Here is a 576,716-nt window from a genome sequence, read left to right as displayed (position 1 = left end):
AATCTTGCTAAAACATTGAAAAAAGGGTTGATTAAAGAGTGGTACTTACTCGTCTTCTTCTTGAAAGTTTTCCCTCCAAAATATGTTACATCCGGGGGTGTCATGTGACTAAAAGAATAATCAGGTGATGTGTTCTATGGAATTCTTATCAGAGTAACAGGGGTGACAGTTGATTCAGGGACACAACATTTTTTAAAGATTTTAAGTATTAAACATGCATTAATAATAAAAAAAGAACATTTGATGAGGAACATTAGAAATAAGCCAATCCAGAAATGATGAAAAATTTAGATTTTTTTTTTTTTTAAGTTATATTTGTAACTGAAGTCGAGCAAGCATGACTGGGGACATAGTACTTTAGTGACTTGTGCTAAAATAAAAGTAATTTACTTTTAATGTATTTATCCTGTGTATATATCAATGTGTTCTATGGTAGAGGGGGGTTAAACATACAAGAAAATGGTTTAGAAATAAGCATTAGACAAGTTTTACACTAAATATACCATATTATGTCATTAGGACTCAAATGGCACCGAATAGTAAGAATGACCCACATCTCTAATCTCTGAGATTTACATTGTACCTTTTGAGAAGTCCCAGGGAGCAAGAGAAAAAAACTCAAAATGAATCTTACATTTTACGCTAACACTGTGTCTTTACGCAGTGTGAATAAAATCACAGAGTCAAATGATCCTAAGTTTTACCTGCCTGGAAATAATAATGGATTGGATTTATATAGCGCTTTTCAAGGCACCCAAAGCGCTTTACAATGCCACTATTCATTCACTCTCACACACTGGCTGCCATATTGCACCATCGGCCCCTCTGGCCAACACCAGTAGGCGGTAGGGTAAAGTGTCTTGCCCAAGGACACAACGACCAGGACAGAGAGCCCGGGGATCGAACCGGCGACCTTCCGGTTACAGATGCGCTTCCCAACCCCCCTGAGCCATGCCCAATGAAATAACCCTCATGGCCCCTGTGTTTGGTACACACACTTACACAGACACGTGTAATATTTCTTGGGAAGACTTTCCAGCTTAACTTGTCTCAGACAAACTCAGTAAAAGCTGAGCTCCTGGTTGTGGATGAGAACTGTGCAGCAAACAGACTTACATTGTGAATTAACAGGATTAAATGTTTTAAGAGGCTTGACAGGTAAACCTGAACCTGCCTGCCTAAAGACTGAGACTGACTCTGAGCTACTTTCAGCCACTTTGAAGTCTCTAACTATCTCATCCATGACTGGCATATCAGAGGGCCTGTACAACACACACTACAGCAATACAACACTGTGATTTGGCATGCACTGCCAACCGGCAACTGCAAGCACGGAAAAAGGGGAGGTGTGCACCTGCACACTGTGAAACACACACAGATGAAACACGTGCAAAATGATGGTTTAGGCACACAAAGTGTTTGACATATTACCAGCTTTCAGTTTTGCAAAGCCTCACCCCAGAGAAATCCGTATGTATTTCAGCTACTCATTTCCTAATTTGCAGCTTTGGCACGAGGCTCACAAGACACGCAAAACACACATTCAAAGACTAAAAAAACTCAAATTTTCAGTCATTATAAATCCACTTCAGACACTGTATAAAAAGAAATAGATAGCTTTAATAACCTTCTTCCACAGAGATATAGAAATTAAATAAAGAGAAAATAAAACAGTCCGTCAAAAGAAAAGAGACATTTTACTCCTCTCCTGGCTCTGTGAAATACCTCTCTGTGAGAAAACATAAAAAATGATTTGTAAGTCAATAATGCTGTAGCGGGGAAAATCTGACTTAATATTTTTACTAACAAGGCTTGAGAAACTTCAGCCACATCCGTGCCAGACTGTTTTACCGAGAATAATTTAAGTTAAAAACATGCAAGTTTTTATTTGTTGGCTTACATCAGGTTACCTGATTGTCAACAACCAACACTGAAGTTTTTTTTTTTAAAAAGGCTGCTTTATATTTCAGAAGATTGAGTTGTGGGAGAAAGCAGGACAGGATTTGGGTTTTTAGGGCCAAGAGAAGCTGAATGAAATCTAAACTTTAGAAATCTCATGTCACACTTTTAAGAGACTTAAACGTATGCTGTAAAAGTATATACTGCTCAGGGTTTTACTGAAATACCTTGGAGTGCATGAAGCAAACGTGGTGTGGTGGTTAGCACATTTTGCCTCACAGTCCTAGATTTGAATCCACCATCTGGCTGGAGCCTTTCTGATAGACACTTAAATCATCGCCAGCTGAAACTTCAGACTCTGTGGAGTTTGCCCTTTCTCATGTCTTCCTGGATACTTTCTCCCACAGTCCAGAGGCATGCAGTTAGTGGCATTAGGTGATTTGCTGATTCTAAATTGCCCATAGATATGAGTGAGTGGTTGTCTGTGTCTCCTTATTAGCCCTGCGACAGACTGGTGACCTTCCAGGGTGTAACGCACCTCTCACCCTATAGCAGCTGGGACGGGCTTCAGCCTCCTTCCCTGAATGGGTTATGCAGAAGAAGATGAACAGTAGCATAATGCATATTCAACAGTACTGATGCTCAAAATGCAACATGAACATGTCATGTGTTCACAGATAAAATGAGTTTTAGTTCAAACACCCTAATATGTATTCTTTTTAGTTACTTTACGTCTCTAGCCATTTTTATGATTCCCGCACTTTCAAAATTTAAGTAAAAATACAAATGTTTACTTAGCAGTGTGCATTTTTCCATTTTAATTTTAGGTATTATATTTTGGGTTTTACAAAGGACCCATAACTACTATATAATCATTCAACGGAAAATACATTTTTGTGAAGGAATTTTTTTCATCATCAATCTCTTCTTTCATTGTGGACCGCCGGTCATACGAAAAAAGGAATTCAGAGATATCACTTTGATCATTTATATACTCTGATTAGGGCTTATGTCCACAATAGTGTTATGTGATGGCTGTGTGCAGGCAGGAGAAGGACCCAAAGTGCAGACTCCAGAGACAGAAAGTAACTCAAAACAGCTTTAATGCTGAACTCAAAAGGGTAACAAAACTAAGAATACAAAATACACCTACGCACGCAGAACACACAGCAAGATGAGGATAGATCACAACACAAAGACAGAGAAACACAGGGCTTAAATACACAGAGGGAGCAATCAGGGAATGGGTAACAGGAGGGAAACACAGCTGGGGCAAATCAGGCCTAACAAGACAAGGGGAAGCAAAACAAGATACATTAACATCAGACAAGGACCTTCAAAATAAAACAGAAAACATAACACAGACTGAAGTAAAGACACAAACTCACATGCAGGCACTGCAACAGAGGGAACAGAGACATGGGACCAGGGCAGACAGACACTGACTGGACACGGGGATATAGCAACTAAGGATTACACAGAGACATAAACCATAAGACATAACTCTAACAAAGAAACCAAAGAATAGAAATGATAAATAACACAATAAACTCAAAACCCTGGGTCAACGACCCAGGCATCCTAATAATCAGTGGTACTCCTAGCTTGAAATGATGCCTGAAATGATCAGTGTCAAAGAGTTTTGTATTTCTGATATTTTCTTTCTTTCAATATAGACTTACAAACTTAACTTTCCTATTATATCTTAACTTTATAATACAAGTACAATTGCATGCATGTTTCTGCAGGGACACTCCAGCAAAGACAGATAATCAGTACTTGCTTTGTTGTGGATAATACTGGACTTTGTGGATATTTTTTGTGGGTTGTGGAAAATAAAAGGAAACCCACATACATCTGGTGCTGGCATATTTAAGTATAAAAACAAAGACAAAGTCTGAGCCAAAGTCTGGACTAACCCAGCCTACTTACAGCAGACTTCAGGCTTTCTTTGTTCCTTATTCCATGTGGAACATATGTTTGCAAATACTGTTGGACGAACTGTATCAGTCCAAGAACTTCTTCAGTCATTACTACCAGTGCTAAAATATATTCAAGAGCAAAGGGACCTCTGTTTACGAAATAAACGAAGGCAATTTGTTAATTCACAATATGAATTAACAAGTTCCTTCACCTGGATGTTGACTTTAAAAGACAGAGCTGTACATTTTGTCAGACTCTCTGTAAGAAAGAGCTATTTTCTTGGACAGGCACTAAGTTACACTGTAGCTGATTTTAACTTGTGTCTTTCTGATTAAAGTTCCACAAAAACTCTGCGCTTGTGCTTCAGTGTGGATCATTTTCAGTGGCAGAGAGGCAGCGATCAAAATCTTTTTAATAACTTTGTTTTGATCAGTCGTTACAGAAAAGGAAGCCTCAGACAGACAGTGGATCGTTTTCTTCCCCCGTGTTTTCAGAGTGATTGCTATATGCATCCACTAATCAATTTTTTTGATTTTTGACTGTCACTACATTTCAGAAAGTGGCTACCCACTTACAGTGACTTTACTTGCTTGCTGCGAGCTTCTCCCAAAGTGGATAGCTTATAAAAACTATTGATTCCTTTGTTAAAAGGAATATAAAATATGTTTTCTTAGACTTTCATTGGTTTTATTAATTACGGTTTGATTTTTTTAAAGGCTTGTCATTAGTTTTGGTTTACATTATGACTCACATCTCACGATGTGTACTGGCAGACCGTGTGGAGGGAGGGAGGAAGAAGACCCAAATGCAAACACTGAGGAAGGCGATGGTCACGTAGACAGTATCAGGAAATGAGCCTGAATCGAACATCTTAAAGAAGAAGCAAAGTGCCATATTATTGAATCAGTCCATCTAAGTCATGCATGTTTTGTCCCATTTTTCATTTCTCTTAATCTCTGTGTTGTAAACTCACACAAAAACAAAGAAACCCAAACTTTTTTAAAACACAGTTTTACCACTATAATATGACGCCGTAGAAATGTGATGTAAGTAAGTCACAGAGTTATTAAGGTACTTTTACTCCAAAAGTACAATATGTATCCTTGCTGTAAGGACAAGTTCTCAAAGGAGAGAAACTGAAATCAAATGTTGATCCCACTTAAATGTCTGAACACAGACAGCATATAAGATATTCTACTTTATTCTGAAGTAATCAAAGTCAGAGCAGTGCAGTGAGTGCTTGCATTTACAATTTTCATACTTTCTTCACAGTAAATTACAACAGCCCCTCATTTTGTGACATTTCAAGCCTGTATATTGCAGCCAAGAATGTCTCAAATGCCACTATCACGCATAAAGCTTTGAAGCCAGCAATAACAGTGTACATGCAGCCGATTGCAGTCGTTGCTATGGAAGCACAAGTCTGCATAAAACTGGCCCCGGAAAACTTTTCCCCCTTTGAATTTTTTAAGTTAATCCCTTCTTTTGAATTCAAACGTGGAAACTCACCAGTTTAGAGAATCTTGTTATCCTCCGTTTCTCCATTGGATATTTAAAAGTCATCTACTGTCAAGAAACATAGTAAAATCCTTCAAACATGTAGATATAGATGCACATGCGTTATTTCTATCAGACAGCAGGAGAAAATAGTGACCAGATAGTGAATGATTGTTTGGGTGAGATGAACACAAGATAGGGAGCTAAAAAATGATGTTAAATTAAGTTAGGCTTTAAAATGCAGCATGTCTAAAATCTCAAAAGCACATGTTGAAAATAGAAGTGCATTGAAAAAGCATAGTAAAGCAGTTGGCCTTCTGGTCCCTGACCACACACAAAAACTCACAATCTTACTTGGACATCATTAACATCATCGCTGACCTTACATAAATATCACAACACCATGAATTTAATGTTAGAGCTGGATTTTAGTATGTCTGTCAAGATCCTACTGCTTTAAAATGAAATGTCATTTCTCAGTCACAAAGGTGCTGTTTTTATGGACTGACTTTTCAAGTATGTTTTCACTTCTGGCCACGCCCCCATCTTCCAGCATTCAACATGATTTAGAGTGCCACAGAAAGAAAGGCACATCTGCCCCCACTCTGACTCAGTGCTAATTTATCCTGTAAGGACATTCTAAAATTAAAATATGAATATGAAACCTCTTAGAAAGCTTTGCTTACAAGAAAACTGAGAGTTGCATAAGCAAGCAGAGCTATTCAAAACATTAAGGCTCATTAAGGCCCTATAGTTACATAATTTAAATAAATGACTGCCTGTGAAAACAGACATTTACAACAACAACAAGAAACAAATATGTAAACCTTAACAATTCCTAAAACTGGACCTGGTTTCATTTCAGTCACAATTATATACAACTTAATAACTTTCACATATTTCATTTACACTCTGAGTAATCATTTACTCCATGCTGAAAAATGTAGACTATGTGAAGGTCTCCAAAGCCGCTTGGAGTTGAGACCTATTTGTACATGTGAACCAGGGCTGAATCACACTCTTCACGTTAGAAGTGTTAATAACTACACAAGACCAGAAACACATTTTGTCGTCACCAGCTGCTTTCTTTTAAAATAGGGGGTCATCTGATTGTTGGGGTTTTCTCCATATTGTAGGGTTATTATAGGGTCTTTACTTTACAATATATATAAAGCATCTGAGGGGAGTGTTACTGTGATTTGGCAATATATAAATGAAACTGAATTAGATTAGATTAGATTAGCTGAAACTTTAAATCTCAATGAGAGTTTCAGCCTTGGGGGGGTTTGAACAGCCGGTTCCGCTTTCTTAATTCTCCGATAAGCCAGGGCCAAGCCAGCTCCGATCAGCAAGAACCCTGTTATCATGGTTTCGAATAGGTAGATATCTTCAGCGTCCTCGATCAACAGTCCCGCCAGGCACACGATCCTCCATTTCTGCCACCCGTCCATCGTGTATCCGGCAGGGAAAGTCCCTCCAGGGCACTCGAGCTCTCCCAAGTCCATACTTCTCGTTGAGAAAAGGGTGTCAATAGCATTCAGAGACCAGTTGATCAAATCCATAATGCTCTTTAGGTTTTAGAAACAGACTGTGAGAGAGTGTTCCAGGGACAGTAATACAAAAAACACGAGACTAAACAAGGACATGAGAACTAAGCAGGGAAGATAAGGGAGAGGAGAGGAGAAAAAGTGCGTCCGCCTCCTCCGAGAGCCAAAAGGAAAAGCATGATGTCCATAATGTCCAGCAGTTTCTTTGGTGTTCTTTTCTCTGCCACTGTCACCAGAGTGTCCAGCTTCATGCTGACCACAGAGCCGGCCTTCGTGATCAGTTTTTCCAGCCTGGATGAGTCCTTTGCTGTGCTGCTCCCCCAGCACACCATAGCATAGAACAGTAAAATTAGAATTAGTAGAATTATTTCACATTGAGACTGCTTAATATACATAAGATCAAGATGTGTAATTTCAATGGTATGTCTCAGTAATAAGGAACTGCTGATGTCATAGATGAATAAATAACTTTTGGAGCTTAAATGTTAAGAAATAAAATTGTAAAATTACAGGAAATGTTCTGTTATCCATTCCACAATTAACTGCTTATTCCCTTGTGACAGATTTTAGACAACTCTTCCCAGTGATAATATCATTTAATTCTAGTTCCCATCCATTCATTTTCTTAACAACTTAACCAGTTGAAGGTCACTGAGGGACTGGACCCTATCCCAGCTGGCAAAGGGTGAGAGAGAGGGTAAGTTGCCAGTCTATCACAAGGCTCATTGAGAGAACACTGAATTCCAAATTGCATATATAAATTTAACAGGAGAATGTCAGGGCATCAGTCCATGATCTCAAGCTTCAGAGAGGTTAGTTGAAGCAACAGACAACAACTTAAATCACAACAACACAATCGTTAAAAAATTCAGGCATTGAAACAGGAAAGAAAAACTTCGTACTTTAACCTGAGATGCCGTGTCATGACTTGAAGACAGATGTTCAAATCAAGACATGTGTTAAATATTGATGAACTGAAGCAGTTTCAAAGAGAAATTGCCGTGAATTCCTCCTTACCATTGGTCTTTTCAACTGCTACATCAAATGTCTATTGGAGGTTTTTCAAGGCAAAGGAGGTTATACGATTTGAGTACAAGTTCTCCTACCTTCAATGTAAGAGATTGGTGTAGCCGTTAGATGTGACCACGTTTTATAATAAAGTACCATCAGAGCTCTTATCATATAGTAAAAGACATATGGTAAAAGAAAACTACCAGGAACATTGCTAAAATGGCAACGTTGTAGAGTCATACCTCAAGTAATCTCTTACCTTGACTCTCATTTTCTCCAAAACACTTGAAAGCTTAAGAGTGACATTGAGTGGTGGTCTATTTCGATGAAAGTCTGTATTAATGCAATCAAAGTGGTAACCTTGCCAGGGCTTTAGACACGTCTTCTTCTAGTAGTACCATCTGGTGGTTCTTTGTAATTTTTTATTGCCTGAGGACAGAGGAGATTTGAAAACCAATTCACAGAATCTGATTTCCCTTGGACCTACTGTCTCAGAAGGGTAGATGATTTAAGAGCAGAAAAAAGCATGTTAAAGACAAAAAGGAAAACTCTGTTCTCAGGGGCTCTACCCAAGTCTTGACCCTGTGAAAACAGAGGATATCATAGGCGGTATAAATGAAGTGGTTGTAGTCTCTGGCTCTGCCAGTGCAGCTAAATAAAAAGTGCTTTAAACATCCAGGGCCAGCATGAGACGATTACAGTGGTTGCAGGGCAGAGGGGCTGACTTATTTGACAGATTCAGTATATACTCTACGGTGATGGCACAGTGATACTACCATAGGTGAGTGAACTAAAAATTTGAAGCCTCAAGTTTTATGAGCAGTGTATCCCTGATGTTTTGTAAACCAAACACATAACAGCCATGGCTGGCAACTTTGAGTTTCCCCATAATGGCCGTGGGTGGTCAGGGTGTTTCTACTACTGTTTTGCACACAGTATATTCTAACATGTTTGAATAACACGGACTGGCGACCTGTCCAGGGTGTACCCCACCACTCGCCCTGTGACAGCTGGGATAGGCTCCAGCGCCCCCCGCGACCCTGAGAAGGATAAGCGGAAGCGAATGGATGGATGGATGTTTGAATAACATCAACAATAAATCAGGAATAAAACTATTTTGTGATATTTGTGATATTTTCTGTTTTTACCCACGAGTCCCCTCAAACACTCTGGCTGGCGTTCATCAGTTCATACAGCCAGTCAGTCCGCTGTTTACCTCAGCTACCAATATGCCACACTTCCATGACTATTTACTCTGGAGGAGGCTGTAAAACTTTGTGAAAAGAGTCCAATACAGGTTGATGAGTGAGTGAACGTCACTTATGTCCATCTTGGCATTAGCCAAGGTGAACATAACCCCCATGACATAGCCACGCTGGTTGTAGCTCTCTCACGCTCTGTAAGTAGAAAGGTAAGGTTGATTTTAGCAGCTGCAGGGACTGTAATGTTGATGGAGAGTTTTTCACTGTATTCTACTTACAGTTTAGCATAACAACCAGAGAATCACAAGCAGCTGAGTTTATTTACCCCCCAAGGACTAATTATAGGTAAAGAAGAGTAAGATAAACTCTGCTGACTTCAAACAGTTCAAGTCAAGGTTTTACTCCTCGAGGCCCCCCGAATGAGCAATCTATGAGGAGGCTGCTTTTTGTTATGTGATTTAATGTTTATCTGAAGCACAAGCACGACTACAAGTTGCGAAATCCCACATACGTTCTGAAGTGTACTTCTCGCTGCTAGTCGGAAACGGCTCATCCCTGCTGTACATTAGTATTCAAAGCAGAAAAATATATCCAAGACATCCTGTCACTGTTGTGAGTGGAACATTACAATTTCAGCCCATTTGTTTTCATCTGTTAATGGAACTCCCATATCACATCTCCCTGGAGATTGTGTTGACTAAGATTCCTGTTTTAAGAATTGATGATGTAGATATTTCACTTCATTTTAATGAAATAAACATGTCTATACCTTCTGTTGCTTCCTGTTTCGGTGTAGCAAGCTTAGTTTGCTCAGTCCTTGCCTTTCGGTTTTAGCTGATGGCAGAATACCAAAACATGGAAAGATGTTTTACATTCCTCTCTGTGCCTCCACAGAGACTCAATCAGGGGCATCACTGCAGCTCAGTCAGCTATCAGAGTTGAGGATGGCACTTCAGACACCCAAACTGATTTTGCAGTATATACGCATAGATGACATTATTGATTTCCTCAGATTTTATAACCCGTTGTCAGAAGTGAAGCGTTTTTTTTATGAGCCAGAGTCCAGAGAAAATACAGCACAGTGAAGCAGAGGTTTACTGCAGCGTATGACTAACAATGTAGTATGTTATTTGTAGCTGTTATGACCGATAAATGATAGAATGATGAGTTCTAAAACGTGTAATTCTGGCCTACCTGTGTAGCTTTAGTATCACAGGGATCGAACCATCTAGTAAACTTTATTGCTTCCCCACATACAATCTGCCCCAAGCACATCAACTATATGATAGTCTAGTAATAGTAACAGCCCAATCAACACATCTGACATGAGTTGCAAAAAGTCTTTAGTCATTTATTAGACTAAGAGAATCTAAGAGAAGACTAGACTAAGAGAAGTGAAATAATTAACTTCTCTATTTGGTAAAAATTTGTAACTTAAAGTTTCCAGGGAAATGCTCAGATGGAGAATAAATACTGACACACACACACACACACACCTGCACACTACAGAGCACATCCTTGGGCGAGCGGAAGAAAGGAAGGAAGACAAACTAAAGGAAGAATACCCCATGCCACCTTAAGGACAACATTATTAGTCACAGGAAGACTGGGGGAGTCATGCACTGCTGAGTGTTATTTCTCTCCCCCCTATCAGTGGCCTCATCTCTCTGTATCTCACTTCTACCCTGTCTCTCTCACTCTTCTAGAGGAACTCATTATCTCCTGGCAAAGAGGTCTTTGGTATCGCAGAGGCCAAGGAAAGGATCATTGGTTCTGCTTGTATGAGTATGTGTGTCACATAGTGAAGGGTGCAATGCCATAATAAAAGCATCTGTGAAGCGGTGAAAGTGGACAAGCTGGGATAGTGTGAAATATAATGTCAAGACAGTCAGACATGAACTGGATGCTTATGGGTTCTATTCTAGTCTCCTTACACATAAACCTTTCTTCCTTAGAGAAAAACTTGTAAACTGTAATTCTCTAGCATCATCTTGAACCTAATGATTATTACATGAGTTGTTTATTCTGTAAATCAGCTGCCTCAGGGGCTAAGTGTAAATATAGGTTTACTTGAGAGTCACCTCACACTTTCATGTCATTGTCACATGTCAGTCGGACTTCTTCTTCTTAGGCCTCAGTTGCACAGGCCCAGAGACCCCCTAGCAACCTCTGATCACCAGAGAAAAATGCTGCTGGGATATTGTTGGGAGAAACTGGTATCAAAGAGCTTGCTGCACCAAAAGCCTCCTTGCAATTGCTTTGGTCACCGTCTCCTTTGTTTGTCTGCAGACACTCACAACTAAACACAGAGGAGTAGTAAAACTAAAAGTACACCACAAACTAGAAATACAGGCTGTTTGCCTTCAAAGAAAAAGCAGTGCCTTACTGCTGTAAAGGTTCATCCTTCAACCCCTTGGTGGTCTGGGGTGGCTTGGACCTCTTCCATATCAAGGGGGGCTCTGCTGGGTACTGGGCAGTTATTGGGCACCTGGAGCCCTTGGACCCTGATCTCCAGGGTGTCCATTGCCCCTGGTCGTCTGGGACTCCCAGACTTTGGCCGGTTCTCCATCTCTATCTGCCTCTGGCTCCGGGGGAGGGGTAATTGCGGCTTTCCACCCTCATTGTCAGGTACCTTTTTTGACAAAGACATATACACACTCGACAATTTCTCGCTTGCTCTCTCTCGCTTTCTCTCTCACACTCACACACCACAAGAAGATTGTTGATTTATGTATCTGTGCATTGCTGACTTTTTGTGTTCCAGGTTTCCAGGTGTTGTATGTTTATTTTTCTTACTGTCATGGTCCTGGGTCATTTTGACCCAGTGTTCTTAGTTTTTCTGTAGTTTTGTATTTTGTTTCTTATGTCCATTGGATTGTTTGGTTTGGTATTTGGATTCCCCCTGTGTCCATGTTTTTATTGTGGTGTTTGCTCTGGTACCGTGTTCCCATCCTATGTGTTCTGTGTTCTCCTCATCCCCTCGTATTCATCCTTCTTCTCTGCCTCTCTCTCTGCCTCTCTCTCTCCGTGCTCATCTCTGTGTACTGTGTTGTGTTTAAGGTCCACATCTTGGTGTCAGTATCGTCAGTTTCGTGTCCTCCCTGCTCGGCCATGAGTAATTGTCTTCAGCTGTGTTCCCCGTGTGTTCCCACTTCCCTCGTTACCTTCTGTGTATTTATGTCAGAGTGTCCCTTTGTTCTGTGTTGCGTCGTCCCTCTAGGTTGTGTGCATTTTCCGTGTCTTCCCAGCGCCTCAGCTTTTAGTTGCTCCCAGTATAGTTTTGTATGACTTCTTATGTTCCTGTTAATAAAGACCGGCCTTTGAGTTCATCCCCGTGTGTCTAGAGCCGTGCATTTGGGTCCTCTCTTGCCTTCACACAGCCGCCGCATGACAGAACGACGCAACCACGAAATGGACCCAGCAGGCTCCGCCCGTGAGGGAGATATTCTCCGTGTACAGAGTCTGGTGCAACGAATAACCCACGCCTCGGACTCACGGACAATTTCCGTCGGACTTAACGCCATAAAGGCAATAATCGAGGGAAACCCTTTCCTTCAGCAGCTCACCTGCTATGAAGGCTTTATCGACGAATTGAGCCGAGCTAAGGAGGCATTACAAGCCCGTGAGCTGGCAGACAGTGTCCGTTCCCGGGATTCCACGCCACAGCGACTGCAGACGGAGATCTCCGCCCATCAGCCGCCGCAGCAGCAGCAAACTAAGCTCGCCACGACGGTACCGCAGCAGCAGACGGGGCTCTCGGTGTCGCAACAGCAGCTGCTAAAACGAGAGGGTTTTTTGGCGCCGCTGCCACAGAGCCCTTCTCCATCCCCTCTCAGCTCTGACCGTCGCTCTCCCGCTGCTCTCCTAGCAGCGATGTGGTCGGATGATGAAGAGGAGACCGTCACCCCCGCATCATCACCGGTTTCCCCCGTCACCTCCGTTCCCTCATTAAGGAGGAGACGCCGTCGCCGGTCCTCTCCTCAGTCGGATTCCGGGACTACTGGGCAGCCGGCTGGGGTGAGTGACAAAGACACTTTCTCTGTTCACTCTGAGGCTAGTTCTCACTACTCTGAATGCAGGAATGCAAACTCTGTGACTCTTGCCGTAGACGCTAAAGGCTCACGGTCTGTAAACGTTGAATCTGAACCCGAACTTCTTATGAACCATTGTACTGCCCGGAGGGTCAACTCAGAGACAGTTTCTCCTACGTTTGGACTCATATTCGAGAAAGATCATCCTTCGCTAGAGTTTCCTAGGTCTAAAAACTCGAAGTCAGCATTTCCTGAGTTAGAGACACCTGTTTCTGTGCCCTTTACCTGTGTGTCTGCTGAGGATGATTGTTTTGCAGTTAAGCTCACCCCTGGGGCTTTACTACCTGCCCCCTTAGATGGTAAAACAGTAAAATCCAAGACTGTAAATGTTCCTGTGATAGCTCGACCCCAGCTCGTTGCTTCTGAGCCATCACCCCCGGGGATTGTCCATTCTGACGTATGTACTGATTCAAATGTTCTTGAGTCAGGGGGCTCTACACCCACCACTGTTTACCCTAGGTTTACTGCTTCTGGCGATCCGGTGGTAAAAGACTTTGTTTCATCTGCCTCTCCGGTGCACAGACCTATGTTTACATCGGCTATTAACCCCTCCTCTGTCAGTATAAGTACGGTTAGCTCCGAAGAAAGAAGCTCTAAGACTGTTGGTGCATCAGCTGATCACATTTCTCTAGAGTCTGTACACACTGAAGGTGATGCATTAGTGCCTGTAAGCTACAGCTTTAGTACACTTAACGCTACGAAGTCAGAGCGCTGTTCCTCATCCGCTCACTCAGGGCAGGGAATCGATCTCTTGCTGACTGTTCTTTCTAGGCCCGCCTCCCAGGCCCCTTGTGTTCTAGGGATAGCTGCGGCCCAGCACTCACCTGCACCTGTCTCAATTCCCCAGGTGAGGGGGGCTGGCGCCCAGCTGGTCCCTGTTCCGGTTTCCGGGTCAACTGAGGCTCTGCTGGTCCCTGCACCCGTATCGGCTCCTCGGGTGGGGACAGCAGCCGCCCAGTCCCTGCTGAAATCTGTGCCAACCGCTGAGGTGGGGCCCGCCAGGACCCAGCCAGTCTCTGCACCTGTACCTACTCCTCAGGTGGGAGCGACTGGTGTCCAGCAGGTGCCTGCACCTTTCAACTGCGTTGTAGGCCCAGGGGAACTGACACTGCCACCTGTCCTACATCCGCTCCCACACCCATCATTGCACTCAGCTGCACAGGATGCCCCTCAGTCAGTCATTCAACCCATAACCCTGCCATTAATACACTCTGTTGCTGAGCCATTAGCCGCCCGACCCGCAGCCACTTCAGCCACTCCTCCACCCGTCACACCTCCACTACAACCATCAGTGCAGTCTCCAGTGTCCCCAGTGCAGCCTCCTGCAGCCCTGCTTTCCCCAGTGCAGTCTCCAGTGTCCCCAGTGCAGCCTCCTTTAGCACAGTCACCCACTCAACCACCAGCACCACAACCGTCACTACCTCTAGTTCATTCCCCTGTGAAGTCATTAACTCCACCACCTACTCCACTCTCACCACCACCGTTACTACAGACATCAGTTCAGTCCCCTGTGCAGTCATTTACTTCTCCACCGTTAGCAGCTCAGGTCCCCGTGTGTCCAGCAGCTCAGGTCCCCGTGTGTCCAGCAGCTCAGGTCCCCGTGTGTCCAGCAGCTCAGCTCGCACCTGAACCTTTGGCCCAGTTCCCCGTAGCAGTGCAGTTTTCTAGCCAGCTTAACGTTGAGCCCGGGGTCCCAATTCTCTCTGGCTCTACATCGGCTCCTGCTGGAAGCTCGGATGAGCTCATCCAGCACTCCGCGGCTCCCGTGCCGCCATCTACCTCGTCCGCTGGGGGTTCCAGTGAGCCCAGCCAGCACCTCCTCGTCTCCGCTGGAGGGTCCGAGGGGCCCGTTCAGCCTCCTGTCTCCGCTGGAGGGTCCGAGGAGCCCGTTCAGCCACCTGTCTCCGCTGGAGGGCCCGAGGAGCCCGTTCAGCCACCTGTCTCCACTGGAGGGCCCGAGGCGCCCGTTCAGCCACCTGTCTCCGCTGGAGGGCCCGAGGAGCCCGTTCAGCCACGTGTCTCCGCTGGAGGGCCCGAGGAGCCCGTTCAGCCACCTGTCTCTGCTGGAGGGCCCGAGGAGCCCGTTCAGCCACCTGTCTCCGCTGGAGGGCCCGAGGAGCCCGTTCAGCCACCTGTCTCCGCTGGAGGGCCCGAGGAGCCCGTTCAGCCTTCTGCCACGTCAGCTGGAGGGCCCGAGGAGCCTGTTCAGCCTTCTGCCTCTGCTACGCCTGGTCCAGCCTCAGCCTCTGCAGTTCCGCCTGGTCCAGCCTCAGCCTCTGCAGCTCCGCCTGGTCCAGCCTCAGCCTCTGCAACCTCGTCTGGTCCGGCCTCCGAGTCTTCGTCCTCGTCTGGTCCGGCCTCCGAGTCTTCGTCCTCGTCTGGTCCAGCCTCCGAGTCTTCGTCCTCGTCTGGTCCAGCCTCAGCCTGTGCTTCGCCTGGCCCGGCCCCCGCATCGCCACCGTCTGGTCCTGCCTCGTCTGGTCCTGCCTCGACTGGTCCTGTGCCCACCAGGCCATGGCCAGCACGCCTGAGACTGGAGGGCCTCCGCTGCCTTCCGCACGGTCGGCCCCCTGAACTGCTCCGTCGTCTCCTTCGCCGCCGCCGCTGCCTTCCGCGCGGTCGGCCCCCTGAACTGCTCCGTCGTCTGAACTGCTCCGTCGTCTCCTTCGCCGCCGCCGCTGCCTTCCGCGCGGTCGGCCCCCTGAACTGCTCCGTCGTCTCCTTCGCCGCCGCCGCCGCTGCCTTCCGCGCGGTCGGCCCCCTGAACTGCTCCGTCGTCGTCCCCCCCTTCGCCATCGCCGCTGCCTTCCGCACGGCCGGCCTCCGGACCGGCTCTGTCACCTGTGCCACCCACCTGGTCGGCCCCCCGACCGTGTGACCCGTGAACTCTTGTGCCTGTGGTCTCTGGGTCGGCCCCCTGAACTTTATTTGACCTTTGGTCTTGTGCTCCTGTGTTTTCTGTTGTTCGTTTTTGTTTTTTGTTCCGAGCCCTCCGTCCTGGGCCCCCGCCGCCCGCCCTGGGTCGTTTTCTGTTTGGTTTTTGTTTTCCTGTGTTTGGGCTGTCTGGAGCCAGCCCTTGAGGGGGGGGGTACTGTCATGGTCCTGGGTCATTTTGACCCAGTGTTCTTAGTTTTTCTGTAGTTTTGTATTTTGTTTCTTATGTCCATTGGATTGTTTGGTTTGGTATTTGGATTCCCCCTGTGTCCATGTTTTTATTGTGGTGTTTGCTCTGGTACCGTGTTCCCATCCTATGTGTTCTGTGTTCTCCTCATCCCCTCGTATTCATCCTTCTTCTCTGCCTCTCTCTCTGCCTCTCTCTCTCCGTGCTCATCTCTGTGTACTGTGTTGTGTTTAAGGTCCACATCTTGGTGTCAGTATCGTCAGTTTCGTGTCCTCCCTGCTCGGCCATGAGTAATTGTCTTCAGCTGTGTTCCCCGTGTGTTCCCACTTCCCTCGTTACCTTCTGTGTATTTATGTCAGAGTGTCCCTTTGTTCTGTGTTGCGTTGTCCCTCTAGGTTGTGTGCATTTTCCGTGTCTTCCCAGCGCCTCAGCTTTTAGTTGCTCCCAGTATAGTTTTGTATGACTTCTTATGTTCCTGTTAATAAAGACCGGCCTTTGAGTTCATCCCCGTGTGTCTAGAGCCGTGCATTTGGGTCCTCTCTTGCCTTCACACAGCCGCCGCATGACACTTACAGGTGTAGCAGTTGGCGAAATATTGTGGATTTCTATTTGTACACTATCCTTTTATTAATTCTTCCCTATTTTCTCCCTCCCCATTTTATTTCTTGCCTGTCCTGCCTTGGACATTTTCATACTGTGTACCAGAAATATAATGTAATAACACAAATAGAAAGAAGAAATAAACAAATAAAAGAAACACCTGGACAAGAGGAGCCTATAGAGAATTTATAGAGCTGATCTTGGAAAAGCAAAATGTGTTTGGCACAACAGCACATTCAGATCATAATTCTCTTTGCAAAAGCTGCCAGACAGGACAAGAGTCTCCAGTAGTTGGTGTACTACTGGATACTGCAATGGTTTGCTAGCAGGGATGAGCTTCACTGACCACTCTGTAGGTGGAGCCTCAGATGGGCAGTGCAGTTCTTGGCCTGTGTGTTGTTGCTTGCTTACTAATTCCCATCATGCTGTGTTCTACAACTTTGTGATTAATGAAAGTGAAAAACATTGTGTGATAAACTATCCAATGGTGTTCACTAACTGCAGCTTGGTAAAGGTGTGCATATGACCAGTAGCGGTTTTTGATACGGGCGACACGGGCGGTTGCCCAGGGCGGCATCGTGGTTGGGGGCGGCATCACGGGCATTGGCAAAAAAAAATTGCTCGTACTCATGCTGCCCCCACCGATCGGTTTTCTATCGCCCATTTGCTGGGAGTAAGGGCGCTCTCCGTTTGCGAGGTGTGCCTGCTGCTTGTGGCACAGGGGGCAGCGGGGGATTCTCTGGCTGGCTGGAGAAGCATCTAATAACCAACTCGCAAAATAAAACAAAATAAAAACAAACCAACAAACACGAAAACACCAGACATGATGATACAGACTTATAATTTGCACCGATGTTTTTTCGAAACTCTGTATGCGAAAAGTGAGCGCGTGAGCACGAGAGCCCTCGGTGCGCCTGCTCGCTGCTAAAGTCAAAGTAAACTTTATTGTCATCTCTGCTACATACAGTATACAGTATATATGGAGACGAAACGACAAGGCTCTAGTTACAGCAGTGCAAGTAAACAAACAATAAATATAAGAAGAGTAAGAAAATATATATACACATATACACATTAGGACTGGGTAATAATGTTGTAAATCCAAGCCCATTGTGTATAGAATCCTGGGTTGTATGAAATCCCAGAAATAAACCCTAGACAAAGTGAATCTGCAAACTAAGGTGTAGGTCTGTTAGGTTACAGTATGTTGTGGTGATCCTCGGGTTAGGGGGATGGGTGTTCATACTGGAGTGCAAAATTAAAACCAATGGAAGATGGACAAGAAAAGGTCAAAGCCATCAGGTCCTCAGGTTAGAAAAAAGAGAAAAGAAGTGGAGGAGAAACGAGCAAAAGATACAGGTAAGCAGATGTGTCATTGGATAATGGCAGGTCATCCTGAAACAATCAGAATCAGAATACTTTATTAATCCCTAAGGAAATTATGTGGGTTACAGTTGCTCCAAGAAGAAATGGTAAAAGTAGTAACAGTAACAGACTAAACTCCAAACATTATGTTACAGATTTTAATATTAATTAGTCATTGTCAGTTGTTGATTTGTCCTGTTCTCATTGTATGACGAATTATGATGACTGTTTGGTAGCCATTTGCATTCTATGCATACTCTCTCTTTCTTCATATGTGTGTGTGTATGTTTCTCTGGTGAAATTCAGTACGCCAGAGGGAGTGTTCGCCCAGGGCGCCAAACAGGCTAGGACCGCCACTGCATATGACAGGACTGTGTTTACCAGTGTGTGAATGGGTGGATGACTGGATATGTAAAGCGCTTTGGGGTCCTTAGGGACTAGTAAAGCGCTATATAAATACAGGCCATTTACATTTTACCATTTATATGTCTGACACAGTACAGCAGTGTTTCCCATAGATACAGTAGAGTACTTTGGCAGGGCATCCTGGTATATTTGGCTTACTTTAGATTTTTTTTTTCATTGGTCTGAAACAGCAACACCATGTGACTGATTTACAACAATACCCTCAGCTTTTATTTTAAAAGCGTATTCATCGCTAACCAGCTAACTTGGGCTTTTTGTGTCTTGTGTAGCTGGCTCATTGGCCAGGTTTTTATTATGGCAACCTTCACTATTATTCAGAAGCTTCTTTAGAAGGAAACTGCAGCCAGACAAACTCTTTTTCCACCATCTTAGCCTGCAGCTAGTGACAGTATACCTTGTTCTTCTATTCATCCTTGGTTGAAGTCAGTCCAGGAGTTTAAAGTTAGGAGCAGCTCACCAGAGAGGCAGCGGAGAATACTGCTGCTATTTATTTGTTAAAAAGTACTTAATACGGTAATTAAAATAGCTGAAAAAGAGAAACTTAGAAATAGCATTATTTAATAATTATTGTAAAAAAGTATAAACTCACAGTTAGGTTAGTCTTATCTGATGACAAGTTATGATTAATAATATTGCTGTCTGTGATTATGTATTTGACGCGTAGGTTTGTAGAGGAGATGCTGGATCATTACCTAGTACAATCAGACTCAGCTGATCCACATCCAGCCTCAGCAAACACTAACACAAACCCAGCCATAGCCTATGGGATTATGCTTACACTGTATAGACAAAGCTGCTTGAACAAATTAGCAGGGAGTAAAGCCAAAGCTCAGTTACACTATATTTTCTGCTTTTTTTATACACTAAATATGTTTACAACATCTTAATAACTGCATGTTAATGTTACTATTTACTTATCTTAACATTATACAGAGTATTGTTTTCACCCCATCATGTTCTGTATAGATGCTCATTCCTAGATGGAACAAGTGCTTTTCTGTGGCTGGAGTAAATGGTCTACACGGCTCATAGGTCAGTTAGGAAGGTTCCTAAGTAGGATATTGCTTAAGGCCCCAACAAGCTCAGGACCATCTCTGCTTCCATCATATCACTTGTTCCCCCTCTTACCTGTTCTTTTCTCTCACTAACAAGCTGTCCTTTAGCTAATCAATTTCAGCTTCCCTTTTCACCCCTCGCTTCTCTCTGTGCTGAGTTGCAGCAGGACACTAAATACATTGTGTGCCAGAGAAAGAACAAACAGGAAAGAGATTATATTTCCATTAAAATCTTGGCTGCTCTCATTGTTATTGACACGGCAGAGATCCTCGGTGCTTTGAGGGCAAACAGCAGAACTCGTGCATGAATATGCACCGTGCATGGTTTTTCTTTCAGTCGTGGCTGCCTGCTTCGCTCAAACAACACATCCACCTACCAAGAAGGTTTGATGCTGCCTTTGTTGGGGCCCCTTGAAACCCCACTATCGCTCTGTTTTGCTATGAAAGTTTACCAAAGCTCTGACACACTCTGGATCACAGCAGCGCTGAGCTGCGTTACAAAGGCAGCTGCATCTACATATGCATACTGAGACACAGTGATGTAAGTAAAGACACCCAGCAGGCGTACACAAACTCACTGCAAGGACAAAAATGCGAAAATTGCCAATAAGGTTACTTACCAACGTGAACACACACTGCCTTCACAGCCAGCAGGCTTCACCATGAAATGGAATGGATGGGCTGCTGTTCCCCTCATTGGTCTCACAGTGGGTGCATGTAGCTTGTGTATGTGAATGAATGCGGGGCACACTCGTGCATTTGCATGTCAGGGTGCTCGCTTGTGTATCTGAAAGAGAGCAGCTCTCACTGCAAGGGAACGGCGCTTTGAGAACTGTGTTGTTTCACTGCCGATAAGTACGATAAACAGAACCATAAAACAAGAGTTCTGAAACTGCTTTGTGACCCACTGGTTTGTTATCAAAGCTGCCAAAAATGTGACCACTAGGCATCAGAGATGGATTTACACACACACACAAAAGTCAGTGTCTCCCTTACCCATTCGTTACCAGCTGGGCCTTTAAAAGAAATCCAATCTGCTGGTAAATTATCTGTAACTCAACAGTACATCCCAGTAACCCAGGAGAACAGCATGCCACAAGATTTATCCCAGTGTTTTTTTATTGTTCACTAAATAAAAAGGTCATCTGCTTCCTCTGTTCCATTGTAACTTTTATAATCACAATTAACACAGACTGAACATCTGTGGGTTATTATGAGCATCTCAATATTCTCAGAAAGTGACATTGGGATGCTTATTATGCAGATCGTTTTAGATGTACGAGAAAAAGCTGCGCTCAGTTCATACTTCTGTCCAGATTAAACCAACCATTTAGCATCGAACAATTCACTTAATTTTGGTCTAATTGCAAAAAAGCTTTAGCAAGAGAAGTGAAAATGTGGCAATCGTGAATGTGTGCTAATGTCTGGAAAATGACTTCCGGCAAAGCTCATTCATGAGCAACTACACCAGCAACTTAACCTTCCGTTTTGCTTCTCATAAAAAGGAGGATGATAGTGAAGGCTTTTGTGTTTACCTTCTCTCTTGAACGTACACTCAGTTGTGGGTGTTCTCACAAGCAGCTGAATGTTGCCTATCTGTGTCTGTTAATCAGCTTGATAGCATTAAATATTGATTGGTGAAACACGGCACCAATCAACCATCCAGCCAACCATCAAGGGCCAACAGACTTTTCTTTGAGACTGAAAAACACGGTGTACCTAGACACCCAAATCCTCGTCTCATCTGAACGGTCCTTTTTTATCTCTCTCTCATGGCAGCATACTAGCTTCAGACTCATTTGTAACAGGGACACCACATTTGTCTGGATACTCTCTGTGTCAGCTGAGAAGACCTACAAGTGTGAAGCTGATTTTTGCTTCCAAGTGGCAAATGAGAGTTAGAGGTTATACAACTTTTTCCCACCTACACACACAATGACACCATAAGTTGAACTAAATGTTAGTGTCCAGATGAGTCAGTGAGTTCCCAAACTACAATTCCATTCATCATGCTAGTCTGTTGCTGGCTAAAGTATTTGAAGGACTCATTAGTTATGAGGCTGTTCCCCCACAGACAAGTTTCAAAGTCAAACCTGCTCATGTGAACTTTTATTGCTCCTTTTTTAAGTATTTCTTGTTCTCTTCTCCCTTTTTTGAGCACTATTGTGTTCTAGACTGCCGTAAATGGGATTCACGGCAAAATAGCAGTTGCTATAATAATGCTGGGAATTTGACTCCATCCTATTGTGATGATTGAAGCTGTCATGATATCAGATTTCTAGCTTTATGTTTAGCTTAGAAAAAGCTCTGACTTAAATGATACTAAAGCAATATGATCTTTATAAATCTTTGTATAGAACGTTTTAGAACGGGAGTTGTTTGTTGTGCATTTGGTCAGATTTACACTCAAAATATGAGTCAGTGTGGGAAGACTCTGCACAAGTGTACAAGCTGTGCAAGAAAATCAACAACAAAATGATTTAAATGATTATGTGGGTTTTAAAATGATATAAATATGGATTCATCCATCCATTTTCTCAATTACTTAGCCCGTTAAGGGTGACTTGGAGGCTGGACCCTATCCCATCTGTCACTGAGCAAGAGGCAGGTTAGGTTGCTAGTCTATTGCAGAGCTAACACAGAGAGGCAGACACCATTCACAACAAGTATTTGTTGAGTTTTTTTATATACCTAACCTATATCCAACCTTACTGGATTGGGAGGAAGTTGGAGTACCCAGTAAGAGCCCACACACAGGGAGAATTTGCAGACTCCACATAGGAAGGCTTAATCAGTGATTATGTCACAAGCTCAATGAAATTACATGTTGTCCCATTCAGTGCAAGGAAAAGCAAAGAAAGCAATCTCACTATTCACAAAAAATACAAGAATAGAAAATAAAACTCTTTCTACTGAATACATGCAGTATAAATAGATATGTGCATATGTGTGTACTTGACACACAGAATGAAGTTATTTTTCAGTATTTAGCCCCAAACCTTTCTTCTCTCCACCTCCACCTTTCATTTTGTTGGACTTACTCTCCTAAAACTACATGTGTGAGCATACCATTAACACTGCAGAAAGAGTGAACAAGCCACACCTGATGTATGGATTCTGTGAGGTCTCTAAACTCTCTCCTCTGTGCTATAACAGTGCTGCTAGTCGACTGTTCGCGTGAGGTCCAAACAACCTTCACTCCACTGAAAAATGTCCAAGTATGAAGGAAGCAGATGGTGAGTATGGTGATAAATCAAAGTTCTGTGGATGTTCTAGGGAAGTGGAACAAAAATGCACACTGGTCTGCTTAATGACAATGATAATCATCATTATTCTTATTGAATGTAACCCGAAATACTTTTAAAAAATTGTCCCCTCTCTCTTATAAATTTTCCCTCTGTCACAGTTACTTTAGCTTTTCACTCTAACAGGATTTGACTGTGGGAAGACAAACTTATTTTTATTTGACCATAGTGTTAGTCATAGATATTTGACCATAGACAACTCAGAAACTTGTTACACTCACTTCCTTAGCTTTAAAAACTTGACAAAAAGTATTGATCTTAAAAACATCGTTCAAGCATAAAAGTGGGGATAAGAGAGCCCACTGAAACTTATAAGAGCACATATAAACCGTGCAACTGTGCACTTGACCTCTGCATCTCTCATACTTTCACAGACTTCAAGGAAAAGTGACCATCTGCCTGGGTGTAACACTGGCTTCTAGCCTTGTGGTCCCTGCAGAGAGATAACCAGGCATAGCTTTAAACACCCCCAGACAGACCCTTATCCCTCTAGCTTAATGTCCTTGTGGCTGAGGGTAATGCAGAGAGATGGATGGCCCCGACCTATCCCTCCTCGCCAGGGTCCCTGGTTGTGAGATTGCATGTCTGATACTATCCTCCATCTCTCTGTCTGTGACACCAAACTCCAACTCCCTCCTCCCTCTGCCCACGTCTTCCCACCAAACCCCTTCCCCACCAGATCAATGCGGCTCACTGATGTGCTGTCCGTCAAATCCATGGGCTAAGCAATACAACACATACCCATAAGGAGTGATGGGTGAGAGACAGCGCGTGAAATGGAGTTAAGACACACACACACACAAGCACGCACATACACACACACACATGCTCACCAGTTCCTGAAACAGATCACTCAATCTGGTGCCAAACGATGAGCTTTTTTTTTTCTGGCTGTTGTGCCATCTTTCTCCCCAGCTCTCCCTGCCTTCGCTCTCTCGCTCTTCCCACATCCTTGACACATCACGATCAAACGGGCACTTTAGGAGTTCAGCGGCTGACCCGGACTCCAGGAAGGCCGTGTGCTCCATCACGCCCCTCTTCTCACAACTTGCATTTTTTTCTTTATCGCTTCATCCCTCCATCAACTCACATCCTCTTTTCAATCAAGGAAACCTACCATTTCTCTTCCACCCCAGGACGGATAGTTTCCGTATCATTCACATTTATGTGAACAACCCTTCCTACCCAACTCACCCCTGTGCTCCATGAGGTATGATAACAGACTGGCTGAGATGGTAATGGTGAATCAGGAGCGTGGCTACAAGCATGAAATGAAAACATGGTTGATCCATGATGAAAAAAAAGCTACCTTGAACAAATGCCAAAAGGAAGATGAGCACCTTGATCTTATCATAAAATCCTCAGTCACTCCTCTTTCCAACATCAGCTACTGTAATTCAGTGGTTCATAGACATTTTTACATCAAATAGATTTTAAAAACCCATGTGACACAAAACATGAGATTATTTATTACATTAGAATATACTTATTCACACAAGAGAAGAAGAAAAAAAACAAAAGCAATGTTCATAATAATTAAAAAGCGTCTGCCCTCTTGGCCTTGCCCACACATACACAAGCTTTAACAACTTTTTCATCTGCTTTCTGCTCCAGTTCCATGTGTCACTTCACAAAAGGCCCAAGCGAGAGCAGGATTTCGTTTCTATGTGCAAATTGTGGTTAAAGTTCACTCCTTCCCTGAATACAAATAACATGATTTCAAATGCAAGCTATCCAGCAACGGAGGCAATGGTTCCATTCCCCTCCACCCACACGCCAGCTAATAAATGAGGAACAACATTATGATAATTTCACCTGGATTTTTGCCACAAAGTTTGTGTGCAGGGGATAAAAAAGAGATTGCTCCTATAATTACAGCTAAAATCGTCAGGATTTTACGAGTCACTGCAAGTTTCTGCTATTAATGGCATGACGTCCATGCAGGAGGGCTCTTTTAAAGCCAGATCCACACAAGGCAGACGACGCAAGCTGTAGTTAACAGGCCTCGAGTTGACTGTGGGTGGGCAAAGCTATATAGGAGGGGAACCGGTGCACCGGTGCAAATGCAGAGCCCGGTGTGAGCAGTAAAGGAGATATTTACTGTAAATCTTCAGCAGCTAGGGGAGCGATAAACATCACAAACACAATCAGCTGCTGCTTTAGTGCTGCCTACGCATCTGCTCTTCTCCTATGGAGAGGGAGAGGGAGCGAAGAGAGAGATGAGGTAAGAGGAAGAAAGGCCACTCTACAGTATGTCTTCCTCACCACTGTCAGCACCGCGCTACTCTGCAAGAACACTAAACAGCAGACAGAACAGGGTTGCCTTCAAATCAAATTTAACCAAAACACATATCATTCTGACACATGGCTTACACAAGACTAATAGTCTGATCAGCCTAAACATTAGAACCTGTGACACTTCAAGTAAGCAGTCTTGAAAATCTCAGCACAATGACACTTGCGAGGGGTAGGAAGTATTAAAAGACACAGGCTTTTAAAGTTGATATGCTGAAGTCAAGGTTTCAGCAGAATGACTATTTTTTACACTAACCTGTCACCAGCGTATATTATTTATGGCAGCATTAGGGTTCAAAATCAAAAAGAAAAACAACTTAAAAAGAGCTACTGGTGATAGAAGTTATTGTAGCTACGTTGTGAGCGATTAAATTCTTACATTCTGCCACCCTCGCTATTCGCTCTATATATATCAGTCAGTAAAGGTATTTATTATTATTTTAATAAATTGGAAAGTTTGTTGTGGAGAAAGTGAAATTGTAACAGGTGAAACAGATCATATAAAGCCAGCCAGGGTCAATAGTATTTTGATCTGTGGCCATGTGGACATTAACTCATCAGGAAAGAAGGCACCTGGTGTGTTCAAGAGACCTTTACAATTAGAGTAGTTAACAATCTAAATTTCTGTATAAGCTATTAGGAAATTAGTTGCTAGGAGATTTGAGACCTGATGACACATAGAGTAGCTGAATGAGCAGAGATGAGGTGCACGCAGTTTGACACAAATGTAGCCACAACTTTCTTGAGACAAATGTATGCAGCATAGTCCGTGCTGGTTGGCTCGTCTTCACCACTGCGACCCAACCTGAAATAATCTCACACAGGGGCAGGACTTCCCAAAATTCTTCCTTAAAAAACATACTGTTTTAAAGAACCCCATTAGAAATGGTGTATTGAGAAGACAACTTCTGAACATCCAAAGTCAATCTTCATGAGTCTTTGTTTGTCTAACTTTTTCTCAGGTTTCACCAGTTTATCTCCATTTAGTCCAAAAGGCATGAAGTTATTAATAAACTATAGGCAAACATTCAAGCTGAAAACTATGTACAGTGAATCTGAGGTGGACACAATCAGTAAGATTTGATTGCTTATACAGTATAACATAACATGGTGTTTAATAGAGGTGGTTGGATTGATAAAAATTTCAATAGTATCGGTGCCAGTGTTGGTATCTGTATCAGATTGATACTAGGATCAATGCTTTTCTATCCTCGAAAAGAATACCTAAACGTACATTATGAAAAATGTCTGAAACTATTTGTTTTGACTTTCACATCTATTTTATTTATATCCTAAAGCACATTTAAACAACAGAAACTGACCCAAAGTGTTTTAGAGACTATTTACAACCCAGTTTCTAAAATACCTAAAAAGCTGAAAGCTGTGTCAATAAGAAGTGTTTAGAATGTGAAATTAATGATAATCCATCTCATCAATCAAACGCACATTTTACACTATGCACACAGATACACTAAGTATTGGTATCAGCAATACTGCCCCTGCACTTTTATGGAATTGGATCGATACCAAAGTTTGCAGTATCACACAGCACTGGTGTTCAACACACCACCACTGTGGTTTAATGTTTTGCTGTGTTTTGATGAGGCGAAACTCTGCAGTAGGCTTGGCGTGCATGACACAGTTGCCTTTAGCAGAACATTACCATAAATTTCTATTCAGAGGCGCTCTTTTCCCCATTTTAGAGAAACTTAGTGAAAGCTGGCATCATTTATTAAGGTGGTTTTTTAGTTTCGTTTTGTTTTAGTTTTTCTTATCATTTTATTATTTCTTGTCTATTTTGTAGTTTCCTCATACCCAACAGAAAAAGAGTGTTATTTTCTGTAACATATATGATCAGTACAAATAGGTGGCGCAGTAATATTTGGTCATGTGGATTACTTGTTTTATAAAAGAATACAACTTAATAAATGATAATACACATTTAATGTCAAGGTATATCAAAAGCAAATGCTTATTAGAGTAGCAAATGCTAAACATTGCCAATTATAGACAGCAATATGAAAGCAAACTCAGGAGGTCATGTCATGTGGCAGTGATGCCAGAGCAAGTAAGACTGATAGAGTGAGAGCCTGATGAAGGTGCCAGCATGCCATCTGTGCAGCTCTTGCAATTTCTCACCTCACTGATGCACAACACATCTACTCCTTCGCTCTGCTCCTTCCCACCTTCTCTCCATCTTCTTTCAGGCTGGCCAACATCTATTTCCAACCTGCACACCAGTCTATCTCAACCTCGTTTTGCCATTCTGCAAATCTGTTAGAGTGTGTAATTTTCCTACATACTTACATTTAAATCCGCAGCTACTCAGTGGGAAAACATGTAGCCAAGGATAAGTAATTGTAGGGTGTCCTAATTGGGTGGAAGGTTTCTGACATAAATTGGCCTTTCAAGCCAATAACTGGGCTGTTGACACCTTTTTAGCTCGCTGTGGACAGAAGGGAAAATGGATACCTGGTGAAAGTGGGTAGTGACCTCTGCATCAAATCAGTGCCCCGCAATCACTCATAAACATCACTTACGGCAAAGAAGAGGTCAGCACCCAGGGACAGGGAAAAAAGATTATCTCAAGAGTAAACGTGTCCAGGAAAGTGCTGAGGATTTCCTGTGCACAGCTCCATTTAGCTGGAGCAGTGACAAAGAAGGTAGAAATGTCAAAATGGTCTCAGGAATACAAGGCGAGACTAGGAGAGAGAAAAGGAAGGTGTATAAGTACAATGAAATGACAGAGAGATTTCAAACCCAGCAAGGGAGAATAACCACAGCCCTTTAAACCACTGGCTCTCTACGAGAAGAATACAAGCTAAGACATATCTCCTCTGACCTGTAGCAGACTTTATTGTTAAACCTCATGAATGCTTCAACACTGCTTGAGGAGCGGGCAATAAAAATCTTACTAAAAGTCTTACTTTTGCACTTTTATCCTCTGCTCTCTAACTTAAGCAATATTTAAACAGTGAACTGTGATGCAGAATGCTATGAGCAGAAAACTGGAGGCTGATATTTCAAAACAAGGTGGAGTAAACACTAATAACTGAGAAATTACAGGAAAAATCTTACAATAATCTTAATAATATAATAAAATTATAAATAGTAAAAAAGAAATAAAAAATAACATCATTTAAATTTTATCACCAGGGCCTTTTTAATTTAGATACGAGGCCCTTTTTTTTCTATTAAGCCTAACAAAAATCCAAATTAAGAGTCAAGATGAAGGGTCCTTCCCATTCCTTCCACGAGAGAGTCCTTGACTCCAAGAAGTGGTGCTGGGCCATTTTCCCGCTCAGTGAACTCAGCCCCGCGATGTGGATTGTGTCCTAACTGTGATATTTCCATTAGTGTACTTCCAACATAAACTGTGTACCTAAATTCAACACTTTAGTGTTGTTTCAAATCAAACACGTATTCATGAAATGAAAATTACTACTGTGTTTAATAAATGTTTACAATTTGTCCGACCTTTGACCACGAAGATCCTGATTTCTTCTACAACAACGACAAAATTTTAACACCAACCAATGGCAAACTATGCAGTAGAAAAAGGGTCGGAGATGCCTAAAAAAGTACAGGACTGTTAGCTAGGTGGTTAGTGCTTGTTTCACTGATTAGCATTGATGGCAGATTATCCAATCTACAGCTTGAAAACAGTTTGGAGTTCTCAGGATGGCAGCCAATGAGACCCTGTCAACACGTACACGAGTTTTTCAAAAATGTAGCCTTTCTATCTGTTCTGGTCTTCTGGTGTTTCAAGGCACTTTAAAAATACTTGCTTAGGTGTGGACGAGGAAGTGTTGAAAGTGTACTTCTGTATTTACTTTTTTGGCATCAGATTATGTGCTATGACATTGTTTTCTGTGTGTGCACGTGTGTGTGTGTGTGTGTGCATTTTCTTGCGGACGGAGACATTATTCAAAAAAATTGCTCATGTGGATTGGATTTTTTTTAAAGAACAAAAGTGGAAAAGCCTTGATTTAAAAATTACCTCTGCATGTGTCGATGTAACCTGGGGGTGAGACTTATAAAACTGTCTACGCTCAACTTTTTGACAGTTATATTCAATATTGTGAGTTATGAGTCAAGTACTTTTTATGTAAAGTAGCTATACTTATTAGTCAGAAGGCAGTTATAAAAGCAATTGGCAGAAAAAAGTTAACTACAGTTTTAACCTCAATTAATCCTGCAGTATGCAGGAAAAAAACTATGTTCTTTCCTTTTTCATCTACAGTGATCATTTACTTATATTTATATTAAAAAATGTATAATAGCAGCTAGAAAACCTTATATCACTAAACATAGAGTTGCTGCCAGTTCCAAACATGCATAAATCAGCACAAAAGAAAATCTCATTTAGCTCCATCCATAATAACCATGTCAAAATAGCTTCAGCTGTTTTTGTGTTTAATACAGCAAAGTATACAAAATAAATTATAATAATAGTTAGAAATCAAGATAAAAAACAAACTATTATATTTTTTTCTTTTCAGATGAAAAACCCACAAAAATTACATTATTTTTATTTCAAACACAGGCTAGCTTGCAGACATACTCGGCTACTCCCCCTCCACCCCTTTTATTAACTCCCCTATTCATGACATAAAAAAAGACGTTATCAAACCTTCACTAACTTTAAATCACTGAGCAGTCAGATTTAGATAGTGTAAAATGTAAAAAAAAAAAAACAATACAAAACAAAACAAAAAAAACAAATTAAATATGTTAAATAAATAAAAAGGAATAATCCAGCATAAATATGCACAAATGAGAATGTCTTTGTATTGAATGCTACCGCAGAGTTAAATATTTATGCCTGGAGCATAATAATTGTAAGGGGGCAACTCCTGCAGAGCTTGTTACATTGGCGCTAGGCCTGTGTGAAGTTGCCATTATTGCCAGGGACTATCAGAAGACTTGTACACGCGCATACTGTGAAATTCAAATGAAATACATGTGATGTAATAGAACAAAGGCAAACTGTTCTTTTTTACCAGTCATATGATTTCAATTATAAGCATCACCAAGACATACAAATAGCATATATGCTATGATATGCTTTCTTTCTCAACTGCATTGCACTAACAAGGGATGAAGCTTGAGTACAAAAGAAAATGTGTTTGTGTTTGAAGTACGGAGCCACAGTACAACATCCAAGGGCACTTCTGATCTCTGAATGCCTTCATGTAATGTCAGATGTTCTTTTACTGAGTCCTATTGCCTCATGTAAAAATGAAATACCGTACCATCATTACCCTTTAGGATGAAATACTATCCTTTTGCTCATCAAAACCAACATCAATTTTTCACCCATCAGACTTCACTGGTTCATATTAAATACAACTTTTTTTTTTAATGTTTTCAAATCCCCATAAATCCATTTAAATAATGCCATGTTGTGGCTAATACTACAAAGCAGACAAGACTCAGCAACCTGCGAGCTGGCCTTCCTGCATGTATCCCCTATCTTCAAGGTTATTGCCTGAGCCATTTGTTGCACGTTAGATAATTGACTCTTAGATGAGGGATAACCATGATTTATGGTGAAAGAGAATACATATTTCTCCATATCTCAGTGATGATTTATGGCGCGATAGAGACCGAGTGATGGCCATTTTATCTGATTATACGTCATGCAAAGTAGTCGATCAAGTCCGTGCAATCGGTCACGCCTTGTCCCGGCTGAGATGACAGGGATGAGAGACAGCAGCTTCTCTCATTGCTTTTTCTTGGGTATACTTTAAGCTCTTTAAGGCACGTTATTATACGCAGAGCTTCGTAAAACGTGACCACTTAAATCACACCCACCTGAAACTTGCTGTTCAAGCGGGGGAATTTATGACCTGTATGAGAGATAAACGGAGGCCTCGGAGTGGTTTCCATCATAAGCACGATTCTTTTTACACTTAGACGCCACATTTAAAACATATTTGGCCTTTTCAAGTTTCTGCTCTTAACTGTAATTTATTAGCCCTTTTAAGTGTTTTAATTCACTTCATACTGCGAGTAGGTCTCCATTCGGTCGGTCTTCTGCCACGGTAAGCCCAATATCAAGCACTCTCTTTCCGAGAAGCTTAATATTTCATTTGACCACATGTAGCTAACAAGGGGAAACTTAACTCTCTCGTGACCTTTGCAGTACAGATCCCAACAACTTGCTGAGATTCCACATGTGAGTGTGTGAGTGGGCATGTTGGGCATGTGTGTCTGTGAGCGGCTGTGGCACCATCAATTATTAATTCTCCATATCTAATTCAGGATCCTGTCCTCTCATATTCTGGGAGTGCTCCCCTCATGTCGGGAAAGAAATGGAACTCCAGATACAATAGATGCTCGAGTCCTGAAATGATTTGGGCCATATAGCCACTGTTCGCACAGATGTAGTGCTGGATTTTTGGAAGCCAATTTAAGAAAAAAAAAATAGAAAAAGAAAAAACTCATAATACCTTTAATCCGACCTCCTTCACATCCCTCAATTTAATAACGCCGATAGTGGCTGTACCGCTCTCCAATTATTTGTCATATTAACCTTTTTCTTGCCCCAGGCTTTCGCCGCCTCCATCCAAAAGCTTTCTACAAATTATTTTCTTCTGTTTTCTCATTGGTGGTTTATTTGTGAGCTTCCAAAACACAGAACTTCATTTCCATTACATTGGATGTTCATAATGCACAGTCCTGCTCAAATTCCCTTTACAGTCACACAGCTCGTTTTCATAAACTGCTTCAATGATGAAAATCATTGGAATAAATCTTTTAGGTTACTTTAAAAAAAGGAATGGGGGCGGGGTTACATCTGTTATACCCAGAGGGAAATACATTATGTGGTGAGTGATCAGAGGGGTCACAGTGGGAAGTTTAAAATGCTAAGTTCTTGATGTATTCAGGGAAGAGAAATATGATGAAAGTGGATTTGTCCACAGAAGGGCGCATGGATTTCTATATGACCACACAAGGATAGATTTTGTCCACATCATTTTGTTGCACTATGGGTCATTTAAGTGTATCTGTTCTGGTTCAGTGCAGTCAGAAATGCAGTCCAAGGTAGGCAACATACAGTCAGTAATGGACAAAACAATAGAAAACTTGCTACAGTTACATTTCTTAAGATCTCCTTAGGGTAATCTCCATTGCCCGTGGTCTTGGCTTCAATAGTTAATATAGGAAAGACATGACTAAGATGTTGACTTTAAGTAATTTGATTACATTTACCAACTAATTTTGTTACATGGGTACAATGTAAAATGCTAAATTGAATGGTCAAATTTGTTTGATTATAATCCAGTCAGTTTATTGAAAACATATCCCCCCTTAATCAGTAACTATTTAACTAAATAAACATTTGCTTAATATATTTTTGTTGGATTTTACTCAACATTATTATTATTATCATAATTATATTATGCTGTTTTTATTATACTTTTATTTTTTTGTGGGAACACAAGCTTGATACTTATATATTCAATATCAGTTCTATTCTATTCAATTTATACAGCGCACAATTACAACAACAGCGCTGTACCTTTACAAGGTAGACCCTACCATAACACATACAGAGAAAAACTCAACAACCATATGACCCCCTATGCACCAGCACTTTGGCAACAGTGGGAAGGAAAAACTCCCTTTTAACAGGAAGAAACCAGCAGAACGAGGCTCAGCATGTATATAAATGCACCAATGGTGTATAATTATGGGAGTGTGTAGTCTAATGGTTTAAATTCAAATCAGCGATACGCCTTATTGGCTATTATAAGATGTTTTTTTCTGTCCTTAAAAGGTGGAGGTATGGACTGGAAAGATAAGGAATGGTAGTCAGAAGAAGCAAGACAAAATACTTGTGTGTGAATGAGAGGGAGACACATGTAGCAGTGAAGATGCAGGGAGTATTGGTAGCAAATGTAAATGAGTTTAATACCTGGGGTCAATCTTTCAAAGTAGAGGACAAGGTGCAAGAGAGGTGAAGAAGAGAGCACAGGCAGGGTGGAGTGGGTAGAGATCAGAAATTAGAGGAGGGATAGTGGACGTACAAGGAAAAGGATGTTGCATATGAAGGAAAAGGTTTATGAATATACTGAAGGAGGTCATGCAGAGGGTTGGTGTGACAGGACAGGATGTAAAAGACAGGATGAGATGGAGGCAGATGATTCACTGTGGTATTCTAACAAACCATGCCTGTGTGAACAAATGATGCACTTTGAGAACTGGCCCAAGGTCTGGTCATCTAATTTATATGTTGTCTTTGCAGTGTAGATCTTTTTTAGATTAAACTACTAAGATAATTCCTATTAATGTGCCTCATGAGGCTGCTAGGTAGATTTTGTTTTCCCTCGTTTGCTAGTCCTTATCTTTGTCTCTAACCAAGTAGAATTCTATTAAACAGGCAGAGAAGGTGTGACTCATCTTAACACTGCCACAAAGTGTAAAAGCCTACTTCACAAAATATCACAAAGAAGAGCTCGCAGCAATATTCAGGTCTCATTTTTAAGCCCAACTGGACCTATAAAACGAACAAACCTAATAACTAAATACAAACCACTGATACATTATTAACTGTATGTCAAAGATCATGGTTTACAGGCATATAATTTTTAAAAATTCACCCTTAAGTTGATCTATAGTTTTTAATAAAGTCCTCAAAGCTTCTCTCATTTAAGCATTTTTTTTTTTACATCATCTCTGTTTGCTGTATTTCTCCGCTATAACAGGATAAGTCACTCCAGCATTTTCCCCACAGTTGCAATATAAAGTGATCTATAAAGCCCATGAACTTTTAACAAGATTAAACTTTGCTGATATCTAAAAAGCACCGACAATATAGCATGTAGATGGAGGGTATCGATCTCGGTATTGCATATACTGGCTCGAGTCATTTGTTACATTTTCATTAAATGCAGCTCTTAATTTTAAGTATTAGGAAAGTCAGTTTGTTTTGTGTGCGTACTAAACCTACCCGAGGATGCTGTCGTTTGCTCTGCTCTTCAGGAAAGGCAATATTCCTTCTTTTTTTTCCTTTTTTTCGAACCACAAGGACTAATGGAAGCTTGAGTCACAGACACTGAAGCTACCACCATGCTATACCAGCCATTAAGTCCACATTTAACCATGAAATGAAAGCTCAACAGGGGGCACCAGTTTGTTGCAGGTCAGGGTGCCCGTGCTCTGCCCCTCCCATCCTTCTCTCTTGCTTCTCCTGTCTGGCTCTTCATTGAGAGGCTTCATATCAATGTTTAACTCAGGGAAGTAAATCCTGTGGTACAGCTTGTCAACAGTAGACACCCTATGAACATATCAACAATGCAAGCGTAGATTTTTGCAATACGTGTATTTTTTTCAAAATTATTATTACTAAGCTGCCCTTTGTTATATATATCTTGTCACACTGCCTTATATGTGCTCTATAAAACACTTTGTATTCCCAGGCTATCCAGGTGCTGCACAAATAAACCTAGCTCGCACTGTACAAACACACAATTGCCCTGCTCTTCTTCTCGCTCACAGTGATTGACAATATTTCAATCCAAACCCCGGTAGATGTCATTTGCTAGTTCATGCGCCCACACCGCTCCAGTGTGTACCTAAACAAGAAATGAGAGTCAACAGCAGAAAAAGAAGAGGAAAACACAGCATTAACTTTGAATACTTGGGGCAGATGTCTGCCTACTCAGGCTTTGGCAGCACACCTCCCACTGCTTTAAGATGGCACAGCTCTTGTGTGAAAGCTGATCAGACTGTCTCAACATGTTGTCTTGTGTGACGGGACACCTACTCCTTGATGGGGTTTGTGACTTATTGAAAATGAGGTTGAGGGTTGGGGAAGGATTTTGTCATGTCTGAGGCTATTGCAGCATCAGTCAACACTGTAACTGTGCAGAAGTCAAAAGGTGGATTTGAGAAGTCCACGCTGGATTATCGGCCCAAATCAGCAAAGCAGAAACAGTTTCTCAGTACAATTCCGTGGCTTACACTTAGCTGCATGATGGAGTGTTCACACAGCTAGTTCGCTGTTCGACCTGAAGAGAGGCAAATACGTGTTCACATGAGCTGAAAATATTTCATCCTTGCTAAAACAACCCGCTTCATGCAGACTTGCGAAAGCCTGTGAGCAAAGATTCTCTGATAGACTTAGTATCCATCTGACACCAACGGTAATCAAAAATGAAGCTGTGGCTTATTGTCACAGTTTGTGGACGGCTGGAAGGTTTGAATTAACTTTGAGCCTGGATAAAGGGAGTGAGCTCAGAGAAAAATAATGCAAAGATAAGATGTACATAGCTTCCAACTCAGAAAAGTGAGACCAATGCAGAGGTACCTTAACACTAGTATCCCCAGGCTTCTACCTTTCTACCTATAAAACCCGAGAGCAGTCAAATGGTGGAAGTGGAAGCTAAATTGGCTAGTCATTCATATGTATATTAGGTCGTTACCTAGGAATTCTGGAGGGAGGGGAGTGGGGGTGAGTGATTGAGGGGGTGGGGGAGCTGCTAAAAGCGGTGAGCTTCCTTTTGTGTTTCATCTTGATGCATTCTCAATCATCCAGGGAAACAAATCTCCAAAAGTCACCAACTTGGAGTGTTTCAGTTTGCCATCTTAGGGAGAAATCAACACACATGGGTGTATGTCCTTTGTTGCTGAGATTTATTGATAAAAACAGTACAAAAAACCAACCATTTGTACACATATTTACAAATGGCCTGCTGAGTGGTGCATGGAGCATGTTCATTGGTTCATGGACCTCCCTGAACTAATGGCATTTATTGCAATTGTCATCTTGCGGGGGGTTACCAGGATTCCATCTCTAAATGACTGCTGGTCAGCAAACCTGGGAAACCCACAGATAATTGGAATTATGGCACGAAACCGCTTCCAAAACATCATGCAACACCTACGCTTTGATGACAAGTCCACCCGCTGTGATCGAGCAAAGACTGACAAGTTTGCTGCAATTTCCAGTGTGTGGGGATCATTTGTCAGGGAGGGGAGTGGGGGTGAGTGATTGAGGGGGTGGGGGAGTGGAGTGTTTCAGTTTGCCATCTTAGGGAGAAATCAACACATGTCCTTTGTATGTCCTTTGTTGCTGACATTTATTGATGAAAACAGTACAAAAAACCAACCATTTGTACACATATTTACAAATAATGATAAAAAGTGAGTGAGTACATTTCAACATTTTCAGCAATCACTCACAATCCTGGCACTGCCACGGTATCTGTCGTCTGCATTTACCACATGTGTACCTGTAGCAGTGAACACATCGCACAGTGGCCTGATTTTTTTTGCTGCATGATGGAGTGTTCACACAGCTAGTTCGCTGTTCGACCTGAAGAGAGGCAAATACGTGTTCACATGAGCTGAAAATATTTCATCCTTGCTAAAACAACCCGCTTCATGCAGACTTGCGAAAGCCTGTGAGCAAAGATTCTCTGATAGACTTAGTATCCATCTGACACCAACGGTAATCAAAAATGAAGCTGTGGCTTATTGTCACAGTTTGTGGACGGCTGGAAGGTTTGAATTAACTTTGAGCCTGGATAAAGGGAGTGAGCTCAGAGAAAAATAATGCAAAGATAAGATGTACATAGCTTCCAACTCAGAAAAGTGAGACCAATGCAGAGGTACCTTAAACCTGCATTCTGTTTTCATTTATTTAATGGTAATGTGATCTCAGTAAACACTTCCTAATGACTTTATTGGCCTAATAGGAAATCTCCTGTCGCATTGTAGAAAATATGAACTTCATTTTTGAAAATGATGATCACTATTAGAGCCAGAAAAGGATGATTATCAAAGTACTTAAGATGGAGATAAGAAAGATGCTCAGCTTGAGGTTGTATAAAGGGACTTCTCTAAGCAGTGAGTAAAATCGCAGTGGCTATCCATCTTTTATACAGTCTAAACCTTGAACTACTGGTTGTACTTAGAAGGAAGATGACTTTCTGTGTATATTTAGGGGTTGCAGAAAAGTCCAAGAACACTTTGCACAAGTAATGCAAAGTCGAAATTTCCATTACTTGTGCACGCCACCATGGTTCACAGTGGCACTTTGAGTGAAACGCTAATATCAGAATGGTAATGTCAACCAGTAACAGCAGTAGGTTAAATAGGGAGCCCTCAGTCCTCAGAATGATAAACTTCTGCAATAACAACAAATCTGAAATTAGTCTTTTTTTTTCTGCTGCTGCTGCTTTTTGAAACCACAGCGGTCAGTTATGAAAGGTGAAGTTTAGTGTGGTGGACTCAAAGGGGCACACGCCCTAGGCACGTTCTTACCAACAAAAGGAAAGATTTCTCTTCCTATGAAAATAGACAGATTCATCTTAGTTCTAATCTTTTCCACACTTTTGACTCGGTTTTGAAAGTTCAAATGTTCCTTCGAAGCACACTCTGTAACCTGCACACCAGCCACTCACACTAATGAGAGTGTTTTGATTATGAAGGCAGCCTTCACTCTGCATTTTCACATTGGGATGATTTTAATGTTACATCAACTTCACACTGGGATTCTAATTATTCTCGGAAAATAAGGCCAGAGCCCACAAATGCAGAACAGGAAAACAGCAGATTAATAGTGCAGACACTGCAATTTTAAATCATTCCCACTGAATATCTCAGTATTAAACATTATAAACGACTATTTGTTTTAACATCTCATTAGCATGGAAGCATGGAAGCATTTGTTATATAGGTTTATTGACTTAGTTCAAATTTTAGTTGATTAATAGAGTGACATGTCATAGTAATCAATAAGATATATTTCTGATTTGAAGTTAAACTACTGCCAACTATAACCATTGGACTAGTTATCAACAGGTCTGTATGGCACTGTTGCTGGAGACTGGATTTTCTCATAAAACTAAGTGAAGTGAAATGAGAAATTCTTAACCTGACATTTAAGTCAGTCACATAAAAACTAAGAGGTCAGCAAAGGTTTTAAACTAAGCTAATATGGTAGGAAAGAGTAAAACGAATCCATACACTTATCCTTTTAGTGTGCCTAATCCAGCCAGCTTCGATGTCATCTCTACGGGTCCACCCCTTCTCAAGTTCCTGGCATGCAACTGAAATAGGGCATAATAATAAGGCATGGTTAACCAGCCTCTGGACTCCTCCCCTGAACACACTGCCCCACAGCTCTGCTGCAGGTGAGGCAAAAACTACACCCTGCCACATACCCTGATCGCCCAACTTAGGCTAGGGAGAGATCCACCCTAGTCTTCTGTCCCCCCTGTGAGTGGAAGAGGAAATCTGCCAAACCATCTGTGCCCCTGGTCAATGAAACACATGGAACTTGAAAGTCTGGAGAGCTAGATGCCCCTCTGTGATCTGGGTGTTGTCATCTTTCATGTGATGGAGCCACTGCAGCAGGGCATCACCTGACCAGATGGTAAATGGACATTTGGGGGATAACAATGAAGAGAGTCGACCACCCAGCGGATTACCCAACACTCTTTTGCAACTCTGCTCTATCTCCTCTCCTGTTCTGGCAGCTGGACAGCCTCAAGACCATAATTACCTGCTAGGACTAAACAGCCCCCAGCCCTCTGGTCAAGGCATCAGTAGACGGATAAAATTGTGGACTGCGGAGCAGAGGTTCCACACAGACAGCCTTCTTAACTTGCTCAAATGCTGGATGGCACTGCTCTGTCCACTAGGCCAGATCTGGAACACCCTTTTCAATAAGTCACATGAAACGATTGTCTGTTTGGGGGCCTAGACCATCCAGCTCAGCAGTGTATTTTTGCATCAAGTAGTGAAACAAGTTTGTAGTTCACACCTTTAGTAGGAACAGTTTCCTTGCATATATTGCAAAGTATTGTGCTTTGTGTGGTAGTTGAGAAAGTAACTCAATTTTTTAGGTGCTATATCATTATTGGAGCCTCAGCTCTCGATAGCAGACATGCCTGGGCCGATCTCTTTGTTAAGTGAAGCACATGGTGTTGATATCCACAACATGATACTTTTATATCATGTAACAATTCATACCAGTTTTATTGTGGGACATGTGGTATAGCAGTTTAGCCCTACTGGCCAGAGGTGTAAATGTTGTCTGTCTTTCACCCTATATAGTAACAGCTGGGATAGGATTATACGGAGAAAGGCCCTGCAACTTACCCCTGCAACGGGATAAGCAGAATAAAATGGATGGATGGATACAATCTGAAAATTGCTATAGCACTATATTAGATATTATAAGTTCTGATACCATTGTCATAAGGACTTTGTAGCACTGTGCACACACTTCTGTACAAATACATGATTGTCAGTTTCAGTTGAATCTGAGTGTAACAAACTACACAAGCCTGGCAGCCATGCCTTAGGGCTCCAAAACAAAAAAACAACAACTCTTGTCCATTTGAATTGTTATCCTGCTGACTGCACTGCCACTATAATCCTCGGTCACCTCTTTCACGTCATCTTTCATGAGAGCTATGAGAGGAGACTTGACAATATCCATCTCTTCATGCATTAGTGGGGTTGCTGTTGCTTGGAGTGACATTTGGCTTCACTCTGTTAAAAAAAAAAAGGGGGGGTTTACAGGACATACCCTTTACATTTAGTATATTTCATCACCCATCACTGTGCTTTTTCCTAACATATCTTTAAATTTATCTCAAAGAGACAAAGATGCTGTCCAAAAATGAGTACCAGAATGTGTGCACATATTGACTAGCGCATGCTGTCTGCTTGAGCCTGACTACTTAATAGGGCTGTTCAGCGTGGAATATGAAATCTAAATTCCTTGTTGTGGATGTCCTGATTTTGCTCAGCTTGCTTAAGTGCTTGTGTTTAAATTTTCATAATGCATCTACTTGTTTAAAATCTGCAGAGGGGTCCATCATTAATGTCTTTACTAATATTCATGACTGGTTTTGTAACTGATTAAAAGCATATATGAATCAGTTTGGGTTTCACTTCACAGATGCTTTATTTGTTCCCATGTTGAATAGGACCTCTATTTGAAATGTGAAATGAATAAAAATAAATATTTTAATTATAATGTATGGTAATATGTACTACTGTAACATAGCTCATGACAGTGAATATTGATAGAACGAGTATCTGAATACTACGTAGACCACAACAGATGCAGATTCACTTACGAGCAATAGCTACAACTGGTGTTTTTCTGCTTTCTACCTGCACCACATTTTGGGCTTCAGAGCACCAGCGCTGTGGCTAACCCAGTAGACCACAAGCACTAAGTTATGAAGCCATCTGCTAAACTCATCCAGCATTGTTATTAAAAATATATGAACATCTACTCTGGAAGCACTTTTGTAAGATTCCTACAAGTGTGTGTACAAGCACAAAACATTGTTTCATTTTTAAGGTGCTGGTCTTATCTGAGGTTTTAGGGAATGGTTTAGGGAATATAAAATAGTGTCCAACACCACTGTACTATAATAGAGGCACTCCTTGAAAACACATGCATCACTGAGATCAACACTATTAGTGTTATTTAGCTCTTTTGAAAAAACGTTTAAAGACAAACAAGAATCAGGGAAAACACAATAATAGGTAGATAATATATAGTCTTCATATAAAAAAATAATTCCTTATTCAGATTTCTGTTGCTTCCTCAGGTGCAGAATAGAACTGGAGAAAAGCTGAATTTGTGGGATTTCAGATTTTGCTCTGCTGTGTTTCTTCAGTCAACTGCTTCAACTGAAACCTTTAGCTCTTATTTAAGCAAGATGTTCAACGTAGGTGGAGTTGTGACTGACTTATTACATATTATAGTAAAATTTACTATAAAAAGCATGCTTCATAGCAAATTATAATAGCAATAATAATAAATGACAATTGCAGTAAAACTTATTTCTTCTGAAAACAATATTAGACATTATTGACATTTTTGCAATTTTTTCATTACTTAGTTACAGCTTTCACAGATCTGGAAAAATTCTAAAGTGGATTCACAGCTGCTGAAAATAGCAGGAAAAACATTCTAGCCGGCCGCAGCCAGTATGGGATTCACTGCAAATTTAATGTTTTTGATCTTTCTCAGCTAAGACATGTTTTTCTTATAGTGGCCACAGGAATAGATTCACAGTTTGAAGGTAGTATGTCATTCAATCTAATTCAAGCGGCAATCACTAATACAACATTGTTCAATATTCTTTTTTAAATATTTTGATATAATATTTTATATATTATATAGATTACATCATATATATATATATATACATACATACATACACACATATATATATATATATATATATATATATATATATATATATATATATATATAGCACAGAGGCACTAATCATGGCAGCACAAGAACAAGCTCTGAGCACAAGATCCATAGAGGCTGGGGTCTATCACACCAGGCAAGACCCCAGGTGCAGGCTGTGTAAAGATGCCCCAGAGACAATCCAGCACATAGCAGCAGGGTGCAAGATGCTAGCAGGCAAGGCATACATGGAACGCCATAACCAAGTGGCCGGCATAGTGTACAGGAACATCTGTGCCGAGTATAACCTGGAAGTCCCGAGGTCAAAATGGGAGATGCCCCCAAGGGTGGTGGAGAATGACCGAGCTAAGATCCTGTGGGACTTCCAGATACAGACGGACAAAATGGTGGTGGCTAACCAACCGGACATAGTGGTGGTAGACAAACAGAAGAAGACGGCCGTAGTGATCGATGTAGCGGTTCCGAATGACAGCAATATCAGGAAGAAGGAACACGAGAAGCTGGAGAAATACCAAGGGCTCAGAGAAGAGCTCGAGAGGATGTGGAGGGTGAAGGTAACGGTGGTCCCCGTGGTAATCGGAGCACTAGGTGCGGTGACTCCCAAGCTAGGCGAGTGGCTCCAGCAGATCCCGGGAATAACATCGGAGATCTCTGTCCAGAAGAGCGCAGTCCTGGGAACAGCTAAGATACTGCGCAGGACCCTCAAGCTCCCAGGCCTCTGGTAGAGGACCCGAGCTTGAAGGATAAACCGCCCGCAGGGGCGTGCTGGGTGTTTATATATATATATATATATATATATATATATATATATATATATATATACACACATTACATCACCCACCCCTGTCTTTAAGTAAACATAGTTTGTTATAATATCAAAAACAATCACAAAGCTCACTTGTCATATAAAATTAAAATGCCATTATTCAAATGGCATCGTTATATTTAACCAAGAACTCCAACATCCTTTGGATTACAGGTCTGTGTCAGGTAGAAAACAGTCCATGAACACTACGTTTTTTCAAGGGGTCTTCTACGTATGGTGTTTCCCCATTATTAAACATTGTTTGCATTGTATTTATATGCCAAAACCAGTAGGGGTTATTTAATAAATCCACAGTCATTCAAAATTCAACTGTTTTTAGTTTTGTTTATTTTTCTCATAGTTTAAAGTCATTCAAACTTACATTTTTTATTCTTTCACTTTTTAGTGTTTCAGTAAAGGAGCAGCTTAATGTAATTTCAGTGGCCTAAGTGTTTTGCACACTGCACCTTAGTAGCAACAAAGTTGCATGAAGCGAGAGAATAGTAAAATTTTCTTCAGGTTGGATAAACTACAACATGAACAACCCTCTCCTCCAGACATGGTAAAATATTTAATCTGAAATGTATAATTGATCTGCTTCTCTTCTAAATACTTTTTTTTGCCTTGCAAAACCCCACAACTCTGTAGAACTTCTTAAGTTTTGTAAAGCCAGCCCATGCCCTAGTTCAGACTTCACTCTGGTCTGAATATTTGACATCCTTGGGCTCAAAAGAAAGTTTGTGGCAGACACTCTCTAACTCATCTTTGCAGTCACTTGGCAGGAATTTGATGCCCCTCAGCAAAAGCTTTAATCTAGTTAAAGTAGAATCCCACACTGGCTGATAAGGCTTATTTGGAGAAGAGAATGAATTGTAATTATATAAAAGAAAGAGTGGGGAAGAAACCTAAAGTTCCACAGCAACAGTTTGCTCCGTGACTCTAATTACTTTACCTCTAGATTCATTTTGTCACATCCAGCTAAAGCACGTTCCTCAAGCAAAACCTTTCTCCCATCATTCTTCATTGTTTTTCCTGACTGCGTCTCATTCTACTTGTCAACAGCCTATCCTGAGGCTCTCGGCAGAGGCGAGGCTTACTGCGTATGATGAGACTTGTTTTTCATACTGTTACCCAGTAAACAAAATCAAACATTTATGAGAGTTTTATGCAAGACATCAGAAGAAGCCCCTGTCTGTGGTAGATTCAGGGGGGTATAATATTACTCTCCTTACAAGACCTTCCTGCTCTGCTCTGGACACTCTGGCAAAAGTGATCCTGCCTTATTAGCTCACTGCAAGAGATGTCAGCAGGTCACCATGGCTAACAACTTCCCTTTGAACTACACCCACTATGTGTCTTGCTTTTTTTCTCACAGTCACATCAACTTTCATTTTTCGTCATCATTTATTCTCAATTTATCTTCGCTCCATGGCTGTAATGACAGGTACTGTATGCATGTGCTATCAAAGACTTCAAATATATCTTCAAATATTTATGTTAGAAAGAAAACGACTGTGTTCAAGTAAAACAGTCTGTACAGCAGGTATAAAACCCTAAACTAATTTAGATACTTAATCCAGAACTCCAATCAGCAACCTCAAACTTGCCAATGAAATTTCCCATTTTTCTGGCACAGCTCCTCTGAGTCCCAGCCGAGCCAATCCACCTTCATCTGTTGGGCCAAAGTTGATACAGAGCCATCAATTCCATTAGGCACTGGCCTGATACACCGTACTAAAGCTCCCCCTTAGAACAGGTCCCTGAACCCGATAAGAACTGGCAAGGAAATAGACTGACTTGTAATTCATGATATGTCACTGTCTCAAAGTTTCCTTGCCTACCTTCTCCCCATAGATAACTCCAGACAGTTCTGCTTTGTGACTTAATTACAGTGTGTGGTAAGTCTGTGATAAAGCCATCTTCTGCACGGGGATTTAGTTTGTCCTAGAAAAGCACAAAATAGGAGGTATGAGCAAATATTGAATGTACCTATTGATTTCTGCAAATGGCTGTGATAAAAATACACGAGCATCATCTTTGTTGTTTCCATTAAGCGTTCATTGGATTTTCGAACCTGTTAAAAATTGTAACTCATTTTCTCACAGCACTACACTGAGACAAGTCTTCATTAGTGCCTTTTGTGTGCCGACGCCTGCCGTTGTGTTGGTTGGTAAACACGTATGTCTTTGCTCTGTGAGCTCAAATGATGATTTACATGGCAGCAGATGCAGAACAGAAATACCCACAAGTTGTTCTCTACATTTCTCTAACATTCCATGTGAAATGTATGGTTGACATTTGTAAACTTTAGAAGCTCTATGAAATTAACAGAGTGTCACTGACTGGTGTAGAAACCACCTGAGTGTCCACAGAAATGCTAGCGGCTCCATACCTGCTGGTTTCCTGAGCAAAATACCAGCAATGCAACATGATGATAATGTTAATATCCCAGGACACTGAAGTGACACCTTATTAGTTACACCTTGCTAGGATCCCTGTTGGTCTTCAAGACTGCCTTAATTCTTAGTGACTCACATTCAACAAGGTGCTAGAAACATTCCTCACAGATTTTGCTACATATAGACATGATAGCATCACATAGTTGGAGGTGATTTGAACATTTTCCACTAGTGCCTACTTTGTCTGATTGGATTCAGTCGTTTCCCATTATAATTGAATACAAGCTAATGTTCACGAGGTCACTAGAGCAACGTGGCCCAAAGTCCTGTGACGTCATTTCTGTGCAACACAACACAAACACAACACAATAATGGAGGACGTCAAAATGATGGTATGCTTGTTCCTCGGTATATGGCTTTTTGTGAGATTCAGGGACCACTGTGTTGGTTTTTGTGTAACCATTTCTCTCTTTACCAGGTTTCAATACCAGTTTTTTATAATGCAATATTTATTTGCCTTTAGAACAAAGGGAAACTGTCTTATACAGCACACCACCACAAACATGCAATATATTGGGTTTCCTGAGAACATTACCCCAAACCGTAAGTCCCTTTTCTCCCCCTCCTCACCCCCGCCCTCCCTACCAACACATATCACATTTGCAGCATAACTGTAACATTCCAATGAAACTACAGGTTAACATAATGAACAAGGAGAAAGGTACAATAGGTCAGTGATTTAAAACAAAAAGAGTGAAGGAGACACTCTCATGGCCGATGCTTTATTTGTGACATTAACTGTTGACATCACATTTTCATATTGACTCAGCTCACTTGGAATCTCTGCCAAGATAGTACTAAAAATTACCTAGTACCAGGTACTACCAACTAATAGAAAAAAACTAAAAACCAAGTTGAGGTGAGTCAAACCAAGCCAAGTATGTACTAGTGGAAAATAAGGGGCCCAAAGTGTGTGAAGAAAATATCAAACACACCATCACCACCACTAGCCTGAACTGTTGTTACCAGGATGGATCTATACTACTATCATGCTGGTTATCCCAAATTATGACCTTAACCTGAACCAGGAAATAAATGCCAGAGAATTCTGGTATCTCATGAGCCTCATTAAATTTTCAGACTGATGTAGAAGTCTCAAAAACTCATGTATCAAATATGATACACTTCTCTTTCATGGGTTAACCATTTTAATGTTGTAGCAGAAACTGAGAGTCATCAGACCTGGCAACATTTTTCCAGTCTTCTATGGTCACATTTTGGTGAGCCTCTTTGAATTATAGACTCAGTTTTCTGTTCTTAGCTGACAGGAGTAAAACCTGGTGCAGTCCTTTGTTGCTGTAGCCCATCTGCTTCAAGGTTCAACAGAAGCTTCAGAGCTTCAGAGAAGCTCTTTAGCATACTTTGATTGTAACAAGTGAGTTACTTTTGCCTTCCTTATCAGCTCAAAGCAGTCTGGCTCTTATCCTCTGACCCCTGGCAATAACAAGGCATTTTTGCCTAGTAAAATGCTTTTCACTGGATGAATTGACCATTCTCTGTAAACCTTAGACATAGTTGTGTGGGAAAATCCCAGTAGATCAGCAGTTTTTGCATATAACTGCTGTTTAATTAGGTTAAGGTAGCAAAAGTAATTGTTTAAATAAAAAACACCCCTTTCCAAGTATGACATTAAACCCACCTATGAAAAATTAAACAAAAAGGTTGATGCCAAAGTGATGGACTGTCTGATGAAACTTTCCTCCCACACTCTTACTGGTGAAAAAAGGTCAACTGCAGAAACACTAAACCTTATACGAGACGTGCAGGAAAGAAAGGAAGCATGGAAGAGATAAACAAAAAAAGTATTAAAAGTCAGAGCAAGTCTAGAAAATATCTTTGGATGCGAGCAAACATTTTTTTAAACTGAGTCTCGCTTATTATGAAAGTGGATAAAGATATTAGATCAGTCAGGGCAGACTTTAGATCAGAATTCTCTTAAATAAAGAGACTTGGAAGAACCCTGCATAATAGCCCCAAGTGGCTCAAATTAGCCTTAAGAAAAGTATTACCACTCTTTACTTTCTTTACCATTGAGCACTTAACTTTGCAACATCTGAGATGTAAGCCTTTAGAGAACTTTTAAGCAGGGATACTGCATCCAGATAATCATCACTAATACCATTACGTTTCAATTTTATATACAAATTAAAAGGATTTACACAGAGCTTTTGAATGTGTTTATCTTAAAGTTGGTGGGAAAAGGTCAACACATACCAGGGGTGATCATACTGAATGCATTATATGCAATAGCAAGAATCAAGGTATAAGAACAGCCTTTTTTTCTGATTTTGTAAGTAAAAAGCGCTCTTTTTTTCCTCAGATAAAAGCTGCCGTCTAAAGATAGCATTATTGACCAGAGAAACGCACACAGGGATTCGAGAACTTTAGTGTGGAAATGCTGTTTTTGTGTGATATTATGTTTCAAGGTTTTATATCAGTCTCTAGATACAGAAAACAAATATATAAAAAATATATTAAAATGTTCCAGCTCGATGTGGAACACAGTGTTCCCAGTGCACACTACACACACAGAGTTGATATTCTAGTTGTTTGAGCTTATGTACAGATTGCCCTGCCGGACACAAAAAAGAACTAGTTCAGAATCTAAATTTGAAATAATATTGGTCTTTTATAACATGACATACAAGACTGTGATATCATTTTATTTTATTTTACACTGAATTGATATGTTGATAAATTTTATCAACGGGTTTTAGACTGTTTCATTGTATCATCCAGGAACGTTTAGAGCACTGATGTGTTAGCATGTAATTGGATGAAGACGTGTTTGCTTCCAGTGGCTCATTATATCACTAATAATGTCAGTAAACAAATTCAAATTTGGATGAGTGTGGATAGAACATAAACAGTGTCCAAGTTCTGGGAATGCTGTCCCTCAACAGCATCATCTTGCATTTTGAGTTTTGGGTCAGACATATTTTCCATCTGCCCCCCTCTCTTTTTTTTTTTCTTCTTTTTTTTGCAGATGGTGATTAAATCTTTAATTGTCAAGGGGAGGCGGGACTGCAGAGCATGGAGAGGAAAAACTGGCAAACAGATTTTTAATTATGGCTCACTAAATTAAGACACCCAGATTCAGTCCCATATCTCCAGCTGATCTATTCCTCCCTCTCTCTCTCTCTCCCTCCCTGACTCCAGTGCCCCATGACTCTGATTGTATTACTCATTCAGAGAGATCATCAGTCATTTCCAGCTATCATACAACGTGGCCACGTATAACAGCCCAGGAATGAAGGACAAAGTGACAGTGAGATACTGAGTGAAGAAAATTGGAAAAAGGAAAAAAAAGTACCAAAATATTTAAGGATTCCTCTGCTGCCTCGTCCTCTAGTTCTCTAAGATTCTCTTAATTATTATTGTTTCTTTAGAAAAACTGCTAAAAGCTAGTGGCTGATGGCAAACATGTGAAGCGCACATCTATTATTCAAGTTTTCTTTAAGTATTAAGCAATTTGTGTGTGTAAATATATAATATACATTCAATGTGTGACACAACAAAATAAATCTAATACTCTAATACAGTATTACAAATTAAGGCAGAATTCCACAGTGGAATTCTGTGTAGAAAAAAATGAACAACAACAACAACAACGACGAAAAAAAAACATGTTGACATCATGTGTTCTTCACTGATTATGTACTTGACTCTCTTATCAATTGCAGTTTGTGCGTGTTTACATTTCTTTGCTACACGATTCAATGCATATATGCATCAATTAGACAACTATGTGTCTGCTTTTGCTGTTTGACAGAAATTTTTTGCAGAAATTTCTGTCAAGAGATCAGAGTATTGATTTTAATCCTGCACTCACACAAAGACAGCAAGCTGAATAGCAATGCTGGGGCATCATAACAGTGTAGAAGCTGTGAAAGCGTATCAGTGTGTGACAATATACTGAATGTGAAATAGGCAGAGCGTCCTCACAAGGAGCACCCCAAAATGGTGTGTTTACATTCAGATGGCAAAAGTCTTTCATAACTCAACTACCTGTCAGCTTATTGTTTCAGGCTACTTAGGCTATGTTCACACTGCAGGTCTTAATGCTCAATTCCGATTTTTTGATCAAATCTGATTTTTTTGTCTGCTTGTTCACACTACAAATAAAATGCGACAGCAAACGGGCTCTAGTGTGAACACTCAAAGCGGTCCGCTCTCATTCTCTCCCCCTCCCTCTCCTGTTTCTACTTCAATCATGAAACTGATCAATGATCAGCTGATCGGCTTTTCTCTCTTGTTTGTTTATCGCCCACTTTGCTTCAGAAAGAAGAAACCAGCGGAGGCCACGTTAAACAACAGCAGCAAGTTTAAGCTTGATCAGCTGTTGTTAGAATTTATTTAATATTAATTTCTAGAATCAGCTGATGTTTGCTGGAGCCACAGCTGGAAAAGCTGCTGGTCAGGATATCGTTTGGTTATCTGGTGAGAGGGAAACATGAAGATGAAACCAGGAGATGTTCTTACTGAATCATCAGAGCTGTGATGGAGAAACAGGTTTACCTTTTAGGTGACATGAATGAGTTGAAGGGAAGTTATGAACTGTTTCTGAGAGACAAATAACACCAGGATCCTTTTTTAGGTAGCTGACAGCTGGTAACTGTGCAGGTGCGGGTCTAGCAAAGTTTTGTCAGGGGGGCCAGGTAGGGCATTGACAGGGAAAGGGGGGCACAAAGAATTATTCTTATTCTCATTTAAAATATCTAGCTTTTAAAAAATAATTATTTGAATCTTACAACAAACGATTGATAGATTGATACATATATACCATCAGAACAGTGTACATCACTGTTACAACAGGCTTTATGGTTTTTCCTATAATGGTCAAAACGCCCGGGCCGATTTTTTGTCCCAGTCCAGCCCTGTATGCAGCTCATCTGCAGTCTGGTGTTACCTACATCTTCCTATTCGGAAGGCAGAATTTCTGAGTTCTGAGTACAATCGAAAGCACCACGACTGCAGTTTTCGTGTTGGATGTAAAAAGCGCACATGACGCTGTGACGTAGGCTAGAATCATGGCGGCGGTCAACAACGGTCCAGGCGTGGAAATATGCACATTATTTTTTCCTTTCTATTGGTATGTGGTACAGTGCACTTGTGGCAAGTAAGCAAGCTAGAAGACTGGCACTCTTGCTGGGTATCCAGTTATGGAAGCAACACATTAGCAAGAGAATTCTGAATAAAACCAAAGTTACTTTCCCTACTAACTAGTTACTTTGAAAGTAACGAGTAACTTGAAGTAACTGAGTTACTTTTGATAGAAGTAACTAGTAATGTAACTAAGTTACTAATTTAAAGTAACTTACCCAAGACTGCAAATAACATAACATTTCACATTTTGATGGATGCCTACAACTCTTTTCTAAATTTAAAAAAAGAAACTTTTTCTAGTGACCACACAAATTCTCATGGACACGTTACCCAACTTTTTGTCTTCATTTTACATTATAATGAAAACCGGTGTTGTTACTATACATATAAAAAATACAAACAAACTTAAGAACAAAAAACATTTTGTATTCAGCTTCCAGAATGAGTAAACTTTGGCAAGGGGAGTGAAATGTTGTTTTAAACAGGCAGAGTGAGGACAGCCTGCCACAGTGGTTGGGTCATCAGTGTGGTCATTAAGCAGACTGTAATGGGCCATGAGAGAGACTGTTCTGCTCTGGCGCCGGGCCGGCCGACCTGTGGATCACACCGCCATTATCATTCAATGGATCGCACCATTATGCCCTTGATGGAGGGGAACTCGGAACACGTCTGGAGGAGGTCTGAAATAGCCGCAGTGCGCTGCTTTCCCGCAGCCATATGGTAAGCAGGTGTGTTAGTGGGAATGCACTGAAATCTACATTCACACACTTATACATGAATAATGAATAATGAATAATACGGTTTACAAATGTGCATTTATAACCTATTTGGATCACAAATCCAGTTCAAATCCACCAAAATTGTAAAAACGTTTTACTTTTTAGAAAGCCAGCTGTGCACACAGGTACAGTTCTGTCACACACCTTCAATTGAATTTTCCTCCTTCTTTTATCTCTAGTCATTATATTTCATACATGTTGAATGTTGAAGATTCTGTGTGCGTGTGTGTGTGTTGGGGGGGTCATAGAGAAGAGAACATAAGGGGATGACAGCATTGCGATCACAACTAAAGCTAGTCACGGGAACTGTCAGCCCAGACGCTCACGCCCTTCTTGTTTTTCCTGGCGTAGACTCTCTCCAGGTGACTGACAAAAACAATATGACATGTTTCTTTTGTCTAGATACCTAATGAGGCAGCTTTCTTACAAAGTCTAGGAATAAACAAAACAAATAAAACTCAAAGGTACAAGACTGTCTAGGGAAAAAAAAATCATAAACCCTGATCTGTGGTGGTCTTATATTCCAGCAGCATTCTCCATCTGCTTATTAACTTTCTACCTTCGTTCACCCTGTGTTGAAATACCATGTCAGGGCAGCATTCAGAGCAGTTTTTTTTTTAAGTTTATGTAACTCAGCTGAATACAAGTGAGATTTTCATATAGAAGAACCAAAAAACAGCTGAAAATTTTCAGCAAACACTCTGCATTCTTTATCTCACGCTCACCGGTCCATGTTTTTTGATGGCCAAGCATGTAGCCAGCAAACACTACAACACTCATTAATCTTGGAGTGACTTTCCTGGTGGGAGTTGGGGGATTGTAGCCAGTTATGTCTCTCTCCACATCTACTGAGTGCTCAGTCCAGCTGCCAGCAGTGGTCCGAATAAGCGGAGCTGAGGCCATTCTCAATAGGGAGGGATGTGGGCCGCATATGCCCACAGCAGCTCTAGGACAACACTCACACAGCACGGCAGTTGGCCAGACAAACTGTGCTAAGAGTCAATTTCGTTGAGCTTACTTGTGGAGTTCAGTGATTTTCAAAGCCTGAGTGAGAGACCCCGCATTCGGCGGGGAGATGGTGTGAACAGAGGGGGGGGGAGGCTTTTCTTTTCAAAACTCAGGACATCAAAAGGTGGTTGATTTCACTGATGGAGATTATTTCTTCTCGTTTAATCTCAGCTTCCCTCATGAAATCTGTATCATCTGTTTTCATCTTTGTCTCTTATTAGGCTTTCATAAACGACACACACAAAACGTTTCATGTCCAAGCCAGCCAATCGGGGCGGGAGGTCTGGACTCTATTTGTGGCCATTTGGCTCTTTGGTTGCCAACACAAATTGAGTTAGAAGGGAGAATTTTCAACACTGCATGCAACAGCTCTAGGTCTGACCTTCAAACGGAAAGAGGATGTCAAAATCAAACAATGGTCTTTATTACAATCAGCATCTTAAAAATACTCAACAAAAAGTTATGTTGTCGCATTGGGTTGAAGACGAGTGTACAATCGTGTTGGTGTTTATTGGTGTTTTCATTATGTATCGCTAAAGAAGTGGAGAGATTTGCAGATCATACTGGGGGAGATGGTGCAACAGCTTGAAAACATGAGACTTTGTGGGGGGAAAAAATCAGCAATATCTTTGCTTCTGTTTTTGACTTGTTCTCCTCCTGCTGTGTGCTGGTGTGCTGGGACCTTTAGCCCTGTGCTTGAGGTATTTTCATTTCAATGGAAAGAGACAGAATATCAACCCAAAATCCAGAAAAACTAATTACATAAAAGGTATAAATTAATATCCATTTCTCATACCCATGAGTGAAATAAGTAACCCAACCAGGCTCCCACAGATTGTCTGTGTGCACATTTGCACACAGATTACAATCAATCATTTACAGATACTACTTATTCATTATACACGTATCTAAAGCTCACCTGTCCACAGGGTACCATCCCCACAGTCAAGCATGGAGGTGGAAACATAGGGGCAAATGTTCGAAAACCTCCTCCTCTCAGTCAGAACAGAGAAAATGGATTCTGGATGGGTCTTCTAGCATGACAATAACGTAAAACATACCATAAGGTAACAAAGGAGTAGCTAAAGAAGAAGCACATTAAGGTCATGGAGTCAGTCTCCAGACCTTAGTGCTATGCAAAATCTGTGGAGGATGCTAAAACGTCAAGTTGCCAAGAAACCTAAAGGATTTAGAGAGTTTCTGTAAAGAGGAGTTGGCCAAAATCCCGCCTGAAATGTGTGCAAACCTGGTGACCAACTACAAGGAATGTTTTACTCCTGTGCTTGCCAACAAGGATTTGTCCACCTAGTAATATGTAATATGATTGTTTTACAGATGTATGTGTTTTTTGGAATTTCTGGTTGCTTTTCTGTCACCTTCTGTTGAAATGAAACTAGCATTAAAAATTAGAGACTGTTCATTTCTTTTGTAAGTTGGCAAACTGACAAACTCAGCAGGGGAGGAAATTATTATTTCAATTCAACTTCACCTTCACCGTCAACAGTCACCTCAAGGTGATTTCCCCCTCTGTATCACGTGTTACATCATGATATCACAGTTCAGCTGCTGATTCTTGTGCTTGATTCATGACTTCAAAGATGTCAACAGTTTCAGTGAAATCGTTTATTAATAGACTGACTTTGACCCCTACCTTTGTTGTTCTCAACATGCCTGTAAAAACAAGGAAGACACTGCTGCATTGCAACTTTCTTCAAAGGCATGAACCATATTTTTATGTTCCCCATTGATGTAAAAATGCAATCTTTTATCCACACATGAATTCACAGTTCAATTTATTTTCCCAAGCCTAAAATCTTTAAAATCAAATGAACTTAAAATTTTAGCAACTGTCCACATTAACTTCAGCAGAGCTTTATAAGAGACCACAATTCATCACTCGTGCTTTTCTAGCATTCAGTCACAGTGATTGATTTGTCTGTCAGCAGCAGAGACATTCCGAGGTGAAACGCTCTTTTTCCAGTGTAGTCCCACCATGCCCTTGGATTGTGACCTTTTGTCCAATCCATCAATTACCTCGCTGTTTTTAAACTCATTTAGACTGACTGCAGCCGAAAAAATTGAAATAACAGCGCACATACAAACACGTTGCCTGCGGTTACTGCGTACACACTCACGGCATACGCATTCTTACATAAAATGATTGATGATCAGGATGGAGTAGGTTACCTCTTCCATGAGCTGCCGTTGGCCCATGTGTCCAGAGGACTTGTAGACACGTGCGAAAACCAGGAGGAAACCTCGAGAACCAAAATAGAAAAGAAATCGACCCAAAGCAGAAGTGCTAAAGATGAAGTGCAGTTCCTCAAATGACCACTTGAGACTGGTTTTTAGTTTTTAAAAGAAAGTAAATCCTTACAGAGTCTTATGTTAAAGTCCAATTCTGCTCAAGTTTGGAGCGAAAACAAATATCCTTTCAGTCTGGTACTAAAAATCCCCATACACCTCAATATAGCCAATTCTCCCTTTTCAAAACAGCTGAATGGGGGTGGGGGTGGGGGCGCTCTTATATTAAGAGATAAAGTCATGCATTAATAGATGCTTGGATCCTTTGACAGTCAGGTGTGCCAACACAGGCTTCTGTAGCTGGAGGCTGTCTGCTAGGCTTTAATTAGAGCCACTGAAATAGACCTCTTGACCCCATTTGTGGGGTTTGTGCCTTTTTAAAGCAATTATCATATGCCAATATGCCATGCTGTGTGGTTAATTGTACTACCAGACCCTCCAAGAAGTTTGTTTTCCAGTTTTGCGAATGAAAGCACATTTTTGTATGCACTGCTTAGCAAGTATCTGTGTCTATGCAGTGCATCCACACAACCTATGGATACACGTTGTAAACCAAGGTTGATAATGTTAAGCAATAATATAAAACTAGAAATATGATCACTTCTGTGTCATATAGAAAATACTATACTAAATGCATTAAAAAGAGACTTAGTGTGCAATGTTGTGGTGGCTATGTGCACTTTTTTATATAGAGTGCATGGTGAAAACATACATTAATGTTGAAAATGTATGGCAAGGGCAAAGATGATAAGAAGGATAGCTTCAGCTCCATTTGGGTAATACTGTGGTAAATAACCTTTTTTTTTATTGAAAAGTGATAGGGAACACGGGCCCATCACTGATGCATTTTTGGAAAGGGCTAAAACCAATGGGGAAGAAAAGAAGAGTAATAACAAATGTGAAGAATTAAAATAATAATATAAACCATGAATATTTAAAAATCTAAAATCAGTCCTCACAGTGGATGACTTTTTTGTTGGTCATAGTAATGAGACTATCTGCCACTTTGCACTATTGCACCCGTTGTGTTTCATATAACTTGTACATAATGAAGGGATTAGTGTGTATAGTGACTATTTGACTTAAATTATATGACAAAGCTATTAGTGTCAGATAATTGTAAACTGCATGGCTAAGTAATAGCTAAGTTAGCTAAGTAACGAACTATTACTGTAGAAAGTAATAGTCATTTATACAACTTTCATTTTTATGATTAAATGTTTTATAGAGGAATTTAGAATTTTTTGTGGGCCACAACCCACCTAACCTTTACATATCATTTACAACTAAAAAGCTTATGTACATGAAAATCAAAATATATCAACAAATTATTTTTTTTAATTTAACACTTTTTAAATGGAAATTGTTGACCTTCTGTAACAGTTCTGATGTTATTTAATACATTTGTGAGCCTTTAAAGTGCTGATAATTTTTTTTACTTCAATACAAGCTTTGTCTAACCTTTTCACCCTTATTGCTAGTGTTTAGCAGTATTGTGGTAAGAGTGAGGTATCTCCCTTAAAGACTCAAATGAGTCTTTCAATTAAGACTCTTTCAAGAGGTATCAAATTCCTCACGTGTCTGCAAATGAAATTCAAACAGTGAACAGGATATTTAGCCCTCTTTGCATTGGCTTCATGTCTTCAATTTCTACTTTAATTCTCTCTCTATCTCCGCTTGCCAATTACGGATGATTGTAATACAAGAACCACTTCTAACAAAAGGCTCTTTTTTCAGCCCTGCATGATAACACAGTAACATGGATGTCACTGCTTCATACTGCTTCTCCAACAGAGTACAGGTTATAGCTTCTGTAGTGTGGCAGGGTCATTGGGACACTAAGCATCGCTGGCTGGAAAGCATATACCACACCTGCCCTTATAGAAGTGCTTGCCTCTATAAAGAATGCAACATTGAGGTCCTTCATTAGGTCTATTACTAATATCTGTCTGGAAAGTTTAGCCTCTGAATCCATTTCCATGTTGATGCATTGCTCTGACCTTTGGTGATGAGAGGGATTTGTGTGCAGTAAGCAATTGCTTACATGCTGTAATACAAACATGACAATGAACAGCTAAATTAAGACCATTATTACACTTGCAAATACAGATAAACAGAAACCCATGGCAGGTTGCCATTACATACCCCGGGCACAAGCAAAGCTTTGGGATATCTTGGTGAAAAAGCCATTACCTCGGCCATGATGCTTGTCACCCCACATTTGATCAATGCTTGGATTTTAAAGCCTCTTTTAAAATCTCACATCTACTTAATATCACATTATTCACCAGATAGAGTTCAGGCCTTTAAGGTTTTCCATTCCTTTCCAAAGCTGCAGAAATTCTCTATGTCATGGAAATGTGCCGGCAAATGCCACCTGAATGATAATTTGTATATTAAGCTTTGCATCAAGGAATCCATGGCCTTTTCAAATGCGCTTTTCAAATGCAATATGAATGGAAGTAAAATGTGTTTTTGTCTTGGGGTTCTTAACCAGGAAAATTCCATTTAATCTCAGATGAAAAAAATCTGTTGCTAGATTATGCGTGTAATATTAAAGAGAAAAAAAATCCTCCAGGCACTGGCTGTGTGGGATATGCTACAACATGTAAATAATAACAGTGTACAGTGCAAACATAACGTTAAGGCCTTATCTGTTGCTTTTTTCACTCTTTCAGCACATGAAACTAAATGGCTTAACACTAGAGGGCTCACATGCATTATCATACAAAAGAGCTCTTCATTTGAGTACTGGGGGATGGGAAGTGGGTGGGGGGCACAGATGACTATGTATTATTGATTATGCTTTATTGTGCTGAAACATCCCTTTTATAGCCGTGGACAAAACTCAAGAGGGGATGGAATGTATCATCAGAATTCATACCCAGCACTCTGTCTTGTGTCATGACACCCGAGTGCAAATTGAGGACAGTGGGAACTCAGAATTTTTCAAAAGTTTCAAATTAATTCAGAAGGTGTCAAGAAACTAGGACTTATGTGTGCGTCAAAGAAAGAAGAGAGCAAAACTACCTGACTGTATCTCAATACGCGCATCCCTGTTTCCTGACGTCCACGTCATGTAAAGTTTGCGTTATCATGCACACGCTCTATCACACCACTGACTCCATCCTGCGTGGAGTCGGTGCATGCGTAAGCCGTTGCAAACTGAGCAGCTGGTCTCCCCTGTGGGAGTCATTAGCAGTGAAGCTCATCCTTTTGTCACACACTCCAGTGTCTGTCCCTCACCTCTCAGCCCAACCTCAGGGCCCATCATGTTCCCCCCTGCACACCTGGCTTTATTTCTTTCTTCTCCTCTCTGACTTCAAGGCTCTGCAGGCTGGCTGCTCCCATAGAAACTGAACTAGATAACTATAAAAGAGAAAGGGCGAATGAGCAAGATATAAACAGAATGGAAAGAAGGAAGAAGTAGACAAATAGGGAAGAGGCAGTGGGGGAATGAGGTCTATCAGCCCTCCGCAACCTATTATCCTGGAGTCCTGGAGGATGCATTTCCCTATACATACTCCCCTAGACATCACTTTCTTCCTCTGTACCATGTTATTTCTGTAAGCCCCTTGCCTCCCTCATCCGTCCATCCGGCTGTCCCAAGTTTGCCCGCTGCCTCTCTCTGTGGTCACGCCACAGAGAGAGTCAGTTATATTAAAGCCTCCTCTTCTCTTCTAATCTCACCACGGCAGAGAGGCTGGAGCTGGCTTTGCTTCAGATACACAGACCCCCACTTGCCCACCTCTGCCCAGAAAAATCTCTGCTCATAGTTACCACTGACAAATATGCCAACACATTTTCCACACCAGCCCAACAAGCCCCAGTGCTCGCCTCTGTTAAAGGCTCAGCTCCAACCCTATTCAGTTGTACATATGTACTTATTAAGATGTAAATTCAAATTGTTTGTCTATCCTCTCTTTAGTATTTATGAAATGGACATTTGAAAGTGGAATGAGGTACTTGAAGATAATATAGGGAGTAAGCAGGTGGGTGGATTTAGGGATGAGTGCTGTTCCTTGGAATTCAATATTTTCCACTGGAGATGTCCCATGCCTCATCTATATCAGACAGAAGATAAGGTACAATTGATCCCAGGGGGAGGTAGTTTAAGAGAAAATGCTTAAACACTTTTCCTCCTGTTACCATAAAGCCCAGATTGAGGGAAATTAATGTGATTTTCAGGCTGGTCCACTTGTCATATACTGTATTTGCTGCACTCTCCTGGGATGGTTTAGGATTCCTCTCAGCAGCTTGAGGCCATACCTCACTGGATCCAAATGGAGTTACTGAAAATTGGGAATGAACTCCATTTATGGATTTTCACTCCAAATAAAGTGGCTAATTCGGTCAAAAGAGCCATGACCCCAGCAGAATTAACCTAGCAATTTGTCACTTCCAAGGACATCTCCAGGGAGTTTGCTGAAACCGGCCAACTTGATATAATCCTTCATTCCCCGATCAGTAATGGAGCAGAGGAGAGGTGATAGACGTGATTTACAGTAACCTATACTTTCTCTCCATCTTTTCATCCCTTTTTCTTTTCCCCTCCTCTGATGTTTGGTTTTCTTCCCAAAATGAATCTCTTCAATTTTGCTTTATGACGCTGATGCCTACGCTCACTGTCGCAGTATTTACATAAGCGTTACGGTGCGCATACTTTTAGAACCCTATTCATCATCACTGCCACAACTGCTCGTGGAAGCAAAGTGAAGTGGGCCCTCCCAACTGGATGAATAAAAATCCCATTGATTTCCTTTGGAGGAAGCATACCAGGCCTGATGCCGAGGCACAGTGCACACCTGTAGATCAGGTGTTAATGAATATCAATGTTAAAAAAAAGAGAACTGAACGGGGGGGACATATTTTTCCTTTCAGATACATAGATAGATAAATCCTCAATAATCTTTGTGTTCATCCACTGTCTAAAAAAGATCTTTAGATCTTGTCCCCCTCCCAGGCTTTGCGTAAGAATTTTCTTTGAGCACCTCATCCTCTTCACTAGGGTTCTGATATAAACGGTAGTAACCAGACCAAAAAGCAGCGCACATTTCAGTGCTTCTTTTTCTCTGAAATGTCATAAACTTTGGATTCTAGCCAATCATTTTACCTTTGCAAGGATAGTAGGCGGGCCCAGGGACGTACGTTCTTTTAGAGAAGAGCTACAGATTAAAAATGCCCAAGGCGAAGCGGTCAAAAGTCTGGCTGTACTTCACAGCAAAAGATGCAAACTCAGTAGCCTGCAACAAGTGCTTTAAGGTGATACTGTGCAAAGGAGGTAACACCTTGAATCTGATGAAACACCTGGCAACGCATAGTGTTTTTTTGAAAGCCGAGAAATGCACCGTATTTGATAGCTTGCTGCAAGACCTCACACCGAGCACATCTACTGCAGGTGTGGTGCCTGTTATCAGACCCGGAGTTAGCAACATCCCCCAAGAACCCGAAGAGGAGAGTCCTGGCCCCTAGCCCTGCCAGTGTAGCAGAAATGATGACGGATGATGATGGCAGCAGCAGCCGTTCTTCTCTGCGTGAGTTGCTTCATGTTGTTCGTGTGTAATTTACGTTGAGTAGGCTAACCACTTTATTACATTAATGCATGTAAGGTGAACTACCAAACACCGTCGTAGTTTCATGCGGCTGTCTTCTTGTTTGATGGCAGATACTAACTTCATGTTGTATCAACAGAATAGGCTAACTTGGTTATCATTTTGCAGAAAAAAACATAAGAGGTTTTTGGACAAAGTTTGTGTTCTCCATTCTTTAAGCACCGGTTCGAGCACCGTTTAGCACTGGCTTTTACCATAGAATACCAGAATTGGCAGGTCCACCACCACTGGTGCCCTGTGCTTTTCACAGATAATAGCAGGTTCACCCTGAGCACAAGTAATAGATGTAAAATGGTCTGGAGAAGCCGTGGCGAACGTAATGCTGCCTGTAACATTGTCCAGTATGACCAGTTTGGTAGTTGGTCAGTGTATATTTGCAAAGAAGGATATATATATATTTATATATCACTTATATAATGAATATACGAGTGTATATTACACTTGTATATTCATTTGACCTCAGTTATCCATTAGTGTTTTCGGCACCTGCTTTTGATACGTGTGTTAAAGGTTTACTTGTGCAGAAAAAAAAAACCTTTTCAAAGAATTCATAACATTAGGTTCCCGTCACTCGCTCCCTCTTAAATGCAGAACTGAATTAAAAATCCTTCTTCTTACATACAAAAGTCTGAATGATCAGGCCATATCAAAAGCAGAGCACTATATTATACTAACAAAGTGCCTCACTCCAAGTGCCAGACCACTTGTGGTTCCCAAAAGTACAATGAGAGCCAGCTATCGGGGCCCTCTGCTGCAGAACCAGCTCCCACAGGGTTCACGAGAAAGATGCCCTGTCTACTTTTAAGATCAATCTTTAAACTTTCATTTTTGATATAGTTTACAGTTTCTGCTGGAACAGATGACTCTGAACCATCCCTTAGTTCACTGCCCTCTCTTCACACCTTATGTGAGGTAATATACTGTAACACTATTTTAATGCCATTGCCTTGTGTTACTGCATCCAGTAGTTTGTGTTTTATCTTTTGTAGTTTGTGCCTGTTTACTCTCTTCTCTCCCAGGAGATTCTTCTGGAATCTCCTGGCCTTCTTCCAGAGCATGATTCTGCTGGAGTTGTCTTCTTATTGAAAGAGAGTTACAAGTTGTTGCTCACAGGGGATCACTGATCATTGGGGTCCTCTCTCTAATATGGAAGAATCTCCCTTGACACATGTTGTTTTGAACTAAATTGTATTTAGTAAAATGTAATTCTTTTGTCACTATGTTGTACAGACAAGTTTGATTTTCTAGGTCTGCTGTGCCTCAAATAGATGACCATGAAAAGAAATCCATGACAAGCTTACCACAGCTCAGCGCTAAAGCAGTCAAAACACTGCATCCCTAGTGCGCCAAACAGTCTAAAGCCTGAGATTTAGACACACGGGGCTTACTTTTATATATGGTTACCTCATTAGCTGAAACTTTTGTTTTGTTTAAGAACAAATAACACTATAACGTGAAAGAAAAACCAAGAAAACCTTAATTCGTACCCTTAAAAGGAGCTTAGTTTTCACAATACTAATAATGTCTAGGTTTTTTCTTGCCAATGATTGTTTTGCTCAGACACAGAGGAGCTATTACGTTATCACAGCCATTCTTGTTTGGTCTTATCCTCCTCTAGTGGAGCGATTATCAGGGTGACATCGTGAAGCCCGTCGTCTCGAAACACTCCAGGTCAAAGCAGACTGTCCTCCCCTTGCTCTTCAACCATTGTTAATTCTTCCCTATTTTACACCATTGATCTCCTGCCTCCCGGCCCAAACAGCCAGGTCTTTGTGGAGCTGTTAAGCTGCTCCGCAACTGGACTTTCTGCCTTCGTGTTGCAAGCACAGTATCGATCCAAAGTTCCTGAACTGCCAGCTGGGTAGAAAAATAAATAAATAAAAAAGAAGAAAAGGTGAGGTACTTAGTTCGATGAATGGAACAACCTTAAAGAACACTAGAGCCATTTATTTTTATTGTGTAGTTCTTGGGGACACTGATTGTTTTTCCAATGTGTTCTCAGGTTTGTTCACATGTGAAATATATTTGCATGACAGGATGTGTTCAGTGTTCAGCGTGGGACCTGATAAAATAAATAATTTCTGCTCCTGGTATTGTCTTTAAAAAGTGCTTAAATGAAGGTCTTTTTCTTTGAAGTCTAGTCCTATAGTGATGCATAATTCAGGTTCAGGCAAAAACCATGAAAATGAAAATGAATAATTTCATTGACTGACTTTGTTTCTTAAAGCCAATATGCAAAGTAAAGAAATGCTAATCTGCTGTGGCTCAAAGAAAATGCTGATGTTCAACAGAAAACTAAGTAAGTGCTTGTACAGTCAGTGCTATTAGCATCATACTACTATATGTTTCTTCCTGACAGTCAACTGTTAAAAGCCATATGGCATCTACAATAAGACTGCCATCAGAGCAAAGCTGCTGACCTCCTGGGGCTAAAAATTAAGAGTCAAAAGCTGCAGTTTCTTTTTGTACTGACTCCTTTAAAAAGCAGTGTGATACCCAATACTATCTTGGCTTCTATCTGCTATCCGGTCTTTAAGTTATGACGTGATGAATCCTGCTTCCGGGCCCAAACTACCCTGCATTTTATAAGGCTTTTGTGTTTTAACATGTTTTAATGCTTTGTATCTTGTTCTATTTAATCTAAAAAAAAAAAACCCTAAAAACTGTCAGTGTTCACTGTTGGCCTCTCTCGGTTTTTATTACCACGACTCATTTTAAAGCTCAGTTTTTAAACCCTTACGATGTAACTACAGCCCAGCCCATGCAGCAGCAGTATATTAATGACTAACCTCGTATTGTGGATGGATTATCTTGGTGGTTCTCTGGACAGACGTTTGGTCCGTTTACAGCACCATGCCATGCGATTGCATTTGTCATCGAGAACCCTGACGTTAACTTTTATCGAGTGGACAATTAGTGTTCATCCTCCAGTTTCACTGTTTATATTTTGCTAACATAACTGTGTCGCTAGCGATCACGTAGCACATCATTATATACCAGCTAGCCCAACTTCAGTAACCCTACAAACGTCGCTGTTTACTTTCCTATCGTCATTTATGTTGGAAGTGATAGCAGAGCTGTATGTTTTAATTTGTTTAATAAATCTCTCAGTCAGAACATGGTATATTATATTTAGATGGAAGCTAGCGAGCTAACTCCCTGCTAATTTATAACTTAGTTAAATGTCATAAATTCTGTTTTCATGGATGCCTGGATGTTACACTTAATTGTTACACCTGGTAGAGAAGCCACACAGATCATTTTATTACAGATGAAAGGATTTAGACAGTTTTTAACTCTGAGTGATGCTGCAGTGATCATTTGAGTTATGGACCTGCAGCAGATTTTGGGCCCAGACACGGCTAATGACATCAGACTTAAAGACCAGATAGCAGACAGCTGATAACTTTGACTCTTCATCCCCTTATCTCACTTGGTCATTCTCTAAAAATCCAGTGCAACTAGGTTTTTTTGTTTTTGCCAACCTAAACCTTAGCAATGTTTGCATGCATATCACTAGTGCAGGGTGTAGTCAGTGGGCTTAAAAGGTGCTGATCAGCCAAAGTAGGCTGTGTAGCACTGCCTTTGCTAAGTTACTATTTAAAGAGCCTCCTTGGGATTTTTATGTATTAAAATATATCCAGTTTACACTGTGTGTGTGTGTGTGTGTGTGTGGGGGGGGGGGGGGGGGGGGGGGGGTGTTTAGGTGTAATAAATGTGCTAAATCTATTCAAATTTATTCTGCTTTTTTTTTCTTTGCAGTTCAAGCACTGGCCATAAATCAATGCCACAGCTGTACTTTCGCAAAAAAAAAAAAAGTTATCAGCTAGGAATTTTTAAAAAGAAGAACAGAAGCTGAGCGAAGTTATAAGAAACTTATAAAAACCGTATAAGAAAAACAGCTGACAAACCTAGTGAGAAATTATAAAATGGCTTGTTACAGTAAACTACCAGAGGATAACAAAAATAACAAGAAAAATACAAAAAATATTAACTGGCATTCTTAACAGCATAACCAAATAACTATTATATCCAAAAAGTTATGTGACTATGAGAATGAATTGGCTCGGTAAATAAGTCATTTGGGGTTTTTTTCGTTTGTTTTGTTCTTACTCTGGTCATCTGGATATGACTATTTTCTATTGTTATTGTTGTGTGCACACAATAATATTCCTTTCCCCACCTCACAATGTTTGTTCCCCATCTCTTTCACACAAGTTTAAGTAGTACATCAATGGAGTGGCAGTGGTGCAGACATCAACTCTGCACAGCAGCTTCTTTCAGCTTCAAAGCCAAGCAAGACAGCCAAGCACTTCCAGGTCAGTTACAAGAGGTCCCCTCTCCAGTGTGTCCTGTGGTGTCCTCGCACACAGAAGTATCTTCAGCACTGACAAAGGAGAGACAGCACGGGTCATTCTCATTACCTCATTTGACCTTTCTGTGTAGAGCTGCAGCAATGCCAAAGGCTGCATTATAGCTGGAGCCAGAAGCATAAAATCAGCACCAGTGAATATATTTACCAGAAGTATTGTTTCTAGCTAGCTTACTAGGTAACAGCTAACGCCCATGTTCTATTAACCTGCTCACAGTAGCATCATTACAAGCTCAGTTTAACAGGTTCAGTTAATTGCGTTCCATACCAGTTTCTTTTCTTCACATGGCCCTGCCTGGCAAGTATATCACACTTTTTCTGGCCCCATGGATATGTTTAGTAGCCTGAAAAATTAGGAAATTGGGCAGCACAGTGGAGCAGCGGTTAGCACGTTCCCTCATGCCAACAAGGTCCTGGGTTCTTTTTGTGTGGAATTTGCTCTCCCCATGTCTAAGTGGGTTCTCTCTGTATTCTAGCTTCCTCCCACAGTCCAAAGACATACATGTTAGATTAAGTGGTCAGCCTAAATTGCCTGTAGGGGTAAATAAGAGCATGACTTGTTGTCTTTCTCTATGTCAGTTAGCACTTTGACAAATTAGCAAGCTAATTAGTAACTAAAGATTTTTAATTAATGCACTCTTCCCTTTTAGACACACCCCTGCATGCTGCACATATTGGGGAATGGCTGCTGCCATCCTGCAGCAAAATGTGCAGAATATCTGCCAAATTTAAACAGTTTGTCTACATGCTTTTTGTCACGGTCTATGTGGCAGACCGTGGGGATGAGGGGAATGAGGAGCCAAGATGCAGGACTTTGTGATGAAGGCAGTGCGTTTATTTACAGTGTTGTAAATAGTTCAAAGACTAACCCCGTGTTTTCCCCTTGACTTCCGTGTCGTGTCTTCACCCACAAGTTTGTGCTCTGTGCTCTTCCGCTCCTGTGTCCCCGCACCCCGTGCAGCTGCTTTTGTCTTCCCTGTCTTCCTTGGTACTAACACCACTAACGTGGAGTCTCACACAACAATCCCACACCGAGGAGCGCTCAGCCACAGTCTTAAGAAGCTCCCCAACGACGCTTCATTAGCTGCAGGTGTGTGAGTCATCTTCTGCTTCAGGTGTGGCCATCCTCTAGACAGGACACGCCCACCAGGTCTACCTGAAACCAGTACTCAGCCACACTCACAGACACACCCACTTGCCTATACAAACAAGGATGAGGAATAACAAGAACAGCAGCAGTGCAGACAAAACACACATCACAAAATAACAGCAATAATTATAAGAGTAGTCCACACTGCTGACAGACCCTGAATCCCTGGAGCTGGGTCTGTGACAGCTTTAGCGGGCTCTTAGTTCAATGACCTTGTTGCTGTGTAAAATAAAGTGAAGAGGATCTGGTTAAAATTGTGCTTTTTTTTTCTTTTTTTAAGTTTAAGCTTATTAAAGATGTGGCTTGATAAAGGACTTTTTACCTGAAAAGGTTTTGATTGTGATTAGGATAGCAGATGCTGCTGTTGTCAACTCAACCCAGCTGGAATAAACCTTTTCTTTCATTCTAAGTTCTTTCATTCCTGCTGGGTTCACTGTAACAATCATAGTGCTCCCTCATTGGTGCACAGTGTGTGTGTGTGTGTGTGTGTGTTCACTATTATCAAACCCTATTTTGTCATTTAAATCTGTAACACGATATATTTAGTCACTCCACATGACTAAGAACTGCCTCTTTGTTTCATTCTTGACGCCAACCCAACAAAATGGTGTGTGTATCAAAGCTTGCACTGACATTAGAATCAATATGCAGTACACGTCTGCTGTTAAAAGGGGTATAGTGGTCACTCTCTGGAGGGCAGACTTTGTGCTCTCCGAGTCAGAGACCAGATTAGAATTCCTCACAGATTAATCTTTGACTCATAACAGACTGTAATTAAGTCGAGACAACTTCTAAAGTCCAGAGTAAGGAAAGAAAAAAAAGTCAGTTTATATCACCCCCGCTTGTGCAGGATACAAGAGGTCAGGCCATAACACGCTGATTAAGGGATGAGTTATTCAAAAGATTTTTTTTCTGAAATGCTCCACAGGACTGATGGTATATGAAGATGAGAAAAATAATCTGCTCTGCATGCTAGCTGCTTTGTGATATATCAGCCTAATATCGTGGGACATTTAACAGGATCGCATTTATGGAAAGATTTTTTGCGCTTAATGTATGTGTTATCATTCAACCATAGGAGGAGTATTGTAAAACTTTTACTGTACTGTGGCATACAGGCAATAGATCCAACCCAACCATCTATCTCCCCATCCTTCCCTCTCTCGCAACTGTTCTCCTACTGCTATCATTACCTCTGCCATTTCCCCCTTTTTACCTATCTGTTAGAGCCCATTAAACAGTTTGTGGAAAGGAGGGGGGGGGGCATGGATTTGACACCGAAACAAGCCCTACCTCACTGTACCCAGAACACACACACACCCTCCATTCACATGTACGCATTATCCTAAGCCAAACCATTCGAGGTGTGTAGCGTAAGCCTCTGCACTGCGCCTCATGTTTCATGAAGAGATAAGGGCCACTAAAAATACCCATTGTGTACGGAGAGATAGCCAAGCTTTAGGAGAGGTATCTACAGCGAGCAGCCAGCAAAGCGGTGTCTCCTTTAATTCAATCCACAGACACAGACAGTGTTTTGCAAAGAAACAGAGCTAGAAAAAGAAATATTTGAAACAGGCTTTTTATGGGTGTCTTATTATTATTATTAACACAATATGTTGTCGGATGTATCTCCGTTATTTAAGCAGGTTCATTTAGACAGCTTGATAAAACAGGTGTATTGTTTCTGATTGGGGTTGATTCATGCATTATGTTAAACTTAAAATGAGATTATTACGGATTGACTTGAAACAACGATCACACTTTGATTAAGTCGTTATTATTACATCTTCCTTCACCTAAAGTCAGCTCTCAGGGAAGTCTATCCAGGTAGTGGTGTAAAATATCTTACAAAGCATGGCTCTGTGTAAGACCAGATCTTGATATTAGAGCAGAGAACTGTGTCAACAAGTTTCCCGCTGTTCTGACGCATGTTAGATCCTGTAGCTAAACAGAAGCTGATCCTCTGAGGGAGATCTGTTACCCTCTGCACACACAAGTCTGCACTGTAAAAACGATAACTAGCAATTGTTGATTTCACTAAAGTTTTTAAATTAAACTGACTTAGAAATAAAACTTTCTATTTACAACCTAAAAAAGCTTGTCTACCCAACAAATTTCTTTCATTGTTGTCCTAACTAAGATTTTCTAGACAGCATAACAAAGATTATCAACTTTTGAGCAGAGTTTCTGAGTCAAGTTGGGAACCAGTGGGAAACCCCGTAGATGACTGGCACATGTGGTCTGAACAAGTTTGAACTAAACCAAACGGACTTTCAACTGAGCCTGAGCAGACCTGAGCTGTGTGATAGTGGTTTACCATGTGTTCTAGACTAAAAACCTCCTAAGAAAATTTGAACCATCGTGGCTGGATTTGGATGCAAATTGCAATTTTTCGACCATTGAGGATTTTCACTTCTGCAGTTGGAGTGTATAATTCTTTTGGACAGGTGCTGGAGCTGCCGACCATTTACCCTAGCAGGTAAGCTAACTACATGTGTTATTAAGATTTTCTACAAGCGCCTAGGCTGCATCCTCCTGAGGACCCGGGAGAATGGAACTAGTAAAACACTGAAAAAGGCCAACAATAGCATTTTTAAGTTATCTAAGTGACTTAATTGACACCCCCCCTTGGCTAGCTATCGAGCTGGTGGGTAACAGACGTCTCCGAAAGCGTCGGCGCACTCTTGCAAGTATATGTTGTCTTAATAAACTGAACAGATATTAGCAATTTACATAGCTACATTAACGCCTGAAAATATCTTAAAAGTTTATTTTGTGACCCAGAAAGAGTAATATTAAAACTAATTCCACAGGTAGAATTTGCACATGCGCAATAAGGATCGGGGAGTCCGATCCGTAACTTTTTTTCTCTCGTTTTTTTTCTACATTATATTGAAATGTTTCAATATTGCAAACATTTTAAGAGATGCTTATTATAAGGAGGACGTATTTCTCGGACAAATTTAGAGGAGTCCACTATGAATTTGGGCAACCTTCGTCGCGCCGCTGTGTCGTAATCGGGCTACAAGCAGCCTCTGAAGGCTTTAGCTCAGAGTAGTGGCCAGCGCAAAAAGTAATGTTTAATGTTAAACACTCTGATATTTAGACAGACATCACTAAATGACGGTATCTCACACTGGCTTTTTACAGCACTTCTGCCATGGTAAAACTTATTAGCTTATTACCCGTTTTGTAACCAGTTTCAATGTTATCTTTGCATGAAAACGTTATGTTAACATTGACAACAAACTGGGCCAAGCACGCGTTGTCATGGAGACGCTTTCATGGGTCGGTGTAGGATATGTGCGCCAATTATATGACAGTGATATAAGTAACTTGCATATTGTCTAATATTGTTTTTTCACTTTTTCAATAGTCACCGTTTATCCGGTGCAGCACTGTTACTTTAAAGTAATGTTTAAAGCTGACTTGACAGTTTGTCAGCTGGTGTAAGATTGCCTAATGTACTGTAAGTTAATGTCACACGCAAATTAAAGTTGTACTTCATGCTCTGTATTATAAGATTGCTACATTTTCAGAGCTTTTTACATAATGGGGAAGGAGACAATATTTAAGGAATGATTGTGTGTTGCTGATGTATATTGTGTTACAGATAGTATTATTTTTTTCTATAGTTATTGCATTTTTTTTATCATAGTAACAAAAAAATGTTTGAATTCAAGCTTGCATTTATGTTACATGTCATGTATGTTATCAATCATATACTTGATATAGTAGACAAGTGGTCATATGTAAGTTAATATGATTCCTTACATATTTTTTTCATGATGTCTCTGGTTTTGGCTTGTTGATGTATTCAGCTCCTGCATCTATGGATTCCTTCTGTGTGTTAGATATGGATGTTTTATCCCATTGCAAAAGTGCTTTTGGCAAAATTGACTATGTCTCTTGTGTTTCAGGGGTGGATTTCATGCAGTGCCGATTTTGCAAATTCACAAGCTCCAGTCAAGAGACTCTTTTGAAACATTTCCGCCTTCATCACGGACAAGGTGCACATTGGCCATGCATTCACACAGACTGTGTATGTGTATTTAAAACACCTGGAGCATTACGATCACACCTCTCAAGGTCACACTCAATAGTAAAAATCCACAAAAATTCCACATTTCAGTGTGAATTGTGTGACTTTAAGGAGATTTGCAGTGAGAAAACCTTTTGGAACCATCTTGGACATCATTTAAAGAACCGAGAAACCGTACAATGTCCCTTTTTAAGGTGTAATTTTAAAACAAACATTTGCCCAACCTTCAGTTCTCACAGAAGTCGAAACCATAAAAATTGTACACTTGAGGATTTTCGAACAATTGCAAGAACTGTTTCTGAAGATGAGATAATTGAAAGTGAGCAATCTGATTGTGAAGCAGGAACATCAGCTTATAATTTTGTGAGACCAGATGAGCTTGACAAGATTGTATAGGATGTGGATAGTGAGACACTTGAACACAAACTGGCATCTCTCTTTCTGTGTATGCAAACAGTGTTGCATGTTTCTCGAGCTGCAACACAAAAGATTGTAGAGGATTTCCATAACCTGCTCTCTTTCTCTAACATTCATACTCTCACCAGTGTAAAAGAGATCCTTTCAAAGCATGAAATAGAAGTAAATGATTGTGTTTTGCAAGACATTTCTAATGCCCTAGTTCAAACTAATCCACTGCTTTTAACAACATCGGAGAAAGGTTCCCTATCTACAGATCACAGAAGGAATATATATTTCAAAGAGCAGTTTTCTGTTGTAGAACCCACAGAGTATCTGTACAACACAGCTCATAAAAACTCTTTTGTTTATATATCTGTCACTAAGATACTTGAGACTTTACTGGGACGGGCAGATTTTTTGGACCAAATTGTATTTAATCAAGAAGCTTTATCTGGACACTTTAAGTCATTTCAAGACGGCAAGTACTACAAGGGCAATAAGTTACTGGGACAACAAAACTTATGTATCAGTTTGGGGTTGTATATTGATGATTTTGAAGTTTGTAACCCACTGGGCACCTCTAGAAAACGTCACAAGATTACTGCAGTATATTGGGTAGTTCTTAATTTACCACCCAGATTTCGATCTAATCTTTGTTCAATTCAGCTTGCTCTCTTAGGTAAAAGTGTGGATGTCAAACAATATGGTTATGAAAAGTTTTTTGAGCCACTGATTAAAGATATAAGGTGTCTAGAAGAAGAGGGAAATTTTGTGGAAGTTGTAAGCCAGTTTATTAAGGGCACTGTATATTGTGTGAGCGCAGATAACCTTGGTGCACATGGTCTGGCAGGCTTTTATGAAAGTTTTACTGTTGACAAGTTCTGTCGCTTTTGTTTGATAAGTCGGGACAAAATTGCAACGACTGAAGTTAATGACTTCCAATTGAGGGGTGTTGATCAACACAATTCATTTCTGGAAGAGCTTAGGCAAACTGACAACCTCCAAAGTGTTAATGGGGTAAAAAGGGAATGTGTACTGAGCAAACATTTACTATTCTTTCACCCAATAACCGGATTTCCTCCAGATATTTTGCATGACCTTTTTGAAGGCGTCATTCCTTTGGAGTTGTCCTTATGTTTAAAAAAGCTGATCTCAAAAGGGTTCATTACATTTGATACATTAAACAACTTCATAAAGTCATTTCCCTACAAATATTCGGACAAAGTAAACAAGCCTCAAAAAATTCCAAAAACAAGCTTTGAGAAAGGAACAGTTTTTGGTAATGGACATGAAAATTGGACACTGCTGCACTTACTTCCTTTTATAATTGGATGTAAGATACCAGAACAGGAGCCAGCTTGGGAGATTTTAATGGACCTCAAGGAACAATATAGTACAATATATACATATATATACATACATACATACATAAGTCACTCATAAATAAATAGTTGGAAAAGAAACATGTGTAGTTGTAGCAGCAAACAGTGTGTTAAGTGGATGCGTTGTACAGGGAGATGGCCACAGGCAGGAATGATTTCCTGTGTCGTTCAGTGGTGCTTTTCGGTAATCTCAGTCTCTCACTGAACGAGCTCCTGTGACTGACCAACATGTCATGGAGTGGGTGGGAGGTGTTATCCAACATTGTCTTTATCTTGGACAGCATCCGCCTCTCCGACACCACCTTGAGGGAGTCCAGCTCCATCCCCACAACATTGCTGGCCTTACGGATTAGTTTATTAAGTCTGTTGGCATCTGCGACCCTCAGCCTGCTCCCCCAGCATGCAACAGCATAGAGGATCGCACTGGCCACAACAGACTCATAGAAAATCCTCAGCATTTTCTGGCAGATGTTGAAGGACCTCAGTCGCCTCAAAAAATAGAGACGACTCTGGCCCTTCCTGTAAAGTGCTGTGGTGTTTTTAGCCCAGTCCAGTTTATTGTCAATGTGTACTCCAAGGTATTTATAGTCCTCCACAATGTCAACACTGACCCCCTGAATTGAAACAGGGGTCAAGTGTTTCCTGGTCTTCCTGAAGTCCACGATCAGTTCCTTGGTCTTTGCCACGTTGAGCTGCAGATGATTCTGCTCACACCACGTGACAAAGGAGTCGACCACAGCCCGGTACTCTGTCTCATCATCCCTGCTGATGCATCCAACCACCGCAGAGTCATCAGAAAACTTCTGAAGATGGCATGTCTCTGTGCAGTGGCTGAAGTCTGTGGTGTAGAGGGTGAAGAGGAAGGGGGAGAGGACAGTCCCCTGTGGTGCCCCTGTGTTGCTGATCACCTTGTCAGACACACACTGTGGGAGACGTACATATTGTGGTCTTCCTGTCAGGTAATCAACAATCCAGGACACCAGAGAAGCATCCACCTGCATCGCTGCTAACTTATCACCCAGGAGGGTCGGCCTGATGGTGTTGAAAGCACTGGAAAAGTCAAAAAACATGACCCTCACAGTGCTCGCCGGCTGGTCCAGATGGGTGTAGACACGATTGAGCAGGTAGATGATGGCGTCCTCAGTTCCGAGACGAGGCTGATAAGCGAACTGAAGGGGATCCAGGTGTGGTCTTACTATGGGTCGCAGCTGGTCCAGGATGAGCCTTTCCAGGGTCTTCATGATGTGGGAGGTCAATGCCACGGGCCTGTAATCCTGGGGGCCACTGGGACGTGGCGTCTTTGGTACAGGGACGAGGCATGATGTCTTCCACATCACCGGGACCCTCTGCAGACTCAGACTCAGCATAAACAGTTTATGAAAGACTCCACACAGCTGGGGGGCACAGGTCTTGAGGACAAGGGGACTCACTCCGTCTGGTCCAGCAGACTTGCCTGAGTGAAGTCTCCTCATTTGCATCTCAACCTGGTATTGAGTGAAGGTGATGGGTGGGGGAGGGGTGTCAGGAATCTCACAGGAGGCAACAGCGCCATGTGAAGAGAGAGGCTGGCACAGTGGTGTGGCTCTGGATTCCAGGCTGACTACAGGTGAGGTTGTGGGGGTAGGAGCAGACACTGTGGTGTCGAATCTATTGAAAAACAGATTCAACTCATTGGCTCTATTCTCACCTCCCTCAGTTCCCCTGCTGTTGGTTGGCCTGAATCCAGTGATGGTCTTCATGCCCCTCCACACCTCTCATGCTGTTCTGCTGGAGTTTCCACTCCAGCTTCCTCCTGTAATTGTCCTTAGCCTCTCTGATCTTGTCCTTTAGTAACACCTGGATCTTCCTCACCTCCTCTTTGTTGCCCCCTCTGAAAGCCCTCTTCTTGTTGTTGAGGAGGGCTTTGATGTCCTTAGTCACCCACGGCTTGTTATTTGGGTAACAATTTGACAGAATTTGACAGAAGTAGCCCGTTGCGATATCTGCAGTCAGTCCTGCAGTGATTCCACATCAGCAGCATGTGGAATTTAATATTAAGTAATTTAATTCCAATCCTGCTTTATATGTTAGACTAAAATAAAAATAAATACACATATTTCTTCGAATAAACATTTACATTTTCAGTTATTAAAAGACTCGATTCTTTCTCCTACACCTGAACACATTAGGGAGAGAAATGTCTCCTTTTTCTAAGCCCTGCAAGACATACTGATTTGCTCTAGGTGAATCAAGAAACTTCCTAACAAGTTTTTCGCCCTCTTATGTGTGCAAATTCAATCCTACATTAAAAACTCCTGAGATGGGCTTGACCCTTTGAAATATCAGCGGCAATCAATTATTCAGTGTCAAACTTTGAGTGCTGATTTAGGAGAGGGATTTTGACTTGGCAAAACATTTCCTCCTCTCAGCAAAAAACTGTCAAAGTTCTAGTTTTCGTGATGTCAAGAACTAGTAAAGACAAAAGTTGACTAAGTTGGAGGTTGTAGCACCACTTTGGAATATTCGATAAACTTTTTGTATTCTTCCTTATCCCCTCCTACCTCCAGCTCCTCTTTTACTTCAGTTTTTATCTTCAACGTCCACATTTTCTTCATCTTCCTCCTTTACTCCTACTGCTTTTTCCCCTTCGACCTATTTTCTTCCATGTACAACCCCTCGTCTGCCCTTTCTGCTTCTCCTTTTGTTCTAAATATTTTTCAAATTTCCCCCCACTCCTTCTTCTCCACCTTCTCTTCAAATTCAGAGCTTTTTTTCTAATGTCCTCATATTCCACTTTACACCTCCTCTTTTTCCAACACGCTCACAACTTCTTCCATTTCCATTTCACCTTCCACATCCTTATTTTCACTTCAATTTCATCCACCATCCACTCCTCCATTTCCATTCCCACTTTTTGTGCTTTTTAATTTTTAATTTCCACCAGTTTTTTCTTCTTCTTCTTCCTCTGCTTCCATTACTTTTTTCTTTTGCAGAATTTTATCTTTCAGTTTTATTTTTCACATCTTCTTCTTTCAGGACAACTTTTAGTTCTCATTCATCCTCCACTTCTGCTGCTTTCTTATTTCCTCTCCCTTATGCACTTCTAATTCCAAGACTTCCTCTACTTTTTCCCAGCTTGACTACCACTTTCAACTGTCATTTTCACAGTTAAACTTTCCTTCTTCTTTTTTTATTAACTTTTTCTGCCTCTTCCTCTCCATCATCTTCCAGTTTCACACATTTTTCTTCTGTATTTACTTTCCTGTTTGCCCATTTCCTCTTTCATTTTCTTTCTTTGACCCTCAATTATTATAATTCTCATGTGTATAAAGGTATTTATTGTATTATGGTCTGTTATACTGAAATCCTGAAATTAAGGCTCTCCTTAAGGAGAAGAAGAGAGTGTTTAGATCTGGAGACAAACAGGAGCTGAGAGCTGTTCAGAAGAAGCTGAAATGGAAGATAAGGCATGAAAGGAAAACTACAGGAGGAAGATTCAGTTTCAGTTTTCAGTTTTATTTGTCACATGCAAGTTAGCACAGGGTCAACATTGCAATGAAATGTGTTTGACGAGCAGCAGTCACTCAGCATCATGATACAGTAGGAGAAAATATAATAAAATAAAATAAAATAATAAAGAAAATAGAAAAATAGTAAGGAGCAAAATATTAGAGAGACATGGTAAAAGAGAAAAGATGACTAAATATATATGTATCTATAAATATAAATATATGTACACTAGTGATTAAATAAGAGCTGTATAGTCGATGAAGAGCATCCTTGCATATGCATTCCCTTTCTCCAGGTGAGTGAGGGTGGTGTGCGTTGCCACGGCGATGGCATCCTCTGTGGCTCTGTTTGTCCGATAGGCAAACTGAAGAGGGTCCAGTGTGTCAGGGAGGGAGGAGCAGATATGACCTTTGACCAGCCGCTCCAGGCACTTCATGCTGACGGATGTCAGTGCAACAGGACGGTAGTCATTCAGACAGGAGACCACTGATTTTTTTGGGAACGGGAATGATGGTGGATGCTTTGAGGGACGTGGGGACCACTGACTGCCTCAGGGAGAGGTTGAAGATGTTGGTGAACACCTCTGCCAGCTCGTCTGCACACACTCTGAGTAGCCGGCCTGGGATGCCGTCTGGTCCTGGGGCTTTGTGAGGATTTACCTTTTTAAAAGTCCATCTCACAGCTTCTGTTTTCAGAGTTAGAGTTGCAGCCTCACTGTCCTCCTGAGGGTAGAGGATCTGTTCTCTGTTGTCTGCGTCAAAACGAGCATAGAAGTTGTTAAGCTCGTCTGCAAGAGATGCAGTGGGCTGAACACTGACTGTGTTGACCTTCTTGTAGTCAGTGATGCAGCGCAGTCCATTCCACATCGCCTGGTGTCAAAGCCGTGGTAGCTGGACTCCATTTTGTCCCTGTAGTCCTTTCTGGCCTTTTTTATGGACTTTCGGAGGTCGTACCTGGCTGCTTTATATGCATCAGCATCCCTGGAGTTAAAGGCAGAGGTCCGCACTTTTAGCTTGGCGCGAACGTCTTTATTTACCCAGGGTTTCTGATTTGGATATATGCGGACAGTGGTTTTTGTGATGGTGTCATCCATGCACTTTCCAATATATCCAATGACAGAGTCTGTGAGTTCATTGATTTTGCCATCAGCTGCATCCACAAATATCTGCCAGCCAGTTGTGTCAAAGCAGTCCTGCAGGACCTCCTCAGCCTCACTGTCTCATTTGTAAATAACCCTGGAAGCTGGTTTTTCATGTTTCAGTCTTTGTCTGTATGCAGCAGCAGCAGTATGGAACAATGGTCTGCCTTACCAAAAGCTGGGTGGGGGGAGGGGTTTGTAGCACTCTTTGAATGGAGTGTAACAGTGGTCCAATGTTTGATCACCTCTTGTGGGGAAGGAGATGTGCTGATAGTCAGTGTTGGGGAGTAACGGAATACATGTACCGCCGTTACGTATTTAAAATACAAAATATGAGTAACTGTATTCCGTTACAGTTACCGTTTAAAAAGGTGGTATTCAGAATACAGTTACTTTGTTGAAATAAATGGATTACACTGCGGTACTTTCCTGTTTCATATTGTCGCGGGTCAGGACTGTTTGGGTTTTGTTTGACAGCTACGTTCTTTTGTTCCAGGCGGCAGCGTTACGGTTGCCATGGTTACAGGGCGACGCTCTCTCTCTCTCTGCGACTGTGTGTTTCCTGGGTGAGAGAGCGCATTTCGTTGTTGTTGTTGTTGTGCTAAGCTAACAGGCAGAATGCTACAAGCATAGCTCTAAAGAATGTAGCATCATAGGCAGTGTAGTCCGTGTTGCAGGGAGAATGGACTGCCATACACGTTATATGTCTGTGAGCGCGAGGAGGGAGAAAAAGGGGAGTGGAAAGGTACGAGTTGTCATCGAGCAAAAACGGGAGCTGGAAGCATGTAAATATAATAATAACCACTGCAGCCAAGAAGAGAGCGTGACGAGCCCAGTTGTAAGTAAGACTCGACTGTACGCTGTGTTCGTGTTTTCCTCTGAAAACAATAAGTTCCGTTGGAGCAGCCTTTCAACGCCTCTCTCTGTCTCTCGCAAGAAAAGTTGACCCACACAACAAAGTAAAGCTATTTGTCGGCTACGAGCCGACAGGGACCCCGCCGTATTAGTCAGAGGTCCCTTTACTACAGTTCGGAGTCGCGGACTTTCAGTAATAGTAATAAATCACACAGCAATAGCACATTCACGCTGTTGTAAAAAGCATGATAATATATTAAGTAATCCAAAGTATTCAGAATACATTACTGTCATTGAGTAACGGAATACGTTACAGAATACATTTTGGGGCGTGCATTCTGTATTCTGTAATGGAATACATTTTAAAAGTAACCTTCCCAACACTGCTGATAGTATTTGGGGAGAACCTTCTTCATGTTGGCTCTGATGGAGGAGCAGCTGCAACAGGACAACATCAGAGGGGTTTGGAACAGCCTGAAGACAATCTAAGGACAAAAACCAACCCCCCAGGCTGCAGGAGACTTGGGGTGGGTGAATGACCTAAATAAATATTTTAATAGGTTTGATCAAACACCCACCCCTCCCACAGCATCGTCCCCCCTGCTGCAATCTCCTTCATCTTCAGGGACTGCCTGTCCTTCATCTCAGGACTTCACACCTCCCAGCTCCCGGTCATTACACCCACCCCCGGCTTCTGTGGACTCCAACATACACACTACTCCCCCAAAATCCACTCTTTCTATCTCAGCACTTCAAGTGAGGAACAAGCTTGGCAAGATCAAGGTGAGGAAGGCTCCTGAGATGCTGCGCAGATGAACTGTGTGGCATACTAGGTTATTTGTTCAACCTGAGCCTGTCACTGGGGAAAGTACCACAGCTGTGGAAGACCTCCAAAGACCTCCCATCCCAAGGACCTCAGCAGCTACAGGCTGGTAGCCCTGACATCGTATCTGATGAAGACCCTCGAAAGGTTGGTTCTAAACCATCTGCGCCCCCTGGTGAGGTCTTCATTGGATCCACTGCAGTTTGCTTACCAGCCTGGCATTGGGGTGGAGGACGCCATCATCTACCTCCTGCACCGAGCTCTGACTCACCTGGAGAAGCCTGGAAGCACTGTGAGGATCATGTTCTTTTGATTTCTCCAGTGCCCGAAACTCTGGCTGATTGGGACCCACACCCAGTTTCACACCTTGGCTCAGGCAGTTAGAGGATCATCAGGGGGTCCTTTCGTCCCTCTGTGGGGGGATACTCCCACTAGGTTTAAATCTGGGACTCTCCACCATTTGATCTTAGAACTGAAGAAGCTTCTCGGATGAGAGGTGAAACGTCTTCAAGTAACTTAAAGAAGTCCAGACGCTTTTCTTTGCAAGCTCCTTTGACCCAGTGCTTTTAACACCATCCAGCTACGACTTCTGAGAGACAAGCTGGAGCTATCGGGAGTGGGGTCTGCAATACGGGGGCCCCACAGGGAACTGTGCTGGCACCGTTCCTCTTCACCCTCTACACTCCAGACTTCTCCATCAACTCCCAACGCTGCCACCTACAGAAGTTCTCTGACGACTCTGCCATAGTCGGCCTCATCACAGGTGAGGACGACTCAGAGTACAGACAGTGGACTCTGGACTTTGTTGACTGGTGTCAGCAGAACCACCTGCTGATCAACGCCGGGAAAACCAAGGAGTTGGTGGTGGACTTCCGGAGACGCAGACCCACCACACTGACACCGGTGAACATCCAGGGAGTGGACATTAAGATAGTGGACTCTTATAGGTACCTGGGTGTTCACCTGAATAATAAACTGGACTGGAGCCACAACACTGATGCTCTTTACAGGAAGGGTCAGAGCAGACTCTACCTGCTGAGGCGGCTGAGGTCGTTTGGAGTACAGGGAGCGCTTTTAAAGACCTTCTATGACTCTGTGGTGGCATCTCTCATTTTTTACAGTGTTGTATGTTGGAGCAGCGGTTTATTGGCAGCTGAGAGGAAGAGGTTGGATAAACTCATCAGGAAGTGCAGGTGTTTTTGTCTTTTGGAAGACCAAGTGCAGATGGTGGGAGACAGAAGGACTCTGGCCAAAATTATTCTATTCTATTCTATTGTACTTATATTGCAGCTTTTTCCCCCTGCAAGGTAAGACCTTGAAAACATCAATGCACATGCACAATTCTCTAACTGAAGAGCAAACACTTACAACTAGATTTGAGATAATGACATCCTGTGATGCCTTCCTTTCACTCATCGCCTTTCCTATTCTGCCTATAAAAGTGCCCGCTGCACTCCAGTTGCAGTTGGCACAAACAAGACCGACATGAGTTTGACTCAAAGAAGGTCAAGTCTGCCTCAGAAGCCACCCATTTCCTTCATCTCTTTTACAGACGTCCACAATTTGATGGAAAGTAGATGTCAAGTCATCACTTGCTCTTCATCTTAGCCGGGATATGGATTGGAAAAGATTACTGCGGATACACTCACCCAGCCTGCCCCACCGGTCCAGCATTTCATCTCTCAGCATGATTAAATGGGAGACATTCGCACCCGATTTGTTAATTCATCAAAGCGGGGTACCTTGTGGGATATAGAGGTTGTATTAATCACATTTTGGGCAAATTCATGTTGGCTTGCATAAAGCTCAAACAGGCATGCATTACAGATTAGTCTTCTGGTGAAGGTGCCTCACCGGAGATTCATCGCATTAATATATTACCCCAGTCACAAGGTCTGAAGTTAGGAAGAATGAAAGACAGTAAGACAGAGACTGGGTGTCTTTTGGTGTTGACAGCAAGCTTTACAGTGAATACAAATGATTAACTTAAAATATCAAGCAAGGATCTATGAGTGCTTTTTCAGAAGACAAAAAGCAAACAAAATAAAACAAACAAAAAATGATACATGAAGCGGAGTCAGAGATATAAAACATTCCGATTTGTGCGCTTTTCTTCGAGCATGTCCTCTTTGAAGTGATTGCCTGCTAAAAAGGAATCAGCCGCAGGAGAAAAAGACCAAAAAAACAGCACTCTGATTGTTATGAATAGCATTTAAGGATTATAACATTTCGACTGTGTACAGGGACATGGGGTCTCACTTTCCTCTCCCTTGTTGTCTAATTTGTCTCATAACTAGGTTTTATAACAGTCATTAGAAGGTAAATCCCCTTGGCTCAACTTTCCACAGTAAAGCACTGGCATTCGGAGCTTGATAAATGGACACTCAACACTGGTTATTATGATGAATGGGAATTTCACACTGGTAACAGTGCCAGGTATGGGAGGGGAAGAAAACCCTGAAAGAAATTCCTCCCAAAAGTGCTGCCAATGGCAAATTGGAAACTGATGCCTTTAGGGTAAGTTGACATTCACAGTATTGGCTTTTATTGGATTCCTGGACTTGCCTGAGGTTAGGTCAGGGTGATCCATTTCCCCCCAAAAAAGAAAAAAAAGTTACAAAGTGATTTTTTAAATACCACTAAGACTAAGTTGCAAAAGTGATGCAATAAACAAATCAGCTGTTACTGCAGATTAGTGAGGGTCCCTGACAATTTACCCAGTAGTACAGGTTGCTAGGCTTGTGCTTCAGATGTGGATGCAGCCAACCAATATTTTACAGTAACTATAATATCATTATATAAATACAGTGGGGTGACTCTGCAAACTAAAATTGGTGTCTAATAAATGGGTTATGGGCAGAGGAGAAAAATAGAGCAAGTGGAGCTAAAGGGAGAGGAGAGATGCAGAGGCGAAGAAGGTATAGTATGGGGCAATTTAATCTCCACGATCTCAACTGGCTAATAAGAGGAGAGCGAGGGAATATAAATAGTGAGCGAAAGACTAATGGAATTCATTTTAGGAGAGTATTTAACCTATTTCAGAGAGAATCCAGTGTAATCAATTAAAAATGCCTCGAGCCAGGGCCTCAACTTTAATTACTCTTCAAATGTGATTATTCTCTGACATGCTACCTTCCTTGAAATAGATATATTAGCTACATTAAAATGTTGGCTCTTGTACGTGTCTGTAACCATGGAGCGTAGATCCAGAAAATATATACATGTATTCGGGATTATTTCTTCGGCTTGCTTTATGTAAAGAAGCATATCCACAGAAGGAGAGTGGCAACAATAAACGGAACCTAGACAGATGCTAACTGGCTACAGCTAGCTGTGTCAGCATGGCCTAATTGTGGTATCCAGATGGATACATTTAAAAAAAAAAAAAAAACTCACTAAAAGCTCTTCATTTGTGGTGATAGTACTTGAATAATAGCAAAGTGACTCATCATCAGATCTACCCTGTGGTCTTGCTATCTGGTCAGGCTGTCAGTCCACTGTCTATTTACTGTGGAGGAGGTTGTAAAAATTGTGAAAGCTGTCAGTTACAAGTTGATGAGTCAGCAATCCTCATTTCTGTCCTGTGACAGTAATACTGAGGTGAGCCGAGGATATCCTGAAGTTTTCTCTCAGTAAGCACTGCTGTTTTTGTTATTGTTAGCTTTTGTTAGCCAGTGTTTGATCCACTTTGAAGGCATTTTGACTAACACTGTTGGACGCTTAGTGAATGACACTTATTGAATAAACTCTGACGTAATGTAATAACGTGTTTAAACTATTTAAAGTGTGATTTTTAGGATACTCATCTCTAATATTTCTGTGAAGGTTCTCAGTCATCCAGGTCATCGTAGTCAAAGGAGCTTGCAAAGAAAAGCGTCTGGACTTCTTTCATTTGCTTGAAGACGTTTCACCTCTCATCCGAGAAGCTTCTTCAGTTCTAAGGTCAAATGGTGGAGAGTCCCAGATATAAACCTAGTGGGAGTAACCCCCCACAGAGGGACAAAAGGACCCCCTGATGATCCTCTAACTGCCTGAGCCAAGGTGTGAAACTGGGTGTGGGTCCCAATCAGCCAGAGTTTCGGGTGTGTTCATTGTGAAACCTGGCCCCACCTTATCATGCGAATTCCTGAGGTCAGATGGCCCAGGATGTGAGTGGGCGTTAAGGCGTCTGGGAAGGGATCTCAAAACTGGATTATAGATGGCAGAGAGTTGGTGTCGTAAACCCCCGCCTCTGTTCAAAGATGGTCGCTCACAGTGGACATACAGTGGGGCAAAAAAGTATTTAGTCAGCCACCGATTGTGCAAGTTCCCCCACCTAAAATGATGACAGAGGTCAGTAATTTGCACCAGAGGGACACTTCAACTGTGAGAGACAGAATGTGAAAAAAAAATCCATGAATCCACATGGTAGGATTTGTAAAGAATTTATTCGTAAATCAGGGTGGAAAATAAGTATTTGGTCAATAACAAAAATACAACTCAATACTTTGTAACATAACCTTTGTTGGCAATAACAGAGGTCAAACGTTTACTATAGGTCTTTACCAGGTTTGCACACACAGTAGCTGGTATTTTGGCCCATTCCTCCATGCAGATCTTCTCGAGAGCAGTGATGTTTTGGGGCTTTCGCCGAGCAACACGGACTTTCAACTCCCGCCACAGATTTTCTATGGGGTTGAGGTCTGGAGACTGGCTAGGCCACTTCAGGACTTTCAAATGCTTCTTACGGAGCCACTCCTTTGTTGCCCAGGCGGTGTGTTTTGGATCATTGTCATGTTGGAAGACCCAGCCTCGTTTCATCTTCAAAGTTCTCACTGATGGAAGGAGGTTTTGGCTCAAAATCTCACGATACATGGCCCCATTCATTCTGTCCTTAACACGGATCAGTCGTTCTGTCCCCTTGGCAGAAAAACAGCCCCATAGCATGATGTTTCCACCCCCATGCGTCACAGTAGGTATGGTGTTCTTGGGACGCAACTCAGTATTCTTCTTCCTCCAAACACGACGAGTTGAGTTTATACCAAAAAGTTCTACTTTGGTTTCATCTGACCACATGACATTCTCCCAATCCTCTGCTGTATCATCCATGTGCTCTCTGGCAAACTTCAGACGGGCCTGGACATGCACTGGCTTCAGCAGCGGAACACGTCTGGCACTGCTGGATTTGATTCCCTGCCGTTGTAGTGTGTTACTGATGGTAACCTTTGTTACTTTGGTCCCAGCTCTCTGCAGGTCATTCACCAGGTCCCCCCGTGTGGTTCTGGGATCTTTGCTCACCGTTCTCATGATCATTTTGACCCCACGGGATGAGATCTTGCGTGGAGCCCCAGATCGAGGGAGATTATCAGTGGTCTTGTATGTCTTCCATTTTCTGATGATTGCTCCCACAGTTGATTTTTTCACACCAAGCTGCTTGCCTATTGTAGATTCACTCTTCCCAGTCTGGTGCAGGTCTACAATACTTTTCCTGGTGTCCTTCGAAAGCTCTTTGGTCTTGGCCATGGCGGAGTTTGGAGTCTGACTGTTTGAGGCTGTGGACAGGTGTCTTTTATACAGATGATGAGTTCAAACAGGTGCCATTCATACAGGTAACGAGTGGGGGACAGAAAAGCTTCTTACAGAAGACGTTACAGGTCTGTGAGAGCCAGAGATTTTCCATGTTTGAGGTGACCAAATACTTATTTTTCACCCTAATTTACAAATAAATTCTTTACAAATCCTACCATGTGAATTCATGGATTTTTTTTCACATTCTGTCTCTCACAGTTGAAGTGTACCTCTGGTGCAAATTACTGACCTCTGTCATCATTTTAAGTGGGGGAACTTGCACAATCGGTGGCTGACTAAATACTTTTTTGCCCCACTGTAGATGGCTTCTTTCACTCCTCTTTCAAACCATCTGTCCTCTCTGTCCAAAATGTGAACATTGGCATCCTCGAAAGAGTGTCCTTTATCCTTAAGATGCAGATGGACTGCTGAGTCTTGTCCTGTGGAGGTGGCTCTTCTGTGTTGTGCCATGCGCTTGTGAAGTGGCTGTTTGGTCTCTCCAATGTAGAAGTCTGAGCATTCCTCGCTGTACTGTACAGCATACACCACATTGTTAAGTTTGTGTTTTGGCGTTTTGTCTTTTGGGTGAACCAGTTTTTGTCTGAGCGTGTTGCTGGGTCTGAAATACACTGGGACGTCATGCTTGGAGAAAACTCCCCTGAGTTTCTCTGATACACCGGCTACATAGGGGATGACAATGTTGTTGCGTCTGTCCTTCTCATCCTCCCTCGCTGGTGTCTGGTCTTCTTTTCTGTGCCTCTTTGCTGACTTTAAGAACGCCCATTTAGGATAGCCGCACGTTTTGAGTGCTTCCTTTACATGTGTGCGTTCCTTCTTTTTTCCTTCAGGCTTAGAGGGAACATGTTCTGCCCGGTGGTGTAGGGTCCTAATTACTCCAAGTTTGTGTTCCAAAGGGTGATGGGAGTCAAAGAGGAGGTACTGGTCCGTGTGTGTGGGCTTCCGGTAAACTTCGATATTGAGTTTGCCGTTCCCATGTACCTGAAAGTTCTTATGTTTCAGGTACATGGGCCAGACGGAAAGGAAGGCTCTTGGCTCTTTCAAAGGAAGAGTACCCAGCCACTGGTACAGATATGTGGACGACACCTGGGTCAAAATCAAGACACAAGAAGTGGAATCCTTCACTGCGCACATTAACGCTGTGGATAAAAACATCAAGTTCACCAGGGAAGACACAAAGGACAACTGTTTGCCTTTCCTGGACTGCGCTGTGCACATTGAAGAGAACGGCAAACTCAACATCGAAGTTTACCGGAAGCCCACACACACGGACCAGTACCTCCTCCATCTCTAATATTAGCCTGCATTATTTTAGCTTATAACTAGCCGGTGTATCAGAGAAACTCAGGAGAGTTTTCTCCAAGCATGACATCCCGGTGCATTTCAGACCCAGCAACACGCTCAGACAGAGGTGTATGTGGTGTATGCTGTACAGTGCAGCGAGGAATGCTCAGACCTCTACATTGGAGAGACCAAACAGCCACTTCACAAGTGCATGGCACAACACAGAAGAGCCACCTCCACAGGACAAGACTCAGCAGTCCATCTGAATCTTAAGGATAAAGGACACTCTTTCGAGGATGCCAATGTTCACATTTTGGACAGATGGTTTGAAAGAGGAGTGAAAGAAGCCATCTATGTCCACTGTGAGCGACCATCTTTGAACAGAGGCGGGGGTTTACGACATCAACTCTCTGCCATCTATAATCCAGTTTTGAGATCCCTTCCCAGACGCCTTAACGCCCACTCACATCCTGGGCCATCTGACCTCAGGAATTCGCATGATAAGGTGGGGCCAGGTTTCACAATGAACACACCCGAAACTCTGGCTGATTGGGACCCTTACCCAGTTTCACACCTTGGCTCAGGTGATTAGAGGATCATCAGGGGGTCCTTTTGTCCCTCTGTGGGGGGTCACTCCCACTAGGTTTATATCTGGGACTCTCCACCATTTGACCTTAGAACTGAAGAAGCTTCTCGGATGAGAGGTGAAACGTCTTCAAGCAACTTAAAGAAGTCCAGACGCTTTTCTTTGCAAGCTCCTTTGACCATCTCTAATATTAGCCTGCATTATTTTAGCTTATAACTAGCTGTGGTTGATTAGCCGGCTCATAGTCAGCTGGCTAGAAACAGGAGGACAGCATGTCTAATCTGCTGAAAATGAGTAATTCTGATAATATTGGAATAAAATAAGCATAGGTATGCATGTTTTTGTGTGTTAGACCCCTGACTTCAGTTTAGGAGATGAGGCTTGAGGTGAGGAAGAAGAGGATAACATTTTATTAAGATACCAATGACGTTGTCTCTTTCCCTCATGTTTTTGCTTCTTTGTTGAAGGTGACCCCTTGTCACATGACAAAAAAATTGGTATGGTCCTTCATATCTTTTGTCTGAAGGTGCAGACATTGATTACAATTTGTCTCCACAAAACCCTATAACTTCTCTTCTCCTTTGCCTTCGGCATACATATGTGGCCAGTCTGCAGCCACATATATAAAACAAGAGTAAGTGGATGTCCATCTCTGCCACTGTATTCAGATGGTGGGGCAACATGGCGGCTTCCAGAAACTGTCACCCTCCTCTATGTGTTTTTAATGGATTAATTCTAGGTTTATGAGAATGCAATGACGTAATTACCCACTAATCAATGTACATTTATGAGCACAATATTCTTTTTTTCTATGAAATAATCTAAAAAGTGACTGACTATACCTTTACCATATTTTATTGTCCTATTTTAAGCCATCATTTCTGTTCAGAATGAAATATCTCAACAATTACTTTTTGAGTGTCAGTCCTGACATAAATGCTGACCCATCAGTGCTGTGACAATCTAAAATCACTTTTCCCTCAGACACTGCGTCATCAGGCAGTTAAAACCCTAGACTACAGATGTTCAGTCAATATGTACTCACAGTTCCCCGGATACTAAGAAGGTCTGTAAGAGCCGCAGTGCCAGTCAAGCAGTAGGCTAGTTTGTTTGAAAGTCAACCTAACACTAATCCACTCCTCTGAAACCCTCTCAGAAGGGAAGAGGGATCAAAGTGCCTGGAGGGCACACTCCAGAAAATATGCAACTCTGCACTCACATAAAACTCTCAGTGAGATTGGGATATCAAAATGCATAACGACAAGTAGAGAAAACCACATATGGAAACACGGTCCGTACAATTCTGGATCCTGGCTGGATGGATGAAAAAGGACAGCAGAACAGGAGGTTTGATTTTGAGACATTAGCTTTGAAATGCTCACCATCATCTGTCATATCTGATGTATGCAAGCAGACATTACACTGTGGGTCACATCTTCCTGTATTTTACATCTTTCATCCAAGCCCAGTATAGCCTTTGTTTCATTCTGTCACAGCGAGCATGAATGGATGACACGAGTGGCCACTTAATCACTGCTGTTCAGTGTAAGACGTGAAGCTTAGTGGCACAAACACTCTTAGAAATAAAGGTGCTGTCTACAATATGTTTAGATAACCCTGTTTGATTCCTGGTACAACCATCATGGTCATCCATTACTATAACAAGGTATATTGCAATTACGAATTTATATTTTTTTATATATACATTCTTTTTCTGAGGTTACCAAAGATTAAACCAGTGGAATTAGCAACATGACTGACAGGAAACAAGCCAGCTGTACAAGACAATATTCAACTGGTCAAATTTACGTACTTTCCAATATAGTATAGACAACAAAAAGAAGAAAAGAAACACCTTTAGGTTACCTCTTGCCCACTTCCCCACTTATTAAACAAATGAAATCACAAGCCTCCTACAACCAACAAAGTATACATGATCCAATAACTGCAGTGGGGGCAGAAAATAAAGGCGACAATGGAAATATGGTATATGGCTGTTCAAGAGCCTCCACTGGAGCAGAGACAGGTAAAGGTCAGGAAACATAACAAAGTAAGAAAAACAAACAAACACTGGAATTCAACTGAAATCCAGCTTCTACCCTTCTAGACAGGTGAGTGGGCAGAGTGAAGTGGAGTGAACAGACCCATTACCAAGGCTATTATTCGAAGTGCAAGAGTATGTGTGATGATGTAACTGTTACCCTTAAAAAGTGTAGCAGTCAAGGCATATGTCTCTGAGCCTGGTGGACGAACCATGTGGTTCAAGCTGTAGAGCAGCTAGATCTCAGTTCCCATATATCGACTCCTCCAAGGTAGCCGTTTGACAGCTCTCACCAGTCATTCCCCAGGGGGACAGGGGTTCAGTTTCCCTGCATCTCCTGCAAACACAGGTATGCAATTAAGTATTATATGGTGAAACTGACAAATTTAGTGAATGAATGCAGTTTATAAGACTGATATCTAACTTATACTTGAAACCATGGTTGTTGTAAAAAAAAATAGTTTTTAATGTAACCTTTAAATAATACAAAGAACTCTTCAAGAGCCCTTTGGCTGTTTGGGGCAGAATCAGCCCTTTTAGGAAGAACCCCTTTGTTAGCCTTATTTCTAAGAGTGCTCAGTACTCAGTAGAAAATCACTGGAAAGAGGACATGTCAGAATTCTATTTGAAAGAGGAACCTAGTGGACCCTCATGAAAATTGTACTTTGACTATAAGAACATTTCTAAAAGAAAAGGGGAAAAAAACAAACAGCTGAATGATTCATTCATGATGTCCAAGGTGCAGATCAGTGCTCCATAAACACCCCTGACAGATGGTTAGGATTCCACTTTTGTGCTCACTTTTTAATGGGTATATTGAGAGTAAGACCAGGTTGACCCATTTAACAATTAATTTAGTGCAATAGTCCAATGAGTTCAGTTTACAGCACCCTTGTGGTTCTTTTTAGCATTTCTATTTTTACAAGTGTACTATGCCCTTTTGCTAACCCCTGATGTTTTTTTTCCAAACTTCAATCCCTCCAGCTTTGGGCAGACTAACTTCTCACTAACACTCCTCCTTAAACTGATTCAAGTGAACAACCATAGCTGCAGACTCACAACTGTCCACGCCCATCCCACTGGATGAGGACTCTGTGACTCAGAGATGGCTCGACAGATGGATTATATTCCTGTTGTCGGTGCCTCGCTGTCGGCTACAGGGCAGAAGTGTTTGATAAAAGCATGTCAAAACAGTTTGTAGGGTTCTTGGACTTAGAAGTCCACATTTTGGGAGGGCCAAGCTCATGTCTGCTGCCTCTGCAGTGATTCACGGATGGTAAAGGTGTTTACTTGAGGTGGTGAGAGGGGGAAAAAGTGGGGAGAAAACACTTTTTAAGGCAAAAGATGCTCCATTTTGATTCCTAGAAAGCATAATTCTGTCTGTTTATTTGGAGCTTATATATATATATATATATATATATATATATATATATATATATATATATATATATAAGCTGAGTAACTGTTCTCTGGTGACCTTGTATCCAGCTTGGCTGTTTTCATGTGTGTGAGGATAATACTAAATAAAGGCGGGTCCTTCTATACAGTAGATGTGCTGCAGCTTAAGTTTAATTGCTTGTGGTGGCAGTCAAAGTCAATGTGCTGGTCAATGGCCCGTGCATGCCGCAGGTTCATTTCCCCATAATTACTCTACATGCGCCTGGTCAATGCATAAGTCTGTCATCATTAAAATAATAAGAATGGGTTGGGCAATGAGCAAGGCAGAAAGAATGGAGGGACAAATGCATAAGAAATGAATAAATCAATACTGCAGTGGAGAAGAGGTGGAGACTCGGCACGTTAGAGGCAAGTGCTGGGCTGGTATCTGGGTTTTTTAGACACGTGCAAGCAGTCAAACGCACATTTATAATTATACTTTAATTATACAAAATTAAAGGGAAACTTTGAAAACACATCAGATCTCAGTGGCGAAAAAATCATGCTGTATATCTATACTGTAGGGGTGCAACGATACTCGGATCGATATTGAACCGTTCGATACAGTGATTTCGGTTCGGTACGCATATGTATCGAACAATACAAAATTTTTAATTTATTTTATCAACGTTTCTTCTGACGATGCTGCCTGTGTTGAGCGCTCAGTGGATCTGCGTTCGACTACTCCGCCTTGGCTGCACTGTCGAGCGCAGATCCACTGAGCGCAGCACAAGCTAGCAAGACAGAAGCTAAGCTCGTTGCAACATGGCAAATTGAACCTCCCCCACCCTCAGTCAGATCTGGCCTTTGGAACTATTTTGGTCTTCATGTGAAGTATGACCCTGATGGTAAGCGCTTCATGGACAAAAGTTAAACAGTATGTCGGATGTGCCACGCAATGCTCAATTACATGGGTGGGAACTACTGTGTTAGCGCAGTTTGCTCGTTAACGTGTTGCCGTCCAGCCCCAAGCACGGGGCGATCCGCGGTAGCTCGTTAACGGAGATTTGCCGTGTTGTGGCGTTAACATCATTTCAGATTAACGCTGACAGCACTAGTTGGAACACAATGAATATAACTGCACATTTATTCCGACAGCATCCTAGTGCAAAGACAAGTGGAAGCAGACAAAAAACAACAAGCACGCATGCTACAAACTTTACACGAGTCATTTAGACAGCTGTTAGAACATGATTCTCCTTATGGGGACCTGATATGTTTAATATGCTGCTGAGAATATAGCCCAGAAGAAGCGTATAGTATAGCTTTTATTTTGGAAAGAGCCATTTCTCTCTAATAAACTCTCTTTTCCAAAGATGAGTGATTTCTCGATCATAGATTTAATTTTTTATTACTTTGTTGTTTCAGCAACATTAAATTTAAAAACTATACTTTTGAGTTAAAATATATATTTATAATTTTAATAAATGACAAATTAAAAAAGCATGAACATTTATTTGTATCGAAAAAATATCGAAACGTGAATCTTGTGTATCGTTGCACCCCTACTATACTGATATGGACATATGACGCCCTGGACAGAACTGGGCCAGAGCATCTCTAAGCTCTTGGGCAGTCTTAGGTTCAACCTAGTAGTGATGGGATTTCCGGCTCTTTTTAGAGATCCGGCTCTTTCGGTTCAGCTCACTAAAAAGAGCCGGCTCTTTTGGCTCCGAACCGGCTCTTCAGGTTGTTTTGTTGATTTATTATTGACAATAATATAAAATTATGCACAAAAGGAATTACTAACGTAAAAAAAGTGGTTTTATTCATATATGTTTATATATAAATATATGCGGTGGCCCCTAGAGACAAAACACGTACAAACTCCAAAACACATTTCTAGCATGAACTGAACTTCCAAAGCAGAGCTACTAGATCACTTAAATTACACAACTGAAAGCATGTGTGTATTGTTTGTGTATTTATACACAGGCACTCATATATATTCAAATAATTTTTTTAAAAAAAGTTCATTTACCTGTTACTACCACACACCAAATCCAGTCGTTGGTACTTGCTGGCTTGTGTAGCCACAAGATAACAAAAGCTCAACATCCTGGAGCACTTCTGTTGTCTTTTGTACATGTTTTGAGTTTTTATGTGCTTCTGAGTTTTTACGTGTTTTGGAGTTTGTACATGCTTCAGAGTTCGTACGTGATTTGAAGTTTGTATGTGCTTTGTCTGTAGGGGCCACCGTAAATATACTTTTATTTATTCACTCCACATAAAATGTAATAAATAAATCATATAATACAAAAATCAACTATTCACATTTCAACTTTTAACTATTTAAATTTTCAGCTTTTTTCTTTTACAAATTTAAAGTGAAAACAACACAAAACACTGCAAACCACAACACAATTAAATATAAATTATAATATGAAAACAAAAAGAAGATGCATATTCTCTGTCATATGGACCTGCATGAAAAAACTTTCTGAATCCTTTATCATCCGCAACTGGAAATAGTTGTGGATGATTACCATCCGGTTGTTCAGTCTGACGTCACTAGCCGTGTCTGGGTCTAAACTCCGCTGCAGGTCCATATATCAAACGATCACTATGGCATTACTGAGAGTTGAAAAACTGTCTAAAGTCTTTCATCTTTAATAAAATGATCAGCGATCTGCTCTACCAGGTGTAACAATTGAGTTTAACATTCAGGCATCCATGAAAATGGAATTTATGACATTTAACGGAGTTAGAAGTTAGCAGGGAGTTAGCTCGCTAGCTTCTATCTAAATACAATATAGCATGTCCTGACTGCGGGGTTTTGGAAACAAATTAAAACGTACAGCTCTGTTATCACTTCCAGCATAAATGAAAACAGAAAACTAAACAGCAGTGACGTTTGTAGGGTTACTGAAGTTGAGCTACCTGGTATATAATGATGTGCTACGTGACCGCTAGCGACACAGCTATGTTAGCATAATATAAACAAGCTAACCTTTTTTCCACTCGATAAAAGTTACCGTGAATGTTCTCGGTGGTCAGGAACAAATGTAATCGCATGGCAGGATGCTGTAAAAGGACCAAACTTCAGCCAGGAGAACAACTGAGATAATCCATCCACAATACGAGGTTAGTCATTCATATACTGCTGCATGGGCTGGGCTGTAGTTACATCCTAAGGTTTTAAAAACTGAGCTTAAATAAATGATTAGCGGTAATAAAAGCCGAGGGAGGTCAACAGTGATCACTGACTGTTTTAGGAGCTTTTTGAGATCAAATAGAAGAAAATACATAACATTAAACATGTTAACAACACAAAAGCCATATTAAACGCAGACTACTTTAGACCCGGAAGTAGGATTCGTCGCGTCATCACTGAACAACCGGATACCTTTCTAATGTGACGTTGTTGTCCCTTGTCACTACCCGATCCGTACCGGAAACCCGATCGGTACCCCGCATGCGCAAATCTTACGTCACTTCCTCTCTTTGCCAACATTGTGACATTCAATATATTTGAATGGTACCGTTAGCGCCCAGTTAGCTCCTAGCATTTCTCAACAGCTCTGCCTCCTTTTCGACTGCCCGGGACATTTAAACAATGGATAATCCGTATACAAAGAAATTCATGCTTTTCTCCTCAACAGAGAGCGTCCCCCGATTGAGCAACAGCACCGTAAAATAAGAAGAATGGCGCCTAATTACAGAGTTAATAATGCAGACTTTGTAATATCTCACGTGTAGATTCATCAGCCAGATTAAGTGTTTACTGACAATTGACAGTGATAGCGCACATCATCATCACTATTCCAACAATCCTCTCCTCACAGACAAGCATAAACACACTCGACTATCGCTAAATCAGATTTAACACACGTTTGTAATGACGATAATTCAGTTTATAATAGGGTTTATTCGCTCGGTCAGCAGGTGGCGGTATCCTCGTACACTGGGGAGTAAACTGCCATTAAACGAACAGAAGAAGAAGAAAACATCTGCACATGCGCGGTACGGATCGGGTAGACCCGATTTGTACGGTCAGACTTTACACATGCGCAGTAAGGATCAGAGAGTCCTGATCCGTAACTTTCTTTTTATTTTTCATTTTTGTCTACATTGTACTGAAATGCTTCGTTATTGCAAACATTTTAAGATATACTTGTTATTCTTAACATTTTAACAGATACTCTGACCCATAACTATCGTAAAACGCTACGACCGGAAGTAGAAACCTTTCGCGCATGCGGGGTACCGATCGGGTTTCCGGTACGGATCGGGTAGTGACATCCCTGGCCCTCTCTCTCTCCCTCTGGCTCTGTTCCTGTGCTACTTGAGTGTAACTACCGCCCCTCCCCCCTCTGCCCAGCGTAAAGCACAAGGCTCACGTGCACAGTGAAGTGGAAAAAAAGTGCGAGAGAGAGAGGGTGAGAGAAAGGAAAAAAAAACAAAAAACCACGTGACGGCTCACGATAAGGAGCCGGCTCGCGTCCTTCACGTCAAAGATCCGGCTCTAAGAGCCATTTCGTTCGCGAACGACCCATCACTACAACCTAGTCACCTTGACTGGACTGAAACATAATGTCCCAGAGGTGTTCTGTTGGCTTTAGGTCAGTTGTGAATAATGAGAAACCCAGGATCCGCTGCACCAGCGTAGGGTCTGACAATGGGTCCAAGGATTTGGACCCATTGGACCCAAGGATTTGGACAAGACATAATGTGGATTGCACAACACTTGTCACTACATTCTACATTTCCAGTTAATACTTGTACAGCTGCTGTTATTGTGTATATATTTATTTATATTTCTTCATACATTCTTATATAGTTCTATATTGTGTATTTTGTTGTACAGTTATTTTATTTTCAACTTTAATTTATATATTTTATCTTATTCTTTCCCAGTTAAATTTACCCTTCATTCTAATTTGTGTTGTACAGTTATTTCATTTTTAACCTTAATTTATATTTTATTCCTTCCTAGTTAAATTTACCCTTTTTAATTTTTCAGATTTATTTCCTATCTTATTCATAGCCTTTTCCTTTTTTGTTTTCTTTAGGTCACGAGCAGTTGTCCAAGCATTTCACTACATATCGTACTGTGTATGACTGTGTACGTGACAAATAAAATTTGAATTTGATTTCATTCCAACACCTAATGTGAGTCAGGGTGCTGTTGCCCAGCCTATAGAGGTCCCTGTGTCCTTCCATGGATATGCCTCCCTGAACAATCACTGACCCACAACCAAACCAGTCTCCATGGCTTCTCCAAACGCTCAGGCCACCTTCATTAAGTTTGCTTTTGATTGTTTGGACAGAGACATTCACACCAGTGGGCTGCTGGAGGTCATTTTGTAGGGATCTGTTCCCATCCTGCTCCTGTTGATGGGTTAAGGGCATTCTGCAGCCCTGTCCTGCTCTCCTAGACTAACCTACCTCTCTCCTGGAATGTCTTCCATGCTCTTGAGACTGTGCTGGGAGACGCAGCAAATCTTCTGCCATCCTGTAAAACTTGGATTACCTATTCAACCTCTGTAGGGTCCAGGTATCGCCTCATGCTGCCAATGGTGACACTGACCCTATCCAAATGCAAAAGTGAAAAAAGTCAGTCAGAAACAATGAGGAGGAAAGAAATATCAGTGGCCTCCACCTGTTAAATCATTTCTCTGTTGGGGGTTAGAGCACTAGTTAATTAATCCTTTAATATACACATCATTTGCAAGCCTTTTGAACATTTGATTTTTCTTTAAAAAGGAAAAGTTACGTACAAAAGGCACAATTAAAGAAATAGTTTAACCCTTTACAGCCGATCGGAGCGGGCACGCTCTGTTTTGCGTAACTATTTTTAAATCCTGGTAGCTCTGCAACCACGTAAGCTAGCGCAATAATTTTTTTTTGCATATGAAACTGGAGGAGTTGTACTTACATCTTATGCCATCAGCTTGTCCTAGGTCACAGTTTCCTTCCACATATAGCTTTGCAAAAACTGCATAAAAATCACTTGCAGCAACAAAAACATGATATTCCAGAAACACGCTTCGCCGATCCATCAGCTGTTTGTAACACTTCCTACGTCCATCAGCGCGAACTATCACATGACCGCATGACCTGCCCGAAACCGGAAGTGACGTCATTTTGCGGAAATGTAGTTTTTTACGATCGGGGCCTTTTGAGCTTGTGTTTTACTTGTTATGTGTTTTAAAAAGTTATGTTTGAGTTTATGACTTTCTGTGTCGTTTCTGGGATGCTTAGGACTCATATTGCACTGCTGGAAATAGTTTATTTTGATGCATATGCTGTTATTTTGCAAATTTGCACTATAATATTTATTTTCGTTTTTCCTGCAGTATATAAAAATTGGTGTATTTCAAAAATAAAACTATGAAGACACTCAAAATAAATTTCCTGTGGTGGGAAACTAGTTTGTGTAACTTTTTTGTATTTACAGGTTTGAGGGATGAGCCTCTTAAATTTCTCTAACTAGAAATATATGTTAAAAAAACAAAAACGATTTTCAATTTTTTTGTAGTTTATTGCACTTTTTTTGCAATTTATGTAATTACTATGCACCTAATGCAGACATATTATTAAAGTTTGGGCTATAATGGTTGTATTGATGTATAGCAACTTGAAATGCTCCCAAAAATGGCTCCACAGCATGTAAAAATATAATATAAGCTCTGGCGAACTTGGTTCTATGGTAGGTCTTAAAGGGTTAAATGAAAGAGACAATTTTTAATAACTGCCTCTATTTGCAACTGTTTAGTTTTGAAACTGCACAGTCAAACACAGTTATAGCAGGAACCCTGGTAAATCTGACAGCACATACCGAATGACAAGGTCACAACGAACACTGCTATATGAATAACAATTCACCAAATGTATTTTAATGTGTCTGCTGTAAGCGTTTCTACCACAAGCTGCAAACTGAAAACCTTTTTTCTCTTTTGTGATAATGAAGAAATCTGATCAGATTTGCCTCTGCCATTCAGCCCTCAGATAATTCATTTCATATTTCGGATCAAAATACTTGGACGGAAAGCCATTTATTGACAGAAACGTATTAAGCATTCCCGAAGCAGCAGCTCAGCTCATTACAGTTCCCCTGAACCTGCAGGACTGCAGGGTAAGGCGGAACCAATAAAAAAAAATCCTGCGTGTCTGTACGCGTGCACAGCCGTGTGCAAGAGGGGATGTGTGAGTCCTCCGTGGCGCAACCATGTGTTCTACAGTTGCTGGGTATAATCCTCGGCCTTTACCAGCTGCCCGCAGGTCTTTCAAAAGCATCTCACTTGAATTAAAAACAGGTGGACACAGTTTGATTAGCTTGTTAAAACACACCTGCTCCTAAAGGCTGAGGCGTTAAATGCACATCCAGACACACACGCACCAGTATGCAAAATACACATTTTCACAGGAACATAAAACGTGGGCCTGTACAGCAAAGATAATTATTGTAGGTAGAAATATTAGCAACATTAAAGGGTTTTTACAGTAAAAAAAAGTTTAGTACCTATCGGGAGAATTATGTGAAAAAAATAGGTAATGTAGGAGTGATTGTAGTTCATAGTCATTTTTTTGTGCATTATAGTCAAATTATTAAGACTCATTTTATCCAAGTTAGCTAGTAATGTGCCCCTCACTGTATTACCTTTATCTTCTATTGCAAGAGGAGTTTACTCCCTAAATATGGACTGTCCTAGTTTTAGTAGAGCTCTACCGAAATGCAAAATAAGTTACACTGATAGTAGAAAGGTTTTTTTTAACAATTCATGGCAGGATTTCTACTCAACAATACAAGTAGGTTAACATAAATAATAAAATAATAATAAAAGAAACACTGTTTCTATGTTAACATAATAAAAGTTAACATAGAAACAGTGTTGCTGTTCAGGGCAAAGCAGCATGCTCCAGTACAAATAGGTTGTGGTTCTACAAATGCTCTGTAAAGCTTATTTGTAACTAACATTAGCCCATAATTTTCCTTTTACAGCTTCAAAGGGTTTTGGACATTTATTACATTCACATAGTCTTTATTTGAAAGCTCCTTAACTGTGCATTGAGAGATATGCATATTTCTAAAACTGAGCAGGGCTAGGTGATCAAACTGAATATAACTGGCAATATAGAGACAAGACCTGACAATGGTGGTATTGCGATACATTAATTAAACTAATAGATGGTCTAATGATTCAGTGTGTGGCTCACAGTTTTATGGTGTGCTGTGATGTTCCCACTGGCTGCATTTAAAAGGCACCAGAGAGGGTCTTTGCAAAAGCATTTTATGATATGCCAGCAGGTTAACAGCTATTTGAAAGCCCATTGAGTCATTCTTACACTTAAACATTCTCACACATGAAGCACTTTATTCACAGTCAGACTTTACTTCAGTGACCAACAAGTAAGTGTGTGTGTGTGTGTGTGTGTGTGTGTGTGTGTGTGTGTGTGTGTGTGTGTGCAGGTAAGTTTATATGGTATTGCAGAGTAATTTGCCACTATCACCAATGAGACAGGGGCAATTGAATCCTGGCATTTTATGTTTAAATGCTCATTTATGCATCAAATGTAGCTCCGGAATATACTGAGACACCATAATAGAATTTAATCCAAATGCATTACATGGGAGGGAAGCTAGAGCAAGTAAACCCTCTTCCCTTCCTTTTGTCTCAGCTTTCAACAAATCCCTTTCTAGCAGCTACGCATTGGGTCCATAAAACTTCTCCATATGAATATTTAATGTAATGCAAATTCTACTTTGTTTTATTTTCCCTCTGCCCGGTCCATTATTTTGCCAAGTGCTGCGACAGATTTCTAGCTCGCTGGTTAGAGTCCAAATGCACTGCACACACATTACATGACTTAAGTGTCCAGATGCTGAAAATACAATGGAGGAAATACAGGTTTTATGCATGGTTTAGCATTGTTTGGTTGGATGCTAATGCAAACTACATGTATTAATTATTATGTACATGTCTTTTGGGATGTGGGAAATTAAATAATGATTCCTGCTTTAGTGGATGTTCAGGTCAAAGGTGACTGAGAGGTAGAAACTGGAGGCAGATGTTTTAATGGAGATGGCTTTTTTTTTTGTCACACTTCCACAAGGCACTCAGTGTTCAGACGGTTTTATTCACACTAGAATTTGGATGAAATCCTTAACGTGACGTGTAATTTGTTAATGCCAAATCAATTAAAACGATTTCAAAAAAATTGACACAAATTGGAGTTTGACGATGAGATCAATTTCAGTGTGCTTGTTAAATTTAAAAACCTAGCCAGGAGACAGTTAACTTGGCTTACAAGGTCACAGAATCCATTAGAAGAACTGGCACCTGTAAAGCTCACAAATTAACACATTATCTCATTTGTTTAGTCCACACACAAAAAACCATTTGGAAAAATGACAAGTTGTCGTTTTACCAAGGTCAGTGTGATGGACGATTTGCTGGTTGCCTAGCAATCACTGTGTCAGCATCACTCCAGCTTTTGTACAGCTGGAACAAACTGAGACATGAAAATGAAATGTCCATCAATAAGCTTTAGAGGAACCAACACTTTTCTAGGAAGTTAATTAGCATGTCTTGGTTGAAGTTTAAATGTGGGAATGAATCTTTTCATTACTAACTCTTGACAAAAAAGCAAATATGCATCTTTTACGAACAGTCAAAACACTGCTTGAGGGTGTAAATATGAGCAACTGAATAGAGGTGGTATCAAAATTGCATCCTTAAATGCATATTAGTGGACTGGTTAATTTTCTTAATATAACTGCTTACATGCTTACTCCTCTTGGAAGAGGAGTATGCAGTTTTATGTGAAATGCCCCATGCATCTCTCTTGCAAAGTGATTTGCTGACAGGTATAAAGACGTGGATAGCAACACCATGTGTCACAGAGAATACATATTTGTTTACAGAAGGGCTTTCTCCTTGGAGAAATGAATAAACCAATAACTGAAAACAGACACATTAGTTATATCCCCTCTGCTGTTATGGCATTTTTAGTGTTTTTCAATTTTTTTACATCCCTGCATGTGACATGATTCCCAATAGTAATATTCTTCAGATTTTATTATCTTATTCTAGTTAATATGAGAAAACTTACGATTTTCACGATTTTCCATGTTCCCTAATGTCTGATGAATATGGTCTCTTCTGCAACTTAGGGTCACAAGGAGGCTGAAGCCTATTCCAACTGTCATTAAAGGCTGAACACACATGTTATGTACACATGTGCATATATATATATATATCTCTTGCCCACCAATGCCTTCTTGTTCCAGTAGCCCACTTTTCGTCTGGGTGCCCTGGTTCCTCAACACCTGACCTTGTTGATCCGGGCGACGTCCGAGCCAGCATGCCTTCATATTTATCTGTCTCGCTCATGTCTGCGGTAGGCTTGCTTTGCATAGGGGGTCTAGCCTTAGGACCGTTACTGGATACAGACGCCCCAGGCAGGAATCGAACTTGCGATCCTCTGTTCCAAAGGCGTGTAGTCTAACCACTACGCTATCCAGAGCAGGATACATGAGCGGGACACAGAAAGGGATTGGCAAGAATACCAGAGGCACAAAACACCAGCTACTGGTAGACAGAACAGTCAGCCGAGACTGCAAGACCAGACTGACCAACCTGTGCACTGCCTGGATTGATTACAAGAAGGCCTATGACTCAATGCCCCACAGCTGGATACTGGAATGCCTAGAATTGTACAAGATCAATGGGACCCTAAGAGCCTTCATCAGGAACTCAATGGGGATGTGGCGTACAACACTAGAGGCCAACTCCAAGCCCATAGCACAAGTCACCATCAAGTGCAGGATCAACCAAGGAGATGCTCTGTCCCCACTGCTGTTCTGCATAGGCCTGAACCCCCTCAGTGAGATCATTAACAAGACTGGCTACGGATACCGACTACGGAACGAAGCAGTTGTCAGCCACCTCCTGTACATGGATGACATCAAGCTGTATGCCAAGAGTGAACGAGACATCGATTCACTGATCCACACTACCAGGCTATACAGCAATGACATTGGAATGTCATTCGGACTGGAGAAGTGTAGTCGGATGGTAACAAAGAGAGGGAAGGTAGTCAGAACTGAGGGGATTGAACTACCAGAAGGCAACATTGCAGACATAGAGGACAGTTACAAGTACCTGGGGATCCCGCAGGCGAATGGGAACCATGAAGAGACCGCTAGAAAGGCTGCAACCACCAAGTACCTGCAGAGGGTCAGGCAAGTCCTGAGGAGTCAGCTGAATGGTAAGAACAAGATCCGGGCCATCAACACGTACGCCCTGCCCGTGATCAGGTACCCTGCTGGGATAATAGGCTGGCCAAAGGAGGAGATAGAAGCCACTGACATAAAGACAAGAAAGCTCCTTACCATGCATGGAGGGTTTCACCCCAAGTCCAGCACCCTGAGGCTGTACGCTAAGCGGAAGGAAGGGGGCCGGGGACTGGTGAGTGTCAGCACCACAGTCCAGGATGAGACAACGAACATCCAAGAATACATTGGGAAGATGGCCCCAACTGACCGAGTGCTCAGTGAATACCTCAGGCAGCAGAAACCCAAGAAAGAGGAGGGAGACGAGGAACCATCATGGAAGGACAGGCCCCTGCACGGTATGTACCACCGGCAGATAGAGGAGGTGGCTGATATCCAGAAATCCTACCAGTGGCTGGACAAAGCTGGACTGAAAGACAGCACAGAGGCACTAATCATGGCAGCACAAGAACAAGCTCTGAGCACAAGATCCATAGAGGCTGGGGTCTATCACACCAGGCAAGACCCCAGGTGCAGGCTGTGTAAAGATGCCCCAGAGACAATCCAGCACATAACAGCAGGGTGCAAGATGTTAGCAGGCAAGGCATACATGGAACGCCATAACCAAGTGGTCGGCATAGTGTACAGCAACATCTGTGCCGAGTATAACCTGGAAGTCCCGAGGTCAAAATGGGAGATGCCCCCAAGGGTGGTGGAGAATGACCGAGCTAAGATCCTGTGGGACTTCCAGATACAGACGGACAAAATGGTGGTGTCTAACCAACCGGACATAGTGGTGGTAGACAAACAGAAGAAGACGGCCATAGTGATCGATGTAGCGGTTCTGAATGACAGCAATATCAGGAAGAAGGAACACGAGAAGCTGGAGAAATACCAAGGGCTCAGAGAAGAGCTCGAGAGGATGTGGAGGGTGAAGGTAACGGTGGTCCCCGTGGTAATCGGAGCACTAGGTGCGGTGACTCCCAAGCTAGGCGAGTGGCTCCAGCAGATCCCGGGAATAACATCGGAGATCTCTGTCCAGAAGAGCGCAGTCCTGGGAACAGCTAAGATACTGCGCAGGACCCTCAAGCTCCCAGGCCTCTGGTAGAGGACCCGAGCTTGAAGGATAAACCGCCCGCAGGGGCGTGCTGGGTGTTTTTATATATATATATATATATATATATATATATATATATATATATATATATATATATATATATATATAATATGCTGCATTAAAACAAAAACCCCTACCAACCACAACCTGGGACTACCTCAAGTAGACTAGTACACTATTTTCCACACAGCAAAATCTCCAGTGTTAAATTAACACTGGAGAGTGTCTATATGGGTCCACACCTCTGAGTGTTAAATACAACACTGTTGAGTGTTAAATTAACACTTTTGACAGTGTTATATGTTTAAAAGTAACCTAGTCAGTTTTGAAGATTAACAATGGCTAACACTGAGCAGTGCTGATTTCCTAACTCTGGAAAATAACTCAAAATGTTAGAAATATTCCAGTGTTAGGAAATCAGCACTGCTCAGTGTTAGCCATTGTTAATCTTCAAAACTGACTAGGTTACTTTTAAACATATAACACTGTCAAAAGTGTTAATTTAACACTCAACAGTGTTGTATTTAACACTCAGAGGTGTGGACCCATATAGACACTCTCCAGTGTTAATTTAACACTGGAGATTTTGCTGTGCAGGGAACACTGTTGGAACACTTTATTTTATTTATTTTTAGGTCTTATTACCTTATTGTTAGGGCTGTTTTTGTTGTGCATCTGCACTTTAATGTTGTCAATGTCTACGCATGGGACAGTGTGAAACGTAATTTCAATTCCTTTGTATGGCAAGTACATTTGAAGAAACTGACAAATAAAAGTTTTCTATTTCTATTTCCATATATATATATATATATATACACAAGCAGTTTGTGTCAAGCCATTTGTTGGCTTCATGTATGAAAACACAGACATATGTGAATTTATCATGGCATTGTTTTTTTATCTTCATTACATCACTGTATATAGTGAGATGTAAAAACTTCATGAACGCCAAATATGTGAATAATTAATACATATATTTATGGCTTTTTTTCTTAGCAAGCTACACATCATTTGTATGAAACAAAGTAATCAATTGCAGGCACTATTAGTGTCACTGATGAACACTTTTCACAGATATGCATGGCAACTTGTTTCAGTGACTCCAAAGTGCCACTGCCCTAAAAATTGCTTACAGTAGCAATATGCATTGATAAACAACAAAGTAAATGTAACGGACACGTAATGTCGCAGTTCATTTTAAAATCAGCTACTACATATGATCTATCTAATATATCTATCTTTTTAAGGATTTGAGTGATTAGAAAAAGCTGTATAGCAGGGCTCTAGAGTGCGACCAATTTGGTCGCAAATGCGACCAAATTTTTCAGTGGTGCGACTAAAAAAAATATTTGGTTGCACCTGTGTGACCAACTGTTCGGGTAGCAAAAAAAATAAAAAAAATCTGCAACCTTCCCTGTGGTCAACAACAGACACACATTTTGCCCCTATCGTGGACTAAAGCAATCAGAGATAGTAAGGGGCAGGACCTCTCTGATTGGCCGTGGTCCAGTTGAAAGTGGAAGTGGGAGGTGAGTAGCTTGAATAAAGCGATATCAATTCATTAAATCCTGAATCGACTTTTAAATATAACTGTGTTTTGCCAGAAACGCCAGATTCTCAGATTAAAGCTCACAAAGCCATTTCAACAACAACCAAACAGCAAATGAGAGCAGGTACACGGATTCCACACAAAGACGTAAACACAGAGCGGACCGACGCATCAGAATCAACTTTGTCTTTCTCGGCTTTCTCACCCGACGGCCCGTAGACGGACACGCTGTCGGAGCTTAGCGATCCTGATGCGTCCGGTCCGCGCTGTGTTTACGTCTTTTTGCGCTGATTCTGAGCTGCAGGTTTTGTCTCTCTCCAACCAAAATCCACTGAGCCAGCAGCAAAAGAAGCAGCAAACTGCGCTTCACATTTGATCGATGTCGTCATGAATTTTGCTGTTTTGCTTCCACGACTATTAAAATCCCACTCCATGCACAGCTAGCTCTCTCTCTCTATCTCTCTCTGTACTTCAAGAACAGTTTCCCGTCTCCAATCTCTGTTTTCTGTATTATTCATTCGCTTATTGCCCACCAGTCCGTTGTTTACAGCGCTGTCGGCTGCTGTCTTTTTCTTTTCTTTTTTTCACTTAAATGACCTCGGATAAGAAAGCCTATTTTTTCTGTTGTTCAATACTGAAGAAATTTAAACTTTATATGCAGAACATTGTAGAATATTTTTAAGGTTATGTGCTATAAAAAGCCAGACCAGGAAAATCTCCTTCATGTTTTTCTGTGTTTTATTCTCAGTTACTTTCACACAAAGGCATCTGCTGTGATGTTCACAATTCTGAAGAAGTCAGTACTGATAAATGATCAGAATTATAATATTTCTGACTGTCTGAGGCTAAGTTGAATCGAATCGGGACTTTGAAAACCGGAATCGAATGGATTATAGAAATCAGTGATGATACCCAGCCCTAGTGAGCAGCCTAGGCACGACAGAAGTGGATGTAGCTGTAATAGGAAAAGAACTATTGCTAACTTTTCTGTTGAGTTAAGGTCTGATCCTTCTGAAATTCATAGCCAGTGCTCTGACACGGTGTCATCAATCTTTGAATGCTGAAAAAGCACAGTGTATCCAGAAAAACACATTATATTATATAAATTATTATAAAATTTGTGTGCGCCTAACTTTTTAAAGTTAGGCGTACCGGTACACCCATGGCAAAAAGTTAGTCTAGAGCCCTGTATAGAGGTGGATAATCCTGGTACCCTGGGCAGTTTATATATTAAGTTTTAACCAGACTGATTAAGGCCTCTAGGAGGAGTCAGGGAACAGCTGTGATAGGAAAAATATCTGACTCTCTTAATAATCACATATTTTTGTCCTTTCAACTTTCTAAACATGCCGCCCCTTTATTAAATTGGACCCAAAGGTTAAAAATAAAGAAGTCACATAGATCACACGGATAAGGTGTCTTAGTTTCTTTTTTAAAAAGAAAAAAGGAACTGTTGCTGATTGATTAATAACACTGATCATTCAGCTGTGTTAATAAAAGATCAGTGTTTGTGCCAAAAAAAACTAAGTAATAAAACTGTCTGTTTTCTTATTTCCCAGTTTTATTCTCTGTATTCTGGCTTTTTAAACTGTGAGGAGGTGAATGCTAACCACAGAGGACGGACATTTATATGCTAGCCTGCCATTAAGGGCTTTGAAATGGCAGATGGGCAAAATGGCTGACCGAGGTCTGTCCAGGCCTCCGATCCTCCCATCCCTCTCTCTGCCAGCTTTGCCTTGCCAGACTTAGACGTGCCAGAGAGTTAACCCCTTTCTCCCCCTTGAGGGTGTCTCTGCGGGGTGGCAAGGGCATGGCAAGGCATTCTGTGGAGCATCAGAAGCAGAGGTCAGCATGTGCAGTTAATGTCCTGTGGCAAGCCAGTTTTATGCAACCAAACCTCTGCTCGTGCTGAAAAACCATTTTTTAAGAAGGAGGGGGGTAGATCGCAAGTGGAGCATTTACCTGCTTCTCTAATAATAATATTCAAGATGACTGATGAAGTGGACTGCCTGAAGAAAATAATTGTGATATTCATGTTAACAATGCATATTATGAATAAGTGTAGGCTTTTTGGCATGTTTTCTACAGTTATAGTTATAGACCCTCTCCCCACTTGTACTTTAACACTTGTAAATGTTTGTCAAGACAGAGACAAACTGCAAAACCATAAAATTATAGAGAATAATACAGGAAAAACATTTTTCCCATAACTACTGCATAGTAACAAGTCTGATTTCAAGAGCTTTAGTAAGCACATAGATCAGCCTCCAAAATCAGAGAATCAGAGTTGTCCATCTGTAGGTGTGCTTTGTTAGGACAGATATAAGGAAATTTCCTTTATACAAGCCATCAACATTTTTAGTGAGCAATAAGGCAAACTCAATAAGTTTGCCGGAGGAAACGTTTAACACTGTGTGTGTGTGTGTGTGTGTGTCTTTCGCACTCTCTTTCCCATTATCACTTACTGACCTGGCAGTTCCTCCATGACTCATTACTGTTAAATAATGTGAACGCCCCTTGAGGCCAAAGTGCTGGCCTTCGCTTTGCAGAAACATTTACCTGAATATTAGTATGCATGTTTCTGTACACCCCATTTCCTCGTGCTCTCTGCCAGCACAGGGCAGCAAATCAGTAGGTCAACTGGTCCGTTGTATAATATCTGCAATACGGTGTGTGTGTGTGTGTATGTGTGATCGACAAGGTTCGCGAGAGGGTCGATCTGGGAAGTGGCGGCGCTATCTTTGAAAGATGGCGAGAGCTAGTTAGCTATTCCCATCACAACACTTTGCAGAGCTGGAAGAAATGACATTTGAAAAACATGTTGCAAAGTCATATTGCTGAGTGTCTGCGGTAATGAGCGTCTTTTGTCGATTTAACAGGTCTGTTGATGTTGGTGGTGATTTAGCAACACTCAGGTGCCCTGAATGCAGAGTTGAAAAAAACATTTAAAAAACATTTGTACTCTATTCCAATTATTCATAAAGTGAATACCAGGAAAAAATAAAAAGAATTATACTTGAAGTATTTGAAGTCATTAGTGTAATGATTTAATTATTTATGAGAGCGTGGGCATAACCTAGTATGGGAAAAGCTTTCAAGATATTATTGAAATCAAATGCTAATGGCTATTCCTCTCTGTGCATGAAACATCTGGAAAATATATGTTTTCAGTCAGCTATTTTTGCTTCGAAGCAGGGGAGAAACTCTAAGCTTTGTGTATATCTTCCATTGTTCCATTTTCACGTCTTCAATTTGTAGTTCTCCTCCCTCTTCTATTATACCGAGCCTTGTAGAACTGAAGGCCCCCAATCACTCCCGTGTATTTTGCTAGAAAAATGGGAAAAAAACATGCAAACATAAATGCAATACCACCATTGACAGGTCAGTATATAAGGCAAAAACACAGTTTTTACCAATTTGACAAGCTTAAAAGTCGATTTTTGGGATAAACGCCTTTATTCTTCAACACAGCCTGAACTCTATTAAGCAAGCCTATTTTAATATCTGTAAGTAAACTAAAGGAATGGTTCTCCAGGCTTGACATTAATCTCTTCTCTGGATGTTGGCTGCCTTTTGTTTCATTCTCTGTCACGATGATTTTAGACTGCTTCAATAATGTTGAGGTCTGAGCTCTGAGGCCAATGTAAGATTGTGTTTGAGGTCATTGTGTTCAATCTGCTTTCAAGGTGGTTTTGTGTGGTCGATCAAAATCTGATTGTAATTTCCTGTGTTCATTATTCTGTCAGTTTTGGAAAGATCCTCCACACCACTGGCTGAAATGCAGCCCTAAATCATCAAGAGCCTCCGCCATGTTTTACTGATGGTTCGAGACACTCACTGTTAGACCGCTTTTCTGATCTCCTCTATACATATTGACAATGATTTCAACCACAAAGTTCAACCCTTGAGGACTTGTTTTCACTCCAGCATACCTTAGCCTTTTCTCCCCCGTTTTGCTTCGTTAAGAATGGATTCTCGACACCCACCCACGGTTCCATTGACACAATTTTTAATGAGGCTTCATTGAACAGTGGATGGATCAGCTGGTGGGCCAGATGTATCTTCTGTATCAGGTCTTTGTTAGATTTGTTTATATTTCTTAAGGACATGATTTTCAGATATTGTTCATGTGCTTTAGATCATTTTTTAGGCTTGCCACTTCTTCCTTCGTCCTTTTTTAAGGGTACACTGCACACCATGGTGAGATATGCCACATTTTATCTTAATAGCTCTATGTTAATAACATTTTAGTTGCCATACTATTTTATGTTTTTTATTTTCAATTAAAGACATGAAGCCTGATTTGCAGTGCAAGTGTCTAAATATACAATTTAAAATTATTATGCTGAGCTGCATGTTGACACTTGTTCTCATGGTCAACTGGAGATCATTACAAAGTTGCTCTGAGTCATCACATTCATTGCACGATGTAAATTTTTTTCCCTAGTGAGAGTGCTCTCTTCCCGTGAGACAATTATCCTAACCTTAGAGCATAAGGTATGACTGAATAAATTGGTACAGGAACCATTATTGTCAGTACTGATGAAATGGTGGTCATGCAGCGGTAATGAATTCAAACAAAACAATCTGAAACATCATTGTACATACAACATATATATAAGTTGCATACTGCATTTATTGAGAACAAAGTATAAACGTAGTTGCACATAGAAAGGGAAACACTACTTAAAGAACTTAAAAATTCAGCATTCTTTAAATAAGCAGTGCACCACATGTGGTTGTTTTACCCAATCAGTTGCTTATCTGGCATCTTTGTGCTTCATCCTGGATCAGATGCTACCAACTAATTTCATTTCCAAAAATATGTCAGTTAAAATTTGGCTTTGGTTTTGAGCTTCTCTTTAAATGTCTCTAATTGTTATCAACGGCATAAAAAGCTCAACCAAACTGAACAGATAGGAAGATTTTGGACACTCTAAACTCTAACACTCTAAAATCTATGAAATAAATAAAGTCATATGTTTTGAAAGAATTGTGTTCAATCCCTCTAACAGAATTCCCAAAACCTGACGATTGAATGCTAAGGTGTACTACTGCTGTTTAGTTGTGTGAACAGATGACTCAGTTCCTCATGAAGACATCATTTGTTAGTTTTTTTTTCTTTTCTTTGTATTTGTCACTGATCTGTAGATTTAAATGCAAAGAAAATGGACAAACTATGTTACACCGTCTTGATTTCCACTGTCTCTGGCCCAGAACAGACACTCTGCTCGGTACTTCTATTCCCCGGATTATAGTGAACTTGCCAGGCAGCCTGTACACATGCTGATTCCTTGGTTTTTTGCCTGTCCACGATCGAACAGGGGCATAATCCTCTGTGTGTTTTGCTCTCAGCGCAATCATCTGGAATGGCAGAATTAGAAGGGAACATTGTAGAGCAAAGCGCCTGGGGGAAAAACAGTGGAACTTTACCTGTATATGAGCCTTGCACTGGTGTGTGCTTTTCTATATGCTATTTCATCTCACATCTGGGGGAATTTCTATTTTAATTGCTAATATAACTCCCAGTATAAAAATGTATTTTCCTGATTGACAGAATTCTGTAGATTTATTATTCAGCTCTTTGTCCCAAAGAAAAATAAATATGATAATGAAACTGATTCGCTTACAATTTCATTTCAGTTTCATTTGCTAACAGATTCAGGACTGATTACTTGATTTTTAGCACTGCTGTAGGTCTAACAGTTAGCCACTCAGTGCTGCCGGTAGGACTAATGCCATCTACAGGCTGTGCACTATGAGAGGGACATTTAAATGGACAGTGCTTCATAACTTTAGCAGCCCTGAGGCATAGCTATTGTGTGATAAATGGAGGAGGCTGCTGAACCATTTTCCTTGGCTTCGCTCCACAATGACATTGATTTAGGTAGAGATTGTTTTTTTCTATAGTGATTGGTTAAGGAGAATCAAATCCCCACCCCACATGGAAATCACTTAAAGTGGATACAGTGCCAAACTGAAAATGAAAGCAGACTCTTACAATATACCAAAGATCAGTTATATCAAACTACTGATCCCATATGTTACATGTAAAAGCTTCATCTGAGGAGCAATAAGCAGATACCTGTTACAAGCAACTAAATATAAGTGCATTTGTCTCGCCAATGTAGAGGTGTAACAGCTCAAAATGGAAGTAATCAAGTAAAGTATAAACTAGTACTGAAGCAGTCTCTATCAAATAATCCACAAATTCTTCATATTGACTTTGTCTACGTTACCTTACTAAAGGAAACTGATGACGTAACCTGGGCTTCTCACAGCTAACCTTACAATGGAGTACAACTTCAGGTTACTGCCGCTTGAATTGTGGGACCACAGACATGGAGGACTCTCCACAAACTGTCACTTCCCTCATCAGGCATCCAAAAAAGCATTTGTCAGTGTGACGATTGGCAACGCAAGCACACAGAGGTTTTTAAATTCAGTATGGAGAATTGCTTCTATATAGAGAGATGACTGAAAGTTCATTCAAGAACTTTATAGCATTTCAAGAAATATCAGCGGTAACTATTCCAAATAATTTCCTGTCTAATTCTGGTTCAACTGATTTTTTTCTTTCCTTTTTGTATTGTAGATGTCCAGATTAAGATCATCTGAAACTGGCACATCCATTCTGCCTGTAGAAATAAGCTGCAGTAATTTGCTGCTGCTTTGAGATTAATTCTAGATTACAAGGCCCTCCTAAATTTGCAGCAATTTGTAAAATTGTGACAAAATTTGATCCACTTTTCTTTTTCTTTTTCATAACAGCACAATTTAGAAACTGGTATGTTTCAGGTTTCGTGCAGCATTTTTGAAAGACTGTCCTTTGATTAGAGTTGCTACAGATGCAACCTAAAAAAAAGGAACTACCAAACTGATTTTTCTAATTTAACCAAAGCCGTGATTTTCTTCAACTTTTTCTAACTTTTCTAAAACTCAAATCAAATTCAAATTTTATTTGTCACGTACACAGTCATACACAGTACGATATGCAGTGAAAGGGTAAATTTAACTAGGAAGGAATAAAATATAAAAAATTAAGGTTAAAAATGAAATAACTGTACAACACAAATTAGAATGAAGGGTAAATTTAACTGGGAAAGAATAAGATAAAATATATAAATTAAAGTGGAAAATAAAATAACTGTACAACAAAATACACAATACACAGTATAGAACTATATAAGAAAACTGCAAGCAACATAATTTGTGACCAAATCATGGATACAGTTAGTATTCCCTGAAACTGGACTGAAGATGCTATTAAATTGTGCATGCAAAGACTAAATACAATCTTCCAGATCCGAAAAGTGAAGCTAGTGTGAAAATACCTTAAACATCTATACTCCATAACAGAAGCAGCACGGCATGGTTTCCCAGTGGCCATGACTGGATGTCAAGTTTCTACTCCTGGCTGTATAAAATACAATTTTGCACATACTATATTTTAACATATCCAAATCATATTAAAACAAAAAATCAGGAATAACATTTTTTTACCTTCAGTTCACCTCAAATGCTTCAGCTGATGATCTTGTAAATGCAGCCTGTCAGTTCACTGTTTACCTCAGCTGTCGAAATGCTGGGGTCATTGTGACAATGATTGCCAAGGCTCCAGTCACAAAGGCCTGGTGACCACCTGTCACTAAGGAAAAACATGTTTTCCCCAACTGATTGGCAAAATCCTCCCTGTGACTGCTTTGGTCACTAGCATAAGCGCACCTGGAAAATACTCATGGCACCTCACTTGTTTCACATGTTACAGATGACATTCACATGTTACTTCTATAAGCAGAAGAAGTTTGGTGATCTCCCTGACTAAGCCCACTAAGATGATGAAGGCCAGTTCAGCGATAACTGCTGCAGAGTTTTTTTTTATCAATCTAAAATGCGTTTCCCTGCTTATTGAACACAATATGGTATTCGTTTTTTAATACATGCTCATCATTTTGAGTTAATAAAATTAAGATGAGCTAACTTGTAACCAGCGTTGGTCAAGTTACTTGAAAAAAGTAAACAGTAACTAATTACTGATTACTTCCCCAAAAAGTAATCCCGTTACTTTACTGATTACTTATTTTCAAAAGTAATTAATTACTTAGTTACTTTTTTAAAACACGATTTACAACCTGAATAGGTGATAAAGCGATAGATCTTTCAGCCCAATTCCACTTTTTCTACATAAGCCATCATACAAAATGTAATCAAATGGAAAAGTCTCTTTTTAAAACTTGTTTTATTAGTTTTAATCTTTTAACTTTATGCATCAAGCAAAAATTTAACTATATGCAACATTCTCTGACTGGAAGAAATTAGTTTAACATTTAAACCTATTTTCTGCACATTCCAGCACATAAAATACAATATTTTTTGTGTTTACACTCAATCTTTCAAATAGATGCAAGTAAAACACAGCAGGAAATAAATAAAGTCAAAGACTCAGCGGTCCTGTTGCTCTATTTTCACCTGTAAAGCAGGACTGAGGTAGGCGGAGGTTTACCCTGGTGCAGGTGTGCCGCAGCGGTCAGTGGAAGAATCCGCGAGTTTCTCTCTGAATTTCCCATTACGTCGTTGCGCACTCGGTGCTTGCTTGGAAGTTTAGGGGTTTTTTCGCTGTAAAAAGAAGTTTTCTTCCCACGCACAACGGACACTAATGTTTTTGTCACTTTTTATGGAATCAAACTCAAAGTAAGGTCAGTACTTCCACGCTTTAAACGCTGCATGCTCATACTCTCTCCCACAATCGATATATTATCCATTGTTGATCTGCACACAGCTGTTGTCATGAATGTTGCACTTGCTTACGTCACTGTCATGAGACATTCTCGCAAAAAAAAATCACGGTTTTAGTAACGCAGTAACGCAGCGTTCCAACGGGGAAGTAACGGTAATCTAATTACCGTTTTTGCAATAGTAATCCCTTACTTTACTTGTTACTTGAAAAAAGTAATCGGATTACAGTAACGCCTTTCTGCCCATCTCTGCTTGTAACTAACAACAGCTGCATGCTTGATTTCTCCGTCACATATACCCTCAGCCATTATGTTCATTGATTTCAAGGTTTAAAACACAAGCTTTAAGATGTGACCTGCCTAATGGGTGATGTTACATTGGCTACGTATATATGCACTACTAAATAGTCTTCTTCCTATAGATGGATGTCTTTCTCTTATAGTTTATTCTTATTTCAGATCAAGCTTTTGAGGAACTGTCATACCTTAACATGAACTCACACAAAGTGCTGCAAGACATCACAATAACATGTAGAGACATCAAATTAATAAGAAGTCACATGATAAATAAAGATCTCTATAACTAAATAAGATTCACAACACTCAGTAACACATTCTGAACTGTCCCTGCATCCAGGACATCCACAAATTAGGCATAGGAATCTAGCAGGAACACTTGATTATAAGGGGGAGGAAAAGGTCAGGCCATTCATCACCCACATACCTGGTCATTACAGCAACACCAGTGGAAACTGTGACAAATGAACCCTTCCCACTTTAATAGACTTGGCATTCTGGTATTCTGAATGCACACTCCAGTGCGACTTGGAGTCAACAAGCCACATTCATTCACTGTGGAGAGCTGGAGCATTCGTAACCTCTTCAACCAAGACCTGGCAATTAACAAAAGCCTATGAAAGAAAGTAGGTGCAACGGATGAGGACGTGGGAGAAAAGAGACGAATAAAAGAACAAGCACCGTGTCTTCATGCAACCTTGTATAAGAGGCTTGGTAGGAGAGTACAAGATTTCATGCATTTTGTCTTTGACAGGTGCTCCAGTCCACTGTTGCTTTTTTGCATTTGCATTTTCAAATTAGAGAGCAGAAATCCTATTTTGTCTAAATGTATACCCCCCAAAAAATGTAATAAATAAATAAACCAACATACTGTAATTTTAGCAACGACTCAAACTGTTAACACAATAGGGGTATTATCGATGAGGGGACAAAGCAAAGTGGTCCCTCCGGAGAAACTGCGTTTTTCCAAACTCTCCCACTGTTTTCCCATTGACAGCGCTCTTTGCTCTCTGGCTGAGCCCCAAACACAAGAGCGAGCCCTCAGTGGCAGTAATTACTGCACCACTCAACCAAAATGACAAATGAACAAATGTCACAATACCACGGCCTGCTCGCTCCTTCTTTGCACCAATAGCCTTACCCCCCCACACACACACACATGCACGCATACCCTTTAAAACCTCCCAAAACCCCTTTGTCTCTCTCTCTCTTAGGTGAACACACAAATTCACACAAAGTTTTACTGCAGGAAGTCAATCGCACAGATCGGGCGAAATGGCTGCGACAGGTGTACACATACATCTTTGGGGAGACAAACAAAGACACACCAAGAAAGAAATGAAGGGGGGTTGAGAGAGCTAGATAGCCTGTCAGAAAGCAGGCACCCATGTCCGTAGCAGCAGGGTCGTATGCCGAACGCTAATTACATTGATGAATGGCGTTGGCTACGTGTCCCGCTACCAAGGATTTACAGCCTCAGTGACCCCCACCACTATCACTATCACACATGAAGGACAAAGGATGCAGTATACAGCGAAAGAAAGAGGACAGAGGGAGATAGAAGCAATCTCCAAAAGAAGAAGAAGAAGCTAAGAAAGATTTGATGCTTGTTGACATAACCAGCCTGTATTATCACCATTTCATGGCGCCCACAAAGCTAATTGAATCTGTGCCTCCACGCTGCACTGAATCCTCTTTACTGCTGGCAGGGCCACCTTCATTACGTTTTTTTTTTTTTTTTTGTAACAGAACACTTCACATTTGACATGTGACTCATTGAAACACACAGACACTCATCACACAACACGGACACATTTCGGGAGCTTCATTCCCACTGTGGCTCACACTAACAAAAGCCACATAATACATGTGTTCTCGTCATGTGTTTGAGTGTGCTGGAAAAATGAGAAGGGATAGGAGCTCTCACATAGGGGGATAAATTGAAGCTTTTTGCTCATGTCATGAAAGACGGGGGGAAGCTGAGAATTTGGGGTCGTGCGATAACGTGTGAGAGTAAAGCAAAAGACGAAGAGGGAAAATAGGATGAAGAGAGTACATAAGATAAGAAAAGTAATACTCATGTTCACAAGTGTGTGTATCTGTGCGTATTTCACTTTCATGCTTGACATTTGTATAAAGCGGAGAGAAAACGTGAGTGAATTTTTTCAGCTTTTTGGCCTCTGTTTTACACATGTGTGCATTATCAAACAAAGTCATAGTTATCTTGAATGCAACTGAGCAGGCTCAGCTTTGACAGAACTGTAATCAAACAGGCCAGTGGGGAGGAAATGAGGACATCACCGCTGGGTGCTGCATGTTCACTTCCTTTTATTGCCCTTTTTTCCATCTTGGCAGTTTTCTGCCGATATGAAGGATTTGTGTACAAAAGAGACTGGATGACAGCTCGAACTTATCAGGCATCCGTCATCTACAGGTAGCACCTGTTCCATGCAGTAACTAGAGAAGAAACAAGGTTTAAAGTCTGAAATTCTGCAGTGTTTGTGACTCGTTATAGACATACAAAAAAAACGTACAGGAACCCTGTTTTAATCAGAGTATATTCGTTAAGCTTAAGTCAGTTAAACATTTTGGATATTGATCTGGTCAGTTAAGTAGCAGAGGGGTTTTTTAATCAGTTTCAGCTGTTTCGGTGCTGATGAATTTAACAATAGGTGCACTCGAGGGGCAACAATTAGACGACCCCCAAAACAGAAATGGTTTTACAGGTGGAGCCCACTGACATTTTTCCCTCCTCATCTCTTCTGACTGTTTTTTTCATTAGTCTTGCATTTGGCTAGTGTTGTTGTGACTACTGGCAGGACGAGGCAATACCTGAACCCTACATAGAGTTGCACAGAGTCCAACTCTACGTGCTATCTAGGAGAACTGAATAAGGCCGTAGAAGGTCTTTAACCCATCAGCAGGACTAGTATTTGCTCCTTTGTGCATGGAGGAACCGGATGAGCACTCCCAGAGCCACAAAATGACCTCCAGCAGGACACTGGTGTGAGTGTGTCTGACCAAACGGATGTAAACAGACTCGGAGGCCCAACATCCTTTAGTGAGCCCTGTGTTCACTGCCCAGCACCGTAGAGTCAAGCATTTGTCATAGAATACCAGAATTAGCAGGACCAGCACTGGTGCCCTGTGGTTTACACAGATGAGAGCAGGTTCACTCTGAGCACAGAAAATGATGCTGCCAATAACATCGGGGTGCATGACCAGTTTGGTGGTGCATCTGTGGAGGCATATCCATGGAAGGACACACAGACCTCTACAGGCTAGGCAACGGCACCCTGACTGCTATTAGGTATCAGGATGAATTCCTTGAACACATTATCAGCCACTGGCCAAATAGGTCCTTGATTCCTCCTGCTGCACGACAATGCCTGGCCTCATGTAGGGAGAGTATGCAGGCAGTAACTGGAGGATGAAACAATTGGTACCATTGACTGCCCCCCACTGTTTGCCTGAGATAAATCCAGCAGAAGAACTCTGGGACATTATGTTTCAATCCTTTCAAGGCTGCCAGGTTGAACCTCATACTGTCCCGAAGCTCAATGATGCCCTGGTCCAGATCTGGGAGGAGATCCCCCAGACACCATCCATTGTCTCATTAAGAGCAACATTGCCCCAATATTGTCAGGTATGCATACAAGCACATGGGGGCCATACAAACTACTGAGTACCATTTTGAGTTGCTGCAGTGATATTTTGGAAAAATGGACTAGCCTGCCACGCCAGTTTTTAAACTTTGATTTTCAGGGTGTCTTTGAATTTAGACCTTTGTAGATTGATAACTTTCATTTCCATCAAACAGCGTGATATCCTTTTATCCTTAACACATTATCTAGTCCAGATCAGTGTAGATGTCCAGCATGATTTTTTTCTGATGTGTTTTCAAAGTATTCTGTATTGATTTTTTTTTTTTTTTAGTAATATATAAGACAGCCAGGTTTTCTTTAATGAATCTTATTTGATTTCCATTAAGTATGTACTGTACACAGCAGTGGCAACAACATCTCATGGTTTCTGGTTGTAATAGTATTTAACAAACTTTGTGGCACAGTTTTCCAGAAATAGCAAGTTTATGAGCAAGTGGTGTCGCTACTGTTCACTGAGTTCAAAGAAACGCTGATCCATCTTAGCCAGATGGTACAGAGGCTACAGTAAATGCCTCATCTTCAGAACAAAAAAAGTTCAACAACCAAGTCTTATAGGACTTAGTGATGGCCAAAGCTCACTTTGATTTCATCTGTTGATTATTATTAAATACACACAAGGTCAAAATAAAATTTGGGAGCATAAGGTGGCAGGAAAGCAGGAAGTGCAGTAATAACTCCTTTTGAAAGCCATTTTCACATGGGTGAAACTGTGACTGTGATGTTGGGGGCTTTCGGAATGTCACAGATGCTGTGATCCACTGTTAGTCAAAAGTGCACCGGCCTTCACTGCAGGGGTCGACTCTCCATTTGGCCATCCTGACATCCATCTGTGCCCGTACAAACCGCATTCACAGAGCAGATCACAGGCGAAAGCAGAGAGCTGCGCAGACCTCGGCTCACCCCCGAATGGCTACAAGTTTGACATTTAATATAAGAGAAGAGTAAAATATCACAGGCAGGAAATTGTGCTAAATTAGCTGCAAAGATTAAAAGAGAGTGCATTTGGAATGTAATAATTTAGAGAGTATTAACGTATCAAAGTAAAATTTGTTGTTCATCCTCTATAAAACAATATATGACTAAGAAAACATTGATGTGCATTTGTTTTCCAGTAGTAGAAAATGTATTTAATGAAAAAAGGCAGACGAAAACACTGCTACTCAGTCAGATACCCAGACAATGTCAGATAGTTATTTTCTCGTTTTGGCAAATACACTACAATATACTGTCAAAGCACAACAGCTAAAATGTTTCCAAAGCATTTTTTCAAAACAGCTTTTTGAACTTTGAAGCAGGATTACACCATGGTTCATATTCTTCATGAATGTTTTATTGTACTTGTCATTAATAAAGCAATGAGAACATATTACTTAAACATGTCTTACTAGAAAAAAGGGGACAACAAAGATGATTCATCACTGCTGCTAATATATATATATATATATATATATATATATATAAATATATATATAAAATCCAATGATCGAGGCTTTAGCCCATAGTGAGATGGCGAGGTCAGGAGAGTATTTAAAGACACCTCCTAGTATTGCATTATAGCTTAAACATGGCCGTGCACTGAGTCCTATCAGAGCCTACAGCTTTTCAGACTGCCATCGACATACCATAACTATATACTGTCACCAGGGGGCAGTATCAGAAGAAGCCAATATGTGGGCCGCTCTTGTGGAGAAGAGGGAAGCTCCAGAACCGTGACAGTATGTACCGCAGGTGAGGTAAAATACCTTTGTGCATATGCTATAAATAAAATTACTTGCCTCAAGCAGAGGCTGTATTGTTCATGACACATCACAATATCACAAAAGTGAGAAAAACCATTAAGCCATCACACAGTGTTATTATCATGCTATTCAAGAAGGTCCTTATGAAATGGAATTTAGATATTTCTCTTGGACAGATTCTAATTTTGGCCCGATGCTTGATACTGCCGGGAAGTTCAAGACATTCATCCAAAACAACAAATCTCATGTAAATCTGGCCAATTATATTGATTGCATTGTTGGTCAAGGGAGCTGTTCCTAAAGCATTATTCATGAACACCAAAATGGAAACAAAGCAGTGTATTGTGCTTTATTTCCTTCCCAAAGCTGTGCCAGCAGGACAACATATATGACATGGGTCATATTCAAAAGTCCATTTTTAGTAAAGGTTCATAAGCATGCATTAAGCAGCAAATACTTGCCAGTTGAATGATGACTTTAAGCTACAGTGCGTAAAATCTCACCACTAGATGTTAGTAGACTGCAGATTGCATTCAACTGAATTCTGTTTTCTTCCCCCTCCTAATTCAAGTTCGTTTAACAAATCCAAATTTCACAAATCCACAGCACAATAGAAGGGATGGACAGCCACACTGGACAAAATCGGTTTCAAATTTCTCCAGAGCAACAGGCAACAAAAGAACTGATTATTCCCACTGCAGAATAAAATTGCAGTAGAAAAAGAGCCTGTGTCCTCATTCACTAACCAAGCAAGAAATGAAGTTAATGCTTCAAATTCATCCCCAAGAAGATATCTATACATCACTATGCATATCATGTGGGCTGTGCTGCTGCTATGCAGTTTCTGAGAAGCAATTTAAAGCAATCAGCTCTACTGCTAACAGAGGATTTAAAAAAAAAAAGTCTATATCAAAAGGGAAAAATGATGACTATGAATGCATTATTTTTGTAAGCAGAAAAGAAACTAACGGGACACTGTGGAAACCACTCAGAAAATATTTGAACGGCATATTTTTTTTAATTCCCCGTTCCTGCTTTGAAACAAATCATTGTTTCTGTCCGTAAATAATAAAAACCCATTCGGTTAGGCATGTCATAGAGTTTGGCTCAGTCTCCACATGCTCTCCCTGTTTGGCTCATCATCTTCTCATCTTTGCTTCTTCTCAGCCAACAGACAAGTTCAGCAAGGGGAAGCCTGTTGCTAGGCAACTGCACAGAGTGTATGATTAGAACTTTGATTTCCAATCTATCACCTGAGAGACTGACGTCGCTCCTTTCCTCCGATTCACTGTAGCCCAGCTGGGATAGACTCATACACAGCAACTCCACATGCCAAATTAATCTTTACTGTGAAATGAAACATTTGGTTTACACGGAGTTGCGCTAGCCTCCTCTTCAACCAACCTATTGTTAAGCTGCAACTCCAGAGGATCCTTTTAAACAGCAGGCCAAACTTTCGGCCGAGTAAATGGGTTTATTTTGGGATCTGGAGAGGATTCTGCTTCCATCTGTTGCAGATTTGGCTTCAAACTTTGCTGGAGATGTGTAATTTTGTCAATCTGGTTTTGTCCAATAGGCCTCGACTCCAGATAAAAGTAACACTAGTTAGGCTACAAGACATGATAAAAGGATTTACAAAAATCTCATTCATGTCTGCTTTGTTGGGCGACAACACCTACAATGATGGAGGCGTTGCAACCAGGTTTCATCATTATGATGGATTCAAATCTGTCTGAGATGCTCCTATGTTCTGGTTAATGATTTGAAAGAGGATTGGAGGAGGGAAGGTGTCTAAGCAAGAAAGTGCCTTTTCCTAGATGAGCAGTGTCAAAGCACCTTAACAGTTTAGCCCCAGGCAGTATAATGATACATGAATGACATATTTTTCCCCCACAAGGGATGTCAGTATGAAAAAAAAGAATTGACAGGTGTGTATAAATGAGTAACATACCTGTCTTTAATATCTGTGTGTGTGTGTGTGTGTGTGTGTGTGTGTGTGTGTGTGTGTGTGTGTGTGTGTGTGTGTGTGTGTGTGTGTGCGTGCGTGCGTGCACTAGTGATGCAAAATTCATCAAAATGTTTCCCTCTGGCATGCTATCCCAATAGGTAGGAAATCCAATCTAAGGGCCAAAGATGATAAGATAGTGGGACACAGAGGTAAGATGAGATGAAAATTTCGAAGAGACGGTGAGCTAAGAGGAGGAAAAAGGGGAAAAAAGTGGGGAGTGGAAGAGAAATGCGACAGACATTTTGTGACTTCAGGGGACAGGATAAATATATAAATAAATATAGACACCCGAGACTGGAGGGGCTTCACAATGGCTACTGCATTTAAGGAGAAGATATGAAAAGGAAAACAGAAGAGAGGAGATGTGGAAAAGCAAGCATCTGTCAGTATGACGGGTGAACCACGGTGGCCACAGGCATTTCATGGATTCCAAGTCTTCACCTTCAGCTTGAATATATTTCATGTCAATGTCTCGGCCAACAGGTGACAGCTCAAAAGCCTGCAAACAGACAATACAACAAGCAACTGTTGTTTGTGGTTCAATGGGTTCAAATTCAGGAAGGAAAAAATATTTATTGAAATTCTGAATTATAACAAACCAATATCTCTAGATGCAACAATACGAGGAAACTGCCTCACAACATCCACCAGCAGACGTCTTGTTCAGTTGTTACAGTTAGGCCTGGAAATGTTTGGACAGTGTCAAACTTTTCATAGTTTCAGCTCTATAATAGATTTGAAATGAAAAAAACAAAAAAACAGATGCAGTGCAGTCTTGCTGCTTTGATCTGAGGCACTGAACTAAAAGACCGCATTAACCACTGGGGAATTACAAACATACACAGCCCCCTGTTTTCAGGAGATCAAATGAAATTGGACAGTTCACTCAAAAGCTGTTCAGTTTTTCCTTCATAGTTTAGGTGGTTAAAAGTTCTGGAGTTGATACCAAGAGATTGCATCTTGAATCTATGCTTGTGAATTCATAACATGCAGTCAAAGGACCTGTCAGTGCAAGTAGAACAGGCCATCCTCGGGCTGTAAAAGAAAATCCATCAGAGAGATGGAAGTAACATTAGGAGAAGCCAGATTAACAGTTTGGGTACCAAAAGAACCAGCAGGTCATCTTAGAAACATAAACGGGCCTTGACCTAAATTTAAGACGGGGGTTGATGAGCACCCCTGTCTTAAATTTATGAGCACAGTATTTAATTGAAATAAAAAGCTATTCAAAGAGCCAAGTGTAGGCCTGTCATTATCCCAAGTATACCATAAAGTAACACTTAAATACAGTATACATGAGCGTTCCTCCATAAACACTTTTCCAGATTATGTTTGTGGTCAAGCCGTGGCTTTGTTGCAAACACTTTGACCTTGAGTAACTGTTAGAAATTATTTTCTCAATAAGAGATTGTTTTAAAAAACACATGGCAGACAGGACTGGTACTCGACTGCAATGGAAAACCAGTCGATCCGAGTCGAGTCGTGGCGAGCCATGGTGAGTCGATCGGAGTAGGTACTAATGGAAAAGGGGCTTAAGTAACCTTAAGTTGCCTTTTTATCAGCCTGTTTGCATTTGGGTTCTAATGTGGTTCTTGACACATGATGAAGAGAAGACACAGTGAAGGACACAGCTAACCATGGACAAGAAATCAGTATCATTATTGATTTCTTATTTAGTTTTTATTTATTATATCTCAAATTGTAAAAATTAATAGCCTCTTTCATATATAGCCCCCCATTCTCAGAGGCTCATAAATAATTGGGGACAGTTGAGTGAAAACCAGTTTTCATGGCCAGATGAGGTCTGTTCCTAATTATTCCATGACTAATTAAGCAGATAAAACATCTGGAGTAGATTGCAACCACTAAACTTGGTAGGTCCAAAGAAATAAATCTAGAGAGAAAGATAGCGGAAACATTAGAAGTACATTCTTAAAACGAATGCACTGACCAGCTCAGGAGCACCAACAGTACTGAAGGACCACAGAACACAACTGAAATGAAAGATGACAGAATTGAGAGAAAGATGAATTTGCACAGAATGATGGGAAGAGTATGGGGAAGGAGTCAAAGCATATCAAATCAAATCAAATCACTTTTATTGTCACATCACATGTGCAGGTACATTGGTACAGCACATGCGAGTGAAATTCTTGTGTGCGAGCTTCACAAGCAACAGAGTTGTGCAAAATACAATAACATAAACAGGCAAAATATACGAATGGCTAAATCTGAAACTGTCATGATCCTGGGTCCTTTTGACCCAGCATTTTGTGTTTTCTCTTCGATTTTGGTTCTGTTCTTCCTTTGTTTAGTGTTTACTCTGTTCTGCCCGTGTGTTCCTGTTTTATTGTGAAGGTCTGCGTCTTATGTGAGTGTTTTCAGTTTGCCTCCCTAGTCTCGTTATGTTAATCACTCCCAGCTGTGTTTCCCACCTGTGTGTAATCTCCCTGTGTTCTCTGAGTGTATTTAAGTTGTATTTTCTGTCTTAGTAATTGCTGGTTCGTCTGTGTTGTTTCCCCTTGGTCTCCCTGCGTCTTCCCATATGTATTTCTTCGGACCTCCCTGCATCCTCGTTCTGGTTTGTCTTATTAGTTTACCCAGTTTAGGTTTCCAGTTTCATGTTTTGTCGCCACCGCTGTTTGTACTTACCCACCCCTGTTAATAAACACTCACCTGCACCAGAGCTGCTGCCTTTTGGGTCCTTCCTACATTCCACACGGCTTGCCCCGGCAATCCGTGACAGTACGAACCAGCCACCATGGACCCAGCAGCAGTAAATCCGTCCGAGGAGCTCCAGGACGACGTTACATATAACGTGGAGATTCTCCTCGGGCTGTGGCTTGAAAACCCTCCAGAGGAGCTTCGCCGCACCGTCGAAAGCCGGCTACAACGGCTCTTTTCCGGCCTGCCATGGCTTCTAAAATCGCTTCCTCCGACCATGCAGGCTTTTCTCCAGCACACACCTCACCTTCTCTCAGCCACTCCTGCCTCGCTGCCCGACTCGCCGGATGTGATCTTGCCCGGCCCGTCGGAGCCGTCTGCGGGGAGGAAACGCCGATCGCGCCGCCGACGCGCCACCCCACAGCCGGACGTTCGGACTTCTAATTTACCGGCTGTGGTGAGTGAGGACTCTGTGTCTTTTTCAGACAACGTGACTGTTCATTCAGGGGCTGTGTTTTGTGTGGCGGATGTCAACGCGAGCTGCGTATCGCCTGTGCAGCTACTCCCAGCTCAGTTAGCTCCCCCACAGCTACCCTCAGTTCAGTTAGCTCCCTCGCAGCCACCCTCAGTTCAGTTAGCTCCCTCGCAGCCACCCTCAGTTCAGTTAGCTCCCTCGCAGCCACCCTCAGCTCAGTTAGCTCCCTCGCAGCCACCCTCAGCTCAGTTAGCTCCCTCGCAGCCACCCTCAGCTCAGTTAGCTCCGTCCCAGCCACCCTCAGCTCAGTTAGCTCCCTCGCAGCCACCCTCAGCTCAGTTAGCTCCCTCGCAGCCACCCTCAGCTCAGTTAGCTCCCTCGCAGCCACCCTCAGCTCAGTTTCCCGTGTCCCCCTCAGCTCAGTTTCCCGTGTCCCCCTCAGCTCAGTTTCCCGTGTCCCCCTCAGCTCAGTTTCCCGTGTCCCCCTCAGCTCAGTCTCCCGTGTCCCTTTCAGTTCAGTCTCCCGTGTCCCTTTCAGTTCAGTCTCCCGTGTCCCTTTCAGTTCAGTCTCCCGTGTCCCTTTCAGTTCAGGCCCCAGTAGCTCCAGTGCCGCCTGTAGCGCAGGCCCCAGTAGCTCCAGTGCCGCCTGTAGCGCAGGCCCCAGTAGCTCCAGTGCCGCCTGTAGCGCAGGCCCCAGTAGCTCCAGTGCCGCAGGCCCCAGTAGCTCCAGTGCTGCCTGTAGCGCAGGCCCCAGTAGCTCCAGTGCCGCCTGTAGCGCAGGCCCCAGTAGCTCCGGCTCCAGTATCCCCGGTTTCACTCATTCACTCCATGCAGGGAGAAAGTCTAATATCACCTCAAGGGGCTTTTCGCGGTTCAGCCGCCATTGGCACAGTTTGCCGCTCCAGGGCTTCCCCAGAGGCTAGGTCTCAGTCCCCAGCTGATTCTGGACCCCTGAAGTCTATGCAGCCACCTGAGAACTGCACCATGTCAGCGTTGCCTGGGCAGAGCCAGTGCTCAGTGCATTGCCAGTTGCCTTCGTGTTTGCCAGAAGACTCCATGACTGCTGGCTTAGTGTTGACTTCTGCTGGAGGGTCCGAGGGACCGCTCCGGCCTTTGTCTCTAGTCTCCGCTGGAGGGTCCGAGGGACCGCTCCGGCCTTTGTCTCTAGTCTCCGCTGGAGGGTCCGAGGGACCGCTCCGGCCTTCGTCTCCTGTCTCCGCTGGAAGGTCCGAAGGACCGCTCCGGTTTTCGTCTCATGTCTCCGCTGGAGGGCCCGAGGAGCCCGTCCAGCTGCCTGCTGCAGCTTCATCATCCTCCTCGCCGGCTGCAGCTTCATCATCAGCCTCGTCTGGTCCAGCCTCAGAGCCTTCAGCCTCGTCTGGTCCAGCCTCAGAGCCTTCAGCCTCGTCTGGTCCAGCCTCAGAGCCTTCAGCCTCGTCTGGTCCAGCCTCATCCGAGTCTTCATCCTCGCCTGGTCCAGCTTCATCAGAGTCTTCATCCTCGCCTGGTCCAGCTTCTGCCTGTGCTTCGCCTGGCCCAGCTTCTGCCTGTGCTTCGCCTGGCCCAGCTTCTGCCTGTGCTTCGCCTGGCCCAGCTTCTGCCTGTGCTTCGCCTGGCCCAGCTTCTGCCTGTGCTTCGCTTGGTCCAGCTTCGTTCTCGCCTGGTCTAGCTTCAGCTTCAGCTCCAGCCTCGCCTGGTCCAGTTTCATCCTCGCCTGGTCTAGCTTCAGCTTCAGCTCCAGCCTCGCCTGGTCCAGTTTCATCCTCGCCTGGTCTAGCTTCAGCTTCAGCTCCAGCTTCGCCTGGTCCAATTTCATCCTCGCCTGGTTCAGCTTCAGCTTCGTCCTCGCCTGGTTCGGCTTCAGCTTCGTCCTCGCCTGGCCCGGCTTCAGCTTCGTCCTCGCCTGGCCCGGCTTCATCATCTCCGCCTGCTGTGGCCTCAGCCTCGCCTGGCCCGGCCTCGTTTGGGTCTGGAGCTAAGCGGCCGTTTTCTAGACCGCTGGCTAGGCTACTGGCCGGCCACCATCGCCTGAGTGGCCGCCGTTGCCTTCCGCGCGGCCGGCCCCCGGACCGCCATCGCCTGAGTGGCCGCCGTTGCCTTCCGCGCGGCCGGCCCCCGGACCCTCTTCGCCTGAGTGGCCGCCGTTGCCTTCCGCGCGGCCAGCCCCCGGACCGCCATCGCCTGAGTGGCCGCCGTTGCCTTCCGCACGGCCGGCCCCCTGGACTGTTTGGGTTCCTGTGCTGTCGGCCCCCTGGCCGGCCCCCTGGTCTTTTCTGTTTTGGACTCGGTTTTCCTGTGCTTTGGTGTGCTTTTCTTTTGGTTTTGGACTTGTGTTTTGTTTTTCTTTTTGTCTTCTGGCCTTCTGGTGCTCCTGTTTTGTTTTGCCTCGAGCCCTCCGTCCTGGACCCCCTCCGCCCGCCCTGGTCGGGTTGTTTTCTGTTTTTTTTGTTTTGTTTTTGGGCTGTCGGGAGCCAGCCCTTGAGGGGGGGGTTCTGTCATGATCCTGGGTCCTTTTGACCCAGCATTTTGTGTTTTCTCTTCGATTTTGGTTCTGTTCTTCCTTTGTTTAGTGTTTACTCTGTTCTGCCCGTGTGTTCCTGTTTTATTGTGAAGGTCTGCGTCTTATGTGAGTGTTTTCAGTTTGCCTCCCTAGTCTCGTTATGTTAATCACTCCCAGCTGTGTTTCCCACCTGTGTGTAATCTCCCTGTGTTCTCTGAGTGTATTTAAGTTGTATTTTCTGTCTTAGTAATTGCTGGTTCGTCTGTGTTGTTTCCCCTTGGTCTCCCTGCGTCTTCCCATATGTATTTCTACGGACCTCCCTGCATCCTCGTTCTGGTTTGTCTTATTAGTTTACCCAGTTTAGGTTTCCAGTTTCATGTTTTGTCGCCACCGCTGTTTGTACTTACCCACCCCTGTTAATAAACACTCACCTGCACCAGAGCTGCTGCCTTTTGGGTCCTTCCTACATTCCACACGGCTTGCCCCGGCAATCCGTGACAGAAACTAATAAATATATGTACAATATATAATAGTATATGCAAAAAAAAAAGTATCTTTCAGTCTCTTGAGAAAGAAGAGGCGCTGCTGCACCTTCTTCACTGTTTTGTTTGTGTGTACTGACCACGTAAGATCCTCAGCCAGATGTACCCCAAGGAACCGGAAGCTGCTCACTCTCTCCACAGCAGCGCCGTTGATGGTGATGGGGGTGTGTACTTCTCTGCACCTCCGGAAGTCCACTATCAACTCCTTTGTCTTTGCGACGCTGAGGGTGAGATGGTTGTCTTGACACCAGTGGGTCAGGGCGCTGACCTCCTCCCTGTAAGCTGTCTCATCACTGTTGGTGATAAGACCCACCACTGTAGTGTCGTCCGCAAACTTCACAATGATGTTGGAGTTGTCAGTGGCTGTGCAGTCGTAGGTGTAGAGTGAGTACAGGAGAGGGCTCAGTACACACCCCTGTGGAGCACCAGTGTTCAGTGTGATGGGGGATGAGGTGATGCTGCCCAGTCTGACCACTTGGCGTCTGTCAGACAGGAAGCTAAGGATCCAGCTGCAGAGGGAGCTGCTCAGTCCTAGATCCTGCAGTTTCCTGTCCAGCTTCGAGGGAACGATGGTATTGAATGCTGAGCTGTGATCTACAAACAGCATTCTCACATACGTGTCTCTCTTCTCCAGGTGTGACAGGGCATGACTTGAGGACGCGGCCGGGAATCCCGTCCAGACCAGTAGCTTTGCATGCGTTCACCTTCCTGAAGCACTTCCGCACATCCTCCTCAGACACAGTGTGCGCACTGACGTCATCCGCGGTGCGCACACTGTCCGGTCTCATGGTGTTCGCTGTGTCGAATCTAGCGTAGAATACGTTTAGATCCTCACACAGAGAGGCCGTGGTCTGCGATGTGCATACCACATTATCTGTTGAATATGGTGGAAGAAATGTCATGGCATGTATCAGGATGGATTGTGAAGTGTCAGAGCTATACTCTCTGCTCAGATTCAGTCAAATACTGCAAAACTGATTGGACAGCGCTTCGCAGTGCAAATGGATAATGACCCAAAACATACTGCAAAAGCAGTCCAAGACTTTCTTAAAACTTCAATTGTCAAGTGAGTCACCTCAGAGCAGCTTTTCAGTTACTTAAGACAGAACTGAAAGTAGGAAGACCCACAAATGAGCACATTCAGTGATGTCTGTGGGTTCTAGATTTCAGGCAGTCATTGACTACAAAGGAATTCCATCCAAGTTTTAAATGCAATCCTTGTATTTACATTTCTGTTAGATTGTCCATTCCTTTTAGCCTCTGAAAACAGGGTGCTGTCTTTACAAAATGCCTGTAATTCCCAAACAGTCAATGCAGATTTTAAGTAAGACCCACTGAATCAAAGCTGAAGGTCTCCACTTCAATCATACCTTGTTAGCCATTGTCGTGCAGAGAGGTAAAATTACAAAAGTTGTTCCATTGTTCAAAAACAAAAGGATCTAATTGTATTGAGTCTCCTTAGCTGTGGATTCCAAATCCAAGAAAGGAAAGTTGGCAGAAGAAATTCTATGACTCTGTTGTGGCTTCTGCTATCTTTTATGGCGTGGTCTGCTGGGGCGGCAGCATCTCTGCTGGGGACAGGAAGAGACTGAACAGGGTGATCCGAAGGGCCAGCTCTGTTCTAGGATGCCCTCTGGACCCAGTGGAGGTGATGAGTGACAGGAGAACGGCGGCTAAGCTGTCATCCCTGATGGACAACATCTCCCACCCCATGCAGCAGACTGTGACAGCACTGAGCAGCTCCTTCAGTGGGAGACTGCGGCACCCACGGTGTGGGACGGAGAGATTTCGCAGGTCTTTCCTCCCCACTGCTGTCAGACTCCATAATAAAGACTTTAACTGATCAAGCACACACATCCATACATATGCAATAATACTAAGTGCAATAATCCTTTCTGTCATCGTTGTATTTTTACTCAGTTGTATATAGTATTTGTATTTGTATTCTATTTTTATCTTATTGTATTTTTATTTTATTTTATTCTACTGTATATAGTATTTTATTTTATTCTATTCTGTACAGTTGTGTACTGTATTTATTCTTATTGTATTCTAATTTTTGCCTCATAACTTTTGCACTGTCCACTTCCTGCTGTGACAAAACAAATTTCCCACGTGTGGGACTAATAAAGGTTATCTTATCTTATCTTATCTTATCTTATCTTATCTTAGACTCTCTATATATTTATAGTTTTTTCCAAGTAGACTTCTTTTAAACAGAAGCAAGAATCGGGACTAAAACTTCTCTGTTTCAGAATAGACCTGTACATGCTGATAGATTTTCCCTTCACTTCATACTTATTCCATTTTATAAAAATATACAAAAATAAGCACATTGTTATTTTCTGTAATTTCTTAATGCACCAAAAACGTGGTATTATTCGAATGAAAATGCAAAGTTTTAGTACCAAAATTCATAAATCACCCACTGCAGACTAATAATGTGGTAAAAGACTGTAATTATTTACACCTATTAGTAAAATTACACTTAATAAGCCTTGTCACCAGCTCCCCTGGTAAAAAAATGCCCAGGTTGACTTTACAACAGGACACAGCGGTTACATCCGGTCTATAGGTGCAACATGTAGTCAGACGCAGGAAGAGTGTTACTGCTCAATTTTGTGTTTTAATGTAAAGAAGCTGCAGTGGGTATAGTAATCAGTTATTGCTTTCATCTTGGTCTGGTCAAATGATCATTGCACATTTACCACAGTAAGCAAAACTCTTCAAAATACTGTAGAAAACACAATAAAATAGAAAATATAGACAAAAAAATTGTTATTTCTTCTGTCAATGTTTGAGCTGCTGAATATGTAAAGTTTTCCAAACGCAGCAGGAAGCCGAAAATGAGATTTTAAAAACCCAAACTCTTAGAAGTTAACTTAACAGATAATGCATTGTTGATGTCGACGCTGTAGTCATAAAACTGTTTCGGCGTCTCTGTATTTTATCATTTAATGTATATTTTGACAGTATACACATAAAAGTACGCCTCCAGATCTCATTTTCACTGCAGCAAAGTTGGTAATGGCGGGGGAGCCTTGCAGCATTTATGTCTTGGCTTGTAAGTACTAATAGACTGCTGAGAAAATGCTCCACTCTTATCTTTTATACATATATGGAAGAATGCAGACTATAGTGAGGGGGTTGATCGTCTCTGTAATAAGAGCTTTAATTGGTGAAAAACAAATTACTTGCTTTTATTCTTTTCTTTTTTATCAATATAAAACTTTTCTTCCCTCACATTTCTCTTTTTCTCCTCTTTCACTGGAAATACTGCTACAAGCAGTTCCTGCCAGCAGAGCACACATAACAATGTATTTCAGTGACTACTGGAGCTAATTCAAATAAGTGAGCGTATACTGTATGTGTGTGCAAGTGTGTGGCTGTGTTTCACCCAAGAATTGGCAAGGTTAGAGCCTTTCTTGATTGATGAAATCAACAGCTAACATGGGTCATTAGTCACTCTTGTTCTTCATCAGGTTTCCCACAGTGATTAATCAAACTTTGTCAAGTTGCCCTGACCTGCAAGTGTTCTTTCACACCGGCCAGTTAGCCCTCCATACTCAAGCCTACTTAAAAAAAGATTAAAATCACTGCCTCTGTGTTTGTGTTCCAAGTCAGTGTGAAGTATTAACTTAAGGCTGCTCTACTTTATCACCAGCTGACGATGCAGATCAAAAAAATATATCGATTTCACTTCCAGGCAGATAAATCATACGTGCTGCCGTCTTATGAGCTCTCTCATCAGATTACAAAGTGATTCTACTCAAATGCACTGTGTAATAGTTTGTTCTCACCTGAGGTCAAGCAGAGCGCTGTGATGGGGATTTACTGGTGGCTTTTTTGGTCGTGGTTCATAAGCTGCTTGTTGCTCTGACTTACTGATAATTCTTTTTTCTTTTCATTTTTTTGCATTTGCATCGCCGCTTCTTTGAATTTCAAGTTCTCGGTTTTCACTTACTGTATCATTGCTCCTCTGAGTCCTCTGATAGCATGCTAGCTCTGCCAAACTAAATTCTGGCTCACACATTTAACATCAGCATTCAAAAGCCTACTTAACGTCAACATTAGTTTTACTGCTGTTCTCTTCCTGCGCCACCCCAGCGTGTCCCTCGGGCCTTTTAATATCAGGGAGAATTTTTTCAGAGAAAAAGAATGGAGGCGGTTCCCAGAGGCCTCGAGATTCTCTTTGAGCGCGAAGATGCGAGACGACAATTAGCTTTGCCACTTTTATCACCGCTCCAAATCTGACACAACCGTACACTCCACCATCTTTCCTGAGACGTCAGCTTCCTCCAGTTACCTAGGTGTCCGGCAGCCACATTCACCTTTGTTGCTTCTCTAATAAAAGGTTCTTATTATGTACCTGTCAGTTTACCAGAGAGGATGTGAACTGTTTGCCTGATTTTTTTTTTCTTTTTCACTCTTTTTTAAATTTAAGACACTGTGGTTTTTCCAAAATTCCTGTTATTACAGCTGTAGGCTGTGTTTAAACAGACATATCAACACCGCTGTTACAGTGATAACTGTGCATATACTATGAATGCTAATAATTTCTCCTCCACTAATTTGAGAAGTGAGTTTAAATGTAACGCTAAGGGGTCGACGGGTCGTCTCACCATGACCCTAACCTGATACATTAGGTACTGACACCAAATAGCACCATATGTATCAGACACAGCTGACTTTGATTTAAAAAAGGCAATATTTTTGATGCTCCAACAACAGGAACAGACTAAGCATGCAATCTGTTTGTTTTCTCTCTCTCTTTCACTCTTCTTTACCTTTACTTTGTTTGTTTATTGCAAGGTCTGAAGGGGCATCCCTTTTGGATCAGTCCACTCAGTTTCCTGCTATCCCTTGTTTTACTGTGTCAAGCTGGGATATTCGAGGAGACATCAAAGCGAGAGGTTTACTCTCACAAATCCCTCAAGCAGGCTGGCCTGGGTCTTGGCTAATATCATGCAAAATCCATGCTCTGGTGTCCCAGAAGACATTGGACCAAGGATGAAGGGGTTGACTGATAAGAGGAAGTATATATTTGCTCTGTCAGATGAATTTGTCAGCAGGGGGTCTGACGGGTTAGGGGGTTGCTGGCATAGCGCACCCTGGGACAACTCGCTGTAATTACCAGTAAACATCAGAGAGCTCATCATCTTTGACAATGCCTTCTTTAGACCCGACTCTAATCTGACATTTATGAGCTTATAGCAATAAAATAAATACTATAACCTCTTTAAATTCACTTACTTTCAAGTTTTCTTGATCTCTTCTAAATGTATTCTGCATATCACTGTTTTCAATCATTACCATGCTAAAGTTGCAAACTTCTCTGGATTTAAAAAAAAAAGCCAATTACAATAACTCCCTCATCCCCTCTTTATTCCAAATAATTGGTGGTTTAATGAATAAAGGAAGTAGAGACCAAACAGACTGATAATGTGCTTGTGAATCTCAGAATGAGAGAAAACTTTTCATCTTAAATAATGAATGCATACAAAGAAAATCCCAGCTCTGTGATAACAGTCAACAATGAATCTCCAATTACCAGCATCTTTGGATCATAACAATAGGACGATAACTAAAAGGGAACTGTCAGTGCTTTGGCGTGATGGAATAATAATACCCAAGGCTCATCGGGAGGATATGCACAAATCTGGAAGCACACTTCCAGTATTGTCTTCCGTTCTCTCTTTCTCGCTTGCTTTTCTCTCTTTTGCCTTATCAGTCAACTGGAAACAAACAGGCTTGCCATGTGTGACTGTCAAATCAATTCATTAGCACATTTGTGTAATTACTGAGGTAATTAATGTTGAATCAATGGCTAAGAGAGCTATTGATAGGGAAGCTTAATGAGATGCTGTTTTGATTACTTCACACTGGACATGAGGAAATGCTTGTAGTTTCTAGTGCAGCATTCAAATGAAATTAAATTATCTATAAAAAAAAAACTAAAAATTAGCTGGTCTCCTTATGTGGAGCCCAAATGCAGAGCTAAAAACTGGACAGAAACAGCTCTGTGTGAATAACAGAAGAAACATGGAGTGATAACGTAAAAAAGTGTCTAAAGCCTGAATATGAACATTAACAGTACTTGGAATATAGTGCAAGCAACTTCAGTTTAGTTCTATATTGCATATCTAAAGCAAATGCTATTAATGGAAACAGATGTCATTATTTAGTCCAACATTGTTCTACATGTAAAGTTCAGCTCATTAGCAGATCTACACTCTCACTGTTATATTTCTGTTTCACTGCACTAACAGTAACCTGTTAGCTTTAGCAGAAATGCACACACACACTGACACAAGCACACATTTTACACCTATAGAATGCAGCAAATATTAGTGAGTTGGTTGGCGAATAACTAGTGGAGAGACAGATGATTCCCTCTGGAGCTTGCTGATGATCAGCAGAGCTAAATTGTCACATTGTTGCTGTTGTATCACTGTAATGATCTTTTTTTCTGGTGCAAATATTAATAAAGTTAATATAAGTTAATGAAGCAACGCGTTTTTACGATTCTGCATTATGCTATTAGGTCATGCATGAATCCTATTTTGTTTAGGACTACATCTTTGTTTCACATCCCATGATAACGATTGATTTGTCGTTGTAACTCTTCTCCTCAACGAACATTTTTTTAGCTGCTCCCTTATTTCCCAAGGGGTCACCAGAGTGGATGGATCCGCATATTTGACTTGGCACAATTGAATGCCCTTCATCAAACATTTATCCAGGCTTGGGACCAGCACTGGGAGTAGCTTTTGAGTTTCTCAGGCTGTGTTTGTGTCTTTGCGGTTTTAAAGAGACACATATAGGGGACAGATTCATCACGACGCCATGGAGTCACAAGTAATTTTTTTCCTTTTACTTCTCCAAAATGATTCCTTAATGTACGGTAACATTGGCCTATTTTTCTGCCCTGTCTCCCACCCCTCACAGTCTCTGAACCTGGTTCTGAAGGAGGTTTCTTCTTGCTAAAAGCCTCTTTCACCATGACAGCTGGGATAGGCTCAAGCCCATCTGCAACGCTGAATATCATAAGTGAAAAAAAATGGATGGATGGAAGTATCTACAGTGGTAAACTATATTGTAAATAATTACGTTGTTATGAATTTCACCCACAGTTAAACTATTTTCTAACTTTTCATCTCAGACTTCTTTTGCTCTCAAGGCAGCAGATAAAAAATGTGAAGTAAATAAGTCATAATCAGGTTGAACCTCACAAACTGTCATTTGTAACGTGGCAAAACGGTTCAAAAAATGACTGGTATGAGAAAAGCAGCCTGGTCCTTAATGCCAATAAAACAAAGAATTTGATCATAGACTTCATGAGACTTACTTTGTCCAATTACCTGACATGGCCCTTCAAAACCTCAAGCCGTTTTTCCCAAACATAAAACAGGGCTTATACTCCTCTTCAAAATCACAATACACTTGAAGTAATGTCATCTGCTGAAATCATGGACTGCCACTTCCTGTGTTGTGACAAGTGAAATGACACAATTTCACAATTTTCATATCACTTTCATAGCAAAAGCAGCCCCAGTGTGATGGATGTTGTTGTTGTTGGTGTTAAACTGTGACTAAATTCTAAAGTCTGTTTCTTTCCTCTCAGCGTTGACCTGCCAGCAGGCGTTAAATCTTGCGGTGGCTTCAGAGATGTCCTTTACGCAACCTGCACAGGCTGAACAGTTAGTCCCTGGAGGCTGGCTCTTCTCCAGATCCTGCAAGTATCCCGGTGCAGTCCCAAGGCAGGCGACCTTGAGCAATGTCACTAAATGTTTGAGAATGAACGACAAGAAGCCCGTGGCAATCAGTAAAGAAAAAGAGCGCTTCAAGATCATTGGAGGACAAAACAAGAGGCACTTTTATCCAGTGACAATTCCAATAAAAATGCTTTCAAAGAAGAAAACACTGAGATGTTTTCTCAGGGTTGACATAAAGTAGAGTGAGAAAGGCAGTATTGGTACAGTACTGTGTAAAAGGCTTGAGTCATTTCTTTATATTTTGCTAGGAAAATGGAAAATAGATGTTGCAATTCATTGAAATGTACAAGTGAATACAGTAAATAAGGTAAAAACAGTTCTATCAAGCTTAAAAAGTAATTTTTTGTAGGAACACCTTTATTCTTCAGCACAGCCTGAACTCTCTTAGAGAAGCTTTCTTCTTCTGGATGTCAGCTGCCTTTTGTTCTGTTCTCTGTCAAGACAGTCCCACGCTGGTTCAGTAATGTTGAGGTCACCAGTGATGCTTGTGCTGTATTGGCAATATGTTTCTGATCGTTGTAATGCTTAAAAAATAAGCTTGTCATGGTCCCCGTGCCTGCTCGGCTGGCCCTGTGTGGCTACATGTTATGTTTTGTCTATTCTCTCTCTCCTCTCTCTCTGCTCGCTGCCTGGGCGGAGCTCATTGTGAGCTCCCGGCCTCCACCACCTGTAGGCAATCACCTGTGGCTCCTCACCTTGTTTGCTCCCGCTACTTAAGGCAGTGACTGAGAGCACCTCGCCGCTGGACTATTGAGTAACGCTCGTCAGTGCTACTTTAGCCTCAGCCAGTTTTGAGCTCTGTCCGTGAAAGTTCCGTGCTAACTCTTGTTCTCTGTATGCAGATTTCTCGTGCTTGGTTTGGGGACTCTGGACGCTTTTCCCGACTCCTCTCTGCATCCCTGGGAACCCTGGCCCCCTTCTCCTTCACCTGTATATAGTGCACCTGGAGTGTGTAAATAAACCTGTTTTTCTGAGATTTCAGTCTGCGCCGAGTCCTCCCTGCTCCTGCGTGACAAAGCTGTTTTCAATCAGATGCTTTCCAGATGGTATTGCATGGTGGTTTATAATCTGATGGTAGTTCTCTGCATTCATAATTTCATCAGTTTTGACAAGATCCTCAGCAACATTGACTGAAATGGAGCCCAAACCATGACAGAGCCTCCACCGTGTTTTACAGATGGCTATTGAGACTCACTGTTGCTTTCCTGACCCCTCCATACACGATTTCAACAAAAAATTTAAAAATTATTACTGATTTACAGTCCACACAGTGTTGTGTATTTTGGCATACCTCAGCTTTTTCTCCCAATTTCCCCTCCTTAAGAATGACTGCTTGACAGCCACCCTGACAGAAACCCCTCTGATGAGGCTTCAGTGGACAGTAGATGGATCTCTAAGGTCCTGTGTCAGATCTTTGATGGATCCCCCCCATTCCCTAAGGACTCTCAGATATTGTTCATCTGCTGTAAATTGTTTTATAGGACTGCCACTTCTTTTGTCCTCCACTTGTCCAGCTTGCTCAGATTTTTTTAAGGACGCTGCACACCGACCTTGTTAGTACAAAATGTTGTATTTTATCTCTGTCAAACTTTGTTATCTGGCATTTTTCACAGATTCATGAACAAATGATTTGCTTTTGCATCAAACTCCTAATGCAATTGCTAAGTTGTCTCTTACATACAGATTCAAACATGCAGATTAACAAACATTCCTCTGGCTTCAACTAATTACAACCAGGACCTGACTTTATCTCATCTCTGTCAGTTTAAATGAATTTTATTTGTACACCATCAAATCACAACAGTAGCATCAGGATGCTTTATATTGTAAAGTTAAAGACAATAATAGTGTGAAAACCCCCACCACTCCGCCCCAAAGAGCACTTGGCGACTCAGGAAAGAAAAAACTCCCTTTTAACAGGAAGAAATTTCCAAACCAGGCTCAGGGAGGGCAGCCATCTGCTGCAAACAGTTGGAGTTGATCATAGAATGAGATGGGACAAGAGACCGACTGTGGAGAGAGCCAGAGATTAACAATAAATGATTAAATGCAAAGCAGCGTGTGAACTTGAATTCTTGATTGGTGTTGTGGACCAGTGTGTAATGGCATGGTCACGTTGAACATAAGAGTCTAAGATGATTATCAAGACCTTGTGGTTTTAAGAAAAACAACAATTCAACTAGTATTATGAACATAAAATTTAGCTGAATGTGAAAGAATGCCGCTGTTCCTGAAAGGGCATGCATTTAGTCGTGCTGTTGGTAATTAGTGTGGTGGTGGACAGGTTTGAAAAACTGCCTGTGAGTATGTGCCCACATGCTCAGTTGTAGATTTTCCTCAATCATTCAAATTAACCAATGCAGATGAATGGATGGCAAAGGAATGATGAAAATAATGAAAAGAATTTGTCAAGTCGTCAAGGCCAAACAGAAAAGAAACCACTAAGAAAAAAAGCTAAGCTGCAAAACATAAAATAACAACAATGACAAAGACTCCATGGCTGAAAGGTGATTTGAAGCGAGCCCCTGCCAAGCTCCCTTTAACCTCACAGGAAGGTTTAAAACTGTACAAAAGAAAAGTCAGCTTTACAAGTCTCAAGACACCTGTTTAAAACCATGACAAACAAGCCTAATCAAAGTGTCCACACAGCACAGCGCCTGATAGCCAAATTGGAAGGAGCGCATGGCTGTACAGCCCCACTAACTAGCAGATGCTGTTCAGCTGTGGCATTCATGGCCACAACATCACAACTTCACCAGTGTTTTGTTGCTGTTGTCTCTTCTCTTTCCTCTTTGTGCGCCATTGTACTTGTGTTTTTTTTTAACTAATACACAACTTTGCAAAAAACACAGGACTCACCTTTGTGTTGACTCAGTAACATAATTAGATGAGTCCATTGTTAATTCTTGATGCGGATTGCACATCTTGTGTACTCCGATCCGCTTTTGCAGTTGAGAGAATGTATATGGAAAAAATATGAATGAGGCATCCATAAAATATGTACTTATTCATGGAGACTAGGGGATATTTAAGACATTTCTAATTAAATTCAGCAGATCCGAGGTGTTTTGCGAGAAATCCCCGTAGCCTGGGCCCATTTCAGTGATTGTAATGGAAGAAAAGCAGAAGAGAGTGATTATAAAGTAGCAAAATAAATTGCTTTGCATGGTTGCCTCTAGTGGTGTATCAGACCCTTTATGACCCTTTGCAGTATCTTGTTGGCCTTAGTGGTTTCTCTACAATAACTTGTGGAGAGTATTAATTTAATTTTTGTCCTCGGATCGCGTGTCATCACTATGATTCTCCACTCCATTGCTAAAGAAAATCATTTTGTCATCATATACACTGCTATAGACTGATAAAAATAACACTTGACAGCACATCAGATCTCAAACTACTGCGTTTCTTTTGATGGAAATGCAAATTATCAACCTAAAGACAGATCAACTCAAAGACACCCTAAAAATCAAAGTGAAAAAATGATGGGGCAGCTAGTCCATTTTTCAGAAATTTCATTGTAGCAACTCAAAATGAACTTAGTCTGTATGGCTCCCACATGCCTGTACACATGCTTACTTGTCAATATCAGGGCATGTTCCTAATGAGATGGGGGATCCTTGGGGATCACTGAGCTCTTGGACAGTCTGAGGTGCAACCTGGCAGTGTCAGATGAAGCGAAGCATAATGTCCCAGAGGTGTTCTATTGGATTTAGGTCAGGCAAACGTGGGGGACAGACAGTGGTATCGATTATTTCATCCTCCGGGAACTGCCTGTGTACTCATATGTGGTCAGGCATTATTGTGCACCAGGAGGAACCCAGGACCCACTGCACCATCTTAGGCTCTGACAGTGCAGCATTTCATCCCAACACCTAGTGGGCAGTGCTAATCCTGTTCCTCCTTGATAAAGGCACAGATGCTGATCCTGCTGATGGGTTAAGGGCCTTCTACGGCGGTGTCCAGTTCTCCTAAAGGCACTGGTTGTCTCTGGTAATGTCCTCTATGCTCTTGAGACTGTGACTTTTGAGTTCTTGACTTTATTTTAATAACCACGTTGTAAAATATTGTTTTCCCTCCTCCAAGTACTCATGTTCGTCTATGCATTTTTTATGACACACTACATGTTTTTTTAAGCGTGTACACAGCACGCTCATACATAAATCTGTAAAGCAAAGTGAAGACACACGGTGGGGTTTCCTCTCTGTCCAATACTTCAATGGTGAAGCTGAGCAGAGGGGAAATCTTTTTCTTTTGGTTCCATGAGTAAGTTTATACATGTCCTTGTTTTCTTATTCTGCTTGAGTAAAAAGAAAAGAAAAAAAGGGAACTTTGTATTTCTATTCTGTTTTAGACGTGCCGGTATATTTAGCTTTCAGCTTGATTTCCCCAACAAATGTTCAAAATGAACCAAAATTGCTTTCCTATTCTCTTTCTCTGTTGGTGCTTTGATTCATGCTGCATCTGATTTTACAATTTTTATATAGTAACTTACTAAGAGACAGTTTAATGCAGGGATGTTAAACTCATTTTACATAATGGGACGCATACTTTGACCCTAAGTGGGCCGGACCAGTAAAAGTCCTCTTTAAAAAAGTTTAACCTACACATTTACTCCCTGAGAATGATAGTGAAGTTTGATTGGCCATGGCGGAGTTCTTTATCAATCAGAAGGATCTGCAAACCTTATTCAAATACAATTAAAAGACCAAAATTTAAGCCTTCCTTCTTATATTCCAAAGCAGTCTACTGGGCCAGATTGGAGTCTTTGCATGGCCAATTCTGGCCCCCGGGTCTTATGTTTGACACCTCTGATTTAATGTGTTTACAGTATTCTCGCGTGACTGAAGCCACATCAACAGAGCTAAGCACTTGATTTCCCCGCTGCCTTTAAACTGTGATTACACGTCTCTCTCTTTGCTCTTCTGGCGCTGGTGTCTAAATGTAGATGACAGATTGAGTCCAGTATGAAAAACTACAGAGAGACTCTGATCTTTTGTGGTTACATGACATTCGAGCAAAGAGATATTTAAAAGTTAAAAAAAAGTAAACCTGAAATTCTGTAGTTTTGTGTTATTTTCTGTCTCCCCCCCCATCTTAAACTGAGAGGCTTTATGGAGACGTGCCGCGGCGTTCTAGTGACGGTTGTGAGTAAGAAGAGTAGGTATTGTATGTCGAAAGACACGTCAGAGAGTGGTGGAGAAAATGCAATCAACTACACACTCTGTGCTGGAAAAGCTCCGAGCCATCTGCCTTTGTGGGAAGCCGGTTGAATAAACACAACAACACCAAACCCAAAGGCTGCTGGAAAGGCTGCTTTGTTCAGCTCCTCAGGTATTTCTAAAAATCAAACGATCAGTCATTCCACTTCAATCACCGTCTGCCACAGGTCAGCCCCGAAGTGAATGAGGCAGCAGCACACCTACTCAAATCCCACACAAGTATGAGTGAAGACCTTTCCACACTACTTGAGCACTAACAGAAATTTTCCCACAGCGCAAACTTAGCGTTTCCCTTATTTCTTTTGTTTATCTGCACACGGATCAGCGCTTCTTCCCTGCTCTCTGTAAATCTTTTCACCACAATCACTTGGCTGTGTTAGTACTGCAGGATATGTGGTTTTCCTTCAGAAGAGGGGATTGGCTGAGAGTGGAAGCCAGCCCCTTGGGATTTTTGAAGACAGGCAGGTAAGACCTAGATCATTCTTCCTGTCTGTATAGGGCTAACTGATGCACTCGGAGTCAAAGCAAATGTGTTACAGTTCAGGTTCTAGTGGCCACTTGTCCTTTTGGATCCTTTGTATTCATAAAGAGATGCATTTGGAGAATGAGAAATGAGGTAGCAGATCCATTAAATCGAGAGGAATGACCTTGCTACTAATAAAAGTCAGTTTAACTTCCGTACCATTAATGCAATAATGCATACAGTGTGTTACTGTCCTCGTGAAATTATTGCAAGCACTTTTGGACTTTGCTTCACAGTGCCTTGAGAAATCTGATGATATTTTGCTTTCCCAGATTTCTCTTGTGATCATCGTGATCATGATCGCGAGGCGTCGACACCTTTCTGTGATATAAATATATTGTAATTAAAGCTAGTGGCCATCCACTGCATCATAACATGCTAAGAGTGACACGCAGGCCTGAGGGATGGAGTTTTTGGCTGTGTCAGCATCTGTCTATAAAAACTAAAGCACATTTACAATCAGCCGGCTGGTTGAAAGTTATTATCCAAGGGGATGATAACCTGGTCGCTGACTTTACAAGAGCTTATATGATGTCTCAAATTATCTGTGAAAGTAGGAGAGCAAGTTGTGAAGTTTCACTTGCACATCACGTATTATTGCAACCTTAGATGCACTCCACCCTCAAGTCTTCCTTTGTTTTCTTTGTATTATTGTAAAGTCTTTACCTTACAGTATAAAGCACCTTGAGGCAGCTGTTGCTGTGATTTGGCGCTGTATAAATAAAACTGAACTGAATTGAATATGTGCATTTCTGATCATCCACACACCCCCAAATCTTCCTTTTTATGGAGACTGAAATACAACCCCAGATCCAAAAGAACTGTCCATAGAATGTAAATAACAAAGGAATACAAGAATATGCAAATCTCATAAATGCATATTTTATCCACAGCAGAACACAGTAAACAAATCAAAATGTCTAAGCTGAGAAAATGTAGAATTTTAAGAAAAAATATTATCTTATTTTGAATTTGCTATATAGGACAGAGCCATGTACAACTGCATCGAATCTTTTTTTCTTTTTCTTTTTTTTTAATATGTCTGGGAACTGAGGAGAGCGGCTGCTGGACTTCTGGGAGAGGAATGTTGTGCTATTCTTATGTTAGGATTCCAGCTCATCAGCAGAGTTGAGGGATGTCTCCTGAAGTCCACTGTCATCTCTACAGTTTTAAGAGTGTTCAGCTCCAGATTGTGCATGCAAGAACTTCCCTGAAAAAGTATCATCTCCATGGGAGGACACTGCTCAAAAGCTTGTATATACTTTTCACTGTTAATGGGGCTTTTCAGATGTGGAGGCAGTCACTGCCATAATCACGGGTCCACCCCATACTCTCAGAGATGCAGGCTTTTGAACTGAGTGCTCATGGTCTGTGTTTAGTGTGGAGAACATGTAGAACCACCTTATGTTTTCTTAAAACTATAAAAAAAATTTCAGTTGAAACATTCGATATATTTTCTGTTCTGTGAATAAGTTAAGAAGCAAATGCAGTGCAGCTCACTACATTTTTAAATTTAATTTTTACACAGGGCCATTTTTTTTAAATTGGGTTTGTATACCTTTCTGTTTGGAAATAAAAGATAAAATATTGCCTTCGGCATGCAATATAAGCCCTATGGAGTCTTCATGGGCCATAATACAGTATGTCTATACACATAATATAGTCATACTGTACTATGTGTATTATAGATACACATAATATGTGTAACTATAATGCTATTAAAAGAAGAGTCACACAAAGTGTCACTGCTGTAAGTGATGCAAATATGATGAGATGAGATAGCCTTTATTTGTCAGTTGCAGGTCTTTTGCCCACAACCGAGATGACAGACCTTGCCGACCGTACATACAATACACAAACATCACATTGGGGAGACAGGTCAGGCTAGGTAGCGAGGAAAAAAACATCGAAATGTGTAACACAAAAGGATAATACAGGAATGCACAGATATCAACGCACCATAGCACAATAAACACAGACAAGCAACATGGGAAAGAGTTCCAGTGTGTACATCTGATCTGGGACCGCTGCAATCTTCGACTGCGCCTCCAACTGACCCGATGTCCACATCAGAGGGGAGGTAAGCGTTGGAGGTGGCGTTGGATCCGAGGTAGGGAGGGTGATGCGTCAGTGAGTGCTTATCAGTATCAGTATATGTATGTGTGTCCATAGTTCAGCTGAGACAGTGTCCTTCGCCCTGCCAGGCTAAGTAAACAGTCACCAGCCAACCCAGGTGGCCTATGCTTGGAATGGGAAGGAACAGACTCAACACAGTCGTTATCAGGGAGTTTTTGTTCGACTCCAGCCTTGAGCCCACAGCTGGCGCTGAAGGGGTAGCCGGATTATGATGGTAATTTTTCTTTTGCAGCAACTCATGAGAATTTCAAGCTGTTCTTTAACACTCCGACACTGGCCTCTCAATCTCCCGTTGGATAGCCGCGAGTTTCTCCATGATGTTATTAACCTTCAGTTCCGTGGTCTTGTCATTCTTTTGCTCAAAGAGCAGATTCTGAGACCTCACGACCGCAGTCAGCTGTTCCAAGATGTAATCCAACTTCCGCTCAGAGGTGTTGTTCTGAGTGGACTTTTCCTTGATGTAATCCAATGTACGCTCAGAGGTCTTATTCCGAGTATGCTGCCGTAGGCGCCTCCAAGCTCTTAACCATGCTGCACTCAGTGAGCCTTTTCTGAGAAGTCGCGCCTCGCTCGTCCCAACTGTGTTGCTAAACACGAGTCCAACATCGTCATCAAGTTTGCGGATGACACAACCATCATAGGCCTCATCACAGGCAATGATGAGACGGCCTATAGAGAGGAGGTGATGGCACTGTACGAGTGGTGTCTGGAAAATAACCTGACTCTCAACATCAGCAAAACTAGAGAGATGATAGTGGACTACCGGAAACGACCAGTCAGAGAACACCAGCCCATCCATATCAACGGTGTCAAGGTCGAAAGGGTGAGCAGCTTCAAATTCCTTGGAGTCAACATCACAGAGGACTTCTCCTGGACCCTTCACACAGACACTGCTATCAGGAAAGCTCGGCAGCGGCTTTATTTCCTGAGGAGGCTGAGGAAGTTTGGCATGAACGCCAACATCACCTCAAATTTTTACAGGTGTGCAATTGAGAGCTTGCTGACGAGCTGCATCACAGTTTGGTACGGAAGCTGCTCGGCAAGCTGCCGTAAATCACTACAGAGGGTTGTGAAGGCAGCAGAGCACATCACTGGCACGAGGCTTCCTGCCATTCAGGACATTTATCTCCATCGATGAATCCGTAAAGCACACAGCATCATCAAGGACCACAGCCACCCAGCACATCAGCTCTTCTCCTTGTTACCATCTGGCAGACGTTACAGGAGTCTGTCTGCTCGGACTCAAAAACAGTTTTTACCACCAAGCCATATGACACCTCAACCACAACACTTAAACACACACAACACAGCACTCAGAAGCTACCTGCAGCTTCACAAGTACTCTGTTTAATCTGCACTGGTCACTCCAGTTTATTGTCATTGATATTTATATTTAAAAAGTGCAATACTGTAATTTTCTGCTGCTCATTCCTGTGCAATATCCCATCTGCCCTCCCATCACATTTCTTTTCAAGATTTTCTTATTTAATCACTAGTGTACATATATTTATATTTATAGATACATATATATTTAGCCATCTTTTCTCTTTTACCACGTCTCTCTAATATTTTGCTCCTTAGTATTTTTCTATTTTTTTTATTACTTTATTTTATTATATTTTATTATATTTTCTTCTACTGTACCATGCTGCTGAGTGACTGCTGCTCGTCAAACACATTTCATTGCAATGTTGACCCTGTGCTAACTTGCATATGACAAATAAAACTGAAAACTGAAACTGAAAACATCGTTTCAATCCCAGCGGGCAGCCTTGGGGGGGTTTGAACAGCCGGTTCCGCTTTCTTGGGCCTGGACATGCACTGGCTTCAGCAGCGGAACACGTCTGGCACTGCGGGATTTGATTCCCTGCCGTTGTAGTGTGTTACTGATGGTGACCTTTGTTACTTTGGTCCCAGCTCTCTGCAGGTCATTCACCAGGTCCCCCCGTGTGGTTCTGGGATCTTTGCTCACCGTTCTCATGATCATTTTGACCCCACGGGATGAGATCTTGCGTGGAGCCCCAGATCGAGGGAGATTATCAGTGGTCTTGTATGTCTTCCATTTTCTGATGATTGCTCCCACAGTTGATTTTTTCACACCAAGCTGCTTGCCTATTGTAGATTCACTCTTCCCAGTCTGGTGCAGGTCTACAATACTTTTCCTGGTGTCCTTCGAAAGCTCTTTGGTCTTGGCCATGGCGGAGTTTGGAGTCTGACTGTTTGAGGCTGTGGACAGGTGTCTTTTATACAGATGATGAGTTCAAACAGGTGCCATTCATACAGGTAACGAGTGGGGGACAGAAAAGCTTCTTACAGAAGACGTTACAGGTCTGTGAGAGCCAGAGATTTTCCTTGTTTGAGGTGACCAAATACTTATTTTCCACCCTGATTTACGAATAAATTCTTTACAAATCCTACCATGTGAATTCATGGATTTTTTTTTCACATTCTGTCTCTCACAGTTGAAGTGTACCTCTGGTGCAAATTACTGACCTCTGTCATCATTTTAAGTGGGGGAACTTGCACAATCGGTGGCTGACTAAATACTTTTTTGCCCCACTGTACATGTGCCTTGTTGAGCAGGGGGACCTTATGGGCGCTGTAAGATTACAGTGACATGCGTTGCCAATGGTGGTTTCAGATCACTAACAAGCTCCTCCCATGTAGATTTAGGCTGTTCCACCAGATCTACAATCTTGTCCCTGATATCCTTTGACAGCTCGTTGGTGGTTAGAGGTTGGAATAGGGAAAAAAAAAGATCTTTGGACATGCTTGTACACATAATGAGTTAAGACCAGGAGTATCTGTTTTGAACAACTGATTGTAATCTGTGTCACATACTTAATGTGATGTGATTTGTTTTTGGTTGATATTCTGTGTCTCTCCATTAAAAAAAGTAACATACATGAAAAAAAAAAACACCATAAAGAGCAAATCAGATATTCTGACCCACAATTGCAACACGCACCAGGAACACTGGATATATGGCCTTGCCTCTTCCCCCCTTAGAAAGGCTATACACGATACATACATTATACTATGCATTAACTAATGATTATGGGTTTGAGGCAATAAACACAAGAATTCACCCAAGTGGTAGGTTTTATGTTTTATTCCAAAACCTTCAAAATAAGTTTCAAGTTCAAGAAAGTAGAATAAGCTTAGACACAATGCAAAGCATCATATACAGACAGATAAAATACATTTTATATATTGCAGACAAGCCATGGTGGGTCTTACATATGTACAGTATGTATGTAAACTTTTATATACAATCTTTTTTACATATACAAAAAAAGCCTTGTTTCTATTTTTCTTTGTATATATTTATATTTATATATATATTTATATATATATATTTATATTTATATATAGATTTTTCATATACTCCCCACTAGCATTTGTACTACAATAATGAAAAAGAAAAACATTTACATATATGTCAATCCATTTTTTCTTTTTATATTACAAATGTATTTTCATAAAAATATATCTCTGTACAAAAAAAGGTTTTTTTTTTATTTGTTAACATATTCTCTTATCTCAGAGATATTTCCTCTGCAGTTGCTCTGTCGTTGCACAGTCTGCTTAAGCTCACGTTTGTCCACGTCGTCACCGGTAAATCCTTTTGGTGTACAGCGAGACACCGACACTGGCTCTTTGCCTTTCGCCGTTTTGTCTTTTTTTTTTTTCTCGTTGAGGCCTTTAATGGCCATGTCGAACCTGCTTGGGCATTGCGGGTTTTTCAGTCTCACATAGAGACTAGTTGAGAGATTTACAGAACTGGCTTGAAAAAAACATGTTGAAAGAAAACAAAATGAAAATATGGGACTTTATAAGTTTGTTGCCATGGAAAAACTAACAGAAAAATATCTGGTAATAAAAAAGCAGCTCTTTGTAAATACTTTGCTATATTATACTCTAGATAAATTGGACATTCTGTTTTTAGTCCAAAGATAACACATACTGACAGGTTTTTTTATTATTTTTTTTTATCCATTACTGCACACAAACAGAGAAAAAGTTGTGGGATTACAGATATTCAACACAGTATAGATAGATAAATTCTGGTGCACTCGGTGAAATGAAATACATTCAGTAGTTTTTGAGCAATAAATCCAGTGATCTGATCACGAATGATCCTACTACCACGCTGCTCGCATTTCACATTGAAAGAATAAAACTCATTTAAGCTTCAAAGCTTTTCAAAATACATCCCTTCCCTCTCTCCCCACGCTTTAGTCCACTAGAAGAGCTGAAATGGGCTGAATAGTGAAGGCAAATTGCATGGAATGGGCCTGTAAAACACAGCGGGGAAGTTGAGATTTGTTGTCTGGCCATCAATATGTGGTGGCAGTGAGAGACGGGAGATTATAAATGATAGCTGATGCAGAACGTGTCACACGGCATAACTGATGGATCGCTCGGTCTTTCAATACATGTGCAGTGCTGTCCTGTGCTGCGCGAAGAAAGGGAGAGCCGTTGGTCGGGTCCCTGACTGCGAGGAAAACTCTGTGAACTTTTGAAGGAAACTCAAAGACCATAGCTGTGGTGTGTTTCATTATAGAAGAGATGGGAGAGCAGGACAGAACCCAGAGCTGTGACCGGCTGATAACGAAAATGAACTGAAGATGAGCGCCGTTTGTGTCTTAAAATATGCAAAGAGAACCAGGAAGTAGCCTGCTGCTATTAAGAAAGACTTAATTCTGACTCTTAGAGCACGGCTTCATTGAGAGCTCTGCGATCTTTACTTTCATATGACTGGACTTTCTGGGCTAACACTAGATAGGTTAAATACTTCTATAGATGTACTGACCATTAAGGGAAATGTATCCATAAAATGGTTTGCTTGACATAAAAAAACAACAGCAGAAATAAATTAAGCAACATCAAGACGTGACAGAATAATAAATCTTAATTTTTATCACTATATGTCTAATTCTAAATCGTCTGAATTTGGATAACTTTCTTTGGTTTATTTTTAAACTCGCAAAGCAAACAGAGGGCAAACACCCAGCCGAGCACGAAGCCAACAACATAAAGTCCTGGCCATTAATCCTTGCACACCAAAATACAGTACGACTGAGCACACGGCTCGTTTGGGGGGGGAAAAAACAAACTGATGGTGACTCTGGCATGAACCTAACAAGCTCAGATTTTCAGTGAGATCAAAGATTAAAAACAGATCTACAAAGCCTGCGGACTCTTCAGTGTGTGTGGGTTACTCAGGCAGGGATAAGGGCTTTACCGAAAACCCTAAAAGACTTACATTTCTAATATCTGACATAACAAGAGGAAACCCCCCTTCCCAAAGAAAAAAAAATCCTAGGAAAGATACTGGAATTCCTTAACATAAGAACACTGCGTCTAAAGCATATTTATGATATAAGGGGGTAACAAGGCACTATAATTAACATAAAGTGCTTCCTGGAGGTACGAACATGAAAAAAAGAAAAAAAGAAAATTGTGTTTGGCCCTTTTTTTTAATCCTTGAATTTGTGGGGAATGAGCCCTTGTTAGTAAAAACAATCATATTTGTGTGAGCGCTTGCTTCTGTATTATGTTAATCCAGATTTATAGTCTAAATCTAGGCAAACGGAATTGCTTCCTCTGGGGTTCGTGAACACGCCGTCCTTATTTACACGTGTTCGTTTGATCGTTTTGTGTAAGTTGGGGAAAAGACCGCTTGAAAGTGCCCTCAACAGAAGCTGCGATTTAATAATGAAGCCGTCCACTTTGCTGACATATTTGGAGCAATTTCACAAAAAAAACAAATGAAATGCAACGTGCAACAGCCACAGAAAACTATAGGAACTGAGTAGCAGCTCCTTTGAGATAATGCGCGAGCAACTTCTCCTCTCCCTGTGAAATATCCAGGGTAATTCAATCGTTTCCTCTCCCATCAATTCACTACCAGAGCAAGCACGGGGCAATATTCTATCTGTACGGCCGAGATAAACGCGAGCTTTAAAAGTAATAAAATTGTAAAAGCAATTACCGACCCACAGCGAAACTGATTGAAGAAACAATACGGTGATTGGTTTCAAAAGGTCTGGAATTCTGAGGGAAATTCTGTACAACGGGCAAATTTAAAGACTTCATTAAAAAAAAGAAATGTATAATAATAAGAATAACGCAGCAACAAAAATCCATAAGATGAATTTCCTTTTTTGATTTTAACACACTCACACACACAAAAAAGGAACTAAAGAAGTGAAAAGGATCTGAGCGTGTCCTGATATTGGGAATGTAAAAATGAATTTTCTTATGGGTTTGATAATGAAGCTAAAATTAATGCAAATTAGACGTAATGGCCCAATTTGCTCCTGTGAAATTCGCACACTATTCACCTCACCTAGCAGCTGCAGGTTAGCATTTACAGGTACGGGAGCAGGAAGTGGAGCAGGGTGTTTTTGAAAACATCCCCCCCCCCCCCTCCCTCTCTCTCTCTCACACACACACAGACACACACACACACTTAATACGGGTCACAAAGCATTCGTATTTTCATCAGACGTGTCATTCACCAGCCAAGGTAGAGGCCAAGGTAGAGCCCCGCTGTTATATTAGATGACAGTTTCCTCCTGTGTTGCATTTTCAACATAATTTTTTTTTTGCATATCACTCCCCAGTTGCCATAGATATGGGGAAGCGTTAGCAGCAAAGACATAAACACTTTTTTCAACCCCCTCCCAAAATCATATTTATCATTTCCAATTTAATGCGTGGGGAGTAATCAGTAGGCCAGCGACTCCCCTGCTGTCACAGCTCTGAGGAAGCCTTCTGCAACATTTTTATGAAGGGCGAAGACAAAACAAAGCGACGCAATTTTTTTCTGTTTCTTTTTTTTTTCCAAAGGGGAGCGAGCTGTCAGAAGTGAGCTTGCATGAAAAAGACCTGAATGCAATCCAGAGGGAACGCATCTCTCGCTTCATCCATTCTTCAAACCCCAGCGCCTTCATTTGAACATTTCCAGAGAGCGAGAACATGACCGCACTTTGATCTTTGTTTTCCTAAGGCCAAAGTTTAGCGGAGCTACTGCTGCAACTTGTGTCACCTTTTAATCCAGTGAAACGAGCAAAGCTGGATCCGGGATTAAAAGAAACTTTAAAAAAGAAAAGAAAAAAAGCAGAGAGTGTAATCTAAATACAGATTTGCTGTGCTACATTGTGGTTTGTTGCGACATGGTCCCTTCTCCTCAAGGGCCTCAGAGCAGAGGTGGCGGCATGGTTAAAAAAAAGCCTGTTTTTGGAGCAAATGTCAAGAGTACTTCCCCTTGCTTAACCTTTGATTCAAGTGTGTTAGCTTGAGAAGTGAATTTGTCTCTCTTCGGTCCCTTTGATCTATCTGATCGATCGCTACCAACCAAAAAGAAAAGAAAGAAAAATGATGGAGACTGGATTTATAGATTGTCGACGTTTAATTTACTGGTTTTCGGAGCCTCTGAGTTGGCGTAATCCTAAACTCGTAAACTCAATACTTTCACTTCTTAAAGCAACAAAAAAATAAAATAAGACAGCATTGCGTGTTTGGTTGGATTTTTAGGGTGAGAACAGATGAGGGCAGCTACAAGATGTGCACATGAACATACGCACTCACACTCGCATGTACAACTCTCACTACAACCTCACTAAGTGCTTTTTTTTTTTTTAATTTCAGCAGCCCAAGCTACCTTTGAACCCCTACACTGGACACAGCTGCCTCGCCAAGCAGAATTTTATTCCTGCTACAAAAAAAAAGATGAAGTCGAGTGTGTCTGTGTGTGTGTGTCTCCAGCAAGGCCTTCAAAAACTCACTGAATTTTTAATTCATCCTCTGCCAGAAACTGAGGGGTCCCCGATGATACTTTTCGAGAACCTCAGGAGCGGACAGCTGGGAAGAAAACTGGCATCCAGCGACTCAAAGAATAAGGTGAGCAGCATATAAGAGCGAACACAATAAAAATAGCTAATGAGAAACAAAAAACAAAAAAACGAGAAAGATGAATCGAAACAGTCCAGACCGTCTCCCTCAGATTCACACACAAGCCAATACGCCGCTGCCCGTCTTACAGTTCGCTTGCACAGAGGCCTCCGTAAGCTACAGGTATATTTCTCGACTTAAAAGTTTACAGGTAAAATTCCCTTTGGGTTTAGGCGGTGAGAAAAGTCATCACAGCTTTGCTCCCAGTCGTACTCCCCGCTGGCTGCAGTTTAAGGTGGAAGCTTTTCCTCGAAATATGGAGAATGATCAAGAAACCACGTAAAGTTACGAAAAGCGCGTTGTTGTTGTCGTGTGTTCAGATGGTTGTCTTCACGTGGTTTCTTTCTGTTTGTTTTCTTATCGCCAGCAGGTAAGCGCCTTTTCCGCTGGAGATGTTTCTTGAAGGTATTTCAGCAAATAAAATAATCTTTGTCTTGCCCTCTGCTCAAGGAGCTATAGATGTCCTCAGCTGGCACGCAGGCGAGGACGTGGTGCACCTCTCGTCCCCGGACTGAATCGGTGATGTAACAGAGGATGAGTGTGTAGAAAATGGTGGGGAAGGGTGAGGGAAAAGAGATATATTCAAATCCAGGAAACAAGAGAAGTGGGTTGAAAAGAAAAGGATAAAGAAACAAACAATGGAGACGATAAAGATGACAGAGAGCAGAGAAAATATATGCATTAATGTCATTTTCCCATGATTCCAAATAACCATTCTATTTTTATAAACAAACTACACTTTATTTTTTTTATACAATTAATATGATGGTGTGCGGATCAAAGGGAAGACTGCAGGAGGAAAACCAATCCCTGTTTTTTTTCTATTCATAGAAAAGTCTTTATGGGACGAAGGTAAAAGGTTGAGTCTGAAACTACATTCGGAGAAACTGTGTCTTGCTTCAACAGTTGTGGCGCCTCAGATGTGCGATTATCTCAGACTCACGTTATCTACGCTCAGAGAAAAATATGAAATCATGGATGCCTGAAGTTCCAAGTTATTTTTATATCGTGCAGCCAGGGTGACCCAACGGTGGTGTGGTACTCACCTTCAGAGGAAGCGGTTGCTATACAGCTGTGCACACTGTGCTGACTGTGAACTCTGTCTCATTGGCCATGATGTCAGTGGGTTGGATGTTGCGGTCATACATGGGGTTCTCGAACGTGGCTCGCCCGTTAGTGTTCTCATGGCCCACGTAACCATTGAAGGGAACTTTGGGTCTTCTTCTAAAAAAACAAAACAAAAGGAGGTGTGGGTGGGGGTGGATGAACAATAATCTTTATCCACTCCTAGCACCAGATGTTCCTAATGTTGTGAGCATCCACAATCTGCTGTGTCATGGTTACGAAGCAAATTTTCTCTGCAGGGAAGGTTTCCTGTTATCACAGATTTTCTCATATTGAGGGTAACATATGCCTTTAGTGGATTAAAAAAAGTGAAGTTGAAGTTAATGTATTTTGGAGGAGGATGCATATACTCAAGCAAGAGCAAACTTCACCAACTTGGAAAGAACTTCAAGTAAACATATTCCCTGTCAGCTTCTCTTATATGCATGTGTTGTTTTCTCTCCCTTGTCACTTGTCTTGTGTCATATCGGTCTGCTTCATGCCTCTGCTGTTCCCTGTGTCTGCAGTGTATTGTGTATTTTGAACAATAAAGCATGTGCGCCTCAATATTCTTGCAGGCTCACAAAGTAAAAAAGAAAAGGAATCCGTGCAGAATATGGGTAACCTAATCACTGATGCAATGATATTGCTTTTATAAACATAGGGAGAATGACTTGAATAGGATGCGGCCACTTGGATGCTTCATTTCCTGAAATGTAATCGCACTAAGCATTTCTTCAGCACTGTCAACAAATAAAATAAGCTATCAGAAAATGTTGTTTGTCATTTTTCTGGTCTTATTCAAGGACACTCCTCCTTGAATAGGGAAATAATAAAGATCAGCTTGGAGTTGTAGCGAGCCTTACCTGTGTTTGTAGAGGTACAGAGCGAAGCCTGCAATGATCATGGCTATAAAAGGCACTAGGATGGCTGCTGCCACTGAACTGCTGTTGGAGGCAAAGTTGTAGCCTTGTTGGTCTCTGCTGGGATCTATACTCTCTGGAAGAGAGACAGACAAGAAGTTGAGACATTACATGAGCATTACTTCAGCGTATGACTACAATTAAGTCCCATAAAAAAAAGTTCCAATAAACAAAAGTGATATTATCCTCCTCAGTCCATAAGTGGAAATAAATAGGATAACAATGTCATAAAAGAATTTGTGATGACTGAAGAAGGCTACCAGGAAGACTCCATTTATAAATAATAGCCCGAGCAGCATAAACTGGCTTTTTTTCTTCTTCTTGGTTTATTGCTTTACTTTAGCTTCATTTCGCCCCCTGGGAATGTCAAATTTCATTATCCCAACAATGACTCTTAATTACTGACATCAAAGCCCGACAGCTATTAACTCATTTCAGATTCATTCTCTAATTTATGGAGGTGTGTGTCTGTAACAGCAACAGCGGAGGAGTGACAGCCCACCTGTTTGCCACGGAATGCCAAAAACGCTCCAATAAAGGACGAGAGACAAACAGGAAGGAATTAAATTAGCGGGTTGTGCGGTGTTTGCCAATCAACCCCCCACCGCACACAAACAGATGCACAAACACAGGCAGACCGCACTGGCGGTTACACCACCGAGTTAAAAACAAAACGCAAAATGTCGACAAATTAAGTTGGATTATTTCAAAGATGTCTAGCCCACCTCCCACACACGCATCTGCTTTTTAAATTTTTTTAAAATAAACGCTTAAACCTGCGTACACATGAATACCCTGGTATAAGCCCTAACCCTCGGTATTAATTAAGAGCTGTTTGCTCAATCAGTTTGTTGTAGCAGGATGTGCATGTGTGTATCTGTGGACCGCACCCGCTGTTCAAACACCTTTGTCACTACAGCAGATTTTCACATCCACTTTCACCGTGTACACACACACACACTTAATCTATGTTACCCTCGGCGTAACTTCGCGCTCAATTCCAAATTCCTGCTTGTATCTGATCCATCTTTGTACCTACACTTTGGCTTCTTTAGTTTGTCTAGCAGCCAATATGGAAGCGTCTCCAGCGTGGGCTTTGCTTTTCAAAAGCTGCTAAATTCCTCTGAAATATGTCTCTGCAAATACGAAAGCAGCCAAAGCAGCAGCAGCATTTGCGATTTAACTGTTTATGTGAATACGAGATATGACATCATGTGAGCAGATTAAAAAAAAAAAAATCTGGAGGACAGCGGATCTATTTTAAACATAACAATGTCACAATTCATTCTTCCTCTACTCGTTTCTCTGTATAGCGCAGCGACCTTTAATGAATACCGTGAGCTAAAGAGACTCGGAGCGAGGCAAAACCTATCACGGGTACGTGAGAAATTAACAATGCTTAATCAAGCGTCCCTGACTGCTGATGGAAGCTTAGGACAAAAGTAATCTTTCATTTAAGTTATTATCAGATTACTAAGCAATTTAAGGTACCCACTCAGAAATCACACTAAGCCCAATGTACGGTTTCTGTTATAGGAACTTTAAATTCACGTCCCCAACTTTTCCCATTTTTTTGTGGATTAGTTCTTAAACCAGAACTAATATGAAGAATGATGTAAAATTAAAGAATAAATGTACAGCAATACAGTTAAAAAAGGGCCTTAAATATACTCTCTTTTTTATGACACATGCATCATTAATTTCTGACATAAAAGAAAGCCATGTATTGGTGCATTGAAGCATTGTATGTCAGGTGGATCTGACACAAAAGCAATGTTACTTCAGGTTTAAAGGTACAGTATGTAATTTTAGGGATATTGTTCAACAGAAAAAATAATATTGTACTTATAAATATATACACTGATTAGTGAGCCATAATGGCTTCCAACACACTGATGCATTCTCCTAAAGTTAGATATAATACTTTCAAAATCCATAGGAGCAAGTGCTTTTGATGTTTTGATGTTGCCCAAACATCTTGAAAACAGTGGACAAGAAGGACATTGCCATCCCGTCTTCCTTCTCTCACCCCAACCAGTCACGGCAGATGGCCCCGCCCCTCCCTGAGCCTGGTTCTGCTGGAGGTTTCTTCCTGTTAAAAGGGAGTTTTTGCTTCCCACTGTCGCTAAAGTGCTTGCTCATAGGGGATCAAATGATTGTTGGGTTTTTCTCTGTATGTATTATTGTAGGGTCTACCCCTTACAATATAAATTGCCTTGAGGCGACTGTTGTTGTAATTTGGCGCTGTATAAATAAAATTGAACTGAATTAAATTGCTTAATCGGGTCTTGTCAATTCAATTCAATTTTATTTATATAGCGCCAAATCACAACAGCAGTCGCCTCAAGGTGCTTTATATTGTACAGTAGATCGCACATTAATAGATACAGCGAAAAACCCAACAATTATATGACCCCCTATGAGCAAGCCCATTGTCCAATTTGTTAATGTATATTTTCATCATCTCTGTCTCATTATATCTTTCTCCTCCTCCAACACTGCTCTCTCTCTCGTCCCTCATTTCTTCCTCACGTCATGCCTCATCTGGTAAACTAAAGTCAGGGTGCTAACAGATGAAAACATGTGCAAACATGCTTTTTTATACCCGATGTTGTTGCAATTAATCTTTGTTAGCAAATTATACATGGGACCCTCCTGTCTCCACACAGCTGATAACGAGACGGCTAAATAACAACAACAGCTTGTTATAAGCTAGCATTATTCCAGCTAATGTTTCAGTCTTGAGTGTCCTAAAAATCCGTCTTTCCCTCTGATAAACCATTTGATTACATTTTAACATCGTATGAGAGGTTATCTGCATTGACTTAAACAATGTTAGATCTACTTCAAAGAAGTTTTCACTACTGTCAGCTAACAGCAGTCCTTACTGACAATAAAGTTCAGTAAGGACTCGCCAGAAGTGAGCTTGACTGACTCATCGACTTGTATCGGACTCCTTTCACAGTTTTACAGCTTCCTCCAGGGTAAATAGATTTGGGCACATATTGACAGGTAAACAGCAGACTGACCGACTATATACTCTCTACAGATGAAGGGCGGCCAGAGTTGTTTTTCCCTAATCCTTGATCTTAATCCCCAATTTCCTTAGGGATTAATAAGTGGCCCCTGTAGCAAGGATTCTGCACTTGAGTAAGAAATCTGCTGACAGCTAGTGGTGAAATTTTACACACTGTACCTTTAACACATAAGGCATGTATGAGTTGCATAATACATCACAAATTTGAGACAGGATACAAGGCGTGGTGAAAAATGTGCCTTAAAAAATACTAATGCACAGTTCATCTACAGCTTGATTAAACAGCTCTTGGGTGCATGAGAAGATCTAAAGCTCTGTTCATATCTTTCACGGCTGTTTTTACCGCAACTGCTACGTTTCGATCTGTCAGTGGAAGTTTTGTTCCGTCCATTTGCACTTGTGCTTATGTGAGGCGCGGCAGTCTGTCAAAACAGGGACCCTTCAGTTTCATTTTCAAGGAGTGGACAATGTTGCAGGAGGCAAATATGGCTTGTGGGGCAGATGGTGATCAAAGATTGTGTACGTGTAGCCAAAAACCTCCTGCGTTTTCAAAGTGCTCTGCGCTGGCTGGAGATGGCAGGTTGGCACACACTTGATGCTGTTTCCACTCAGCGCTCTCCCCCTAGACGCCTCAGGGCGTTTCAGTAGAACTCTACAATAACAGTCTCACCCTGGGGGACAGATTTACAGAGCATAACCCCATGTCTAAAAGAAAAATAATCGAACAGCATGCTCCTAGTCACTCTTCAACTGACGGTTTGCCTTTGAGCTTAGAAACAAACTGTGGACCCTTTGGCAAAAAACTGCTGAGATGGACCCCCATCACCAGGGATGATCATCCACATGAAGGCCAGGTCAGGTTAAAAGTAAAATTTTAATTCTGTGGAAAAATCTTGTTCACAGTGCAAAAGGAGGTAGATGGGAAATGTCAGATCTCCTGCTCAGTATGATTTTCTTGGGGCTATCCAGACTGCACTCAGGACAGATACTAACTTTAAATCAGTTTTAATTGATTCAATGTTTTAATCTTATGGGCTTGTTTCCAAAACCTTCTGATCACACCTTGTATGTGGACAGCTGTAACTCTTTGAAAAGCACTTCTACATCTCTGGCAGCAAAGCTGAAGTTGCTGAAGGAACTACAGAATGACGCACAGCAATGAACAGATAATATTTGCTACATGAAAACTGCCAGATATGAGGCTACTTGGCAAAGACTACAGGTGTCAACAAATAACTGTCAAAGGAAACATTCTGTTTAGCTGTTTATGAATGTGAGTGTATGGTTTGTGTATACGGATGTCATTTGTGTTTGCCTCTTGCTAGCTTCACAGACACATGATCCTAAAGAGTATTTACACTGTACAGATAAGTGAAACCCACCACAGTGTATGCTGTAAGAGCTTAGAGACATTACATACATCTCAAGTGACATTTTTTTTCGAATAGAAATCCAAAGAAAAACAAAATCTTCCCAGGAGATCACTCGGTCACAGGTTTCTGTGACCAAGTGGACCACTCACTCACCCACTCTCTGGAGACCAAATTGGCCAAAGCCTTTTCCGGTGACAACTCCCTGGTACACGTAGGAGTTGGAAGAAGAGATGTAGGACACCTGGGGAGAGAAAGGATTGGAAGACAGACGCTTAATGTGTCACATCCCAGCTTCACAAAGGAGCGTATCACCAAAGTGTCAGCAGCTGGTGCACGCAGAAAATGAAATATCACGTCAAAAAGAGCTGAGAGGCACTCGCGTGGCTGACATTTAATGTGACGGGTTTTTTTCTTTTTTTTTTCTGATCCAGAGAACAAACATACGCACACTCAGCCCCGCTGCACACATGTGAGCTTGTTACCCAAGAGGATTACACAGAGGATTCGCACCGGGGCACACTCATGTGATGTGCATCGTATGACACATACGCATGTTTGAATAAACACAGCACCACATAACCACATTTACTGTGACCTGCTTTTTTTTAATTAATTGGGAGAGAGTGTATTAGTGGTGCCTGAGGTCGGAGGATAATATGGGAGAGAAGAGTGAAAGGGGGTGGTGTGGGTCTGTGGAGTCCTGATTACCAGGCAATGATTTAACTGACATTTTAATTAAAGAGAAAACTCTTGGTGGGCCCTCCATCTCCCTAGAGTGACAAGGTTAGTGTGCTCGACATAGTTCACAATGTAGATGCGTGTGTGTATGTTGTGTAAAATCTTTTCAAGTACAACAAGAGGTGTTGTTCTGGACCAGACCCTTGCACTTACACGTCCATCTAGGGACCAGTTGTCCATTTTGAACTTGTTGACAAAGATCTCCACAGGGCCTCTGATCTGATGAACCTGCAGCACCAGCTGAGCATCCTCTCTCTTATATGTACCTGTAGAAAAGGGGTTGCAGTTATTTCGGAAAAACAGACACTCGTTTGATAAAAAGACATGACATTTGCTCTGAGCCGGCCTCTTGTTGAGTTCATGTCGACTCTTTCTTCTGTTTCTGTCCACCTGTCGTTATCTTGTGAATCCCCCGTGGGAAAATGGAACTCTTATGGATAATGGCAAGTCACCAACACTGTCTAATAAATGAATCTAAATTTAGGCTTTTAGGAAACGGGTGCAAGGTGGCGCCCTCTTGAAAATGTTTCAGTATTCTACTTTCATGTTCCCCTCTCACTAAAATGCATTTTTGAGGAGGCACAATAGACACGTGCACGTCAGAAGTATCACCAGCATGTGGCAGGCCGCAAGCAGGCCGCGTGAAACATCAAAGGCGTGCAAAAGAAAATCCTGGAGCAGCAACAGTCCAATCTCCTTTTTAAAAAAAAAAAAAAATCAGACCTTGTACTTTTCTTCCTTGAGAGCCATTTAAAATTAACATATTTTGTCTTAAGACCTTAGTGAAACTTTTGCACTTTTGATAAACTGACTGGCTATGGCACTGTTTTGCCAAGAATTACTGCAGGTAAAAATACATTATTAAATTTTGAGACGGTTCCCAGCCTGGAGGCACGAAGCGCAGTCTACTGGCTTTAATGAATCTTTAATTTTCTCTGTATTTATATTGTGTGTTCTACACATGACATGCAGCGATAGACGTGCCATTAAACAAAACACAAAAAAAAGAAACTGTGAAGGTGCGAGAGCCCAATCGTTGCTGCTCGCTGCTGTGATTCATACAATAACTCGTATAGTAACACACAGTTGCTTAAGTTTTATTAAACAGCGTTCCCATTTCACTTTTATTCCCCTTCCAAGCGAGGCAATTTGTAATGAAAGATTATGGCCGACAATAACCAACTTTTTTTGTCACTGTCAATAAACCCCATAAAAACCTACAGTGTATGTGAAGTCAACTCAATATAACACCTCTATAATAAAGATATCTGTCAGCCGGTGCTACAGCAGGTCTTACTGATGGGTTTTTAATCGTTTAGGGACAAAACCGAGTTCTGGAAATGCGAAAGCTTTGCCTAGGCAGAGGAAAAATCTCATCAGACTTCCCATTTAAATGATGGATCTATTAAAAGATAAAATTCATAAAAACAATCTTAAACATTTTGAAAGCTAGTTAAAAAAGGGAAATTTATAGTTTGTTGCTCAGTTTGTCTATTGAAAATATGTGAATACTATATATAAATACTAGCAGCTACAGGAGTGAAGTGTCCAGGCTGCTACTGATGAAATTTGATGATTGCAGCTGTGCAGTGATTATACCACTGAGAATAATATAAAATGTCTGCTGCTCTGTTACAGCAGCAATAATCCAATTCAAGCAGAGACCACACTGATTTCTTGCTTCTTGAACTCACTTGAAATTTGGATAAAAGCAAACTCAGTCGGATCTCTGATATGAAAAGCAATTTAGAAGAATTGACCCACACAGACTGTTTTTATGAGTGATGTTTATCTTTTGAAGATCTTGAGTTACTGTTGTACTCACCTGCCAGTTTAAGTTCTACTCCACTGTGGTCGATGAGTGTCCCATTAACCCGGTTGCTAAAGGGTTCAAAGGCAGTGATGCTCAACATAGCTGGTTGCTTCTTCCCGAGGTACTCGTAGGATCCCCTCCAGAGGGAGTTCTTAGCAAACACACCAACAGGAACTGAAAGACAAAGGAAGAATGAATAGTAAAAATAAGGTGTTTTATTTTGCAGAGGGGGTTTCTGCAAAATTAACCTCGTGATTACAAGTCTTTGATATTTGATACATGAGTTTTTGAGACCTCTAGATCTTCGGTTTGATTTTTTTAACCCTAAACCCTCGTATGTTTTTTGTGCCCCCATAGCGAGGAAGTATTGTAATTGCTTCCGTTTCTGTGTTTGACTGTCTCTCTGTTTGTCAGCAGCCTTGAGTCCACAGTTTTCATGTTATTTTTGAATGTGTGACGGTAGATACCAATAAGAACTCAAGCTGATTTAATTTTGGTGAAAATCAAGTCAAGGTTAAGTTTACACCACATGTGAAAATCTGTTAAATAGCTATATTACCCACAATTTGTAATGGATGGACTACACAACAATTTGCTAGGCCTTGGTGAACATGAGTACCTAGGCTGGCGTTTTAACTTGACCTTTGCTGTTAGCACCCAAGGTCAAAGCTTGAAAAAAAAATTCAAGAAACCATATCAGGTAATATATCATATTGAGAGAGCTATACATCGAACTTCAGGGAGATTTGCGCTCTCTGAGTACTAAACAATAATTTGCACAAAAATCCTGGATGTAGCAAAAATATTGCAAATTGATATTTAAATTCTGTCTTTTAAAGAATTCATCAGAAGGTTCAATAAACAAATGTTTGGAATGTACAGACAGATTTCCCATGACAGTTCAGGACACGATTCGCAGTTCCTGCACAATTCAGCAGAAAACGTCAGACTACGAAATCAGCTTAAAGGTAGAACTAATCACTGAAGTCAGGTACGTATTGTAGATAACAAGGTTTCACACGACATTTTTTTTTGTTATAGACTTTATTTGAGCACATTTAGGAGTTTAAGTATGGTAATCTTACATCCCAGGAGTGCCTTTCTTACCTGGGTGCTTGGAGGACGGCTCCTGCACTGGCACCACCGGGCCCCTACCACTTGGGCGAATATCAGCTAAAGAGAGCACAACACACAATATTAACAGAAGAAAACAATAAACCTGAGTATCCTGTAAACAGGTACAGTGTGGGCCTCAAGAAGTGACAAAAGAAGATCTCATTTCTACTTTCACCACAACAGCTCGAAGGTAATTGCAGTAGAAGGATGTCACCATCAGCACTTCCTGTCTACTAGTGATGGGATTTCCGGCTCTTTTTAGAGATCCGGCTCTTTCGGTTCGGCTCACTAAAAAGAGCCGGCTCTTTCGGCTCCGAACCGGCTCTTCAGGTTGTTTTGTTGCTTTAATTAATTTATTATTAACAATAATATAAAATTATGCACAAAAGGAATTACTAACGTAAAAACAAGTGGTTTTATTTATATATGTTTATATATAAATATATGCGGTGGCCCCTAGAGACAAAACACGTACAAACTCCAAAACACATTTCTAGCATGAACTGAACTTCCAAAGCAGAGCTACTAGATCACTTAAATTACACAATTGAAAGCATGTGTGTATTGTTTGTATATTTATACACAGGCACTCATATATATATTCAAATAATTAAAAAAAAAGTTCATTTACCTGTTATTACCACACACCAAATCCAGTCGTTGGTACTTGCTGGCTTGTGTAGCCACAAGATAACAAAGGCTCAACACTGTGCCCAGCATCCTGGAGCACTTCTGTTGTCTTTTGTACGTGTTTTGAGTTTTTATGTGCTTCTGAGTTTTTATATGCTTCTGAGTTTTTACGTGCTTCGGAGTTTGTACGTGTTTTTACGTGTTTTTGGAGTTTTTACGTGTTTTGGAGTTTGTACGTGTTTTTACGTGTTTTGGAGTTTGTACATGCTTCAGAGTTCGTACGTGATTTGAAGTTTGTATGTGCTTTGTCTCTAGGGGCCACCGTAAATATACTTTTATTTATTCACTCCACATAAAATGTAATAAATAAATCATATAATACAAAAATCAACTATTCACATTTCAAGTTTTAACTATTTAAATTTTCAGCTTTTTCCTTTCACAAATTTAAAGTGAAAAGAACACAAAACACTGCAAACCACAACACAATTAAATATAAATTATAATATGAAAACTAAAAGAAGATGCATATTCTCTGTCATATGGACCTGCATGAATAAACTTTCTCAATCCTTTATCATCTGCAACCGAAAATAGTTGTAGATGATTACTATACCTTTCTAATGTTGTTGTCCCTGCCTCTCTTTCTCTCTCTCTGGCTCTGTTCCTGTGCTACTGAGTGTAACTACCGCCCCTCCCCCCTCTGCCCAGCATAAAGCACAAGGCTCGCGTGCAGAGTGAAGCGGAAAAAAAGTGCGAGAGAGAGGCTGAGAGAAAGAAAAAAAAAAAAAAAAAACCCACGTGACGGCTCGCGATAAGGAGCCGGCTCGCGTCGTTCACGTCAAAGAGCCGGATCTAAGAGCCATTTCGTTCGCGAACGACCCATCACTACTGTCTACGCCTAATAACCCCTGTGGTGGCTGAGGGCTGCCTGTGATAGGACTTGAGTCATGTGTCAAAAAGCAGCTCAAGTATCCCTGCGGCGTGAGAGACACGGTTTCACAGCTTCAGCGGAAGTGCTTTAATAATGCCTTACTGCTCACAGGGGGCCGCGGGAATACATCACAGTAGTAAACATACACCCACGCAGGTAAACAGAGCGGAGAGGGCTTTACTCGCAACCGCAAACAAAGACAGGTATACTGATGGTAGTTTATGAGGACAAAAAAAATCACCTCGGATAAACGCATACAGACACAAGGAAACATGCACATCACACACACACTCCCACTGCCTTGTACTTTATTAGCTGCCAGTCTTTTGAGCTGCCCTTCCATCACTTCACCCACAGGCGCTGTTAATATCCTGTATGTGCTAAGGCTCTCTCTTTTTTGCCTTCACACTTAATGGCATGGCCTTAAAAACACCCATCAGCCTATATATTTCAGCAGAAGCCCCGACATGGAATCTATCACGTGGATATCCCCAACTCTAGTGCAGCTTTCTCTTTCAGCTATTAGCATTTCTCTACACTACATAATCGTATGTCGATTACTCTTTTTTTGGCCCCTCCATATGTATTTAAGTCAATGAGGGTATCTTAATGGCAGTCTATTTGTCTGCTAGACCTTTTTAACACTACTTCACCATTTATAAGAGCTACTTCTGCTAACCTAATCAATGGGAAGCATTGGCCTAATCAAGTTTTGCACCCTTGCTAATGATACGAAGCTTACGCGTTTGTGCGTGCTTCTGTAGGTAATTCCATGCAGTCTAATTGCGTGATGGATGGGCCACCCTACCCTGGCATGTGTCTGAGAATAAGCGAGCGTTAACAAAGCAATTCATCAGGATTAGCTGAATCTGCGGTTTTCCCAAATTCTTTATCTGCCTCAATAATCCTTATAAATACACATTATGGAGTTGTGCATGACAAATACAGGGTGTTTTAAGTGTCTAATACACGTAGCTATGTAAATGTTGAAAGTGGATGGCCATGTGCACACATTTTTAGTCTTACAGCGATTACATTGTTTAGCCATGTGAGTGAAATTTAGCATCAGAAAAAACAGCAAAGCAGGTGCATGAGCTTTTTGAGTGTCGAGCACGTCTTCGCGTTCCCTCATGGCTCGAATGTAACAATGTTTATACCTGCACACAGAGGCGGTTTCCCTGACCAGCTACCGTCGGACCTGCACGTCCTGTGCTCTGATCCTCCAGCCAAGTAGAAGCCGGGCTGACATGTATAGATCAGTGTGTAGCCCAGGGATGGCAGTTCAATGGCTCTCACATCAGACTGGGCTGGCAGCTCTGGCTGGCTGCAATGGTGGGCTGCAGAGAGAGGGAGGAGGATTAAAGAGACCAAAAAAGAAAAGAAAATAGTAAAGAAAGGGGACAAGAAAAGGATGAAAAGATGAGCGAGATCAGGAATCAGATGAGAGATAGTCAAGAAATAAAGGAAAAGTTTATACAGCAGAAGAGAAAACGTGACAAGGGGTTAAGACAGAAGTATGTGGGAGATATTGGCCTCAGCTTGTTATTAGATTGTGTTCTTACCAATGCACTCAGGTTGAAAGCCACTCCAAGTGAGGTTTGGTAGGCAGGTGCGAGAAATCGAGCCCTGCAGTAAGTAGCCCTTTCTGCAGCTGAAGAACACCGTACTGCTGATCTGTAAATGAAAATGCATTAAAAAAAAAAAAGAATAAAAATCCAAATAACACCTCAGTTTTTACTGAAGTAGAGCTGCAACTTTGCTATTACACTTGCCGTTGTCGGGTTACTAATCACATTAACAGCGCATTACAGCGTGTCGCTCGGAGTACACCCAAAACCAGAACAACAAAAATAAAGCAGCTGTAGGGGATTCAGCTGCCATTTATTGTATTGCTTATTTATTTCATCATTTCCCTAAGCCATCTGGGCCCTTGTCACTCAACTCTGTACAGAAAATAACAAATGAGTACAGACAAAGAAAACATTCTCAATATGGTATCAGAAGAAAGACAGATGTGGGCTGAGCGGTGCTGTAACATCAATATTGCAGTAGCCATTAAGTCATGCTTCCTGTTTGCTCCTGCAAAATAAGTATTAAAGTAGGGAAGTGTACAATATGAACGGCATTAAGGTAAAAGAAAAAACACATTTTGGGGGTTTCATCACATTTTTAATATATGGAAATCAATTTCTGGAGTGACCACATATTCTCACCTGGTAGCCCTGGCTGTTGTTCTGATTTCCAAAGAGAGGCGTGCCAGAATCTCCACAGGTAGTGTGACTGGGATCTGAAATACGCCCCCCCACACACACACACACACACACACACAAAAATGCTTTGATAACTATACTAACTATTCCCGCAATACAGAAGGTCCTCTAAACATACAGTACTGTGCAAAAGTTTCAGATTCTTATGCATCACATAGTGCCGTTATTACTGATGGAGGTAGTAGTACAGCTTGCAGAGGAAACATTTTATTGTATTTAGGTGGCTTTGTGAGTTTATGTCAGCTGAAATGAATAATAACAGTAGCACTTTATAGTTACTTAATGGAGAATATTACTGAAGGAATGAAGCCCATTACTTAATGTTAATCAACTGTTTTTCAATGTGTCTGTCATTTTACTTTTCTGTTCACAAGAACATAAACATTCTCAAACAACTTTATTTTAGCTTATGGAAATAAGATAAGCTATAGTATAGTTATAGTTTAAAGAATAAAGAGATAAAGACAAGGAATGAACGGAACTTTTGTACGAGGTTTCAAAGAGATTTTAAACAGTTTTTTGTGAAGTCATCTTGTTTTCTGTACGGTGAACAAAGCCACAAAAAGGAAGACTCTGCTGTGAACCAAGGTTTTGCGAGAGGCAGAATAAAGCAGCAGCCATACAGTAACACACAGTAAGTAAAATGACATTCATATTTTTTATAGACCGAATCTCACTAAATCTTAGTTTAATCTTTCCAACATGACACATCTGGTTAAACAAAGTCCAGAAATTGACTGCGGCCTTAAGAAATTCCTGTTTACTAGCAGCAGGGTCAAAGGTTTGCATGTGTGCATATTTTAAAGTATCCAAACACCACAACAACCTCCAGGGCTGGAAACATTTATTTTATTTATTTAATCTTTAATCTGTTCCTGACTTTCTGAATGCCTTTAACAACAACCCCCTCATGGCTTTAGCACTGCACACCATCGCAAGGATAGAGTTTGCATCAATTAGTGAAATAAATCAAATTCAATAAGAAATGTTGTAAATTCTATCAATAAGGACCCTGACCCTGTCAGAACTACAGCAATTAACTGAGTCCATACTTGCTTGGAAAATGATTCAATAAATTCTTGTACTGGCTTTAAATAACTCCACAAGTTAATTCTGACTCGTGGAGTTAAGCAGCTATTTAGCTAGGTCTAATGGTTTTGCCTGTTTCCCGTTTTACTTCTTGGCGGAAAATAGCAACCGGAACTAAAAAGTGAGCCGAAAGCAGTAATCAGACCAGCCAAAGAGAAGCTTCTGTCAGGTTCAAGCTTATTTTTATATTGTTATATAGAGGCACTGATTTCTGTGCTGTTTTAGGATTATGGACATACCCAATAGGCTCAAATCATAAACAATCATGCTTACCTATGCAAGACGGCTGCGTGCCACTCCAGGTGCCATCATACTGGCAGTATCTCCGCGATGAGCCGACCAGGACGAGTGGCGGGTCGCAGAAGAAGGAGACGGAGGAGAGATAGGTGAAACCGCTGTCCTCCCTTCTCCCCTGTGTTGGCATTCCCGGGTCTCCACAAAAAACAGCTGTAAAGATGGAAGCAGAGAGATGATGTGACCGACTGCACGTTTTTCATTTTAAATCGATATTCTTCTGAGGACACACACTACACTATACGTGGGTAAAACAATGTCAGAGACAAATCATGACATGCCACTTACGGAAGCACTGTGGTTTCTCTCCACTCCAGTTGCCGTTGCCTTGGCATGTTAACACAGTGGGTAGGGACAGCTGGTAACCTTGGTTGCAGGAGTAGCTTATGCTGGAGCCCCAGGTGAAGTCTGTCCCAACAACCTGTCCATTAGGGATGGTGGGTGGTGGACCACATACAATTGCTGCAAGGAAACAAGGGTGCATTAGAGGACTTTTATGTTTTCTGTCGGTTTCAGTGTTTTAATGCAAAAACTGATAGAGGCAAAAAAAAAGGCTAATCATTCTGTAACCCAAAAATACAATCAGGTCAACGTATACAACTCTACCTTTACAGAGAGGTTTGGTGCCATTCCAGGTGCGGGTCTTGGTGCAGATGAGAGAGGAGGCCCGATCGGCATCCATGGTGAAACCAGGGGAGCACTGGAACGTGACCGTGTGGTTGTAGGTGAAATCACTCCCAAATCTCACCCCGTTAGCTGGCACTCCGGGATCGCCGCAGTTGATAACTGGAAAAACATAAAGGTACTAAAAAATAGATTCAGCTTGCTACCCTGTTGTGTTTGAGATATTTGACAATTTGATTATTTGCAGTGAAAAGAGCAAACACAAACAAGTTAATAAATGTATATTTAGAGTGACAATAGACCGAGGCTTATAATTAATGAGGTGCTATAGGCACTTGATCCAAGTAGTTTACCCCCAAACTTTGTGTAAAACACAAACTGAAAATTTCTGATGTTATTGAATGGACCATTAACCCTCTGTTAACTTATAAACAACCTCTTTTAGATAACACTGGGTTTAGGGCACACGAGAGCTATGCAACTATCACAGCTCTCTTCTTGTAGTTTGTTTCCTATTTTGAGTTTTTAGGATGCAGACACAAAATCTTGTGTTGAGTATCCGTCTGTGGTCGCTCCCTATAGTTCCAAAATGAACCACATTTCTCCTTTATTGTACTTTTTACATCCTGCAGGGAAAACAGCATGATTGAGTAACAACAGAGAGAATTCCACAGTGTGACTCAGCAGCCTTGCTGCTCAGCTCTGCTGTAAATATCAAAGAAGGAAAATCCAGGCCATATGACAACTTGAGCTTAGATGCCTTGGGACAAAAAGGCACTGCAAAATGTGTACATGCATGTTTCAGCAATATTCAATACAGGGTGAGGGAGCTGGTCCTCTTGGAAGTGGAGTGGCTCCTCTTTTCCCGGCAAAGCCTGGCTGGCAAGATTCTACCTGGAACCACAATACCTTTCCAGGACTGTCATCTCTTTAACAACACACACAGAACTGACGCGCACTGAGATCATTCCCCTCTTCCATAATATAATAACGATGCAAGTATAAATTTCATCTACAAAATCCAGTGTCATTGCCACATCTTCCCGTTCCTGTAGCCATCTTTGTCAAGCATGGCCTTGACATAGAGTTTTTCCTTCAAATCAATAGAAATCATTCAGCCAGAATTGCTTCGCCTCACATGTGCCTCCCTCTCTGCCTCCAGGTGCCCTTCCAAAGAGCTTCAACACGTACCACATTCACTTCTATGAATTACGTAGTTCTGAAATCCATAATGGTGCTGCTTAGGGCTTTATCCCCTCCATTCAGAAGAAACTGGTTCTCTTAGTGACCTCTATTTGCTGGGGTCTCTTGGTTCTGTACAGCAGCCACACGTCTTTTGTGAGACATGATGACAAAGGGCTGTCAGTCAGGCCCTTGAAATGGACCATGAATCGTACCAATTTCCTCCAGCTGAGCCAGTGAACCACATGAGCGATCCACCACTAAAACAAAGGCCACTAGAAGCAATTATTGTGACTCACGTGTTCTCTTACAATTCTTGTGGAGCATTAAATAACTAAATTTTATATTTCCCTTCTCTAAAAGCAAAGCCTTCGTGGAAACAAAATCAAGCACAGAAAACGAAACTATTATCATTTAACTATTGATAATCTGACAGTCCTGAGAAGTTCTTTTGTGGGAGCTGTTAATTACCTGAGCACTCAGGCATGTTGCCGGTCCAAGTCCCGTTAACAGTGCAGTGCCGGGTCAGGAGTCCAGTAGAGTAGTAGCCCTCCCTGCAAGCGTAAGTGATGGATCTGGAAAAAGTCAGGCCATCGTGAATGAGGATCTGGGCATTCCGTGGAGTTCCTGGATTTCCACAAGAAACCACTGCAAATAAAAGAGAGAAAAAAACAGAGAAAAGAGAGAGAAACCATTAAAATAAGTCATATTCATTTACCGATAACCAGCACTAGGAAAATAGAAGAGATGTGAAAGAGCATTAGGTCTTTGGTGTGGAATTTAATTTAACTTAATTGATTATTTTAAAAAGATCAGAGACAAAAGTCTGAATTATACATGAGAAATTATTTAAATCTTTTTTTAATTCCTTCATTTCACTCATTTATTTTCTATTTAACCTTCAAACCTTTCACTCTAAAATCCCAAAGCCTATAATTACATATATTTATTTTGTAATATGCATAAAGCACATTATTTCGGTGTTTCTTTTCTTGAAAGATGACTTCCGCATCAATGTAAGAGTTTTATTTGTATGCATTTTGGAAAAATCAAACTATGTATTTTACAAAATTACTTTTAATTAATCGACATATTTGATGTGCATCATCACTCGGCTTTTTTCCTCTTTTTCTCTGTTCTTCATCCATCCACTCTAACACTACTCATACTCCCCTGTGTCCTGCTTCATAAGTAACTCTGCTTTGATGGACACATCCTTTGCACAGAAAATCCCTCAGTGTCTGTCCGGCCGCCAGCAATGGTTCTGTTCATTACTGTCTCCAGCTTGCCCCGGGCCCTCAGAGCCCTGTGGACATGATCGGCCTCCCTTAATGACCAGATGTGGCCTGGCCCTTGAAGTCAGTGCCAAGTGAGAACAGGTGGGCAACCTCAGCCAGTGGGCATACCACACACATACCAGAGAGGCATCGACACAGAGTGAGGCGAAGGAAAGACGTGGTCGTGTTGGTGGTGGTGGTGTGTGTGAGAGAGGGGTCTGTGTGAATGTGTGGAGGGGTGCTGAGAGCACAAGTGGAAAAAGCCCATGAGACTGGATGATGCTTCTGGAAATCACACACTCTGGACTAGGATTATGGAAGAAAAGGGCCAGGTTTATATGGAGAGCAACAAAAGGGCAGGGACAAAGAAATACAACCAGATAGCTGCCAAGAGACCTCGCCAAAATGGCAAACCGAGCGTATCAGTGATTCTATAATTCTAGAGTGCAGAAAGAAAAATGTAGTTTAACACACAGAGGGCAACATAGAAAAAAAACAGGAAAAAATATATGGGTGTTTTTGGAGTAATACTCCTATTACTATAGCACTTCTAAAGCTGATATGAAAGGGAAAATAGAAAAAAAACTTCAGGTATATAAACCATACTATACATACTAGTCATACTCACTGATGTGTTAATAATCTAAACTCCAAGCACACTCACAAACACTTCTTTCCCTTTTCCTGCCTTCCAGATGTTTGATGGAAGAATAACTGCTGTTTTGTTTTCTCATTGTGCATAATGTCTTCTATTTCAGCAATATTAATAAAGTGTGCTTCAGCGAAAAGCTTAAATCCATCGACTGCGCACAAAATACACATTCAGCAAACTATTTTGGGGTTTTTTGCCCCCCAAATGACTGCAATGGAATAGACGCAGTGTTGCACAAGGACAAATATGCAAACCTTTATAGTGCTCAATAGAGAACGCATTCTCTGTAATGTGCTCTCTTCTGTTTAATCACTTACAAATACACAATAAATGCATATTTTACGAGTTTCTCAATGAAACTGAAAAGGCAACACCTAATTACACAGTCGCTGATTGTCGCGTTAGTAATAACCATTTCCAGCTGATGATTTTCTGTTTTTTTTTGGGGGGGGATGTTGCTCCACTTTGTGCCGTGGACTTGATGAGGCTACTATTATCATTATTCACTCATTCACACACTTCCGAGTTATGGTAAAGCTACCACGCAAGGTGCTCACCCGTCATTAAGAGCACCTTGGGTTTTCATTGTCTTGCCCAACAACTTTATGGTGACATGAGGAAACTGAGGAACCAAACCTGCAATTAGTGAACCCGCGCTGCCACCTCAAGCACAGTTTTGGTAGATATATTTCACTCATTACGTGTCTGTTGCACTAGAAATTAAAGTCTAGCTTCACAAAAAGTCAAAGCAAACTTTGTGCATAAATTACTAAAATAGAGCAAAAGGAAATGTAAATGTGCTATTTATGTGCTTATATATCTCCCTGTAGTTTTCCAGGTTCGGGTTGTGGTGGTTTCCTCAAACAGGTTCTCCAATTCCTCATAAGGAATCTTGAGGTGTTCCCAGGGATATGTAACCCTTCTATCATCTTCTGGGTTTGCTCCAGGGTCTCTAGTTGGACATGTCCAGAATATTTCCACAGTACACAGGGGAAGGCACCGTGATCGGGTTCTCGAACAACCTCTGAAGCAGCTGTTGTATTCCAAGCCCTCACTTGATACTGGAGCACCAAAAGCTCAAAGGCGAAGGCGGGTTGGAACTTCAATTGACAGCTAAATTGAGGGCTTTACCTTAGTGCTCAGCACCCTCTTTTTCACAATTTGAAAGATTCCACATCAATCCACCTATTGATCCTATCTTACTCTTACCTCACCGAATCCCAGTATCTTTAGAGCTCTTCACTCAGAAGAAGATTCAGTATAATAAAATATCTGAAAACACACAGATTTTCTGAAGTACAGCACTCACTGTGAAGTACCTAAATTATCACCAGGTATACGTTCACGACTCCAGCTATATGCTTCTAAAGACCTAAAGACAGCCAGCAAATAGCTATGATTTTGGCACTTCTTACTCTGACAGTACACAATAGTTTCCTGCACACATGCAGCTCTCAACCAAACCTCACATGAAGCTTTAATATCTCTGTAAGGGTGATGATAGAAGGAGACAAGTCCATACTGCATATATCCATTCAATGGTTAAGTTTGACGACTGACATGGTCTCGTTCCTGGAAAAGCTCAGAAGTCAGATCCAGTTGTTGAATTGATGTGTGAGTTTCAATTTACAAAAACATGACTCGACCGCCCATTTGTACCAGCCTATGAGAACAAATAAGAGTATATATTCCTTACCATGGCACTCTGGTTGTGTGCCCAGCCAGCTTCCATTGGCCAGACAGGTTCTCTCCGGAGAGCCCTTCAGCGCATAGCCTGGCTCACAGCTGAAGCGGACAACACTGCCCACCGTAAACTCCTCTCCTAGACGGATCCCATGCACGGGAACGCCCGGATCACCGCACAACCCAGCAGCCTCTCCTGAAAAAAAAAATGACAAAGAAATAAAAACTAAACGTAGCACGAAACAAATAATTTCTGACAACCCGAACACATATGAGAAATGTGCTCTATATTTTCTCACCTCACTACAGAGTCAGTTACTTCCAAACACATTTTACTGCTCTTTATTCAGCACGGTGAACACGTAAAAAATGATGTGACTTTTTCATTTCACTGCTTTGACATATCTTTTACACCTTCCTTCAATAATTCCAGGTCTTCCATTTAAACAAGCTCAAAACGCTTAGCACTGCTGCTCATTTTACAAGGCACCATCCAACATCGCTTTAATAGCGCACAGCTAAGAAAGTCGGCCAAATCTTTATAAAAATGTTGTGTTTATTGCCTGTCGAGAGAACACTGGCAATCTGCAGGATATACCATATATGGATGTCATGAATTATGACATTAAACTGTCAGAATGGTACTTTATTTTAAACTGCTTGTGTGTCTCTATGTCTGTACTTTGTGGATATGCATTTGGATGTATGGGCTTCCCCACAGCCTTTTTCCCTGCGCGACTATAGTTGAATCCCTGAAGCAAAGCGCTGTTAGAGGAGTGGGAGTAAGGGGGGGCTGACGTCTTTATACTGCTTCATAACCCGGCTGAAGTATGGGCATTGATGTTCCTCAGTCTAATGTGAGCAGATTAAAACAGTTTTATGGAGGACACTTTCTTTGCCCTTCAGGTCTGTGACACAGACAGGCAACTCCATCTTTGGTCCACCTACTTTGCTCATTACCTTCCAGCAGCTGCCACCTAAACTCTTTATTTGTTGGCATGCCGTTGTGAGGGCCTCAGTGTGACTGGGCGATGCTATTGCATCTGAATAATCAATTATTAGATGGGGAAATATGCAAAGAATGCAAAGAAACCCAAAACGTGTGGCTTAGCACAGGAAACACCCCAAAATATGAATGGAATTTCGATGGTTAGAGTCTTTTCTTATGGATCTCCTTCAGAAAATATTGTCAGGTTAAGCATTTCGAACTCTCATTCTGGGTGTATTTTTCCATACCAGAGCAATGTGGTGGCGAGCCGCTCCACTGCCCATCCAGCTGGCACATTCTTGTTGTATTGCCAATGATGCTACGCTGACCGATGCAACTGTAGCGAATGACGGAGCCCACTGTTCGACGGTCACCTGAAAGCTGGGTGTAAGGAGGCACGCTGGGGCGGTCACACAGCACCACTGTCCGAACAGAGCAAAGAAACGTTTTAGGCATCACATGTTGAATATGTTGATTTAAAATGAATACAATACTTTATATTTACTAACAGTGTGGGTATCTTTCCTCTGCTGTAAAGTTGTAAAAAATAATTATCTGTAAGAATAGCTAAAAGAGCTGGTGTAACATCACCCCTTAGTTTTTTGGGCTCCTGTTTTGAAGATTGAAATTGAGTGTTTTGCCTATTACCATGTTTTTGTTTATTTAAACCAGACACCAGGAACAACGAGTCAGTCTGACAGAGGAACCAAGAACGCTGCCTAATCTGATGGTAGCAAGCCCAGGTGCCTTAAAGTATACCCTCTGTAAATGTCTATTACAACAACAAAAAAAATAAGACAAACAAAATATTGTATTTTAATAAGTAAGATTTGAAACTACTCATTGAGGAGATCAGTTCATCAGGAAAGTGTTTACAAAGATCATAAATGAAGTCTTAAAAATAAGGTTTTTGTCTCATATACGTCTATACAGGGAGTGCAGAATTATTAGGCAAGTTGTATTTTTGAGGAATAATTTTATTATTGAACAACAACCATGTTCTCAATGAACCCAAAAAACTTAATATCAAAGCTGAATGTTTTTGGAAGTAGTTTTTAGTTTGTTTTTAGTTTTAGCTATTTTAGGGGGATATCTGTGTGTGCAGGTGACTATTACTGTGCATAATTATTAGGCAACTTAACAAAAAACAAATATATACCCATTTCAATTATTTATTTTTACCAGTGAAACCAATATAACATCTCCACATTCACAAATATACATTTCTGACATTCAAAAACAAAACAAAAACAAATCAGCGACCAATATAGCCACCTTTCTTTGCAAGGACACTCAAAAGCCTGCCATCCATGGATTCTGTCAGTGTTTTGATCTGTTCACCATCAACATTGCGTGCAGCAGCAACCACAGCCTCCCAGACACTGTTCAGAGAGGTGTACTGTTTTCCCTCCTTGTAAATCTCACATTTGATGATGGACCACAGGTTCTCAATGGGGTTCAGATCAGGTGAACAAGGTGGCCATGTCATTAGTTTTTCTTCTTTTATACCCTTTCTTGCCAGCCACACTGTGGAGTACTTGGACGCGTGTGATGGAGCATTGTCCTGCATGAAAATCATGTTTTTCTTGAAGGATGCAGACTTCTTCCTGTACCACTGCTTGAAGAAGGTGTCTTCCAGAAACTGGCAGTAGGACTGGGAGTTGAGCTTGACTCCATCCTCAACCCGGAAAGGCCCCACAAGCTCATCTTTGATGATACCAGCCCAAACCAGTACTCCACCTCCACCTTGCTGGCGTCTGACTCAGACTGGAGCTCTCTGCCCTTTACCAATCCAGCCACGGGCCCATCCATCTGGCCCATCAAGACTCACTCTCATTTCATCAGTCCATAAAACCTTAGAAAAACCAGTCTTGAGATATTTCTTGGCCCAGTCTTGACGTTTCAGCTTGTGTGTCTTGTTCAGTGGTGGTCGTCTTTCAGCCTTTCTTACCTTGGCCATGTCTCTGAGTATTGCACACCTTGTGCTTTTGGGCACTCCAGTGATGTTGCAGCTCTGAAATATGGCCAAACTGGTGGCAAGTGGCATCTTGGCAGCTGCACGCTTGACTTTTCTCAGTTAATGGGCAGTTATTTTGCGCCTTGGTTTTTCCACACGCTTCTTGCGACCCTGTTGACTATTTTGAATGAAACGCTTGATTGTTCGATGATCACGCTTCAGAAGCTTTGCAATTTTGAGACTGCTGCATCCCTCTGCAAGATATCTCACTGTTTTTGACTTTTCTGAGCCTGTCAAGTCCTTCTTTTGACCCATTTTGCCAAAGGAAAGGACATTGCCTAATAATTATGCACACCTGATATAGGGTGTTGATGTCATTAGACCACACCCCTTCTCATTACAGAGATGCACATCACCTAATATGCTTAATTGGTAGTAGGCTTTCGAGCCTATACAACTTGGAGTAAGACTACATGCATGAAGAGGATGATGTGGACAAAATACTCATTTGCCTAATGTTTGTGAAGGTTCTCAGTCATCCAGGTCATCGTAGTCAAAGGAGCTTGCAAAGAAAAGCGTCTGGACTTCTTTAAGTTGCTTGAAGACGTTTCACCTCTCATCCGAGAAGCTTCTTCAGTTCTAAGGTCAAATGGTGGAGAGTCCCAGATATAAACCTAGTGGGAGTGACCCCCCACAGAGGGACAAAAGGACCCCCTGATGATCCTCTAATCGCCTGAGCCTAGGTGTGAAACTGGGCGTGGGTCCCAATCAGCCAGAGTTTCGGGTGTGTTCATTGTGAAACCTGGCCCCACCTTATCATGCGAATTCCTGAGGTCAGATGGCCCAGGATGTGAGTGGGCGTTAAGGCATCTGGGAAGGGATCTCAAAACTGGATTATAGATGGCAGAGAGTTGGTGTCGTAAACCCCCGCCTCTGTTCAAAGATGGTCGCTCACAGTGGACATAGATGGCTTCTTTCACTCCTCTTTCAAACCATCTGTCCTCTCTGCCCAAAATGTGAACATTGGCATCCTCGAAAGAGTGTCCTTTATCCTTAAGATGCAGATGGACTGCTGAGTCTTGTCCTGTGGAGGTGGCTCTTCTGTGTTGTGCCATGCGCTTGTGAAGTGGCTGTTTGGTCTCTCCAATGTAGAGGTCTGAGCATTCCTCGCTGCACTGTACAGCATACACCACATTGTTAAGTTTGTGTTTTGGCGTTTTGTCTTTTGGGTGAACCAGTTTTTGTCTGAGCGTGTTGCTGGGTCTGAAATGCACCGGGATGTCGTGCTTGGAGAAAACTCTCCCGAGTTTCTCTGATACACCGGCTACATAGGGGATGACAATGTTGTTGCGTCTGTCCTTCTTATCCTCCCTCACTGGTGTCTGGTCTTCTTTTCTGTGCCTCTTTGCACAGTTTCACACCTTGGCTCAGGCGATTAGAGGATCATCAGGGGGTCCTTTTGTCCCTCTGTGGGGGGTTACTCCCACTAGGTTTATATCTGGGACTCTCCACCATTTGACCTTAGAACTGAAGAAGCTTCTCGGATGAGAGGTGAAACGTTTTCAAGCAACTTAAAGAAGTCCAGACGCTTTTCTTTGCAAGCTCCTTTGACTCATTTGCCCAATAATTCTGCACTCCCTGTATAACTGTTCAGGAAGAGTTCAACCAATATCGGATTTTCACTACCGGTATCTGAAATATCAGCCGATATAAATACACTGATTTCCTTAAAATGTGTTATTTGTACAAATTTATGAGTCTGCTCTGATCAGCTGGATGTGATCTAAGTGATCTTATTCAGTGTATAATGCAAACAAATAAACAAAACAATATGCCTCATCACCTACAACAACCCAGAGATTACTCACACAGGCATTTGGGTAGGGAGCGGTCCCAGGTGCCATCTCCCTGACAGGAGATCGAGCTGGTGCCCAGCAGGTAGTAGCCTGGACTACAGCGATATGACACAGTGGTTTGGAAGCTGTAGCGATGCGGCCCGCTGGACAGTACCTGCCTAATGCTGTTCTCCACATGTCCTGGCTCTGTGCAGTTAACAACTGAAAGAAAGGAACACAGAGGGGAGCGAGGGAGTTAGCGAGACTGCAAAAAACAACACATTAAGCAATAAGCATTTACATTTTCCTTTTTACAGTTAATAGCAAGAAAGATGAAAGAAGACTCTCATACTGGTAATAGACCACATGTCCTGATATTGATATGACTGTCTCCCACATAGAGACTCAGTTTTAGAAGCATAGTTTTTTTGGTTTATTTTTCTTCATGCCAACTCTGTCCATTACTTTCCCCATCGACTCCTTCCGCCCCTCCATCTATCCACCCCAATCCAAATGAAGTAGGAGGCAGACTCCGGAAATAAACATTTGCTTCATTAGAGGCAGTCTTCTGCCGGCCGTCGTGGTGCAGAGATGGTGATGGATGGAAAGCTCACAGGAGAAGAGGCACCATGTCAGTTTAACACCAGATGGAGAGAGTTAGGGAAGGGGAGAATGAGGGATGAGTGAGGGACAGCACGGGAGAGGGTGGAGGGCTGTGCTGTACAAAGTTAGTGAGAAATAGGCCCTGATAGTGGCGAATATACTAAAAGTCGTAACAGAATGTGAGCTGAAGAATGTTACCAAAGCAAGCAAACTGAAATCTGATATTACCTCGACAAAGTCAGCACACATTGGGGAGCAGCTGCTTTCTAGTCTATACCGTTAACCGCCACTAAATGTGTACTACGGAGCCAAAGTTCTAATGGCCTCTACAACGCTGTCTGGGAGTGCCCACGCAGCCATTATGCCCCAGTTGGCCTTGCCAGTCTCGCCCCCATGAGTATGCCTTAGCTACAGCCAAAATGAACCTATTGTATGCTAATATGCCTAAAAGCTTGCTCATTCTCCTGCTCCCAAGCTGGCCAGCACAGCTAAATCATCCCCCAAATACCTATTATAATGTATTCCTTCCATCGGAGCGCTGACCTGTGGTGCCATCATTTACAACTTACCGCATAATAACACTACAAAGCGCATTTGAAGCAGTGGAGCTGCTTCAGCGCGAGGCTTTCCAAGCTCGGAATTCAGTTTTTGAAAAAATGTACTCAGGCAACACACACAGACACACACAGACACACAGAGACACTCCAAAGCGATCCAACACTCATCTAAAATGACTGACCTCCTGGTAAATTCTTGTGTGTGGAGAGAAGGGAAGTAAAAGGATGAAAGGAAAAGACGACTAAAATGGGAGAGGGGAAGAAGGGATGAGGTAATTCATCTCTGTTCAACTCAGAAGCGGGGACCCTGGTTACCCTCTCCTCCTCTTGGCCTTCTGTCAAGTAACAGCCCTGTAAGTGGTATGTCAAAGGGTCTTTTTTTCTATCCTGCGTCTCTTCGCTTTTATCACCGAAAGACAAACACGCACGAGTCTTCCAAGAAAGGCAAGTATAGCTGCAACTAAAATTGGTGATTAAAGAGGGGCAGAAGACTGGCTGCACTGACGGTGCTCTCGTGTTCCCTGCATTATTGATGGCACCTACGAACTCTTATAGTTAAAATCTAGACCATGGAAATCATTAGCTTTGTCTGACTGACTCCCGCCCTTACCCCTTTTTTCTGCCTTCTGCGTCTATTTCTCTCTATGTTTTCATCTAAGAGAAAAGCTAAAGGTTTAGTTAGAACTGAGGTGTTATTACTGCACAGTTTTCCACTCAGGGAGGAAGTACATGCCAGACAGGAGAGCACACTTCACTAAATACGCCTCGATTGCTATAATTACGGTGATAAATCTGATTGACAACGAGACCTCTAAGCTACTTATGTCTCCACATCAACAGTGGGGATAATGGCCGTCGAACGCACGCATCCTCCACCAACACAGCATTCACATAAAAAAAAGCCCCCTCAGAGTCAGCATCTGCATCGAAACAAGGCCAATGCTAATATGATGTCACTGCTAGAGCGAAGAGATTTAAAGCGTATGTCTGGGAGAAAATCTCGCCTGCTTATGCATGCAGCAGCCAAATGTGCTTCTCCCCTTTTTTATTAACCAAAGAAGCATTCCTGTGAGACTTGTAACCTCCCCATCCCATCAGAAGTGTCGGGAAAAAAAAGAGGCCACATTCTTTTTCTCCTCATTTAAAACAAACTCATGAGTCCATCAGTCTCCGGTTCTGTCACTGTCTTGTCACATTTAGGGCCCGACCTTGCGAGCGGCCCGTTTCTGCGGACTTAGAGACAGACACGAGTGCCTGAGATGCGCCGCTTGTCACGAAAACACTGTCAAATTAAAAGTCCTTGCCTCGCTCATTCAAAGCAAAGCAGGGTACTTCTTATTCAGAGCTAAAGCCAGGACTCCAAAGGCGGCTGCCTTTCATACAAGCTCAAGGATTCTGCGATTGTTTCTTGGCTCTCTCTGCATGGTTATTAACTGACTTTGTCTCTCTGACAGACAGGTGAGCCTAAGGGTGTAACAGAGGCAGGTAGGCTAAGAGGAAATAATACGACATGTAAATATTACCCAGAACCTCCACGGACCATATGGTTGAAACTGCGGTAATTAAATGATCGGGTCTTCTCTTTGAGTTTCATTTCATTTTCCTCTAATACGTGTCAGTTAAACTCTTCCTCTCCCCAGATGCTGCTGTGCTTCGCCTGCGCTCTCATTGTGATTGGGGGAGAGTAAAAAATACCTGCACCTCCATAAGCAAGGGTGTAGATACAAACTCACTTTTTGCATCAGGTACCAACGCTAGCGTGGTTTTGAATACCTCAACAAGACTTGTGCCTAATGCTGGACTATTGTAACTCATTATTATCTCAGCCTTTGATCCATCTGATCCAGACTGGTGCAACAAGAGTACTGACAGGGATGACAAAGAGGGCGCATATTCCTCCCACATTAGCTTCTCTTCATTGGCTTCTTATTAATCTAGTATTGAATTTAAAATCCTGCTCCTCACATACAAGGTCTTGAATAATCAGGTCCCATCTTATCTTAAAGACCTCATAGTGCTGTATCACCCCAACAGAGCACTTTGCTCTCAGAGTGCAGGCTTACTTGTGGTTCCCAGGGTATTTAAAAATAGAAAGGGAAGCAGAGCCTTCAGCTTAGAGCCCCTCTTCTGTGGAACCAGCTCCCAGTTTGAATTCATGACAAACACTGCTTTTAAGGTTAGGCTTAAACTTTCCTTTCTGATAAAGCTTCAAGTCAACAACTGCTCCTAATGCACTGTCATTATTATTATTGTATTCATATTATTAAAAATCTGGAATTTGCATTAGATTTTTATTTTGGAATCAAAAGCTATGGGGTTTTTTTTTGCATTTATGTATTTTTAACTGTCGTCTCTTTCCACAACTTTCCACAACGCATCTGGTCATTGCGTTTTCAGTGGGAGAAACTTTTCAGCTGGAACTTCTTCAGTCTCAGCTGACTGCAGGTTTCTACAACCTTATAAACAGTACATTAGCACAGTGACTGAAACTAGGATCACTAGCGAACAATGGGCTGTGAGGTCATCATTTCTTTTTATATTAAAAATGGATACATATATTTTGAAATGATGGAGTTGTCGTGGATAAACTGTCACACTAGTTTGTCTACACACGGCTGTTAACCAACTTTGTTTCCTTTGCTTTTAAAGAAATAATGAACATCACACTGGTCACAGGATCTGGTAAAAGATGACATCCCGCACATATATTTTTTTTATCTTCACATGTATTCTTGGAATTTCAGCAATAAGGTACTGAGCATTGATTTGGCACTCACTTTTACACCTGGGTAGGATGTTGCTCCACTGCCCGTTGGCCTGGCAAGTCGATTTTACAGCCCCTTGTAGAACGTATCCAGTATTGCAGATGAAACGCACGACATCGTTTAGGTTAAACTGGGTTCCTTGGGTCATACCAAAGGTAGGGTTGCCAGGGTGGCCACAGGTGATGGCTGAGAGAGTCAAGGGAGAAAGAAAGTCATGTCTACACACTTGCTGAGCAGTTGAGTGAATGAATGGGCTTAACACCACCACCTTAGTAAGGCCTGTATTACAAAACAAAACAAAAGATACTAAAGCCACAGGCTCTACACCAGTGACATGTCTGCTTTTTCCTCTGCTTTTTCTAGCTGCTTGTCTTCTAACAATTTAGCTATTCAAGAGGACCTGGTACTTTTTTATAATCATAGCCTTAGTAGTATTTTAAATTCCCTGGCTCCACAAAAAACCAGAACTGTACTTTTTTCTCGCTCTGCACCCTGGTACACCCCTGAACTCCGGCTACTGAAAGCTAAAGGCCGACAGCTTGAACGCCATAAAGAATAGCATTAGAGCATCACAGAAGTTAGATGAATAGAGATGAGCAGGGAGAGAATCAGGTGGCCTGTTAAAAGAATTGAATAGTGAGAAAAGGGTCTTGGTAGAGTTCTTACTTGAGCAGACAATAGCAGAGTAGTAAGCAGATTTGGTTTGACTAATACATTCCTGGTAAAACAGAACGTGGTTATTAAACATATCCTTATGAATAGTAAGGCCAGTTTTCTTATAGAGGATAAAATTCATAAAATACACTTAGACCTGGACCCTAATGCTCAATGTAGCTTCTCTGTCCTAACTCCCCCCCTTCTCACTTCCTCTCTGTTTTTCAACTTCCATCCTTAGCTGATATTGCTGATCTCATCCATAAATCAAAGCCTTCTACCTGCCAGCTCGATCCTATCCCCACTGTCCTCGTTAAAGCCTGCTTACTCCCTCTCCTTCCCCTCATATCTGCTATTATTCACTCTTCACTCACCACTGGAACTGTTCCTGCTTCCTTCAAAGTTGCTGCTATTACCCCAATCCTGAAAAAAACTGGTCTAGATCCCAACAACTTTAATAACTTTCGTCCTATCTCCAATCTACCATTTCTCTCAAAAATCCTTGAAAAAATAGTTGCTTCACAAGTCCATCTTCACCTAACTGATAATAACCTCTACGAACAGTTCCAGTCCGGCTTTCGTCCTTTACATAGCACTGAAACTGCTCTTATAAAAATAACAAACGACCTTCTTATAGCAGCTGATTCTGGTCTCCTCTCCATCCTTATTCTTCTTGATCTGAGTGCAGCTTTTGACACCATCTCTCATCCCATTCTCCTTAGCAGATTAGCTTCTATTGGTCTCTCTCACACTCCACTAGCCTGGTTTAAATCATATCTATCTGATCGCACTCAGTTCATTCAATTAAAATCCTTCACTTCTCAACTTTCTCCTTTATCCACTGGCGTGCCCCAGGGATCTGTCCTCGGGCCCCTTCTCTTCATCATCTACCTTCTTCCACTCGGATATATTTTTCGTAAATATAATATTCAGTTCCACTGCTACGCCGATGACACCCAGCTCTATCTCTCTACCAAACCTGACTCTACTCTTCCTCCACCCTCCCTTATCCTCTGTCTAGCTGAACTCAATTCTTGGTTCTCCTCCAACTTTCTTAAACTCAACAGCAATAAATCGGAACTTCTTCTGGTTGGCACCAAACGACTGCTATCCAGAATTAACAATTTCTCTCTCACCATCAATAACTCGCTGGTCCCTATCTCTCCTTCTGTGAAAAGCTTGGGTGTCATTCTCGATAGCACATTATCCTTTAACTCGCATATCAATAATATTACACGTGCAGCATATTTCCAACTCCGTAACATTAATCGCCTCCGCCCCTTCCTCACACCTTACGCCACTGCCATTCTCATCCATAATCTTGTTATCTCTAGAATTGACTACTGCAACTCATTATTATTTGGCCTCACACAAAAATCTATCAACAAGCTCCAACGTGTCCAGAACTCTGCTGCCCGTATTATTACTAGGACTTCTTCTACCCACCACATCTCCCCAATCCTGAAGCAACTTCACTGGCTCCCGGTCAAATTTCGCATCCATTTTAAAATAATTCTGTATACATTCAAGGCTATTCACTCTCTCTCTCCACCGTACCTCTCTGACTTATTACAGATGAAGCTCCCATCCCGCTGCCTCAGATCTTCATCTTCTCTTTCTCTCTCTGTTCCCTCTGCTCGTCTGATCACAATGGGAGGGAGGGCCTTTAGTTGCTCTGCCCCTCGACTTTGGAATTCCCTACCCCCGGACCTCAGAAATATTAGCTCATTCTCTCTTTTTAAGTCCACCCTTAAAACTCATTTGTTTAAAATTGCCTATTCTTAAATTTCTGTATGTTTTAACTTTTATCTTCTATTCTTATCATTGTGTATATTTCCAGTTTTTATCTGTTGTACAGTGTCCTTGGGTGCTTTGAAAGGCGCTATTTAAATAAAATGTATTATTATTATTATTATTATTATTTAACCGCTGGCATCTTGTAAAGTAATCTTCTTACAAAATTATTTGTATTAAAAGACAAATACCATGCATTCTTTTGGAATAATAATTTTGTCTTTGTAAGTAAAAGTGCAAAACATATATAGAAGCTTCTAAGTAAAAATGCTTGCAGCAATAAAATAACTGGTGATTAGTGCCAGCAGGCCCAAGTATAATCACTATGAACTGGCAGTCAGTTAGTGAGTTATGATCAGAACAAGACGACATGTGTGTCCATTTACTAAAAATCACTACGGCACTTTAAGCAGAGAGAGAAAGTCAGACACGCACTAGCTTACAACACACACAGCTTTACAAATAATAGGTGTTTGCTGTGGCACTTACAAACACAAACAGGAGTATGTCCTGACCAGTGGTGATCCTGTTCACAGACTCGCACTGACACTCCAATGAGCCGAAATCCTGGGTTACACTGGTACACAACGCTGCCTCGATAGTTATAATTCTCCCCAATGATCTGGCCATTCACTATTGGCTCTGGAGTACCACAATGGCCCGCTGAGGATGATCAAGAGAAAAAAAAGAAAAAGTCCCACGTAAGTGTTGCTAATAATGCTTGAAGCAAAGTGCAGGACACATGGAAAGTAGTAAAACATTTTAGGGTGTTTAAGCTCTCACCCAGGCACTGGACCTGTGTTCCACTCCAAAGCCCGTTGGACATACACTCTCGCACCCGAGAGCCCACCAAGGTATAGCCCGTGTTGCATGAGAAAATAGCTGTAGCTCCATACACAGTAAGGGTTCCAATCTTGTGTCCGTTCGGTGGAGTCCCGAGGTCCCCGCAGGAGATGACTGAAATGGGGGGAAAAACACAAATGGGTATAGATTCCCATTGATTAGAAAACAGTTCTGTTTGGCTCCATTCTTTTTGTTTGGGTCAGATGAGCAAGATGTTAAAAGTCTTTAAAGTAAGAAAACTGTTTACACTCACTCTCGCAAACTGGGCGAGGATTTGGATAGTTCCATGTGCTGTTGGCTTGGCAGCGAATTACCCTTTGACCTCTGTAATAATATCCTGGGTCGCAAGTGAGCATCATGATAGCATCATATTGGTTTTGAGTCCCATAGATTAGCCTCCATCTCCCATGTTCCACTGCAGAGTGACCAATGTCGGGGCAGGTGACAGCTGGAAGATCAAAGATCAAACCATAATTCATTCAGATTAATTCTTTTTTTCTTGTTGGTGGTGGCTTTTTTGTAATGATTTGGTTTTTTTTCTACTTGTGACTGCAAACCACTACTATACTCACGAATACATCTAGGTGGGGCCTCTATGGGGCTCCACCTCCCAGACTCCTGACAGATCACTGAGGTGGTGATGGGCCCCGAGAGCCGAAATCCAGGGTTACATTGATAGGTGACTCTGGCTCCTAGAGAGAAGTCCTGGCCAGCAATGCTGCCATTAACAGGAGGAACTGGCATCCCACAGGACATGACTGGGAAAGAAATAAAGGGGGGGAAATGCAGCAGGTAGGTAAGATATCAAAAACTAAAATGCACAAACCATCTTTGTATGCAGGGTGCTTAGCTAACAACTGGCTTCCTGTACAAACACACTGTGAAAGCCTTCACCGATGTGCAGTAAACATTAGCTTGGGCCACCATCTGCACAATATAAACAGTCTAGTGTAGAGAGAACACATGCAATTCATGTGGAGATTACACCTGGTGCAGACTTGACCAGACACTGAATGGCTGGCACTGGCGGCTCTGAGTTTATGCTTCAGCTGATTTTGTTAGCAGGGCTGGTGGAAAGTAGAATGTGGAAATAGAGCTTTTAGATTTCATGCTTTTGTTATAGAATAAAGGCGAAAATCTGAACACGCACACAAACACATTTCACTGATATTGGAACTCGATGAATGTGACACAATAGCCTTGTGAAATCTAAAATGCTACTTAGTAATTTTTAAAATAGACATATATTACAACTCTGTGGTTTTATTTGTTTTGTTTTATTTATTTATTTTCTTTCAACAAGCAATTCAATCAAACATCTGTGTAGTTTTTGTTAAATATGGGGAGTTTCAAAGATCGATTAAACTGCTGGACGTTTTCAAAAAGTGACAAGCAAACAACAGGCTAAAACCCAGCAGATTAACACATAAAGCAATTGAACTGAAGATCTTCTAAAGCAACAATGAAGTGTGCATCCTCTAAAACCGTCTTAGGGCTGCAGGTGACATCATCAAACTCTAATCTCAGAGATTCAGAGAAACGTTTTTATCAAATCATGCTATCACAATGTCTTCTTGAATCCCAATTAGCTAAAGTGTGCTAAAACTTGAGCAATTCATTACTTTTGAGAAACAGTGCGAGAGTAGATGCTGAATCAGAAGGATAATGGTGAAAATAGTTTTATGAGCAAAATATCGAGGCCAATCAAAACTATCTGACCCCTTTACTGATTTTATTAAACATATTTGTTATTTACTCATCAGTTGCTGCTGCCGACCGCTCACCTTGGCAAAGCGGGACCGGTGCGTTCCACTGGTAGATCACCTGTGCAGTCCGCGTACAGGTGGCACTGCTTTGGCCAATAAGACGAAAGCCCTGGTCACAGCTGAAACGCAGGGTGCTGCCGAGTTTTGTGCCTGTCAGACTGTGCACTGTGCCATTTACTGGGCTGTTTGGAGGGCTGCAGTAGGCAGCTTTGACACAAAAAAAAGAAAGAAAGAAAGAAAAGATACAGGAAAAGATAAAATTGAGTTCAATGAGGACAACAAACAATCACGAGCCAATAAGATGCAGTTGTTAAAAAAAAAGGTGACAGATTAATGTTCTTTCAATAGTCCCAGATCCCTTTTTCATCTTCTACCCCAGGTGACATAAAGGAGGATATGAATTTATACAAGTGTTAACCTGCAATTTCTTTCTGGCAAAACCCCCCAAAACTACTTGAGACAAGAAAAATTGATTAAAGAAAAATATTGTTCTGCAAAGCAAAGCTGGAGTTTGTCAGCTACCCCAGAGGAGATTCGTAAAAGTGACGGGTACAAAAAAGCAGGAACAAAGTGTATGTTGTTGTTTTCGGTTAAAATTGGTAGCGGCGATGATCATTCATCATGGCAAATGGTGCCGACGATGGAGTCCAGGTTTCCAAAGAACTGAAGGCTCCCAGGCCTAAACTGTATTTTTGCAGATTTCACAATAGCGTGGCACATCACTGCACATCAGCTGAAGATTGAGGGAGTTTAAGTAAAGAAACACAGATTGTCAAAACGGTTTTCAATTTATGCAACGGGATAACGGGACATAGGAAATGACGCTCGCTGTGGGAACTGCTGACTGCATTACATTTTTAGAAAAATGCTAATTTAAATTCAACTTGCTAACATGTGGGAATGGAAATGGCCTCTCTTTCAAGTTAGTGTGAATTTTTTAAAAACAGACAATCAGATGACTCTTCCCTGCTGTATAAAATCTTAAAGCCATGTCAAAGGTTAGGATGTTTTTGCCCATTTTTAAACTGTTGCTACCTTGAAACATTTTTTTTCCCAAGGTGAGAGGTAATTTGAGCCTTTTCAAGTGAGCTGACAGACCTTTTTGTGGCACAGAAGAGATGTTAGATAAAACACACTTTATGCAGAATTTGACACTGAGGTTCACTAAGAAAGACGTTAGATTTCTTAGGCGATGATACACGGCAGTTCAGTGCAGGCCTTGGGCTGTCAAAAGTAGTGTCTGAGCTTAATGTTGAAGAGCCAGACATCTCCACTCTCATCAGGAGGATGGCTTCTCATTAATGTTCTTCTTGATGACTACACAGATAAGAAAAAGAAGACATGCAAACCCAAATTAAATACCCTGCAAAGGTACTGTATATGTTCCTCTGCAAGGCCTTTTCCTGTCAGTCACTGTGACTGGCGGCTTCTGAGCCACCCTTGAGTTCAGTTCTTTACTTCTATCTGGGTCTAGCTCATTTGCCCGTGTTCATTTCTACTTGCCCTGTTATACAGTTTGTCTTTTTGCAATCAACCCTGCAGCTGCCGACAGAGTCGGGCTCACTGTAAGTTAATTGAATCCACGGAGAAGATGAATGGAGTGAAACAGTGAGGGAAGTCTTGGATGGAGAGTAAAAACAGGAAGTAATGGAATGGAATACCTTCCCCTTCAGAGAAAAGATGGATTGATGAGGAGCATAGCTGAACACAGTCCTATCTGTTTCTTCCTTCCCACTAAGATACCACAAAAGGTGATTCCATACAGACCGAGGCAACTCTTGGGTTCTCAAACAGACCTCAGTCTGTGGCTTAACCCGCTACAGCAAAATCCGTCAGTGCTTAGGAAGAAGATATTAAACGAGGCAAAAGAAAAATAGGGCAGAACATCCGGTTGGGGAGACAGAAAGCTCCGCTGAGAGGAGGGGAGAGAGACAATTAGTCAATCTGGCTGAGTGGTGTTGATACAGAACGGAGGGAGCCTTTTAAATATTTACACAGTCATAATTCACAGCGAGTTATGCAGGTGTCGTATACCAACAGATCCTTCACAGGAGCAGGACAAAACAGAGGAATAATAGGCAATACAAGACACAGTGTTTACTAATTCCCAAGTGTTGCAGATGCCTACCACCCCCACTAGGTTGTCATAGAGATGGCTGATATTTCTGGTCATCTCAGCTGCAGTTGGCAGTCCAAATATTGGTCTCCTTTAGAGAGTAAACCGAACGCACCACTGAAGAGACTGAATTTACAAACGAGGTCCAGAATTATCAAGTTAATATTCCCCAGTGTACATATGAAGCTGTCAATGTCTGCCATTCCACACATTTTAAGCATTTCGGTGTTGGCCTTGAATTTCATAAAGACTTGAAAACTTTAGAGAAATTCGATTTCGAAAGAAGCCATGCACCCCATGCTAGCAAATCGCTGCTTTAGACTCACCTGAGTAGCGTATGCGGAAGCCTTTGTGGCTGGTAGTGTGATCGAAGGACCAGTGCAGGTAGACTTTGTTACTGGAACTGGTGATGCTGAGCGGACTGGAATAGTTACCACTTAGTGTGATTAGGAGAGGACTCTGTCTGGATGGGCCTGGATGAAGACATGGGTGAGGGGAATGATGATTTGAGAGGCATCCAGCTGTAAAAATCACAAGACTACTAAAAAGGCACGGTTTTTATCTAAGCTTTTATGTTCTATAAATGTGAGATAAATTCTGTAAAGTATATTCTAGTCAAAAGTAAAAAACAAAAATGTAATGAGGACACATAATTTATATACATATATATATATATCCACATATATATATTTGCACAGAATTTATCTTTATCCAAACAGAAGCACAGAAGTTTGAAAAATATCACAATTTCCTAATCTTCTAATGATGGGGAAAAAAATAAGACTTCAGTCCATAATTGGCTTGGCAGCCCCAAGGTTAGCAAATGTCTGTTCCTCTACACTCGGCAGAAGATAAAAAGCACTAATCAGCATCACCAGTGTATACGATCACCACTTTCTCAGAGCAGCCTGGCAGAGATGCTGACTGTACCTCTAATCACATGCAAGGCAGATGTAGATGTTCTGTCACCATAAAAGGGAGCCTACGTTTGATTTTCTGTTACCAGTGGCAGAGAGCTTTGTTGGGAATAGTGGATTTAGCCTTCTGGCTTATTTTAGCCTTTAATTGCAGATATCTGTGAAAATGACTCTTTTTGCCAGGGGATATGTGAAAAGAGATGTCACAGGGAGTCCAGCTGGTAATCCAGACCAAGAAAACCACTAGGAAATGTAATGGTATAAACCAAACAGGTACAAACAGATAAACACTGTCGTTTATGTTAGCACTGATGAACACAAGTTCTCTGTCTTAACAGATGCAGTCACTCACCATCAAAGATTTCAAGCTCATCGAACTGACGGCTGGTCTGGAAATGTTCGATAGTGAAAGTGATGTTGTAGCCGGGTTCTACCTTAACCACCCAGGAGCAGGACTCAAAGTGGGGAAAACCGTTGCCGGGCGACTGACTCATGATGACGCCCGTGGAGGCTGTGAGTATCTCGTTCATGGGACACGTCACTGTTGACAGAAAGAAACAGCAGAGAGACAAAACGTAAATCTATTATTGTGACCTACAGGAATGATGATCTGTTCCTGTATTGTCGTTTCATAATTGCGCATCACATTCAGCGATTGTTCATTTGTTTTAGTGGAATCAATTTACCTTGAAACACAAATTGGATTGGTTAGAGCCATACTGTTGCTGGAGGGCAACTCAATGTGACTAAAAGCATAGCTAAGCTAATTGTCATTCTGGTCCTGATGCTGTCACGGGGAAACAAAGCTGTCCATGCTAAGTCACTCCAGGAAACGGCTTATACGTTACATAATATTACTGACTTGCCATTAGCGTATTCCGTCTTCTTTTCCCATTGTGAGTGTGCGACAGATGTGATGCTAACTCGGTGGTTAACACTCACATCTGCCTCAAAGCGCCTTTTTGAAGAGGCACGTCTGGGCGGACCTCATACATCCGCTCATCTCATTTTCTCCCTCTGTCATTTGCATTCTTGCAGGACGTCTCCATGACATCCTTTGACATTTTCTAGTGGTTTCATTCCATATTATCAGACAGCACGCAGCGCTCCTGTCTGTTGTGTTTTTGCTGCAGTGCTGTAAAGCCAACCTTTTAATCTGACAGAGATGTCTGCATGCACACTGCAGCCCCATAAACAAGCTGCAAAATGAAAGGATGCAACATGCTGTTATGGCGACACAATGCAACAGCTACACTGTTTGTTTAAATACTACTTGTCTTCACTGTGTCTATATGCATAGAGAAGATGAAGCTGATGTGTAATAACACTTTCAACAAAGCTAAAAAAATCTCTGTAGTTGCACACAAACATTAAAAAAGGATTTTTCTACTGCTGTGATTACAGCTTTCAATAGTTTCCATAGAAAATTATCTAAGAACAAATTTTGCCATACCTAACAGTATTTAACTGTTTTAACACAGAAGCCCTGCTGCAACTCAATTTAAATTGCACTGAATTCAAGTCATCCAAGTCATGGTAATCCCATGAATAAACCTTAGCAGAGGTTGTCCCTTAGAAAGGTCATTGAGCCACTATTAATCATGTGTGTCATCACATGAGCCAAGATGGGAAAAAATGCGAAGGTCATTACCTCCAGAGGTTTCGGGTGAAACTACTGTGAGGGCTTGCCCAATCCTATAATGTGACCCTATCAAGTCAGCTGATGCAAGATGACTCTCCACCTTTTGATTTTAGAACTGAGGAAGCCTTATGGATGAGAGGTGCAACATCTTCAAGAAAACCTCAAAGAAGTCCAATCATTTTCTTTCCAACCTCCTTAGACTCAATTCATTGCTATTTATACGGCACCATATAACAACGTGATCTCAAGGTGCTTTATATTGTAAGGTAAAGGCCCTAAAACAATAGAAAGAAAATCCCAACAGTTAGACGAGCCTCTAAAAACAAGCATTTGGTGACTGCGAGAAGGAAAAACCTCCTTTTAACAGGAGAGAACAGGCTCAGGGAGAGGCAGCCATCTGCCGAGCCCGGAGATGAAGGGAGGGAGACAGGACAAAAGACGTGCAACCCAACAGTTTAAGTCCTGTTGAAATTATGAATACATCCATTCCAACTAATAGCAATAAAAAAAGAGTATATTTAAGCTGTTACACGCCAAAGGCTTTAAATTCTTTCATTGGAGAAATCATTAAAAACACACACACATACATAAAAATGTACTGACAAACCGCTTAAAACAGCACTTACTCGACCAGGTGCTCTCTCTGCATGCGCATAGATTTTTTTGCAAGCATTTGTGTTTGTCAAACAAATGTGGCAGAAAACTTTGCTTGGGGTATAAAGTATCTGCCGTGTGCTGCAATTTTAATACCCATGCACTGTTTTACCTTAGGGCAAAGGAAGCACTTGGCACTTTGAGGTCCTTCACAACAGCTGAGAAATCCTGAATTCTCTGACTGGAGCTCAAGCTGTGTGCCTCTTTTCTTGAGCAATGTGAAGCGACTATTAACTTGTAAATAGGTGAGCCTGTGTGTGTGAATGAACAGTTGTGCATGCCTTGGTTTGTTCATCATCTTCTCTGTGTTCATAGGGGAAAAAGATTATGAAATTTGCATAAAAATATGGCAGAAAGCCTTGGTTTAAACAGCATCTGCAAATAATTCTTCCCGTTTGTTTTACTGGGGTTGGCGTGTCAGCTAGATGGGATTTATTCCCTCAGGAAATTTCGGATAATGTCAGGTAAGCTGGCATGTAAGAATTATTTTCTGTCAAATGTAACCATTTGTTGCATTTGCTACATTTCCCTAAGTATAATGCTTCCAAACAAACAATTAATATTTGTCAGTGTTCTTCATCAACCAAAAACAGCAGTTTTGTCTAAAAAAAAAGAAAAAGAAAAAAAGAAAAAAGAAAATAGCCTGGCAAAGTACCACTTCTGGCATCGACTTCTGGAAGTAAAGCAACATTAATCACCTATGATCCTAAATTCCGAGAAGACATTCCCCAAGTCTGCAAAAATCATTTACAACGTCAAGCCCCTCAGTGGATATGAGTCAAAAAGGTTTAAATCCGTCAGCGATAGTGGAAGTGATTGCACCTGGAAGTGGCATATAAAATCTAAGAGTGAAGTTCATTAAATGATCAATTCTCCGAGGATGAGATATGTGTTGTCAGTGACCTTTCAGAAAGCCTGGATGTGTCTTCAAAACTCCCTTCAGCTTGTCTCGGAGCTGATGGAAAGAGATGGGCAGGGGCGCTTATCTATAGGCTGCTACTTATTAAACTAATCCACTTTGAAATGAAGCATCACTCTGGCTATAAACAAAAGGGTATTAGGGGACAAATCTGACAGCTGGAAAAAAAGAAAAAGAAAAAAAAAAGTGTGTGTGTGTGAGGGGGGGTGCTTCGACACACAAGGTGAGATCAACCCTGATAGAGCTCAAAATGAAATCTCACTTTAATGAGACGAGGAGCGGAATAAACAGGCAGCAGGGACAGCGTTCTGTGAAGCGTCCCTTCTGTTTGTGGGGAAACTGTTCAAAGTTTGCAAATATCTTCCCAATCAAACTGCCCCTATACATAAATCTACTATATGTATCAAGCTTGAACTGCTGCATTGCCGTTGAGATGGCTTTTAATTAGCATAAGCCGAGGTCTGATAACGAGACGAATGAATAGGAAGGGCCACAACATAAGTATTAATGTGGATCAGGGCCTAACAACTCTTAGAAGTCAGGGATGACAATGAAGATGGGAAACGAAGGGGGTAGCTGTAATCCATTCTAACAAAAGAAGACAGGGGCAGAGAGAGAGGGGAAAAAAATCGGAGCGGAAGAGAGATAAATGAAGAGGCGAGAAAAACAAAAGGGGACAGGGATGAAGAAAGCTACTGTAACTAGCTGGGAAAGTAATGTGATGGATTATTATGCAGGTTTTAACCAGAAATCTGTCTGGGGGATAAACACAGGGATTTGGACTCATCAGAGCTCATTGTGTTTTCATTAATGAATTCAAGCAACACTTTGTACTGATGCTGCAGCTTTGTGTGTGTGATGCCTGAACTCCCTGTGGTCTCTGCAGACAGCAAATGTAGTTAAGGGCCGTGGGTCCAATACAACCCAGTGTAATCAAATAGAAGGGAAATCAAATGCTGAACCAAGCCACCGGTTGCTCCGATGGCAGCAAATACCCATCTGGATGACTGGCAACTGTTCTCTGAATTAAACAGCTAAAAAACTAAAGTTACTGTGTGTCAGTGTTTACATATTTATGATGGTAGGTTTTATTTCTCTGCCTGTATGACAGGTTTTTGGGAAGGTAGAGACAGATAGATCTGGGTATTGACAGACACCTGTGTGTTATAAAGTGTGTGGGAATGCACGGCGCTCTGTTTTCAAGCAGCCTCAGACAATGACAAAGAAAGTCTGGGGAACAAAGGCTACATGTGTTATGTAAGAACATAAGTCTGATGTTAGTGAGTCATGGGAGAGAAGTGAGTGTCGAGTGAGGGAGGAGGGGAATGCAGAGGATGAGAGAGGATGCTGGCGCCGAGGGGGCAAGGAACACTGCAGACCCGGCAGTGGTTCCAGGGCTGCACTCTTGGAAGACTGTCACAGAATGACAACATCCAACGCTGCGTAACCCAGACACCAGCTAGACCGGCGTGGAGGTGCATACAGTATACGTATACAGCGACTCGGTGTGTGTTTGTGTGCGGGGAGTGAGGGCTGCTAAATGTGCAGGGAGGGTTTTGCTTGTCAGAGCTAGAAGTGGTGATTTGATAGGTGCAGCTGCAGCCGGCATGTCCCCTGCATTTCAATGAGCTGTTGCTCTTCGTCTCTTCACTGCCCTCCAACTAAGTCTCTCCCTGTCTCCCTTTCTCGCCTTGCTTTTAAACTCTAGCCCCACTCTCACTTACTCACTACCCTTCTGCTCATTTAGCAATTTCTCCTCCATCTTTTCCAGGCCAGTTTTTGGCTTTTTCCAGCGTATCCAGAGTTATACTCAAACTGCTCTCTTCCTATCGGTTTATCTTTTGACCCTCTTCTCTCTCCCTCTCATTCGAGCATCGTCTTTTAACTTTTTCTCTGCTTTCAGCTCCCTAAAAAAAGCTAATAAAAGCTGGAGAAAAGGGGAGCAGGAGGTGGGTTGTCTGTTCTCAGTACATTAGTCAGCACAAAGGGAAACAAATTGTTGAAGGGAATTTTGCAACTGAACCTATATTAAAAGCCTAAAAAAATTACTGGATTTTATGCATTAGTTTGATTCAATTTTATTTATTTAGCGCCAAATCACAACAACAGTTGCCTCAAAGTACTTTATATTATAAGTTAAAGAGCCTACAACAACACAGAGAAAACTCCAACAATTAGATGACCCCTTTGAGCAATCACTTAGCGATGGTGGGAAGAAAAAAAAATCCTGTTAACAAGAAGAACCCTTCAGCAGAACTAGATTTAGGGAGGGGCAACCATCTGCCAGTGTTCCATGATTGTAAACACTGTAGGCTTATTCTTGCACATATAGAGGTGCAAATATCTGTCTGTGGGGTAAAAATGGGTGGCAAATAAATCCAGGGAACATACATACAAGGGACTGCCTTGTTCCTCTCGCTTTTTGACACTTTCGGTATTCTCCGTTCTGCCTCTCACTGGGTGTCCTAAGCACTTTCCACATCTCCATTATTAGCCTACACATAGTTCCTCTTCCCCTTTCATTACCCTCTTGCTTTCGTCTAATTCTTTTTTGTATCTCTCTCCTTTTTCACCTCATGCTGAGAGCTTTGCATATTTTTCCTATTTAGTACACTAAATTAGTTGCATTTATCAAACTTCGCCTAAACCTCCCTCTCGCCCACCACCTAACCCACAAACAGAACGGGACACACGAAGCATTCTTAAACGAGACACACATTTCCAATAAAGAAAGAAAGAAAATGAAAGATACGCTTTTATGATACTGTGAAGCACAAACCCCTTTATGCACCCAGACTCTCGCCCCGAGGAAAAGTAACGTGCACAACGTGCAGCATTACGATGTTATAGCGCGTGCGGTGGGTGCTGCATTCCTCTGGGAGGACGATATCTCAGCATGTAGAGAGCGCCACAGCAGCCGCGCTCGGCCTCACGGGACCCAAGCATCATCCGCCAAGATGGGAAATGGTACCAAGCTGATATCTGGCTGTCGCTCCCTGACTACAGGCAAAAAAGGGTACCCGCAGGAGCAAGAAAAGAGGCGAAGCTCCATGTTTGAGTCATCAGTCCATGATTAGAGCTAAGGGATACATAACACTGCTGAAAATAAACTCATACAGTCCCTCTTGGAGGATGAAGGCAGTGTTGACTTGTGCTACATATAAAACATTATGATTCATCAGACTCGAAAATGGTTCGATGCATCTTAAGATATATATTATGTAAACAAACCACATCACTGCATTTGGTGCTTAAACATTTTGTGTGTTCATATTCAGACTGGCCCTGTTGTTTCTGTGCTGGTGCACGTAGAATGTGTGTTTTTTACACCATGTGCTTGATGCTATTTGATCAGCTTAAATGTAGGAGAGGATAAAAATGGTACAGGCAGATAGGATTACTTTGGAATACTGTAAGTTATTTCTTTTGACAGTAAAGTGTCTTAACTATCACAAGAACTCATAACCAGTAGGACTTACCTATACCATATATAGTTCTGACATACTGTTTATTTCACAGCAGCAGAACCCATTTGTCTTCTTGGTGCTTTTTAGGCAAAATATACACTTAGTGGCAGTTACATGTTGCTAGAAGAGGTTAGACCCTATTTTTCTTGGTGCTTGAAACATTTCTCAGAGATTTTGGTACATGATACATGATAGCGTCACACAGTTAATGCAGATTTGTCAGCTGGACATTCATGATATGAATCTCCCCTCCCACCACATCCCAAAGGTGCTCTATTGGATCTGACTGAGATCTAGTGACTGTGGAGGCCACTTGAGTACACTGAACTCGATGTCATGTTAAAAAATCAGTGTAAGATTATTTGCCTTTTGTGGCATGGCATGTTATGATGCTAGAAGCAGCCAGAAGAGGTCATAAAAGGATGGACATAGTCAGCAACAGTACTGCGGTAGGCAGGGGCATTAAACAACTGCCATACAGAAGCCCAAATTGTCAAGAAAATGTTGCCAAAACGAATACACCTTCACCATCAAACTGAACTCTTAATACAACAGAGGATGGATCTGTGCTTTCGTGTTCTTTATGCTGTTTTCTGACCCCACTATCCAAACGTTGCAGCAGAGATCATGACTCATCAGACCAGTCAGTGATTTTTCCATGTTGTTATTATCAGCTCGAAACAGTCTGACCTCTGGTAAGGCATTTTCTCTAGTATATCAACAATTTCTGAAACAAATCCATGCCACATTCAAAATCTCTAAAATGACCGTTCATCCCCATTCTGAAGCTCGGATTGAATTTTTGCAGGTTGTCCTCACTATGTCTACATGCCTAAATGCAATGAAATGCTACCATGTGATCAAATATTTGTCCTAATGAGCAGTTAAACAGTAATACCTAATGAAGTGGCCAGTGAGTTTATATTTAGGCCATGAGGTAAAATCCCAGTAGACCAGCTGATCTCATTGGTGGCCCCTGATGACTCAACCTTATGAACATTGGCAAATTTGATGTAGGGCACACTAGTTAAGGTGCTTTAGCCTTCTGCAAGATCCTTCACAACCCATCACCATACTGTGTCCAACTCAGTGTTGTATACGTCACAAAAATCACCTCCCAACCCTTGTTTGATGTGTACAAGTGTGCTCAAAGCTAGGATATCCAGGGATATATCAATGGTACTCCAGGATGTTTTCAAGTTGTAAACAAACACTTACCATCACATGAGGGTGGAGGGCCCTCAAATTCCAAATGTGTACCTAGCCGACAGGTCAGGATGCTGTTTCCACTTAATTGGTATCCTGGGAGACATCGGTAGCGCACTATATCACCTGAAAACAGTGACGGACAAAGGAGAGCAACAGTCAAGGTCAAGGTCAGAAGCAGTAGCATTAACTGTTATGATACATGTAAAAAGTGCTCCTTATAAAGGATTCTATAACAATACAGAAGTTATCATCAGTCATGTGTTTCAGTGAAAACTGGGATGAATCTGTGGACACAAAAATCCCCATGGGATCCTACAGACACTATGTCAGTGTTGCTACGTTTATGCCTCTGAATAATAAAGGTCAAATAGCTACACAAATACAGAAACAGGAATTCATCTCTGTTGTCTTCAAAGGGAATGAGATCACCTGCCCTAGGTGATGCATTTGAGGTGTGTCTGAATGGACTGTGTATTCAGCGAACCTAGGCAATAAAAACAGCCAAAGTTAGAAGCTTCATGAATGCTTCAAAATGCTACGGTTCTGCAAATCTGCATGGGAACAACATTAAATACAAAAAGGCAGAAGTGTCAGTGCCATTGTGTTTAAGTGCATGGGTCTTATTGTGACAGCATTTCCACCTACCAATTTTAAATTCCTTGCTTGCCATCAGAATCTCAGCATTAGGAATGATGGAGGGAGGGAGGCAGTACTGTAGTCTGTAAGCTGTGAGTGCATCAAAGACATGAAAGGAGTTAAACAAAGAATGTATGTAAATCAAGAGCTAGAAACAAAGCTAGATCCACACCATGTACAAACCTTGATAGCTGATACGAAAGAGTCCACCCTTCTCTGTATTACTACGGAACCGTATCAGCACCTGATTAGATGTGCTGCTGGGTGGGTCGTTGGGCTCTCCATCAGTAAACACACCTAGTTTCCTGGCTGTTTCTTGTGGACCATCCCTAAAAATGGAGGAATGTTGCAAGTCAACCATAAATGCAAAAACAACAATACACTGGAAACACCAGTCTATGCTCCAGAGCTCACTTGTATAGGAGCCATAAAGAACCTTAAGGGTCTGTGATGCAAACAAACTACTAAGCCACATGCCAGATTATTGTCAAGCAGCTTCAGAAGAGTATAATCAAGCTGCTCACACTTCAACAAACCCAAAGAGATTACCCCTCACCTGTTTTGGATGATTATGTTAAAATAAGGTAGAATTTGAGATACAGTAAGCGTGGAGTGACAGGTCTCGACTGTGGTGCTCCTGCTAACAGCTATCCAAAGGGAGTGTCTCTGGAAGCTGTGGCCCAGCCTTGGCAGTCCCCTGGTGTGGGCATGGCCGATTAAGCCAGCTCCCAGATTCCTGCCACAACCATTCAGCTTAAAAACCATCTGTCTTTGGCTGTCAGACTGGGCATGGGAGATTACAAGCAGCTCTGGAAACGGCTGGCTAGGGACTTCTGCCTGACAGCACTCTAGCCAAGCCGCCATTAAGGGGCCCATTTCCTTGGCTCAGTAGTTCAGTGGATAGATACACAGCGGTGGTAGCTGGAAAATGGGGAACAAGATAGTCCCCCATCTTGGCTCTGTAGGAACTAGCTGGGAAAGATCAGCACAGCGGGGACCATTTAGAGATGAGAAACAATACGATAGAAAGTGGACATTTTGGCTCGCTTTAGCCATGTTGACTTAAATTATCGGTGGTCTAAAAAAGCCTCAAACAAATTTCTATGAGTAGCGCAAACAGTTAAACGTAGATGTCACCAGAAAACCATGTGGATCTTTCATGTGGTCATGTTGCCAGGTTGGCTGGCAGTCAGACCTCCTGTCTCACTGAGAGCTGGGACCTTTGGAAGCTTTGGAGGATCAACTAGAACTGGCAAACATCGTGTATGCAAAAACCTGGCTTTGGTGCCACATATGGCAATTTTAACCATGTATTATGGAGGTGATGAAAGGAAGCTTTACCCACTGATGCTCAGTCAAGCACAAAGGCAAAAGTGTATTTAACACATCGTATTAAAAGACAAAAACAACAAATAATCAAAGATTAAAGAAAGCCTGATAACAAGTTCTTGAGAATTTTTTGAGACGATGGTGAAGTTTAATATTGCTTTCCTCAAAATAACAAACTGTCCGCATTGTCTCATTGAAACTATTTCTGCATATCTGGAGCCTGTTACGCTGTCATTTCTTACCAGACAGTAATGAAGTCGTGTGGCCCATGAACTTGAAGGAGGGAGAAGGTCAGTTTGATGCCAAATCCAGGAGCCACAGTAATCAGCCAGGAGCAGTCAGCTGAGCTTGGATACTCCTCAGGGTAACCCGGGGAAAAGATGGTCCCATTGTCTGATGTGATGTTCCCACCACAAGGCACTGAGAGAGGGCGGTGAAGACAGGGAAAGTGTATATTTTATATAGGCAGGACAGATACATTAGGGTTGATACATAATTCAGGCACAATCAGCAAAAAAAAGAGTTTTTCATCCCTCTCTCCTCCTGCTTCTCTGCTCAGTGTCTCTTTCCCACTCTCCTTCACTTTTCGACTGGTGCCCAGGCACTTGTCTGAGCTAAAGATTAGCCAGTAAAGCCTGTTAGTAAGTGGGGAGTTGGATGGAGTGTTTTGCTAAGATAAGGCCTCAACCCTTTCCCATTGGGGCAGTAGAGAGGGAGTATGGAGATGAGGCGAGGGTTTTATGTGGACGAGGCTTTTGAGGTGTGTGTGTGTGTGTGTTTGTGTGTATATATGTACAGCAAGTGTAGAAGGGGTAGATATGTGTGAGTGTGCAAACTCTGAGTGACAGGAAAAGGTTACAAGTGCGTGTAGACTGATCTGATCTGGCAACACTAGAACCCCACACGTCGATACATGCCTGATACCCTTGAGTAAAAAACAACAACAACAAAAGAAAAAAAACAACTGCACAATCACAAACAGTAAATCACACTCAACCACTATTCATTGCATCACATAAATGTCTTCATTTGCTTTGGAAATGAACAAATCCTTCACAGTCCCCAGGAATTTCTAACCACAGCTCAGCATTGCATAAAAATATATCTAGTCTAGCTTCCTGAAAAAAGCCATATTATTTCTGCCAGTAATTTTGTTGTTTTGATGTGTATTAAATCTACCAAGCCCAAAGAAGAAAACACAATCACTGCGCAATCTGAACACTCTCTATCTCGCTTACTCTTTTTTTAAAAGACTAAAACACCTAAAACACTTTTAAAACACCATTCACTTTCTGATCTAGTAATAATGAATTCCCGTTTAAACCTAGATTTCTATTGAAACATTTCCAGTTCTTCTTTAAATATCTTCTTAGGCTTTCATGTGCACAAACTTTAATCATTAACCACCTTATTCTGTATACGTCACTTCCTGCAACCTCTAGTTTGTATATGTATTAATCCTTTTCAGAACAGTTAAATTATATGCTTCCATGATTCCAGAAACTTAACAAAGTTCAAATGCATGAATTTAGCAGTTTCCATTAAGGCTGCAAGACATTACAACCATTTTTCCAACATGCTAGTTAGGAGCATTACCACTTGTGACTGCACTTATTACGTTACTAGCAGAGGATCTCATTATGGTCACAGACCAGCCAGTAATTTTAAATGACTGTTATCTGCAAACACATCCCTGTAACCGGCCTCAAATTATGCCATCCATAGACATATTTTAAATATCCCTTCAAGGAGATCCGAACAATCGTGCTGGTGGGCAAATGGAAACCTCATATTCACTGTGGTGGGGCACAGAAATTTAGAGAGCGTAGTAATCGCAGTAGTGCAGGAATCAACCCAGAAGAGGTTTTCAGCTTGAGGACGCACCCTTGCATGTTTTATCCTTGCGTTTGTCTTTCAGGTTATATGTTGTGGGCCGCGTGTTCACATTATAAAACTGCCAATTGTATTCCTGTAGCGGAGAGGCCCTTCTGCTGCTGCATCACCTGTTAAATGAGCTATCGATCAGGCCTATTGATTAAACCAAAGACACTCTATGGAGTTGCACCTCCGGTTGACGCATTGACTGTAAAGCTACTTAAGACTTGTGTGAAGAAGAGTATATGTTTGCTTGTGGAGTTGAACAGGCGTGAACAGAAGAGAAAAATTCAGTCGACTATCTCTTAAAAAACAGAAAACAGCAGCGTATTAGCGCCAAAACTTCACATGTTGGAACTCCTCATGTCAGTCTTAATACCAAATCAAACAAATTAATTGTGTCCAAATGAGTCTAAATGAAATCTTTTTAACTCCAAAAAGGTTAGTCCATCTAAAGCGAGGCCTTGGACATTATTAATTTATTACAACATTCACACATGTTAACCCACACAGATGAGAATTGACAGGATCCTTTACCAGCTAGAAAGCTGTTGGGTCATAATAATATAGAAGTTTAATCAATCAATCAATCTTTATTTATAAAGCACTTTTCATACAGAAAAAATGTAGCACAAAGTGTCTTACATAGTTAAAAGCAGCCCACCCCACCCTCCAACTCACTCCCCACACTCTCAATACACATATATCCCCCCACCCCCACCCACACACACATACACACACGCGCACACTTAAAGAGTAAAAATTGGGCTGGGCTCGCATGAGCCAAGTGAGGAAACATTATAACAGAGAGCCGTCTGCACCGGGAGCCGGTCACAGACCGCAGCCTCCGGGCTGGGCACACAGCAGGAGGGAGGCCAAGGAGCCCCCCAACCAGGCTGAGAGGACCCCAGAGACCAGCAGCCACGGTCAATAACAGCCCCGGGGCAGAGAGCGCCCTCCGAGGAAACACTGGAGATATGACGCAATACGATATATACAGGGTAAAATGATAAAATAAATAAGAACAGGATACAATATAAATATAAATATAAATAGAGTAAGAAGATTAAAAAATGAATAAGAATAAAATCAAGAAATATTAGGTAAATCCTAAATTAATAATAGAATAACAGGATAGAATAAATAAGCATAAAAAATAAATAAACGCTAAGTAAAAGCTAAATTAAAAAGGTGGGTCTTGAGCCTGTTCTTAAAAACATGTACGTTCTCTGCGGCCCTGAGCTCCTCCGGCAGGCTGTTCCACAGACGAGGACCATACCACTGAAAAGCTGCCTCTCCGTGAGTATGTGTCCTGACTTTAGGGACAATCAAAAGGCCAGTACCAGAGGACCTCAGGGTCCGCGAGGGTTCGTATGGTAAAAGCAGATCTGAGAGATAAGAAGGCCCAAGACCATTAAGACATTTAAAAACCAATAAAAGAACTTTAAAATCGATCCTGAAACACACGGGGAGCCAGTGCAGCGATTCTAAAACCGGTGTAATGTGGGCCCGCCCTCTGGTCTTCGTCAGCACACGAGCTGCCGAGTTTTGCAAGAGTTGTAAAGTTGAAATATTCTTCTTAGGAAGACCAGAGAGCAGGGCATTACAGTAATCAATGCGACTGGTAATAAAAGCATGCATCAGCATCTCCGTGTTGGCCCGAGAGAGAATAGGGCAGACTCTGGCTATATTTTTTAGATGATAAAATCCAATTTTGGTTACATGTTTAACATGTGGGATAAAACCAAGCTCAGAGTCAAAAATAACACCCAGGTTTTTCACTTGTAGCGAAGGACATAGTGAAAATGCCTCTAATTTAGACAAGAGTTTCTCTCTCTGAGCCTCAGGACCGACAATTAAAACTTCAGTTTTGTCCTGGTTAAGCTGTAAAAAGTTTTCTGCCATCCAAGATCTTATATCCAAGATACAGTTAAAAAGGGCATCCATTGGTCTGGTGTCATCAGGAGACACGGAGATGTACAGCTGCGTGTCATCAGCGTAACTGTGGAAGTTCACTCCATGCCTCCTGATGACACTGCCGAGAGGCAACATATACAAATTAAAAAGTACAGGGCCTAGAACCGACCCTTGAGGCACACCACATGTCATTTCATGGATCTTAGAGGAGCATGTATCCATACTCACCATAAAAGATCTGTCAGAGAGATAGGAAGTGAACCAGTTGTGTACAGCACCAGAGAGGCCCACCATGTGTTTTAGTCTGTTTAAAAACAGACTAAAACACATGGTCTACTGTATCAAAGGCTGCGCTTAGATCCAGTAGCACCAGGACTGAGAGCTTTTGGGCGTCCCAGTTACATCTAAGATCATGTAAAACCTTTAGGAGAGCAGTCTCTGTGCTGTGGTTCACCCTAAATCCAGACTGGAATATCTCCAGGATCTGTCTATCATTGAGAAAATCAGTAATCTGAGTAAAAACAAGTTTTTCTAAGACTTTACTTAAAAATGGTAAGTTGGATACAGGTCTGTAGTTATTAAAATCATTACAATCCAAATTGCTCTTCTTCAGAAGGGGCCTCACCACCGCCGTTTTAAAGGCAGCAGGGAAGACACCCAACTGAAGAGAGCAATTCATCATGTATAAAAGCTCAGCCTCAAAAAATCCATAAAGTGTTTTAAAGAGTGAAGAAGGGATTGGATCTAAAAGACATGTGGTGGGTCTCACTGTGGAGAAAACCTTCTGAAAGTTCTCAGCATTAACCAGGACAAAGCTGTCCAGTGTCTCCTCAGGTACAATCGAGCCCTCAGATGTGTTTACAATCATATCGCGATTAGATAAAATATCAGATCTGATGGCGCTGATTTTTCCCCTGAAGTGGTCTGCAAACTGCTCACAGAGCGAGTCTGTGGGGGTTCTTTTGGAGCTTTTAAAATCAGGGTTAAATAAATGATCTATGGTGGAAAAGAGGACCTTGGGATTATTTTTGTTATTACTGATTATTTTGGCGAAGTATGAATTTCTTGACTTCCTTAATGTATTATTGTACATTTTAAGTTGCTCGGAAAATATTTGATGGTTGATATTATTTTTATTTTTCCTCCATCTCCTTTCTGCTGCCCTGCAATTTCTTTTGAGTTTTTTGTTTAAAGCATTATTATAGCACTTAGTCTGCTGAGAGACAAATTTGAAAATGCCTAAAGTCACTTATTGAGGCAATGGTTCGACCTGGCCTTGTGTATCTCAACAGACCTCCAGTTATTTTTTTAATATGTTCATTTAAGAAAAAGGTCTGTTAATTGCAGCAGTAATAGATTCACAAGGTGTGCAAAGGAGCCAGCCTCAGAATAACGTGTCCCTGCATGAGCCAGTTTAAAAAAACAACAAGATATGGTTTTTCCAAGGCATGGGGGGGGGGGGGGGGGGGGCTTTGATTTGTGCATGTCTATGCATGCATTTAAGGGTATGTGTGTGTATACATGTTTATGTATATGTGTGTATATGTGCATGAGCATCTATTTCTTTAAATATGGATATGTTTTGGCATGTTACTGGGGTTATGGAACCAAATATATATGTAGCAAAATGTAGAATTTAAGGTAGGGGGGGAGAAGTTTGTGCTTTTTCCTACTGTTTATTTCCCCTCCTAACTACAGTTTTATCAGTGAGGGTGAGCAGGAGAGGAGGGGGGGGGGGGTTGCTGTCTTATTTAATGAATCATTTCAATGTAAGCAGCTATCTCCTGGAAGTTTCCAGTCTTTTGAATATGTGGCTCTACAGCTGAAGGCCCCATCCAAAGTTGTGTTTCTTAATGTTTACAGGCCTCCCAAATACTGCACAGACTTTTTTAGTGACCTCAGTGAACTGCTGTCTGTGATCTGTGTTGATTTCGACTGTGTAATTATTGTTGGGGATTTTAACATCCATGTGGACAACCCTCAGGACAAAGGGACTAAAGACCTGAGTAACACTCTGGGCAACTTTGGGCTGACTCAGTATGTAACAGAGGCCACACATAATAGAGGACACACTCTTGACCTACTGATCTCCAAGGGCCTGAGCATTTCAAAGGTTACTGTGTCTGATGTGGGCGTGTCTGATCATTACTGCGTTTTCTTTGAAAGTAAAATTTCAGGCCACACAAATATATCAACAACAGTGATCACAAAACGGTGTATAACTGAACACAGTAGTGTGATCTTTAACCAGGTCTTCCCATTAACACCTGACCTGTCCAGAGGTTCAATCAATGAGCTCGTCAATAGCTTCAATGCTAACATGTTAAATGTAATGGACACTATTGCTCCCATTAAGGCGAAGGTTATCTCTGGAAGGAAAAAGTCTCCACGGAGAAACTCCACACTGGTGAAAAATGAAAAAAGAGAGTGTAGGAAAGCTGAGCGCAGATGGAGAAAAACAAACCTCCAGGTTCATTATGAAATCTATAAAGAGAAACTTCACAATTATAATTTACAACTGAGGAATGCAAGGAGGTCCTACTTCTCTGACATCATCACCAAAAACAGTCATAATGCTCGGGTCTTATTTTCTACAGTTGACAGGCTAACAAACCCTCCTGTGTCAGTGGCAGCTGAACTTCATTCAACCATGGCCTGCAATGACTTTGCCAAATTCTTCACAGAAAAAATCCAAAAAATTAGACAAGCAATTGGTACATCAACAGCAGATTCAGGATATATACTGTGTCCACTGAAAAACTGTTTAAACACCATCAAACAGTTTCACCCTATTAACAGCAAAGTCCTGGAGGACATCTTAGGTCAACTGAACTCCTCTTGCTGTTTAGATGTCCTGCCAACACGTTTTTTCAAAAAGGTCTCAAAGACTTTGGAGTCAGACCTGTTACAGATCGTCAACTTTTCTTTAATGTCAGGTGTGTTTCCAGAACCACTAAAAACTGCTGTAATTAAACCTATACTGAAAAAGGACAATCTTGACAAGACACAAATGAACAACTACAGGCCGATCTCAAATCTCCCATTTTTAAGTAAGATCATTGAAAAAGCAGATTCTCAACAGCTCAATTACTTCTTAAAACAGAATAACTGCTACGATGCCTTCCAGTCAGGTTTTAGACAGAACCACAGCACTGAAACTGCTCTGACTATAGTGTTTAATGACATATGTCTGAATACAGACAGTGGAAAAAATGTCAGTCTTAGTTTTACTGGATCTCAGTGCAGCATTTGATACAGTTGACCACAACATATTACTCAAATGACTGGAGAACTGGGCAGGTCTTTCAGGAACTGTACGAAACTGGTTCAAAACATACTTAGAAAACAGGAAATACTTTGTATCAATAGGTAACTTCACATCTGAGCAGACAAGTATCACATGTGGAGTTCCCCAAGGTTCCATCTTGGGACCCCTTCTGTTTAACATCTACATGCTCCCACTGGCACAGATTATAAAGAACAACAAAATAAACTATCACAGCTATGCAGATGACACGCAAATATATATCACAATGTCACCAGGAGACCAAGGCCCTGTACAGGCTCTTGGTAAATGCATTGAGGAAATTAATGACTGGCTGTGCCACAATTTTCTCCAGCTAAACAAAAACAAAACTGAAGTAATAGTCTTTGGTGCCAAAGAAAAACGATTACAGGTCACCAGAGAACTTCAATCTATACACCTAAAAACCACAAACCAGGCGAGAAATTTGGGTGTAGTGATGGATGCAGACCTAAACTTAGAAAAACACATTAAGACAATAACAAAATCAGCTTAGTATCACCTTAAGAATATATCAAGGATAAAAGATCTGATGTCTCAACAGGACCTGGAAAAACTAGTCCATGCATTCATCTTTAGCAGGCTTGATTACTGTAACAGCATCTTTACAGGTCTACCTAAAAAATCTGTAAAGGACTCTGCTGCTCGAGTCCTCACTAAGACCAGAAAAGTGGACCACATCAGTCCAGCTCTGAGGTCTTTACACTGGCTGCCTGTCCGTCAGAGGATAGACTTTAAAGTTCTGATGCTGGCCTATAAAGCTCTGAATGGTTTAGGACCAAAATACATCAGTGACCTCCTGACCCAGTATGAACCTTCCAGATCCCTCAGGTCATCTGGATCCGTTTTTTTATCAGTTCCCAGAGTCAGAACCCGACACGCAGAAGCTGCATTCAACTTTTATGCTCCATATATCTGGAACAAACTCCCAGAAAGCCTCAGATCAGCTGAAACACTCAGTTTATTTAAATCCAGGTTGAAGACTCACCTGTTCTCAGCTGCATTTGAATAAAACACCAAATCCACACTTTTAAGCTTAAATTTCAAAACTTAAATTTTAACTACTGATTTTATCTATTGTTCTGATTTTATCTACTGTTTTTTTGTTTGTTTGTTTTTTAATCAATTTTAAATCATGCTTTTTATTTGTTTTTGTTTTTAATGTCTCTGTAAAGCACTTTGAATCACCTTGTTGTTGAATTGTGCTATATAAATAAACTTGCCTTGCCTATTGAATAAATTTAATAGGATTATTGTTTTGTTTATATTTTTCTGTCGTTTTCGCACTATTGTAACATGTTCATAATAAAGCCTTATTTATATTTATATTTATTCTATATCCATCTACATGTGTGGGTTAATAAGTGTCAAACTACTGGTCAGTTATAAATAAGACCAGAATAAGCTATATTTAATCTAGAGTAACTTGTTGCCTAGTAGCAATAGCAGCCTTGTGTTTGAGCTTATTTCAGTGCTATTTGCTATTAATGAAGAATGGGTAGTTATGGAGACAAAGCATACTAAGCTTTTAATTCATGTACAACTTAGTATAGGTGGCAATGGCAAGGATATTAAAGGAACAGTTATAGAAACTGAAATAAAGGATTACTAAGTGCTTTATGGTTATAATAACGATCTAGTGTGGTACTAATAGAGATGCTAATAACAGAAGTCCTTTTTTCTATTTTGCAGACTTAATTTTTTTCATAGACAAAAGGGTTAAACTGAAAAAGGTGTTTTTCTCAAGTATTTGATATACATATATCATTTTAATAGAATTTATTTTATTTATTGTAACCATATAAAAATAAAAAAACAATCTAAATAAAAAGTACAAAGAGACCAAACAAGAGCACAAATATCTAGTTAATATCTAGTTCTGAGACATGATAATAATGCAAAGTGGGCTAGTGCAGGCAAAATAACAAAAAGAAGTCAAATTTAAATAGTAACATTTATACCCATTGAGAAGAGTATTTTTTACGTGTTATTAATTTTCAATATGCTATGCCTCTACTGCCACGCATACCGAGCTAACCTTCAGCATGGACGGGAGAAAGAACAGAGTTATGGACATAAATCATAATTGGATTTGCTCTATGCGCTCCCTGAAGACGAGTCTGGTAGTCTGGGGGTTTCAGGACTGAGTGATTCGTCCTGGATTGATTCTGCATCTGATGGGTTTTCATCTGACAGTTATCCAGAGTCTGCACGACAAGTATGCACTACACAAGTATGCTATAAATAGCCTGCAATTATTGAAGTGGTTATAAAACATGGGCTTCTCTTCGCTCACTCGTGTGTTTGTTCAACAAATTCAACAAGAGCAGAACACGCGCACGGTCAAAGACACACGGAAACCACAATCTGCATGTTTGCGCACAACCCTGAGACGGAAAAGCTTATTGCTCTATTATTTTATTGTCACTTTATGTGAAGCAAACAGGGACTACGGGAAGCATTCCTTATCAAACCCTGTGTTTTAGAATGACCTGTCTGCAGCTTTAATAGCTGAACTCTTGCTGTTTTAGCATTAAACCGAATGTTATTTGGGCATTAGTGTGGTTCAGTTCACAGGTGCATTTATGCCATTAAACAGAGGTATCTCTAACCTCTTCATCAGACCACAAACCAGGCCACAGCATCAGGGCAAAAGTGAAATACGGCAACAGTCAGGACTTATTCAAACACATATCTTCACATACAAGCATATGCCCACTTTGAGTACACATGAATACACAAAATACTGAGTGCATGGATGCATACAGATTACTACATATATGCATTTTAATGGGTAGTATTCATTAGTGAAAATACTGCATTAAGCCAGAATGAAATGAAGCATATTAAATGCTTTATCTATCAGTATTACAAAAATAAACAGTTCATTTATACTAAGTACTGATATCATAGGACAATGCAATAGTATTTGAATAATAACAATACTAATTCTTCCCATTAACATAATTAGAATAAGAATTCTATTATACTACAAGAAGCATATCGCGCACACATGCAAGTATAATTTTCTTTCAGGTCCCTGGAAATAATCTTTCAGCTTCAAACTGGACGTGACTCATGAAAAAGCCCACATACAAGAAAATAGCACGAGTGCGAGAATAAACTCTATCTCCCGTTCCCGGTGCCTTTTCACTCGGTTGCTCCTCCTTTCACTCCCATTTATCTCCCTGCTCGCCCATTCAAAGTTCCAGTGTCACGGCCATCACCTCTCTCTGTAATTTTGCTGGCCTTATTGAATAATCGACGCAAGAATGTGGGTCAAGGACGAGGCGAAAGAACAGCATCCATTACTTTTCCTTTCAATAGAGCCTCTCTTTTATTCATCTTTTATTTGTCTCCGCTTCTCTTTAGCGCGGTATTGATTTTTCGCTGAGGAGTGCTTTGCTTCATTAATAGGGGATAATAATTCAGTTTAATTACATTATTCATAATAGATAATTATTATCTCCATGGCCACACTTTGCTCTAATGATGTAATAGTTCAATACGTTACAGTTTTAAAAGCAAGTTATCTTTTTATTCGTTTAGTTCTGCGCACAGCTGTCCTCTTGTTTGCTCGCATCACTTACCTTCACAGCGAGGGAAAGGGTGATCCCAGTTGCGGGTGGTGCCGTGCTCACAGGTGAGGATGGAATGTCCCGTCAGCTGATACCCGGGCAGACACTCGAAGGAAATAGACTGGCCCACGTTGTAGCCAGCACCCACCACCACCCCGTAGCGAAAAGGCTCTGGATCTGGGCACTCCTGTAGCTCATAAGCTAAGGGAAAAAGAAGAGAAATTTGCGATTAAAGCTAGATACATTCATACAGCTATGAAACTTAAACAGAGAATCATATTATTTTCACATCAACAAAGTCGATCAGGAAAGTACGTTTCCTAAAGGCTCACTGTTCTGATGATTGCTGTGGTTGTGAACGCTACCCGCATGGATGTTCAAATAGTTTTTCTCTTACTGTCTGAAGTTAGCTAACAGTAGCTTTCAAACCACTAACGACTTGCCTTAATGTGTGAATACTCAGCTTCCAGACAACAACACTGTTATAGCGGAGGATCCTCTATTTTTATTTCCCACTTTCAATTCCCCTTCATCATGTGTCTGTTGTTCCTTAGGCACAACCTCCCACTCACTCCTCCTCATCCCCCTCCGCCTTCTTAGACAGGAGTTTTCAGAGGAGGGAAAAAAAAATGCCTAAGGCAGGTTTGACTTGTACCAGAGGAGTATGATGCAGTCATCAGAGGTAGCGTGGGTAAATAATTCTTACTTTTCTTATTCCTATTTTTTTTTTCCTTTTGGATACAAAACCAGGGCAAGCAGTGAGCCTTGAAAAGCACGAATATAAATATGACTAAAGGAATTGATTTCTATGGATCACAGCTTCTCTTTGTAGGAGATAACTCATGCAAATATTGCAAAAAAGGGGAGGGGAGGGCTGGTATTTGCAAATATAATGCTTGATTTATATGCTAATGTACACATAATTATGTAAATGCACAATGCTACCTTTCGATTTGCTGGCTCGTTTGCTGAATCACAAAACACAAACTTAGTGTGCCTGTTGCATTTGCGGACCGGGGGAATTTATTCCTTGCAGACGTGCAGATATGCAATGAAGCCTTTTATTGGCACATGCTAAAGCAATCTTTGAAGTGATCAGCAGTTTTATATACAGCTATTTATCTGGGGAATTCGCTGCCTCTCTGCGCTGATTAGTTCTTCAGAGTCAGTTATAGCACTAATTCAGTAATGTTATGGCTTTACATGAATAAATTTCACACTGAAGCGACACTAATAGTACTTAAGTGTACTTGCTGAAATAAAAGTAAACACTCCTGAAGATAATGATTGATTCGTTTCCTTCCGCAAGATGAAATTCATCACTGTGGCTTTCACTCTTATACTGATTTTGGAATTGCTTCAATTCACGCAAAATAGCTCTGATATTCTGCATTAGTTCTGATACGTGCATTCGGCACTCCTCTGCTGAATCACATTTCAGTAACAGGAAAAATGGACTGAAGCAGCCTAAAAGTGCCACAGGTGCTGGAGTAACGCGTGCAGAACAAAGTAGCTCTAAATATTGATACTGGCCCAGCTCTGCAATGGGTAAAATTTTTTGGTTGTTATTTTTAGTATTAAAAGCATATAATAAGTCTGCTTTCTCAGACATAATCCAAAAGTTCAGATTATATCCCACCTTTAGTCTCCCGATCTTTTAAAAGGCCATTTGGATACCTACCCTGGTACTCAAACCTGAAGCCAGGCTTGTTCTGCGAATGGTCACTATGGAAATAAATTGTGGTCTCGTGAGAGGTGGTGAGAAGGGAAGAGGGAACATCCTGGCCGCTGAATCTGCCAATGACAGCACTTGTTTCCAAGGGCCCATTGCGTATCTCGAGGAAGTCGTGGTTGGCTTCAGTGGAAAAGTTGAGGAACTGTATGTGGGCTCCTGTTTATAAGAAATAGATAATGGCCATTAAAAAACAAAATTGCATTGTTCTCCCAAAAATACTATCAAAGTTAAAGTAGGCGAGTCATTCCGCTTCTTATTATGTGCAGAAAATGGTTGCAATTCAGCCGTAGCACTCAATTGACAAGAGTGAATGGACGAGGCGAAAACAATTGTTTACAATTATTCCAGAAATAAACAAAAATCCTAAAAAAAAAAAAATGCCAAAAATGAAATGACACTGAATGTCCTTTATTTTTGTTTTTACAGGGGAGCTGATTTACGCATGCTGGTACTCAAGGATTTGTATTGTAGCTTAGTCACATCAGAAACCTACTTGAGTGAATAGGAAGCAGCTTGTTAAGGTGACTGCTGTCAGGTGGCTGCTGCCAGACTGCTGTTGCACATGTCATCCATGAAATCAAAAAGGTAAATGTGGTAAAGTAGATTGTGGTGCTCTTATACTTACTTAAAAAAAGTATGAGAGCACCCCTATTTTGTGCGAGTAGCTAAATGCTGCCCTCACTTATCCCCACCAGAAATATGAGTGCGGATTATTCCTGAGAAGTTGTCATGACAGCTGTATGAACCAATGCAGTTCTATTATACCTTCATGTAGAAAAGAATAGTCGTATTTAGGCTGTGTAACATTCTGGAAGCTAGCACGCTTAAAAGAAGGGCTAATGGTGCTAGCTCCATTAGTGTTAGCCACACCTAGCATAACTAATATAGCATTGTATGTGTATAATGCTACACATTTCAGCAATATTTGAAACACAATTTAATCAAGGCCAACTTCCCCAATGTTTATCCACTATTTTTAGTCTAAGGCTCCAGATAGTTGCATTTATTTTAGACTACCTCTTGAGAGCCTTCCAGACACGACTGTCATTATCACGATAAATCTACATGTATAAACACTGTCACTCCACGGTCCAGCCTTACAAGTTGCATAATTAAAGGTTCTTTAGTGTAGAAATGCCAGCGTGACATGCTGCAAGAGCCTCTCATGTCTCTCACCGTAACCAACTGGCAGGTAGATTCTCCAGGTGCAGTCACTGTTGCTAGGGTAGTTGCCAGGGAAACCGGGACTGAGAATCATGCCCTCCATCTCTTCCCGAATTCCACCACACTGAGCTGGCAGAGTCCAGACAAAGCATTTCATTAACATCCGCAAAAAAGTGATTCAGCCACATTACAACTATTTTACAAAACAATGATCTGCTCAGTCGTCAGATTCATAAAAAAGGATGTGGGTGAGAGAGGTGATGAGGTGCTTGAACATAGAGCACTTGAGATACAGTTTGAGAGGGTCCCAAAGTAAATACTACAAAACCTGGTTGTCATTTACTGAAGTATGATGTAATACTGCTTTTATCTGTGTTTGGGTTTATTTCTCTTTCTTTCTTTAATGCCACCCACTATCTGTAGCAAGCCAAAAAGAACTGTGCACAATGCAGCCTCCCCCTTTTATTTATGTGTTTATTTTATTCTATTTTTGTTTGTTTTGTTTTTGGTGGCTTTTGTTTTTTGTTTTTGTTTGTTTGTTTTTTTGCCTTGTTCACATGGTAGTACTTTTTTTTTCTTTCTTTTTTGTGCCCATAGATTACACATTCTCCTGCATCCAACTGGTTTGCCACTGCGTGGCGCAACCAGTTTTACAAGGGCAGTATTTGTAATCGCAATTTGAGTTATATTTTTCTGCACTTTTTTCATATTGGAAAATCATAAATAAAGTTGTCAAAATGTAAAAAAAAAAAAAAAAAAAAAAAAAGGATGACCATCCTTTTACTGAAGCATAACAGAGGTGAAAATGAATTTAAAGCCACAATTTTTTCACTCCAGTCAAAATATTTACAGATCTTATTAGCAACGATAAAATGCAATGTATTTTATGTTAAAGATATCAAAATAAACTTAAAAAATACTGATAAATGTGTTAAACATTTAACATCTAAAGATGACAGCAACTGGACAGGGTATCTCAACCACCAATGAACTCTACAGCCACCTCATACTTTTATTAATCACAAGATATGTGATTTAGCGGTGCCAAGTATGGTATACTTTGCTGTTCTTCATCTTCCTCCTTTTATGTTAAACAGCTTATTCAATAAAAGCATTTCTTTGATTGAAATCAAGGACTAAGTCTCAAAAGAGATTAAAAAATGCACGGAAATAATTAGAGGAAAAAGGTGATGAGATCAAAGAGGATGAAAAGAGCAAGAGATCATGTTGCCGAGATGAAAGTGTACTGCAGCTAGTGGTAAAAGAATTAGCTGACTCAATGAAAAAGAATGAAAGAGGCACTGTTGGGAGGGGGAAACAGGCAAACATAGGGGGGAAGATTAAGAAATGAATGGGACAAACAGGCTATGTGTCAAACAGAGAAAATCAAGGTGATGTATCATTGTGTCTCTGCAAGGAACAAGTGAAGGGTTAAATGTAATCCTGTAGCAGTGAAAGCCTGAGGTAATCAGGAAACTGCTGATGCCTGTAAACACGATGAATCTCCCACCGACTTCAACCAATCATGGTGTGAGTTGGAACTAATTAGGGTATAGTAGGTTGCTCCAATAAGTGGAACCACTTTGTCAAGGTGTTCTAACAGACAGGAAACACTTAAAGAGAGGAGCTTTTGCAGTTACTTTCAGCGTGTTCGCTCAGCTTTCAAGGTAGCAATATAAATTCACTTTAAAAGTGCAAAAGCGTGCACAGCCTCAAGCAAAAAGACAAACAACTGACTATAACCTTTTCTTTTGCTGTCTTGTTTTAATGATTTTTGATTGGGAACAACCTTGGGAGGAACTTTGTCATCTGCACTATACTGTTTAATAATAAAGTAATTCATTTCAAATACTTTGAATCACCTGGCTGCTGTTCTTTTAAAGCGAAAGATCCCCAATAAAAGGAAAAAGCTGGTATTTAGAAAAGACACAGGAAGCAAACAGGAGGGGGCAAGGACACAAGGAGCAAGTAAAGAAAGGCATTTTTACCTATGCAGAGAGGAGGTGGGTAGTTCCATCGTCTGACAGTTCCAGGCATACAAGTGATGTGCGAGTTCCCCTGCGAGAAGCGTCCATGCACACATGCACAAAGACAAAAGTACAGGGAAAAAAAGAGCAGGCAATGAATTAACTTGTTCGCTCCACTGTCACTCATCTGTTGCTCCAATTATTTGATCCTGCTGCTTTTCTCTGCATGACTTCATGTGGTGCCTAAAAGACTAAATCCATCTGAAATGACAGAGAACAATAGCGGCATATAAAGAGCATCATACAGAGCGAGAAGAAGACAGAGAAAGAGTGCGGAAAAATTCAAAGTCATTTCTACAAAGCCAAATATGAAAAACTGGCATTTTTCAGAAAATTTAAAAGCACTTAACGCAATTCTTAGAAAATTGTCATGAAAATGGCTTAAAAATGTCACATGTGCATGTTGGAACATAACAGACTGACAAAATAGACTGTTTATAATCAGACAAACCCTGACAGCCAGGCCATTAGAAGTCTTCAAATGTTCAATGTTTTAGAACAAAATCTCAGAAGTCTGTGGCTATAACATTTATTACGAAGGTATTTGTTCAGCATTGAAAGAACAGTAATCCTGAAGCTGGGGATAGGTTTTATGCACAGTCACAGCTATACAGGATATCTTTGTTAGGACATGACTCGGTATGTCTGGTGTAAAAGCAGAGGAAAAGCAGTCTGCCAGCTGATAGAGTGAACTAACACAGGAGAACGCATTTACAAAACAAATTTAATTAGAAATGCTGTACAATTTATTTATTAGACCTCAGTGATAAAAATAATGTGATCTGATGAGCAATGCTAAACATAAACACACACAAAAAAATATTGTTAATCCTTGTGAAGCTGACTGTTCGCACATTGTTCCCAAAACCTTTTTGGAAATTTGGTCATTTTAGGGAAACACGTCACTGCCACCGGACCAATCGAGCTTACTGAATGAAGTCTACTGAAAGGAAAATGCTAAGCACAACCAGTGAGAAAATAGGGGTGACGTAAATCCAACCTGGCATTTTAATGTGAGAACAAGGAGTGAAAACTGACAGAGACACATAGTCTCAATGGAGTACAAATAGAATTTGTGTGAACTACTGTACCCAGTGTTCTCCTCCGATGTCACCATCTGTCTCCTGAAGGACAGATGACTTCAGGAGCACTTTTTTGAAGGGAATACAGAATTCTGATTTCTCAGCACACAAGCGTCACGGCCTTCATATTATAGCTAATAAACCGAGGACACTTGTCAACATGCCTACTTTGAATTTGGATGGTAACTTTCTTATAAGCTTATTGGGAAGTTTAGAGGTATAAAATTACAAAACTAGTAAGTTACATAATGAAATGTAACTCTTGCTTATAGATATTACTTACATTTTATGAATGTACAACACAGCTTCACTGTTGGTCGTAAGGTGTTATGCAGCCAATTGTGACTAAATGTGTCTGCAGCCCTAGCTGGCGGCAGCACCACCGTCTCTGTGACAGCAAGTTGGTAAGAAGGCAGAAGGTAAGACAGATGACAGCTGTGCTAATCAGGGCAGCTCTTCATCTAGAAAACAGTTCTATTTGTGTCAGTGAAACTGAAATATAACACTCGGCCACAGCAGTGTGTAATTATATTCTGCGCCACCGTGTTTCTATTTACCAAAGGAATACTGATAATGCTAGCGCTGCTAATGTTATCGTCACAAATCAGACAGTATATCACAATGTGCGCAATGTCATGCACACTGCAAAGTCCCACACATTTCAGTGCCATTTAATATATCACATTATTAAATAATCTGATTATGAATTTGTGTGTTTAAGTCTCACTCTTGTCTGTGTGAAGTTTCTGACTTTAAGTCTATCTAGTACCATTTTTCTTCATCATCAGCTGATATTAGCTATTGTGGCTACTTATTTGCTAGCATTTATCATGGCCAGTGGATGAAAGCAGAACTAGGAAAATCACTTGAACCATGATATGAGAAGTGATATTGAATAGTTGAATTGACACTGTCCACTATTCTTGGCAATTAGAGCTGGGCGATAAAACGATAACGATATGTATCGCGATATAACTTTTACTCGATAGAGAAATTAAGCTACCGCGATAGACCTCGCCGCTCTTGTCCTCTTAAAAAAAAAAAAAAAAGGTCAGCCAATCCAAATTAAGTAGCGCAGAGCCGAACCAATCACAGCCGCAGCGTCACGTCGCGTGACTTGTTACGTACAGCACAAGTGCCAAGCCACACGTGTGTTTGTTTGGGAAGCAGCCAGCGGGGTAATGGAGCCAGCGCGTAATGGAGGAAATGAGTGTGCCGACTAGAAAAATCAACCGAGCGTGACCGAAGAGAAAACAGACGATGGTTCCAATGCCGGAGAGATTGTCGAACGGAAGAGCCACAGAAGTTCCGTAGTGTGAAGGTATTTCGGCTATTTCAAGTCTGACAAAAAACAGAGTAGCGTGCACTGTAAATTGTGCCGAAAGCAAGTCTGGAAATACAATAAACTGGTGCATGCGTCACACTGTGCGCCACGTTATTGTTTCGGTGAAATGAATTTCTACAATACTGTTACTGTTAATTCTACTCTCTGCAGTGTTTAAATGCTTACATATACACACAGTTACTGTCCGTCCACACATACGACTCGGTTCTGCTTCTATGCCCCAGCTTTGTTTACTTTTTCCCACCGAGGCTTCTAGACTTCTGATTGGCCAACATTTCTGCACGGTTAGGAATCTAGCTCCACCTGCTGCTTTGGCATGTTCATAGCAGCGTTTTCCTTCATTTCTCCCTTTATGTGTGGACGGGATTATTTTTTAAAACGAAAACGGAAAATCTCCGTTTTCAAAAATACCCGTGTACGTGTGGACGTAGCCTCAGTCTCTGACTGGAAGCGCTAATTCGTCATTCGGCTTTTGTCAGACTAAAGTAACTGTTAAAACTGTTTGAAAAGCTCAGCTATACAACAAGGAGAGATTGAGAATTTCCTTTTAGTTCTCAGTTTATTTGATATTGTTACAGTTAGTCATTTTTGTCTGTTCTTCTGTAAAACAAACTAAGATTTATTTTTAGAATTAATATTTTGTTTCTAAGTGGAATTGACAATTTAGTCTGTTTCGTGTGTTCTATTTTGAAACTTAAACGCTTTAGCGGTTGCCTTTTGTGTAGTTTGCAATATTTGCCTTTATTTATCTGAAAAAGTCTCATGTTCCTTAAGTACATCTACCCTGTTGAACTTATTATGGGAAATAAATATTTAAATAAAAACAAGCTGCTGATTATTTCACATTTTACTTGTGAGCAACGGCACATTTAAATCTTACAAATATAGTTATTTGGCTTATATCGTGATAGATATCGTTATCGCCTGAAATGAAAAAAACATATCGTGATATGAAAAAATCTCATATCGCCCAGCTCTATTGGCAATACACGTTTGCCAAAAACACAACAACCAGCTGATCCAATAAGAGTCAGATATAACGTAAATGAGTAAATACACAATTACACATAATACACGTTGGGGAAATCCGTTTTGTCTCTGAAATAAAGAAGAAGAAGAAGAGCTTGGCTTTTTAAATCACTAGTGTCAGTCATCAGTATAGGTCTTAAAATCCTATATTGGTCATGATTTACTTCCAAGTTAGTCATCTGGCTTTTACAGAACATAATACAGAACCCATACATGGCACCTGTTAAAGCCAAAGCCAGGGTACTGCCTACCTTATTGCAAGTTTGCAACAGACTATAGAGAATAAAAGTGATCACTTGCAAGAAAAATTGAAATGAACTAAAATAGCCAGAAGACCAAGTCCATCTATTCAACTTCTGTTTCTCTTTTTCTTGTGCCGTAAAAACACCCAAAAAACTGCAGCATGAGCAAGCAAGTGAACAAAAGCAGGGCTGACAAGACAGACACTATCGAAGGTGAGATTCAGCTTATTTTCGATGGTCATACATGACAGAACTATATGAAAGTTGGAGAGTTTACCTGTAGCGTATATCCTGGTTCACAATGGAATGACACCACGTTATTCATCTGAAGGCGCTCTCCAACCTTGATACCATTCATAGGAACTACAGGCTCTGGACAGTTAGTCAAAGACACGGCTAAGTGGATGATGAATGGAAACAAAAATATGGAGAGGGAGAAACAAAAAGAAATATCAAATTACAACAAGAGAAAATATCAAATAAACCTTAATGTCACTCTAAGAAGAAACAACCACTGTTTGAAGAACATGTTTTTTTCCCACACCACTTACTTTTGTATTCCAGCCTGAATCCAGCTGCAGACACGCTGATATCAGAGAAAAAGTGGAGGTAGAGTTGGTTGGAGGTGCTGTTGAGCAGAGCTGGGACCGTCGTGCCTTTGCGAGAAGATTAACAGTGGAGTTCAGGAATGCTATCTCCTCTATAGCTGCTCACTATAACTAACTATGCGTGAGTTGCAGGCAAACAGCTGAAAAGCGCGTCTGTTAGCGGCACAATGGTACGACCCATTGACTTTTTCACAAGTAGAGAATTTATTCCAATATTTTAGCAAGTGTTCAGATGATAAAAACCAAAAACTGTTCCAAAAGAGAGAAAAAACTGTAACCTGATATTAGCAACTCAAACTAGTGTGCCACTTTTCTGTCATCTCTTTACTTCAGGGCAGATCTAACATTTACTTTTGGTCTTGTTCCAAGTATAAGTTCCCTGTTGTTGCATTCTCGCTCTGACAGGAGTCGCAAAGATACTGTAACCAAACATTTGCCTCAACTCCACAAAGAATAACATAACCTTTGTCCAAAGGCAGCAAGATTTGTACCAGATTAGAACTGAAACTGAGCTACATGTGGCAGCCATCTTTTTTTTTCTAAAGAAATCTATGCTTTGGTTAGTAAACACAATATCTCTTCCAGACTGCAGGCTCTGCTCTGTGAAAAGTAATGAGGCTGTTTTCAAAATATGTTTTATGTCCAAGGTTGCACACATTAGACACGTTGAGGAAAATAAAGGGATATATAGAAATGCATATCCGGCAATACCCGAGAAGCTGCCAAGCATGGTGTCAGTGTTGTCGCCTCCGTCAAACACCTCCAGCGAATCCCAGTTCTGCTCTGTCACAAAGCTGATTACCTGGATCTGAGGCAGGGAACAGACAGGGAGAAAGAGGGGGCGGTAGAGGAACACAATTAGTGAAATGTAGACCAAAAAAAACAGTAAGGAAAGAAAGAGAGAGGGATGAGGGAGCAGATCTGGGAGGATTATGGGCAAGAAAATTAGAACGAAAGAAAGTATGTGAAGCTAGTTACTGTAAGTCAAGGACTAAAAACATGGTATTTGGTTATATCTACTCTTCCTTTAGGGTAAGGCCTGAAAAAACATAACCCTGCAGAGTGATTAATAGTCCAAGTATGAAAAAAAGATATTTCTATGTACAGCTCACTGGGGTTCCAGAGAAAACAACAGTAGTTAAGATTGCTGCGACAGCCTCTCAGAGTATACAGACATTTTTAATTCACTTCAAAATACATAAAGAGGACACGAAATGTCTGAAAAGCCAAAGAATAAGACACGATTAATAAGGCAATGCTTAATTAGACTCGCCTCCTTTTCCGACTGCGTTCAAGTGGTGGGAATTGGATTTTAAATTAAGAAGACTGTGCGACATGTGGCGAATGCTGAATATTCTTCAAAGAGACTAAATCTACAAATGACAGTTGCGACCAGTAGGAAGACCAAAATACCACATGCTATAAGAGTAGCAGTCTAGATACCAAAACTTATTTTGCTGTTAAAACAGAAAAAAAAAACAGTAAAACATGCCAAATTCTATGAAACTGACAATGGATTTTGTTTTCCTCAGTCTTTGTTGTCCTTTCTTTTTCCCCCCACTCTCCTTCCCATCCTCCCCTTTTTTGTTCCCTCTCACGTCCATTCCTCTGCTGTCTTCTCTGCTTCTGATGGTTATAGATCGGATATGAGCCAATTAAGGGGGCTGTAGGGGCGCTGGTGCACCGGGCTCCCGGAGAGACGAGGCAGATCACAGATTGATCTTTCATTAGGGGGCCACAGCAAATGTGCCAGCAAGGCACCTCGCTCCTTTAAGTTCTCTTCTAGATCGTGACACTCCAATCTAATGTGTTTCGGGGAGCTGGTGGAGGAGAGCAATGGAAGGCAACAAGAAAAAAGATGTCTGCATAAAAGAGAAGGAACAGGGGGGCAGGATTCTGCTGCAGAGACATAGATACAGAGCCGTAAACTCTCTTAAGTTTGCAGTGACCGTGTAGCAAATGTGCAAATGTGTCTCTCTCTGTAGAAATATTACAAAGAAAAATGATGGCATACTATCATTTGACTGTACCTCCAAAGTGAGAAATGCGTATGTAAGTTTTGTGCTGTTTACCTTTTGGAGGATTACACAGTGTCAGCTCTCTGCTGTTATTTCTGGTCTACTTCCCCTCCAAACAAATGCTGGCGTGAAGTGTGGCATGCTAAGTGTGCCTTTGGGCCATGTTGTGTATTTGACCTGCAAGGACAGTCAGCTGAGGTAGGGGAGCTAATAGCTGAGGGACGCCACTGAGGTTATTAAGCACAGAAGCTGAAGCATAAGCCTAAAAACTTTTCTGCCAGGCAGATCCACAGGGACCTTGCCCAGGTTCCATGAGATTCCATCACACACACATCGCGGAATAAGAATATGCAAACTGAATTAACTCCCGGGAAAGGAAAAGGAAAGTAATTGAAGAGGTGATTATAGGAAAATTTATTTCAGGTTGTACAATCTGAAGGTTCTGGTATAGTGATCTGCCAAATTAAATTTGGAGCCTTTAAAAAGGCCCAGAGACACTATCACCTCACAGCTCCCCACAACTGAGAGGCCTGTAAAAGCAATACCTTTATATACTGTGTGCAGCACCATTAATTGGTCTTTGGTAAGCTGAAAGCATCTCGTCACACAGAGGTCTGTTGTCAAAACAACAAGGATCATAAAGGCTAGAAGCTAGAGGTGGACAACCACTGTGAATGGCTTTAAAAAAGTGGTCAGAGACAGTTTTAGAAAGATTACTCTGCATGCTCAAGAACAGGCTGCTGTAGCTCAGACAATGAAAGCTAATGTGTTGGCAGAAAAACAAATGTGGTCTTACACTTATATCCTTTATGTCTATAGGAAACCTATAGAAAACCTTCACCAACCCAGAACCCCAGCATAGATGCCAAACTCTAACTATAACATGCCGTTGTAAAATATTTTCAAATGTGATTTTACTTTCCATAAATATAATCAGAGCGGGGTTTCCTTGGGCAACATGTGGAATTGGAAAGGGATTTAGGGGACTGACTGCTAACGTTGGTGAATCTGCCTCTGGTTTACCAATCCTAGCATCCAGGAGGTGGTCTGATGCCTACCAGAAACTTTATTGTACAAACCTGGATTCCTGATCCTTCGGGAACTGTGATCTTCCACACACAGTTGAGGCTGTTGAGGTAGGGCTCAGGAAATCCAGGAGATAAGATGGTGCCAGTTCGCTGGGTCAGATTACCTCCACATGGAACTGTGAGATAAGAGGATGAGGTTAAGGTCTAAGTTACTTTAACAGTGTGCAAAATGCAAAGAGAAACAGATCATGTAATAAACATGCTCATATCAGAACCAGAATCAAAATGTACACGACGACGACGACATGCTGTACATGATCCGCCTGGTTTGTGCTTGCACACACAAACTCCTAAGGAGTGTTTACAGTCCTCAGACATTGTCCTCCCAGCTTGTCTTGTTCAAGTCACATCTGGCGACAGCACAGGAGCATCTGCTTCAGCTGTAAGCTGTGTATGAGAGTGTGTCTTCGTATAAGCATGTTGGTTTCTGTGTGCGCATCTGTGTGTGTGTGTGTATGTCCATCGGTGTGTATTTGTGACCCTGAGCAGTGCCTGCCACCTGCTCGTTGCATGGCTGAATCTCACTATATAGCTACAGGCGATGGCTGGCAGCCCACATCTGTGTCAAGATGGAAGCTTGAAGCTCAAAATATCAAGTATGTGAACCAGACAGAAGGAGAGAGTGAGTGAAAAGGCAAATAAACTGAGGTAGAAAGAAAACAAAAAGAAGCAGAACTCAGCTCAGGATTAGAGTCCAGTTAAACAAATGCTTATATTAGATATCAAACACGTGGAGTTAAAGCTTACAGCCTGACTTTAAAACAAGTGTGTGTATGTTTTTGTGTGTTTTAAGTATCCGTGTCCTACCTATGCAGCTGGGTATCGAGCTGTTCCATTGTGCCAGGGCATTGGGAACGGTTAAACATTCGATAGCGCTCGATCCCTCCAGGACGTAACCAGGGCTGCACTCGAAGCGGACCACGGCGCCGACGGCAAAGTTGTTACCCATTCGTCTGCCATTTCGGGGCTCGGGGACTGAGCTGCACTGGGTGGCGCTGGTCCGCGGCACGGCTGTGAACAGGTAGGATGGTGATGTGATTTGATTTGAGTCATTATGCAGGATACTTTAAATTAAATAATGTGTAAAAGGCTGCTGTGCTTCTACGTAACCTGGAGTTAGAGATACCGACCTACTATGCTTTACATTTGAGTAGGGGCTCAAGCAGTTTTAGTTCCTTGCCTTTTAAACCAGGAGTCTTCTGATTGGCTCCCTCAATAAAAACAGAACATATGACCAACTGTGTGCCTGAGATGAACATATTAGGAATCTCCACCTTTGTTTACATCATCCAGAGCCAAAGGTGGAGAAGTCTGTTGTTTCTAAGCATTTACAACCCATGAAACTTTATCTTTTGACTCACATGGATTACCTGCACATACGGCGTCATGCTAATTATTTAAAACTTATTATTTCACCATGACAGGAAAAAAAAAGAGCATAGCAGCTACTCTTTAAATGTAAACTACCTACACATTTAATATACAATAGAAAAATCTCACTACTTGATTTTGTGATTTCTTTTTAGTGTCTATGTCAGTGTGATCACAATGCCCAGAACAGACAATACAAAATATGATATTCAGCTCTGCTTTTTCCTTGGCGTTGTTTCAGCGTACTTGCCAAAAAGAAAAGAAAAAAAGAAAAAAAAAAGTATTATTTATTCATTAAACATTCTTCGGGGCTGCCACTGCCTTTGGATATCTACAGCAAATGTCATTTCTGGTACAGTGCACTGTTTAAGGGAAATAAGAATTCAAAAAAGCCCCTCTTGGGGGGGAAAAGAACAACGGGAGAGTTTAAGCACAACTTTTTCGCACAGCTTCTGCAGATGCATGCGCTCGAGCACATCACGGCTGAGACAGCGGCTGAAGGTGAATCCTTGCAAAATCACTCAGCAAGTCATCTGATATGGACACGGAGGGGGGGTGTTCGAAGAGAGGGAATTAAAAAAAAGGTAACAGAATTTGTTTCGGAGTGTGTGATTGTGCGTGTGTGTGTGTGTGTGTGTGTGTGTTGCACACTCACCCTGATAGACCAGATGGAATCCTCTAGAGCTGGATTGGCCTTTGGAGGTAAAGCGGATCAGGATTTGGTTGGAGGTTGCTAATGGCAACGACTCACCTGCGATAAGATCAAGGTTTTTTAGCAAACAAATTTTTAGCAAAACGCTTTGTTCTGCATCAGTTTACGTTTGTGTTGCTTTCTGGTCACTGAATCACCAGCTCTGTTAATTTCCTCCCTCCTGAATGTGAATCCTGGAGACTATTTTTAGGAACTCGTTCTGCACATCCAGCATGAAAATTAAAGAAATGCAAGAGCTAGGGAATCTGCAATGACTGAGGGAAAGAGGACATTCTGTAGGTCTCTGGATATGGATATATTTAGAAGTGCTATTCATGTACTGCATTGCAGGAAAGTGCAAAGAGGAAAAAAAAACACGTAGGTATCTCATCCAAGTGAAATCTTGCTGTTTGGTCTAGAGCTGTGCTCGGTGATGTTACGCTTTCACAGAAAAACTCACTGGGGTGAAAATATAACATGCTTATAGAAGGCTTTGCACCATCTGTGGTGCATGCAAATGCATGTTGATTATTCAGATTAGCTTAATACTTTGCAGCCACAGAGTACTCTGTTTATCTTCCATACCTGTAGGAAAGCCAGAAATATCTGTCAGGTACATTGTGACTAAATGGTAATCTTGCTTATTGGCACTGATAGCATTGTGTGAGGGTGCAGCTGAGCCTCTGACTGCAGTCTGCCTATACCAAGTGATGTCCCGAAGCGTAAAACCTGCATTTGATCAGCGTTTGAGCCTCACTCTCTATCATGTTCTTGTTTTTCCCGGTTTGATAATTGTTTGTGTTATTCCAGCTGGGCTAAGGCAACTCACATTCCAATTTTTAGTTCTCAAGAGTTCCTCAGTTCCCCAATAATTTATACGGTGGGGTGTCAGATGACTTTTAAGCGCTGGAGAAGCAGCTGCAGTGACCAGACCTCCTGTGACTTTTTGTCCCGGGCTGTTTCCGAATTACGGAATCAAATTCAAGGTTGCATTTTTCACCTGCTGCCTAAGGCTCTCCACAATCAAGCTCCTGGAAGTCTTACTGTACAGCTTAAATTGCTTTGGGTAATTGGTGTGAGCAGGCCTTTTGATAGTGCTCTTTGTTCTTTGGGTATAAAATTTGATTTTTAAACTACACGCAAGGACAGTTTACTAAGAATTTAAGGGGTTCGCCACATTACGAGACTCTTTACTCTAATAGCATTAGTCAAATAAAATGTGATTATACTGAGGTCAAAAACATCTAACTGTGAAACAAATCCTGAGAGTACGTTTTTGTTTTGTTTTTTAATTCCTAAAAATTACCCATACGATCCCCTGCAATCCCCATTAGCCCATATTGTAATTACACAAAAGGAGAACCCCCATGATGTATCCAGTGTGGTGTAAAATTTGTTGACTGACACAGAACATGATACAAAGCGTGATCATCTCTGTCTCTGCCTCTCTGTCTTTCTCTCAGTGTGGTGCTGACTGGCGTTCTGCTGTGAATCTCATTATTCTATGTCTGCTTGCTGTCACACTGTAGTGGGAGTCAGACGTGCTTAACCTCAGAGGCAACATCTGTGTGTGGATGTGTGCGTGTCTGTGTTAGTGAGTCTCAGTGAGTCTGCTCTGTGCTCTTAGGCTTTCTGAGAGCTTCTGCACCTTTAAATGCAGTGTCCTGAGATAGCTCCAGCGGCACAGTTTCTTAATGAGTCATCACCGTGAATGTTCAGGTTCCACTGCTGGATCCCAGAGCACGCTGGCTAGTTTATTAGAGGAACCCTTGCTGTGTGCTGTCATGGTGACAGTGTTTCATAATTTGCTGCACAGGGCAAGTATCCGTGCAGTAAGAGCAAACACGTGTCAGCATGTAACTTACTGGCTCTCTGGCCATTGTCCAGCATCCCGACCACTTTGTCCTTAAAATGATCTTCAGCACTGACATGTGAAAGGCTAACGAGGTCAAGTCTGACTTTGGCTGGGATCAGTGCCTGAATTTCAATGCTAGTTACTTCTGTGCACTGATAAACAGCGTCAGCGAGAAAAATTCTGGTTGTTAAAAATCACAACTAAACAACAGGTTTAGAGTTTAAAAAAAGAGTTAGTCAAGTGCGGATATCAGGTGGTGAATTTTAATTCTTAAGTTACATTTTGTGTTTATTCTGCAGTGAGCTGAAAGGGGACTTTAGCAAACTCTAGTCCTATATGGCCAGGAGAGAGACAACTGCCATTTTCTTCCCTTTTTTCTTTTTTTCAAATCGATTATTAAAAAATTAGCATTTAGATAGGTGTCCTTGATTTCTTGAATCAGTCATTTTGTTCTTCTCTTTTCTAATTCACACCTTTTTTTACTGTTAATTTATTCCACATTTCATTTCTTCTTATTTTATTCTGTTTGTCCCCACTGCCTCTGATAACTCCGAATCACTGGCATTTCTCTGTAGAGAAAGTATTTTACCTCAATAAGCATAAAAGGAATGAAAGCATACAGCTGAATACTTGACTGAGATCATTTAGTAGAGAATCTGTTTTTCAAGGTCTGCATAATTACAGAAAAATGCTCCGTGCTTTGACTTCTGTGATTTAACATGTTTGGCAAATGCCATCCTGCCATTAACCAAAAACCCCAAACTGTACTGTACATACTGATAATGTCTATTATTTTGACATGACAGCATGTGTGACGAAAAACAGATTCAACTGAAAACACAGGAGACAAAAGTTCCACAATTTAAATCAGAGTAGAAACAAGAACTGATCAAATAATGGTATTAATAAAGTCTACCAGCTAAAGTAAGTGTGGACCTGATAAGAACCATGTAAAACAAGGACAGAAAGTGGGTGAAAATAAGGTGAAATACATCAGAAAAAAATAAAAATAAAAAGAATGAAGCTAATTCCGTGCGATGTACGCTTGCAGATGTAAATGTTAGTAGATTTGTAAGCTTTGCTGCTTTGGTATGGTGAATGGAGATACATGATTCTGGTTTGTGCCTAATTCAGTGGCAACGTGTGGGCTAAAATCTCTCTTCCCTTGCCAAAGTGTGTCAGCTTTGCTCTGCCATGCCTGGTTAGATAGCTCTGCGAACCTGCTGCCTCGAGTCCGTAGTTAATATAGCATCCTGTTTATTGAGCTGTAAACTGGATTTTCTGAGGCTGCCCTGGACACAAACCAAAGTAATCATTTTGCTTTTGTCAAGCCACAGGGCGAGGGCAGGCTGAGACGGAGGGGTGCCCTAAACTCGGCACCTTTTCACTCACACCCTCTTCAGAGGTCGAACCTCCCCGACTACAGCCATTGCTTTTATAGCCTATCAGTGCAGTTGTAGTATTTATGACATCCATTCATCAAAAATAATATGGCACACATTTAGTTATTTTTTGCCTTTTAACTTTTAACCTTAAAACTGTTGTCCTTTTTTACCATATTCCACTCTCATAACTCTCTTTTAGTGAGTTGTGTGCGTATGTGTGCTCCACTTTCTGTAGACATCTACTCAGCACTGCTACACAAGTGGGCTCTTTATACACTAGTGACACACGAACCACTGTGTTGTATTTGTCTGCAACACGCACTTGATTCAAATATGACAGTATAGGTTAAGTTTAAGTTTGGACGCTGACCTAATGACAGAAAACAAAAACTGGAATTAAGTTACCAAACAAACCGAACATGGATTGTCTGGTTAAAGCAGTACTATCTACGTGCCGTAGCTCATCATCTGTGGCTTAGAAGCACTAGCAGAACTACACTGTGCAAGTCTAGCTTTGCAGACACGGCCAAATAAATGACTGAATTTAAGATTATTTAGCACCACTCATGAATGTAATGGGAAGAGACAGATATCAGCTCAAAAAAAGTGAAGGTAAAGTGCTTGTTTAAATGTATTTGAATCATAACATCATTACGAAACTTGAAGGTTTTCCTGTAATTGCTAATGTCATTAGGTAGGTTGAGCTCCAGGAATACAATTATTACTTTTTTTTTGTGAGGTCACTCTCTACCGGCCACCTATTGCAAATATGCAATAGTTTTAAAGGGAAGCATTCACACGTGCTCACAGGCATGTGAGGGCATCGTATTGCAATATATATGGAACGAGTGCAACACCGTTACTTTACATAGCAAGCTGTTAGCGGCTGACGTCATAAACCCTTAAAGATCCTTTAGCTCCCAGCAAGACCCTGTGTTTACAATCTCTGCTTCCATTTCTTTGTATATCATAATATATTATCTTATTTATCTTTCCATGTAACAATTAATATAAAAAAAAGTATCTATCCAGTTGTTCCACTAGTTTAAAAAAGTAGAAGTTATAGCATAAACAGGCACCTTGTGGATCACTGCACTTGTTTGCCTACATAACTACATAATTTGTGTAATACCAATTCAGGTGTACGCTCATGCAAGGCTTGAGCCTGTCTGTAGATATGTTATCCCTGTGACTCCTGTTGTCACTGCTGAATTGTGTTACAGCTCAGTGGAGCCCACCTGCAGCCACCGCGGTTCTGTCTGCGTCAGCACTGTGTCTCTGAGTTTAAACGGATCCTTGTGAGAAGGATAAGTCTAAGACAACAATTTTATTCAGTCCCCTGTCATGTCAAGAATAATGGCTTCAAATAGTCAAACCACTGTTACTGATTTGGAACGAGCTAGTGCTGAAGATGAAACAAAGCTATACAAATGTGCATGAGTCACGTCTTGCCTACCTCTAGTTGCATGCAAATAGCTTCTATTTTTTGCCTCCCTCAAGTTTGATACCTGCTGAAATCGGAATCGCGTATTCAGGCATCTGAAATGTGCGTGTGTGGGTACCTGTGTGTGCTCCAGAGAGCGAGCTAAGAACGCGGGAGTGCTGCGTTGCCCCATCGTAAACCTCCACGATGTCATTCAGGGCCGTCTGGAAGAAGGCGAACTGACTGAAGACCACTAGGAAAAACAGACGCAGTCATGAAATTGACATCAGAGAAGAAATGACTCAAAAACAAAACAAAATAAAAGTACTCATCATCCAAAAGAATATTTTCAACACCGTTTGTAATCAAAAACTCTCCTTTAAAGCAAGCTAGATAATACTGCCAGTTATGACAACGCAGCCAAAAAAACCTGATATTACAATAGAGATCAGCAATCCTGTCTGGCCTTGATTGCCTGTCAGGAGATGAAAGGCTTTGCAATGACAATGTGTAGCTAAATCTCCACTACAGTGCTTTCATCCTTTCAACCAACCCTTTCCACTGCTGTTGCCTGAACATATTCAGCCCCTCCACAATCAATCTGTCTCGTTTACTCGCAGCACATATCGCAGGTGGAGAGTAAAAAAAGAGCAGAGGTGAAAGAGGGGACTACTGCTCCTCCATCAAAGTGTGGTTCCTTATGTTCTGAGATCCACTTATTTGACATGATTCAGCATCTATAATCTCCAGCCTCATCTTCAGCGATTCCCATTATTTGTGCATCCTCTTCATCTGCGTCTCTGATAAGAGAACCCAGTCATTGCGGCAACACCCACCCTGTCCTCTGCATTGAAGAAAATAGCCTATCATTAGCATTAGTGCATCAGCCTAATGAGAAGTGGCAAGAATGGAGGCGAGAGCATTTGTGGCTCATCACGACAAAGTGAGTTGCCTTGGGCCTCGCTGTCATTTTCCAAGAAAATGCAAATGTGGACTTTAATTATTTCAATTTCCTTTCTCGCTTTGATTCGGCCGAGCGAAATACGCTGCCGACAGGTTCCAAGAAGGATAGGTGCCCGGTCGTTTTGGAGCAGAGCCGGACCTCTGAATGAGCGTCATGACCTCAATATTCAAAAGACTGGGGTGAAGTAGCCAGAAGCCAAACACATGCCCGCCACTGCTTTTTTGGTGTAATTTAACAATGATAGGACGTGAGCTTGCCCCTCGAGAGGCATGGTGCTGATAACTCATTAAGGAGCCAGAGGGAAGAGAAGAGGAAGCAGGAGATAAAAGGAGAGCAAGACAGAGCGCCCGAGATAGAAAGTGAAACGGAGCGGCATCCCGAGCAGGCAAGTGAAACATGTTTAAATCTGAATATACGTGCTTGTGCTGTGTTGTGTTCCTCTTCCCACACCCTTTGCTTTCTGAATAAATTCCCGCACTTACAGTATGGCATCACATATTGGAAGAAAACTGTGACCTTTAAGAAGGAAATGCCAAAAAGCTGCAAAATTTCGGAAACACTGGATCTAATTATATTTCGGTGGATGCGTGCCTCTGACTGACGTTTTATATGACTAGTGTATAAGCTGGTGATTAAATTGCTCTTCCACAGTGATGTAAAAAAGTATGTGTAGCAATGAGACCGATGAATATAGGGACTATCAATCACTCTGTGATTTTAAAAATAAAAAACATTTGGTAAGGACTGAAAGAGGATGGGCGCTTTTACAAGTTTGACACAAACTTTCTCTCTCTGGTGCAGCTTTCGCTAAAAATATTTAGTTATGGGAAAAAAATCTCAAGTTTTTTTCTTTTTATTCTCTTGCCTTCAGCCTTGAAAAATATGTATAACTCAGTGAGGTACTTGAGCATTGTTTGAGCCTGATAAGGAATTATTATTATTATTATTATTTGGCATTACAGAAAAAAATTCATCTTAATTAAGCACCAATAATTAACCACCTTTATACACCGGCACAAAAACACACAATAAAACATCTGCCAGGAAGAGTGTAAAAGAACGCTCTCACTTCTTGGCTTACCGTAATCTTTGGGCACGACTACAGAGTACAAACAGGTTCGTGCGCTGCTGTAGTTGCCGGGGTAACCAGGAGACAAGACCACTCCCTCTGAACCAGTGTACTGTCCACCACATAGAGCTGCAAAAAGACATAAATGAGAAATAAAAAAGAGACGACCAAAAAAAAAAGGAAAGGACAAGGCAAACATGACAGGAAGGTCTACAGCCAGAAGTGGAAGATTCCATTTCTCTCCCCCCTCCTCCTACCTTTCCATCCCCTCTGTTCCATCACTCCTAAATTACTTTTCTTGTCTGATTGGGCTTTCAGTGGAAGATGTCCCCAGTGATTGTCACAGTGAAATTGCAATGTTTTCTAAGTGTCCGTCTGGGTTAGCCTGGGCGTGCTGAGACCCGGATTGCTTCTACTGGTTAAACCCCCCCAAAAAATGCTCAGCACACGCTTGTACCCTGAACCCTTGTTTCCCCACGTGTGAAAATCTGCATGGTATGAGCTCGTCTTCCACCTGGCATACAACTAAAGCTTCACACTGTGAGGGCCATACGATTCTGTGGTGTCAGGGATCTTTCACGAGCTCTCCCGGGGGGTGAACTAGTGAGCTAGTCGTGTCATGGGAATATCAGAGAGCAGTTCCGCTGTGAGCGTGAGGAGAATATATGCAAAATAAGCAGCACTCTTTAAATTAAAGCTGCACTTGCACAACTATTAATGTTAGCAAAACCCACACAGCTTTGCACATACACCTGTAGGACACTGCTCTATGGGAAAAATAGCCTAATTGTATAGACATGTTTACACGTGACAAATCTATAAGCGCTGATGTGGTTTGTGTTCCTAACAACCGTCTCCAGATGTCAGTATTTACCAATGCAGATGGGTTTGGGTTTGTTCCAGCTCGGCTTGCCATCCACCCCCATGATGCAAGTGAGCGTTGGGTCTCCCTCTAGTGTGTAGCCACTGTCGCAGTGGTAGGTGACGGTGGAGCCCAGCTTGAGATTGGTGCCCACCCGTGTCCCATTGCGCACCAGGCCGGGCTCAAAGCAAGACTCCCTAGGGTTCTCTGCAGAGAGAGGTAACGCAGTGGAAAATCAGTGACAGAAGTGAGCAGGCGTTGTTATTTCATGAAAGGATTTTTTTTTTCCCTGCATCCAGCTGTAGCCGTGATACTGGAACAGAAGCTGTTCTCTGCCTAAGGTTACTGATACACTTGGATTTCGAACTTCCCTTCCTCCTTTGTGGCTGCGTTTGCTTTCACCCCCGCCCCACCGTTTCCTGCAACTCTGTGCTTTCCTCTGTCAGTAAATATATCTCACTGACTGACGGCCACTTTTCTCTCTAGCCCTTGACGGTGGCCTCTCATCTGTGGCTGCTGGGGTATGTATGGCTGTGGAGAAAGACAGGCAGCTGATTGAGAGTGGCATGGCTCTGGCCCAAGGTCTGCTGACTGCACATAACCGCCTCTCAACCAACGCTTCGCTGTGCAGTCAACTAGAGAAGACAATGCACATACGCAAGCTTTCTTTGTCAAAGACACACACACACCTACACTCGTACCCTGCCAAACTTCACTTGCACAAAACCTGCAACCGACCACACACATCAATCATCACTTCTGAGATCATAAGAAAGATGTCTTGCTCAATTTACCATCGCATTGTTTTCAGGTGGAAAATGTACACGTGAGTGGAGGCCTGTCAATTTGTCACACTTCACACCTTTACTGCTAAAATAAACACGGGGGGAAAAATGCCCAAAGCAATTTAATTCAATCTTAAAACCCAGTCCACTTTCCCAGCAAACTTTAATATTTGATGACTTACACCCAGCGTAGGAAGGTGAGTCAACTGTTTTCTCATTAGGGAAATTTCAACTGACACTTGAGTGTCTGACAGAATATATGTTCAAGAACCTGAGCTGCGTCAAAGGAGCTAGCTGAGTGCAAACTTTAAACAGGGAACACTGTAACAATGTTCATATAGCAGAAGCATTTCTTAAAAAAGGTTCACTGGGAGGTCAACAAAAAAAGACTAACCCACATTAAAATGAGTCCCAGAGCTGACAAAAAATGTAACATTCTTCTTGTATTTTATTGCTTCACTGAAAATAATCAAAGCATGACACCTTTATATTTTAAGAACTTTTGGCCTCCTTATATCATCTTGCACTTAAAGATTTATATTTCGCATTGTACACCAAGTACTTTAAAAAAGTTTCTTCATTTCCATTTAATACTTGTACAGCTGCTGTTATTGTGTATATATATATTTATATTTCTTCATACATTCTTATATATTTCTATATTGTGTATTTTGTTGTATTTTCAACTTTAATTTATATATTTTATCTTATTCTTTCCCAGTTAAATTTACCCTTCATTCTAATTTGTGTTGTACAGTTATTTCATTTTTAACTTTAATTTTTATATTTTATTTTATTTTATTCCTTCCTAGTTAAATTTACCCTTTTTAATTTTCATATTTATTTCCCATCTTATTCATAGCCTTTTCTTTTATCTTTAGGTCACGAGCAGTTGTATAAGCATTTCACTGCATATCGTACTGTGTATGACTGTGTATGTGACAAATAAAATTTGAATTTGAATTTGATTTGATTTGAAGTACATGGTGTATTAGATCAAATTTCTAATTCATTGATGACAAAATTAGACACACAGGAAATAAATGTTGAATTTCTAAGCTGAAAGTTGGGGAACTAATGATATCACAGAGTGCTAGGGCCAGGTATGTCTGCTGACTGCCACTACCTGTTCTAAACAAGGGTTATTTAGCCATGAACCTTGTTTTGATATGTCATGAAAAGAAATATATATATATTGGTGGTGAAAACATCTTTCAACGATAAGAAAGATGTCAGCTAGGACACCCTGCCCTCACCCTCGACAAAAATACCCCAAGCTTTTGGGGCTGAAGGGTAAAAATGATGGACATGAAAAGAGACAGCGGAGCTGTGATAGATATAGTAGGCATTAGGAAAGGGCTGGCCCTTGGCACAAGCTGGTCTGTAAATAAAATGAGCTGATTTAACAACCCTTGACCCTGATTTACAGATGTGAGTGAAGATGTGAGAAACGCATCGTCTGTTTTTTCCATTTTATTGTTGTGTTTTTAAAGGAGACATTTAGTGGTAAATTGGAAGAGAGCCCAAGATTTGATGAAGGTGTTGGATTAGAGAAATAATGTGCATGTTTTTGTGTGTAAATGTTCTTGTCTGTGTCTTGTGAGTGTCATTTAAATGTGGCTCAGGTATGGAAAGTCTTTGAGTCCACATATTTCCCTGGAGAGCCAATGTGAAAAGCGTAAAAGACCTAATCAAAGGATGCCTGAGACAAGAAAACAGAAAGACATAAAGACTGCTCAGTGAAGAGGCTGACAGCACCTCGGGCGCATTTTGTAATATGATTTTCAGGGCCGGGTTGACCAAATGCCGGATCGGGCCAACTCGTCGACGTGCTGTCTTCTCACCAACCAGACCCGAACTCGCAGCCAAACGCGCTTTTGTGCCATGTTGTTTGTCTGAAACCGAGGAGGTAATTTATGTATTATTTGGTTATGGTTCATTAGTGTGGAGAATTGGAAGTGGGGCGAGGGAGTTTTTCGAAGCCACACACTGGGTCCATCTGCTCTACCAGATTGGCCATACAATATCACACACTGCAGTGAATGTTGCTGGGAGTGAGTTAAGGGGTAGACTCTGTAACGCTGTCTTGCCGAAACATTGTTTCTCACTTCATTTAAGGACAGTTTGCCAATGAGTTGGAGGGCTGCGGCGCATAAACAGGTAGAGTTCTCAAATCAGTCGACTGCTTGTACATCAAATCCTATCTGAGCGCGAGCCAAGAAACGGGAAGCTTTGGGGTCAATGTGGAATTGGTTAAGTGTCTGATACCTTAAACAACTCTAATAGAGGTAGGGAGACTTAGGAAGATTTAACACTGCTCTCTCAAGCAAAACCCCTAACATAGATGCTGTGTCTAATTTAGAGCTTCCTCAGCATCTGTGTATTTGCTAGGAAGTGAGGTAGTCCCCTACAAGGCTGAAACAAAAATGCAGAACAAACAGATGTGCAACACAATCCTTAAACCAAGTGGCCCTCTGTGACCACTCGTGAACAGATACATTTGGGTCCCCTGAACAATGTGCTGCGGTCAACCGTGCTTAGACATGAGACAACAAAATGCTGTTTGCTCCAGTCTATCAGAGGCCCTTAGTGCAGCTGCACTGATCACGAGCCGACAGTTGTTTGTTTTCAGAATTCCTGCTAGGAGGCGCACGTTAATAATGACACCCAATCAGGTGCGCAACCTTCTTGAAATCTGCTGTTTTGTTCACAATTATAAGATGCTGGATGTGGAAAAAAAGAAGCCAAAATGAACACTTTAATTCTAATGGAAATGCAAAAAAGACAAAAAAACTCTTTCTCCCAGCGTCACTGTTTTTTATCCAATTAACCAAATACTGCATTGCTTTAAGAAAAGACATGTACCTGTGTACTGCAGCACAAATCCATTGCTGCTGAGAGAGGCGTCGCTGCGGAAAGCCAAGAAGAGCGTGTTGGAGCTGCTCTCAATGCGATCGGGAACATCTGTGCCATAAAAGCTACCCAACAAGGGGCTGAGGGAGTCCGGTCCATCATAGATGTGCAAAAAGTCATAACTTGGCTCCAAGCTGAACCTGGTTAAAGAGAATAACATTAAAAATATAATCACATAACTGCTGCTTAGATAGGCTGCGAGTAAGGTAACATAGCTTTACTAGGATGACTTTGAAAATAAAATGTGAAAAGTGGAAAAGGTTAAAAGATCAACTGAAGCATAAATCCCCCCCTCTGTTGAAAAGTCAAAACATATGCGTTGACATTTTTTCCTTTTTCTTTTCTACTGAATGCTTACTGGTTGAAGGTCAGAGAGATGACATAGTCCTGTGTGACAGTAACTGTCCAGTCACACTCTCGTCCGTGAGGATACGGTTCAGGATAGTCTGGAGACAGAATCAGCCCACTAGGACCTGTCAGGTTCCCGCCACATGGAGCTATGACAAGGAAGAAATCTATTACAGTTCACTGCAGTCGAGGAGCAAACAGCAGTGGCATCTGGACAGCAACTGAACTGCTATCAAACAACAGAGCTGATCTCAGTTTATCTTAAGATGCTGGAATCTTTTATTTTTCATTGCATAGATGTGTGTTTCATTTTGTTTGAGAACTCACTGATAAGTGTTCTTCTTAGCATTTATTGTTGGGTAAGACCAACACATTTCTAGTATGAGCCTCCATCATCCCAGTTAAAAACAAATAAACAACAAATATGATCAAAACAGAGGACACACAATTGTATGGTGTATACTGCAAGTGAACCTCAAATAAACTATATATAGATTACAACTACATGATGCTGCCAAACAAAAAGAGTTTATATAAGTGAGGAAAATATGCAATGTTTAAGCTGGAAGAAGGATGAATCAGAAGTCCTATTAAGTAGTTAAAATAGCCTGCAGGAAACAACTCAACAGTAAATCTTCTTTAAGCCTTTTGGACTTTGATAGCCTGGATCTATATAATGTTTTTTTCCCTGCGATTGTGCTGATGGCTGATTATAGCCAAAAAGAGTTTGTTGTTCTCAAAATAAATACTTATCAGTGAGTGTTGGGATTGTGTCTGATCACCAAGTGTCCCTACGCTTTGGAATCTGACAAACTGCTAACTTTAAATTTTTATTTTTCTAATGTTTTGCACAAGCAAAGTGACAACTTATAATGAAAATCAATTTGAAAAACAATCGAAAAACTTACTGGTCAAAAATTGCCCTAAAACAACACAGCTACATAGCTGTAAGAACCTCAGCTCGTACTCCATGTGCTGTGCAGCTTCCCCACAGGACGTTGGAGCAGCAGTTGATTGATCTAACTGAAACCTAGCTAATGCACACAGATGTTCTCTTACCTCATTCTCACCTGTGTCAGAAGTGTCCGATTGTTCGCCAAAAATGATCTAATTAAGCTAAGTGCTAATTAAATAAGGCAGCTAATCACAAGCTCTTAATTGCTATTGTTAATGACTTCACACTGTTTAGCAGAGAACCACGTGTGATAATATATTAACACAAAGACTGTACAAAGAGTGTAGGTCTGACTGAGAGGTCTGTGTTGTTATTGAGGAACAGGATAATCAGATCTCTCTGTCTGCCGCAGTGACTTCAGTAAATGTCGAGGGAACATGGCAATCAGGTTTGCCACTTAAGATTCACTTAAGGAGTCTGTTAAGTAATCGAGTTAGGAATCTGTATTCTCTACCTGTTCTACAAAAGTCAGGCCAGTAAGAGGAGATATACAGTAGACTGTATTAGGCAGGCGGCAGGAAATAATACGACTATAATAAAATACGAGGAGCCTCAGTCTTAGCACTTGCACAGCAGTAGTAAAGCTGTGATCCTCATCCATACAGGCTTTCGTAATACGGATGGGGTTATGTTGTAGAGTACCTGTGCATGTAGGAGGGTCTGGCTGCCAGAAGAAGCGACCATTGATTTCAGTGCAGGTGATCCTGTTGGCCCCCTGCAGGATGTAACCCGGATCACACTGGAACACCACATGGTCTCCGGGTTCCCTGCTGTCGCCACCGCGGGTCCCATTAGTAGGCATGCCTGGGTCATTGCAGGAGGTTGCAGTAGACACTGAAGGATCAAAGAAAGGCTCAGTGAGTGAAAGAGTATTTAATGGCGCACGATTAGAAGATGAAAAGAGGGTATTATTGTCATCTCCTGCAGTGAAATGTGTGAGAGCTGAAACTGGTCCCACCCAGTCATGTTCATTTAACTTTCCCATCACTTCCTATCATCCTTCCCCCCCCCCCTCTCTCTCTCTCACCAGAAAACTGAAGAGCGAAGCCTTGTTTGCTGGTGAAGAAGTCTGTGGTGAACTGCAGGTTGATAGTGTTAAAGGTGCTGTGGACGTCTTGGGGCAGCACTGAGCCACTTAGCTCCCTCAGCAGGACACCTCCATCCTGGGGCCCATCCCAGATCCGAAGCACATCATGGACCTCTTCCGTGTGGAAAACCAGGAAATGAAGACTGAAAAACAAAAACCCAAAAAAACAAACAAACAAAAAAAAACAGACTTCAGAGGCACTGACAGTTGATGGATGAGTCTTTGTGATGAAATTAATGGAAAGCAACCTCAGACAAAAAAAATACACAAAACACCTCTGAAAAAAAGAAGAAGAAAACCCTTATATGTTACAACCCACATGTCCTTCTGATGGAGGGAAGACAAGAAAGGACTGCAATTGTTTTTCAATACATATTAAGAAAAAATTACCCCTATGATAAAGCAACAGGTATAACGTCCGCATTTTCTAAAATGCAATGATGCGTCTGAAGACGACCAGGAGAAATAAACGGATTACCTCAAACCGTATATGTTAAAGAATCAAATTACAACAGCTAATGTGATTAAAGGAGGCAATGACAATAGAGGAAAGACAAAAACACAGTTAAGGTCAAGTGTAAACGAGGGAAACAAATAACTTTTTAAAATGAATCACTGACGCCGGATCCAGAGCATTCAAGGGATGTTCCACAATGTCAGTCAAACAGATACATCTGCCACAGCATTTAATAGTTTCAGTCTAGACATCAGAAAGATGATGCTGTCAAAATATCTACCCTTCACTTTGGCTTAGACAGCTGTCAGCCAGCTGGTGGTCCGATGGATGTGAAAAGCACTATAGCGTGCGGTACGTTTGTGCCTGTTTGTAAGTGCGGTAGCCTCGACTGTGCCGTGATTCATAATGACGCATAGTTTGCAGTGACTGCGTGTACGTTAGATTTTGGACAATCTGTGGAGGAGTAAAAGGGCACAAAGTAGTGCAAGCTAGATCAGATGGCATTTGTTGACTTTGCAGCTTTACCCTGCAAGAGAGACTCAAACGTGTATTTATGATCATTTAAATTGTTGCTTTGATTTTTTCTTCTCTCGCTCTGAAACACACTGCTGTCTGGCAAGCCTTCAAAATAGGTGACTATAAAGTAATGAGGATGTGCTAAACTGTTGTGCTGACACAGAATAAAAGCATTTATCGCACAGTTTATTTGTCTTCTAATGCGCTGCAGCAATAGAAACACAGTCTCTAATGTTGCTTCAAGCGCACTACTTATACAAATTCACCGATACACCTTCAATAAGAGCTCGGATGTGCACAGGCCAGAGGCTACCCGCACATGTGCCGTTTGTGTTTGTTTGTGTGTGGATATAAGTTATGGTGCAAAAATGTCAGAAAATACTAAATGGTGGTGCAAAACTTTAGCGGGAAATTAACTTGAAAATCCACCAGAAAAAACAACTTTATGCTAATTCTCTAACAAACATTTTGGACCGAGGCAAATTCCTGACACTTTCCCCCATGTTTCAATAATTATAGCATTAATGCAAAGCAAACAGCTGCATTCTGAAGTTAAAGTTATTGGAATATAATGCTTATGCTGCACTTAAGTTCATTTGTTTTAAAGAAAACAATTTGTAGAGGTGTGTATATTTCTGTTTTGTGAAGAATCTTACGCGAGCTTTAAATTTCTATAAATTTTACCAGTGCTCACTTTTTAAAGAAAAAAAAAATCTGTGACTTGAATGGTAATCTGTTTCCCAGTATCCTGTGAATGCTGGGGATCATGGTACTTCATGTGCTTTTACTATTCTCATGGCTTTACACACAGACCCACACAGAGCCTTGAGGTATAGATGATGCAGAGGAGAAACAGCAACCCACTGATATGTCGGGTTTAGCAACAAGTTCCCACCGTTTCTGCATAATTGGTGTCAGACTCCGATTCCCATACTGTCTGATGTGTGAGCAGCAGCCAGAGGCTACCCGCACAATGTGCCGTGTGTGTCTGTGTGTGTGTGTGTGGATACTGTACGTAACCTACTTGACAAGTGCTGTCGCAATGCTTGTGAAAGAAGTGCACATAAAACAAACATGTGCAGACAGGTGGACCAGTAAATACTCACATAAATGAACACCGATAGCTATTTTAAAGGACACGCAGCATTACATAGTCTTACATAAGCTTTGATGCTTTTTACACAGATACGAACACACGGACGTAAACCTGCTACATTTATCAGGCGCACTGGAGCCTTTGTGAGTAATGTGATATAATACTCTCGGATTAAAATGCTATAAATCCTGATGCACATGTCACTTATTTTTACACCACTGTCTGCTAATGGTAAAAACACTTATTGTTGGCATGGCTCTTAGAAAATTGTGAGTTTCTTCTCCTAAATGTACCACTCTAATCTATCACTAAAGTTATAAACTTTAGCGATAGAATTTCTGAGATTTTTCTCAGAATCTGCTAAAGGATCATAATATGCCTCAATGCTGAATAGTGAAAAGTAAAGTTGCACAAGGATTTTTCACTGGCAAATCCTAGTTATGAGCTTCTTTTTGTTTGTGACCTTCATCAGAACTTTTGGGCTTAGCACCACACATGAATAAATATTGGTATGGCATCACATTCACAACACAACCTTTCCTATGATAAGAAACTGGAATAAATATCATTCCTTCTCATGGTATTCATTTCCCTGCTAATCTTTCTGTTTCTGTTAGAGTCAAACCTTTACATTTTTATTAACGCTAAACAAAAAAAGAAAGAAGAAAAAAAAGACCTCTTTAGGCTGCTGCCACTGCAAACAAAAGTCTGACGAAACAGATCTCAAACTTTCAGTGGTTTGAATCAAAACGTGGGTGTAAGTGTGACCTTTTTTTTTTAAATCAACTCCTGCTGAAGAGCACTTGAGCAGGACAATTGACTCTGAAGTGCAGCAGCACAAGAAAGCGACTCTCCTTGACAGCTCACAGGTGTAAGTAAGCAAACCTTTTGCACATGCCACAATTGCGATGATCTACTGAAGCATTTCTCACATGACCCTAAGCGTCATTATATTTGTAGTAGTTCGAGTGTTGCTCTGCTAATATTCCGCATGCTGACTATTCCCTTCACTTTAAGCAAACAAAGACTGTGTTCAAAGGTCTCCATCCTGGTCATGTACGTGCCTCTGGCAGTTAGATGCTTGTTATGCAAATGCTGTTATGAAACCCTCAGGTACTATGATCCACTTACGCTCCACCTCCCCATACTTTAGACAGGAGATGCTGAAATGTTTCACTGAATTTGCCAGATTGAATAAATGAATAAAACCAAAAAAATATTTTTTCTTCAAATATATCTATGGGCATCTGCCTTCTTGTTCTTGTGTGTGTGTACTGAGACAATATTGATTTTGTGCTTGAGCATAATGGTTTTTTTGGGAGTGGGGGATTTGCCTAATCCAGAATGTCAGAATCAAGCACAAGTCACGTGTTGGACCAACTCACGTGTAGAAGAATCTCATGCCTTAAGTCAACCAAGCTGTAGCATTGTTCTCGATTTCCAGATGTGTGTGTTAAATAAAAGAAGGAATGGTGTGTGGAAAGACAGAGGTGTAATGAAACAAGGAGCAAACACACGATCAATGTTAATCATTGCTGGGTTGCTGGAAGAAGAGAATACTAGCAGTAGAATAAGAAGTTGATGGCAAGCAAAGGAAGCTCTGGATGTAAGGATGAGCAGTTGAATTGATAGGATGGACGTTGGGGTGCATGTCGGGATAACTGGTTTCTTTTATAGAGCATCTGAATACCGCATCTTTTTTTCTGAGTCAGGAATGAACACTCACATGTGAGGGATGCGAAGAGAGTGACATCTAGAATACAGAAAGAGAGTAAGAGTCCTGCAGGACGATTGTAAGAACACATGCTGACATTAGAGCTCTCAGAAGAACACGTGCAAGACCATTGAGAATGTACTCGTCTTTTAAAGAACCAATCCTCCTGGCAGGCATTTTTCTTTGACTATTCCCTGATTATTTTTTTTTTCAGAGGGACCAGGACCAGGAAGACAAATGTTACTTTCCAACTAGGAAGCAAGCCTCCCCACTTAACTCAAGTACTTTGCGGGGGTTGGGGCGGGAGTGAGGTACAAGAAAGATGAATGAAGCAACATATTGAGAAAAGTGGGTATTACAGTTTATCTCGCTAAGGAAAAGGAAATTTGGATCTCTGCGTGCAGTTAACGTTTTGTGGAATCACAGAGAACCATGTTTTGAAGTTTACAGTGAGGGGTCTCCTTTTACACTCAGTCCCCTCTTAGCAAGATAAAATGGTTCAATCAAGTGTCAGAGGAATCGCCGCGAGGAGACGAGATGGAGAAGAGAAGGATGGAAGAGATTTCTTAGGTCTCTTTTGATTCTTCCTTAACTATTTTGTATTCATATGATAGAAATAGAGAGTGTCGAGAATCTCTCATATGAATACAAAACAGTCTAGCTGCAATCAAAAGTCCTGTGGGGAGTCTTCAGAGTAGGTGCATGCGTGCATGAAGATGATAAATAAGTAAGTATGTGCGGATGTGTATGGATATGTGTGGTGTGAAGGGAATGACAAAGAAAAGAGATGTAGAGCAAACACACTCCTGCAACTCTTTTTTTAAAACTAATTGAGAGCGTGTGTATAAAGCAAATGTCACAGTGAAAGCTAACCTCATCAATAAGTGTAAATGTGGCCTCTGTGGGACTGTCCCTGTGGGATCATTCATCAGGATGGAGACGCATTTATACAGCAGGCTTTAAAAAAGACGGAACAAACGAGACAGTGCGGTCGGCATCTCTTCGCCGGCTGGACACCTGAAAAACTCTGCGGTCACGGCGATCTTTGTCCAGTTCATTTACTGTGAGGCACATGATGTAATAGCATGTAAGCAGTGTTATCATGCAGAAGAAAGTAAGGTTGCAATTATTCTTAGGCAGGAAAAGGTATGAAAGACATTGGAAAATGAATCAGTGAGATAAAAGCAGAGGCTGAAGACCCCCCCCCCCCCCCCCCCCCCCCCAAAAAAAAAAAAAAAAACCCACCTCATGGTACCCAGCCTGTTATCATTCCCATTTCGTCATCATTCTGGCATCTTATAGACAAGCGCAAAGTGTCCTTTGGTATTGATGCCTTGATGTGGTGAGTTTATGGTAATGGTGAGGTGACAGGTTTGTCACTCTAAACTCACATATGGATGCTTGTAAAGTGGGTAAGTGTCATGGTTACACCGTGAAAGAGCATTATTGACTAAGAAGACTTATCTTTTTGTCTCCAGCAGTGCAGAGGTTGGTGCACCAACACCAAATAATAGCTTGTGTTATCACTGACGCCAAATCCTTCTGCTCACATACATGTTGTGAAATCAGTACCATGTCACCCCAACAGAGCACTTTGCTCTCAGACTGCAGGCTTGCTTGTGGTTCCTCGGGTATTTAAAAGTAGGAGACAGACCTTTCAGACCCTCTTCTGTGTAAAGGTTAGGACACCCCTACTTTTAAGATTAGGCTTCAAACGTTCCTTTTTGATAAAGCTTATAGTTAGGGCTGGATCAGGTGAGACTGAACCTTCCCTTAGTTATGTTGCAATAGGCATCGACTGCTGGGGGTTTGCCATGATTTACTGTTTCTTCTTTTTTCACCACTTTTCACTCTTTGTGTGTATACACCACTCTGCATTTAATCATGAGTTATTACTAATCTCCACAACATATCTTTTGTCCTGTCTTCCTCCCATCAACCCCAACTGGAATCGACAGATGGCTGCCCTTCTCCGAGTCTGAGTATGTCGGAAGATTCTCCCCGTTAAAAGGGAGTTTTTCCTCCCCACTGTCACCAAATGCTTGCTCATAGCAGCTTGCCTGATTGTTTTTTTTTTCTGTATTATTGTAGGGTCTTTACCTTATAATACAAAGTGCCTAGAGGTGACCGTTGTTGTGATGTGATGCTGTAAATAAGACTGAATTCAACTGAATTGAATTGAATTGACAGAACTGCAATATTTGATGCAGGGGGATGAGGCTGACCACATTTATTTTCTTCTCAGATTTATCCTTTATTCCAATTATAGCACTGATGCCTTGCGAACAGTTAAAACCAAGTTCAATATCATAAATACAAATTAGAGTATATGTTTTCTTACTGAACACTGTGTTTAAGATGAACATTTACAGCTTCGTTGTTAAGTTTACTATGTGGTCTGCAGCAGTAACCACTGAATGTTACCTCAGTAAAATGGCTCATTGCCTCCCTTATCATCGCAGTTCATTTGATCTTGTTATTATCTCTTCATGCCTATAATCCACTCTTTGCTTCCTACCTATATTTTAATTCCATCAATGTCCCCAGGTAACCTTGTCTCTAGGCTGTATATATGTAAGCGATCACTCAGCACAACTTCTGGTCTCTCACACATACTCAGTACAGTTTGATTAGTGTGCTACCTTCAGCTACACCACATGATACACAAGGAATCCCTGGGCTAATGCATTGCAAATTCCTCTCAATAATGAATTTCATGCGTAGGATCAAAGACATGAGCCAGAGCATACCTTCTAGAGGAATGCCAGGGAGCCAGAGGAAGGGACGACACTAATGAACCTAAACTAGCAATCATGAGGGACCTGGGAATGTCAGATGTTCAAGATATGCAGCGGCATTCACGCATACACAAATCTACGATGACGACATGCCGAACATGTCTTTTTAAAGACATGTTTGCATTGTTTGGGATGGAAAATAGATATGAATCAGACACTAACCAAACAAAAACACAGAAGTCCTGAAACAAGGAAGAGTGGCACGATTAAAAGTGACGCATTAAAAGGATTAACACTACGGCAAAACCTCTGCTGTTGTGTTTGGGTGAGTGTTGTTGTCTATATTTGTGACTAGATATTACTCCTCATCAGTTATGATTTATGTCAGTTCAAGTATACTGGAATACAGAGGCACACATCAAATAACAGTGTAGTGCATATATAAAGATGCATTAGGCATGATATACATTATTAGGATTAGTATGAGATCTTGTAGTGGAAGTTTATCCAATTAGTGATAAGAGATCATAGATCTCCCACTTGAACCTTTTTATTGTGTACCTATGGATTTAGGGGATTCTCCCAGAGGCTGAAGTACACTGTGCCATGAGGCTTACACGATTATTTTATCAGATTTAATTGATGCTCCATCACAGCACACTGATCCAGTTATCCAGTGCTATTCTGAATAAATGATAAATTTCTATACCATTCAATATATCTATACCATTGTATGTATGTATATAATACACACACACACACACACACACACACACACACACACACACACACACACACACACAAACACATATGTGTGTATATACAATTTTAAGACTTGGCAAGGACCAGATTATTTTTTTACCCTGAGATATAAAACCTTAGAATTTATAGAAAATGCACTTTCTTTTTACCATGACCATGGCTTTAACATCCTAATGACCTCATCATGTGTAAAATGTTTTGTTGTGACACTGCAGGCTCAAAAGAACTCAGTAAACTCTTGCGCAATCTTACATTTATAAGAACACAAATTGAGTGATTAAACAAACACACAGAAGCCTGAAGGTGTTTTTCCTTCCTCCAAGGGCAAGAGTAATGGCTACGTATTGAATTAAGGAGGTAAGACGAGGTGAGGCGAGGTAAAGAAGAGCAAATAGTTTCATTAACATACTGACAACACCAGGGGGTGAAACGATGAAAATACTGAATATAAACTTAAGTTTCTATTGATCAAAAGTGCAAAAGTATCAAACAAGGAATGTATCAAAACCAATACAACCTGCAAGATCTCTCAAAAACTCAGAGCGCTTGACTTGCTTTTTTTTTGTAGTCTGACATCTTTAGACTCAGAGGACGCATTTCCTTTCAACCAGTTGTAACTCAGCTGTTGGCCAACAGTAGCTCACTGAAGATTGATTACACAGCAGCCTGTGAAAGTGATGAATACCACTGCAAAAGGGGGCTGGGCTAAATTGGAAGTATATTGAAAGGTGGTAGATTGAACGAAAGCCTGTAAAAAACAATGTAATCAGAAAACTAGACTGAGAGCAAAAATAAAAATAAAAAAAAAAAGAAACCAAGGACTGTTGTTCAGACCTTATAGTGCTTCCTGGGGCCGCCTCGATGGTCCACATGCAGTGCAGGTTGTGCTCGTATGGTGCCGGGTAGCCCGGAGAGAGGATACGACCGGAAGGCTCGTCTTTGATGGTCCCCCCACACTCGGCTGAAAAGTAGAGTGAAAGCAGCGAGGGGGAATAAAAGAAGTTAATAATGATTGCTACAACAAAGGTTAGCATACTTAACAGACCAAAAGTTGCATTACTGCACTTCCAGTAAAGTACAGCTCATCGCTTCCCTCTCATCATTATTAATTATTGACATAGCAGTCAAATCCTCCAATGTGACAGACTCCATCATGTAGTTAGAAATTTGAATGATAGGAGGGAGAGCGGCCAACTCAATACACTCTGTGTCTCTTTGGCTCAGCAAAGGCAATTCACCATCTTAACCGTGATCTCATCTTTGAAAGCTGATGGAATTATTGACTGAACAACACAATATTCAATTCATCATACTCCAGTTCACTGCCACTTTTAAGGAAGTGTGAAGAGTGTCAAACAAAAGTATAGGTGCGCAACACGATAGGCTGTGAATGACTTGCTCATCAGATGAGTGCCATTGTTATGAGTGTGTGTTTAGTACTAGTGGCTGCAGTCAGTAGGATCTCTCTAGTATCATATCACAGTTCACAAAACATAACCAACATAAACTCAGTCTCTAGAAATTTGTCAACACAAAAACACATTCTGGGAAACAGCAAAGCAAAAATCGGAGCGCCAAAACAATCTGTCAAGAAAAAGGGGAACAAAATCGGGTTCTTTTCCAGTAACTTAAGTAATAAAGTGCTTTCAGAAATACTATGACTGAAAAGCAATTTTCAGCCCTTCCTTCAATTACCACAAATTACTCTGAATGAAAAAAAAGAAGAGAAAAAATGTTTAACATCAGATTTTAAGTGGTTTTTTTGTTCCCGTTTTGTGAGGCCACTGTAACTGACAAGAAGATGTTAAAAGTGGCTCGTGTTTCTTTTCCTTCCCCTGAGAGAAAAATGGATCCTTCAAACAGAAGGAAAATTGAGGTCTGGAAATCATACTGATGATGATGGTGATGATGGTCTGTGAAATCCATCAGTGACAAGTAAGCCTTGTACTTCAATACAGCAACTAAACACAGACACGCAGGGAGAAAAACAGAGAATAGGAAGGGGGGGGGAAAGGGGGACTGACTGCAGGAGCACTTAAATTAACATAAGATTGTAGTACTTTACAAACTGACCATCAGAGAGGGAGAAGCTGCGATTTCTCCACAAACAGACAAAAATACTTTGTTACCTTTTATGCTGCAAATATGTCATTTCTTCTAAATGCAAACAAATATATTTCTGTCTTTCAAACCTCCTTATACAGTACATTATACACCAAACAGGCATAACATAATGGCCCACGTCCTCACTTTAGCTTTGACAGCATTTTAGTAGATAAAGGTGAAGTGAGCCGAGCCTGGCAGATCCCCATGTACTAAATAGAAGTGAAAGAATTGAAAACGGGAGAGAGAGTGGGGTAAAACTGGGGGATCATACATAGATAAGAACCGGAGAGAGTGTGCTTGGAGGTGTGGTCCTGCTGCTGAAATTCAGATACTTTATCTCCAAATATCCCATTTATCATGGAATATATCAGGGAGCAAATGAAAAGTTTTTCCAGAAAGTTGATGTATTAGAAACGAGGAAAATGGGCAGGCACAACAATTTGAGCGAGTTTGACCAAATTGTGATAGCCGGATGACTGGGTCAGAGCATCTCCAACACTGCAGCTGTTCTGAGGTGTTTCTGGTTTGCGGTGCAGTATCTATCAAAAGTAACAGTGGTAAACTAATGCTGAGTGATGGCCTGCGTGGTCCGATTCAACGAATGAGCTACTGTAGCTCGAACTACTGAAAAAGTTCATGCTGGTTCTGATAGAAAGGTGCCAAAATAGACACAGAGCATCGCAGTTTGTTTGGGGCTGCATAGCTGCAGACCAATCTGGGTGCTCATGCTGACCTCTGTGCACTGAAAAAGCCCCAACAATGAGTATGTGAGCATCAGAATTGGACCACGGAGTAATAGAAAAACTTGGCCTAGTCTGATAAATTCTGTTTTCTTTTGCATCATGTGGCTAACTGGGTGCATGTGCGTCGTTTACCTGGAAAACACCAGGGTGTACTAGCTGGCGGAGGCAGTGTGATGCTTTGGGCAATGTTCTGCTGGGAAACCTTGGGTCGAGCCATCAATGTGGATGTTTCTTTGACAAACATCCATGGAGGCAACATCTCACAACTTACAGGACTTAAAGGTTCTGTCAATACCATCTAGGTGCCAGATACCACAGCACACCTTCACGGGTCTAGTGGAGTCCATGTCTCAACATGTGATGGCTGTTATAGCAGCAAAACCGGGACCAACATAATATTAGGCAGGTGGTCATAATGTTATCCCTGACTGGTGTACATTTAAGTAACAACGATCACCATAGTTAAACGTTTCTTAAAAACATTAAGATGTGGTGCAATTGTGGCTCAAGAGTTGGCAGTTCGTCTTGTAATCGGAAGGTTGCCGGTTGGAGCCCCGGCTCCGACAGTCTCGGTCGTTGGGTCCTTGGGCAAGACACTTCACCCATTGCCTACTGGTGGTAGTCAGATGGCCTGGTGGTGCCAGTGTCCGGCAGCCTCGCCTCTGTCAGTGTGCCCCAAGGCAGCTGTGGCTACAATGTAGCTTGCCATCACCAGTGTGTGAATGTGTGTGTGACTGAATGTAGTGTAAAGCGCTTTGGGGTCCATAGGGACTAAGTAAAGCGCTATACAAATACAGGCCATTTACCCAAAAAATAAAAATATGAACATATCATTCTTCACGCTCCTGCTGAGGCTTTCAGTCTATTTTCAAGCTTTTCCTACCCCTTATCCTTTTTTTGTGCTGAAGAAAACTTGCTGTTTCGTGGATTGAAAAGGCAGTGATCTATCACAGTAAGACAAAGCCATCGCTTTCTTCTTGCCTTATGACCTAAGAAACTACCGCTCAATGCTGCCATAGCAGTATAACTCCCCGAACCACTCTACCCCTTCAATCTGCCCCCACATTCATCAAAGTTCAGCTCAGCGTCTCTTCCCTTTGTCTCAGTCTCAGTCTTAGTGGTTTTATTTTTTTCATTTTTTTCCCAGAATGCTTTTTCAGTATGATCACAAATGAAACCCATGAAGTCATGTTGCTGCTTTGCAAATATGGAATTTCTCTCTCTCTCTCGTTTTCTGTGTAGTGGGCTATCATTTTTGAATGACATTAGATGTGCACACATACCCAAACATAACAATAATAACATCCTGGTGTCCACATCGGAGCTTCTGTGTGAGATTCAACCTTGCAAATTTCTTCTTCTGTGACTTTCAGTATACACCAGACTCCCCCCCCCCCCTTTTTTTTAAACTCCATTCTCCTTCCTGGCCCTTCCCGCTATACCCTCCCCATCTGTGCTCAGTGTGTCCTCACTGCGAGAAAATAATCCCGCCATTACAAGCAGAAACAGTCCCACATCTGCTCCTAAATTCACTCCGGATGTTAAGCTATCATCTGCAGTGAAAGGAGCATCGGGAGGACAAACGTGTTCGGGGAAATACAGTTTGGCGAATGTTGTTTATATCCAGACATGAAATTACCTGTCAGTTTGGTTCGGAAAGGGAGCAGAGCAACACTATTCTAATCACCTTGGCTGATGTCAAAGAACGCCTGTCTCCCTGGTTTTCTTCCTGACAATGTCCAAAAAATGGCTCTGGGTGGGTTAGCATGATACTATATATATATCTATATGTCTGTGTGCCAGAATATATGCATACAGTGTCTGCGGTGGCTGGCAATAAGTGACAGGTGACTTGTAGATGAACTCTGAAAATAAAATAGAGGGATCTTCCGCTAAACTTTCATGAAATTATCTCCATCAAACACATTTTTGAAAGTCTTCAGAGTACAGACAGGGGGGTTAAAACCTTGCTTCCTGGGCTCAGGGTTGCTGCTGATATAGTGTCTTTTTTTAGAAAAAAAAAAAAAACAGAGTGAAAGGGGGAATTTGCAATCATGATGCAATAGGAATATAAAAAGAAAAAATAGAGCACAGTCATTTTGGATGAGATAATGCACTGAATTGCTGGGAAAGCAACCAAATGGATGCCCCAGAATAGCAGCGCTAAAACAAACCACAGAGCTTTTTTTCCAAACTGGTATATTCACATTGTTATTAGGAAGAGGAACTAGGTCATACATCAGCTAAAAAAACTGAAGCCGGCTTGGATTAGCCGTGCAAACTATAAAGAAAACACAGATAAATGCTGTAATATATGAGGATGCAACACATAATGCTACTTTAACTGGAAATCTTTGCCTGATTTTAATACAATATATTGTAACAAATAGCAATGGAAGAAAAGGGAATTACACAAAGACATGATACCATAGACTGATGCAAAAGTATGTGATACTACACAACATGTCATGCTCTTACACACTGCACTTGAATATGGAAACATATCTATTTATATTATATTTTATAGGTCCACTTCACCACATTTCTGAGACAGTTTTAGTTTTTTCACTCCAGATCACTCAATCATGTCTATCATTGTTTAAATAGCTTTTTCTTTTTTCTTTTTACTCCTTATTGCTCAAATAACTTTTTTATGTCCCTGAAATTCCCCCAAATTCTCACAGACCACTGATGCTGAGATACAGCTATGATGGCCCCTAACAACATTAGGACTGAGTTGGAAGTATTTTAATAGAAATCACAATATTTTCCTAAAGTTTACCAAGTAATCTTGGTTGCTAAACTAACGTAGCTTCAGGGGTGGCTTTGGCTCACGAGGTACAGTAGGTCACCCGCTGATCGAAAGGTTGTTGATTTGACCCCCGGTTGCTCCAGTCTGCATGTCAAAGTATCCTTTTCCAAAATATTAAACTTGAAGTCACTTTTACTGTGTTGATTGGAGTGTATATGCTAGATAGAAAGAACTCAGAGGTAGAAAAAATGTGCTTGTATGAATGCAAGTGTGAATGAGGCATGTTGTATAAAGCACTTTGAGTGCTCGAGTAAGAAAGTGCTATTTAAGAAACAGTCCATTTACCATTTAACCAGCAAGTGAAAGTGAAAATAAAAAGGACGGGCAAACCTCCCTACTCAAAATAACAACCCCCCCTCAAAAACTTTACCTACAAATGAAAGTCTTCCAGAGGGTAAACAAGTGACTGGTACCGCTTTAACTTATCTCTCTATGTCCATCATTGCTATGTCTGGTACATAATGGCACTGGCACCAAAGGACACCTTGTGTGCATCAACAGTGTCTGACAGAAAGCAGTTTTTTCAGCCTTAGTTATTTTATTTTTGCATTGAAGTACGTAATTATTCATGTATGCAACAGTTGAATTTAGCATGTTAAGATGTCAAAAACCTGGGTTAAATAAAACAAAACAAAACAAACTTATAAAAATGCAGTGCAAATCTAAACAGAGCACCCAGTTGGCTAAAGTCTTTGCTGTCTCAAAACTTCAAACTTCAAAAATCTCCAGCCAAATTCAAAACGATCATACTCACCAACACAGAGTGGAAGGGGGCTGTCCCAAGCCCTCCTTTCGCCCCTCAGGCAGGTGAGCACCTCGGGACCTTTCAGGGTGTAGCCCGGGTCACAGCTGTAAGACACGATGCTCCCTGCAAAATGACCCTTGTCCTCCCGCTTGTAGCCAAACTGGGGAACACCTGGATCCTCGCATTTCACGAGCTCGAAACCTTTAGCAGAGAGCGAGAGGTAAAAAAGAGGCAAATTCGGACGGAGAAGAAAGAAAGAATTGTTGTGCTTTTAATGCGCCAAAGGCAACAAAGAAAAAATTGGACAAAGCAAGCACAAACTACACTCAAAAGACTCTGAATTTTAAAAAAAAGTACATTGTATTTGTGTGCACAACAGAGTGAGTTACTTACTGGTGAAGTGTAGTTCAAAGCCTTTACTGGTGTTATCCGCATTGCTGATGAACTCGAGCCACATAGAGCTGGAGGTGGAGTTCAGGGTTGTGTCTAGCAGCTCGTTGCCTGTAAACACCCCCAGCAGGCGAGCCTTATTACTGCTTCCATCAAAGACCTGGACGGAAGAGAGAGAGAGAGAGTGGGAGGAAGTATTGGAATTAGGAGAAGCAGGTGCGCGCACGCAGATATGCTAACAAGGCGTCATACAGACACGGGGAGGATACAACTCCCACCACCCTCTCACTTTGAGTATGTCATCCTCCTCCAGTCTGAAATCCCGTGCCCGTAGCTGAATGCCTTTGCCAGGCTGCGTCTGAATGGAGTAGATGCACTCGTGGTTGTTGCCGTAGTAACCGGGGTAGTTGGGTGAGAGCAGCACCCCTTGCATACCAGTCACGGATGAACCACATTCAGCTAGAGAAAAAGTAAGAGAGCAGAGACAGACAGAGAGAGAGAGAAAGAGGTGGTGGTAGTGGTGGTGTTGGAGAGAGCAGAGGACATGTCAATCGCTATATGCTTGAAACTCCGAGTGTATTTATTCATGCTGTCATGCGCGGGGAGATGGGAGAGGTGATGGGGAGAGGAATATGGTCACTGACTAAACCTGAATGTTGAGTGGCACATCATCATAATCACACTGCAATCTGAATATGATTAACACTAATTTCAGCTCTATCTGAAAATTACTTTTTCTGAATCACATCAGGGGGGGAAACTTGGGGGAAGACAAAGTTTTCTCTTAAAAAAATGGCAGCCAGAATTTAAATGGCCACAAAGGCACCCTCCTTTTTTAACTTTGAGAATGCACCCAAGTAAGATGAGGTAAGGTGATGGGGCTGTCTTGGAGGCATGTGGAGAAGAATCAAGTTTCTAAAATGAGGTTGAGAGTGATAGCAGTATGAAAATATCAAAATGTGTCTCTGGTGCCATCCTTCAAAGACCTGAATTCATCTGGAGGGCAAACCGAAAACCAGCAGCCAAAGCTTCAGACAACTAAACAGAAAGCAGAGCGAGCAGGTTTTTGTCAGGAAATTGACTGACCTACTTTACACACGCCTAAACTCTGCGAGCAAACATTTAGAAACAAATCATGTATTAACCGAAATGCACTGTGACGTCACCATCACGCTATTCACTCGAGTCTAATTGCTCGTTTTCAGCAGCGTGTTAAATTATCTGCGGTTCCAATTACGTTCCGAGTTTAGACACAAAAAATAAATTGAATGTGCAAATAAAGTAATTCGTGCAGTTTCCAGTGTTTCCACATTAAGTTCCATTTTAATGGTGCTTTTAGTTTATTAAAAGCTGCCACGCTGAGGACAAACACAAGTAGGTCAACGATTGCCATGGTCACTGATGCACCTATCATTATCGTTACGAGCATTAAGATGAATTCATTTTCATATCAGAGCCTAAATGCCCATTAAGGTTTGCTGCATCACAGAATCAACACACTGACCTACATCTTCGCAGTCTGACCCAACATGTTTCACATGCATTAGCAACAAGCACGATCAATAATTAACATATTTAAGCTGTTTAATGCTGTCCTCATTAGAACGGTGGCACTATGTAATTTGGACAAAGTAAAAAAAAAAGCTCAGTTTCTGGGAAGCTATCCAACGAAGAGACAAAACTTGTGTGTATGGAGGGATGATAATGAGGAGATTTGAAAGGGGAATGCCTCGCTGTCTAATGTGACTGACACTTCTGTACATTTCTTAATTGTGGGGGTGTGTGGAAGGCTAATGTGCTGGCATGGCATTGGGAGATTAGAGAGGTGGGGAGGCGGGGAAGTGACAAAAGCCAAAATAAAGCATGTGACCACCTACCAACACACCTTGGCAGAGGGGAGCTCCACACCCGCCTCCTGCCCCCTAAGCAGACCACCCTCGCTGGACCCTCCAGTCGGTAACCTGGGAAACAAGAGAAGATGAGGGCATCGCCCACTCCGTACTGCAATCCCTTTCTGGTGCTGTAAGGTGGAATTCCAGGATCTTCGCACGGCTCCAAATCATAATCTGGAAAATAGAGAGAAAAAAGTATGAATCTTCAGCACTGGCAAGTAAAGAAAGTGTAATAACAGTTTTGTCTGTGTGGGGCTTTTTATCTGCGATGTGTAAATGTGTGAAACGGGCTAATTAAGACTTCTGTCATGCTAGGAAAGTTAAGAAAATATTTCAAAAAGTAAAAGAGGGCTAAACCTTCTGAAATATGACACTTTTCTTCTAAACCCAAGTTCACGTCTAAGGATCAGAAGCCCATATGTCATTTATTAAGATTATTCAAGCAGAGCCTTCAAAGGGACTTTGCAAGTAATGAAACCATTCCAAACATTAAATCTTTCGTCCATTCAGCCACTGATAAGAATTCACACTTGCTATTTTAAGCCATCAATAACATCTCATTAGATTTTATAAGAATCTCTTTCTTCGGCGTCCTAATGTTCAAATCTAGAAATGCTGTGAGAACAAAGGAGGTAAATTATGCTTTCAGTAGGTAAAGGGTCATTAGTACTCGTTTCTACTTTATTCATTTAAAATGAGTCCGTTTTCTTGGTGTTAACCTATTTTACTATTCATTCTTGAGTACATGTAATCACAGATTTCCAGAGGACTGTTTGTATCAATAACTTTTTCAGAAACCATAATTATTAAAAATACATGAAGAAATGCATGATTAATGTTCTAAAGCAGAGATTTTACGTTCTGGGGCACATGCAGCCCACTTTGATCTTAACAAGGCCGAACCAGACCAGTGAAAGTACACGATAAATGAGTAGGATTACAGAAAAAGTGATGATAATTCATAGCAGACTGTCCTATATTTATCTGATATGGCATATGTTTTCATTCATTTGCAGAAAATGTACTTTTTAAAATTGTGAAGTCAAACAAAAAAAGACAAAAAACAGTTCAGAAGGCTTTAAATCCGTAAAACTAAATTTATTCTCACCAGAGAAGGTGATGTTGAATCCCTCATACGAAACGGAAAAGTCAGACAGGAAGCGGATCTGTGCTGTGTAGTTTCCAAACAGCCCTGCGCTGAGAGGCGGAGGCAAGGTGGAGCCCGTCAGCCTCCAAAGTGGCTGAGAGAAGCTGCTGTTCTCTGTCACCAATAAATGATCGTGAGGGCTCTCAAGGTGGAAGGTGTGGAAGGTGAACTGGACACCTGAATACGAGGAGATGAAAGAGCCATTGTTGAAATGTTTGGGTTTTTTAAATCTTTACATAACTTATATATGCATAATAATAAACATCACATACATAATAATCATGAAGGTGGAAAAAAAACACATTGAAAACACAATATTTTCTATATCATAACACATTCAGTACAAATTTCCTATCCTTTTCCAAACACAGCTGCACCTGTGCAGATAAAGCATCTGCAAATAAGGCTCAGTCAGTTTGATATGAGTGCTCGACCAAAGGCTGGAGAATCATCCCATGGCGCCGTAGCCTTAGGCCAGCCTCTCAGCAGCCCGGCCTTACAAAGACAGCTTGTTCGGCAAAATAAAAAGGCCACTCAGTAGAGGGAAATGACATTGTAACAGAAATTGAATTTGACTGCCGCATGTGTCGACACAGAATTTCTCTGCTAACCTTTGCCGTGGGAGGTCTCGATCATCCACGTGCAGTTCAGGTTATGCGGGTAAAAGTCTGGGAAGCCGGGAGACAAGATGGTGCCGGCGTTGCCCTGGATGTAACCTCCACACAATGCTGGTGACGCGGGACGAATGGAAACAGTGGAAGATGGATGAAGGAGAGAGATGAGCGCAGAAGCAAAATCAGAGAGGACACGAAGACAGAAATAACGTTCCCCAAAAATAAATAAATAAATGCTAAAACCGTCTGTGCAATTCCAATGTGGATGAATGCATTTTCCAAGATGTGCCCTTCAAGATGGCACACAAAAAGACCGAGTGGATGTTAACAATATCATTACAGACAGGACGGGAGAATCAATACTGTCCTTAAATATAAAAGCATTTACAGACGAGGAAAAAGGGAAACATCAAAGGGTATGTTCACTGCCGCACATATAAAACATTTCTGATGAAATGAAGCAGAAACTTTTAAAGTCTAAAACAAGAGTCCTTGAAAGAAATGTTATCATCTCATATGGATTTTATAATAACTCAGGAATATATAGCTATTTAAATGTGATGCAATATGAAGCAAAGTGCTTAAAATGATTTCTCATGTTTCATCTCTAACAACACACAACAATGACTTTAGCTTTAATCCCATTTATGAGTGGGGAGAAATCTGGCAGGGGGACCATTCATTTCTAGGTCAATATTATGGAACGTACCATCACAGCTAGGCAGGGGGCGACTCCACTGAAAATTGGGTTCACATTCTAATGGCTCAGAGTCACTAAGCGTGTACCCTGCGTCGCAACTAAATGTCACCAAAGCTCCGACGTAGAAGTCGTTCCCGTGTCGCTGCCCGTTGACGGGGATGCCAGGATCCACACAGTGATCTGATTGTAGCTGCAGGGCTGCAGAGTGAAGAGAAAATAAAGGATAAATGACATTTGATCAGAGGCAGACACAAAAGGCTCCGAATTCACCTGCAAGTGTAATTATCATAACGGGTTACGAGGAGGTCAACAAATGTTGAAGGGCAGTTTACTTTTATCAAACGATTCTTATAAATAATTCAAACGAATATCATTTTTCCACAGAAATGAACCAATAAGAAGTTTTCAAAGTACTTTTCCGCTCCACCTCGCGTGGTGAAGTTGTGCTTATAGTGAATTATTGAAGCTTTGCAAAGATTTAGCCACAGAGAAAGTGGAAAAGGTTGCCAGTATATGCTGCAAAGGTGGGAACGAGGCTAGGTAGAAATGTGTAAGTGTGAAACCATGGGAGTGTAAATACAGTCTCGAGCTTGGCAATATGTCAGGGCAGAAATATATGAAAGAAAAACCCATTTTCTTTCTGATTATGCGTATTCTAATAACAGTGGCATCGTGGTGAATTTACATTTACATCTACAGCCAAAATTGAATAGCTTTCACACGTGCAGTACAGAAAATAGGTTACACAATCTACAGTCGGGGAAAGAATTATTTGATCCCATGGTGAATCTGAAAGTTTCCCTACTTCCAAAGAAACAAACTGTCTCTAATTCTTATGATAGTTTCATTTTAATGGAGAGAGACAGAATATCAACACTGCATAAAGGTTATTTAAATTAATTTGCATGTCATTGAGTGAAATACGTATTCAATCAAAAAACATGACTTAATACTTGGCGAAGAAACCCTTGTTGGCGAACAGTCAGTAAGACTGTAGTTCCTGTAGTTGGTCAACAGGTGGATTTTGGTCCACTCCTGTTTACAGAAACTAAATCTTTTAGGTTTCGTGGTTGCTGCTTAGAAACTCATAGTTTCAACTCATAGTTTCAACTCAACTTTCAAATCACAGCAGGTGATTGGAGCTCAGTTTTGGCACTTTCTCCCTAGCCTTTTCTGAATCATTGTTCATGGGCAAACTTAGGTTGCGCATGTGCATGAGGCTTCTTGAACAGGGGGACCTTGGTAGTGCTGCAAGACTTTAGTCCATCACAGTGTAGCGTGAGATCAATGGTGTTCTTGGTGATTCTGGTCCCAGGTGTAATCAAATCATTAGCAAGCTCCTCCTGTGTAGTTTTATTCTGATCCACCACCTTTCTCATGATCATCCACACCCCATGAGGAAAGTACAGCACCAGCAGTCACTTTCTCACCAAGCTTCTTGCTAATGGCCTTTGGCAGGACAACAGTTTCGTCCCTGATGTCCTTTGACAGCTCCTTGGTCTTGGTTGTAGGGGATCAAATTCATATTTCGCTCAATGACATACAAATCAATTTATAATGTTTATGTATGTATTTATGTGTTTTCCTGGATTTTGTTTGATATTCTGTCTCTCTTCAGTAAATTAGAGATTGCTCACTTATTAATAAGTGAGCAAACAAATAATTATTCCCCCACTGTATATGCAACAGATGTATTTCTTTTAGCGTCTGTGGTGCATAAGTGAACAAACTGCTTCCTGTGTCACTGTGTTCAAACGTGGTAGGCCCTTACTTTCATAACGTATACGGAAGCCAATGTCAGAGTGGCTCTTGTCAGTGGTGAATAGGAGATACAGGAAGTTGGAGGTGCTGATCAGGAACTGGGGAACTTGTGTGCCCTGGTAACTGCCAATTAGTGGTGAAGAGGGAAAACGTCCATCTCGCACCTCGAGGACATCATAGTTAACCTCGGTGCGAAACCTGAAAACACAAAGCAAAGCTTTTTTTGACTGCACCTCACAAGATCCGAGACAATAATGTATGCCTTTAGTAAATGATTGTTGAAATTAATGAAATGGGAAAATAAAGAACTAAACAATCATAATCATGCTAAAAATGTATATGTGAACTAGTCTGTCTTACATGAGCATCTCAATTCAAACCTCATCGTCTTCATTATTAAGTCAGATCTACAATAAATGCAAAGCTCGGTTACAAATCAGACAAAGTGGAGCCTGCCCTGGAGCTCCACACCATCACACAACAGTGACATATCCACTGGGACTTCTGTGCATTTATTTGAAATTAAGCAGCACGAAAGCAGAATATCAAACGAACAGACGGGAGTTTAAAGGTAAGATCTGCATTAGTAGATTGTATCAAAAATAAGGTTTCTCATATTCCATAAATATATTTGCCTTCTGCTAAATTATCAGGGAAAAGAGATCAAGAGTGGACAAAGAGCTCATTTTCACTTCATGTTTTAATCTGTGCTTGACTAGCTGGATAAAACTTGATGAAATGAACAATTTGTAAAGTAAATGAATCAATATGGTCTTAACCAAAAACAGGCAATGTAGAGAATCCCATCTAAAAATGTATTTTTGACATTTAGCCAGTCAGTGTAATAACAGTGGTAACTGTACAAAAGCGAGTGATGCTGCTTTTGGAGAATCCTGAGACATTTGGCTTTGGTGGGTGTATACAGTATTTCAATAGCATGTATGTGTGTTTCTGTCTTTGTTGCCTGAGCCACTTCATCTTCAAAGCGTGAATAAATTGCTTAGTTTCAGAACCGTGTCATCTAAATGAAGCGGTTTGTGATATTTTATTGATGTTACATAAAAATTAAAGAGCAACAAACATTTACGCGCTATTCATTTTGCATGGCCCGCTGTCGTGGAAGCGCTCAGGATGAGCCGGGTTTGCGAAGATGAGCCTCAGTGAAACACTGATGTAGCATTTGATCCTACAACTGTCTCTCTCTCAAACATCAGGACAAATTACATCCACTCCCATTTCCACTCCCATTTCCACTCTTGACAGACCATCTCAACTTACATAGCCCTTTGCATTGTGTGTGTTTGCGTACTTAGGGCTCAGGATATCAAATGAAAGCATCAAACCCCTCTGAAGGACTTTAGTAAATAAAGCAGTATTATCCTGGTTGGTGGATGTGTTGAAGTGCATTAGATCTACTGCATTACTCCGATAAAGGAAAGGCGTTGGGAGAGGTTAAAGTGAGACATAACGATATAAGAACACAGTGATACAGTGAGAAGGTAAAAGCAATAAAAATCCAAGCCTGTTATGAGAAAACAGAAAGTGCTGGCACAAGAGCAGTTGCTATGTGGGTGACTCACTTGTCGAAGATGATCTTGATGGGGTAGCCTGGAGGAGCCTCAATGATCCATTCACAGTTAAGGGCCTCCTTGTATAGTTCTGGCCAGCCAGGGGAGAGGATGATTCCATTGGGAGCCTTCAGATCCCCTCCACACGGGGCTAACACAGAGAGATGAAATAGAGGTAGAGAAAGAACAGATTAAAAAATAAAAAATGAATGCACGTCTATCCTGGATGATGTATGCCATTGCCCACAGATGTTCCCATGCATCAGCTGGGGCTCATCCCATTTCTTTTTGCTGCCAAGGTTTATCTTATGGAAGCTGGTGACAGCGCGCTTCAAGGTTAACCGCTTCTCCCGGAACACGCGTGTCAGTGTTTGCGTGTCTGTGTGCACATGAGCATTTATTACGCATTTGTGTGCCACCTATGCAAGGAGTCAGGGTTTTAAACATATCATCGAGCCCTTCTCCCATCAAAAAGACGAAATGGGACGTCTTTGATCGCTAGCACAAAAGACACTTGAGTGCGCCGACCCCTCTCCTGCACCCTAATCTCTGTTACAGCTCTCTTTGCCGCATCTCCTTTTAACTGCCTATCCTTAACCAGAGCACACGGGCACAGTGGACGGCGTCGTTACTGTGCCAGCTCCTCGCTCCCTTTGAAGTGGAATGATTTAATCAGCCAACTCAGCATACTGAAGGACATCTATAAAACGCATTAGGCTACAAACGCAGGGGTATGATAGATGGAGGAACACAAAACTGCTGTGGCACACGGGGGTGGGGTGGTGCGGGGTTGTGACATGTTTTAATAGTGGTGCCTCGTTTGCGTATCACAGACAGAGAACCTGATTAAGTCCCTTGGAGCTCCAGCCATGGTGACTGCACTTAAAGCGGCTAGTTAATGGTGAGTATTATCTAAACTAAACTACTTCTTGGGGATAGTTCATTGAGTATTGAGTCAGGCAGAGATGATTGTTCAGCTCTCTCTATATAAGCAAATTATGGCCGCTGCATCACAAACTGGAAAGAACAAAGCCTCCGGGTCATCACCAGCTTCAATTTGAGCTCAGCTGTCACTGACATAAAGTTACTGAGAATGGAGTAATTAACTATATCTCCTTTAACTATTTGAGAAAAATCTAATTCAGGTGGAGTTATTACTATTATTAGTATTATTTTATAACATTTTTGCATACTTAGCTAGCTATACCATCAAAACTACTACTCGCGATTCAAAGTTTGCTAACGTTTGTATACAAGAGGTGACAAAAACTTTTTTTTTTTTGGCGGTATTTGAGGCAAATAGCTGGCTGGGTAGTACCATTGGGAGATAAGAACTGCAGAAGCATTCAGAGGGACTGGGACATCAAAGTCCAAACTGGTACAGATATTTCTTTTAATCTCTTTTTTTTCTCCTTAGTTTGTTTTTGCAAGGCGTATTCTGAACTTAGTTTTGAACTTTTTTTGTGTGTGTGTGTGTGTTAGAATTTTTTATTATTCTAACCAAATAGTCTTTTATCTTCAGGACATCCTGTGAACCTTGGATATTTTGCGTATAGAGGGTCATACATTTTACTGAAGTGCTTTTTAGAAGGACATAAAGTAACTAGTAGAGTGAATACCAAGGTAACAAGGTCCAGTATATAATAAATAAATAATGTGGATTTTTTCTGATATATACAATTTACTAGTCTGCTGTACAGAGAAATGTAATGAATAAATAAAATATAAACACTAAGGTTCTAGCTCTTTGTTACATGCAGAAATAGAAACAGGGGAGCAATTTGTTTCAATATGAAATGTAGATCATAGATCGTCTCTGACTTCCCTGCTCCCCTTGGGTCAACCTTCCCTTATTACTGGTAACATTTTATGTACTTGTTCTTTCCCTAATATGGTTAAAAGGATATTTAAGAGCGATTGGAGCGTGTAATCTAAACCTTTGAAGTCCCTGCAGCTGTACGTATGTTTGTCCAGGAAGGGGTTTTCATTTGTTCTGCTCCATATTTTTCTTCAGGCATCTTTTAGCAAAAGGATTCATTTTCCTCCAATAATCTCTTCAACTGCTTAGGTGTCAGCCACAAATGGTAAGCCAGGGGTGTCAAGCATAAGGTCTGGGGGCCAGAATCCCCTTCAGAAGGATATATTCTCCCGTTTAGCTGTGTTATACCTCCAGGACAGTCCGGGTAATGAGCTATCAGAAGTTTTTTTTTCTTCTAACGGTACACATGAGCCCTCTTACACACCTTCACAGCGAGGAACAGCGTTGTCCCACACCACATTGCCGTCCTTGAGAATGCAGGAGATGGTCAGGGAGCCATGGGTCTTAACAAAGCCGTCCTCGCACAGGAATGAGATGGAACTGCCCAGCTGAAGGCTCTCTCCAAAGCGTTTCCCATTAACCGGCACACCCGGGTCTGGGCACTCGTTGTGGCGGAACGCTTGTGGAAGTGCAGAGAAGAGATGGGGGTTAGTGACGAGTACAGAGTCAGCTTTTAGAAGACTTTAGAAAAAAAACAGACTACTTAATACATTAGCTATAAACAGGAAAAATGCTTTCCCTGTTGCTTAAAGTCTTTGCTTGATAATGAAATGGAAAAAGAGATTGTCTATAATTCTGCTGATATTAATCCACATCACATGCTGTCCTGTGTAAAGACTCCAAAATAACTGCTTGAGTTTCAAGACAAAACTTTTTCTGTCATTGTACCGTCAGCACTTAGCCACTCCAGCATGTAACAAGCGGGAATTTGTTTCACTTAGTCACACTGATTCACCCTGCTGCAGTCATTCTACAGGGTGGGAAACCACACCGTATGCAGATCATCAGTGCCAGATGACACTGCTGAAGTAATCGTGAGGTAAACAAACAAGGGTAATTGCTTTCATGCAGCCTCACAACTTTATCAATCAGGCCTCTCGATGAAATTTCAAGTAGAAAGAGCACAAAGAAACACAGTCATACAAGAAGAGTCATAACCCTGAAACACGGCCTGTAAACAAATACATCACCTCGGCTGCTATCTCTCTCACTTACTCTCACTCTTGTAAACACATGCAGGTATTTGACGCGTGTAGGTGTTGATGAATCCCTGTTCTGTAGTTACTGGACCCAAACCAAGTGCCAGCTACACCTCATCCATCACAAATATCTTATTCATTAACGCGCTAGAAATTGCCTAAATACAGTTTGGCATGTCCTTAATTAACATGAATGATGAAAGTTGTGTGCTCAGCCCCACAACCTCCTCAAAAACCGTCCTGCAGTTAGATGACACTGTTCTCAGGAACAAACCGTCATCTTCAATTAACTGCTCGTGGCATTCGTTCGGCACGGTTATTTATTTATTCATCTAGCATGCTAATTAATGCATTAGCCGCCATGTGTTGTCCACATTGTGGCTTTCCAGATGCACCTGGGCTTGGTTGATGTCGCGTCTGCAAATGAGCTCGTGCAAAGGGTGGGGGGGGGGGTTGAAAGCATTCTGGCCTTGCTGAGCTGATATAGATTAACATCAAAGAGATATTTTGGTGAGAGCCGAGGTTAAGTTGAAACAGGATGAGCAATCTTCACAGTATACTGTAAACAGGCATCACTGTGCACTGCATTTAATGAACATATAAATAAACAGTAAGAGATCTCTGTCATGGAGGGGATTTGATTTAAATATCCTAACACAAACCCAGCTGCAGCTATCCTTTCAGGGCTTTGTTAAGTGTGAGAACAAAACTTGTATGCCAATGCTGATTCATACTATAAGACATATATGTAAGACTATGGCTCAAAATGACTAAATGTGGCAAATTAGCGTCTGAGTGCAGTGCCTACAGTACTCGTACTGTAGGTGTGGTTAGTTTTATGAATGATTTACAAAGGTGGTGCTGCTTACTAAAAACGAGGGCAGTTGGTTTATTTCAATATCATGCGCAAAAAAACAAGATGTGCTTTTTTTTTTTTGCAGTGTTAAGTATCGGTGTATTTATGTTTATATCAGCTTGCAGGCTTGATTTCATTAATCTCTCACCATATTTTACAACTTGCGAAAGGAATTCTCAGAAATACGACTGCAACAGGGTCAGCAGCAAAAACCTCTGAGCTCCCACCTCCTACACGCAATCCTGTCTCTGCATTCCCTTCGTAAATACCAACAGCACTTTTTTTTAACGCCAAAACCCAGGTCGCGCTGGCACACTGAGTTAGCAAATCTGGCCTTAACCATGGTAGACATTTGCTGTATATTTTAATATTTAATCATGTTGACTGTATTGTTTGGTTTCTAATTACACTATATTGATTCTGTTCATTTTTTCATCTTTTTTTTTCGGTGGGGGGGGGGGGGGGGGGGTTGGCACCTATTTCTTAGTTGGAGATTAAGTATCTGAATTTCAGGAGCGGGACCGCGCCTACGAACACGCTCTTTCCAGTTCTCATCTATATAGGTTCCCCCAGTCCTACAAGCTGTTAATTCTCGTTTTCAGAAGTCAGCAGCTACCCAGAACAGAATATAATGAGCACAGGTGCAAATGCATCTGTCAGGTAAAGATGCTACATCTTCGCTTGGGTTTTATTTAGATGTCAAGTTTCTATTTAGACAATAAAGTGAGAGTTTGTCATTTTTCTTTGAGTGTCTAAGTAATGTTTAGCCAGTTTATGCAGTCTATGGGAGACAAGCACAGAGATACTGTGGATGATTCATGAGCCCTATTGTATGTGCGCGCAAACACAGACACACACACACACACATACTGAAAACATGCACAAACAATTGAGAATACAAAACATCCAACAGTCAATGTGGGCTTTTGTGATAAGCTTTAAAGACTTCACTTTATCTCCTTTGAGGTACTTACTTGTAAATGTGATGTTAAAGCCTCTGTCTGTGTAGGTGTGGTCAGTCAGGAACTCCAAACGGGCTACATGCGCACTGGTTGTTATGGGAGGAGGCAGGACATCACCAGAGAAGGTCCCCAGGATAGGAGATTCAGCCTGACAAAGACAGATAACGATTTTCTGCTGAGACCAAAGCTATACTCAGCTTAAAACCATTAAAAAAACCAAAACAAGAGCAGACGGATCCTACAGTGAGGTAGACAGATAAAGCGATAAAGTCCAGTGATACTGGAAGAAAGGTTGTTTAGCTTGTACGCATAATTACAGAGGCTGCTTTTCCTGCTGACAAGCACCATGACTGATAGACAGGTCAGCAAAGAGCCTTTCAAAGTAAGCGAGGACATCCGCTTATGCGCTACCTTTCCCCCATCCTTGATGGAGAGGAAGTCAAACTGCTTCTCCATGCTGAGGTCGTTGAAGGCCAGATTGATTCTGCTCTCAGGGTTGGTGATGATGAGCCACACACAGTGCATATTGTTTCCGTACTCCTGAGGGTAGTTGGGAGATAGCAGCACCCCCGATGGAGTGGTAAAGTTGAAGAAACAGGAAACTATAGGAGAGATAGAGAGATAGAGACAAAGACAGCGGGTGAGAGGAAGAAATACAGATAAGCAACATAAAAATGAGAATTGTTCAGGAGACTGAAAACAAGAGGCAAATTCCATTTCCTTTGCTGACAACAAGCCACTATGACTTGATTCATTTTACTGAATCTGTACCACCTCAAGACACACGTGCCGTAGACATATTTCAAAAGAAGGAGACAACTCCAATAACCACCACTGTGCTGACAACAACCTCGGGCGATGTGCAACCTAATACATGTTACATTTTAGAATAACTCCACTTTTGCTGTGTTCACCTTCCTGTCCCCACTATTCAAGCAATTTAATGTGTCGACCGTGTAAAAACACTACAGACTACATTAGCATTTAAGTCTGGATAGGAACAAAGTGAGACTTGAACGATGATTCAGGCACTCATGTTCACTTTCTCATGGGGTCTTATCAGTAATTGCTTATGCGTGCCTTACTAGTCAGATCCTGTGACCCTTTTCCACAAGACAACAAGACTGCCTAGACCACCGGCAGTTAATTGAAAGCCATGGTTGACATTTTTTGTCAGTGCAAACAGCTGTTGCATTGCTAAATTCTTCAGTTTGTCACTCTTCTGGTGACTACATGCGCAGGAGATAAGGCGAGCAATATGTTGAGCATTACGCGACGCACTTTGTTTTCAGTATGGACAAAAATTGCTTCTGAAAAGCATCCAGATGAGCGTGCACATATTCTTAGGCTCATCAAAGGGTTACAGATAATCAAAGGCATAAGACAAGGCAAATTAAGAATGCTTGCTTTACTAAGGTGTCCTAGTTGGATACATTATACTTTTAGCTGACAGTAGGACCTAACAGAAATCAACAAATCTCATTTAAGCATGAAAAGGAGGATAAAATAAGATGCTTGGTAAAAATAAACGTACTGGCGACTCTCTCACTATGAAAACACACAATTGAACAGTTGTACGTTAGAAAAGCATGCGATCACATTTACAGCGTCAACTTCAACGGCAAAAGCAAGCCGGCTGCATTGTTTCAACATGACTGTAATATTTTGTTAAGCGTTAACTAAATAACCCATTTTTTCATAGTATTATGCAGCCAAAATGACATTTGGGCCAGGAAGCTCTCTGTCATTCAGCTCTGTGATGTTTATCTGCACACTGCAGCTTTTTGTCCATTCTATTGTCTCATCAATAATACAACAGTGGGTATTATCTGCATGGTCAGCTCTCTTCCGTCTTCTCCTCACCCTCTAATTCTCTCACTTTGTGTTTGTCTTTCATGGCGTTAATTAGCTAATAATCCCTCCTATTGTTTCAAAATCCACAGCCTCTGCAAGGCAAACTGTAAGGATAATCTGACAATTTATTATGCAGCCCTCCCTGTACTCGTCCCTGCGAGCAGTGTTTGATTCATGCACGTGTGCGCAAGGTGTACGTCGAATCGGAGGGGAGTCGTCCAGTAACTTACAAACGCAGCTGGGTTTCTTAGCTGACCACTGGTTGTTCTTCTGACAGGTGATGTTCTTCTTCCCCACCAGCTCGAAGGCAGGCAGACACTCGAAGTACAGTCTGTCCCCGTGACGGAAACCTGTCCCCTCCCGCTTGCCGTAAGCTGGAATTCCAGGATCTCCACAACTGCCTTGCTCAATCTCTGCGCAGGTGGACGTAAATACATAAGACAGAACAATTCAGCAAGCAACAGACTTATGCAAATTTCTGTGTCATGCAGAGAAAGATGAATTTGTGGTGTACACAGTACAACTACAGAGAGAGAGGGAGAAAAAGCCTGCTCTGAGATGGTTTTGCGTTTCTGTTCTGTTCCCTCCTGTTGGGGTTTGTAATGTTTGATAGTTTTACTATTGATCCTTGCGAGTTTTCTGCCACATCTGTTCACCTAATCATTATCCTCAGTATATATGGCCCTGTTTCTGTCGGTCACCTGTCACATTGTACTCTTAAAAAGTAAAGGTCTGACTATTCATTTAAGTTTTTATTAATGTAGTTAGTAGACCCTAGCTTGTTCTTCCTGGGTATGGACTTGAAGTCTGCTAATGTACTTGTCTGCATAGTTTGCGTTTGCTGACTGAGCTCTGTGTATGACAACTACTCGGATGAAAGATTTGGATTTTACTTTGTCGCCCTCTGGAATCTGAATCTGGATCCTCTTCCTCATGAAACTACAACAGATATGATTATAGCTCCCATTGGTTTGTTCCATCCATCAATTTTCTTCCGTTTATCCAATTCTGGATAAACGGGGGGCTTAAGTCTATCCTCATCTCCCACAGTGTTGGGGAGTAACGGAATACATGTACCGCCGTTACGTATTTAAAATACAAAATATGAGTAACTGTATTCCGTTACAGTTACCGTTTAAAAAGGTGGTATTCAGAATACAGTTACTTTGTTGAAATAAATGGATTACACTGCGGTACTTCCCTGTTTCATTTTGTCGCGGGTCAGGACTGTTTGGGTTTTGTTTGACAGCTACGTTCTGTTGTTCCAGGCGGCAGCGTTACGGTTGCCATGGTTACAGGGCGACGCTCTCTCTCTCTCTCTGCGACTGCGTGTTTCCTGGGTGAGAGAGCGCCTTTTCGTTGTTGTTGTTGTTGTGCTAAGCTAACAGGCAGAACGCTACAAGCATAGCTCTAAAGAATGTAGCATCATGGGCAGTGTAGTCCGTGCTGCAGGGAGAATGGACTGCCATACACATTATGGGTCTGTGAGCGCGAGGAGGGAGAAAAAGGGGAGTGGAAAGGTACGAGTTGTCATCGAGGAAAAACGGGAGCTGGAAGCATGTAAATATAATAATAACCACTGCAGCCAAGAAGAGTGCCTGACGAGCCCAGTTGTAAGTAAGCTATTAAGACTCGACTGTACACAGTGTTCGTGTTTTCCTCCGAAAACAATAAGTTCCGTTGGAGCCTTTCAACGCCTCTCTCTGTCTCTCGCAAGAAAAGTTGACCCACACAACAAAGTAAAGCTATTTTTCGGCTACGAGCCGACAGGGACCCCGCCGTATTAGTCAGAGGTCCCTTTACTACAGTTCGGAGTCGCGGACTTTCAGTAATAGTAATAAATCACACAGCAATAGTACATTCACGTTGTTGTAAAAAGCATGATAATATATTAAGTAATCCAAATTATTCAGAATACGTTACTGTCATTGAGTAACGTAACGGAATACGTTACAGAATACATTTTGGGGCATGTATTCTGTATTCTGTAATGGAATACATTTTAAAAGTAACCTTCCCAACACTGATCTCCCATAGGGCGAGAGTTGGGGTACACCATGGACAGGCCGCCAAGGCTGTCACAGGGCTGACACAGAGAAACAGACATACATTCACACACATTCACACCTAAGACTATTTTAGAATCACTAATCAATAATTTAGAATCAATCATCTCTTTTGCTGAAAGAGGAAGTTTGTAAAAATGGTGATTTGGAGTCAAAATAATGGAAAATACAATGAAATACAATACAATGCTGCTTAAGCACCAACTCTCCGATGGACCATTGCAACAGCACATTCCCTGCCCCCTTTTCCTTGCAGCGGAGTAGCAAAATACATTTTTAACTCACGGGAAACACTGAAGGGCACATCGCATGGAGAATAAGAGCTGCTCCACATTATCTGCATCAAGCATTTATGCAAAAGTGTCATTATGGGAAATGCACTTGTTTACCACCCACAAGATCAATATGGATTTAATCTCTGCAAATTCAGAATGCTGATAAGTCCGGGCTTTGTTTCAGATAACGCAGTTTGTGCATAAACCTTCACTGACTTTGACGTTTACCTTTGTTGACGCCAACATGAATGAACTCCCTGTCTCTTTATGCACTGTTTTCCACTTTGGTCTCTTTACTGTGTCTTTATTTTCCTAAACTATTACCTTCTAATCGTGCAAATCTCCCAAGTGCTTCTCCCTCCCCCCACTGAAAATGTACTCCTCAACTTACTGTGTGACAAACTACCTCGTTCGTGTTGGGAGCTGATGTGAGTACTTCACGACTCGTGCGCAAAACACACCCGCACCTCTGCGACCACTCTTCTTCCTTAAAACCAAACACGCCAATTTCATTATTGCAAGATTTATGCGGCCGCCTTCATTCACTAACTCTTTTTTTTCTACTTTTCTCAGGTCTTAGATTGCAGATGGGAATGCTGAGGCATCCTATTGAGGCATCTGGATGGGGGAACACAGAGAGCGAATAAGCTCATCCATCCAGGAAATGATGGCAGGGCCTAATACGATTTTAAATCGCACCGGGGGTGATGCCGGGTATAAATCCATACTCAGCCCTAACGATGATCATCATTTAGAACACATATTTAGAGCTCACTGCTGTTTGGATGTATGGCTGTCCTGAGGCAGCCTCATTCACAAGACAACTCATTGATCTTACGTGGAAGTCACCTTTAAAAGGGGTGGTGGGGGGGATGCTGAAAGCAAGTTTTGAGGTGAATCCAAGAGAGAATGAGAGAGAATGGAGGATAAAATGAACCGAGGGAATGACAGAAACCAGATCTGAAAGAGCAATCCAGCTGTTACGCAAACACAAGAATATCTACATATTAATGCACACGCGTGCAAACACAAACAAGATCATGCAATCACTTGTTCGTCCCTACACCCGTAGGCCTCTCTGCCTCATGGGTCCCTCTAATTACAACTTTAGGAAAAATTGGCTTAATATATAAGAATCCTTTGAAGTGTGTGTGAGAGCGTGTGTGTGTGTGTGTGTGTGTGTGTGACTGTCTCTCTTGTTTAAAACATATTTATAAAAGTGTGTGTTGCACATATGAAAGTATCTTGTACACAACATACACAGGGTGGTAAGTGAACGAAACAGCTGCTGATTCTCATGAATAAGGGAAGAGATGTAAGGGCGTATTTGTCGTCCTTCCCTGACATTCCAGAATAATCCGGGCACGTTAATGGGACTCAGACTCAAATTACTGTCAACAGCTACACTGCAATCTCCTAAGGCCTGGGATGACAAAAGGACTTTATTAGTCAAGTTTATTGGTATAACCCAGTACTGCACACAATGTCTCAGTGGGCTCTAAAGGCTCTCAGTTCCACTACTGAATCAACAGTATTTAAAGTATTTACAAAATTGCAGTCGCATTTAAAAGTGCATGAAGATAATGGTAACCTTGCAATGAGGCGAAAATTCAAAATTCTGTCAACAGATGCTTTCTCAACTGCTGCTTTGCTAACAGATGATTATATCCGATGTTTAATCATAAACTGTTAGTGCCCTGCACAATGAATGGGCTGGAGTACTCAAAATACAAATGACATGATGCTTTGCCTTCAGTGTTAGCCCATTGGTGCGTTCGTTTGCATCTGGATAACAAGAAGTTCAAGTGTTTCATATCACATACCCTCAGTTGTCAGTATAAAGCACGACAGTGGTTGGGTTTTAGGCTCATTTGCATTAATACTGATTTTCTTTGCAAGCGCTGCATTTTCAGAACAGACAGAGCCCACTGCAGAGTGTGAGCAACCCACAACGTATGGGTAAGGTGGGAGTGTGGGTTCTGGTATGACTGTGTTTGCAATTACACTTGATGATCAGGCTTAAAATACAAGTAATTGAGAATGCAAATTAGATTTTGGGTGCTCCAATCTGGGAGGTGAAGTGGTTCAAAGCGTTTCTTCCCCTTCATTAAGTAGAACTCATTGTTTTAATTACACTTTGGTTCAGCATGCTGCTCCACTTTTGCTGTTATTTTTACTGATGAAAAATAAGCATCTGTGGGCAAGGGAGAAGACTTGCTGTGCTTCTGAGAGGCAAACAGCGCACTTATCTAGAAGAAAAACCTTGGCAAACACCCAGTACTCACATGCTTTCACACTGGAAAACAGAACGCACACATACTCATTCACAAACCCACACTTGTATCTGATCTTCAAACACGCGTGCAAAAACACACATTGATCTATTGTTAAAGCTCACACATACAGACACATAATTACACAGAGATAGACGCACTGGTATTAGACAGTAGGATGAATGTAGCTAGATGACCCACTGACTGTTTATGACCAGTTTAGTGAACGCAAATATGAGGTCTTGAAACAGGGTTGTTTTTTGTATTGCAACATGAAGTACACAGAGATCAGAGGGTCTAAAATTTCATACCTTGTTATGATTTGAATACATTTTATTCTAAAAAATAATATATTATATAACTATATCAAAGTGGCTCCATTTTAATAGCATTCTTCTAGTAGCATTATCGTTATCTCTCCTATGCTCCACTATGTGCGACACGGAGCTGAAGGGAAGCAGACGTGACATGTAGCTGGGGAAATAGAGAGCAAAGGAGAGAAGCAAAACAGCAGTAAAGACTCAAACTGAATTAAATTGAAAAGAGGACACAAACATCACCCATAAACTACTCAAATACTTGTTTGCTTATGTGTGGTTAATGTTTCTTTTTAATTCTTTGTTTAGTTGTGTTGCTGCCTGAGAGCTCCAGACTCTACTGCCAAGAGCCAAGAACAGAGGCACTGAGATCGCACACAAAAAGTTCCAATTACTCTTCTTTTCCTTTTTTTGTTTGTTTGTTTGGGTTTCTTTTGCTAGATATCATCCATATATTAGTTGTGTTCGTGATATGACAGTATTGTGGTTGGCACCATCGCCTCACAGCAAAGAAAGTCCTGTGGTTGAATCCACGGCAGGCTGGGGCATTTCTATGTGGAGCTTGTATGGTCTGTCTGCAAACTCTGGCGTCCTCCCACAGTCCAAGGACATGCATGTTGGGTTAATTGGTGATTCTAAATTGGCCGTATGTGTGAATGTGAGTGTAAATGGTTGTCTGTCTCTCTGTGTCAGATTGGCGACCTGCCCAGGGTGTACGCAACCTCTCGCCCTATGACAGCTGGGACAGTCTCCAGCCCAACTGCAACGCTGAATTGGACAAGTGGAAGAAAATGGATGAAATCGATGTCATATTACTGTTTAAAGTCTCATATGAGACAGATACATAAACTCCAATGATTATGTCTTTGAAGCTAAACTTGGGATGACACATACTGGGAAGACCAGCAGCCAACTGAAGAAAAATGTGTTATGTTTGGACATATGATAGTTAGACTTGAGCGGTGAGTCACAACGCACAAGCGTAACTGATCAAAAAAGAAATCCACTCCTATTTCAAACTGTAAAAGGAGAAAGTCGAGATTTAAAGTCTAACTATAAAGACTGCTTTTGCTTTTTAACATCAGTGTACCACCGCACCATGATGACTCACTGCAAAACCACTAAAAAATACTTTACCATTAACATGACTCCCCTTTGATGCTACTCTTAAGATGATTTAACCTCCTAGGACCTGGCGTCCACATATGTGGACATCACATTTTTCGATGACTAGACCGAAATACTTCATTTTTCCCTACAAGGGCCTGATATCCACTTACGAGGACATTATACTGCCACTGTTCTATCGAAATTTAAAACAAATGTCCTCATATGTAGATCTCATTTTTGTCAGAAACAAAAATCAAGTAAAAAAAAAAAATCGGGTAATTCTTTGTTTTTACATTCATCGGGTCCCAATCAACACAAATAGCAAAGAAAATTTTAAATGCATGCCATGAAAGAGTTCAGGTCTTAGGAGGTTAAAGAAGTTAAACAATCCGTTTTAAAATGCAGTTAATGAGCCAGAACCAAAATATATACAGCAACCTTACCTTCATAGGACACCTTGAAGCCCAGCGAGCCACTGGTATCATCTGTTTTGAAGTTGAGCCACATCTGATGACTGGTGCTCACGACAAGGTCTGGAGTAGTCGAACCAGACAGACTATAAAGCAAGAAAAGCCAACATACACCTTATAAAAAGACATTTCTTTCTGTTGAATATTCTATATCTTTGTGCAATTTTTTAATCAGCAGTAGAAGTGCTTTAGCTGTGGACTTGTCATCACCTAGAAAATACAGAGAGACCTTGTTTTTGCTAAATCATTACACAAATTAAGAACTTTACAAATTTTGTAAGGAATTTTAAGCTAAGAAATGTTTTTATCCTATCCCAACACTTACATTCAAAATAGCAGGAGACAACAAAGTGCAAAATGAATGCAAGATCAGTCAATGCCACAGAAGTAATTTAATCTCATTTGAATAGTAATTCCACCCAACTCTAATTAGGAAGGGTATAGCTGCAGAGTAAGTGATTAAGGGTTCTAATTTTAGTGACAGAACATGTAGGATGGTGGGATTGCTACTAGTGTCTGGATAGATTTTTGTTCTCTTTTACAGCCTTTTGGTAATGCGCTGAATGTCTGTGAACTCCTAAGCACTTGTGAGAGAAAGTATAAAATGCTGCGTGTCTAATGTAGCATTAAAAAGCTTGTCAAAAATAATAGACAAGGCTATTATATAATTTCCACCCAGACAAGTTATATCAGTATGCTAATAATTTCCCTGTAAGCTAATCACTGTCTAGAATACTGTCCTTGTTGATGACCTACTTTATGTTTTTGTGTGTTTTTTGTTATCGTCACCACCCTTTTAATTGTTACTGTTAGATCCAAAACAAGGACATTATTTCCCTTATGGGAAAAACTCTTGTCGCATATTCACTGCAATAGTTTCTTTCCATTCTAAACTGTCAGAGCACAGTGTCTTGAAATGAAAAGAGTGGATTTGATTGGTTGTGACTAACTGCCTATAAAGCACATTTATGACTGTGCTGCACTAAGGTTACATGCCTCTGACCATAAAGTTACAAAAAAATATTAAATAATTCCCTACACCCTGCACGCGCTCGGCTGCACCACTGATTCTCAAAAAATATAGTCCTGAGTTTAACAGTGCTGATAGCTGCAGTATATTCTCCAGTACTAAATTGTTCTAGTTTGTTTGTGTGCAGGAGCGCAAAGACTCAATTACTCTCTCTACTTTTAAAGCATAAAGAAGTCCATAAAGGGGGAGGAGAGGGAGGAAAATCTTTAATTGAAGAGATTAAGCCATATTCAGTGTTTGTCCTGTGTGTGTTGTTGGTGTTTGAGCAAGTAGACAAAAAAATATGAATGTGAGGATGATCTCACATCAGTAACCCCTTCCTTTGCATACTTCTCCCTCATTTATCTCCAACCTCCCCCTCCCGGTTTCCACCCCAGCTCGGCAGCCTTGCATAAAAATTGATCTATAAAAACTTTATTAAGGTGGTAAATTTCGGCACAATTAATAACAACATCCTGTGAATTGTTATGGAGCATCTGCTAGCGCAAACTCCATTAGGGGGCATCAATATGCAGTTTTGCAATGCTGCGCCACATGGCTGTGATCTTGTTTTTAACAGTGAAAAGAGAGATGATTGACAATGTGGTGCGACATCTATTTTTCATGCCCTGCTGCATCAGGTGGTGATGAAATAAAAGAGAAACCGTAGGAAAAAAAAGGGCTGGAGGGGAACAGGAAGACAGACGGGTGCTGTCGGGCGCGGGGGGAGGAAGAAAAGGCGAGTGTCCCGCAAAGGTGAGGAGGAAAGAGAGCGCGAAGGCAGAATATGATTACCGGGAACATGACTTGCAAAAGTGAAACTGACGGGTATCTAAAAGAAGTTAGGGAACAGAGGGTAGATTAAAGGCAGGAGAAAACGAGGTCAAATGAGTCACTCACACGTGGAAGATGGTCTTCTGGTCTCCCACTACCTCGCCGTCTCCAACCGTCAGCGTGTCGTAGCCTCGCTCCAGGTCAAAATCTTCAAATGTCAGCTTGATCACCTAGACAACGGAGGGGACATCAACGAGACAAATGAGGGAAGCAGATGCTTAAATACTCCCTGAACCAAATGCAGAGGAGAGATCTCTTCCCATCTGTGACTCCCTTTTCCTCTGTTCATCAATCCATCATACATCAGTTTTTTTTTTATATCTGTCCATCAAACTTCCAGCTGTATACACTGTAGTAGTTTTTTTATTTTATTTTTTTTGTTATTAGAATTGTTTTCTCCTTTAAATCTCATACTGTGTGACCTAACAGCTCGGTATTGGTATTTTGCTTCTGTAAGTGTTTACTGCGTCTGCTGATTATGAACTGTTTCTCACTAATCAAATATCTGATTGCCTGCCAGATGGTCTGCACGACCTTCACTCTTGCCGATCATGATAGCAGCTTTCAGATGCCTATTACACGTGCCTCTCTATGCATACATATATATATGGATATATGTAATCCAATAGGATCCATTAAGGCAACAAAAAGACTTTGTTGCAATCTAGTGTATAAATCTTTTCTATAAAACATAAATCATGATTTCTTTGAGTGCAATTTTAGGTCTGCGCTGCAGCTGAAGGATAAATCAAGATAAAAACAAGGAAACAATAATTGCGTCCTAGCCGAGGCAAGCGAAAGGGGTCAGCTCTAAACATACAAACAAAAACGGTTTAATTATAAACGTGCAGAATATTAATAACAAGGGCAAAAAATAGAGTGACAGAGGAGGCTAAATAAAAATAAAAAAGCCAAACAAGGAAAAGTCTTTGCCTCCTAGTTTAAATTGGCTGCCACTGATTTCCGCCAAATTCTTAATGTTTTCAGAGGGCTGAGAGAGAGCAGGGCCTAATGAAAAAGCTTATATAAATGCAAATTGCATTCTGTCCTATGTTAAACCTAGTTCTTAATGAAAATTGCCAAGGTGGAGAGGAAAGATTGATGGTGTGTAGGCAAAATAGGTCAGATCGCTCGATAAATAGAGTTTCATACCACAAACTCATCTCCCATCTGCCAGCCAACAGGTGAGGTACAGAGGGGGTGAAGATAAAAAAGAGGGAGAGAGAGAGAGCACAGCAGCCATATTGTGAAAGAGTTGTAAAAAAAAGAAAACTCATCCATAGTGAACAGCTGAAGCAACTTCAGCAACGTAAAACCATGTCTCCAAAACTGTGTAAAATGTAAATATTAAATGAAATAAACACTCCTACAACTTCAAAAGTAGTTGGGAAAAGACAACAAAATGGAAAAAATATTCAATCAGTTCCATGACAGCCTATAGAAAATGGCTGGATTTACCACTAAGAAGAGTTTCTGATGCAATTGTTTTGAGGATTTTATCATTTGCACTACTTCATATCATGCGAAGATTTGGAGAATTCAGAGAAATCTCTATACGCTTGAAAGAAAGCTAAAAAACCAATATTGTATTGCCGTGATCTTCAGGCCCCGCAGGCAGCACTGCTCTGAAAGGAGGCGCGACTCTTTGAAAATCACTGCATGGGCTCAGATACACTTCTGAACACCATTGTCAGTGAACACAGTTTGTTTCTGCATCCATGAAAGCAAAGTAAAACTCCAGCAGGCAAAGATAAAACATTTAGAAAATCATGACCGTTGTGTCCTCTATACGGGGGGATGGGATGGGGGAGGTGTCTGGCTCATCCTACACAGCCCCAGGATTTGTGATGCGAGGGTATGCGGGGTGCATTACTGCACACGGCATACCCTCACATAATTTAAACATCTGTTCATATACCATTTATTCTGAATGATATATACACGATTTGGCGCAACATATGCTGCCCACAGATGATCTCTTGCAATGAAAGCCTTGCTTGTTTCATCAAGACAATGCCAAACTGCATTCTTCAAAGCAACAGCATGGCTCTGCAGTAAAAGAGTCCCGGTTCTAAACTAGCCTGCCATTTTGTGCCAAATGTTCCAATAAAAACATTTAGTTAAAAAAAATCCTATCATAAATGAAATCCTATTGTAAGCAAGACTGGGGACAACATTTAGTTTTCTGTTCTGCAGCTGCTGGTCTAGAATATTTAACAGTATTACATAACATATTAGCTATTGTAAATACTTGAATAATCCGTAGGCACATATACCTGCCACTGTATCCAACAAGGTTGAACTAAGCATTATATATAGAGGGCACAGTTAGTTCATCTGTGGACTGGAAGAAAACCTTGCAGCAGCTCCGTTGCCTGTATTTCTGCTTCTGTCAAGTCAGCTGTAAATCCCTTGTAAGTCTGCTGCTGTGACTTAAGTAAAGAAACCCCAGCTCTGAATGTCTGCCCGGACACTGATTATTTATTAAACTATTACATACACCCTGCTCCTGGTAAATACTGCAGCATCCTTGCGGGTCATTTTTCCACCGCAAACCAGACACACACAGTTACATGCATAGGATTTAGGCAGTAATGACAACATGAGAGTGCTTTTAAAAATAATATATATTTAAACGAGTTCATTACCATTATAAGTAGCATATTAATAAGAGAAAAATCTCATTTCTGTGGAGATCATTTGCTTTAAAAGAAAAAAAAACATGACCTGTATTCAGTCGATTTTTCAAAGCACATTGATTTGTTTTACGTTGTCTCAGAGCTTTGTCGGGTCCAGATGATAGCTCTGTGTAACTTGGTGTAAGTCTGGGAAGTTGGGGCCACTTTTTGGCTTTTTCTGGCATAAATGGATAAACACATGAAGACTGCCAGCTTCAAACAGCTGCATTTAGTATCTTTGGGAAACTATGAAGCAGCACCACTTGACAAAAACCCAAATTACTTATCATGTCATGAGGCTGGTAGGTCTAGCAGAGCTTTGTCACGGCTCGCCCACCCCCCTTCAGACTGAGGCTGTTCTGCCTCAGTCTGCTGGCTGACCTAACATTTCTGGCTGGGCAGGAATAGAAGCCCATTATGTCTCTAAACAGAAAGAGCAGTCTCTCTCCATCTTCATCTGAACCAGTCACAGAGCAAGAGGCAGCCTAAAGTACTGGTGTCTGTTCCAGCAGGCTGCCTCCTGGGTATACCCAAGGGTGTCAATGTTTGTTTGTGTTTGTATACATGCAAGCAAAGGGTGGACTTTTGTGGGGGCATATTAGATCTGACTCCCCGTCCTCCCTTGCCTCTCACCTTACATAGCCTCTCTTCTATCCCGCGCAGTGGAATAAGAGAACGGATTTGTAAAACCATTTTGTTTGAGTTCAGAGAAGGATATTTGGCAGGATAGCAGCTGGTTGGCCTTGAACACTACTCCAAAGTCAATGGTCTGAACAGAATGGCTGTGACACTTTCATGATATCCTCCAAGCATGCTCTCAAAACCTCTCCATTACTCTCCTGTCCATTTTACTCACTCCTTCTCTCCCTCACCACAGGTGTTTCTAACAACTCGCTTTGTCTTTTGCTGGCTCGCTTCCAGTGCTCTTTCCCCACCTTTCATTTTCCTTATCGCTCACATTTTTCAATAAGAAAGCTGCTGTCACATGGTGTGTTGAACAGCCCCTAAAGTGTCCTGTAGCAATTATCAAAAGCATAAAATGAGTCATCTGTGTCAGAGAAGCGCTTCCTCTGGAGCTCCTCCCTAAAAAGGTGCAAACTCATCAGGCAGCTGGCAGCTAAAGATACCACTTACGGCACCGCTGGAAATCTGTGCTTACAGCGGCAAAGCAAAATTAACACCCTGCATGGTTGCTTCAGTTCCGTGTTTAATGACATTTACCTTAGATGTGTCTGTCGCCGTGATGACCCAAGTGCAGTTGGCGTTGTTGTCATACTGAACTGGGTAGTTCGGAGATGTGATGACACCACTGGGTCCTCTCAACTGGCCTCCGCACATTGGTGCTAAAAATCAAGACAGAGAGGGACACATGTTCAATGACAGTTTAAATACGTACTTTCTGTTCATAAATCAGAGAAGATAAACTGAATGTTGTTTGCCTTTTGTTCCATTCTTCCATTCATATGCTTGCCAAATGATGACTGTAATATTACCAAACACCACTGGCTAAAATAAAGCCCCCAATTTTCAGTCAAGTTCTTGTGTAATTTGGCAGACCTTCACCTTTTTCTCAAGTGTCTTCTTGACAGCCACCCTCCCACTGAGATCATCTCTGATGAGACTTCACCAAACAGCTGATGGGTGAAGTGAAGGGCCAGATGTATCTCTCAGTTCTTGTCAGGTCTTTGCTCAATTCCCCCCCTTTCATAAGGACATGACTTTCAGATACTTTTTTATCTGTCTGACTTGTCTTTTGTGCACTACTTTTCTTGTTTTTAGTTGTATTTTAGATTTATTTTAACTAAAAAACGAGAACAGATTCAGTCTTTTTGCTACAGAGGCTAAATATACAATTTAAGATTGGTTCATTTACAGTTACATATAGACAAAAATGAAATAAAACTTTCATTTTGCATTGTGTGTATTTAATAGTTAACTGTTTTTTTAAAAATGTTGTACAAATAAGGTGTCTGAGCCCCATTTTTCTATTCTCCTACAGATATTCTCCTTTTTAATTCAGTCCAGCTGCTGCTAACAGCTGTGGTTGTGATTGTATAGGACAAGTGCATTTGTACAGCTCGAGCATATTTCCTTCCATTTTACATGCATAACTATACTGGATGGATGTTAGGCTTAGAGCACCGCTAAAATACAGGTGACCTACTTTGGATATTGCGCCTCAACACATCCTGTGTAGTCACAGATGAAGCACTATTGACGCTGTTGCTCCTCCGCCAAAGTGCTGCATGCTCTGCCTCTTGCACGAGCACAGGAGGCGAGCAGCACTTTGAAAAGATGAAGATGTTTGGCAAGTGATTGGTAACGATAACGTGATAAAAAAATTAACATGAAATTAAAAACCACCGTTGCGACAAACTCCAGGGCTCCCTCTGAATACTCGACTTGATTTAGTGTGGCAGTATGAAAAAAGCAGACTAATGAAAGACTCAATAAAACACGTTAATCAGAGTTTTACCAAAGGTCTAAAGATATACTGGAGTAAGACTCTTTTTATAAATACTGTCATCTTCTGTAAATAACACATTAAGGAAAACAAACTTGATGATTTCATACTTAAATAAAATAACGAAATGCGACGAGTGCTGCATATCTACAGGGAACACTGTCAAATAAATGCAAACAACTAATTATGAATCAAATAGCACAATTAGATATTCTGACTGAAAAGAGTAGATGAGCATTTAGCATACCAAGCATCAGAGTACAAGGTGACTTTCCTACCCGAGGGTGACTGCTTAACACAACTATTAAACACCCTTCAAACTGAAGTACTTTAAGAAAACAGTGTGTACGTGTGTACATATGTGAAGGGGAACCTGAAAGTACTTGAAAGAGCTTTAGCCAACTACCCAGATTTTAATGAATTGTGTCTAAGCGAGGTCCTTTGGGTGCTCAAGCCCCACTCCGTGGCTCCATGCTCCACCCCTCTCACCAAATCACCCCTATTAAAATTTTAAAAGAACTTTGGCGAAGTTAAGGGGTGAGTAGAGTAATTAATATGAGTTGTGCTGACAGTGAGGGTGACCTTAACGAAAATAATACAGCAGGAAGTCTACTGAAGCCATCACATTCTCTCCAATTTCTTTTTTTTTTAATCACGGGGATCATTATGTCTGATACATCCTACTCTGTGTACTTTGCGAGAGACATGAAAGTGCAGTGGGCTAAGCGGCAATCAAATCTGCAACGGAAAAAGAACCGCAGCTTGGTGTGCGCAGGAAAGGAGGTACGAATGAAAAGGGAACCATGAATTTTTTATAAAGTGAATGAATCTGCACCCAGAGATGAAGTTTTTTCCTGTGCTAATGATAGTGCTGTTCAATTTAATGATGACTAATGCTAATTTAGGATACAGATCTTCAATTATTCCTAGATGATGTTTAATCTTTATTTAAACATGGGGAGCCAGAACAATGGCACGGTCCCAAAGGTTAAATGAGGACGATCGAAAGGGCAGTTACACTGACTGACTGTCGATGTAACGTCAATGTCTCTTTACACACACACACACGCAGATAAAGAAAGCCAATTTTTCTTCTGACTGATGAGAAAGAAATATATACCCACTTTTAATACAACTTTTTAATTTAATGTTTTTGAAGCAACTATGAAATGACATGCAGCTTTCCCATTTAGACGCCACGTCTTAGGTTGTTTCGAGAATCCTTAGACTTTGTGGCGTAAAAGGTCTAGTGACAAATTAAAGGAAAAACTTTGGTAGCTCTGTTGTGCTGTGTGAGGCATTTTGCTGGCATTGTTCTGTTCAGCCACTGCAAATCAATATTCTCTATCTTATGATGAAACATTTTTATCTTATTTTCTGGGAATGAAGACGCACTGAATGTTCATGAAAAAGATGTGAATCATCTCCTATGCCTTTCACAGCCACCGGATCATCACTCAATTGACCACGTGAGAGAGATTTTGTACGCTTTAGATGCACAGCTATCATTAAAACATAAAATGCGGAAATATCTGTGAAAGAATGGTACAGTTCAATATTGATTCAAAAACAGTTCTGACCCTGTCTGTGTATTGCCCGTAAGATACTTTCCATACCGGCATAAACCTACTCAAAGTCAGGGGCGTAATTTCCAGGCGGGTTAGGGGAGTTATGACCCCCCCCCCCCAATAATCAGACCCAACCAATATAACCTCCCAATAAAAATAAGAATTATCTTCCATAAATAGGCTGTTTTTTCTTTACTCATTTCAGGTATTACTAGCAAAATAGTTGCATGTTTATTCATATGGGTATTTACCCCCCCCCCCTAATGTTCAGCACAAAGTTACGCCAAAGCAAAGCTGAGATTTTTATCGTAGATTATAATTTATAAGATTATAATTTATCTTAGAATAAAAACAAACTCAAAGCAACTAAAGGCTGGAGACACCTTGAATTAATGAAATATTCCCAATTTCACAGTTTGCTTTTATATTTACAGGAACAGTAACAGATTTAAATATATATATATATATATATATATATATGATGGTAGATTCAAGTTACATAAACAATGTTTCAATAAACGTATACCCATCATTGATTGCCAAATTAATTCTCATCAAGTCATCTTATTGAGTGCTGCATGTGAGATGAAAAATGAGGGTAACACAAGCAGGAAATATATATATATATATATATATATAAGATCTCTGATCCCTTCCCCGGCCTGTCACAAAATGGCCACAGGTTAGGAAAACATGATTGATGGACAGCACTTTGCCAGCATGGCTAAACAACAGGAAGCGAGAGAACGCCGGCCAAAGGTCAAAGTCAGGCCAGTCACAACATAATAGTGAATACTGAATCATGATACGGAGAGACCGAGCACCTATACAAAATGACAGCAGACTTGCCCACAAAAGCGACTTGAGCACTTGAGTATGAAATATAAATAGAGGTCACACTGAGTCTACCTCCATTACACAGGTGAAAAGATGAACAAGACACGTCAATCCTTACCTCTGCAGATGGGCCGATCGTCACTCCAGCCTACGTAGCTGTCTGTCACTCTGAGACAAGTGATGCTCTTCGAGCCCTGCAGTTCATAACCCTCGTCACAGGAGAAATGCACTGTGGCTCCTCGCCTGCAGTTAGGTTGCACACAGAAAAAAACACACAAAAAAGCACGTCAGCACCACAAACCCTCCTGGTGCAATTCACCATTCAGCAGTGGGTTTGCAGATGAGGTATAAATATAAAGAAGAAAAGTTTAGTGGGAAAAAATACACATTTGTTTTGCCTTTCCGCCTGTGATTTCCCATAGCGAGAGATGGATGTTACCCATTTGTCTGTGTTATCGCTGACCACTGATAGGGAAAATGGCTCAGACAGGAACAAAACTCCATGATCCCACTGGTAACATTTGTTTCTCTGTGCACATTTCTCTATTTGGTTTGGTTTCTGGGGCTGTCTATGGTGTGGCATCAGGGAATATGGTGGGTGCATGCTGGAGAACAATAGATGATTTGGTTTAGATGATTTAAATTCAATTCAATAAACTTCGTGAAGCTAAAACATTAATAAAGATCTAGGAGACTGAAATAAGGATAAGTCTGAATTTTGAAAAAGGCATGATTAGCACTGCAGTCCTAATATTGCAACGTTCTCTGACTAATGTAGATTGTTTCATTATTAAAACAGTAAATTTTACTGACAAACTAAATTGAGAGAAAAGAGGAAAAAACTCATAATTTAAAGAACCACTGAAATCAGAGAACTGGATTACATTTTTTGTACAAGCCATATACATTTCTAGTGTAGGGAATAAAGACAGAGATAAAGCCTATTAGGGTCAACTCATGACTTTAAGGACAGTAAATAACAGAGATGAGAGTCTTTGCTAACCAAAACCTATTTTCTATGATGGCATTGTCTCAGTCAGACAGCTCTTCTTCAGGAAATGTTAACCTATTCATCTGCAGATAAAGTTATATTTTCTCTGAATATACTGATGTACCTGCTGGTTTCTGTTTTTTACCTGAAGTCAGAACCTTTTCTTTTTCCTCGATCTGGAATCCCAGGATCCGGACACATGTTGTGGCCCTGTGCTACACCCATCTGAGACACTGACAGGCAAAGACAGAGATAAAACATTAAAAAGATTCTGACAAAATCACAGGAATGTACAAAAATGTAGCAAGTGTCAGTGAAATTAGTTACTCAGCAACAAATATGCTTATCATTTGAAAATAAATGTTATCCTTGTCCACGGTTCTTAAATTGTCTCAATGGGTGCAAAACTGGAAAGTGAAGTGTAACAAGGGGTCAAGTAAACATAGTGAGCTGGGAGAACCCTGACTGAGCAGGATGGGTCAAAGTTCTGCTGGGTCCACTGAGCGTGACACCTGCTCATTGGCCAGACTCCAGGTCTGTGGCAACGCGGGACAGAATTTCCAACAAAGGTGAAAAAGGCTATGTTAATAGATTATTGTTAATCTTAAGTGATAACTGTTTAATAAACAGGAGGACAACAATGTTAAAAAGTCAGGGAAATTAAGCCTGTATGTAAATATGTGCTTAAATGTCAGGCTTATGCACATTGCACATAATGCTTTTAATCTTATCCAATTAAAAATAAATCATTAAACAAATACGCTATAAACTATAAAGAGTCAATGCAAAATCTGAGCAGTAAGCCAGAAAAAATCAAAGATTAAAGAATAAATAAGTAACACTTGAAATTTAAATGAAAAATCTAAAAGAGGTTGAAGCTATGTTGAAGTATAACAAATACCAAGAATGCTGCAGTTATTTATGTTACAGTTCTGTGAGAAAAAAATGAAATATTTTGAACTTTATTTACCATAATGCTTGTTTTTTAAATACATACTCCCAGCAGTCAAAAAATGTAGAAATGCAAAGTGAAGTACAGTAAGGTAAATTAACACAAATTGAAACATAATGGTTAAAAGCAGTGTGGGAGAAAGAAGTGGCTAAAACAACAGTAAATGGCCTTGAGGCAGTATTGAAATTACCACCTCAAGGCTCCTCTTTTGTTCAACAGGTTGTTATTAGATCCTTAAACATCCATCTCTGTGTCACTCTACACAGGTGACTCATAGCTGTCACGTTGCTAACGTTACAGATATTTGAAGAAAGCGAAATCGGTTGTCGCATAGTGAAATCCAACACACGATGAGAGGAAGAAATGGCAAAGAAAACACGGCCAATGCAGTTACTGCTCTCCATTTGCAATGTGAAGTACATCTCTAGCACAGACTGTGTGTCTTTTTTGGCTATGGCACTTTTGACAGTCAGCAGTCACTCTTGTTTTTCTGGCCAAAGTGTAGTGCAAGAGAGAAACCTTAAAATGACTTTGATGATGTGAGACAGGCGTCTTCTCAAAAGCCTGACAGATTAGCTGATGAAACAATAAAGTAGGTTTGCCACTGATGGAATTCAAGCAGCATATTCCGAGTGTCTATATGCTTTCTGGTATTACACCTTGAGTCACTTGTGTTAGCTTGTAGCTGAGCTGATGGACACTTGTCAAGAAATTCCTACATGTTATTATATTAAAAGTAGTGCTGTCAGCGTTAAAACTTGTTAAAATGACTTTACTGCCATAACCGCATCAATGCTGCAAATCTCCGTTAGCAAGTTAACGCGGATCGCCCCGTGTGTGGGGCAGCACGGCGCTAACATGTTAATGAGCTAACCGCGCTAATCTGCTTAGATGTGCAAAGGTTTCAGCTGAAGGCACTATATGCATCTCCTTGCTGGTGCAAAAATATAATTTAATACCTGACAAAATCGGGTTATCTTTGGCATATTTCAGCTTATCGTGATTCAACTTTGATCGTCTGTAGACAACGGTGCTTGATCCCATGAGTTAGGTGCTTGAACGATTCATAGGCCAATGTGAGATGACTTCATAAAGATAACACAGAAAATGAGTTAAAAAGCAGCCAATGTTCAAAGAAAAAACTTAAAAGAGCTTCAGAAAGCCTGGAAAGTTTTTTTTTTTTTCAAGACCAAATTACAAGTCTGGATCCTTGGAAGCAAAATATGGAATTGAACTATTAGGGTGGCTCGTGACTTTCTCATCCTTACAAATTTCTTTGGTAACACCTAACAGTTTATACAAGTAAGTAATTATGAACAGCAATAACTTACTTACTAAACTAATACGTAGTACTAGCCCGTTAGTGAATGATAAAAAATACTCGAGAGAATTTCATCTAAAGGTTACAAATGGGCGTAAGGCGTTTGAACATAGTGGACTGCACAGCTGTGTCAGCATATCCACAGCATATCCATTCATCTTCTGGGAGGAATGTTTAGCGGTTATTTACATTAATTCAAAAGACATTTAGCATATAGGCCTAAGAAAAGAGGCGGCGAGGCAGAACCTGAAAACTTAACAAACAAATTCCAACTTGAACAAAACATCTTAGTGCAGAAGAGAGAAGAGAGTGTGGCTAGCCCAATTTGGAGATGATAAAATGTTGCTCTGTACTCTTCTTTCCTGGACAGATGGAGTCCAGTAACTCCTGAGGACACTTTTGCAGCAACAACTGGTCATACATATAACTTGTCAGCTTTCACAGCAGGCAGCCAATAGATTTCTCTTTCCACAAACAGCGTTAATATATAACAGCCTTCCGAGCCTTTTATCTCGAACATGACGTAAAATGAATGACAATCCTATTTTTGTGTTTGTAAGAGAATTTACTATGAACAAACGATTACACATTTAAACACCAGTTAGCATACCTACTTTTTCCATCTGGTTTTGGTTACAGTGCATGTGTCATTCTTTAACTGTGGCCTGAGCTGACATCAATAAAAAGCTCTACAATGTACCCCTGAATTTGCAAACATCAAACCCCAAATAGTCTCCTTTAGTGCATCATTCGATTTTCTTTACGGTTTTCGGTTTCAGAATTATATGACGGAGTAACTTATTCAACCCCGTCTTCATCTCCGCTACAACTAAAAAGATGAACAGCACAGCTCTCTATAGCACTCCAGGCCAAAAACAGTCGGATATAAAATCGCGCTTTATGGACAAGACCTTGAGCAGTATTAGGTGACATTTTTAATAAGTTTCAGGTCAAACTCTGACACGGAGGGGGCAGTAAAAACTTACATCTATTCCACTTTTTCTGTAACATTTAATTACAGTTTTAAAAAATGTTTGATGAGTGGAACCTGGGGTAGTAATGAAGTTGAAGGCAGTTAGGTATCCATTGATGCCTGTATTCAAAGCACAGGCTTGCAAGGCTGTGCTTTGTTCCTAATTTTAATGACTGGGCGTAGGCACAAAACTCCCTAAGCATTTCAATCAGGGAATATGTGCTAAAAGATTGCAGGCCTATATTTTTACCTTTGTACTGGGAAAAACAAAAGACTAATGTTGACTAATTGTTTTATTGTTATATTTATCAAGTATTCCCTGTGTCAGATAGCCAAGTACAACAAACAGCCTGGTAGTTGTTGACTACTGTAGACTACCTTTTGCATAAACTAACAGGGAAACTTTTTTTCTGTGTGCTGTGTCAGCCTTTAGTTAAGCTGTCAGTTACTGTTAATGCCTACCTGATCATCAATAACAATGCAGGTTATGTTCAGCATGCCCATGTGCGTGTGAATGTTTTCATAATGTCGTAATAATGCAGTGATGTGAGAAAACAGTGGTGCTGGTGGCGAGGGAGCACTGCCAGCCCTGACTTTACAATCATAAAGACTTTGAAATATTGCTATAAGCTCACCCTTCTTCATCTTAATCTTTCCGATGCCAAATTATAGATGTCCTTTATGATAGATAGACCTAATTCCACACTTGCATATACTGAATACTTGTCCGGGGGACTTAACACAGTGACCAAATATGCAAAAAAATATCTTATGGTTGTAGAAAAAAGGGAAAATTAAGGGCTGTAACTTACACACTGATATCTTGTGGTGGTTGTCTTTGCTGGGCAACATCTTCACACCCCGGGACTTAAGTTCAGTCATCTTCTTCACTGTAGAGAAAACATAGAAGAGAGATTGGAGGGACATGGCAGAAAGTGATGCCCACGTAGTTCAAAAAAGGCACTGCAATTATGTTCAAATCAACATTTGCAAATCAATTGTGAAACTAATGAAACACTGTAATGTTAGAGAAAGAAGGTTCTGGTTTTAAGGCTCCTGGTTGTCTTTTCCCTTTGGAGTTTCATGTTCTCCCCGTGCCCATGTGAGCTTCTCCAGCTGCTCCGCCGTTCTCCCGCACCCCTAAGACATGCTTGTTAGGTTGATCGGTGAGTCTAAATTGGACTTGGTGGGAAATGGTGTGGAAGTGGATGTGAGAGAGCGTGTTTGGTTGTCTCGCTGTGTCAGCCCTGTGATAGACTGGCAGCCTGTTCAAGGTACACCACATTTTGCACTGTGTCAGCTGAGAAACGTTAAAGCTCCCACAGCACAAGATGATAATCAGAAAAAATGGATGGATGGATGATAAACTTTTAAATCTAAAAATGACAATAAAACTGAAAAGACCTAGAACACAGATTTATGTTCATTTATAAGAGTCACACCTCTTACAGTGGTTTATATTCAGGAAGCGATTTTGACAATCACCATATTTTTGATTGTGGAAAAAAGGGCTCTTAGCATAACATCACTGTTTCGTTAACAGGATGCAAGGGCATCCGAAAACACTCTTTTCTATACAATAAAAAGATGAAGTTTAAATGGTTTGAGTTTGGTTATAATTGCAACGGAGATTAAAAAAAGGTCATCAGAAACAGGAGACTTGTTTAAATGCATATTTATTCGCCAATTTTCAAAAACACTATCAGTATTATCTGAGCTCCCCTTCACAGTCGTCCTGTTTAATTAGTTTGACGGTCCCTGACAATGGAACTTCACTTGTTTTCCAAATGTGTTTTCATCCCTTCCTCTGATTCAGCTGCAGTTTACTTCAAAGCTTATCTGAGTCATGTGTTAAAAACTCTGTTTATTATGTGTCTAGAAGGGGAAAAAAGTCGGATAAAAAACTCTTTTATTTGATTTGTTAAACTGATTAAAGAGGAAGAAAGAAAAAGGTATAAGCATATTTCAAGTAAGAAGACTAAGCTATTAGATGCTGGGTTTGATGTGGTGTGGCTGATTATTTTCCTACATATAAATAAAGGACACAGAAAAATAAATAAGGTAAAAAGGAGGCAATTAAGATATTCAGTGACTTTATCACTCCAACAAGCCACTGCTGTGGAATCATGGGAGTTGTCGTGATGAGAATAATGCATTGAGGGATGGGAACAGTGGCGTGAGTGTTTAATCTAATTAAAGTATTAGTTTAACGCTTCATTCCGATCTTCGAAACATATTTACCTACCACTGAACCTGTAATCCCACTGGCTCCCTTTTCCAAATTCTTCCCTCATTTGTCTCTTCTTCTATCTTATTTTCCTCCATCGCTGATATTTCCAGCAGATGGCTGGAGGTGAGACCCTTAGAGATCACCTCTTTTGGTGGACGAGCTAATCCTTTTCCCCTGCTCATCCCTTCTCAAAGGTGATCCCTGAACCTCTAAGAGTAATGGAACAGGAAATGGATGCCTGGTACAAAAAGGATTTTGTGTTTGTGTGTGTGTGCGCGTGTCCACATGTATGCTTCTGTGCAATTATGTGGCACTCATAATAATGCTCCTGTAATCATCTTTTTTTTCCTTTTTCCTGAAAGCATTCACAACTATTCTGTGGCAAATGGGCTCCAAGAATAGAATAAAATAAGAAAGAAGCTCATGAAGTGTCCAAAATGGCAGAAGTTCACAACTATATTCTGATTATGGCACTAACCAGTCATTTTTCTGGGTCTCCAAAAATATAAAGGATTCTTTGTTGGGATGACCAAGGAAGTATATTAAAATATTAAAATCAAATATCACAGACATGTAGCTACTGACAAAAGGCCTTTTTAGCAAACCTGAACTGAAGACAAAAAGTGGTCTATAATTTATTCAGTAAAATCTCTAATGAGCCTCCCTCTTTAAAATATCAACCGTTCTCATGGTCTTACCTTGGTATTGGGCACTGAAACCTCTTAACTTATGGTTGCCATCTGAAGTAAAGTGCAGTCGAAGCCAGTTCTTGCTGCTAATGATGGGCGAAGGAAGGTTCGGGCCAGTAAACCTGTAGGTAGAGACGGAGAGCTATAGACTTTTGGAGTATTACCACAGTGATTTAACATGCAAATGCAAATGTAGCAGATTGGAAACAGAGGTGATGCATTGCATATCCCAACACTCCTGCACACTGAATTTATTCTAGGTTAAAGGCAAGGTATGAACCAGTAACTCCAGCACCTGCATCGCCACTGATATACTTCTTCAGCATACAAATTCAACTAATGAATCTCTTCTCAACTTCAGATATTTTAAGCTTCTTCTATTTATTTTGTCATATAAATCCCTGCCAACCAAGCGCACATACATACAAACTAAATCCAGTTATATCTGCCAGTGCAAGAAAGTGTCTCTGCCTACAGTGTGCTTCTGTTTTGTGGCATAACGCAATTATGTAATCCATCATGTTACCAATAAAGTCAAGCTCAATGGCAGACAATATATCGCAGAGGCTGGCAGAACCTGTCAGTCTTCCCGGTGATTGTCTTGTTTGTTTATGGTAATTATAGCAATGTTTCAAAATTAATTTGGCCATGACTTGCAGATGTTAAAATGTTACACCTTTAAGATCTATCAAAGGGAGGGTCTGGTACTTAAGGGGAGCTGTAATGTTAACAACTCTTAACAAAACTGTAGCCTGGTAAGAAAAAAATGGGACCGGGAAAGACCAGCACTGACATTAGTGGAGAAAATGCACTCCCTTTATTGCTTTGGAACAGCAATAGTGAATTACACTTCACAAACACTTATAGTGCCTCCTGATCTGTATGCTAATGAGGGCTGTTGCTTACCAAGCACTTCTTCGGTTGTTAAAGCCAAAGCCTTTTGGGGGCACATCATGTTTTATCTTGAGACACACTAACATAAGCATTCACGAGCGCTCCTACACACATACAGTATGAGCACCGACACAGTGAGGGATACATTTGAACAAGGGTTTGCATAATTTCCAATTTCCCTACTGTAAACTGTATATTTTTCCCAGTGATGTCCAGCTCATCTGATCAACCTAGATAAGTGTTTAGAGTAGATACATTCTAAGGTGCACCTCCAACTATCTCTCCCATTAATAGAACTGGATACAACACTTAAGAAAGTAAAAGAAAATTACATCTAAATTTAAACTGAGCAATTAAACCAGATACCATGGGTGGGAATCACTAAAACACCGCTACACAATATTATCACAATACTTCACTCATGATTTTTTTTTAAATATTTTATGATATGATGAGCATTGCAATACAATATGTTGTGATTTATTACCTTTTTCAACTGCCAGTTATGTCCTCAAAGTTAAACTTTGTCAGTCTTCATTTTTTCCAGTAAGATTAATTTTTCTCACGTCAAGCACATTAAAACTGCCACAAAAAATGACATAAATGCTGTCATAAACCACAGTCAGTCTGCTGTTAATATCTTTGCAATAGAATGGAGTCAAGTTGGCAATTGCATGCAATGTGTTTCTGAACATACAGCAAATTAACTGCAATAAATCATCGAAAATCACACATCTGTTGCTGTCGACATAGATAGGAATTCACATTTAACTACTACATCTGCACTTATCAACGTTTCTGTTCTATAAGACTATAACCAGAATACAATCAGCATTAGACCAGCTGAGTAAAGTCTTTTTGAACGGGCTCATCGACAAAGACTCATTTAGAAAGACGTTGTTGGCAGTCTGTTTGCATTTATAAATCTGTTATTTGCAGACCTTCCACAGTCTCTCTGACAGTGACTGTAGTCAGTATCCAAGTTAGACTGCAACTGTTTTCAGAAAGGTTGCGTCCAATCAATTGTCTTGTGGTTGTGAGCGTGCAACACGTATTTTAGATTTGTCAAGCTAAGCATGTCCAGTGTTGGATGTTTTTTTGGCAGAGTCGATTAAATGTAACTTTGCTTGGCTAACATTATCTCAGGATGATGGCGCATGACATGACCGCTCTAGTATTTTATTCTAATTAATAAAATATCAACATTTGGTGTCCTTGTATTGACACAATACTGCCACAGAAAATATTGTGATCCTATGCTGTATTATATGTTTTGCTCCCACCACTACTAGATACCATACTGCAATGGGATCAGCTATTGGATGATCTCATACAGCTTCTTGAAACATGGCATTCAGTTCAATATCAACTACTTAAATACAAAAGGTTTTTGAAAGCATCACTTATGACTGCAACTCAGTTGTGTTGGCAATACCACTTCTTAGAACAGCAATGCATTCCACCTGTGTTGCAAAACTAAATAAAACGCTCATTTTGAGTACCACCAACATTCCAGTAAAGACTCACACAACTAGCTGAAAGAAACGGAGCGCACATAGGGCAAAAACCTGAGCCTGAATATGTTAACAAGTAGCTCAAGTGTTTTGCTTATGCTACAAAATGTTTCCAAGTTCTAGCTCTGACAGGTTTGCCACACCATGCAAGTTGATAGGATTGATTTGTTAGGCTTATTATGTATGGAAACACTAGCTGCCAGAATGCATTGTTCTTCCTACATTGCAGTTTCAGAAATATTCATAATACTCATACTCATAATGTGTATTTTAGCTTATAAAAGACACCATATTAACACGTTAATAAGAAGAAAAAAAATTATATCAGAGGGGGTCATATTTAATGCCTAAACAAAGTTAAATCCATGGATATGCCACAAAGCAATTCAATCACATGCCCCGTCCAGTATTATACACACTGGGATTATCTCAGTGGGTTATTCCTTTTCCCTCCTTACACTGTGGTCTAAAGTCTGCATAGAGCAATCAAAATGAGCCTCAACCCTAAAGCTGTGTTTTTTGAGTCTGGCCATAATTTACAACAACAAGTGGGACACCGATAGTGTGTCTGCATGCCTTTGGGGAGGCTTGAAGAGAAGAGGACGGATAACGAATTGAGGGGCCTTATGTTGTGTCTGTCACATGTGCGTTTAAAGCTACACAACTAAGAAGAACACAGAAGATCCAAATCACCACCAGCTCTTAGCACCAGGCTGGGCACTGAAACATTGTGAGTACTAAATTTCATATCAGTGAATTACAGGAAATGAACACCCAACTCACATTTATGCCCAAAGGCCTTCAAATGCCAGATTTAATGTAAATCCTCTATTGTGTTGGAGGTCACTGCACTTATCCAAAACTCCCTTTAGATTTAAATGCAATCAGGTTTAGTTTCATTAGAATGCAACACTAAACCTTAGACTAAAGTAAAAAAAAAAAGAAGCTCTAGCAGAGGACTGGATAGACTGAGAGATTAAGAAATCGATAAATACAGAATGAGGCGTTGACCATAAAAATCATTTCAACCCAAAGTCACACCTGCCTTTCACTGCATGCCCTTTGCTTTGTTCAAAAACTTAATGTTTTAAGTTGAAAGTAGAAGGCAACGCAAAAAGTCCTCATGGAGGTCTCCTCAAGGGTAATGTGGCTACTTCTATAGCTCCTTTTCCCTTCAACCTCTTGCTCTCTGTCCGGCCATATTAGATTTTATGTGGAATTGTCCTGAGAGTGCAGTACTAAATAAGTTTCCATTTCCAGGCCCCAAAGCTCCTGAGTCTGAGTCACTCTTTTGATGATTGTCCAAGAAATGTATTTTGGAGCAAGGCAAGGTGATAGAGGAATCCAGGGGGAGGCAGAGGGGGGTATGTCTTGCACTTAACTGTGGTAACTGTGGGGACTGACCTTCGAACATTACACTGAGACACAGCTGCTCCTGATAAACAGTTTTTTTTGTTGCTATCTTTTAAATGAATGCTATCAACATTTCTACAAAGCCTGATAAGTTACAGTTTAAATGTATAGGCGACATCCAATTAAAAGGTACCTAAAGGTGCGTATGCATAATGCTGTTGCTTAGACTTGTATTTTCACGATAATATTATGACTGAAGGTCTTAGGAATATGCAGGTCCAGTCAAATCCAATTACAAAACACTAGCACAGAGGTGCTTTCCATATTGATGTGATGTGACTTATTAAATTGTTAATGCCTTTCAAGGTTTCGAACAAAGGTCATCGTCGTCAGGCAATTCAGCAACCTTTTCCAGTGAAATTGATCTTTTTTTTCCTGCTTTATATTCATCGTTTCATGTCATCTGTTTTCTGTTCTTGGGCCAAAGTGTCAAATTGCTCTATGCATAATCAGTAAATGGGCGGAGTTTGGGTGCCAAAGGTCACAAGCTGCACATTAGGATCAAACGCTTTAAAGGGTCTTTCAGTTCATGAATTCGCTCCACGATATTATCTGATGACCATACATGCGTGCCTGTGTGTATGTGTGTGTGAAGAACGTTCCTATTAATTGCACCTACTTAGGCAGATCAATCAGAGCTCTGCTCAGTATGCTGGTCCAGGCACTTATAGCAGACTGGGAGGGGTCACAGTGACTTTACAGCCAAAACTTTCAGCATTTTAATGAGGCTATGTGAATTATAACACAGGTCAGCTTATCCAGATGTATGTGGAAAACACATGCTTGTACCCGCACTTCCAGCTCTGAATACAAGTAGAGATATTGATAAATTCTCTTTCTCCCGCATTGACAGTCACTATACATACTCTAATGCACATTAGAAAATTACATCCATATCTCATCCTGTTGAGGTAAACTAATCAGTGTGGATGTCCCTTAAGTCCAGAATGGTAGTATTAAAGCTCTGGCAGTGGAGCTGTAGCTATGACCTTTATATGTTACTCTGAGCAGATATACTGGTGGTTTAACCGAACCACCCCTGCTCCAAACAACACAGAACCCTCAATGCTGTCCATTCATTTCTTCAAACGGCAAGCACCCAGGCAGTAAAGAACATCAACCTTACACTAGAAGTTAAAGCCAAAGCACAAAGAGAAGCCCTTTGGAGAATTACAGCATGTCTCATGGGTGTGTGCTTAACTGGACTGGAGCGCTCAGTGATAAAAAGGGTGTTGCAGTGTATACCGAAACATTCACTGACCAAGCAAAGCTGCAGACCCATCAGCGCCAACATGCCTAGTTTATCTGAAGATTCCTTGCACCAACACTGTTCCTTTCTCTTCCCTCAGCCCTCATGTAATATTTATGGGCAGACCTCTGGCCCCATCAGAGAGCCTTGTTAAATCTCCTGAGGGATTCTTTTCTTTCTTTTCCCACAACTCATTTTCTACCCTCACATAACATATGATATGGACACTGATTGTAAGAAATTTTCTTTTGGGAAGAACAACGCACTAGCCTTCATCTTTGTTTCCGTCTCCTCACTGTATATTTGCAGATTTTTCATTTTTCAGTCTTATCTGAAAGCGCTCTACAAATCACCTACAGTGTTTAAGTCATTTTACAATTACAAGGTTGGAGATAACGCTAAAACTGCCATTTGACCAAATATCCTGCAGTTCATAACCGGTCGTCAAACACACATTCAAATCCAGCCCGAAATCTGTTTTTCAAAGACAGGAGTAAAAGGCAAGTGTGCTTTTGTTGAGGATGTATTTTTCTAATTTTGGTACCCATGCAAATTAAAAACTCAGTAGCTACTCTGGCATGATGATTTATTTCTTTCATCTAAGAAGAGGGTTATTCAGCAGCCACACAAGCACAAGTGTTAAGCTAGGAAAGTATGAACTCATTTTTCTCCCAGGGGCATGGCACTCACATCAAACAATAGCCTCTTTCACACTGCACAAACTTGGACTAATAATAAGTTTGTGCAGATGTTAACAGGAACTTATCACCCCTGTCTGTTTCTACTGTGAGGTAGGACCGATCCATATGATCAGTTGAGAGCATGCCAAAACAGCATAAAGTTTGAATCTAACTATAGGTCTTAGGGTAATACAGCATGTGATAATCTCCTGAGTTGTGTCCACGGGCAGAAATGTTTCACTTTATTTCATTTTCATGAACACAAACTTGTTCTGAAGAGTCAAAATTAGTCAACATTAGGTAACTCAAGGTCAGAGGAGGTCTAAGTACACCAAAGACTGAACTCCAAATTCCACACTATCAATGACACTTTCCTTTGCACTTTGATTTTATATTTTTATTCACTGTTTAAATAGGTCAAGGCTTTAAAACTTCTCAGTTCAGAGTTACGAGTAGGATACTTCATGTGGCTGAATGTGTCACACCTGCAGTGTGCAGTATGTATGAGGAAGTTGGACTATATCTGTGATAACCCCGTATGATTAATGGGTGGAGCTTTCCCAGTACCTGTGATGCTAAAAGAAAATAATGCAGCTGTTATAGAGCACTTTGGTTTAAAGAGTCACAGGTTAATTCACTACACAATCTTATACAGATCTTTTTTATAATATCAGAATTATAATTTCAACTCAATTCAAGTTATTTATACAGTGCTAAATCACAACAACAGTTGCCTCAAGGGGCTCTATATAAGGTGAAGACCCAACAATTATACAAAGAAAACTGAGAAATCCAAATGGAAGCTGGTTCAACAAAAGGGCCTGACAGCTAAAGTCTTTGTCTCCCATTTTACTTTTAAAAACTCTAGGAACCAAATAAGCCTGCAGTCTGAGAGCAAAGTGCTCTAATGGTCATCAAGGATTTAACAGGGAGCCAATGAAGAGAAGCCACCATAGGAGAGATATGCTGTCTCTTTCCAGCAGCCGTCAGTACTCTTGCTGCAGTATTTTGGAACAACTGAACGCTTTTCAAGGAGTTTCCTAATAACAACAAATTAGTCCAACCTAGAATTAATAAATGCATGAACTAGTTTTTCTGTGTCAATCTGAGACAGGATATTTACAAGTACAAAAACCTCAGTTTTATCTGAATTTAAAAGCAGAAAATTAAAAGGTCATCCAGGTCTTTATATCTTTAAGACTTTGCTGCAGTGCAAATAATTGGTGCCTGTTATCTGGCTTTATGGATAGATAAAGTTGAGTGTCATCTGCATAGCAAAAAAATGTATGCTATGCCTTCTCATGAAACGTCCCAAACAAAGCAGAATTGGTCCTAGCACGGAACCCTGTTGAACTCCATAATTAACCTTAGTGTGTTTAGAAGATTCTCCATTTACATAAACAAATTGGAGTCTATTAGATTGATATGATTCAAACCATTGCAGCGGAGTACCAGTAATACCTACAGCATGTTCTAATCTGGACTAATCGAGGTCTAGCAGGCCTATAATTAGCTAAGACAGAAGGGACAAGAGATGGCTTTTTAAGTAATGGTTTAACTACTGCCAGCTTGAAGGCCTGTGTTACACAGCTGATTATTAGAGATAGGATGATCATATTAATTAAGATAAGTTAAGTCTTTGTTGCCATTTCACAGTCATACTTAGTACAATTGGAAAACTGCCCCACATCAGCACCAAACACAACTAGACACAACACAATAAACATTTAAAGTGAAAGAAAAATATATAAATTTGTGCAAAAAATGTGTGAATAATAAATTCAAGAATGAATGTTCATTGAACATTACATTGCATCCCCAGCATGCAGATAAACATGTCAATTCTGGTCCGATTGAAGGGGGGGGGGGACCAGGGAAAACTAATGTCTGACAATGTTTTGGCAAAGTTGCACAACATTCAATATAAATTTTATAGATGTAACTGGGTGTCATTACTGCTCATGTGAATTATTATTTTACAGAGTTTACATTTACACTTAGCCAGCAGTTTTAAATATCCCTCAGTGTCGTGTGCTCTGCTTCCTGGTAGACAATCCACTGTGGTTGCTGGTGTCTCAAGATTCACGTCTCAGAACAGAATCACCAATTACCAGAGCTCACTGGCAGGTGTGCCACCGAGTGGGGGAAAATGGTTAGACGGAGATATGCTACACAAACACACCAAGGTGTGTTGTGCCAGGAAGTGATACTACCTACAGAGTATTCTGGCTGAAGCTTTGAAGTAATCTTAACTAAACTAAGATCATAATTCAGTCCAGTGGATGTCATTGTGTTTAGTGTTGCGATCCAAAACATCTCAGCAGCTCTGACAGACTATGAGTTGAAGAGCTACATGTTTTCACTAGAGTTCAGTGAAATGTTTGGCATACTTAATCTCTTTCACTTTGAGATGAAAAACTTGCCCTTGAGGTATGTTGTTTTTCAAAGTGATCTCGGGTGGTTGCTGTTGTAATGAATTATTGCACTCCATGCGGTTCCTGTAGACAGAAGTAAAAATGCTTCCATCTTGGTTTAGAGGTCGTTAGGCCAACAAAATAAATGGTGCTGAGGTCACACCCACTGTAAATTTCCAGAAAGAACTACCTGAATTCACATTTGACACAAATCAACTGTTCTTCTACTGTTCCATTCCAAAATATTAGAATATCATTCAAAAATGTTTTCCACAGCTGTAGCTGTAAAAGTTCCAAATGACATCTTCAGACCTTTCAATGCACCACAACCATGGACACATGCATACTTGAACAGCAACGGAAGGTTATTTGCTACTTCAATACGAATTTTGTTCATTTTCATGTTTGTATTTTTTGAATATCCCCTATATTACTGGATTTTCATTTCTGATTTCTTGTAGTTTTGTAGTTATTTATCATATCCCTATTGAAAGATCTGATTATAATTTCTCCATTGGTTTTAGCTCTGTTAAAAGTTTGATGCTCAACACTGCTGAGATTATAAATATTTTCATTCCCTATGTTTTTTTGATTATTTCTTCTATGTAATATTCTATTTCTTTATGAAGCCAGTTGGCCAAGTCATGGAGTGAACTGCGGTAAAAATGAGGTACTTTGGGTCTTTTTTAACACAGCAAAAAAGCCAAAGAAATGTGAAGGAAAAATGGATCAACAGCACAAAGTCAGTTTGAGCAAGTAAAAAATTTAGTGCAGCTTGTTCAACAATTGATCCCAGCATCAATGAGATTTATTACTCTTTCTCAAAAAGTCAAGACAGGTGTAGACGAAGTCACAAAGAGCTATGGAATGGACTCTGAAACAGTCCTGAGAGAAAGCCATACAGAGCTTAATGGCTAACATTATTGAATGCTTTACTTCACCAAAATGACCTACAAAGGCCCAAATTACTTGTCTGGCTAAGATAAACTAAAGACAAACAGAGACACTGTCAGTTTTCTTCCCCTTTGTTTAATTTCTGCCAAATCCAATTGACATGATGCCTCACCATCATCTACAAGGAAGGTTGTTAAAGACAGGCACACCCGTATACCAATCACTCACATGACACAGTGCAAAGCAATATAGGTGCAGCGGGTATAATCCTCTGGGTACTGGATCTTTAACAGTGTAAAAACAAATGAGTTTCCAAGGTCACTCTTAAAAGTGGCAATGATAATTGAGCCCTCCCTGTAGATCTATCAAACACAACAATAAACAAAAGCCAATAATTTCCTAGGGCCGATTACAGGGACATTATCCTTCTATGCTACAGGGCACTTGAGACAGAGAGAAAGAGGTGCCAAAGCAACCATCACAGCGTGACAGATAAAAGCAAAGTAAACATTTAACACATAAAGTATAGGAATGAACAAAAAAAGTCCAGGCGAGCATTATTTTGGGGAAAAAAGTCAATTTTCAAGGTTATGACTGGATTTAATGCGTATGATTTAAAAAATTAAAAAATAAAACACAATCTCCCACTACCATCCAAGCTCACTGAATAGATCTGACAGCAGCACTTCCAATGTTCAGTTTTAGTTACTGCTCTCCCTTACCTAATAAGTAATGTTCTCTGAAGTGTACAACAACAACAATGTAGAGGGAAAAAATGACAAGTTGTAGATTTAGAGAAAAGTGGAATAATCTTTACTTTTCTATTTTTTTTCCACTTTTTTGGATAATATTAGCAATCAAATTACCAATACTCTTACGCTTTCACATATCTCCTCACCATCTCTTTCCTTCACACTTCGCTCCCCCTTATGGTTTGTGTGCATGAGCTGTTTTTGGGGTGGTTTTTTTTTGTTTGTTTGTTTGTTTGTTTGTTTTTTTACAGTGAGTCTCGATGACAGTATTTGAGGAGACAGGTGAAACCATGCTAATGATATTGACCCGGGCAACACTGTCAAATCCAACAAACACAGTCAGCACATTATATTCCTCTGAAACAACAGCATCCTGAAATAATGTGTATATATACATATACATATATGTGTGTGTGTGTGTGTGTGTGTGTGTGTGTGTGTGTGTGTGTGTGTGTGTGTGTGTGAACATATAACAATTTGCACATGCATCTATGTTTGTTTCTATTTGACTAAATTTCATTTTTCCTCTTTGTATCGTGATGCACTCCAACCTACGGTGTGCTTAAATCACTGCTCTTGGTTTCAGTACATACTAAAACATTTTTTTATTACTTTAGAGGTTCATGTGATCATTAAACGCATGCATGATTTAACAGCAGCCCATTAGTAACAGCAACTTACTGGCATTCATAAAACTAAATGGCATATAAACCTATGTTGCTATGCAATGTGCCACTGTGCACTTTTTATGATGAAGGCAGGGGATAGTGCAGACTCAGAATTCTTGCCTTAAAACAATAAGCCCCAAGGCTCCCACGGATTAAAGGTATTAAAGGGCAACACAGTACAAACTGAAATAAAGGCTGACATAAAATATAATGCAAGCTAATTAATCACAAGTGGGGGAAATAAAATGAAACAGCAAATACCATTAAAATCTACCTACATTTATTTTGAAAGCCTATTTGTGAGGAATTTAAAGGAATTGGTTATTTTTTTAATTGTTTTTTTGTCCTTGTCCTCCGCATTTCTTTTTATTTTCTTAACTAAAACCAAACCAACAACTGTCTGCTATAAAAGCAGGGAGTGAGGTTGGGAGAATAGTGTCACGGCGAGGTATACCGGCGTGTTTGTGAAATGGACCAAAAAGTTTTCAACATAAAAACAATGACATGACCGTGACGTAACCGTGAACAGGTACCTGCAAAAACATGAACTGGGACCTTTCAAAATAAAGGTATGGATTAATTGGTAAGGATAAATTAATACTGACTTATTTGTAATGCCACAGTGATGAGAAAAACAAAACAAAACATGTACAATTCCACACTTGTACTTGTCCATTAATGTGGATTCAATGTTATTATGCAATCGCAGTTTTTTTGTTGTTTCATTTTTGTTACACTTCTAACTTATATCCACACAATTTACAGCTGCTTCCTAGGCTCAGTTGTTTACTTACCTCTTTTTGTTAGTTGTCTTTGTTCAAATTTCACTGCTGTAAACATCCTATTCCAAGATTTCCAAGTTGTTATTTGCAAGAACATGGATTCTGTTTGTAAGGAGTCCATATTATTGTGCTTGTACATGTTCTGGGAATATTGTTAAGTTCAATAGTGTAATGATTTAAAAAATTACCATTGGATTGTGAATATTATAAGTGATTGTCCGGAAGAATTAAAAGCTTAAAACTACCAGCAACTCTCTGTCATGACATATGTTAGACTTAGTGCTATCTGACTATCTGATCAAACTGCAATACTGTGAGTTTCCAAGAAAAAAAAACAATTGTTTTCCCATAGACCTAGTCATGTGTCTTGGTTTTTCAGACTTCAGCAAAAGGGAGCTGAAAACCAGCTGTATTAAAGGAAACACAGCAGAGAGATAGCAGCTGAATAACTGAAGTTAAACTTTGTTGTCAGGACCTTTGATTTGTATTTGTGATAACGTTATTTTCAGCCACTTTTGACAGCACTAACTCAGATGACTTCACTCTGGTGTAAGCATCTGAGGTTGCTTTTATGCAAATTAGCTTTTGCTGTATAGTTTTTAATCACACAATTACGTCCTCCACATTCAGAACAGTCACGAAGCAATCAGGCACAAAGTGATGGCTCCAAAAGCAAGACAGCTATAGGAATGCTGAATTGTTCGCATACGTAGGAAAGGTCTGTTCTCCATTATAGTGCTTTTTGGTGCAGAAGCGAAATGGTGTCTTTTCACGGCGTTCTATGGATGGGATTTGCAGAAGTCTCCAGAATTTTAAATCAAATAAAAAGCAGTATTATCTACTTCTGGTGAAATATTTAAGGTGTACATTTGTGCCTTGCATCTCTTCCTCTGTGGATAAAATCTATTTTCTCTTTACAGAGGTTGATCTGATATCCTCGTGTTGGTGTTGTTCCCAGATCATCATACTAAATGTAGTTCCAGGATCTGCAAGTGACCAATCAGAATGTTGTGACGTCATACTTTTGCGACTTCGGGAAAAACCAGCGTAAAACAAAAAACTGTACTAAAGCTGCGTGAAACCGCCTCTGTCCGCCGATCAACGGACCCTAACCCTAACCCTAACCGTAACCCTTTAATAAACAGTAAGCAGAATTGATATTGTCCTTGCAACATTGGAATTTCATAAATGCACGAATGGCTTGGTGCGCAAAAGAATAACGTCACAACAATGTGATTGGTCACTTGCAATGTTGAACCTGGAACAACATTTTCATGTCTGGGAACAACACCAACACGAGGATATCAGATCATCCCTTTACAGAAGTCATCTTCTTCCACCCCATTACGAAACTGCTGCTTCTAAACTGGATGAGAGGAGTTGATTTGATTTGAGGCCGATCTTCCCTTTCTTTCCTGTGTGTTCCACAATCACAAACAGCATCACGACTGCGCCGTAAGTCACCACATTTACAAAATCAGTTGGATATACAGATATATCTCTCTGCCATGGGCTTGTCCTTGCCATTGCAAACACTAATATACATCTGTAACCAAGTTTATTGAGCCAATGAACTTGCAAATGACGCTGCCAATGTCTTTCTTGGAACATAATATGTATTCTTTCTCTTCTTTTTAAATCACTGCCTTTTAGTCTGATTAAATCATTTCTTTTTTTCTTAGTTTATCTACATAAGCAGGACTTATATTACAGCTGAGGCAAGTTTAGCATTGTATTGAGATTCCAGAAGCTTAATTTCCTTTGAAAAAATTGGTGACCTTATTTCCTTCTAATGAGTTATAAAAAACAAACCAAAGGTAAATCCTGCAACACATTGCATTAAATGAAACAGCAATGAAACAGAAAGCTGTACATAAAATACACAGTAACTTGTGAAATATTGCAATAACATAGAGACAAACACTGTGACAGACTGGTGGCCTGTCCAGGGCTTACACTGCCTCTCTCCCTATGATAGCTGGAATAGGATGCAGCTCTCCCCAAGACCCTGAATTGGATGGGCAGAAGAAAATGAATGGGTGGATGGATGGTTAGAAACACTAGCTCACTTCATACAATTATCTTCCTCCAACCTTTTTTTCCCAACATTTCCAACATTTCTAACCAATATTTTGTCACATATTCAGTTCAACCCATTCCTGCTCTGGCTTATTATCTGGAGAAACGCTTTGCCTTAAAAGTCCTAACGTTGTCCTAACAAAAAAGAGTTAACACTTATTGATCCATGAGAGAAATTCAAACTACAGCCTGAATCTTTGGTACTGACGCATGATTTTGAGTATTAACTGAGCTTGTGAAGGTCAAACCTCCATGCGATGGTTTTTTAAATGAACGAGACAATGAACAGCCTGTAAAGCGTAAAGTGTTTTCCTGGATTTTCTTCATGCTTTTTTTTTCTTTATTAGAAAATCGGTGCTGAAGAAGCTAAATCGCTATAGATTTTTTTTTTTAAGGCACATGTTGTCAGATGGTTGACTCCTGGATGTTATATGAGGCTCTAAGACGAGCTGAAATGAAAAAAAGAACTCCAATCTAATGGACAGCTGATGGCCTTTAATCACTTTCCACTCATCCCGACTCGTCTGGAACTTGTGGCACTGCTCACTCAGTGTCATGTGTTACACTGCATTTGTTTTTCTCACACAGTTCATAAAATACAGCCAAAGTTTTTCCTGCAAAAAGTTTGTTTTACAAGGTTTTTCAGATTATGTATGTGTCAATTTGCCCAGGTAACGAGATAAGATTAGACATTTTTAATAGTGAAGAATATCAAATGTGGGTGAAAAGCTGTTTTGCAGAGAAAGGAGTAGAAGAAGAACAAAACAGAGAAGAGATGAGAAGCTTCCAGAGGACACAGAGAATGAGTCATCCAGGCATCACGAACTGCCAAAACCGAACCACACCATCTACTTTCAGTGACTTCCTTTCTGCACAAATCTTCCAACTGTCCACCCACAGTATTTTCTTCCCCCCTGCAGGAGTTTCATATATTCATTTTCTTTTAATTAGATTGAGGGTTGCTGACAAAGCCATTCATTTTTCATTCAGAGACTCTTAATGCATGAACTCAAATTGATTCAAAAATATATATATACAGTTAGGTCCCTAAGTATTTGAACAATTACACAATTTTTTTTAATTTGGCCTCTGTGCGCCACCACAGTGGAATTTAAATCAACCAATCAATGTGTGATTGAAGAGCAGGCTTTAATTCAAAGGGTTTAATAAAAGTGTTGCAATTGTTGAGGGATTATAGCTAATTCGATACAGAGACCCCAACTTCAGAGGCTCAAAAGCAGTTACATGGCCTGTTTGTCGTCATTCCATGATGGAACAGGCATATAGAAGATCCGGAGCTGACTCTGAATGTGTTGTACTGGCGTTTGGTACCTGTCTTACTCTCCTTCATGTTTAGTTTTGGGACAATATGTGATGTCAAAATCAGCATTATCTCCTCGGCTTTCTCTTTCAAATTCAAAACAAGGAAGACATGAGGATAAAGATGAAATGGCAGTGAAGAGTGTTTCTCTTACGTCCCACCATCTAGTGGCTGTAGAATAATGTGACAAAGTTAGAACAGACAGGTGGACGATCGGAAAATGCCAATTCCAAATCCAGATGGCTGGCACTGCTGAGAGAGCAATGGAGAAAAAGCTTCTAAACAACGACTGTGGGCTGGCAACTTACCAGGATGTGAACTTTGATTATAGCAACTAGGGGAAGTTTGCAACTGCTTAAGTTAGGCTACAAAATTAAAAATAGAAAAAAGGAATAATGTGTAGATTCATAGGCTCATAGGCAAGTGTTCCAAACCGGATTCACACAAACACAAACTAACACAAACAAAGAGACACTTGAAGAGAAGTATGTGCAGGCACTAGAGCACACAAGCTCAATTAAATGTAGCACGGTGTTAATTAGCCAGGTATTTTAATTACAAATGTTCAAACACACAAATTTATGTGTACTCACTCTCATGTCACATCGCCCAAATGGAGACTTGCAGGTATGTTTGGTCTCAGTCTGTTCAAAGTCATCTTTGATCCTTCTGCCACATGTTACACAAAACTTCAAACAGGACTGGTAGAATTAAGCCTTTAAGTTATGTGGCAAAGTGGAAGGAGGCCAAGTTCTCTTCCATTATACAGCAGAGAGCTGAGATATTCACTCTAGCTGATACAGCCTGATCTCATTTTCCATTAGCTTTTATTGGCCGCCTCGTCTAAATCCATTTGTGGGAGATAACATGCATTCCTATTGTCTTTTATGGCTATACACTTTTTTCCAGCTCTGAAAGATATTAATCTATTTCATGTGTTTCTGCCTTATATTATTGTATTACTTTGCACAACGCTGAGAGAGCGAGATCACAGGTAAATACTAAAATGGAGAGTGGAAGAATGGAGAACATGGCGAGGTAGAAAAAGAGGCAATCACTTGTACATCACACATGACCGGGATGAATAAAATCACCATCCAGTTAAAAGAGGCCTCTCCATCTGTTTCTTCTTGAGTCAGCGCTGACCTTTAACCCCCAGTTTAATGATAAAACCACCTCTTCTCTATGATGCAAGTGTGCACAACAATACAAATGACTGGAATGCAACTGAAAGCACACACAGCAGATGTGGAGAAAGAACTTCACATCCAGCCAAAAGTGTTGTTTTGCTACTCTTCACCAGTTAAAATAGAGCTTTGTATCAGTTTGCATCAGCACAGAAAGCAGAGGCAAGTCTCTTACCGTGGGTCATTGTCCCTCTTAGCAACATTTCCTGGGATGTGTCATTTTCTTGTTTACCTTAAGATCCATCTTCACCGGTCCGGGGATAAAGACTGTTTTGCCCTCAGCAGAAATTAATGCAATTGCGGTTCAACCGAGGTCAGTTGTGCAATTTTCAACCCTTGCAAAAAAAGGTGCAAAGTCAGCCTTTAATTACATTCATCCTTGATTTCATGCTGCTGTTCACAGTCGCTCCTTTTTTCCCTCCCAAAGATGAATTACCCACTCAGAGATAAACTCCTAACACCTGACCCCGCACACACGAACACGCGCACATATGTAGTTGTGTGTTGTTTTGAATATATAGCTGTTTTAATGCACCAACCACCACCAACAGTTGGCTTACAAACTGCACAAACAAGAGAAATAAATAAATACCCCACTGATCTTTCTTAATCAACGTATGGTGCTGGAAGACAAATTCCACTTATGCGCTAAACAGTGAGTCATCTGAAAAACAATTCTGGATGTCCCCAGCTGTAATCAATCCTCTTTAAAAGTGAAGAAAACAAAATGTACACAATGTGGCAAGAAAACTGACTTTTGGCAATATTTTTCTTTAATTTACTTTAGGCTTGTTTCTGACTCCAGGCAAATATTTCACCAGTTAGGTCTGCTGATAATGAAAAATATTTCTACTGAGTGCTCTTCATCAATGACAAAGGTCTATTACTCTCTCTATATGTTTCTGTACGTAAAATCTGAATAAAATCTGGGTCCATGGAGGACACTGCAGTGATGGCTGACACATTTCCTGCATCCTCATTCCCTCACTATGAGGATTAATGAAGCGCTAATAGGCCCTCTCATTAGTCTGGATGGTCATTGACTACACTGCAAAAACCTGGAGATGCTTTAACAGTTCTATACCGTTGGGCATTATATAAATAAAAGCGTAGAGTAAGCCCAATATGCAAAATGCAAAAGCTATTTGGTCCTGTCCCATGTGACGTAAAAAGGTTCAAACATGCCCTCAATTCACAACAGCTACTACCCAGGAGTCATTAGAGCGGACAGACATAAATCATTCTTTTGACATGTGCGGTGTGAACCCGTATGATCTCAGGAACCACAGCACTCACGTGGCCACACAAGAACCCGACAGACAAAACTGTGCGAACACAATGAAGCCTGGTTTAATGATGCTAAATGACTAGTATTAATCGTGCTTCTCTGTCTATGTAGTAATTATCAACACATTAATCAGCAGCATGTCTGCCAGCAGGAAGTGGGCATGCCAGACAGAGCACAGGACAGAGAAGAATGAGTGAGAGGTACAAGAGGTTCAAGCCACTCAGATCTATTAAGAGCAGTTATTTAGACTCAGATTTGTGGTAATTGGGGCTTCTGGGTATTATGAGTAATAAACAATGGTCTACTCGCCATTTGTTACAATGCTCAATACAGAGCTTAGATTGTTAGGTTTTAAAGGCGCGGATGCTTGCCGTCATATAACTGTAACTGAACAATAAATGTCCAGATGAAATGTCCTTAAGAAGGTAAAGAGGCGGTTTATCAACTTGAATAGACTAACATTATCCACAGCCAATAGGTTTCTGCAGCACATGGTGCTGAATGCATTTAGTTTGAAGTGGTTCAATGATATTCAGATGTAACATCAATGTCCACAGAGTAAACAGAAAGATGGTAACAGAGACGAACAAAAGAGGAAAGAAACAAAGGCATACCTGCTTGAGTGAGTAGCAGATTTTTCAACCTAATGGTTTATGAAAAGTTGAATGACTCTGTGAATGTGGAGAGGTAGGTGATGACAGCTCTAAATCAAACCCTCCTGCCTTACCTCTGTATTAAGAGTGTCTTTCACCCTCATCTGGCTATTTAAAGCAACTAAATCCAACACTTACTGGTCTTTGCTCAGGCAAGTAGCACACATCTGAGGACACAGACATTAGCATGCGTGCGCAGGTACAGGTGTTTGCATTGGCATTTGGCGACAGCTGTTTCCCAGCTGTGCATTCTCTCGCTCAATTTCCGCTCTCGTCACTTTTTTTCTTTTGAGGCAAGTTGCTCATTCGCTGAGCAAACAAACTCGATTTGCCTCTCGAAAATGGTTTCACTAAAAGTGCACGGCAATTGATATTAATCTCTACTTAGAAATTCAAAAAGGCGACATAATGAGAATGACGGCAGTAACATCAGATAATTGGGACAGGAGCAGCCTAATGGCAGCACAATGGTGGCACTGTTGTTAATTTCGCTCTCATTAATACTGGAGCCCCAAGCAGGAGGCACTTAAGAGGAATCAAACAGCTTGCTGGGGTGGATGTGTGAATGGGGTGAGCGGGGTGGGGGGGTGGGGCTTTGATAGCATCAAAGTCAGGAAAAGTTCAGCCAAAAAAAACCAAACAACAACAACAAAACTCTTTTGATTAAGATAAAAATATATAAGTTTAAACCTCTGTACCTCATGCACAGAGGCAGAGAGGCCTCTGTGCATGAGGTACCAGGAAAACATTTATAACACACTGCAACACAGCAGTTCATAGACACATCTACGCTACATCGTTTACATGAGTTCCCCTATATCTAAATACATCGTGGTTAAAAAAAAAAGCTTTCATGCATTTGATTCCTCCAGGCCATCAGGGCATCACAGGCTGAGTATGCCTGAGCCTTACTCTGGTGAATGTGATTACAGTAGCTTTGGCAGAGACCTTGTGTAAGCTGTCAATCAACATCAGTCTTTCCCTGACAGAAAGCGAGCCTGCAGGAACACAGTCACTCAGAGTAAAGTAATGCAAGTTGCTATGCTCTGTAAGGAGAGGAGGGGAGCAAAGCCCTGAGGTAGAACCTTGCCTGGCTAGAATTTGTTGGATAATTTTAACCTTTCCTTTTTGCATCTTCTCTTTTTATTTCCAGCTTTTATTCCCACAGGAACTTTAGCATTTCTTGAATTTATTAATCTCAAAAAGAATACTGAAAAAAAAAAAGTTTTAAGGATGGTCTCGGGCTGACAAAGACGTCTATCTGAAAGACATGAGCACTTTTAAACTCACAGAAGTCCGTTTAGTGCGAACAGGGAATACTTTCTTTGAAGCCACAACAATTACAACTGCTTGCAAATCAGTCTGCTACATTTCTTACTTCATGAAGTTCAACAAAACTAGAAAATGTTTTGACCTTCATTATTTTTCTTTCTTTCTTACTTTTACTGTATATTGATGGGATATTTATGCCGAAAGACTATTTGGTAAATGTTGTGATAAAACGCAAAATGTGTCTGCTCTTGACATAAATCTTAGTAAGTTAGTTTTGCTCCTCTAGGGAACTTGCATAAATAAATAATATTTGCAAATAACATATCTTCAGATTATTTTTTTAAATTTATAATGTTTTTCTTTAATTAGGAAGAAGGCTTTTTTATGTTTCTCGAAAACAAAGTGTTTACTGCAAGACAAGTAATTACAGCAGATAAATTTTTTTATACATTTACTTGCCTTTTTATTTCTTAGCTGTGACAATGCCAAACGGAAACTGTGATTTGTCTTTCAGGCTGATTGTTTAACCAAGGTAATCAGGAGGCATTTTTTTTTACCACTGTGAGCAAAATATGCCAACCGCACTGTATAAACAATGAGTCATCTCTAAATTATATGACATCTAAGGATGCACATCGTTAACAACCACTGATAGACAACATATTATGATAAGTGGGATTTTCACTTTGTGGTTAAAAAGAAAACAATGATATTCACTTGTCAAAGGCCATTAGACACATTGTTTGCAATATAAATGTGTGATAGAGGAAAGGGCAAAGAAATATGAAAACAATAAAATCGTACCACTTCCTTCGTTTTGAACTCCAACCAAGAGAATTGAAAACAGACTGGGACTGTAACATGCAAGTATGTTAAAAGCTCTGTCCATCTTCCTTCCTCTGTCTTCCCTTTACACAGAAGACAAAGCATCACATAAATAATCCCACTGGACTCAATTAGGTAAATAAAATATGCGACTTTAATGCCCTGCCCATGAGCGCCCAAATATCGTCCCAATGAACACCATATTATTACCGCTGTGTGAGTATGTGCAGGTGCGCCTGTTTATATTCACAGTCTTCTGTCTTGGGATCTGCCCACAAAGCTCCCTGAGCAGTAGTGTGTGCTTGATAATTAGCATGAAATTCATCACTTCTGCGAACAAACGACTGGCTGGCACAGAGGGCTGCCTCGGGAAGGGATGAATGCTGTGAGTGACTATCATTTTCTACCTGTATTCAGCGATGACTAATGCAATGCCTGAATTTTTTTTTTTTTTTAATGTGTAAGTACAAGGTAATAACCAGAACACGCAGAAGACAGAGCAGTAAGGACCTTGTCCTACAGAACGAGCTAATATATATGCCAGAAATAACATGAAGATGAGACTTGGGGTTGGTTAGCATGGTTGGTTAAACCATGTTATGTAAATGGGAGAGAAAAAGACCAAATGATTCAATTTTGTTTTTAAACCTTTACAAATTCCCATAACCTGAGTCCAAATAACAAATCAACACTAACCGTGATATCCTAACTGGGTGCATACATACGAAATACATGCTAGATGTAAACTGTATACACACCCAAAAATATTTATGGCCAAAATATTAAATGCTAACTTTAAGTAATTAATCAAATCAAATTTGTTCCACAAATAAATGTCAAATGTTCAGTTTAATGGAATCTGGTCAAATTAAATGTTAAATTACACAATTAGCCAATAGCTTCTATATTATCATGTATTTAGATTGTTACATTTTCAGTCTTAATTGAAGCATCAAGATTTTTTTTTTAATGAAATTTATGAGAGGAATATAAACAGCTAAAAAAAAGTTATATTATACTAAAATTGTTAAGATATACCATACAGTGCTGTATTTAAAGCTCTTTCCAACATGTTGTTGGTGATGCTTACTGTAACTAGACAGTCCAACAGCTCAGTTACTGTTATTATCTGTATTAGCCACATTTGCAGCTAATGTATTTTGATATTGAAAGGTTTTTACTTTGCCTTTGTTTCTTTTTAATGCAACAAGAAGAGCAAATAAGCATTGTATGTGTTACAGTCTGATGTCAGCATGGACACTTACACACAGCTTTATTCAAACAGATGTGGCTTGCAATGTGATGCTACATACATTAATGGCCTTTGTAGCCCACTACACACAGTTATCAGGTTTTTCATGGTCTCGTGTATTCTCACAAGTCTTTTGAATTTCCTCCTCCCGTTTGAATCATCAAATAGGAAAAGGAAATTTTACTCGACCGATTTTCATTTTCATTTCATTTTTCGGAGTGAAACAACAAATGGAATGGAGCTCCATAAACTCTATTTGACCTTGGTCTGATTTGGATACCCTGCGGCCATTTAGCCAAAGAAGTAGATTCTGATCATCTGGATATAGCGTTTTCAGCGGGAGAAACGTTTCATCACTCGTTCAAGAGACTCCTTTGGTCTTTTGGATCCTCCGTACCTATAGCACATCCTTATTGCTTGTCCCCCCCCTTCCGTACTAGTGCCAGTATTTGTTGTCCTGTGTCTCTGCATCTCTACAGTGGCTCCCTCTCTTTCCTTGCACCTTTGATGTGAGGACCACAGCTAAAGCCTGAGCTACAGTAATCTCCTGTGGGGTTTTCTGAGCCCTAACCAGGCCAAGGTTTGGAATTGAGAACTTGGCACAAAGAAAAAAAAGGATGAATATTGACAGAATATTAGAGCACAAAATGCATCATCAATTCCCTTTTAATGTGGTGCAGATAATGTGCTGCGGCGGCTTAATTTTTAAGGATTCTTTTTAAAAAATGGGTCACAAACTAGCTATATCTTAAAAACTATGCAGCAGAGATTCAAGACAGATCACTAACAAAGCTGTACTTATCCCATTAAAATGACAAAGCTTCCAGTTTGATAATATTTCAAGATTAAAAAAAAAAAAATCACAAAAGCATACATTTGTTAAACAAAGACGCCAGTAACCACGCAACCTGATAGGTAAGCGTGACAGTAAATACAGCTTTTAGAAGCATTAATGACATCAAATCTAACAGAAAAGCTAATACAGCATAGAAAACAGAAAGGCTTAGGGCACACTAATTACGGATTTTGGACAGTAAGCGTGCCATCAAGCACAAACTGTCGGATGGGGAAAAGATATACAACTCTCATAGGGTAGTGTAATATCTGCTTTAATGAACTGGGACAGAAAAGAACAAAAGGAAAAAGACTGGAAGAATCCCAAAGTGGAACTAAACCCTTTGCTAATTTGGCACCAGTTTATATACGACCAGCATCTACAGAAGCAAATGGCCACAGAGACCTCAGGGCTTTCAGAGTTCTTGGAGAATTACCATGTAGCACTACTGAACCACAGAGGCAGTCCGGATAGACAGGTGATAGACGTGAAAAACAGTTGTTACAATGAGTGACAGCCTAATAGTTGATATTTTATTCTCAAAATTCTGCCCAGATAGCAAAGTCTCACAGATAATGACTTCTAGGAAGAGGAGTTTGTTAAAGTCACAAAGTCCTTTTATGCAGCAAGAATCCATTATGCTTATTAATTTACTTTCAAAAAAAGGATAATAATCATAATTCTTACTGTAACTGTTAAAGCCCTCAAATGCCACAAGCTGTCAATAAGAAAAGAATCTGGGCTGACAAGTCTAAAGTAGAAAATCCATCAAATAAAGTGTCCATTAACAAGTGCAACACATTCATAATAAACTTAAATTAGCCATAAAAGCCCGAGGTGCCATTGTAGCTTTAAAAATTGCACCAAATAACAATGCCTTTCTTTCTTTTTGTCAACACTGAGAACATAGCTCATCGTCTATGGCAGCTAATTTTCCTCCTGCTCGTTGAGAATTTATTTTCTCTTTGACAGGAATCTCAGGCGTGTTACACTTACAGAAGTCTTTCAGAAATGATTTTTTTTTTAAGGTTTGCTACAATCTTGTAATCTCAAAAGTAAACTTCTTAATAATATTACAATTTCAAGCTGAAGTTAGAGTATCAGGTCAAGAACCTTTTAGACCCCAGCATGTTCTTACATTTGTACGTACTGTTTTAGAACCGTAGCTACAAAAAAACACCCAAACAAGTAACTTTGTGAAAAACAAAGAGTCAATACCCCCATTCCCTTACTAATGGCTTTTATAATAGCCAAAGAAAAGTCAGATTGCTCTCAAAGCAACACTGTTTATCTATTCTAATGGTGCCATTCATGGCACATTAAAAGGGGTAATTTTTCTTGTTGTTTTTGAAAAGAAAATACTAAATTATTGCTCTGAGTTAAAGCTCTATTAACAGCATGAAGGCTTTAAGCAAATGCACTTTGGATAAAACGAGAGGAAAAAAAGCACAAGCAAATTTGTCAAAGAACAGAATTCAAATAGAATACTTAAATTCCAGTATTATGAGGTACGGCATACTTCAGTTCAGCCATCATTTAATTTACGCTGAAAAGAGATTTCATAACCATGGAAATGAATCAAAAGGTTTCTTCACATATTGTAGGTAATTACCCTACAGCTGAGTGCACCGCCAACACTGGGACTAATTATGAATACAATGGATGTAATGCAAGAGAACCAACACCAATTTATACTGACCAAGTAATTTCACAACATGCCCTTCTTAGCTCCAGAAGAATGCCAGTAATAGCTGCCTTTGGATAACGTGCCCTTCATTTTCGTGCGCGTGATGCAGGAACTCGTCAGGATTGTAGGTCTTAAAACTTAATTAACCCTTCAGCTCTGGCACTGGTCACCAAGCAAACATACACAACACACAAGGGAATTAGGGCTGCCACGATTTGTCAACTAGTCACGATTACGTCGACTATCAAAATCGTCGACGACTGATTTAAGCTTTGTAAGATCCCAAAAGCAGGAATAAGTAGCAGGATTTAAGAGTGTAATAACGGACTGAAACAGAAGATGGCAGCACTGCATGTACAAGGATGCCAGCTGCCGTTAAACCCCGAAGAAGAAGAAGAAGAAGAAGAAGCAGCTGTGTCCCAGAATTCATAGCGCGGCCCAGCTTAGTTTCCAACAATGGCGGCAGCTAGTTAGTTTTAATATTACTCTTATTATTCTTTCTGGGTCACAAAATAAACGTTTAACATATTTTCAGGCGAGAATGTAGCTGTGTAAACCTCAAATATCGGCTCAGGTTATCAGGACACCACATATTTTCAAAAGCGCTCCGACGTTTTCGGAGATGTCTGTTACCCACTAGCTCGATAGCTAGCCGGGGGCTAGGTCACTAGCGTGGTGAGAACACCGGACTCCCGGCAAATTGTTTTCAAACCCACTGCCGTCTTTCGCTACTCAGGTTAAATATATGAGTCACTTAGATAAATTAAAAATGTTGTTGTTTGGCTTTTTTTTTTTGTTGTATTTTATTTGTTCCTGAGTAAATCGGTTTGTCTGAGATTAAAGTTATAGTTTTTACACAGCTGAATAAACGTCAAGCAGACAACTGATTATCAGAAGTGTGAGATGCTGGAGAATATACTCCGGTGTCCTGTTATATTTTAGATAGCAAGGAGTTTATTAAACTTCACCGAAACAATCTGCAAATTTCATTAAAATTTAATAAACTATCATCTTGTCTTTATTTTTAGTTAGCACCTTAAAAGCTTAAAGCTGTAAGCTAATGATAGTTATATAAGAGCAGATGCTGCTGGTGCAATAAGCTGTAGTTTTATGTCCAGTGGATGATGATCTGATTAGTCGACTAATCGCATAAATAATCGGTGACTAGTCGACTATCAAAATAATCGTTTGTGGCAGCCCTAAAGGGAATGAAGTTATTATTATTAAAGTTAAAACATATATATATATATATGCAATCCATTACATGTATCCCTATAAACCAATAGGTCATACTCCATTATGTCAGCAGCAGCATTAAGAGCAGTGCGAACAGGTCTCAGGTTATCCAGATGCAGGCCTGCAGCCGTGCCCACGTCCGTTGCCTTACCATGCCAACACTGTAAACTGATCACCAGTTGTTTATTAAAGCATATGCACAGGAAAAATGGCTGAATGTTTATACAAGCATTTTCATGTTGAGCCACAATATAGCCTCCACAGCTGGCCCTCTGTCAAAGGATCAGCTTTATCCCTGATCCATATCATCCATGCAAACAGCGCACTAATTAGCCATGCTAAGACAAATCACACTGTTTTTTCCTGGTTCACTGGCCACAGCACCTTCTGTAATCCTCTGTTATCACACAGTTGGGGAGGATAGTGCAGCTAATAATACTGTGATATTAGCAACACTGATCTGCAAGTGATAGAGCGAGACAGCGCTCGGCGTTAATTCTGTCTACACGAGGCCCCAGACCAGACTAATCCCTGTTTTAATTATTATTTTTTTCTTCCTTTGTACACTTCCCAACCCTCATCAATGTTCTCTAATCAGACCATCTAATTAAAAAACAGGAAGGGTGGCAAACAGGCACCCTCAGTGTCAAAAAAGACGGAAGGGTGTGATGTCAGTGGTAAATGAGCTGCACGTGTTGGCACGGGCGTAAAGCTGATCGCTTGTCCAACAAGACACCAGAGAGAGCAAACACCACCCTTGGCGTGTATGTGTGCATACGTCCGATTAAAAAGCCAACACCTAGAAAAGCAGATCACCTAAAGAATGAAACTGTTTTTGATGTTTGATGACTAAAAATTAAAAAATTCTGATGTTAAAAATGAACTTGCTTACAAACTCCTGCCACCCAGGGGCGCATTATATTAGAGCTTACTCGAGATAACGTTTATTTATTTATTTTGGATGTCTTTCTGTCACTGCTTCTGTCTCATCTCGTCTGTGAGGAGAGTGGGATTAAGAAAGATTGCAGTGCTGTGGGATCAATATGATCCAGACACCTCTCTGGCACTCTCCAAAAATCTCTACCAAGCAAAAAGCCACTTACAGAAGGAGTCTAGTGGATCATATAACCACTGTGCTGTTTGAGCTTTTACTTCACCTCTAAAAAGGAACAACTGCATTTGCAATGAGTTTATTTGGTTATTTAAAAAAACACATCCCTCTGCTTTAAATGGTTCATACCATACGCGCAACCATTCACACTGCTGTAGAATGAAAAACTTCAAAATCATGTCACCAGTTTTCCATGTACGGGTTCGACAGTGCAGCTTAGACTTTCCTACGGTGAATTTCAACACTGCCTGTCACCTTTTGCCTCCCCACGTTTATTGATGCAGTTGGGAAGAGTTTTTATGGAGGCTCACGGCCGTGCAGCCTGTAATTGCCGGTCAAGGCACGTTCACCAGAGTTCATAAAGGTTCCTCTGTAAATATATTCAGGTTGGCCTAATGTCACCTCATACAAAAAGACAGGCTCTGTCTGATGAATGGGAAGAGGACGGGTATTTCATTGCCACACAAACACACCCCACAGTAGCACCAGACGAGTGAATTCATACCGACTGTACAAACTCCGGCATACACACATGCAACCTGTCCTGCTGTCCCAAAGAAGATTAAGATATATTACACTCCAAACCACTGAGCATGCCCTTGCTTTATTTCACCTTGCAGGTTCCCTCATTTTCCTCTCCTGATCCTTCTTTTCTTCTTTCATTACCAGCCACTAATGCGAGCTTTCCAAGCCTAAAATGCAGGGATATTTAGCCATGAGTCTCAAATTGTGTAGAACAAGACCTTCACTATGTGAGTAATACTGTCCTCTGAGGTGAGAATGACTAAGCCTAAAAAGCTAGTGCATCAACTCAGGAGTCCAGAGTGGGTTAGCTTTAAAGCTACTTACTGTTATTTTTAGAGATTTTAGTCAAATGTACTGTTTTCAATTATGAAATTATAATAATAAATACTAAATACAAGCACTTATTCACAGACATAAGATCACTCCACTACTATCGACATTCGACACAATGGTGCTTAATTCAATGAAAGCAAGCAGAGTTGGTTAAAAAAAATATATAAACTATTAAGATACACATTATAAAATGCAGTTTTTTGCCTTTCTTGTTATCTATATTTCCATTTATGGAAAAACTGGGGATGTCACAAAGACAGAAGGGATGTGTTGCTGTTGAGCAATGACCCAGATCAGACAATGACATGTCCGTCCACTCTGGGGATGCTCAGGGACCAGATGTTCTGCTGTTACTGCATCAGGGTCACACTGCAAACAAAGATATTTTTTTTATTCCTCTTTCTTGTCATAGCAACAACCAATTATATGTTAAATAACTATAATAATTAATTTAATTGTATTAATGTTGATCAGATGCTAAGTTCTTACTAAGTTCTTTGTCCTTTTTCACTTGTGTCTGGTTTGGATGTTTAAATTTAGCTTAACAAATTACTAATCATATAGGTGTCTCTGAGTGGCCAGTAATACGATCACCTCATATAAACATCACTATAAGACAACAAGACCTTTTATGCTCAAGGGCTTTATCCTGAGCACAAATTCACAGTTTCAGACTAAATCCTGGACTACTTTCAAGCACTTGTGGAACATGCAGTGCAGCAGAACCATTTCAAGTGCATGTGTATGCAGTTACACACAGCATCAAACAATCGGGCCTAATGGAATGACTTTGCTGTACTCATCCTTGCAGTCCTGCTTTTACAATTTAAAATAAACTCCATTTTCCTCTGTGACAGACCACTGACTGCAGCACTTTTGGCCAATTGATTTCATACATTGCTTTCCTTCTAAGCCGCTCCTCTTCCCACTACTTCTTCCTTTTGTTTTATCGGAGCTAATTACTGTGATTGATTAATTGACCGAAGTGACACCCCTTACAGCTCTGTGACACCCAGTGCTGCACCAATCATACTTGGAGAAAGTTAAAGGAATAACAACCTTTTTCTAGGTTGTCCTGAGAAATTGCCGTTATTTTTATTTCACTTTTCCTTTTGTTAACTGCTTTAAAAAAAAGGAAGGGAGAGCAGAAATATACAGACTATGTGCCACCAGCAGAAATTCAAATTAATTCAACTTTATTTAAATAGTCCCAAATCACAACAACAGTCACCTCGAGGTGCTTTATATTGTGAGGTAAAGATCCTGCAATTAATGTCAAAACAGTGGAAAGAAAGAACTCTCTTTTAACTGGAGAAACATTCAGCAGAACCAGGGTTAGGGTTAACTGATCCTACACTAACTATATGCTTTATTTAAGAAAAAAAGGAAAAAATTAAGCCTGATCTTTTTAGGGAGGGTTTCTATCTCCCAGATCTGGCAGCTTGTTCCACAGAAGAGGTGCCTGATTGGGATTCATCTGTATGTTGCAGGTATGTGCTTATGGACCTCAAACATCAGGGTGCTCAGACGCCCAAGGGTACAAAACCCTGGCAGAGAACAATGGTGTTGACCAAAAGCCGTCAATATAAATTTCCATTCAACGTCTTTTGATCACACCACAACAAAAGAGCCTCTGAAGTAAACCATCCTTCTTAAGGTTATCTGCACTTGACCCAGGACGTGATTTAAGGGATCAAAGCAAGCTGTGGATGAAGATAAGATAAGATAAGATAAGATAAGATAAGATAAGATAACTCTTTATTGTCATTGCACAGTCATACATAGTACAGTAGTACAATGAAATTGGAAAAACTGTCCTACGTCGGCACTACATATAACACAACACGACACGATATGACACATCACAACGTAACAAACAACACAACACAGTATATTAACTTAGTATAAAAAAGAAGAATAAGTGTATGTGTATTGCACACTGTTATTATTGCACATTAATTATTATTGCACCTTGTTATAAATATAAATATTATTGTTATCGTTTTAAACATTGTTACCTCCCCCTAAAAAGTCCAGGGAGGTATCCAGTCAGGTCAGCTATTTACATTGATCAGGGCTATTGCCCTGTTGTAAAAGCTGTCCTTGAGTCTACTGATGAAGCATCAGTAGAAGCTGCAGATCAAACATGAGCGTAAAACAATTAGTTTCACAGGGGTGACAGATGATGAAAGACAGAAAACAAGAGCATCATTGTGGTTTTGACCATACTGATAGATGACCTTTCTCTGTTAATATAATTAGTTAAATAATTAGAAAGGAAGAAGGAAGACAGACGTGACTGTTAAGCAAAGACGATGAAAAGCTTCGGGGATTACAACTAAAAAACTGTCAAAAAAAAAAAAAACTTGGATTATTTCAAAAATATGTTTTGTTATTGTCATAAATGCACTACTGCAGTGATGCGGACAGTACTTTAGTATTCAAGTTCTCCCTTGAAGCCGCGATGGAAGAGGTGTTTATTAAAGTTATTTCTGAAATATTTTTGGCATAAATGAAATGATATATCTTTAAAAAGACATCCAGTCCATTTGGAGGCCCAGGGTGCCAGTGTTTGTAACTTAAATATGCCTCTGTGTACAAATTATAAGCCATTAGTGCATCTATGTGATTGCTAAAAGCAACATATTGGATCCCAACGGTGCAGTGCTTGGTAAAAACAACTAAAAAGACACCCAGTCAGGGCAGAGTGATCTGCCACATTACCTCCAACCTCTGTGTGCTCTCTGGTGTCACTGGGATGGGGGTGAGGTAACACATGGCTAGACATGCTTACACAGACACTGCTGCACCGGCTGCTCCGGTTTACATGGAATATTGACTAATAAGCTGCTGCACCTGCTGTTTTTAAACATAACACGGATGATCAATGACAATTAAAGCTGCATATTAGTCACCAATCTTCATGTGTGCTGAGGTGTAATTTTGACAGTGGAACGGAAATAGTCACCTTGAGAAAACACAGGTATGCACATGCAAGCCAGGGAGGTTGATAGAATCCATGGCTGAGCTTTTCTTTGTTTTGTTTTTTGTTAACCTTACTCTCTGCACTCAAACATACCCTCTCCTCTCCAGCTCTTAGCCTGAGCAATGTGACAGAGTGAGTAACACGGTGTAGAGTGCTGGGGTGAGCCAATCTGCAGCATGGCACCAGGTGTTGGAGATAATGTTCAGCTGGAGAATTTCTTGGCGGGTGGCACAAACTTCATCATAAATGCTGCTTTGATCAATGGCACGTTGCAGATTGAGTCCTCAACCAAGTGCTGCTGCTCATAAATCTGAACTCCGGCAAACTTTGAAGGCCCACAGTGGCGCGACTGGCAACAAGAGCTATTGATCCAATGGTCAAGCAAAGGCTAATAAGCAAAACTGTGCTTGAGTGTAGAAAGCTAAAAAAATAAATAAAAATACACAATGGGAGCTCAGACATTCAGGAACAAGCAGAGCTAAGATTTTGACAACTGGTAGGCAAAAAATAAAGTTTAAAGGCAGACACAGCTACGGTCTGGAGGTTAACAAAGAAACCATGTGTGTGTAAGATAGAAAGAAACTGAGATACAGCTGCTGCTAAATAAGAGGGCGTGACATTTGTAGACAGATAGCGCATCTTTTCATTGCCTCTGATGTGAGATCCTTGAGGTGTCAGGGCATCATAACCATTAGCCCTGAGGTATTTTTCATTTTAGTCCCATAAGCTTTTAAATGAAAAAGTTTACAAGAGTGCAGTTGTGGGACTTTAGTTATGCAGACAAGCCTTTCCAATAGAACATAAATCCACATCCAAAAGTGATGCATTATATATTACTTGTTACTTAATGCATGGCGTTAATTATTCCCTGGAGAAATGAATTTGTTAAACCACTGGTTACATTACTTTTGCATTACTCTGTAACTTGGTGTGAGATACATTGCCATATAGCCATTTAGCAGTATAAACCTCAGGCAACAGTCCCACACACTGACATAAATCCTGATCCTAATGAAGACAAAAAAAAAAAAATCTCCCCTTTGGTATTTAAATATTAACACAAAACTGACAGCAACGCTGAAAACCAGCCCAAAGAGCACTTAACGGGGCTCGGCAGCAATTCTACTGGAGAAGTGTGAATGCTGTAAAGCTATAAGCCTGACCATCACTACTGCTTTTGTTACCTGTTGAAGATCAGGCTCTTTCTACTTGGCTGAGCTCGGTATGCACGAAGCTGTTAAATCTCTCTTCTTTATTAGCCCAGGAAGTAGATCGTGTTCATCTGGACTTTACGTTTTTAGTGGGAGAAATGTTTTCATTTTTCAAGAAATGAGCTTTCTACATGTGACATTTTCTTACCATCATGATTAAGCACACATCAAGATGCTTTGTGTTAGCATGTGATGTTGCAGAAACTGTTTTGCAGCAGTTGCTTCTGTCCTGGGTGAAATTTGCACTTTGTGATCACATTCTTGTCCCTAGCAAAAAGCTGTGGACAGCTCTACCATCTTTCTACTCCGTCCACATGGTCAGTTAAGTGATTATAGCACAAGTGTGCAGAAAAAAGGCAAAGAGAAAAACAGTAAAAGCCAATAGTCAAAGGAGCTTGCAAAGAAAAGCGTCTGGACTTCTTTAATTTGCTTGAAGACCCACACCCAGTTTCACACCTTTCACACCTTGGCTCAGGCGATTAGAGGATCATCAGGGGGTCCTTTTGTCCCTCTGTGGGGGGTTACTCCCACTAGGTTTATATCTGGGACTCTCCACCATTTGACCTTAGAACTGAAGAAGCTTCTCGGATGAGAGGTGAAACGTCTTCAAGCAACTTAAAGAAGTCCAGACGCTTTCTTTGCAAGCTCCTTTGACTACGATGACCTGGATGACTGAGAACCTTCACAGACAGTAAAAGCCAATACTTTGAAACCTGTGTTTCAAAGGCAAATCTTTCCATATGGTACGGGTAGCAAGCTTAACTCTTGAAAACTTGCCATATCTATCACTTTCTACCCATTTTCCTGAGCTTACTTTTATCTTAGATGATCTGTACGCGGGATTTCCGATAACAGCCCCGGTTACTGGATTTCAGTTGACAAATTAGACCATTAAAATCAGCCATTAAAATGCCTTACAGTAACAACACAGTTACGAGACATAATGTCTGAGAAACAAAGACACTGAGACACTGAGAAGGAAAGTTGTACCAGTGTGACATGACCTGCCTAGCGATTTGGTGATTTATGGATAAAGCTCCGAAGCAAAACGTTTGCTTTACTACAGCAGCCGGTTTTGTGCAAAAACAGGGCCGAGCATAGGATAAGAAATGTATTTAACATTCACAATGAGAAAAAGCGCCCACTCAACCGTGACACAGTACACATATTTATGCAAAATGCCCCTCCATACGCTGCAAATGACCTGTATTCAGATGCTGGAAATCGCTGTCTGTGTGCCCAAATGTACATATAATTGTGTTTTAAAGCAAAGCATGAGTGCGTAATCACCTTTTCTTGCACTGTCAGTCAAACGCTTTTATAACATAAAAAAATAGCAGCTTTGCAGAGGAGTCCCAGTGGGAGGGTGTGACTAATGAATGTGTTTTCCTCATGGCGAACAGCAGTTGGCATGTTCATGACACATCTGCATACGGTAACAACTCTCACAGCTGTAATACAACATGCACATGACTGTATACAAAGCAGGAAAATGATCATCTTGAGTAAAAAAGCTGAGTTTAGGAAATCTCACGAGCCCTGACATGGAAAAAAAACAAGTTTTCCACTGTCTTTTATAGAAGGAGAAGAAAGAAGCATTTATCTCCACAAAAACGAAACACACTCATTTCTCTGGAAACAAAAGAAAAACAGCCCCCGGACTTAGAAAGCTTTTCCAAAGACCACTCATTCACTCACTCACTCACTCTCAGGTGAGTCAACCTAACAGCCAATCAATATATCCAGTGTTCTGCACTCCTCTCCGGCAACTCTTTATCTCTTTCTGCCTCTCTCGTACACACACGGACGCGCTCCCATCGCCAGGTTGGGACAGGTTGACACAAATCAGCACGCCGGGGATAATCCATAGGCTGGCTAAATGTCAGCGTCTCAATTCCATAAAGGCGTGGAGTTAAAACAGACACGAGAAAGCAGGAGGTTACCTAGAGGGATCAAAACTCAATGGGTTCTCAGATCTCCAAACAGGAAGAAATAAGTTGCATTTTCCCAGGGAGCAATGTGTTGTCAGAGATGGATGCATAAAGAAAGAAAAAAAATCACCTGGGAAACAGAAAGAGTTTGCAAAAGTTACCAAGATAGAAAAGAAAAAGATGATTTAAGTTTTTGTTTGGAAGCACTTTCTTTAAAATGGTGCAATCGCTTAACTGTGATGTGGCATTTTTTTTACATAATCTTTTTTTGTAGAACCGAGGGAATAAAGCCAATATTCAGACTTCTTTCAAGTACAGATTTAGGCACTTTATACTCTCTATTTACAGTATTCAAGCTGCTGTGGGAGTTCCTTTCAACATCTCAAGAGAGCACTGCTGGTAGATGAAAATGTATTATAGTGCTTTGAAAAACAATTGAGCACCTAAGAAAATTACAAGTCAAATAGCTGTGAGTTCCACTTAGTAGCTAGTGGGCAAATGAGGATCTGGCAATTGGTTAGCATCGGGCATTATTTACATTGCCTCAAAGTGGATGGTGATGGGGAAGAAAATCAATGTGGATGCAAACAGTGTAATAGCAGAGTAATGTGTTCCCCTGGGCAAGCAACAGTGAAGAAGTCCTGTCAGGGTACCGCTGAGCAGAGGCAGAATTCACCTAATTCACTTGCCATTTTTACCAGGCCTTTCCCGCTGCCACATTCAATCCACATGCACATCTCAGCTTGTGGAGCTGGTGTTCAGAGCTGTCTTTTTCTGCCGCCTCTTCAGAATGCTAATTCCGTGGAACCGCCAATTAAAGTGCAGGATGGTAGAGATCGCATCCTATCAAGATCACATTCAGATATTCACAGAGGTGACGTCCTTGTTGGTGAATGATGGTGTTAATTGTGATTCGTTCTCTCCCTTTACCAACACATATACAAACAAACGTGAGCGCAACAAAGAAACTCAGAACATGCAAGCTTGACTTGCTTTAGTTTAAAATGCCGTGGATCGATCTGGGAAGCATGGTTTTGACCACGATCTCTTGGCCCTTCTTTTTTGTGTCAGATCAATGAACCTGTCAGTCAGGTATCAATCAATAAAGTTCAGACAGATTCCCACATATTGAACAACGGCTGCAATCGGATAGAGGGAGACCGACATCACCCACTCAAGAACAAGAAAGCGTTCTAGTCATTTGCAAATACCAGTAATTTATAGTGATATATTTCTTAAAGCCAATGGAAAGCAATACAAGATTGAAAAATGTAAAAAAAACAAACAAAAACAAGTATTCTCATATTAGCGACATGACCCTTTGGAGCTAAACTGTAAACCATAAGATCTGAAATACAGAAACAGCTTTTAAGCTTAGCAGCTGTGTACACACCAGTGTGATGAAATCAGAGAGCGTATTTGCATGATGAGGAAGAGAGAGAGATCATCAACCGTCAAGCCCCACTGAGTTGAAGGTTCACTGATCCATTCATTCACTGAGAGCAGAAAGGCTTTAGGTCAGCGTCATCAAACAGCCAAGCCTGACCTCTCTAATTGGCCACCAGCTGAGTTTTCAATCCTTGCACCCATCTCTCAACCTTACGTCCACCCTCTTCTTCAAAGGTCCTGCCCTTCCTTTCACACGTCATCACTAGTGTCTGCTCATTCCTTTACTGCTGTACCATAGCATCCCTCTTTTGCCCTCACCAATCAGCCACAACATTAATAATAATCTTTGTCCTCTTCTTGGAGAGTTGTTGAGAAAGAAGCGTTGAGCTTCACACAAACACACGAGGTTACAACCCTCTTCTCAAATCATCCCTGAAAGAGTTTTTTTTGGCCAGGCACATTAAGGAAAACCACTGCCATGAGGATGCACAATGTTTAGGTTGGTGCCCAAGCTAAATTAAAATGAATTCCAAGACCAAAGGTTTACAAGCAGAACAACGCCCTGAGCATCACATCGCCTCCTACGGTTTATCTTCTTCTCATATTGTATCCTGCTGCTATCTTTTCCCTAAGTAAACCAGCACCCAGCTGCTCACATTATGTAGCAGAAAATGCAATTCATAAGACCGGGCCACATTCTTCCATAGTAATACTCGCTGTGATTCACTTCACTTTCTCCACATCCTTAGTACTCCCTGCTCACTACCTCGACACATTGGAGGTAAAGTGGGCTGATGAGTTTTTAAAAATGAGAAAAAATAGCCAAAACTTTTACAAATCAGTGGTACAGTATGTGGGTAACACTTAAGCTAGCGAAACAGGAGAAAAAAAGTGAAACAATAGATGCAAGCCAGCTTGTCTGCATCGTGTCCTCTGTCTCTTGTACTTCCTTTTCCTTCCAATGTGCATGATCAACTGTGACTTGCAGTATCCATCACTTGCCAAAGCCCTTCTGCCTCCTCTCTAGTGACTTACTCCCTTCTGCTCTTCCTTGTTCTTTAAGACAGCAAAGCCATGCTGCAGGTGCACTACCATAGACGCCACTGGCAACAACTGCCACAAAGATGACACAGCCAGTAGAGAACTGGGCGCTTCCCCATGACAACATAGAGCAAATCAAAGTCTAGGACAAGAAGCTGATGACATCGTAAAATATCCAAAAGAAGCACAGTCAGGCGGCGGTCTGTGGGAGCCCAGGAAGCGATCAGCTCTCCACTGGCCAAGCAAAGATTCAACGAGACTTTAATATCAGACTACTAGGCAGAATTTTTTCAGTTCTAAGACCGCTCAGAGTCAATCAAGTTCTTCTTGGGAAGTATTTTTGCTTAACTACTAAGCGAATGAGTGAAACCGACATGAGGTTTCCTGGGGCCTCTCACTCTGAGATGACTTCTCATATATTCTTTCTGAACCTGTTTCCCTTATCAACAGTCTTTTTTTCCCTCCTCTCTGTCTCTCAGAGCCTGTGTCTCAAGTGTTAAATAGCTTGTCCTTTCCTGCCAACTGCCTGTGGCTCTAACTCCAAAGTCTTCTGTCTTTCTTTTTTTTTATCTGAGCTGTCTGTCTCCGACACGATCCTGAAACTAAACCTGCATTTTTATATTATATCCGAGACAAAGGCAGCATGGCAGATTTTCCTGATGCATAAAAATGCATCTACCTGTATTCAACCAATATATAAATATATATTTGTTTTTAAAGCTAAGCTTGGCTATGTGTGGTCTCGGAAGGCACAAAACGCCGGTGTGTATGTGTGAAAGAATATATCTGTTTGCAACAAATCTTTAAGCGGCAGTGAAAATATATTAAAGTGTAGCTGAAAGTGTGAATGCTTTAGCGTGCATGACCGTTTGTGCTCACGCGGGCTTCTCTCTGTTTCCGCGAGAATGGGGGTGAAACAACACTTTACGGCTGGCGGTGGTAATCGAGCTCTCTAATTACTTCCTAAGCTGAGAGAGTTGTCAGAGAGAGGAGGAGCTGCCACAGATGGTGAGAGACCCACGCTGACGCCAGGACATCCTATCTCTTCATCATTAGAGCCGAGCATGTGTGTTTGTGCGAGACTGAGTAATCGAGAGAATGAGTGCGAGCGTGTGACCATGATTGAGTGTTCAAATTACACTTTAGAACCAGAGACCATATGATATACCCAGGCTGAGTTTGTAATATAAAAGCTAGGTGCTGCCTATCAAACAAATGACTGTTATCGCCCTATTTCATTTTGAAGCTAGTACCAGCTATGATCCAGCTCCACCAGACCTACATACAGTAACACCGATCCACTTCCAACCATACTTCACCACACTCATTCGACCACCTGAAAAAAAAGCCTGCATGCCTGTGGTGCATTACCTCTCCCCCCTTCTCAGCTCTCTCCCCAGATAAATGCCGCAAGCTGACTACTCACCATTGCGAAGAACCTTCAGTGCCGCTGACCTCCAACAGGTCATAATCATCCTCCAGCTGAAAGTCAGAAAAAACCAGGGCAATGGTGTCTCCTGGCTCAGCCAGCACAGTCCAGGTGCAGTCGGCATTGTTGTTATATTCAGATGGGTAATTGGGAGTAGTTATCACCCCACTCTGGCCCCGCAGTGTCCCTCCACATCCGTCATCCGCTGCAGAGAGAAACAGAATTGTGAAAGAATTAATATCAGAAGAAAAATCTTTGCAAAACAAAAATAATCACAGACACGTGAGTGTGAGGTGTACCGATCGCTGAATGTGTACAGAGGGGTTGCGCAGATAGATAATGGTGGTGGGGATTAACGTTGGTCGACGTGTTCGGCAACAACTCGTCACTCAAGGTGATTTTTATATAGTTTCTCTACGTTGGTAGTAAAATGATAGCATTATTATGAGGTTGATAATAAATGAAATCTGCCTTGGTATAGTGTCACACCACACCCTCACACCCACATATAACCAGTACTTGCAACACAAGTTTATTCAAGGACTTACATGACCTTTAGAGTTATTGTGTGTTTGTGTGTGTGTTCGGAACAGTTACTTTGATCCATCGTAATCATCAAATGATTAAAAACAGGAGGACATTTGTGACTGCTGATTTGATTTTTTAAATCAAAGCGTAATGTGACTGTGCGTGTGCAGGCACGTTCATTTATTTCGTCTCCTTAACTTTTTTTGTTTTTTCCCCACGGTTCTCCACTGTGTGTGGGAACCGCAATTGAAGAGTGCAGGAGTGACAGGTGAGATATTTTACACAGGAAGGGCAAAACAAACTGGTAAGAATCTGGTAAGGACAAAAATGCTTTGATCTCATACTCTTTTAGCTGTTCAGCTGATATCCATCCACTTATGTTAACTAAGCTAAATCTATCAGCTGTGAAAGTCAGCATCAAAATGTTACTTCATACTGAAAGTGTGAAATAAACTCCTGGTTTGCATGTTTGTCTTTCATTCATGCCTTATTTTTTTGTGTTTGGGAACACACATTGTGCGTCATGGAGGGTGGATAGTACTACCCCAGGGGTGCATGTCAGCCTTCCATGCTGCCCACACCAATGCTATTGGTAATCAGAGATGCCACAAAGAGATATGAGGAGTCAGGAAACCCTAGTGTACAGACAACTGGCAAGCAGCTGGCGAGCGAGGTAAGTTAAACGCTAATAAACAAACTGCAGCTTAACTGCAGTCAAAGGTCACGTTTGACTGTTGAAGCTATCATAATAAAATTTGATGGGGTAGTTTCTGGCTTACACAAAATGAGTTCATATTGACAAAAATCCCTCTCAAACATGGTTAATGCCTTTTGAAAATGGACGCTATTTATATATTTTTATTCTCCTATCAGGGTCTTGGAAGCAAACTTTTCCAATGACAACAATTATATGATTTATTTCAACATCTTCCAAAATTATATTCTATAACTTTTTTAGTCCATTTCTTTGGAAAAGAACCTAGGCGGTACCGTAAACTTTCCACCTGTTAGGAATACATTTATAAGATATACAAGGTCATACTTCTTCCTACTCCTTTTCAGACCAAACATTGTTACATTATGTCAGACGATTTTGTTTTATTTCATTATATATTTTTTGTTTATCTGAACACATACGTGTGTGTGTGTGTATATCTACATATATATTCGTATCTGTAAATGAAAACATATGTAGTGTGTATATATTGTTTTTTGTTTTATATGTCTGAAACAAATAAAGATACAATACAATACAATACAATACAATATCATGTAAGAAGAGAACTTTTAATTAAGGATTTTCCAGTATACTGATTGATACAGGACTGCCAACAAATATGAATGCAATTACTGAAGAAAGGCTAATAGGACAAGAAAACATCAGCACACAGATGAAAACATCTGTAGATGTCTCAGTTTCCATGACACCAAACAAACAAACTATCTTGAAACTGTTTTGAGAAAAGATGTTGCTGACCAGCATCATAAAACTGTTTCAATTCATTTTTTAAAAATTCCTACAATCAGTCGACCCCCTGTGAATGAGTGCTTGGCAACAGTAGGAAGGAAAAACTCCCTTTTAACAGGAAGAAACCTCCAGCTGAACAACACTCAAGGAGAGGCAGCCATCTGCCACAACCCATCAGAGGTGAGGTACACTGGGGGTTACTCACCACTTTTAACATAGAGAGTGAAAAGTGATAAGCCAAGAAACGCTCAGTGCGTGATGGAAAGCCCCCAGCAGCCTAATATATACCATAAGAACCACAAGTAAGCCTGCAGTCTGAGAGCAAAGTGTTCTGTCGGGGTGATATGGTGCTTTGGATAAAGTCTTCAATAAGATGGGGCTTGATTATTTAAGAACGATGATGTGAAGATTTTAAATTTGACTCTGGATTTAACACGGAACCACTGACCAGCAACAGATATGGCTTCCTAGCCTTATTTATTGCAATTTACAGTAACAATAATAATAATATTTTTTCCTCTTTTTTTACATTTTATTTATTTTTTGGCTACACATTATCTTTCTGCCGCAGGCTCAATTGCATATTTCCAAGCTCAGAAGCATGAAATTGTGTAGTGAGTTACAGCATATTGTTCCTTTGTCTGCAATTTTTGCCATAGGCCAGAGAGAAAGAAGTCATAGGATTTCAAAATGCCCTACAGTGCTCTTACAGTCGTCAGGAAGCGGGGAAAGCAGCATGATGCAACTTAATGCAACGTGGGGGGAAGTGATTAAATTCTGATTAATTCAGATTTGTGTTAATCAAAGCAACTCTTTCCCGCCTCAACGGTGCTTTAAGGAGATCATTAAATAATAACGCATGCATTTAAAATGTTGCCAGGTTAACTCCCCATGCCAGCTTCTGATATGTTCATTACAGCTGTGAACAATGCAGCATGTGACACTGCCTGAAATACAGCCTTCTTTCATTTATAGATCAGTTCACAAATCTGTGAACAGAGGGGACACGTCAAAAGAAGTTTTGAACGACACTTCCACAGTACTTGTGAAGGGTGTGTGTGTATGCGTGCATGTGTGAGTGTCTCTGAGGACATATCTGCATCACCGTGGAGTGGGATTCATTATATCGAGTGGCCAACTAGCTGTGTGTGGCGGTAAAGAAGGGAGGAGGAGATCAAAAGTGTCTGGCCCTGTCTATCATCCACTCTACCTGTCACCACCACACTCCCCCTGAGGGAGGGCAGGAGAGTGTACGGGCGAGTGGAAACCTGTGAGGTGTGAACCTCAATAGAAGGGAAACTACGACAGAAGGGGGAAAAGAAGGGGATGAAGAGGATGACAGGTGACATGCGAGGCTGGGTAAGGGAAAAGTGCAGGAGGAGAGTGGACGATGAAGAGAGAAGAGAGGCGCATGGCGGGAGGGGCGAGAGGTGATCGTTGCAGTTGGAGTGACAGGAAGTAGAATGCAGACAGAAAAAAGGATGAGGAAGTGCATTGATATTCCACACAGGACTGTTTCTTCACACTTGAAGGGAAGTCTCCGACTCCTCACTCTTGCCTTCACCTTGACTTTTCCCCGTCACTCTCTGAATTTTTGCAGCCGGCACCGGCCGATGCAAGCACTGTACGACAACGGAGCCAAAGCGGGTTGTACCCACAGAGTATATGAAGCAAAAGCCCGCTCCCCAAAAAACTTCTGAACCGTTCAGTATGTGAGGTGTGCAGAAACTTATTTAATTTTTTTCTTCAGTCAATTGTAGATGTCAGACTGCTTCCCACGGTTGAACAGTGCATTTTTCAGCCTGTCACTTAGGATGTCATGGTTCTCTATTAAATGTTAGGAGCTGCTTCGATTGCTCTGAGAGTCATGGCAAGATATAAGACATAAGCATGACTGATGCATGCAAGCTATAAAAACACATTAGTGTTTAATATGCATCCAGAAATCAATCCTTATATAAGACCAGCAGAAATCGTGAAAGCTATATCTGGGACTTTCTAATTACATGTGACCGACTACAACTAAAAGTCAGAGTGTCTTTGCAATAAGCAGGATAATGGATGCGTACACACCAAACATAAAAAGTTGTGTCAGTGTGATGCTGCAGGTATGTGCACTGACATTTAGAACTTGTCAGAAGTAAGCTTATTTCTGGAAAGATATGCAGCAAAAAAAAAAAAAAAATAGCAAGAGAGATGAGGCGTGGGTCTGAGCACAGAAAAGCTCAGAAAAGGGCGACAGTGGAGATGGAAAGGGTGTTAAAATCGGAATAAAAGACTGATGTTAAATCCTTTATAAGTGTACTCATATGATAAGCAATGACATTTCTCACAGCTAAAGAAAAAAACAAATTGGGCACAAGACAGGAAATGTAAAACATTATCTGTGTCATCAACGGCTGGCTTATCATCTTTGGCCCGACAGTGCTGGCACGTTGGTCCTCTCCTGTGTCCAGAATGGTGACTGTGCCAAAATGTTCTCTCTGCTCCCAAAGTACAGTGCAAGTTCTGCTCTAGCACATATGGGCAGGCTCTATAATTGGAGTGACATTAACAATACACTTATGCATTATGAAGGAGCACTCAGGTGTACACGTTGACTTTTATGTGGCACCAGGAGACCTCAATTAATCACAGGGGAAATTGCCAGTTTCTAAAACTTGTTGGCGTGTAATTTCTGCTGAAAAGGTGACATAATCACATCCTTGAGTGCTTGAGTGATTTTTTTCCCCCCCAGGATGGAGCCTTGGTGGGAATGGGGTGAGGAGATTGACAAAGCTGAATTGGGGTCTAAACAGAAATTCTCTAGGAAGCAAACAGAAATGAAAGAGCGGACAAAGTTATCGTCAAGAAAATATAAATTACAAAGAACCGTGATTTTGAAATGCATGCAAAATAATCTCCCATTTTGATGTGGAGAAAAGGCATGTGCATGTGCCTGCGTGTGATAGGGAGGGTGGGGGGACTGTGCTGGCGCGTGGTGCCCAGCCATGTGTGCTCCTATGTGGGCTTCCTGACTCCCGGCATGGCTGCAGATGGCATAGAGTCTCAGCGGTCTGCTCAGCAGGCGCACTGACACAAACCGTTGGCCACACGGACACAGTGACACACACACACACACACACACACACACAAGAAAGCAAATGAATATAGATGGTCAAGCAGTTTTCTAGGAATTAATCTTTTATTCAAAGACCAATCTTGTAAACTGAAGTATTATAGTGTCACTTTTGCCTACAGTGTAAGTATTTTCAAGAATCCTCATGTTGTGGCAGACAACATGCACTGGCAGGTGTCGCTGCCACAGGGATGCTTGCAGGGAAGGACAACTGGCACGAGCGCCTGACTGGGAGCTAACACATGAGGTCCTGCCATGGTAAATAAGATATCAGAATAACCACCGAAAACCAGTGTCAGGTCATGTAGAGGCATGTGTAAATATACTGTATGTCGGTGCATGTGGGCTGGAGAAGCTGGTTTATCCACCTGGTGGAGAAAAGACTAAATGAGTGAGACCGATTGCTCTTCATTCCAAAAACAAGGTCAGTTATTTTTTATAGCAACTAGTAGATATAACCAAAGCAGATTTCTTGTTTCTTTTTCTTCTTTCTTTTAAACAAAGAATGAACTTTTTTCCATAAAAATAAATGAAAGACCTCAAATATCTCTGAAGAGTTCACGCAAAAGCACTGAAAACAGATTCAATTAACATGTAAAAATTTAGCCAAAAGGTCTCTTATAACAGACGGCCTTCTGCTGAGCTTCCTACTTACCTCTGCAGTAAGGAAGGGGGAAATCCCAGGCAGCAGTACCAGCTGAAGTGGCAAGGCAGGACAGGGTGGTATGACCCTCTAGTACATGGCCCGGGCTGCAGCTGTAGCGGATCTTGTCCCCGATATTAAAAGTAGACCCCTGCTGGTGGCCGTTGAGTAGCTTTCCAGGATTACCACAAGTGTAGCTGGGCAAAGCTGTAGAAATAGAAGGGGGGGGAGAGAAAACTGACAGTAAACGAGGCGGGTTGTGGTAAAGTATGTGGCACTGCATCACGTTAGCACTGCCAAGGGCCAGAAAACGAGGGAAAGTCTGATGACAGATAACGACACACAGAGCCATCTGTTCATGGCAACATTTCTGACCCAAGCAGCAACATCTTTCCAAAACAAACAGATAAACAGATAAAATCGTATCTTCTGAGATGTGTGCACATAGTTAAATGTAGTAGCAGAGCTCCGACAGAAGTTGACATAGTCGAGAAATTCCAAATGCACTAAGTGCTGTTTTACCTATCAGGGTAGTCGCTTGAGCATGCTATGTTGACCATCACTGCTTGTGCAATCATGTAGGTGCATGCAAAGGAGCACGCTCACTATTGGTAGAACCTTGACTAATTATGTATTATTATGTAAATCAAGTTCAGAGGAAGTTCAGCCAATCTCGTGTCTGTGAGCTCATGTTATGTTCCAGTGAAAGACACAGTTTCCATGTACCTTAATGACTTACGCCTGAACAGCTAAGTCACACTGCTACAGTACTATATAGGAGTGCAGTGGATTAGAGCTTTGCTCTGCATTTCAGACAGTAAATCCTTAGAGTGTGAGCAAAAGGGCAATGACCAAACAAACATCATACACACACACACACACACACACACGTACTCTGTGTCACCCAGCTTACTGTCCCGGTCACACACTCCCACACAGCGAGGGACCTGGCCAGAACATGTGCTGGACTTTGGATGAAGCTCAGTCCCTCAACAGGAACTGGGTTGAACTCCAGCGAGGACAGAATGGCTCCTACACAGAAACACAGCTCGCTGGCACCTCGCCATCGTGCTCAAACCACACTCAAGTTTTTTTTTATCCTATCTAATGTCTCCAGCTCTATAACGTATTACCAAAAAATAAATAAATAAAATATTTTTAGTCTTCTCTTACTGACTGCCCAAGAAAAAAGCATGTCTTAAGAAAATTTTGCCTTTTCTTTAATTAGAAAATGTTTGTCATTTGTTTAAATAACTAGCTCTTAACATTCATAAAGACGAGTGCATGACTGGCATGTTAAGATGCTTCTTGTGATCCTTTTCTTGGGAAAAAATATAATGCAATGATCTTTTTGTTGTGCTGCTTTGACACACAAGAAATGCTTTAAGTCAAACCCTAAAAGCCCCTTTTTATCTTTTTTTTCTTTTTCTTTCTTGTGATTGTTTGTTTTCATGTTTCAGGTTTCCTCACTCTAGTCTAAGCTAAAGACTTGCTTACAGCAAGGTCTAACAAGGACGGATCAATCATTTCACCCCATAGTGCATTCTACAGAGCTTGAGCTGTGGAATTAACTGGCTGGTAAATAAACTGCAAACAGTTTGTGTCCAGTCCACGCAGCAGACAAAAAACATGACCTCTACGAGTGCGATTTGAAATGTCTTTGTGTGTGTGCGAGCATACTCTGCTACTCCCAGGTGTGAAGCTAACGGAAAGAAAATGTTGTTAATGTAAGTAGCTTATTACAACTTTTAGTTAAGTTTTAAAATGTGTCACAAGCCACTTTATGTACCGGTATATTTTAACCTAAACTATAGTCTCTTGTTAACCTTAACCAAGTAGTTTTGTTGCACAGATGTAACAGCAAGCGAAAATAAAAGTAAAACTAAACTTAAAAATAGTCTCACACAAACCCCGGGCTCCTTCTCGAACATCATGTGTGTTTTTGACACCGCCAACCTCGCCTTCCTCCTAATTTTATTCCTCATTTTAAGCTGAATACATTATACAGTAGTTCAAGTCAGGATTGCCTACAGCTGTTTTTTGCAAGTGCACTGCAGCTCTGAACTTTTCCAGACATTCCAAGTCAGACATTACACTGTTTAAAATGCATGCACCCTGGTTCTTGTGACGTCTGATACCCATGATTTGCGTCAATGTAAGATTATTGCAGTTATCTGTCCTGTACACCACAGCTACCGAGTGGGTGCCCTGCCCACTGCATGCTCTACTAAGCAGACACCTCTTTCTAAAACCGCAGTGTTTCCAGTAGCTAGAAAGCGGCTGATGCAAACTGCACCCCGCTGTGTGCTAGACGTTGTCGGAACATTGTCTGAGAGACAACTTCAGACAGCTTTCCAACCGTATCCTCCTGACATTTTCAGGAGTTTATATGTGTAAACAGCTTACATGGGTTGATTCAGATGGTAAGAAAAAAAAATATGATTGCAAAGGTGGAACTCATATCTAAGTCATGGTTAGATACAAATTTTAACTGTCTGTGTTCATATTTGCAGGACTTAAAATCATAGCATGAGCAAGATTTCTTAAAGAAACACAATAAGGCATCTGCTTAAAGATATTCATTGTAAATTCCTGTGTTTAAAAATAGTTTCAAAACTTTGAAAACTAATAAAGGTTATTAACAGAATGTGAAGACACAGCCACTTTGTATGTATTGTGTTGAAAGGATATTAACTGAAGTCAAACTGGTCAGGCTGTGCCTTTATGCAATACCATTTGTACCACTAAGAGGTGGAGAAATAATCCTAAATTAAGTTCACATCAAGCGATAATGAGATAAAAAAAACAAAAAAAAAACAAAACAGAAGGAGAGTCTGGGTTTGTCCAATTCTCATGAGAAGGCAGGAGCAGGAAGAATTTCAGTTTGAACTCTTGTTGGCAGAGGTGGGACCACACGTGAGGAGGCAGAGAAATCATTTCAGAGAGCCGATTGACCCGGAGAAGTGTCGAACTGTGTGAACTTTAAAAAAATGTAAAAAATTGGCAAATCTGTCCAGCAAAATTATGTGGCCAGTGCGAACGGCTGCCCTATTAAGATAGGATAAGTAGGTGAGTCTGATCCATAGTTGTAACATGCAAAATATTCACATGGGTTTTATGTGTCTGGTGTATAAAGGCCTTAACAGGTAAAACACTGCCCCTTGTGGTCAACGTTTGAATTAAACTCTGCACTGAATCTTTACATAAAGTATCTTCATGTTTAATTTTCATATTTGGAAGAAGGTATTTTTGACTGACAGAATAAAAATTACTTTCATTTGCAAATGTCAGAGAAAGTTAATACATTCCAGTATTTATACATTGGATCCGTAGATGCACAAATATACATAAAAGCACCAACACACTGTGTAAAGTGATTATGGAGCACAGGGCTGAATGGGTTGGTCTCACCATGTCAACCAGAATTCCCTGATTAAATGAGTCAGTATGTTTGCTATCTATGGATATGCCCTGGCTTTAACACTGTTAATCAACAGCAAAACATCTGAGCCAATTCCACACCCCTAACATTTCCCTATTCTTCTGAAGAGGGTTTTTAAGAGTAAAACCAGTAGTGACTCACAGCTGCACTTTGCACTTCTGGCTCCATCAGTGATTTCACAGCAGGTGTTTCCCATCATCTGTTGAAGGCAGAACACCTGCTCACACGCTAAAGATGCCCTACGCGACTTGCTGCTGATTTACCTTTTAAAATACCTGGTTAGTACTTTTGTACTCTCCCTCTGGCACAATCCACTACTCTAATGACAGGCTGACTTGTCAATTCCCAGCCTTTATTTTGACCAGCCGATGCTACCTTATTACAGCTTCCCTTCCAACATTACCACATTAGCATATACACAAGGACTCTGCTGGATTAGCATATTAGCTGCTGGGACTGACTTTTTTTAGTGCTGCAGTTTGGCCACAGGGGGCTCTGTTGCCAAGCAGGAAATGGTTTTGACCCTGTCATTAAACCATGTGAGTCTGAATCAAAGTCACTGTGAGTGTTTGATACTGAAGGCAAAGGATAGAGGAAGACAGAAACATGGAGTGATGCACAGGAACAGAGCTCATTCTTACAGCCGACAGTTTGACTTGAGTAAATAACAGCATCAACACTGGCTGCGTTCCATTTTAGATGTGCCAGTACTAGAGCCCTGATATTGTACATGTTGGCTTACCGGCATGCCTAAATGGAACGGAGCCATCGGTAATGTTATTAGTTACACCTGTGCTTTTCCTTCTTACAGTCAGAATGTCTGTGAGGTCTATTTTTACACTGGGATGACAGATGCGTGAGAAAAAGACGGCATGAACACAGACTGGATGTGTACATTTGTGTGTCTGCAAAATAGTGACAGAGACAGAGAGATGAACCAGCTGGCTGATTTCACTGAATTAAAAATGACTGAGGGTGCAGCACTGTCAGAGTGGAGATGTGTTAAGTATGGGAATGCATGGACTCTAATACACATCCATGTGTGTCTCTGTGTGTCTGCACGTAATAATCCCATCACACTCTTCATTTCAGGTTATTAGTTTGGGCAGTAAATTAAGTCTAATAGTGCCATTACCCATGCAATCCCCAAACAGGGCTAGGCCTGGAGCGCAGATATAGCACATACATTTTTAACCTGCCGGTGAATCATCAATATTGCCTTTACTCCCACAATGTGAAGCAGTTACCAATGAGCAGCAGGATAGAAAAAGATGTAATTGCTTCGCACAAAGGAAGCGAAATGAAGTTTTTGTCTTGGCTTTGCTATTCTCCCTTTGGAATGCTCCAGAAAACAAAAATACAAGTTGAGCAAAAGTGACGCCTCTCTTTACATAACAGAAAAAAACTAGAATACCGAGGCAGCGGTGTATAAAGACAACCAGCATTTAAAAGCTCATTTATCACAGTCTGTTCCATTCATACCTGCAGGCTAAATCCTAAACATAGAAAGTAAGAAAATGGGAGAAGCTTGAGGGGGGGGGGGGAAAGCAACATAACATTTTAAATATTTGTTCACTTTTTTCTCCTTTAACTTTACATGTTTTTATATATCTGAATTATTTTCCACACAATTTACAGCTTTCATAAGGAAATAAAGCAGGCCTTAGTAGTTCCTGTTTTCAAGAAGAGACATGCATTTCTTCCACCGAGTTTGGCTCATGTCGTTATATGGACTATTCCTTTCCAACTGGTTGCATCCCACCCAACAGCACCAGCCATTTGTTGTTCCTCATGGCAGGTCCATAAGTCACTTGGATGGGTGATTGTGACAAGGCCTGTCCCTGGAGCCCATGTGCTTTAAGCGCTTTCGCTGCAAGTGGTCGTCCTCATCCATCAGTGTAGCTAATTCTACAACACACAGCAGCTAGAAGTAGAAGCATGCGAACACGCCAAAGTGCACACAAACAATCAGCACAGGCACCTTGCCATCCATCGCATCATCCATCCCTCACATTCTTTTCATCACCTTGCCTCTACTCCCCATCCTCACTCATTCCTGCTTCCTAGAACAGAAGATGGGGTGGCCTTTGACCCCAGTATGATTTATGTGCTCACTTCCTGGGTGTGTTCAAGCCTGTTTCTCTATTTGTCATTTTCTCTTTCTCCAGAAGAAGGAAAAGCTATCTGCCCTTGCACACCGCACAACGCATCTGTCACAAAACAATGATTAGAAAAGGCTTACGTTGCAAAATAAAGGCATCATGAATCTGTAGTGCTGTAGTAAAAGGTGTCACATGAGCAACTTAACAACTGATAATAGCAAAGTAACGACCGGTTTTGAGATTTCTTTTTTTTTTTTTTTGCAAATTCACAAAACTCAGAAACAGAATTTGGTCATGAAGAGTTCAGTCCCTTTTTAGTCCTCCGTTGAAGACTCTTTGGCAGTAGTCACGTTTCTGCAAATGCATTGTTGAAATGTGAATTCAATAAACCAAAATTCAATAAAACAAACAATTGAAAACAACAAGGGTATGAACACTTTTTGATCCCTTTGTAAAAAGCTGCATGTCATCAACTGCAAGAGCCAAATGATAGGGGGAAAAGAGAGCTTTGTTCGAGGATAGATTTGTTTGTTTTACTTTGGTTAAGTCGACAGTAGTAGGAGGGACAGAGACTATATATCTAAAAATTACAGAAAGTACAAGAAAGAAGAGCATTGAAGCGTGTTGAAGGGATGTAGAGACACAGGTTGGAGCCTGTCTCTGTAAAGTTGATGCAACATCACTCTCTCTGCCATGTATCAGATGGGAGTAGAAGATGCATGATTGACAGTGTAACAGAGCAGATAAAGTATATGCGCACAAATATAGCTTGAGAGATACTACGGAGGTGCAGAATAAAATCCATGCACTACGCAGAGATTTGCTATTTCCTGACTTGACTCGTCTCATTTGCTTTTTTTTCTTTCCAATTTCCTTCCATACAAGTTACATCACTGTAAATAAATACAAAGCAACACAATGGGAAAAGACGCGATTGTGTGTAACGGTAATTTAATCCAACTCATTTTCACGCAAGACTGCAAGAGAGGTCCAAACAGGCAGGTGGTAAGGACTAAACAGCTGCAAAGATTTTGCGCCATCATGAATTGAAAGAAATTGCAGTTCCTGGCTCTGACTTCAGCCTGACTCAACTCTCTTAAGCCTATTTATGCCTTTATGTATCTGTGCAGGAATTTACATACTTGTATTATGTTGAAAGAGAGGCTACATGTGGGGTATAATAACCTAAAAAGGTCATAAAAAGCAACAATTAACTTTAATGAAATTTACTAGAGTGGAACAAACTTTGAACAAGGAAGCAAAAATAAGAAAAAGTTGTCCAAGCAGGCAAAGCACAGCTCAGGTCAGGCCAAAAATAAATCTCCAAAAAGGAAACCCAAAGACAAGGGGACAAAGCAGGAAAGGACGCAGGCACACTGATGAACAGATGATTAATGAGGGAAGATACAAGACTCTAATAAGTGGCACCAAATACATGAACTTTAATATTCTAATTATTATTTGTCCAAAAGCCAAATCAGATTAGAAATGCCCTGTTTAAATGACCTAAAACATAATTAACCAGTAGGTTAAACCAGTGGGCTAGAACCTAAACAATTTTACTGTTTTAAATTACTTAACTTTCTAATCTTCTTCTGCTGTGTTCCTCCTGTACATACAATGCATATGTTTCATAGTTATAGACTGTATATAAAAGTTGGACATAGACATTGTAACGCCACTGATCAGCTGGTGAAATCCCACTGTAAGCGCTTCTGTTGCCATCTTTCTGTTTTGTGTGGCAAGAGAGACATGAATCTAACTTATACTGAACACTAATAACAGAACAATCAAGAAGTAGGTCTGCCCCAAACAATGTCCTGCTTTATAGGCCTTTTTGATTCAAGACCATTGTATACTAAATGAGTATCCCCTTGTATTTAACAGACTTTAAACTCATCAACAAAGTGTTCACTGAGGTCATATCAAGGCAGCTGAAGGCTGCTCTCATATATAGCGCTATGATCTTTTGGTTGGATACCTGTTCGTTTTGCAACCATATGCCTCTTATTACCCCTTCCTGGTCACTAGTAGGAATGTAGGTTTAAAGCACTTCCACACTGGCTTCACTTTTCAGACAAAGAAGCTGTATCCGGCTTTTATATACCAGCTATAGTAAGGAAGCAAACTAAAAATTGAACTTTCCAAGCTGAACTTGTGCTCTGTGGATAGTTTGTCTTTTATTACAAATGATTACAGCAGATTTCATTAAGCCTTGACCAGGAATTGGAAAAAAAAAGTCAATGCATACCTCCACTTAAAGTTTATGGTCTAGGACTAGACTAAATCTATGGCTTGGAAACTGTGCCCTGAAGAAAATAAGATTAACAGTGACCATTATGCTCAAAAGACAATAGATATCTTATTCCGGGAGGCGATCAAACTTCTGCCAAATGAATAAACTGCTGATTAAATCAAATGCACGGCATATTCATAATCATGCTTTTCCTCATGTAAACACCGGACTGTAACAAAGTCACAACTCATACAAACAGCTGATCTGAAATCTTAACAATCAAATAGGCTATAAAAATACCAAGGGAGGTCCCAAATGTAAGAAACGTAGCAGAGAGGCAAACAGGACATCCACAGATTATTAGAATAGAAATAAGCACAGGAGATATGGGGAAAGGAAAATAGAAACTATCGTTACTAAACTAAAGTCTTACCAAATTCCTCTTTCCAATCCCTTCTGCGTGTCCCTTTCTTTCCTCTACATCTTCCTGCCACGCATTTGCAAGTGACATTGCAAGATCGATTCCAACACACAGGTGCATTAGCTCAATAAGCAGTTTCTGCTTTGTCAAGCAGCAATTCAATCAATGCCTGCTGTTCCTTACACATGGGCAGGACAAAAGCTGGCAACACCCATCACTTCTGCTTAGAGAGGCTGAGAATGCAAAAATTAACTCCCCCCAGCCTTGTTGCTTTCTGTCTTCATTTTGAAGGAATAGTAGTTTTACTTCTTCACACTTTGTTGATACTTTGAAAAAAATATCCACATGCCACATCCAATCTATTTGATATAAAAACTTACAGTTTTCTGGGAGTCTGGACCTAAACTACCAAGGTAACTCATTTTTGGATAGAGGATTTCATCTAAATTGCACACTACAAAGGCCAGAAACCAAAAACAATTTAAAGAATTTCATTTGATTTAATAAATTTACCTTAACATATTTTTTTTTCATCACAAATTGGTATTTCAGTACCTGTGCCGTGTTCTCTGCAGAACTAGATTGTAGTGATGCATTTTGATTACTTCGCTTAGCCAGATTTAGATAGGCAGGGGAAACCCTTTATCAGTACTGCTGAGTGTAATCACATTTGACAGTGTTTATAAGTGCAACTGTGGGTGCAGGTAATAGTTAATGTTTCACTGTGTGTCGCTGCCTCAGTGGTTCTTGGTTGAGGATTCACGAGATTTATTGCGCAAACACAATAAAAGACACACACACACACACACACACACAAGAATGCATATAAATACAGACCGGATTGAACTCAAGATATTCTCATTTCCCACGCACACAACAGCAGGTGCAGTAAAAGGGCCAGTTCCTGTGTGGGAGGCGCTGAGGTGTGAAGGAGAGCTCATACAGAATTGATGGCTGCTGACAATGTCTGCAAAATGGAATAATGTGCCATTCAGTAGCCATTCACTATATATGAGACTAAACTAAGAGGGATCAGGGAGCATGAGAGACTTCAAGGAAAGCCAGAAGACAGATGAGAGACAGAGCTGAGGGAGCTGGGAGGAGAGATCAGTACATCTGTGTACAGCCTTGACTCTGTCTGGATTGAAGTATCTATATCCCCCTGGCTTCCCAGGCTTATCTCTCTACTGACATTACTCTTTCAAACAATAAAATCGCAGAAATCCTGTGGTCACCACTGCAAGCTCACGTACACAGGTGCACACAGGGACATTTACACTGAATTAAGAAGATCATATGTGAATATCTGGCGCACTGGTTTGCTAAATGGCTCACAGTTCATCACTGGTGATATTGCACTACAGCGTGTGTCGTAATAATGAAGGTGTACCGATACAGCTGATTTGGCATTACACAGAGCATTGTGCAATTCTGAGATCGGAGAATTGAATTAAAACAAGTCTATCAAACCTTAAACGTGATAAGGACTGAGAGATAACACTTGAAATCAATACAACAATAAGACTCATCTTTCCCTTTAAAACGATCATTGATCCTGATCATTCTTTACAAAAATGTAATGTATTTCTGGGGTGAGGGTACAGGGGGCAGTGTGGGGCAGTTGACAGTATAAAAGGTGGACTTATCCATGGTGACATCAAATCAAATCAAATCAAATCACTTTTTATTGTCACATCACATGTGCAGGCACACTGGCACAGCACATGCGAGTGAAATTCTTGTGTGCGAGCCCCACAAGCAACAGAGATGTGCAAACACAACAACACAAACGAGCAAAATACAAGAATGGCCAACCTGAAACTAATAAATATATGTACAATATATAATAGTGTATGCATTTCTGGATGTGTATACTAAATATTTTCCTACGTGTGTGTGTGTGTGTGTGTGTGTGTGTGTGTGTGTGTGTGTGTATACACATTTTTACAAATTAAATAGTAAAAAAATAAAATAAAATAATAATAATAATAATAATAATAATAAAATATATAAAATATACAGAGTTGAATATGTGCAAAACAAGTGGCATTTATATACAGTGTGGAGTGCATAATGTTGAAGTTCCAGTAGTGAAGCTGAGGTGTCTATGACGTGTTCAGCAGTCTGATGGCCTGATGGAAAAAGCTGTCTCTCAGTCTGCTGGTACGGGACCGGATGCTGCAGAACCTCCTTCCTGATGGAAGCAGTCTGAACAGTTTATGGCTGGGGTGACTGGAGTCCTTGATGATCCTCCCCGCTTTCCTCAGGCACCGCTTCCTGTAGATGTCTTGGAGGGAGGGAAGCTCACCTCCAATTATCCGTTCAGAGCACCGCACTACTCGCTGGAGAGCTTTGCAGTTGTAGGCGGTGCTGTTGCCATACCAGGTGGTGATGCATCCAGTGAGGATGCTCTCAATGGCACAGCGATAGAAGGTCCTGAGGATGCGGGGGCTCATGCCGAATCTTTTCAGTCTCCTGAGAAAGAAGAGGCGCTGCTGCGCCTTCTTCACTGTTTTGTTTGTGTGTACTGACCACGTAAGATCCTCAGCCAGGTGTACGCCAAGGAACCGGAAGCTGCTCACTCTCTCCACAGCAGCGCCGTTGATGGTGATGGGGGTGTGTACTTCTCTGCACCTCCGGAAGTCCACTATCAACTCATTCACTGGTTTCTGAAGGCCTGTTTTGAAGCCTTGAGATTAGCGTTTTCACTGTCACCATTTTGGTTTCAAAGAACTGGATGTGACATGGTGGGGAAGGTTTGACTGTGAAAGTGCTTGCATATCTGGGATAATCCTCCTTTTTGAAACATAGTATGACCAAAATGAGTGACTGAGCCCATAAATCCAACAAGAAAGTGTTTACAGAGGTCAAGTCAGAAAGGTATTTTGACTTCTATGGGACCAGAAGTCTTTTTTTAATGCCATCTGGCAGTCTTCAGATAGAAAGCAGGTTTAAGGTACTTTCCTTTGGAACCCAGAACCTATGTACATGTTCCACTGTTAATCATTTTGTGTTTTAAAAATGAAACCTACTTAATTTCACATTTCTTGTTACTTAATGAAAGAAAAAATAAGCCATGCCATATCCTCATAAAGGTGCTTAGAAAACTAAAAAATGTTAATTAAAGAATTAGTGCTAACACCAAGTACCCCGTCACGGCAGATGTCCGCCCCTCCCTGAGCCTGGTTCTGCTGGAGGTTTCTTCCTGTTAAAAGGGAGTTTTTCCTCACTGTCGCCAAAGTGGCTAAGAATTAATTAAAATAACTGATTAACTCAACCTGCTATCTGCGAGTAGAATTACAAGAATTTACACAATTTAGTAGAACATATTAATTAAAATGTGTAGGAAGAAATCAGGATGAATTGCTACAATTAGTCCAGTTAGAATCTCACAGCGTTAAAAACGCCTGTGTGGAACTCATTCAAAACGACCAAAATGAGGTCCAGCACAAACTGTGTCGTCTGCAACAGTTATGCACTTGAGCGTGGTTTGGGTTGGAAGTGGCCTTGAAAGAACAGATGAATGGGTGCTAAAGAATACTGAATAGTGTTTTGCTTGCAGCAAATTACAACACAAGAAGAAAATTCCACACAGTAGTCTCCATTTGGCGAAATAAATTCTTTAACATTTGTATTTACGGTGGACACTTTAATTCATCATTACAAAATGAACAATTTCACCTCAGCATGTGTCTAGAAACACTGTCACTGAAACATCACAACAGTCAAAACACATTAATATTTATCCCCTTGGGTAAATTAGTATTCATTCAAAATTTCATGGCAACCCAGGCAGTGGGTGTCAACACCATTCTTGTTTGACGGCCAAGTTTAACAGACAGGTGGACCCTCAGAGGTCCTGCAGGTGGGGCATAAACTAGAATCCTCAGTGCCTGTTGTTTTCCTGCATTTTGTCTTGCTTTGCCATTCCCTGAGCCAATCCTCTTTCCCCCACTCTGCAGGTTGCCTTGGAAACAGTAAGGGCCCACCAGAGAGGACATTGCGAGGGGAAGTGTTGATGCATAAACGTGTAGGTTTTGGGGAGGGGGGGGGGGGGGGACGCAGGAAAACAAATGCATCTCTTTTCTTTGTATGCAGTGGTGGGTACGCTCATTAATATATAAGTCAGTGCACTTCCAATTTACATGTTGTACACATGGAGATATGACTTCAATACACTGTGGGTATGCAGTATGAGAACAATAAACATCCTAACAAGAAATGTGTAGAGGCATCCATCAACTCATCAGGGGAGATCAGATGTCACTTCAATCCACACCTCATTAACCATGTCTTCTTTTGTTCACTTTACTACTTGGGTAGTGAATCAACCAGGCATGGCTTGATGAAGCAGAGGTACTTTGGCAAGTTTAATCAATACCTTTATTTAAGATTAGCTTTTCCTTAAATTTCACTGTCTTTTAGTTTCCCTGATGTCTGCTGTGGTAAAAGAGGAGCGAATCCCAGACTCATCTCGTGCCGTGTTTAGGCGTGTGAAAAAGGCAAGGCAAGGCAAATTTATTTGTATAGCACAATTCAACAACAAGGTGATTCAAAGTGCTTTACAGAGAAATTAGAAACAAAAACAAATAAAAAGTATGATTTAAAATTGATTAAAACAAGCAAACTAACTAACTAACTAAACACACACATTTCACACCTGTTCGCGCGATCTGAACCCTTATCGTAAGGGGAGCTACCAGTCCTTCTGTGGACGAGCTACTTTCTATTTTAAATTCCCTGAATTTAAAATACTCTCTAGACCCAGTCTAGACCCAGCTGGGGAGCTACCCAGAGCTCTAACCCACTTAACAAACAAACAAACAAACAAACAAAACAGTATGTAAAATCAAAACAGATAAAATCAGAACAGTAGATAAAATCAGTAGTTAATGTAAGTTTTGAAATTTAAGCTTAAAAGTGTGGATTTGGTGCTTTATTCAAATGCAGCTGAGAACAGGTGAGTCTTCAACCTGGATTTAAATAAACTTGAGTGTTTCAGCTGATCTGAGGCTTTCTGGGAGTTTGTTCCAGATATAAGGAGCATAAAAGCTGAATGCAGCTTCTCCGTGTCTGGTTCTGACTCTAGGAACTGATAAAAGACCGGATCCAGATGACCTGAGGGATCTGGAAGGTTCATACTGGGTCAGGAGGTCACTGATGTATTTTGGTCTTAAACCATTCAGAGCTTTATAGACCAGCATCAGAACTTTAAAGTCTATCCTCTGACGGACAGGCAGCCAGTGTAAAGACCTCAGAGCTGGACTGATGTGGTCCACTTTTTTGGTCTTAGTGAGGACTCGAGCAGCAGAGTTCTGAATGAGCTGTAGTTGTCTGACTGATTTTTTAGGTAGACCTGTAAAGATGCTGTTACAGTAATCAAGCCTACTAAAGATGAATGCATGGACTAGTTTTTCCAGGTCCTGTTGAGACATCAGATCTTTTATCCTAGAAATATTTTTGAGGTGATAGTAAGCTGATTTTGTTATTGTCTTAATGTGTTTTTCTAAGTTTAGGTCTGCATCCATCACTACACCCAAATTTCTCGCCTGGTTTGTGGTTTTTAGGTGTATAGATTGAAGTTCTCTGGTGACCTGTAATCGTTTTTCTTTGGCGCCAAAGACTATTACTTCAGTTTTGTTTTTGTTTAGTTGGAGAAAATTGTGGCACAACCAGTCATTAATTTCCTCAATGCATTTACCAAGAGCCTGTACAGGGCCTCGGTCTCCTAATATATTTTTGATCTAAAACCGCTGATCTTGACATCAAAGGCAAATCAATATTGATATCTGATAATTTCCTATTCCCTTTCACACTCATAATGGCTATCGATTTGTGCACAAGATTATTTATACACATTTTTAGTCCATATTAAATATTATTGTTATTAATATTATTGGGCAAAAGACACTTTTAGTTTGACATGGCTGTGTTATTGTAGCTATATAAGAGGAGAGGCAGTCTAAAATGGGATATTGGCAGTAGAACTGACAGGTTTGTTGGAGTCGAAAGTGCAAACTGACTGAAAAGTCTCCCAGAATTGAGGGTTATATACATTCATTACTACTTCTTCTAAATTAGGTGCTATTTGCTGCAAATTTGTATCGATTCTGTCTTTAATGTAGTTTCAAAATGCTAAACCTGAGGGAAATACAGGTGAGTGCTCTGTCTGAGGAGAGCAACACAGCCAGTGGTGTCTAACATCAATTTCACAGCTTGGGTCTTTATGAACAAAGCATTATTGATTAGAGCTCTGTGGAGAACAACCTTCAAAAAATGGATATATGCAAGCAATGTTGCAAATACCAGGTAAACCATGACCACCATGGTAGACAAACAGACTTTCTTTTGTTGTCATGTCCTTTAAGTAAACTTTTAAAAAAAAATGCTTAAAAGTTTCAAACTTATTGAGGTTTTAAACTAAATAGCTATTATACTGCTTACCAGCCTAACAAGGGCAAAAACAAACAAAAAGTTATATAACTAAACCCAAGTTTTGTTTAATATCAGTTGCTGGTTTCTGGTGCTCTAATGCAGACTGGCACTTTTATAACTAATAAAATATAATATTGTGCACCATGTTAACAAAATGCCAGCATTCTAATAAAGGCCTTCATGCACAATAGGTCAACTGAAGTATCAAAGTGTTGCAGAACAGGGTACTGTACACTCGCTAACTCAGAGAGCTGCCCTCTTTCTTTATGCTCTGTTTCACCAGTTAGCTCATCCTGTTGTCTTTTTTTTTCTCATGGTCACAAGTGCCTGATCTGCCTGTGTGGCCGTTGTTAAAGCATGACAATGCATTTTTAATGGTGTGCTGGGTTTAAATTAACCAAAAAAATAAGCTGTGAAAGGGCCTTGAGAAACAATTTGTCAATGTTAATAGTTTCTGAGAAGACGCCTAATTTGAACAGTTAAATTGTTCTACCTCTATTATGAGAGGTTTCACTGATTCCACGTGAAGCATCTGTTGCACGTATAAAATCGCTTCATATTATTACCGGGCCTGTAATCTTCATCAAGTAAACCACAGTTAGATCATTTTCAATAGTATAATATGCTACATTCAACCAAGTATTGAACTGTAGTTATATGGGAGGAGCTGTGTAATTATAAAATCAATTTAATTGCTGGGTTCTGTTACATGTCTAGTGTTCTGCATTAGAAATTCCTTTAGTTCTGACTCGCTATTATGACAATATGATAATCTGTCATAAGATGCGCTACTATCCTCCATTTAACCTCTTGTCTTTTCCCACCCGCAACATGGGCTATGTTGCCTTATTTTTTTAACATGACTCAAGGTTTTTTCTATAATTAGAAATTTCATTAAAGAATCGTGTCTAAATAGTGTTTACCTTTCTTTTCTTTTCTTTTTTGTTTTTACTTTAACCTCTCCTGGTCTAAAAGTATCTGAGTGATTTCAGGTTAAGTATCTTTTGTGCATGCTGGTTTCCCACTACATTCCCCAAGCCAGTCCCTTATTTTGAGGTTCCCAGGGGATAGTGGATCCTACCGTCATGATTTAGTTTTCAACTTATGTAAGCTAAGGGTCCCTATTTTTCTTTCTTTCTTTCTTTTTAGATTTAAATAAATGAAGCATAATGATAATGATAATATCCAATGAAATCAGCAGAACTACAAATCCGTACACATGCCATTCTGGAAATAGCCAAAGGATGGCTCTAAATTATGTGGTACTTGGGGAAGATCCAAGTAAAACCCAGAAATAAACCCTGTGATCATCTCACTCAAAGCACGTTCTTCGAGAGCTACATTATCCCGCATACACAGAGGCATAATTTAATTTTAGGTCGTGGTGGGTAAACATGTACACACTGACCACGTCACAAGCATTTGACAACACCCAACTTTTCTTTCGTATTTGTTTGGGGTTTTTTACATTACTGTAATGAGATCCAGATGTCATAATTACTAGATGTGGGTCTCAAAGCTCATAAATATGAACACCATTAACAATATAATTGTGTTTTTTAAGTATTTTGTAAAAGTCTTTACTTATGTGTACATTTTAAAATTTGCACTGCTAGTTAAAACTGGTTCCATTTTTTTCTACATAGATAAAAGAGATTAAAAAATATATATCTATTGAATGTAACATGCTCTTTTCATTTGAAGAGCATTCAGTAGCTGTACTCTGACACACAGATATGGAGTGGTTGTGAAGATGAACCAGTAGAAAAATAGTCTTAAACAGTTGGGGTCATTTTCATGGGTGTCACCAAGTAGACGTTATAAAACACTGACATAGACACTGTGATGAAAACAAATGGTTTTAGACTGTACATTTTTAAGCTTTATTTTTAGTTTTAACTGGCATCATGCAGCTGTTTTGGAACCAAAAGGGACAATAACACAAAAAGATGGACTCCTAAGGTATCAGCTACAGCTAGCTATTATGGTTAGCATTAAACTGTGCAGAAACACATAACCTGGTAACTAGAAAAAGTTGCATTTCCTGCGAAAATGCAGTGTGAATGCCCTGTAGTGGAAAGAATTTTTTGCTGAAATGAGGTGAAAAAACTGAAAATTCTGCAGAAAAGGGGTGAAGAGGCTGAGATTTTTTACCGAAAAGAGGTGAAAAAGTTGAACTATCTACTGAAAGGAAATGTTGCCATGAGCTGGGTTCGAACCCAGGCCTCCTGGTCTGAAGAACGCTACTCATCTCACTGAGCTAACCTGGTTCTCAGGTGGCTGAAAAGAGATGAAACTGAAAATTGTCCTGAAAAGAGGTGACCTCTGAATTTTCTGCTGAAAAGAGATGAAAAAACTGAAATTCCGCTGAAAACAAGTGAAAAAGCTGAAAATTCTGCTGAAAAGAGGTGAAAAAACTTAAAATTCCACTGAAAACAGGTGCAAAAGCTAAAGTTTCTGCTGAAAAAGGGTTAAGAAGCGGAAATGTGTAGAAAAGAGTTTAAATGCTAACTGAAAAAATTGTTGCCATAAGCGGGATTTGAATTCGGGCCTCCCACTCTGAGAATGGCTGCTCATCTCACTGAGCTAAAACATGGCTCATCCCGGCAAGCTAAACTTGTTACTAGTTACACACTGATAATGTGGTCCAAATTGGCCAAAAAATGGCATAAAAAGCTTAATATCTCAAAAAGTATAAAAGTTATGAGCACCAAAAAGATATAGCTGGCATTAGCAGAAAGAGCAGAACAGTTGAAAATTTGAATGGTGAAACAGATGAAAAATATGCTAGAATTTCACTAATCAAAACTCAAGCCTTAATTTCGATCAGATAACCCATTAGCATGCTTCAGAAGGCACTAACAACAAAAACACAGACCCCAACAGCTTTCTGTGTTAGGATACTGTCGAGAAGGGAAATTATTTTACTGCTATAGTTAAATAATTGTCATCATTACCATTGCATTAATAATAAAATCTGGAGTTTATATTGCATTCAGGGGTTAAACAGTGTCTCTTTCAGAAAGACTGAGTTGCAGGCTGACAGGAAGTTGTATGCAGAAGTGAAAGCAGATAGTTATTTTGAGCCGCAGGCTAAGACGAGGCTTTAACAATGTAACAGATAGCTTTAAGAAGGCCTTAAGCAGTTATGACTATTTCATACACAATGCATATCTGTGCTTATTAAAGAGTTGGAGCTCGGTCAATTAATTGGGGGTCGGAAGCTTTGTTCGGCGCGATGTTCGGACAATCTATTGTGCAAGTGACTTGGAGCCATAGAAGGAATCGTAATACATGCTTACAAAACACTTATATATCAGATCATTTTATATTAAGGTTTTAGTAGAGGTTCTTGGTTAAAACATTTATTTAGTAGAAGACATACACATAGTCTCAGTGAGCTTCTGGTCTGGTAAAAGGTCAGAAGTGCAACAGGTGAATTGAGAAAGAGTATTTGAGGACGAGACACAGACAGTAGGTGAAGAGGTGACACAAAGAGCATGTGAGGTCGTGACACACACACATAGAGTTAAATTTATTCAGAGGAACCGTCCTTGTTGTCTCGGCAAGAAAGAGGAACAATTCATTTTAAGATAAGAACGGAAAGTACCACGCCATGAAAATAGAAGATGATTTTCTAGGTGAAAAGTCATGATGATGTTGATCTGATCTATGTATAAAATGTACCGGTGACGCATGAAGGGGCGTCAGTAAACAAACCCTGATGCTATAAAATATCTGTTCATGCTTTGATTAAGTCGAGGACTACTGGCTGTCTGCGTACAGAGTGTCTTCCCACGCGTGTATTCATTAAAATCATTGTTTGACCAAAGACCTTCTGGACCATGGGTGGTGTGTACTCTCCTTCCTCAACTTTGAATCTTAACAATACATATCAATCAAAAAGGCCACAGAACTAACTCCAAAATCCAGGCAGAGGAGTTAGAAAACAAAAATCACCACAGAAATGCTGTTTACAGCATTTTGTGCTATGCTGTAAATATAACTTTTAGTACTATAAAGTTGGAAATTTAAACATGAGAGTCTATATTGACTGACCTTTTGGAACCAACCTCATGTGGTACCTAAAGTAAATGCGGTCTTTATCACTTTCTCGTTGCCCCTTGCCTTCATACTATCACCCATACATCTCTCACAGAAGCCCAACCAATTTATTGGCAGGTCACTATAATCACACAAAAGCCTGGACTGGAGCAAAAATTGGCCCCAGTATTTTTGGTCCAGGCGGCTCACTATGAATGGCCAGTAAAAAAAAAAAAGTTTGACATCTTAGTTGTTTAGTTGTACTGTAGTGCAGCATGTTACAGTTAAAAGCTACACTTTAGCTATTAGCAGTGGCTCATGGTCAAAGCAGCCATTTATTTTACATGAATCTCTCCCTTCCTAATTATACCCTCCGTCTATTTTCTTGCCACGTTAATTACACCTTCCTCTGTCTCTTCCTAATTCTCTTGTTGGGACTGCTGTCCCTCCTCTTGCACTTCTCCAAGGCCAGTGCTAGCAACAGCAATTCTTTGCGACTGCGAGGGCTTCTTACTAGTTCTTGCTGGTTCCACAGTTGACAGCTGCTAGCATGTCGGTATTTCGAAACACTTTGCTGCATTTATTTCTAGCGTCTCTTTCTTTTTCTCAACTTCTTTCACACTAAATTCTGTTCTACAAGGTGCATGGGCACACAGGGAAGGTAGGGGAGGGGCTGGCTGAATTAAGAGAGATTTAATTGGTCAATCCAGTGACAGCAATGAAAATAAACCAATGGGCTGCTATCAGTGCTTGCAGGGCTGGTGCACAGCTGCCCTACACGAAGTGACCTTTTGCCTGTAGAAATAAATTGACCAAAAAACACCATCCAACCATGTTATGAGTCTTGACGTTGCATAATACGTCCACCACCCACCAGATGGCACTCCAAGGTGGCAGCAAACATGTTTGCAACACCACAAAACAAGAAGTATTTGATCTGAGCAGAATAAGACAGAGGTTATACAAGTAAACAAATAACACAAATGTTAGGGAAATATGTTTATATCAGCCTACTGATATATACAATACTGGATTTTGAAATTAACAAATCACCAAGTATCAGTCTTAAAATTATTTTCTTTCCAGGCTCCTTAGACCAGTCTTAAAATTCCTTTATCGTTCAGGCTCTCTTTCACACAGACGTCCCTGACATATTGCAAACAAGTGACTGATGTCTGTCAATTATGTTAGTTCTTTGGTTCATACTACTTGTCATTCAACTTGGAGACAGATTTGAAGACATCAAAACCTTGTTCAGCTTTAAGATAAATATATCATGTCCACTCCTTCGGTATTTCCCTTCTTTTACAGGCATTATGTTGTTTCCACCTTTTACCAGCCTGTGGTAACAAGAGTGAAAAATGCGTTAGTCATCTAAAATCATACTCTAACAAAATGTATAAACATTTGCACCTCTACATTTAACTCATATAAAATATGTCAATTTTACATCCCTCCCACTCTAAAAAGGCTAAAAACACTCGGACTGCCTTTTGTAACAAAACACCTCCACTTGCTCCTAGTCTTTGCCTCATTACATCACTGAATAGCAACTGTGAATTAAGGCCTCAAACAGAGAACGCTGCAATGCCAAATGATGGGTAAGAGACAATCACAAAACAAACAGGTGTGGCTTCACTTTATGCTTCAGTGATGGCGCATTTGCACTGTGAGCTCAGGCAAGAGCTTGTCAGGCGCACACAGAGGCAGACAGTGTGGCACACTCAAAGAGGAACACAAATCAACACAAGGATAAACACGAATCAGTTAAAGGCCTGGTTTCTATGTGACTATGTGAAGATATTTGTCTGCCTCCGAGTAGTCTAGAGAAGAAGGTTTATTTCTTCACAACACCTCGCTTTTGTCTCCCCACCACCCACCCCCAAATAAATCATCATGAAATGGCCCGGACTGTTTCGCCGCCGTCGGTGTCAAAACAATGGAATGCAACTGAGTATGGCAAACATTGATTCTCTATAAGTGAAGAAGAACTAGAACAAACACAGCTGACCCAGGTGATTGTGTATTGGGGCGATGATATTATGCCGCACTTGTTTCTGCATGCCTCTGTGCATCTAAATGTTTGTCCATATTGTTTCCTAGTTTATGTGTTTGTGTGTGCTATTCATAAAGATTCAGCACTGAGATTTATCACAGTATAGACAGCATTTTTAACAATCCAATACAAAATAATCAGCAATCTTATAGCTAATCAGTAACCATGCCTTCCAATACTCAGTATGTGTATATTAACAGTCAGTGCTTTCCAATTAAATTCACATATTGGTAAATATATAAGAAAAAAAAATTCAATCAAAAAATCTATACCGAGACTCTGTCAACAAAGCGTTGACTACACTAACAACTTCTCAGAGCGAATATGCTTGATCTTAAATATGACCTTTTGACATTTAGGTGAAATACTCAACTGTCGATAAAGTCTGAAATGGATGACCAGAGAGAATTGGCGATGGATGATCAATAAATCTGGCCTGATGAATGGCTGCGCATTAGGGCCGCCTAGTAAACGGAGAAATGATTAAACACAGCAGCCAAGAAGGAACCGCTTGGTTGATATCAATTAAAGCAATGAGAGAGAATGCACCAGCTCCTGCTCATAGCCATCGCTGGGTATTTCATCACAGATGTTAACATGCGTGCAAGGCAATCTTAATGATATATTAGATACCACAGCCACTTAATGATAAATGCGGGTTCATTCAAGTGGCCTTTACTGGAGTCTTCGGCAAATACGCTTTACGCTGTTAAAAGTTTAATTCCAATCAAACTAGCTGGTAAAATGCAATTGAGGGGAAAGACTGCATCAAATACCTGACAAACGTGAGAGGTTGATTATATATAATCTTTCTGAATTTCCATTCAACTCCGACACCTCAACACTTTCTGGATCAATAAACTGTCACACTAATTTACCTGTGACAGAAGAGCGTTAACAAGCCAGTAAACACCACACCATCCAAAACAATAGATAAAAAGTCTGCTGAGGTAGTGCCTAGAGTTTCTTGAGCATCTTGATAGTCGCAGCGTATCCGCCAGCCTTCCTCCCCTCCCACCTGCTGAGCGTCTTTGTCACATAGTGCTAACACATAATCCCTGCTAGCCGATCAATACAGACAACTCTTTTTTTTAATTTAACCTTTGCTCCTTTTGTCTTTGGTGAGTGAACCTGGCATGAAATCATGGCAATCCTACCTTTGTATCCTTACATTTCAAGTGCTTCTTTCCTGCAAGTCTGTCCTTTCAACTACCTAATCATAAATGGGCATTCAATGCATTCCAAGTCCTAGGATTTTGGGGCCATATTGCTTACACCTAGCACATACTCCTACATCAACAGTTGGCAGTGAAAAAGACATATGCCAATTAGCTATAAAAGAAAAGAGCGCATAAGTCGCAGAGCTTTCCACCAGCCACTGCAAAGCCTTCTTCTTTGTGCTGCATGCATCCAAGTACAAAAGGAAATTCATCACCTTAGTCTCAAATGCAGATACATACTTGAGCACACTGTACACACACACGCACTCGCGCGCATATTCAGAAGCACGTCTCCACCTCATCCCATCTCAGAAACAATGACACCCTAATCTGAGGACAATACGGGCGCTAATCCACACAAAACAGGGATTGTATGCAGAGACAAACATGGGAGCGGGGGAGAAAAAGAGCTAGCATGCTAACAAGCAAAAGAGGCTAATCCTGATAAGAGATAGAGGCTCGGAGAGACGGATAAGCATTACTGTTAGGGCAAAACCGATGGGGAGGGGTATGAAAAGGGGAGAGGGAGAGAGAAGAGTAAAAGCCCAGACATTATAAGATGACAACAAAGTTTTAATGAGTTAGTAATTCACAGTGCAATGTTGATGAAAGCAGATAAAATCGAGAAAATATGACAGCTGCCATTCCAGCTAACAAAATCAATGGAGACCATGTAAACATGAGTCTGTGTGTTGTTAACACGCAGTCAGTCACTTATATTACACGCCAGTACAAGACCACAGTTTCTTGGTGTTTTTTTTCCTGTATTTTTTTTATGTAATGCCACTAGAAAAACAAGTAGGTTACCAAAGTAACATATTTCTCTATGATGGAAACAAAAATCAAACAGATTTAATCGCGAAGAAGGCGATAACGCCAAAAAGATTAGATTGTCTTGGTCGTAGTCAAACTTTAAAAAAATGAACGCAAAGTATTTGATATTAGCTCTACCACAAAGCTTTGCAAGCTCAAACACTATTAATGAACTCCAAGTGTGCGTTGTACATAGCACTGGAGTTCTTTCTTAACACCCCTCGCTGAACAGGGGGCATCGTTTCTAAAGGGGAACTATGACCCCTACTTACTGCAAGCTGGTTGATGGGGGTTATCTCAGGCTGGAATTAATTACATCAAAGTCTATAATCCAGAGGGCCGAGCAGATGACATTTACAAGAGGCCAACTGAGGCGCTTAATTACACACTTTCATAAAGTAGTAGAATTAGTGTGCCAGACTGGTGCTGCACATAAACATTGGAATAACAACGATAGCAACCTTTTGGAGAAGTTGCACACAATGGGGGTTTTAGGGATGAAGTGTTTTGGGTGACATTTTATGCGGTCAAGCTCAAAGTGCTATGTCAGAGGAGAAGTGAAAGCAGTTCAGGTCCCTGGTACTTTTTTGGGGGAGATGAGCTCACTGACTAAAAAATGCATGGCTGTGGAGATGGTTGTGCGCTGTGCGTGAGTAACAGTGCAGCAAATGTGCAGGGTTGCGTTCTTTCTCTTCCTCTGACCTGCTTTTTGCAATGATACATTTCCATCAAGGTGCAGCAACAATATTCCCTCATAGCTTCATCCATTACCTCAGCGCGCTGTGTCATCCTTGTCTTTTTAGAGCTCGCACTTCTTTCACTGTATTACGTCTTCCCAGTTTGTTGCTCTATATTCCTCTTCTCCTTCTCCATATGCTACAAAGAGACCATCTTCTAAGTCTCTTGTATCTCCATGCTTCACCCTTGTCTTTCTCACCGCTTCCCTCCTGATTTGTTAAGATTCAGTCAGGGTACCGCCTATTGGTGCGTACCCTGTCAGTGTGGAAACAGCAGGGAGCACAGAGGAGTCCTTTCAGAGAAGAAAAAAATAAATACAAGCATGTGAAAAACACCTCCACGTTCACCCTGCACACCACAAGCTCTGTATGTATGAGAAGTATAGGAATGCAGACAGCTGCATGCCATCACGCACACAAGCAGATAAACAATACTGGCAACACATCCAACCCCCTGGCCCAGTGTTCGCCTCACTTTGTCTTTCACTCTCTGCCATTGTTATGGTGCTCACACCTCACTTGCCCTCCTGCTGGGACAGACTTCCTTTCACCAACACACAGCTCAGTTCTATAGAAAGTCATATGCATTCCTCACAGGTAAAACAAAACAAAACACAGCAGTTAGTTTAGGAAGGCCAATAAGAAGTATGAGAAGCGATTGCAAAAACCGTGAAACATTCAGATAATGCACATTATATTCAGTATTATACACAGCATTGCATAACTGGAGAAAGAATCATATCACACAATGTTTTATCCTTAGATCTTACACATAAGTACAAGCCACTGGAAACCACCAAAGATCTTCTGCCTTGCACAATTTAACATAAAAATGAGAACATACATAACAAAGTGGAATGAAACCCGTTTATAACTCATTTATATTGTATGGAATAGGGAAAACCTGTATGTTTATGCCCACATTTACTTAAACTGTGATTAAATATGTATTGCACACAGTGACACACTCCCAGCTTCAGTTTCCAGCCTTGGAGGGGAGGAAAGTAGTACAAGTATTGACTAAAAACTGAGAGCTTTAACAGTGTTTTTTTTTTCATGAGACATTAATAGCAAACATTTATTTATTTATCCACCCCTCCATCTATTTTTTATTGCTCATCCAGGGCTGGGTCAGGGGGCGGGGCTATATATATATATATATATATATATATATATATATATACATCCAAGAATACATTGGGAAGATGGCCCCAACTGACCGAGTGCTCAGTGAATACCTCAGGCAGCAGAAACCCAAGAAAGAGCAGGGAGACGAGGAACCATCATGGAAGGACAGGCCCCTGCACGGTATGTACCACCGGCAGATAGAGGAGGTGGCTGATATCCAGAAATCCTACCAGTGGCTGGACAAAGCTGGACTGAAAGACAGCACAGAGGCACTAATCATGGCAGCACAAGAACAAGCTCTGAGTACAAGATCCATAGAGGCTGGGGTCTATCACACCAGGCAAGACCCCAGGTGCAGGCTGTGTAAAGATGCCCCAGAGACAATCCAGCACATAACAGCAGGGTGCAAGATGCTAGCAGGCAAGGCATACATGGAACGCCATAACCAAGTGGCCGGCATAGTGTACAGGAACATCTGTGCCGAGTATAACCTAGAAGTCCCGAGGTCAAAATGGGAGATGCCCCCAAGGGTGGTGGAGAATGACCGAGCTAAGATCCTGTGGGACTTCCAGATACAGACGGACAAAATGGTGGTGGCTAACCAACCGGACATAGTGGTGGTAGACAAACAGAAGAAGACGGCCGTAGTGATCGATGTAGCGGTTCCGAATGACAGCAATATCAGGAAGAAGGAACACGAGAAGCTGGAGAAATACCAAGGGCTCAGAGAAGAGCTCGAGAGGATGTGGAGGGTGAAGGTAACGGTGGTCCCCGTGGTAATCGGAGCACTAGGTGCGGTGACTCCCAAGCTAGGCGAGTGGCTCCAGCAGATCCCGGGAATAACATCGGAGATCTCTGTCCAGAAGAGCGCAGTCCTGGGAACAGCTAAGATACTGCGCAGGACCCTCAAGCTCCCAGGCCTCTGGTAGAGGACCCGAGCTTGAAGGATAAACCGCCCGCAGGGGCGCGCTGGGTGTTTTTTTTTTTTATATATATATACATATATATATATATATATATATATATATATATATTGTGTTGCCTGCAAAGGCAGTAACAAAAAAAACTTCATAGGTGAACATATGGACACACTCTGAAACACTGCAAACAAACTCACTCAAAGCGATAGGTTCACAGGGAAGACGACCTTTCTGTGCGTGCTCTGGTGCACAGTGAGTGCTACGTTTATGCGAGTCCATAGTGTGTGAGTGCGTATGCCTGTGAAGCTCGTGTGTGCACATGTCTGTGTATACCCATGGTGTGGGGTGTTGTTTTCCACCCTTTATCTGGAGAGCAAAACAACAACTTGTCCTGACCGCAGACTAGACCCTGTCTTGCCGCCCATTCACCCAGAAAACAAATAGAGGGCAAGAAAGAATGAGGGTAGAGACCAAAAAACAAATAAAAAAATGAGTGTGTCTTGCAATGCTGTGCAGAGCAGACATGCCTGGCAATGACTCGCGGGGCAATGGGAACTGTCAGGAGCTCTTTTCGCTCATGTCGGGTCTATAAAAAGAGGAACAGAATAAAGAAAATATGAAAAATAATTCCAGAAAGGCTCAGGTGTGGGATTCAGTATCAAATATTAACATAATGTGAAGCAGGGAGAGGCAGCTGGTATGATTTCAACAAATACAATTCTCCTCTGAACCCCACCAAACCAGTCATTTTGAGTTAGGAACAATATAACGCATCATTACACTTGAGCTAAGTCTAAGAAGCTTGTCTCCAACTTCACTCTCTCATCTGACAAGTACAAATAATTTAGATTGTTCAGAAGTCAGAAAACATTTAACTGCCCCTACAAGGAATTTCACATGAAGAGAAAAGGAGCCAGAAAGAATAGTTTCTCATAACTGTCAGAATTTTTTTAAGTTAATTTTTTCTTCTCACTTTTGTGGTACATACAAAAAGCTGATTTGAAAAACAAGTGCACCATGGGTACCATGGTTGCCAAAGTTCATCAGCATTTCTTGAGAATTGTGTGACTGAATTCAGTGGAGAATGAATGCAGAATGTGTGTTTGTGAATGCCAGTATCCATGAAAGATGTATGAATGAGTGAGTGTGTGTGTGAGCTCAAACAGTCTTCATTAGGCTGACGGAGAACTGCCGCACAACAATCAGCCATTAATTAAGTGTCAGAAGCATTTAACGGTCAGACACGCTGGCGGCCGATTCCCATGCCAGACACTAATAACAGCCACAATCTGCCAGAGCGGAAGCTCTGCCTACCCAGACGTGCCAGACAGCCCATATTTTCAAAGAAAATTAGTAAATAAACATAGTAAAATTACAGCCATAATAGCTAATATTAAATGGAAGCCTAGCTAAATTCAGGCTCTCCAACTCCATTCTAATCTTAAGCACTTGTTCCTTGCCGTCCTACTCTCAGTATATCTGCTTGTCACTGTGACATTCTCCTTGGAGCACAAGAACACACGCAGTATATCCAAGATAGAGAAAGGAAGCAGCTGTTTTTAGGAGCAGCTCTTGATCTGTGTGGTAACTATATTTGACCCACTGTCTCTATGACAAAATTAGAAAGCCATTCTGCTGTTGTGAAAGCAGGTGTGTAATTTGCAAACACACCAAGACCACCAGGGAGTTTTTTTGAGAAGGAAGAAGCCTTAATTGACCTAAATTTAGCTGGACCTCTCTGGAAAAACAAAAATAGATATACACCATGAAATTAGCTAGAGCAGTTACAAGAACAACTCAGTGTTACTTAAGTTTTAGTTAATACAAGTTTTACAGGAGCTGGTGATTTATACATGACCATAACTACACTTATCCGAGTCTCAGAAAATAAATAATACATCTGTCAAATTAAAATATGCTTGAAGAAAAACTATTAAGATACAGGAAATAATGTTGCTAAAATGTTTAATCCAGCAGGCGGTCCACAAAGTCAAGCTGCATTTGAGGCAAATCAGCTCATCTCAGATCACACATCAGCTTATAGCTCAGTTGATTACCTGTCAAACATCCAGCCTCATGTAACCCGCCTAAGGTTAATATGCATCTGCAAGCTGTTTTGCAACCCATCTCCACACTACTTCACCTTTTAACGTAGTATCCAAATTGATTATTTTATCTACTTATGTTTTTTTACTCTTACAGTCTAACTTTTCATATATGCTAATGGCATGCTGTCCTATGTTTTCCACATGTATACATGTTAAAGGGCCCAGAACAGAGCCATTATCAACCAGTACAAAAGAAGGAATGGCAATATCAATCTACTGCCCATTACCAAGGCAAAAATGGCAAAAACACCAAATTTCACGCTACTTGTGCCGTACAATACTATACAAAAGTCTGGATCCACCTCTCATTTCATTATATTCGGTTATTAAAATGGAGTAGCTTAATGTTGTTTGTGTGTAATTTACGTTGAGTAGGCTAACCACGTTATTACATTAATGCATGTAAGGTGAACTAGCAAACACCGTCGTAGTTACATGCGGCTGTCTTCTTGTTTGATGGCAGGTACTACCTTCACCCTGGCCAAAAAGGCTAAAATGACCAAAGAAAAAGTGGAAAACAGCTAAACATGAGAGGTTTTTGGACAAAGTTTGTTTTTTCCATTGTTTAAGCACTGCTTCCAGCCAAGAGTGATGCCATATATGCCCCATAGCTGCAGAAAAGGCTAACATTGTTATCTTTTTACAAAAAAACAGCTGAACATGAGAGGTTTTTGGACCAATTTTGTGTTCTCCATTCTTTAAGCACTGGTTCGAGCACCGTTTAAGCACCGGCACAGTTTCAAAAGTACTGGTTTGGGCACCGGTATCGGATAAAACCTCAACGATACCCATCCCTAGTTGTAAATATATACAAGGCGAAAAAAAAAAAAATTCAATCCTGACAAGCTTGAAAGTCAATATTGATAATTTGAATGATCACCTTTATTCATCAACACAGTTTGAACTCCTTTAGGTAACCTTTCTTGAGATTTAATTAAGTAGTCTTCAGGAATATTTCTCCAGGCTTGTTAAAAGCCATTCAAAGCTCATCTTTGGATGTTGACTACCTTTTTTGGTGTTCTCTGTCAAGATTATTTCAATCATTTTAAAGTCTTGGTTCTGGGGAGGCCAATCCATGACTGATTTTCATTTTGTGTTTTACTGTCCAGGTATGCTTTTATTGTAATAGCAGAGTTTTGGAGATCTCTGTCATACTGAAAAATAATATTTTTCTGCATTCATAAGCTTGTCAATTTTGGCAAGAGCCCCAACATCACTAGCTGAAGACCCAAATCATGACAGAGCCTCCGCCGTGCTTTACACACTCCCTGTTGTACCTCTCTGCTGACCTCCTCTGTAAATACTGACAATGATTTGAAGCAAAATTTAGATTTGTTGTCACTGATTTTGTGGCAAGATATGCCAAGTTTTCAGCTAATTGGCCCTTCTTGTTGATGCCAAATTACTATTATATGCCTGTCAAACTGTGTCATCTTTTGCATTATTTCATGAATTCAATTAAAGAAATGGGAACAAATTATGTGTTTTTGCAGCAGGCTGCTAACAGAGTGCCTAAAGATGTCATTTATGAGTGATTCATAGGTCAGCGCTATGTGGCTCAATGATTGAAGAAAAACTTCAATAGACCATCAGAAAGCCTAAAGAACTGAAAACCATTTAAAAACATTACAAGATCCACCCCCCCCCCCCCCCCCCCCAAAAAAAAATAGGGGTGGTTTAAGACCTTTACATAGTATTGTACTTTTAAAGGGAAATATAAGTACTCCAGTACCCCTAACAAATGAGACATTAGCATTAATGGCAATAATAATAATAATAATGATAATAATAATATCCCCTGCTTGTCAATCCAAATGCCTGCAATAAGAACAGTCAGTATTATCAAAAGCTTAACATACTGCCTACTGGGGCCCGTTCTTCGTACCGCGCTAAGTGAGTTAGCTGGATTTGATTGTTGACGATTTCGCCTGATCTTGGATCGTTCGGTTCCCCGAAGCTCATCCGGGACTTGCTGTCATAGCAACAGAGCCGTAAGCGTAAACCTGCTCGGGAGTAGGTTTACTTTATGTAAACAGGATTAGATCGCGGCCACGCAGGTATGTCCGCTTCATTTATACGAAAGCAACAGCGATATTCCACCACTGTTTCACCATAAAGAAATAACATCAATGTAACTAAAGACAATGCAGCACCTGATCCATTTATTGATTTCACACAGATACATACAGGTCATTTCCTAAAAAAGGGAAATGTACTATTAACATTCTATCACATGTATGTGATTATTACAGATGTAATTCATATTTCAGAGTAGCAATTGCAAATTACTTTGTGTAATCAAGATGAGAGACCACGGCTATAAAAGCGAAGGTGGATTTGGGAAGCCTGTCGCAGCCATGTCCTGTCCGTATACGCGAGCCACTCTTTGCGGAAGGTGCAAGATTGATAAGGAGAGTTTTCAGAATTCAGCGTATATTGCGGGACAGACAGGATCCTTTAGCTCAGCGCGACAGTGTGCTCATAGAGAGATATCGATTTTCCCGTGAGGATATTATTTACTTAACCAACTTGTTGACGAGGGGGTGCAGGACCACCACCTGTCTTTTTTTGCTCTGCCCTTTTCTTGGTTGCTGTTATAAACAAACAGATTATTCCAGGGTCTCTTTCCAAGAGACGAAAAGCAATATAAGTGATAAATATTACCATTCTGTAGAATATTCTTATATTTCACTTTTACCTGTTCCCATGTTCTAGTGGGTCCTGTTGTGGCTCTAATGTGAAAGGGGATATAATATAACATATTATAATATAATATAATGTAATATAATATTGGATAATATAGTGTGATATGATAAATCTACCCTACCGCCTACTGGTGTTGGCCAGAGGGGCCGATGGCGCGATATGGCAGCCTGGCTTCTGTCAGTCTGCCCCAGGGCAGCTGTGGCTACAACTGTAGCTGCCTCCACCAGTGTGTGAATGTGAGAGTGACTGAATAGTGGCATTGTAAAGCGCTTTGGGTGCCTTGGAAAGCGCTATATCAATCCACTCCATTATTATTGTTATTATTAAATTACTTACGAGTTTAATTTGTCAGCAACTTTCTGCCAGCCCTCTCTCCTTGCTTTTGCAGCCTTTGCAGTGTTCCCTTGCGTTCTGATTAAACTCTGAAACTCCTGAAATCCCTCACTCAAGAGTTCTTGCTCTGCTGCCGAAAAATACCGAGCCGAGCGCGCTCCGTCGACATTTTCGCCGACCAATCAGAGGGTTGCCGATCAATGTTTCCACTATCGATGCGTAGCCCCTTTTACGACACCCAGTGATGTCACATTCCTGCGTCCAGCTGTACTAATCGTCAACAGCAGGTGTGTTCGGGGAACCGGATTAGCGAGCTCACGGTTAGCGCGATGATTTGGTCTTGGATGTGTCATTTGATCTTGGATGTAGTGAGCGACGTACGAAGAACGGGCCCCTGAATGCACTGAGAGGTTAACATCCATGGCTAGCATGAATAAGCAACAGACCTTTGTCTACAGCAGACGTTTTGACCAGTCATAGCAGGTGCAATTACTAGCATTAACATCTTTGTTCCATTTAGCAGTCCCGCTAAACCATGACAGTGAGCCAGCACGCACATTACCAGGGCCCTGAAACTAACACAGCTAAAGAGAAATGTCATGATTAATTTTACTAATTGCACCCGTGCTTTTCCCGCTGTGATCTGTCAAAAGGTCTGCTGTAAAAAAGCTCTGTACATGTACAGTGATATTCTTTTCATTAGGCTACAGAGAGATTTAGGCTAAAACCTGAATATTTGAATCAGATAGGGAGGACCAATCTGATCAAAGAATAAATACCTGTTCTGAAATGCCTGTACGCAGGGAAGGAGGTAAATTTTGTTTAGTTTTTACAATATGAAAACCCAAGGAACCAGGAGAAACAGTCAAACGAAGTTGAAAAACACAGTTTAATCATCATAATTAAGTCTAATCAGAAACACAGGATCTACTAAAGATATATTTGGTCATACCTGGACAAATGGAATAAAAATCAATGAAAAACAAGAACATAACAAAGTCCTTTGTGGATAAAAAGAAACAACTCCAAATTAAGATGTATGTATGTGACTAATACCATGGCAGAGGTTATTTAACCTGACTTGTTTTGTGTGGTCTATAAATAGTTGCAACTATTAACAGACATCACTGCTGTAATTATAATGTATATTAAAACAAGTTCATTTAGGGTCGAGTTCAGGTAAATGTGCTCTGTTTAAACGTACTGGAGAGCTCTTAAATAATTCAGCAATAGCAAATGGAACAAAAAATCATTATCCTCTTAATTTATTTTGTGATTCATTTTATGACAATGCTGATATAAAACCATCATTTACTACCCCTTTCATCTATGCTTTTCAGATTCGCTGCATAATTAAAGCTTTAATTGTCATGGCAGCACAGCCAACTGATATGTCATGCTTCTCCTCTGCTCTCATCCCAACCGGGTGAAGGAAATGGTCTTAAGGGGGAATAATAATAATGACAATAATTATTATATCATCAGCAGTATCAGTTTATGGGTTCAAAGCATTTTTGCATTCACTTTGAGTAAGAAGCCAAACTGCCCCCAGTAAACACTGCAAAGGTTTTAGTTTTGACAACGCCAGTCAACGTCACTGTGTATGTGAATGAGGTCTGTTGAGGTTATGAAGTATTTCCACATATTTTCTAGTAAAGGCGCCGAGTACCATGACTGCAGATAATTTCAGCTCACAGGAAACTGATCAAAGTCAGACAAGGCAGATGGTGATGAATAGCGCACATGCAGCAATCAATATGGTCCATCAGGTACTTCTCAGTACGTGCCCCTAGTTTCAAAGGCCAGTTTTTTTACACATATGCTTTTTAGCCACTTTAGACCTAATTTTAAACACTGCCTGAAGATATCTACTCAGATTTATGGTGGCTAGCAAAAATGATCAATAAATTGACACATTTCCTCCTAAACCCTGCTCTTCTTGAATCCCTCTGTTTAATGGCCGTCGTGTTTTGTCAATCTTGCCTAGAATAATTGTTTATCCCAGTCAGACAACACTGTATAACATATTTGTTGTTGATACACTCAAAATCCAAAAAGAAGATGTAACTGTTTCATGTTTATCACATTATGCAAATAAATAAGAATCTATTATAGTGGACTTGAGCCTTCCAGCTCGGAATGAGCTGATAGAAAGGCCCTACTACTACTACCACTTCTACTACTCCTGCTACTACTACTGCTATTACCACTGCTTCTACTACTGCTACTACCACTGCTACTACCACTGCTTCTACTACTGCTACTACTACTACTACTACTACTACTACTACTACTACTACCACTGCTACTACTCCTGCTTCTACTACTGCTACTACTACTACCACTGCTACTACTCCTGCTACTACCACTGCTTCTACTACTGCTACTACCACTGCTACTACCACTGCTTCTACTACTACCACTGCTACTACTACTGCTACTACCACTGCTTCTACTACTGCTACTACTACTACCACTGCTACTACCACTGCTACTACTACTGCTTCTACTACTACCACTGCTACTACTACTACCACTTCTACTACTCCTGCTACTACTACTGCTACTACCACTGCTACTACCACTGCTACCACCACTGCTATTACCACTGCTACTACTACTACCACTGCTACTACCACTGCTACTACTCCTGCTAATATTACTGCTACTACCACTGCTATTACCACTGCTACTACTACTACCACTGCTACTACCACTGCTATTACCACTGCTACTACTACTACCACTGCTACTACTCCTGCTAATACTACTACCACTGCTACTACCACTGCTACTACTCCTGCTAATACTACTACCACTGCTACTACCACTAGGGTTGCCAACTCCCTGAAAAATAAATAAGGGACACCTCGTGGCCAGGGCCGGGCAACCCAGTTGTCTTCACCCTTCCCAGTGTGGTAGCTCTTTTTTTGTGTGTGAAATTATTTTTTAACCATTTGACTTGAACTTGATTTAAGCAGATGCATATTCTTTGTGATATGACCATATGGGAAAAAAATGATCATTTAGCCATTTATTTTTAGCTCACAATGACAACATTAACACAGTAAAACAGGTCTCTTTCTTAAACAGAAGCCTGTCATGCTTAACTTTTGAGAATATAAGTAAATCTTTCTTTAAAAGAACTCTGTCCTACTTAACTTAAAATTATATAAATTAATAGAAAACAATAGAACAAAATCATTCTTGTAACAGTGCACATTTAGTGCATTTAGTACAGTTGGCTTCAGTTGAGGTATTATTTCAGCTTTTCTAAAGCTAATCAGCTGCTCCTGTTTGTAAACCCACTTGTTCCCATGATTACGCATCATAACTCATCATCATTATTCATCTATGTATTACTTTTATGTATTAGTGATCTATTTGTTGTAATCATCTATCCTTGCAGTCGTTTATTACACAAAATAAATTATATTATCACACTTCTGGCCACATAGCCCTGATATTCACCGCACATGCCCATATTAACCTTAACCAGAGGGTTTAAAAAAAACAAACCAGTGTTTACATACCATATCTGCTTCTGCCGTGGCCTGGCGGACAAAAAATTGGTAAAGGGTTCCCCGAGCTTTCATGCCCCTCGTGTTCTTCATGTGCCCACCAATAGAAGCATGCCTATGGAAAAAGTGCGCCGGCACACAGTGCAGTGCGCTTTATAGTGCACTTTTCCAGCCAGGTGTTTTCCTTTTCCCATTCCTCCCTGTACTTTTGCAGCCTTTTTTTTTCTTTCTCTGAGCGAACAAACATTGCTGCTCTAATGCTGGGCTCACACTGTGCGATTTTTGGCCCATTTTGAGCCGATTTTTGAGTCGTGCGACCGATTTGGTGATCAGCCCGATTTTGGCCTTCATCGTGCGTCGTGTAGTATACGTGGGGTAACGAGAAGCGATTAACACCTCACGACCAGCTCCCGATCATCAATCGCTCGTGAGGGTGTCACCGCAGCTGCTCACGCGCAAACACGTAAACGTCGGTGAAAAAGACGTTGCAGCACAGCTGTGCAGCGTGTGATCTGGACACAAGCGATGGAGGCACAACTTGTAGAACTTTGGAAAGCTCATCCGAGCCTTTTCCATGTGGCATCACAAAATTATCACGACCACAACAACCGTGAAAATAGTTGGATTTACACTGCTGCTCAATCACAGCTGCCTGATCAATGTTTTTCATTAGCAATTTAGCAAAGTTGATGTGGTGGTGTGTCTGTGTGAGTGAAAGACAGAGAGAGCGAGCGACAGATTTTCTGTTATAACCTTCATTTTATGGAGGCACAGTGTGCCGTCCGAGACTTGCACCGCAGTGTCGGCGTTTGTTTCCCTGTTGGCCATGCTTGTTGTTGTGGTCATCGGTTGTCTTCCGGTATTTTCTCCGTAAGCGACCTTTCCTCAACCAATGAGATGAGCGGTAATCTGACTTGTCATACTCGAATTGTCATAAGTGTGCTGTCAGCTCATTGGTCACAAAGCAGGAGAGGGGCTGGGAATTATGTTTTCAAACAAAGCGTTAATTCCATTAAAAGTTATAGACTACTTTTGATTCTCACTGTATTACGGGACAAAGTGCGTCCCTTATTAGCTCAATACGGGACGTGTACTTTTGTTTCGAAATACGGGACGATTCCGTATTTTAAGGGACGGTTGGCAACCCTAACTACCACTGCTATTACCACTGCTACTACTCCTGCTAATACTACTACCACTGCTACTACTACTACCACTGCTACTACTCCTGCTACTACTACTACTGTAATTTGTAATTCTATAAAAAAAAAAGAGAGAAAAAGAGTAATGATAGAGAAACTGTTTACCATGCAAATACAGAGGCAGCAGCATGCTTGTTTTCACAGCAGAGGAAAATGTGTAGTGCATGTGTGTCCAAGCTCTCACACACAAACACACACACACTCACAGAGACAAAAGTGCATTCACAACCTGTCCAGTCCAGCAAGCGCTCAAGAAAGATAGGTGGGTAGCAAGACTGGAAATAACTACAGTCAGCAGTGGCTGGGGTAAGATATCAGAGTTTGTCAGAGATGTATTCAAAACCCATTTGCTTCATTACAAATGACATTCATCTGAATAACTTTTGAATCCAAATGCAATTTCCAGCGAATTTAAAAACCGTGCCTAATGCAGCTACTGGCAGTTTGAGACCATGCTGACATTTAAAGTGACCACTCCCTTTTCCAGTTTTACATGGAGCCAGACAAGAGTCAAATATTGCACACCCAGTTTTTGGGTTTGTGTGTCTGTGTGTTTTACATGAATACTGTACTTAATTGAGGTAATCTGTGTCTCTGTAACAGTTGCATGGTACTGTTTTCTATTTTTGGCATGTTTGTCAAAGCTAAGTAAAAAACCTCCCTAGCAAAAGTAATGCATGTAAAATAATAATAACGTTAACCTAACTGTGTGCTTCACCCCTGTAAGTTGTAGCTGTTCCAATATTCAACTAATGCTCACAATGTGGACTAAAACATAATTTTTTGCCAAAACAGAATGCTTAAAAAGAGCAAGGAAACACTGTGAGAAAGGTATAAACATTTGTAGAAAAAAGATGGCAGCTAAACTTTACTGAATTTTACTACATTTCTCTAAACAAAAGCAATTTTACCAAAGCAAGTGGCAACAGCATCCAAGAAAAGCATCTCTTTCAGCATGTTGTAAAACCTCCTCAAGCCCTCACAAACACACAAACAGGGTGATAATATACCCCTCGCTCCAATGTGTATTACTCCCTGTGGAGAGAAAATGGAACATTAGGATTTGCAGGATTTGATCCCAGTCTACACTCTCCTCTTTTGCCTCTGTCATCACACTTCCATTTGGCCAATATCGAGACTTAAGAGGACGAGCCTCATCTTTCAATTAGGCACTAAAACTCACTCGTGCTTCACTGCTCTCTCATCATGCTCATCTAGTCACCACTACCTTCTTCCCACTCAAAATAATAGAGAAGACAGAGGGAGAAAGGGTGGGGTGGGGGGTGGCGGGGCAGAGTGCCACATAGAGACAGTATTGTAGATCAGCTCTGATGAGTGCGGGAGAAAAGCCGCTTAGCTGGAGTGACTCCCTCCGCTGCTCTTTTACTCACTTTCAAAAGAAATGTGACTGCCTGTGATGACATTATAGCAATTCATTTCAACACATTTAATTTTTTGTTAAGTCTCCCTCGTTAAAACACAACAAACTGACGCACTTTTCGAATGTAAAACAGTATGGGATTAAGTAATAGTGGTGATATGGATAAAGGTGAGGCTGGTTAATAAAGTTTGCACTCATAAAATGTTATATACGTCTCTTTCCCCCCCTAATTTCAGACACCTGCAGTGACTTGCTGAGGAAGCAGACTAAAGAGTCAGACTGCCTGAGTCGTGCAGCAGGGCTGGCTGTGGGTTGCTTTTTTTCTTTCAGTGACCCAGTTGGGAGGCACATTGACTATGCAACAAGACACAGACTGAAGACAAACTTGGCAGCACATGACTGGATAATCATCACAGTACTTTCATATTAAAAAGATGGGGAGGGCGAGCGAGTGATAACATTAGGGAACATGCTACAGAATATGGAAAGCATCAAGGATGAGATTCAAGGTGCAGCAGAAGCAGGAGGAAAACAGGCAATGGTGGTTTGCAAGGACTGCAGCAAGACGCTGAGCGATGGAAGTTCATATTTCAAGAAGTGTTTCTAATGTTCTTTGCCTCCGTCTCTATTGCTACAGATTAAAAAGGAATAAAGACTTTAGAAAGATATGGAGAACAGAAAGAGAGGAATAAGACGTTGGGGAGGGGAGAAAAAAAAGAGTCTGGTGGTTGCTATGGCGACCAGAGTGGTCTCGGCCATTACGCAGTGTGTTGGGGAGCTGGACTGTGCAGCACTTAGGCTTATTGCAGTGTGGGCTGAAAAAGAAGAGATATCTAATATAGACGAGAGGGGCTCACACCAAAATGGTGGCTGGTAAGCACAGTGCTAATAAAAAAAGGGGGTTGAGTACTGAGGTGCTGAGGAAAGCCAATCAGGCTGAGCAAAAAAAGGAAGAAAGAAACAAAAAAGGTTTATCTCATTCGAGAAAATGGGAAGAGATCTAGTGGGTGAAACCAAAACACACAGACACAGTGATGTCCACATAGCTATATATATATATATATATATATATATATAGAGAGAGAGAGAGAGAGAGAGAGAGAAAGAGAGAGAAAGAGAGAGAGAGAGAGAGTCACTGATCCCCTCCTACAGCAATCAAATACAAACACTCTGCTAGTAACAAAGCCAAGCTACCATCTTCAGCTAAGCAGTGGAGTCATATATAATAACAAGCACAGCAGCTTATAAGACAGCAGCTCCTTGTACTTGCCTTTAAGATTTGGCAAATGGAAGCACAGTTAATTTCAATTATCTTTTTTCTTGATTAAAAAAAATAATCTAAATGTTGTCATCATTCATTTCCATGATTGAAGATGTTTCTTCCAGAAGAAAGGGTTCTCTGGTTGTTTTTCCCCCTGCATATCCTCTACCGCAATATCATTCCTGTATGGCACAGCTGTACTGTAGTTATAAAAACAACAACAACTAAAAAAAACAGCTTATATGGGATATAGAATAGCTAGCAAAGCTATATAAATGCATACATGTTACTGCTTATTTTTATATTTGCATATGTAAATCCAAACCACACTGAATAGAATTCTAAAAAGATGTAAGTTTAAGGTGAAAATCATTTTTCATATTTAACAAGCTGGAATCACAGCAGAGGCGTGATGCAACCAAGGTGCATTCTGGGTAATGCAACCTACAAACAGCTGGCATTCTTTACTTGTGTAAGTTCATTATTCACAAATCTGCTTTCCCTGAGGAAAAGATTACACCTACGACTTGGACTAGAACTCTTATATGGAGGGAAAGTAAACAAAAAAACTGAGAGAAAATGATGGAGATACAAAAAGAAAGATGGATGCAGGTAACATGTCGTTTAACAGGGTGATTATGATATAAACTTGGTACATGAAATACAGTAGCTACACTTAAGATGAGCTTGGCATATAGTTATAAAATGTGCTTGCTATGAGAAAACAGAAGGAGATTGTGTAGAAATCCATTATGCATACAGTCTTGTGGCTGCCCATTGCATTTTACTGCAATAAAAGAGGGTTAGTGCAGAGAATAAAGACTGGTCATGTGCAGCGTTCCTTGTTGATATGTGTATTTGGCTCAAATGGAGTGCAACAAGCTTAAACGCACAACAGTTTTGGAGACAAAGAATACAAACTGAGGAAAGGGTAATCTGATATGCTGAGTTCATGTGAGAAATTGCTGAAATTGAAAAGGCAAGAAAATGAATGTCACTTCATTCATAGGTATAATTTAAACTTCCACCTGGCAAATGGCAGATACAGGTGCGTTCCTGAGATGAGACGGTGTGATCGCTGATTATGTACAATCTTTGGTCAGTGCCTGCTCTTGTTCCCTGCTGTCTATTTCTGCACATTTCTAACTGTGAGCTAATCAAATCAAAGCAGGGAAATACCTCTATGCCAGCAGCTTCTGGTCAAACCGACTTTAAATGAAGAGGCACAAAGCAGTGTGTCAGCTTCCATGACTTCTTCCTGCTGTTTCTTGGCTTCCAGGGTAGTTCAATTGCCGAAAAGTCATTTGAAACTTCACATTTCTCTCACAGCTTCCAGGTATGAGGTTGCCAAACATTAAAAAGCAGTGGAAAAGATCTATTGTGAAATATAACTGGGAGAAATTAAATTAAAATGCAAAATCTCTTCATCTCTTCACTTAATGTTTTACACAAAATCTAATAAAAAAAACAGGTCTGTTTCGTGTTTAGTGTTTCATTTGGTCACCGTGGAATAAACGAGTGACCAAGCTGCTGTTAGGAGTTTGCTGATTCTTATCATTGTTAATTTTAATAAGTAACTAAATAAAATCGATCTAAGAATGGAGATTCATTACCTCTAGCCTTTGTACAGTACCAGGAGACACTCCATGTGTGCCAAATGGTAAAATGGTTTTACAGGGAAGAGCAGAACAGATTGACACAACTCCATGAAAGGAGGAAGAAAAAGGGTGGTGGCTTCACATCTAAGAAATTAGGGATAAGAGATGCTAAAATTCTGATGTGCATATACTGTGTAATACAGGCCAACTGTGGGTGGTCTCCTGTCCATTCAGTTACAATAAAGCGCTGCTATGCTTTATTTCCTGTATTTTTTACTCTCCAATTAACATTCACTCTAACCTGCAGGGCAGCACCACATGTCAGCTCAACAGGGCCCCTCTCTTTTTCCCTATAGAGGGTCAGTGCAATTGGTCTTGCCAATGTCATGTGAGCTGGGAGACAGGTAATTACGGCGTTGCACTCATTTCCCCTGGTGCTCCACAGGTTTGCTATCGGCTAGCCTCTGTTGTACCACAGCCACCCCAAGATGTGCATTCATTTTTTTCCCTTCAGATCCCCAAAACAGCAAGCACTGAGGCACCATTGAAGGTTTAAAGGGGGCAAATTTACCTCAACTTAGTAGAGTGATCACTGTAACTTTTCCCCCCCTATTATCAAATGTAGCATCGAGTCATGAACAAAAAACGGAGGATTTACAAGGTTGAAGGGAGTAATTTACACAGGTAACATTTATCAAGTTTAAGCTGTTTCCCCCCTAAAAAATGGTCATTTGGAATTGTTACGTTTTTGGTTATTCTTCAAGTAACAAATTCTTATTAGCCCGGTGATTCTTTTTCACAGAATCTAAAATTTGGTGTCCAGAACACGGTCAAAAAAAGGAAATGTATTGTACAGTGCGGGTTTTTGAACGCTTAGCTTTGAGATGTGCTAATGAAAGACTGTAGATCAATAGAATAACAATTTCTACAATAATTTTTGCACTCAGAACTACTGAAACAACAGGGGACCAAGCACTGGGACAAGTTTAATGCCAGTGTCAACACTTAACAAGTGGATTCACGCAGCTTTATTGACATGTGCTATCAGCAGTACAGTTTGTGCATAGGGGTAAACGATTGCTTACAGTACAAAGCAAAAGTAGTTGGTCTAACAGTGAAACTGTTCAAACTACGAAACACAAAGCATCTGCAGTCTTGGCATTACTTTAGTTGCCAATGTAGTTTTGCAAACTTATTTGCAGCAAGAGAGAGTTAAATCATCCAAGGTCAGAAGCTAGACACGACTGGCAGTCTTGTACCCACTAGTGAGAAAGAAAGATGCAATGTCCCAATTGCCTCCCAGTGGAATTAACAAACAGACTCTTTTATTTGGCTTTACATAGTTACACAGTGTGGTCTTGGGCTTTCTGAGTCTACTGTTGTTGCTCCAATGAGCCACATCCCTGCATTCACAATATCTCAAAAAGACTGACAAACCCATGTCAGGTAATTAGCCTAATTAGTCACTCACTTGTATTTTCTTCTCCCTAGGCTCACCGCTACTCCTACATGGAACTGAAGCGTGCTATCATTAATATCACCTCGCCATGGATCATAAAACACTGTATGTCACCATGATAAAAGTGCTAGCTCTAGCATGAGAATGGACAAATGATAACCCATACTAGTCGGATAGAATGGCTTTAAATTACACTACCAGATGACTGAATTAGTTGAGTACCCATTGGTTATTTTGTACTGCAATGACTCACCCATTTTCAGCCCTTTTGTTACAATAATCAAGAAATTTGTCTCAATAGCAGCAATATCAACAGTGTTTGAAAAATAGCATTATTTTCTAAATTTTCTGCATAAATCGCTCACAAAATACATTTTAAAAGTGACTTTTAGAACTGAAGATTTTTTTAGATTCAGTTTAAATGAAACATCGCATTGAAAGACATTAAAGTAAGCTATAATAGCGGGTATTCTATGAAGATGGAAGTTGAGTTACCTTCATATGCAGCTTTGAATCCCTGCCCGCTGACCGCATAGTCAGAAAGCAGCCACAATGTGAGCCTGGAGCCCGTACTCACAATTGGTGGAGGCAGCTGGAAGCCAGTTAACCTAAGAACAAGTGGACAGAAGGACATTAACGGTGAGACAAAAAAAAGAAAAAAAATTAAGATCCAATCAATAGCACAGTTGGTTGCAAGGTCAGGTATGAAGCCCACTTCCATCACACCAGCTTCTATTAAGCCAGCTGTTACCTCAGGCATTCAAGGATCACTTTTGTATAACGAGGCTCTGAATCATCAGCAAATTATTAAAATGCCAAGACCTCAACAAGACAGTAACTAATTTCTTTCCATCAGCAAAGACACAGTAAGTGCAATCATGTATTCACAGTAAATTAGAAACACAGCAGCCAGCAAACAGATAGCAAACATACTGTCAAACTGATTCAACAATCATTTCTAATAACCAAGCCATAGTTTGCAGATTATTACATATATTACATGGCCATGTGTCTGGTAAAGGCGCTGGTGACTCTTTAAAGCTTTTTCCACTTTCCCCACCAGCTTGGTGAAGCAAACCTGCTTCTAACTATCTATTTATTTTTTAATGTTTTCATTTTAATGTGAATATTTAATGAGTTTTACTTGTAAATATAAATATATCTTTAACCCTCTTAACCTTGGAAACTGTCCTCCTCCTTCGCAGGACTCCCAATTTAATAAATAAGAAATAAACATATGCTCACTGCTGCGAGTATGAAAACACAGAATATGATAAAATGCCAAATAACACGACAATCAATAAATGATTTGTTAATTATTGTGATCCAGATTTATACACACTAGAACTCTGAAACCTCTTTTGCAGATTGGTGGTTGCCTCGGATTTGTCCGTGTCACACGCCGTGAATAATGCGCATAATACCAAACAATATTCTCTCTCCGAGAATAGATGAGATCGCATAATGCATACCACAACACATATTACTTATGCATTCATGATATTTGATGTTGTGGCCAAGTGGCCCAGGTGCACATGACGGACACACACCCCCGGACCATGACAGGCCACACCGAAGGCAGTGGCAAAACATTGGCAAGGCACATGAATGCACATTTAGGAAGAGTTCTTACATAGTCAACCAGAAAAAAAGGGTATTGGAATAACATTGTCACCTCTGTTGGTGGATCTGTTTATGTAACATGTGGTACAACGCACAAGCATATTTAAGATTATTTCAATATGCCTACATTTAGCCTGGAACGGAGAGTTTTCTGTAATAACAACCAAATTCTATTTCCAAGTGGGCCAATTCTAACATAATTCAGGTGTTTTCCTATCTCTGAACTGATACAGAACAGTGCCTTTACAAACAAAGTCTCAAAAACTAAACCAAACTTTCTCTAGCATTGATAAAGTGAAGTGCTAAAAAAGATGAGCTTTTGAGTGTTAAGGAACATCTCGCTTGTGCTGGGCTGGACCCCCTTTTGGCTTCAGAACTGCCTTATTTCTTCATGGCAGAGATTGAGCAAGATTCTGGAAAGATTTAGGTCCATACTGACATGATAGCATCACACTATTGCTGCATATTTGGTGACCACAGATCTATGACTCAAATCTCCCTTTCTGCCAAATTCCAAAGATGTACTGAGATCTGGTGACTGTGGAGGCCATTTGAATTACGTGAACTCATTGTCATGTTCAAGAGACCAGTTTGAGGTGATATGATATATGATCCTGACATGACACGTTATCCTGCTAGAAGCAGTCATCAAAGGTGGCTACACTGTTGTCATAAAGGAATGGACACAGTCAGCAACAACACAGGAAGGCTGTTGCATTTAAATCAACACCAATGCTCAGTTGGTACTAAGAGGTCTGTGAAGAAAATATCCCTAAATCCCTACAAGACAACAACAACACTAGCCTGAATTGGTGATATAAGACAGGAATGATCCAACAATAAAAGCCACTCAGTTAAAATCAAGAGAAAATCAGGAGTATGAACTGCTGACAGAAGACAGCATGGATCCATGTTTCAGTTGTTTTCTGATCCTACCATCTGAATGTCTCAGCAGAAACTGAGACTCATCAGACAAGGCAACATTTTGCCAGTCTTCTCTTGTCCAATTTTGACCAGCCTGTATGAACTGTCCCTGTTCTTTTTTGGCACCCAGTGTGGTTTTTTGCTGCTATAGCCCATTTCTTTCAAGGCTGGATTCGCTGTGCATCTGGAGATACTCTTCTGCATACCTTGGTTGCAACGAGTGCTTATTTGAGTTACTATTGTCTTATTATCAGCTCATATTAGTCTGGTCATTCTCTTCTGACATCTGGTATCAATGAGACATTTTCGCCCTGAGGAATACTGCCTACTGAGTATTTTCTCTTTTTTAGACGTTTCTCTGTAAACCATATGCAGGAAAATAGATCACCACTCTCTGAAATAGTCAGATTAGCCCATCTGGCACCAATAACCATTGAAAGTCGCTTAAATCATTCATTGCATGACACCAGGCAAGGCAGTCAACTGCTTGGAGCCCCATGCCATTTGGGGGACCCAAAGGGCTGACAAACTTTAAACTTCTGTTTAAACCTAATGACTAATAGATCCAGAATGTGCTAAGACAAAATATCTCCCACACCATTACACCACCACCACTAGTAGGAACCAAAAACTAACTTTGTATCTTAATTTTGTTACTGGCAGCCTATCAGAAAAAAGACATAATTTGATCTCCTTGACATGGGCCAAAAACTTATGGTAGGGCAGGCATAGACATTTGAGGAAACTGGACAAGTGAAGACAGAAGACAAAAAAACATCTACAGCAAATGAACAGGATATGCATATGAAATATGAAAAAACTCTGTTTTTCTTTTCATCTTTTGCTGGTTTGGGGGATCTTATTAAAACTGATGACATTATGAAAGCAGATAACTATAATCAGAATTAGATTTACAATGCAATATAATCTACAAAGACAAACACGCTGTGCAGTAAAAGCATACCTGGAGAGAAACACAACCCCGACCTGAACATTACTGAAGCAGTGTGGGATCATCTTGACACAGAATATAGCAAAAGCTCACTTCAGTTACTAGCTGTAGCCAATTAGCGAAATAACGAAAAAAAAAAACCATAACCTTGTAGCCAGCAAACCCAAAACTCTGTTGGGAGCATGCACACATTGTATTTACTGCTTTCTGTATCATAAGATACAAGCTAGGTAGCCATTATATACAAATAATAAAATATAAACCTACTGACCTCAGTAATTTATTTAGTTATAATCCAGACTTCCCCAACTCCAAATCTATTTTTGTGGTTGTTGTTGTTGTTGTTGTCCCCTCCCTTCCCACCCCAAAATTTAAACTAAATAGTTTCACTGGCCGATATTTGCTTCCTGATGTACTTGCACAACGTGTGTATGGTTCAGTGCCCCCTGGTGGAAAGAAGGTAAAACTGTATTTTATACTTTCTTTTTTGGTTTATCAAAAACTACTTCCAGGGGTATTTTGTTTGTTTGTTACCAACACAAATTAAAAGGCCACAGTTTGCATTCAAAATATACAAATGTAATAGTGTCAGATAGGAAAATGTCAATGTAAATGACATTTTTTCGCCATCATATCCATGTAAGGTGAAGATTGAACCATGTGAAAAAAAACCCAAATCTATCAAAACTTATGTACTTCTGTTGCTACTTCTTTTGGACATTTAACCTTTCTTATTCTTCAACTCTATGACTCTTTTACACCATTTCCCTCTCCATCTGTGCCCATACAAGCTGCTCTGAATGGCCCGGCATGTGAGTTGCTGTAGATGGTAATTCTTGTAGATCTGTGAAACAATCCTCGCTTCTGTTTTTTTTAAATTGATTTATTTTATTTAACTCACAACTATGCACTTCAATCTGCTACTGGACTTTCTGGCTCGGCTTTTGCACCTTCTGTTCTCACTCACAAGTCTGCCATGCGCCTACTGCTTGACAATATACTCGACATTGAGGGACGGAAAGTTGAGCTTTTTGTAAATCTCGCAAATGAAGTGAACAGAAATGCTTTTAGAAGCTCCCACTCCGAGGTCTGTTTGAGCGGACATCTCAAACTGAGCACACACAGGTTCCCCTTGCATCTAGATGCAAAGTATCAATCATTGTTTGACTATAGTGCACCTAAGTGAAAATAGTTTAGATAAGTGAGCCTTGTCTTATTATGGCCTGCTTCCAGCAGCACTTTTGCAGGTTGCGCTATTCAATCAGTGTTTACCATCCACACAACAGAGATGCCCACATATGCATGCTAATTAAAAATTAAAAATCCAGGTGTCCATTGTGTCCATTGTTCATTTGTGGCCAGTTACCACAGACTGATTAATCTGCATACAGTAATGACTGTGTGCATGCACGCGCGTGTGTGTGTGTGTATACGTTTTACATCCCTGATTTACAGATTCTAATAACAGAATATGTTGCCCACCTAACTTTTAGCTCATCCTTGAAGTTTCCCTTCAATTTAAAACATCCTCTCTCTCTCTCTCTCTCTCTCTCTCTCTCTCTCTCCCTAACTCACTGCCTGTGTATCCCACTCTTTACAATCTATTACATTCCCTCACTTTTATCTCTTAACATTAAGAGAGGCCTCTGTGTTTCAACTAATCCTTAAGTACCACACCAGAGGTGGGAAAATTGCAAAACACCAGAACTGGAGGGATGTGTTGGACCAAAAAAAGGTGGAGAGGACTTTATTAAATGTGTGATTTCACTCCTCTCTGTGCGACACACATAGGGGGATATCAGCTAAATGATGGGACACATGTTCATGCAAATGGCTCCTTCGCTGACCGCAAATTGACTTGGAAGGCAGCCATCTTGGTTCAGCAGGCAGGGCACTGCCGTGAAAAGGGGGTTTGACAGAGGGTATCATGGAGCAGCTAGAGAGGGGAGCAAACTGGCCTCTTGCATAAGGCAGAAATGTCCCTGAATCATATTTCCAAGCTAAGGGAAAAGAAAATGGATACAGTTGGGAAGCACAAAGAAGCTGACTTCACAAGCAGAGGTAGATTAAATTTTGCAGTGTGATATGGGCTGTGGCAATCTGAGGAATGCAGCTGCTATTGTGGGCGGGGGGAAACAGCTGGGGGATTGCCTGTTATCAAGGAAAAGATGCGAGATATGATTGCAACCGAGCGATACAAAAGAATGGATTTGCAGCACAGGTATCTCAAGTGAGTGGTAAAGTGACGGAGGGAGGATGAAGGAGAGTGAGGGACACGGGAGGAGAGAGAGACACACACAAAAGTTAAGAAAAACGACGCTGTTATGGGAAATCATTGGCTGCTTCTATTATATGGAATGCTGAGTAATATCAGAAATTAGGTCCTCCCGTGGAGAATAATAGGCGTGTCCGTGCATGGCTGCATCCAAACAGAAGAATATATGCTGTGTGTGTAAGTGTTTACATAAGCTCTCGTGTGTGCGTGCATATGTGTGTGTGTGCGTGTGTGTGTGTGTGTGTGTAGGCATGGAAAAGAGCAGAGGTCTATTAAGAGGGCTTTCCACCTGACTGGCCTCAGCATCATCTCAATGAAGAACCTCTGCTTCCAATTATCCCACCACTACCCACGGGAGCGAGAGCAGGAGAGACGGACAGATGGAGGATGGTAGACAGGGTAAATGTGTAAGAAAGATGGCTGCATTGAGGAGGACTGGAGACGCTGCGATGAAAGAAAGGCCCGCTGAGGAAGACGGGCAGAACGCAGGCTGGCATGGAAGGCGAGAGGGGCGGATGCAGACACCTCAACAGCCATGAGATGGGCTGAGGATGAGGTAGAAACTCCACGGCTAATACAGGAGTCACAATTAGGGAGACGTGTGAGCACACACGCATGCTGTTTTTAATCATTCAAATTTTTTTGAGCGGGCATGTGTGTGTGTCCTCTAAAAGAAAAATTAATGCATATTCACAGCTGTAAACCGACAGGGACTAAATCAGGTCATTCATCCTTTAATCCTATGCACTTTGTGAATGCGTGTGTATGTGTGTGTATATATATGTGTCTGTGTGTTTGCAGGGTGGAATGTAACTACAATGCTGATGCAGCTTATTTTCTCCCAGAAGGAGGGAAGAGGGAAGATAAAAAAAGAAGGAAAAAATAGATACAGCAGCAAGATTTTGATGGCTGAGTAGAGGGGAGACATTAGCCAATAAATGATGGGTGGTAAGAGAGAGACATGGGAAGGAGGGAAGGAGGGAGGGAGGGAGTTGAAGTGCAGAGAAAAGAAATAGGTGTGTATTTCTACACGTGTTTGTGAAAGTGTGTGTGTGTGTATGTGTGTGCGTATTCTTTCTATACGAGACCCTGTGCAGCTATATCTTGTCAGTGGTCAAGGCCAAGGGCTGATGCTCTCCTGTGCTCTGTAAGCTCTAACTCTCCACTGACTGCCTATCACACTAAAAAGCAGTGCTTTGAACTAGTGCCCTACCACTGCAAAACACACACACACACACACACACACACACACACACACACACACACACACATATATATATATATATATATATATATATATATATATATATATATATATATACATACATATATATATATATATAAACACCCAGCACGCCCCTGCGGGCGGTTTATCCTTCAAGCTCGGGTCCTCTACCAGAGGCCTGGGAGCTTGAGGGTCCTGCGCAGTATCTTAGCTGTTCCCAGGACTGCGCTCTTCTGGACAGAGATCTCCGATGTTATTCCCGGGATCTGCTGGAGCCACTCGCCTAGCTTGGGAGTCACCGCACCTAGTGCTCCGATTACCACGGGGACCACCGTTACCTTCATCCTCCACATCCTCTCGAGCTCTTCTCTGAGCCCTTGGTATTTCTCCAGCTTCTCGTGTTCCTTCTTCCTGATATTGCTGTCATTCGGAACCGCTACATCGATCACTACGGCCGTCTTCTTCTGTTTGTCTACCACCACTATGTCCGGTTGGTTAGCCACCACCATTTTGTCCGTCTGTATCTGGAAGTCCCACAGGATCTTAGCTCGGTCATTCTCCACCACCCTTGGGGGCATCTCCCATTTTGACCTCGGGACTTCCAGGTTATACTCGGCACAGATGTTCCTGTACACTATGCCGGCCACTTGGTTATGGCGTTCCATGTATGCCTTGCCTGCTAGCATCTTGCACCCTGCTGTTATGTGCTGGATTGTCTCTGGGGCATCTTTACACAGCCTGCACCTGGGGTCTTGCCTGGTGTGATAGACCCCAGCCTCTATGGATCTTGTACTCAGAGCTTGTTCTTGTGCTGCCATGATTAGTGCCTCTGTGCTGTCTTTCAGTCCAGCTTTGTCCAGCCACTGGTAGGATTTCTGGATATCAGCCACCTCCTCTATCTGCCGGTGGTACATACCGTGCAGGGGCCTGTCCTTCCATGATGGTTCCTCGTCTCCCTCCTCTTTCTTGGGTTTCTGCTGCCTGAGGTATTCACTGAGCACTCGGCCATCTTCCCAATGTGTATGTGTATGTGTATGTATATATATATATATATATATATATATATATATATATATATATATATATATATGCAGAAGCAATGAATGGCTCTAGTTAAATCTGCTGTGTATATTTTTAAGGCAAAAGAATATATCTTAAAAAAAAAGTTGATATAGTTGCTGGATTCAAAGCTGTGCCCACTGAGCACGCCTGTGTATGACTCATCACTAGCTCTACTTACAATTTATAAAAAGCTGACCTTGATGCCTGGTGGAAGTTAAAATGGCACTTCATTCCCCCCTCACGCACACACACACAATTTGACTCCCCCGCTTAACAGGCAAAGTTTCACATGCAATTAGACTGCATCTCTATCAGCCTTCTTTCCCTACTTGTTGGGCGAGCTGTAATGTACCCCGTCACTTTGCCCAAGGGCATGATCTGGCCTTGATAGAGCTGCCTTCAGCTCTCTCGCTTTCAGTTCAAATTCTTGGCATTTAACGTGTATTAACAGCAATCATAGTGGATTTGCAGGAGCTGACACTTTTTTTTTTCATTTCTATTAACCACTAAGTTTTCTGCCCGTTTAGCCTGTTAATTTCAGCTTAGCCGCAAAGGTAAGAGTGCATCAGCAGCATCAGCGATTTGGAAATCTCACACACAGCTTCCCCAAAACACATCAATATTTCAAACAGGGCTGATGTCTTTTTTTTTTCTTTTTTTCGACTCAGACTAGTTCTTCCCGTCTCCATCGTGAAGAAAGAATGGGGCTGTGGCGCGCAGCTGATCATTAATATTCATACGTGGGTGACATCACAAGGTGTTTGCGTTTCGCGGCGAAACGATAAGGGGTGAGGGATCCTCTCAGAAGTGCCTGATGCTAAATGCTGATGGCGAGATAATCAACCACAGTCAGTTCCAGCTAAAAGACAAACTGCAGTGAAGTCATTAACAAGCTGGTGTCTCCAGAGAAAGAGAGAGCAACAGTGTGTGTTAGAGAGAGAGAGAGAGAGAGAGATAGAGGCTGATAAGAAGGAAACGCAGTGGAAGAGAAGGTGAGAGGAGGACTGAGATAGGAGTGGGAGGAGAAAATATTAGCAGAGACTTGAGGAGATTTGAACAGATGAAGTGCTCCAGAGAAAACAGGAACAAATAAATAGAAGTGTATGTGTGTGGGGAGGGGGGGGGGGGTGTTGGCTGTGAAAAAAAAGATAAAATGTGAAAACCTTTTTTTTCCAAGCCCGGGGGGGGGGGGGGGGGGGGGGGGGAGTGTGAGGAAAAGAAGTAATGAAGTAATGCAATAATGAAAACAAGTAAACTGTTTAAAGACTTTAAAGAGTCATATAATGCTTTTTGGACTGAAAACAAAAGAGGTGGTAGACACACGACTTCATCTGCACACAATATCTCAAGTAACGACCAGAGCTGGAATAAAGGATGAGGGAAATGATGGATCGTCTTCATTTTTCAATCTACCTATTACAGTGTGTTATTAAGACTTTTATACAAACTTGGACCCATGTGTTTACTAGCACTAAAGCATCTACAGGTCATGGAGTGCTTTTGACTGGTTTATCTAAACGTTATATACACTTTTTAACAGTGTATTTACATTCTCGTGTTATTATCTGCATCTTCACAGCACCATACTTAACTTTAAGGCTACAGAGCCGGTTGACCCCCATCTACAGGATATTACGGGGGACCTGTATTCACCAGCTGCTTTGTTATGTACACCTTGCTGGTACTCAGTATTAACTCGGTTGTTACTTAGGAGGCAGAGCAGGGCATCTACTAATCTGAAGGTGGGTGGTTCAATCCTGCTCCAGTCTGCATGCCAAAGTATTTTTGGGCAAGATATTGAAACCCAAGTTGCTCTCCAGTGTGTTTCTAGGAGCATGAATGTTAGCTAGAATGGGTGTGAATGAGGCATGTTGTATGAAGTGCTTTGAGTTCTCCGATGGAATAGAAAAGCAATACATAAGAACCAGTCCATTACTATTTAGTAGGCTAGACCCCATTTTACCTTCAGAATTGCTTTAATTCGTCATGGCAGAGCTTCAGTGAAGTGCTAGAACCATTTAGAGTCCACACTGGTCCATACTGACGTCACAGCATCACGCAGTTGCTGCAAATTCCTGAAACAAATCTTTCCTTCCACTTCATGCCAAAGGTGGATTGCAATCTGTCAACTGTGGAGGCCTTTGAGCACAGTGAACTCATTTTCATGTTCAAGAAACCAGTTTGAGATCATCTAAGTTATAATACTGAAAGCTACCACCAGAAGATGGGTTCACTGTGATCATAAAGGGACGGAAAGGTCAGCAACAATACTAAGGTCGGCTAAAAGATACTTGGTATTGAGGGGCCCAAAGCATGCCAAAATATCGCCCATACCATTACACCATTACAGCAGTCTGAGCAACTAAAGCAGGATGGAGCCACACTTTAATGTTGTTTGTGCCAAATTCTGAACCTAAGATCTGAATGTCGTAGCAGAAATCAAGTCTCATCAGACCAGGCAATGTTTCTGCAATCTGTTGGGTCATTTTTGTGACCCCATGTGAATTCTAGCCTCAGTTTCCCAGCATGGTCTTCTGCTGCTCTAGCCCATCTTCTTCAAGATTCCACTTTCTGTGCATTCACAGTATGTTCTTCATACCTTCTTTATGACAGTGGTTACCTAACTCACTGCCTTCTAGCCTTTCTCCTCTGACCTCTTAAATCTACAAGGCATTTTCACCCAGAGAAATGAGCGTTGTCTGGAAACCACAGAGATAGTTGTGTGAGGAAATCCCAACAGATCAGCAGTTTGTGAAATACTCAGACCAGCCTGTCTGGCAATAACTACCATGCCGTACTCAAAATCACATAAATCCCCTTTCTTCTTCATTCTGATGCTCAGCTTGAATGTTAGCAGGTCATCTTGACCATCACTACATCTCTAAATCCACTGGGTCATTGCCATGGGGTTGGCTTAACAGATATTTACATTAACGAAAGGTATACCCAAAAAAGTGGACTTCCCCGAACATCATTTTGATTCTTGAACTCTACTAATATAACTTTGCATGATTTACTCTGATGATTCTTTGATGCCCTTCAGTTCATCCTCTGTGAGAAGCAAGCCATTTAGGCTCATCTCCTGTTTAAGGCATCTTTCTTCTGATTGGCTGAAAAGCAGGTGGGTGGAGCTTTATTAATCACAGCTAGAGTTAAAACCTCATGCTGACAAACTTTGGTGATCTTTAATCTAAGCACCCACCACTGTAACAGCATATGACAGAATATTGGGGGAAAAAAGCAAAATGTGTCCATTTTAAATAAATGTCAGAAAAGGGAAGTGTTTAAAACATGAATCACAAATGTGAATAATAATGTAATATTTCTAGCTGACACACTCTCCTTTGCAAATAACAGTCTCAATAACTAGAAGCCTTAATAAAGAATTCTAAAATGAACAACAAATGCACTCCGACACAGGAGAAGTAAAAAAACACAAATGAATTCTTTGCTCATTCATTCCCCCTTTGTAGAGACATAAGTCAATTACACTTGCAGCACACAAATCAAGGCTGACAAATGGAACAAGGTGACGTTCACACGTCCACCGTGTTTTCCCCGGGTCCGCACAAATCGCTTTGCAATAATCCTCAGGCCAAAAACAATTAGTGATCAAATAAAACGAATGCAGTGTTGTGCAGTTCTCGCTCCTAGGAGAGTGACAAAGCTAAGTGGTAGCCCTGAGATATGCTGTTGTTTACTGGCTTGTGCCAGCCAGCAGTGGTGTGAGCCTCTCCTTGTGTGCATATATGTCAGTGGATATATAGAAATTACGACACGCCGTGACGAAGTCAATGATCCAGGAGAGGGAGAAAAAAAAGACAGATTAAAGAATTGCAAATGAAAACAAACTATAAAAAGGTTATTGCACATTTCAGCTGCAGGGATGTTGAATTCGTTTCAAATGGTGTGCCACATACAGTCCATTTTGATCCTAAGTGGGCCAAACCAGTGAAACTTCCCTTTCTGTGAGCATAAAGAAGTTTAACTACACATTGAATCCCTAAATATAAGGAAAGGAAGGGCAATTTCAACAGTATTTCTTAGTTTTCTATAAAATGCTGCTGTAGTAAATAAAAGAAATGTATCAGCATGACTTAAATTGCAAGGAATGTGTGAAATTACAGGACTAAAAAGGTTTCTGTGAATTCACAAAAAATATGCAGCTTTGTTGTTGTTGTTTTTAAATGTAGACCAATTGTATGAAAAAAAATCTATAGCAGATCATAAAAAAATAGAAACTCTTCAGTAATTTAATCGTTACTTAATTATTTGTTGTATTATGAATGGCCATTGTGGAGATCTTTATCAGTAGGAGAGGCTGCAAAATTTATTAAAATACAATTAAGTCCAAAATTTATGCCCTCCTTATTTTCCAAAGCCGTCCAGTGGGTCAGATTAGAGTATTTGCCATGAGGATTCTGTCCACAGGGCTTTATGTTTATACTAATAAGTATTGGGTTTATGTATATGTATTATCTATGGCTCTAATAATATACTAATAGAGGCACAGTTTAATGCACTGCTCTAAAAATGACTATCCTTATGTTGTTACTGTTGCTGCCATTGGCAGCAGTAATCGCTGTTGCCCAAACACTCATCTAATGCTTTGTGAATGTTTCATTATGCCTAAATAAGGTTGTATAATGCCTGGTGCAAACAAGATCAAATCATGCGTTGGTGAGTCAGCCTCACAAGCATCAAGATTTTTAATGTGTAATACGCAGATCAGGCTAAGTGTAGTAGCAGTAGGAGTGAGGCTTGATGAGGAGATGTATATGAAAACAAAAATGTGTCAGCGCTGCACTTTCCAGAACCGCTTGAAATCGCATTCAAATGCAGCCATTTGGATCTTTACAGATGTTTAGCAAACATGAGGCTTTTCACTTGTATGCTCATCTCATCCTCTCTCTGCAATTTAGTGGTAGTTTTTTTTTCTCCCATCAGTTAAAGTTGAAGCACAACTCACATTTCACTTCAAGTCCTGAAATTGGGTTCATGTTCAATTTGCGTTTGGAAGAGATTTTTAACCAAGTGACTTCCCATCCACACGAATGTCATTTTTGTGTTGATGTATTGATGCTGAAGCAGCATTAACGGTTGCTAGGAGAAGTTCACATTTTCTGAAGAGAAAATAAAACCCCAACTTTTTTTATTTTTTTTTTTATTTTATGAATTAGCTCGCAACAGCAAGCATGGTTCATTCTCATCCACATGTGGTGCTGCTTTTGCTGCCTCTTTTTTAACTTATGTTGCTCTTTCATGAAGAGATCCCCTCCTCCAGTACAAAGCTCAGAGGGAACAATTACTTTCCCCATATACATAACAGAAATAGAGTTGGCATACCATCAATGGGCATTCATCAGACCTATTTGAGTCCCAGAATGGATCTAAAACAGGAGCAGGGTTTAAAGGTCTAAAGCTTTAATTGGTAAGTTTCACTTAAGAGAAATCTTCCTACTAGGAAATGATATTTTATACAACAGTGTGCTCTAACTGGAAAGGTCTTAGGTAAGGACCTTTCCTGTACAACATCACAGTATTCCTGTGAACAAATCCCCATTCATGAATAAATGTTTTATTTTATTTTTTTTCCCGCTTCATGACTGCGGTGAACAGATTCTTGACCTCAAACCCATCCAACATCTTTGGAAAGAATTGGAATGCCTACTGTTAGAGAGAGTCCTTGTCAGCCAACATCAGTGCCTCACCTCACTAATGCGTTTGTAGCAGAATAAAAGCAGATCTCTGCAGCCAAGTTTCTCATTCTTTCCAGGACAGTGTGGACAAATTTATCAGGTTTTTAGCCCCCTGTCTTTTGGGTTCAGATGTTCAGCAATCATATATGGGTGTTGCGTTCAAATCAAAAGCATTGATTGTTGATAAATCACTCATGCTGAAGACGCCCTCTGGGCAGTTGAGTGATTGGCATAATTTTGCTTTTGTACAGGGTCGCAATGGATGTGAAATGAACCAGTCAAGATGTGATTATAAGACTTTTAGCTCTATTCGAAGGAGTATAAGCAGAGCAGGCTCAAAATAATTGGCCAAACTAACCAAATTTTAAATCCCAGGATTGTTTTTAAGAATTAAATGCAAATTCTTTGCAGTCTGTGACTACCTGAAGTCATTTCTGGCCCTTTGCGAGGCATTCAGTGCCGCTACCTTCAGTTAATGTTTGCTGCTGATTCATTCTGCTTTTAATTTTATCTTTGGTACGTTAAAAGCACGCTTGATTGAGGTCGTCTACTAAACCTGTTAATGTAGCTTCCATTTATTTACCTGTCAGGCAGTGTTTAAGGTCACTACAGCGTTGCTACATGGTTAAATCATCAATGAACATTGGTGAGCCATTTCTACTGGCATAAATACAATTCCATGCCATGATGTGCTTTCTGTCATGACCTCTTCCTTTCCTCGATGTTCTTCTTGGTTTCATTTGTCTGTCACCTGTCATTTAGGGTTTTTTTTGTTTGTTTGTTTCTTTGTTTGTTTGTTTTGTGAAAATGAAATTATCTGAAAAAATTAGCTCCCAAAAGTTACAACCAGTATATTTGTTAAATCTGCTGAATTCAATCTGAAGGTCTAGGCTTTAATCAGATATGTCGCAGAGGCAAAATTACAACAATTATGTAACTGTTTTAAAATGCACATTGAACTGACTTGATATTTAAACTTCCCCTCTAGTTGTGATCATCAATTCCCCACTAAGTCTGCAGAGGGAAGCCTCTAATAAAATGCAGAACACGCTTGGGAATAAGATCTGATTAGCCAGCAAGGCTAACAGGGACACAGTGACCAATGGAGCGCCCAACCAACGCTATTGAATTTCTAAACATCAATCTTCTTTTGCTTTTGTGGCAAAGATGATCAAAAAGCAGCAGAGAGAAATGAGACACTGGGAGAAAAAGAGAGTGTGTATGAGTGCGTAATAGAAAAAAGAAAAATACTGGATCCAGAATTAGCTGCAGGCTCGTACAAACATTGTTCATATGCCAGTCGTCTTATTTCTTGGATATTGTCAACGACCTTCCCTTTAGTTGTTTTATGCCTGTAGATCTAAATATTGATGCCCTTATCATGTGCATCTTAATTGTCTTTTTTGGAATGAAGACTTTATTAATCTGTTCTATTAGCATCTTTATATTTTAGCCCTTCAACAGACTGGGAACCTGTCCACGGTGTACCTCTCGCCCTATGCCATCTAGGATAAGCTTCAGGCTGTATGTAACCATGAATTGGATAAGCAGAATAAGAAGGATGGATGGATTACAGTTTTTTACAGACGCTAGGACACATTTCTCAATACTTAGGTCACGTTTGCAAAACTCCTCACACAGTGAGCACAACAGAAGTCTATGTGGGCTAAACTGAGGATCAGTTATCATTGTTTTGGCACAAAATGCATTCAATGACTACATCTCTCAAATTTCATGAATTATCTTCTCACTCAGACACAACAACTGCCAAAAATCTTTGTACGTACAGGACATTTTGCATGTGCTTACATACTGTTTTCAAAACTGTTAAACTTATGGCCAAAACAATAACACAATGCAAAACTTGAAAAGACAGCAAAATTCAACAACAATATTTTATTGAAACATATTTTAAATCTAAAAATGCAGTTTAACCAGCCACAGCTGATTCTCATTGTAGATGAACATCTACACAGGTGTTACTCCTTCAATTTTTCAACTCCTTCAATTCTGGCATGCCAGAAGATTCTTTCCTAGGTGTATTGCCCTAGATGACATGAGATGTGATGTGGATGAGAACCTGTGGCCAAATGGAGAAGACCGAGTAGATTAGCATTACTATTGTATGTGTATCAGTGGATGGTGTGTATACAAATTCTTGTATTTTGGGATTACTTAGTGCAAAAAAATAAAAATACATAAACAAATATTAACGAATTCTGCATGATGTCTGATTCATTCCAGTAACATATATTGAAATTATAAACAGAGATGTGTCCTTGTTTTACACAAGAAAACACTGTGTAATGCTACATGTTGTTAGTGTTTTTTAGGTCATTGTTTTGTGGGTGACAAAGTGTGTTTGTCGGCTGTCAACCTTTGCTAGTGTTCTGGAAGAATGAGGTTATTTGAGACCTGAATGAAGTGTTTTGGTAGTTGTAGTGCATTTTGAATGTGAAATGAACTGCTTTGCCAAGCTGACGGTCAGTTAGGAGAATTGTGTGAAGAGTTTTGCAAAAGTGACCTAAGTATTGAGAAATGTGTCCTAGTGTCTGTAAAAAACTGTAAGTGAATGGATAGATTGTAGTGTATGTAAACCCAAATTGACATCCTTGCTCCTTGCTATGTAGTCACTAACAGTATTCTTAGAGCAGAAAATGCTGAGTTAACCTTTAACCTTTTGACAACTAAATAAGCATGACAGTAACTGGTCAAATGCAAGAGGGGTCTAATTACAAGGCAGGAAAATCCTTTTGACACAGCATGGTCATTGTGTACGTGAGTGTGTGTGTGTGTGTGTGTGTGTGTGTGTGTGTGTGTGTATATGTGTGTGTGTGTGTGTATATGTGTGTGTGTGTGTGTGTGTGTGTGTGTGTGTGTGTGTGTGTGGATGTGCATGCGTGTGTGTGTGTGTGTGTGTGTGTGTGTGTGTGTGTGTGGATGTGCACGCAATATGACTGCTTTATCCATTATCACATTTCACAAGGTGTTTGTATAGCTAATTAGACTGTTATGCTGTGTGTCTCCAAGGGATGAACAGGCAAAAACAAAGAGAAAGGGTGAAATCAAGGAAGAAATACGTGACTACAGCCATATCGAGGAAAAAATAAACAAACAAAAAAACTGCCAAATCAACATGGCTGTAAAAATACACCACAGATTTGCCTAAGCTTCCAAACAAGGGGTGCACAAGGGCAACATCTGTGCTTCATAGTCCTGTAGATTACAGCTAAAGGGAATGTAGTTCCTTTGTTTTAGGGCATGTGGTTCTGTGCTACCATATTGCGTTTGCTGGCTGTTTTTCTGCTGTTTTCTTTCTTCTGTAGTGTAGTCTATAGCATTCATAAAAAGCCATGTTATTTATTATTAGTAGTAGTAGTATTTGGTTTCAGATAATAATAATGGATTGGATTTATATAGCGCTTTACAATACCACTATGCATTCACTCTCACACACTGGTGGAGGCAGCTACAGTTGTAGCCACGGCTGCTCTGGGGCAGACTGACAGAAGCGAGGCTGCCATATCGCGCCATCGGCCCCTCTGGCCAACACCAGTAGGCAACTAGGGTAAAGTGTCTTGCCCAAGGACACAACGACCAGGACAGAGAGCCCAGGGATCCAACCTGCGACCTTCCGGTTACAGATGCGATTCCCAACCCCCTGAGCCACGGTCGCCCCAAATGAGTCTGACACATTTTTCTGCAAACACAGCAATCACAGAATGGACAGACTAGAGCATTAGTCCAAATGTCAACTCATGTGGAAATTGGCTGCAAAATGGTATATGGTGCTGCACTGAAAACCTCCTTGCTTTGGTGGCTTCCAGGCTGCCATAGTTGCCAATAGTTTTCATGGAAAATACAGACTTGTCTGTAAACAGTTGCAAATTACTCACCAAGCAGTAGTGAAACTCTGAAAAGTGCAACATAAATCAGAAAAGGAGACGGTTAGCCTTCAAAGTAAGAGTTGCAGGGAGGAAGCACAAGTTTTACTTTGAAGGCGAATGTCCTCGGTTTCTGGATTGCTTCTTTTGAGTTTCATGCAGCAGCTCTGTTCCTTTAAGGCAAAGGCTCTGTCGATGGCGACTCCAGACTGTCAGTCTGCCTCAGATTTTAGTTTCAGCCTCTCATCAGTTGCCCATGAATACAGTGCATGCTGTCATTTAGATAAAAGAATAGGCAGTTCTAAAAGGTTGAGTTGAATCCTGGATCGTTGACTGACACTTTGACTTTTGAGTTTCATGCAGCAGCTCTGTTCATACACAATTCTTTCTTAGCAGTAACAGCAAAAGAACCACAGGGTCTGGAGTCGCCATCGACAGAGCCTTTGCCTTAAAGGAACATGGCCTTGTTAGTGACCTTTGTGTGACGTACATTAGTGGCAGAGTCAAAGTCTTCAGTGACCCCACCGTTCTTTATATTTTGTTAACAAAATGGGAAATAAGTTTATTGGCAAACATACATGGTAGTATAGTTTATAAGACAATAACAGGGGTTCTGTAATTCTAACAAGCTTGATATTGGAATCTGGTTTGGACACGTTTAACAGTGTCTTTAACACTGACTGAACTCTCATAGGCAAGCTTTCTTGTCATTTCTTTACGTAGTCTTCAGGAATAGTTCTCTAGACTTCTGGAAGGACATTCAAAGCTCGTCGTTAGATGTTGCCTTTGTTTTGTTCTGTTCTCTGTCAAAATGATCCCACACTGCCTCAAAAATGCTGAGGTCTGGGCTATTTGGCATCTTGATGCAAATGATGTGTTTTTGTGACAGGTTGCTGGTAACAAGCTGCCTAACGACACAATTTAAAATTGGTTCTCTGCTAAGTGGTCTGTCATGTGTATTCACTTAATAGCTCCTCTAGAGCAAAATATAAAGAAACGAAGGGTGACTCAACACTTTTGCACAGTACTGTATTTTGACGTAAAGTACTGTGCAAAAGTGTTGAGTCACCCTTCATTTCTTTATATTTTTGCTTAGTGTTTAGTGTAGCAGCTATGAAAATGTTGTGCACTCTGTTTACTGCCTTCCCCATCATTCCTCCAAAGCTGTTCTGTACAGATGCCACACTGGTGTAAAGACATGGCAGCATTTTGAATTTTTTAAGAATCTTTTAAATGTTAAATGCAGACAGTGTGCAAGAACTACAATGTCATGATTGTTTAAGTTGAGTGATTAAATTGATCGAATTAGAAATAATCTAGTTAGAAGTTAGAGTTGTGCAAGTTTGAATGACTTCCAAAAATATCCAATTGAACATACTGTTCCATCCAAATAAGCACAAACTTTTCGGAGACAGTCTTTATTTCATTTATTTTAAAAAAACAATCACCGTGGAGACATATTCATTATAATTAGTTTTTATTTATTTATGAATATCCTTGTGATCAGTCCAAAATAACTGGAACAAAGTGAAATTATATCAACAGTGGGAAAAAAAAGCTATGACAAGTTAGCTTCCCTGTCTGCCTGTCTCATTTCACAATGTTAAACCCAGACAAGCCGTGCAGCTTTGCACTTATGAGCCTTACTCTGCCTTGGGTATTGTAATTGTAAAATTGTGACTGACGTGATTTGCATAAGTTGTCATGCACATCAACAAATTGAATTCCCTGCAGTGAGAAAAGCATAGCATCCACCTCCCACCAACCCTTTGTTACGTGGTGTTTATCTGCTTCGATCATGAAGTTTTTGGCTTTGTCTCAGTTCCCATCATATCTGCAGTTTCTCTTCACGTTAAATTCTCTACAAAGCTGCCAAAATGCCAGCAAACACTTAAATGAAAACAATGCTTATCGCCCGATGCTCGTTGGGTTTTTGAACGCTGGACTAATTGGCAAAGATAATTATGTGGTGACTGATAAAAGCAGTATGCGAACCAACAAAGCAAAAGTGCTTCACACAACCTTTAGCTGTATAGCTGTTATTATATGGAATACAGTGCTGTGCAAAAGCCATGAGCCCCTTCTTGCTTCTTTATTTTTTGTTAGAAAATGGGAAATGGGTGCATATATACAGTATGTAAGGCAAAAAAGAAAAAATCTAATGAGCTTGAAAGTCAATAGTTGGTATCATCTTTATTGTTGAACACAGCCTGAACCCTCTTAGGCGAGCTTTCTTGTAATTTCTTTAAGTAGTCTTTAATTCTCCAGGCTTCTTGAGGCACATCCCAAAGCTCTTCTTTGTTTTACAGATTGCTGTACACACATACATACATACAAATTTGGATTCATCACCCTGTAAGACCTGTTGTCGCTGATTTTAAGCTCAGTCCTTGTGAAATTTGGCATTAATCAGCATTTTCTCTCCATTTTTCTTTCCATAAGAAACGGTTCTTGACAGTCACCCTCCCCCTGAGACCATTTCTGATGAGGCTAGATGGACCATGGTCAGATGCATTTCCAGGTCCTGTGTCAGTACTATTGCTGAAGACCACTTTAAAAAAGTTACAAGAAAGTCTGCCTCCTTGGAAGCAAAATATAAAGAAATGAGGGGTGGCTTGAGACTGTATTGTGAATTTTCAAAGGAAGACTTCACTAACTCAGTATTCTATCCGAACCAGCCAAGTTAAATTTCAGATTTTCTTTTGCTGGAAACATAGACTGCATTTAAAAGATGGACGTAACCACTGTCTCTAAATGAGATGTCAGAAGTATGAAGTGTTTCTCAACCGAGAAACTATGAACGCTGCACTAGTAGTGAAGTGTTAATCACCCCCTTAAATCATGCCCTATCTTGTAGTCCTACTGGGTGCATAATTTTCAAAAAGAACATCATGTTGTGTTAGTATTAATATTATTAATAGTAGCAGGGATAGTCCATTAGCAAGTCCATTAGCAGGTTCATACCCAGGGAGAACAAGCTAGAGTCGACTAAGTACATTACTAAAAACTTGCATAAGAAATCCCCTAGACCAGCGGTCCCCAACCTTTTTTGCACCACGGACTGGTTCAATGTCAGACAATATTTAGGTGTAGCAGATAAATACAACACAATAAAATGATATGACCAGCACAAAAACTCTGGTATTTTGTAAATTGTGTCCTGTGACAGGACAGCTGGCTCGATGGATGGGTGAATTGATGAAATTAGCAGTACATCCCAGCATTAAACTCATAAAGAAAATGGTTAGTGAGATCATTACTTTAGTGACTCATCTCCTGCTGGCCATTTCAAACAATGCTAGCTTAAGTGAGTTTTGGATTTGCTTTAAAGCAGAGGTGGGCAATCTCAGTCCACGAGGGCCGGTGTCCCTGCAGGTTTAGATCTCACCTTGGGTCAACACACCTGAATCTCATGATTAGTTCGTTACCAGGCCTCTGGAGAACTTCAGGACATGTTGAGGAGCTAATTTGGCCATTTAAATCAGCTGTGTTGGTTCGAGGACACATCTAAAACCTGCAGGGACACCGGCCCTTGTGGACTGAGATTGCCCACCCCTGCTTTAAAGGGTTTAACCTGTGCTTTAGGACTACTCAAAGCCAGTCACAAAATTAGTCTGCAAAATGGTAAGGCCCATTCATGTAACTGTTCTTTTTCATTTCACCCCTTTCATTCAGTTAAACTGAAACTAAACTCATTCAGATTTTCTGCTTTTTATGTGATACTATGCACATGAAACACTTTATCAAGTGAGGCTGTACAAGGCAAAAGGTGCAATTACTGTATGTAATTTCCTTTTGGAGAACTCGTTGTGACTAAAATGTAAACAGGGTGCGCTACATGGGCATAATTATAGCACTATTTGTAGAGGTAATATTTACATCCTTGGAGGCTTAGATGTGCTGGTTTTCCAAAATTTCAGAGTATTCCTTTGACTCTATAAAACTGAAATCACCAGCACAAAAGGGCCGAAAATTGCATATTCTTTTTTGGCACGGTGCGCTTCATATTTAATCTTTTATCTCAGCAGGACGGCATTTAATTTCATGCTGTTGTTGCAGTGTACCCTGTTAAGAGTATTGATAGGCCACGGGATGGGGGGGAGGGATGTCAATAGCAATAAACACAATGAGTGATACACGGGATGTGAGATATAAATTCACAGGCATCTAGTTGATTATTTCTCTAATCTGGGGTTACTGGGCCTAATAATTCTGCCTTACAGGTGGGCAGATGCCATAAATCTCAACATCGTTTCACTTTTTCCCAATGCGGTATGATGAAAAACAAACTATCACTCTTCGTCCTGTTTTTAGCAGTCTGTCGTTAAAGCTGGCGTTGATAAGTGGCAGTCTCTCCATTAACAGCCCAGACTCAAGGGAACCATAAATCCAACAATGTGTGTGCATGTGTGTGTCTCTGTGTGTTTGCTTGTGCATGTGCTTGCACATGTCTGGGAGTGTGCGTATGAAAAGAAGAAGAAGAAGAAGAAGAAGCTATCAACGTGTTTACATGGAGTGAATGCCTGTTTGCAAGAGTCGTGTTGAATAAGAAGCTCAATCACGATCAGCACAAACTAATAAAACCATGCAGCCTTGAACCGTATTCCTCACACGTGCAGAAATCAAACCCACAACTTCTTCCTTTAGATGAAGAGATGAAAAAGACACCACGCAACATGTTAACTGCAACCACTGAACATCCAAGGTATGGACATTGAGGCTGTGGACAGCTACAGGTACCTTGGTGTTCATCTGAACAATAGATTGGACTGGACTCATAACTCAGACGCCCTCTACAGGAAAGGGCAGAGCAGGCTGTACCTGCTGCGGAGACTCAGGTCGTTTGGAGTGGAGGGCCCACTCCTGAAGAAATTCTATGACTCTGTTGTGGCTTCTGCTATCTTTTATGGTGTGGTCTGCTGGGGCGGCAGCATCTCTGCTGGGGACAGGAAGAGACTGAACAGGGTGATCCGAAGGGCCAGCTCTGTTCTAGGATGCCCTCTGGACCCAGTGGAGGTGGTGAGTGACAGGAGAACGGCGGCTAAGCTGTCATCCCTGATGGACAACATCTCCCACCCCATGCAGCAGACTGTGACAGCACTGAGCAGCTCCTTCAGTGGGAGACTGCGGCACCCACGGTGTGGGACGGAGAGATTTCGCAGGTCTTTCCTCCCCACTGCTGTCAGACTCCATAATAAAGACTTTAACTGATCAAGCACACACATCCATACATATGCAATAATACTAAGTGCAATAATCCTTTCTGTCATCGTTGTATTTTTACTCAGTTGTATATAGTATTTGTATTTGTATTCTATTTTTATCTTATTGTATATTTATTTTATTTTATTCTACTGTATATAGTATTTTATTCTATTCTGTACAGTTGTGTACTGTATTTATTCTTATTGTATTCTAATTTTTGCCTCATAACTTTTGCACTGTCCACTCCTGCTGTGACAAAACAAATTTCCCACGTGTGGGACTAATAAAGGTTATCTTATCTTATCTATCTTATCTTAATATCTCAGGGCTGAGCAGAAGAAAAAAGCAATGCGCATGTTAAGCATGCCTGACCCAGCGCGCTGACGTGCGCGAGTCATTTCGCAGAGTGTGTGTTGTGAGGGATTGATGGTCCGGGCATTCAAGCGGGGAAGAGTTATTGGGAGGAATGAAGCGCCACTATACGTCACCCGCTCTCACCATGACCCGCAGACATTGGCTCTTTACACTCTTGACTAACAATGTACTCGTTCACACATACAATATGAGACGTAGATAGACAAATTATAGAATATCTAAAGCTAGATATAGGTGCTGTAAACTACTAAATGCACATCCATATCTTTTTATGTGAGCAGCTACTATAATTGAAGAGAAAAGGTTCATAAAGAGCAGAAAAGTCTAAAAAACAATCTGTTTTCCAGCTTGCTATATTCCATGAAAGTCCGTGTGTGTGTGTGTGTGTGTGTGTGTGTGTGTGTGTGTGTGTGTGTGTGTGTGTGTGTGTGTGTGTGAATAAACCTTGATTTTGTCGACACTGAATCAGCTTGCTGAGATGGGCTATGATCTAGCTCCCCTTTTGTAAGCACAGACTGAGCGCACACACCCATTTGCACACATACACGTCCACATATTGTGACACCCCAGCCTCACAGCACTGAGGGCTGACAATAGTGTTAATGCCACTCCCAGAACCATGCGTCAGTGCTCCTTATTTAGGTCCTATCGAGCCCGTGGGCTGAAAATCTGTGCCTTCCTCGCCTCCTCCTCACTCTCGCCATCCCTCCTCTGACACCCCTCCTTTTTTCCCCCCAGACTGCCAAGGCTTAAGTCCCTCTGTTCCATCACCGCATCAATGAGACGAAGGCACGTTGGGAGAGGTGCCTTCACACACCCCAGCAGCTTTTCCATGTGCTGAAATGTACTCGGTGCTCCCTGACTCGTAGTAACAATGTGTAATGTGACACGGAAGAGAGAAAAAGATTGCTTTTCACAAGTGAGAAATGTGCACTTTTGTGCATAGAGGCTCAGTCTCACATAAGGTCAGCTGAGTGATGCTTTAACTTTTGGAAGGCCTCTCCGACTGTTATGCTGTAAAAGCACAGACTCTTTAACCCAAGTCACCCGGGGTTAGTGGATTCTAGTGAAAAATTCCCTAATGATAATTTAAATGTCATTTAGCAGCAATAAAATAGAAATATGCTCTTGAACATGGATTTTGTATGCTTTAAACCAGCTATCTTACTACTTTGTACAAAAGGTATAGAAATTTAGGAAAAGGTTAGTCTTAATCTAATTATAATCTAATTAGCATTTATTTGCAGTGATGGTGCGAGCGGGCAGCACAGTGACACGGTGATTAGTGTTGTTGCCTCACACAAGAAGGTTCGAATGAACCATCTGGCCGGGGCCTCGGATAAGCAGAAGTAAAAATGGGTGGATGGATGCATAGTATAAGCATGAAGACTGAAAGCAGATGAAAACAACTGGCCTCTTTGTGCAATTAAAATGATCTGACACAGCATGTCTAGTTCTATCATTAGACTAATAGACACCACAGAAGCACAGGAACTCGCTAGCTATGGTTAAATTGTTCTTAAGGGAAGTGCGTGCTAAGTGTCAGTCAGTGATATATTGCACTTGCAGGTGAATGGTTGGCAGAGGCAAGCAGCTTCATATGTCAAGAAGAAAACATGGAAACTGCCGTCAACAGAGTGTGTCAGATGACACAGTCCACAACAAGAGGTTAGTCATTAAAATGCCGGATGGTTTGACATATTTTATGTCTAAAAAGTCATAACCCTCAATTTAATCTTCACATCAAAAGTTGAGGAAGGTGGCTGTAGTAGACCATACACCGTGACTTTTTTAAAAGCACAACTTAAAGCCATGCTTTCCATAAAGAGTGCTAAAGAGAAAAAAGAAAGAAATAGTGGAAAGGTGAGATGTTTTTTGGGCGATAGTATCAGTTAAGGAGCACAGCATGGACTGAACTGGCCTGGTGGAGGCCTAGATCCAAAGCAGGATCAGTACGTTGTCACTTAACAAGGGGATTGTTGTCACAGACAGGATATAGAGCTGAAATAGGCTAAGCCTACAGAGATCTGTGCACTGGCTGTCTGTGGCAACCGACACTTTTAACCCCTAATGCTGTCCAGTCATATAGCATGTGATACAACCTTGAACTTTGAATTCTTTTCTTTTTTGTTCTTACTTTGAAAAGAACTACTCTTACTATTCATGCTAAGCTACTTTAATCGCTCCAGCTCTGAATTCAATGTATATGAAAACGATTGAAAATGGCTTAAATGGGTTAAAATAGGCAATATAAATATAGTTCTCTATAAAATTGTATACATCTCTCTTTCATGGTTTCATTCATTCTTTTTCATTTTTAAAGAGAATGTTGAACGATTTTTACAACAACTTCCACCACACCATCGAGCACCCACGATGAACTTGACCAATTAATCACCTTGCCTTTGGAATGCAATGCTCTGTTTAATTAACAGTAGTCAAATACCAGCAGCAGCTTGTGCTTGCGTTGTGGGATTTAAATCAGTGAGTCTAAGTTCTGCGCACTTCTTTTTCAAACACCTGAAATTTCCTTCAAGTTTTCTGTCTGCTTCCCAGGTATCAGTTGGGATCGGCAGTTTAATGAAGTGCTGCAGCAACAGACTGACTCACATATGCATTTAAGGAGTGACTCATAAAGCAACTACTGCAGGAGAATACACGCTCGCAAACACCCACCCACCCACACCCACACACACCAGAGTGCATATATACTTTGAAATACACACACACACACACACACGCGCATATACATAGCTAATTTGTAACCCAGCATTCCCCTGATAACACCGTTTTTCTTGGCTTTGCTGTGACAGCAGCGAATAAATTAATGGATAAATAAACAAATCCAACACAGAGTGACTGCTTTGAATAGGAAATGAAAGGTGATCATTTGAATATGAAATTAGGGAAAACATTTTTTTAATTTTATTTTTTTTATGACGACTTGAGATCAAAGAAAATATTTAAAGCTTGAAGGGCCACACAGTGATGCACAGGAAGCACTGATCAAACTTAGCAAAAGAAAAAAAGGCATGCAAGACACAAAATGGAGAGCAGCAAGAAGAGATATGATTTTTGAAAATAGGTGTGGATGGAACAGAGGGCGAAGAGCAAGGAGGATGGGAGAAAAATTACCTCTGACACAAGTGGGAGATGAGAGAAGAGAGAAGGTTGAAATTATCACGTGTGCGTCTGCGTGCACACGAAAATGCGTGCACGCGTGGGGGTGTCAGTGCAAATATACAAGCGTATTCTGACAGACGCCTGTTGACTGGTAAAAGCTGCTTGCTAGCTTAATCCCGAGCTCACTCAAAGATACAGTCTGAAGTCTGACGTTATTACAAGATGCCTCTTTTGAAAGGAGAGGAACTCTCATCAAAGTCAACACAAACAAAATCCCCAGCAAGAACTTCACTGCTTCTCCATCTCGCTCACTGTTTCATCGACCCCCTCCCCCAACTTTCTTTTTTTGTGATCGTCTTTTTAAATTCATTTTCTTTTCCTTCACTTATTTTCAAAGGACTTTAACAGAGAGACAAACGCTTCCTCCCCTCCTTCCCCACCCCCACCCCTCTGTCCCGCCGGAGCATCAATATACAACAAGGCCCAGAAGTCCAAACAGCAGAAAGGCTGGGTGAGAACAGGGCAACACCAATCCATAATGGATTTTCTTCTCTCTTTCATTTGCTTTCTGTGGGGAGATGCTGTAGAGGCACCACTGGCACAAAATGAGAGATGCAGAGGAGGGGAGGGGAAGGGGAAGAGAGGGGGTGAGAGCTAGAGAGAGAGAGACATATTGACAGGGAAAAACAGAGAAGGCCCGACGGAGACTCGAAACAGTGTCGGTGACAAGAGCGCTTAACATTTTTCTCATTTGTCTGCAGAGGGCTTTCATATGCTTTAAAATGCGAGGCCAAGCTCGTAGCAGAAGGTGACAGGAACTAAAAGCATTTTTCGGTGTGGCTTTAATTGATCAAACGGTGAAATTGTCTCTAATTAGGTGAGTGTGTTAGCAAGAGGGCTGCCAAGAGGTTAGCTAGATAGCCTGCAAACAGCGATATCCCAAAATAAACTTAATTGAATCAATGAATTGAAGCTCTCCGGCTCTATCTTTTATAATTGCAGCTGATATAAATAGAATGTTTACTTCTAAAATCTCAAAACCAAACACGGACTGTATGAGTTTCACGGGAAAGCACGAGGCAGGATTCTCTAAGGGTATTAAATTGGCTGAACTGGAGGAAGTTGTTTCAGAAATTGTTTGTTTGAGTCTCCACACCCAAGTGAGAAGTTATTTCTTTTCGTGGGAAGCTCTCAAGCATAAAATGTGCCCAGAATCCCAAGGAATAACCCCGGATGCCGTCGCAGGGTCCACAGAGTCCGTATGGTATTAGTCACCAAAGAGTCTGCTCCGACTGCTTCTGAATGCTTCACTGATTTTATTCTTGATAATTTCTCCTCTTTTCTAGTTAACTGTCCGTTGCCGTCATCAATACCGTTGAGGGCAAACGACTCAAAAAGTACAATTTAATTGATTAAAATCAGGGTTTTCTTTTCAGATTTCCAAGATCTTTGTAGTGGCTGCATTAACACGGATTTGGGAACGTGGCGCCGTCTTTGACGCAAAATCTGAGCATTCAAAGGGGTGAGTGGTTGGGCAAAAAGTACCAAAGCTTGTCAGTGGAGCACTAATGTACCTGTAACGAGGGGTACTTATTTGTACTTCAGTGAGTTTTGAACCTCTGGTGACACTTTGGTACTTTAATGTAGCAGTGTTCAAAACGGCTGCAGGGTCCCCGTCATTCACGCACTTAAAAATGGACTGGGACAGAATACTTTTCTAATCTTATTGATCAGGTTTATCAAGCTCATATCTGCACCTGCAGGCACAGGGAAAACACAGGCAGGTTCAAATCCAGAACCTCCTTACTTCTGTGCCACTATGGTGCTGATGTATAGAACAGATACTTATCAGACTGTATTAAATGCTTTTCATTTACCTTAAATGAAACAATTAAACCTTAAAATATGAAAGCAACGCTGATATTTCAATTTTGCATTAATCCAAATACAGACACTTATACAGTCACTTTTTTAGGTACCTATAGACCTAAAGACATGGTCAAGAAAACCTGGTGAAGTTCAAAGTGTTCATCAAAATGAGAAAAAAATTATGATTTAAGTGGCTTTAAACACGGCATACTGGAAAGCTTGCTGGTGCCACATGGGCTGGTCTAAGCATTTCAGAAACTGCTGCTGATCTACTGGAAGTTTCTATCCCAAGCATATTTACAGAGAGTGGTTCAGAAACAGGAAATATGAATGGCAGGTCTCTGAACGAAAATGCCTTGTTGATGTCAGAGGTCATAGTATGATCAAGTTAATAGTAACTCAATAACATCTCGTTTCAACCAAGATATGTAGAAGTGCATCACTCAGCGCTAAGCACACTGAACCTCGATGTAGCCACACAGATTTCCCAGCAGTGTAAAATGAGTGGTCAGGCATATCTATTCATAATTACAGTAAACATGATGTTAAGTGCAGGTTTCTTGGCAAGCCACATCCATAATATAAATTAACATGGAATTTGTTTAGTGCTTTGGTAAAAGAAGCCAGCACAATGGATTGAGTCTTTAATGAAGACTCATTATTTTTAGATTTTTCATCCTCACTCAAAAAACACAGTCACCAAACCTCTGTTGCATCTATATGTGCAGTTTTTATGTCTTTGAAACTGAAACCATGGCTCATCCCTTATTATTTTACAGAAGTGCTACAGAAGTGTTACTAATATGGTAGCCAAATAGCGTGTGTGCTTCTAGTGAGGCTTTTTCAGAACATACACAAAATAAACTACCTTGTTCGCAGGTTTCCAGGGCTGGGCGGCCCATCATATACAGACAAGATGTCAAAGTCCTCCTCTAGGGCAAAGCCTTGAAACACCAGCTGTATCCGGTTGTGCTCTGCCGCCACAATGACCCATGTACAGTTGGCATAGTTAGGATAGCCGTAAGGGTATCCAGGGCTTTCTATTGTCCCATTGGGATTCTGTAATGTGTAACTGCAGTTCTGAGCTGTGAAGAAAGAGAAAGAGAAAAAGAAATAGTCAGTTATTAAAAGGCAGAAAGACACGTTAGCAGAGTACAGAACAGCTAGCAGAGTGCTTAAACGTTAAGGATTCTCCAAATAAAAAGACAAAAACCTCACTCATCTACACTCAAGAAAGGAAATTATACAAATGCACACCCACAGTCAAACATTTTGCACCAAATGCAGCAACATCCATTATCACCTACAGCATAAGCCATTAATATTGCAGTGCTAAATGGCTCCCCCCCCCCCCCCCCCCCTTCTCTCAGCTTTCCCCACCTCTACCCACCTCCATCATCACACGCTTGTTCATCACACACAGCACTGGTCCTACCACCACATTAATAATAGGTTCCCACGTTAATACATGACATAGCTCGAGAAGAAGAGTCGAGGTGACGAGAGGGGAGAGGAGGAGACGTACTTGATTGCTACATTAATTGAACTCATCTTGCATTTTTTTTTCAGCAGCCACTTAAACTGCCTTCAATCTGAGATTTTAATTGTATCCGTACAAGGCTCGGGGTGGATGTAAGAAGCGTTGTCTATGTGTCTGTGAGCGTTTTCAATCTCCAAGCTAAATGACTTGTCTTCGACTGATCTGCGCACAGCCGAGACTTTTAATCAATGTTAGGATTTGCCTGTAATTAATCGCTAATGAGGAATGATGTGTCATTGCTATATTATGCACAACTCTGCATTTTGTCTGTGCTTTCAGAGTTAATTTACAAATTACTGTGTTTATACACATAACGTTCAATAGTTAAAGAGGCACATTATTCCCAAATCAAATTTCCATATTTCCCCCTGGTCTATGCCACTTTTCCTCTATCTAGATGATTTTGGTGTCACCTGCCGGGCTCGGTAGATATCCACTGTAGAGATGCCAGCCTTCTCTTGAATATGATGGAATGAATGGCCACAGCTAATGACTGCTTGCGTTGTGGAGCAAAAGCAGACCATACAAAAAAAATCTAGGTGAAAAATAACACTACAGCCTGGTGGAAAATGTAGGAGTTTGGTTTTGGGCTAAGGTGCCTCTTAAAACGATATTAATTTGATTTCATACATTGTAAAAAAAAAAAAAAAAAAAACCAGAATGGAGATGATTGTAATTTTCTGCCACTACAATACCTGCTTTTTTTCTTCTTCTTTTGTTTTTTTTAACTCAAAACTTGCAATGCATAATTGAAAAAGATATAAAAAAAAGCTGTGACTAGCACTTTTCCCTCACAGCAAGAAGGTCCTGAGTTCAATTCCACCATCAGGATGGGATCTTTCTGTGTGGAGTTTGTGTGGGTTCTCTCCGGGTACTCCGGCTTCCTCCCACAGTCCAAAGACATGCAGTGAGTGGGGTTAGGTTAACTGATGTTTCTTAATTGTCCATAGCTGTGAATGTGAGTGCGAATGGTTGGCTCCCTGAACTGGATAAGGAGAAGAGATGGACATGGCGATGATTTTCTTTATGTCAAAAAACCATAACCCCCCCCCCCCCCCCAAAGAACACTAAATCTGAACAGACAGATTTAAATCCCTCATACATCAGGGATCTCGTACCCTATAAACATATTTGTGGTCACACAGAAGTGAGCTAAATAAATATATCCTTGCACATGCTGTTAATACAAATGAAGTATATTTCCCTTTTGTTCACTTCAGCCAAAAAACCTGCATCATAATGTAGCCTGATTAAAATGTAATTAGGAGAGTATAATTGCAGGACATCTGTTATCTGGATAACCCACATTATTCAACAACCAGAATGCAAGACTTGCAGTAGATACGATATTTGTTTTGTTCATTTGTATGCACAGACAAACAGGGCAAATGTCTGTGATGAATCAATGCATGCTACCTGAGGGCATAAAAAAGTGACAGTTTAAATAAGGATTATTGAGTAAACACATCGCAGCTTTGAGACAGGTAAAAGTAGAGGCTGCTTTGATGGGTTGCGGGGGTGGGGTGGAGGTGGACATTGAATGGTTGTGAAGCATATAGACTCTGTTCTACTTTGTGCACATTCTCTGATGGGTAGGGAAAACTCAAAGCCCAAAATCTGTCCATATTTTCACTCTGAAATATGCATCATGTCTGAGAAAACAGTAGGGATTTACAGGTAATAAGGCACCAAGCATGAAGGCAACTAAAGAGACTAAAAGGGGAGGGGCTTAACAAAAATACATTTTACTTTCACTCAAAGTTGAAAGAACAAAACAAAGAAACCTGAAAAAGTGGGTTTGTTATTGGTTACCCGGACAAGCAAATGCTGCATTTGATCTCATGGTAGCAATCAAAGTGAATGTCAAAGATTTCAGGGGCTACACACCACGTCAAGGTGTTTATGTATCCTGAATCGCTACTGGAAAAACATCCACCCACCCAAAAGCACATGCACACACACAGATACAAACATATTTTTCTTTCCCAGGTAGAGGAAATGCATTTTTGGGGGGAGAAGGATAAAAGCAGATAGTTTCAGAAAGTTAAGATATAGGCTGTCTGGATGGCATTGGCAGCAGCTCGAGGTTCATCCAGTCACAGTGTATCTGTCATGCCACTGTTGACTCCCAAGGGCCTGTCTGGTCCAAAAACAGGCAGAAGCCTCTCCACCGTCACTTTTCAGTGCTTCATGTGCGCTTGACCTCTTCCAAAAGATGCTAATGTGAGTGCACTCGTACGCAGACAAAAATTAACGTATGTGGAACAGAATTAAACTACACGTTTAATAGTGCATCCAGAGTTTAGCTATTTGCTTGCTTTAGAAATCTGTAAGTGAATTCATGGCATGTGTAAAATCATGTACTTTTTTCCCTTTTCTTTAAGAAGAATCAAGAGAGAAGAACAAAAAATGATCAAACTGAGAGCTATCCTCATCTGATTTTTTATTAAAGCCTTTAAATAGGCTCAGCAAGTGAGCATCCAGCCTCCCAATTACCATCAGGTCAATACTAATATCCAGGTAAAACCCCCACATCTAACTCTCCCACCTGACTTTCTTACCCACAACCCAGTCAATAATCTCCTCATCATCTCCCTCATTACAGCGCCTCAGTTAGACAATGCCAATCAGGAGCTCACACTGTAGAGCAGACAGATTGCAGAGCTTGATGGGGATCAAAAGGGTCTGCCAACCTATTGTACTGAGTAAAGACAAGTAGAGTGGACTGTATTATAAAACAATACCAGGAAGGTTAGGGCGATTGAATTGTTATTAATCACTTTCAGCATCAAATTGAAGAAATAATTGATTTCGTGACTCTTGAGGTGCTACCAGCTGAAGTGAAAACATTACAAAGAGAGTGTGTTCTGCAGCTAAATAAAAGGTTTTCACACACAGTGCACATGCCATTACAGCATGAAGCACGCTGTATGACAGGTGATCAACCAGGCAGGAACTCAAGCTCTGTGTTTTATGGACACAATTAAGCGAAGCAAAAAAATGAAAAGAAAAAGTAATAATGATGGAGGATATGTCTGCTGCCAGAGCTCTGCTAAATGCTGTTTTGAATTGTAAGCAGCATTGCCAAGTTACCAACTCCTAAATTAATAATGATGCATACAATCTTGGACAAAAGACCAAACTGGAGTTTTACGAGAAGCTGTTTTATTCTGGCTGTAGCCAAAAACAGTTATATTCCTGATGAAAAACGGTTAGGCTCAGACTCAGAATTCAATTGTAGAAAAAACAGGCGCTTGAAAATGCACTTCTGTGGCCATTAAGGACCAATTTGCAACATTATTGAGTTTGATTTTCATATCGGGGGGGTGATAACAGGGACACTTGCAGATGTTTCTGCTGCACCCTGCGGCCATGCTCATTCTAAATTATGCGCAACTGCAGAAAAAAAGGTTACCATAAGATTCAAGTGAGGTTAACCGAGGTTCTGTAAGTCTGCTGTCCCTGTTCTTTGAAAACCCGGAGCCTTTGATTAAGTGGATCCTGCACTTGGGGCTTGGATGAATTATTTAAGGCTCGCCCAGGATGCATTATGAAATTAGCATCTGGGAGCTGGTGACCTACTCTGAAGGCCTTCGGTGTAAATCTGCAGGGAAGAGCCCAACCTGCAGTTGACTCTACTGACACACCATAAAGACACCATAAAGACACTGCTGGCGGTGCTTTTTTAGCCACCGGTAAAGTAAGAAGGTCATGTTTTCTCAGATTGTGTAAATTCTGGTGAACCAGTGAATGCCGAAGAGCAGCAGAGATGCTAGTTCAGCAATTAGGAAATGGCCATCGTTTTTAAGTGCTTAGCATATTTCATCTTCCATCATGCCATTGGGAACTGTTTGCAGAAGGCTTGTAGTGGAATGTTAACTGTGTGGATGTTCAACAGATATGTTGTCCACTGCTTAGCCCGCTGTGCCACTGGCAGCATCCACTTGGCACTTAGCATCTCCGGTGCGCAGGCTGCCAAATGAGTGTACAGGGAGAGGTGTGACCTTGCTGGGGCAGCACTCCAGGTTCTACCTGTGCCTGTGTTTGTGTGCAGGTGCTGTTGTTTGCTTTGCTGGTGCAGTTGTTCAGTAGCAGACACACAGAACTGTGGTGGCGCGCTGTGACACTTTGATGAATCGATGGTCACCGCGCTGCACTCGGGCAGGACAGCAACCCCTCCGAGAGGAAGGAGACAAGAAGAGACCAAAAAGGAAAGAGAGAAAGAAGCGGGGCTAAGGGCGAACGGGTGGTGGGGCAGACAGACACAAAGCAGACTGAATCTATGGACATATGAGAAAATAGATTTGGAAGACGTGATGCGAGGAATAATAGAAGCAAAGGTGAAATGAGGTCCAAACTGCAGGGAAATAAAAAATAGCAGAATGAACGTTTGCCAGAAAGAACAAGTGAGGGCGACGAGAGAAGGGACACCAGCCAATGGGGGCAGCAGGGGGGGTTGAATGAGTGGGACAGAGGAAGAACACTATATAAGGTGGGATATTTTTTACCTGTTTTGCTGAGGTCACAGACAGCCAGTGTGACATTCACAGCAAGATAGTGCTTAATCTGCACTGCTGGCAAAATCTAGAGGTCCATTTCGAGGGAGGCTTCAGTGGAATTTGTGCGTGTGCTCGTGTGTGTATGCGTTCGTTTGTGCAAGTAAAGAGAGACAGGCGTATACACGTGCCTGTGTGTGGAGGTATCATTTGTCTACACATGTATGAGTGTAATCCCTATACCCTGGGTGAGTATAGTGTCTGATGTCTGCATGTAACTCCTCTGCTGAGATACAATTACACTCTCCACAGTGACTATGAATGGGAGGATATTTCATCAAAGTGAACACAATCCCGACATCACAGTCTCATAATGCCATAAAGACGCAAATAATACCGGCAATACAGCAGTGCAAATCTTCTTTCTGGACCCCATCAGTTTTTTTGTTTCCTTATTCCCCTTGCTCTCTCTCTCTCTCTATCGCTCCCTTGTCTCCCCATCTACCCATCTATGATTCAAGACTGCCTTTGGACAAAAGACAAAGATGCAGAGAGCATCCTGTTCTTCCAGACAATAATAGAAGTGTTTTATGTCTTATGTTGCGCAAGATGAATGCAGTTTCAGAGAATGAGTCTTGTTCCAAGTTTAAAGGGACACTTTAACAACCCACAATCAAACTATATATATATTTATATATATATATATATATATATATATATATATATATATATCTATATCTATCTATCTATCTATCTATCTATCTATATATATATATATATATATATATATATATATATACACACACACACACACACACACACACACATATATATGTGTGTGTGTGTGTGTGTGTGTGTGTGTGTGTGTGTGTGTGTGTGTGTTTTGCCTCCAGTGCTTTCGATCCCTATGTCTAGAAGAAGCTGCGGTGGGATGCCATTAACGTTCCTTTAATGTTTACATCCTGTCACGCAGGATTTTTGGATTTCCTTTTCCATATTTTCCATCACATACTCTGGGTCCCAAATCTTAATCTGTGAACTCAGGCATTTTCAGTCCCATTTTCAGTTGCCTGAACCACAGCAACTTGTAGCATAATAGCCATTTATATGGTATAGCACCACTAGGGGGTGTCATTCTATTATTGTGGTAGTTTGAGAGTCTCCTAGTGTGAGTGCAGTGGCAGCCATTACAGCCGAGCATGCTGCTCACCATGCATCTGTTTAGAGAGACCATACCATTGTAACGGGCTAGCGCAGGCAACTACCTAACCCTAATGAACGAATAGGGTAGAGCCGTGGAGACCTGGCTTGTATGGTCTGTTATCGCCAAATAAAGGTCTGTTGTTCTGTCTAACTGGCTGGCCTCCAAGTTGTCCAGCTAACCTCCACACCACATGCCTGCTGGACCTGCTAGCCGCTCCTTCCTCACCAGACAGCAGTTACAAACTCACCCATGTAGAAGCAGACCACATAAAGTTACATAGTATAAAAGTTGTGAACACTCTGCTGATTCAATAATTGCAGTGCTCCAGACCTTGACTGGCATTAGCTTCAGCACAAAAACTGTGTGCTGAGTTTCCATGGTGGAACAGCTCCTGTTGGTGTTATTTGGTGGTACATTTATCCATATGAGTTCAGCCTTTTCATTATTCCCAAGACAAACTAAAAGCATACTATATATGGTAAGTATGAGGCAGTCTATAGAAAAAAAAGCATCAAGCTGGAATAAAAATTTCAAACTAAAGAAATGCTTCCTTTTGAGTGTGTTTGTTTGTATTACTATAGCCTATCCACATCTAACTTAGCCCATGAGTACACTTCAAAAAAACAATTGTTTAGTGTGTGTGTATGTGTGTGTACCGATAACTGCTCCCTGGTGGACAGATAAACCCTTCCGCCCCATGGATCCTCTCAGCACCACCATTTGTCTCTTGACGTGTCAGCACGTAAGCACGTCTTGACCGCATCACATCTGAATTAACCTTGCGATGGCCGCCATTAAAATGAAAATGTGCGAGCTAAGTGATCCGGCTCACCCCCATACATTTGGCTAATGTCTATGCCTTCTGCCGTTAACAGGCAAGCCAAATGCAGTGGAAGGTGCTAGTGATAGGCTTTGGTCCCTCTCAGCCCTCCCTTGCACAAGTTGTTTCCACTGGGCTGAATGGTAATTATTATTTTTTCCTTAAAAGAAAAACAAAACAAAACAAAACAAGTTTCCATTTCCATAATGGTGCACATTCAAAGGCTGGAATGGCTTCCTGCTGCATGAATGTGTCAGGTCAAAATACAGCAGTGATTTCTCTGAGTGGATACTCAAAGAAACTGATATGTGAATACATTTGTTAGCACACACTCTCAACTGTAAATCAGGGAACACATGCTAAGAATACCAGTGCTAATGATGCAGTGTTGTTCTAGTTGCAACATCTTCACTGCAAGCTTTATGAAAGGATCTGTTGATGCCTATGGCACACAAAGTTAATACTGACACGCGCAAGAAACCCCACAAAAACTCACTGTCAAGGCAACGTAGCTGCAGGCTGAAACGTGTGGGGTAAGAAAACAAACAGCGCCCACATGCAAAGATTAAGCTAAAGATTAAAGAGCTGAAAAAAGTGGCTGGATACTAAGAAGACACTGAAGAGGGATGCGTGCAGAAATGCACATTTGCATGAATGCATGCAAACATTCCTGCCTGTTATCAGGGCTGGCAAAAGAAGCACAATGAAGCATGTGTTCTCTCAGACAGAGGAAGAGAAGGGGGAGAGCCAGGCAGTTCCTTCCAGCTGGGTCATATTTAACCAGCAGTATTACCATTCCAGCCAAAAGGACCTGCACAACAGCCACCTACCTACCCCCTGAAAAAAAAAACCTATCTCTCACTAGGATTTTAGCACCTTTTCCATAGAGATCAGTGTTTTAGGTAGACTTCATCATTTTTTTTCACTTTCTTATCAGTACATTCCAACAGCCCTACGGAAAGTTGGTGCTACTGTGAGCAACAGAGCTCCGCAGCAACCTATGCACCAAGTTAATCAATAGAAAATAGTCCATTCAGAGTCGAAGACATGCTGGTACAGTTGATATTCTACGCTTTCAGAAAGACCTCTGTCTTTCCTAGTGTATCATGGGTGCAAATGGGCCTCCCTTACAAAACACGATGAATTGCGTATGTGTCCTTAAGCTCTGTGCGTACACTTGCATTTTTAGCAATGAGTGGAGGATGAATAAAAAAGAAAAGAAAACAAGTGCAGTTCAGTGTCATTCACTGCTCCTGACACAGAAGCTGTATGCTGTTCCCATGACAACAGTGTAACAGGAAAGCACACATAAAGACAAATCCCTGTCTTCAAGCATTTTTTCATACTTGAGCGCGCTCTACCCCGCACAGGTGTGCGCGTCTCTGTTCAAACATATGTACACACACGTGTGCGCTGCTCGAATCATTTCAATTTTATTTCCCAGTCTTCTTGGGGGGGGGGAGAAAAGCACAATTACGTGTGAGTCTAATGTGTGAAACAGCGAAAGTCAATTATCAACTCATTGTCATTCTCCTCACATCTTTGAGCTCAGCTCTTTGAGTTACATTAGACCACATATTCTGATAATCCCACTCACATTCTCCAGTGCATTTGCACCTACATTGCATGAGGAATCAGGGGAAACTACACTTTCAGGACCAACAGCATCCATAGGAGGTGGAATAATTTTGTGACCATGTTACATTATTTTACACCCTTCTTCCGGGCAAGACTCATGCTTGCGTGTCTGTTAGATAGTGAGTGGGCATTTGTGAGCGTTTAATCTTTTGTGAGTAATGTATATTAAAACCAGAGAGGAAGCACTGTTCCAAAGGTCAGGTCAGGAATGTCCCAGCAGAAATATACCATCTATCACTGAGAGACGGATGAGCAGACGATCAATCTGCCTCCCTTCAGCTAACTGTGGTGCAGTTTAACCTTTCAACTCAGAGCCTAACAGCCCCCCAAGGAAGGCTCAAGTGAACTGTGGACCACATTCATAATCAATGGGCCGCGTGCATCGCAGTCACATAATTAGAATTTATATTGAAATAAAATAAAATGTCACAGCTACTCATTACATTACATAGACTGGATTTCCACATTGCTTTAGGTGTTAGATTTAGAGCCTTTAAATCCACAGATATGTGCAAATTACAACCATTAACTTGTTTAGACTGTGAGAAAGAAAAACATGTTTTAGCAGTTTGCATCTAAGTCCTGGATTATAAGTTAAAATAATTAAATAACCATTAAATCATTATTCTCATGTACTCCCATATGGAAAAGAAATAGTAAAAACTTATATGTGATTACTCATGAAAGTGGCCACTTTCTCATTACTTTCATACATTGTTTTAGTAAGTATCAAAAACATACAAGTTTCATTTTATAATTTTTCAAGGGATCTTATATCTGTTTTCACTCTTGTATGCTTTTCATACAAGTTTCACACAAGACAGATACAAACTTTATAAGATTTATATATATCTTTTCCATATGGGCTTCAGGCACAAGATTGCATCTAATTTGCACTGATACCGGATATCATTAATATTAATAGTTTTTTTTAAAAATAAATATCAAAATAGACCAAGCATGAGTAAAGAAATAATTCTAACAAACATTTTTTTAAGAATCTGTGTCCTCTTTCACAATGGCTTTCTGCCATACTGTTTTCTTCTCGTCCACTTAAATAGTACTTAAGGGGATATTTTCCCCTCACTTGTTCTCATTAGGAATTTATTTTCTCAGCAGAACATGTAACACAAAGCAGAAGAAAACCTGTGATAACAACAGGTTAAACTGGGTTTAACCTCCAAAAAAAAAACAAAAAAAACCCCAAAAAACTGAGGGTAACTAAGTCTAGCCGACAAATCAATGGAATGTGTTAGCCTTGAAGAACTTTGACAACAAACTCAAGTACAATATTCTCTTAAAGGAACGATTCAACATTTTGGGAGAAGAAGAGTGTAAATACCAGGAAAGACCAGAAAGTTCACATTTGAAGATGTTTGGCAGAAATTATAAACAGTAGTACCTTGAGATGGGTAAGCTCAAGTTCTAGGCTCCCATAGAGCATCTGAAGCTAGTATGGAAGCAAAAGATGCCCTTGACTAGAGTAGCACCATCCTATCTCCAGAGTAGATAGGAGTTTTAATATTGATATCAATACGGATACTTGATGATTTAAAAATCAGATATATTGGCCAATATTTTTTTTCTATCCCAGATAGAAATAGTTTGTCCTAACACTTGTTACATGTAGTTATTTACTAGCCCTTACTGAGATAATATGGCGATGCACTTTAAAAATAATCTTGTTTTATTGTCGCATAAAGCCATGGATCACTTGCTAATATGTTGCACAGCTCTGCTCAGATTGTTTAGCTCTTATGTTTATGGCATTCCAAATGTGTTGCTAACAGGGAGGCTGCAGAGTGCCCTAGTAGACAAACCTCGCAACACCAAAACTCATCAGATGGCTGAAGGGTGTTTCTCCTGTCTTTTCTTTACTTTGTTCACTTTCATTTATCAGCCATTATAAGTGCTGATACTTATATATCAGCAATAGTTGTGCTCTACTACAGTGGAGTGAGTCACCTATGCAACTAGAGCCTGCAATATCCACTAAGAACCAGTGATTTGTGATATAACACCTCCCATATAAATTTTCACGTGATAAAAAAACAGCTTATCACAATGCCAATGATGTAGTGAGGTCATGTGTTTATTTTCCCTTGTACAATGACCAACAACACAAGCCCAAACATGTCTGAGAGCGAGAGGTTCAATGATGATTTAATACCTAAAAACAGAGCTGCTTTAACAAACTCCAACAAAGCAGAGCAATTTGCAAATTAGCCAAGAAAACTATATCAGCTAAAGGTGGGAACAACAAATCCTTCAAAAACACATTGTCAAATATGAGAAGACACTAGCAGATGATGATGTTTGACCCAAATATAAACCGCACTTCATATGCCAGGATGCACAAACGGTGGATAAAAAATTAATGATGCAGTTACATGGTAGAAAAGCAAGGGTTTAAGCAGGTGGTTAAAAACTTGGAAAGGTAGAAAATGTGTTTCAATTTCAATGTTATTATGTGACAACACCGGTTAAGCCCCTTCAGTTATTGTTAAGCTAAGTGTGAAGTGTTAAACAGTCATTTTATACTTTCACTTCAAATTTCCAAAGAAAACACTGCCTACACTAGGCCGCTTTTGTATATTGATATCAATGAGTTGCCAATGAGTTGCCATGACAATAACTAATTGAAAAAGGGCGGAAAATGCCCTTAATTTTATTTGTGCTAAACAAAAAAAATTCTACTGCCTGTCCTATAAATCATTGTTCAGTTTTTTTATTATGTGTTATTATTATTATAATTTTTTTTTTTTTTTTTTTACAGATTTTTCACAAATTTCCTAGAGGTATCATTTGCAGCTGTATGGCTTACCTCTACTAACAAACCAATAAATTGTTATTTAAGATACTGACAAAGAAATTAGGCAAGCAGCTGCACTGCCTTTTAGAATTTACTCAACCTAGGGGATGACGTGCTGTAGCGCGTTATGTTAGGACAGCTCAATCACTGTGATTATTATTCAGATCCACTTGTGTGCTCCAGTTAACAATATTATGCTATTAATCCATCCATCCATCCATTCGCTACCGCTTATCCTTTTCAGGGTCACGGGGGGTGCTGGAGCCTATCCCAGCTGTCATAGGGCGAGAGGCGGGGTACACCCTGGACAGGTCGCCAGTCTGTCGCAAGGACAGACAACCATTCATACTCACATTCACTCACAGATTCACACCTAGTGACAATTTGGATTATCCAATTAACCTATCCCCACAAACTGCATGTCTTTGGACGGTGGGAGGAAGCCGGAGTACCCGGAGGGAACCCACGCAGACACGGGGAGAACATGCAAACTCCACACAGAAAGACCCTGGCCTGATGGTGGAATTGAACTCAGGACCTTCTTGCTGTGTGGCAACAGTGCTAACCACCGTGCCACCGTGCTGCCCTATGCTATTAATATTAATATGATATCAATTTAAAAAAAAACATCTCATGTATTATTGGTGTAGCTAATCGGGCTTGTCCTGATTTGAATTCAAACTCACAGTCATTTTTTTTCATGTGGTATTTTAGTGGTCGACGTCCTGTAGAAAGACATATTTCACACTATCTGCTCCATTACATTGCAATAATGTGGCTTTTTTGCTTATGTGTTTTTTGTACCTTAATGTCTTGAATTATTACCCAAAAGCCAACGGCAAAGTTGGTCAACACCAGCCCAAAAGAGCACTTAGCAGAAAAATGTGATGGTGACGGTGATTCAGCTGCAGAAATGGGAAGCACTTCCATTTTCAGTCCATTTACACCAAGTTGTTTCTTTAATTTTTGTGAATTAGATTGTCAGAATGTTGGCAAGCCTTGCAGCTTTTGGCAGATTTTGGGATGCTGTGGCACACAGCATCAATACTCTCCAACTTTGAGAGCTAACTTCTATCCTGATTTACCATGAAAAATGTACTAACTGCTTTCTCAGGTTTTATTTAACTTACTATTTTCAACTTATATTAAATAGAAACCAGAGTGTTTTTCTCCAAGCTGCTGAACTGTTCCTTTGAAGTGCACAACAGTCCTTCTCTAATCAAACAGAATTATCTTCCATTACCGACTACAATATAGAGATGGAGTAAAACAGTATCCTTCTACACCAAAATCTAAATTTGAGCAAGTGTAGGAGTAAAAGACACTCCCACACACATTTACTGCTTCTTCCCCGCCTCGCTGCCACAAAAAGTCTGCAGACAGATTACCTATATGCTCAATAGAGAGAGAGAAGCAGTATAAAGAAGAAAAAGACAAGGACAAGGACAAGATACCTCCTGCCCACTATCTAATCTTCAATCTCCGGGATCACTGATATCTGATAAGACAGTGTAAATCAGGAAGCTAAAGAAATCCTTTCCTGAGTTTTGCGTCTATACAAGACAGACAGGGCATCTGTGTCTATCACTCACGTTGTGAGGATTTGCCATAGCTGGAGAAAATTCCCATACCTGATAACAGCAAGATGAAAATTTGAATCGAGATGGAGGATTCTGTGCTAGAGCTGTTCACAGATATGCGGCTAGTGGCAATGAATTATTGATGTGTTTATTTCACCTTTACTTATGCAGGGAAAATTGACTTAGCATGTACGCGCTTGTTCCTGACATTTCAAACCTCACGTCGGCTCTATTGTTGTTACAGCCGTTACACATATGGGTGATGCCCATTTCAGTCACACTCCTCCACTGGTGTTTGCTGAAAGAGAACAGGCATGAAAGTGAAATGACAGCCACTTTCTCCTCACAAATCACTGATGTATTCTCATACGGCAAGCCAATTTACCATTACCTGTCCAGTCCCCATCAAATGTCTTTAATGGAGCTCGATTGGAACAACGGAGACAAAATACGGGTGAATAGAATGACTCATGCTTAAGGAGCTTAAGGGCACATGCTATTCTGCAACCAGTGAACGTGATGCCTTAGAACTGCCAGAACAGAGCAATACTGCTCCACTCATATTCCCTGGATAAGTAAATGAGCCAAAACATACATTTATTAATTTAATGTTGTTCTCTCCGACAAGCTGGGAGTCATATCAAAAAGAATCCAGATGATTTCGTTGGCAAGATTTCCGGTGGCTTTGGTTGGATGTGAAGTACTGACTTTAGAACTCGAACAACAAGATCCATAAATACCATAGTCTTAGGCATGGATCATATTTAATTAAAGTAAATTTAAATTAATATGATCTTCCTGAATGTTGTTATACCTTTATCTATATGCTCACAAAGTCTGAATGTCTACTTTGTGTTTAGCTCTTGTAAAAACCGGTGAAGACGGTCATGCAGAAGTTGGCTTAAATGCATTTAAGAAGGCTTTTTCTCTTTTTTTGGAAGGGTTGTATGCAAGTGTGCACAAACTGCTGGGTGCGTGTGTTTGTGTGCGCGTGTGAGTCGCTGTAGCTGTTATCACTGTGACGAAGCACAGTGACAGAACTCTGGCCATCTGGAGAAAGATGACGGTATGAATCACTAGAGAGGAGGACGAAGGAAGAAAAGACGAGGTGGTGAGGGAGGAGAGAAGGAGAAGGAGAGATGGCAAGACAGACAGAGGAGCAGGTTGACACAGCGGCAGGTGAGTGGGGAAGTAACAGTGCTCGTGAGGAGGGGGGCACTGGCATCATCTGAGAGCTGTGTGCACACACGCGCGTGACAGATACGTGCACGCCGGGGCACGTGCACAAACAGCCTCTCTGTGGCACTTTCTGAACTAGCTAAAGACCTGCTTGTCATCACTTTAGTCTAATCATCCTCGAGTGAATGGGGGTGGCAGCTCACAAACTCATCCAACCTCACACATACACGTGCCCACAAGCTTTCTTACAAGCTGTTAGTTGTTGAAATAGGAGTCTGCTTGATGCCTGATAAGAAAATGAACCCTCTAAATAGATAATTTACTGAAGAAAAAGGAAATCACCAGGCACTCAAAAGGCACAGAAACATAGGGCCCAGATTATCTCTCAGCTGGTGTAAGCTTATCCTCCATCTACTCCAACAGTTGCATCCTCTGTCTGCCTCTTATTTCCCCTCAAAGCCAGTTCTTGCCTGCTGTTTTTTTTTTCCCTTAGTGGGACCTCTTCTTCTTCTTCATCTCGACCACCGCGCACTCTCTCTCACCCTCAACTACACAGCTTCCCCCCGCCTCTGTTCAAGTCAAGCAATAAACATCTGGTTTGCATTCCAACCATTTCTCAGTTTTGAGTAACTTGATCATGTCATCTGTTCCCTCCTTTTCATTTTGCTCAACGGCGAATGTGGAGAGCAGATGGGAGAACGGGAAGCAGCGGAGCGTGCAGATAGAAGAGGATTTTGAAATTGAGAGTTGCAGGCAGACAGGTGAGAGCGAGGTGAGAAACAAAAGGGGGAAGCAGGATGCACGCGCATTCGCTGGGAGGAAAATTGGGACACTTGTCTAAGCCGATACAGCTGAGCAGAAGCCAAAGCTCAATTTTCACATGGCCATGGTTTCTGATTGTTTTAGCTTGATACACTATCTCAGCAAATAATAAATGTGCATGATGCATAAACTGTATATAAAAGACACTGTTGCCATCTTGGTATTTTAAACCCAAGCATGACAAAAGAGCCGTAAAGCACACCTCCTTTACAGTCCTTTTTTTAAACTAGAATTGGGACAATAATTTATGAAATGAATACCATGCTACATTCGAGTCGACTGATGACAAAGACCAACATTTTTTTTTTAGAAAGGTTATACTGAGGGGATGGATCAAGAGAGGATATAGAGGTCTTCATAACTGGTTGCCTTTAAGCAAACACCCCATGTTGGAGGTGAGAAAGTAGTGAAATTTAAGGGCTCTTCTCATTGGATTCACTTTTGAGACGTGAAAGCTAAGTCCATCTTTTATGTGCAGTCTGTGACATGATTGCTGTTGAACTTGCTTAAGAAATCTAAATCCAATATAAAACCAGAAGAAGAGCAAAACCCTTGTGGTGTGATCCTGTCAGTTGGGAGGAGGGAGGGGGTGGGGTCTGAGGTTAACTGAGAGTTTAAAGCTGTGGGGAAAATAAATGTTGGACAAGTTCAAGTGTTGACTTTTGAAGCCAGCAAATCCTTTATCGATGGTGTACTATGGGGAGCTGTCCATGGTGCTGGAGAGAATTTCCACTGTGTAGCCGATAGGGCGGCACCTGTTGCTGTCCTGGGTGCTGAAAAAAGTCACCTTACAGTCAGTTCTGTAGCTCCCCTTGTGTCAAGTGAGGTGAATTCAAGAATTGTACTTATTTAAAATGAGATTTAAAATGAGATATACTGTCTTAGGAGACAGATTTCACTGCTGCCGGATTTGATCAATTGCGAATTTAACTATTTTTTTCATACTTTAAACTTTTAAAGGGCTTCTTTGTTTCTAGTAGGATTTAAAACGAATATACTCGAGTTTGTGTGAAATGTTCTTGGACGTGAGAGAAAATAGTAAAGACTTGATCAAGGTTAACAAGGCTCTATTTCTTGGACTTCTTGGACTGGCCACATAAACATACTCTTCCACACCAGACGCACACACACAGCCCGTCTCTTTCTTCAGGAGCCTCATGCGAATCCAAGCAAATATCATCAAGTAAAAAATAAATAAATAAAATAAATAAAGGAGATAAAAAGGAAAGGAGCATCAAGCCCTCCAGTCCTCATAACATTACTGCAAGTTGCATCATGAGCACAACGCCGTGCTTTATATAAAGGAGAGCACGACAGAGCGTGATCTTGCGTGTAAATGGACATGCTGAGAGGCTGTCTCATGCGCCGCTGACGAATGATAATACCGCTGGACTTGGAGTTAAGAAAGCCGAAAACGCTCCCCGGATAGGAGAGGACACGTCATCCTCGATTCCCCTTCCCCTCCATCCCCGGCCTTTGCATTCCCTGCCCTGGTCTTTCAAATGAATGGAGGCTGATAACTGTTTATTGAGCGGCGGGTCCAGTGGGGACAGCTGCTTTTGATCCCTTGTAGACAGCGCGCGGTTCTATTCATTTTTTTCTTTTTTCTTTTCTTATTTATTATAATCAGAAACCTTTCACACGTCTCTATCTTTGTCTCTAACGGCCCCTGGGATCGATACTGATATTAGTACAGTAAAGAAAGTCCGCTTGATCCACTAAGACGGCGTAAAAGAGCCTAAGAATGGCTGTCACACACAGCCTGTAACGGAATCGTTAGCACTTTCGTATACGCGTGTGTATATATGAGCCACACTTGATAAAAGTATGTGGAGACAGAAACGCCAGGAACTCCAAGTCTCCTCTTCCCCACTCCCCCGCTCCGCCCCTCAGCATAGTGTGAGGCTCTGGTGCCGCTCAATGGGAGGATGGGGCAACTGCTGGTGGCTGCAGCACCGAGGGATGTAGCAGACCACCTCAACGCGTGGTGAGTCAAACATATTTATCGACAGCGTTTAAAGTAAAGGTTGTTATACAGTGGGTGGGCGGCTAGATGGATAGTCTAGTCCCCTCTGCTCTTCGTAAATATGTGCGATAAGTTCAAGTCGCTTTATCGGCTCCAAAAGTAGAGCCAAACGGCAAGAAAGTGGGCAATAAAGAGCTCCCAGGGCGCAAATAAAACAAGCAGTCTCCTCCGAATATAGCTGCATTGAGATTTACTCCACGGGAGAGTCGAGGGAGATTTGTCACTATCATTAGGAGCTGAACTGAGTGTGTGATAAAGCTACGCCTTACCGGCGCTGAAACACGTTTTCTTTTCTTTCTTTTTTTTTAAATTTTATTTTAAATGTTGGGTGGTTGATGACACAAGTTGGAGCAAAAGGTGGGTGACAGAGTGGGAGTTATTTTGGTGGGAGGATTTGAGGGTGACGCTCAACCTCAAAGCACACTTTCGCACTTTTCACACATCGTGAAATCGCACGGCCCACTGTGTGTGCGAGCGTGTGTGTGAGTGTGTGCGCTTATGGTGATGCCGAAAATGTGTCTATTTCCACTCACTTGTGGATTATGAGCCGTCCAAAAAAGGCATGAGTGGGCTAACACAGAGCAATGACTCACTGTCAAATTCATATTGTGGCCATGGCAGTATTCTTGGCTTTTGCTAAAAATAGTGTCCATTCTCTGGTAGGGAGCCAAGACAGTGATAAAACGGTTGGCTTTCTTTGCCAAAGGACCTGCTCGGGACGGCAAAAATCATTGCGGCTCTTCCCCGAAACACCCTGAGCTCTAAATATGCTTTTCGTAACATGTCTCATAGAAGAAGAAGAAGAAGAAGAAGAAGAAGAAGATTATTTGTAACAGAGCCTCACATTTCAGGAAGACATCAGAACTGGACGTGGAAGTAAATTATTAGTAATGATAATCTGTTGAATGCGCGGGCTCCGGTTGCAAGATTTCCATTTGAAATTAATCAAGGGCAGAAAACCCAAAGTAAGTTAATTAGGCCTGCCTCCCCATGCATGCACGACAACAGATAGAAACTACACGCAAAATTTGTTTATGGGTGGTTGCTTCACAAGTTAAGAATGCTTGTGGATGCGATGAGGAAGAACCGAGAAGAAGCAGTCCCAAAGAAGAGCATGACCCACAGTGCGCCCGCGCACACGTGCACGCACGCACACGCACACACCTTTTGGACTGAACAGCATCACAATCAGCCGCCCGCTCGACCACCTCGGTGGATTTCCTCATGCATGCAGCACATGCTGCACTAACAGCGAGGGTTTCGTGTGAAGCCCTCATTCACTCGGCGTCAGTACGTCCATGCAGCACATTTAACGCTCCCCTCCTGTTTTTAACAAAATACCCAGCTTTGCTCAGTCCTTTAACGAAACCCATCAATAGAGTGAAGGATGGAAGCTCGAAACTCGATCCGCTTGTCACGAAAATAGCCACCCAACCAGCCACCTATAATAACTTTGTGAGGTGGAAGAGCAACATCGGAGCGAGCCTGATCCTAAATGCGCCTTTAGGATGAGCGTGTGCCTGCGTGTTGCTGATACTGATTTGCATTCAGTCAGGGATTGGGAAAGGGTGGGCGGTGGAGGGGGGTGGGGGTAAGCCTGCTGCATTTTGCATGTCTTCAGCTCTAAAGATGGGGACTTACCCTTTACTGAGGCGACCAGCAGCCCCATATATAAGAACAGCATCCGGCTCCAATGGTGCGCCTGCACTCCCGCCTTCATTAGAGCAAAAATCCGTATTCCGTCCACTTTCCTGCCTGCGCATTCCGGTCTCCTGAAAAGTCCCGTTGCTCCGTCCTGATTTGAAGCGGCGGTCATGGCAGGGCTTTTTCTCTGGTCTGGCAGGCACGACGAGTTTTCAAACGGTCAGAAAAGGGAGATTCACTCGGTGTCGGCGCTGAGAAAAATCCCAATGCATGGAGGAGGCTCGGAGCTCGCAGCTGGACTGAACCATGTCATGCGGGGACCGAGGGGTTCAGAGTCTCTGTCTGAGAAGATAGATTTCACACCTAAAGGAGGGGAAAGAAGAGGGGAAGGCAAACCAAAGGGGGGACGCGATTCAAGTGGTCAGTGATCTGCCCAGCACGAGTAAAAATCACAAAAGAACCCTCGCCAGCTCCACGCATATAACTGAGATTACCAGATACACGTCAAGAGAAAAAAAAAAGAAATCAGGAGATTCCTCCTCTAGTTTCTCCGGCAACACTTACTTGTCCTTCTGTCTAATTTATCTCCAGTTAATAAGAGCATCTACGGTGCCAGTAATCCACGCTTTAAGTCGACATGAGACCGAAATTCAGAGGAAGGATGAACGAACTGGTTAGAACCACGGAGGATATCCGGATCAGAGAAAGACTGCCTGGTTTGAGAAGTTTTCAACCAACGCCGGAGTGTGGTCAGCGATCTTATTGTACATAGAGAAATATGCAGTATGTATTCCCAGTATCTCAGCGCTTGGCCACAGTCGTCTCGGGTCTGCGCGGCGCCCAAGATTCCGACTGCAGACCTGCTCCTTCTCCGCTCTCTCTCTCCGCTCTCTCTCTCTCTCTCTCGCTCTCTCAGCTCTCGGTTGGCTCTCCTCACTACCATCACTAGTCATATCATATACCCACATTTTTTGTGCTGGAACATCATTTCAAAACTCATTAAGGGCGTATGTAAGTTATAAGTTTTAGCTTTTAAACCCTTCTCTTCCAATTTCTATGCATTGATTGCCATTCCCGATAATAATAATCACAACCATAACAACAACAACAACAACAACAACAATGATAATAACAATAATACGAAACCTTTAATACGCCTTAATCAAATTTGTAAAAGTAAGATTTAGGGGAGCCCACCAACAAGGCCATTGTCTCCATCCATTCAGACCAGCAATGGGATTTCCCGGCAGTTTAGCACAGAAGTCCACTTGCTGCTCACTAAACGTGAAATTGATGCTTAACAGGCCAGAACCCTGGCCAGTAAATTTGAATGTCATTTCCACTTTTGCATATGACCGATATAATTAGTTTTTTCATAATGCTGCGCGCGTGGAAACAGTTGGGATAATGAAAGGCGTGTCGGCCTTCAACCCCGACATATATGATGGAGGCCATAAATAGTCTTCATGCAACATTAAATTAAACTTTGCTAACGCTGGATTGCTCACTCATCCTCACCAGCTTGTTCTGGGCTTCAATCTTGCATTTTTTCCCAGGAGTTCAGGAAATAGATCTAACTGAGATTCTGAAGCCTCCTGTACTTAAAATATTTACACTTACAGCTGGCCAGGGGAACCCTTACATGCATGTAGCCCAGATGTACTAGGGGAAGGCCCCTCCATCTACTGGAGAGAAATGTTGCAGCAACTTATTTATGTCAGGCACTGAAATACTAAGAAATGAAATGTCTCAGAAGATTATCCTTACAACCGCTGGATAATTGTTGAAATTCTGGAACTGATACTGGTTGCCATGACAGCCTAACATGCTGACATGCTTTTGAAAAAAAGAAACAGCTTAAAAATACACATTTGGACTCTGTAAAGAAGACCGATATGGCCATGTATACGAAAAGCAGAGGGAAAATGGTCCCTCTGGAAGAAGATCACTTGACGTCAGTAACTTCAAATCAGTTCCTCGGCGCATTTGCGCCATTTCCGCGTTTCGCTTGGATTCATCCAAACGCACCGAGGGACAGCTATGATATGGTGTGCAAAATTGTCTGGAGCAAAGCTACCCAGGTGAAACCGGGAAGAGGTCAAAGTTTACTGGAAATCCAAGCTAGTAAAGACGACACTCCTTCAGTCATAATGTCAAGTCACAGGTAGGGTTATCTGTGGCTATACAGGCTATAACTGACCTCTCCATCATAAGCGATGAAACATGCCTTCATATCGCTTATAAACCCATAAGCTATGAAATTAACCTCACTGCGAACCCACTATGTCTCATATCACACTTTATCCAGGTTTAATCAGTCTGTCTATATGAAGCTCAAGCAGCTTCATCATTTTGTTCCTGGGGTGTGCTTTCATCTAATTTAGATGAAATGGGAAGCGGTAGGCTCCTCAGTAATTAGTGCTAACACTGTAATATCTAATATAGGAGATGGCAACAGGTACAGCCAGTATTCTGTGTTTTTGTTTTGTTTTGTAATAATACAGATGGTGAAGTTATAATTTGGAGTTTACAAGCGTCTTTAACATAGTTTATAAGTAGTAACTATTGAAACCCAGCATTCAAATGTTTAATACTTTATTGTTCAGTAGATCAGGTAATTTATGAGTCATTAATAATCATCATGCTGTATAATAATGATAAAGTTCCCACTGTTGACTCCCTATGATATCAGTGAGAACAGATTCCCTTTATATCAGCATCTCAAAAGTCTGCTGTTTGTGAAGAAGCTCCTCCCATCTACTGTTCAGACCTCGTGTTTAGGAGGAGCAGCCAATCAGAACAAATCTGGTTTGGGGCAGCCCCAGGGTTATTAGGGGTTTCTGTGGCTCAGCTGGTAGAGCAGGTCATCTGCTGGTTTGAAGGTCACTGGCTTGATCCCTGACTCCTCCAGGGAGGAATGTAAGTACCTTTCTACTCAACTGGGTACAAAGTTACTATGTAAGTGCCAGTTCATTTTAGCTCAATGTATTCAATGCACAGAGCAGTTCGACCTCTGACTGAAGCAGCGCTACCATACAATGTTTTCTAGATTAATTGCAATTTTCTTTTTTTTCAAAGAAGAAAAACATGGCCGACCAAGTAACACTATGCAACTGTCTGGCTTTGTTTACGCTGGCAGAAAATTGGTCTTTCCTTTTGGATGAATTCAGTTGTTGCAAGGACGTTTTACTTGGAACATTCAGCAAAAATAATATAATAATGACAAAAAAAAATGTGGATAAAAAAAGAGATTACAGTGATGGAAACCTCCTGTTGCTTATAATGAACACAGTGCAAGCCTGTGACGGAACTTCCTAATGTGGCAGGTTTCAGCACTTCTGTTAATACTTCAGTCAGACTCAGGATTGTTTCCTTTGTTTCCAGTAGGTTACTGTGGTCTCCAAAAAACTCTGGCATTTTAGTGCTCTCTCTCCACAGCAATGTTTTCTCCCTCTTTTATTGAATACCTCAGCTCAAAACAAGTGTCATTGATTGTTACCGTGGCAACATCAGTCATAGGCTAGAGTTAAAATGGGGATAAAGTGTCTATTTTTGGTAGTTTATTTTAACCTTGACTAATCAAAAAGCAAAATTACGATTGACTGTCTAAACCCACAGGCCAGTCTAAAGTTTCTATTTATATTTTGTGTATTCTATTTAATTAAAATGGCCCACAGGCTCATTTTAGAAATCATAACATTTGTTTTGCCTAAAACAGATAGGGTTATGGGAAAATAAATGGATTAACTGGATGGATGTGGAGTTGTAGCCTCTTTATAACTTATAACCAAGATCCCAAGACTTCATTGGAGATCAGTTGGGCTGCTGTGCGGTCATAAACCCACTGTATAATGTTAATGTACACCATCTGCTCACCCACCGCCCAGAGCTACCATGACGTCTCCGTTATCATAAGCATCCCGGGTCTCACCGGACCGTCTGCTCCGCATCGCAGCTCGACAGTCGACAGGCTGGTGACTAAAGAGTAGCCTCATTAAAAAGTCATGCTTTGAAGCGGGTGATGCATCATACATACAGGTTGGAGCCGTGGACTCTGTGATTCCTTATTTTCTAGGGAAACTGGTTTACCTGTTGGTGAGGGCAGTGAGGTTAGAAGGATCTTATGCAGGGTAACCCCCCCCCCCCAAAAAAAACAAAACAAAACAAAAACACTGCTTATTTCACCTGGAGGTGAAATAAGCATAAGCATCTTAAAATGCGATGTCAGAAAGCAGAAAATCGGACAGTACCTCCAATTAAGCCCATTTTGGCATGTTCGTGATACAAGTGACCTTTTCTTTATGCATGATCACCACAGTGATTTAGTATGAAAATGAATGTCATTTAATTTATAAACGCCTTCAAAAAGCATGCCTAACACACAATGCATGGGAAACTAAGTGACATCGCTATCAAGCTTTCTCATTTTCTTCACGAGGGGGAAAAAAGAAGGTGCATACAAGACGACATGAGCTGGCTAACCTTGAAGTGGCGGTAATTATCCTGTGATAGCCTGTTACATGCAAAAAGATCTGTTTAACCCTGCCACACACACACACCCTACGTGTCTGTGTTTCTCTTCCTGTCCAGGGCTGAGAAGCAGCAAGAAGACACAGATGATTACACGCACTATGAGGAGGACAAGAAGCAATACCACACTGACTTCACCCTTCCTTGTCCTTATCTCTCGGGCCGCAGACATCACGGCCTATCCAACCCCGCACGGGTGCTGAGCCCTGTGCTGGAAGTGGAGATGAGGCAAATTAAGGAAGAGGCGGGTGGAAAAATAAAGTCGGTGAGGGTTTTTTAATCAAATCTAATAACATCTGCTTTTCTCAGCATGAATAAAAATAGCATTATCCGTATTCGGCTAAAACTCGCTAATTAATGCAAGCAGTATTTTCCATTGTTTTTGATTTCGCAGTCCTGTCGGGAGAGGGATGTGCAAGATAAACAAAGGAGTGTTGAAAACTCTCTTCAGAAGATGCAGGTCTCTCAATCCAGCAGAACAGGCACACAGAGCTCAGTACCTGCACCTCAACATCTGGTGACAAATCCTGTCTGCTTTGAAGGCCACACCCCACACCTGCCAGACAGAGAAGGTTCTCTACACCCTTCTAAACTACCCGGGGATGAATGTGGAAGCAAGAAAGAGCAGAATGCAAGTAGGGGCTCAGACAGCTACTCTAGTGATGAGAGTGATGCTGTTAGTCTACCGGGGGTGCAAAGTTGTGCCAGCGACAGCAGCAATAATGACTCAGTGGTTAGTGCAAAAGTGGTGAAGAAAAAGGAAATTCCAAGCTCATCTGTTGAGCTAAGCTGCGACAATGAGCAGGATTCCTTTTTTACAGCTGATGAAGACTTTCCTGCTCTCACCACCATCAACGCTGGCATTCCGCTATCTCTCACAGGGCCTCCAGCCTTGGGGAAGATAAAAAGCCAGTGGGAGATTCCCCTTTCATTCCACCCACATGACATACCCACTGTCACGTTGGCAAGTGGCGTGAATGACCCTGTGCAGGCTCCCATCCAAGGCAAACCAGAAGCACCTGAGGCAAACTCAAAAACCAAAGCACCTCTTCCAGTGCAGGAAGAGGCTTATGACCTCTTGGCTGACTTCCCAGCCCTCCAGCCCCCAAAGAACCCTTTAGCGCTTGGTGGATTGCGTCAGAGGAATCCCAAGACCAACGATGCAAAGGGGAAAGGAGTTCTCATTTCTACTCCAAGCCACTGCCAAAGCTGTAGGGGTTCCCATGAGAGGAGATTGGAAAATTCGCCCCACGAGGTCTCCTCCATCTGTGCAGGAGATCAGAAATCTGTGCTGGACCTTCAAACATTTGGCACAGTCCGCCATCGCAACTCTCCCACCATCAGCTGTGAGCAACGGAAGGCCAACAAGCAGCCGCCGCCTAGAGGTAATAAATCTGCCATGTGTCTCTATGCCGTTAACATGCCTCTCCTTCTATCAGGCAGTATAAATAATCTGGTGCTGACAAATATAACTTTATGTCACTCTTAAAGCTTTCTGGAGCTAGAAATACTCTCACATTATCTCTTTCTGACAATGCATTATTAATATTAGAGACACCTTCGTACTTGGGTAATTAAAGACAGGAGAGGAGGAGCAGCAGCAGCCTGTCCCAGGCAGAAACTCTAGCTTGTCAAAGAGTCCAGCTCTCAGACTGCTACATTTTTTTTTTCTCCTCGGTTATTTTTGAAGCCCATTTAACGGAGCACTTTTGTTTCTGCCACGAAGCAGGTGGCTTTACTACTTTGTTTTCTGTCCTTGAGTTCTACTTACTGATAGAAAAATAGCCAGATGAAACATCAAAGCAACTTTACCAATCACAGGGCAGCGCTTTGCCACCTTTAATCCTCAACAAACACCCAGATGTGCGCACAAACTCACAGACACATCCGCGCTTGCAAACATTGCAAACATGTCTCTGTGTAGGTGTTAACACACTGTGATTCTGCATTGCTGTTGCTGAGAAGTACTTGCTCACTTGGATGACTCAGTGGGAAAATGTTCTTTTAATGAGGGGATTATTTTGCAGTGGCAAAGTGAATTACACGGTGAGCCTTCCTGTTGGTGCAGAACAGAGCACAGATATAAGTACACATGCATAAGTACATGTTCATTTTAAGTAGAGAGTATGCCTTGTACAGTGGATACAGTACCTCAAGGAACTTTGTGCTGGAGAAGTCGTTCCTTTCCTATTCCAGCTATATTTATATATCGTATGGAACAGTATAATCTATTTGGTCTTGTTTGATTTCCCCTCGCCTTTTTAACAGGTGCAGAGCTGTAACTGAAGGCGGCTCTGCTTTGCTCAGTAAATGTGCATATGTGATATACACACTGCTAGCCCTCCTCCAGCAGTTCGCAGCCAGCGCTGATATGATAGAATATACTCTCTGATAGCATGGCCCTGTTGATTCAATAGCACTTTGTCGATCCCCAGAGGGGGAGACTGCAGAAAATCTGTGGGGTTTTTTTGCAGCTGAGAAGAACACAGTTCTTTTTAGGCTTACTTATGGTACAGGCCAGACAGGACACAATGCATGCAAAATGCCCATAGCAGTAATCCGCGTTCCCTTGCTGTTCATATTGCAGTTGCAGGTGCAGATGGCGTGGGTGTCAGTGCCAGGTCCTGGGCTAATGCTGCCAAGGCAGGCATGAAGCAAGCAGCTGCCCCTCAGGAGAAAGCCAGACCTGCTACCTTTCAGCAGATAGTTACCATTAACAAAGCCAAAGGTAAACTTATATCTTGGCATCTGCAGGTAATGTGTGCTTGTGTGTGTGCGTATATATGTGTTGGATGACACATTCAGAGGGCATCGGATATTACGTTTCACTGTGGGCCCACATGAAGAATTCATCATGATCATTCCCGATCCCTTATTTTGCAGTGCTCTCAATGCTAAATGCTACAGAATGCCATTTTGTCCTTTACTCTGCTGCACCTCAAAGATCAAGCGTTTAGAGTTTTCATACATCCATATATCATTGTCAAATTAATTGTGATATTTTGGCATAATTACTGGATGCAAATGAGGCTGAAGTTGAAATGGCTGCTGCTCCATCTTGCACCATTGTTACTGTTTGTGACATCAATTAAAAATTGCCTTTTATCAAGCTCGACGTTGAACGCTGGCAGGTCTCTGGCACTGAGGTGGTCTGATATCGATATAAATAATAAAGTGGTGGTTTAACAACACGCACGTATCTTTCTGGTTCCAAATCAGATATTGAACAGAAATTTCATTAATCCATCTGTTTTCTGCCTCAGATCAAATTCTGCAAGTCAGATGTGGTTTTAAGAGGATCAAATTTGTATGTATGACTGGAATATGTTAAAACTTTGCTTTTAAATGTGATTAATTATCAAACTTGTCTTAATGAAATTATGATTTAGATTAGGCATGTATCTGCACATTTGGTCAATGAAATTATGTTTCTAAATTTCCCTGAAAAGAAAAAGAAAATCTGGGTATATCAGCAACTAAACTGAATGTTTCAGCCAGCTTCCTCTCCAGAGAAGCTGCTTCTGTGATTCTGTGTGTTTGCACTTACAGTTTAAATGCGGAGGAGCACACGCAGTTGTTTTCTGTATAAATTCAAATCTTTGGCACGCCTGTTTGGATGTGTTGCAGCAGAAGATGCATTAACAAGATGTTTAAACGACAGAGTGATGTAACCACTGCAGAAACTTTGCAAGGCAGTGGAGCTGAAAAATCAACAGTCTTCATGCTTTAGCTAAAAGTCTGTAAATAGTGTTTGAGTGATAAAAATGAATATTATTGATGCTACTTTTGTGCTATCAAAGTAAGACCCCCAAAGGGTATGTATACATGGGACATATCATATTTGAAATTTATGTAAACTAAAAAATACTATAATTTTCCTGGGATTCACTAATGTAAAAACTGTTTGTTTGTTTTTTTTAATTAAGAAAGTAGGTTCAGTATAGAAGCTTCCAGCATTCTCAATCTTACCTAGTTGTCCTTCATTTTTTTTGCTTTTAAAGCTGAATATGGTGCTACTCCAAAAATCAACAAGAAAGCAACAGTTTTCCATCCAGGATCAAATCAGAAGGTGATAACCTTGAAACAGTGCTGCTTTCACCCCTGCAACCAAATCCACTTTGTCAGATTTTGCAACCCTCCTGGCTATCAGGTGAGTGTACTAAACAGTTACTTCTCTACATTAGGGCTGTGCGATATGACCAAAATCTCATATCCCGATATGAATTCTGTAAATTCTGTGAATCTCGAGCAGCTCGACTTGCGTGAAGTGTTTCCAGCTGGGTGTCGTGTACCTGGAGTCGAGTAACGATATATTTTTAGACATAAGCTGTAACGGACGCCGTTTTCTTTGTGAGCATTTATTACACAGCGTGCTGCGGGCAAAAGCTTGTTCTAACATTGGAGTCTAAGGTTTATTTTTTAGCACCCGACGGCTCTTTTTTTTTTTGCTTCTGATCCGTAAACAGTCTGCATCTTTCACGTGATTCAGTTTATTTTGAAAAGTCTCAACAGGATCTTGAGCTTTATTGTGAAAGGTTTATGTGGAAAATAAACAAGCGGACACGCGATGCTGTTACCATCGTTGTTGCTAACAACGCATAAAAACAGGCGCTTGTCCATCCGTAGTGTGGTTATATTAAATATAAGAGAAAGAGAGAACTTTAAGAAATTAATACAGCCACTACTGTCACCATCAAAGCGATGAAAAAAATATTGCCGCAAACAGTTTGCGACACCACGAAACAAACGATAGCATAAAATGAAACGATAGACGTTTTTATATCATCATCTGATATATATTGTTATATCGAACAGCCCTACTCTACATATATTTTGTTTTATTTGTGTTCAAGAGTGAGTTGTAGGGGTTGTACATGCATGATTATTTTTTTAAAAACAGTATTTTTAAGTGTGCTCAGAGGCCCTTGGCTTTGTTCACCTGTAACCTCATTAAAGTCTTTTGACATTATGATCTCGATTGCTAATTTTGAGTCTTACTAAATACAGCCTGGTGTTAACTTTGTAAAGAAGAACAAGATAGAATAAAGTATTTGGGCAATATGAATATGCAATGTCTGTTGGCTTCAAGAAATGAAATGGTGACATCACAGTGGGCCTGTCCATCTTTTAAGTACAGTCTATGTTTAAACTATGGTCAGTCCAATAATGTTGCCAGCTTACAGCATTACCTAAGAGATAGAAACAGCACAGGCAATGACTTTACCGTCCAACCTTTGTCATGCTGAAGTATCTCATACCTAAGGAAAAAAGCTGTTATCATTTCAGCTACATCTGTTTTTACACCTACTTTCACTATATACTTGCAGAGTGGGCGGGTTCTGACAGACTAGTGTTGTTCAAACCAAATACAGCAAGTTGTGCAGTTACCTGACAGAAGCATCACATTCGGTCACGACTGTCACTCTTGCTGCTCTTCCCGGAGGAGCCACTGTGACTGAAGCACTGGCGATATAAAGAAAATGACTAGACATTATTATGTGACTGTTGTGATCCTGTGGTGTATCCTGAGTAATTACTTTTAGACAGCTGGTGGTATGATGCATACAGCAGGAATGTCCAGGAGAGCCTGTTTTACCTGAAATGAAGGTCCATGGTGCTAGTGACTGAATTGGGTTACCCATTCTTTTATTTTGGTGAATTTTGGATCTTTAAAACATTGCACTGAAGGACCCAGATCTCAGCCTGGCTAAACACCTATGGGTGATTTTTAGTATGTCAGCACCCTCCAGCACCATCATTAAACACCAAATGAATGCATATGCTTTAATGGAGAGATCCTCCATCCATGAAGCTGTTTGGGTATGAAGCAGCTCCTTTCTAAGACATCCAAGACTCCTTAATCTTCCTTTTGTCTTGATTCAGAAAAGAGTTAGCAGTGTGAGTAAAGCGAGAAGAAAAAAAAGTTTCTTCTCTCCATTAAAAACAGAACACCACATTTTTATATCTTCACCTCTTTCTCACTCTGCCCTTTTTAGTCTCTGACCTATTTAAATTTGGGCTGCACTTTCTTTTAGCGTGTGCGATGGTGACAGTGACAGCAAGGCTTGCTGCACTCTAAGGTTTGCCCCTTTGGCCTAAGCACTACCAATCCAGCAGGATAATCACTAAAGCTGCAATGCACATTCCCCCTGGGTGGAAGTGGCAATGTGAAGGTCTCTTGATGTCTACTGAGAAATGAATTGCAAGGCGACGAGCCTGGGCAAGGGAGAGAGACTGGAGATGGAGAAACTGTAAAATGTGTGATGCTGATGGAGAGAGACATTATGAAAGTTTTATTTTTGGCAGCAAAACAGCTGATGCTGAGATTTAAGTAAATGTTTATAGATGGCGTGAAAACGTTATGAGTGCTATCTTAGACACTGACATATCTTCAAATCTTTCAGTCTGTCTTTGTCAGTGTTTTGCTCTCAGACATGTAGAGGTCTAACTCATGTGCCAGCTCTCCTTCTGATGCTCTCCATAACCTAAATATTCTGCTATAAAAGTTTCACAGGACAGAAAGAAAGGCTAGAATCTGGAAAGGAATATCTAAAAAGACCTTGTTCTATCTCTCCATCCTTGATGCTTCCCCTTGGTAGACTGTATGGATGAGAATATTCTGTAATATTCTGTAATATTCTGTATACTAATATACTAACTACTTTCTGAAAACCTCAAGGTCACTTAACTAGGTCATTAACTAGGTCATATATATATATATATATATATATATATATATATATATATATATATATATATATACTAGGGGTGCAACGATATTCGTATCGATATTGAACCGTTCGATACAGTGCTTTCGGTTCGGTACGCATATGTATCGAACAATACAACATTTGTAATTTATTTTATCAATTTTCCTTCTGACGATGCTGTCTGTGTTGAGCGCTCAGTGAATCTGCATTCGACTACTCCGCCTAGGCTCGACAGTGCAGCCTAGGCGGAGTAGTCGAATGCAGATTCACTGAGCGCTCAACACAGACAGCATCGTCAGAAGGAAGAGCGCAGGGCAAGCTAGCGAGACAGAAGTTAAGCTCTCCTTGTAACAGGCAAATTGAACCTCATTCAGATCTGGCGTTTGGAATTATTTTGGTTTTCATGTGAGGTATGACCCTGAAGGTAAGCGAGTCATGGACTAAAGTAAAACAGTATGTTGGATGTGCCATGCAATGCTCAATTACATTGGTGTGAACTAGTGTGTTAGCGCAGTTAGCTCATTAACGTGTTGGCTGTCTAGCCCCATGCACGGGGCGATCGGCGGTAGCTCGTTAACGGAGATTTGCCGTGTTGTGGCGTTAAGGTCATTTCAACGAGATTAACCTGAAAGCACTAGTGGGAACACAACGAATATGACTGCACATTTACGCCGACATCATCCTAGTGCAAAGACAAATACAACAAGCATGCTACTAACTTTAGCCGAGTCATTTAGACAGCTGTTAGCACATGATTCTCCTTATGCTGCTGAGAATATAGCCCAGAAGAAGCGGATAGTATAGCTTTTATTTTGGAAAGAGACATTTCTCTGTAATAAACTCTCTTTTCCAAAGATGAGTGATTCCTCAATCAGATACAGGGCTTGCAATATCGCTAGCCCGACGTCCCGGAGCTAGCGATTTTTTCAGTCGGGCTACCAAAATCTATCTCTTCCCTGCCCGTCGGGCTATTGTAGGAAAAATATATGTCAATGCTTTTGCATTCTTTCAGAAATGTAGCTGGGTAATTATGTCATTGGCATCGGTGAGCCACTGTCAATATGTGACATATTGAAGTCGCGTTTGAATTTGCGCTTGTTTTTTTGCTTTCACTTTGCAATCGTGCGAACTGTGTATAGAGAGCGACAGCACTGATCTGTGAGTGATGATAATTTGTGCACCAATTCCTCTGACATCGTCTTATTAATCGTTAGCTTACTATGCAAACATGACAAGTGAAATTTCCCGCAGCAAGCTTAAACATGTGAGAGGTTGATCGTGCAGAGAATCGCTGAGCTTATGTGAGTGAGTGTGTAAAAGCATTTCAGTTCTGCTGAGCCAAATAAGACAGGTCAGGGTGAAGAAGTGACAGCCAAAGAAAAGCTTACCACAAAATGGAGAAGTTATGACAAATCAGACTATGAGGCAAAAAGAAAGTGCAGCTTTATGGTTTCATGGACAAAATAATTTCTGTGGCTGCAATATGACGAGCTAAATAACCAGGGCTGCACATAAGTGGTCCGCAGGTGCGCATTCGCTGTCAAAATAAAAAACACGCACAAGGGTTAGGGTTAAATTTAAAAACCGTACTTTTGAGTTAAAATATATATTTATAATTTTAATAAATGACAAATAAAAAATGCATGAACATTTTTTTTGTATCGAAAAAATATCGAACCGTGACACCAAAGTATCGAACCGAACCGAACCGTGAATTTTGTGTATCGTTGCACCCCTAATATATACATATATATATATACATATATATATATATATATATATATATATATATATATACCCAAATGGCACCCTTACCCTTTGTAAGGGTGCCATTTGTAAGTAGCTAATATCCACCGAAGGGATGTTCGACTAATGCCACTCTCCAGTGATATGCGGTGAGTGCTATGCTGTGGGCTCTTGCTGAATGAAGCTAGGACAGCCACTGATGTTTCTTCATTAGTGACAGTTTTCTTGCGTCCACATTTTGGCAAATCCAACACTGAACCAGTTTCACGAAACTTAGCAAGCAGTTTGCTAACTGTAGCATGGGAGATGGGTGGTCTCGTAGGGTGTCTTGCATTGAAATCTGTTGCAATGACCTGGTTACTGTGTTCACCAGATATCAACACAATTTCGATCCGCTCCTCACGTGTTCACCTCTTCGACATGTCAATGGCTGTGAACAAAGAGAAACTTGTAAATAACTCATAAAATAATAAAGTTACGTTGAAACCAAGCACACCATTGTTTTTCTTGTGACATTACCAATAAGTTTGATGTGTCGCATGGCCCTCTTCCTATTGAAAAAACAAAAGTTGTATCCAAGAAGGCTGACTTCTAAATGGCCACCATGGTCACCACCCATCTTGAGGAGTTTGCCCCCTCACATGTACTAATGTGCCACAAACAGGACTTTAATATCACCAACCATTCCCATTTTATTACGGTTTATCCATATAAATGGCCCACCCTGTGTATATATATATATATATATATGTATATATATATATATATATATATATATATGTATATATATATATTAGGGGTGCAACAATACACAAAATTCACGGTTCGGTTCGGTTCGATACTCTGGTGTCACGGTTCGATATTTTTTCGATACAAAAAAATGTTCACGCATTTTTAATTTGTCATTTATTAAAATTATAAATATATATTTTAACTCAAAAGTACAGTTTTTAAATTTAACCCTAACCCTTGTGCGTGTTTTTTATTTTGACAGCGAATGCGCACCTGCGGACCACTTATGTGCAGCCCTGGTTATTTAGCTCATCATATTGCAGCCACAGAAATTCTTTTGTCCATGAAACCATAAAGCTGCACTTTCTTTTTGCCTCATAGTCTGATTTGTCATAACTTCTCCGTTTTGTGGTAAGCTTTTCTTTGGCTGTCACTTCTTCACCCTGACCTGTCTTATTTGGCTCAGCAGAACTGAAATGCTTTTACACACTCACTCACATAAGCTCAGCGATTCTCTGCACGATCAACCTCTCACATGTTTAAGCTGCGGGAGATTTCACTTGTCATGTTTGCATAGTAAGCTAACGATTAATAAGACGATGTCAGAGGAATTGGTGCACAAATTATCATCACTCACAGATCAGTGCTGTCGCTCTCTATACACAGTTCGCACGATTGCAAAGTGAAAGCAAAAAAACAAGCGCAAATTCAAACGCAACTTCAATATGTCACATATTGACAGTGGCTCACCGATGCCAATGACATAATTACCCAGCTACATTTCTGAAAGAATGCAAAAGCATTGACATATATTTTTCCTACAATAGCCCGACGGGCAGGGAAGAGATAGATTTTGGTAGCCCGACTGAAAAAATCGCTAGCTCCGGGACGTCGGGCTAGCGATATTGCAAGCCCTGTATCTGATTGAGGAATCACTCATCTTTGGAAAAGAGAGTTTATTACAGAGAAATGTCTCTTTCCAAAATAAAAGCTATACTATCCGCTTCTTCTGGGCTATATTCTCAGCAGCATAAGGAGAATCATGTGCTAACAGCTGTCTAAATGACTCGGCTAAAGTTAGTAGCATGCTTGTTGTTTTTGTCTTTGCACTAGGATGATGTCGGCGTAAATGTGCAGTCATATTCGTTGTGTTCCCACTAGTGCTTTCAGGTTAATCTCGTTGAAATGACCTTAACGCCACAACACGGCAAATCTCCGTTAACGAGCTACTGCCGATCGCTCCGTGCATGGGGCTAGACGGCAAACACGTTAACGAGCTAACTGCGCTAACACACTAGTTCACACCAATGTAATTGAGCATTGCATGGCACATCCAACATACTGTTTTACTTTAGTCCATGACTCGCTTACCTTCAGGGTCATACGTCACATGAAAACCAAAATAATTCCAAACGCCAGATCTGAATGAGGTTCAATTTGCCTGTTGCAAGTAGAGCTTAACTTCTGTCTCGCTAGCTTGCCCTGCTCTCTTCCTTCTGACTATGCTGTCTGTGTTGAGCGCTCAGTGGATCTGCGCTCGACAGTGCAGCCTAGGCGGAGTAGTCGAACACAGATTCACTGAGCGCTCAACACAGACAGCATCGTCAGAAGGAAAATTGATAAAATAAATTACAAATGTTGTATTGTTCGATACATATGCGTACCGAACCGAAAGCACTGTATCGAACGGTTCAATATCGATACGAATATCGTTGCACCCCTAATATATATATATATATATATATATATATATATATATATATGCCTGCAATATGAAGTGTTTCTAACTCTCAGCCTTTCAATAGGTCACTCGAGCCACTGTTAAGCATTGATTTAACCCTTTTCTGTCTCAAGAATTGAATTCATGATCCATTAGATACTACCTCAAAGAAAGAGCAATTAAGTTAAGCTCCTCTCATTGCACTAGGGAGTTGGCATACCTGAGCTAGTATTTGGGTGCCATGGCTTCAAATTTAAGAATGAAAAACCAAACAGAATCACAAACTGACAGTTAAAAATGTTCCACACTTGGCAGACACACAAAAAGAAACGAGTGGCCAAATTGTTCCATTTAGCAGCCTGATGGATTGGCTTTTGAAAATGGAGGATTTTCAGAAACACGGCACATTCGGGGAGCAGTGAGGAGGAAGGAGGGATGGCTTCAGCACCCCTCAGCCTGTGTGGTGTAATAGTGGCGGAGCCGTAGGCTGAAGTTTTCGCTCTCGCGTTCTTCTGTCTTCGTCCACCTAACAAGCCCGTCTTGAAGCTGTTGCTAGGCTACACTGGTCCGTTGTTATCCTCCGGCTGGTGGCATTTTCAGTCTTCATGTCTGCGTGTTCGTATCGGTGTGTGCGAGTGTATGTTTGATATCCTTAATGCAGAAAAAGACGGAAAGGCAAAGTGCAAAATGAAAGACAAGGAATATGATTAGAAGTTTGACCCTGAAGATCCACGAATTACATTAGTGCTTTGTGTGTTTAGCGGCATATCCAATTGATCAGAGTGGTATGATTACTACCTCTGATCATTAGTTAGATTAGTGAAGTTTAAGTGTCCTAATCACCCTGCAGTAAGGTAAGCACTAGATTGAAAAAAAATTAAGAATCTGTGTGCTTTCGTAATAGCAAATTTTGAGGTTTAATCAAAAATTTTAAGGCAAGTCTGTATACATATGTGCTCAAAACAGCCCCTAAGTTATCTGCAAGGTAATTATAGTAAACTAAAACTTAACAAAAAACAAAAACTACATGTAAAAAAGTTTAGTTAACTAAAACTAACTGAAACTGTTTTTGAACAGTTTCAAATAAAATAAAATAAAATAAAATGAAAGATAGAGGCACTTTCCTTAGTTTTAGATTTTTAGTGTGGTAAAATCCTTTCTAAAACTCGCCTTATTAGCATAATTTAACAGACAAAATTATTGAGACTTAAATCTTTACAAGACTGCTTTCATCTGCTTTCAAAAAGTTCTCTTTTTGTATTGTAATACCTGTACTGATTTCCCGAATCTTGCATATGGCATATGCCCTAATAATAACTAATGATTAAATGCAGAGTGTTGCATAAACACACAGGGAGTGAAAAGAGGTGTGTGTAGAAGAAACACTGCATCACGGGAAGTCCACAGTAGCCTAGGCCTATTGCAGCACACCTAAAGAAGGCTTTAGGGCCTCCTGATCTACCCAAAAGGTAACCAGTAAAGCTTTCAAAGAATATGGGATGCTTGGAACAGTTTTCTCTTGTACGTTGAGCAGAAGATGCCTATAACTTTTAAGAGCTCCACTGATTGGCTGTAGGTCACGAGAGACACAGATGTTTCTGGGTCCATACAGTGTGAACCGTGCTCCGTGTCACCTGTCATGCTAACCCTTGATTTACTCTGAGGTTGCAGAAATTGCAGAACTACAGAAGGATATGGGAATATGATTAGCAGTCGCTCAGACGCATCAGTGAGAATGTGTACAGGGCCGACTGCACCGTCTGCCACTGGGTTTTCTCCATTAGTCATGGAGGAATCTGTGACATCAAACAACATGATGGAAAATCAAGAGGAGTGAAAGGCTGCAGATGGCACTTCCAAGTGACGGGAAATGATGATAGCCATCGGCCATAAAAAAGTGCATCATTGAGAGCCCTGAAGCTAAAATGTATCTCATTGTCCCAAATCCTGGAGATGTTTGCTCGATTCATGCGTCAGCTTACAATGTAGCAGATAATGTTTTGGCTACAGTTTCATGTTGTCTGGTATTGAGTGAGCAGTACAAAAGTCTATCAACTACCCTTATATGCTGAAACCTGACACTGAAGTGTCCCAGTGCCTAGAGTCAAAAAAAGTGAAGCCAAGGGGTCGCACTGCATATAAAGTTTTTAGAGCTCACTCTCTGCTCGTCATTCTGTTTTTGGATCACCACCTCCACCTCCCACCCGCATTCTGACATTATCAAATGGAGGGTAGAACAATGCATGAGCACCCCGCGTTGTAATCCCCAGCCAAAATGCAAATGACAAAGTATTATTATTAGTTTTATCATTATTGCACGGCTTTACGTCATGATAAATTACCTCTTGACTGCAATTGTCAACTGGATCTCTCCTCTAATTAGCTAATTTGCTCATCTACGCGGTGGAAAAGTGACTATGTGATTAATGTGATTTAGAGTCCAGCAAAATATGTAATAAACCTTGATTAATGAAAAATATTATTTAATAAGAATGACTGAACTCGGCACTTTTTTTTCTTTTTTAAATTATGATTGTGCGATAACACGGGCATGGAAAAGCAATAATCACTGATGCCTGAACATCACATAATGTTTTTTATCAATGACACAAAACTATGCGTAAAATTTAAACAGGTCCCAGAAGTGGGTTATATTGTTTATTCTTGTATTTTACCAAATGGAGTACAAACTAACCAGCCCAGGTTTAGTTTGTGTTCCAAGCAAAGCATTCAGGCACATAACCACTTGTCAGGAAACTTATTGCTCTTTACAGTCATGTAATGAGTTGTCTTGTACAGCTGAGTAATCTTACTCCCTTACTCCTCCTGTCTCCTCTTTCCTCTCTCTCTCTCACACACACACACACACACACACACACACACACACACACACACACACACACACACACACACACACACGAGTGAAATAAAGTGAAAAGGAGGGCAGCACACCACAGTGCACAAGCACAACACAAGCCTTCGACTTGACTATGTTGTCAAGCAGCTGCTAATGTGTATTCAATATTGATGAACCTTGTTCTTTAGCCTCAGCTCTGAAACGTTTGCCCCACCCTGCGAGTTCAAAGGGACTGTCATTATTATGGTGTAATTCCAAGGAAGAAACGCACAACATTTGGATACACTGCTTATTTTGGTTCATGTCTTATAAAGTATGATTTGAATTATTGTTTAAAACACACTGGATTTTGCAATATTCTACTTCCTGGCCTCCTTTCAGATTAGCAAATATCAAATATCAAAATATCCAAAATACACATTACTCATATTCATTTTTTTCTACCTTTCTATTGGATGTTTGTACCAATTAGTACGTATTTAATGGTTATAATCTGCAAAACAATGCTTTCCCTAGAAATCAACTGCAGAAAAGACCTGCAGTTGACCTTTTCTGGTCGTTAAAATTATCATTGACATTCAAGAAAATATTTATGCTCAAAATTCTGACTTTAAGTAATCTGATTACATGTAATCTTTTCAGGTAATTTCTTTTTACAAGCTTTTACCAAGCATAATTTCTTTAACTAAAAATAATTTGAATAAATAAACTTTTTAATTACAGTTTTACTGACAATTATTGCAGCAAGTTTATCAGGGCAAACAAACATTAATTTTTTTAGTGTAGTGTACTATACAATATCCAAAAATCTGCTATTCAAATAAGCACAATTGTTAATAGGTAATGCCTTATTTACACATTTAAACAGTATTTCAGAAAAATACTCACTGAAGAAAGGGTGGCTTTTAATCACAGTAAGAAACTGTTCAGCAAAGCAGTACCCTGTTCTGCTTTCACAATGTTATAGTACTTTTCGGCATTATTCACATTTCTAACATAGTGCAGTGTAGGTGTTTTGTTAGCTTTCTTTATTGAAAAAAACCCCCTCCCCAAAACAATTCGTACAAATTGTTTTCCTGAAAATATTACAGAAATTTGATCTCAGTTTCATTGTGTCTCTGAAATATTACACTCCAACAGTTTTCTGAACTCAAGTCTTTACTTATTTATTGGCTTTGCCAAGGCAAACATGCCTAACATGGTGAGGCTGTTTATCTGTGAAAGAATACCTCAGATCGAGTCCTCATTGACTTTTTTTTTGGCTTTACACCTTGTTAAACACTGATTCCTTCTTTCACATCCTAAGGCATGTTATTTGATCCTTCCTCTTCCTACATTTTTGCTCTCTCTTCATGCTTCAGTCTGTTGTTTGTATTCTTCTAATTATTTGTTTAATTGTCTGCCTTTTTCCAGCATTTTGGAGTCCAGCCGCATCAAGCCAACTATCCTCCAGGATTCAGCTGTCCCCGTTTTCCTTTCCAACAGGTGAGGCTCCAAACAATCCAATTCTCTGCTGTCCCCAAACCTTTGAGCCAGCTCTAATCTGCATTGCTGAATTTACCTCCAACACGCGAGTGTGTGCATGCCTGCCTCAACTGTGAGTTGGATCTCTATTGAGTCTTTTTTTATTTCGTGAAACTGTCAGCTTGTATTACATATAAAAGTCCTGCCAATGTGAAATAAATATTCCTCAGAGATTAACTAATCTCTTGCAAGAATGAGGCAAAATATAGGTCACATCAGATTCTGATAACGTGCACGTGTCTGTATGAATGTCTTGGGCATGAGCACATTTTGCGTGTATGGTTTGGTGTGTGTATTTGTGTGTAAAACCTGCCTCGCGTTATATAATTGAATATGGGGGGGTTGGGTTTTATTTGTGCGGATGTCACTCCTGATGGATGCTCCTCATAAGACAAGCACAATCAGGGATCATTCCTCATCTTGCCTCCCACTCCTTACCATTACTATCCATCATATTTTATTCACAAATTCAAGACCTTACTCTTTTTCCCCCCTCCTTCACTTTGTTGGCTCTGGTAGATAGTGGTGTCACAGAGAATTTCATGCTGCCACATGCTGTGTCTTTTCTGTCCTGATTGAGAAGGAGGCTGGCCGTCTTTAATAATAAGTCTCATGACCGTTACAAGGCGACGGGTAATGGTGGAGCTGTAGAACAGATGGCTTTTCACTTTGAACCAACACACATATATATACTGTAATTATACACTTTTATGGCTGCATTCTCATTGAAGATCTATTACTGACACAATACGGTTTCATGGTTTTTCACTGGACTGGTGCTCATTTCCTCCACCTAAGTCTCCTGTTATGATTGTAAGTTGTGTGTTGCCACAAGCTCGCTGAGTGGTCTACGTGCTAAAGTTAGCTAAAGAGAGTTATTGTAACTTCTCAACAATTTCAACATCACCCCCTAAGGAATGGCCTCAGGTAAGGTAAGGTGTTATGGACTTTCATAGAAACAGATATCCATGCCTCTGAATTTTAGAACACCCATCATGCGTGCCTGAATATCTGAGGTAGTTTGAGGCATCTTGAAATGCCTTGAGGCCCTGTTTTTTGGCAGTTATTTTGAAGCATCTTATAATGTCTCTGCAAACAAAATAATATATAGGGGTATATATTTTTCAGCCAAATTCTCATTAGTCAGACAATTGCTGGCAGTTCTTTCATATGATGAAATATGCTTCATCAATAGCTTCCCAGGATTAATCCTATTGCAGGAGGAACAGATTGTGAAAAAACAAGGATGTTTTGACACTTGAGCTTGGATTCAAGAGCCTGGCAGCATCAGCTACACTTTGATCAAGCTGGATCGGATCCTGTGCTCTCATCAAAACAGAAAAACCCATATGATAATGAAATGAAAGGAGGAATTTCAGTGTTTTTGCTCTGTAGTTGTAATGCTGGGACCACCTGTCGATATACACTCAACAAAAATATAAACGCAACACCTTTGTTACTGCTCCCATTCCCCATGGGATGGACATAGAGACCTAAAATTCATTCCAGATACACAATATAACCATCCCTCCCAAACAGTGGTCACAAATCAGTCCAAATGTGTGGTAGTGGGCACATCTGCTATATTGAGATAATCCATCCCACCTCACAGGTGTGCCACATCAGGATGCTGATCTGACATCATGAGTAGTGCACAGGTGTACCTCAGACTGCCCACAACAAAAGGCCACCCTGGAATGTGCAGTTTTGTCTCACAGCAAAATGCCACAGATGCCACAAGCAATGAGGGAGCGTGCAACTGGCATGCTGACAGCAGGAATGTCAACCAGATCTGTCGCCCATGCATTGAATGTTCATTTCTCAACCATAAGCCGTCTCCACAGGCGTTTCAGAGAATATGGCAGCACATCCAACCGGCCTCACAACCGCAGACCTCGTGTAACCACACCAGCCCAGGACCTCCACATCCAGCAGGTTCACCTCCAAGATCGTCTGAGACCAGCCACCCAGACAGCTGCTGGAACAATTGGTTTGCACAACCAAACAATTTCTGCACAAACTGTCAGAAACCGTCTCAGGGACGCTCAACTGCATGCCCGTCGTCCTCATCGGGGTCTTGACCTGACTCCAGCTCGTCGCCGTAACAGACTTGTGTGGGCAAATGCTCACATTCGATGGCGTCTGGCACGTTGGAGAGGTGTGCGCTTCACGGATGAATCATGGTTCACATTGTTCAGGGCAGATGGCAGCTGAGAATGTCCCAGTTCTTGCATGGCCAGCATACTCACCGGACATATCACCCATTGAGCATGTTCGGGATGTGCTTGACCGGCGTATACGACAGCGTGTACCAGTTCCCACGAATATCCAACAACCTCGCACAGCCATTGAAGTGGAGTGGACCAACATTCCACAGGCCACAATTGACAATCTGATAGACTCCATGCGACGATGTGTTGCACTGCATGAGGCAAATGGTGGTCACACCAGATACTGACCGGTTCTGGGTCCCCAGACCCCCAATAGCGCAAAAAACTGCACATTCCAGGGTGGCCTTTTGTTGTGGGCAGTCTGAGGTACACCTGTGCACTACTCATGATGTCAGATCAGCATCCTGATGTGGCACACCTGTGAGGTGGGATGGATTATCTCAATATAGCAGATGTGCCCACTACCACACATTTGGACTGATTTGTGACCACTGTTTGGGAGGGATGGTTATATTGTGTATCTGGAATGAATTTTAGGTCTCTACGTCCATCCCATGGGGAATGGGAGCAGTAACAAAGGTGTTGCGTTTATATTTTTGTTGAGTGTAGTTCTATCTTGTGAAATTGTTTGAGAATAACCAGGTACTGGAGCCGAGTTGTATAAAGCATAGGGCACCGATTAATTTCTTTTGAGCACATGACTTCATATTGTGAAAATATATGCAGGTTTTATTTAAATAAAGGGAAAAATTTAGAGAAGAAGAAATCTGCATGAATGTGATTTTGGAGATGAAAAATAGTTTGTTGCTGTATCTTACTGACCAAAACTTTACTGAAATGCCGCTTATTCCCCCGTATAGACTAGCTTGCAGCTAGTCTATAGTTTAAATGAAATATCATTTCTCAGTATCATTGGGACACTGACCAAAGAGAACACAGGGCTAATATACACAGAGGGAGCAATCAGGGAATAAGAGACAGGAGGGAAACACAGCTGGGACAAATCAGGGCTGTCGAGACTAAGGAAGCAAAACTAGATGCATTAACATAAGACATGGACCTTCAAAGTAAAACAGGAAACATAACACAGAGACGCAGACTTGACACAGGGATTCAGCAACTATGGAACAGAACAGAAACCAGAAGGCACAACTCTGACAAACTAAACACAAGGACCCAGAGATCAAAAACAGAAAACACTGGAGCCCAGCAAACAAGTCAAAACAACCAAACAAACAAAAAAAAGGTTCACAAAAGGCGCAGGCGGCCAGGAAAACCGCTCCGAAAAAAGTTCAGGGGGCTGGCCCGGAAGCTGACGGCACAACACTCCAAAATCAATGGTGGCAACAAAGACGAAGGAGATGATGTCCAGCCAACACCCTGGAAAGTGGCCGGACAGGACGAGGACGTGGAGGCCGGACAGGATGAGGACGTGCAGGCAGGACGAGGACGTGCAGGCCGGACAGGGCGAGGACGTGGAGGCCGGACAGGATGAGGTGGCGCTGAGACCTCTGGTGCAGACGAAGCAGAACCAGCCCGTGCGGAGGCCTTAGGCAGAGACGAAACAGGACGGGGTGAGGCAGGACCAGATGGCAGCACGCCAACCGCAGGCGACAGAATTGGTGGTGGCACTGCAGGTGGCAGTGTGGAAACTGCAGGAGGTGGCTCTGCAGGCAACGGTGTGGGAGGAGCAGGTAGTGGCGCTGCAGGCGACGAAGACTGGATGGGCCCCTCGGACCCTCCAGCGGAGGCAGGTTGCTGGACCGGTCCCTCGGACCCTCCAGCGGAGACAGAAGGCTGGACGGGCCCCTTGGACCCTTCAGCCTGGACGGAGGATGGCTGGCGCAGTTCTCCAGAACCGCCAGCGGGAACAACAGACTGCTGGACGGGCCCGTCGGACCCTCCAGCAGGAACAGGTGGCTGGACAGGCCCCTCGGACCCTCCAGTGGAGACAGAAGGCTGGACGGGCTCCTCGGACCCTTCAGCGTGGACGGAAGACGGCTAGAGCGCTTCTCCAGAACCCCCAGCGGGAACAACAGACAAAGGCCGGACGGGCCCTTCGGACCCTCCAGCAGGAGCAGGTGGCAGAACAGATGACTAAGGAGAGGAGTGGCGGTGGCAAGGGCACAGTTTCCTTCGGGATGAGGGAACAGGAACCGGTGGAGAAATGGAGACCTCATCCTCTGACCACATAGCGGCCAGGAAAAAGGCAGGAAAACGAGGTCCTGGCTGGCGTGGGGAGGGAGAGGAAGTCCGTGGCAGCGTTGAGGCAGGTAGAGAGTGTGTGTTGTCCTGGGGCAGCGGTAAAGAAGTGGAGGTGGAGATAGAGAGAGCAAGCTTGCCAACCCTCATTTGCTCCCTCCAGGCAGCTATAGAGCTGCCCAGCACAGTGTCTGTAGAAAACTAGCATCTACTGCACTTAGCCCAACCGCCATGGTCCTCATCATCCTAGTTTTCTTTCAAGCATGTCTGAGGACCGTGAATATATTTTGTTGGAGTTGGAGCAGAAGTTATGTGGACTTTCTGTGGAAGAACTGCTCAGGGTATGTGAACTACGTAATATTACAGAAAAGCACAACAAAGAAATACAAAGCAAATCTCGCAGAGCTCTCGTTAAGCTTATTAGCCAGTTCTGTGAACGAGAAGAATTTTTCCAACGAGAGCATAAAGGCATGTCGGTGCTTCTGGAGCTAAATGATGTGCTGGCTTTGCTGGTGGAGGCACGGTCAGTGGCTGTTGGTGCGGGAGCGGCGGCCAGACAGACAGAGCGGGGATGACGGCGGAGACTGTGCACGAGGGGCAACTCGCAGCGGCGCGGGCACCTCCGGAGCGGCGGACAAGCCCGATGACATCGCTGGAGCATCAGGTGGCCATGAGGACGTCGCTGGACGGCGAAACACAGTGCAGGGGGAGATACTGCATTGGCAACAGTTTCATCAGGTGGATTCAGAAAAGACTTCAGGATAAGTGGACATTTGGGTGACTCAACAGCTAAAGACACGCTGAGTTTCAGTAGGTTAGAGCACCAGATAGAAAGCGACTTAAAAACGGGCTACTCTGAAGCTGAGATTGTGGAGGCTGTCATACGTCCCATCAGTCCTGAGTTAAAATTAAGGAGCTATTTGGAAGGGAAAGAGGATCTCGTATTAACCAGCCTGAGACAAGTTCTAAAAGCCCATCATGCAGAAATAGATGTATCAGCAATTAACCAAGGCTACACCCACTTGAGTTCCTGATTAGAGTGCTGGATTTGCCTCAAAAAATTATTTTTGCATCTGAGCGCGCCCAGTCTAGCCTAAAGTACAACAAAGAACTTGTTCAAAGTCAATGTTTTCAATCCATTAGAACGGGTCTTCTAAGTAACAATGTCAGAGCAGAAATGAGAGTATATTTACAGGATGAAAACTGTAGCGATGAACTCTTATTAATGAAAATGCAAACAGCCCAGTACAATGAAAGCGAAAGAGCGTTAAAGGTAAAAGTCCACTGGTCTTTTAGAACAGGACTAAATGTAGTTGAGCAGAATGTGGCGCTTAGTGATCCCTGCACAAGCCAGCCTGATACAAAACCAGCTAAACCCCTCAAACCCTTATTTGCAAAAATTGAGGAAAGTAACTCAGCAATCAGGGACCTTAAAGGACAGGTAGCTTCACTAGTACAAACTGTCCAACGGGATAGAAGTGGTGACGGTGATAGGCAAGCCAGGGTGTACAGAAAGGCAGCTCACAGACCAAAAAGGCGAAGCTGTGCATGTCAACAAGAAAACAGGGACTGTGACCATTGTTTCAAATGTGGCAGTGACTCTCACTGGGCAAAAGGATGTAAAGTAAGGGGAGCTCAGAAGCAGGGAAACTGGGCGGGGCTGTGACTGCGGGACAAGCCACAGCCTCAGCACCAATGTCCCCAATGTGATAACATTCCCAAGGCCCAAAGCTTATCCCATGCATCACCAACTGACTCAGGAAATCCTAAAATTAGGAACCAACCCCCAAACGTGTTCAATCTGAGTACCAAAAAAAAAAGAAAAGAAGCACAGCTTGTGGGCAAAAAGTGTCTAGTATGGTGTAGAAAAAACTGCAAAACACAGGCACTGTGGGACACGGGAGTCCAAGTTTCAATATTGAGCGCATGCTGGAAATCAGACAATTTACCTCACTTAGAAGTTCACCCCATCAGTGATTTACTAAGTAAGGATGACCTTTTAGACTTAAGAGCCGTAAATGGATCTGAAGTCCCTTTCCAGGGTTGGGTAGAAGTTAGCCTTAGCCTTTGTGATCCGAGAGGAAAAGCTGCAGCTCAGAATGAAGTTCGGGTTCCAATCCTAGTAAGTCACGATGTGGTGCAGAAACCAATAGTAGGGTTTAATGCTATTGAGGAACTGATAGAAAAAGACACTACTCAGTCCAGTGAAAGCTTGTCTTTACTCAGAAATTCATTAAGAGTAGGACCAAACAAAGCAGAAGCACTGTTGAACCTTATACATACCACCAGTAGTAAGATAGTTACTTATCCTGTCAGATCAGGACGCAAAGCTATTGTTGTACCGAGTGGAGAAATGCACAGCGTTAGTTGTTCCATCAAAACAGACTTAAAGGTAAAAAGTGAAATGCTTTTTGAGTCGGATGAAAACCTGTCTTTAGCTGAGGGTCTGAAATCTAACTGCCAGTTGCTGTATGTATCAGGCAATGCCCGCAAAGTAAATATCTATGTTACTAATGTTACCAAACATGACATTGTTTTGCCACCTAAAACCCTTCTAGGTAACATAGAGAGGGTAACACACAGTTAGCCTGTGAATCTCAAAGAAGCTCAGATAGGTTCGGTTGTAGAAAAAGACAATCAGAACTCACCTAGCTTACCAGAAGAACCTTGGGAACCACCTGTTAATTTGGGCCACCTTAACACAGAACAACAGGCAGCTGTCATGGAAATGTTAAGAGAGGAGTCAGGCGCATTTGCTAAACACAAAGAGGAAGTTGGTTACATAAAAAAATCTAAAAATGGATATCAAACTCACTGATCAGATTCCTGTAGCCAAATCCTATAATGCGGTCCCACGTGCTGTCTATGATGAAGTAAAAAATCACATTCAGGACTTGTTACAAAAGGATTTTATTTGCAAATCAACCTCACAATATGCCTCTCCAATAGTGTGTGTGAGGAGGCGGGATGGAGGCCTGAGACTGTGTGTCGATTATAGGGGTCTCAATAAAAAGACCATTCCAGACAGACACCCTATTCCACGAATACAGGAAATCCTTGATGGACTTGGCGGCAATATGTGGTTTAGTGTGCTTGACCAAGGCAAAGCGTACTATCAAGGTGAAATCAGCGAAGACTCGAAAAAACATACAGCCTTTCCAACATCCTGGGGGCTGTATGAATGGAATAGGATCCCATTTGGACTCACCAATGCACCTGCAGCTTTCCAGCGGAGCATGGAGGAAAGTTTGGAAGGCTTGAGGGACAAAATATGCACTCCATATTTAGATGATGTTTTAGTGTACAGTCAAACATTTGAGCACATTTGAGTACATTTGAAGTTTTGAGATCAGTTCTCAAATGTCAGCAGGCTTGGGGAGTAAAACTAAGACCTGATAAATGTGACTTGTTTAAAAATGAGGTCCGCAATGTGGGCAAAATCATTTCAGCAAACGGTTACAAAATGGATGAAAAAGAGGTACAAGCAATACGAGCTTTGAAGGACAACCCACCAAACATTAAAGAGCTGAGAAAGCTTTTAGGATTTTTAGGATATTTCCGAAGCTATGTACAAGATTTTTCAAGACATGTGAAGTGCCTATATGATTTACTCTCAGTTGACCACACCCAAACACCAGCGCGGTCAGCCAAGGCGGGGCATGCTGCACCGGCCCAAAAAATCATATGGAGTGACAGCCACCAAAAAGCACTAGACTATTTGGTGGATGTTTTGACTAATTCACCCATGATGGCTTATCCTAAGTTTGAGGATCCCGTCATTCTGCACATCGATGCATCAGAAGAAGGCCTTGGTGCAGTTTTGTACCAGAGGCAGGACAGTAAATTAAGAGTAACTGGATATGGATCAAGAACATTAACACAGGCTGAGAAGAACTACAGGTGGCACTCAGGGAAACTTGAGTTTTTGGCACGGTGCTTTAGAGACTACTTGTCCTATGCTCCCTCAGTGACAGTATATAGTGACAACAACCCTTTAAACTACATTTTAGGCACAGCTAAACTAAATGTGACAGGACACAGATGGGTTTCCGAGTTGGCTGATTTTAACATAACACTGAAATACCGACTCGGAAACAGTAACGATGCAGACTTTTTGTCCAGAACACCTTCTAGTATGGACTCATACATGTTAGAATGTAATGAGCTGTGTTCGCCTGAAGTGTTAAGCGCAGTAATGAATGCCATTGAAACACAGGAAGAAAAACAACTGGATTGGATATCAGCTATAACATGCAATCCAGAAGTAAATAAAATACTTACAGAAACTCAGCCAGATGTGAGAATCACAACACAGGAGCTATTACAAGCTCAAAAGCAGGACTCTGCCATAGCTTATGTTCTCAACTTAAAAAGTACAGGTGCAAGCTTTGACAAAACATCAGCGACTAAAAATCCTAAAGTAAAACAGCTTCTACATGAGTGGAAAATGGGTCACTTGGGGGTGGACCGTGTGATGAATTTGGCAAGGAGTAGGTTTTATTGGCCGAATATGTACAAAGATATTGAGTTTTTCATCACACAGGTGTGCAAATGTAATATTCAGAAACAAAACACAGTTCAGTGTAGGGCCCCCATGTGTCACGTGCCGGCTACTGCACCCTTTGAAATGGTTTCAATAGACTATGTCCATCTCGAAAAAAGCAGGGGAAGGTATGAGGATATTTTAGTATTACAGGTCAACTTCACCAAGTTTGCTCAAGTCTACCCTAAACGCAACAAATCTGGCAAAACAACAGCAGATAAAATTTTTAATGACTTTTCCTTGAAATTTGGTTTTCCTGGTAAATTACATCATGATCAAGGCAGAGAATTTGAAAACCATTTATTCAAACAGCTGCAGAAGTACACAGGAATAGCCAATTCAAAGACTACACCCTACCATCCACAGGGGAACCCAATGGAAAGGTTTAATCGCAACTTGCTGTCAATGCTGCTGTAAACAAAGTTGTGCATGCCTATAATTGCACAACTAGTGACTCGACAGGATACTCATCCTTTTATTTACTCTTTGGTAGACATCCACGTCTCCCTATTGATTTTAATTTTTGGACTGAGTGATTACATGAGGATTATGGAGTGGTGTAACAGTTGCATTACCCAATTTTGCCCAAACTTTAGCTGTCTATCAGATGGTCACATCTGACTTTAGAATATTTTAGTATACAAATGAGTTTATGGTTGACTCAGTGACTACAAGGTGTGTTTTTGCTGATATGCTGCATTGGTTTTTCCAAATGTGGTCCTGTGGTTTGACCAAATATCTCTGTTTTGGTCTCATCTGACCTCATTTGGTCTTTCCAAACCCAAGCTATGCTACCTTGTGCGTGTGTGTGTGTGTGTGTGTGTGTGTGTGTGTTTTTTAAGAGCAACTACCCTTCCTTCTGGGAATCCTTCCAAAAAAACGCATTCTTGTCCAGAGTCTGAGATGTGGCTCTTTGACACTTTCGGAGCTTGAGGTGAATTTGCTTGGAAATCTACTCCTGGGAAGGCTGGCAACTGACTTGGATGTCTTCGACTTGTTTCTATCTGTAGGATCCCATATGGTAAAGAAATAGTAAAAACTTTGATTTACTCATGAAAGTGGCCACTTTTGATTACTTTCATATATTGTTTTAATATGTATCCAAAACATACAAGTTTCATTTATATAATTTTTCAAGGGATCTTATATCTGTTTTCACTCCTGTATGCTTTTCATACAAGTTTCACACAAGACAGATACAAACTTTATAAAATTTATATATATCTTTTCCATATGGGATGATGGACTTCCAGCTCTTCTTAGACTGATGTGCAGCAAAAATAATTTTTCTATGGTCACTGCTGTTGTTTTTCCTCCTTAGTTATGTGGTACCACACATCCCAATGCTCCAGATCAGCAAACTACCAATTCTGCTGCTTTTGTAGAGGTGCTCACAGTTACTCAATTAATCACGTGCCTTTGATTAGATTAACCTGGCTGCTACTTACTCTGTTAATTCCTGTGAAAGCTGTAGGGGTTGTAAATTTTGCATAGACCGTTTCTGTTTAGTTTTTTGTTTAATAATAATAGTGTAACATGTATATATGATGTAATATTTTATAGTTCATCTGAGGTCATAGTAAATTCATTGTAAGACCTGTTAAGGACCAGATTATTTTTATTATGTCCTGATATGTAAAACCTTAGACCTGAAAGTCAAAATACTTATGGTATTGTGCTGCATTGCACTACACTGTGCTTTAGAAAAAAAACCCACATACATAAATGAGAAACACAGCATGCCTATCACTGAATGGTCTTTCCATAAAGATTCATAATGGTTCCTGCTATATATGAAGTGGTTGTGATCACAGCTTATGGTGTTTAAAATCCACCTATAACATGCTATATGTATAGATTTAACAACTTCTCACTAGGTTGTGAAAAAAGGTGAAAAATACACAGTGTGTGATCACAGCACCTACTGACTTTTTCTTGTACTGTCAAACTGGCAGCTTACTGCTAGCAAAAGGACACTAGTGACATTCATCTAAGTATTTACTGATGCATCACTTTGATTTAAAAAAAAAAAGCAATTTATTCACAGCATAAACACCTTGCAGTTTTTATTGTTTTTAATGTCTGAGAACAAATATTGAGTGCATATCTTTTTAATCGGTTTATTTTCCCTCAGAGCGCAGCGTGTGCATGAGAGTATCTGCATGTACCTTCCACCTTCAAACCACTGTGTGATGATTGTTCTCTAAATTATGACTCTGTTGAAAAATAAAAAAAAACAGTCCTCTGGCTGTGGTCATTTATGTTCACAATTTGTAATTGCTGTCAGTTAGAAGCTGATTTACAGGGGTTTGTGTCTTTATTCACCCCGAGTGAAGCTTTTGTACACAGCTGTGCCTGTATGTGTCTGCTTGTTATGCATCATACATTTGATAGGTGGGTGAACAGCCGTTGCCAGAGGAGCCCATTTCTCAGTTAGCTTCAAACAGACAGTCTAATAGCTGCTCAAAGGACACATATGCCTCACGCTGTCTCCTTTTCCCCCTCCTTGCTTTTTACTGAGGCAGAAATGTGCCTTGTTGTGGTGAAATGAGTAAAGATTTGACTGAGTCGATGAAAGCTGTAATTAATATTTAACAAAACTCTTTCAACTTACATGGCACCACTGCCAAGTTGAACCAGACGAGAGGCAGAAGAACAGCGGAGACGTAAATGAGCGGGAAAAGGAGAAAGGGAAAGAATAGAGCCTTTTGGGCCTTTTAATTTCTGGCTGGAGTCCCGAAACTCAGAAATAGATCTTGGCTTCTATAACACATGCAATTGAATGATGGTATACTTGTTGATTTTCCATGATTGAAGCTTACGTTCACGAGGACATCGACATACAGCAGGGCTGCTTTGGCTCAGATACTCCCTTGATGTTATCTGTCAGTAGGAAAGACGTCTACATTTTTTTTCCTCGTGTCTTGACATATTAAGCGAGTAAACAAGCACCCCGTGGTGCACGGAGGTGCATGGAGCACAGCAAAACTCACACATACTGTAGCGCTCAGTAATATGGAACACCTCCACCCACTTCTTCACAGAAAAGACAGAGGGGAGGAGATGAAGACACAGGAAGAAAGTCATGAGGTAAATAAGAAAAAAACAAGAACAGGAGAAGAAGAACAGAAAGGGGTTGGATGCTTAATAGATTATTCCAAAGCTTTCTCTGCACTTATCTGATGTGCTGATTTGGTTTTTCTTACGCATGTCACTTCAGTCTGCTTAATAAAAAGTTGGGTAAAGATACTAAAGCATTGTCTGTTGTGACAGCATCATCATTTTTGTTATTTGAGCTAATCAAAACCACCCATGACCTGTTGGGCCTCAGAACATGAACTGTCACTATAGGTGCTTGAAAGTCAGTAGCTTCTTTTCACCATAGCTTACCTCAGACCCATTTGCTTTATTTGTTTGCTTGTTTTTTTCTGATTTCCGTTAGCAAGTCTGGTGGCATCTCTTCAGTAAGTCTGTGGTAGGTGTTGAGGAACCAGGAGACACTGATGAAGTGGGCTCCTAGAACAAAAAGGCACAAGTGGGCAAGGAATAACTCCAGCGGAAGGGGTTAAATGAAGAGGATGTGGGACATATTGAAGAGGATGTGGGACCTTTGATGCCCAACTTACAGCGACTTATGGTAAAACAAGTAGTAGCTCAGTGTTCCAACATTTGGAAGAAGCATCTGCTATGACAACTGGAAATTTATTAGGTACAACACAAATGCTACGACAAGGGGGCGATATCATCATGCCTGCCCAAAATTGTGTACAAAGTCCCAAGCACAACTGGTGCAATGAAGACGTTGAGTGTGAGGGGAGCTGACCTGATGTTGTTGTCTGCTGTACTTCTTAAGCATCCTTTCTTTTCCATACCTTTCTGCAGCTCTGTTTCTGTAGAGCTTGCAAGAATGTTATAAACTAGTAGCAACATTCATATCTATCTATCTATCTATCTATCTATCTATCTATCTATCTATCTATCTATCTATCTATCTATCTATCTATCTATCTGTCTGTCTGTCTGTCTGTCTGTCTGTCTGTCTGTCTGTCTGTCTTACAAGCTCTACAGAAACAACATGGTGCAGCAGGTGTAACAGATCAGTCCTTAAGGCTAAGTGTAAGCCTTGATGGTGCAATTCCCTCATAGTGTTGCACTGGTGCTATTCATGGGTGAAATGCAAGGATGTAAAGAAAAGGGTCTAGTACAGACAACATCTTGCAAAATATCAGATTAAACTGGTTGAACAGCAGTCCTCCAACATTGACAAAACAGAGTTATTATTTTCAGTTTTCTGTTTTCGCAGAAGAGCAGACAAAGATATGGTTTAATTGCTGTTCATAAATACTATAGAGGTAACCTGTAATACTACATTATTCCCTCACAGATAGAGATAAGGTTAATAGAGATTGATTGTCTTTACACTTCTGCTATACAACACCTGACTGTGTGTGCAGAAACATATGTAATTGCTATGAAAATACTTAGATTCCCCTATGAGTCAAAGCTGTTCAGCTTTTTTCATGTATATATATTTAAAAATGTCAGCAAAGAAGCTGGAATAGATAGGAAAAGCTGTGTTTACATTTTGGACACTTTGCTTGTTAACTCTAATGCCATGCCATGTTTTCCTTGTTCCAAACACTATACATGTAAAACGCACTAGTTCCTTCATGCCAAAATGCTATTCTTTACATTATTAAATGTAAAAGCCTTTAATGGATTTTCATAACTGAGTATAGATGAATCACTCACAGAGATCAATTAAAAAACAAAAACAAAAGTAGCTCCTTTTACTTGATGATGGAAAAAAAACTAAGACAGGTGGCAAATATCCAGTTGACTGTGTTTTTATAGATTAAATTTGCAGAAGCATTATTTGCAGTAGTAGTATTATTCATGAAAAGGAAACCTTAAAAATCAATTCTGCTCTCTGTCATCAAGTGAAGCTCTTTTTACTTGCACCAAAGGCTGAGAACAAAAAATGTCTTTGAAATGAAATAGTGCAACCTTTTTCAATCCCTTTTAAATTCTGCAATGCTTTTCATCAACGGTCTCTTTGTGCCTCTATTTTCTCCGAATTTCAAATGCCATTTTCTCTCTGCCTCCTTTTGTGCACCTCCAGTGAGCATGTGGGATAAAGGCTGACAGCAGTAGGCCTTTATAAGCGGGACTCCACAGCAAACAGTGAGGGTGACTATCGGTGTCAAACTGTCACAACCTGATCTGTGTAAGACACAAGGCAGGGTGAAGGGTGAAGCGCTACAGCATTTTATGGTTCAGCAGTGCCATTTTGGGAACATGAGCCGAAGAATGAGAATAAAAAGAAGGGCTATTTTTATGGAGCCATCAGACTCTTTCTTCTCCCTGTCTTTACACTCTTTTCTCTCTTATCCCACCTTTCCTCCCATCTGCTCACCCCATGTGACCTCTCTTTTTCATGCCCTCCACACCTTTCTCATGCTTTCAACATCCTGTCCTTTACCTTGATAACAGCTTGTGTCTCTGAATATGTGCATTGTGTATTTTCACTCTTAGAAGGTATCATCAAAAAGTGCCTATTATTATTTCAATGTATTTGCCATCAAGTGCTTACACACAATTAATTTAAATAAGTAGTGTCTCTATATTAACACCTCCTGTCATATTTTAGGTGTACTATGAACAAAATTTACACCAAAGCAAAATTTAGTTATCTCGTTATTTATTTATAGAGGATTTTTTTCACCCCTATAACATTTCATGTCGTATTTGAGAAGAAAAAGCTACATGATTTAGTTTTACATTTTAGAAATATTTTAACTGCATTTTCTTTACTTGTAGCTAGCTTATGTTTATATTTTCAGTTTATCAGTTTAGCTATGCATTTAAATAGTTTATTCTTTCCTTTAAACTGTTTGTCTTTTATTTTTTATGTTTTATCTTACTCCTAGCTAACTTGAGCTACTTAGCTATCCCTGTAACTTACCCTTTTTTAAAAACTGTGTTTGTATTTCTTTTAGCCATTTTAAATGTTTTTAATCTCTTATTCTCTGACTTTTCTGACACACCCTTACCTGCATGTCCCACACTTTAAAAAGCATTGCTTTAGTCTTTACTAACACGTTCTACATTTTCCCATTTATGTTTTTTTTCTCAGTTTCAATTGCTCGCTTTGTAACTTGTCTTTACACATACAATTCGCAGACTACCATTTCTAAGCCTTGAGTTGGCCCTTTTAGTTATAGGCACTTTATTTGATACCATAATCAGATGGGTGGCTGGAGTGCTAGCCAATGCTACATAGCTTTATTAGCAAGTTGTATCTATAAGCGTTTCTATATGAGACCCATATTGTGCCAGAGTTATCCGCCATATTTGAAATACAACCACATGTTCAACATGTGCAACCACGTCACAGCTTTTGTTAGCTGTCTAACGTCAGGGTCTGGCTGCTGGGCTAGGGTTCAGCATTCACTCAGCATTATCATCACTGGGGCGTCTTGCTAGCTTTGTCTTAGCATTCTATCTGTGTAGATGCTTCCTAAGAGCCAAAGTTCTGTTACAAGTAAAATGTGGCTAGTTTCAATCCAGGAAAAGTTGTAGACTGCTTCAACATTTTTCTTCTCCCAGCAAATGAACTCCCAGCAAACAGCTGATTGTCATGGAAGAAAAAAAAGTTTGTTTGATTGTTTTTAATGGACTTTTTTTTGTTTTTTAGCCACCCGCGTGCAGATAACTGAAGCACTTTTGTACAACATAATTGGTACTGTAATATAATTACTGAATTTTGATGTACACTAATGCATTATTGAAAAATGTAATGTGATCACTTTATAATATGTGACACCCAGTGGTGGTCCTAGCCTGTTTGGCACCCTGGGCGAACACTCCCTCTGCCCCCCCTCCCCACACACACACACATACATAAAACATATTAAGGTTTGTACATTAACATAAAACACACACACACACATATGAAGGCTACCAAACAGCCATCATAATTCGTCATACAATGAGAACAGGACAAATCAACAATTGACACTGACTAATTAATATTAAAATCTGTAACATAATGTATTGTTTGGAGTTTAGTCTGTTACTGTTAGTATTTTTACCATTTCTTCTTGGAGAAACTGTAATCCACATTATTTCCTTAGGGGTTAATAGAGTCTTCTGATTCTGATTGTTTCAGGATACATGATCTGCCATTATCCAATGACACATCTGCTTACCTGTATCATTTGCTCGTTTCTCCTCCTCTTCCTTTCTATTTTTTCTAAACTGAGGACCTGATGGCTTTGAACTTTTCTTGTCCATCTTCCATTGGTTTTAATTTTGCACTCCAGTATGAACACCCATCCCCCAACCCGAGGATCAACACAACATAACCTAATAGACCTACACCTTAATTCACAGATTCACTTTGTCTAAGGTTTATTTCTGGGATTTCGCACAATCCATGATTGAAATCATGAATAGATAATGGGCTTGGATTTACAACATTACGAATGAAATGTGCTCTATTTGGAAGCCACCGGGCCCCTCCCCTTTCGACAGGTTGTGAAACTTTAAATCATCAAACTGTAAATTATAAATTTTAAATCGTTATTGATCCCTTTACCCCTAGTCCTAAAGTGTATATTTATTTTCTTACTCTTCTTAGATTCATTGTTTGTTTACTTGCACTGCTCTAACTGGAGCTTCGTCGTCTCGTCTCTCTATATACTGGACTGTATGTAGTAGAGATGACAATAAAGTTTACTTTGACTTCAGCAGCGAGCAGCCGCACCGAGGGCTCTCGCACTCACTTTTCATGTATAGAATTTCGAAAAAACATCGGTGCAAATTATAAGTCTGTATCATAATGTCTGGTGTTTTCGTGTTTGTTGGTTTGTTTTTATTTTGTTTTATTTTGCGATTTGGTTATTAGACGCTGCTCCAGCCAGCCAGAGAATCCCCCGCCGCCCCGCCCTCTCCTCCCTGTGCCGCAAGCAGCAGGCGCACCTCGCAAACGGAGGGCGCCCTTACTCCCAGCAAATGGGCGATAGAAAACCGATCGGTGCCTATGCCATTCCCAATATGCGCCGGCTGATGTCGGGGCAGCATGAGTACGATCAATTTATTTATTTTTTGCCGATGCCCATGATGCCGCCCCCCACCATGATGCCGCCCCGGGCAACCGCCTGTGTCGCCCGTATCAAAAACCACTACTGGTTACACCCAACACTGCTAGGAAATGTATATAATGCTAGAATATCACACAGTAAAAAAAACCAACAACACCCCTCCCCCCCAAAAAAAGAACAAAAAACAAAAACAAAACAAAAACCCCGTATTGTAGGGGCTGTGGCAATTCAGGGTCATGCCATTCGGGCTTTGCAATGCGCCAGTGACGTTCAAGAGGCTGATGGAGAGGGTGCTCGTGAACATCCCTCGTGGCCGCTGTGTTGTGTACCTGGATGACCTGTTGGTGCACGGTGGCGACTTCGACAGTGCACTGTCCCACCTGAGCGAGGTCTTCAGTGCCATCGACAAGCTGGGCTGCGGCTCAACCCTGCGAAGTGCCGGCTGTTGGCGAGAGAGACCACGTTCTTGGGCCATGTGATCAGTGCTCAAGGTATTGCCACCGACAGCGCAAAGGTGGCTGCGGTCCGGGACTGCCCGACTCCCTCGAACGTCAAAGAACTGCGGAGCTTCCTGGGCCAAGCCTCCTACTACCGCCAGTTCATCAAGGGGTTCGCAACGATAGCCAGCCCTCTCCACCGCCTGACTGATAAGGGTCAGCCGTTTGGCTGGGGTGATGCCTGTGCTGCGGCTTTTGCACAGCTGAAGGAGGCCCTCACCAGAGCTCCAGTCCTGGCCTACCCCTGACGCAATGTAGGAGTCGGGGCAGTCCATTCACAGCAGGATGAGGCCGGAGAACGAATGGTAGCATACTTCAGCCGTGCTCTGGGGTGAGCAGAGAGGAACTACTGCGTGACTCGGCAGGAGCTGCTCGCTGTAGTGCTGGCGGTGTGGCACTTCCGGCCATACTTGCATGGCTGCTGGTTCCTCCTGCGCACTGACTAACTTGGCTTCTGAATTTCAAACACCCAGAAGATCAGGTGGCCCGCTGGCTGGAGGTCCTTCAGGGCTAAGACTTTGAGACCCAGCATCGGGCAGGTCGACAGCATGGCAACGCTCATGTCCTCTCCAGACGGCCCTGCAGGCTGTCAAGTGCCACTACTGTCAGCGGCAGGAGGAGCGGACCCAGGAGGCACTGGGCGTGACTACTGCTCAGGCCACAGCCAGCGGAGGGGGATTGGTCCCATAGACCACGCAACAGCTGAACCGGGAGCAGGAGGCTTACGCGACGTTGGTTCAGGTGGGGGCCTGGCTGGAGGCGGCGCAACGCCCAGCCTGGACAGGGGTGTCGGGACAGGGGCTTGAAGTGAAGGCCTACTACTCCTAGTACAACAATCTGGAGACCCATGATGGCCTCCTATACCGGAGATAGCGGGGCCCCAGTCAGGGCAGAGATATTGTGCAGCTGTTGGGGGCCGGCCACTATGGGAATGCCAAAACTCTTCACCGTCTCAGGGGACGGTTCTACTGGCCTAGTTGTCGATGGGATGTGGAACTTCATGTGCACTGCTGTGACACCTGCATGGCACAGAAGAGCCCAACTCAAGGGCCATGGACTATTTCACAAAGTGGCCAGAGGCCTATGCGGTGCCGGACCAGAGTGCAACCATGACGGCAGAGAAACTGGTTGAGGAGATGTTCACCCATTTTGGGGTCCTGGCTGAACTCCACAGTGACCAGGGGCGTAACTTCGAATCGAAGGTCTTCGGGGAGATCTGTCGGCGGCTGGGGGTGGAGAGGATGAGAACCACACCGCTCTACCCGCAAAGCGATGGCTTGGTTGTGCACTTCAACCGCACGCTGGCCACTCAGCTCGCCATTCTCACCAGCCGCCACCAGCGGGACGCCCTTGGATTTGGTGTTCGCGTTCCCCCCCCCCCGAGCCAGAGATTGATGGTGGGCCAGAGATGGACTACTACAGGAGGCTGAGGGAGCGGTTGCAGGTGGTTCATGACTACACCCGCCAGGCCCAGGCCGGTCCCGAGGGGGGAGCTTTCGTGCCTGGTTAAAAGGTCTGGGTGTACTGCCTGGTTCGCAATAGAGGAGTGTCCCCCAAGCTCTGCAGTCACTGGCAAGGGCCGGCGTAGGTCGTGGAGCAGCTAACAGAAGTGGTGTACCGGATCCGCATGCTGGGCCCGGGGCGCATGGTGGTGTAGCACCAGGACAGACTGTCACCGTACCGACTGCTTGCTCCAGCAGCCGCCGAGGCAGGGGATGCTGGAGGCATCCCATGTACTGATCCGAGTGACTCTTCCCCCGCCGGTCGAGATCGGCTGGTGCGCCGAAAGAAGACACCTGGACATTTGCAGGACTTGTTGGGTAATGGGGTTGTCGGGGATGACTGACCTCTTAGGTGGGGGCTATGTAGCGGGTCACGGTTGTTTGGGTTTTGCTTGACAGCTGTGTTCTGTTGTTTCAGGCGGTAGCGTTATGTTGCCATGGTTACCATGTGACGCGCTCTCTCTGCGACTGTGTGTTTCTGTTTGGAGAGAGCGCCTTTGTTTTTGTTGTCGTGGTGTTCTGTTGAATGCTAATAAACGGCTGTGCTCCCTGGCTAACTCACGGGAAGCTAGACCAACCGATACCTCTGTCTCCTCCTTGTCTGAGCTCGCCACAGTATGTATACTCTGTTAGTACAATTAAATGCACAGCAAGAATGTTAAAAGCTGTACCAACACCATAAACATACTCAAGCAGGCGAGCTCAGTGCCCACAACTAGCTTGCAGTTGTACCTGTATGCATCTGCACTCAGATCACACTTTTTCTTTTTTCATCTTGTTCAGCTGCAACAATGCATAAGGATGCTGTCAGTCACATGCTATGGAAATTATGTGCATGGAATGTTGGATTTATGTGATAGTGCACCTGATGTGATAGGCTGATTGAGAGGAACAGACACAGTCCTGTGTTAAAACATCAACCTTAATCTGTGTGTCAGCGACTGCATTATTCACAAGGTAGAACTTGCTGTTCATAATGCTGTGGAACACGTTAGAGACCCGGGTCAATTTCACATATTTATTAACGCTCTCCAGCTCATCTCAGTAACTGAACAAGGTGCCTCCTACTAATATTTTGTGATTTGGGTAAAAGGGGGTGATACTGTAGATAACTGCACACTACATATCTGCAGAAAAGCAGGAAAGGTTTATTTATTTTCCTTCTTGGTCTGGGATGCATTTTACAAGGAAATCATATCTTAATATTTACTTTGTTTTCAGGCTCTAAGTTCAGTATGTATGTGTCTGTCATATACATATAACACGTTTCCATTTCTGGTTTCCAAAAACCCCAGTTTCAAAATATATAAGCTGAAAAGCTGAAAGGTGCATTGTGTTGTGTTAACTAATTACTGTAGAAAGTACAGTGACTTTGTGATCATTAAAATGTATAAATGTCATAATTGTCACCAATTTGATGATGAATTGATGATGACTCATAAATTATGACACCCTCCCCTTTATAAGTTACTTTTAAATTGGTATTGGCAATACTGGTCATGTGTTTACTTGGTATCAGTTTGGCACCAAAATTGCAGTATTGCACACCACTACTTTGCAGATCTTCCATGGCAACTGAATAAGCATTTACTCTGGTGTACAAGAACTAACAGAAAGCTGACTGGAGGTTTTTTTTTCTTTTTTCCCCTCTTGTGTTTGTTTGAGTTTGATTTTGGCAAGACGGCTTGTGAAAAGAAGTTTGTGATATTCTTTTGTGTCTGGGAGGAAGTAAGAACAAGAAAGAGAGGGACTCTTTTTTTTTCTGACCATCAAAGTGATTCCATAAAAAGCATATCATTGCTGGGCCAATATTTCCCTGTCATCCAAACAGCCTCAAAATGCTATCCTCGCCTTGATTTTTTTTTTATTTGAACTTCATTGTTTGGACATTAGCAAAGGCACAGTTACGCACACAGCAACGCAGAGTGATGCCAGCACACACAGAATCCTGTAGACTCATTCACTAAGTGACGTGAGCACAAATATGCATATTTATGATACCCACACACCAGTCAAAAGCAGAGCCGATGCTTCTGAACTAATTACTCCCGCAGACACTTTGCACAAGTGCATGCAGCACTTATACAGTACAATGCAAGCTGTTGTGCACTGCAGTGAGGACAATCAATCAATTATCCAGCATCTTGTGACTGCGCCCCGATTTCTTCCCCTTGCCCTCTAGTGTCTTAAATATTTAGACTGTTTGACATCAAATGCATACATGAATGTCAATGAGGCAAATCTCAGTCCCTTAATAGCACTCACACACACAGACACAGACACAGACACACACACACACACACACACACACACACACACACACACATATATATATATATATATGGTATGAAAAGCAAGCAGATGCAGTCACACGAAAATCATCCCAAAAACCAAATACAACAACAAACCTTTTTTTTTTTATTTCCCCACACTCAGGCCCCATTTATGAATGCCGTGTTTCAGGATAGCTAGAAGATTGCTTGTGGACACCATGCAGGCAGAGAGTGATCTGCTGATTGTTACTTCAGGAAAATTGTATCTCTAGTCTTTGACACACAGAGAGGGAAAAGCCTATTTGAGGCATCCATTTTTTTCTTGTCTTTTTTCCCCCCTTATTCTCCTTGAGAGTGAAACCAGTAATAAGGCAGCCTGAACACAGCTCTGTGGCGCGCCTGTCAATCAAGGATCTCAACTGAGACAAAGCCACAAAGTCTGTTTCTTTACACACAGGAATGTAACATCTTCCGCCATTCTTTGTGTAACAGCCGTGTTTTTGGGCTTTAAAACAAATAGTGCCTTCCATTTTTATCTTCTTACTTTTGTGAAGTTTATTCTTTGTGGTGTTTTTATTGTGCCAAGACAAGCTGGCCATTTTTACAATAGTGAAATAGTAGAAAGTTTGCATATTATGATCTCATTCCTTCAAAGATCAGGCTACCAGGAGCCTTGGGTTTGCAAACCCAGGAATGAGGAGAACTTTTCATTATCCATTGCAAAAAAGAAACTAACCATGCCCACAACAGGCTACAAACATATAACTGCGTCATTGTCTAATCACCAAAATGTACCACCTCTCAGAAGCCACAGGCGCAAATTCCTCACTCTTGTTGTACATGCGTCTCAGTAATGCATATGATATCTACCTGCTTCTCTGCCATTACAGAAAGTTGTTGGGAAATGGACAAGAAATTAAAACTTTGAAGAGAGGGAAGAAGGAATAAAAAACTTTCCTGGGATGAAGAAAATTATTTTTATACAGGGCACAAATAAACCCGAGGACCAGTAATCCAAGTTTTATATTGTTCTCAGGTCCACTTGAGATCTTTTGCTATCTGATCTTGTTCTTTTCCACCTTGAACTTGGCTTCAACTGTGGGTCAGTTACAATGGTAATTGCTGACCATGAAGGTTCTGTCATTCACTTTTAAATATCCTCATTCATACACTCAATATCAAAGCACAAATGAGAATTTAAAGCAGTTGCAAAAAACCTCTGAAATAAACACTGAAAATTTTTTTCTTTTCTTCTTCTTTTTTATTTATTTATTTATTTATTTATTTATTTATTTATTTATTTTTAGCACAGAGAGCGTTTCAGCAAGATTTTTAAATGTCAAAAATGAATGTCACCAAACTCACTACTACTGGCTTGGACTGTGACTTTGTAGCTTAATCCATTTTAAAATTTGTCCCATCTATTTTATTCACATCGTTGTCTTCAGCAGCTGTCACATTTCTTTTAACCCCACTGGGTTACAGTTGAATAGATATGACAAAACCACTGGTTTAAATTACTGAATAATGGAAAGCTTTCAGCACAGTTACGTTAAGTATTCAGCAATATAGACACTTACCAGCCACTCATTAGGACACCTGTTCAGCTGCTAGTTACCGAAAATATCTAATCAGCCAATCATATGGAAGCAACACAGTGTAGTTGGGCATGCAGACATGGAGAAGTTCAAACTGAGCATCAGGATTGGGAAGAAAGGCGATTTAAGTAACTGCACATCCAATCACGAAGCTGATAAGACCACAGCAGGTGCCATGTCTGTCAGCAAAGGACAGACTCATCAAAGTTGGACTATAGAAATAGAATAGATATCTAGATAGATAGAAACAGTAAAAAAAATAGAAAAAAGAAATCATGGGCTGATGAGTGTTGATATCTTTCGTGACATTCCAATGGTAGGATCAGAATTTGGCATAAACAACATGAAGGCATTGCTCCATCCTGCCTTGTACCAGCAGTCAAGGGTTCTAGTGGCTCTATAGTGTAGGGCACACTTTGGGTGAGTATTATTGCTGAACATGTCTTGGAGCATGATAACTCACCACAAAGCTCCCTGAGTTCTTGAACATGACAATGACTGTATTCATTATTCATTGACTGTATTCAACTTTAGTTAAATGACACAATGCCAGAGTCACCACATCTCAATCTAATAGATCACCTTTGAGATGTAGTCATGGATGTGCAGCCCCCATCTATTATACTATTATAATGTCACATCACTATGGACTAAAATCTCTGAGGAATGTTTCCAACACTTGTTGAATCTATAGCATGAAGAATTCTGAAGGCAAAATGAAGGGCCAAACCAGTAATAGCAAGGAACACTTAGTGAAGCAGCATACTGAATACATATTGAACAAGTATCACTGAGGGCCAATATAGAAAGTAATTTACAAATTATAGGGGGCAATAATTATCTATGTATAAAAAGAACTGAATAAAATGACCAAAAAGTATTGGTATCAATTTTTGATGTTGTCAAATTATCATTTTACACACCACTAATAGAACTGGCCAAGAATTTCACAGTTGATGCAATGTTGATTGAGTAGATAACACAGACCAAAATTTCATTGTGTTAACTAAATGGTTCTTTTTTTTTCTCTGTCTTAAAAAAAATCTCACAGTCTACATTGACAAATGGTCATATTTCCAGTACCCCTGCATTCAAATGTAAAAACTTTGCTTACCCTGTGTTATGTTAAATCATAGCTGGAGCTCCACTGATGGCTTTTGTTCATTACCAAAGCACATGCTTAACTAAAAGTCAAAATGCTCAGACTGAACAGACCGAGCTACCTCTGATCACCTGTTCTGAGCCTAACAGTGAGTCTCCATTCACAGGGTCAATCAACTCAGAACTGAAGGTTACAAGTCAGAGCTTTTTAAACATGTCTTTTTGAAAAAAAGAAAAGAAAAGAAAAAAGCAACAAAACAGCTACCACAAAAGGAAATACAATCAGAAACAACAAATGTAAATTCTGGCACACACGAAGTGGCTGAATGCCAGGTAGTATGTGTGTTGTGTTTAAGATTCTGTTGGAAAAGTCAGTGTGCTTTTTGCCAAAGTGTTTAGGCACACTGTGCTTACTACGTTGCTCTTGTGGCTATTAAATGCATTGTTAGTTAAACATTTTAATCTCTCTAATCATTCAAGGAAGTCACCCATGCCTTTCAACAAGCAGTATGAAAGGTACTTCCTTTTACCCGCTCATATAAAACTGATGGGTTTGAAAATGGCTTTTGTATAAGCCATTTTCAAACCCACTCTATTTCAAGTGTGTTTTGAAAGAACCTCTAACCGTGTGCATTCAGAGGGTTTCACAACGTCTAATCAAACCTTGCAGAAAACAGCAACTGTAAAAGTCTAAGATTTTATCAAGTTAAATGGAAAAATAGCACTTTCCAGGCTTCTCAAGGTTTAGGGGGTTTCACGCGTGTTGAGGGACTTCAGCCAGTGAGCTCTTTTGCCTGTGGTAGTCGACCTGTAAAACACTGGATTGTGCACTTTAGGAAACTGGTGCCTTTAAAGAGATGTGCCCAGGATATACACGCTACATCAAATTACACTCCTCCCTGTGCAATGCCTTGATAAAATTGTTTGTTTGAGCCTAGAGCATTTCATTGTTTGTGTTACTCAGAGTTAAGCCCCGAGCCTGGTATACACATCCGTAGCAAACACTGGATCCTTTGCCCATCAAAGTCAGCCTCCTGCTGTGATGCAATTACTCTTTAAAAACTTCCTGTCCAAAAGATTTGTGTGCAAATATCAACACCTTGGAAGCAGCATGGCTTTAAGACTGAATACCATGTGTGGCATCCTTAACTTGTATTTGTGTCAGGATGTCTACAAAATCATGTAGATGTTGTCAACATCTATTTGCAGTAATCCACCGGAGTTAAATTCTGCTTTGTGGTTTCAAAACTGGGGGAAATTCAGAGTGAAAGTAAAAAGAATCTAATATTTTTTACTTCCTGCACTAACATATTATCTGCAATGATCAAATTAAGCAGCACTAGTAAGTGTGAAAAAGTGCTCAAACCTCTGAACTCTCACAATCATCACTATGCGTATACCAAAGTATACCAAACCAATTATTGCTACTTTCATTATTAGCAACCCTTTCTCTCCGTACCTCAGAGGAATTATTTAAATGCATCGGTGTTTTTATTCAACGAAAATTTCTGCTACTGTTGTGTAAAAACATTTTGACTTTAGTTGCTAACTGTAGTTCTTGTGTGTCTCATAATACAGTGGGCAGTAAAGCTTTTCCTTCCAGTTGTTTGTCTTTTATTGTGTAGTGGCTCCCTGCCACTGAAGCTTCAGAGCAGGGGCACTAGCTCTGTGGTGAGTATTAAAAAAACCCTGTTCTTTTGTGTGTTTTATCCAACTGCAACAGGATTAGTAAAGGTGAAGCACAGCTTTAAAGAAGTTGGATGCCAGTAATAAGGTAGTAATACCTTATTACTGGCAGTGTAATAAGGTTGCACTGCATTAATTTTTATATGTTGGGTGTGTTTTGTACAAGTTGTAGTTATTTCTTATTATTTATCATTTTTTTTATTTTTTTAATTTAATCAGCGCTTGCAGAGGACAACAGTTGAACGGTTCATAATGATGATTTTCTGTGCAGAAGGGGATACTGACTGTGCTGAGTTTTCTCTGTAAGATGTGCTGCATGATAAAAATACAAATTCTTTTTAAAAAAAGTTCTCTCCTTGTTCTTCCACACTTCTACCAGATGAGCACAGGCATATGCTAAATGTAAGTCAGGACCCACTTTTGGTTTCTCGCAGGATTCAAACTGCACTTTTGCACTTTCAGTACCTTTGTGGCACCTTGTCTTACTTCTGTATTGACTTTTTTCACTCTCTATGTTACTCACCTTATCTGGTCTGAAAAGCCCTGTGATTGGCTAAAGTGTCTGGCCTCTCTCTGCAAGCAGAGCTCAGAGGAGGCACGTAAGTCTAGTTTCCTGTAAGACCAGCGGAATAACTATCTGCTACAGTGCTTTTAGAACTAGTGTTGGATTTCACCATCATCTTAGTCCCATGATGCTTCTGGTAAATGTGTCCTCTAGAGTGTATACAGTGTTTTTGCCTAGGGCTGCACTCTTCTGTGCTGAGAAAACAAGCACTGCACTACTTTAATCTGCCTTATAAACATTTCTTATTCTGAAAAGCTCCCTGAATTTGAGTGCTGTACTTTAATAGCATACTGCCATTGCTACAATGATATTTATTTAATTTCTTTTTTCCTTGATATTCCATGATTAACTGTGAGGGGTATTATTGCAAATTGGAAGCATTTACAAACCACAGCAACTCAGCTGTTAAGTGGCAGAACACACAAAGTTACAGAGCACTGTCACTGAGTGTTGAGGTGCATAATGTGTAAAAGTTGACAACGCTCTGCTGACTCAGCCCAGGGATCTTCATGGCATGGGTTGCCATGGCTGACAAAGTCCTGTAGGTCCCAAAAGGTTGATTCTGTTCATCTGGACATAGCATTTTCAGTGGGAGAAACATTTCAAAACTCATTCAAGTGACTTCTTCAGTCTTGGCTGAGTGCAGGTTTCCCCAGCCTTATAAACAGTACATTTGTACAATGACTGAAACTAGCCCACTGAAGGAACAATGGGCTGTGACATCAGTTCCTTGATCATTAATATGCAAATTGTCATGACCATTGATCAACAACCACTGATCAAAGCCCATTGATTATTGATCAAAGACCTTTGATCAATGGCCATAAGTACAAGTACTCAAAAGACTGGTCCAGTACTTTGTACTTCAAGCTTGGGTCCTTTATCAGAGGCCTGGGAGCTCAAGGGTCCTGTTCCTGCATATTATGTCAGCCAGTTTCTTGTGTTGTTTCCATCTATGGCCTGCCTGCTAGGATCTTGCATCCAGTTTCTATTTGCTGGATTGTCTCAGGGGCATCTGTGTACGTACATGAATATCTATATGTATCTATATGTATGTATGTATGTATGTATGTATGTATGTATGTATGTATGTATGTATGTATCTATCTATCTATCTATCTATCTATCTATCTATCTATCTATCTATCTATCTGTACATATATATATATATATATATTCCAAGATATCTAGCTGATATTATGGAATAGCATATAAACCTTACACAGACTTTGTGTGTGATTTCCACCCATTTTCAATCTTCTACGTGTTATTTTAGAGCATTAAATGCCATGAGGTAGTTAGAGTCGGGGATATAATACCCTCCACTATGTGACCTGAAAATGACACATAAGGAAAAAAAATGCATTGAATAACGTGCAAAATGGTTTGTGGATGTTTGTCTGTTATTTGTATTCCATAACAGCATGATACCAGGATGGGAAATCCATGCATGTTTATATCTCTCTTTCTATTTTTCAGGCCACGGGTGTCCCTCCTGAAAGTGGCCGTGTGAAATGGCAGCCGTGGTGACACAGTTTTCTTTTCTTTTTCTTTTGTTTGTCTTCACCCATGACAGTTCTGGTCTGTATAAAAATGCACTAACCTCAGTTGTTTTTCCTTTATTATAATCCCAATGAATATTTGCATCAAAGTAGCACTTGGGCATGGGTAATATACTCTTCTATTCTAAAACACAGTACTGTAGTGAAATTTATTAAATGAGGCAGAGGCAAAGGACACACAACAGTCATTGCTTTAGTTCATTAGTGAGCATCTGGATGCTGTGCACGCACAAGTTAGGCTCTAAATACAAAATGCAAACTGTATGCACTTTCCAAATGAATTGAGTGATGCGTAGTAATAACAATATCTCATTGCACTGGGGTGATAGTGAAATGACGATTATTCAACAGTGCAGTGTCATTTTCGCCAGCGGACCTTCTCATACATAATGCATCCAAATCTTTGCATTTTTCCTTCTTTCTGAGCTACAATGCATATTTCATCAAGTCAGTGAAATATTAAGCACTCTTATGATTTGATATTCTCTTCCAAGAGGGATTTCAGTTTATATATTATCTTCACATCTCTTGCGTCTCCTCCGGGACTAAACTTCAGGGGATGTCTTTATTTGCCATGTTTGTTTACTTGGGAAGATGTTTGATTGGCTAATGCTGAAGTAATGATCAATGAGACAGCCAATCAATTTCAGAGATTATCAAGGCTCAGAGGCCATTGATCCATGAGAGGAGTCGGCTCTGAACAGCAGGTTGGGTATGGGCAGAAATCTGTGCCATCAGAAACTGAATTTGAATAAGTTCAATTTGAATTTGAATTGCTCAGATTGAATCTGAATTGTAACTTGAATAAATGCTTTTGAAAACTGAATTTGAATTAGTCTAATTTGAAATTGAATTTATGGTTTGAAAATGAATTGATTTGCTTTGAAACTGCATTTTATCCTTTAAAAATTCAGCTCTCGAATAATTTCAGTTTCACTTCTCACCATTCAGTTTCAGTTCTACAATTCAATTTCAGTTCCAAAATTCAGTTTTTTGGAACTTACATCCGGTTCCGGTTCAAGCGCAGATTAATAGAACTACGTTTTACTATAGCGGACCGAAAGTGTTACTGACGGGAATCTACAGCGTCTTGAGCTGAATTAAGACTTCAGAAGTCATTCGTCATGTCGAATGACCAGCAGATAAACTATCAGGTTGGTAATAAATGTATTACATGTATAAGAACAAGCGTCATGTTAACAAATGATAGCCGTAAGGTAACTTTTATGCTTATTGTAGCTGTTAGCTAAAAACGCTAATTTAGCGTAGTTTGCCCTGAATTCAGCTTTGACAACAAATATGATCGACTGTTTCTAGTAGAATTCCAAAGCTGTCATCTTGTACCCTCTCAGAGTACCCCCTCTGTATGCTTGCAGAGATCCCTACAGTAGGGAAACATGCAAAACGGTGTCCAAACCTTTGTGTTTTATCTTTACACAGCATCCCAACTCTTTAGCTAACTTAATAACTTTAGCTAAAGTGAATAGTTAGTCTAATTCATTAGTGCAGCATTACTGGATCACCTCTGTTTGAAGTGATATACAAATATCACTGTGTTTAACTACCATAAATAATTCTTAGGGTACTGAGTGCATGCTTAATTAGATTTATTTTTTTTTAAAGCATACTGCTCCATTAATATGTTTGACAGGCTGAAGTTGTCGGGTCACCTCCTAAATCGACCATCTTTTACAGGAGTTTTGTGCCAGAAATGGAGTGTCCACTGAAGACTGAAGATACTGAATCTCTACGCCTTGCCATTGATCCCTCTTGTGCCTTCATCTAGACAAGAGACATTAACTTAACCACTCTCATATGCTCTGTACCTACATCACCTTCTCTGACAGTCGTAGCTTGGCTCATCTGAGGGTGAAATTATAAGAATGTGTTATTTTGCAAAGTGTTCTCTAGGGTTCCTAAATAAAATATGGCATTGAGGTCATTTCTTTTGAATTAATCCCTTCTTCTGAAATATAAGAACCTCTCCTGGTTTTAATGGCACTTTGGATTTCTTTACTTTCTGTTCCACTTCCAAACCCAAATAGATGCTGACACAGTAACATGGAAGAGGGAAAGACGTTGGAAAGGACTACTACAAATAAACCTAATGTCTAACAATGAAAAGTGTAAAATAAGAACAATAATAATAATAAAGATAAAAGATGAAGTAACAAGTTTTTAGTTTTGTTTATTCCAAATGATCATCCAGATGTCTGTGACATGTGATGACAAACACCATAATGGAAGGCCTTAGTCATCACATGCTTAAACTCATATATTTTTGCATATGCTGAACAGGCAGTCAGACATGCTGTAACTGTGGAGTGGAAAACAGCATGAACACCATACAGCAGGGGTCTCAAACTCCAGTCCTCGAGGGCATGGAAAAGTTGCATGACACTGGCCCTTGAGGACTGGAGTTTGAGACCCCTGTCATACGGAATATGACAGGTGTGGTTGAACTGCATGAAGACTCTGAAGTTTCTCTTCTCTTCTGGCAGGACAGGAATGTGGCCTTGTCCTGTGAGCCACTGTAAGGATGTACTTAGAGTAGAACTGGACTGTCACCGGCCTCAGGCTCTTCACCCTTTTCAAAGACAAAGCAGTCATTTAGATAAAATATTAGATATTGTTTACCTGTAAATGCACAAAGTCAATTTAGAAATGTAATTATTGTCAAGAGTGAACAAGCACTGGTAGTGTAATCTACAGCTGTGGCCAAACGTTTAGAGAATGAGAAGTGTTGTTTGCTTATTTACAAAGTTTGCTGTTTCAGTGATAGTTGTATATCATATTATATCACTTCAAACAGAGGTGATCCAGTAATGCTGCACTAATGAATTAGACTAACTATTCACTTTAGCTAAAGTTATTAAGTCAGCTAAAGAGTTGGGATGCTGTGTAAGACATAAATAAAGATAAAACACAAAGGTTTGGACACCGTTTTGCATGTTTCCCTACTGTAGGGGCCTATGCAAGCATACAGAGGGGGTACTCTGACAGGGTCCAAGATGACAACTTTGGAATTCTACTAGAAACAGTCGATCATATTTGTTGTCAAAGCTGAATTCAGGGCAAACTACGTTAAATGAGCGTTTTTAGCTAACAGCTACAATAAGCATAACAGTTACTGTACGGCTATCTTTTGTTAACATGACGCTTGTTCTTATACATGTAATACATTTATTACCAACCTGATAGTTTATCTGCTGGTCATTCGACATGACGAATGACTTCTGAAGTCTTAATTCAGCTCAAGACGCTGTAGGTTCCTGTCAGTAACACTTTCGGTCCGCTAGTAAAACGTAGTTCTATTAATCTGCGCTTGAACCGGAACCGGATGTAAGTTCCAAAAAACTGAATTTTGGAACTGAAATTGAATTGTAGAACTGAAACTGAATGGTGAGAAGTGAAACTGAAATTATTCGAGAGCTGCATTTTTAAAGGATAAAATGCAGTTTCAAAGCAAATCAATTCATTTTCAAACCATAAATTCAATTTCAATTTAGTGATGATCATTTTCAAACCATAAATTCAATTTCAAATTAGACTAATTCAAATTCAGTTTTCAAAAGCATTTATTCAAGTTACAATTCAGATTCAATCTGAGCAATTCAAATTCAAATTTAACTTATTCAAATTCAGTTTCTGATGGCACAGATTTCTACCCATAGTTGGGCCTATTCCAACTCATTTGATTGAAATTAGAGAAGTTCAAACTGTGCAGCCACTCTCCCTCCCTCAGCCCTCAAATTTTATATGTCAGCTGTTATTTAGGTGAAAGAGACTGATGTGTGAAATGTGAAAAGGAAAGATTTATAGGATGGTATTAAGCTTCTTACTCCCCACTAGCCTATGTTAAAATAAAAAGAGTTGGTAGCTGTTTATCAACAGCTAGCATAATTGCATCAAAGGTTGTTTTGCTTTAAACTACTTCTGAAACCTTTTTTTTTTTCTAAATTGTCACTGAAGTGCTACACTTTTTGCCGTGTGTGGTGTCATAAAGTCTTTTTCAACTAATGAAAAACTATCACTTTTTTCATTACCATGTCAAAAGTGATTCTTTGCTGAATAAGAGAGACTGGTAATTCAGTCAATGTGTAAACCTGACTGCTTGTGTTACTTTTAGCACCTCTGCAACAGGTAGTAGAGATTCAAGAAGACATACAGTTGTGTGCTTGCAGTAAATTCTCACCAAAACCAACTGAAACTGTGTTATCTGTTATTCAAATAATAGCTCATATGGGATCCAGCATGCCTTTTACTTTCCCGCTAGGAGTGATATGAGAAAGTTGATAGTAGAAGCATACTAGATGTTTCACTTTGTTCCCAGTCTTTATGTATGATTAAGTCAGTGGTTCCCAAACTTTTTTCGCTGGGCCCCCCTTTGTTTTACAGAAAAATGTTCGCGCCCCCCCTCGCGTGCGTGCACACACACACGTACGCACTAGCACATCCTCCAACCACACACACCCATATTTTGCTCAATTGCAGTTTATTTCACACCTCAAACATTTAGTAAACAATTAAGCAAATACAAGTAATCTGCAGGTAGTAAGAAAATAACAGTATTTTGTATCTATCTTCAGGTTTTACACGCTTACATATAAACACGCAGTTACTGTCCCTCTATTTAGAAAGGCAGAGGCCTCACGATGTAATTATTTTACATGTAGTTGTTTTTTTCCTGTGTAATAATGTTCAACATTGCTATCAATACATTTTTAAAAAAAAATGCCTCTCTGTGCAAAATCGGTTCAAAAACATGAACAACTTTGGGATACTGTTTGTCCGTGATTTAGACAGGGGGAACAAATCGTGGCAGGATCAGCCTGATGTTATTTGTATCCCGCTGTAACTTTACTGTATAAAGAGCTAACATCTCCAAAATTTCAGGAGTAGTTAGTCATTACAACAAGTGTTTGTGAACTAAAAATCAAGAATGTGGGATGCTGTTTGTCCGTGATGTGGAGAGCCCAGCGGTGCTCCCGACAAAGGGAAAACCAATTTTGCAGGGGAGACCTACCTCGGCACTTGTGCAGGTGAAGCCAAAGGGAAGATATGCCTCACCATATTTTCTAGTCTTTGGCTTAGAATGAAGTTGGTTTGGAAACATATTCAGTGATGCTTCATCTCCTGCTTTGCGTTTGTGTAGGCGCCCCATGCAGTGTCCAAGCATTGTTGGTTTTTTTTTCCCCTCTTCATGCGCCCCCCAGCAATGGCTCTGCGCCCCCCCTAGGGGGCGGGCCCCACACTTTGGGAAGGTCTGGATTAAGTAAACTGAATTGAGCATGGGAACACAATGTAATTGTTTTCTTAGTTGTAAAAGTGCTTTTTTTTTTTTTTTTTTTTTTTTTACACACATAGTAGGTCGGTTAGCTAAAGTTGAGAGTTGTTAAAAGGTCTTTTCCGCTGTATTCTCTGCTTCACCATCATCCTATTGCACATATTATGATCTTTTTGGTAGGATTAATCACATTCATTGGTCAAGCTGATATTAGACTGCTCTCAAACAGTCCCTCATTTATAATCGGTCCAGTGGTGTTTGCAGCCAGTTTGTATTTTTATCAGCTCATCAGCTGTTGTCAAACTCTGAAAAGGAATTTCAAAATTAAGCATCCTTCCATATTTTATCAAAATCAGATTAGACATGTAGCCAACTTGGCACATCCAAGTTAGAAATTATGTTCTTTAATTAGAGTGCCACCCTCAGGGCAATTACTGTAATATGTTATAACACCAGAACACAGTGCTGATGTATCATCCCTCTAAGCTTCATTAAATTTAGGCCTTTGATATCTGTGATGTCACCTGAGATATTATGCCTGACGGTCGATTAACTCTGCCACTGAGTGGTGGACAATGATCTATTGTGATATTCAGTCTGTTCTTCTGCATATCTTTTGTCACACGTGCGCCATTGCCGCCTCTCTTAAAAAGGAGGTTATGTCATCTGGCCAGAATCAGCTTTTAATACAATTTCAAAAGATGTTGATGTTTGGTTAATGAGAAAAAATAAATAAACAGCAATCTGGGCCCAGAATAAATCTCTGACACTTTCTGATTGACCTCATTGTGCCAATTAGATTGCAGACCAATCTCCATAATAAAATCTGTACTTTCTGAGTAAGCACCTGACAAATTGTCTTCCGCCTCAGCAATATCCATTTCATTACTATGTCACTTGGATTTGAATACCAACAAGGCATCTATTGTTTCCAACTAGGGGTGCCAGAATGGCAGGTGTTCAAATTGACAATATTGGCGCAGGTGCAGCAAGAAAAAACAAGAAATAGTGTGATAAAGCAGTTTCACACTCTCTTCTCGAGTCTGAGCTGGTTCTTAAATAGCACTAAAAGGGATAAGAATGTCTTCATTGTTCTTTAAATACTAATTGCATATTTCTCTGTTTTCTTTTCTTTTGTTTTGGTAGAAGAAATAGCCAGAGTTTTAGTTGAAGAAAAATGGATCAGTTAACAGCAGTCTGTGTTCATCACCATTCATAAGAACAGCCCCAACCTAAAAACAGAAAATAAGTAAGTGAAGTTTATTTAAACAGCACTTTTTACAAAGATAAAAATCTTAAAGTTTTGTATAACAATTAAAAAACAGTATCAATAGAGAGCCATGTACTATAATTCTATTGTTGGCCATAGTAGAGACATTTAAACTTTATTTCTACTTTACAACTTCTAGAAGAAGCTCAGTTATAACTTTTCTCCTTGAAATTTTACTTATACCACCTTTACTATTGTGGAATTCTTCTATTGATTTCAATTCAAACTTGTTTGCTTCTTCTGTGGTGATTCATAGCACAGACACAACCCAAATTGCCTCTTATCCGGTTGTTCAGTGATGACGTGACGAATCCTACTTCCGGGTCTAAAGTAGTCTGCGTTTAATATGGCTTTTGTGTTGTTAACATGTTTAATGTTATGTATTTTCTTCTATTTAATCTCAAAAAGCTCCTAAAACAGTCAGTGATCCCTGTTGACCTCCCTCTGCTTTTATTACCACTAATCATTTATTTAAGCTCAGTTTTTAAAACCTTAGGATGTAACTACAGCCCAGCCCATGCAGCAGTATATGAATGACTAACCTCTTATTGTGGATGGATTATCTCAGTTGTTCTCCTGGCTGAAGTTTGGTCCTTTTACAGCATCCTGCTATGCGATTACATTTGTTCCCGACCACCGAGAACACTCATGTTAACTTTTATCGAGTGGAAAAAAAGTTAGCTTGTTTATATTATGCTAACATAGCTGTGTTGCTAGCGGTCACGTAGCACATCATTATATACCAGCTAGCCAAACTTCAGTAACCCTACAAACGTCACTGCTGTTTAGTTTTGTGTCTTCATTTATGCTGGAAGTGATAGCAGAGCTGTACGTTTTAATTTGTTTCCAAAACCCCACAGTCAGGACATGCTATATTGTATTTAGATAGAAGCTAGCAAGCTAACTCCCTGGTAACTTCTAACTCCGTTAAATGTCATAAATTCCGTTTTCATGGATGCCTAGATGTTAAACTCAGTTGTTACACCTGGTAGAGCAGAACGCTGATCATTTTATTAAAGATGAAAGACTTTAGACAGTTTTTCAACTCTCAGTAATGCCATAGTGATCATTTGATATATGGACCTGCAGCGGAGTTCAGACCCAGACACGGCTAGTGACGTCAGACTGAACAATCGGATAGCTATATATCCATGAGGGTACATGAATATTGATGTTTTCACATGATAGTATGTGAGAGTTATCTTCCGTATTGGACATGGTAGAACCATTGTTTGCTTGGGAAAGGTGTATTTCCTGAATGGTTGGCAGTGATTTCTGATAGTTGCTGGTTCATGCTGGGTAAAAGTTTCTGCACTAAAAAACCTCCTAATGATTGTTGTGGCTTCTAACTGATTGCCATCTTTGCCTAGAGGTTTTCATGTTTGCCTGCAGATGCTCAGTAACTAGAAGTGTGACACTCCAGAAATGGAGATGTTTGTCTTAAAAGACAAAGTTGTACCAGACTGGTGCAGCTAACATGTTTCAAAAGGCTCAACTTTGTCTTTGAAGGTAAATCTCTCCATTCCAGTTTGTGTTGCATTTTTCACAGTTTTACCACAGGTCTTAGAGTAGCTGGACAGCTTTTACAGACAAGTCTGTCACTTCCTTTCAAAAAACATCTGCAGCAATATGCTAGGGACCAAAGCAATCATAACAACATTTTGCCAACTATAGTTGAGGAATACACATTGCCAAGGGGTTACTGACTGATCTGTAAGCCTATGTGACTGGGACTTCAGCAATTGATTATTCAGCAACTGCCATCAGCTTCCAGCAACCAGTCAAAACTGGTCAGGGAATACTTGTTTTTCCCTCATGATCCGTTGTTGCCAGATGGTTATGGATCAGTCACTAGGTTGTTATGACTGGGGCTTTATCCACTTGATCCTACTTTGTCACCAAGCTGTCACATGTTTAAAATAGCAGACAAGTTAACGCAAAGTGTTTAGTGGTCAATATACATGACACCCTACCTAGTCTATAGTTATTACTAGCAAGTGAAGCAACAGGTCCTTTGTTCGTATCTGTATAATATAGTAGAAAAAACAAAACAAAAAACAACAACTTTTCTTTAGTGCTGGCTTTTATGCTTTCCTTAGTTTTACATTTTTAACTATGCAATAAATTCTTGGTGAAATTTAAATCATATTTACCTGCAAAAATTACAACAAAGCTTCAAGAGATCTTTGTGCTAATCACCCACTTAAGCAGCTTCTCATAATGTTACAAAACGACTTATCTTGACAGATGTCTGTGAAGGTTCTCAGTCATCCCAGTCATTGTAGTCAAAGGAGCTTGCAAAGAAAAGCGTCTGGACTTCTTTAAGTTGCTTGAAGATGTTTCACCTCTCATCCGAGAAGCTTCTTCAGCTCTAAAACATGGCTGCGCCATGGGATCCCCCGTGTCACCTATTGTAGCCAACCTTTACATGGAGGAAGTGGAAAGGAAGGCTCTTGGCTTTTTCAAAGGAAGAGTACCCAGCCACTGGTACAGATATGTAGACGATACCTGGGTCAAAATCAAGACACAAGAAGTGGAATCCTTCACTGCACCCATTAACGCTGTGGATAAAAACATCAAGTTCACCAGGGAAGACACAAAGGATAACTGTTTGCCTTTCCTGGACTGCGCTGTGCACATTGAAGAGAACGGCAAACTCAACATCGAAGTTTACTGGAAGCCCACACACACGGACCAGTACCTCCTCTTTGATTCCCATCACCCCCTGGAACACAAACTTGGAGTAATTAGGACCCTACATCACCGGGGAGAAAATGTTCCCTCTAAGCCTGAAGGAAAAAAGAAGGAACACACGCATTTAAAGGAGGCACTCAAAACATGCTTCCTTTCCTAAATGGCGTTCTTAAAGTCAGCAAAGAGACACAGAAAAGACACTTTTCCGCTTTCCGTTTACGACACCAACTGTCTGCCATCTATAATCCAGTTTTGAGATCCCTCCCCAGACGCCTTAACGCCCACTCACATCCTGGGCCATCTGACCTCAGGAATTCGCATGATAAGGTGGGGCCAGGTTTCACAATGAGCTCACCCGAAACCCTGGCTGATTGGGACCCACACCCAGTTTCACACCTTGGCTCAGGCGATTAGAGGATCATCAGGGGGTCCTTTTGTCCCTCTGTGGGGGGTTACTCCCACTAGGTTTATATCTGGGACTCCCCACCATTTGACCGTAGAACTGAAGAAGCTTCTCGGATGAGAGGTGAAACATCCTCAAGCAACTTAAAGAAGTCCAGACGCTTTTCTTTGCAAGCTCCTTTGATTATCTTGACAGACAAATTTTTTCTGTCAGAAGCTGGGTCAATTCAGAGCAAGAGCAAATTCATAGTTGTGTGAAAAGCTGGCCTTCACTCGTGGTAATCAGCACATTTCTTCCATTACACAACACAGCAAAGTCAAAGAGATTATAAAAGAGAGACAGGGCATTCAAAGACATGTTGATCCTAGCCCCTAGTTACTGCTTTTCAACCACTGAAGCGGCTTTCTGATGTCACTCATTGGTTTGTGGACTACGGTTTTACAGCCTGGAGTTTTCATTTGGCCATTGTCAGCTTGTGATTTTTGAATGCAACATGTGGATGATAAATCTGAAGGAGAATCTGAGGACACGATGCAAGCCCACTGCACAGGGAGTTTTTAGTCACAAGGCAGCCGTGCTTTAGGGGTCGTCCCCACAGGAAACCATCTGTCTGTCCGAAATTGCTGGCAGTCCAGGCTCTAATTGGCCTCTAATGTATTTAATGCCCCTTTATATGTCAATCGCTTGTATTCTTTGTTTCATTGACAGTGAAAACTTAAACTCGAAAACCACTCTTTTCATATTCCCAGCAATATTTTGGCTGCTGTTCTTTGAAGCCACTGAATGTAACTGATTACCTGAGAGTTACTTCCTGGTTGAACATCCCTTTAAAGCATTCTTCTTTACATCACACTGTGTTAAGGACAAACTGGAGCAAGCGATTGGGGCCATAAATATACTGTGAAAATATTCACCGTGTTTAATAAATAAAGTGACAAGCAGAGTAGAAGTAGCACAATGCTTATTATATATAATGCACATTGTTTTAGGTACCTGGGCATTACCTTAATTTCTGAGACTTAAAAACATTATTTTTCTTTTACATGCTTTCTTAAGATGTGCAGCATTTTACTTCCTGTCCTCACAGTTCTTGTGCTGTCAGATGCTATAGTATGCAATGGATATCGTTTTATAAAATGTTGATAGGTAAATAAATTTCATTCACACCACATGGAGTGCTAAAATATTAAAATACGGGCACAAAAGTGATTTCTGAACAAGAGGGGACATGACAGAACAGAAAGACTGAGAGTAGTGTTAACTGGCATAGCTTGAATTTTTTTTCTGACAAGAGTTTGGGTCATTTTTCTGTCTGAAAGGTCTATAAGACTTTGTAATAGTGTTTATTGGTCTGAAATGTAATTTTTCAAGGCTAGCAGCTGAATTGTACAGGTCCCGCTGTGGCAATTTCTCATTGCCGCTGCACTGGAGGACAACATTTTTGTGCTTTTTTTATATACTTGTAAATAATTTGCTAACAAGTACACAATTAAGGTTCCTAACATGTTGTTCTCATATTTTCCAACAGGGCAGTACAAGTCTGATAAATAGTTCTGTGCCTTATTTTCTGTTAATGAATAAAGCGTACAATGGCAAAAATAATCTGTCACCTTTGTATTTCTGTCACTTGAGGACCTAGTTGACTTGTAGTGGAGTGGCACTTTGTTCTTTTGAGAGTATAATTTGCAGAGGCACTCACAGCTGGAAAGCATGTAACTGCCACAGAGCTCATTTTCACTTTTGTTTCTGAATACACATTGCATAATTATCACTTCAGTTATGTGTTAATATATGTTGAATGACAAGTTTTTTATTGAATACTTGGATTAGAAAAAAGTAAAGTCATTAAAAATGATTACAGCAAGTGCCTTTGATCAGCCGTGTGGTTCAGTAGTGACAAATTGACTGATTTGTGTGATGGAGACGCTGAGCTGGAGATGTTGCTGATGAGATGCTGGATGCTGGCAAGAATTATTTAGAGCCTTGAAACCTTGGCAGCAATTAACAGCATTTGTTATCTAATATGTTGAGATTAAAAATCCACCAAGCACCAGACATCCATCCATGGACATTTTCTGGACTAAATGGTTGGCCAGTCATGGCAGCCTTTCATAAGCCCCAAAATATGTCAGCGTGTCAAAAGTGTGCAAAGTGAAATGGCGTCTTCTCAGATCATTTAATAGACATCTAAAATATTTATTATACCCACTAAGCAGTCTAATTGTAAAGTCTAAAGTCTAAAGGCATATGCAAAGATACCTATGCTAAAATCAGTTAGTGTTGTTTTAACAGTTATATCTTTAAATATAGATGCAAGCATTGGGAATGCATCTTGTATTTGGTGTTTGTATACTAAACCTCCTAACTTAATAAACCACTGTATTATGTGTTATATGGATGTGACAGTTCATAGGCCTATATAAATGAATTTTAATGTAGTGATACAATATGAAGCCGGAACATGTTTTTGTAAATAAACAGTCCTGTGCAAAAGTTTTGAGCCACTCTTTTTTTTTAATCAAATTCAAATTCTATTTGTCACACACACAACCATACACAGTATGACATGAGGTGAAATGCTTGTAGCTGTGCAATGCAATGCCCGACCATATATATATATATATACTTTGTTAGGAATATGGGAAGTTGGTGAGGCAATTTAGTGAAAGAAATCGCTGCATGTAAATACATGGAAATAAAGTATACAATGAATACAACTGATTAATGCACTGTCATGTTAAAAATGAATCTGTTGCCAGTCTAACAGTTTCCAGATGGTATTATATTATGGATCAAAATCTGACGGTACTTTTTTATGTTCATAATTCCATCGATCAGCATGACTGAGCCTCCATCATGCTTCTGGAAATGTATCTGATCTAACAAACTGTTGCTGTGTGTAGCAAAGGTGTTACACCTGTGTGTGAACTCTTAAAGTACGAGCACTCACTGTTATACCTCTGTCCTGACCTCCTCCACTCATATTCGACTCAAAAATTTGACTTCAACACACCATAAGAATGGCTTCTTGACATTTCTTCAGGCTTTGGCGAACAGTTAACAGATTGACTGATGGGTGGGGGGCAGCTTTTAGGTCCTGAGTCAGGTCTATGTTATATTGTTTTTTTCCCCCTGTTTCTTATAGACATGACTTTCAGATGCTCTTCAAGTGCTGTAGATAGTATTTAAGGCCAGCCACTTTTGTCCTCCACTTGTCTGGTTTCCTTAAACTTTTTAAGGACATAATGCACACCATGCTGAGATGTGCCAAGTTTAATTTGGTGTAAAAATACTATTTTAAAACTATCAATCTGTGACTTTTATTTTTTTTATCAATTTAATAAAAAAAGGTAACAAATAATATATCTTTGTGACAGGCTCCAAGTAACACAGTGTCTAAAGATATGATTTCAATTGGTTCTTTGCTATCTAACTATTGTCTATTATTTGTAGACACAACAATGGTTTGTTGAAAAAACAAAAAGGTTCCCCTGAAAAGAGTCTGGAATAAGGACTGCACTGTAAGTGATAGGAAAAGCAGTCAGTGTCTGTCTGAAGAACAACTTTGAAACACCTGCAGAAAGTCTTATCTGAAGTCTTAACTATTGCTGAAGACCACTCCAGTTTGATTTGTGAACATTTGGGTAATTAAAAAAGGGCCTATGTAAAATGAGTAGATGCTGAGTGGCCATATGATGACAAACGATCTCATATCATTTCATCAAAAAGGAAAAACAAATAAAAAACTAACAGATTAATATTGATACTAACTGAGTGGCATAAAAGTAGGACATAGTCAACAGGACATACATGCCTAGCTTTGGCTCATTGAACTTAGAATCTGTCTGACCCTTGATTGATTTGCTGTCAATCTCAGGACATTTTCAAATGATGCCATTGGGCTATTTAATATTATTCCAGGTTAAAATTAGACTATAGCTTTACATATCTGTGCACTTATGAGACTCTGTTCAAATTCTTTTAGTTTAATGTGAGGACTTCAGATGTGCATATTATATAGTCACAGTTGTTCTTGTGTCACTGCATATATATAGTCCACTTGCACAAGGGCTGATGAGTTTGGTCCAGGCTCTGATGACGCTAGGTGAACAAGTGATGAGCCAAGTGATAGAGGGGACATCCCTTTGTTTTTAACCAAATTTAAATCCAAAGAATTGTCCTTTTCAAGGTGTTTCTTCAACAACCTGAAAAATTCTCTCTGAAAAGTTAGTGCTGTGTGGAAAGGCTTTGAACAGTTATAGAGTTGAGCTTTAAAAAAAAATCACAGTTGAATGTACACCATTTACTACAGGCCACTTTTTGTACAATAATCACTCTGAAAGGCGTAACACACCAACCAGGCCTTTGGATTGCACACGCAAGGACTGTAAATTTTAGCTGTATCGATTAACACCAAAAGAGAACATCAACATGAAGACATTATTACTCATGGTCAAAAATAAAAGACAGCTAAACCTCCAGAAAAGATTTATTTTTTTTCTGAGTTACAATCATTTTGAGTTACAATGACTCAATATGAGATCTCAAGGGCATCATTTCAAGTTTGTGAGCATATTGTGCCCGCAGAAGATCAACATCCCTCTCTGACGAGCTATGAGAATGATGACTCATTGAGAAATGAAGATAGAACACACAACAGCGGAACAATATGAACACAGAAGAAAAAAGAGAAACCGTAGCAGAAGACTGAAAGAAAGATAGCATTGTAGGAATATACCTCCAGTCCCTCATTCTGTGCCTGTGCTTCCAGCTAGTTCTTATAGTAGTCTTGTTTGGGTGTCTTAAAATTAAGTAGCACACTGTATCTATAGATTACCTTTTGAGGGCAGTGCCTTATAAAGCTTGGCATTTCCAGCACCGGCTTCTACCATCTCAGTGAACTTTATAAAATTTTTAAGGCTTTTCCCCGAAAGAGGACGCAACTGATGAGATGAAAGAAACGTCAGCATTTTAGTTACAAGAGTGACCTGGTCACATTTCTCTTCTCTGCAGCTATTCAGCATGTGGCGTGAGTGAGTTTTTCCATTGTCTCTGTTCCTCTGAGGCCTGATAAGAAGTGTGAGACACGAGAGAACCTTTATTCATGAGTCATCCTAACTCGCAAACAAGTGCAGCGGGTGACGGGGTAGAGGCGGAGGAGGGGTAGGGGCTTGGGGGTGCGGAAGGGAATAAGTGCAGAACATAAGAGCGTAAAAAGCATTCAATTAAGACATGAACTGCAGGGTTCATTAAGCATGAGCAAGCCAATGAAAATGACCATCCATCAAGAGAGAGTGCTGTGGCAGCGCTGGGAAGTCTATGCAGGCATGCGCACGTACAGCATCTACAATTGCTATGGGGGAAAAAATACCCAGTTTTGATCATTTAAAGAAGAATATAAACTATTAGAGCACATTCTCTTGCTGGTTTTAACTGTCGCAGGTTAGAGAGCAGAGGACACAAAAAACACATGGTGAGATGGAAAATAAAATACATCGCCAAAGACATCACACTAAAAATGACATTTGTGCAGGTTTATTCTGAAAAAAGTAAAGCAAAGTGAACCACTTATCATATGTTTCAGTTGGATACATGTCTTTCTGTGAGGCTTTAAGAGGTCATGTCAACACTTCCTTCTTTAGCACCTAAAGGTGCACATGCATACATCTGAAAGACTGTGACAAGCTGTCTTCCATTACTTATTCCACCCATGCCTTTCACTTGCATGCTTGCTTGTGGTGAAAACCAGAACATATGGGCACATATGGTACAGGCAGGTATGGTTAGCAGAGATACAAATCACTGAAGACCAGGGTTAATAGCTGAATGCATATTCTGTTCTCTTGAGGAAATGTGATTCAGTACAACTTGTCATATGCTTCTTTAAAAGGGCTAAAGGCTTTTTAGCCATAGTAAGCCATCAAACAGCTGTTTGTAAGTCGCCTTGCCATCAAACTCTCAACAACATGCTTTCTGTGTTTGAATGTACTTGGTGTTCATTCAGTAATCTGGCACCATAGACCAGGCCCTTCACTCTGAAGAGTTTGATTATAACAAAAGACGACAGCAACTGCATTTAGGTGCTTATACTTAGAATAGTGTTCTAGTGTTAGTTAGATAACCTCTGCAACCCAACAAGACAACAAATATCTGACTCTAACGCAGGCCGATTAAAATGTCTGCATGGTGCCAAAGTGCATCTGTATTTAAAAGTGCATCCACAAGCAAGTCCTAAGTGTGTTTCTGTGCATTTGTGCCATACCGCTGTGTGCTCAGTAGGAGAAAAAATACCTGTTTTCAAAAGAAATCAACCGTTGAGTGTTCTGAGAATAATTAAAATGAATTTGCCTTAGATGAAGCCTTCATTTTCCATTACTTCCCTCAGTCTAAGTCAGGGATCATGTGGCTTTTAACAAATACAGAAATCCTGCACTCTTGCTTAGTAAAATCCTACTTAATATGCAATGCAGGGCAAGAGGTAAAACGTCTGGAGCCAAACAACTCTGAACCTGTTTGAATGTAGATGAATACTAATAGTTCGACTTTTGTGGCAACGAGGCAGTGCCTATAGCAGGATTTGTTTATACAGACAAAAAGTACAACTTTATTGTTGGTTTAAGTCTTTTTATGGGATCTGGATCCTCCATGAATCTATTTATCCATCCATCCATCCATCCATCCATCCATCCATCCATCGGAACTAGCTCTTTAAAAAGATTATGCAGGTTTCTAATCAGAAACTACTTGATAATAATTGATGGTTTCACAGATTCATTAGCCACTAGCCAGAAAAAAAGCCTTTATTCAGGCTTTGGTTGGCATGACAAACAGCAGACTCTCAGCTCTTATTAGCACATTATGGTTAATTCCTGCTTTTTACTTTTTTATTGATTTAAATATACTCTGATGTGTCAGCTACAGTGAGTCTGTTAACAGTATTAATTCTCTCTGCCACTCTGGTCCTTTTAACACAATGAAAGTATATGAAAATGAAATGCTTTTGTTACTACTGTTTTGAACTCTTCTCTGAACAGATGGGATTATTGATAAATGTTCTAAATTGAAAAGCGGAATCAGGAAATCAGTGGTTACCCAGTGTTTTGAATCCTTCTGTGTTTGTATTTTAACCCTCTCAGGCTCAAATTAAGTTTTTGTTGCTAATGCACAAAAGAATACCTGCAGTGGTACTTCTGAGTAAAAAAAACCTCATAAAATATGTATGTGGGGTAATCAGGTTGTTAGCTTTTAACTGCTACAAATCTGCAACACCTGCCTTGAGAGGGTTAATTGGTTAGCAGATTTAATGATGAAAGACTGCAATTTAATGGCTAAGTTTGGCAACTGGGAAGCTCGGGCAAAACAATTACAATTCTCAAAATGTCATAGCTTTGTATGTAGATGCATAAGACAAAAAATGTATTAGAAACTCTACTAGAAACTCTCACTTGAGGAGTGCTTCACAAAGAAGGCACACCTTGTGTACCACCTACCTCAATCGTAGTCACATATCACTTCAAGCAAAAACCAACAATCCCAAATAGGTCTGTTTCCACAGACTAAATATCCCCAGAGGGGGTGTGAAGAGTGCACAAGAGCTGTCTTTTCTTTTCTCACCTAGTAGTTTCTAATGCACATTCACCTTCAACTGAATTTGACTACAGATAGGGGAAAGCACAGGGCAGCAACACAAAACCCAAAGGGCTCTGAAATTATTTACAAAAGAAAAGCAGTCCAAATGCTTCACTTATACATTATCTATTTACAAAACATCATTATTAATGGAAGAGTAAACAACATTAAAAACTATAAAGGCTTTCCTTGCATTTACTCAACATTTACTCATTGAGGCTTTGACGTGAGATTAGTTTTGATGCCACATTTTAATGCTGTGGGAAAAGTTATTAAATATTCAAACTGTCATAATTACAAACAGTAGCTCAAACTCAAAGCTTGAAGCTTTCATTTGATCAAGCTTGGGAGTCCTTGACCTTCGTTCTCAGCAAATATCTTGTTGATCAAAGGGAAGTCATACATCAGTGTGGGCAGAAAAGGGGAAACATAACAAAGCAAAGTCTCTCAAAAGGGCTGTTGTGCAGTTCATTAGACAAGGACATATTAAGAGAAAAATCTTCAACGTGCTGTAATAGTGTTTAAAGTCGGTTATTAGCTCATTTATTGCAATTCTAACAGTTAGAGGGGAGGTAAACAAGATCAGAGTGTCATGAGTTTAAATAACACTCCCAGTCATCCCAAAGGTAATTACACAGAGGTCAATGAGCAAAGGATGACCCTAAAAAAATAAATGGCCATCAGCGATCAATATTTCACGCTTACACACAGAATCCGCCCCAAACACATACACGCACTTGAACATGCGTCCCTCCCAGGCAACGTGTGGCTAATCTGAACACTCCTCCGGTCTGCTCAAACAGAATGCGGAACCCAAATTACATTTTAATGGCCTTTCCCTCTTATTAGCACCGTGGCATCTTTGCATGCACGAGAACAAGATTAAGCTTTCAACCTTTCTTATCCCTGTGTGGTTTTACCTGGTGTGATCAAAGCTTCCACGCACAGTGCAATTACAAACACGATCATATACATTTCTATTGCACATTAAGCAAGAGTTAAATGGTTAAAAATATCATAAATTTGTAGTAGCTGCATTTACTCATATTTCTCTTTTTAATTAATAATTATCAGAAGGAAACAACATAGACACTCAACTAATACATGAAGAAGAATGCCTTAATATACTTGTTGTTGGCATTAATCACAATCAACTTAATATACTTCATTTTTGTACATAAAAAATCTGTTACTTCAAGCTAGTACGCAACAATAAAACAACTCCCACAAATTTTCACAAGGTTTAATTTATATTATTTTTCTTAGAGTAAGGAAAAACATAGGCCAGTAGTTCTTAAATGTTTTGTGGTTCATCATCTGCACTACATTATTTTAATCAGTCAGTAATAATAATAAAAAAAAACCTCCAAAAGATCTGCCAGCCACAACTGAATGCCTAACTTAGTTTACCTGTACAATCCAATATTATTTTCTAGTAAAAAATATGATTTTAAATCAGTTGGTGTTGATAATATTTAGTTGGTTCAAGTAATGAAGTTCATGCAGGTTTCAGCTGAATATTAATTGTTGTCTATTTGATATATGAATACAAATTCCTTCCAGTACCAGTTTTAAATGCTACAAACTCACTACTTTTTCAGCTTTCATTAAAGAAGGAGACAATCTGTCCTATTAACAAAAAGTTAATATTGATCTATTTTGTTTATGTATTTTTGTTTTTGTATTATTATGTCTTTTGTATGATGGAGTGTTACAAGCAAAGGATTTTTTTCCCACCTTGCAGCAATTTCCATATAGCTCAGGCTGTGTAAAGATGCCCCAGAGACAATCCAGCACATAACAGCAGGGTGCAAGATGCTAGCAGGCAGGGCATACATGGAACGCCAAAATCAAGTGGTTGGCATAGTATACAGAAACATCTGTGCCGAATACAGCCTGGAAGTCTTGAGGTCAAAATGGGAGATGCCCCCTAGGGTGGTGGAGAATGACCGAGCTAAGATCCTGTGGGACGTCCAGATACAGGCGGACAAAATGGCGGTGGCTAACCAACCGGACATAGTGGTGGTACTGATCAATGTAGCAATACCAAATGACAGCAACATCAGGAAGAAGGAACACGAGAAGCTTTAGAAATACCAAGGGCTCAGAGAAGAGCTAGACAAGATGTGGAGGTAACAGTGGTCCCAGTGGTAATCGGAGCACTCGGTGTAGTGACTCCCAGGCTAGGCGAGTGGCTCCAGTAAATCCCAGGAACAACATTGGAGATCTCTGTCCAGAAGAGCGCAGTCCTGGGAACAGCTAAGATACTGCACAGGCCTCTGGTAGAGGACCCGAGCTTGTAATTACCAAGAATAGCTATTTTTTTAATGTTGATACATTGATATCATTTATATATTTATTATTTTGAGATCATATGTATGAAGATCACTTGACAGTAGTCACTGTTCTTCATATCAGGATTAAATGAAATGTAAAGTTGTAGGCGTAAACACTAACAGCTGATAATTGTAACAACAATAACATAATGTTCCTAGCAGAAAATATGTCAGTTCCTTTTAAAACAGCATCTCTCTTTTTTTTTAATCGTGAATACTTCACAAATCACAAAATTTTACAACCTATTTCACTAGATGATAAACATGCATAAATCTTAATCATAAAAATAACTTTCCTTACAATCTATAGCGCAACAATTAGTGTCAGTGCTTTGCTCAAAAGATGGTTATTTAATGCATATTTTACAAACACGCATTGTACAAACATCCATTTAGTACTGCTGTGACATTTGTATTGCAAAGCAGCTCCAGTTGCATTTACACATTTTGAAGAAAGTTCTATACATTTTCAATTTACAGGCTGCATATAAAAGATAAACTTCCTGGTCAAAAAAAGTAAGTAAACACAAAAACGGGGAATGCTGGGCAAAGTGACACGGAAATATACCAAGCAACACAGATGAACCGACGAGGAGCAGAGGTAGACACACACTATAAATACACCCATGGTAATCAGGAAATGACACACAGCTGAACCTAATGGGCATGACGAGACACAGACCTTCAAAGTAAAACAGGAAATTCACAAACTGTTTTACAAACACAAACTCAGGGACACAAACAGAGCACTGGGCGAGAACACAGGTAGGAATAACAAAACACTGCACACAAGAACCAAAACCCTGAGAACAAGAAAACAAGAACTATTCCAAAACATAAGATAATACTAATACTGAACCCAGGACCATGACACCACGAGCCATGAGAGGACAAACGTCTGGTTCTAAAAACGATTCTATGTTTATATACAATAAAAGGAGCTGCTTATCTCTGACTAATAAGTTTATGGCTTTGACAACCAGTTTCAGATGTATGTTTTGACAATTTCCGACAATATGTTTCGCACTAAGTACCGCAGCAATTTCCTAATGTTAAACCTGCTCAACATTTGGCAATTTTTGAATTTATGGTGCAATTTAGACTACTAAAGCAGGATATGCTCGATAAGTTTGCAGTATCCTCAGTTTCTCAGTCAGATACACTCCTTGCTTGTCACTTGAAGTTTAAAAACAGAAGTCCACAAAAAAATATTTTATACACAGTCCATATTTCATATCATTGCACACATAGTAACAGCTGAAGAGCATCAGCTTGTAAGCAAACAGGCATAATTCTCCACAGTAGAAGTTGCTGTATATATCCAGCCTCTCTTTCACTAACTGCATGTATTGCGTTATGGCGTTATGTGTTCTCTGAATGGGCTTTCAACAAAGTGTCTGACTGAAAACATGCCGGTCTAAATTGAATTCACTAGTACAAAGCAGGAACAGCATATTAATTTAATCATTCAAAGATTAATGCATACAAGATAAGTGGTCTTCGTTGTCTAGACCTCATCCATTATTTTCATATTTGGTGACATCTTATTATGCATTATTACCTTCCTGCTTGACACTGGGAATATGTTACTTGCAAAATAAAAGTCATACTGACTGTGAAGCTCAACTATATGTGGGACTGAACTTTTAAATGGCTCAACTGAATTAGGATCCCAGTGAACACCTTGAAGAGAAATAAAAAAAATCAAACAGTTTTGCAGTTCAGTAACTTAGTTTTCATTTGTAAGACTAACTCCCTTGCATACATGTGATACCTTACATGGGGTTGCATCCACTGAGTTGTTGTGAAATATTAACACTGTGATTCACGTTTGCACGCAGTAGCTTGATCAAAAATGATTTCATGTAGCGAGTTAGCTTCCCTTGAAGGCTTTGGCTCTCCTAAGACGTGATACTAAACAGTCCTTCACAGCGAGCTGCTTTTGATAATCTGTAACATTTTTACGGTGTACTGGGAAGTGGTGAAATCTGAGATGAGCCAAAAATGGTTTGTGGTTAGATGGTGATTTCAATTCCCAGTCTCACATCTGTGCTTATTTTTATTTTCCTTTATTTTTTTTTGTTTTTCAAAATCATCCCCAGTAATCTGCTGTTCAAAGGGTAAACACACTAAGTAACATTAGGAGTACTTTTAAAACACACACAGTCGCACACAAGCACACACTTAAGCTCTCACACCACTTGTTGTTCCAATACCTTGCTAAGCCCTTTGGTTTCCACTGTGTTTGGCATTAACTCACCCGAGTGTTGCGATAAACATGATCAGAGATTTCAAGCCCACCACAAAGTCGGCACTACTTTAAAGTTGAATGTCCTATTTTTTTTAAGTTTTGGATTAAAAACATTCATCAAAGGTTTAACTTTTTAGAACTTTTTGGAAAGTTTCACAATATTAAGTGTCACTGAGAATTACTGTAAAGGTTTGCTTCAGCTCTGCAGAAGAACAGAAAGAGAAAAAAATGTGGGTAGCACTTTATGGAAAGGATCCAGGAATTATCATAAATTTATAAATGACACGCATGAAGGAGCATTAATTAATTCCTGCACAGCCTTATGAACCGACAGATACATACATGATTTAACATTATCTAATATCTGTTTTAATGCAAAATCAATACATTCATTTACAGCCTAGTCTGCAGTTAATGAGCTCAAAAACTGACCAGTAATGGTAATAAATGTACGTTTAGTGAGATATCAAATGATTAACTAAGCATAATTTTATCACGTTGTGGGCCTTCATATAAAAAGGCTTAATGCTGGAGAGGAGAGCTTTCCTGGTCATCAGGAATGCTTTTTCAAGGACAAACGAGCAAACAATATTCATGGATCTGTTTTATTTATACGGCACAAAGGTAGACCAAGTGTGCTCTACACAAACTGCATAAATATAATTAAATAACAGGTTAAGGTTGTTTAATCAATAGTTGCTCTAAATGCCTTTTTCCATGAAATTAATGTGACTATGGCCTTCTGACTTTTCAATACAAGTGAGTCAATACTGAGGGAAAGAAGAAGAGAATCGGTCAGGGAGACAAAAACAGCCTGACTGAAGGTCTCGGATCCACAGGGAGATGCTAGTGTTGATTAAGAGACTAATCAGGTACAAGCAAAAAAAAAAACACACACACACACACACACACACACACACACACACACACACACACACACACACACACACACACAGGAGAGCCATATAGCTGTAAATTAGTTAGACTGAGGACCTGAAGAGGTGATGCGATGCTCTTTAACATTAGTAAATATGAAATGCTTGATAGTTTCAGAACATTGATTGATATATTTTGTAATAAAAAGCACCTCTCAGCTGCCTACAGCTGCCTGTTGAGACCTTCCTAATTCCAAAAAATGGGACTTGACTTAACACACAAATAAAAACACAATGCAATAATTTGTAGATGTCACAAGCCCTATTTTATTTACAACACACAAAAAAACCATATCAAATGTTCTCGTGAAAAATTTGAACTTGATGGCAGCTAAACATCTCAAAAAAGTTAGGACAGGGGCAACAAAAGGCTGGAAAAGTCAGTGGTACTGAGTGATTGGGTGATTGGGCATATAAAGAGCATCTTAGAGAGGCAGGGGAGTTCCTCAGAAGTAAAAAAAAAGTTAGAGGTATACCAATCAGTCAAAAAGAACTGTTCTCCTTATTCTAAGTCATTAAATAAAACTGCTAAACACTAAATGTCATGGTTAATCTGCTTCCTCTTGTCTTTCGGCTGCTCCCTGTAGGGGGTCATAAAAATCCACAGAGACTCCTGTCTGACCTCATCTGTCAGCATGTCCATCACCAAAGCAAACAAGAAGGGGCTCAGAGTGGTTCCCTGATGTAATCCCACCCCCACTTTGAATCCATTTGTCCCACACCTTACCGCTGTCTCGCCGTCCTCATGTCTTGCACCTATCTCATATGCTTCTCTGCTCATGCTTGGTTTTGCCTCAAAGGTATACCTTTCTTTCCAAATTATTACCCACATTTTCTGGCCTCTTTTTACCCAGTTACATAAAGTTCAATTACTGCGCTATAACCAAGATAATCACTTGGATATTTATTATTTTATGTGTTTAAAGTTAAGTGTTAATAACTTGCAGGTTCTGTATTATTACCACCTGTTATCCACTTTGTCATTCTCCTATTACAAAATTGTAACTGAGCTACAATAGAGTGCCACTTTTAACAGTATAGTTTTGGACAGACCCACAAACTGCAGAAGAAGACACTGATATAGATAATAATGTGAATGCCTTAGCTGTTGCATTAAATAATGAAATGTTGTTGCATCCATGCAATGCTGCTAATGCAAGTGCATTCCTAACAACACATGAATTATTAGGAATGCAAGTGCATTCCTAATAATTCATGTCTTATTAAATTACTTATTTATTTGTTTTATTCAGTTATTTGATTTTTCATATATGAAGTAATGTATGAATTCATTATAACCTATCTTTCCTTAGCATAATGTGAGGTTAGCATAAACCATTTAAGCAAGTAATGTGTAAAATGTAAATTAAATTATGAATGTAAATTATAAATGCTCCACACAATTCTTTTGTGCCTAATTGGTGTTGGTGAACCAAGCGACCTGAATCTTTCTGACCTGAGTGTAGGGTGAAGACTAAATAATTATTTATTCTAATTTGCAAGCTGGTTTTTCTGTCTCAGAGTTGTGCTAAGTTGTGTTTTTTGTGCAATTATATTGTAACTTACTGACAAAATTACTTATAGTTTTCCAAACAAGACAAACAGACTAAAACAAAAGAGGACAAGAAAAAAAAAACATAACAAATATTAAAACCATCCTTTTGTGCTCCTTTAATCGGTTGCTCATACACTCTTTCCATGTCACCATCATGCCTGATGTTAAGGACAGGGACTGGTGCTTCTCATGATCAGAACAATATTTTCACACACTCTGTCACTAGCAATCAGTGGAGAGAAGAGGGGTCTAATCAGAGAATATCTTAATGTGTAAATCTTGGTTTCATGTCTTCAAAGATTTGCCATCTACATGCTTTGCCATGGAACAACGTAGAACACACCACACCTGGTCATGAAACTGCTTGTTGGTTGAATTATTTCTGAAGTTTTGAAAACGGAGAAATCTGTTTCAAAATGATTCTATTTGGCTAAATAGTTAATGCAATACTTTTGTTAAACCCCATGAATTAAAGCTGAAAGTTTGCACATTGGTAAGCTGATTTTAAAAGACTTTGGTGGTTTAAAAAAATTTGAAATGTCTAAATCTTTCTATACCAAACTAATATAAGCAGAGTAAATTTTAAAACAGAACAGTATGAGGTTGTTATAAGTAGTAAACAAAAAGGCTAACATAAATATATACTTTTTAATAAATCAAAAAAACCTTCTCTTTTAAGTCCCCTTTTAATTAAAAAAAAGTAGGATTACTGCATGTTTGATAGGAAACTACATCATTTTTCCATTTACATACACAATGCACATGTATTTATTATGTATTTATGTACATAAAATAGACTGTAAAAATTGACATATCCACTCATTTTGAACCCTCTGACATGTTTTATGACGTTGTTGTTGCTGTTTGTTTAGTTTTTTTCCCCTGGTGCAGGGGTGACCACATTTACAGGAAATACTATGTTATCAGCTGTTGCTAGCAAGATTAGGTTATAAACAGCATCACTGTTCAGATACAATGCAGAAATGCATATATATTTATATATATATATATATGAGCAGCTGGATAGCGTAGTGGTTAAACTACACGCCTTTGGAACAGAGGATCGCAAGTTCGATTCCTGCCTGGGGCGTCTGTATCCAGTAAGGGTCTTAAGGCTAGACCCCCTATGCTAAGCAAGCCTACCGCAGACATGAGCGAGACAGATAAATATGAAGGCATGCCGGCTCGGACGTCGCCCGGATCAACAAGGTCCGCGTCAGGTGTTGAGGAACCAGGGCACCCTGACGAAAAGTGGGCTACTGGAACAAGAAGGCATCGGTGGGCAAGGGACGAAAACAGGGCGTTGTTGGAATGCTACTACGCAAGTAACCCCGGCGGAAGGGGCTACATGAATAGGATGAGGGACCTATGGATTCTTCGATACCCAACATCCACAATGACGGCGAAACAACTAGTAGCTCAGTGTTCCAACATTCGAAAGAAGGGACTGCTCTCACAGCTAGAGATTGACGAGGTACAACACAAATGCTACGGCAAGGAGGAGTCAGGACGCCAGGTCAGGGGGGAGATATCATCACCCCCACCCGAGATTGGGTACATAGCCCCAAGTGCGATAGGAGAAGGATCGTTGAGTGCGAGAGGAACTGACCTGAAAAATAGGATCATGGCCAAGCTTGAAACCTGGCTCCCCCGTAGCCGGTTACCAAGATTACGTGAAGTACCCTCAGAAGGTCTGCTAGATGATGTTAATGCAGCACTACGGACAATACCTACAACCACGGTTACCGACACTAACAAGCTGATCTACAATACGGCAGCAGTGATCAGTGAGATGCTTGGCTACAAGTTGAACAGCCACAAGGGGCAGTACCCTCCATGGAGAAGGAGGCTAGAGGGCAAGATCAAAGTAGCACGGAGGGAGGTTAGCCAACTAACGGAGTTGCAGAAAGGTGCGACAAATAAGGTGCCTAAGAAATACAGCAAGCTGTCCATACCTGAGGCCTTGGAAACTGCCAAGCAAAGACTCACAGCCTTGGCCAGCCGCTTGAGGAGGTACACCAGAGAGATAGAAGGCAGGAGAATAAACCAGCTGTTCTCCACAGAACCAGCAAAGGTGTACTCTCAGTGGCAAGGGAATAATAAGAGAACAGCACCACCAAGGCTGGAGACAGAACAATACTGGAAGAGCATATGGGAGAAGGATGCAACCCATAACGGCAATGCTCAGTGGCTAGAGGATCTGAGGGCAGACCACAGCGACCTCCCTGAACAGGGTCCAGTAACCATCACAGTGGCAGATATCCAAGAAAGGGTCTCCAGTATGAAGAGTTGGACAGCACCAGGGCCCGACATGGTTCACACCTACTGGCTGAAGAAGCTGACTGCACTCCACGAGCGTCTGGCAGCACAAATGAACCAGCTGCTAGTTAACGAAAGACACCCGGAATGGCTAACTGAAGGCCGGACGGTCCTGATCCCCAAGGACCCCAAGAAGGGACCGGTCCCCTCCAACTACCGACCAATAACCTGCCTCAGTACTACATGGAAGCTCCTGTCAGGCATCATATCGGCTAAGATGAACAGGCACATGGGTCAATACATGAGCGGGACACAGAAAGGAATTGGCAAGAATACCAGAGGTGCAAAACACCAGCTACTGGTAGACAGAACAATCAGCCGAGACTGCAAGACCAGACTGACCAACCTGTGCACTGCCTGGATTGATTACAAGAAGGCCTATGACTCAATGCCCCACAGCTGGATACTGGAATGCCTAGAATTGTACAAGATCAATGGGACCCTAAGAGCCTTCATCAGGAACTCAATGGGGATGTGGCGTACAACACTAGAGGCCAACTCCAAGCCCATAGCACAAGTCACCATCAAGTGCGGGATCTACCAAGGAGATGCTCTGTCCCCACTGCTGTTCTGCATAGGCCTGAACCCCCTCAGTGAGATCATTAACAAGACTGGCTACGGATACCGACTACGGAACGGAGCAGTTGTCAGCCACCTCCTGTACATGGATGACATCAAGCTGTATGCCAAGAGTGAACGAGACATCGATTCACTGATCCACACTACCAGGCTATACAGCAATGACATTGGAATGTCGTTCGGACTGGAGAAGTGTAGTCGGATGGTAACAAAGAGAGGGAAGGTAGTCAGAACTGAGGGGATTGAACTACCAGAAGGCAACATTGCAGACATAGAGGACAGTTACAAGTACCTGGGGATCCCGCAGGCAAATGGGAACCATGAAGAGGCCGCTAGAAAGGCTGCAACCACCAAGTACCTTCAGAGGGTCAGGCAAGTCCTGAGGAGTCAGCTGAATGGTAAGAACAAGATCCGGGCCATCAACACATACGCCCTGCCCGTGATCAGATACCCTGCTGGGGTAATAAGCTGGCCAAAGGAGGAGATAGAAACCACTGACATAAAGACAAGAAAGCTCCTTACCATGCATGGAGGGTTTCACCCCAAGTCCAGCACCCTGAGGCTGTACGATAAGCGGAAGGAAGGGGGCCGGGGACTGGTGAGTGTCAGCACCACAGTCCAGGATGAGACAAGGAACATCCAAGAATACATTGGGAAGATGGCCCCAACTGACCGAGTGCTCAGTGAATACCTCAGGCAGCAGAAACCCAAGAAAGAGGAGGGAGACGAGGAACCATCATGGAAGGACAGGCCCCTGCACGGTATGTACCACCGGCAGATAGAGGAGGTGGCTGATATCCAGAAATCCTACCAGTGGCTGGACAAAGCTGGACTGAAAGACAGCACAGAGGCACTAATCATGGCAGCACAAGAACAAGCTCTGAGCACAAGATCCATAGAGGCTGGGGTCTATCACACCAGGCAAGACCCCAGGTGCAGGCTGTGTAAAGATGCCCCAGAGACAATCCAGCACATAACAGCAGGGTGCAAGATGCTAGCAGGCAAGGCATACATGGAACGCCATAACCAAGTGGCCGGCATAGTGTACAGGAACATCTGTGCTGAGTACAACCTGGAAGTCCCGAGGTCAAAATGGGAGATGCCCCCAAGGGTGGTGGAGAATGACCGAGCTAAGATCCTGTGGGACTTCCAGATACAGACGGACAAAATGGTGGTGGCTAACCAACCGGACATAGTGGTGGTAGACAAACAGAAGAAGACGGCCGTAGTGATCGATGTAGCGGTTCCGAATGACAGCAATATCAGGAAGAAGGAACACGAGAAGCTGGAGAAATACCAAGGGCTCAGAGAAGAGCTCGAGAGGATGTGGAGGGTGAAGGTAACGGTGGTCCCCGTGGTAATCGGAGCACTAGGTGCGGTGACTCCCAAGCTAGGCGAGTGGCTCCAGCAAATCCCGGGAACAACATCGGAAATCTCTGTCCAGAAGAGCGCAGTCCTGGGAACAGCTAAGATACTGCGCAGGACCCTCAAGCTCCCAGGCCTCTGGTAGAGGACCCGAGCTTGAAGGATAAAACCGCCCGCAGGGGCGTGCTGGGTGTTTTTTTTTTATATTTATATATATATATAAATACTAAATTTTAAAACAACAAACATTAGATCACAAATGTCTTGGGTGGTCTGTACTACATATTACACTGTTTTATTTGTGAGATAATAGCATTAAAAAACTCCATATGGCTTAGAGACATGAATGGTACTAACTGATGAGTTGTGAAACCATTTACCCCCTGTAGAGTGGTTAATCTTTGAAGTCAGCCATTATAACAATTGAGTCTTTGGCACATCCTTGGAGCCAGCCGCAAGTGGTTATTCAAGGAACTGCACGCATAGTGGTTTACACTGATACTCTACTGTTTTTCCTTCTGTGCTAAACTCAATGCCTATAATGCTAGAAAAGCTAGCCAGTATCTGCATATGTACTACTCACACAGACCTGGGCCCTATTTCAGGAAGCCGGTTTAGAAAACTTAGAGTGAAAAACGATACTCAGGGTTGAGTAACCCCGAACTGTCCAACTCGGAATATTCGGTTTCAGAAAGGCTGATAACAATTAGTTCAATCAACGCGGAGTTGCTTTAACCCCAAGTGAAGCGCGCGCACGAGGATACATAAAGCCCTGATAAGCGGAGCACAGAGTAAGCGAGTCACCATGGAGACGGAGGGAAAGAAGGCGCGGTCAATGTATTTTACAGCGCTTGAGGCCGAAATTCTGATGGCAGCATATGCCGATAACATGCAAATTTTGCAGAAAAAAAGGTAACACAGCCTCAGCTGCAAAAGAAAGGGAGCATGCATGGCAAAACAAAGCCGACAGAGTCAATGCGTGAGTGTTAATATAAACATTGATCTAGGGATTTCCACCCATTTAACACGTTATTTTATCATATGTTATTTTATTTGTTATTTTATACATTTTATTTTGTGATGTGATGTGAGCGCAGGTGCAACCCAACAGGCCCCAAACGTTCCTGGCAGCAAGTAAAAATGAAATATAAAAATATAGTCCAAACAGGTAAGGTGTAATTGTATTATGAGCCATAGTGCTTGGTCTGTTTGTCCGATGTAAATCGATTGCAGTTAGAGGCTACATTAATTTTCTTTCTGTAAGCACTTATTGAAATTATCTGAGCACATTACAAGTACATATTTGCTTACTCTGTATGCTCAAATGTGACCCGTTATAGCCAACAGAAAAAAAGCGGAGGCCCGAAAAACAGGTGGGGGTCCTCCACCACCACCACTCACAGAGGCTGAGCAGTTGGCCCTCAGCCAAAACAGTGGGCGCCCTGTGGCTGAAGGCATCTCTGTGGGGACATCCTCTGAGTCAATAACCCCGCAAGACACAAGTGCCTACATAGGAGGTAAATTCAAAATAATACATGATGTGCATACATCCTTTCTTCACAGTCACCTTTGCAGTGCTGCTCATTCATTTGATAAACTCTTTACCATAATGGATTATTTTGTAGTGAAGTTATTTTCCTACTGATTTTGCCTTCCCTCAGTCTTGGTTGTCTTTGAGAGCATAATGACAATGAAGTGTAAGCTGAGTGCTATATGTTTGTTAATTGCCATTTGGTCCCTTGTAAGTTATAAGTGACCTGTATAAACCTCATATTCTATCAGTTGATGGTGGTGGTGTACTGCATCTGGTGCAGCCTCCTGTTGAGCCAGACCAACATGCAGTTGTGAGTAATACTCCACAGATTATATGAGTTTACAGTAGAACAGCAATGTTGTTTATTTCTTTACTGCAGGAAAATAATGAAGAAACATTGACAGCTGTTACAGAGGAGGAAGCAACAGAGACACTTTATGAGGTTTACATCTTTTAATACTTTGTGTACAGGAAATACAGGCGACCAATAAAGCCAGTTGAACAGAAAATCTGTTTATTCTTCTTTCAACATGTTGAGGTGATGGGTCAAAAGAAATGATTGTGACATATGGTGTCTCTGACTGCGCTTCCATCTTGTATGTCCGTGGGAGGGTCAGGATGTTCATGGTTTGGATCACTGCTGATGTTTGGTTCAGAAGGACAGTGTTCTCCTCTAATTGTGGCAATGTTGTGAAGAATCACACATGCCACAATAATGTCACATGCCCTTTCTGGGGTGACCCTGAGTCTTTGCAGGCACTGGAACCGGGCCTTAAGCATTCCGATAGTCATTTCAATTCTGGCTCTTGTCCTGCAATTAGCCAGATTATATCGCTGCTGTGGGCCCGGTTCAGGGTCAGGGTAAGGGGTAAGCAAATAGGGTAAACATGGATACCCCCTATCACCAAGCAAGTAGCCAGTGAACTCTCCTAAGACAGAAGGATACACTTCAGTTCAAATGTCCCTGTAGCAATTGGTCTTTATATATTTTAAAGTATTTTCAACTCACCATGTCCAAATTTTGTGCTCAGTGTACATTCACGGAATATTTGTGAGTCATGGACAGAGCCTGGCCACTTGGCTTCCACATTTGTGATAATGTTGGCAGCATCACATATGATCTTCACAGTGCAGAGAACACAAATTAGCATCCATTACTATAATGAAATAATTTGTTAGTTTGAAATGCTACAGGGAACTATGTACCTGTACATTAATGCTGTGGAAAGACTTCCTGTTCACATAGTCTCCTTCATTTACTGAAGGAGCAATGATTGGAATGTGAGTGCCATCTGTACAGCCAATCACGCCTGGGAACCGTGAAAATAAATGTAAAATTTATGTAGTAGTCCAAGCATCACCACATCATAAATTAAGTTTTGGTCATCCTGCTACCTGCAATTTTGTGGAATCCCTCTTTGATAAATCTTGTGGGTCTATGACCGGGGAACACAAACGAGTACAGGAGACGTTTCAGTGCAACTGTAACATTCCTGACTGCCCGACAGACGGTAGCCTTGGAAACGTGCTCAGCGTCACCAATATTGTACAGAAAGCTCCCGTTTGCAAAGAAACGGAGTGCGGTACAAAGAATATGTAATGGACTGAGCGCATGTCCGCAATGTGTCACATGCGCAATATATGGCCTGAGGATGTTATCCAAATAACTCATTGATTGTGCTGAGAAACGGTAACGTTTGCACAGGAAATCATCAGGTAATGATAAAATGTCCATACGCGCTCTGATCACTCTCTCCCGGCGGAGAGCTCTGCGGAGTATTTGGGCTTCAAGATCTACTGGCTCTTCAAGGAAGGGACACGCCATGTCTGACACTTCCTACTGTCAGGTTTCCGACAAAGAGGCGGGGACAGTCAGGGTTAGTTGTAGTAAACCTGCTAGGGGGCAGGTTAGCTTCACGGAGTGTGTCGTCATAGTGACTCACTCAGGCTTCAGCTGAACTCGCTTTGTGAAACCGAAAAACCAGAGTTTTCGTTAACTCAGGGTATACTTAGTCAGACTTTGCACTAAACCGGCTTCCTGAAATAGGGCCCTGGCTGTCTCCTCTTTATGACAATTATTAGGTGAATGAGACGGAATCTAACTAAATTGAAATGAGTTTGGTTGAAAATGTGTGCACTTTTTTAGGAAAAACAATGCATATTAGAACAGCATATTACAGTTTTTCTCGATTGGTTTGGCTCATTTCTTGAAACCGAGATGACATTCTCAAAATAACATGGACAAATCTCCAAACCACCTTGCAATTGTTCACAACAGAATGTCATTTTTCATTGGTTTTATCAAATTGCAAATGCTTTAGTACATGTCTCAAGTGACTCTGTGCTTCTTTTCAAATGATTATGTACAAGTAGCTACAGTTAGCACTAGGGATGGGTACCGGTGTCCGGTGCCATGATGGCACCGGTTCTGACATAAACGGTAGTAACCAGACCGAAAAGCAGCGCACATTTCGGTGCTTTATTTCGGTGCTTTTTTTTCCTGAGCTGTGATACACTTTTAGCCAATCATTTTACGTTTCCGAGGATAGTAGGCGGGGCCAGGTACGTACGTTCTGTTAGCGCAGAGCTACAGATTAAAAATGTCCAAGGCGAAGCGGTTAAAGGTCTGGCTGTACTTCATAGCAAAATATGCAAACTCAGCAGCAACAAGTGCTTTAAACTGATACTGTGATACTATCAAAGGAGGTAACACCTCGAATCTCATGAAACACCTGGCGACGCATAGCGTTTTTTTAAAAGCCGAGAAATGCGCCGTATTTGATGGCAGCAGCAGCCGTTCTTCTCTGCGTGAGTAGCTTAATGTTGTTCTTGTGTGATTTACGTTGAGTAGGCTAACCACGTTATTACATTAATGCATGTAAGGTGAACTAGCAAACATCATCATAGCTACATGCGGCTGTCTTCTTGTTTGATGGCAGATACTCTCTTCACCCTGGCCAAAAAGGCTAAAATGACCAAAGAAGAAGTGGAAAACAGTTTTTGGGTTTTTGGACAAAGTTTGTGTTTTTTCCATTGATTAAGCACTGCTTCCAGCCATGAGTGATACCATATATGCCCCATAGCTGCAGAAAAGGCTAACATTGTTATCTTTTTACAAAAAAAACAGCTGAACATGAGAGGTTTTTGGACAAAGTTTGTGTTCTCCATTCTTTAAGCACCGGTTTGAGCACCGTTTGAGCACCGGCACCGTTTCAAAAGTACCGATTTGGCACCGGTATCGGATAAAACCTAAACGATACCCATCCCTAGTTAGCACAATGAGCCCACATTTAGCACATTTTCCAAAAAAATAGATCTTGGCGATCTAAACTGTTTAGTTGATTTTTCAGTGAAATGGTTACTCACTCCAAAACATATCAGCATGGTTTCATTGTGTAAGTCATCATATGCACAATTGTCTGTTCAACTGTTAAAATTAGTCAAAGATATAATACCATGAAAGAATATCTTGGAACATTTGATAAAGTTATGACAGTACTTGACAATCAATCAGGTGAAATTAGAACTAACGAAGGAGCAGCTTCCCACATCTCAGATGACCAATCAAACAGGTTGTTTAGATACCTGACAGGTGTTGTCTATGATTATGACTGCTGCCAAAAGTATATAGACAGAGCTTGGCCCGGGGCCAGTTTCATTTGCAGTGTGAACATGGAAGCACCTCGCCAAGTACAACAGCAACTTCCTGCTCGAGGAAGAGGAGGAAGAAGAAGAGGAAGAGGAGGAGTGAGAAAGCGTGGAGGAATATAGGGGGAAGAGGCCGGGGAGCACGGAGGCACCATGATGTCCCAGATGAAATCCGGGCCACCCTTATTGACCACGTTATAAACCATTGCCTCACAATGGCAGAGGCAGGTTGCCGAGTGCAGCCTAATGTGCCTCGGTCTACAGTCTCCTCCATCATCCAAACCTTTCGCAGAGAAAACAGGTACAGAACTATGCTATTGAACTATTCAGTGTTGGTGTGTGTGTAGGCCTAGAGTACTGTAATATCTTCATGTGATGTTATATGATACTATAAAAATGACAAAGAAAAAAAAATGGAGAAAATACTGTGAATAGTATTCCAGTCACTGTGCAGTGCATCACACTTTTAGTACCATAAAACAGCAGTACAATTACATTGGTAACTCATTTTGTAACAAATTTACAGTGTTGACCTTTGACTTGTATGTCTAGGATTGGACGACAGCCTCAAGTGGGTGGCAGAAGAAAACTTCTAAATGAACAACAAGAACGAGAAATATCCAACATGGTCATTGCAAATACTGCCATCACACTGAGACAGATTCGTAATGCAATCCTGCTAGACAATGTAATGTTCCAAAATATAAACTCTATCAGCATCTCCACAATAGACCGGGTATTGAAGAAACATCAGATGACCATGAAACAGATTTACAGGGTACCATTTGAGAGAAACTCTGACAGAGTGAAAGGGCTGCGGTACCAGTATGTGTCTTCATGACAGGAAGTACCGGCCATGAAGATAGAAGACAATGTTCTTTTAAACTGTGTTAAAAGTCATTGTGGTTTTGATTTGACGTATGTAGATATTCTGTCTGTGACGTATGAAGGGGCGTCGTTAATTCAAACCCTGATGCTATAAAAATCTGTGTATGCTTTGATTAAGTCGAAGATTAATTCCTGTCTGTGTACAGAATGGTCTTCCCACGTGTGTGTTCATTAAAATCAATTGTTTGACCAAGATCTTCTGGACCTGGTTGTTTGTACTCTCCTTCCTCAATTATGTGAACCTTAACACTATCATTGTAACACTATTACAGTAAGACATGGTTACCACTGTTTTTTTTGTTTTGCGTTATCCTTTTTACCTTCAGAATCCAGCTTTGTGTGACTAGAGCATTTTGCCTAGAAATTGTCTTCAGTTTTCCACTCCCTGTTTTTACAGTACTTTAGATCCTCCCTGCAGTATCTGTTGACTGATTAGATTTATTTCTATTCTATCCGGTTCAGATAGAGGGGGAGGAGGTGGAGGTGGTCAACAAGTACAAGTACCTCGGGCTGTGGGTGGACAATAAACTGGACTGGTCATGCAACACAGAGCACCTGTATACAAAAGCCCAAAGCCGACTGTACTTCCTCAGGAGGCTGAGGTCTTTTAACATCTGCAGGAAGCTCCTGAGGATGTTTTACCAGTCGGTGGTTGCTGGAGTACTTTTCTATGCTGTGGTGTGCTGGGGGAGCAGCACAGCAAAGAAGGACTCATCCAGGCTGGAGAAACTGATCAGGAGGGCTAGCTCTGTGGTCGGCATGAAGCTGGACACTCTGGTGACAGTGGCAGAGAAAAGGACATTAAAGAAACTGATGGACATTATGGACAATGCCAGACATCCTCTGCACACGGCCATTAACAACCAGAAGAGTCTGTTCAGTGACAGGTTGCTTCTCCCAAAGACAAGAACTAACAGACTTAAAAACTCCTTTGTCCCACACGCCATCAGACTGTTTAACTCCTCCCTGGAGGGGAGAGGGAGGGGAAACAGGAGGACAAAGGAGGGGGGAACAACTAAGCTGTAGTGCCTCTTCACCTCACTGTGCAATACCTTTTGTGCAATACTTTTGTAAATAGTCAACGGTGCAATAGACTCAATACTTGAAATGTGCAATTCACTTGTATTTTTATTTTTATTCCTATTTATTCTATTTATCCCCTTCGTATATTTTATTTATATTGTCTCTGTATTTATATATATATATGTGTGTGTGTGTGTGTGTGTGTATTATATATATATATATATATATAATATTCTGTAACTCTGTAACTTCTGTCGGTGCTGTGCTTTTTTGGAAATCGAATTTCCCAGAGGAACCCACCCGAGGGATTAATAAAGTTCTATCTAATCTAATCTAATCTAATCTAATCTATTGTAGAGAATAATGGCATTAGAAGGCAACGAAACCCCTCACATCCTAGTGTTCGTTGATGAAGCTGGCTTCAACCTGGCCAAAGGTCAAAGGCGTGGCCGTAACATCATTGGCCACCGAGCCACTGTGGATGTCCCAGGCCAGCAAGGAGCAAATATAACAATGTGTGCCGCTATATCAGAAAGAGGTGTGGCCACACACATTCCCAGTTTAGGGCCCTACAATACACAAAAGCTCAATTTTTTGGACCACCTTTATACTGATCTGATCCCAGAAAATGAGAGAGGTGAAGAAGGACCTCAGCTACCACATTATGTCATTGTGTGGGATAATGTGAACTTCCACCGCGGCCCACGCATCAGAACCTGGTTCACCACCCATCCCCGGATGCTAATGGAGTTTCTTCCACCTTACTCTCCTTTCCTAAATCCAATTGAGGAGTTTTTTTCAGCTTGGAGGTGGAGGGTGTATGAGCATCAGGCTCAAGACCAGAGGGCCCTGCTGCATGCAATGGATGCTGCATGTGAGGACATCCCAGGGGATCAATGTAGGGGATGGTTGAGACATTCACGCCGTTTCTTCCCTCGCTGCATCGCAAGAGAAAATATCCGTTGCGATGTGGATGAGAATTTATGGCCTGACAGAGAGCAGCGCGTCGATGGCCAGGGGGATGATGATGGTGGCCAGGAAAGAGAGGGTGACAATGGCGACCACTGAAAATATTACTGTACTATAGTTCTGAAACTTTATTTACAGTATGGTAGGCTAGAGGTTTTTTTTTTTTGTTTTTTGTTTTTTTGTTTGTGTTTATAACTGTTCACATTTACAGAATCCTGTATATGTTTTCTTTTCACAGTATGTTCTCTAATGTTAACATTTCTTTGTACGAATAAAAATGTTTACAGTTTCCTTGAGTATGAGTGGTTTATTGGAGGCTGATTTTACTGTAAAATCTTTTAGTTTTATTCATAGTGGTATTCTGTTGCTAGACCTGTGCCTCAGTGACAAAACGTCTAAGCATTTTGACTTGCAGTGCTTAAACAATGCCAAAGGTATAATGCATTTTGGGGGCATTGACTATTTATATGAGAAGGATATTTAGTTTTGACACATGGATAAACTCTTTTGGGAGAGATATGAGCTTTTGCAGGGGATCCATGGTGTTGTGCTAAACCATCCAGGTTATTTTGACAAAAGCACTAAATGAATGCACATCTGCCAAGGCACTTGAGAAGGATCTGTGCTATTTTGACTGTACTGACCTTTTATATGGGAAAGGAATCTGCTTTTGAAGCATGGACGAAGAGTTTGGGGAAAGATATTTGATTTTGCTAGTGAGCTATAATGTTGGGCAGAACTGTAAGACTGTTTGGCCAAATGACCTTATGGTTTTGAGATTGTCATCTCGGTTTCAAGAAATGAGCCAAACCAATCGAGTGAAACTGTAATATCTCCTTTGCATTAAAAATACACTAGCTTCCTTCCTAGCTTCCTTCCCAAATGGAAATGACTTCACATTTTACAACAAGAGACGAAATTCCAGGCATTCATCAATATGATATCACAGTCATCATCATGCATTTCTAAAATCTCTCTTCAATGAAGCTGAACTATATCTCGTGTGATTTCTAGATTTGTAGAAAATTTATGAACAACCGCTAATTGCCTATGGCATGGTGATTAGCTGTTTCACACAGGATACATCCCATGGTCCCAAAACCCATAATCAGACACTGGATGGAAGCTACTTTGAAAGTCTGGTTTATGTGAAGAAGCCCATATTTCTAAATTATATACTTTGACCAAGAAATATAGAACTACAGTCTAATAATCTAATTGTACCTGTATTTGTTTTAATATAAAAGCCGACTAAAATAAATATGATGCAGTTATATTTCATCCTAAGGCAATATAGACCCACCCAGTTTAAAATTCATTTATTCAACACGTTCCTCTGTACTGTAACAAGAGAGGAAAGATTTCACGTTAACAACACATTGAAATTATTTAAATGCAGGAAGAGCTCTGCAAACAAACTCATCTACATTATAAATAAAACAAGCACATGTAAGCACTTTCTCCTTCCTTACAACAATACAAGACTGCCCTGCTCCTGAACTAAAGTGAAAAAAATAAAACATTGCCTCAGTATGGATAAATTCCCTAAATATAAGCAACAAAGTTGAGACAAAAGACCATGTATGATATGATATGATATGATATGATATGATATATATATATATATATATATATATATATATACATATATATACATATATATATATATATATAGCCACCTCCTGTACATGGATGACATCAAGCTGTATGCCAAGAGTGAACGAGACATCGATTCACTGATCCACACTACCAGGCTATACAGCAATGACATTGGAATGTCGTTCGGACTGGAGAAGTGTAGTCGGATGGTAACAAAGAGAGGGAAGGTAGTCAGAACTGAGGGGATTGAACTACCAGAAGGCAACATTGCAGACATAGAGGACAGTTACAAGTACCTGGGGATCCCGCAGGCGAATGGGAACCATGAAGAGGCCGCTAGAAAAGCTGCAACCACCAAGTACCTGCAGAGGGTCAGGCAAGTCCTGAGGAGTCAGCTGAATGGTAAGAACAAGATCCGGGCCATCAACACGTACGCCCTGCCCGTGATCAGGTACCCTGCTGGGGTAATAGGCTGGCCAAAGGAGGAGATAGAAGCCACTGACATAAAGACAAGAAAGCTCCTTACCATGCATGGAGGGTTTCACCCCAAGTCCAGCACCCTGAGGCTGTACGCTAAGCGGAAGGAAGGGGGCCGGGGACTGGTGAGTGTCAGCACCACAGTCCAGGATGAGACAACGAACATCCAAGAATACATTGGGAAGATGGCCCCAACTGACCAAGTGCTCAGTGAATACCTCAGGCAGCAGAAACCCAAGAAAGAGGAGGGAGACGAGGAACCATCATGGAAGGACAGGCCCCTGCACGGTATGTACCACCGGCAGATAGAGGGGGTGGCTGATATCCAGAAATCCTACCAGTGGCTGGACAAAGCTGGACTGAAAGACAGCACAGAGGCACTAATCATGGCAGCACAAGAACAAGCTCTGAGTACAAGATCCATAGAGGCTGGGGTCTATCACACCAGGCAAGACACCAGGTGCAGGCTGTGTAAAGATGCCCCAGAAACAATCCAGCACATAACAGCAGGATGCAAGATGCTAGCAGGCAAGGCATACATGGAACGCCATAACCAAGTGGCCGGCATAGTGTACAGGAACATCTGTGCCGAGTATAACCTGGAAGTCCCGAGGTCAAAATGGGAGATGCCCCCAAGGGTGGTGGAGAATGACCGAGCTAAGATCCTGTGGGACTTCCAGATACAGACGGACAAAATGGTGGTGGCTAACCAACCGGACATAGTGGTGGTAGACAAACAGAAGAAGACGGCCGTAGTGATCGATGTAGCGGTTCCAAATGACAGCAACATCAGGAAGAAGGAACACGAGAAGCTGGAGAAATACCAAGGGCTCAGAGAAGAGCTCGAGAGGATGTGGAGGGTGAAGGTAATGGTGGTCCCCGTGGTAATCGGAGCACTAGGTGCGGTGACTCCCAAGCTAGGCGAGTGGCTCCAGCAGATCCCGGGAACAACATCGGAGATCTCTGTCCAGAAGAGCGCAGTCCTGGGAACAGCTAAGATACTGCGCAGGACCCTCAAGCTCCCAGGCCTCTGGTAGAGGACCCGAGCTTGAAGGATAAAACCGCCCGCAGGGGCGTGCTTGGGTGTTTATATATATAAACACCCAGCTGTTCGTTGTCTCATCCTGGACTGTGGTGCTGACACTCACCAGTCCCCGGCCCCCTTCCTTCCGCTTAGCGTACAGCCTCAGGGTGCTGGATTTGGGGTGAAACCCTCCATGCATGGTACACTCTCAGAAATAGGGGTGCCAAAGTGTACCAAAAAGGGTACAAATGCTTGTCGCTGGGGGTGTTCCTTTTTGAAGGACATTTCTGTACCCTTTAGGCTTGGTACATTTTTGTACCTTATGAAGTTGTACCATCTGAAGTACAATCATGTACTTTCCTAAGACATAAATGTACCTTCAAACTATAGCACAGAAATGTTCCCTTGAAAAGGGTACAATAGGGTACCTATGAGGGTACCCCCCCAGCGACAACCTATTTCGTACCTAAAGAGACAAAAATGTACCCCAATAGTCCAAAATATTTGGTTATTTAACCATTTATTTTCGATAATAGAATCACATCAAAGCATTTAAACAACCACAGGAATACATCCTTGATTACATTCGTATATTGCCATAGGACATGTCAAGAAAAATACATTCATTTAAAAAAAGTAAACAATCACATAAAGACATTAAACACCTGAACACAATGTTTTGACGGATCACACATGGCGTTGAAAAGAGTGATACTTGGAAAAAGCTGCCTGGCAGTCGTTTATTCCACAAGTGATGCCGAAATGAGGCTCATGTGCGTGTACTAACCCAACATGTGTAATCAACTTCCTCAGAGTAAATGCCCTTTTTGAACATTTTGAACATTTGTGGAGTGGGGGCATATTTAATAGAGTTGGTTAAGTACCCTGGTGACACTTACTGGCAGGGGTTTGTCTCCCTGGTCTCCTATGTTGACAATGCAGTTCTGAAGAAAGACAAGTGTTTTCTTGAAGTATGCAGGGTAGGTCATGTTGAACACGAAGAAGGTGGAGAATGCTGAGATGTAGGCCTCATCCAGCGAGCAGCATGAGCAAACATCCACTCCTTCAACTGTGACAACACAGCGACACTGTCTTGAGAGGGCAGTTGTCCAACTCTTATCCTTCATTCGAATGGTTGGGTATGGACTCATGGGAGTATTCTGCAGAAGAGGAAGAAAAACATTAGTATACAGTATGTTTAAGCAATATGTGCCAAGTGGATTTTCAACAGATTCCTCAAATTACCTTCTTTTTTTTGCTGCAAAACAAAACTGTCTATTCTGATAACCTGTAAACATGGCCCCTACTCCAAACAAAAAGCTTCTTGACCAATGACTGTTGTGGTAGTGTTTGATAAGCTGTTAAAGTTTGACATAATATTCAAGGGCAAAAGCAATCACCCCTGACAGTGACAGTACCTGTGAAGAAGAATTTCCCTAAGGGGACAATAAAGGTCTATCTATCTATATAAACACCAGACAAAACCCAAGAGCACAGCAGCACTGTGGATTAACAGCAGTGTTTCCCCTACATTAGCTTAGCTGTGATGCTGAACCGCAGCTGAATTCAGCTCCATGCCAACAAAACACCGAGAATGAAACTTGTGGCCAAAGGCTATGCATTGCATCATGCATTTACCTCTCCAAGGATGATGAAATCTTCTATCTTCTCCTTGAAGATGGATGGCAAGAGGAGAAGTGCCCCCTTGAAGTCAATTCCTAGGTCATACAGATGCAAATACACTTCATTAGATTTTGATAGCATGCAAATTCCCATTAACATGCTCTTGACATGGCACTATGGTACATCAATTATCTTTGGAAGAGAGAGCAAATGAATTGTCACAAAATTTACTATTTGTATGAGGTCAAATTAGCACCTCTAATGTCTTCAGCCAGTGCATTCTCTCTTGCCTCCATGTAGACCTTCTTCAGTGGAAAATCCTTGGTCATTTGAAGAACATTTTGAAGAACAGCAGTGAAGTTTTCGCTAAAGCGGCGACAGATGTTGTCTTGGCAGGGATGCATTAAATCAACCTCATCACACAACTGGAAATGAAAAGAGCAGAATAGACAAAAGAATGACATTTTACATTGAGGATTTAAACTTTTGACATGTTTAAAGACACAGACTGGAGATAAATGTAAAGTGCTTTAACCCTTGAACAAAAATTCTAAAGATAATGAACAGATTGATTAATCAGTTAGTACAGAAAATAATAATCAGATTTAGAGACAAAAAAATCATTAGCCGTTTCCCCAATCATCTTAACAATTCTTACCCCTGCAGATGTCCCCAGGAATGGATATCTCTTTAATAGGTCCACAGTACACATTCCTTCAGCTACCTCTCGACGTCTCCATGCAAAGGTTTTTGTCATGCGGTCTTTCACCAGTGCTGTGTCAGGATGTAGCTTCTTGTGCTGATCATTTAGCACCTTGATATGAGCATCAACGGAGGCTGCATCTTCCCCCACAAAGCACGAATCCTTTGTCAAAGCAGATATCAGTATTATCATAAGTAAACTCTGATAAGTTAATGTTACTCGAAATGCGGTAATTTGTACACCAAATGCTTTGAAAAAAATGCAAAAATGTTGAATAGGAATTGCAAGTTGAGCTGACTTTTGTTAAATCAACTGTGAAGTTCCTTTTTCTATGTTAATGTTATCTGTTAACATGTTTCTTTCAATTAATGTTTACTTTTAGCTTTACAGTGAACATAATAAGACTACATATGTTACCTTAGCTCTTAGAGGCTGAGGGTGTGAGGACTTACGAGAGAGGGCTTCAGTCTCTTCAGACAGGAGCTGCTGGATTCCTCTGTGGTCCGATGTTTCTGCGTGCGTCCAAACTTTTCTTTAACCCGGTTCACTTCTTCGTTGCTGATTAGGGGAGCCCGTTCTGCTTTGAACTTTCTCTTGAGTTGGCTGTGCCAGGTGTCCTAGTTGTTTCAAATGTATATAAGTAGTTAATTATGGTTACTTTATATTAATATAATCTATAAAAGAAACAAAAAAGGAGAGGTACTCACATAACCATTTCCGTGTACATCTCTTAAGAAAGGATACTTCACAATCAGGGCTTTGATGACCTGGATGTAGTCTGAGTGGGTTGGGTACCTGTTTCAAACATAAGAAAAACAACCCACAGTACACTGATTACTCTTATCCTTTCCTGGGGGCTTTTCTGTTCTTCAATTCTTCTAATCATATTGTTATTACCGTAAATAGTATGTTGTAGACCAATGTCAAATCAATGTAGCTAAAGTTGATTTTAATTTCTTAAAAATGGGCGTGGACAAACAGCCACACCTCTCCCAAACTTCATTAATTTAATTGACTGCAGTCCTGAATTATTAATTTACTCTTGAGCAAATTCGAAAATGAACACTTTGGATATCATAGTCCAGACAAGGTCTGGAGACACAGGATGTATGGTTTTACCACTATTGCCAGTTCATTGGAACCGTGTGTCACGCCAGACTCGAACGCTGGTCTCCAGATTGGGAGGCAGATGGGCTAAGCATTTGTTCTCTGCCTCTCTTACAACAGCAATATTAATATTAAGAAATTAATGTAATTATTCAGAAAGGAACCCTTACATTGTGTACTGTGACAGCATTTCATAAAGAGTCCCAATTATTTTGTTTCGGTACTTCTGTTTTTTCTGGACTGGTTCTTTGAGATCCAAGCGACTCTGGACATCTTGTGGGAATTTTGGAATGGAAATAACTGCAGGCAGTCTACGGCAAGATCCAAGCGACTCTGGACATCTTGTGGGAATTTTGGAATGGAAATAACTGCAGGCAGTCTACGGCAAGAAGGTATAGAACTGCAATACAGTAGGAAAACAGCATTAACTAGCCATTTTGCAAACACTTAAATGCATATGCAAATTTAGACATTTATCACAACCTACCTCTGGTTTGCTTGGGACACTGGACCTTCAACTGTACCTTCAAATGGGTCGACCGGTTGTAAAGTGATGATGACTTCCTTGTAGCGGTTTGTGAAGTCTCTGAACTTCAGCTGCTTTTTGAAAGACTTGTCAAAAAGATATGCAACCATGGTCTCAGTGAGTCCACAGTCTACCGTCTCTCCATCTACATCGTTATCTGAAATATAAAGTACAGTATGAAATAAAAATAAAACCATTTTCAAATTTAGTTTTAAAGTGACATTATGGTCAATACATAATAATAATAATAATAATAATAATAATAATAATAAGCTATCATTGTGAATCTGTCTATATTCCCCAAAAGGAAGTTACAATTAATTCTCTTGATTAATTGTTAATATAAATTAACTGGTAATATAAAAATGTAAGTAAGTGTCCCTGCGCAGAGCTTACAGCTCTCATATTCGAAAATCCCACTAAGTAGGTGGAATGGTACAAATGTGTACCTTCCATTGTTTAAAATCCCTTTGAGCGGGAAACAAGTTAGATGCGATAAATTTTGCTTAGAAAACGATTTTGTTAATAGCTATATTTACATACTAGCATGTTTTGAGAAATTATTGATTTTTTTACATTGTTGTACACGGTTCGTCACTATTTATTGATAAAACACTCGAATACCGCGGGCAGACAGACGTTGAACATTCCACCAACAGTCTAAATAGTCCACATTTGTACCTTTCTTTGTTTAAAACTTAGTTAATTGCTAGCTTTCGCCCATGTTAAATCTAGCTCTTCGGACTTTTGCTAACTCTACTGTAAAATTACACGTTGTAATTTTTATAAAAACACAAAATCACACCCGACTTACCTCTAAATCTTTGCACCTCGTCGTCTGACACATCAATGCCTTCTTCCATCAACTTTTTAAGGAGCTCCTCCGTGGATAACCCCCTGAGAGTCATTTTCTGCATCAACGCTAGTCAGCGCGGAGGCGGAGCACTCATCGCTGCTGCCTTTTCGGCCTTTGGGATTAATGCGCGTTGCGAACTTGACACATGAAAATACAACATTGTGGTATTAATGCGCAGTTGTTTAGAAACCGTTATGCTGTCTTGGCGAACTATATTTGTAACTTACAAAATGTAGTCACTGTAACATAAAAATCTGCTTGACATTTTAACTTCCAAAGAACCTCGGTTTAACTTGATGTTGCAAATTCCATAAAAACCTCACAATTAATGAACAATTCTAGGATGTAGTAAAAGCAAAAAAGTAAACGGCCAAACATAACAGTAAAATGATTTCATGTTTTTGAAAGATTTAAAACATTAAAAAATTATAACTGGAACTTAATAAAATGGAAATGGACCAGTTTTTTTTAACATCATTTGGTTGTGCCTGCATGTCATTGTGTGTGTGTGTTTTTTAATATAATTTAACATAACTTACACAAAGGTAGGTTACAGATATTCTTTGCATCATAGGATAATTTACGTAGAGAGGAGAGGACCAACAGATTTGATTATAACATGTAGCTTTTATGAGCACACTCACATCTCATATGAATTTTACAATTAACCAGGCCCATCCAGATTTTCCCATGCTGACCCATTACCACATTCTGCCACTGTCACTGCAGTACAGGTCAAAATGGTACAGATTTGTACTTTATTTCAAATTGTACCTTTAAAGGGGCATTTCTGGACTTTTAAAGACCAGTATTGTACTTTTAAGGGAACATTTAAAAAAAATGTACCTATAGGTACAAAAATGTTCTTCTCTTGTACCTCTATTTCTGAGAGTGTAAGGAGCTTTCTTGTCTTTATGTCAGTGGCTTCTATCTCCTCCTTTGGCCAGCCTATTACCCCAGCAGGGTACCTGATCACGGGCAGGGCGTACGTGTTGATGGCCCGGATCTTGTTCATGCCCGTAGTGCTGCATTAACATCATCTAGCAGACCTTCTTCACGTAATCTTGGTAACCGGCTACGGGGGATCCAGGTTTCAAGCTTGGCCATGATCCTATTTTTCAGGTCAGTTCCTCTTGCACTCAACGATCCTTCTCCTATTGCACTTGGGGCTATGTACTCAATCTCGGGTGGGGGTGATGATATCTCCCCCCTGACCTGGCGTCCTGACTCCTCCTTGCCGTAGCATTTGTGTTGTACCTCGTCAATCTCTAGCTGTGAGAGCAGTCCCTTCTTTCGAATGTTGGAACACTCAGCTACTAGTTGTTTCGCCGTCATTGTGGATGTTGGGTATCGAAGAATCCATAGGTCCCTATATATATATATATATATATATATATATATATGTGTGTGTGTAAACTTGAATATATAGAATGAAGCTTGAATATATAGAATGAAACTTGAATATATGGAATGATCGTCTGAATATATAGAATGAAACTTGAATACATGGAATGATCGTCTGAATATATAGAATGAAGCTTGAATATATAGAATGTATGAACCTCATTTTTAGAGATGAGGTGTTTCTGAATTCTCTGCCTTTACAAAATGGCATCAGCTGAACTATTTCAGTACTTTTTAGAGCTTGACAACTGTTTTGCCACAGCTGTTCAAACTGCAAATGGTAGAAATAATTTGGAATTTATACTACGTCACCTTGAAGAACACGTTTTCATTATTGCAACATTTCTAGTGCTCATGAATAATGTTCAACAAAATGTTTCTGGGAGAAGATCATGCACACTTCTTGAGGGAATTTATCAATCACTGATGGAGATGTCAACTGAGCTAACACTTCGAGCAGAAGCTGAAGCCCGTTATGGGCTCATTATACCATTCTACGTCTCAAAGAGGAAGGCCAAGGTAAGTGATAAAAATGGAAACAAATTTATTCATAATGTGTATGGAACTTGAGAGAGTCAAGAGATGGCAAACAAGATAATGAATCCAAGAAATAAGAAAGAAGTTAACATATTTGTTACTCTTTTAGGTCCAACATACCAGCTACTCAGCTGACTGACATGCGAGACTTGGGGTTTAGTTGGATGGCCATATCTCAAATGTTGTCAGTAAATGTTTGAACACTTTACAACCACAGGATACATCTAGGTTTAGGGGACTATGGAACTTTTAATAATACTTCAAATGTGGACCTTTATCATTGCATTACTGAGATTCTTACACATATCCCTGGCTCAGAAGAATCCTACTTTAGTGGTAGTTTGAGAGGAAGAGGAATCAGAGTTCAGCGGTGGTGAGTGCGAGAACGTTTAAGAATAGTTGATCCAGTGGGAAGAGCTTTGAGAGGACGGAGAGCAATTCAGGGGAGGGTCTACAATGTCACTGTCCCAAATCAAGTGTGGTATGCCTTTTTTCACTTTTTAAATTTGATTAATGTTAATTATTACTTCCTGCATTGTAGTAATATAATATATTGTTTTAATAAACAATGTTGTATAATGTCTGGGTTTAAAATATTGTTTATCTCCAGAAATAGGTTACATGACAAAAGTACAATGTCAAAGTCATAGACCTTTATTTTAATGTACATCTAGTGTCATAATAATAATATATTTCTTCTTATTCCAGGCATATTGACACAAACCATAAGTTAAATCCTTGGGGGTTTGTGTTTCATGGAGGAGTTGACGGCTATAGTCGCTGCATGTATAACACAAACAACAAACCGGCAAGGGTTTAACTTATGGTTTGTGTCAATATGCCTGGAATAAGAAGAAATATATTATGTACATTAAAATAAAGGTCTATGACTTTGACATTGTACTTCTGTCATGTAACCTATTTCTGGAGATAAACAATATTTTAAACCCAGACATTATACAACATTGTAATAATATATTATATATTATATATACTCATACACTACATGAGATGCTGCACAGATAACAGAGCATCAACTGCTATGCAACTTTTCCAGAGTGCCGTTGATCTCTTTGGCCTCCCACAACGTGTCAGGGGTGATGCTGGCAGTGAGAATATTGATATTGCACGGTTTATGATTGAACATAGAGGGCCAAACAGAGGACGCTTTATGGTTGGACGAAGTGTGCATAATCAAAGAATTGAAAGATTGTAGGGTGAACTAAACAGAGTTGTGTCAGCATACTTTAAAGACCCTTTCCTCTTTATGGAAAATGTTGGGATTTTAGATAGCACTGACCCATTTCATATTAGGGCTCTTCACCATGTATATCTTCCAAGAATTAACAGATCTGTGGATGAATTTGTAAATCAGTGGAACCATCGCAGCTTAAGGACAATGGAAAATAACTCCCCGCTGCAGCTGTGGACTGCTGGAATGTTGTAACTTCCTCAGCATCACAGAGTCTCAGTCAAGTGCACTTCAGACATCGTTCTTACCATCACCAGCAGTTGACGGCTGACTTGAGGCAGATCGACCTCTTGAGTGACGATGGAAATCATGGGATAGACGTTTTTTTATACAGCATGCTTCAGGTAAGTTATTAGTAAATTTGTTTGTGTTAATTAAAAAAATGTATTTGAGTGCCAGACACTAAAAATTGTGAAATATCATGATATTGAAAAAGGTCCAAGACTATTATTTAGGTAAAAGTAAGGTAAGGTAAAAAGACTGGTTTTATCTTCATATTCACTTGTGCCATTTAAATCATAAAAGTAGACAAATAAAGTGTTTAGACTACACTTTTCTTTCATGACAAACCATACTTGTCACAGTACAAAATGTTACAGTATATGTTACATATGATTGTATGATGTACTAATTTAACTGTTAATAAACATGAATTATGATTCATTCATTAAATAAAATATGTTATACATTTTAAACTCTTTAAACTCTTTTTTAAAAGACACAAATTACATAAAAAGTAGGAACACAGAACACTTTATTTGTGTATTTCCAGTACCCAGAGGAAGGAAATAATATTCTGCAGTAATAGGGCTGGTCTTAAAAAAAAACAAATGAACGAGGAAAAAAAAAAACCCCCAAACAATCTACAATGAGCCTGTGTTATCAAGTAGTATAGTAAAATATGCAAACAAAATCCTTAAAACACTCCCTGCAAACCAGGTTATGTTTATTATTATTATTATTATTATTATTATTATTATTATTATTATTATTATTATTATTATTATTATTATTATTATCATTATTATTATTGTTTATAATACTTTGATAACATTTAATAATTTGATAATATTGTATTATCATATAGTGTGATATAATGTTCATATTCCAACTGTAACATAACCAGGTTTGACCAAACCAATGTCTGTCACATTTATAGACAACTTTGCTGCCAGTGTTGGAGATACTCTTTCCACCTTTTAGTATGTAGGGTTACAGTAATACTTTTCAAAACTTTACCAAAACCTAACAAAAACATTTTTTTAAACCTGTGAGTTAAGCTAAAAGTTAAATGATATTAATACAAAGTTCTGTGTAAAGCATAAATGTTCATATGGGACACTGAAATAAAGCTTAACTCATCTCATTTGAAAATTCGCATTGTGGAATAGTTGAACACAGGAAGCATTTGAGAAAACTTCTATATTCTATTCTATTCTATTCTATTCTATATAACAATGAGATTGTGGCATATTATATTGCTCACTGCAGGGGTGCTAAATAATCTAATGTTACTATGGGTCATTTCAGAGTCAAAACATGCCATATAAGCAGGAAAACAAATTAACTACAATCAAAAAAACAAAAAATGCCTCACATGTATAAACTGAAACAAAATTATTCCATCCATTCTCTTCGGCTTATCAAATCCATGTCTGATTTGAAAGTAGTGTACACTGCATGAACTGGTATTTAAGCTGTAATTTGAAAGACACACATGAAGCTTATTTAGGCTATACAGTCCTACTGCTGTCCAGGGTGTACTCTGATGCGGGGTTAACAACATTAACAAAAAACAAGAAAATAAAAAATGCATATGCAAAATAGAAAAAACCCCAAATCCTCATCATGTCAACAATCTTTAAGAAAACACATCATGATCTTCCAAATCCTGATGAATTCCATATTGCAAAATCCATGTCTGATTTGAAAGTAGTGTACACTGCATGAACTGGTATACGAAGGATATTTTCACAAGTATTGGGCACTGGAAATCTGCAGTTAGTGACGAACTCAAGGCTTGGCTTTGGAGAAAAACCCAGGGCTGGTATGCTGTCACATCCAGTGCAGAAAACAAGAATATCTTCCAAAGAGACATCATTTTCAACTATAAGATAGAAAAACTACAAAATGATAATGAGATTCTGACTAAGACTACTGATGTACAGATACATTAAATTACCAAAAGATCAAATCAAAAGTGAAACATGTATATTTTTTAAAATTAAGCTGTAATTTGAAAGACACCCATGAAGCTTAATTAGGCTATACAGTGAAACCACAATGTCAAAAAAATAAGTTAGTGGAGACCACAACATATTAAACGTACGTGGATGCAGAAATAGCCTATTATTTGTACTCAGTATACAGGATTGGTAGTTATCCTCCTATTTATCCTGTTATTTATTTATCCTGTTAATACACTGAAGTCAAACTGAAATCACATTTGGATAAAATGTTCTTTGTAAATCCAGCACTTGCATCAGTACTATCTATCTACCTTTTTTGTTATGGCGTCTATGTCTGTAATTTCATGATGCTGCTGCACAAAAGTGAGAATTTCGATTTATGGTCAAACAATGTGCCAAATAGTAAACTGACATTCTGCCTCCTGAAGATAGTCTTGCCAGAAAGCCAGGGTCCGGCACTCGTCTTGAAATACATTACTCCCTCGTTCGGAGTGAATGATCTGGAATAGATTCTACATATCAGTTGCTCTCAGAGCCATTCCAGCTTTCACGAAAAGGCACTTCATCTGAAGAGGGTATGTCTGTAGAGCATCTAGGACACCTAGAGACCTCAAGCCATCTCTGTTAGTTTTCTTTCACCAGACATAACTGAGTTAATAACCTTTGAGTTACAATCCTCCTCTAAGGTTTCCTTTAGGCAAATTTACTCATAAAATATATCTTCAAAAGTTGATATTGTTACAAGTCCTTTGAAATAGCAAGAAAGCAGATACATACAGAGGAGAAAAATGAAATACAAAACAAAACAGGCCGCTAATCAGTGTCAACTGAAACTGTCATCACTACTTTGCAGCTGTCAGGTGGAGCATTTGGCCTAAGGACAGTCAAAGACTTTTCTTGTATCTGGATTTTTAATGCTTTAATCACTAAAAGTTGATGGCAGGAACTGCTATGTCAACAGTTTCACAGACTGTTGATGGAATTTGTTGCTTCATTTAGATAATTTTGGCACTTCATGGCCATGTTTCTCAAAATACAGACAGATAAAAAACAGTTTCTAACTTGCTGCAAACTCCTTTTCCATGTGTGTTTAGAGGGGTGAAAAAAAAAAGCAAATCGCTTACAGTTTAGCATTTATCTTAGAAAAATCTGTTCAATAAATTCAATTGAGCCAGAATCTAATCCAATACTACTGTGTAGTACCTGAGGTTACACTATATAACATTCACTATAATGAAGGCAGAAAGCCTCTGAAGTCATCTCTTGTCACACGGTAGGATTGCTGGAATAGTAGATGTACACTCAACTTGAAATATCAAAGACAGAGACACATGTGTTGTGAACAAATTGACTGATATCAAGTTTCCACTAAATATTTTTGAAAAATAAATAAAAAAATGTGGCCTTTTAAATCCTCCTTAAGCTTGGCTAAGGTTTACTTAACTAATGTTAAAGGAGGATTTAAATGACCCAGTGTCAGTGGTTTGAGACACATTGCAGCCAGTTCAGCTATAATGGTGCAAACACATCTTTGTATCAAGATGCAAATGAAATCTCACATCCTCCCAAATGTATCCATGGCAGTAACAGTCTGCGGAGTATGTCTCCCAGATTATGTCCACTGAGATTATGGCAGCTAAACATACATTAAAATTAGATGTAGGTCTTAATGTCACATCACATTACAGAGAAGTACCAATTCAAACATGGCTCCAATGACATACAGAGTGCTGTTTTGGCATCTTCAGTTAGGCACATAGTATGTTACACATACAATTTCTGAAGTTTCAGTACAGATTGGCATGCAGCATTGAAAACCCATGATGGATGGCGATCAGATTTAAGATGTGGCACTAATGGCATTCAATTAGGATGCTTTCAAAAGTATTATATATATATAATGTATAGTAAAGTTTGTTCCAACAACTGATTCTCCTTGAGACACTTGAGCACAGTTTGTTTTTTTAAAGATGCTTGGCAGATTGCTTGTTCTATGTATCTTGGGAAATCTGGCACAATTCAGGCTGTCTCTACGGATTTTGTCTCTGAATGTGATTCCAAGTGAACTCAATGATATTAAGATCAGGGCTCTGTGGGGGCCATACCATCTGTTGAAGAACTCCATATTGCAGAAGATAGTTCTTTGTAACATCGGCCATATGTTTGGATTCACTGTTATGATGGAGAATAAATTTGAAACTGATCAGACACCTGCCTTATCTTCTTCTTCTTCTTCTTCTTTTTCAGCTGAACCCCCCCTGTCAACTCCAGTTTGGCTTTTTTGTGAAGTTACTAAAAATCTAAACATTAACTGTATAATGTGAAGGCTTGTGAATCCCTGTTTTGAAATCTCCATATTAGCATTTTGGCTGTCACCAAGGTGGAATTTTAGTCACACCTGACCATGAGAGGGTGGCGTCCATATACTGCTCACGTGCAGTTCACAGCTCTTAAGAAGAACTCTATATTGCATTAGAAGTAAATTAGCACCTGCTTCTTGTATAGACTGTATGAGCACAATTTAATAAATTAGTGCAACAAAGCTTAACAAAGTTTTCCAAGTCTTAATTATACTCATGTATGGAGGCTGATTATCGCTATTTGTGTTTGGACAAGAAACTTCTCAGTCTCACTGGTAACCACCAAACTATAACTTAACAGTATCTAATCAACACTCATGGCAATTATTGAGCAAAAATCACCCATAAAAGCTTGTGTTTTCTGACTTGTTGCAATGGCCACCACACCAGTATGGCTTTAGTGGGTGTTGCATGAAAGGGAAATCGGCGGCTGTGCAAAAATTGTGATTAACGCCAAAAAGAGCATGAGAAATTTGTTATGTTCACCAATGAACCAATGAAATTCTAACTAGTCTCTTAACTACAAATAACAGAAGACACATGTGATGTTCTGTGTCTTACTCGTGAGTCAGTCAACAAAGCACAGTCCTCCAAATCAATACTTTAATAAAGTCATTCCATGCGTTTATAGCTGGAATAACCTACTGAGCATGGTGTGTGGGGGTTGATCATGTTCCCATTCCCCTCCAAATTGCTCCTCCTTTTCACTGATCGCACATATGTATTCCGAATTTTGCCTCACGTAGCTCTCCTTCCTCCCACAGCACTGTCTCTCCCCTGTTAATCAATAAGGGATGGCTCTGCACTTGTTTAACCTAGCACAGCTCCCCCGCTTGAGTGTGGATCAGGTGACACACCGCATTAATAAATAAATAAGCAGAGGGAGGGAGTGGAGCACTCATCACAGTGCCAATGATGGGACAATTATCTCATTGCAAATAACGCTCTCCCACAATCACCTGCCAAAATCGAAGAAATCGATAGGGGTTGGAGGCGAGATAGAAAAAGGGGAGGGAGGTGGGAGGGAGTGAGGGGGAGGTGGGAGTCGGTGGGAGGGAGGAGGACAGAGGTTAAGCAGAAGGAAAACAGAGAGGAAAAAAAACAAGGGGAAACAAAACAGGTAATGGAACAGACCTGCTGGAGGTGTTGTTAGTCATAATAGTGGTTTACTGCTATAAGCATCTGCATGCTAAGTTTTATCTTGAATTTGAACATCTCATTTTACTTTATTTAGTAAACTATTCCTTTACTATACCATGGTTTTGTGTTTTTGTGCTGCATTTCTCATGTTCTCTTCAAATTTTTTTGGTTTTTCTTCTTTGTGTTCCTCATCCCTCCCACCTCACATGTTTAGTGTTAGTCCTGGCATCCTTGTGTAGTTATTTGTTATTTGGTTAATTCTGTTTTTACTTTGAAGCTTGTTTCTTTTACTGTCTGCTTTCCCTCGTTTGCGACTTTTTGGCCCCCTTTGGCCGTTTCACCTTTGTTTGATTGTTTCCACCTGTGCTGAATCACGGATCACCCCTATGTGTTTAGATAGTTCAGAGGAGTGTACTGAAAAACAAGTTGAACAGAGCGAGGCATTCTTTGCGTTAGATTACTTCATAAAATCGGAAGCCCCAGTTAGAGGTAACAGAGGGATGGCCTACAAAGTGAGATAACTGGGTTAGCGAGCTAGCTTGATATTAAAGTCAGAGTTTTCTGTGCAATGTAATTGTTTCATTTTACCTGGCTAAATCACCATGGTTACTTGTGCTGAGCAAGTAACCTGATCAGGAGCAGGTTATCTTTAACGTTTCATTTTAAAATTGGCTGGAAGCATCACGTTTTCACTGGTTCTTGAATTGTCTCTGCCAATGACGTTATGTTTTTGGCAGTGGTTGCATGTGTGGATGTCATAATTTTTGTCTGGAAACACAACAGCTTAAAAGTTGTGATCAATTTCTGATAAAACTTTGTAGGGAGAGTGGGGCCATGTTAACAATAAATTAAATTGTGGCTTAGCTCCACCAAGGTCCTCAAGGTCAACTTAAGGATGTAATGGTCAACAACTGACTGAAAACCTTTTAATTTAAAACCAATGATTGTGCTATTTTGTTAATAATAGACACATTTAGAGACATGTAACACTGTAGATGTGTATTATAACAATCATGATACAGTAAATATTTGTTTAAAGTCGTACATTTTGATGAAAAATAACAATACGTTTTCAGACTGACTATGAGTATGTTGACTTGGGATACAGTGACAGGTTATAACTGTTTAAGTATATAATTACATATTATTGTTTTTGGAAAATAAAATCCATCCATCCATTTTTGTCCGCAGACACCTCCTGTCCAGGGAACACCAAGGCATTCTCAGGCCAGCCGAGAGATAAAATCTCTCCAGCATTTCTTGTGTCTGCCCCTGTGCAGAGGGTAGGGACAGACTGACTGGTAAACTGAGAGCTTTGCTTTTACTCTCAGCTCTCTCTTCACCGCAATGGACCAGAATAATTCACGTTCATAATATATTAATAAATAATATTTAATCTTTAAATGACTTGTGTTGATTTCATGTTCTTCAGAGATTTTTCATCGCCAATTTATCATCAGCATTTGATAACGTCTCCGATGGAAGTAGGTGACATTCATAAGGATCATACTGAATCACGTGACATGTGAAATGTGACATGTGAAACAGCCTTTTTTTGAGCAGGCACAAAACCTGAAGCACAAACTCAGCTATAAAGCAGAAGACTAACTACTATTGTGTTACCTGTTATTGCTGACTGTGGATTTAGACAAAAAAAAGCCTGCCTGTGTTGAACTTTGTTAATCCAGGTTTTCTGTGAGTTCTGACACAAAAGGAAGCATCTCACGTATCATTTGACTTCATTATCTTATGAACAGTTGTTGAAAAGAACTTAACAGTAAAATGCAACACTGTTGGTGCAACTAACACAAGAGAGCAATGCTGCAGAAAATCATTAATGCTGGGAATTCATGACCATCATAAGCACAAGCAATCAAACCAATATATTACCTTGAGTTTATATATATATTTTATGTGATAGAGCTCAGAAACGTCAACTTCTGATACAATCCCTTAGCCTAATAAAGAGGGGCTGTGGATATCACTAAAGTTTGTGGCCATTTCAAAGTGAAATTAATTTGGAATTTGTGATTCTTGCCATCCATCTATAATCACACTCAGGTGCTTTTGTATGAATATGACGATTTTTGGTTGCTGTTATACTAAATGAATACCCAGTGAATTAAAGACGTGCAGTTCCCTCAGTTCTGTTCTTTTTTTTTTTGCAATTTTTTTGCAATCAGCTCTCATCAACCTCGTCTCTGTTTAGATTATGAAAAGCTTTGATAAACCTATTGTATCCCACCTTCAGCTTCCATCAGCAGACAGATGAAGTTAGCGTCTAGACTGAGGAAACAGAGAAATATTTAGCTACACAACACCCACAGATTGGTTTTCATGAGAAAAAAAACTAATGGAGAGAGTGTTGTAAAGGACAGCAGACGGCTGATCCAAGTATATAAAATTATCTTAAAGGGGTTATAAGAGCATAAAGTACTCGCTCCAAGTTTTTAATGGTACTCTATTGTGTACATGTTTTAATCTCTCTATGAACTTGTTATAGTCAGGCGACAGATAATGCTGCTCTAAATCTGCTGTATGCGATAGGAAATACTCTCCACTATCTTTTAAACATCATTTGTTATTGTTGTGCTTACAGTTTGTAGCATGCCCCCCAAGATGTATACAACAATTTAAAAGAGGAAATGTAATATGTATAAACGTAATACTTATCAATGTGATTGTAATTCTTTTTTCACTTATATGCTATTAATAAAATTTGTAAATGAATTCTGAATTTCACCGGAAGTCAGTGAAAGGCAAAGAATATGGATGATGTGCATTGGGTTAAGTGGGGAGTAAATGTTCCAATCAATTTTCTCAAATAATCTCTCTTAAGGAGTTTTTTTTTTTTTTTTTAGAAAAGTAAAAGTTTTGAAAGTAGGACATTTTATGTTTTAGAAACATAAATAAGGACAAAATATATTCAGTATTTTATTGCAAACAAGATCTTTAGACAGGACCTTTTCACTTGTAATATTACTGATCTTCCTACTACCCCGCAACAGCAACACTTTATTAGGAATCTGTTTTTCTGTCTGGTTGATAGAAATACAACAACTCTTTCTGTATAGCAAGTGGAACTCTATGATAACTCCTATTGCACCTGCTGTGTGAGACTGTAAATGTAAAGCTTATGTGCACATATAGAGCACAGTGATAAACATCTCTAGAGGCCAGAGGCGTGACAGGCAGACATGCATTGGAGCTGCATTAGAAACAGATGAGGGTGAAAGACTGAGGTAAAAAGGAGGTGAGAGTCAGGCTGACTGACAAAGTAGAAATGAGAATATCTTTTTAACTTTGCGAGAGCCACAAAACAAGGTGTTTAATCTAGTTTTTATGAAGGTGGATGGACATTTTTAAAGGTCTCCGTTTGTTATAAATGACTTCACACTGAGAACATGTCTCTGCAAACAGGCCGTTTTATGCACTTGGGCCATCGGGTGAATTTCCCTCCTTTGCTCTTTCAGCCTTCGAACTTGTATGTGATGAAACTGTCCCCTTTTCTTCTTCCTTCCAATATATTTTCATGAACTGGTAATATTTTGCTTGTAGCGTGTTATTTCTACCATGCTGTTAGGAGACATTTAGTCATCATTAGGTTCCACGTTCAAGAAGCTGGTATGCATATTTCAGTTCACTTGGTACTGGGTTACTGTTTGCTTGCATGCATTCAAAACCATTATTATCACCAGATTTTGGTAACTTTGGATTTTACAGTGTGTTGAAGCCATGCGTAAAAGCTTTTATTGCTACAGTTATACAGCGTTTTGTGTCTTAAATGTGTTTTAAACACATATATTGTGAATTAAAATCGATCTAAGTAAAACTTCCAAGACTCTGTATTTGTCAGTGATCTTTACTATTATTGTGATGTTGATAGAAGCTTATATTAACACTGCAGACTACGCACTTGAGTTTTCCTTCTCAAAGTCAGGCTGATGAGCCGTGAGGACTTGTCATTGTAATGAGTGAGCCTCATTATGAACCAAATCACCCAGTTCTCTTAGGAATTCAGCATGAAGAGCACTCTTTTTAGGTAATTAATCCAGTACACTGGCTTATAAATGCAGCTACTGTACACACTCAATACTTTACAGGACTTGTTACCTCGGTCACGGTCAAAAATATGTTAAATGAGACTAACGAGGCCTCTACAGGAAGTACCAAGAGAACAACTTTTGGAAATTCCTACCACCTGGTGTAGATTATGTTCAATAGATTTTAAGTAATTAATAACAGACTAAATTTACTCTAATAAATACATAGAGTGAGGAAAGTTGTTGTTCAAGCAGATACAGCTTACAGAGATGTGGAGCATCATTCACTGTTTGGGGAAAAAAAAAGAAACCAGCAAAAAAAACAACAACATATGCGCTCCAAGAAGAATCCAAAATATTTAAATGTCAAGCTGGAGAGCTGTCACTTTCTAAGCATCCATTTGAACTTTTCTCATCTGATGCCTATTCAGAGTATTATTCAGGTTCAGTCTCGTTTTGTTTACTCCCCCATTCTTACCAGTTCAAATGACAAACAAGTGATAAGCTGGGAAAGGAAGAGTCGAGAAAATCTCAGCTCTGAGAAAGCTGTCATCCAGAGTGCTGATGTGAAAGTAGAGCAGGACAGAGAGGATTGGTACATGTTACAGTAAAAGATGCATTTACTCTCAGCACCAATGTTTAATGCGTTGGAGCTATGGCCACTCAGACTCCACTTTGGTTTTAATTATTAACAGGACAGCGCTGCTGACAGATAAGCTTCCTGTCAGATGTTGGGGAAAAAAAGGCCAATGCAGAAAGTCATAGTGTGCGAGTGTTAGAAAAAGGAAGCACACCAGAGCGTGTTTAGGATGGGGCTGATGACTGTGCTTGATGTGGTGGCATCTCCACACCTGTGCTGCCATCTGTGCCCTTGCACCCCCTGTGACCGCTGGCACACAACAAGTGTCGCACAGAAACCTTGATGAACACATCTCATTCTCCTGTCCTCTGGAAAGAAGACACAAAGACTTTTATAGACTTAAATAGATGAATCACAAGTGAGATCAAGGAGAAGACTAGCTGGTCTCTATCTGTAGGTGAGAAAAAAATGTCACCACAAAACATTGTTTTAAAATGATTCTTTTACAGTAATGAATCATTGTGGGAATATAGCCACACTGAAGATAGTGAAACTCTTATGGTATAATACGGTATTTTTTTGTTGTCTTTTGTAATTAAAGCCTCACAGGCATAGAGACCGATTAGCAATCCCCTGTCAACCTCCAGTCACTAGGGAAAAATAATTGTTCCCAGACTGCTTTGCGTGTGGTTGCTTGGGGTTGCTGACTGTCTTTGGATAATAGTTACAAAAGAAATGCTGCTCCAAGAACCTCTTGGTTGCAAGCAGATGGCTAAAGTCACTTGTTGTTTGCATGAAAGAGGCAGATTTGTCTGCAAAGACTCTCTAACTAACCACTGAGAAATAACAGACCTTGACAACGTGTAAACAACGAGAATGTTTACCTTCAAAGTAAAAGCTGCAGACAAAACAGCGTCTTCCATACAAACTACAGCTGAAGATGCTGGAATCTGCTAGCCACCACATCAATCACAGGAGGGCTTCAGTGCAACGGATTTCACCTAGCAACTGATAGTGACCTTTAGCAACCACTTGCCAACTGGTTGAGGAATGCATGTTTTTCACAGTCACCTAGTGGTTTCTTCCAATCACTGACTGGTCTTTAGGCCTGTGTGACTGGGGTCCAAGTCTCACTCTGCTCAGGTCTGACCATCCATCCATTCTCTTCCACTTATCCTTTTCAGGGTCACAGGGGGGCTTGAACTTATCCCAGCTGTTTTAGGGCGAGAGGCAGGGTTCAGCCTGGACAGGTCGCCAGTCTGTCGCAGGGCTAACAAACAGACAGCCATTTCCTATGGGGAATTTAGAGTTGCCAATTAACCTATCCCCATTAACTGCATGTCTTTGTGACATGGAAGCCGAGTACCCGGAGAGAACCCACGCAAACACATGGAGAACATGCAAACTCCACACAGAAAGACCCAGGCCTGATGGTGAAATTGACCTGTGAGGCAACAATGCTAACCACCGTGCCCCCATGCTGCCCCTGACTGTAACCCATTTGATCAAATTCACATAGATTCTCAGCTCTCAATTTAGTAAGTATGCATAAAATATTATAGCAGCCCAAAGCTGCAGTATGGACGATGGGCAACTAAGTAAATGCTTCTGTTTCAAGTTCTTTAAGCTTGCAGTGTTGTGACTGTTTACTTGCATTCAGTGTATGATTATTGTAGGTGTGTGTGATGTGGTTCCCAGTATTTGTGTAATCAAGAACAGTGTTTTAGCTAACTTCAAAGTTCAGCAAGCATTGGGCCACCATGGCCAAAATCCCTTTAGCTATTAATCAAGTCTGGCCAACTTTCATCTTGATCCCCTTAAGAGGTTATTAAAATGTTGAATACAGCAGTAACAAAGCACCAGTCAGCTGTACTGTGCGAGGAGTAAGGAAGCCATGCCAAAAGCCGAGATGGCACAGCTAATGACAGAAAATAAGTTACATTTATTGTACATGGAGTAGGACATGCTCATTGAGAATATTCAGCAAAGGAAATGGAGTTGGTACATAAGTAAATCTACAGTACTTTAGCAAAATTTATATTATTATACTGCTCATGGAAATAATGGTGAGGGCAGTAACTCTAGACAGTGTAGTATTATTTCTCTCAGTAGGAACCTTAGAATAAAGGGGATTGCGATGTAAAACAACCATGTCATGCTGTAAGATCCAGCTGCCAGACCTTTACTGTAATTTAGAGTGCTCCTAAAAGCTGCTACAAAGTGCGCTTTTTATTTATCACGGCACATCTTGTTTGGTTACAGTAAACTGTAAAATCTACAGCTTTCTCTTTTACAGGGATTTACTAATGTCATGGCCAGGGGCAGTTTCTGAGAAATCAGCAGATTGACTTCAGATTGACATTTTAAAATTTGATTTCCATGATAATAAAAACTTCTAATCAGTGAGGTTTTGAGGGGTTGTCAAGTAGATTTTGTTTATTACCAGTGGAAAACAAAGCTATACCAATTTACATCTTTTAACATCGTGGTTTTTCAATGTTAACCCATTTGTGCAAGTACAGCAAACATTTACCTGGATATATCTGAGAAATGCAAATATAAAGGTTATGCAATAATAATAAGACTCTGGTAATGAAAAGAAATACGAAAGGCACACAGAGAAAGCAACAGGAAGACTGAAATAAAACAAGTGACAGAGAATTAAAAGAGGAAAATAAAATGACTGAAGTTCTTTTCAGGATCATTCAAGGGGACTGCACGTGGCTCAGAGACAAGAAAATTTAATCAAACGCGCACTAGCATTCAGACTTACATGATGACAACGCAGGTTTCACATCAGACACGCTTCCACCGTCCAACTCTCTTTCTAGCCACAACAATTCATCAGCGTGGCCTGGCGTCCTCCATGTATGCCATTGGGGCAATGCGGGAACATGAATGCAGTGCTTAGTTTGCAGAGCTCCACCAGGGAAGGCTGTACCCCGAGGGACACTATGCACCTCCTACGTGGATCACTCTGCGTTGTCACAACGTTTTCACAAAGCTCAGTGGGACGAGGCTGTGTACTCCTTTCATCACCAACGCACTTAAATGAGCGCTGTCAGGCTTGCTAATGCACGCTTGTGGCTCTGCAACTTTCATTGAGCGTCCGCACACGTTACTGTGCATCAGCTCTGCATGTCCACGTTCGATGATGAGAAACCATTAAACAATCACCTTCATCCACAGTACTTATATATCATTAGCACCTGTTTTTCCCCACTGTTTGTTTGCAGTGCAACTCATAGTGGTCAGAGCTGGCCAAGGGCAGAGTTGGACACCAACTCAGCAGGTCGCTGGCTCTAATTACAACCAGTCATTGGTTAAATGCTCCCTCGGTTTTCCTCTCACGCAGAGCAGGGACAGTATAATGATGTAGTTGAAAGGCTGTGTGGAATGAGACGATCAGGAAGGAAAAGCAGCGTTCATGAAGCTGTGAGGAGGTTAGAATAAGGCAACCGAGGAAGGGAAGGTGGTTAATCACAGATATAGTGGGCGCTCAATGAATTGGAGAGAAAACGGGGAGAATGATGCGATGAGGCTGATTTCCTGAAACAGAAACCAATAAAATATTACAATATATCCTCTTCCTCTCTAAAAACATTAGCAAGTGTAGACAAGCGTGATTAAGACCAGAAGGGACGCACAAGGGTTAGGATGGCAACAGATGAAGGCAGATAACGAAGGATGTGACAGGTTGACTTGAAATACTGAGAGTAATTATAATCATATAGCTCTGAGCCTTTGACTTTAAGCGCTTAGGATTTTCTGCTCTCTGGTCTTTGAGGTTTCCTGAGGTTAACACAAATCTCTGATTGAGTGCATTACTCTGCAGCAGCCTTCAGATTAAAACATTTTTCCTGTCCTAATCTGCAGCCTCATTACAATATGAATATTTCAAAAGACACCCACATGGATCTTTGGTGTGGTGTAGTGCCTTACGATGCTGCAGATTTTGGTATTGATCTGATACCCAATAAATACAGGGCCAGTATTGCCAATATCAATACCGATACTTAGCTTACAAAGGCAGCTTGTGTAGTGGAGAGCAGTGTGTCGTGATTTATGATTTATTTATTAGTTAGCACAATAAAACCCACCTTTTTGCTTTTCATGTATTTTGAAACTGGTTTTTTTGGAGACCTGGGATGTAAATGTCCCTAACTCGACCTGACAGTCAACAGCAAAATGTTATTATATACAGACCTTTATCATAGTTCATGTTTGAGGTATTTTTTATTTCCATTTTGAAATATTTTATGATCAGTCTGCCAGAGTAACAGCTATGATAACCTGGAACAGTTTGACATTAACTAATGTTGAAGATCCAGCACCAGTCATGACTGAAACATCACTTTCACCACTGTATGAGCTACCAGGTTATTCTTCCTCTCTCTGTAACGACTCTGACAGTGTTCTCTATCTCTGCACTGGGGTCCAGGTTTGTCTCAGGGATTTCCTTCCTCTTTCCTTCCTCGTGATACGATTGATGTATCAATCCAATACCAGTGCCAGTGTTGATCCGCCGAGCGTTGGTCACTAGGTGTCAGTTTCTTTAGAGTAGGCTAGAGATGCCGACATCTGAACATGGAGTGACTTGTCACAATGAGAATGCAATGCTATAAATAAGGATAATATTATAGATTTAATGTTGTGTAGCTGTGCCATATCAAATCCCACAACAACATGTTTTTACATATTGTCTCCTTATTATATGTAATTACATATTCAACACTTTAAAACTTTAAGCCTTTAAGCTTTCCTTTTACATTCCACCTCCCTATTTCTGCCCTTCTCACAGTGTTTCTACCTCACTCTCTCACTCTCTGTAGCTGGTATTCCACTCTGGAGGCTCTCTCCTGGAAGGTTAGATGCTAATCCTCCTGGTGTCTTGAGTTTGATCACTTCAGTTGCACCATACCCGCGGGCCCTCAGCGTCGATGGGATTCTTTCACCCGAACTCACGCACTTGCCCACAGACACAAATATCCCTCCACTTAACAGCCCCCCCCCCACACACATACACACCAATTTCTTACTCCTTCTTCCTTTCATCCAAATCCTCTCATTTTCAGCTCTTAGCCCATCTCCAGTCTTTTATAGTTTACGATCCCCCCCGACTTTCATTTTTCTACTTTCTGTGCTCTGATGTGACCACTGAAATCGCAGCTGAATTACAATTGAATACCTTAAAAAGGTATTAAAATATCCCGAATGTCGTTAATAAAGATCTCAATTCCCACTTCTCTCTGACAGGATTCTTTGTCCCGCACGCTTAAACTTGGATTAATATTGAATATACGGCCCTTTATTATAGTTGGGGTTTAATAAATCACATTTGGTGCAGACTTGGCAAGTGTTCCACTTTAATTGCAAAAGCATTTTTTGCATAGTTTCCTTTTTTTCCTGCTCAGTCAAATTTTCTAACCATACAGCTTTTATGACTAGTTTTCATTTGCATTACTTATTGTTTTATTATTTTTGCAGCAGACATCTCCAACGGGCTTTTTTGGATTTAAGGGATGGCTGAAAGAGCTGTGGGAATTTGTCTCGAGCCATCTGAAGACGTTTTTTCCTTTCAGTCCTTTCATATCCATCGTTAGATCACTTACTCAACTTTCATTCTAATTTAAGAAGATTATCCAAAGGACCATAATTATCATGATCTTTATTTCTATGTCCCTCACCCTCCAGTCTTACCTGAGATTCCTTCTCTACCTCTTTTCTAGCAGCTCTCAGCTAATTTAAGTCCATCTCACATAATGATACAGAGCAGAAGTATTGAAGAGGATGCAAGCAATCTAATACAAAGACTGGTGGAGGTCGAAATATAATGTTGGAGAGGTTGTTAGTGTGAGAGTTCATATGTGTCCCTGCCTCTTCGTGATGTAGTTTCTGACAACATGTACAGCTGGGATCTGTATGCACATTTACATATATAGCCGGCGTGTTCCTGCATTGTGTCTGACAATGAAAGGTAAAAAGGAAGCCTTCCAAGTAAATAATTTGCCTGCTCCAGCTCCTATAACCAGTGTTGGGGAGTAACGGAATACACGTACCGCCGTTACGTATTTAAATTACAAAATGTGAGTAACTGTATTCCCTTACAGTTACCGTTTAAAAAGGTGGTGGTCAGAATACAGTTACTTTGCTGAAATAAAGGGATTACAAGGCGGTATTTTCCTATTTCATATGTTCGGCTATGCCCTCTCTATTTTTGGTTTCCATGCCCCAAACAAAACACACATTAAGAGGCTCTAATGCCTGTGTCTCAATCTTGCGGCCCATGTTATCCCTACTTGCGACCCGCATAATGACATGAAGAAATATTTTTAAAAATTATTCACAAAAATGATTTAATATGAAGGGCATAAGCAGAGTGTTACAGGCATAGCCCTAAAGAATGTAGCTTCATGGGCAGTGTAGTCCGTGCTGCAGGGAGAATGGACTGCCATACCCGTTATGTGTTTGTGAGCGCGAGGAGGGAGAAAAAGGACAGTCGAAAAGTACGAGTTGTCACCGACCAGAAACGGGAGCAGGAAGCATGCAAATATAATAATAACCACTGCAGCCAAAAAGAGTGGCTGACGAGCCCAGCTGTAAGTAAGGTATTAAGACTCGGCTGTACACTTTTTTCATGTTTTTCTCTGAAACAATAAGTTCTGTTGAAGCAGCCTTTCAACGCCTCTCTCTGTCTCTCACTAGCAAAGTTGACCCAGACAACAAAGTAAAGCTAGTTTTCAGCTACGAGCCCGACACAGAACCCGACGTATTAGTTCGGACCTGTTTTATATGCGCGTGAAACAGTTTTCTATACGAGATCGTTGCAAAAAGTGCAGCCTTACCTAATGTCCACCCTACTGTTACTCATTTTATATTAAGAATTAAAAATCTAGTCGGTATTGGTATGGCGAGCAACCTTCAGTAAAAGTAATATTTAACACAGCAATAGTACATTCATGTAGTTGTAAAAACCATGGCAATATAATAGGTAATCCAAAGTATTCAAATTACGTTACTGTAACGGAATACATTACAAAATACATTTTGGGGCGTGCATTCTGTAATCTGTAGTGGAATACATTTACAAGTAACCTTCCCAACACTGCCTATAACCAAATAGAAATGGGATGAGAGTTAGCTCAGACCACTACAGCTTCCAAGCTAGCAAGATTTATCTGTTCATACTAGCGTTAACTGTGCCTATACACATACACAGCACACACGTACCACATGTTTTGTATAATTATAACAATATGTAATTTATGACCAGGTTACACATATACATTTCAAATATTTTACATAAATAAGATGCCTGTCATTTGTTTAAAGATATAAATACATTCAGCAAAATTCCAATCTCTTCAGCACTTCCACACTCACAGGTAGTATTTTAATCCCTTTTCAACAAATGGGGAAAATGTTTAATACATGCGATTGGACGGCTACAGCTTTTCGGCTTTACATTAGAAGACTGCAGACAGCTGTTCTTTTTTTGACAAGACATGGTCACATGCACATGTAAATGTACTGCAAGATGAAAGCAGCGAGGATGAAACAATAATAGGCAGGTACATAGTCACACTGTACCGCCACTGCTTTTATAACTAGGTTGCACTGAGGCCACCTCATCACCATCGACTCTCTCTCTCTCACACACACACACACACACACACACACACACACACACACACACACACACACACACACACACACACACACACCAAGCTGGCGGGTAATTTCAGCAGACAAAAGAACCAAGCTGTGTGTGCAGACTACCATCTTACAGTTTTTCTCAAATGCTAAAACACATTTCACAAACGTTACCACCAGGTCCCCCAATGTCCAAACACAACACCCTTCTCTAAAGCTACATAAACACAACCACACCTTCCCACTGCAAAACTCAAACTCCCACACCAAGAGAGCAGCTCGAAGCTGTCAAAACTGTAAACACTATACACAGCATTACACACTACAGCAAAACAATTGAAAACACAATGCTCAATTTGTGAGAAGGTTCTTTGTTTCATAACTGCCAATGCATACTTTAGAAACTATACAGTAACGGATCGTCGTAGATCTCTGCAGAGGATTAGGCATTTAGATTTGTGAGTTTCATATGAGTAGTATAAATCTATAGAAAATCCTGCATGTACGTACACTACTGTAACACAACTCAATGCAAAAACAGAATCTAATGCACACAACAGTAATCTTGAAAACATGAACAGGGTGTGAAGTTTTTTTATTTACGTTATTCACACCACACACACACCACAATCACTGTGCGGCATCATGTCGCTGAGCTGTTGCTCGCATCTCGTCCGTAATGATGGTGCGAGGTTGTCTTGCTCTCCCTCCTGGACCTTCTCCTCTCCCATGTTGGCCTTCTCCTCTTCCTCGTTGGTCGCTCCTCTTCCTCCTCTCATTTGAACTCCTCTTCCTCATTGGCCTGCTCCTCTTCTTCCAGGGCCAGCTCTTCTCCCTCCTCTGCATCAAATTCCTCTTCCCCTGACTCTGCCTTCATCCATTGTGTTTGTTTGGAACCTTCAGCATACTGTGCACTCTGAACTTGCTTTTACATGTGGGTACAGCATTAGCAACAAGTGTCTTCAATTTTGAGTCATTGTGTGTAGAGAATGACGCCAGGTGCGTTCCCTGTGTTCAAAGATTGGTGACTGTGGCAAGCATTTTGCATCACATGGGCTTTCATTTGAGGATATGAGCAGAGTTGTTTTGCAACATGTGTTTTAGCAAGGAAAAATGTGTTTAGATTTATGAGTACAGAGGGTTGTGTTTTGTGAATTGTGTCTTCATGTGACATGTGTTTATGGTACTGGAATATGGTGGCTACATTTAGTAAATGTGTTTAGACTACTGGTCATTTGGGTTACAGGATTGGCTTTTGTGTTTTAACATTTGAGAAAAACTGTAATGCACCCTGACATAAGCGAGCAGTTTTGAAACAATACTTTTCGTTCACAATGTGTTTGTGTTTGCATCGGCTCTGCCACTTCAATCAAGGCCTCTTTGTCTGTCTCTTGCCACTTTGTCAGCTCTCAGAGAGGCTTCAGCACCAAACTGTCCTAAGGGCATTCAGTGCAATAACTTGAGACCATTTAAGAGATGCACTTGTACAGAAACTCTCATGCAGGTGCATGAACATTTTGGAGACGTGGGAAGCCGGTGACACAGGTGGTAAGGTGGTGAATTGAAGCCAGTAAAATTTAGATCTGCCACGTAATTGCTCCATGTCTCATTCACAGGATAAATTGATAGAAAAAAAGCTCAAGTACCTGATTTCTACGGAGAAAAATTCTTTGTATTTATACTTTAACGTTGAAGGTGGGCGATGGGAGGACATTTATATTTGCACTGTGATTTATTATTGGAATATTTCTTGTAGGTGTGCTTGTGCTGTAGGCATGATTCTAAAAGTCTTGATTTCTTTTTTTGGCACATGCCATTTCAGCTACTGTGCATATGTAGACTTTAAATGAGGCCCCATAAAGAGGTTGGCAGATGTGTTCTGTGAGTTATCTCTGAGCAATTTTTGCAGTGTGGTAGGGTGCATTATGGGGTGGGGTGCTGCTTGATCTACGGCAATAATTAGGCTTGTGGTATTTGTCAAAGCAGCTTCCACATGAATACCAAGACCGAAGGCTTGCCAGCAGAGCATTGCACTGCAACAACATGATCAGTGCTACAAGCTTTTACCTGTCAATGATTTTAATCTTGCGGCCGATTGGTCAAATCCAGCACATACACATGAACACACATAGAGGCGTTGGAAATACTTGGCTGCTGACAAACTGCTTACACACCTCTCTGTGTGCCAGTGCCTTGAGTCAAATTATCTAACACTTTTCACACAGGGAGCACTTACACAACTCTCTCCCCGCAGGGGCTACATTGAAGGTGTCCTTCTGCTAACAACGCTATCATGGACAGACTCTTATAAACACACTTTCCCGAACACTCACACGTGCTCACACGCAGACATGCAACTATGTGCACACAGGTGGAGTAATTACAGACATTTTAATCACTGAACTCTACTCCTGTGGGGCACAGCAGACATAGCAGGGAGTGGGCAGAAGTAGAGGTCCTTGACTGATTTCAACCTTGGCTTAATGATCATTGTATGAGCTTAAATGCTTTGCTGCAGCTACTATGGCAGGACTGAACACAGCTCTAACTTTTCCCTATTCCCTTATCTAAGGTGGCACACTGGTAGTGTGAAACACAACAGGGCTGGCTTCCCAGGATCATATCACCTGTGTTTTGTTCCACATTAGTCGGGGGAAAGGAGAAGGAGTGCACAAAGCCAGGGAGTCTGCTTCAGACTGCTGGGCTGAGCTTCCTGAAAGGACGAGACCTCTCCTTGACCCCCCCACCACTTCCCTCCCATGCCTTGCAGTTCAGTAGATTAGCTGGAGCACAACAGAGGCCAGTGCTATCGCTGGCTTGCAGCTTCCACAACCCCACTGGCCACACAAGATACTGCTCTCACTCACACAAACACACAAATCTGTGTGTGCTACTTGTGGCCACGCATGAGCCACCCACACACTTATAACGTCTTTGGCCGGAATTCCTGTCCCTGTGCCCGAAGGTTCATTAGTGACACTGAGGCCACTTCAATAGGAGCAGCGCTCTCAGAGAGTTTTGCTGATTCTATATAAAAATATACATATGTCCATATTGTGTTATTATCAGTGTGTATCTGTGAATATCTATCTATCTATCTATCTATCTATCTATCTATCTATCTATCTATCTATCTATCTATCTATCTATCTATCTATCTATCTATCTGTGCAATCAAACAGCCGAACAGCAACAGTACTTTACACTGTAAAAACTGATGTCGGGATCAACAATTCAGTGCCTAATTATTTCAAGGTCAATTACAGCAGCGCTCTGCTTTGAAGTTTTGCAATGCAACATCAAAGGTGTTTTTTTTTCTCACCCCAGGATTTCAAAGCAGCAAGATGCCATGGAGTAATGTAACAAAAAAGGAAAGACGTGAAAATGAGGGTAGACATTCACGTTAGATGATTTCAAACATAAGAACATAAGTAGATTTCTTTTAGCTGATATTCAGTGTGACTTGTTGTATGAGCTACATAAGGTATGCATTTCTGTGTAAAAAAGTTTCTACAGCAGTCTGTGATATAATCCCCATAAGAATTAGTCAACGTGAGGCAATTGGCATAAACCTGGACAAAAGCTAAATACAGGCAAAAACCCATCAAGCATTATTCCTTAAATATATTGTAGTTCGCAATTACTGTTGCTCTTAGTCTTGGTTTGTCACTTTATAACAATGTCTTGCAGTTGACTTTGAACCTCACAATTTGTAACCATTCTGAATGAAACGTTATTACTGAAGTGTGCAAATTGCTATAATTTAGAATAAGAAATCATTACCGTAGACCTATTAAGGAACTGAATTTGTTCAAGTATTTGACTTTGGACATTTCGTCTGTTATAAAAATTGAAATATAATTTCTCAAATAATTTGTTACAGTGGCCACACTCAGACAGTACCTGCAGTCCCTAATACAGCAAAGGCTGCAGGATCAACTTCTCTGGGGTGTAATTGAAGTTGTTGGCCAAAGGTTTTGGCCGAGGCACCACTTTTATGTATTTGCAATAAAAGCATTTTAAACTTATGAAATCATGCAATCTCTGTGAAAGTTCACTATATAATAGAAACATGTAATTAAAAACAGAATGAAAACTCTGTAAAAGCAAATATTGTGCCACTGTACCAGAAAAAAAAAACCAATGTCTCATGACACCGGTCACTATCCTTGTAAGCTGAATTTCAATGTGCAGTATTCAAATCTTCTGTGTACGAGGAGCTGCAAGTAATTGTGCGTCCCTGGCATCTGCGTGCTTGTGATATTTCACATACAGTTTCAAAAGGTGGCTCATCTGCCGAGCTTCATGAAAGATGTTTGGTTAATGTGAGGTAAATTACTAGTGGTGTCCTAGAATATAACATTCAAGAAAAATGAAGACAGGGATTTAGCTTTTCCTACGGGATGCACAATGATCTGCACTACTCATCCCAATAACAACAACAACAAAAAAATGGCTAGCAGACTACCAAATACACAGAGCAGTAATTGGGTGTTTTTATGAATATGAAAGCAAGCGATTTACTGTGTTGTAACCCTCTACAGAGGGTTGTGCGATCAGCTGAGCGCACCATCCGCTCCGAGCTCCCTGACCTGCACTCAATCTACAGCAGGCAGTGCTGGACCAAGGCCAGGAAGATCGTGAAGGACCTCAGCCATCCCAACAACAGACTGTTCTCTCTGTTGAGGTCAGGAAAGCGATTCCGCTCCCTGAAGACCAACACAGAGAGACTGAGGAGGAGCTTCTTCCCGCAGGCGATACGGTCTCTCAATCACACCACCACACAGTACTGACCCACACATATAGTTCTTACACACACTGGACATTCTGGACATTGTTTTTCACTTCATCACTTAAATCACTTTAAGCATATTTGCACTGCACAAGACATAATGTGGATTGCACAACACAGGACATTATATTCTTCATTTCCAGTTAATACTTGTACAGCTGCTGTTATTGTGTATATATTTATTTATATTTCTTCATACATTCTTATATAGTTCTATATTGTGTATTGTGTATTTTGTTGTACAGTTATTTTATTTTCAACTTTAATTTATATATTTTATCTTATTCTTTCCCAGTTAAATTTACCCTTCATTCTAATTTGTGTTGTACAGTTATTTCATTTTTAACCTTAATTTATATTTTATTCCTTCCTAGTTAAATTGACCCTTTTTAATTTTTCATATTTATTTCCTATCTTATTCATAGCCTTTTCCTTTTTTGTTTTCTTTAGGTCACGAGCAGTTGTCCAAGCATTTCACTACATATCGTACTGTGTATGACTGTGTACGTGACAAATAAAATTTGAATTTGAATTTGAACATCAGTGTGTGAGTATTAGAGAAAAACAGATACAGTATTTATCCAAATGCAGGGATTAGAAATGAGACTGTGGACTTCCGGTGAAGATGGTTGGCTAGAAGACTTGCTTTCACTATGTTCCTACTCCCACCTGTATTTATTACAGTGTAATGCGTGCTACTGTCTATATTTTCATCTAAACTATTGACTGAGAGTTTTGGGAATACGCAACAGCCCTAAATACGCTTTTGGATGACAAGTAATGTCGAAACAGACGAAGATACAGACTCGACAGATGACGGCCGCCATGACGAACAGTGCTAGCCAAACTGACATGCTAGTAGCAGTGGGCGACCAGCCCTCGCCCCCGGTGGACACCGCAGCTCTCATCCGTGAAGTGACTAATAGCATCAGTGAGGTAATTGACCAAAAACTGTCTACACCAGTGGTCCCCAACCTTTTTTGCGCCACGGACCGGTTTATGCCCGACAATATTTTCACGGACTGGCCTTTAAGGTGTCGCGGATAAATACAACAAAATAAAACTAGTACCGGTACCGAAAAAAAGAAGATTTATTCATAACACACATGAAAAGACCCAGGAAAACCAAGTTAACGATAAAAACGATAACAAAATAACGCTGAAAACCAATAAAAACCCTGAAAACCATACATTTCATACCTGAGCCTCAACTCTCGTGGCCCGGTACAAACGACTCACGGATCGGTACCGGTACGAGGCCCGGGGGTTGGGGACCGCTGGTCTACACTGTCTGGGACACTGGAGAAAATTTCATCCTCGCTGGAAAACGTCTCCAAACGCGTCACGGAGGCAGAGCAGAGAATCTCAGATGTGGAAGACGGGGTGACTGACCTCGCGGGAAGACTGGCTGAAGCTGAGGAAAAGATTAAGATCATGGCAAAAGCTTGGATGATTTAGAGAACGGCAGCAGGTGTGACAACATCCGCATTATTAATCTGAAAGAAGGCGCGGAGGGTGAGAGTCCTATTCAGTTTTTTGAATCCTGGCTGCCTGCTACGCTTGGGCTGGGGAACAGCTCCACAGGTAAAGCCCGCATTAAAATTGGCCGTGCACACTGGGGCTGTGGCCCGCGGGGTGCTCACCCCAGGCCGGTGATTAGTAAGCTCCACAACTCCAGAGACAAACAGCGGATCATGGCAGTAGTGAGAGCGGCCCCAGAACTTCACTACGACGGACAGCGGATCTTTATACACCAGGATTTTTCCTACGCGATCCGTGAGAAACGACGGGGATTTAATGCTTCTTGTCGTGCCTTAATTGACAAGGGCATCCGCTTCAGAATGCGCTACTCAGCGACGCTCGTGTTGAATCACAATGGCACTGAACACAAGTTTCATTCGCCTAAAGATGCTCAAAGTTTCATCAATGCGCTGGATTAAAAGACAACTGATACTTGTCCCCTACAAACTGTGGCACTGTTGGATTTAACCTAGAACATGACATTGGTTCAGCACGCCAGTAAGTCCACTGTGTTTAATGCAGCTTGAGGGAAAAGAGACCGTTTAAAGGGAAAATAGAGATTTGTTCATTTTTTTGTACCTAAAGTGGCTTTAGGGCCAATATCTAGTATACAGTACTAATTGTTTACTCGGTCTTTAATTTTGTTTCACAACTGACAGTAACCCGATTTTATTCAGGTTTGGGAAGCGGGGATGGGATTTTGTTGTTGTCTGTTTCTTCTTTTCTCCCATGGAGTGAAACTTCTTTTGGCTACACTGGTCTTGTAATACCACCCAGTGGGTGGCTTTTTCGTTTTTGTTTTCCTTTGTTTTTCTTTTGTTTTTTTCCTGGTTTGTGATATTTTGACGTTTATCCTAATTTCTATATTCTTGTGCAGTTTGTTGTGTGTGTAAGGGTTCCTTTGCCATTCATTTACAATGGTTTTGTTCATGTCAGCACGGCCAGTCCAGGCCATGGGTTAAATCTTTTACAGTGTGTTTATTATGATGGGTCTTTTTTTTTGCAATTTTTGTCCAATAACTGACAACTTTTACAATGAGTAACATTAAAATGATAACTCTCAATGTCAAGGGAATTAATCACATTATTAAGGGACGCAAAATACTTTCCTCACTCAAAAAAGAGAGTGCAGATTGCATTACTGCAAGAGACTCACCTCACAGATTCTGAACACTTAAAACTCAAGCGTGATTGGGTGGGACAAATTTACTATTCCTCTTTTAACTCTAAAAGTAGAGGCATTGTAATATTGATCCATAAAAATCTACCATTCACTCTAAATACTATTGTAAGGGATACGGACGGACGATTTATTCTGATTACTGGGCTTTTATATGGGGAACAAATTCTATTAGAAGTGTTTATGCACCAAATACTTTTGATAGATTGTTTTATTCAAACCTTCTGGCAAAAACCTCCTCTGTGTGTCCGAATCACGTAATAATTGGTGGGGATTTTAACTGTGGTTTGAGTCCTGACACTGATTATAATCCACCAAAATCTCAACCACCTTCAAAAATGGCAAAGGTTACAATGGACTTCTGTTCAGATCTTGGTCTTTTTGATGCCTGAAGAGTTTGTAATCCACATGTGAAAGACTTTATATTTTTCTCACGCCCCCATTTTTCTTTTTCCAGAATTGATTACATGTTTGTTTCTAGATCTGTCCTTGACAGAACTCGGGGTTGTCTGATCAACACATGCGCTTTCTCAGACCACTCTTCAGTCTCAATGGAGTTATTACCACCTTATTATGATCCCTTGTCTAGACACTGGCGGCTAAACCCAGCTCCCCTTAGTGACCCTGAATTTGTAAAATATTTAGAAAATCAGTGGGAACTTTTTCTTTCTACAAATGAATTACCGGGGGTTAGTGCTTCTACTCTATGGGAGGTGGGTAAGGCATTTCTCAGGGGCTCTATTATCGCTTTCACCTCAGCGAAAAAGAAGAGCACCTTAACCAAACAGTTAGTACTTGAACGCGACATTACTAACTTGGAGAGGGAGTTTAAGAAATCCTCGTCCGTTTCTGTGCTTAAAAAACTGGATGCAGCCAGATCAGCCCTGGACCAACTACTAACTCAGAAAGCGAGAACTGCAATATTCTATGCAAAGCATAGATTATTTGAATCGGGCAACAAACCTGGACGCTTACTTGCCCGACTTGCCCAGGGGAAAAAGGGCTCTTATGCAATACCCTCTTTAAAACATAAGAAAGGTGTTTTACAATTCGAGGCTAAACTTATCAGCAAAATAATGAAAGAGTTCTATCAGGACTTATATCCCCCTGAGTGTCAAAATACTGTAGACGGTAGGAAATTGTTTCTTGATAATGTTAATCTCCCTATACTATCAGAGGAAAGTCGATTAGATCTTTGCAGTCCTACTAGGGCGCAGGAGATCTTAGATGTAATCAAATCCTTACAGAGTGGGAAAGCTCCAGGCCCTGATGGGTTTGGGCCAGAGTTTTATAAAAAAATGGCCAAACACATGGTGGGTCCTTTATTAAAAATGTATGTAGAATCTCTTGAGAGGGGCACACTTCCACCCACCTTAAACCTTGCCCATATATCCCTGATCTTAAAGAAGGATAAACCTGCAGATCTGTGTACATCTTACAGACCTACTGTATATGTTTACTTGGTGTAGATTGCAAGTTTCTGTCCAAAATTTTATCTAGACGATTGGAGGAGGTTCTGCCTGTTCTGATAAAGCCTGACCAAACGGGTTTTGTCAAGAATAGATACTCCCGCTCCAATGTACGCTGACTCATAAATGTTGTGCAGTTCTCTCAGAACACCAATTATAGGGCTCTTGCAATTTCATTGGATGCTGAGAAAGCATTTGATTGGGTGGAGTTGGAGTATCTATTTGATGTTTTTGAAAGATTTGGTTTGGGATCTGAATTTGTCAAGTGGGTCAAACTGTTGTATGGGGCCCCAGCTGCAAGGGTATTGGTTAACGGCTCGGTCTCAGATGTTTTTCCACTGGGTAGAGGAACGCGTCAGGGATGCCCCCTTTCTTCCCTACTGTTTGCACTTGCATTGGAGCCACTGGCAGAGGCTGTAAGAACTCACCCTGAGATCTATAGGGTAACCTTGTTGAATACTGAATACAGAATTTCCCTTTACGCAGATGACGTGTTGCTCTTTTTCACTAAGCCAGAAACATCTATTCCTGCAGTGACACATGTCATTAATCAATTTGGCCTTTTTTCAGGGTATAAAATAAATTATGATAAATATGAAACTTTGCCACTGGGTGATGGGGGGAAGTGGGACACTCCTCCTAATTTTCCTTTCAGGTGGTCGACCACTGGTTTTACATATTTAGGTATTAGGGTGTCCGCAGACACAACAGAGTTGTACCGGTACAAGTTGAACTTTAAACCAATTGTGGCCTCAATCAAAAATGACCTCAATAGGTGGTTTGACCGCCCCCTATCTTGGATGGGTAGAATAAGTTTAATCAAAATGAATGTTTTACCCAGAATATTATATCCCATACAAATGTTGGCTCTCAGGATCAACAGAAAAACATTCTCAGAGATTGAGGGATATCTTTCTAAATTTATATGGCATGGGAAGAAATCTAGACTAAAGAAACAGATTTTACAACTACCTACAGATGAGGGGGGGCAGGCACTTCCTAACCTTTTATATTATTTCTGGGCTTGCCATGCACAAATAATCTCAGGGTGGTTACATTCCTGTCTATACCAAGGGAAGCCACTGGTAGATACTTGGTGCTGTAACCCTCTTTCGCCTCTTAGTCTTTTATCTATTGATCTGGCTGACCTTCCTCTTGGTGTCACAGATAATTTCATTTTGATGCCTACACTTAAGGTTTGGCATAATATTGCTGCTCACGTCAGAAGAAGAGGTTTTTTTAGTGCACTACAACCTCTAATTAGGAATAAAGCTTTCCTCGCAGGTATTAGCATTAGTATATTTGATGATTGGTGTTCTAAAAATATAAGATTTATTTGCGATCTGTTTGAAAGGGGTAGTTTTATGGCCTTTAATCAAGTTCAAATTAAATATAATTTACCACAGAAACACTTCTTTGGGTTCCTACAAGTAAGGCATTTTGTAAATTCCCTTAAATTTCCAGACAATCAACCCGTTTTGAATCCTATTGAAAGCTTTCTTCTTAAATTTAATGAGGAAATAATCACAAAAAAGAAATTTCTCTCTTTGTTATGGGAAATTATTGTCTTTGAATTTTGTAACCACTGATAAGGCCAGGATTCGGTGGGAAACCGACCTCGAAGTTCAGCTTAGTGCAGAAGCATGGTCCAAAACTTATCTGCCAAGAAATTGTTTTCCTGTAACAGACTCCAGGAATGGCTGATAACCGTCAAAAACCTTCAGAGCCTCTGAATTCAACAGACCATGTGCCGCTCGCTTAAATCGGCATTTGTATGTGTAGCCATGTGTTTTGCAATAAACATTTCTGCTGATATTAATGACCAAATTGCAGTTCAATTCAATTCAATTTTATTTATATAGCGCCAAATCACAACATAAGTCGCCTCAAGGCGCTTCATAGTTGGTACCTTAGTAAATATTTGTGTAGAAAAATGAATCAATAACCAGATTTTCCAGAAAAAAATGTCTCCATATGCACTAAAATAACTTTAATGCTGTTTTGGTAATGGAATTTATGCCTCTTACGACCCAAGAGCTTCTTGTGGTGGTTTTGTGCATTGTTTTGCAGGAGTATCTAATGTGGAGATGGAAATTGCAAGAAATGCAGTATACTTGGCCAGTGTTCTGTTTAAATCCCACCTTTCATGGATTTGCCCTCCACTGCTACTGTTGTTCTGATCTCCTCTTGTGATGGTGCCACATCACCTTGTACACTTCTCCTATTTGCATGGTCATTTTAGTTTAGTTTTGCACATACAACAAGCCCCAAACATCTGCCAACCCAACCATGCACTGTTTTACACCACTGATACACAGCATGCTTTTAGCTCAGTATAATAAATCCTTGTTAATCCATACTCAGTTGGCAGCATGACTCCATTCTTTTACTGCAGCCCGTGAGCTGATTGTAACAATAAAACCCCTCAAAAACATGTACATGTGTGCATGTGCAAAGAATGTTGGGTACGAACATTCTGCCGAAACATTTTGTGCAAAGAATGTTGGGTACGAACATGCTGCCTGAAAATTCTGTGCGAACATACTTTCTACAGAATATTGCTCACGAACCTTCCGTGCATGTTGGGTATGAACATTCTGCATGAACATTCCGTGTACAGAATGTTGGGCATCAACATTCCGCCTGAAATTTCTGTGCAGAGAATGTTGGTTATGAACATTTCGCTTGAATATTCTGTCCACAGAATATTGGGAACAAACATTCCACATGAACATTCTATGCAAAGAACGTTGGGCACAAACATTCCACACAAATATTCCATGCACAGAATGTTGGTTAGGAACATTCCGCATGAACATTATGTGCACAGAATGTTGGGTACAAACAATCCAGACAAACATTCCTTGCACAGAATGTTGGGTACCAGATTCTGTGCACAGAATGTTTGTCACGATCTGAGGGGACAGACCGTGCGGGGGTGTGTGTGGTGGACCCAGATGCAAACACAAGAGAGTGGACCGGAGTAAACTTCAACTGAAAGCGAGCCTTTATTGTGGCTGATGACAGGTCTCAACACAAAGCAGAAACATCGTGATTAAACTGAACCTAAACTAAACTGGGAAACAGGTACTGATAAACTAAGGAGACTCAGAAAACCATGACAATGTTGTACAGACTGACTGGGAGGACATGGAGGGTAGGAACACAGACGACGCGAAACAGACTGTATGAAACACAGAGACTAAATACACATGAGGGAAGATCAGGGGAAGTGGCCACACATGGGAACACAGCTGACACACATGAACCTAACGACAGGGCAGGAGGAGTGAAACTAAATACACTGATAGTGAATACAGGCTTTCAAAGTAAAACAGGAAACATGGAGATTAGGCATGACACATGGACCGGGGAGACGTAGTACAGGGGAGATGACATAACTGACAGCATGAACTTGACAATACAAGACACACAGACATAAACACACGAAGGGCAAGGGAGACTTAATACAAGGGTAATAAATACAACTGGCTGGACTACCTAGTGAACCTAAACAAACAATAAACGATAATCATCAAAATAGGTTAAACACAAAACACTGGGTCGCACGACCCAGAACCATGACAATGTTTGGTACAAACATTCCACACAATAATGCCATGCTCAACAGAATGTTGTTGGGTACCAACATTCTGCATAAACACTCTGTGCAAAGAATGTTGGATACGAACACTTTGCATGAACAATGCGTGCTCAGAATATTTAGTACCAACATTCTGCATGAATACTCTGTGCACAGAATGTGAGGTACAAACATCGCATACAAACATTACATGCACAGAATGTTGGGCAACAACCAGTGTTGGGACTAACGCATTATTAAGTAACGCGTTACAGTAACTACGTTATTATTGTGGTAACGAGCACGGTAACTAGTTATTATGCCAAAATCAGGAACGCGTTAGTCGTTACTGGGATTTAGATAGGCTCGTTACTCGTTACTTCGTGTGGTGGCTATCGCGGAGCTTCCACAGATTCAGTAACATTAGCAAGTGGTGGAGGCCAGCAGGTGGATGAGGGAAAGGGGACGCAGAAGGAAAAGAGACCCGAGGCGGCCGCCGGTCGGAGCGTCAGGTGAACTGAACTTCAGGTAAGAAGTTATGACCTGCAGTTTATCTGGGTCAGATATAAACCATGTTTAGGTGGAGTTTATTTTCGTTATTCTGACTTTTTCCGTACTGCGTACTAGCTAGCATGACGGAGTTTCTATACAGCTGGGTGGGTGCTATGATGTTACTGATGTTGAACTTTATTTTGTTCATAAGTTATTAGAGTTGCCAACTGTCCCGTCTGGTATTCAGAGAAAATATTACGCGTTTCTTATTGAGGTGAAAAGGAACAGTTTGTCCCGTAATTCAGCTACGATGAAAAAGGCACAAAGCTAGAGTTATTCAGTGTCTTTGCTGCACAGCTGCCTCTTCTTCTTTCATTCTCCCCCCTCCCTCTCCCGTTTCTACTTCAATCATGAAAACTGATCAATGATCAGCTGATCGGCTCTCTTGTTTGTTTATCGCCCACTTTGCGCCGAAAGAGGAAACCAGCGGATGTCGCGCTAAACAGCAGCAGCACGTTTAAGCTTGATCAGCTGTTGTTAGAATTTATTTAATATTAATTTCTAGTATCAGCTGATGTTTGCTGGAGCCACAGCTGCAAAAAAGCTGCTGGTCATGATATCGGTTTGGTTATCTGGTGATAGGGAAACATGAAGATGAAACCAGGAGATGTCCTTGCTGAATCATCAGAGCTGAACAGGTGATGGAGAAACAGGTTTACCTTTTAGGTGACATGAATGAGTTGAAGGGAAGTTATGAACTGTTTCTGAGAGACAAATAACCCCAGGATCTTTTTTTTAGGTAGCTGACAGCTGGTAACTGTGCAGGTGCGGATCTAGCAAAGTTTTGCCAGGGGGGCCAGGTAGGACATTAACAGGGAGAGGTGGGCACAAAGAAATACTTTTCTTTCTTATTCTCATTTAAAATGTCTAGCTTTTAAAAAATAATTATCTGAATCTTACAACAAACGATTGATAGATTGATGCATATATACAATCAAAACAGTGTACATCACTGTCACAACAGGCTTTATGATTTTTCCTATAATGGTGGGCCAGTCTCTAGTCAAAATGCCCAGGCCAATTTTCTGTCCCAGTCCAGCCATGTATGCAGCTCATCTGCAGTCTGGTGTTGCCTACATCTTCCTATTCAGAAGGCAGAATTCGAGTTCTGAGTACAATCGAAAGCACCACGACTGCAGTTTTTGTGTTGGATGTAAAAGGCGCACATGATGCTGTGACGTAGACTAGAATAATTTCAGCAGTCATTGACGGTCCAGGTGTGGGGTTTCTCTCGTGGAAATATGCATATTATCTTTTCCTTTCTATTGGTAGGTGGCACAGTGCACTTGTAGCAAGTAAGCAAGCTAGAAGACTGGCAAAGTTATGGAAGCAACACATTAAGAAGAGAATTCTGAGTAAAACCAAAGTTACTTTCCCTAGTAACTCGTTACTAACGAGTTACTTGAAGTAACTGAGTTACTTTTGAGAGAAGTAACTAGTAATGTAACTAAGTTACTATTTTAAAGTAACTTACCCAACACTGGTAACAACATGTTGCATGAGTATTCTGTGCACAGAATCTTGGGTACGAACATTCCCCATGAACATTGTGTGCACATAATGTTGGGTTCGAACATTTTGCCTGAACATTCTGTGCACAGAATGTTGGTTACAAACATTCTGTGTGAACATTGCGTGCACAGAATATTGAGTACCAACATTCCGCATGAATATTCTGTGGACAAATGATGGGTACGAATATTCAGACTGAACATTCCATGGACAGAATTTTGGATACAAACATTCTGCATGAACATTCCTTTCACAGAATGTTGGGTACCAACATTCTGCCTCAACAGTCCATGCACAGAATGTTGAGTACAAACATTCCGCACAAACATTCTGTGCACAGAATGTTGGGTAAGAACATTTCGCAAAAATCTTCTGTTCACAGAATGTTGGTTACGAACATTCCACATGAATATTCCTTGCACAGAATGTTCAGTGACAACATTCCACATGAACATTATGAGCACAGATTGTTGGGTACAAACATTCCACAGAAAAAAAATTTGTGCACAGATTGTTGGGTATGAACATTTCGCCTGATCATTCCTTTTACAGTTTGTTGGATACGAACATTCTGCATGAACATTCCACGCACAGAATGTTGGGTACCAACATTTCGCCTGAACAGGTTGGGTACAAACATTCCACACGATGCATGAACATTCCGTGCACAGAATATTGAGTACCAACATTCTATGAGGTGCCGTAAGGGACATTATTACTGAAACGCTCTCACACACACTACTGAAACGCTCTCACACACACTACTGGCGGCGCGCACGGGTGCAGCGGCTCTTAGCTCTCCAGTTTGGTGCTCGTTTTTACTTTTAATGTGGATATTTTTGAATGTTTGCAACGCCGCCATCTCTTACAGTCGCCAGAACCTAATTGACCTAGGTTTTAAATATAGTTTGTCTGTTTCTGGCGACTATCAGCGAACACACAACATCCTGGTGGAGATAGCGAGACCGCCAGGGTCACCATGGATGGTCTGCCCGCCCAGCAAGCGTAGAAGGCGACGGAGGGAAAGAAAGCAGAAGAGGGGATGCCGGTCGGGCTCAGACGCTAGGCTACGCAAACATCCACACCGGCCAGCACTTCCGAGCCTTTTCCTATCGAACGCCAGATCCATCACCCACAAACTGGACGAATTGGAGCTACAGATAGCCAACACAAGCTTTGCACGTAACTGCAGCATTATTCTTATTACGGAGACGTGGCTTCACCCGCTGATTCCCGACGCTGCAGTCGAGTTAGCAGTCCGCACGCTACACCGGCATGACAGAAACAGCAACTCAGGTAAAAGCAGAGGAGGGGAGCTATGTGTTTACGTGCATAACGAGTGGTGTTGTAACAGCAGGATCATTCACACACACTGTTCTCCTGATTTGGAGGTTCTGGTGGAGGTGCAGACCTTTTTACATCCCGAGGGAGTTTACAGTAGTTATTGTGATAGCTGTTTATATACCGCCGGATGCTAACATTAGCACGGCTCTCAGCCTCTTGCTCAACACCATAAACAAACAACAGCTTGCCCACCCGAATGGGGTTTTTATTGTCGCCGGCGACTTTAACAAAGCGTGCCTAAAGACTGTGCTTCCTAAATTTGTCCAGTTTGTGGACTTTGCTACGAGAGGAGAACACACTTTGGACCATGTCTATTCAAACATGTCTATTCAAACATCAGGCATGCTTTCAGAGCGACACCCCTCCCCCACCTGGCTGGATCTGACCACCTCTGCATGTCCCTCACCCCCACCTACACCCCCCTGCTGAGAAAAACAAAGCCCCAGACAAAGACAATAAAAACCTGGCCTGAAGGAGCCCTTTCTCAACTGCAGGACTGCTTCTCAACAACTGTATGGGATTTATTCTCCAGCCACAACCTCCAGGAGTACGCGGACACTGTACTCTCGTACATCAGGAACTGTGCTGACAATGTCACCGTCAACAAAAGGGTCAGGGTGTTTCCAAATCAAAAACCCTGGATGAATAGCAAAGTGCAATCCCTCCTAAAAAGCCGCAACACTGCCTTCAAGTCAGGGGACAGGGCTGCGTATAGGGCGGCCAGGGCAGACCTGAGTAGAGGCATCAGGAAAGCTAAGGCTGCCTATAGGAGGAGGATTGAAGATCACTTTGCTGACAACGACCCCAGAAAAATGTGGCAGGGGATCAATCACATTACCAACTACAGAACCAATAACCAGGCAACATCTAGGACTGATGCCTCACTGGCTGAGGATCTAAACCGTTTCTTCGCCCACTTTGAGACGACCAGGCCCTCAGCTGCCACACCACTTCCACCCGCCCCCAGCACTGGCACACTAACACTCAGGGAGCATCAAGTGAGGTGTGTTCTAAGGTCAGTGAATCCCAGGCAGGCGGCAGGTCCTGATGGAATACATGGAAAGATTCTCAGAGCATGTGCTGACGAACTGACCGGAGTCTTCACTAAAATCTTCAACCTTTCCTTGTCATCAAACACCGTCCCGCCCTGCCTCAAAACCTCCACCATCATCCCCATCGCCAAGAAGACAGCTGTGGCCAGCCCAAATGACTACAGGCCTGTTGCACTTACGCCTGTAATGATGAAGTGCTTTGAGAGACTGGTCTGTCAGCACATCAGGGCCGGTCTGCCTCCCACTCTGGTCCCCCACCAATTTGCCTACAGGACAAATCGTTCCACCGAGGACGCTATCACCATAGCGCTCCACACTGCGCTGAGTCACCTGGAGCACAGAGGAAGCTATGTGAGAATGCTCTTTCTGGACTTCAGCTCAGCATTCAATCATATCATCCCAGAGATCCTGGTCCAGAAACTGTCTCACCTGGGACTCTCCACCCCCATCTGCCTCTGGATCAAGGACTTCCTGACAAATAGACCACAGTCTGTCAGACTCGGCCCCCACCGGTCCAGCACCATCACGCTCAGCACCGGGTCTCCACAAGGATGTGTTTTGAGTCCCCTCCTGTTTACGCTCTACACATTCGACTGCTCCCCTACCCATCTCTCAAACACCATCATAAAGTTCGCGGATGACACCACAGTGGTTGGACTCATCTCAAGGGGGGATGAGTCGGACTACAGAGATGAGGTCAACAGACTGACTGAGTGGTGTTCAGTTAACAACCTCCAACTGAACACCACGAAAACTAAAGAACTTATCTTGGACTTCAGGAAGGGCAGAGCAGACCCGGCGCCACTTTACATTCACGGGAACTGTGTGGAGAGGGTACACTCCATGAGGTTTCTTGGCGTGCAGATCTCTGATGACCTCTCCTGGACTGCAAATACTATGGCGGTGGTTAAAAAGGCCCAGCAGCGTCTCCACTTTCTGAGAGTGCTCAGGAGGAACAACCTGGAGGAGAGGCTGCTGGTGACATTTTACAGAGCCACCATAGTATTTAGTATTTAGTATTTATTTATTTATTGTCATTGTCAAGAACAATGAAATTGCGTTTGGGGCTTCCATACAACCCAAAAAAAAAAAAAAAAAAAATAATAATAATAATAATAATAATAAATACCCCTTAAAACCCAAGTGTACATATTTAACCCAGTGTGACTCCAATGCAATAAGACAATCCTTAGCAATAATGTTCGTAGAAATTCAGACAAAGACCTGAGAAACATGACAAAATACAACAATGCAACCCATTCAATATTATTGTACTGTGAGATATGATATCAGATATGATAGTTATCTATTTAAGAAAGAGGGGGGGGGGGGGGGGGGCAGGAGGGGGAAGAGAATAAAGATATGATGCACCAATGCAGACCAGTTCATTGCTATTAAGAAGTTGGATATGGTTATTGTCCGTGAGAGGGGGGCAGAGAGTTCAGGAGCCTCACAGCCTGTGGATACAGGCTGTTGGCCAGTCTGGATGTTCTGGCCTGTATAGACCTGTACCTTCTCCCTGAGGGCAGCAGATGGAAAAGGTGGCGCGCAGGGTGATGTTGGTCCCGCAGGATACTGTGCACCCTCCTCAGACAGCGAGTGGGGAAGATATTACTGATCTCTGGCAGACTTGTTCCAATAATTCTGCCAGCTTCTTTCACCACCCGCTGGAGTGCTTGCTGATCGGCCTTGGTGCAGCTGGGGAACCACACTAGAAATCCATACGTCAGAACGCTGCTGATGGCACAGTTGTAGAAGTTCAACATCAGAGATCTGGGAATGTGTGCGCTCCGCAGTCTCCTCAGGTAGTAGAGGCGCTGTTGGGCCTTCCGTACAACTGAGGTGATATGGTTGCCCCAGGACAGGTCCTCGGTCACAGTTACCCCCAAGAATTTAAAACTCACTGCCAATGAAGAGAGGCAGATGGTTGTTATGACCCCTCTTCCGGAAATCTACAATGATCTCCTTGGTCTTTTTGGTGTTTAAGACCAAGTTATTGTCGTGGCACCATGACTCTAGTTGTTGCACCTCTGTCCTATAGTTTGTCTCATCATTGTTGGATATAAGTCCGAGCACTGTAGTGTCATCTGCAAACTTAACAATGAGATTGGACGCGCAGGAGTAAATACAGTCATGGGTGAAGAGAGTGTATAGCAGAGGGCTCAGAACACACCCCTGAGGGGCACCGGTGTTGACCACAAGGGTGGAAGAGGTGTTCTTACCCACTCTGACACTCTGTCTACGGTTAGTGAGGAAGTCCACAATCCAGTTGCACAGAGAGGAGTTAAATCCCAGTTGGTGGAGTTTGGGACGGAGTTTGTATGGCCAGATGGTATTAAAAGCCGAGCTGTAGTCTACAAAGAGGAGCCGTGCATAGGTGTTCCTGTGTTCCAAGTGCTTCAGTAATGTGTGCAGCACTGTGGCGATCGCATCCTCGGTTGACCGGTTCTCCCTGTATGCAAACTGGTGCGAGTCCAGGGATGGTGGAAAAGCAGCTCTGATGTGTTTAATGACCAGTCTCTCCAGGCATTTGGCGGGAATGGGGGTGAGTGCCACAGGTCTGAAATCGTTCAGACATGTGACATTTGACTGTTTTGGGATAGAGAGCACAGAATGTTGCCTACCAACATTTCGCATGAACATTCTGTCACGGCTGCTGAGACGAGCCGTGTGGTATTGAAGGGAAAAAGGACCCAAAATGCAGGCAGTAGATGATAACGCTGGTGATGATTTACTTACACAGTGGTGAGAAGGCAAAACAGGCAAGAGGGAAGACAAAACTAAAGACCTGAACTGGGAAAGCTAAATGACAAACCTGAGAAGATACAAAAAGGGATGAGAGGCAGAGAGACGAGCAGGACACCAAGTAACACAGACTGACACGGAGGAACACAGACGAACCGGCAACAGGCAGGAGAACACACAGGGCTTAAATACACACACCAGTAATCAGGGGATGAGAGACAGGAGGGCAACACAGCTGGGAGGAATCTGGGCTGACGGGACAGGGGAAACGTAAACTGATCACACTCACATACGACACGGTCCTTCACAATAAAACAGGAAACTCAGACACGTGGAACCAGACAAGACATTGAACTAAACAGACAGATTCACAAACAGATGGGGTGACACCATAGACAGACAGATACAGACGCAGACTCAGAGGCAGACCGAATATAACACAGAACTTAAACAATCATCATCTAGAAAATGATAACAAACTAAAAGCGCTGGGTCACCGACCCAGGACCATGACACATTCTGTGCACAGAATGTTGGGAACAAACATTCCACACTAATATTTCATACCGAGAATGTTGGTTACGAACATTCTGCATGAACATTCCGTGCACAGAATATTGGGTATGAACATTCCGCATGAACAGAATGTTCCGTACAAACATTCCACACAAACATTCCGTGCACAGAATGTTGGGTACCAACATTCCGCATGAATATTCTATGCACAGAATGTTTGGTATTAACATTACACCTGAACATTCTGTGCATACAACATTCTGTGCACAGATTTATGGGTACCAAAATTCCGTACAAACATTCTGCCCGAACATTCTGTACATAGAATGTTAGGTACAAAAATGCCGCACAGACATTCCGTGCACAGAATGTTGGTTACCGGCATTCCGCATGAACGTTCCGTGCACAGAATGTTGGGTACGAAAATACCGCATGAACATTCTGTGCACAGAATTTTGATTACGTACATTCCGTCTGAACATTCTCTGCACAGAATGTTGGGTACCAACATTCCACCTGAACATTCTGCACACAGAATTTTGGGTACAAACATTCCACACAAGCATTCCTTGCACAGAATGTTGAGTACAAACATTCCGCATGAACATTCTGTGCACAGAATCTTGGGTAAAAACTTTTCACAGAAAAAAATTTTGTGCACAGATTGTTGGGTATGAACATTTCGCCTGATCATTCCTTTTACCGTTTCTTGGTTACGAACATTCTGCATGAACATTCCACGCACAGAATGTTGGGTACCAACATTTCGCCTGAACATTCTGTGCACAGAATGTTGAATTCCAACATTCCGCATCAAGATTGTGTGCACAGAATGTTGGATACAAACATTCCACCTGAACATTCTGTGCAAAGAATGTTGGGTAATAATATTTCGCATGATCATTCCGCGCGCATAATGTTGGGTACCAACATTCCCCCCCAACATTTTGTTCACAGAATGTTGGGTACAAACATTCCATGGACAGAACGTTGGGTACAAACATTCGTTTCACAGAATTCTGTGTACCAACATTCCACCCAAACATTCTTTGAACAAAATGTTGGGTATGAACATTCCTCCTGAACATTCCACCCGAACATTATGTATACAGAATGTTGGGTGCAAACATTCGTCACAAACATTCCGTGACTAGAATGTTGGGTACCAACATTCCGCCTGAATATTCCCCCCGAACATTTTGTGCACAGAATGTAGGGTACAAACATTCCATGCACAGAATGTTTTGTACAAATCTTCCGTGCACAGAATGCTGTGTACCAACATTCCGCGTGAACATTCTGTGCACAGAATGTTGGGTACGAAAATACCGCATGAACATTCTGTGCATAGAATTTTGATTACGTACATTCCGTCTGAACATTCTCTGCATTTCATGTTGGGTACAAACATTCCGCCCGAAAATTCCATGGTCAGAATGTTGAGAATGAACATTCAGCACGAACATTCTGTGCACTGAATGTTGGGCACAAATGCTTTGCACAAACATTCTGCACAAACATTCCGCCCCAACCTTTCGTGCATAGAATGTTGGTACGAACCTTCCGCACGGACATAGCTGCGTAAGAAGAGTTTATATAACAGAGTGGGAAACATGCCTTGTCTGAACTTTTTTGAATAAGGCTGGTGGCACCAAGTTCACACAGAGCATGTCTTACATAAAAAAACCCAAGAAAAAACCCCAATAACAAGTAACACAAAACACTAACTTCCCTTACTTTCATCATTTAATGATTGTAAGGAAATTTTCATTTCTATTATTTTTAGCCCAATATACTGTAGTTTAAATGATTTCCAAATGATTTCTTTTTTTTTACTTTCCATTTTACATCGTGACCCAACTTTTGTAGATCCAGGATTGTAGCTTATTAAAATGTCTTACAAAGACATATACTGAGATTCAATCATGCACGCCCCTAGAATCCGTGAAAAATGTATGACAGGAGAACTCAGGGAATGGCGGTGGTGTGTATGATGAATCCATCCCCCAGTGCTTCCCTGCATTAGCATTGCTAATGTGAGTGAAATGTTCAGGACTGATGCCATTAGAAATACCAAGTCAATCTGGACACCAGTGAATGTGTACGGGTTGTCTGTAGTTGGATGGCTTCAAGCTCTCTCACTCACACACACACACACACACACACACACACACACACACACACACACACGCTATCTTGAATGCAAATGAAAAGTAGCCAACTACTTTGGTACTCTTTATTCAGCCTTCTCAAAGAGAATGTGTATGATGTAACAGATATGTGCTTGTGACAAAATATGTGTTTCTATGCTACATGTACAGTGCTGTACAAAAGTCTTAAGCCCTCATTACATTTGTTATATTTTGCTTGCAAGGAGACAAACTTTCTTGAAATCTTGAATCTGTGAAAAACTGCAACTTGTTAAGACACCCAACACTCATCTCTTATTCATTCAAGCGTAAAATCCACACCTTAGCTCAAGCAGTGAAACAGCACTGTGTCTACATAACTTAGTAGTATTTGTGTCTTTTCTCTGTATATGTTTACTAGTAGAATGGCTTAATGGGTGGCTCAATACTTTTGCAAGGTATTGAAAATGTATTCAAATATTTGTTTGATTATATGTGTCTGCATCTACTTGTGTTTGTGTGTACAGGATAGCAACCTACTCCAATGCAGTTTTTGGAATTCTGCTCCAAAATATTTTATAGGATGATGTAGAGAAGATATGAGGGAGGCCAGCAACTGTGCTTACTGTATATCACCCTCTTGCCCTTGAGCTGGAAGCTCTTACGTATCTTCACCACAGGTTTCCTCAGCTCTTGGCATCATACCTGGATGTTCACTGTGACAGGTCCCAGATAATCCAGATTGTCGCCTCTCTTTCCTGACAGCTCACATATTTTTAAGCATTCATCTCTCCTGACCCTCACACAGGCAGCTCCAAGCACCTTCCCACAATGCAGAACAGTAAGATGAATGAGCCTCTATTGGATCATTTGAGTGTTTCAATGGGAATAGCTGAATTTTACAAAAGCGCTTATACAAAGGTTTTCCACAAGGGTTGAAGTCCCACAATCTTTCATAGGTGTCTTCTGCATATGTAAATGTGCATCCTTATTGATGCATGCATACATACTTATGGTAATCCACGAGGTTCTGACTGGTGACTTCCCCAAATCCTACTGACAGGCAGCCCACTGTATCTGATAATACACTATAATCTTTACTCAATTTCAATTCAATTGTATCTATATAGTACCAAATTGCAACAATAGGCACTTAATTTTGTAAGTTAAAAGTGCTAAAATAATGCAGAGACAACCCAAGGAATCAGACAAACAAGAACTTAGTGACAGTGGAAAGGATAAACTTCCTTTTAACAGGAAGAAACCCCCAGCACCTCAAGGCTCAGGTATGGGCAGCCATCTGCTGCGAGCAGCTTTAAGCAAGGTAAGGAAGCCTGGACAGAAGACACTATGTGGAAGAGAGACCAGAGATCAATAATAACTAATGGTTAAATGCAAAGAGAATGTCAGTGTGTATTTGGCAGTACATAAATGTCTATGCATGCATCTCTAAGGCCTCGATCACACAGGCCTAGAGACCGCAACATTTATCAGCCTCTAGGTGGTTGCTGGTGATTCCTGTCTTCAAAGCAAGAAGTTTCCCTTTACATTTGTGCATTACTGCAGCAATTTGCACATTTGAAAAAGTACAACTTTAACTTTAAAGATAAACAGTCTCCATTTCCAATTTACATCTGACTTTTCACATTTCCTCTTTCATTTCACAGTGTTTTTCTATTTTTTTGTCAGTATTTCCAGATAAGTTGTCTACTGCGCAAGCTTTTACAAAAACGTTTTCAGTGCATCATTGTGACCAAATTCACACCAGCAATTGCCAACAACCAGCAAACACATACCAACACATTGTGGAATACAATATTTACCACAGTGACTAATAACTACCAGGAAGGATACCAGGGCTTGGGATATTATTACATACGAGATACAGATCTTTTGCTGAATCACACAGCAAAATAAAGAAAGTGGTGTATTGAATTTCAACATAGTATGTTAGCTTCTTAAACGTGATGCTTTCAAAACTTCCCTTAGGTTCTCTCTCCTGTATTGTACAGTCTTTACCCTACAGGGAGTGCAGAATTATTAGGCAAATGAGTATTTTGTCCACATCATCCTCTTCATGCATGTAGTCTTACTCCAAGCTGAATAGGCTCGAAAGCCTACTACCAATTAAGCATATTAGGTGATGTGCATCTCTGTAATGAGAAGGGCTGTGGTCTAATGACATCAACACCCTATATCAAGTGTGCATAACTATTAGGCAACGTCCTTTCCTTTGGCAAAATGGGTCAAAAGAAGAACTTGACAGGCTCAGAAAAGTCAAAAATAGTGAGATATCTTGCAGAGGGATGCAGCAGTCTCAAAATTGCAAAGCTTCTGAAGCGTGATCATCGAACAATCAAGCGTTTCATTCAAAATAGTCAACAGGGTCGCAAGAAGCGTGTGGAAAAACCAAGGTGCCAAATAACTGCCCATGAACTGAGAAAAGTCAAGCGTGCAGCTGCCAAGATGCCACTTGCCACCAGTTTGGCCATATTTCAGAGCTGCAACATCACTGGAGTGCCCAAAAGCACAAGGTGTGCAATACTCAGAGACATGGCCAAGGTAAGTAAGGCTGAAAGACGACCACCACTGAACAAGACACACAAGCTGAAACGTCATGACTGGGCCAAGAAATATCTCAAGACTGGTTTTTCTAAGGTTTTATGGACTGATGAAATGAGAGTGAGTCTTGATGGGCCAGATGGATGGGCCCGTGGCTGGATTGGTAAAGGGCAGAGAGCTCCAGTCCGACTCAGACGCCAGCAAGGTGGAGGTGGAGTACTGGTTTGGGCTGGTATCATCAAAGATGAGCTTGTGGGGCCTTTTCGGGTTGAGGATGGAGTCAAGCTCAACTCCCAGTCCTACTGCCAGTTTCTGGAAGACACCTTCTTCAAGCAGTGGTACAGGAAGAAGTCTGCATCCTTCAAGAAAAACATGATTTTCATGCAGGACAATGCTCCATCACACGCGTCCAAGTACTCCACAGCGTGGCTGGCAAGAAAGGGTATAAAAGAAGAAAAACTAATGACATGGCCTCCTTGTTCACCTGATCTGAACCCCATTGAGAACCTGTGGTCCATCATCAAATGTGAGATTTACAAGGAGGGAAAACAGTACACCTGTCACGGACCCGGTTCCGGGGACTCGGGGTTCGTGAACAGTGTGGACCTTTATTGTTATTAGTGTATTGGATGTATGTTTGCTGCACTGTGCTCTTGTGTTCCATGCTGGTGTGTGTGTGTGTGTGTGAGGCTGGAGGATGAAGGACAGCCACCTGCAGGCCTGATGGGTGTGGCCCTGCCAGCTGCTGGTCACGCCTAGCTTACCACACACCTGCTTCTGATCAGGATCGTCGGGGGAGCTACTTAACAGAGCGATGGAGCTTCCTCCGGCGCAGGATCGTTGAGTTAGACTCCATGTCAGTGTTTCTAGTGTTGTTAAAGTGTATGCCTGCCGGAGTTGGTGCCATAACGGCTGTGTCTGTGTTTTTCCCCAGGAGGACAGTGGAACACAGGACTGCAAGACACACGGGGTGTGTGAAGGCACAGGGGCAGAGAGCACGGGATACCAGCACTTGGGAGAAGACACGTCACGGGAGTCGAGGGAGCACTTTTGGAGATTTAATGTGTGGTGTATATTTACCTCACTGTAAATAAACCCACTGTTCATTCCATCAAGTCTGCGTTTTGGGTCCTTTCTCCTACATCCCCCACGGTCTGCCCTCCAGACCGTGACAACACCTCTCTGAACAGTGTCTGGGAGGCTGTGGTTGCTGCTGCACGCAATGTTGATGGTGAACAGATCAAAACACTGACAGAATCCATGGATGGCAGGCTTTTGAGTGTCCTTGCAAAGAAAGGTGGCTATATTGGTCGCTGATTTGTTTTTGTTTTGTTTTTGAATGTCAGAAATGTATATTTGTGAATGTGGAGATGTTATATTGGTTTCACTGGTAAAAATAAATAATTGAAATGGGTATATATTTGTTTTTTGTTAAGTTGCCTAATAATTATGCACAGTAATAGTCACCTGCACACACAGATATCCCCCTAAAATAGCTAAAACTAAAAACAAACTAAAAACTACTTCCAAAAACATTCAGCTTTGATATTAATGAGTTTTTGGGTTCATTGAGAACATGGTTGTTGTTCAATAATAAAATTATTCCTCAAAAATACAACTTGCCTAATAATTCTGCACTCCCTGTACAATAAAGCACCTTTGAATTACAGTATTGCGATCCACAGTGCATGAAAATCAGACTTACACCACTGCCAAAGCATTTGTCCATGACTGTAGATGTATGCTTTTAATGCTGTAAGGTCCTCTCAGGTCATATGGGGCAGACCTTTTAACAGTTCCCAGAACTAGACCTAAGTGTACTGAGGGTGCTTTCAGTAACTGTGGTCCTGTTCTTTATAACAAGCTGTCTGCTGACCTGAGGTCAATTAGAGCTGTGTTTATATTTGAAAACAAACTAAAAACCTTTTATTCTCACAGGCTTAGACTTAACAACTGTGTGTGTGTGTGTGTGTGTTGTGTGCATATGTTAACTTGCACTTAGTAAAGTTTGTTGTGTTGTGTTTAATGCCTTAAGGCAAATCAGACACATTAGGTTTTTACTATATGTGCTTTATCTTTTATGTTAAACCTTGTTGGGTTTACGTGTAATAAAATGTGTTTTATAAATACAATTGGCATTGTCAAACCAATTCCTATGAGTCTCCACTTTCACTGGCCATCCTGATAGTGGTTTAGCTCAGAGAGGATTCTGGACGGACAGCAGAGCGACCCTGTTTTCCAGACCTATTGAGCAGAAAACCTTTGGATACTAGGAAACAGTAAAAAGCAAGAATTATGAGTAGATGAAGTGTTGCATTAAAAAAAGATCTTATAAGTAATAATTTATCCAAGCTCTTATAATGGCTTGGAGTTACACTTTAAATTTAAGTGACCGTGTATGTGCTTTCAGTTTAACGTGGCTGTAATTCGTAATATTCAAGATCTACAGAATGGAGCTTTGTTATATACATAAATTTAGCTTTGTAAAAGCATTTTAACAATTACAACAATCTTTTTCCCTTCCTCATTTTTTTTACTCTTGTTTTTTTTTATAACCTACACCCCACCTGCCTCATAGGGTGGCCTTTCATCAGGTCTGATGTTTCAGATGTAGCCATTCTTGTATTTTGCTTGTTTACATTATTGTATTTGCACAACTCTGTTGCTTGCGAAGCTCGCACACAAGAATTTCACTCACATGTGCTGTAGCAATGTACCTGCACATGTGATGTGACAATAAAAGTGATTTGATTTGATTTGATTTGATAAGTTGACATTCTCCCACCTGTCTGTTATAGCAAATCTACATAGGTCGCGTAGACAGAAGAAACCAATGACTAATACAATCGTTTAGCTGGAGGACTTGTTTTCTAGAAATAAAAAAAACTTTACATAAAACTAATTTGAAACTTCAATTAAGTTCTGACTGAAATGTTATCACTTAATGAGGAAAAACACTAATTAACAATTTTGCCAAAATTGTTAATACTGAACATATGATTAAATTGTTCGGTGGCAATATATTTAATTTGTTTTCTCACAAACTCAATTTTTTTGTCATACAGATAATGTATGCAAACTCAAGGTCTGCTGTTTCCCCCAAACACCATTGCACCAAAGGGTAGTACTAGTATGCTCAGTCACAGGTTCTCAGCCTCTCCATGTCCACTCCATCTTGCTGTGGTGCTTGTATAGTATGCGAGCATGTAATATCCTGTGTTTGCTTTGACAGTCTCATAAGCTCATTAATTAGATCCATAAGTCATTACACTGCGTGTGCCGTGAGACTCTACAGCGTTTGCACTTGTTGAAATTACCCAACATGCTTTAAATGGAACAAATGAAGTCTGGATATTGCCTCCACATGAAGCGACCAATGTATCAAGTGAGGAAATGAGCAATATGCTGATACTGAAGTTCTGAGAATTTCAGCACAACTATTACCCAAATGAAAAGAAAAGCGTAATGTATATACCCATAAATGATAGATTGCTATGTGACAATAGCAAAAAGATGATGTGTCTGCATTCTCGTGTTAGGAATGGAAAGCAAATACAAAAGAGAAAGACATGAGGGATTAGAAAGAGAGGGGAGAATTATAAATGAGGAGAAAAGGAAAGAGCAGAAGTGCACAGTGGCAGGGGGGCAAGAGGAAAAAAGTAGTGAGGAAGTATGTAAGAGAGGAAAAGTAATGGGTAAAACAAAACAAGAAAAAAGGCGGAAGAGACAAAGGGTGGGTTTCAGGGAGGGGCGGAGGGGCTCGGGGGTTGTTAGTTTTAATTGGGCCTCAGGCTTTGGGACACACAGCGACAACATCAAAGGTCAGATATACATCAAACACTGCTGGGAAATGTCGACCAACATCGGGAATGGTTGTAGGGCAGAAAGTCAGAGAGACCAAGAAAGGCCATTGGCAGCAGATATGTTTTAGAGGCAAAAAAGAGCTTCTCTAGACTCAGGAATCTGCAGAAGAAAGGGGGGTAACATGACTGATTAAAAAAAGATTAGGTCAAAAATATTCCATATTCTATTATTGACAGCGAGGGTGATTGATCTAGCAACCAATGGAGTTTCAGAGCTGGTAAAAAAAACAAACAAAACACTTAAATGATCCACAGTATAGTATTGGGTGATGTTATGATTGAAGAAAGTCACTGTATGGCGCAATAGTGATCGATCTCAATTGTTATTATGCAATTAAAATAGTCCTATCAAAAGTATTCCTTACTCCTGAGCATTTTCTCAAAAAAAGAAACAAAAAGAACAAAAATCAGTGCCAAATTATGATTATATTATTATTATTTATATACAGCTCTGATTAAAAACTGATGGGTGAAAAAATATTAATGAGGATGCAATGTTAGTTTTCTCATTTTTCTCAGCAACTAGACTTTAATTTGCCAACTGCAGATTTATCAGGTCAAGGTGCTTCTTTATTTTATGAGATGCATTCTTCAGTCTAATGTTACCAAATCATATGATTATGCTCATTTATATCCCACCAACAAATAATGGTGATGCCAGACTGGTTAAATTTGAAAAACTAACAAAAACAGAAACAGAAGTGGGTGGGTGATTTTTTTTTTCTTTCCCTAGCTTCACCATCTTCTTAATGAGAGACGATAAATTAACAGAACTTAGCAAGAAAAAAACTCATTAGTAGAGATTACTTAGGTATGTTTTCTTTCCCCTTTAAGTTTTTAAAGTGCAAATACTGTATTGGTATGTCATTTCAGGCTTGCTGGGTCACTTAACATGGCAAGAACAACTGTCCAAATAACCCCAACCCTCCAATTAAACCAGGTAAGGACTTTAACAGCAGTGTCAACGATGTACCCTGTAATTATTTTTAAAAATATTTTCAGTCACAGAGCACATTACATTTAAAACATTCCAATACAAGCACATCAATATATACCACTGAGAGCCACTTAAAGACCCTAGTGACCCATATATTGAGAAAACAAGATAAAATTAATCACCATTTAGGTGCCAGGCTAACTATGCTACAGCTGTAGTTAGAAGCAGTGGCAGCTCTCAAAGAGATAGTGAAATAGGATTAATTGCAAATGGCCTCCTCAATTACTCCCATGTCAAATGTATGGGAAGTGTGTAGGATAGAAAGGTATATGTGTGTGGTTGTATTCACAAGTTGGTTGCATTCATACTTTTAGTGTGTATGCATGCGTGTATGTGTGTGAGTGTGTGTGTGTGATACATAGTGTATAGAGACTGGATAACATCAGGATTAACCCAAACTGACACCTTCTGATAGACTTCATGTCAGACTCATCCCTTGCTTCATTACTCCCACTGACATACACACAGAAATGCATGAACGCAAACGCAAACGCACACACACTCCCCGCTGCTGTCTACTATGTAGCTCCATAGAATTGGCAGAGTGAGCACAGTGGGAAGAGGTGCAGGGGTTGTGAGGAATAGAGACAAGGCTGATTCTGCCTTTTATTCACTGTGATGAAATCAATCATTGCTCCCAGAAGGGCCTATGATTTATTATTAGCGGGGGTTTTGGGATTGTGTATATGAAACTGCACGTTCTGCACCGTCCTATGGTGCAGTTCTGAAAATGACATATAGGCAGTGGTGTAACACAGCATTGACAGGCCCCAGTGCTAATTGTTTTTTTTTTTTTTATAGGTCCCTCATCCAACCACGTGAAGACATACGTGCAGACGTGAGTGTCCCCTTGACTGCAAAATGTCTCTACCACAGTGCCCATAATGGTAGGTAGTGCATGACTGTGTGTACTTTAACTTTTCAAAACTCTAAATGATGTACTTCTGAGAGGAATATATGACAGATTTCTACATCATTTGATAAGTGGCATATTTGGTAGATTTATATTACCTGGTGAAAAATATCTGTGGATTTGTACTTAAAATAAACCTTATCCTGATCCAATCTGTAGCAGCTTACGAGTAAGACTGCTGCTAATATTTATCAGCACAAATCTGAATTACTGTGGCATAATGTGAAGCCAAAAGGTTTGGCTCTTACTGAGGACTTTAATTCACAATGAACCTACACACCTTTCACCTGAGGTGTGGTGATGTTACTACAGTGGGTTCTGCAATATATTTGCAGCAAATACTGCAGAAACATGAACATGCACGGTAGCAGTCAAGCAGGATTAGATTTCAGCCTGCCTTGCATCGACACAACTGCAGCCTTAAGCACTATCATGCCAGCAATGTCATGCTTAAAATCCCTGGTGCTACCGAGCGGTGGTGTATAGGCTGTATAACTACAAAGATACAGTGGGCAGAACAGTGTGAAGCCTGATAGAAGTTTATATTTTTGCACATCTGCCACATCAGAAGTGGCAAAAAAAAAAAAGTCACCTGCAAACATAACTGATAATTGCCTTTTTTCCACCCCTTTTTCCAAAATATTACTCCAGGAGCTATCTTACCCAGAGAGCCTGTTAGCTACAAAACAAGCACTTTTACTTTGAAGTGGACAATTGTCCCACGGGACCACAAAGCAGCAGTTCTGAGGTTGCTAGTTCCAAACATGTTTTGTCTCTATTAATAATTTAGACCCATAAAGATTGTAACATAGAGCCCAGGTTGAAAAGCAGTGGATTTTCACTTAGTGTGCAAATGATTACCATTGATATTTTCCTGTTGTACAACACAGACTGTAATACTTGGGGTGTCAGGTGCTGGACACAATCCATGCTTTATTTGGCTCCTCACTGTAGGACCATGAAATGACAGATGAGATTGCAAACAGAGGGCACAATGGAGGGCATGAAATCATCCATCTATATTTGAGTATCTGTCTACTAAGTTGTGTTCCACCTGTTGGCTTCTTTAGGCATCAGGCCTATATTTTATGTATGGAAAATGCTCAGAGTGTGATGTGTAATAAATGATGTTACTTCATAACCAGAAGTCTAGGTCATATTATCTTGTGCTCTCTATCCTCTTAAAAGTTCCAGAATACCTAGACAAGCTGTGCTAATGTTTTGTAGGTATTTCAGTGAAATGTGAACAGTACAGTAATGGATACTGTGAATTCATTAAGTACATTGCAGGAGAACAACACCACCCAGCATGTTATAACATTTTAAGAGAGCTGGGCTTTTGATGGTGTGCAGGTCGACATCATCAACTGATGGACACCATCCAGTAAAATGTGTACAGTAGCTTTACAATCGAATCTAACAGTTTATAATGCAGTTATTAATATGAATGTGACAGAAGCCAAATGTCCCAATGTGACTGTCACAGGTGTGGCAGAGCAGGAACTGTTTACTGCAAGTAAGCTGGACTAATGAACATATAATAATTTAAAACGTATACTATTAATTTATTTACCAATTAACGGTAGAAGGCCTGGGGAACGTGACCAGCAAGCTGGTACTTTATAATACTGGTTTTAAAGTTTGTGTATCACTTTCTGAATGAAGAAAAAGAGTCTTTTTCTCCCACTTTTACTCTTTCTAGAGGCTCAAATTTCTCTGCTGAGTCTTTGGAATTTTACCAAAAGGAAAAATGGAGGAATGTAAAATGATTAATTGGCTTGATATAAAGTCTCAAGTATGAAATCCATTTAATTTTAAAACAGAAATAGTCATAAAAGTACTGTTTTATAGACTCAAGGGTTCAGTATTTCATTGTCTTTTCACATATCAGTCATTAAGTCATTCTGACTGTTCATTTCCCGATGACCTCAGTCCCCAAGCCTGCTATAAAACTAAATGATGTAAAAAGAGGGCATTAGGTAGATCATTTGAGAGCTTTGATGAATTAAAAAGATTCCATATTTATAAAATACCTTTTTACTATTGAATGTGACACTGAAGACGATTGGGGATCCAGACTGTTGACTGGAAGAATTCCACGATGACAGAGGGTCTGTTAGTCTGATCTTTCTCTCCTTTTTTTTTTTTTTTTTTTAAATTTCTAAGTCCTTGCTGAGTGCAGCTACTGCACAGCTGGAGACTCAGGTTGATGCCTGGAGTACCAACTTAGTTGTGACACTCTTGCTGCTTTCATGAACACCTGTTGCTCATCTGAGTACACAGTAACAAGTCAAGAAGACTAGAAAGAAAAACAGAGTACTGACACTGCTGCTCAAAAACAAAGATTAGTTCTAAGTCTCTGCCACATCACTGCTATCATCAGGGAACATGGAATAGACTTTTATTTCATATATAAAATTAGGCTAATTCCAATGCATATTTGTATTCTTATATTCTTCTAGAGTGTGTTTGCACTCTTTGTAGTTCAAAATAACAATTGTTTATCTTATTCCAAGCCTTGGTGTGACCCTTCAATTCATTCACTGTCTTATCTCTCTTTAAACCAGCTTCATTCTTATTGGCTGCAATTTAAAAACAGAAGGTTTGAACAATCCAATGGCTGAATCCAACTATATTAGGGATATCCAGTCTCACTGAAACTACCACTATCTGCCCTTTCCCATCCATCAGTTTTCTTCCACTTATCAAGTTCAGAGTTTGAGGGTATTGTCTATTGCAGGGCTACCACACCTGACACAGCCAGTTTAGAATCACTAGTTAACCTAATCCATGCATGTTTTTGTGCAGAGGAAGCCAAAGTACCCAGAATGAAAAGAAAGGCCCTGGATATCAGCCCTCTTGCTGCGAGATGACAATGCTAACCACCACCCAACCACGCTGCCCACATTGCATTTACATGACAGAAAGATGTAAAAAGCATAAAAGAAATCCTTTTAATTAAAGGCCACATTAGACTGTAAGTATGCCTCTGATCGGTGAACAGTAATGTTCGTATGTTACAGAAATCCTACAAATAAAGCTGCACAGATGCCTGTACACATGGCTCATAATTCACCTGGCAGTCATTTAAAAGTCATCCAGTTCCTATTTTCCTTTAATGTTTTTTGTTTTAGGTTAGACCTCATTAGATTTTATTGCTCAGTATTTAGCTCGTGGGAGTTTTATTAAAGGGTATATCAAAATAAAGTCTAAGCTCACATTAACTGTTAGAAAAAAGCTAGAAAAAATGTTGCAGGTTTTGATGAAATGTAAATGCACTCTATCACCACTTTGTTAAATAGACCTGTTCAACTGCTTGTTTAATATCTAATCAGCCAATCACATAGCACCGACTCAGTGCAATTAGGCAAGATGCAGACATAGTCAAGTTGACAGGCTAAAATTCAAACCAAGCATCAGAATGTGGAAGACAAGTGATTTTGAATGTGGTGTGTTGTTGGTAACAGACAAGCTGTTCTGAGCATTTCTGAAAAATGCTGCTCTACTAGGATTTGCCACATAGCCATCTCTAGGGTTTACAGAGAATTGTCCGGATAAAAAAAAGAAAAAAGAAGGAAAAAGAAAATATCCATTGCGCAGCAGTTTTCTGGCTGAAAATACCTTTTTGATGCCAGAGGTCAGCTCAGAATGTTCAGGCTGCTTTGAGTTGATAGGAAGGCAACAGTAACTCAAATGACCACTTGTTACAACCAAGTTATGGCTGTAACAAGTGGTCATCTCTGAAGGCACAGATGCACACAGAAGTCATAGGATGTCCACACTGGGTGTTGCTCCTGTCAGCTTAGAACATAAAACTGAGGCCACAATTTGTGCCAGCTCATCAAAAATGATGGAAAATAGGGTATATTCTGGTTGTTTGGGTTTTTTTTGTTTTTGTTTTTGTTTTTGTTTTTTAGGACTGACTATCTGCTGTGAGACTTGGCAGTATTTTAAGCAGCTGTATGAAGCATCATCTGCAGTGTTTTTTAATTAGCAGGTGATCCTTGTCAAAGGTTTGGATGTCTTGCCCTTTAATGCATTTGAGCCATTATTTTCATTATGCAGATGAATGGCTCAAATTTGGTACAGAGAAAAAGCCCTATTGCACTACGGTAGTTATGCATGCAACTGTTGCCGTGGATGCTCAGTTAAGTAAAAGCAGATGACAGTTCATCACTTTAAGACATGAAGTTCACTTAGTCCGTAAAATCTGAAGTACTTTCAAATGTTTCTGTAAGTGCCTTAAGAAAAACCCCCCACTGATTATCTGTTCTCAAGTGGGCTGCTCCTGGAAAACTCGATCAAAATGTACCTTTTCTGCAGATAACAAGTCCATCAGTTTCACCAACCTTTAGGCTCAACAATTAACTATACCTCACATTAGAACCCACATCAATGCTTCCTACTTTTTGAAATGGCAGACACATTTCAGCACAAACTGTTGTGGGCGAATCAGGTCCTCGTGGTGGGATTGCTAAATGGCTTCTGTGGTAGAATAGTAAGAAGATGGGGACTGCTTGGGCCAAGAAACAGAAGGAATGAACACTGAGCCTTTGAAAATCTGCAGTTTAGAGTCCAAATGTGAAATTTTTGGTTCCAACCGGTGTGTTTGTGAGGAGCAGAGATGGTGAACAGATGGCATCTGCATGTCTAATTCCCATCTTGAGGCATGAAAAAGGGGGTGTGATGGTGTGTGTAAGTATTGTAGTGTGTGTGTCTTAATGTGGGAAGTAGAACACAAAAATAATATATTTACTTTAGTAAATGATGATTTTGAATACTGTTTTACTTTTGCTTCTCTACATCCACATAGTTGTTCTGGCTGCCTGTGTTAAAAATATGGTACGCTCATACTTTAATTGGCTATTATATAACAGTATAATAAAAAAACAGGCAGTTGTCAAAGTAGTTGTACTTGTAGTTTTGAGTACTTGAGTAGTTTTTCATGATTTCTGTTGAACTGATAGCAGTTAAACTCAGAAGAATTAAGCCCTGGACTCAATTTGCATTCATATTAAAACAAAGTCTCCATAGAAGACAATGAGAGAGAAATAAACTCCAGGATTGAGATGGCAGAGAAGAGCCTGGAGCACCATCATCTAGTAAACCAAGTGAACTGGAGAAAAAAAGTACAAAAATATATAGTCTAAGAGAAAAATGAGCAGAAGGAAGAATGTGAAGTTACAGATAAGAAGCTGTCCATTGTGTTTGCCATTCAGTTTGACAACAGAGCAACAGGGCCCTTCATCTTCCATTGCTACCCAGGTCTTTTCACTAATGTGCCAAGAGTATATAGAGTAAAATGTTTTCCACTAACCAGTTTTATGTGTTTATGAAAGTACTGACATCCAGTATTTATGGTAGAACGTTTAAAAGATTTTCTTATGTAATGTAACATGACCTTTTGCTTTTATCATAGTAGTTTTTAATTCTGATAAAGATACAATAAAGCCCATGCCTACACATGACCGTGATCCTGACACACATGCCGACACACTAAACCCAAGCTTTGTTGGCTGTTTATAGGACATTCAGCAAGCTGCAGCTCCATGGTCCTTGGCCTATGTACTGTGTGGAGGAAGTGGGAGCTGGCAAAATATTTTGGTCATAGCTCACACATTCTGTTTCTTCCTTAGAGTTTATTTTTAAGAGAGGATTTTTGGAAAGATTTAGAAAGATTCCAAAGAGGGCACTGAGTAAACTGACTGTCTGTGGGACTTTTTTTGGTTTTGTTTTGTTTTTGGAATTATACTATTTTCTCTGGACTGGCGCTAGTTTGTTTTGGTTCAAACCCCCTTCCCCCTCTCCTTCTGCTCTACTCAATGGTTTGGTTGGTTTCCTTACTGTCTCCATGTCTTAACCAATTTGCTCCTTTTGTTAGAATTTTATTTGATCACTGTGCCTGGCCATTGCCTAAATTTTCGAAATGATAGATAATAACTGTGGGTTTTTAGGGTTTTTTTGGCTTCTGAAGTTGGGAACTCGCACTGGTTAAGACTGAACAATATTAGATGAATAACACAGAAAAAGATTTGTTTGAATCATTAGTTTCAGATGACAAATCCTACTGTTGATCCCATAACTCAGTGGCTTTTGAATAGTTTGCCTAAATGACACACACATATCCAACCAGAATAAATGTAGTAACTTTGGTGATTCATTTTTCTGTCATCCCATTGTCAGACAAATACATTTCTCCAGCATTGCCTTAGCTGCAACTTACACTGAGCATTAATTAGCCAGTGCAAGCATGCAATAATACCAAGCTGGTGAATGGTTACACATTTTCTATTGTTCTAATTCTAAAAAGGTAATTGTTTAGTTTCAACTGTAGACACAAATCACCTTTGGGTACATATCAATAAGGACATCTGGTGTACAACTACCAAATCTAAGATGCTGTGGTGACTCCTAATGGAGCTAGAAGTACCTAGTCTGTGTTTTTTATTGTTTCATGAAATCCAAGTGACATAACAAAGATTTGTCTCAAGTGCTTTTATTCACTAATGTACCCTCAACTACTGTACCCTCAAACACACAATAATAACATGGACTGAACCACCACTCACAACCACTAGCACTTTATATAGCCTCTGTAGGAATTATATCTCACTTATCTTAACTGCACTACTGTATAGCTCTGTGTAAATAATCATTCTGTACATTCGATAATTTTTAATCCTACAACTGTTTACAACTTGCATAGTTCCCATTTCTGTATAGCTGTATATCTCAGATTTCTGTAAAGTTATTTATTTCATATTCTGTATAGTTTTTCATATTTATATCCTGTTCATAGCCTGTACATAGCTTGTACTCACTACAGCCTGTACATACTTATAGTTATAGAATATTCACAACATACTTCATACCGTGTACATTATAACATACCATAATAGACCCATTTCTGTAATATACTTACATATCTATATTATTGCTAATATATATTGTAATATATCTATATCACTAAAGCACTTCTGGATGGATGCAAACTGCATTTCGTTGCCCTGTACCTGTGCATGTGCAATGACAATGAAGTTGAATTCTATTCTATTCTAACTTGAGTCATGGTGAACTTTTTACTCTTTATGCTGTTCCAGGTCAACTTTGTGTCTTGCAACTCTAGAGCAGTTTTGGAAGACATTAAACTTCAATGCTCCATTAAACTGAAAGGAAAAGTTAAAAATAATGTAGTAATCTAACAGGTAAGAGTATTTCTAGCTAAGTTAAAGTGAATGTTTTGTTTAACTTGTAAACTGACTTTGAGTTGCATAATGACAGGATGACTTAAGTGTTAAGCTTAGTAGTTGTCATGGCTCTTCTCGGCTTCATGTGTTGCATGCTGACAGGCTTACCTCTCATCTTTCCTTCTCTATACACCTCCTGTTCTTCTCCTTTTCTGCATATTACCTTTCTTTCTTCCCCTTTTCTCATTTGTTTCAGCGTATCACAGTGCTGATCCTCTTTCCCATTTTGTCCATCACTCTTCATTGTTTACATGTCTGCGGAAGGTCAGTTGATCTGGTTTGGGACTGTGGGAAATGTTTCAACTGATTGTTCATGACACACACGCACAATACGCACACACGCACACACACGCAATGGGCCCTTCACTTTATCAAGGGCGGAAGATAAACAACTCTGGATAGGGTGAGAGACAAGGTGGGGATGTTAAATGTGCTGCTCTAAATGTCTTCACACATCGCCTGTTAACTGATGCTGAATAAGGGCATCTGTCCTACTCCGGAAGATCCTGGAGTGCAGTGTTTGTGTGTTAGCCTGTGTGTGTGGTTGTGCCCGTGTACGTATGACCTTTGAAGACTTGCTGTGTTTGCAGGTCTCCTCTTTGCAACAAAATCGACCAATTAATCAAGAGGTCAATTACCCAATTTAGTACAGGAATAGGAGTGTTCTTGATCAGAGTCAAACAGTAAAGCAGCAGTAAAACAAACTGAAAAAGAGTTAAATGCAGAAGCCAACAAAGGTCCTATTGTTTAATGTATAGTCTTCAATGGAGAGTATGTTGTTATATATAAAAAAGTTATAATGTTATTACCAGAGATGTAATCCGATTACTTTTTCCAAGTAACGAGTAAAGTAAGGGATTACTATTGCAAAAACGGTAATTAGATTACCGTTACTTTCCCGTAGGAACGCTGCGTTACTGCGTTACTACTTTTTTTTTTGCGAGAATGTCTCATGACAGTGGGGTAAGCAAGTGCCACGTTCGTGACAACAGCTGTGTGCAGATCAACAATGGATAATATATCGAGTGTGGGAGAGAGTATGAGCGTGCAACATTTAAAGTGTGGAAGTACTGACCTTACTTTAAGTTTGATTCCATAAAAAGTGACAAAAACATTAGCGTCCGTTGTGCGTGGGAAGAAAACAAATTTTTACAGCGAAAAAAACCCCCTAAACTTCCAAGCAAGCACCGAGTGCGCTACGACGTACTGGGAAATTCACAGAGAAACTCGCGGATTCTTCCACTGACCGCAGCGGCACACCTGCAGGGTAAACCTCCGCCAACCCAACTCCTGCTTTACAGGTGAAAATAGAGCAAAAGGACCGCTAGTCTTTGATTTTATTTATTTTCTGCTGTGTTTTACTTGCATCTATTTGAAAGACTGAGTGTAAACACACAAAAAAAAATATTTTATGTGCTGGAATGTGTCATGGTCCTGGGCCATGTGGACCCAGTATTCTTAGTTCTTGGTATTCTCGTATTTCGTTCCTTATTTAGGCCATGTCTTCTGAGTTGCCCTGTTGTGTTGTTCCCTAAGTGTTTTTCCCTTCATGGCTCTCTCCCCCCTGTGTGCCCTCTATGTATTGATGAGCCCTCGTCTCCCTTTGTGGTTGTTTCATGTTTCCCCAGCCCGTTATGTCTGTGTTTTCCCCGTGCTCTCTCTCCTCCTGTCGGAACCTCTGTGCCTCTACATGTCATGTTCAGTTCACCCCGCCCTGTCTCGTTATGATTATCAGTGTCACCTGTGTTCCCCGTGTGTGCCCACTTTCCTCGTTTACCCTCTGTGTATTTCTGTCTGAGTCTCCCTCTGTTCGGCGTCGTGTTCTCCCTCATGCCGTGTGTGGTTCTCCCCGTGTCTTCCAGTATATGTTACTTTAGCTTTTCCCAGTTTAGTGTAGTTTTGTATTGCTTTTTGTATCATCGTTATTGTTTATCACTTATCAGCAATAAAGCTGCATTTTGAGTTTATCCCCCGTGTCTGTGAGTTTGCAATTTGGGTCCTCATCCTGCCTGCCACACGGCCGAAACATGACAGAAGAACACGACCACAACATGGACCCAGCAGTTCACAACCCCTCCGCGAACCGACAGTACGACGCGACCATGCCGGACCCAGCGACACAAAGACTGGAGATTGTCCGGACAGTGGAGTCGCTATGCGACAAGTGGCTGCACTGTTCCAGTGAGGAGGAACGGGAGGAGTTCGCCCGCCAGGTAGGGGTGTGCGTGTCTGTGTTCCCCTGGTTATGGGAGACGCTGCACCCCCTCGTCAGCGACCTTCTCGTCTCCGCTCTCCGACTCCGTCCGCAGCAGCAGCGGCCCGGTGGGCGTGCACCTTCACCAGAGCCGTGCCATCGCGCCGTTACCCCGCCGCCTCATGAGCCAGTGGCGGTCAGAGTCGGAACGGTGAGGCTCACCACGGACACACCATTGGCTCACACTTCATCAGCTTCCGCATCTTCGCCACCGCCTGCCTGCACGGAGAAGCCCGAGGCTGTTGACTTCGGTGAGGAGGAGCGGCAGCAGGTGTTGCGGGCTTATCGGGAGGACGAGCTCCGGTGGAAGCCCTGGCTCATCTCGGAGCAGGACCTCTCACCTGCTGCACAGCCTACCAGCCGCTCGCCGTCTCCAATCCGCTTAGACTTTACTTCGCCTGCCTCATTTCTGGCAAGGATGTGGGCGGACGACCGGGAGATCGCCGCTACATCACCCCCTGCATTGGTGCCATCAGCGCCCATCGCGCCAGCTACCAGAAGGGGGCGGCGCCGGCGCCGCCGTGGCACCGCTTTAACTCCGGAAATCATGGAGCCCGGTCTCGGTGAGCAGCAGCAAGCAGCTTGCACCCACGTAGAGGAGGAGCTCCGGGGAAAGCCGTGGCCTACCCCCGATTGTCAGCACATCTTTCGGGGAACACGCCTGGCTCTCGGGGGCCCTCGGAGCCGCCAGGGTCTGCAGCCACCCTCAGTTCAGTTAGCTCCCTCGCAGCCACCCTCAGTTCAGTTAGCTCCCTCGCAGCCACCCTCAGTTCAGTTAGCTCCCTCGCAGCCACCCTCAGTTCAGTTAGCTCCCTCGCAGCCACCCTCAGTTCAGTTAGCTCCCTCGCAGCCGCCTGTAGCGCAGGCCCCAGTAGCTCCAGTGCCGCCTGTAGCGCAGGCCCCAGTAGCTCCAGTGCCGCCTGTAGCGCAGGCCCCAGTAGCTCCAGTGCCGCCTGTAGCGCAGGCCCCAGTAGCTCCAGTGCCGCCTGTAGCGTAGGCTCCAGTAGCTCCTGTAGCCCAGTCCCCGATAGCAGTACGGTCCGCTGGTCAGCTTAACATTCAGCCAGGGGTCTCAAATCTCTCTGGCTCTGCATCAGCTCCTGCTGAGAGCTCGGATGAGCTCATCCAGGACTCCGCGGCTCCCACGCCGCCATCTACCTCGTCAGCTGGAGGGTCCGAGGGGCCCGTTCAGCCTCCTGTCTCCGCTGGAGGGTCCGAGGGGCCCGTTCAGCAACCTTCCTCGTCAGCTGGGGGTTCGGGAGAACCGCACCAGCCTCATGCCACGTCAGCTGGAGGGTCCGAGGGGCCCGTTCAGCAACCTTCCTCGTCAGCTGGGGGTTCGGGAGAACCGCACCAGCCTCATGCCACGTCAGCTGGAGGGTCCGAGGGGCCCGTTCAGCCTCCTGTCTCCGCTGGAGGGTCCGAGGGGCCCGTTCAGCCTCCTGTCTCCGCTGGAGGGTCCGAGGGGCCCGTTCAGCCTCCTGTCTCCGCTGGAGGGTCCGAGGGGCCCGTTCAGCAACCTTCCTCGTCAGCTGGGGGTTCGGGAGAACCGCACCAGCCTCATGCCACGTCAGCTGGAGGGTCCGAGGGGCCCGTTCAGCCTCCTGTCTCAGCTGGAGGGCCCGAGGAGCCCGTCCAGCACCATGCCACATCAGCTGGAGGGTCCGAGGGGCCCGTTCAGCCTCCTGTCTCAGCTGGAGGGCCCGAGGAGCCCGTCCAGCACCATGCCACATCCGCTGGAGGGCCCGAGGAGCCCATCCAGCCACCTTCTGCTACGCCTGGTCCAGCCTGTGCTTCGTCAGCTGCAGCCTCAGAGCCTTCGTCAGCTGCAGCCTCAGAGCCTTCGTCAGCTGCAGCCTCAGAGCCTTCGTCAGCGGCAGCCTCAGAGCCTTCGTCAGCGGCAGCCTCAGAGCCTTCGCCTGGTCCAGCCTCAGAGCCTTCGCCTGGTCCAGCCTCCGAGCCTTCAGCCTCGTCTGCCGCGGCTCCAGCCTGTGCTTCGTCTGGTCCTGTGCCCACCGGGCCATGGCCAGCACGCCTGACACTGGAGAGCCGCCGCTGCCTTCCGCGCGGCCGGCCCCCTGAACTGCTCCGTCGTCTCCGCCGCCGCCGCCGCTGCCTTCCGCGCGGCCGGCCTCCGGACCAGCTCTGCCACCTGTGCCACCCGCCTGGTCGGCCCCCCGACCGTGTGACCCGTGAACTCTTGTTCCTGTGGGCTCTGGGTCGGCCCCCTGAACTTTATTTTGACTATGGTCGTGTGCTCCCGTGTTTTCTGTTGTTTATTTTGTTTCCCGTTCTGGTCCCTCCGTCCTGGTCCCCCGCCTCCCGCCCTGGGTGGGTTGTTTTCTGTTTTTGTTTTTGTTTCTCGGGTTTGGGCTGTCGGGAGCCAGCCCTTTAGGGGGGGGTGGTGTCATGGTCCTGGGCCATGTGGACCCAGTATTCTTAGTTCTTGGTATTCTCGTATTTCGTTCCTTATTTAGGCCATGTCTTCTGAGTTGCCCTGTTGTGTTGTTCCCTAAGTGTTTTTCCCTTCATGGCTCTCTCCCCCCTGTGTGCCCTCTATGTATTGATGAGCCCTCGTCTCCCTTTGTGGTTGTTTCATGTTTCCCCAGCCCGTTATGTCTGTGTTTTCCCCGTGCTCTCTCTCCTCCTGTCGGAACCTCTGTGCCTCTACATGTCATGTTCAGTTCACCCCGCCCTGTCTCGTTATGATTATCAGTGTCACCTGTGTTCCCCGTGTGTGCCCACTTTCCTCGTTTACCCTCTGTGTATTTCTGTCTGAGTCTCCCTCTGTTCGGCGTCGTGTTCTCCCTCATGCCGTGTGTGGTTCTCCCCGTGTCTTCCAGTATATGTTACTTTAGCTTTTCCCAGTTTAGTGTAGTTTTGTATTGCTTTTTGTATCATCGTTATTGTTTATCACTTATCAGCAATAAAGCTGCATTTTGAGTTTATCCCCCGTGTCTGTGAGTTTGCAATTTGGGTCCTCATCCTGCCTGCCACACGGCCGAAACATGACAGAATGTGCAGAAAATGAGTTTAAATGTTAAACAAATTTCTTCCAGTCAGAGAATATTGCATATAATTAAATTTTTGCTTGATGCATAAAGTTAAAAGATTAAAACTAATAAAACAAGTTGTTCTGATATCAAAAGTTTTTAAGGTAGACTGTTTTCTTGGATTTGGTAAATGTTTAAATATGCAATTGTAACTCTCTGGTGCCACCTTAAAACCTGTAGTCTGTAATAGGACATGATGTCGTTGGTAAACAGGAAGTAAGTCTGTGAATTAAGCAGAAGGCATGTGCAGCATGGTGGCCTTAGCCAAATAAGTCCAGTGGCATCCACATACATCCTATGCCTTTGGTAGCATTGTGGGTATGTATAGACTTGTTTTATATTTTATGTGCATGTATAGACCACTTTCTTTCAAGTAAGTTCATTTTTCTGTAAGTTTAATGATAAAACCTATCTTGTGCAGTTTACGCTAGCAATCGCTTATGGAGCTAGTTAAAGGGGAACAACAAACAAATTGGAGGCATTCATTATAGCAAGACTTGTTAAAATCATAATTTAATGTTTGTATTTGACTTAAAAAGGGAAGTAATTCATATGAACATTGCATGTTGACATATTAAAAAACTGGGTTAATGTATTTTCATCGTTATATATGTACATGGTGAATAAGTACAGTGATTATGCCTTGTACTGTTTGTTACACTTACATCTTCAACGAGTCCCTGGCGAAGTCTGTGGTCCCCACATGCTTCAAAAGATCCACCATCATCCCTGTGCCCAAGAACAGCAAACCCTCATCCCTGAACGATTACCGGCCAGTTGCACTGACCTCGGTAGTAATGAAGGTGTTTGAGAGGCTGCGGAAGAACATCATCTCCTTCTCCATCCCAGACACCACAGATCCGCTGCAGTTCGCCTACAGATCCAACAGATCCACAGAGGATGCCATCGCCCACGTCCTACACACCACTCTCAGCCACGTGGACAAGAAACAGGGTAACTATGTGCGAATGCTTGTTGTTGATTACAGTTCAGCGTTTAACACAATAGTGCCCTGCAGACTGTTCACAAAGCTGAGGGATCTGGGACTTAACAGCCGTCTGTGTGCATGGGTGTTGGACTTCCTCACTGGCAGAACTCAGGTGGTGAGGGTGGGCAGGTGCTTCTCCAACAGCATCACCATCAACACAGGAGCACCTCAGGGATGTGTCCTCTCGCCACTGCTCTACTCCCTCTACACTTCAGACTGTGTGGCCACCCATGGCTCCGACACCATTGTGAAGTTTGCTGACGACACAGTGGTGTTGGGTGCCATCTCCAACAACGATGAGGCGGCCTACATGGATGAAGTGAAGAATCTGGCATCATGGTGCCAGGACAACCACCTCCAGCTGAACGTCAGCAAGACCAAGGAGCTGGTGGTGGACTTCAGAAGGGGTCAGCACAGAGACTACAAGCCCATCATCATCAATGGAGCTCCAGTGGAGAGGGTGCAGTCCTTCAAGTATCTTGGTGTCCACATCTCCTCAGACCTGACATGGGCTGCCCACATTCAGGTCCAGACCAAAAAGGCTAGGCAGCGCCTGTATCACCTACGACAACTGAGGAAGTTCAGGGTCTCTCCAAAGATCCTCAGGATTTTCTATACAGGCACTGTGGAGAGCATCCTCACACAGAACATGACATCGTGGTTTGGGAACAGCTGTGTGAAGGACCAAAAAGCTCTCCAGAGAGTGATCCGTACAGCAGAACGCTGCTGCAGGATTGCTCTCCCCCCGCTTCAGGACACCTACACCAGGAGATGCCGGACTAGAGCAGCGCAGATACTGAAGGACCCGTCCCATCCAGGCAACAAACTGTTCCAACTTCTGCAATCTGGTAGAAGGTTCCGCATCTTCCGGGCAAGGACAGAGAGACTCAAGAGGAGCTTCCCCAAGCCATCCGTGCCCTAAACACACACACCCGCCCTCTCACATCATCTATAATTGACTGAGACAGGACTCTCTTCCAGACACTCTAAACCAAGGCACAATGTACATTTCAATTCCTTTAATTTTAAATATGTTTATATTGTCTATCCTGTAAAATAGTCAGATGTCTATTCATATTAATGTACAGAATTCACCTGCTTGCTGCTACTACTGCACATTCATCCAGTGTATATACTATATGTATGTATATATATATATATATAATGTTCTTCCTCTACACCCCCCCCCCCCCCAATTTTTGCACATGTCGAGGAGCGTGTCAGGCTACATTTCACTGTGTGTTATACTTGTATAACTATGCATGTGACAAATAAAGAACCTTGAACCTTGAACCTTGAACCTACAGTTTCACCTTTCCCTGTGTCAATAAACCTGTGAACCGGGAATCGTGTCATCAGAGTCTTGATGTGGGGAAGGAGTTTAGCTGACTGCCCAACCATAGCAGAGGCAGTACACCAGTTTTAAAAAGGGACT

At 41.0% G+C, this 576,716-nt stretch overlaps 5 protein-coding genes and 1 long non-coding RNA gene across 6 annotated transcripts; 3 read left to right on the top strand and 3 right to left on the bottom strand.

The window, feature by feature from the left end:
- Window positions 1–61,258: 61,258 nt before the first annotated feature.
- LOC309698309 lies at window positions 61,259–64,964 on the bottom strand. The gene is made up of 3 exons (XR_014274060.1): window positions 64,856–64,964; window positions 63,798–64,001; window positions 61,259–61,471 (listed from the first exon to the last, which is right to left on the bottom strand). It is a non-coding gene; the product is annotated as an uncharacterized lncRNA (long non-coding RNA).
- Window positions 64,965–67,065: 2,101 nt separating this feature from the next.
- LOC309698148 (uncharacterized protein) lies at window positions 67,066–74,751 on the top strand (the record flags this gene model as incomplete). The annotated part of the gene is made up of 3 exons (XM_082520460.1): window positions 67,066–67,615; window positions 69,057–70,970; window positions 74,744–74,751. The coding sequence occupies exons 2-3, from the start codon at window positions 69,626–69,628 to the stop codon at window positions 74,749–74,751; spliced, it is 1,353 nt and encodes a 450-aa protein (XP_082376586.1). The 5' UTR covers window positions 67,066–67,615; window positions 69,057–69,625.
- A 68,704-nt stretch (window positions 74,752–143,455) lies between these two features.
- csmd2 (CUB and Sushi multiple domains 2) lies at window positions 143,456–418,672 on the bottom strand. The gene is made up of 72 exons (XM_082521466.1): window positions 417,625–418,672; window positions 398,735–398,951; window positions 370,146–370,258; window positions 328,540–328,734; window positions 322,768–322,975; window positions 285,929–286,041; window positions 283,813–283,890; window positions 279,900–279,987; window positions 278,882–279,006; window positions 275,116–275,237; window positions 271,283–271,386; window positions 269,347–269,459; window positions 263,093–263,275; window positions 261,420–261,610; window positions 261,021–261,156; window positions 258,416–258,610; window positions 256,185–256,323; window positions 254,615–254,802; window positions 252,853–253,041; window positions 252,141–252,257; window positions 251,491–251,706; window positions 250,368–250,556; window positions 248,780–248,949; window positions 248,494–248,650; window positions 248,110–248,301; window positions 242,529–242,655; window positions 234,352–234,554; window positions 233,967–234,158; window positions 232,380–232,518; window positions 231,974–232,161; window positions 228,336–228,530; window positions 227,474–227,590; window positions 225,568–225,681; window positions 220,730–220,825; window positions 219,511–219,714; window positions 218,695–218,819; window positions 216,309–216,405; window positions 215,541–215,645; window positions 215,267–215,385; window positions 211,253–211,322; window positions 209,277–209,393; window positions 208,047–208,256; window positions 206,378–206,566; window positions 195,934–196,111; window positions 194,546–194,691; window positions 194,372–194,452; window positions 193,736–193,849; window positions 186,188–186,376; window positions 185,245–185,391; window positions 182,821–183,009; window positions 181,609–181,794; window positions 181,290–181,484; window positions 180,977–181,150; window positions 180,683–180,856; window positions 177,758–177,931; window positions 173,854–174,042; window positions 170,277–170,450; window positions 169,054–169,236; window positions 165,900–166,076; window positions 164,229–164,408; window positions 163,911–164,084; window positions 163,602–163,775; window positions 162,183–162,256; window positions 161,532–161,643; window positions 161,127–161,306; window positions 158,397–158,462; window positions 157,302–157,463; window positions 155,630–155,742; window positions 154,892–154,979; window positions 150,272–150,404; window positions 149,348–149,525; window positions 143,456–148,812 (listed from the first exon to the last, which is right to left on the bottom strand). The coding sequence occupies exons 1-71, from the start codon at window positions 417,797–417,799 to the stop codon at window positions 149,366–149,368; spliced, it is 10,806 nt and encodes a 3,601-aa protein (XP_082377592.1). The 5' UTR covers window positions 417,800–418,672; the 3' UTR covers window positions 143,456–148,812; window positions 149,348–149,365.
- Window positions 353,239–494,064, top strand: LOC309698147 (uncharacterized protein; the record flags this gene model as incomplete). The annotated part of the gene is made up of 2 exons (XM_082520459.1): window positions 353,239–354,136; window positions 494,037–494,064. One exon carries the CDS (start codon window positions 353,239–353,241, stop codon window positions 354,088–354,090), a length of 852 nt encoding a protein of 283 aa, XP_082376585.1. The 3' UTR covers window positions 354,091–354,136; window positions 494,037–494,064.
- LOC309698212 (uncharacterized protein) lies at window positions 419,670–441,170 on the top strand (the record flags this gene model as incomplete). Its single annotated transcript, XM_082520511.1, has 6 exons — window positions 419,670–419,791; window positions 422,218–422,422; window positions 422,552–423,542; window positions 424,745–424,885; window positions 426,159–426,307; window positions 440,970–441,170. Exons 1-6 carry the CDS (start codon window positions 419,673–419,675, stop codon window positions 441,168–441,170), a joined length of 1,806 nt encoding a protein of 601 aa, XP_082376637.1. The 5' UTR covers window positions 419,670–419,672.
- A 12,825-nt stretch (window positions 494,065–506,889) lies between the features above and the next one.
- LOC309698211 (sterile alpha motif domain-containing protein 3-like) lies at window positions 506,890–510,098 on the bottom strand (the record flags this gene model as incomplete). The annotated part of the gene is made up of 6 exons (XM_082520510.1): window positions 509,810–510,098; window positions 508,957–509,152; window positions 508,070–508,157; window positions 507,815–507,979; window positions 507,318–507,524; window positions 506,890–507,084 (listed from the first exon to the last, which is right to left on the bottom strand). Exons 1-6 carry the CDS (start codon window positions 509,910–509,912, stop codon window positions 506,890–506,892), a joined length of 954 nt encoding a protein of 317 aa, XP_082376636.1. The 5' UTR covers window positions 509,913–510,098.
- Window positions 510,099–576,716: the final 66,618 nt, after the last annotated feature.

The sequence above is a fragment of the Aulonocara stuartgranti genome (genome assembly GCF_965226115.1).
Source record: "Aulonocara stuartgranti genome assembly, chromosome: 22".
In the NCBI taxonomy this organism is placed as follows: Eukaryota; Metazoa; Chordata; class Actinopteri; order Cichliformes; family Cichlidae; genus Aulonocara; species Aulonocara stuartgranti.
This window is presented reverse-complemented; position numbering and strand designations above follow the sequence as displayed.

What these genes read in the sequence shown, in the direction of transcription:
- csmd2 (XM_082521466.1), bottom strand. Translation starts at nt 417,799, where the DNA reads ATGACCGCCGCTTCAAATCAGGACGGAGCAACGGGACTTTTCAGGAGA. An exon ending in TCCTCGCCCAGTTTGCGAGA is followed by an intron (nt 181,151 to 181,289) that starts GTGAGTGTAAAC and finishes CCCCCATTTCAG; the next exon opens with TCATCTCCTGCGGGGACCTC. An exon ending in ACAACAGCCAGGGCTACCAG is followed by an intron (nt 161,644 to 162,182) that starts GTGAGAATATGT and finishes TTTCATTTACAG; the next exon opens with ATCAGCAGTACGGTGTTCTT.